General features: G+C 35.4%; 1 protein-coding gene and 1 pseudogene across 4 annotated transcripts; both read right to left on the minus strand.

Annotated features, from left to right (window-relative positions):
* Window positions 1-56,372: 56,372 nt before the first annotated feature.
* On the minus strand, window positions 56,373-320,421 carry LOC149542591 (origin of replication complex subunit 4-like; annotated as a pseudogene). Its single transcript, XR_016355108.1, has 18 exons — window positions 320,344-320,421; window positions 320,267-320,311; window positions 319,939-320,019; window positions 319,791-319,847; window positions 319,325-319,372; window positions 266,409-266,459; window positions 266,112-266,155; window positions 265,920-265,983; window positions 265,715-265,801; window positions 263,932-264,023; window positions 263,765-263,849; window positions 140,360-140,445; window positions 140,127-140,234; window positions 105,740-105,834; window positions 105,585-105,649; window positions 56,984-57,127; window positions 56,812-56,880; window positions 56,373-56,571 (listed from the first exon to the last, which is right to left on the minus strand). The product of XR_016355108.1 is annotated as an origin of replication complex subunit 4-like (transcript).
* Window positions 320,422-545,379: 224,958 nt separating this feature from the next.
* On the minus strand, window positions 545,380-567,842 carry LOC149542592 (protein NARROW LEAF 1-like). 3 transcript variants are annotated; one of them, XM_089797487.1, is made up of 6 exons: window positions 565,934-567,842; window positions 564,704-565,211; window positions 560,385-560,528; window positions 547,780-548,020; window positions 547,187-547,687; window positions 545,380-545,963 (listed from the first exon to the last, which is right to left on the minus strand). In XM_089797487.1, exons 1-6 carry the CDS (start codon window positions 566,146-566,148, stop codon window positions 545,527-545,529), a joined length of 2,046 nt encoding a protein of 681 aa, XP_089653613.1. In that variant the 5' UTR covers window positions 566,149-567,842; the 3' UTR covers window positions 545,380-545,526. The 3 variants fall into 3 exon arrangements, with proteins under 3 accessions (XP_089653613.1, XP_089653612.1, XP_089653614.1); XM_089797486.1 differs by having other exon boundaries at window positions 564,704-565,217; window positions 565,934-567,750; XM_089797488.1 differs by having other exon boundaries at window positions 564,704-565,227; window positions 565,934-566,887.
* Between the last annotated feature and the right edge of the window lie 8,874 nt (window positions 567,843-576,716).

The raw sequence follows: 576,716 nt of genomic DNA on the forward strand, positions 1-576,716 counted from the left end.
GTTAACAACCCCTTGCTTTGGCTGTTATAGAAAAAAACATATCAATATCATCCTTTTAGATTTCACAATACTAGACGAGTAATGATACTATCTTGAAAAATACAAGAAGCCAAGACTACAATATACACTCATTTGATGAAGCAAATAAAATCCTTCCAACAATAATTAGTTAGAACTATCAAAGTGAATTTTTAGGATTGTATAAACACAATTGGAAAATGCATCAAGAAGATTTCATGTCTTTCTCATGGAAACTTTGGTTATTATGTGTAAAATTGGCCTCATTCTTTTAACAATTATTTTCATGTTATCCATAGAATTTTTTTTGTCATTCAAGTTTCTTGTTCTTGCAAGATGAACTATGAGATGCAGTGTTACTAGTGTTTGCAAATAAGTAGGATATTCCCAATGCAATGAATATTGCAAAGATTATGATAAACTTGGGTTGCATTCTCTTAGGCAGCGACACCTGTGAGTATTACTTTCTTTATAATTTTTAACATTAAAAATTGTAGATACTAATCATCTATTATGCTGGACTATTTCTACTTTGCATATAGTTTATCATCACTCTAGTAAATGAGAAATTTTTTGGAATGTTTAGTGTTGCTTGTGAAATAGCTTGTATCATGTCCTAAGGTATATACAAAGCATCTGTGATAGTTTGTTAGAAATAAATCCTTTTATTTTAGTTCTTATGGCTTTTGTTTTATTTTGCAAGTTTGAAAGATTATAGTGGAATAGGGTTCAAGAATTTTGTATTACAAAAATGTCTTATTTCTTTATTGATACAAATAGATTGAGGAGGTAAAAATTCAATTTTGATGCATACTCATATGTAGGATGCAAACTTATTTTGATGTGACATTATGTGTGTTCTCTTTCACATTTTACTATCAATTTTCTATCCAATTTAATGACCCAAAACTATTGAGAAAAATTGTGAAGGTCACAATTGCTATTAAAATCTCGTACTACCTTTTTATGTTTATCGCTTACCTATCTGCAACTCCACAATCGATATTGATAGTCTCTTGCCCTCACCGTTCAACTGAACTACTTTAATTTTATTGATGCAGCTGAACTATGAGTGTCTTTTGTGTTCTTGACAAATCATAAGCTTTCAACTTTTGTGAAGCCATTATGGATGCAAATGAACAACTGGTGAGGTGTCAATTTTAAGGCAATTTTTTATTTCTATAATGTACAGTTCAATTGCTAGAAATATTTCATCTAGATTGTTAATTGATAGATTGTTAACTTTTCATGTCATTTTCTACTTTGGTTGGGTAGTTCTCCTTGTATTTGTAAATCATAAATCTTGCTGCAGTCTTTAGCCTAATGACAGTTTGAAATTACATCCAAAGTGATAACATAGTTGACTTAAAACTTTGCATTAAAGAAAACATCAAGGGATAATATTTGAATTGTGGATATTTGTAAATTATGTTGGTTTTAGACATAGTTATAGTTATAGTTATATATGCCCTCTTATGATGATGTGATTGGGACTATAAATTTTTTGTCATGTTTATCTATTTGAAAAATAGATGAAATTATTGGCTTTCATTCCTGATAAATAATTCTTTCCTAATTTTATTCTTCCCTACAAGAACCAAAATTTAGATGCGTTGTGCCAATTATTGCAAAGGCTTTTCTCTCATAGGAGCCTTTTAAATTGCACAAAATTTGAGTTGTAAAGCATAATTGCTCGGTGGAGACTCAGGATATTGTGCACATTTCTTCCTCCTTCCCATTGTTTTGTATGAAATAAATCATGTGACATATGAAACAATGGTGTGGAGGTAGAAATGTGCACGATACCCTGACTCTCATGCACTAAGAAATTACGCTTTAGAATCAAGTTTTGTGCAGTTTAGAAGGCTCCTATGAGAGCAAAGCTTTTACAATAAATGGGATAGCTCGTCAGAATTTCTACATATCTTAGTCTCAATTTCAACACAAATGCAATATTTTGGTCAAAATTTTGACACCAAACTGGTCGCCCTTGGCGTCATGTGTATGGCACCGGCATAGAAAAGTAAGTTGCTTTCGTCGCAATTTCAATGTCAAATTATTTAGGTTTACATCAAAATTTTGACCAGCGCTGCCCGCAAATGAGGAAATACCAATTCAGCTTGGACTAGGGAAATTGACGAAATTCGCATCGGTAAGTCCACCTTTATGAAGTTGAAATTTTGACCCAGAATGTATGTGGCAAAAACTGACCAAAAATGACCAACAGCAAGCTTGGTCACCTTATCGACCTACTCTTGTCAAAATTTTGACCTTTTTGCGTCAAAATTTAGGCCTAAATTTAATAGTGGCCCCACTCTGGTTGAGTCACTTGTAGTATCAGCAGGGTACGTGGATATTTTCCACCCAATCAGCACAAGTCACTTGCCACTTGGCTGAGGGCAGGGGTGACACGTGGCACCTTTCCACGTAGACCTGCCACATCAGCATTTGCCACATGGATTGACACATGGCATGCCACGTGGCACCCTTTTTTTTTTTTTTTACTATGACAGGCCGCATGCCATCAATTTTAATCTCATAGATTGTTGATGTTGGCATGATGCCATTGCATCAACATGCCTCTTGCACATCTCCAAGGGTCCCTTTTGACCTACCTTCAATTTTTTGGCCATAACTTGAGCATACCAAGGTATTTTTACGATTTGAAAGAAGCACCAGAAAGCTGGTTCTGAGATGGAGACATTGGTGTAGGTATTTTCAGGTTTTGATGTAGTTTTTTTGCCCCTTTTTTTAGTTGAAGTCCAAAGTTCTATTTTTGACTCTAACATGCATATCTTTTTTGTCCCGTGTCAATTTTTTGAAAATGTTATATTTTTGGAAAGCTAGTTTTGTCATCTATTCAGAAATGTAGTCCTTTTACTTGGATTTTGACCCAAGCTCTTTCTATCATGTTTTTGGTGTTTTTGCTCTATGGTGGATATCTTGGGTGTTTTAGGTCCAAGGATCATTTTCCTAGCATGGTTTATTTTGTTTTAGGTTGTGCTTTCTTTATGTCAACTTTTTTCCTCTTCTAATCATTGTAGACATCATTTGTAAGCACTTTTACATATGCATTGAGATAAAGTGTCACTTTTGCATTTCAAGTTCACGAATGTTGTTTTTGAGTCAGTTGTACATGCACTATTTTTATAAAACACCATGGGGGGGATAGTTGTTTTCTATTTTAGGCCTTCTCCCTTTGTTAAGTGAGAGTCCCTTCCATGACATTAGCCCTATGCAATGTCATTGTGACCATGTCTTTATAGGTGTTTGTACCTCTCCCTCTCTCATCGTTCTTGGTTCTATCTACAGGGGATTTTGGCCCACCTTCTCAGTTGCCTATCATCTCACCCCGTCTGCATTAAGGGGGGGTTATTTTGTTGTTCTAATGCATCTTTGGTTTGATGGTTTGATAGTGTGAACTATGCATTCAATGGTTGATCCTATATATGAGGCGATTGCAGTGGCTGGCTACCTATGCATTTCGGTGAGATGGATCATCTACCATATAGACACACTTGGTTCATGCATTCTTCTTCCATGGAGGTTCTTCAGATCAGCAGTCTTCTTTCTTATGATAGATTTTGCAGCTTCTTCATGCTTCAGTGATGCTCTTCATGATCACTCTTTGTTCCTATTTTAGGAGACATTCCCCTAGTTGGAGGCTTCTTCAGTTCTTCACTAGGTTCTTACCTCTCTTTGGGGGATAGTTTTTCCCATGAGGTTGTCTCTCTTTCCCTGTTTTCAGATGTTGCATCTCTTTGCATTGTACATGGATACCTAACATGGCCTTGTTGTCAGGACCCAATCTACATTTTCATCATAGTTTTGGGAGCTTAAGGTATTCCCCTAAGTTGCACTTAAGGGGTGGTGTTAGAGTAAATAATTATTTATTTATTTATTATTTATTCTATTTACTTAAGCTTACTAAGTTTAATGCATTTATTTAATATTTATTATTTAATAGTTGCAGTGGTTAGTTGTTAACAATACGAGACTTTGTTCCCTTCTAGCATGTTCCACCTTTTTGTGGAAGTGTGCTTAGTTGTCAACCTTATCTTCTACCTCCTTCCAGCTTGTTCTACAAGCTTCCATGAGGCCTTTATATTTGGTCTCTCTCTCATTGTAAATTCATCCATTCACATAGAAATTTCATTTTTCCTATTGTGAAATATTTTCTCTTGCTTTGTTTCCTTCAAGCTCTTGCTCCTTAGGTTTCTCTTTAGCAAGCTATTTGCACTACAGGTGATCTTGGCGATTGCAGAATTGGATTTCATCAACTCCTACACTAAACAGGTGCAAAAATTTATTGAGTGCTTGTACTTTCAATTTTTGACACAATCAATCTTGTAGTAGCTTTTTCTAGGCTTGATGTTTTCAATGCTTCACTTAGAGAATGAGGAAGTGAGGCTATGACTACGACTGCAATTTTATCTTGGTCGATCTCCTTAGTGCTTCAAACTTGAGGTAGATATTTCTTAGTAGCTTCATGTTAATGTTCTTATTCCTCATCATCTATGTTATCATTATGTGTTACTTCTTCATCATCAATTTCCTCATCTTTTTCATGTTCACCATCATCTTCCTTGTCACTGACATTAACAAAAAAATCACTCTTCTTATGAAGATCATAGATGTTTTTCCATGTGTTAGTAGAATTCCTTACCACATGTTCAATGTCATTAATCAAAATTAGACAAGTGTTAAACTTTAAGGTAAGATTTTCTTCATTCTTCTTTAAGGATTCTTTTACTTCCTTGTCACTTTAACTTGGCATGAGTTGCCTCAGAGTCTGCTCATATATGTCTTTAGCAATTTTCCTTGCATGCTCCCATCTTGGCTTTATCTTTTCCATTAGCTCATTTGGAATCTATTGAGTAAGTTGATCTAGAGAATGTTTCCATTTTCCCAATTTAGATATGACCATGTCTTCAACTTGCTTCTTCTCTTTTGCAGTTTTGGTTTCATACCTTAATGCTTTAAAGTTTTCCATACCAACTCCAGTGTCAATTTCTTTCAACTTTTCTTGGAAAGAGGTCAGTGGCTTTTTGAAGATTACATCTCCACCTTGTTTCTTCTTGGATGCCCTCCTTGTGAACACTACAGTAGATTATTTTTCAGGTTTGGTTATAATAACCTCACCTTTTTCCTTTACAGATTCTTCTTCTTCTAACTTCTCTTCATCTTCTACTTCATCATCCTCAATGTCATCTCCTTTTCCTTAAGTTAGCAAAAGAGTGGAGGTGGTTTTCAATTTTGTAATTATCTTCTTTCCTTTGTTGACTGCTTAAGGGAGTTTTATTTCAAGTTCTATTCTTGCCTTTGCTTCATCATAGCTATCAAATTATGTAGCTTTTGGGTCAACAATATCATTTAATAGTGCTTCAATAATGTCTTTGGTTTCATCAATGTTAACCTCATAAACTAGAGGCTTGACCCATACATTTCTAGGTCTAACTGCTTGAATATATACTTTATCATAGTCAACAATAAAAGAATATCATTTTTGTAATCATCAACAAGTTTCTTTGGTATTCTAAATTATTTATTCATCTTGTCCTTAAATGCATCAAAGTAGTTATCCATAATACTAGTATAGTTTTCTCCAATTTCAGTTATATATATATTCATTGATCTAATAAAGAACAGGTACATCCTCCATATGATGATACCTTTAGATAGGAAAAAAAATTTCCCATAGAAAAATAGACAAGTTAAGATTGAAATGAACTTACAAGGATTATTCTTTGAAGTTCTTATAATCCCCATATTTTTGTTGAACTAATTCAGTATCAACTCAACAAGGTCAAGTGACAAGTTATTTTTTGACCACTTTGTGTGCGAGATCCACTGCTTCGCATAATACATTGTCAATTTTGCTCGAGCTATATATCTTGTGCAATGACATGTATTCCAAACTTTAATTCCATATCCATAACACAATTGATCTGCATTCCCCTTCCATCCCACTTAGCAAGGGTTTTCTTTTCTAGCTAAACAACTTTTGCCAACATTGGAATATTAGTAATCCTATAGATCATATTCTTGGTTATCATAATAGGTTGCTCTAACCACAAGTAACCATTATGTAAATGATTGAGGATAAATCTTATCCATTTGTTCTAAAAATCTCATGGCATGTGCAGAATGTGAGTCAAACCCTTTGCTTCAAGGTGTTGATGCTTCGATATTAACACACCATTCACACACAATTCTCTCAAGGATTCATCCATTTTTAGAGTTCCAATATCTTGAATAGCACACCAAAAATGTGAATGAATATCATTTATCAATAGTACCTTTGGTGGAATTTGTGATTGATCTCCACTTGGATCTAGGGTTTCTGCGACAGCCAGACTCAGCTTGAAGTCTGGTGCCTTCCATTCTACCCCTCAAACTAATATTTATAACCCTTTCTTAGATTTTTTGCTAGTGGATGCCATTTTTCTCAGTCAGGTTTGAGAGAACACAAAAATATTCAATAGTAATTCATTCAAATTGCTCAGATGCTCAAAAATTGCTTTGCACAAATGGCTCTAAAAAATTCGCGGTGATAGATGACTTCGAGTTTGCCCTTTTTAATCAAATTTTTCCTTTCAATTTTCATAAATGCCTAGTGCGATTGTTCACTCAAATGAGAAAATCTCTTCCACTTTTCTTGCATTAAGTGCTTCACAGAGTCATCCATGACTTGGCAACCACATAACAATTTTAGTAGCTCTTGACCTTTCTCGGAAGGGTCTGCAACCCAACTTCACTCAGTAATGACTGGAATCTCCTTGAATGCTTGGTGATCACTTCACATCTTGAACGTTGATATGGATCTTTCATTCTGCTGACTAGAATTGATGTGAGATGTCTCCTGCAGAATCCTAGTTCTAGTTCTCCTTGTGAGAGATCAAGTGGAAATGCTTGAGTTACCCAATTCTTGAGTGACATGTTCATCATGCTTGGACTTGCATTCTCAAAATATTTTGGAATCCATTGTCATCTCATCTACTTTCTAATGTTATCAGCCTTGGCTTTCTTTTCATCTTCAATTCTTCCAATATTCATACAGTTCTTGGCAAGATGACCAAGTTTTGTACAAATGAATCATCTTCTAGTAGTGTCTCTTGTCCTCATGTGATGTTTTACACAATTCATTCCAATGTGTCCAAATTCTCCATACTAATGACATCTACACCAAGTATTATAGTCCCTACCAAATATAGCTTTTACAATATGTTCTACTAGGTTCAATATCTTAGTTTTGCATTCTGAAGATTTGTGCCCATACTTCTTACATTTGTGACATTTACCTTCAAATTTAGGTTTCTCTTTGCATTCATTAACTCTATGACCATGCTGGTTGCAATTATAACATTTTTCAATTAATTTAGCTTTCCCATTGCTCCAACATTTGTTTGATGTATGCCCTATCTTACCATAGTTAATGGAAGTAGGTCTTTGATTCTTTTGCGCTCCTTGCTTGGATGACTTGTCTTTTTCTGTATATCTAATTTTTTCTTTTACTTTTTGTTTGTAAGGACTTTTCTCATTCAATTGATCCATGTTTGCTTGAGATTTCATCATCCTCTCATTGGTTTTCTTTTCAATGTTTAGGTCATTCATCAATCTTTCATTTTTTGATCTTAGATTCATGATTTGTTCATTTACATTGGTGAGTTGATTAATAAAGTCTACCTACTGAAGGGATAGGTGCTAAATTTCATTGTTCTTTCCTTCTATCTCTTCTTTTGTCTTGTTTTTCTCTTCCATAATTTCACACAATCTTACTGACTAAATTTCTTGCTCTCTTCTAAGTTTTCTTACTTCTTGAAGGTTACCATTTTTCTCTAATAGTTCTTTGATTGCTTCATTGGCTTCATCTAAATTGCTTAAATGGATGTCTTCAATTATTTCTTCAATATAGAGTTTTTCATTCATCTGAATTGCAAGATCTTTTCTCCCTTTCAGGGATTGAGAGAGTTGTTCATTTTCTTTCTTGAGTTGTCCAATAGCCAATTCAAAATCTAGCTTCTCATTGTCAATAGCCTTATCAATTCTGAATACCTCTATAGCCTCTAATCTTTGCTCAAGTTGTTAAACTTCTTTTCTAAGAACCACAACGCTCTAATACCAATTGTCTAAAATATATGTGATAGGCTAAGTTATTGAGAGGGAAGGAGTGAATCAGTAACCTATAAAACTTAATCCTTTATTACCAATTAATCCTTCTTGTATATTCTGATCTAATTGCATGCATGAAAAAATGAAAGCATCAAAACATTCATAACACTTTTGACACACAATATGGTGACCCAGAAACCTTTCAAATAGAAAGTAAAATTGGGGTGGGGATGATACCCACAAGCTTTAGTACTACAGTATAAAGTTGGCTTGTTAAGGCTTACAATGATCACTTCTGATGATCTTCCATTTTAGGAGCAATAAGGACTACTATGTCCACCTTGCAAAAGTATTTACTAACATACAATGAAGTACGCACTCATTAAAGAGATTTACAAAAGATTGTTAAGTCTACCTTGTAAAAGGATTTAACTGATCCACCTATTAGGATGAAACAGTGGTGGATCTCTGATCTACAACTTGGTTTGCTATGTGAGATTCCTTTGAGTGTAATGATCACCTTGTTGTGATAGATAAATCTTTGCTACTCCTTATAATATTGTAGCCTTTGTATTCCACACTTTTGTTCTTCTCTTCTTGTTACATTACTTCCATATTATATATTGGAAGTGATACAATACATTACATATATACCAATCCAAATTACAATTCAAAAAAGTTGTCTACAATACAAGTTTACACAAAATACACAAATTCGGCCCAACTTGAAGAACTTGGATTCTGAAGACTTAGCTCAGTGACGTTCTGATGCTCCACATCTACTATCAATGCTTGGCATCATCATGCATTCAGTAGACATAGAAGCTCGGTCCATATTGATCACTTCCAATTAGTTTAAACTCAGTCTACACTGGTGACTCAGTGAATATTGTGAATCTCGGCATATAAACTGAATCACTTGATTCACACGACATAGCTTGGTCAACACTATCAGAATGAGTTCAGTATAAACTAAATCACTTGGTTAAAATTGAGTGGCTCGATCAAAACTAGATTCACATCACTGTAACTGTGAACTTGGTAAGCACTAATGAACTTGGTTTGCACTTAGGAGCTCGACATACATTGAGATGCTTAGTTTATACTATTGATCACCATCTTGGTAGAAACTACTCGATGCAAATTGAATACTATTCCTTGAACTTAGTAGCAATTGTAGAACTCAATAAAGCCTTAAATACTTGGTTAACTATACAATAAGCTTGATAGATGCTATCTTTCTAAATAGGTGTGTGTCACTAATAACAAACATGATTGTAAAGTCAACAGACTTGTGACATCTTTCATCTCCAAGACAAACTATTATTTCTCAACACCACCCCAACTAGTGATTCTCAACACTACCCCTTGGATATAGAGTGTTTCTCAACACTTATTTGATAGTCTACCTTGAACCAACACTTTGTTAATAGTCTAGGGTTGTACAATATATCTCACTTATAGACATGAATCTTAGAAATATCAATGACAATCTTTACACTGCACTTAAACTAAAACAACTAAGCTATGCTTAATGACTATTTTCTTTGTATGTTGTTTGTTCTTGTTGATTTTTATTGATATTTGATCCCTAGTCTCTCTAGGATGTCACTCAACTAGAGGATTGGGTCCATCAGTCATATTTTCTTTATCTTCTTCTTGTGAGTGTAGTTTTGATGATCATATGTGTTCTAGTATGTTAGGTGTCTATGGTAGTGTCTCCTCTTGATTGGGATGCCACATATACCTCAACCTAATTCATTTAGAAACTTTAGTGAGTTGGAGCTATGTCCTTGACAATTACTAAGATGTCCCCATGCAAGGACTTCTTTGATTTTATTATAAAAATTCAATCTAGGAATTGAATTTGAAAATCCTAATGAAATTATTTTATGTGTTTCTTACTTCTTAATAACTTATATTGAATATATTATTTTCTTAAATGTATATGTATATGAATACTTCTTCTCCTTAACAATTAAGCCCATTTCTTTGTAAATCTAACAATGGAGGATTGATTACTTTAATGTCCCTTAATTAAATTTTTTTCCTTATGCCAATAATAGAAAACTTCAATAGCATCGTAAACTTATTTCAAGTGGAGGTGCAACAATCCTTTCCATTCACTAAGTGAAATGTCTTCGTAACGATATAGAAAATTGAATAAAATATATATTGATATCTAAATGTCATAACAGGTCCTAGGCATACAAATTTTTAGTGCTAGAAGGAAAATGCTATTCGATGTGTTCCATCTCCTACATGCATTGTAGTTTTCAGTTTTCTGACAATTTTTGTTATTTGAAATCTGATTTTAATTTATAGTGCCTCATTCCCTAATTTTGCATTTGTACTCTATAATCAATTAAATCAAAATGAATCTATTTAGGTCTTTTCCTTGAATCATTAAGCTAATTTATGATTATGATATTGTTAAATATTTTAGGTGTGTCTTTTCATTGCTTCTTGTTAAATAATATACCATTGTTGGTCAACTCATTTGTTATATTCTACTAATATGTTTTTTTTATGATTCACTCTTTCCTATTTGTCATCACTATTGATTATCACTTGGTTTGAAAAATAGTTAGATTGGATCATGATTGTGATCAATATTCCCTTCACATTAGTTATGATCATTATTGTGAGCCGCCACTTCAAATCATTCCTTTGAGATGAGCTTGGCGGACTAGCCAATAATTATTAAAGTGCTCTTAAGTTGAATTACTCTTTTTTTGGGGTTATTTAATAATTTTTATGTTATCTTATGGAAGACATCTTGTTGTAGGGGTGATTAATGTTGAGAGAGATTGGCTTAGTTGTCGATCAATTAGTTTAACTTATCATTTTAATGATTTATTAATTTATTAAAGTAAATTTGGTATGATATATTGATTAGTATAAGAATTTTTTTAGTGATTAACATAATATTCATCTTTTGAGTCAAATGTCACTCACATTTCTCCACCATCCTAAACTCATTCTTATTTCACTTTCTTTGACTTAATTCCAATCCTATACCTTTTTAGTCAAACTGGAGCACATTCTCATCACTTAGTCGCAAAACTTAGTTCTATGCTTTCTAGATTTCTTATCAATCATCATGAAACTTATCTTATCTTGATTTGATAAATTCTATCTATTTCTACATCTCCTCCATATCATTTCAATTTCAATCTGGAGGGGACAGGAATAATCTATCACAAGTCTTTCAAAACTACAAATTGATTATGCTATGCTATCATTGCTAGGGGCATCTCAACTTCATCACTTTATGTCAAGTTGGGATTATTCAAACCTTTTTTCACTTGGGGAAAATTCTCTTGGACATATTAGTTCTCATTGCATCACATTAGTTCTTATATTTTCTCATCAATCTTGTCATAATGTTTAGTTTCATTGTTTCACATTAAAATATGCATTCAGGATTATCTATTGAATTCTCATTCAATTGAGTTCAAAATCAACCTTGCTAATCTTCATTAGATCAAGTTCATAGTTAGTTATCTCACTATACTTTATTTAATCATGTCTAGAATTAGATCTCATCTATTTCTTAACATCATTATTCCTTGACTTAATGTGCTTGCTTTCACACTGGTTGGAGAGGGGTAAATGTAATTGCCTAATGCTTGGTTAGCTTAGTTTACAATCTTGTACTTGAATCTCTCATTTTAGATTAATCTTGCATCTATCTTAGATTATTCGTTGCATTGCATTTCATTTGAGGATCTTGGATACTTGCACTCATATTGCACACTATCTTTAAATCTCTCATTCTATGGTTCACTTTTTAAGGATGTAGTGCTTGCCCCTAGTTTGCTTTTCAATTATTATTGTTGAACTCTTTTAGGCTAGCTTTATGATTATGTTTGATGTTTAGTGGTATTTGATTTTCAGATTGTTGGATATTGTTGCATACTCAATTGGTTATATGATGAGATTAATTTGGTGCTATTTATTTCATTTATGCATGATTATGCTTCGATGACGATTGTATATAGTGATTCCAATTCTTTCGTGATGATAGTTAGATGGATTATTGGTATGTGTTTTCTATGGATACTTACCCCATACTTGCATGTGTATGGTGTACTTGTATGTTTACTTTATGTATGATGTTTTTGATATGGTTAAGGGAGAGAGTCGTAGTCACCTGCTAGTTGAAATCTACATGATGCACCACTTCATGCCATTGCTTGTTTAGTTTAGAATATATGTGTATGTACATGTGTGGATTTTATGTAGATTGCAGGTACGAGGTATTGACTTCCTTGAATTGCTAAGATGATCATACCCTATCACAACATCCCAATGGTGAGAGAGGAGAGATAAATGTTGAGTCCAAATCCTAACCTTCAATCATTTGTCCTAAAATGTAGGGCAATAATTTAAGTTGTTTACCTTCGGAATTTGTCAAGTGACCTAAATTTGTGATTATAACCCTTGAGTTTGATCTAGTTCTCTATACTTTATTATGGGTTTTCATTTTAGTCTTCTAGGTCTGTGATTATTTTCTATTATAATTAAATAAATTAAAGGAATAATTAATGATTTAATTTAATGGAACTTTTATAAGGAGAATTGATATTTAATAATATTTAATTAATTGAGAAATTAATTAAATAAAAGAATTAAATTTAAAGATTTAGTTAATGTCTAATTTTGGGCGTAATAATATTTATTTAATTTAATAATAATATTTAGGAGTTTATTTGTAAATAAATGCTAAATATTATTATTGTTTAAGTTAATAAATATTTTAATAAAAAATGTCTCAAGAGTTAATTAAAGAGGGAAAAAATTAATTAATTAAAGAGAGAGAAAAATATTTAATAAAAATATTTTAATTAAATGGAAAAAAGGTTGTGCATGAATATTAAAATATAATTAAATAATAAAGGAAACAGGCTTTTTGTGTGATTGCTCAATTAAAGCCCTAAATTGGAGAAAAACTCTTTATTATCAATTTAAAGTTCATTTCTCCATAACGGAGTTCTAGAAGAGCATTTTTTTGAGAAAAAGGGTTTTTAAAAGAAAGGGGTTTACTTGTGTGCTCCGTGCATTTGTTGAATTAGCATCAGATTCAAGTAGAATCTTGTGGATTATTTGCACAATAGTTTTTCGTTCTTCGAATTCTTGTCTTCTTCGTGTCTGGATAAATCTATTTTTAGAATTTTTAGATTTGGTTGAAACCGTCGTGTTGAAATTTACTATTTTTTTATTCTTGATCACATCTGTGAGTGAATGAATTAAATTGAAACCCTTGTCATATATTTAAATTTTTCTTCATTCAAAGATTATTTGTATATGACTTTTGAGAATTTAGAAACCCTTGCTTTGTTAATTTAATAGAATGTTTTTAATTAGGTAGGATTTGGGAAGAGGGATTGATTTTTAAAATGCAAAATTTGAATGGTTATTGAGGTTTTCCCTATCACATCTAATTTTGTAATTTTTATTTTAAAAAATAAAAAGGGGGAGGGGGGAGAGGGCGAGATGTTTGTTTATATATATATATAGATTAGTGGGCAGGGCCACCAATCCCCCACCCACTCCTTACCTTTCACCCATCTTCCCCTAGCATGATGGCGAGAGTGTTGTTGGCGACCATCATGGTTAGCGCACAACAATCTCTATTGTTGTGATAATATTTTTATTAAATATTAAATTTAATAAATGGTTTAATTATTAAATGTTAGATTTAATTTAATAAATGTTTATAGTCATTAAATGTTAAAAGTTATCAATATTATTATTATTTTCTTTTAATAATAATTATTTTATTCTTAGATTAATTATTACTTTATTAACTATTTAATATAAGTTATTTTATTGATATATTAGTGATTATTATCTTTAATAATCTAATGATTATTGATTAAAAATTAATATTAATTAATTAAAATTGGAATTAATGTATTGTGAAATTGTATATGTAAAGTCAATTCAAAAATCGTAAACTTTATCAAACTGAAAACTTACATCAAAATGAAAACTTGAACCTTACTGTGAACTAAAACTATGTGTTTTCAAAACCAAACAAAAACTATGAAACTACATTGCCTGTTGTATGTTTTCTTGTATGTCAGGTTTGGGGTTAACTTAGGGGTTGACCAATTTTAGGATGCCTACCAAAGGTTGGGATTATATTGTTTTGGTGATGTCTTGTGATGTCATGATTTTGTAGATATGTCTTTTTTTTTTAATCAGTCTTGTTATGACAATTGTATGGGTAAAATTTGTGATTTTGATTAGTGATATTTTTTAATACTTTCCATTTACTTGTTTAAGAACTTATGTGTATTTTATGGTCATATAAGGCCTACTTTTACTGAGCTTAGGGTAGGTTATCTATATGTCTTGTTGGGAAGTAGCTTGCAATGGAGGCCAAAGCCCTAAAGAGGCTTCCTGGGTAACCCATTGTAGGTTACTTTAATAAGTGATAACATTACATTAAATTAGAGTAAAATGAATTAACAAGAGTAATTTTTCTTCCTCACCCATGTCTTGAGTGCTAGTACAAACTAGGATGGGAGTAGAGAGGATGCTTGGTTATGACCTTGCTTTGTTAGTATGCCTTGTCAGTACAAAAAGATAGTAGTGCTGCATAGAGTCGCTAGGGGGCCGAAGTATAGTCAGGCTGCCAGGGTAACCTTAGAGTTGGCTCATGCAATAACAATTGCCCACTTAAACAATAGATTTCCTATGTGTCATTGTTGTCTTTGGGTTTAGATGTCACTTGTGTCTTATTACCTTGAGTTAGATTTCTTTCAGGTTTTTCTTGACCTAGATGTTGATTTTGACTTTTAGGATTGTTATCCTATTTGGGACTTGAGACACATCTCCTCAGCATGGTGGGAGTGGACCCTTTCTAGGTTACCATGACATTGGTGGTAGTACTTTTTACTTTTACCATTGAGATCCAACAGTTCGATGCCATGGCTAGAGTTCCTTGTCCTATATTTCCTTGCATTATGTTCTTGTGTATTATGATGGATGGTTATATCTATTGTATTTTATTTTATTTCATGGATCTTAATAGATGATGTAATCTATTTTATTATGTATATTCTTTCAACCTTTCATACCCTAAAACATGTATAATGGATGATTGTGCATTTTGATTATTGACATGCGACATTAGAGATAATTGTACATTATTTAAATGGATTTGTACTTATAGTTAATCTTTAATGTGGATGTGTATATATTGGTTTTAGTATTAATTTAAACTTAAATGTGATTCAATGTCATGGGAACCTTAAGAATTGTAATCTATTTTATGGTATGTGCTTATGTGTATGTTATTGCTTATAAATTATTTTATTTCATGGATCTTATTTTGTTTGTCATCTATTTCCTAAAAAGTTAGAACTCTTCATTATCATAATCCCTTTGAAAAGTTGCAACCTTTTATAATCAAATTCCTTTAAAAAGTTACAACACTTCATAATTATAATCTATTCAACGAATCACAACCATTCATAATTACAACTCTTTCAAAGAGTCACATCATTTCATCATTGAAATGATTTGAAAAAACCACTTTCTTTCTTTCTTATCATTCCTTTCCTCTTCCATTAATCTTTCTTTAACTCCTCTCTTCACTTCTTCCTCCTTGCTCTTTAAAATGAACTCTCCTCCCTTTTATATCTTAATTTCAAGGAGTCATGTCTCTTTATTACATATCTCTTGACTTTTCATGAGATTTAGTTAAATAATTTTATTCTATACTATTTTTTTAATGTATTTTATTTTTATTATCATTTATTATTAAATCTTATTTAGAAAGGTAACATACTTTCTACAATATTCTCTCTTGGATATAATTTTTATTTATTTAATCATTTATTGTAAGTTTATTACTACTAATTATTATTTTATTGATAATAGATAATATATATTTAATTTTTATTTCTTATTTTTGTATGACTTTATTACCATTATTTATTTAATAATATCATATTCTCTCATCAAATTATTAAAATTTTGTCTTAAAATGGGGACATTACAAGATGTGTATATTGAATAAACTTATTTCTATTAGTTTCTTGTTTGACTCTTTGTATGACTTTATGGGTAGTACATTTTTACTTTTAGTTACCTTAGGAGTAGTAGCTGGCTTCCACAGTAAGCTTATTTTAAAGAGAAAAGGATGTAATACCTATCCCTTTGCTATCATTGTAGATTTTGGTATCAAACTCTACTAAGCCTTTCTATGAATATGCTAGTTTATTTTATATTTAGAATGTAGTGCTTTGATATATAGAGTAACTAATTTTATCATGTTAGTACATAGTGATGATTATTTGCTTATAATAATGATATTTTATATGCTCTTGGTTAATAATTATAGTTATTTTCATGACGATGCTATTCTATCTACTTTTAGTTGATGATTACAGTTACCTTTATGACAATGGAATTCATATGTTATGAAATAATGTTATTCATATTTGTCAATTATTTGTTGTACTTACACCATACTTGCATGGTTTACATTTTTTTATTGGTGTTTTTTTATATGGTTTTATCAAAGGAACTCATAGTCACCTCAGTTGGGATCTACATGATGTATCACTCCTAGTCATTGTATGCTTAGTAAGATATATATTATTATATGCTTACTTTTCATGCATGTTTGAAGGTATCAAGCATCGACTTTCTTGATTTGTCAAGATGAACATGCCCTATCACAATATCTCAATGGTAAGAGAGGGGAGATAATGTTCAGGTCCAAATTCCAACCTAAGTCCATTATTTTGCTAAGAATGAGGACAAATATTTTCTTGACTACCCATCCAAGATCACTAAACTAACATGAAATCATGAACCTAACCTTGAGCATGTTATTCTATTTTAGTTATTTTCATCTGGTTTAGTTGTGTGAGTTTGATCAAATGTTTACTTGGTGAAATGACTTTAGTAAAGATTAATTATGATATAGGAATAATTAAATCTTATGAAAATTGAATTATTAAATATTAGAATAATTAAGTATTATGAATTAATTAATTATCTATACTTAATTAAAAAGACTTAAACAAAGGTCTAGTTATAGAATTGAAGATTTAATTATTTTTTAAATCAAAATCACAATTAAAATTTGCACAAATAATATGGATTGATTTCAAAAGTCAAGTTGAAAATTATTATTATAACTTTGCATATTATAGTGTGCTAAAAAATACTAATTGTCAATTAAATATTAATATATAATTAAAGTTGTACATTTAATTTAGTAAACTTCAATTATAATTTAAGTTAAAAGTTTAGTAATTTGACTTAAGTGGTAATTAGTTGAGTTACATATTTTAAACTAATTAAAATTAAATAATGCAACTTAAAAAGAACTGTATTATAATATTAAAACTTTATCGTTGAAAATAAAGCTAATGACTTAACTAAAGAAATTAAGTATTAAATTATTACTTTTTTTGTACAATTAAGTATCTTATTTTAAATAATCTATTGAGACTTCTATATTTTTGGGGTTATTACTTGAGGGACATTTTTATCAAGTTTTGGAGCTTGTCTAGATTTTGGGAGTTCAAAGAATTTGTACAAATTTTAGAATCTTTTTAAGGGTTTTGGAATTGTTCTTCATGGTTGCAAGTTATTTTAGTAGATTAAGGTAGGATCTTAAAATCCCTTTATAATTTTATTTCAAAAAAATCGTTTGCACCGTGCTTGCTAGATTGTTGTAGATTTTTAGTTTATGTTGTTTGGGGTTTGGATTGAAAGGACTTTTTTTTATAGTTTTAATTCTTAGTTTTGTAAATAATTATTAAACCCTAGATTTTGAGTTAGAAGTATATTCCTTTGTGGAGGATTTAATTTTAAAAATAAAAAATAAAAAAAATTATATATTATTTGACATACAAGAATACACATTAATTTGCATATGAGCATAATCTTTTTATAAAATTAAAAGAAAATATGAAAGAATATATATTTAGGGGAAAATATAATAAATCATGAATTAGAAATTCAAAAGAAAATGTATGTATTTTTAGACCTTTTGAAATCTATTTTTTATTTTTTTTAAACAAACTTGACTTATCTATTTTTAGATTCTATAAAATTAATTTATTATTATTATTAGTACCCTTACAAAAATGTTAAAAATTTATTATTATTATTTTATTTTTAAAATGAAATAAATAATTATTTTTTATTTTTTATTTTGGGTAGATGTTCATAATAATGCTTTTATTTTTACAAGTTTAGTTAACTAATGGTTGGATATAACTATGATTTAATTTTATTTTCACGGTTATAGTGTTGTTCACTTTGCATTCATTTTGTTATAATTATTGATATTATGGGTGAAACTATAAATAATTTAAATAATTATAATTTAAGTTGAGTTAATTATATTTTCATTATGAATTAAAGGAAAGTCAAATATTAATATTGAATATAAATGAAAGTCAATTTAATATTTCAAAAAGAAAATTGATACTAACATTTAACTTAACAATGGACTAACGTTTATTGCAATTTATACAAAATATCTCTTTCCATACTCCTATGGGAATTATGGAAAGAAAGGAATAGAAGGAATTTTTGTAATGAAAAGATGGATCTAACTATTGGAAATACAATAACTCTAAGGGGTGGGGGCACGATGGTATTAGTCCTTTAAAACTTTAACCATAAATTCATTCACCACCCATCCATATCACAATTTGCATGTAAGCTGAAATAGCTAGCTAAACATATTCATCCATAGCATGAAAACAAATAACATTCAACATATGTATGACACAAGATATTGAGTTACCCAGAAACCCTTCAATGAGAGAAAAAACTGGGGTGGTGATGACACCCACAAATCTCCACTACTACAATAATAAAGTGTATCCAGTGAAGGCCACAATGTTTGATCATAAACTATGATCTACCTTGTGAAAGGTCTGCCTTGTTAAAAACTTACAAGATTGTTAGATCTTACCCTATTAAAGCATTTCAACACCTTGTTAGAAGTATGCCTAATTAAAGGACTTTAAGTTACAATAAAGTAAACACCTTGTTAAAGGATTTACTACAGCCTATTAAGATTACTCTGTTAAGATATTTAATTGATTCATCTATTAGAATGTATCAACAATGATCCTTTGGTTAGCACTCTGTTGCTAGACAACAAATCACCTCTTTACTAATGTGTACCTGATCCTCTCTGATCAGATGTATCACTTATATTCTCCTCTAATTGATATTTTGCAATGTATTTCAATTCACAACTCCTTAGCCACCATGAATGCTTAGTTTGTGCATGCAAACTTCTTCACTTCTCACATTCCACACTTACATCTTCTAGGGCTTGTCCTCCTTAAGAAGACCTAGGTGACTTAGGGTTAGGTATGAATCAATAATTGTGATTCACTCAATTTTGCCACTCAAAACATCCCTTCAATTGATTGGTTACATGTACTGCATAGGGATCTGCAATATAGATTCGTCCTTATCATCTTAGAATCACAAAACAATCCTTAAGTTGGCTAAAAAATGGTTTACATAGAAGTTTGTGTCATTACAAACAACTATGTCTAAAACTATTTACTTGACACTTGAAGTGTCTAATGCTTGACATTCACTATATCTTCAATGTTGTAACTTGGCCTCTAAATGACTCGACATCCATTGGTCACTCAGCATCTAAATAACTTGACATCTACTATCTGCTTGACACTTGAGTGACTTGGCACTTACTAGTTACTTGACACATATTGTATATCTAACAACTTACACTCAGCATACACTACTTGTTCGACATGAACTAAGAAAATGACTTAACTGTGTGGTCACTCATATGTCAAAACCAATATGAGATTAACACTAACATCCTATTTTTAATAAATTGGAGACTTGTATTATTGAGGTAGGTAATAATAATCTCAAAAAGTTATATGAGGAAGGTTCCTTTTTAGATTAGGATAAAGATATGCATAAAAATTGGCTTAAACTAATTAATCTACCAATGATATATAGAAAATCCAACAAGATCTCTAGGAAAAAATGTAAATGTGAGCATCCTCTTGTAGGATGGTCAAAGTTGAATTTTGATGGGGCCTCAAGATGTAATACAAGAACTAAAAACTTTGGTATCCAATCATCCATTAACTCGGCCTCTATAGCAAATTATCAATAACATTAACTAGTAGTCCATTCTGTTAGGATAAATCATGGACAGATATAAAAACTACATGCAAATATAACCAATAACAGAAAAATAATAGATCACATAGAAATAAACACAAGGCACCAATATTTAATGTGGTTCATCCAATCCCTGGGTTACGTCCACCAAACAGCAAGTTCGATCTTATTACAATCTAGTGATTACAACCTGATTACAGTTCGTAATCCCTTACATCTCAATACTGTCGCAAGAAGCAATTTCGCATCACAACATAATGAAAAATACCTAACCCTAAACCCTTTTATACAAGTATTTTATCCGTTTTAGGGTTACAACATGTCGGCCATTTGTCAGCCATAATATGTCAACTACAACGTCGGCCACAACCCAAAAAAAAATTTCTTCCACTAATTATGAAGTATGTACAGTACTTTCCTAATTAGTCACCATAATCTAACAATATCCCACTTGAGGACTGATCAGGCTCCACACTAAACAACAATCTCCCACTTGGAGACTGATCCTGTAGAAATACCACTACCACATGGGGCTCCCACTGGATCAAACCACCCTAGACTCTACTATTCTTTTATTCATGTTCAATCTAGAAGACCAACCGAAGCTGAAGAGGAGTTCAACTTCTCCCTCGTTACAACCTTTGTCAAACATATCTACTGGATTGTCATTTGTATAGATCTTCTCCAACTTTAACTGTCCATCCTCCAAAATTGACTAAATGAAGTGGTACAACAACTGTATGTGTTTGGTCTTAGAATGCATAGCTAAATTCTTTGCAAGATGAATGACATTCCGACTATCTATGAACAAATAATTATCCTTCTGAGGATATCCCAATTCTTCCAAGAAGAACTAAAGCCATAGCATCTCCTTGGCTGCCTCTGTAGCAGCAACATCATTAATCTTTTGTAACCTAGAAACCTAGCTTACGGCTGCCCCACCAACAGTAAAGACATAACCTATAGTACTCCGCCTAGTATCGATATCCTCTGCCAAATTTGAGTCAACATAGCCTTGTAAATCAGTAGTAGAGCCCCCAAAGTGTAAACACTTATTGGATGTGCCTCTCAAATATCTGAGAATCCACTTGACAGCATTCCAATGCTCAAATCTTTGATGACTCATATACCTGCTAACGACTCCCACTGCATGTGCAATATCTAGCCTAGTACATACCATAGCATACATTAAGCTTCCTATGGCTGAAGCATAGGGTACCTTGGGCATCTTATCCTCATCTTCTTGTGTCTTAGGACACATCTCATTAGTCAACTTCAAATGACTAGGTAAAGGTGTGCTGATAGCTTTAGCATTCTCCATAGAGAAATGTTGCAACACCTTCTCAACATAATCAGCCTAAGATGGCGTCAATTTTCTCTTTTTCCTATCTCTACAAATCTTCATGCCAAGGATTTGTTTTGCTGCCCCCAAATCCTTCATAGAAAATGCATGTGCTAATTGGCATTTTAGCCCCTTAATATGATCCATGTTAGACCCAGCTACAAGCATATCATCAACATATAAACATAAAATAATGTAGCTATCATCATCCAACCTCTTAAAATAAACACAATAATCTGAATGACACTTATTATATCCATGCTATGCATAAAATTGTCAAATTTCAGATACCATTGCCGAGGTGCTTGCTTCAAGCCATATAAACCTTTTTTCAATTTGCACACTAAGTTCTCCTTACCTTTGACTTCAAAACCCTGTGGTTGAGCCATATATATTTTTTCATCCAAAACACCCTGAAGAAAGGTTGTTTGAACATTCAACTGCTCTAAATGTAAATTTTCAGTAGCCACAAGACTTAAAGCAGTACGAATAGAAGTCATTTTAACAACAGGAGAAAATATCTCATCAAAATCAATTCCCTTTTTCTGTGCAAATCCTTTTACAACTAACCTGGTCTTAAATTTTTTTGACCTCCTTTCTCTTCTTTCAACCTGTAAACCCACTTATTATGTAAAGCCTTTTTACCTGCATGCAACTTGCATAGATCCCATTTCTTATTCTTTAGCAAAGAGTCCATTTCATCTTTCATTGCAGACTCCCACTGAATCTCAGTATCCACCTACACAGCTTCACCATAACTTTCAGGTTCACCAGCATAAGTAAGTAAAATAGAATACAAAGAGGGAGAAAATCTTTGTGGACGTCTAATTTGCCTCGTTGAACGTCTAACATTCACTGGTGTGTGTGGTATTTTTTGTTGCAGTTGTTGCACATCATGAGGAATGGCTGGAACATTAGCTTTTGGAGTATCATCTAGCACTACATAATCATCTTCTTTCTTCTCATGTTGCTGCAACAAATCTTTGTACAACACTTTCTCATTGAATATGACATGTTGGCTTCTTACAATTTTATGATTTTCAAAATTCCAAAGCCTATAACCAAATGCATTAATGCCATATCTGACAAAGACATGTTTCTTTGATTTAGCTTCTAGCTTGGTTCTATTTTCAGAGTCTATATGAGCAAAAGCTTCACAACTGAAGGACTTGAAAAAAGAATAACTCACTTTCTTACCAGTCCATGCTTCCTCTAGAATACCACAGCCCAAAGGAGTAGAGGGACCTCTATTAATCAAATATACTACAATATTGACAGCCTCCGTCCACATGTGTGAGGGCAACCCAGCATGCAACCTCATGCTCCTTGCGGGCTCCATTATAGTCTTGTTCATGCATTCAGCCACTCCACTTTTCTGCGGAGTCCTTAGAATAGTTTTGTGTCTACGAATACCATTAGTGGAGCAATAATCTTCAAATTCATGACTGCAATACTCACCACCATTATAAGATTTGAGACATTTTAATTTCTTACCAGTCTCATTTTCAACCAAGCATTTTCATTTCTTAAAAGTTTGAAATACATCAAATTTTTATCTAAAGAAATAAACCCACACTTTTATAGTTGCATCATCAATAAATGTAACATAATAATGAGAACCACCAAGTGAAGATATCTGAGCTGATCCCAATACATCTGTATGCACAAGCTCTAATTTCTCCTTTTTATTTTCCTTCCCAATCTTTACAAAACTCACTCTCTTTTTTTTTTCATACACACAATTTTCACAGAAATCCATATTAACACATTTCAGACCTGGTAAAATTTTCTTTGAATTAAATACTTTCATATCTTTCTCACTCATGTGCCCAAGCCTATTGTGCCACAACGCTGTATCAAAATCTACAGCAGCTATTTGTTCTCCCTGCTCAACTGCAACAATTGTTCCTGAACATTCATTTTTTTATGAAACAATCAAAGTAGAAGGAACAATATGACCTGTACAAAGATATAAGGTGCCTACTTTCACACCTTTTGCTACTACAAGGGAACCTTTTGAAACCTTCCAATTTTTATCATTAAAAGTAACTAGACAACCCTCATCACCGAGTTGCCCCGCTGAAATTAAATTCCTACTCAGCCTTGGAACATGTCTTACCTCATGTAGCAGCCAATAATTCCCATTTTGCAACTTAATATTAATTTTTCCCTTTCCAACAATTTGACAGGGTTCATTATTCTCCAAATAAACAAGCCCAAAATCCCCTTGGACATAATCAATGAAATAACCTCTATGAGGTGTACCATGGAATGAAGCACCAGAATCTAAAACTCATGAATCATCAACACTTTCTAAAGATAGAAGCAAAGAATCCTCTTCAGATTTGTTACTTACCACATTTGCCTCCTTGTCTCCATCTGATTTATCTCCTTCATTTTTCTTTTGATTCCAGCAATCTTTCTTTTTGTGCCCTAGTTTCCCACAGTATCAACAGTTGTTTGGTCCTCTTGATTGAGACCTCTTCTCTTTTGACTTTCCTCTTAATTTTCCATGATTTCAAGAGTTACTTCCTCTCTCAGTGGTTCTACCCCTGCTTTGTGCATTCAAAGCACTTCCTGATGTAGATCCACCTAAGGATTTCCTATGAGTTTCCTCACTCAAAACAACACCGATCACATCATCATATTTTAGGGTACTAGATCTAAGAACAAAATTACTCACAACCATTACCAAGCCATTCCAGCTTTTACGCAAAGAACACAAAATCAAGAGAGCCCTAATTTCTTCATCAAAATCGATACCCACAGAAGATAATTGACTAGTAATTGTATTAAATTCATTTAAATGATCTGCAACAGATCCACCTTTTGCCATTTTCATATTAAATAAATGCTTCATGAGAAATACCTTGTTTGAAGCGGAGGGCTTTCCATACAGTGTCGCTAGGGTTTTCATCAACTCTTTTGTCATCTTTGCTTTTGTAATATTAAATGCCACTGATGGTGCCAAACATAACCGAATGCTTCTAAGTGCCTTTCTATCCAAAAGATCCCATTCAACATCTAACATAGTTCCCTGATTCTTGGCTTTGCCTTCCAATAGTTTCCATGAATCCTTCCGATACATATAGTCTTCCATTTGCATCTTCCATAATTGGAAGTTCTGCCCATTAAACCTATCAACCCTCAGCTTACCCTCATCTGCCATTTCTCTCACTCAACTGTGAGACTCCCACTCAACTGTGAAACTTTTCTGTAGAGGATAACTAAAAAAAAACTAGGCGCTGATACCACTTGTTAGGATAAACCACAGACAAAAATAAAAACTACATGCAAATATAACCAATAACAGAAAAATAATAGATCACACAGAAATGAACACAAGGCACCAAGGTTTAACGTGGTTAACCCAATCCTTGGGTTACATCCACCAAACAACAAGTCCAATCTTATTACAATCCAGTGATTACAACTTGATTACAGTCTGTAATCCCTTACAACTCAATACTGCCGCAAGAAATAATTTTGCATCACAACATAATGAAAAATACCTAACCCTAAACCCTTTTATACAAGTATTTTATCTATTTTAGGGTTACAACATGTCAGCCATATGTCAGCCATAATATGTGAGCTACAATGTCGGCCACGGCCCAAAAAAAATTTTAGGCCAATGCCCCGAACCCCACTAATTATGAAGTATGTACAGTGCTTTCCTAATCAGTCACCACAATCTAACAATCTCCCACTTGGGGACTGATCAAGCTCCACACTAAACAACAATCTCCCACTTGGAGACTGATCTTGTAGCAATACCACTACTACATGGGGCTCCCATTGGATCAAACCACCCTAGACTCTACTGTTCTTTTATTCATGTTCAGTCTAAAAGACCAACCCAAGCTGAAGAGAAGTTTAGCTTCTCCCTTGTTACAACCTTTGTCAACATATCTGGTGGATTGTCATTTGTATGGATCTTCTCCAGCTTTAACTGTCCATCCTCCAAAATTGACAGAATGAAATGGTACCGCAATTGTATGTGTTTGGTCTTAGAATGCAGAGCTGAATTCTTTACAAGATGAATGACACTCTGACTACTAGTGAACAAATAATTATCCTTCTGAGGATGTTCCAATTCTTCCAACAAGAACTAAAGCCATATCATCTCCTTGGCTGCCTCTATAGCAGCAATATACTCTGCCTTTGTAGTGGATAGAGCATTAATCTTTTGTAACCTAGAAACCCAACTCACGGCTGCCCAACCAACAATAAAGACATAACTTGTAGTACTATGCTTGGTATCGATATCCCTTGCCAAAACTGAGTCAACATAGCCCTGTAAATCAGTAGTAGAGCCCCCAAACTGTAAACACTTATTGGATGTTCCTCTCAAATATCTGAGAATCCGCTTGACAACATTCCAATGCTCAAATCTTAGATGACTCATATACCTGCTAACGACTCCCACTGCATGTGCAATATTTGGCCTAGTACATACCATAACATACATTAAGCTTCTTACAATTGAAGCATAGGGAACTTTGGACATCTTATCCTCCTCTTCCTATGTCTTAGGACACATCTTAGTCAACTTCAAATGACCAGGTAAAGGTGTGCTGACAGCTTTAGCAGTCTCCATAGAGAAATGTTGCAACACCTTCTCAACATAATCAGCCTGAGATAACATCAACATTCTGTTCTTCCTATCTCTACAAATCTTCATACTAAGGATTTGTTTTGCTGCCCCCAAATCATTCATAGCAAATGCATGTGCTAATTGGCATTTTAGCCCCTTAATATGATCCATGTTAGACCCAACTACAAGCATATCATCAACATATAAACATAAAATAATGTAGCTATCATCATCTCGAACCCCACTAATTATGAAGTATGTACATTACTTTCTAATTAGTCACCATAATCTAACAATCTCCCACTTGGGGACTGATCAGGCTCCACACTAAACAACACATTATCCTAATAATAATTGGCTTGCAGAATGTAAAACATTAATAGTAAATCATCCCAAATAAAATCCACACAAGTTGACACTAGGATTTAACGTGGAAAGCCAATTTGGGAAAAACCACCACTGATATATAGAAAATCCAACAAGATCTCTAAGAAAAAATGTAAATGGAAGCATCCTCTAGCAGAATGGTCAAAGTTGAATTTGATGGGGCCTCTAGAAATAATCCAAGAACTATAGACTTAGGACATGTATTATTTTTTCAAACAACGAATCATGCCTAACTAAACATGTCAAACCTTTAGAAATAATGTCTAATAACTTAGTTGAATTAGAGGCCCTTCTAGAAGGCTTGACTCTAAGTCGAGAGATAGGCATTAACAAACTAATTATTGAATGAGACTCCCAAATTATCCTAAACGCAACAAGGAAAAGAGAGACCCCAATCTGGATCCTTAACTCTAAACTTGAATATGCCATAGCTATCATTGATCAATTCAAAGAAACAATAATAAAACATATTTATAGGAAAGGTAAGAGAGAAGCAAATAATCTTGTTAATATGACAAGTATAAGTTAGGCACTTGTTCTTGAAGAAAAAATGGTTTAGAATTTTTATTGACAAAATAAATATGTTAAATTTGGTTGATATCATGGAAGTTTATTTTTTATAAGTGACATATTTTTGGTTATTTAAAACTTCTCGTTATATACTATTTGATTTTAAAATTAATGTTAATAGGAGATAAGTTTTTTATTTATTATGAAGCATACTTATTTTCATTCTAACAACTTGATTGTAGCCAAGTTTAATTTTTAGGGTATATTCATAGAGAATCGTCAATAGCAAAGTTATAAATTTGGAAATAAAAATAGGTACCAATTGAACAAATAAACACTTCAACTAATTCATAGCCAATCATCCATCAACTCGGCCTCTATAGAAAACTATCAATAACATCAACTAGCAATCCATTATCCTAGTAATAATAGACTTGTAAAATGTAAAACATTAACAGTAAATCATCCCAAATAAAATCCACACAAGTTGGAACTAGGATTTAATGTGGAAAGCCAATTTGGGAAAAACCACCAGCAAAATATCACCAATCTTTCACTCTTTTGAAGTGAGCTATGTTAGAATTCAACCTTGTTTAAGGTTACAAAAATAATTGTTAAATGTGATCTTGTTAAACAATTTAATCACACCATTAGGAGTGGCCTTGTTAGAGGACTTTAGGACATTCCATTAGAATGTCACCTTGGTTAAAGGATTTATATATGATTGTTAGGTCAACCTTGATTAAATGATTTTATTATTGATACAATGGTTAGAAAGTAATAGTAGGTTTTGATCTAACTAATATAACTCACTTTGCAAGTATAGATCACATGTTGATCCATTGACTAGCCTTCATTGTCATCTATGTCTTTGATCTACTTGGAAACCCTTCAAGCAATCACTCTTCACCTCTTCACTACTCTTCTCAGCCTCCCCATCATTCAATAGTATCAACAATTGCTCCAATGTCAAATAGGTTAACCCTTAAACCTCCTTAAATAGGTAATTTTGGTCTTTTTCCATTTAAACATCACCGTAGATCTTAGGGTTTCACTTAGATTCAACACATACCATGAACCTATCCACGTTCTTGTTCATCCTCTTCTTTTCTAGAAATTTATCTTTCAAATTATGCCATTGATCTCTTACCAACCCTATCCTTGCATTAAATGTTTTAAGTCATCCATTCTTATCTTCCACACACTTTACATATTCCAAGAAATCAACTGTCTGTTGGAAAACATGATTTTCTCGTAAACTATAAAATGTTGTCCCTCAGCCAACACTATGTTTTGACTCTCGTTCATCATTGGGTTACTCAATCACTACTAATATTTATGTTTGGCACATATACTGATGCTCGATGAATGCTAATGCTCGATCAACACTGCTTCTACTTGGCATAAAATAGCACTCAGTCAACACTATTATCACTTGGCGTATACTTCAAGTTCCTTGATCTTCTACTCTTTTGTTTGGTCAGTCCTAGGCATTTAGTCATTCTTTGATCACTTCTTCAAGGCTCTAGTACAACTCTCTTCTTCATGTGTAGCATGTTTAAACAATTACTTTATGAAATGTCCCTTCCTCTGATTTTATATGATTTTTAAAATCAAACAACCAATATTTCAAAGATCCACCAATTTCTCAATAAACCCCAAAATTGGGTATGCCCAAAATAGTGCCAAAAATTTCACAGCTTCACATATTATTAATAGATCTGAAAGTGGACATTTTTATAGAAATTTCAGCAACATAATAGCCTACAAAATGAAATTTCCAGATTTGTATAACATTTACACAACAGCTCCCAAATGGAGGGCAAAAACAATGCTCATCGGGCTCCCGAAAATAACACAAAATAACCCGAAAACACCACAAAACACTAATAATCTATCACAGAAGTTTAACCATGACCCAATACATATATTTAGCTCTATTTTAACATCTAAAAGTCTGAAATATAGCAGCAACCCAAACTAATATGAAATACTCAACCGAAAACACCAAACTCTTACAAAAAACACACCTGAAAACTCACAAATTTGCACTGTTCAGCACAAGGGAAAACTCTGCATGAGCTTGCACATGGAATGGCTTTAAACTCTGATCCTTAGCCTTCCTGAAAACCTGCAAACTCCCATCCTTGAGTCTCCTTCTCCATAGGTTTGGCAGCCTTTGAAGAACAACAAAGCAATAAGTGAAAATCAAGTTCTAGAATAAGCCCAAAATGCCTCCAAATCTCTTAAAAGAAGGCATAACCCTAACTCACATCCTAGAGGAGTTAATAAAACATATTTTGATAATAATTTTTATTTATTAGTCCATTAGTTTCCAAAGATTAGATCCTTTTTTCAAAACTTCACCTTTTAAAGCCTGCCTGCCTTAGCAAAGATTATTATTTTTAATTATTTGAAAAGGGGACATGACAAGTCCTCCCCTCCCAAATATTGCTTGTCCTCAAGAAATGAAGGTTTTAATTCTCAAGAATATGTCCTCCTTCCAAAGTTGCATTCTCCAATGGTAATCCTTTCTATTTGACCAAATGCTCTATGATGCTCCTGTTTCTCAATCTTTTCTCTCTTGTATCCAAAATCTCTTCTGGTATCAAAACTAATTTCCCTTCATCATCAAGAGGTGGTATTTCTATAGATACTATGGTTTGCTATCCGAGAACCTTCTTCAGGCAAGATACATGGAAAATATTATGTATTTTGCTGTTTGGTGGGAGCTCCAATTCATAAGCTACCTCTCCTACCTTCTTGATGATCTTATAAGGCCCATAGAACCTTGGCTTGAGTTTCTCTACCCCACTCCTCTTCAAGGTGCTTTGCTTATATGGTTGCAACCTAACAAATACCAAATCTCCCACCTCAAAAGATCTTTCAATATCTTTCCTATTAGCGTACAACTTTTGTTGGTTCTGTGCATGTTGTAGATTATTCTTGAGAGACCTTATTATGTCTTGGCTTTGCTTGACGAAATCACTTGCTGCAGGTACTCTTCTATCTGAAAGTACTAGATCAACAAAGGAAAGGGCATCATAGCCATAAAGAGCATGAAAAGGAGGCATACCAATAGACATGTGATGAGATGTATTGTAACAATACTCCCCTAGGTGCAACCATTTCACCCAAGCATGTTGTTGATTTGAAACATAGTTCCTCAAATATCCCTCTATCCATTTATTAACTATCTCTGTTTGTCCATCTGTTTGAGGGTGATAGCTAGTACTAGGAGTGAGTTTAGTTCCTAACAAATCAAAGAGCTCCTTCCAAAAAGAGCTGAGGAATCTACTGTCCTGGTCATTGATAATGTTTCTAGGCAAGCCATGTAATCTAAAAATTTCCTTGAAGAACAATTCAGCCACTTGTGATGCCTTGAAATCAGATGTGATAGGAAAGAAATGTGCATACTTAGATAGTCTATCTACCACCACATATATGCAATTCTTACCTTGAACCTTGGGCAACCTAGTGATGAAGTCCATGGAAATACTTTCTCATTTTTGTTCAGGAATAGGAAGTGGCTGCAACAACCCTGCAGGAAAATTTTGCTCACTCTTGCTCTGTTGGCATACCATACATTCCTTAATGTGTTTAAGGACATCCTCCTTCATACCCTTCCATGAAAATTTCTCTCAAATTTTCCTGTATGTCTTGAAGTATCCCTAATGACCAGCCAAAGGTGTGTCATGAAAGGCCCTCAATATCCTCTCCTTAGTTTTTTTATCCTGGCACTAAGAAGATCCTGTTCTTGTAATAAATCAATTCATCAACAACCTTGTACCTTTTATCATCCACTAACTTATCCAAAATTTTGGTGGCAAAGCAATCTTTAGCATATTCTGAAATTATGGAGACTTTCCAATTAGCAGAGATAGATGTTAAGGAACACAAAGTGGGCTTTCTTAAGAGAGCATCAACAACCACATTATTCTTTCCTTTCATGTATTCAATATCAAAATCATAAGCTTGCAATTTGCTTACCCATTTTTGTTGACGATCATTCAAATCCCTTTGGTTCAAGAAGAACCCGAGGCTATTATGGTATGTCTTTACAATGAATCTCCCACATACCAAATATTGTCTAAACTTATGAAGTGCATGCATGATGCCAACATTTCCTTATCATAGATGGAGTAACCTTTCTCTGATTGATTTAATTTTTTACTCTTAAATGCTATTGGATGTCCCCTTTGAGTTAGGATAGCCCCTATACCTTCTCCAAAAGCATCACATTCAACAACAAAAGGTAAAGAGAAATCTGGAATTGCAAGCACAGGGCATGAACTCATTACCTCTTTAAGCTTATCAAATATTTTTTGTGCCTCTTCTATCCAAGCAAAAGCTCATTTTTTTGTCAAATCAGTCAAGGGGGCAACAAGTTGAGAAAATCCCTTGGCAAATCTCCTATAGTAGCTACACAACCCGAAGAAACCTCTCAACTGTGTAAGATTAGTGGGTTGAGGCCAATCCAAAATTGCCTGAATTTTTTGTTGATCAACATGTACTCCTTTAGAACTTATAATATGTCCCAAATATAGGATCTTTGTCAAACCAAACCCACATTTAGATAGCTTAGCATAGAAGGATTGCTGCTCCAAGATTCCCAAAATAGTGTCTATGTGCTTTAGATGCTCTTCCCATGTTTTACTGTAAATCAAGATATCAACAAAAAATACCAAAATAAATTTTCAAAGATGTTGGCTGAATACCTTATTCATACAAGATTGGAATGTTGCAGGTGCATTAGTGAGGCCAAATGGCATAATAAGAAATTCAAAGTGCCCATAGTGACATCTGAAAGTAGTCTTTTCCACATCTTCACTCCTCATTCAGATTTGATGGTACCCTGATCTTAAGTCAATTTTTGAGAAGTGTACAGCACCATGTAACTCATCAATGAGTTCATCTATGCGTGGTATGGGATACCTATTTTTTATGGTCTTCTTGTTTAGAGCCCTGTAGTCTATACACATTCTCATTGTACCATCCTTTTTCTTGACAAGTACCACAAATGATGCAAATGGACTAGAGCTAGGCCTTATGAATCCCATGTCCAGGAGTTCTTTAATAGTTTTTTCAATTTTTTCCTTATAACCTCTTGGATGGCGGTATGGGGTTGTTATAACTGGTTCGGCACCTTGTTCTAACTCTATAACATGCTCAAAACCTCTATCTAGTGGTAATCCTAGAGGCAAGTCATTGAAAACTATACTATGCTTATCAAGAATATTTTGAATTTCAAAATGGAAATTACCTTGATTCTTTGGAGAGCTTGTTGGATGGATTATGACTCTTGTTGCCCATGCTACTTGTCCTCTTCAAAAAGTCCTCCCCATCCTCTTTGCAGAGACCGCCTTAGGTGCTCCATTCAGTAAGCCTCTCAATAAGACTTCTTTCCCATTGGAATGAAATTTAAACTCCATAGTTTGATGGTTCATGCAATAGCCTCCAATAGAGTGCAACCATTGAACACCCAATACAAGATCTGTTTCCCCAATGCCAACCACATAGAATTCATCACATAACTCATAATCTCCTAAGGTCATCTTGAGTTGTTTCACCACCCGTGTGCAAGGCATAGTGAATCCATCAGCTACAGTAACATTGAATCTCTCAAAATCTTTTGCTTTAAGCCCTCTTTTCATGAAAAATCCCTCATCGATGAAATTGTCAGTTGCCCCACTATCAAGAAGAACTGTCAACCTTTGCCTTGCTAGTACCCCTCGAATTCAAAAGAGATGGTATCTTGCGACTCTTGATAATGTTGCTAAAGTGCTATCTTTGCTGATTTCTTTTTCTTTCTCTTCTTTTTCCTCCTCCTTAGTGTCATGAAATTCCTCATGCTCATTTGAATTAGATTCTGAAGCAACTTCAATATAGTGCACTTGACCTTTCCCCAAACATCTGTGTCCCGAAACTCGTGGTTCTCTACAAGTGAAACAAATCTTTTTCCTTCGTAATTCACTCCTAGTCTCTTCATCTACCTTCTCTTTTGCCACATTTATCACATCTTTTGGTGGTAGTGTTGGAAAAGTCTTTTTTTTTAAATTCCCCTTATGTTTGCCAAGATTTGGGGGTTTTTGATTAGTGACTAGTTTCATAGGCACGCAAGTTTCAAGTTGCAAGCTTCTTTTGATAGCTTCCTGTAAGGTTGACGGTGAGAAAGCCTTAACCAAACCCTTAACAGAATCTTCCAAACCATCAAGAAAAAGATAAACAATCATCTTTTCACTTATATCAGGTACCATAACAACCACTTTTTGAAACTCTTATATATACTCATTAACTGATTTGGTTTGCTTCAACTTTGACAATTCTTTAAAGTACTCGTCATCATCCTTGAAGTCAAATCTATCTATCACTCTTTGACTGGAATCATCAAATGTAGTTACCTGATCATGACCTTGAGTAGTCATTCCATGATACCACCAATCATAGGCTACATCTTCCAAGTGTAGACTTGCAAATTGAACAGCATCACTCTCTTTCATGGGGTTAAGTGTGAAGAAGGTCTGTAATTTTTGTAGCCATGCTCTAGCTGAAATTTTATTTGTTCCATCAAAAGTAGGTGCTGTAAACTTGCTTATTTTATTTTTGAGATCTCTTCCACTTATGTCATGCTCCCTCCTGTACTCTTTCTTGGGCATCAAAGTGTTCATCATATCCACATATTCTCTAAAAGGAACTAAACTGCGAAAGTCATCATCTAAGTCATTGTAAGTAGCTCTTAATGCAATCAAGTTACCTGTAACCTCTTCTATGGGATTAAGGGTTGGATTTGGTATTGGTGGCTCATCTGTAGACAGGAAAATAGTTTTTGTTGATTTAGAGGGTGTGGGTTTCAAATTTCTTGGCTCCTTTGAAGTGCTCCCTTTCTTATTAATAGATGCAACTCCTTGCAATTTTTTTGTCAATATTCGCAAAGCCTCTCTAGTTTCTGCCAAACTATCCACTGTTTGCTTTTGAGTATTTTGAATGTCTTGGAAAAATTTCTTTGCCATCTCATCTTGATCAGCCATACTTTTTCCTTCCTTGTATTTTGTACTTTTACTTTTAACTAGAGGTTTGATCTAAATTTCTTTATTCTTTTCTGGTTGCAAATATCTCTTTTCTCTTTCACTTAGTTGCATGCAAACTTCTACAAACCCTCAAGCTGGAAAGATCATAGCTCTGATACCACTAAAATGTCCCTTCCTCTAATTTTATATGATATTTCAAGCGTCTAATCAGATTTTTAAAATCAAACAACCAATATTTCAAAAATCTACCAATTTCTCAATAAACCCCAAATCGGGTATGCCCAAAATAGTGCCAAAAACTTCACAGCTTCACATATTATTAATAGATCTGAAAGTGGACATTTTTATAAAAATTTCAGCAGCATAACAGCCTACAAAATGACATTTCTATATCTGTATAACATTTACACGACACCTCGCAAATGGAGGGCAAAAACAATGCTCATTGGTCTCTCGAAAATAACACAAAATAACTCGGAAACACCACAAAACACTAATAATATATCACAGAAGTTTAACCACAATCCAATACATATATTTAGCTCTATTTTAACATCTAAAATTCTAAAATATAGCAGCAACCCAAACTGATATGAAATACTCAACAAGAAACACCAAACTCTTACAAAAAACACACCCAAAAACTCACAAATTTGCACTGTTCAGCACAAGGGCAAACTCTGCATGAGCTTGCACATGGAATGGCTTTAAACTCCCATCCTTAGCCTTCCTATAAACTTTCAAACTCCCATCCTTTGGTCTCGTTCTACATAGGTTTGGCAGCCTCTGAAGAACAACAAAGCAATAAGCGAAAATCAAGTTCTAGAATAAGCCCAAAATGCCTCAAAATCCCCTAAAAGAGGGCATAACCCTAACTCATGTCTAAGAGGGGTTAATAAAACATATTTTAATAATAATTTTTATTTATTAGTCCATTGGTTTCCAAAGATTAGCCCCTTTTTCCAAAACTTCACCTTTTTGAGCCTGCCTGCCTTAGCAAAGATTATTATTTTTAATTATTTGAAAATGGGACATGACACTTTATCTTGTCAAAGTCCAACTAATCAAGTTCCCATTGTAGTTTTCTCTCATAAGTCAACATTTCTTCTAGGTACTTTTACTATGACCAACTTCTTAAATCCTCTTCATCAATCATCTAGATATAGCACTCAAATTAGATAGAAAATTGTCTTACCAATAAGGTTTGACATCAATGACAACTTAACAATTGTTGAACATTGTAGTTTCCAACAATCCCCCTCTTTGGCATTAATGGAAACACCTCTAGTTACCATGCAATCCAAAGCATGTATTGCATTCAGCAATCTCCCTCTTTGTTTAGTATCAAATCTTCATTAGTATCCTTAGTTTCATCCTGTTTCTCATCTCTGTGCTCAACAATCTCTCTTTTTCAGTTTCATTATGCTTCTCATCCATGCAACTCTAGTATGCAACACATTAGCTCCCTCTATCATATTAGATAATGAAATCAATTAGCTTCCTCTATATTTTTGGAAAAACCTTGCATACATTCTCCATCTTTGCAACATCTCTTGTTAAATTAATTGAATAACTCCATCTTCATAATCTCCCTTCGTTACATTCTCTTCATCTGACATGGTCTACTTCTTTCTTCTTACTACATAGGTTACTACCTTAGAATCTCCCTCTTTGACAATAATGCCAAAGACACTTTATCTATCTCATACATCTTGATCATGTAGATATCCTTATGTCAGTACTAAATTCATCATTTGTCATATGTGTATGATTGATACATCATTATGTTATTCTTCCTTGACTACTTTAGGCAACTCCTAAAGTAGGTCTGTTTGCATCAAATTGTAAGATAATATGAGCAACACATTTAATGCAAGGTTTTATCTCATCTTAAGTAGCCTTGTCCAAGGGAATTACCCCTAATTTACCTCTTAGATACTCATGAGCATCCTTAGGTAATGTCTTAGAGAAAATATCAGCTATTTTCTCCTTAGTGTTTACATACTCCACTCTCACTTCTTCATCTTGAACTAACTCTCTCAAGTAATGATACTTGATAGCAACATGCTTAGTCTTTGTGTGCATCACAAGAGTTTTTGATATGTTTATTGCACTTGTGTTGTCACAATAGATAACAACTGGATCAGTGATCTCTTCCTTCATTCCTTTCAACAATTGTTTGATCCATGTGATATTTGAACAATTTACTGATGCTGCCACATATTCAACTTCAACTATTGATTGAGAAATGTAGTTCTACTTCTTTCTTGTACCTTTTAGATATCTTTGTATTATTTTCACTACCATCATGTGATTCTCCTTATGACAGGCAAAACATCTTGCAACAATCTCAACTATCAATGCAATATCACATTTGTTGTGAACAACATATTGTAGCTTTCCAATCATTGATCTATACAATGTCTAGTTCACATTAGTATAATCATCATTCTTAGGTAGCCATGGGTGTACTAATTAGTCTTGAATCTTCCATTCTAAAAGTGTTTAGTATCTCCTTAAATGTATTTTGATTGAGTAATGAAGATACCTTGCTTCATTTGATATGCTTGTAAACAAACAAAGAATTTGATCTTACCAAACATAGACATTTCAATTTCCTTCTTCATCTCATCTACAAATGATTTGCATAGTGCTTCATTTTCTCCAAATATTATATCATCAACAAAGATCTCATATAATAATATCTCATTGTTATTGTCAGTCTTTAAATATAGATTGTTGTTACCATTAGTTCTTGCAAATCTAATCTTCACCAAATAATTGTGCTACCTTTCATACCATGCTCTAGGGGTTTGTTTCAAACAATATATAGAGCCTTGTGCAACTTACATACCATGTTCTTCTTGATTGGGTCAACAAATCTTTTTGCCTATTCAATGTAAACTTTTTGTTCCTATATTATATTCTGAAATACAAATGTGGCATCCATTTGATAAACTTTAAATCCTTTATAAGTAGGATATGCAAGTAGTGTTCTAACTTTTTCTAATCATGCAAAGGGGCAAATGTTTTTCTCATAATCAATTCCTTCTTCTTGTGCATATCCTTTGCATACTAGTCCAGCCTTGTTCCTTGTGACTTCACCTTTTTGCTTGTTTCTAAATACCTACTTCATTCCAATAACATTTTTGTCCTTTAGTCTAAGTACTAGTGTCCAAGTTTTGTTCTTCTTTATCTGCTCAATTTATTTATTCTTTTCTTGGATCCAATCCTCATTCTCCAAAGCATCTTTTACTGATTTGGACTCAAACTCATAAAGTAAAGTGTATCACTTTTGATTTTTTTTCCTTGTCATAACTCCAAATTCTTTTTTACCAATGATTTTCTTAGGTGCATGATGTTTTCTCACATACTTTGCTAGTACAGGTTCTTTATTTCTCTCTTCTTCTATAGTTTCATCTTGAAAAATAATTTCAAGTTCAAGTTCTGGTTCAAGTTTTGCTTGATGTCCAAATGTTTAGCATCATCTGTATTTACATTGGCATCAATTTTTGTTTTCTCGACTCCCATAGTCTATTTCTTGGCAACCTATTTTTGCAACTTGACATTCACATTTTGTTGCTGATTTGTAGCTTTATTCTCTTGCTCAGATAGGGTGCAAGGAGAACCTTCGTTCACATATATGAATGTATTGTAGTCTTCAGGTTCTATTTTGCATTCAACTTCATTCTTTTATGCATATTCATCAACTTTCACATTTGCACATTCGACAAATTTGTTAGTGTTAGAATTCAAACACTTATAAGCTTTTCTCTTAGTGGAATATCCTCAAAATATGTCTTCATCAATTTTAGCATCAAGTTTCCATTTCTATTATCCTTTAGTAGATAAATTTTTCTTCCAAAAACTTTAAAATACTTTACATTAGGTGCATATCCATACAACTCAAAGGTTATTTGTACCTTTCTTGACTTGCACTCTGTTCAAAGTATAATTTTTTGTAAATAGAGCTTATCTCCAATATTTTCGTGATATATTCTTCTCCATGATTAGTGCACTAGCATAGTCCATGATTGATTTCTTTCTCCTTTCAACTATTCCATTTTGGGGAGGGGTCATTGGGGCTAACATCTGCCTTTTGATTCCTCTACCATTTCAGAATATATTGAATTAATGAGAGTTGAATTATCCACTTCTATCAGATCTCAAGCACTTCATACTCTTACGTGTTTCCTTGTCAACTCTAGCCAAATACCACTTAAACCACTTAAACGAATTTTTCTTTAAGAAACATCAGAGTTATCATCCTAAAATAATAATCAACATATAGAATGAAATATCTATCTCCACAATATCTTTGAACACCAATAGGTCCATAAAGGTTAGTATGAACCAGTTCCAAAATGTCATTAGATGAATATGTCTTGCTCTTGAAACTAGACTTTGTCATTTTTCCCAATTGACATTGTTTACACACCATTGTCAGGTTTCTTCAATTTTGGAAAATTTCTTACTATTTTCATCTTACCAATGTTTACCAAATTATCAAAGTTCACATATCATAACCTCTTATGCCATAACCATATGTCTTCATATTATGCAAACAAACATGTATCATCAGATAAATCTAGATAGAACAAGTTATCTTTTGTTTGATCACCACTTCCAATCAATTCACCATCAACATCAAATATCTTGGCCTTTTTGTGATGGAATTAACTTTGTAACTTGATTTATTCAACTGTGAAACACTAAACGAATTATAGTTGTCATTCAACCCAATAAACATTGTCACACTTGATCATGTCAGATAATTGTATTGATCATTTACCTTTCACAAGACATAGTGTATTATTACCAAACTTAACACAACTACCCTTGTATGGTTCCATGGTTTCAAATTTATTTTTAACACCAATCATTGATGTGAACAACCACTATCAATTATCCACCTATCACCTTTACTTACATATGAGATTAATGCACTTTTCTCATCTTCATCAGAATCTATTTTCATAGCAACATAGACAACTTCGTCATCATTACTTTCAGATTCATTATCAGTTTCTCCTTCAGCAATGTAACAATATTTCTTACCTCTATCTTTGTAGTCCTTGTTTCTCCTATTGTCTTGGTCATCTCTTCTTTCTTTGTACTTGTTTTGCCTCTTTTTTTCCTTGTCTTCTCTATAAGGACATCTTGGAGCAATATGACCAACATTGTTACATGAAAAACAAATTATAGGAAGTTTACATTTGTATTTTCCTCCACCTCTTGGAAGTCTTCTAGCCACCAATGCTTCAATCTCATCAAATTCATCATCAAAAACGTCACTATCACTTTTCACACATTTTCCTTTTCCTTTCTTACTAAGAACTAATTGTGATCTAAAAGAAGATTCAATAATGCTTGGTTCTTTGTAAAAGGTTTTAGGTCCCTCCAAAACCTATTTTTACTTAATCAAAACAATGGTAGGGGTGAAATTATCATCTTGGAGCAATATGACCACCTTTATTACATGAAAAACAAATTATAGGAAGTTTACCTTTGTATTTTCCTCTGCCTCTTGGAAGTCTTCTAGCCACCAGTGCTTCAATCTCACCAAATTCATCATCAGAAACATCACTATCACTTTTCACACATTTTCCTTTTCCTTTCTTACTAAGAACTAATTGTGATTTAAAAGAAGATTCAACAATGCTTGGTTCTTTGCAAAAGGTTTCAGGTCCTTCCAAAACCTATTTTTACTTAATCAAAAAAATGGTGGGGGTGAAATTATCAAAATTTGACATTTCAAAAGCAGTAAGTCTACCAATCAAACCTTCCAAAGTTAGGTTATTACTAGAAGTACACCTCAATTCTTGTATTGCAGAAACCTTAATAGTATAAATAGGAAGTAGAGTTCTCAATACCTTGTTTATCATAGTTTCATCATGAATCTTTCCATTTGCTCCTCTTGTGTCATTAAAAACCTCTTTGATTCTTCCATAATACTAGACAATATTCTCACCTTCCATCATTCTCATTTCATCAAACTTATCTCTCAAGCTTTCTAATTTTTCCCTTAAGACATTTTTGCCTCCTCCATAGATGGTTTGCAATGTATCCCACATTTCCTTGGGAATTTTTTTAGGCTTTTATGTCATCAAACTCAACATAGCTTAGGGCTGATGCAATCTCCGGCATAGCTTGCTTGTGTTCTCGCTTCTCTTTCAGCTACTAAGTTGTCAAAGGAAAATTTGTTATCTCCACATATGCATTATCCACAAAGTGTATTGGACCATATTCAATTCTTGCCAGATGCAGTCTCATCAAACTCTGTCATACAAGGAAGTTCTCTTTGTTCAACCTTGGCACCTCCTTTTTGTACATCTTGATCTTTAGCTTCAAGTACCTTCAAACTTTTCTCTACAAGCACCAAAAATTTGATACCAATTGTTAGAATGCTTAGAATAACTGAGAGGGGGGTGAATCGGTTATCCAAGGTTCAAATGTACCAATTGAATAAATAAACACTTCAACTAATTTGGATCTAATCATCCATTATCTTAGCCTCTATAACAGATTATCAATAATATCAATTAGGAGTCCAATGTCCTAATAATAATAGACTTACAAAATGTAAAACATTAATAGTAAATCATCAAAAATAACATCCACATAAGTTGACACAAGGATTTAATGTGGAAACCCAATTTGGGAAAAAAAACCAGGAACATGTCACCAATATTTCAGTCTTCTAAAGTGAGCTCTATTAGGAGCCAACCCTATTAAAGGTTACAAAACACATTGTTAAATGTGACCTTGTTAAAGGATTTAACCACCCTATTAGGAGTGGCCTTGTTAAAGTACTTTAGAAGATTCCATTAGAATGTCACCTTGATTAAAGGATTTTAATAATGATATAGTGGTTAGAAAGTAACTATAGGTTTTGATCTAACTAATACAACTCAATTTGCAAATATAGATCACAATTTGGCTCACATGTTAATCCACTGGTTGGCCTTTATTGTCATCTCTATCAATGATCTGCTTGGTAGTCCTTCAAGCAATCACTCTTCACAACTCTTCTCAGCCTCTTGCTTAAGTTCACCAACCAATAGCATCAATAATTTCTCCAACCTTGATTAGGTTAACCCATGTACCTCCTTAAATAGGTAATTATGATCTTTTGTCACTTAAACACTACTATAGATCATAGGGTTTTGATGAGATTCAACACATACAATGAATCTATCCACCTTCTTGTTCATCCTATTCCTTTCTAGAAACTTTTCTTTCAAATTAATCCATTGATTGCTTACCAAACTTGCATTAAATGTTCCTAGTCATCCATTCTTATCTTCCACATCCTTTACATATTCCAAGAAATTAGCTATGTCAATTGGAAATCATGATTTTCTCATAAATTGTTAAATAGTGTCTGTCAGATAACACTATGTTCTAACTGATGTAGGAGCATCTTGGTTTTTCTCGGTGGCTACTTTGGAGTTCATGGGAGGAGGCTTGGTAGTTGCTTTGGTGGATGCTTGGACTGGTACTCGATTGAAGAAGGAATTTGGTACTCGGCATACACTGGGAGCTCGACATGGTCTGTGGAGCTTGGCATGGTCCTTGGTTGCTCGACATGGTCTATGGTTGCTCAGCATGGTCTTAGGACTCGACATGGTCCTTGGTTTCTCGGCATGGTCCTTGGTTTCTCAGCATGGTCTTTGGTCACTCAGCGTGGTCTTTGGTTACTCGGCATGGTCTGAGAGGAGCTCGGCTTTGCTTAGGAATTTGGTTCCTATTGTAGGACGTTTATCTAACTTTCTAAAATAAGTTAGAGGATGAAAATTTCAAGGATGGAAGAGGGCCTAGACTTCTACCTAAGGTTCAAAGATCAAGTTCTAATTCATTTGGAGCTAGGAGATATCGTTATTTTACCAAGACATCGATTTTGGGAATTTAATTGTTGTAGGAGGCTGACTTTGGCATTTAATTTATGTATTTGTATTTAATTTGTGTTTTGGGCCAACCTGTGGCTTAGATTGGTATAAGTAGGAGTTGTGGAAAGTCTTTAAGCATTATTCATCTATGAAAGAGAGGTAGAGGAGCTTGGAAGAGCGAATTTTGAGAAGGGCTAGTAGTTTTGGCTTGGGAAATAAGGAGATTGCTTGGTAGGCTTGTGAGCACAAGTTGAGATCTTCCTTGGAGGTTTCTACCAGAGTGTGGATCTAGACTAGCTAGAGTGTGGGATTGGATCTGGAGGGATCTTGCAGAACTATTACTTGTTTTGTATTTGGCCATAATCGGGAAGGCCTTACAGCTTGACACATTGCATCAGGGGGCTAGGACATCTCCTTTGGGGATTCTTCTACCTTACACTACGTCACTAACACTCGATCATCACTGGATTACTAGGTCACTACTAATATTTTTGTTTGACACATACTGGCATGCATCAATACTAATGCTTGATGGACATTGCTTATGCTCGGCGCAAATTTGAACTTAATCAACACTAGCATTACTCGACATATATTTCAAGTTCCTTAATCTTCAGTCAAACTTATGCATTTAGTCATTCTTTGATCACTTCTTCAAAGCTTCAGTACAACTATCTTTTTCACTTGTAACATTTTTTAAAAATCACTTTATCTTGTCAAAGTCTAACTAATCAAGTGCCCATTGTAGTTTCCTCTCATAACTCAACCTTTGCTCTAGGTGTTTTTGTTATGACCAACTTCTCAAATCCTCTTTATCAATCATCTAGATATGGCACTCAACTGAGATAGAAAATTGTCTTACCAATTATGTTTGACACTAATGACAACATTAAAACCTATTTTTTTAGCTTCATGCCATACTTGTAGGTTCCAGGTCCTTGTAAAACTTGGTGGAACTTTTTTCTTGATAATCTTTTTTTTTTTTTTTTTTTTTGTATGGGGTTTTAGGTCCCCTCAAAACCTATTTTTATCATAATCCAAAAAAAAAAATTTCCAATTGTAGTTTCCAACATATTCATCTCTAACCTATGGTGCCCAATTTAGATGGAATCTTGGGCCTCATAGCCTTTTACCTATAAAAAAAAAGTGATTTATTAAGTCATTTATGATTAAGATTATTTAAATAAATAGCATGATAATATTAAATGACATTTTATGTACACGAAGGGTCTCGTTATACATGAAAATTCTTTATAGTCAAAGTAGAGTTTAGAACTAACTCAATTTTGCTTGCAAAAAAAACTTGTTTTATTGTTATGATTCATGATCTGTTTCTATATTACATTTTTTATGGTGGTTATTTGGGGGTTAAGTTGACCTTTAGGATTTAGGATCTAGAGGCTTTGGGATTAATAAACTGGGTAAAATTTATAATGATTCTTATATCATGACGAGTCCATGTGTTTAAGATTTATAACCATTCTTATGTCATGATTAGTCCCTGTGTTATTTTGGATGAAATTATGAGTAATGTTACTTGTTTTTTATCATTATATTTTTTAACTAAAAGGGACGATAATCATTATTTTATTAAGTCTAATTTACCATCATCTTATTTCATCATTTATCTTGTTCTATAGTTTGGCTAGTTGTATTTATGGATTACATTTTTTTATGATCATTTAATGCTTCAAATTGTTATCTTTATGGGATATGCACTCCATGTTGGAGATGGGTGATAGAGTTGTTAGTTTATCATTGTTCTCATGTTATGAGACTGTGGATTCTATTATGATTTTGAGATATCCATTATGAGATGGGTGGTCTTTTGAAATGTTATATTGAGATGGATAGTGAATCCTTCTATGGATGTGATATTTTGTATTATGCTCCATTATTATACTTTGGTGAATTTCATGATCATGATTTTATGAAAATGTTTTGTGAAATTATTTAATCCTTTTTTTTTTTTTTTTCTTTGAATGGAGCATTAGGGTAGGTTATTTTGTATAAGGGGCCATTGGCATGCAATGGGATTGGGGCCCTAAGTGGCTACCAAGGTAACTCTTTGTAAATTGACTTTAAAAAAAATTAGAATGGGCTCAAACATATATAATATTATTAGATTCCTCGCTCATGCCTTGAGTGCTAGTACATGCTAGGATGGAGCTTGAGATGATAATTTATTGAGGTCTTGCATAGTTGGTATCCTTGCTTGTACAAAAGGATTTCTAGTACCACATAGAATCACCAGTGGGATGGGGTCCAAAGAAGTTGCGAGATAACCAACAAGGAACAAGAGAAAGTTACACAAAACCATACACCTACAAGCATAGTCTCTTACCACCCAAAAGAACTATGTGAAGGAGTAGTAAAAACACTATAACTAAAGGCATCACCATGCACAAAACAACCCCATGGAACCTGAGCAACAACAATAATCCCCCTAAATCAACCATCCCCTAAAAGGCCAATGTATGACCAAGCATTCACCACTCAATACAAATGAGCTTAGTATTTCCATTGAGCGTTTAGGAAGGGGCATCCAAAAGATAGACTTTTGTCAAAACATGAGGAACACATGTAAACCCCAATAACTAACCAAGAACAATAAACTCAATCTAAAGCATAGAAGAGGTGAAAAAGACCTACCTACAAACATGCACAACATACAAGGTTTTTACAAAAACAAAGTTTTCAAAATGAGAATGAAAAGGCATTAACACAACAACAATAGATTGGTCAATGAATATATCAAGAAAGGATGAAAAGTATCTATAGGAACAAAATTGGCAAAGAAGCCCAAAGACTAGGGATATCACCCAAGAGTCTCAACATTTGTTATAAAAACAACAATGAAGGTTCCAAAGTCCAAGTGCAAAATGAGAACAATAATATCCCCATCATTAATTGATGTATCACCTTTATGCACAAGGCACCCCTTAACCAAACAAAAAAATATCAAAATCAAGTCACTCAATAAAACTCCAGATCCACTTGAAACAAGGGTATTGGCTTCAAACCAAAAAATCCCACAGCCAAAACACAACCATAGATAACAGGAGAACCATTGTTTGCAAATGATAAGATGATGAAATCAATGAGGGTTACAAAAACACAAACTCTCCAACACACTCATACAATGGTGTGAGAGGGACCTAGCAAACCACCACAACCTATTCAAAACAATTTTGATTGTCATCTTCATCAGTATCCCTTTCCCCTCGCTTCTTCAACCTCAAACTTTTAAAAACTTCCCCCACTCCTCTTCCCATTGAGAGCCACCTTCAAATAAGTCATTCATAAGAATGTTGATTATACACAAGTCTTGATGCATGAATAAATGTGTGTTAACTTTTATATTGTGAGATGCACCTGACAAAAATAAGATTAATAATAAACATAATACTTTCTCTAAAAAATTACATACAATTTTCAATTTTTATACATTATGTTATAAGGCATTCTATAATAACATGGTATGAAATCCCATATCTTGATGATATACATAAAAACTAAAACACGACAAATTATATATACATAGAAAAATTAAACTATAAAATTAAAAAGAAAATCAACATATTGAAGAAGTAAAACACATAAATATAAAAAGAATATATACTTCCCTTTATTTTAATAGATAAAATGCAAGCTAGTTGGCTTCTCACACTTCTATTGACCATAAAGGTAAGACAATCATTGAGCCACAAAACAAATGTAAAGAAGTATCGGGCCTCTCATATGATAACCACCTCCCCTCTCTTGACAAAAGAATTGAAGGGAACTAAAATAAGCAAAGGGAAAGAAAGCTTCTTGATATTTCTCTAGCTAATAACCAAAAACACCAAGGCATTTGAAAAGTGATTAGGCAATCAAGTTTTTTCTATCTTAGGTCAATGGATTCGTATCTATAATGATGAGATGTCACTATGTCAATTTGCTAAACATGGTTTGTTTTTGCCTTGATGAAATATCTACCCCTTAGATGGCCTTCTGATACATATGGAAGGGATGCATCTAATAAGGCCTTTGGCCTTCATCTATGCAAGCATTTGTTCCCAGTTGTGCATTCATCACTAAGATTAAATCCCCTTTGATGTTGACCCTGTGGAGTTTTAACTTAAAGACATAATGCAAACTTATAATTGTTGGAATTCTAATCAGAAAGTGAGATGATGAGAGGCAGGTGAATCAGGATCTCCAAAACTTTTACCACTTCAAACATAAACCTTATTAAACTTAATTCACCATACACCTCAACCTTAACTTTATGAGAAATCAATCATGCAATGTCATGTACTAACACATAATACTAGATCTAACATCTACTAGCATGAATAAAAGTCATAAACAAGTAATTAACACATGACACAAGATTTGGTAACGTAGAAACCCTCCTAGGAAGGTAAAACTACGATGGGGATGGCCCCACAAAATCTTCCCTACTGCAATAAAAAAGTGCCTATTAGGGCTACAATTTTGATCACTACTAATGATCTACCCTATGAGGGGTCTTCTCTATTAAAAGCTTATAAGACCATTAAGTCTACCTTTACAAAAGGATTTAACTTCACAATTAAGTGAGTACTCTATTAGGAGATTTACAATAGGCTTGTTAGGACCACTCTGTTAAGAGATTCACCTGATCCACATGCTATAATGTAACAGTACCTTGATCCTTTGGTTTGTACTAATACGCTAATAACATATATTCTCTATCCAATATGTAATCACCTCACTATGACTAATTTGCAATAAATCCCCACCACACTACTCGGTCACCTTACTCCTTCACAACTCCGTGATTCTCCTTCTGCTTCCTTCAACTCGCTCACAAGCAACCTTTCACAATTTAATCATGAAACCCGGCTTAAATAGTCATCTTAAGAAGTTTTTGGAGCACAATCAATTATCCACATTCATCTATTTTGTTGCTTAAGCTTTCCAATTTTCTAATTGGTTCTTCATACTATATAGGGATTAATGATGCAGGATTATAGGCGTAATTTCCTCCTTTCTATTCATCTCGATTGAAAAAATATGTTTCATGCTCAGTAAAATAGTTTATGTAGGATTTTGTTTCATTCCAAACTCATATACTCAAACTTTATAACTTGACACCTACAACCTTTAACGCTTAGTCCTGCTTGTTTCTTCATGTTGATCCTCAATATATACTTCACTCGGCTTGAATTGTCTTCTCTTAAATGCTCGGTTCATACAACACTCGACTTATATGATATGTTGCCCTCTGAATAGCTCGGTGACTTGTGACTTCTCAACAAAAATTGAACTTGTGCACATCTTCTCTTTGTATCTCGGCCTTCATTATGGCTAGGTCACAATGTTGACTGAACAAGTCTTCCTTGTAAATGACTAAGTGTTTTTCTCTCATAGACAACACTAGGATTGCCTTTATGATCAACAATCTCCCCTTTTGGCATTAGTGGAAAAAAACTTATCATGATCAAAAATTGAAATAACAAAATCTTCAAAAAAAATTCTCCCCCTTTGGGTGTACTCCATACCTATAGCTCGGTCATGATGTATTACATTGTAACTTACATTTTCAAAATCTTTTCCAAAAATCTTTTTGTTTTCAACATTAAAGTAATAAATTGTGTCTCCTTATTACTCAATTTCCCCCTTATACTTTCTTAGTCAAAATATACATAGCATTTATAGTTCCTCCTTTCAAAATCTTTAATCTTCATACATTTCCCCTTTCATACTCATACTTGACATACACACATTTCCCCCATTTTTGTCACTTATGCCAACTAGTGACATTCAATTATGGCTTCAGGATTATACCAAATTCACTCAAAAATGGGTGGTATAATCTCATGACAATAGTAATTGATTTGTCCCAATTACTCTTGAGTGTCTCAAGAACTGGTCTTTCAATATCCAATCTTGCTATGAGATCCACCATGTTATCTACTATAGAAAATTGTTGGCTCTCTATGAGGTCCTTGGAAACCTATAAGTGCCTTTACATCACCTCCAAATGAGTTAATACAAATGCTCGTATAGATATGACCTCAGATCTGATGTTGCATTACTCATGCAAGAACTTTGATTGCTTCACCTGAAAAAAAATTGATCTTTGAAAAATTTACTGAATTGGAATTGGGATCCAAGTTCAAATTTGATCCACTCTTCAAAAAATATGCATCAATCTTATCCATCTTCTCCTTTATCTCTTTGATAAATGTAGGGACATTACATATCTTAGCAAACACTATGTTTGTATTATTCACTAATTGCTCCAAATCAGTAATTAGAGTGGAGAATTCAAACTTCTTAACTACAATCTTAGTTGCAACCTTCTCTAATATTGTGCTCTCAAACTTCTTTTCTAGCCACTGCATGAATTTTTCTTGAGTATCAATGTTAGGGTCATTCAGCTTCACAATCTTAATCAGTTGTTCAATGATGGGGCCTTCTCATCTAAATTGTCAACACAAATAGTATCAAGAAATATATCTTTGATGTCATATAATCCCTATCCTTGTTGATGTTCTTTTCTCATCTCATCTTGCTTTGCCTTCCTATCTAACAAGTCACTTAGTGTTCTCATTTGCTCAACACTCAATTTGGATGTGTCCCATCTAGGAATCACAATCTCTTCATCAAGAGTAACATGTTTACGCTTCATTGTCCATAGGAGCTGCTTCATCTTCTTCAATCTCTTTCCTTTAGAATTTGGTGTGCTAGAACTCAACATTGCTTTTTGTTATTCTTGTGCAGGAACTTCCAGACTCAGTCTCTGTGTCTCCTATCTAATCTCCTCAACATGATTAGGCTCTTCATTTGTCTTTGGCTCCTTAGGCTTATTCACATGTTGTTTAGAATCATGTTTCTTCTCCTTGCCATTACCAATTTTAAGTTCACTTGTTGAGCTCTATTGTCGAGCCTCCTTTTCTCCATCTTGTAGAGATCTTGAGGCACTAGGTCTTTCACCAATAGAAGATTGATCTATTCTGTCATCTTTACTCTTTTCACCTTTGTCACCCTCCATACTAACATTAGCATTACCCTCTTTGGCATCATCCTTCTGTTCTTGTCCTTGGGTGCTATCTCCTTCATTAGCTGACTGACTCTGTTGCTCAACTTGACTAACATTTACATCATCTTGACTAACACCTAGACTAAGTGAAACAATAGGAATAATAGAAATAATAGGTTTTGAATCTACCTATTGTGTGCTTACCTGTGCATCAATCTTTGGATAATCTTTGACTTATTCTAACATAGAGTTAGGATTCAACATATTCTCATGTGCTGACTTTGATGATGGAGCTTCCTCCTCCTTCTTTGGCTCGGTTAGCATTGTCTTATTTTTTAGTTCAACAATAACATTTTCTACATGTGACGCATCATTAGTTAGGCTTGCCTCTGGTTCATCTTCAATTGTAATTGTGTTAGGTTGTCCTTCACCCTATTGAACCACATATGTTGGATAATCATAAATCTCCTTTGTGTTATCTGACTAAACATTTTCGGGCTCAACTTGCTCATCCTCATCCTTCTTGTCGTCATCAACCATTAGTCCATAAATCTTCTTCTAAATTATTCTACTTTCTTCTACTACATTCTCTATTTTGATTTTTAAGATTAAAAAATGCTCTCTTATTCAGAATAAATTTGCTATTATACTCACTCATGGCTTTTGAGATTCGCTTCCTATTCAGTTATGGCATAACATTTGCAAGTGTGCCTTCTCTTATTTGCCTTTTAGTCTTTAATGCACACTACCATATTTCATCAATCTTATTATACAATTTATTAGGTATCAAGTTACCTAACTCCAATGGTGTTTATTTGAATGTTGCCATAATATCTAGAATTGTGTCTTCAACCTTTGCCTTGTCTGTTGTATTTAATTTATCATACTTTATATACTTTAATCATGCCATACCTACACTCCCCATGATACTTTTTACAAAATTTATCTATAGTCTGTGGTGGCTTGTCCACTGTAATTTTGAATTGATTGGTGTCTTCTAACTTAGTTCTTTCATCATCATATTTAGCCATTATAACCTTTCTTCTTTTCTTTTTTGTCAATTTTCTCGGCTTAGCCTCTTCTGTGGTGTTTCTCTTCTTTGTCAATTTCCTACCTTGAATAGGGTTTGTAACTTTTGCAACTCCTTTCCTAGGCTTGGGCACTCCTATAGGAGATGTCCTTATCCTTTGTCTTGTAACTATTTGTGTCATAGGGACAAGCACTGTGACCTTCTTTGCATTTTTTCTTGCTTGAGACTCAGCAATTGCTATCTCTTTCCCTTTTCCTTCCACTTCTTCTTCTTCATTGCCTTCCTCTTCATCACTTGACATATCTTCCCCCTTACCCTTGGTGATCTGCAATGGTAGTTCTTAATCAACTCCTTCTCCCAATGTTCTCTCCAAAATCTCTATCATTCCTTTTCTCTTCTTCTCTATTTTGGGAGCATTAATCTATACTGTGATTTTAACTTTGGTTGTCTCATATCTGTTGAATGGCTCAACATCTTTGTTAGTTGGCACATCCAATAATGCAATAGCCTCATCAATGTTAATTTCATATGCCAATGGTCTTAACCATGCAATCCTAGGAATAATTGCTTGTATGTAAGTTCTGTTTCTGCCAACTAGAAAACAAATGTCATTGTAGTTCTTGTTCACTAAGGATTTAGGAATCCTTAACCTATTTTTCATCTTCTGCTTGAATTCCTCAAAGTATCCATCCATAACCTTCTCAAAGTTATCTCCTAATTGATTAATGTACTCATTGATTTGTTGAGTTAGTGGTTTCTTCTTACACAATGTGACATCACCAATGGTGGGGAAAGAATTCTGAGCATAAAAGAATATACATACAAGTAGTGAATCAAATTTACACATATTGTTCTTTGTCTTCCTTATGCTCTCAAGGTTCTTAGTTAACTACCTTAGTTGTAGATCGACAAGGTCACAAGTATCATCTTTCTTCACAATTTTTCACATAACATCCACAACCAAACATGGAACATTGTCCAATTGGCTAGACTGGTAGAATTTATGTACTATAACCCTTACAACAAACTCAATCTTGACATTTTTAATGGCATAAATGGTCATTCCAAATTTGTTCCAAACTGCCCATGTGTTCGCCTTAATCCCTTGGCCCCCCATATAGAATTGATTAGTTTAGGGGCCTATGAATGCACACCTTGCATGAGTCGCTAGCCTTTGATTAAAGGCAAGCATTTGGATTATCGCTCAAATTGGTTGGGACTAATGATCCAATTTCAGAAGGGATAGAGGAAGGGGGACTTGTGGCCATCACACATGGAAGGATGGGAAGGGAGAAACGAGCCCTACTATTTTATGGTAGAATCAGAGGGAGAGAAGAGAAGGCCAGGGGAGCAAGAAGGAAACAATTAAAGGCTCTAGATCGCTGATTAGGACAAGGGAAGAGATTCAGATAGAGGGGAGTCTTTTGGAACCCCTTCTAAATAGTAGGGGCTTTCAATAGTAATAACCAGTTGGGCAAATGAATTGATACACCTGGTGCTGATGTAGACGAAAGGGGGACTACTACTACTAATTACGATGGTGGGGGGGCTGATCACTAAGGTAGGTAGGCCTCACGGACATGATTTCCCTATATCTTTGGCTTACTGTGGCCCCCTACTATTCTAAAGGGGAAGCCCCCTACTATTTTGAGGGTAAAGTTCAAGGATGGGTGGGAGAAGTAGTGCTAGGGGGGAGGGGGTATAGTAATTTGGCACATTAATGAACTGATTAATAAAATGGGTTATGGGCTATGGGCTATGGGCCCTACTATTCTCCCTAAATAGATTATGCTTTTTGCAGTACAACCCCTACAATTCTAATGGGTTGGTGCATCAACAAAATAGACAGAATCTCCTGCTTCCACTACTAGAAAGATGGATTATGAATCCTTTACGAGAAAATCTGGGCTATAGCCCATAGAATTTTAGCCCTATTATTATAGTATAGTTTAGTTGATCCCAATGGGCCCCCACCACTATAGTGTAGATAGCCCATAAAATTCTAGCCCTAAAGCAAACCCCCACCACTATAGTATAGTAGTATAGTATATATAGCCCATAAAATTCTAGCCCTAAACAGACCCCCACCACTATAGTATAGATAGCCCATAAAATTCTAGCCTAAACAAACCTTTAAAATAGTAGGGCCCTACCCCCCTGGCGAATTACATTCTTTCTTTCGCATGGAATTGTTTTGACTTTATCTGTAACAAGATAACTAGTAACTCAATGAATAATTTTCTTGGTGGTCTCAATCAGTCCTCCTTCCCACCACAACTTCATATCGTGAACTTGTGTCAAAACAATCTTAATCCACTCAATCTTAAAAACCCATGGAAAGTTCAAGGCATCAGTAAGTCTTTCCTCGACAATATGCTTAAGTTCGTCCTTACATCTCTCATCTTCACCCAACTTTGCATACACATTTCTCAACACAATATTCTCCAACCTCTCCAATCTTGCACATATAACATGACCTTACATCCTGAATCAAAATGACTCACGACAAGATTGAGGATAGGGATCTAGAAGAACCTCCCTTTGTTGCAATCTCAAAATATGCCTTGAATTTAGGTGGTTTATACACTTCATTTCTAACCAATTCAATGTTACTAACCTTTGATGTCATATTCTTCTCTATTTTTGATGAATTGTATGCCATAATATTGATTTAGGGTTTGATCATGAAAACAATGCTTCACTCAACTTCAAAAAAAATTCTCACAAATCCACTTCCAATGCCGACATCACGCTCTCAAATCCTTTCAGATTCACTCAACCACACACAGAAAGCGCTCGGGCTTAATTAGCTCTTGAAAACTCGAATGCAAAGTGATTGAAATGAATGATAAAAATCACTATAGGTCAAAAATACAATTTAGGACCTCATTAACGTGTCATACCTATAGTGGGTGCAGTACAGGTTGTCTCAGCCACTACTGCAAAATCTCGCAATAACACTTCAAAACTCCTTCAATTGAACTCGCCCAAAACTATAACTCAATCATGGTTAAACCAATTTACTCGGTTGCTTAACACTTTTAACCTTCAATACTGACACTCGACCATCACTGACTTTGTGACTTGGTATCAAAACATTCACTCAATTGATACTACACATTTGTTCTTATGCATATGATATTATGCCAAATTTTGACTCTTACACTTACAATATTAGGAATTGATGTATGATTTGACAATTTGAAATACAGATCTATACATGCCTCTTATTTAGTCTATAGTGTTGGAAGCACCTGATCCATTGGATTGGGTGATCACAACTGCATCATTTGAACTATTGCTTCCTTTAGATTTCTTCTTCCAAGTTTGAGTCATTTGGCTTCTTGCTTCATCAGCATTGACCTTTTCTTTTCCATTGTTCTCTTCATCATTGGATGTTGGTTTTCGATTCCTATAGTCTTTGCTTACGTGATTGACTTTCTGACAGTCAAAGCGTACTGGACCAAAGGTCTTCTCATTTCTCGATCTTCCTTTGAGATGTGTCCTTGCAGAATTTGTTACAATATGTCCATACTTTCTACATAACTTACAAGTGATCAAAGTATTGTAATCCCAGTTTGATGCATTAACTTGCCTATGACTCTTGGGTGTCCAACTGTGTTTTGCATTAGATCTACAATCTTGTGCCTTGTGACCATACTTCTCACATGTATAGCAATAACCTTCAAATCTAGATGCAATTGGTGTCTTACGAATCTTTGATCTACACTCATATGCTTGGTGTCCATACTTGTTGCAGTTAAAGCAATAACCATTAAATTTGGGCTCAGGGCTAGACTTACTAGTTTTACTCCTACAAAAAATTGTTGTATGACCTAGTTTTTCACAATGATAGCATGTAGGCTTCTTGCTCTTTGGTTTTGCATTCCTTTGTTCTCCACCTTTTGATGGCTCGCCTTGCTTGGTAGATGATATGAACTCGATATAGCCTAATCCAATAGTATCATGAGGTCTTCTTTGTGCTCTTAACTGGTCATCAAGTTATATGGCCTCTCCAAATTTGTTCATTATTTCAATGGTTTCTTTTTCAGCTCTCAAATTATTTTTCAATCGATTATTCTCTGATCTTAGATCTACAATCTCTTTCACCTTCCTAGCAATTTCATGATTGAAACTTAATAATTGATTGACCATGTCAAATTGATTGTGTCTCGACCTTTGTACTTCATTGATCATTTCATCAAGTATTGTAGCCATTTGCCTTCTATCTTCATCAGTCATTGCCTTGTAATCTTCAATTTTTCTCTTTCGTTCCTTGACTTCACATAGTCTTACCAAGTGCATTTGATGTTCTCTCTTTAGTCCTCTCACTTCTTCATTTAGATTGTTATTCTTTCCCAATTGATATGCTATTGATGCATCAGATTCACTGGATTTTCCTTCATCACATAAGTCCTCACTACTTTCTTCTTGGTATTATGTGTCATTTTGTCAGATTGTTATCTCCTTCCTTCTTTTCAAGGATTTTATTCCTCCTTTGCAGCCTTAGCTTGTTCCTATGTAACATGCAAATCAAGCTTTTGATTTTCAATCACATTTCCCAATTTGTAGGCTTCCATCTTCAAGAGCTTTGACTCTCAAGTGGTTAGACTTCTTTCTTAGAGAGCTAGGCTTTTATACTAATACCAATTATTGAAATTCAAATGGGTAAGTGAGATGTTGAGAGGGAAGGGGGGTGCATAAGGATCTCCAAAATTTTTACCAATTCAAACATGAACCTTATTAAACTTATTTCACCATGCACCTCAGCCTTAACCTTGTGAGTGACCAATCATGAAATGTCATGTACCAACATGTAATATTGGATCTAACATCTAGCATGAATAAAAGTCATAAACAAGTAATTTACACATGACACAAGATTTAGTAATGCATAAACCCTCCAAGGTGAAGGTAAAACTGCAATGGGGATGACACCCACAAAATCTTCACTACTGCAGTAACAAAGTGCTGGTTAGGGCTACAATTTTGATCACTTCTTATGATCTACCCTGTGCGGCATCTTCTTTGTTAAAAGCTTATAAGATTGCTAAGTCTACCTTTGAAAAAGGATTTAACTTCACAATTAAGTGAGAACTCTGTTAGGAGATTTACAATAGGCATGTTAAGACCACTCTTTTAAGAGATTCACCTGATACAAATATTAGAATGTAACAATACCTTGATCATTTGGTTTCCACTAATATGTTGATAATAGATCTTCTCTATCCAATATGTAATCACCTCATTGTGACTGATTAACAATAACCCCTCACTACATTGCTCGATCGCCTTCCTCCTTCACAACTTGATGATTCTCCTTCTGCTTCCTTCAACTCACTTGCACAAAACCTTACACAATTTAGTTGTGAAACCCTTCTTAAATAGCCATCTAAGAAGTTTCTAGATCGCAATCAACGATCCAAATTCATCCTTTTTGTCACTTATGCTTTCCAATTTTCTAATTGGTTCTGCATATTGTGTAGGGATTAATGATGCAAATTTACAGGCATAATTTCCTCCTTTTTGTTCACCTTGATTATAGAAACATGTTTCATGCTTGGAAAAATGGTTTACATAGGATTTTGTGCCATTCCAAACTCATATACTCAAACTGTATAACTTGGCAGATAAAACCTCTAACGCTCAGTTGTGCTTGTTTCTTCATGGTGATCCTCGACATATACTTCACTTGACTTGAACTACCTTCTCTCTAAAATGATTGGCTCATGTACCACTTAAGTTATATGATGTGTTGCCATTTGGATAACTTAGGAACAACTAACTGCTCGACTACTATTGACTCCTTGGCACAAACTGAACTTGTGTACTTCTCTTTATAGCTCGACCTTCATTGTGGCTTGATCATAGTGTTGACCAACCAACTCTGTTTTCTAAATGACTAAGTGTTTTGCACTAATAGACAACACTAGGATTGCCTTTAGGGTCAACAGTAATAAGTGCATGCAATTATGCTTTAATTTTTTCTTTTGGCAAGCTTCTTGAAACTTTAAAAATAACCTTTCCAAGACAAACTCAGAATAGAGGTACCCACATTTTTCCTCTAAAGTGAATTTGAATCACCTACATTATAATGGTTGCTATTTAACCTCTTTGTACTTCAATAAATTTGCAATGCCCTAGTCACACTAACAAGTATGTATATATAGAGAGAAAAATAGTATAAAGATATCAAAATTTTAAATTCCAATAATACCAACCAAGAAAACTATTAAACATAGAATACAATGATTCTCCACTTCTAAAAGGAAAAGAAAAATATTTCAACGCTTGTCCCAGTTCATTAAGAAGGAAATATACACAAAATAAAAATGTAAGAATGGAATTGTCAACCGTATAGTCTTGTTTCCATCAAAATCTGATGCACTTTGTTGCTTCCATTGCATGGATAAGCACTGGAGAACCAGTGACCTCATTTTTACACTTAACTAGCTTCTCATGGTGTGCGTGAGAAATTTCCCTGATAAAGAAAGTCAGGTTGTAATCCAATGAGAACTTTCGAGGCTATAATTCATTAAAGTAGCACAGAAACAAGACGAAGATGAGGGTGCAGATAATTTTGTTTAGTAAAGTAAAACATAAACAAAAATTATTCTTAATCAAAGAAATTTATTTGCATTTCATCACAACACAAGGTTTAGAAACAAAACTCAATGAACAAATATGTAGCACTTGCACCATCTAAAGATTACATGCTGACCTATGAATAGGCGTGAATGTATAGATTTCATTTGAACTTCTCCTGGTCAAACCATTGACGTAAGACAACCTAACAGATAAGAAAAACGGATTGAAGTTAGAGGGTAACCTACAAAGATTATATGCAAATTAAAGTTCATATATTCAAAACGAAGAAAGAAATATAAGTGTACCGGACAGACGGAATTCGTTTTTAATCCTTCGTGAAGCTCATGAGAAGCAATAACTAATTTCACCGGTCGGAATTCCAATGCAATGTTGTGCCCTCTCTTATCGATAAAAGCAATTAACTGAAGCTCTAATAAGTGCTCAAAAGCCTGCAAACACAAGATGCACATTAAAAGCTTGAGAATCAAAGCAACCATAAAATGTAAGATTTGAATTTTTTAAACTTACAGTATTAATAGAATTGGAACATTAAGCAATTGCTTAAGTAGGCTAACATAAGGTGAAAATTTGGAGCAGATACATTAGATTAACTGTAGGAAAAGGTCCAAAAATTCTTTTGACTGACAAGATGAAATATTGAAGGCACACGAGGGGAATAAATAAACAAAATACTCCACCATGTAGATTTCTCACCCAACAAACCTTAAAGATTGTATAGACATTAGGTATTTAATGTCTCCATTAGAGCCACTCAGTCAAAACAAGTCTTCTTCCCCAAGACATCAAAATGGTAAAAGTTATTAATTTTCTCAGAAGAGATAATCTTGATGGAGCCCAAGCATAACATTAGTTTTCATCGTAATCTCATCAATCATTTTCAGTCTTTGCACGTGGGAAATTCACAATTCAGAACATGTTATCTTTCTCTTGGACATTAAAAATCATGAGCTCATTACAACGGTATGTTACCAATACTGTTTTTATCTTCTGATACTGTCCAGCCATTACAATGGTGTATCCTCGTTAAAAGTATAAATAAGTATATACCACCTGTGTGCAGTGAAATGTGATTCCACAGTGCAATCAAATAGCTAAGAAATCAATTAAAAATCACACACCAAATAATACAGCATTCAAGATTAGGCAAAAGAAGTCAAATTAGCATGAAATACCACAAAAACAAAGTAAACAAAGCTCCTGTTGCAATGACTTGACCAAGATGTTTGATCTGGATGTGCACACACTGAAAAAACATGCCACATAAGGGCGCTCAAATAGAAAATGGTTAAGTGAGAATAAAAGCATTTTAAATGTTGGATGTACAGATTTCGGGACGAAAACGAATTAGCTAATTTATATTGGAGGATGAAGATTTATGGTGGAGGATGAAGAAGAGTAATAAAGGAATTAAAAATTATTTTTGGGTATTTGAAGCAGAAAGACCCATCTGAATATGTTGGGAAGGGTTGACTTAATTATTTAAAAAATGTGTGCACATGTTTAGTGAAAGGATTAAGTGGATTCCGATTAGGAGGCAAGTGGCAAAGGTACAAGGATGTGACATGCAAAGGGAGAAATAAATTCAAAGATTTATTGATTTAATTCATTTGGAAGGAGACTAAAGATGGAAGTAAATAATTAAGGTAGCTGATCCTATGCATAATATCAATTAAATAATACGGTATTATTTAAGTTTAGATGAAATAGCGGGTAAATTAATGACCAAAGGCGGTCAGTTTTGGGTGTCTAGAGTCTACACCACCAAAGGAAAAACTCTAAGGCAAGTTGTACATCAAGGATATTTAATGTGTGAGATCCTTTTTTAAGTTGTAGATGCTTCTACAATACCAGTTAGGATTGCAGGATTTCACCGAACAAGACATCAAGATCGTAAAAACTAGCAATTTGTAATGTCACATATTTATGCCAACTTGTTCTAGGAGCGTTGGCCAGTTTTTTATGATTTTCCCCAGGTTTCCAGACATAATATGAGTTTTCCAATGCTCTTAGTGAGCTTGGTTTTTAGTTTCAAAAGGTTATTACAGAAGTTGCCATTATAGTAAGTTCTTGCATAACAACCACCTTTCTGGGATTTTGTGGGTTATTTGGGGATTTTTCACTTCAGTCTCCAAAGAATGTTGTCATTTAAATTTATAGTGATTGATCATACTGATTTCATGTCTTTGACTGAGTTTAGAGGTGTATAGGTGTCGTCAGGTTAGTTTGGTGACAATTTGTGTATTAAATGGATGAGCTAAGCCTTGTGGTTAATTATTGTTAATTGCTCTCTTGCTGATTGAGGCTACGGTAGTCCATTATCAGCTCAGAAAATTTGCTCAGACCTACAGGATAGTCATATAGAAGTTTTGTTTTTGCACAGGACTGTTGGGTTAAAGCATGGTGAAGGGAGACAATTAATGGGTGTTTATGCATGCTAAAAGGGTGAATCCACATGAGAGCTTCTTTCAGCTGTTATGATGTAACAGTTCATAGACAGACTAATAAGTGACTGAAACAGTACGACACAGTTCATAGACAGACTAATAAGTGACTGAAAACTGTATGACACAGTTATCTTTTGATTGGACTTGGTGTTTTTTGAGAGCTACCTAGAGTTGTTGGGTGAGTTGATGCTCTAAGGAGGTGTGAAGAAGAAGTTTCCTTTGCTGTTGGGTGCTATACTTGACTGATCAGTCAATAGCAGTGTCAAAAAACGCCATTTTCATTTTCAGACCTACTACACACCATCTAATGACTGTTCTAAGGTATTCGAATTTTGATTTTATGAAACTATGCATGTTCCTTATTGTTCTGTAATGAACTCTCTATTTTAAGGTGAATACGTCAAGGAACTTATAATTAGAGCCGTTACATGTTGAAAATATTTTATCAGACTTATGACAGAAACATTAATCAAATGCATGTCATTATTCTTGTGGTATATACAGCACAGAAAGAAACTCCCTATCCCTCCTTGGGCGGTATCGGATAAGGATACAATGTGGCGGGGATATACATCAGATTCCGTACCCAGACATGCCAAAAAATCCTCAATTTTTCAACTATGCCAAATACTAGTGATTTGACTATTTAAAAGTTTGACCTAAATCATCCTTAATTAAAAACAAACTTCTTTAATCCAACTTTTTTGTGTTGGTATAAATAAAAACCTTCACCAAATGAGGAAGGATGATGAAATGTTTTACTATTTCAGCTATCTAGTTTTTTGAAATATCATCTAGAGCAACTCTATCATATTTTTATATTGTAATATTGAAATCAACCTATAATTGTGTATGTAGAAATTGCTTGTCCGTATTGCTTTAAAAGTAATCAAAATATCCTGTAATAACATAGAAAATTGTGCAAAAAAAATGTGTATTTGCTTTTTATGAATCTTGTATCCAACAGTCTTGATATATATTGGAGGTCTTAAAAAATTGCCATATCTATATCCAATACTGTACCCGTATTTGAATCGGTGACCATATCCATGCAACTTTGGTTATATGTCATCAAAAAAAGGGTTGAATATTACAGTGGTATTGGAGCTTGTTTTTTCATGCCAGCTAATTGGGTTGGGGTTGCTTGTTGTGGTCTTTGATTGTATGTTAGAGCTTCAGTGATTGTTGTTAGAACAGAGCTGAAAAGATGTTCACAGTTGACAAGTTTGTGTTTGAGATAACATGAGACTTAATCTGATGGACTCAAACATTAAAAGGGTGTTTATAAAGATTGTTACAAAACCCAAACATATGGAACCCAACACAATTCCATCTCACACAAACTTATTTCTGCTAAGCCTTTTTTAGCATTTCCAAAGGTAATTTGTCTTTTTCAGAGGAGAGTGTGCTGAAGATTATAGCAGCAATAGTGATCTTTTATTGCTAGAGCAGACATTTATGATGATATTTTTGTATAACCAAGTGAGCACAATGTGGCATTCAAAGGAGTGCTAGGTGTCTCATCCTAGATATCTGACATTTTATTATATGAAGAGATGCGACATGCAAAGAGACATATGTTTTGAAATATGAAGAGACGTGCATTTGGAAAACAAAGAGACTTTCAGTTATAATATGAGGACTTTCTCAATTGGATATATATATATGATTGCTTTGTTAGATAAGCATTGTATTCAGTTAAGAGCATTGCACTTGGACATTTATTATTTTAATATAAGTTTTTCCCTAAGTTGGAGGGTTTACCTGGGATAAATTGTTGCGTCTTTATGTACCTTTTTGTTCTTCTTTTGTTAATTGTTATTTATCTTTATTTTTGGGCTAAACATTAAGTAACAGCAATTAAGGGAGTTTCTCTTATTCTTTAGTTCATGTATCTATTGCAAATTGCATGTAGGCAATCTATACGTGTTGAATTTGTAGCTGCTACATGAATATTTAACTCTGATGTTGCAGTGTTACCCGATTTTCTTTTGGCACCAGTTACTCATCTATGGCTGATTTCTTTTGATAATCATTTTGATGTGATTTTGTTGTATATATTATTCAAATTCTTCTACTTGTATGTGTTCTCGACCTCTCGATAACAAATATCTCCTATGTCAAAGTTTCATGCATCAGTTCTGGCAACCATCTTGCTATGAAGCTCCATTTGTTTTATTCCCATTCCATAACACATCACCCTAAGATGCTTCTCATTTGCTGGCAGTGATTATATTTCATTATTACCAGCAGTTCATTACTCTTGGTTTTTTTTCATGAACGTATATCATCATCTTCATTTGTGCCTCTTCAATTTTACATTGTTTCCCACGTGTAAATGAATCACTCACCATTTTGGTATATGATGACTTTTCTTTGGCTTAATTCAAAGTATAGTGTGTGTGTTGTCTTATACAGAAATGAGATATCGTGCTCAGTATATAGCAGATTTTATTGAAGAAGTTTTGTTCTTTTCTGTTCTGTGTGCAACTGTTTTTGTTGTCATCTAGTCTTGTACTTTGTCTGCAGCATATATTCTTGAGTATTTATTTATTAGTTTTATTTTAAACATAAGCAAGGATTATATTGGTATTCCGTGAATTGCATATTATGTTTTGTCTTTGTCGTATTTCTATTGTCTTTGTGTGATCCTAAAATCATCACTGTCGAAGCTCTGCATATGTTTTGTAATATGGCAGCGATTGTTTGTGACCATCAGTACATATTTCTTCATGTTTATATTGAAGTGGATTTAGTTTTCTTGTCTGTCGGTGGATGGCTTGCGTGTCTTCAGAGAATGGCTTTCATGGCTTTTGATATTGTTTCTGTCTATCCTTGTCATTGTTGAGTATACTGGCGATTCATAATTATATTTACTTATTGGTGTTTATTCTCATTCTTGAACGATATTATTTGTAACTCTTATTTCCATTCATGTCAAGACTCTTAATGCAGTGTCAGTCCCTTCAGGTATTCTTTTTTGGGTTCTCTTCTGGCAACAATTTACTTTCAGATATTGAATGCACATTTTTTTCATTGTGTGTATGGCGTGCGAATGATATTGTAAGCAAGTAGTAGGTTACGAGATATATATGAAAGTGTTTCAAGTCTCTAGTTTATGTATTTTATCAGAACATGTTTTTTGTCGTAAATTCTCATTTTTTTGTTAGTTTGTATCATGTGTTTCATATTTAGACTTCTGTGTGTTGTTGCCTCATGTATATGCAGTTTTTTTTTCATGCATCTCTATGCTATTAGCAAGTGCTATATATTATCATTATATGAATGCTGATTTGTGTTTATTGTTCAATATTGTTAAAAGAGATTATTGTGTTTCGATCCATATTTGTGTGCATGCTAAGATCTTTTTCGAGGAAAATTCATTCTATGATTATTCCTTTGAATTTTGATCATGAATTTTTGTTAAATCACTGAGTGTATGCTTTTAGCCTTGATCTCTATATTTCTTTTCATGATAGGTTGGTTCTGTGAATTAATATTAATCTTTGTTGATTGTAGGACGAATTCAGAAGCAATGGGAATGCTGCTTGCAGTCATGGAACTGAATTGATCAGGTTGTTAGTATGATTAATTTCTTTTAAGACGAAGAAATGATATTCAAAGGGAGTCCACTCAGCTGCAGAAATAAACTTCAGAAGGAACTTGCTTGATAGAGGGATAATGCCTACTTCTTGGCAAGCATGTGTGGCAGTATGACTACTAAAGCTCCCTGTTTGGTCAACTTTGAATCAGCTCTCTTATTGTGATAATCAAAGCAGTGAGAATGTTGCTCATGCTGAGAGGGAGTCTCTGTTGAGAGAGAATCTTAGTGTTTCTTATACATGTTGTTAATGCATTCTTCTCTGGGAGAAGTATGAGATGAAGCCCTCATTCCACCCTCTGTGAGTAGGTATGGTCAATCCACTCTCTGCAAGTAGGCATGGTGGAAATGCATTCTTCTGTGGGATAAGTCTAAGGTAAAAGCCCTTGTTCCATCTCTTGCAAGTAGGTATGGTGGATCCACCCTTTGCAAGTAGGCATGGTGGAAATGCATTCTTCTCTGGGAGAAGTTTGAGGTAAAAAGCCCTTGTTTCAACCTCTACTAGTAGGTACGGTGGATCCACCCTCTTCGAGTAGGTATGGTGGAAGTCATATGTGTGGTTCCATGACTTTAATCTTAGGCTTTTATGGTTTGCCCTCTAGCAGTAGCTATTGTGAATAGTGTTATGCTAAGATAACAATGTTTTATTTAGAAAATATGTGATGAGAAATTCTTATTGACATTTTTTATTGCAACTATGTGTGCTTGCCATACTAAAGATCTCTCCATTGCTAAGAGGGAATGTTGAAGATTATAGCTGTGATAGAGATCCTTTATTGCTAGAGAAGAGATTTATGATGATATATTTGTATAAACAAGTGAGCACAATGTGACATTCAAGTTGTGCTAGGTATCTCATCCTAAATATCTGACATTTTATTATATGAAGAGTTATATGACATGCAAATAGACATGCATTTTGAAAGATGAAGAGACTTGCATTTGGAAAATGAAGAGACTTTCAATTATGATAAGAGTCGTCTCTCAATTCAATATATATGATTGCTTTGTGGCATAAGCATTGTATTCAGTTGAAAGCATTATACTTGGACATTTATTATTTTCTTAAAACAACTTTCCCTTTAGGTTTGAGGGTTTTCCAAGATAAATTGTTGTCTTTATGTTCCAGGTTCATCTATGAAGAAATTATAACAAGGTAGAACATTGTTATCTAGTTGACAAGTAATAGAGGAGTCCATTTTGTGAACTACGTCGTCAAATTGTTGACTACAAAATTCAAGTTTTCCATTCTTTACCAAGTCTATACTACCTTAGGGCCAATGGGCAGGCTGAGGCGACAAACAAGATATTGGTATCTATCATTTACAAGTCATATGGAGTAGAATAGGAGGACTAAGAGGAAAATTTGCCTTCACTCTTGTGGGCATATTGTACTACTTATAAGGTCACAACTAGTCAAATGCTCGTCTAGCTAATGCATGAGCATAGAGTCGTCCTATCAATGAATATTATAGTACCAAGTCTCAAAATAGCAATTGAAAACAAGTTGGGCAATATCGAGAGTTTGAGGGAATGATTGTACGCACTCAATAAGGTTGATAAGCGTCGGATGATGGCACAATAGGTGACAAATGTAGCTTAGCAATGGTGGAAGGCATGGCATGAGAAGCATCTTAGGGTGATGTGTAATGTCCCCTTTATAAAATAAATGTATTTAATTAAACCTTGTTAATAGGCCGATTGAATTAATATATCTCAGACCCATTTTTATTTTGTTTCCTTGGTTTGTATCGCCATTGGCTATCTTTGTACACCCTCGGAAAGTTTCCTGATGGGTATTTAAGCACAGCATGTAGGTAATCTTTAGGTATGCAATTTGGATTATTTCTTTGTACTGCGAATTCCAGTTGGGATTCTCTGTTGTTTGCCATTTCGGAAGTGAAAGATCTTCTCCATTTGGCTTGTTCAGTTTCGGTGGGATTTAACCCTCACCCTATTCCGTCGCCTGTAATACTTCGCTCGGATCTGGCAATTTAGAGTACCATCTTTCAGTATATATTGGAGGAATTATTCATGTTCAAGTTTCTAATCTTGTATTTGATCTACTTGTGTTTGTATGAACAAATTTGCAATCATTGTTGTACTGTGTGGCATCAAGACATTTCCGTGCAACTCCCTCTTTGCCCGTACGACCTTCACTTCCCCACACATCTTCCACCGCACCTCATACCTTCCTTGTTTCCTCCCTCCACTCACTGTACGACCTGCTGTATGGCCTACTTGGACTTCTCCCCACACGTCCTCCCTTTCATTTGCTACCAATCCACCGTACGAGCCATCCCTCCCCTTCCACCATACACTAGCAGGAACACCATACGGCCTAGTAGGTCCCCACCGTATGGCCCTTGTGTATTCTCCCACCGTACGGCCACAGAGCAACCCACATCCACCGTATGGTAGCTCTTGTCATTAGATATTAGAGTACAAACACCATTGACGGACATCTCTGGTAACAATTGAATGATCTCCTTGTAGGGTTGTCACAAAAGGACTAAGAGCATTACAATGGTATCAGAGCTTTTGATCCTGCCTGCGTGTGGAAGTGAATGCAAGTTTATACTTGAAGGAGAAGGCAAAGTAACCCTATTGATAGAATGGCAGATCATTAGAATTCCACGACAGAACTCATGAATCTTTTAAGAGAGCTAAACAAAAACCAAATGCAAATCAACGAAACCCAAATGCTTATGCAGGAAACTCTACAAAAATTGGCTAAGGGAAAGGAGAACAAAATGGGCATAGCAACGATTCTGTTTCGGGAAGGATAAATTTTCAACCCTCTCGCTCTTGACCCTCGATATCCATCTTCCTTCCAAGGACAGAAGCACCACGCAAAGGAAGAGAGCCCACTTTTGAGGAAATGCAAGAAAAACTTTGGGAAGATTGGCGGAACACAAATATGGAAGGTGATATATCTTACAGAGAGTATGTTGATCTAAGAATGAGAGATTCTGGCGGGGGAAATCGCAGTTATTTTAGTGATGATCTCAAGAGAAAGATCAGAAAGGTAAACTTATCGCCATTTGATGGATCTGAAGTCATTACCACACAGTCATGGGTCCTAAAGGTAGATACCTATTTACAATTCAATCCAATGCTCGAAGAGGAAGCAATCAAGTTCGTAGCACTTCATCTGGAAGGAGTGGTGCATGAGTGGTGGCATCATGGATTGGTCACTCTCGGTCATGACCAAGTGACCTCTTATGTCGAGTTCACTGAGAGACTCATTGACCGTTTCGATGGGAAAGACCCTGAGCTAAACTTCAAAGATCTAGCTCAGCTAAAGAAAACGAACACTATAAACAACTACATCACTGAGTTCCAAAGGCTATCAATGCTAGTCATAGACATCTCTGAAAGACGCCGAATTGTGTTATTCATGGATGGGCCAAGGGAGCCTTTGAGAGGTTGCATCAAAGGGTTCAACCTGTGTGCACTCAATGAAGCTATTAAGAAGGTGCATGACATGGCCGCATCTTCCTCCAAAACTCACGTAGTTACACCAAAACCATCTCCACAAGAAGACAAGGAAAAGGAGACAATTCAGAAGAAACTTCAGATTGATGAAGATTCTTGTCAAGAACTCCAGAGGAAAAAGCTCTGTTTTACATGCAAAGAACCGTGGGGACCTGGTCATCGTTGCCTTGGGAAGGGAAAGATTCATTACATTGAGGTGATGCCTGATGACAACGAAGGAAAAATACCTGCAGCAACCAATGAAGACATTACCCTGTAGGTTAGAATAAATGCCTTGATACAAAAAGGGGGTTCCATTGCTACCCTCACTACATTGACTGGAGGTGTTATCTTCAGGGTTCATGATTCACTTCATGGAAAACGAGTCCCAATCATGATTGATAGTGGTGCCACACTCAATTTCATCAATTCATCTTTGGTCACTAGTAAAGGCCTGCGCACAGTTGAGCATAGCAGACTTGAGGTTAAGGTTGCAGGAGGAACCTTGTTACCTTGCACTCATGTGATCCCACGGCTACAAATTTCCATGGGAGAATATACCATGACAGATGATTTCTTTGTCATAGATTTGGTTGATACTGATATCATTTTGGGCATTCAGTGGTTGGAAACTCTTGACCAGTACACCCAAAGTTTCAAAAGGATGGACTTTTCATTCGAGACGGATGGCAAGAAGGTGCTGCTAAGAGGAATGTCGAATAAAAGATCGAGGGAAGTCACAATCAAGAAGATGGAAGCAATTTTTAAACAGGATTTGGTCCCAAACGCTACAAATAAAGACAAGATAGTCAACACCTTACCACATTCCTTGGATAATTAGCAGGCCCATCTATTGGTCGAGTATTCCAAGAACACTTGTATGTGAGTTGATGGATGGATATGTACGCGATGAAAGATACAAAGTTATTGATGACATCATTTACTTCGGCGAGAAGATCTACTCATTGCCTGACTCGGAACTGAAGGAGCTGATTATGGAAGGTTTCCTAGAGCTAGATGTGCATTTGCTTGAGGACAAGCAAATTTTGGGACGGGAGGACTATAATGTCCCTGTTATAAAATAAATGTATTTAATTAAACCTTGTTAATGGGCCGATTGATTTAATATATCTCGGACCCATTTTTATTTTGTTTCCGTAGTTTGTGTCGTCGTCCAGTATCTTTGTACACCCTCGAAAAGTTTCCCAATGGGTATTTAAGCACGGCTTGTAGGTAGTCTTTAGGTATGCAATTTGGATTATTTCTTTGTATTGCAAATTCCAGTTGGGATTCTCTGTTGTTTACCATTTTAAAAGTGAAAGATTTTCCATATTTTGCTTGTGCGGTTTCGGTGGGATTCAACCCTCACCCTATTCCCTCGCCTGTAATACTTCACTCGGATCTGGCAATTCAGAGCAACATCTTTCGGCATATATTGGAGGAATTATTCGTGTTCAAGTTTCTAATCTTGTATTTGATCTACTTGTGTTTGCACGAATAAATTTGCAATCATTGTCGTACTGTGTGGCATCAAGACATTTTCGTGCGGCTCCCTCTTTGCTTGTACAACCTTCACTTCCCCACACATCTTCCACCACACCCCGTACCTTCCTTGTTTCCTCCCTCCACTCACTGTACATTTTGCTATACGGCCTACCTAGACTTCTCCCCACACATCTTCCCTTCCATTTGCTACCAATCCACTGTACGAATGACCGTGCAGGCCATCCCTCCCCTTCCATCGTACACTAGCAAGAACACCGTACGGCCTAGTAGGCTGCCACTGTATGGCCCTCTTGTATTCTCCCACCGTACGACCATAGAGCAACCCACATCCATCATACATCAGCCCAATCATTCAGTATGGCCCAATTTTGTACTGTTCACCCCCTCCTAATTGCATTTTGCAATCATCGTACGGTAGCTCTTGTCATCAGATATTAGAGTACAGACACCATTGACGGACATCTCTGGCAACAATTGAATGGTCTCCTTGTAGGGTTGTCATGGAAGGACTAAGAACATTACATGATATTTCACTCTAGTCAACCAGTGCTTAAGTATAATGGGGGAACGAGATCAAACCAAGTAAATTTAAAGTTAGATAGTTGAGACCTTACAAAGTTAGGGAAGTTGCAGAGAACAAGGAGATCAAGTTATGGACTCTCAATGGCAAGGAGGTCCCCAAGGTAGTGAATAGGTCGAAACTAAAAATATACCAAGAAAGGCATCCAAAGAACCTAGTTTAGCCTCAAAAGCTCAATAAGTTATTACTTTGAAAAAAATGGTTCAAAACAAGAGAATACATCGTATGGTCATGGGCCCCATATGAGGATTGTCATCGTGTTGTCCTGCATTTTGTCACCACAAAATATAGGTAACAGTACGAAACTTTTTCAATTTAGTATCACATTTCGTTGAGTTAGTTTATTACAATGAAACATGGGGACACATCCCCCTACCAAAACCAGGCCGCACTCAAGATGAGGACACACCTGAGATAGGGGGACATCCTCTTGGTGTCTCAAGCAGTGTCACTTGGAGCACCACCTCCACCGGAGATGGTGAGATGTCCCCGCGTCCCCTATGGGTGAGGGGGGATGCCTAGATGTCTGCCACGGCAACAAGATGGGGCAAATTTAAAAATATAAAAAAGGCATTATGTAAAAAAAAAATTGTTTCTATTTTTGTTATAATGGGATGTGGGCCCCATTCCTTCCTCTTTTCATCAAAAGCCTTCTATTCTTCATTATTTTTCACATTTGCATTTCTCATTGTTTGCAATAGCAAGAAGAGTGAAGAGCTGAGATAGGGTTTGTGCAAGAGAAAATAAAGTGTTTGCAAGTGAAAAAGGAGAGCCTAGGAGCTAACATTTTCATAGTGATATCAAAACTTCAATGTAATGTTCAATGTTTAAGCTTTTTACATCTTTATATCTAATATTGTAGTAAATCTTTTCATAACTAGCATTCTAAGTACCATATGTATAGTACATACAACCCTACTCCCCCTGCCACCCCCCATCCCCTGTTGTCACCAAATCAAGGCCCCTCTGTCCCCTATCTCAGAAACTTGTCCCCCATACCCCCATCCCATAGGACAGTGTAACTATGGTTTATTATTTAATTGGCTAGTATTGCTTAATCAATCGACTCCAATTGATATAATAAATCCTTTTATTGAAGGTCGTCGTCAAGCCTTTTTAGTTTTTCTGATTGTCGAGCCTATACTTGATTTTTGAAGCCTTCAACATCATTTTTCTCATTTTTGAGTATGTGTTAGTTAATCTTGGGTCCTTTGGTTTCACTCAAGTCATTGCTTTCGTTTTCTCTTCTATTCGGTCTATCTTAGGGCTTAATCAAAGTTGGCAATTCAAACATATTATCATTTTAGTGCCCAAAAAGTGGACTCTCTAGGTGTAATTGCATGAATAAAAATATCATGTTATATTTTAAAGTTGACATTTGCTTTTTAAAAAATATAACATAAATTCACTTTATGTCACGTTTTTAAGTTACTTTATCACTTAAATTTATCACTCAAGTGAATATAGTGCACTTTATGTTATATTTTTAAGTTGAGTTGCTTTTTATTTTTTACTTAAGTAACTATATTAACTATATAGTTTGATTTAATTTTTGAGTTTTAATTTAAAGCAACTTAGCAAATATTATTTTTTGAATGATATTTTCACATTATATATTATCTATATAGTGTAAATATTATTTATGACCCATTTAAGCAATAAATCTTCAAAAATTAAATTGATGTGTGCTAAATTCATCACTTAAGTTGTGCATAGCATGTCTATAAACACATTTACATGAAAATATGTAATTGCCTCTAGAGACCGTGATTTTGAAAAAAAAGGCAATTTTTAAACACATAAAACATGTAAATACATGTGTTTTAAAATATGCAATAACAATCCAAGAATGAGACTTGTATATTCAAGTGTTTTAAAAACATGCAGTGACCCTTAGAGAGTCCAATTTTGCTCTAAAAGGTCATTTGTGAACATATCATTTTGCACTAAAAGGTCTTGATCAAAGAATATCTCCTTTGTCTATATGACTGGATTCTATGTCCACCTGCACGGATAAACTAGACTATTCACTCTGCAAGTCCAAAATGCTATTTTGTCTTACTCTGGTATCGAAGTTATAAGGCCCTTGACTCATGCTCAACAAACTTCTTTAACCTGATTTTAGTGTTTTGACATTTCGTCAAATACTTTTCCCTCTCCCTTGCTGTTCTAAATTTCCTATGATGCCTCCACAGGATGGGGGGACAACTAGGCTCTAATACCACTATAATATCCACCCTTCTTTTTGTTTTAGAGGAGACTTGCAGACTACTAAGTATTATCAATTAGAGTGTTATTTTCAACATGGCATCTTGACAAACACTTAGCAAACATACAACAATACATAAGCAAAGTTTGGACCTCCTTATTTGTTGATAAAATATTGATTTTGCAATAGAAATGTTTACATACAATTGCCTTATAGGTTGCAGCAAATATTCAGACTAGTATTTAACAATTACAATGCCTAAAATGAATGTAATGATGGAAGGAACCTAGAAGTAGAAGGCGTAGTGATCTATAGATGAAATGACAGCCTCCCAACCTTTAATCAGCAAGAGTGAACAAGAAACTCAATGCAACACTGTACGCGTACTGTAGCAACACTATTCACATGCACTATAGCAAAAACACTATTCATGTGCACTGTAGCAAGAACACTATTCACGTGCACTGCAACAAAAACACTATTCACGTGCACTATAGCAAAAACACTATTCATGCACACTGTAGCAAAACACTATTCATGGCTGCAAGCAACTTCTGACCTGAACTTTAGAGCTCTCTTAAAATATGTGTGAACTCACCAATAAATCTCATTGTGTTTCCTGAATGAAAACACCCAATAATCCTCCTGATTCTGTTTTTCAAGAGCAAAGAGAATGCTAGCAAAGAGGGGTTTCGTCCTCCAAGTTCAACAATTAGATTTCCCGAAAATCTAATAGCATAATAGTAATATCATCCAAGCATACCCCAACTCATTCCAGCCAAGAGAATATAAAGTCCTCCAAGAAGTTGATTTCATTTGCATAAGCAATGTGGGATAAATGGGAAATGCCTTTTTAAAACAACTTTATAATAAAGTGACTTAATTGATAAGTCTTTTATTTAATTATCACTTCATAAAAAAGTAAATTAACTTCGGCATTAAAATCATATAAGAGTCGAACTCAAAATACCAAATGCATATTTTATGCATATTTTGCATATTTTATGAGGAGTTTTACATGCTATATTTTTGGGTTACTTGATGGATCCGAGTTAGGGTTTTATGCATGTTTTTGATGGGCTAGAGGCATTTTTCCAGTTATCTATCAGTTAGGTAGGTGGTTGAGAGCGGTTTTTAGAGGCTTCTTCATAATTTTTATCATTTTTTGACTAATTTTTCCTAGGCATGATTTTTGAATCTGAATTAGGGTTATGAGTTCTATGTATTGTACATTCACCTCATTATGAGGGATCTTCTTTCGGATTCAAATTTTTGTAATTACAGATTTTGAATTGATTGTAAGAGCAAAATTATAGCAGAGATTTTTTCAGCATTGGTTATAGAGATTCAGCGGTTCCTTTCATCGATTCTTGTGCAATTGTGTAAATTTTTTACTTTAATGTTGTGTTTGCCTTCATTTAAGTTACATTCCTTATTGCAGATTTGAATCTTGATACATGTGATTACAGGTCTTTGTTTGTGATCATTGTTCTTTTACAGAAAATTGGTGAAACCTAGGTCTCTTTTTCAAAGCAGAAGATCTCGGTCCTTGCATAAAAACACTTTTGTGGTTGCATGTTTGTCTGAGTATTGTGAATCAATTGTGTCTTTCATAATTCGTGTTGATTTGATTAAAGTTACATTCAAAACCATCGGTGTATCACCTCATTTAGGTTAGTGTTCATATTCATTATTCACTTCTCAACCCTTATCTCGCGTATAATTTAGGATTAGGTGATCACTATTTAGGAAATGGCCTAGCTTCCAAAGATTCATCTCTTATTTTAGGACAACCCACCACCTAAGAGAGTTTCCATGTTTCAATAGGATGGCTAGATTCTGCATCTTGCTATAGGCGTAATCTTGATCGACAATAGTAACTCCTGAAAATATTGCCAAATGAGCTCCCTAATCACTTCATTAGCCTATGGAAGTTCCTATCATAGGCTAATCTATTGACCCTGATGGTCACATTAAGTAGGGGATATTAAAAGGTTGAAGAGGTCAAAGTTTGTTTTGAGAATTTTTCAAAGTTGGAGTTTCCTTCTCCATTTTTGGCTCATTAATCTGCAAGTGGGCATTTTTCATTTTTCTCATTAATTCATGCTTATCTTACTATTTCGATGCATGTTTTAACTTGATGTTGCACACTTGTTGATATCAATGTCATGAAAAGTGCATTTTTCCTTTTAAAATGATGAAAATTCTCACTTTCATACTTTTGGATTTTCCCCAAACTCCAAATTCGAATTTGCATTTTAAAGTAACTTGTTTGTTGACATGTTTGAGCCTAAGACCAAAGGTACATGTTTTCTTTATGCTTGTTTTTGTCATTTGTTTGCTTGCTTTCTTTTTTTTCTTCACTTGGAAGAAATTGCAAGTTCTTTCCCCAAAACTTGAGCACGTTTCACTCCACCTTCCACCTCTTCGTGCAGATGCATTGTTTCATTCCACTTTCATCATATATGTCATAGTACACTGAATTTCATTCTCTACATGTGATTACATGCATCTCATTCTCCATCTGTATTTGCATGAAATTTCCATCTTTCATATGGACTTACATATAATCTCATTTTCCGCTCCCCAATTACATTGCATCTCATTCTTCGAACCTAATCACATATCATGATTACATGAAAATCCCTTTTCATGTAATAGCATCTAGAGAACTCATTTTTGACTAAAGGTTACTCCTTAAAGGTAAAAAAAAATCTTTTATGCGGATTCCCATGCATTCAACTTTCATGTATTAAGACATCCATAAAAGCTCACTTCTACCTCATGTTTCCATCTTCTCGAGTCACATTTCAGCCTTTGCATGTTCACGCTATCTTCTCTTAAGATCATTACACTAGATCTTTGAAGTATCTAATCCACACTTCAAACCTTTGTTCTTGATCAAGAGTCAACATTTTTGTGAAAGCAATATCCTCTGATGATGTGTTCACATTTTGTAATTTTCATGTTGCCGCACAAGCACAAGAAATGCCCTCATCCACAAAATTGAAAGGAAAAATGAAATACCAATATGATAAAGAGTTGGCTCATACAACTCTACCTCAAGTCACATCTATTCTTGATATTATGTCAGATACAGAGATCGGTCATGTGGACATAATAGATTTCTTGTGAAGGATAGAAGCTCCTGCCAATCATGAGATGAAACACATCAAAAGGAGTTATATTCATTTGGTGTCTACATTCCCTATGGCTTCCCTGGAACCAAAATTTGTTCTAGGATGTGCAAAGCATTTTAGTCCAAAATCTAAAATGATCAAGGATGTAGATGGTAATGTCATTAATTAGCTTTCACCTTGAGGTTATTGAACAAATTTTTGAAGTATCACAGAGTGCAGAATGTGTGAATTTGACAAAGGAAGAATCTTTAAAGTATGGAATGAAAACAAGGGAACTTATCAGAAATATGTTAATTTATATTGGTTGGATTCCAAGAGAAGCACCTAAAACCATTCACATACCCAATTTTAAGCTAGAATACAAAGACTTGATTACCCTTCTCAGCAAAATATGCCATCTCAAGCATTCTAGTGATTTTGAACCATGGATGTACAAGTTCATTTTTAAAAATCACTAATAATAAAGAACATATCTTCGGGGAGAACTTATCAATATTGTGCTTTGTGAGCAGTTGCTTAACGTAGGAACTTCAACACCATTTTATATGAATTCCTACCTTGTTTACATCGCTACTGCTATGGGGTCTTTTTCAGGACTTCCAACCAAAGGAAATCATCTTCAAGTTCCAATTTGGGAGTATTATGATGAAATTACCTTGACAAATAGTAAATATCACTATAGGAGAGTTCAAGATGCATTTTTTGGACATTTCTGATGCTTGTTTGATAAACAATTGTCTGTCAAAAGAGTGTCTAATGAGGCTTGGGATAAGGTTAATCAATATGGTTGCATCTTTATTCAGTTTCCAACCTTTACCTATTTGAGAGTTGGGTATTTCAAAGGAAGGCAATATATCTTACCTAGGAATGCTACCGATAGAATCATTCTAATGGAGTTGGCTAGATAACTCATGGAGGTCTAGTCTATTCAAAATACTATGCATAGGCTAGGTTTTGGTATCACCTCTACCAAACCTTTGGAGATTGGTCATTACATGATCAATTCAGTACACAAAGCAAAGGCCATGGAAGCATAACTTTAGTTGACTACACTGAAGAAGTTCAAAGCCAAATATGATTTTGATTACAAAGAGATGAATTCAGTAATTAAGAGAGCATTCACTCATGTCCACCATATAGAAGACATTTGGATTGATATGAGAACAGAGCTGGATATTATAAAAATGGACTACTGCAGGTTAACATTGTAGCAAATTATTGATCTTAATATGCTTGAAATTCCAATTGATCTTCAAATTGAAGATGATAATATTCTTGATCCAGAATATCATTAGGCTGGTTTTATAAAATAAAGGATGCCCTTTTCCCATTCAATGACATCGAAAGAAAGGTACTTCTATCCTTGATCGATTTCAGTCCATCTTGGCAAACACCAATAAACGGTTGAAAATCAAAGGTCTTAAAAGAGTGAATCCTAAGATAGGGGTGGATTGTGGAAGTTTTGGTCCACTTGGAAAAAAATCACAATTAGAGATTGTAGGCAAAGATGGTACATCTTCCTTAGATATAAAGAAATCTCTCAAATTCAAATTGAAAGGTGGAAAAGGATTTAAATCATCTCAGACACTTGAACAAGATCAAGAGTCAAAAGGAGAATCTAATAAAGACGAAGAGGAGGAAGAAGGAGAAATCATGATCATATCACCTCCACGGCATACACAAGCTCAGGAACCATTCATGTAGGGAGCACATTTCATGGGTACAATAGATGATTATGTGGATTCATTCTCCACTATCTTCACACCTTCTATCACGGCTTCAAAAGTAAACACATTGGCACTTCCTATATTTTCAGCGGCTTCTCCCATTTCAACAGCTAAATAATGTAAACACTTAAGGAATGTGTTTGAGGATTTTCCAACCCTCATAGAAGGCCAAGTTTTTGAGCTTGATACATCCCTAACTAGTTTTGAGTTGTTCATGACAGAATCTTCCCTTCATGCTCCCATCAATTCAGCTGTGCAAACTAAGTCATGCTCAGTCACAACAGAGGTACAATCAAGATCAATGCCTATGGTCACCACTACACTTGTTTATGCAAATGAAAATTTCAGTTTGTCTGCATGGTTGAGACGGATTACAATGAAAAGAAGAAAGGTTTTGGTACCCCGAGATAACCTTCCTATAAAAAAAACTATCTCAATCTTTGAAAGATAAGATTGTTTCTAGGATCATAGTTGATTTTGAAAAGACTAAGTTTATAGAAGTTGTTGAGACATTGGTGGATAAGCCAGTTGAAAAACTTAGCCGTTCTGATTACAAATTCATTAAAGTAGAAATTGGAAAGCAATCACGACTAGATTGTTTATAAGATGCTCAGGATGCACTTGCCAATGTATAAAAGAGTAATCATGAATTATGGGAGAAGAAAAATCAGCTCAAACAAGAGGTTGTTCGCTTAAATGAGGTCATTTGACAACAATCCTCACAACATGCAGTTGTTGCATCCCAAACGCCTAGAGAGAAAAAGATAGTAGAAGCTACAAAGTTTTGGATGAGAGAAGTCATTTCTGAAGGAGTACAGGCCATTGCAGATATAACCACAGACCATTGCAGATATGACCAAAGTCCTTGGGTGTATTAGAGGTGTGGAAGAAATGCTACATGATTTAATTGCATCTATTACTCAAAAAGCTAACACTAAAAGAAATTTTGAATGATTGGGATAAGATTGCCAAATTTGATTGGGATGCCATGGTAACATATGACATTGTTCCATCTTGTGAAATATTCTACAGATGTCATGGACTCATGGGTTATAAATAAGAGTCACTAAGAAAGCTTGTAACAAAGTTACAGGCAAACTTAGAAAATTGTAAGGCAATAGAAACTGGAATCATGTGCGACTTGGAACAAATGGGATGTCAAATTCTTGATGAAATGGTAACTTGATTACAATTGAGGGAATGACTTCAAAATATACAATTAGGGTCAATGCTGATTTAGATTCGGAAGATTTTGGTTTCCATTCAATGAACAAGTTTGCTTTGTCCAAATCCTTAGCAAAGCACTTACAGGATTCTCTATTAGCAAATTCCAGGATTGTGAAATCAGCATATGCTAATGCAGTGAGAATATAAGCCATATCAAAGACAATGGAAATTTAAGATCTTCCTACAGTGTGTAATGCCATCATCATATTCAAGGCACTAAACAACAATCTTTAAAATTGTTATTTGTTTTCGTTTTCATGTTTGTAGATTGAAGAGGATGTATTACATGAAATAGTGTAATACAATTTGCATGTGTAGTGACATGTAATCCAATAATTTCTCTTGTTAGTTAGACTAGGTCAAAGTTGGTTGAGTTGCTCCCACTTTTCCTCATTTTTCTCAACTCCTTTACCTATATAAAGGAGTGCTCTCTCATTATAGAAATCGTATCTTATTTTGTATGTAAGAGAGCTCTGGAGAAATTGTGCAAGCATAACTTTGATTATGTAGCACCATTTTGAAAGAAAATTGAATATGAAGAAATAATTGAAACAGAACTTTGATTCAGTACAATTGTTACTTATGCAACTTGCAATCTTTGACTGTGATTTGCATTTATTATCTTTGATTCATATATTTTTTCCATTCTTGATAATTGGGTATAAAAAAATTTATGAAGCAATCGGAGCCAAAACTTTGACTGGGAGTGGTTGTAAAGATATATAGACTAGAAGCTTTGATTATAGCTTATATCTCTTTCTTGATTCACAAAATAGTTAGAACCCTTTACTTCTAGAAGTCTTTGTGCCCCAATAGTAAAGATCATTCTTATAACATAGATTAAGACTAGACTTAGAGCCAAACTAGTACCCTTTCAACCAGCCTTTGAGTTAGTGTTAGTTTATCGGTATCACCTTTTACAACTCTAGATAGAAGTGTAATTCAAGATTTCATTTTGCCCATTACTCAGTCCGTGGGTAAGTGGATTCTTTCTTGAAAGCTAAGAGGATAGTATATTGGTAATACCCTTTCAAATCTCTCACCTTCTTCCTTACCTTGAGTTGATCCAAGGAACAGTGAGAAGGGGGAGCCTTCCCCTTAAGGCAAGAGAGACTCTGTCTCACATGTGGTTGGTCTTCCTATTTTGTGATTGGATTTTACTCAAAACTGTCAGTTGCAAAATATCCACCCAACACATCGTATGAGCACTGTCACGAGGGGACCACCATATAGTGGGACTATAGGATGAGGCTAACAATGGCACCATGTTGTGACCTCTGCATGGAAGGTAATGGGGGCACCATACAATGAGCCTCACCATTGTCCTGAAGGTTGAAGATGCACAAACATGACAGCATTCTATGGGAGTGGAGGGAAACACAATTAAGGGAGACCAATGGTAGCATTGTATGGTGAACCCCAATACTATTGTCAAGGCCCTAGACAAGTCAATGTACAATGACAAAGGGCTAGAAACCACCGCTTAGAGAATGAATACGTTGCACGCCAAGCAAATACAAGACAATGTCATACAAGAAAGCTTCAGATATGCATCATATGGATGAAGAAATAATATTTGTTAAGGCATCAATGGAGAGGAAAAGATAAGCACAAGCCAGTATCGAGGGTCAACTTCTCTGTACGAACTATTGAACAACAATTCCACTGTGTCGCATGGGTAATGTAATGTCCCCCATCTTTTAGATCCTCAATGGAGTTCTTAGCTTTTTGTTCTCCGAAAGCTGAGTGGAGAAATAAGGAGAAATAAATTAAATTAAAGTCAATAAATAAATAAATCTAAAGGTGACTATATTTAATTAATTTAATTTTCTAGAAGCACAACTAATTATTGTATTGAAAAGAGGGAAGCTTTTAGAGAGTGCATTTTCTAGAAGCACTACTAATTATTGTATTGGAAATGGGGAAGCTTCTAGAGAGTACAATTAAATAATATTTTATTTCCTTCTAGAAGGGTGAAGGAAAAGAATAAATAGAGGCAAGAGCTTCATTGTTGGGCATCTGATTATTGTCAATTGCATTTGATATGAACTTGAGAGAATGAATGAATGAATAAAAGATTTTTAATGATGTCCACGAGGTCATAGGCCTAAGGAACCCACATAAAACTCCTAGTCAATCTAATGTGATTTGTCCAACCTGTCTCTTTTGTTTCGAATCTGCATAAGTAAAATGGCCCCCTTGAGGACTCTTGATCCTTCGAAAAGGTCTTTTATGTTGTTCACTTTTAATGTTTCTTTGTTTTGGTTACGAATGTCTTAATATGCTGTACAGTCCTTCAAATAGTGCCACTCTATTTCCACCACACCCTTGCTGCAGAATCTACAAATTTTGTCCTCTCTCTCTTCCTTAGGGACCTTCCATCTACCAGTTTCACATCTCAAATGGTGGGAACCAGATCTCAATTATGCGATTAGGATTTTTGCCTTTCCTTTGATCTTGGCTCCTAAATATTCTTTGTTATCATGTTCGCATGTGAGATTAAATTCTTTGACATAATAGGCTTTTTTTCTACCTAACTAGTTTGCCCATATGACAAATCTGATTTTTCTTGCCACCTATTTTTTAATTTTAGAATTGTTTCTTGAGCATTCTTGGTAGTCAATGTTCCACTTGTTGAACCATTTATCATTTTGTTTCTTCCATGTCTTCTTCCAACAAGCCAGTTCTCCGTCAACCACGCTACTAGGCCAGCGATGTGCATCCATTTTACTCACCTTTTTTAGATAGCTCAACAATCTAACAATTGTCGAGGCCTCCACTAGGAACATGCTCGCCTCTACTAAAATAATCTCATATGGAACGATGGATTTGATTTTGAGATTAGTTGTGATGAAGTGTTTCTGAAGTCTTTCAATTTTTTGCCATTTATGGTTTGATACGCTACTCCCCCATACCTCGCTGCCATATAAAATAACTGGTATTACCAATAACCCAAAGAGGGTTTTCTTAGTCTTCCAATCCCATAACTCTACTGTCCTGCACCTGTTTTGAAGAAGATAAGATGCCTTCCATCCCCCCTGTATCATTTTTGATCTACATGTTTCCCAACTGAACCGGTAATGGAAATCTATCCATTACTTGTATTCTTCTACAATTTCTAGCGCTTTGTCATTAAATATGAAAGTGCATTGTTGTTTTCTCTTCCCTACGGAAAAGACCATGATCTTGGTTTTAGAAGTGTTGACCTCCATCCCTACTTCCGTGCAAAAGGTTTCTAGATTCTTCAAATGTTCCCTCAGCCCTTGTGCTATTTTAGCAATGAGAATGAGGTCATCAACATACAAAAACAATCTGATCACATGTTCAGCTAGCTGAATTCCCTCTCCATTGGCTTTGTTTAGCCATTCCTCTAACTTGTCAATATAGAGGCCAAACAAGGTAGGAGATAACAGGCATCCCTGTTTGACCCCTATGTCACTGCCAAAATATTCTGACATACCCACTTTAGTTTTGATTTTTACTTTAACCTGTTTGTAAAGTTTATAAATAGTAGCTCTATACTCTATTGGAACCTCCAATTCTTCCATCCTATTCTATAACTTATCCCTAGGTACGCTGTCGAAAGTTTTCTTAAAGTCAACAAAATAGCAAAAAGCTTCTTCCCCCTATTTATCCCATGTTTTTTCAATGAGGAACCTTAGGGCAATGTAGTGATCAATGGTGGAATGTTTTGGTTTGAAACCCGCCTATTCCATAGCTCTTTTCCTTTCTTTTTTTGCCCATTCACTGATTCTCTGCTCTACCATACTACCATAAAGTTTTCTTAATAGGGGGTTCACCATGATGGTGCGGTAGTTGGAAAGGTTGTTGACATCCCCGCTCTTATGGAGGGAAATAACTACACTGGTAGTCCACTCCGTGGGAAAGCAGCCTTGCGTGACCATATTAAAAATGTTCTTGATGTGTAGAGTCAACAAATCTATCCCCCACTTTAGAAATTCAGCCTGTAGCCCATCAATATCCTGAGCTTTTCCACTCGCTAATCTCCTTATCCCTAGAGTAATGTCTTCATCAGAGAATAGTTCATCCAAATTGTTGGTTGTGGGAAGTAAAACTTCTTCCTCCGGTCTCTCATAAAGAGTTTTTGCATACTCTAATCATTGAGAATCCGTAATTTCATTTTCAGCCTGTTTCCGAGCTAGTTGTAACTTCCTCCAAAAATCTTTAGGATTGTGCTTTCCTAGCATTATTAGCTCCTTCCTCCGATTAGTCACATATTCTTCTTTTTTGGATTTGATCAGTTGTTTGTATTCTCTTATGATTGTTTTCTTTTCTTTTCTCCCTTTAAATTTCCTTTTTGCGGCCTTGCATACTTCATCATACCATGGATTAGCTAGAAAGGTGTTTGAGGTGCTCTTCTTTATCTTTGTTCTCTTGCAACCCTTTAGTGATTCCCAAATTAGTGGGATTAACGAACTGCTGCTAATGTGACTTTTCTTATCAGTGTTTTCCTTGATATTTGTGATGTCATGATGTATTTGGATTTGTTGTTCAAGAGCAGTGTAAAATATCTTTTTATTTTCATTGTTTATAAGAATCTTGCCCTCTTTATGTCCTTTTGTGCTTTCATCTAGAACTTGATCATTTTTCAGTCTTATGACCTTCATATTCTATTTATTACAGAGAGGCATATGGTCTGAATTTAGCTCTATAGGACATTGTGTAATTCTAAAATTAACTACCTTGGTGATGATTGATTGCAAACATATTATATAGTGTACCACACTTTGTCCATTACCCGTTTTGCAATTAAATTTGTTTGATTTAAGCCACATATTCATACCATTACACACAACTAACCTATGGAGGCTGCATAGTCCTAAGAGTTCAGCCCCAAAGTGAGACACACCACCTTTTTCATCTTGAGAAGTCTGTTTGCTAGTATTGTCATCATCTTATTTTAACCACAAGGGATTACTATCCTCTGTTAGATCGTTGCTCAGCTGAATAGCCTGGTTATTCGCTGTCCTAGTATTGAAATCTCCTAGAAGGATTGTGTTACTAGTTTGATTAAAGGAAAGCATGTCTTCCTTTAAAGTTACAAATGGATCTTCATTGTCTAGATGTCTCTTTTTGTAGAATTTTGAGCTTTTTGGTGAGAAATAGCACGTTGCTAGCCATGTGATCTCCTCATCATCCTCAATCTTTAGCCATATAAATTGTTTATTTTGGGTCCTCTTTCTCCAATTTTATGTTTTTGTTCCACATATCTTTTATCAAGATAATAATCCCTCCATGACATTTACCTGTCTTTGTTTCTTCATTTCACACGGAGACTTTATTGTACCCTTCGAAATTTGGAATTCTACATCTCTCATGTTCCTGTGTTTCTATGAGACAAATAATGTCTTGCCCCTCACCTATGGACCCCAACTTTGTTCCTCTTCTCCATGGATATCCTCTACCATTCCAACTCACCATGCTTAGATACTCTCATGGGGCTCTAAATTCCTATTTCTAATTCGCTGATTTGTCGGCAATCTATGCTTTACCATTTTTCATCCAAGCCCATTTGCTGGCAGCCCTTGCTGATTTTACTTTCTCCCACTCCTTCCTCTTTTGTTCTTGTTGGTTAATGGTTACATCCTCGTCTAGGTATATTTGGGTGTCTTTGAGTAGCTCCATATTCTTCAAGGTTGCGCTCTTATCTTCTATGTTGCTGAAAGTAACTCTCACATGTCTACCTTTTCCTATTCCCATACTTCTCCCAATTCTATTTGCTTGCCGGATTTTACCCGTCCATTTTAGTTTGTCCCTAAGGAAGTCATGTGTCAAAATCTTCGTTTTCTCACATTCCCCATTGTCTTTTAAGCCTTTGATAATGATGTTTACAGCCTTTTCTTGTATTTCCTTCTCCTCTGATTTGTCTCCTGACTTGTCTTTGAATGACTTCCTTTTGTTCCATGAATGGTTCATTGACCACTTTTTCTCATGATTTGGCTTCTTTTATTTGCTCTTTTAGTTGATTTTTCTTAGCACCATGCCTGCTAATGTTGCTTGAACTTCCTCTATTTTTGTTGTGGTATCTGATTTAGTTATTTTTTCCAAGTTATTTTCTATTGTCACTTTCCCTTTGTTCAAAGCCTGTTTGATAGTGAGTATTTCTTGCTGCCCTCTCTCAATATTGTCTTGAAGATTTAAGACCTACTTTTTCAACCATTTGTTTTCTCTTTCAAGTTCCTAGCTAGTTATTGTGACCTCTTGCAATCTTTCTCTATCCTGCTGTCCTTTCTCCTCCAACTCTTCTACTCTTCTTTTTATGTCCATAAGGTCATTCACATACATTTCCAAAGACCAAAGAAAAGGAGGAGGGGAGAGGCTGTAAGGTTCTTCTAGAAAGCCCCCCTTGCAAGTTCCTTTGTCTGCCCCATCTTTTATTGTAGGAATCCTTGTCAGTGTTTCTTGAGTTACCTCTTGTATTGGTGAAACATCATTTGCTTGTTCCTTTTTATCAGTTACTAGGAGGTTTTTAGTTGTCCGTGGTAGAATCATGATAAGTTTCCTGCTCTATAGTTGTCTTTTCTTCTTTTAGATCTATCTTCTTTTAAGTATCCTTGGGTATTGCTTTTCATTGATGAAAATGAATTTGGTGTTTATATTTTGATGCTCTTCCTACTACATTTCTGGCGAGATGTATTGATGATCTGTGATAGCCCTTGGTTGTGAACACATTTGAGGACTGTAGAGAGACCACTGTGCCATCCTGGAAGGCCGAATCACAAAATTGATAAACTACTCAATCATCTTATGGCCTTTGAAACCCTAATCTCTTCCACTGCCACAACAAAAACAACAAACACTACACTGAAACAACCTCGTCTTACTCCCCTTTTCCTATCCTCCTCTTCATCCCCCAAAGCAACGAGAGATGCTGAGGAAAAGCTCCATCATTGTGCAAGTAGCAGCAGCACAGGCCCTCGCCTCTCTTCTTACCAACTATTTCACATCATTTGATGGGAATCGAAGCGACAACGACAAAGAAGAAACTAAGCGTTTCTGATTTTAGTTAGTCATTGGAGAGCATCAATTCTTTAGTGTTGCAACCATTTGAGGAGGTGAAATATCCACTGAATTTGGCATTCAAGAGAGCTTTATTCCAGAGTTCTATTTGTGCTTAAAGTTAAGGAATAACCAAAGGATTTGAAGAATATTGAAGGACTATCGAGTGCAGACCTGAAGATTTATCTTTGGCAGCTGTTAGTAATCATTTTTTCCTTGCTACTACATGAACAATGTCGTGCTACAATATATATGCATGATTTTTCCTTGTTGCTATGTGAACAGTGTCGTGCCACAATATATATGCATGATTTTGATTGCAACTTTCATCTCCATCCTTGGGCATCACTATTATCAGGTTCCTCTTACAACTATTAGTAGTTAGCATTGTAACCTTAGGCATATAATTTTGTTGTTGTAAGTGATAACTTAGAATCAAATTTGGCATTGTTGTAGTCATTATTGTAAGCCCATTTGTCTTGGCAAATTCATAGCAACATTGTACATGAGAATGAATCCAACAAAGGAGATATGTTGCATATCATTTGTTTAACGAAATGTCCATCTAATAGCATATATGATCAGCATAATTGTTGTATGCCAATTGTTTGTCAAAATGTTAGTTGGTTGTAGGTATACATTCCATAACTAGTTTCCATGTATATGCATTGAAAATACTAAAAAAAATTGCACTTGGATGTTAGTTCATTGTAAGGGTTATAGTAATATCATTTATGAACATTATGAATTTCTTAGCATCATTCAAACTATATCAAACAATCTGAAACACAAAAAATTAGAAAAGAGACAGGCAACATACAAGTGATTGACAATATTCCTTGAGCTAAAATTAGTTAGTTTGGGCAAGGGATATTACTTTTGTATCAACACTTGCTTGCAAAGTGTTTGACAAAATCTCAAACAACTGAATTTGAGAAGGATTTGGTGTTTCACAAAGGTATAACTAGTTGGGGTTTATAGTGGTATCAAAGCTTGCTTGCAAAGTGTTTGACGAAATTTCAAACAACTGAACTAGAGAAGAAATGGTGTTTGACAAAGTTATAACCGGTTGGGGTTATTATAGTGGTATCAAAGCAGTTTTTTGCCATCCTATGGAGTAGGAAAATATTAATTATTGTCAGATTTGTTGTTGCATTTGGAGTGACCAGCACTCTACCATTTTCTAGCCATGAATGGACATAGGAGGATTGATAGTCCTAAAAGTCGGAGGAGTAATGAGGAAGTTAGCGCAAAGATGAATGCTTTGTAGGAAAGTATGGAGAAACTTAAGCTTCATCAAAAAAGGTTGGCAAAGAGCTTGTCGGATCCAAAGTTAGTTGAGAGGGTAGTGAGGTATATGGTTTCTACCTTTAGAAGGCCGAGATCAAGGTTGCAAGGAAGGAAGCTTGAGTTTTTCCCAACATGTCCATGATACAAATGTACTTGTATTCAGTACGACACCAGCTAGTCCTATCCACAGTGTTGATGATGTACTTATTTTACAAGGACCTGTGGATGTGTTAGTGACCTTGGTGGATAACAGCACTGAGCGTCACCAGGTTGAGGCTCCCAAAGTAGTTGCTACGGTTAGTTCAGATGTAGTTGATGATGTAGTTATCACTAATTGTTCAGATTGTAGTTATCACTAACTGTTCAGATTCTCTTGAGGGAGCAGTTATTGGAGACATATGTCAACTATCATAGAGTTGCTCCAGTGCACAAGGCAGTTTTTTCCTCAGGTGGGACTAAGACATGTATAGAGTCACCGAGCTATGATGTTGGTGATGTGGGTTTGTCAGTAGATGTAGGTTTATGCTCTAGTATTACCAATTTGCAGCCTAGCGTTGAGTCATGTGTGTAGAGTCAGGTATCCACAATTGAGGCTTTGTCAAGAGATGTTGATGCAGATAGTATGGACACATCTAATGATGCTATGCAATGTGTTGGGTATCACACCCCTTGTTAGATATTGGGTGATGACTTCGAGGAGGTTTTGGATGGGTCCTAGGATCAATGCTTACAAAATCTTACTATTGAGGTGGAAGCTGAGAGATGGGAGGAGATTGATACGACAAGGGCTTCCATTTCTTTGGATGAGGAGTTGGTTGAGGTACATGACAATTGTATGTCGGATGCAGAATTGTGCAAGGAAGACAGCACACATATGAGCGATCTTGTGGTGGAGAGTTCTGATTTAGTTTCCTATCTCAGTGCAATTAGTGTGACAGAGAGCTTGCGTAGGAGTCGGGGATCACAGAGTTATCATGTGACTTGTTAGCTAAAGGTGAGTGATAGTAACATTTCTTTAGCTCTTGAGCATTATGATTGTATTCATTAGATGTTAGCTACATCTGGTTGGGGTGCTCCTATGTTTGATGAGCATGGTGATAGTACTCTTTCTCTAGCAGAGGTTCATGTGCTTCGAGAGTTTGTTAGGATCTTGAAGCATAGTTACTCTTAGTTTGTTGCTGACAGGGATTACCTTCTGGAGTGGGGTAACACCTGCTATGAGATGTTGTTAGAGAAAGATGAGGAGGTGGCTGAGCTCACTCGAGAGCTTAAGGTGATTGTGGACTCTCTTCAATATACTCAGTTGGTTCTTCAAGAGTTATAGTCACAATTGGATAAAGTTACCATGGAGTTAAAATGGGTACAGCCGACACCATCCTTAGACTCTGTTTAGTTACATATTATGGTTGTGGTGAGTTTTCTTCTACAATTGAGGATGAGGGACATGATGATGTGGTGAACACATTCGTCCAGGATATGAGTGTAGTATGTACAAAGGAGGTGAGAGCATCAGTGGAGACAGGCTCTTATGGTGATTTGCTTCCTTATATTGGAAATGAATCTATTTCTTCTTTTCATACAACTGGTAGCATTGGATTGTTAGTATTGTCACATTTTTAGAGGGATCAACTGTGGATTGCGGGGAAGTAGATTGATGCTTCCACATATAATTTTTATTGTACTGAGTCATTCATGGAGTATTTAATTGAGAGTTAGGATTTGCGGGAGGTTTCATATAGTATATCTAAGGGTACTCTCTTTCAAGTTCTCGTGCTATACAATGATTAGTGAGGAAGATTGTAGAGACCTTGGCTATAATGCTTCCCAATAGGGATTTGGTGGTTGGGTTTGCTGAGAGGGTTGCCCAGGATCCTGCTTGACCAATAGTTCGGAGTCAGAGAGTGGAGCCATCTTCTAATTCCTAGTTTGATGATGATGAGATTGGGAGTTTTTATCGACATTACACTGTGAAGAATGCTTATCACTTTTCTTTTGACCCATAGGTAGAGAGGACTTGGTTTTCAGCATTATGGATGGTGACAGAAGGTTTGGTATTCATTATACCCGTAGAGGGCGTACTTCTCCACCAAGGGATAGAGATTCTGACATACAAGGTATTATGAAGCAGTTGGATGTACTAGTGAATGAGATGAATCAAAATCACAAATAGATGACCCAACTGATTTTGAATTCGAGATTTGAGTTGAGCATGATATCACTTTTTCTAAGAGCGAAATGTGATGATACAGTTTGGCTTCAGATTTGTGGGACATTTCTTATGAGACACTGCATGAATTGGTCACAATTGAGGTGGAATGTGATGAGAATTCATGTCAAGTCAGATGATGCATTTGTTGGCATGAGTTCCCTGGATCATGTATTTGATGGCGATGAAGCGATACTGGGAGTAGGAGCATGTGAGGATACTGTCATATCATAAACCACTTTGGTGTCAGTTGAGCCATCCAATGAGGAGTTTAGCAGTATCCATGCAATTGTAGATGTGTGCTCTGATGACAGCATAATGTTCCATCCTATAAATGTGATAGTCGTACAATCCAACTAGAGGAAATTTCTTGTTTGTAGGTCACAGAGTTGGATCCGTACGGTGGAGGAGGGTGTATTAAGTGGGTTGTACGGTGAAAGTGTTTGGCAGGAGTGGTACAAAAGAGTCTGTATAGGAGATGTGATGGTCGTATAACTACAATTGGAGGGGATCCATATGGAGATGGGTGGAAGAAAGGGGTCGTATGGTGGAGATAGTTGGAGGGGTCGTACGTGGATATGTCGTACACAGGACAATATTGGGGAGTGGTAGGAGGTCATACAGTCAATCTAGGTGGCCGTACGGTGGTCTTGGGAAGATTGTATAGTGTAGGGGTGCCAAATTGGATGGTGCGAAGGGTGTTGCCTGAATAGGAGGTCGTACAGTGTACGGTGGTGACTAGAAATGGATGGTTGGAATTTGTAAGGTGATGCACAAAGAGTTATTGCAGACCAACAGATAGTGTGAACAAATAGAGAGATTTAATGCAAATAAACAATGATGGAAATACATAGGACAAAAAGAGTAGATCAAACTAACACAATGAATATTCGCAATATGATGATGCTTTGACTTGACATATCTGAGTGAAGTGTTACAGGTGATGGAATAGGGTGAGGGTTGAATCCCACCAAAAATTGGACAAACCAAATAGAGGTCTTTCACTTCCAAAATGGCGAACGATAGAGAACTCCAACTGGAGTTTGTAGTACAAAGAAATAATCCAAATTTCATACCTAATGACAACCTACAAGCCGTGCTTAAATACTCGTCTGGGAAAACTTTCTGAGGGTGTACAAAGATAGCCGACAGCGACACAAACTTTGGAATTAAAAACAAAAATGGGTCTAAGATATAATAAATCAATTGGCCCATTAACAATAGTTTGATTAATGAATTATTTTATAATGGGAACATTATAGTCGTCCCATCCCAAATTTTTCTTGTCCTCAAGAAAATGCAATGCTAGGTGCTGAAAAATGTGCTCGCCCTCCCAAATCGTGTCATCCAACGGCAAGTGTTTCCAATGTACCAAATATTCCTTCACTGTGCAATTCCGCAGAGCCTTCTTATGTAGTTTGATGATATCGGTTGGTTCCAGAATGAGCTTTCCTTCTTCATTGAGTAGCAAAAGGTTTGTGGCTTTTGTGACATTTTGTCCTATAGCCTTCTTCAGGGATGAAACATGAAAGATGTTATGAATATGGCTCCCCTTTAGAAGTTCTAGCTTGTAGAGGCCATTGAATAGGGGCCATAGAATCGTGGCTTCAATTTTTCTTTTCCCTTTTTTCCTTAATAAGGATTGTCGATATGGTTGGAGCTTGAGATAAACCAGGTCTCCTACTTCGAAACTTCTCTCCATTCTGTGTCTATTGGCATACATCTTCTGTTGATTTTGTGCCCATTGTAAGTTTTCCTTTAGGTATCATAGGATGTCTTGTCCCTCCTGAAGCTAGTCCCTCGCCCTTGGTGCGCGACTGTCTCCCAGCATTGTGTCGATGAAGGAGAGGGCTTTGTACTCGTACAAAGCTTTGAATGATGTTATCTCGATGGACTTGTGATATGTGGTATTGTAACAATATTCTCCTAAGTGTATCCACTTGACCCATGTAATGTTCCAAAATAACCTCAAGCTGCAAATGGTGCCTCTAGGAATGATGCCTCTAGGAACTACTTATGTGCCATACACTGCCTCCAGAAAGAATGGTGCCTCCAGGAACTACTTATGTGTCGTACACTGCCTCCAGAAAGAATGGTGCTTCCAAGAATGATGCCTCCAAGAACTACTTGTGTCGTACACTGCCTCCAAAAAGAATGGTGCCTCCAGGAACTACTTATGTGCCGTACACTACCTCCAGAAAGAATGGTGCCTCCAGGAACTACTTATGTGTCGTACACTGCCTCCAAAAAGAATGATGCCTCCAGCATCCAGAAGTGATCGTACTTTAGTTTAGAAGCCATACAGAATGACAATGATGGTTGTACGAATGCTTGATGAGATTGTACAGTATGGGAAGATACCAAGCCATACAGTGTTTGTATCAGGCCGTACAGGCAAGGATACTAGTTGTTCAATGGAAATAATGAAGAGTATGAAGGAATAAGAGACCGTACGGTTAGGAGTTAGCTGTACGGAAGAAGATGGGAGGCCACACGAATGGGTTAATGCGTCCAACACAGAAGGCGATCTGATTCACAAACACAATAGCTCTTGATAAAACACACTTGAATGCAAATAATAATAATTGCTGAAAGATACTACTCTGATTTGCCAAATCTAAGCGACGAAATACATGCAACAATGGAATAGGGTGAGGGTTGAATCCCACCAAAACTGCACGAGCCAAATAGGGAAGATCTTTCACTTCTGAAATGGCGACAATCTCGAACTCCAACAGGAATTTGTAGTATAGAGAAATATAATCCAAAAGCATACCAACTACAACCTACAAGCGGTGCTTAAATACCCATCGGGAAACTTTCTGAGGGTGTACAAAGACAGCGTACAGCAACACAAACTATGGAAACAAAAAATAAAAATGGGTCCGAGATACATTAAATCAATCGGAACCACAAATACAAATATTAACTTGGGCCCATATTAATTAATTAAAGGTCCTTTTATTATATTTCTTAAATTCTGGGACTAGTTAATTAATTAATTAAATTAAATTATTACATAAAAAATTTGGGGACATTACAAATCCTCGCCAGCCAAAGATTGCTTGTCCTCAAGCAATATACAAACTCCAAGATCCCAAACCATGCATCGATGCAGATCCCTAAAAACTCCATGCTTCTTCAAGATCACATGTGCATAATTGGATTCAATTGGGATGAGTAGATCACCATTCAAGCTCCGCTATGCCATTTTGATATAAATATTGTTCCGTCCTGAGTCACCAAGATCCCAAACTTGAAATTCATCTTTGTAATCCATCATGATTGCCACTCGGGAATACATTTCATAATTAGCCAACTGTAAAGATTGCTCCTGCAAATAATCCTCGATTGAATCAGCATCACCACAAGGCTGAACAACCACTGATAGAGCTTGCTTATTTAAAGGGTCACTAGTAAAACCCAAAGTTCCATCAAGTTGATCGTCGAGCATTGGGTTAATGTTATTTGTGCAAGTACCTTCTTCCATAATCATTTCCTCCATCTTTGATTTGGGTAACAAATAGATTTTGTCTTTGTGGTAAATGACATCACCAATGACCTTGTATCTATCATCTTGCACTTGACCATCCAACAGTTGGCACACAAAAGTATTCTTGGAGTATTCGACTAACAGATGTGCCCTCCAATTAGATGGAAACTAAGCCATAGTGTAATGCAAGTCAAAGTTCTCCATTCTCCCAACAGGCTAGCAGAATCACCAGCTCTGATACCACTGTAATGTTCCAAAATAAAGCCAAGCTACAAAGGTGCCTCTAGGAATGATGCCTCCAGGAAGAATGGTGCCTCCAAGAATGATGCCTCCATGAACTACTTATGTTTCGTACACTACCTCTAGAAAGAATGGTGCCTCCAAGAATAATGCCTTCAGGAACTACTTATGTGTCGTACACTACCTCCAGAAAGAATGGTGCCTTCAGGAATGATGCATCCAAGAACTACTTATGTGTTGTACACTGCCTCCAAAAAGAATGGTGCCTCCAAGAATGATGCCTCCAAGAACTACTTATGTGTCGTACACTCCCTCCAGAAAGAATGATGCCTCCAGGATCCAGAAGAGACCATACTTTAGTTTAGAAGCCATACATAATGACAAGGATGGCCGTACAAATGCTTGATGAGGCCCTATGGTATGGAAAGATACCAAGTTGTACAATGTTTGTATTAGGCCATACGAGCAAGGATAAGCCGTTCAATGGAAATAATGAAGAGTATGAAGGAATAAGAGACCGTAGGTTAGAAGTTAGTTGTATGGAAGAAGATGGGAGGGCACACGAATGGGTTTATGCGTCCAACACAGAAGGCGATCTGATTCACAAACACAATAGCTCTTGATAAAACACACTTGAATGCAAATAATAATAATTACCAAAAGATAGTACTTCGATTTGCCAGATCCAAGTGACAAAATACATGCAACAATGGAATAGGGTGAGGGTTGAATCCCACCGAAACCGCACGAGCCAAATAGGGAAGATCTTTCACTTTCGGAATGGCGACAATCCCGAACTCCAATAGGAATTTGCAATACAGAGAAATATAATCCAGAAGCATACCAACTACAACCTACAAGCCGTTCTTAAATACCCATCAGGAAACTTTTCGAGGGTGTACAAAGATAGCCGACGGCGACACAAACTACGGAAACAAAAATAAAAATGGGTCTGAGATACATTAAATCAATCAGAACCACAAATACAAATATTAACTTGGGCCCATATTAATTAATTAAAGGTCCTTTTATTATATTTCTTAAATTCTAGGACTAGTTAATTAATTAATTTAATTTAATTATTACATAAAAAATTTGGGGACATTACAACCCATGCCCGTTGTTGTGTTGAAACATAGTTTAGAAGGTAACCTTCGAGCCACTTGTTCACAATCTTCGTTTGTCTGTCTGTTTGAGGGTGGTAACTAGTGCTTAGTGACAATTTTGTCCGTACCAATCGAAACAGTTCCATCCAAAAGATACTGAAGAATCGCCCATCCCAATCACTGACAATGTTTCAATGATGTAGACAAAAAACTTCTCTAAAAAATAGATCAGCAACTTGTGCGGCCTGAAAATCTGAGGGGATGGCGAAGAAATGTGTCCTTTGTCAATCTATCAACCACCATGAAAATACAATCCTTTCCGTTCACCTTGGGAAGCCCCATTATGAAATCCATCGAGATACTTTCCCACTTATGTTTTGGAATTGACAGAGGTTGCAATAACTCGACAGGTAGAGTATGTTCCGATTTGTTTTGTTGGCAAATTGCACACTCTCTTACATACTGCAATACAACTCCTTTAAGTCCTTTCCATGAAAATCTCTCTCGGAGACTTTTGTAAGTTTTGAGGAAGCCCGAGTGTCCTACCAAGGGTGAGTCATATACCTCCTTCAAGATTTTTTGCTTCAATTTGGATTCTGGCACTAAAAAAAATCCAATTCTTATAGTAGATGATGTCATCCACCACTTTGTACTGATCATCTTGCATGTTGCCATCTATTAGCTCATAGGAAAATGTGTTTTTGGAATATTCTACCAACAAATGTGCCTTCTCGTCAGCTAAAATCTGGTTTAGTGAGCAAATGGTCAGTTTCCTGGACAAGGCATCTACAACTACATTGTTCTTTCGTTTCACATATTCAATGTCAAAATCAAAAGCCTGAACCTTGCTTACCCATTTTTGTTGCCTTTCGTTCAAGTCTCGTTGCTACAGAAAATATCTCAAACTATTGTGATCCATACGAATGACAAACTTGGCACCCACCAGATACTACCAAAACTTGGTTAGTGCATGTACAATAGCCAACATCTATTGGTCGTAGATGGAATATAAGTGTTTTTTTTGCGTAAGCTTCCTTCTCTCATAAGCTATGGGGTGTCTATCTTGCATCAATACTACACCAATGTCTTATCCGGATGCATCACACTCCAAAATGAATGGTGAGTGAAATCAGGTAATAAAAGTACGGGACAAGTGCTCATTGCTTCTTTCAAGTTATCAAAAGTGAGTTGTTCCTTTCTATTCCATTGGAAAGACCCCTTCCTTCTCAGATCCGTTAAGGGTGCATTGAGATGAAAGAATCCTTTAATGAACCTCTGATAATAACTGCATAGTCTGAAAAACCCTTGCAAATTTGTGAGTGATTTTGGGGGAGGCCAATCAAGGATAGCCTGAATCTTCTCTTGATGAACTTGAACTCCATATTTACTAACAACATGCCCCAAGTACAATATTTCAATCATACCAAATTCACAGTTGGATTGCTTGGTAAACAAAGACTGCTCCTTCATGATCCTTAGGACTTCATCCAGATGCTTCAGGTGCTCCTCCCGTGTCCTACCATAAATAAGATCATCAAAAAATACCAATAAGTACTTACACAATTGTTTGTTGAAGATGCAATTCATGCATGATTAGAATGTAGCATGTGCATTTGTTAATCCGAACGACATGATCAAGAACTCATAATGCTCGTAGTGACAATGAAAGGCTGCCTTTTCCACTTCTTCCTTCCTCGTGCAAATCTAATGGTATCCGGAACAAAGATCTATTTTTGAAAAGTAGTCTGCACCATGCAATTCATCCAACAACTCATCTATCCTTGGAATGGGATATCTATTTTTTTATTGGTTTTTTGTTCAACACATGGTAGTCCACACACATGCACATCACCCCGTCCTTCTTTTTGACCAATACCATTGATGACGTGAAAGGGCTAGAACTAGAATGAATCCATCTTTTCTCTAGCAATTCTTGAATCATCTTTGAAATTCTTGGGATGGCGATATGGTGTGGTTATGACCAGCTTGGCTCTCGCTTCCAACTCGATAGTATGTTCAAACTCTCAATGAGGTGGTATGCTAGGAGGAATGTCTACAAAAAATTTATCATGTTTACTCAAAATATTCTGGATATCATTATCCTGGGGAGGTGTTCGTTGCCCTTTTATAGGTTCTACTGAGACAAAACAATGTGCAGCCCAACCAATGTCATTATGCCAAAAAATTGTCTCCATCTGATGCACAGAAACTTCCTTCGGACCCTCATTTGCCATTATACAGAGAACAACCTTCTTTCCATTGACAGCAAAAGTGAAATCCATCCATTTGAAGCTTTGAGTGTATTCATCAAGTGTCTCCATCCACTGTATGCCCAAAATAACCTCCATGTCATCAAGGTCCACTATGAAGAAATCCTCGGTCACTGTGTGATTCGCTATTGTGATACTTAGCTAAGGAACAAGGTGTGTGCAGGGCAGAAGAGTTCCTCTAGCAACCTTGACCTGGAATCCTGCATGCATCTCTGTAGGTAGACCTCTTTGCTTCATCAGAGATGAGTTTATGAAGTTTAGAGTGGCTCCGCTATCAAGCATCACCATAACCCTTTGTCTTTGAAGGGTTCCCCGTACATAGAAAACTGTGCAACTCGGGCTACCGGCTAGAGCGATAGTTCCTCTGGGCCGTACCAATGCTGCAATTCTTTCTATGTGGTTCAAACTAACCATGTTGGTGTCATCGTGATGTTGGTTGTCTTCGGTGGGTATTTCTTCCTGTTCATCCTCATCATCGAACATGACCTCAATGTAGAGGATCTTTCCTTTTCCAAGGCATGTCTACCCAGGTTCCCATGGTCCTTTGCAAAAACATAGTTTCTTCCTTTGGAGCTCCTATTTGGTAGCTTCGTCCAATGATGGCTTCTTCAGTGGAGGTTTATTATCTTTGTCCCTCGGAAACATAGGCAGTTTGGAATGTGAGTAACTTCGTGAGGATGATGCTGATGATGATGCCATACTTTGTGCCTTCTTACTGGCCTCCAATAGGGTGGTAGGATTGAACCCCTTTACCCAACCTTGCAGTGGTTCTGTCAGTCCATCCATGAAGAGTACTATTCATCTTCTTTCAGAAATGTCCGTGACCAAAACAAAGAGTTTTTGAAAATCCATAATATACTGGTCGATCGATCTAGTTTGCCTCAGCTGTGCCAAATCTTTAAAATTGAGTTCTGGATCTTTGCCATCAACTCAATCTATCAATCTCTTGCTAAATTCCACATAAGTATTTATTTGATCATACCCCAGTGTAATGGTGCCATGATGCCACCATTCATGCGCTACCCCCTCCAAGTGCAATGCCACAAATTTAATTGCTTCTTCTTCTGGCATGGGATTAAGTTGGAAGTAAGTATCATCCTTCATTACCCACACTTGCGCAGATATGGATCCGAATCCATCAAATGGAGACAAATTTACTTTACTCAACTTCCTCCTGAGATCATCATTAAAATATCCTCTATTTCCACCTCCTGAGTATCTCATTCTTAGATCTGTATAATCTTTGTAGGACATATCTTCCTCCAAATTTACATTCTTCCAATCTTCCCTTTGTTTTTCTTGCATTTCTTCAAAGGTTGGTTGTTTTCCTCCATGTGGTGCCTCCGACTATGGAGGGAAAGACAACATGGAAGGTCGAGAGCATGCTAGATGAGGGTTTGTTTTACCTGACACCAAGTCCGCGCTTTCATTTTTCGGATATTGTATTGTCTCCCAACTTCTTGAGAGTCTCTTCCATGAGTCGCTGAGTATCATTGATTTGTGCCTGATTCCTAGCAAGTTCTCTCAGTAGTGCCACGAGTTCGGCAGCTGTGGGTTTTGGTTCGGTAGCCATTCTATCAACGGAATGGGTTCTTCTTCTCTTCTAGCTATAAATTGGCATTTACTGTCCCCAACTTGGCAGGGTCAAACCTCTCATACCACTGTAATGTTCTGTCCTAGAAATGTGATAGCCATACAATCCAGCTAGAGCAAATATTTTGTTTGTAGGTCATAAAGTTGGATCTGTATAGTGGCGGAGGGTGTACTAAGTGGGTTGTATGGTGGAAGTGTTTGGCAGGAGTGGTACGGAAGAGTCCATACAGGAGATGTGATGGCCATACAATTGCAATTGGAGGGGAGTTGTATGGAGGTGGGTGGAAGGAAGGGGCCATACGATGGATTTGTCATACACAAGACAGCTGTGGGAGTGGCAAGAGGTCATATGGTCAATCTAGGTGGTCATATGGTGGTCTTGGGAAGACTGTACAATGTAGGGGTGCTGAATTGGATGATGTGAAGGGTGTTGCCTGAATGGGAGGCCATACAGTGTACGGCGGTGACTAGAAATGGATGTTCGAAATACGTAGGGTGATGCGCAAAGAGTTATTGCAGACCAAAAGATAGTGTGAAGTTTGAACAAATAGCGAGATTTGATGCAGATAAACAATGAATGGAAATACACAGGAAAAAAAGAGTAGATCAAACTAATACAATGAATATTCGCAATATGATGAAACTCTGACTTGTCAGATCCGAGCAAAGTGTTACAGGCAATGGAATAGGATGAGGGTTGAATCCCATCGAAACCAGACAAACCAAATAGGGAAGGTCTTTCACTTCTGAGATGGCGAACAATAGAGAACTTTATCTGGAATTCACAATATAAAGAAATAATCCAAATTGCATACCTGATAACAACCTACAAGCCGTGCTTAAATACCGGTCGGGGAAAACTTTCCAAGGGTGTATAAAGATAGTTGACGGTGACACAAATTTTGAAATTCAAAACAAAAATGGGTCCAAAATATAATAAATCAATCAGCTCATTAACAATAGTTTGATTAATGATTTATTTTATAATGGGAACATTACAAATAGTACACTTGTTATTGTTGATGAGGTGAGCGATATAGTGACAAAGTCATGTTATACTATCAATCAACAAAGTGTTGATGTTCACTTCATGGACAATCCTATGTTCAACATGGATGCAACATTCTCTTATGACAATCCATTGTTTGAGGTTGATGTTGATCACTCACCTGAGTGAAGTTGGGCTCAGTTTTCACCATCATTAAAGATTTAGTTTTGTGTTACGACAGTTGGTAATGTTCTTATGTCCACAAATTTTGATGTGGCTACATTTATTGTTGACACAGTTGGCATGAGTACATATGTTTCTCTTGTAGCTATGTCTCTTCAAGGGATTGTTGAGCAGGATTCTAGTCCAATATATATTATATGGGTGGGGACCGGGATGAAGATATTTGTTGTGGGGTTTGCTTTTGGCGATATTCTAACTCCTACATCATTAGCACAAGTTTTGAATGCTAAACTACAAGTTATGTTGTTGGTCCTAATGATGTTAGTGGTATGCAATTGGTTCAATGTTAACAGGAGTGTCACATACTACATCATTTGGGATCCAGGTGGAGGTTGGATTTCATTGTGTTGCTGGATTGCTTGGGGACAAGCAATTTTAGGAAGGACGGACTGTAATGTCCCCCATCTTTTAGATCCTCAATGGAGTTCTTAGCTTTTCGTTCTCCGAAGGCTAAATGGAGAAATAAGGAGAAATAAATTAAGTTAAAGTCAATAAATAAATAAATCTAAAGGTGATTTTATATTTAATTAATTTAATTTTCTAGAAGCACAACTAATTATTGTACTGGAAAGAGGGAAGCGTCTAGAGAGTGCATTTTCTAGATGCACTACTAATTATTGTATTGGAAAAGGGGAAGCTTCTAAAGAGTGCAATTAAATAATAGTTTATTTCCTTCTAGAAGGGTGAAGGAAAAGAATAAATAGAGGCAAGAGCTTCATTGTTGGGCATCCGATTATTGTCAACTGCATTTGATATGAACTTGGGAGAAGAAACTAAGCGTTTATGATTTCAGTTAGCCTGTCAATTCTTCAGTGTTGCAAACATTTGAGGTGGTGAAATATCCACTGAAGTTGGCATTCAGGAGAGCGTCATTCTGGAGTTCTATTTGTGCTTAAAGTTAAGGAATAACCGAAGGGTTTAAGAATATTGAAGGACTATCAAGTGCAGACCTAAAGATTCATCTTTGGTAGCCATTAGTAATTGTTTTTTCCTTGCTGCTACAGTACGCGTGAATAGCGTCGCACTACAGTATACATGCATGATTCCGATTGCAACTTTCATCTCCATCCTCGGGCATCACTATTTTCAGGTTCCTCTTACAACTATTAGTAATGAGCATTATAATCTTAGGCATATAATTTTGTTGTTGTAAGTGATAACTCAGAATCAGATTTGGCATTGTTGTAGTCATTATTGTAAGCCCATTTGTCTTGGCAAATTCTTAGCAACATTTTACATGGGAATTAATTCAGTTAAGAAGATATATGTTGCATACCATTTGTTTGACGAAATGTCCATCTAATAGCATATATGATCAGCATAATAGTTGTATGCCAATTGTTTGTCAAAATGTCAGTTGGCTGTAGGTATGCATTCCATATCTAGTTTCCATGTATATGCATTGAAAATGCTAAAAAGAATTGCACTTGCATGTTAGTTTATCGTAAGAGGTATTGTAATATTATTTGCAAATATTCTGAATTTCTTAGCATCATTCAAACTATATCAAGCAATCTAAAACACAAAAAAATCAAAAAAGAGAAAGGCAACATACAAGTGCTTGACAATATTCCTTGAGCTAAAATCACTCAATTTGGGCAAGGGACATTACATTGCTATCAGAGCTTGCTTGCAAAGTGTTTGACAAAATGTCGAATAACTGAATTTGAGAAGGATTTGGTGTTTCACAAAGTTATAACCGGTTGGGGTTATTATAGGTAAGGTGTCAAAAAGTACATGAGCGGTGTTGCTAAAAATGAGTTGATGAAGTTTGGGGAGAAGTCTAGTTCCAAGGAAAAATATTATTTTTTCATCACAAGTGGGAAACGACTGAGCTAACACAGCAAGGCAGTAAAGAGATGCACATGTACAACATGAGGAAGGAGAGTCGCATGCCATTGGAGAGGGTGGACTAACATTGGCCTAATCGTTTTCACCTCTTATTCTTACACATAACCACAAAGGAAGTCCTATTGATGGACTCTAGAAAAAAGAAAAATTGGAAGACACAGTTATAGGCGTCATAGTCCAATAGTTTCAACATGGATAAAGATGCAAGGGTTTTGCCTTCAAGTGTGAAAGTTGAAGATAAAGTGGATGCAAGCACCAACACAAAGAAGAAACTAAGACGCAAGGTTGAAATGGTCACCCAAAAGGATGTCGTTACACCGCAGAATGTGGAATTTGAAGGTCTGAATGGGTCAGAAAGTAGAACACGGTGGCAGGAAATAACGTATGATATCTTCTTCATATGAATGCCTTCAACAACTTTGAACTTTGGCCTTCCTTACTTCATCATCACCATGATAAGCATGGAACATCTTGTCCCATATTTCTTTGGCTGACTTGCAATGCATTACTTTAACAAAGTCCGATTCACGGAGATCACACAAAAGTTCATTCATGGCTTTAGCATTGTTTTCAAAGTCCTTTTTCTCATCAGCATCAGGAGAGGGTCGAGCTGGAATGGTATATTCATTGACCACACTCGTATGCACATCAAAACCAAGAAACATAATGTAAATTTTCATATGAACACTCCAAAAGGCATAGTTTGTTCCATCAAAAAGGGGAGCACGGTTTGTGGCTATACCTTCTAAGGCACTCATAGTGACACGGGATAAACCTACTCTTAGGCTTTTAAGCTTTTGAAGAGAGAACCCAGACCTTGATACCAATTGTAAATATAGAAAATACTAAGATGGGGAAGGGGTGAATCAGTATTTTAAGAAATTTAATAACAGATAACTGATTCACAAGAAAAGATTTGATAGAATGACACTTAGAATTTATCATGTGGAAACCTTTTTGGGTAAATACCATGGTTTACTAAACGATTAACAATGGGTCGCAACCCAGTACAACAAGAGCTTCAAACTTCGCAATTCAAACTCAGGCTCCAACCTTGCTAAGAGCTTCAACTCAACAGTGAATGGCTACAACCAATCACCAACGGCACAATGATGCAAGATTCAAAGCTGCTTCTAATAGGATTAGAAGCACAAGAGTACAGCAATATAAATGTCAAGAATCTGGACTGGAAACAAACTGAGTCTCACCAGCATTAATTATTAGGAGGACCACCTTGGCTGTAGATTACCCTGTACACACACAGCTTAAAAAATGTGTGTTACGAAATAGGTAACCTGTATACTTTTGTATAGAAGTACCTTTTCAGTCAGTACTTGTTTACTAAAGTAATTGTTTATGTTGAGGATGGGGAGAAGGGATGATAGTGGGTGAGAGTACTGGCATTCTCCAAATCTCCCAAACAGACCTCCAGCATATTATCTTTACTGTTCACACAATAGTCAAATCATGCACTTAGATGGAACTTCAATTAGATCAATGCTAATAAATTTTTAAGATTCTCACCCTCTGCAAGCTAACAAATTCTCATGCACAAAACTACTGAATTGAAAACCACGGACTTTGTTCTATGTGCACACACAAAAACTTCCTCTCACACATTTAAGAAAGCCAATGTCTTCTATTAATACAACTGCAACACCAACCATTTTGCAAAATGATTCCCCTTTTTAGAAAAACTGTTCACTCTTACAACATTTATCTGACATCTATCATCAACAATTATCATTTTCATTTTAGATACATACTCCAATACTGTTATCAGCTCACTGAATATATTCTGAGACTTTTGACAGTTACAATTTTTTGCTTTTAACTGCAATTAGCTCAAACATGCACACTCTGCTGTTTTTCTAAAACTGAGATGCATTGGCCATTACTAACTCATTGCAAACATACAGAAGAAACGGTTCTAGCGCAAATCCATTACCTCTGATAGATGAAATGCCTAGGAACCAGTTTACTGTATAAAAGAAGACAGTTTTCTTACACCCAGTTACAAGTAACTGCCGCAAGGTATTTGGTGAGAAAGATTCCAACACCAGCTTGTTACAGGTGGAACGATACTCACTTTAAACCAACATTATGAATTGGTTAATGACAGGTGCCACCTTCATGCTGTTACAAAAGGATAAAAACCTTCCAATACTAGATGCAAGGCAGATGCAGACATGAATGGTTCGGTGTACACATGGCGGGTGCATACTTTAGAAGTCGCTAATTAATCAACATACTTTCATACAACAGTTTGAATCAAAATTTTCTACATAATCATTGCTGGGTGTCAAGAAATTAAGTTACCGATTCGGATGCGGATTCCAAAGTGGATTCCAGAAGCGGATACGGGATGCGGAGTTTTTTTTTTTTTTGGATGCAGATGCGGGAGGAAACGTATATATATATATTATAATATTAACATATGCAAAGAAATGCAAGAAATATACAAAAACAAATCATTTGATAAAGCATAATATGACTATGAATCTATGATACTTAACAGTTAATTGAACCCTTAAACAAAATTCAAGATATTTCAAAATTCATATGACATTCATATATCAATATCAATATGTGCTTGTCCAACATTAGCGTTTAGTCTTGACTCTTAAACAATAAGTTCAAATAGGTCATGTTCAAGATTCCAACAAAATAAAATTTAAAAACATGGTAAATGATTGAAGTTTGAAGATTCAATCAATCAGAGTCTGGCTCTGAATCATAAGGATTTGCAAGAAAATTCACATTCTCATTGTCATCTCCAACTGCTGAAAGATCATTTGAACCAAGCATGGTTCCACTTATGCTAGATGCACCACGTGCCACACTAACATCATCACCGTCTCCAACTGTAACAAGATCATGAAGTGTTGCATCCAAATCTGCACACTCAGGGGCTACATCCCAAAGCTTTGTTGCCCCTTCCTTGTAATGATCATTCTTACGTGACAAAAGACGCAAGTTGGTGTGGACAAAGACCAAGTCCTCAACTTTCTTGGAGCCTAACCGGTTGCGCTTCACCAAATGGATAAAGGAGTATGTACTCCAATTCTTTTCAGCAGCAGAAGAACTAGCAACCTATATAGTTGTCACAAATCATACAAATGAAAAGCAAATTAATTTTATAGAATGTGTGAAACACTAAATTCTACAATGCAAGTGTAAACATAAAATTTTAAAACAAATTTACAAAACAAAATAAAAAACTTACTTGTGATAGGACTTTGATTGCAAGAGGTTGAAGATGCTTGAAAGGTTGACCATACATGTACCACCATGTGATAGCTCCCATTCTATTTTGGTCCTTTAGTGCAAATGGAGAATGCTTTAACCCCGAAGCAAACAACCCAAATTTTTTCCTCACTTTTTCATGCATTTCTTCCAGTGGTAAGAGTCTTGAAAGGGCTTTGTGGCACCCCTCAGCAACCTCCTCATCCGCAAATGGTGCAACTCTACCCGGCATACCAGCTATCTCCTCACTATAGTACCTAGGAGATGAGGCATATGCAAGGAGGTGCAATGGGGTAGTCATCTTATTCTAGCGATGGTTGATAATTGCTTGCACTTGTTGCATAAGGCTTCACATTGCGTGGGGTCACTCTCATGTGCTTGTATAGAATGTTTTACCTTCTCAACCATGGTGTCCATGCCATCATACACATCCCCTAAGCAAGGTGTATCTGCATCAGCAAAACGGAGCATAGTCATGATGGGCTCGGTGAAATCCAATACATATGCCACACGAGCCCACCAACTCTCATTCAAGATCAAATTCTTGATCCTTTGTGCTCTTTCTGAATTTGCGATCTTCCATACACCCCATTGATGACCGATGACCATTTGACTTAATGCATCTTTTACCTTGAGGAGTCGTCTCATAACGATTGTATGAGATGCAAAACGGGTCTCAACAACCTAAGAAAGTTAACAATATGTCAATTGACAATATAATTATAAATTTTAATTTTTAACTAAATTACAAAATCATGAAACTTAGTAATTAAAAAAAATTAATTTACCTTCAGCAACTCCAATTTGGAGTATGTTCTAAAAATGGATTGTGACATGTGGTGGTTGGTCACAAACATCTGTATGTCCTCCCCCTCTTCATATATTTTCTTCACCCAATCTACTTCAGTGCCAATCCTCTGCATGATCAAGTTAAGGGAGTGAACAGTGCATGGAGTCCAAAAAATATGGTCATACCGACTCTCAACTAAAGCACCTGCACCCCTGCAATTTTTGGCATTCTCAGTGACCACCTATACCACATTCTCACTACCCACCATCTCAATGGCCTCAATGAGAATTCTAGAAATGAATTCTGAATCCTTCACTTGCCTTTCACAATCAATGGCCTTCAAAAACATTGCCCCTTTGGGGGAATTTGCAATCACATTAATCAGTGGCCGGTTTCTTGTATCCTTCCAACCATCTGACACAATAGTTAGACCCGAAGTTTTCCAAGATTTTTTGATTGGTTGAAGGTCTCTCTCTATATGTGCCCTCTCTTGTTGCAATAAAGTTGTATGCACCTTTTCATAGCCCGGGCTTGTGTAGTCAGCTGGTGATTCTTTGATTGCTGCCACCATTTCCTTCCAATATGGTTATCTCACCAAGTTGAAAGAAAGCCCATTCGCATAGAGGCAACGTGCAATAGCTTCATCAGCGTGGTCTCTTGTCTCCATTTTAAATGCGGTGTCCAATGGGCCTCTTTTACGGGTTGAAATTTCCACTTCTTCCTCATCCTCTTCTGGCACAGGTACCTGCAAGAATGGGTGTTGGGAGGATGCCATTGGTTCAGTGGGTGTCTTTGGCTTGCTCTTTGAGGAAGGACCTTGATAGTAGCTTTTTTTTGATCTATTGGTCAATGCATCAGCAGCTTCTTGTTCTCTTACGAATGAAAGTATTTCTGCGCTAGTCATCCCAGTACCATTTTTGCCTTTGCACATTCCAAATCCTTTGCCAGCAAGGCCTATAAAATGAAGCTTCACTCGAGAATATGAGCTATTGAAAGGTTTTCCTTTGTTACTTTGACAATAATTGCACTCCCAATAGTATGAGCCACCTCCTGAAACCTGTGATATCCGTGTTGTATGTCTCCACAAAGGAGAACCTACATCAATTTTGAAATTGTCAGTCCCTTCCCCTCCTTGGCCCCCCACTGAACTTTGACTAGCATTACCACCGGTATCCATTCTTGTCTAGTTTTTTGCAACCTATTTTATAAGAAAATAAATAAATTTTAATTAGTTCCTAACAACGATGAACATCAATGATCATGCATACAAGTGGAAAGAAGTGAAAAAAACTACTAAAATAGATACCCAAAGTTGCTTCTACATATCTTTGAAAAAAAAAAAAATTTGAAAAAAACTTTAAAAAAATCTTCAAGAACTTAAAAAAATCATCAAAAACTCAAAAAAATTCATCTAAATACTTAAGAAAAGGATTGATCACTTACCTTGAATGGTTTAAACTTCTTTGAGAAAGCTATCTCTCCCTCTTCGATCGATCCTCTTCGAAAATGCTGAACTTAGCTTCACAATGAAGGAGTGGTTGTAGGTGCAAACAAAACTCTAAAATGACTCTTGTGAATGCTTCTATGTTGTCTTCTAGGGTCGTTTTAGGGTTTTATTGTGAAAAAATGCTTTAAAAAATGCTTTTAGTCACATGTTGTTTCATAGTTTTAAGTTAAAATATATATTATTTTATTGGTTTTCCGCCTAACTCCCGCAGATGCGTCCGGATGCTCTCGGATTCCCTGCAGATGCTGCTCGGAAGCCACCCGCAGGCATTCGGATGCGGGTGGAAGCTGAGCCCGGAAGCCACCCGCAGGCATCCGGAGGCTTCCCGCATCCGTCCATATCGAATGCGGAAGCCAGGCACTAGGGCCAAAAATCGGTATCAGAGTCAAGAAATACAGCCTTATACATAATTGCTGGCACCAAGAAGATATAGAAGTGTTGACAAGACTATACTAACCAAACATGCCAGCTTACCTTACATACACACACACACATGGCACTTCTAGGTCTCCAAGCTAGCACACCATCAAAGAAAAATAGCAGCACCCTGTCCCCTACTTTGAAAAATAGCCGTACCCGTACTGGTAACCCAAGTATCCAAGTACCCCCGTCCTCGTCTAACCTTGTTTGAAAAAGGAAAGCACCTACAAATTTCTTTACTAAATTTTGACTTTGGAAGCTTTAGACCTCACAGTAGCTCACATTGCAAATCTCAAATCAAAAAGTGAACTGAGCAATAGCACTAGTCCAAAAGAAAAATCAGGTCTCAATTCCATTTAGGATACTTTTGTGGGTCATAGTCTTTCACAGGAACCTTAAGACAACTTGAAACTGCAATTGATAATCAATCTTAGATATTACAAAAAGAGTAAGAACTTCTGAATTCTCATATCTTCAATCTAATTAATGTTTTTGTTTAGTGGCTATCTATGTCCGAGTCAAGACAACAAAACCCTATACCAATTCCACTTAACCAAAAGGCAAGAAAGCAACTGCATTAAAACACTATAAACACAATAAATATGAATTTGAATAATATACAAACTAAGTACAGAAATCTCTTATATTCATATACAATATGAATATATGAATTCATAAAGCCTTGAAAAGCTGCTCAGATGTCGTACTTACTCTCAAACAAATTTGTCTTGAATAGAGATCACAAGTAGGATGAGCATTATGTAAATGTGTGTATTCTGTTCCAATGCCAAACAACAGAGGCAGTTATGTATTTTTTCTGGAGTACGGTGTGGATAATTGTAGAAAGTGATAGAAAGGTAGAAAACCTTTCATAATAGCATTGAATTTGTATGAGTTGCAATCTTTTGTCTCCAATCTCTTCATAGATACAAGCAGGTAAAGCTCTAGAACAGATGCATCTGCTTTAAAACAATTGACATATCATTAAAACACCCAAATTCTACTTCTTGTTCGATGGGAAACTCATCATTCACACAAAGCTTACAAAAATCTCAAATGATGATATTTATTCACATGCTACTTTTATTAGTTATGCTAAACATATACTCTCAAAATACTCAAACCGATATATTTTTAATAAAGAAGATGCATGTACAATTTACTTTAAATATCAAATTTTATGTTTTGTTGAATAAGGAAGCTGACTGAAAGCATCATAAAAATGTAATTGTAACAATAAAATAACCTGTTTCTTTCTCATTTATTCTATACACATTGTCTCTGACTTCATAAATTGTCTCCTTATATAGGGGGTTGAATCCATTTTTACCAAATCTATAGCCATTAAAAATGGCTTGCCTATGGATTTCTCCAATGCACCTAAAGATGGATAATGCATGCTGATGCTCTTCATTTATTTACAGAAGCATAATAGTCAACATATATATGGTAAGAAAATGCAGAAAAGTCATTTTTGCTAAGAAGCTTGATGCATGTAAATTTCACTTTACAACATAACTAAAAGTGGGTGCCATCCTTGAAGACACCTTTCGTTAAAGAATTGAAATCTCAATATTACCGCATCCTTCACTCATTGGGCTATTTGTACTTAATTCTTAAGATTTGAGGTTTAATAACACTTTAGGTATTGGTATGTTTAAGCCTTTTCACTGCCTAGTAGTAAGCTATTTTTTCTAATAAAAGACCTTTTTACCCTAGTAACTTTTTAAGTAATTAGATATGCTTTTCAAACACCATTGACTTATTTAAACCTTCTCTAGTAATTAGTATTTTCATTTCTTTCTTTTCCATTTTTTTGAGTTTACAACGAAGATTCAAAGAAACATTTGGTTCCAGGATTCTTTAACGCAAATCATAGTGCAATAATGACTGGTATCTCTTTTAGTAGTTAGAAGCCTTGAAGATGCAACTAAAATGAACAAATGCTTGTATGTTTCATAAATAACCTGCCACAACTTGACTTAAGATACCAGCTCTGCCACACTATGACTACAAATCTGTCACTAAACTTGTTAAGAGATGCGGTCAAACCTAGAGATTCAATTACCTGGCCTCAAAAAGATAGCAATTAAAAAAGAATTAAACGAGTTCGGTGAAACAAAGATCTTATAGGATAAGCTCAACAATTAGTAGACTTGATATAAATCTGCAATTAGTGCTAGCAGTCATCCATAAATGAACAGAAAGATAACAAAATAGACTACTGCATCCTCAAGACAAGAAATCGACATAACCACTTCTATCAGCATAAATTATGTTAGATTGATTTACCTCTGCTTCAAAGATCAAGTTATTGTATTCCTAAACTTGGCAGCTCTTTTCAATAGATATATCGGCTGACTCATGGAGACCCCTACATAGGATAATACAAAAGCCATGAAAATAAACCTAAACCTTGGTATAATCCAGTTAACTGTTGAAGATTGTAGCTGAGATAGAGATCTTTATCTCTAGTTTTAGAAATAGGGTTGTTATAAAACTAATGGTCACCTTCAGTTGAAAAGGACATTTGTGATAACTGTTGATGTTTGGTAGCTTCTATATATATATATATGATTAAGTTTTTATTATTGTAATATCCCCACATTTGGAACCATAATCAATAAAATATGATTTAAATATAAATAATAAATAAAATCAAAATATAATAATAAATAAATATTATAAACAAATTGATGATCATATATTTAAACATATGAATATAAATGCTATTATACAACTAATCATAATAAGATTAATAAATAAATAGTTAATATATTCATTAATATTATATATAGATAAATATAGTAAAATAATTAATATTATATCTATTGCATGCTATGTCAAATATTAAAATAATATAATAGAGATAAATATACTATCAATATTATGATTATCATATATTTAGAAATTAACAAATAAATTGGATCCTTTAAAAATTAAATAAATAAATTATATATAATAAACCCACATACCCCGGGGATGTGTCCTCAGCATAAAAACTCGAGTTTCTAAGACGGGGACATCCCCAGGACAAGAGGACGGGTATGGGACATCCCCAAGCCATCCCCAAAATGATCAAATCACCAAGGGACATCTCCGAAACTCAGGGATGCTTGGGTAAGAAAAGGGGGACTGCTTGTCATCCCCGATACGGAAAGGGAAAGCCTAGACATCCCTTGACCATACTAGTCCCCAATTTTTTGTATGTAAAAAATAAAAAAGTTAACACTAAAACATAAATTTAAGGCTCCTAACTTGGTTGCTCAGGTGGGCCCCACCCCTCCAAATGCACTAAAATGTTAAAAGAGACCACATTTTGGTTGTTTTGTCATTTGTTTGGATTTGCAAGTGAAGTTGGAGTGTGTTGCAATTGGCTAGGGTTTTCATTTTGCAAAAAGAGGGGGTGATTTTTTTGCTTCCAAGAGCTTGACCAAGGGTTTGAGCTTCCATTTTGTGCACCAAGTATGGAATTCTTTATGCTTCCATTTTCCATTTTTAAAATACATTTGTAGCTTGAAAAGTTTAAATTTTTATTTATTTTTCATTGTTTCAGCCCATATTTCCATTGCATATTTAAATCTCAAAACAAAGCACAATGAGCAACAATGAGAGTACTAGTAGTAGTGGTGATGAGGAAGAAAATGTGGTTGGGGGTGATGTTGCTAGTAGTGGGACTAGGAAAAGAGTTGATCCTAAATCTAATTTGTTTAAATACCCTTACACCATTATGAAGGATTTTGCAAAGGGTTCTTTCAAGAGAAAAAAACGTCTTCTCCAATATGTCACACCTAGGCCAAAAGATAAAAAGAATTCAGGAGGGACTAGGGTGATGGATTGCCATGTTTGTCTTGATGATTTTAAGGCAGCCAAGGGTGAAGTCACACTTTTTAGGTGTTACATGTCATAGAGTCAAAGCTTGTCCTAACTTGACTGACGAACAAAGATTAGAATTTCAAAGATTGCATTTAGAGGCTGAAATGGAGGGGCAAAATTTGACACTCACATCACTATCTATTCCATCACAATCATCTAGGTATATATCATCCACCATTGGTACTAGTGGTAGCCCTACTGAGTCTAGAGGGAAGAGAAAGATGAGTAGTGGTGAGAAGAGCTCTGTGGAAAGTATGTTTAATGCACAGGCAAAGGATATATTGCCAAAAAAATTGTCTGTCCCATATCATGTAGCCCGTTCCACTTATTTTAAACAAATGGTAAAAGATATATTAAATATGAATCTCTCATTTGTACCCCTTGGTGAGCATAAGCTACGAACCACCATCCTAGATGAAGAGTACTCAAAGACTGCTTTGTTGTTTGAAGATATGAAATGCACTTGGGTTAGGACGGGCTGCTCTATTGTGATGGATGGGTGAACCGATGTTATCATTGTCACATCCCCTGTTGGCTCTTTTTTTTTTTTAAGTCATAGACTACTCAGGAAAGAAGGATTTCAATTCACCATTTTGAGAGATGCCATAGAGGAGGTTGGATCGTCTAGTGTTGTACAAGTTATCACAGATTTTGCACCTATGTGCAAATCAGCTGGTATGGTGACAAAGGGTGCTTATAGGCACATCTTTTGGACCCTTTGTGTTCATGCCTTGAATAATACATTGAAGGACATAGGGAAGATTGAACGAGTGAAACAGACAGTGGTAGAAGCTAGAGAAGTGCAAATGTTTATTTGCAACCACCACACCTCACTTTCTCTATTCAGGTCCTTCTCTAAAAAGGTGTTTCTCAAACCAGCCAAAACAAGGTATATCAATTCAATTAAAGTTTACTTTTAGTTTGTTTTAAGTTATTTTTGTTTATAAGTGTTACAAACTTACATGTGATGTTTTTAATCATTAATGTTTAACATTATTAATATTTTAATTTATAATTGCTGCTATAGGCATTGCACATATTTCATCTTGATGGAGAGGATGATTGAGGTGTATGAGGCCCTTCAATTAATGGTGGTGAATCTAGAGTGGCGACGATGGTCCAATTCTAAGTCCTCTAAAGGAAAAACAGTAAAGCAAAGGATCCTTGATGAGAGTTGGTGGTCCACAATGAGGTAAGTTGCTGATTTTTAAATTTGATGTTAGTTTTTTGCTTGCTGATTTTCATACTAACAGTCTTAAAATTCTTAAATTTCTAATTCTGATTTTAATTTTTGTTTGCGTTTTGCAAATATATTTACTCTATCATAGCACCCATTCTAGATGCCATTAGATATGTTGATACTGACGTTCCTAGTTTGGGAGAGATATATGAGACTATTGACAGCATGTTAGGGAAGATAAAGAGAATTGTTGCAGCAAAGGATCCTATATTAAGGTTTTATGAGGAGCATATTAGGCCTATTGAGACGCGGAGGTGGAACATGATGAATACCCTGCTTCATATGAAAGGTTTGCTCTAAATCCCAAATGGCATGCACAGTTAGGTGGAAGGGGCCTCCCATGTGATGATCCCGAGGTATTGGATGGCTTCACAAGTGCTATTGATAAAATGTATTTAGCTCAAGAGGCCTCTACTCTTTGTGCACAGTTCCTTGACTTCACCAACCTTTGTGGCCCAAACTTGAGTAAGCCAGAAGCAAGGTTGGATAGAGTTGTTTAGGCACAAAGAGATCCTATTGGATGGTGGACCTAGCATGGGAGAGAGAGATACACCTAAGTTAAAAACGCTTGCCACTCACCTCCTTGCACAGGTTTCTAGTTCCTCAGCTGTAGAGAAGAATTGATCCACATATTCATTTATCCACTCTATCAAGTGGAACAGACTTAACTTTAAAAGAGCAGAGAAGCTGGTGATAGTGCATCATCCTCTTCCACTTGCAAATCGTTAAACTCCAAAGTATAGGTAGACACCAGCTTTGTGGTGGGATGTTGAGCCTAAGGATGTGGCTCAGATAAATGAGGATGACACAGCACCAGGATTGGTTGGAGTTCCATTAGATGAGACTACGCTTCTTGTAGAGGATGATAGTGAGGAGGACTCTAAATTTGATGCCATGGTAGTAGAGGCAGAATAGGAGCAGCAGTTTGCTTCATATTTCTATGTTTTGTTTTCTATGTTGAACTTAAACATGATTATGATACATTGATACTTATTACTTTATGGCAGCACTTTAGCCTTTAGGCCTATAGCTTTGAGCATATTTAGATATTCAGATTTATGATATTGTTCACTGCTAAACTTATATTTATATATTTGTGTTCACATATTGATATGCATATTGACTACTGAAACTGAAATCGGTTATTATTTCCTAGATAGCATTCAAATGTTGTATGTTATGGTTCTATAATGTTTAAATGATATGCTTTGTGCTTAGTTTCATATGAATGACATGCATATTTGCAAATTTCAATGTATATTTAAAAAAATTTCTATATATATATATATAGCTGTACCCATTTTCTACCCCCTTTCCTCCAAAATTGCCAAAAAAAATTGTCGTCCTAGAAACCCATCCTGCCATTCCCCCACTGTTCCCATCCCGGAAACTCGAAGGTACATAGTAATAAACTATTATCAGTATCATAATGCAATGAAATTATAATCTTCCAAAGGACACAACCTTAGAAAATGGTAAATCTATAGGTATAAATAGTCGATAAATCATTCATTTCAGCGTCATCAGACAATATAATTCATTCAATAATTTTCATAACCACTATCATTCATTCTCAAACTTAAGGTCTAATTAGGAACATCGCAATTGGTATTAGAGCTATCATCCTGCCATCCTATACAAGGAACATAGTTAAAGTACCCAAAGAGTATTGGAAATTTAAAAAAAAAATAGATGGACCAATGAATGACAAGTTCTGAACATGTTCAATGACAAACATTGAAGATATTAGAGGAAGCCAAGGAAAAGATAAGGAGATTATATTTCTCACTAACGATTGGTAGAAATGGCCCATAGTTTTGCATAGTGCATAGAGCATATAAGACAAATAGTGAAATCACTTTTTATACACAGATGATCCAATCAACATTATAGAGATAGTAACATACATGTCTATGCTTAGAGTCAACTTGCAATAAGAATGAGGAAAAGGCACTGATCGAGACCAAACAAAGAGAAGAGTTCAAAAAAAGTATGTCTGAAACTTACTAGTAAAATATCAATGGATATAAGAGAGCCCAAAAATACACAATGAGGAACCTCTTCTAAGTTACTAGAGCCTTATCAAGCATTCAATGAATACATCACCATTCTGAAAATTCACCAATCAATAGCATGTTATGCCCGAAAAATTGATGTATAAGGGGAATAGCAAAGGCATAAGATCCGAAATATTTTAACTACGATATATTATTGCCAAAAGGATTGTATTTGTGGGAAGATATCAATAGTCAAGGCTTATTGTGACACTTATTCTCATTTTCGTCTGTGTTATTTATACAACATGATGGATCCACACTGGTTAAACTTTCGAAGACCTCGAAAATCTTCAATATTCATTTGTATTTGAAGCAGTGCTTGTAGATGAATGAGATAATAAGGATATAGAAATTAGATTAGTCAAAGGCAACAAGAGAGACAAGACATCATATAAGAGATTTTATAATTCAATGAAAAAATAATTTGTATAAGCAACTCATATGGAGGAGTGAGATATGTTACATGAGGAATGGCGAGTAGAGTCTTAGATGCAGTAATGTTTTATGATCAAAAAAATTCTCATTCTTGGAGAGCATGTGAATATGGAAGACTGATTTGGCAAGGAACCATAAAAGATATAAGGATCGGATGAATTTATCAAGAAGGAAGAAAAATGATATATCAACCTAGAGAAATTTTGCTACCCGCCAAATGTATACACCTCCACATTAGAAATACATGGCATTGAATGCTGATTGTAAAAAAAAAACATGGCTACTATTCCAGGTGACACCGTTGAAGGAAGAAATATAACCAGCACACAAGAGATTGGTGAAAACAACCCTTATTTAGAAAAATAATGAGAAGGAATCAATAAACAAAAGGAAAGGAACCCTGCATAATACCAAAAACAAGTATGAAAACCCGCCAAAGAAAATCGAAAGATATACGAAAAATAATAAGAAACATCTTAATGATTCAAGAACCCATACACGTGGGAAGCCAAATGAGAGGAAGTTTAAAACAATCGAAAGACCAAATAATGAGAATCATAATAAGGAAAATGCAAAAATCCTTGTGGGATAGGAAAAATTACTAAAAACAAAAAGAAACATCAAACTTAACAAAAGCACTCAAATAAGGACAAAAAGGTAGAAGACAATAATATCAATAAAAATATCATTCTAAGAAAGGGAGCATATAGAGCTTGGGTCCCACGTAGAAATAAGGGAAGGTTTAAGAGCTGAGCTATATTATAGATTAACCATATTTGATTTCCTATGAGAGAAGAAGAAATAAGGAAAGTAATTTCACAAGGAAAATTAGTTGAAAAACAAATAAATAAATCAAGCAATTTCCATTACTAAAAGGGACACATTTTTTATCTTTCCTAACATCTTACATTAATAATGGTTAATCATATTAAATGACTTTGTCACGAACTTTGAAATTACTATTATAATTAAACTTTTTATACATGATTAGTAAAAGATAATTTAAATATTATAGTGAATAAGTAATATATAATTATGATATAAATTTATTCTATACATGGATAAATAAATCTATTATATATAAATCTATGCAATGAAATATATTTTATATAGATATGAAATATTATTTCTTATCTATTTCTATGTATCTTAGTGTAGGGAGTTTGTGGAAGGGAGAGGCAAAGTAATTTCGAACACATGATGGATCATCCCAATACTAGGGTTAGGCTTTGAGGGATGTCGCTTGTAGTTTGTTTCACGCGACCTTTGCGCAATAATTCTAGCATCTTAAGAATAACCTTAGCATTAGCACTAACCATGGATAGAAATAACAATTACATGCAAATACAACCAATATTAGAAAACAACTATGTTACTCGGGGACGCGTTTCTGGCAAAAATTGACCCCGTCCCCTCGTCCCCCCATCCCAGAAACTCGAAAACTTCCGGAAACTATTCCCTTGGCTGTCCCATAAAATTAATGTTTCAGTTTTGATAATTTATTTGATTTCCACTCTCATGTGAACTCTAAATTTAAATTATTTAACACAAACATTATATGTTAAGGTTCTATAATTTATATAAGCATGCATTATCCATGTTTTTATATGAATATTTAAAATTTCCCTGTATATTTTAAATTTTCTCTACTTTTTATAAAGCTGTTCCCACTGTCGTCCCTTGCCGTCCCCTGCTCCGAGAAAAAAAAAAATTCGTCTCGAAAACCCATTTCCCTGTCCCCACATCCCCCCATCTTGGAAACCTGGGGTAACATAGGAAAACAATAAATCACATAGAAGAGAACACAAGACACAAGGATTTAACATGATTCACCCAATCCCTGGGCTATGTCCACCAACAGCAAGTCCAATATTATTATTATCTAGTGATTACAATTTGCAATCCCTTACAACTCAATACCGCCACAAGAAGCTACAATATTATCATACATTTTGAAATCCCTAACCCTAAGCCATTTTATACAAGTTTTTGCTGCTTACAAAATTAGGGCTAGAATAAGTCGTCCAAATGGAAAAATAATAACCAACGCTTTTTACAATAGTAGTCAATTTTGGCTTCAGAGGCTCTACCCCCAAAAACCCCTTCGTGGTTGTTGCCCCTCAACCCCACCCTTTGCTGCGATAGGGAGCACACCTAGGGCGCTACTTGAGGACTCCATAAAGGGTGTTGCCCCTTGACCTTGTCTTGGGAAAACCCCTGTAGAAAAAATCTGAGGGGGAAACCACGCCAAATAAACCTCCAAGTCTTATTAAGCTCCACATCACAATAATCTCCCACTTGGAGAGTGATCAAACTCCACAACAATAACCTTCCACTTAGAGACTAATTATAGCATTGCTAAACCTATAGCTCCCACTAGAATATCAAGCCACCCTGGACTCTGTTGTTCTTTTATTCTATTCAGTCTGAAAAACCAATCAAAATTGAAGAGGAGTTCAACTTCTCCTGTGTAACTGCCTTGGTAAACATATCTGTTGGATTATCATCTGTATGTATTTTCTTTAGCTTTAACTATCCAACATCCAAAATTGACCAAATGAAATGGTACTGCAGCTATATGTGTTTTGTCTTAAATGTAAAGCAGAATTCTTAGCAAGATGAATGGGACTCTGGCTATGTGTAAACAAATAAGTATCCCTTTGTGGGTGTCCCAATTCTTCCATGAAGAATTGAAGCCATATCATCTCCTTGGTTGCTTCTATAGCAGCAACATACTCTACCTCTGTAGTGGATAAAGCATTAACCTTCTGCAATTGAGAAATCCAACTCACCATTGTCCCACCAACAATAAATACATAATCTATAGTACTCTGCCTAGTATCAATATCCCCTGCCCAATTGGAGTCAACATAGCCCTGTAAATTAGTAGTAGAGCCCCCAAAATGTAAACGATTACTGGATGTTCCTCTCAAATATCTAAGAATCCATTTAATTGCATTCCAATCCTCAATCCTTGGATGACTCATATACTGGCTAACAACTCCCACTATATGTGCAATCCCTGACCTGGTACATACCATATCATACTTTAAACTCCCTACAGCTGAAGCATAAGGTACCTTGGACATTTTAGCCTCCAATTCTAATATCTTTGGACACATCTCCATAGTCAATTTCAAATGACCACGTAAAGGTGTGTTGGCAACTTTAGCATTCTCTATAGAGAAACGTTGCAATGCCTTCTCAATATAATTAGCCTAAGATAAAGTCAATTTTCTATTTGTCCTATCTCTGCAAATCTTCATACCAAGGATTTGATTTGCAACTCGCAAATCCTTCATAGAAAATGAATGTGCTAACTGTTGTTTCAACTCCTTAATGTGATTTATGTTAGACCCAGCTGCAAGCATATCATCAATAAATAAATATAAAATAATGTAGTTGTCATCATCCAACCTCTTAAAATAAACACAATGATTTGAATGACACCTACTGTATCCTTGCTCATGCATAAAGCTATCAAATTTTAGAGACCATTACCAATGTGCTTACTTCAAGCCATATAAACTTTTCTACAATCTGCACACTAAGTACTCCTTACCTTTGACCTTAAATCCCTGCAGTTGTACCATATATATCTCTTCATCCAAATCACCATGAAGAAAAGTTGTTTTAACATCAAGTTGCTCCAAATGTAAATCTTGAGTAGCCACAATACTTAAAACAGTACGAATAGAAATCATTTTAACAATAAGAGAAAATATCTCACCAAAATCAATGCCCTTTTTCTGTGCAAATCCTTTTACAACTAACGTGACTTTAAATCATTTCTTACCTTCATACTCTTCTTTCAACTTGTAAACCCATTTATTCTGTAAAGCCCTTTTATCTGTAAGAAACTTGCATCAATCCCAAGTCCTATTTTTTAGCAAAGAGTCCATTTCTTCTTTCATTGCAGACTCCCACTGAATCTTTGTATCCACTTGCACAGCTTCATCATAACATTCAAGTTCAAGAGCATCAATAAAATAGAGTACAAAGAGGGAGAAAGATCTTTTTGGAGGTCTACTTAGCCTTGTTGACCATCTAACATTCACTGGGGTGTTTGGTATTTGTTGTTGTCGTTGTTGCAAAGCATGAAGGACTGCTCGAACATCTTCATTTTGAGTATAATCCAGCACTACATAATTATTTTCTTCCTTCTCATGTTGCTACAATAGATTTTTGTACAACACTTTTTCATTGAATATGACATCCCTGCTTCTTACAATTTTATGATTTTCAAAATTCCAAATGTAACAAATGAATTTTTCAAACCAATTTAAAACACCTAATGACCTAATAACTAATTCCATTCCACATGAAAAAGACTTCCTTTAACTATTTTTAACTAGAAAGGAGTAACATGTTTAGCTGAAAGTAAAGTACAAGTATCAACTAATATCTTCAATCCAACTGATAACATGTTCAACTGAAAGTAAAGTAACAACTAATATCTTCAATCTATCTGATAACATGTTCAGCTGAAAATAAAGTAACAACTATCTATTTAATCTTCTATGAACATAAAGGTAAAGGTGCAAAAGAACATACAAAAATTAATGGAGAAATCCCTTTGTCATGTTGTTCAAGCCTCGACATTGTGAGAGGAGAAGCATTGACATAAGTTTAACCTCCCAACCATAGACCATACTTATCTCCACACATTCTAACTAAATAGAACAACCCTCCCTACCTCGGGATAGGGCTTGGGATTTTCTTAAATCCATCCATCTGAGCTACTTGGTGGTTTGAGTGCCCTATTAGTTATTCCTAAATAACTAAAGCTTATGGACAAACAAAAAAGATCTCATGATTGGCACATATGCTTGTATCTACCTTGGCCAAGGATTTCAATTTGGGTTCGTAAACCTGATCTTCACCACTCAACTTGACAACAAATTTCATTATCAGGACATGCATGAGCTATTATGTGTTTTTATTACATAGTTATCTGATTCCATTCTTTGATTTTTGCAGGTTATCTTCACCTCTTTACAATTCATGGCTTCTTTGCCGGTGAATCCTAGGTGCTTGAGAGTTTATTACCTTTCTATCTTATTTACACCTCTTCACCTCTAAGCGTCTTTTTCGGCGAATTCCTTGGTATTTGAACATCATGGTATTAATTACTTCTTTGCAAATACATAAAAAGAAAAAAGTAACATTACGAACAGGATCATTGGCTCTTGGATTTTATTACAGTTTTCCATCCTCCATATAACTAAGACAATCTCATGATTATTTGGTAGTAAGCAAGTGACATGATATCAGTTTCTTGTAAAGTTCCGACTAAGGAAACTATGTCTTAATACATTCAATCTAGTATTCTGATCTGACAACAGTATTAATACCAAGAAGGATAAATGAACAAAACAGAGCTCAAACTTGGTGTAACATTGAGTATAGAAGAAAAGAGACAAAGTAGGCAAGTAACGAAATGAATTTAGCTTGACTCACACGACCTATAGTAAGGTAATTCTTCCTCTTGTAGCTGGATTAAATGAACTTCCACGGCCTTCCTTGCTCTAAACTCGTTGATGGATGAAGAAGAAAAATAATGGATTCAATTCAAAATCGTAAGATGTGAATTCCGATGTCGAGCTGAGACTAACTCGGCTTGCTAAGCTTTGAGCAGATGTAAGGGTAAAGTTAATGCAATATGAAGAGAAGTTGTGTCAAATACGATCCAAGATATTTTATTAATTGGCCGGCCTTGGCTCTTCGGCTACCTTCGGTTATCAAGAAGGCCATTCGAATGCATCACTAATTCAAAATATAAAAGAAAGAAATAAAGAGGGAAAAAGAATAAGGAGTTGAAGAGTTTTTAATTTTTAATTTTATTATTATTATGCACTCTTTTATACGTTCATGTGTATATATTGGTGAAATGACATTATTAGATTATTAAATTATAATTTATTGGTGTCACTTCATTTTTATATACGTGTTCGTATTTAAGAGTTTATAATAATGATTAAATAAGAAATTCCAATAATAAATCTTCAAAGGTATGAATTTTATATTTTTAATTTAGATTATTTAAGTTTTTATTATATTGCTTTCCTAATAGCTCATGCGGTCCCAATAATGCAACCTATGGTCAAATCTTCGTATCCTTTCCAAGGTAGTCTTAGGTCATACCTATTGATCCTAATGACTGAACCAAACGACCATCCCATTCCGATGATCCCCTTTAGCAATGCTTCCCCTCACTTCAGTCTTCTCTTGCGATCACCCAAGCAACAGTATTCTCACCAACACATTAATTCAAAAATATATTGATTGATAATTCAAATAATCATCTAACAAAAGTTATAGGTTACTGGTTATTTCATCAACGTCTATAATAACTAACTCATTTCACATGATTATGAAAGAAATAATTCGTTAATAGTTGATACAACGTATATAAATAACTAACTTGTTTCACATGATCAGGAAAAGAAATAATCTATTAACAGTTGATACAATGTATATAATTAACTAACTTGTTTCACATAATCAGAACAAGAAATAATTCGTTAAACCAACAGTTATGATCAAATTAAAAATTAGGGCAAAATTTGGGATGTAACACCAAAGCTTACAACCAAATTCATCAATGTCATATGCAACAAATCCACATTTCTTTGACTTAGCTTCTAGCTTGGTTCTATTTTCAAAATTTATATGTGCAAATGCTTCAAAATCAAAGGTTTTTTTTGAGAAAAGATAACTCACCTTCTGACCAGTCCATGCTTCCTCTAGAATACCATAGCCCAAAGGAGTAGAGGGACCTCTATTAATCAAATATACAACAGCATTGACAATCTTTGCCTACATGTTTAAGAGTAGCCCAGCATGCAACCTCATGCTCCTTACACGTTCCATTATTGTCTTGTTCATATGTTTAGCCACTCCGTTTTCTTGTGGAGTCCTTGGAATAGTTTTTTATCTACGAATACCATTATAGGAACAATAATCTTCAAATTCTTTGCTGCAATACTCGCCACCATTATTAGATTGAGACATTTTAGCTTTTTACCAGTCTCATTCTCAACCAAACATTTCCATTTCTTAAAAATTTGAAATACATCGAATTTCTGTCAAAGGAAATAAACACATACTTTTCTAGTTGCATCATCAATAAATGTAACATAATAATGAAAGCCACCAAGGGAAGATACCTGAGTTGGTCCCCATATGTCAATATGCACAAACTCTAATTTCTCATTTTTCTTTTCCTTCTCACTCTTCACAAAACTAACTCTTTTGTTTTCCATACACACCACTTTCACAAAATTCCATATTGACAAATTTTAGACCTAGTAAAATTTTCTTTGAATGAAGTAATTTCATACCTTTCTCACTCATGTGTCTAAGTCCGTTGTGCCATAACGTTGTATTAGAATCTACAACAATTGTTTGTTCTCCTTGCTCAACTATAGCAATTGTTCCTAAACATTTATTTTTCTCTAAAACAATTAATGTAGAAGGAACAACATGACCTATACAAATATATAAGGTGCCTACTTTCACACCTTTTGCTACTATAAGGGAACCTTTTGAAACCTTCCAAATTTTATCATTAAAAGTAACTATGCAACCCTCATCACCTAGTTGCCCTGGTGAAATTATATTCCTACTCAATCTTGGAACATGTCTTACCTCATGTAGCAGCCAATGATTTCCATTCTGCAAATTAATCTTAACTTTTCCCTTTCCAACAATCTGATAGGGTTCATTATCCCCAAAATAAACAAACCCAAAATCCCCTTGGACATAATCAATAAAATAACCTCCGTGGGGTGTAGTATGAAATAAAGCCCTAGAATCTAAAACCCAAGAATCATCAACACTTTCTAAGGAAAGAAACAAAGCATCCTCTTCGGATTTGTTACCTACCACATTTGCCTCTTGTTTCCATCCTGTTTGTCTCCTTCATTGTTCTTTCGAGTCCAACAATCTTTCTTCTTATACTGCAGTTTTCCACAATACCAACAATCTTTTGGTCCTCTAGATTGAGACCTCTTCCCCTTCAATTTTCCTCCTGATTTCTCACGATTTCCAAAATTGTTTCCTCTCAATCGTTCTACCTTTGCTTTGTGCATTCAAAGCACTTCCTGATGTAGATTTGTCTAAGGTTTTTCTACGAGTTTCCTCACTTGGAATAACACAAATCACACCATCAAATTTTAGGGTATTAGATCCAAAAACATAATTACTCACAATCATTATCGAGTCATTCCAACTTTCAGGCAAAGAACACAAAATCAAGAGAGCCCGAATTTCTTTATCAAAATGGACATTCACAGAAGATAACTGACTAGCAACTATATTAAATTCATCTAAATGATCTACAACAAATCCACCTTCTGCCAACTTCATATTAAATAAATGCTTCATGAGAAATACCTTTTTTGAAGTGAAGGGCTTTTCATACAATTTCGTTAGGGTTTGCATCAACTCTTCTGTTGTCTTCACTTTTGTGATGTTAAATGACATTGATGGTGCCAAGCATAATCAAATACTTCCAAGTGCCTTTCTATCTAAAATCTCCCAGTGCTCATCTGTCATAGATCCCTGTTTCTTGACTTTTCCTTTCAATGGCTTCCATAATTCCTTCTAATAAAGATAATCCTACATTTGCATTTTCCATAACTGAAGGTTCTGCCCATTAAACTTCTCAACCTTTAGCTTACCCTCGTCTGTCATCTTTCTCACTCAATCGTGAGACTGTAATGTCCCCTTTTTAGCATTCATAGCATGATGTTGTCATTAGCCTATTTCCCCACGGTCCCATAGGCTAACCAGGACATTAAAGGGACTTAGAGGCCATTTGGCCTAGATAGTTTCAGTTGTAGGTCTTTCTAAGGGGTTTTGAGGCAACTTTGCGCATACTTACTATTTATAGTAAGTCATCTTGGATATGGTCGGACATCCAGTGGCAGCGGTATGTCGATGGTAATTGTTTAAAATCGACAAGAAGACTTGTTTATCATTGATAAGATTTGTTATGCATTGATAAAGCTATTTTATAAAGTTAAATATTAAATATTTAACTTTATTAATGCATAGACTATAGTTTGTGGAAAATATTTAAATTAAAAGAGTCCCCTTTATTTTATAACACATTGGAGACATAAGTTACATAAAGGGAGTTATATTTTATCCCACATTGAGAAAACGAAGAATTGAGCTCTTGTGAGAACACTATAAAAGAAATGGAAGAGCTTCTTTTTAACATGCTTGGAAATATCAAAGAAATTGGATAATATTCTAGAGATTATATCTCAATAGTTTGAAAGACGAAATCTCTTCAAGCTGGAAATCTTGATGCCATTGAAAGATATGGTCTTGAGATTCAACATGGTAACAGCAAGTTCCTGTCGCGCGGTACTATAGCAGTGAGTTACTGTAGCAGCTGGAATCACTGTAGCAGTCGAAATCATTGTAGTAGCGAGTTACTGTAGCAGCAAGTTACTGTAGCAATTTCAGAACTATTAACACTGCTGTAACCACAATGGGTATGGACCATCATTGAACTTTATAGTTGATATAATGCATTGAGTTTAATGAGAAGATATGATTGTTATGGTAGTTGTAATTTCCTGATAATCTGAAACAAGAAATAAATGAATGGTCATTGTTATTAGTTGCATATGGTTCTATGTTGCCTCCTATTTGCATCTCATATGAAACACAAACAATCTTGAGAAACCATTGATCAACATCAAGCTGAAAACTATAAGAAATTTAGTTGCAAGACAATTGTTTGACAAAATTACAGGAAGAAATAGACATTAAAATAACAGAACAAGGCAGGTTGTTACAGAGTCTCCTACTCAACTGTGAGACCTTCCTATATAAGATAGCTAAAAAAGAAATAGATGACAGTTTAGCTATAAAAAAATGACAGTTTGGCTAAACAAAAAGCTTGTTAGCATTAGCTATGGACACAAATAACAATTACATGCAAATATAACTAATATTAGAGAATAATAAATCAGACAGAAGAGAACACAAGACACAAGGATTTAACGTAGTTCACCCAATCCCTGAGCTATGTCCACCAACAACAAGTTCAATATTATTATTATCTAGTGATTACAATCCGCAATCCCTTACAGCTCAATACTGCCGCAAGAAGCTACAATATCATCATACATTTTGAAATCCCTAACCCTAAGCCATTTTATACAAGCTTTTGTTGCTTACAAAATTAAGGCTAGAATAAGTTGTCTAGATAGAAAAATAACAGCCAACACCTTTTACAATAGTAGAGTCATTTTTAGCTTTGGGGTGCTACCCCCGAAAACTCCTGCGAGGCATTGCCCCTCAACCCCATCCTTTACTGCAACAGGGAGTGCACCTGGGGTGGTGCCTTTGACCTCATCTTAAACCCTCGTAGAAATAATCTGGGGGAGAAACCACGCTAAATAAACCTCTGAATTTGATTAGTCTCCACATTACAACACTTAGTAAGTGGGAAAAGTGATGGAAATGAAATATATATAATAAAGATCTATTGAAACATTACAAATAATCATCACTTAGTATGATTCAAACCTATAAGGGGAATGCAAGAACAAATCAAGGTCCAAAAAGGGATCTTATTATTGAAATTAAACTATATTGTTTAAAATTTTAAATATAAAAACTCATCCTTTACTCTGTACTAGCATATCTTAAGATAGGGAGTTCGTAGAAGGGGAAGGCAAAGTAATTTTGGGCACATGACAGACTATCCCAATACTAGGATTAGGCTTGGAGGGACATTGGATGTAGTCTATTTCACATGACCTTCGCACAGTAATTCTACCATCTAAGAATACCTTTAGTACTAGAGAAAAGAATGAAATTTCTCATAACTAAGATATAATAAGCAATGCATGTATTATATGTCTACATTGAGTCTACTTTATGTTTTCATGCATTCATATGTCTACTTTGCTTCTCCTCTGTGTTTTAATGCATTCACATGTTTGCTTCGTGTCTTCACGCATTAATGTGTTTGTTTCATGTCAGTGTCTTGATTCATTTGTGTGTCTACCTCGTGTTTGCATTGCGTCTCTGTGCATTAATATCTTTACTTTATGTATGCTTTGTGTCATCAATCAATTGTTCTTGCATGGGCTATCATATATTAGCATAAATAATTTGAAAAACGTTTAAAACATATATGAATTGCTTGAGGACAAGCAATTTTGAGAGGGAAGGACTGTCATATCCCCACATTTGGAACCATAATTAATAAAATATGATTTAAGTATAAACAATAAATAAAATCAAAATATAATGATAAATAATTATTATAATTATATTATAAACAAATTGATGATTATATATTTAAACATATGAATATAAATGCTATTATATAACTAATCAGAATAAGATTAATTAATAAATAAATAGTTAATATATTCATTAATAGTATATATAGATAAATATAGTAAAATAATTAATATTATATCTATTACATACTATGTCAAATATTAAAATAATATAATATAGATAAATATACTATCAATATTATGATTATCATATATTTAGAAATTAACTAATAATATTGGATACTTTAAAAACTAAATAAATATATTATATATAATAAACTATTATCAGTATCATAATGCAATTAAATTATAATCTTCGAAAGGAAACAACCTTAGAAAATGGTAAATCTATAGGAATAAATAGTCGATAAATCATTCATTTCAGCATCATCAGACAATATAATTCATTCAATAATTTTCATTTAACCAATATCATTCATTCCCAAAACTTAAGCTCTTTTTGAGAACATTACAATTATATTAATTGTCTAATTAACGAATAGACATAAGGGACATGTCTCTTCATCACTTATTCTCAATTTAAATAAGAGGTCGCTGCCATTTGGAAAACACATACTAGACATTATGGCAGTGCTTAGTTCTTTTGCAGTGATCCCGAAAATCCAACATGGTATCAGAGCCACACTGCAAATGTAAGAAAGAGTAATATATAGATGGAGTACATATTCATATGTACCATTTTCAGTACAATTTCATACATACATGAATCATTGCCAATAATCATCACAGAACCATAATTCAGAGAGTACATTGGATACAAAATTATGATATAGGGATGGATATAAAAAGGAAACGATTAGAGGACCAATATATTGAGCATTTAATAAAGAAAACAAACTCTATGATTTAGAGGAAGATAAAATACACACACCCATTACAAAGTGATTAGGACGAAGGAAAATAAACTAGTTAGCAGCAAAATTATATTAGAGAAGGGGAAGTTTGACGTATATAGCTAGCAATTAATATACCAAACACATAGAAGATGTTAAGGAAATCAATGATCATTGAACATTTTTTCTTTATATCTTCATCTTGTATGAGGTGTCTATGCAGAGGAGCGTTTATGTTTCAAAGAAACGAGAGGAATTACTAAGGAGAATGATGGAAGAAAAAGGCAACGATCATCAGGGAAACAATATCAAGTCTTGAATATTTAGCACCTGGCATGCATGCAGAGAATTAATATAATGAGCTGGTAACCCTAATATAGATACAAGGCAAATTGCATGGCACAAGCAATCAATCAATAGCGAGCAAGCACCATCAAACACAATTTCATCCTTTCAAGAGATCGGTATTCAATAAGAGATGCTTTGTTAGTTTGTTCTTAATAATGAATGGATGTAGATATATTACAAGAACATAATAGACGTCATTCCCTTATGTGCAGAATCGGCAAAGAGTCGAGTCCACACTTAACATTATTTAATTCGAGTGGCAAGTCGTACTCACAGATACCTGAAACAGAATAGATGAAAACAAAAGGATAGTCAACGTCTAAGTCAGCAGAATCAAGAATAGAGAGAGTATATAAAAAGAATACAAGTTGATATTGGGAATTCGAAAGAGCACTACAACAATATATGGCTAGAACATTATTCACAACTTTACAAATCATTATTGAGAAACGTTTAATGCAATCGGTAACTCTTGTTATAATCACTCCATTGAGCATCACCATTTGGTAGAATTCAATTGCATGGTGAGATAATAATACAAGAGAAGAGGAATTACATCTGTAAGCCCTAGTCAGTAAAGTGAAAGACTTTGCTTTTATCAAATACAAGGTTGATATTGGCAACAATAATGGGATGATAATGTTTGCAAACAAGGTTTCATATGATGGGATCTGTGAAGTTCCTAACCTTCAAACCATGCAGATATCATCGGGGAAAGATAAGATAGGGAATGATCAAATTCATAGATGCATGACCATCTCATGCAGACATTATTGGAGAGAGATATAATCGACATAGAGGATGCATTAAATAGTTATGGTGTTGCATGTGACTATATTGACAAGCCGACTCCAATAAATTGTCTTACATTACAGTAGAAAATTTGAATGTAAAGTCTAACATAGCCACTTAAACAATGACCTAACCCATTCATTGATGGCATCACCAAGTAGATAAGATGGGAGTGCTAATAAAGGTTAACACGAGGAATTACCACTATACACAAAAGGTATAAGGAATGTAGAAATAGGTTGGTGCATACCAAGCCAATAATATGCCCTCTCGTAATCATTCTCATGCCACGAAGGAAAGGTTGTCCCAACATGTACCAAGCAAAGAATTAAAATGAATTGAGTATAATAGAGATATTGGGCCCCACATATGATATATAGTTCATTGATTGGGAATGAATACTAATTCAAAGTAGCTCAATTTAGTATAATAACTAATCAATAATTATAGATGTATATTCAGTATTATAAGGTTAGTGGTTATATCATTACAACCAACAAACATGCAATGGAGAAGGGAATCTTTGGCAATAATGACTTATCTTGAAACAATGACTTAATAGAAGAAGTTATTTGAAGGGTATTATCCTCTGACTACATGAGATAAGTATTTTTTGAGTATTATTTCTAAATATTGTATTCCTAATATAGTTATTTTCTTATTTATATTTCTATACTAGCTATATACCTTGATCTTTTCCTTTGAGGATTTTCTTGTAGGAAAAAGAGGGAGATTGAGATTCAGAGGGAGGCTAACATTTCGGGTAACCTTGAAAGGGAGGGAGCAGATAGAGGATACGATTTAGTCAACCTTTGATGATCTCGATCATATTCATTTAGAGGGAGTAAACCATGTTGAGATGGATTCTTCAGTGATCAATAAATTGTAGTAGACAAGAGGACTGTGATTCATGAATATACCTCATGACTATGATTTTAATGGGCCTACCCCCTTGTGTACATCATGAGGAAGTGATGAGTTCAAAATGGTGTCACTTGTATTTGTAGAACTTATTGACAGGTGGCGATCTTACAATAGCTTAATTTTCTATTATGATGGATATCTTATGATCTCTATGCACATCCTAACTAGTGTAGATCCCCAAGCTATATACTCCTTCTACACCATTGATAGGGTTAGAATGCACAAAATGTTCTAAAAACCTTACTCCCAAGATAAAATGAGACTCCACAAGGTAGTCCTCACCCACAATCTATCCTACTTGACTACTTAGACCAAATCTAAGAACAATAGATACTCAAGGTTACGCGTGACTTTCAAGGTGGAATCCAATCTCCCTCACACTAAGTACAATCCAACAAACAAGTTTGTAACTTCACAATACTTTCCCCAAGCTTTGGCATTCAAGGAAACTCACTTTCCACAAGGAGGGCTACTAGGAATGTGACCAATAATTTGGAATAACTTCCTCCCAAGGACACAACTAATCCCAATTTCTAGTTCAGCAAGGCACAATCAACTATCCTCAAGATATCCCAAGAGATGAGCACTTGGTCAATCCCCTAACACCACTTTTCCTCTAAGTCACCTAGTAGGAACTAGGCCTAATTAGGGCTGATTAACAAAGCAAGTACCCTTTTTACTACCTCCCAATCACCACCAACACTTGGGTTATGTCAAGGTTCATGAAACATTACTAAGTCTCTGATTTCACCTTCAAATTCCACCCACAACTCGATCTATGCAATCATTTGCACAAATTTGGACAGTCACATGGAGATCCCTGTCCTAGGGTTTTGTTGATAACTCTAGCGGCCAACATTTTCACAACCTGCAACTACAAAAGTCTTAAAGTGAATTGCCACACCTTGCAAATCACCAAGGATTAAATTTTTCCCATGGTTTCTTTGCAAGATATGAGCAAAAACCTATGAAACCCTAGGTATGGGCTGGAAATAGAGCAGTCAACACTAAAACTCCTCTAATAGGATCATTCCTCCACTTCAAAGCCTCAAACTAGATGCAATGGAATTGTGACTCTGTCCTCTATCCAACCATGTAAACCATCTAATGATGTCAGGCCGTAAAAATCCGTACACGCCCAGAAAACACCAAAAATGCAGTTTTTCTATTGATTCAATGCTTCCTCCATACAATCTTACTTCCAATCTGTCATAGGACATGATTTCCATCTTATTACAATATATCCTAGCAGTTCTTCCAACCAAAAAGTGGTTTGGAACGATTTTGCACTAAAACAACTAAAATTGCAAAAGTTGCTTATTAGCAACTTTGACAACTTTTAGCAACAAGTTGTCATTATTTCTTGCATTCTAGAGGCCTTAGAACATGTTTAAAACAATATTAATGACCTTTTAACTTCTAGACTCCTAGACCTAACATAAAATGCATAAAAATGTCCCTTTAACCCAAGGTAGATGACAAGATTTATAATTACATCTTGTGTCCCTTGGCCATACATTTAGGACTTAATACATTGATCAAATGGAGAAGTTTTAATACATTATGCCCTTGATGAAGATGCTTTGGAGTGTGCTCCTAAACCACTAATGAATTATACTTCGCATGGTGGATGTTTATATGGTAAGCATTATGAGAATGCATGTGCACATACCTTATAAACATTTTTTTTTAGTAGATGGTGAATGTTGTGCAACTTGATGTTCTGGAAGGCCATTAGAAAGAGTACTTGGTGAGTATCATGCAACTTGATGTTCTGGAGACCATTACTCATAGTACTTGGTGAATATCTTGCATCTCGACATTCTTGAGACGATTACTCAAAAGTATTTAGAGAATATCTTATGTTGATACTCTGAAGACCAATACTCAAATGTGATATCAAAATGGTGAATGTCATATGTTGATATTCAGCAGACCATTACCTTTTTGAGTACATGGTGAGCATCAAGTGTTGATATTCTGGAGACCATTAGTATTCGGTGAATAGCATGTATTTTGAAGGCCAATAATCATGATATCAAATGTGATATCAAAATGGTGGATATCTTATGATCAAAGATATCCTTAGAATTTGTCATGCATAATATTATCAATGGTGCAATATCTATCTTGTGTTTATCCTCCCTAGCTAAGAGGGAGTGTTGATGTTTGGTAGCTTCTATCAGATATATCTATATGAGATATAATTTATATATATATATGTGTTTATCATATATGAGATATAAATTTATATGAGAGAAATTAAATATTATATATATAACTATGATTAAGTTGTTATATTAATTATCTAATTAATGAATAGACATGTCTCATAAAGGGACATGTCTCTTCATCGCTTATTCTCAATTTAAGTAAGAGTTTGCTGCCATTTGGAAAACACGTACTAGACATTATGGCTGTGCTTAGAACATTTCAAGTGATAATAATTGAGATAATATTAAAATAGAGACATGTGTCCTATGAAATGCATTGAGGCATGTATATGGAAATATGAAGTCATGTTTTGTGAAAGTGAAAAGACCTTCGATTGTAATGTGAAAAGCCTCTCTATTTGTTATATATATCACATCAAGCGAAAAGCTTTACGCTATCAATGAAGTGATATTTTGTTGTGTGACTAGGTTTTTCCCTTAATTATGGAACAGTTTTCCTAGGTTTGTTTTCCTTATTGCAACTTATCATTTATTTCTAGGCTGATTTTCAACATGATATCAGAATCAGGTTCATTTATCCCTTCTTATCTATGCTCGAGCTAGATTTCTTTGGTCTTTGTCATGCTATGTGATTATTACTCATTAGTCATGGGTTTTCTCTTCTTGTTATCATAATTCATTCTACCTCTTGTCCGGAATTATCTCCCTTTTGTTTATTGATATCAGCCACCATTTTTTGGTATTTTCTTCTTTTGGTTCTCTTAATGCATCATTTTGTTGATCTTAAAAGTGCATGTGAGCAATGAATTCAAGTTGGCAAAATTCTCAGGGTGAAAGAGTTATATCCTCAATATTAGTTGAATATTTATCAAAGCTATTATGTTCTATGTATTCACTCAGTTATGTTATATACAAGAGATTTCTTGAAGTATCAAGAGTTTATTCTCAAAATTGTTGTGTGAAGTGTTGGGACTAAAAATTTCAAGGTTAATTCTGAGTACCATTCAGAAATTGAGCCTTATAAATGCTTTTAAAATGCCTATGTACCTCACTGTACCTCTGAGGCCTAAGAGGTGTTTAATGCTTCTAGCACCTTTCATTTAGTGTGTGTACTTGTTCCATAGTTAAACTGACATTTTGAGCTGTTTCGTGAAGTCCCGTTTCAAGCATATTTCAAATTTGCATTTTCACCTTAGTGTCAAACAGCGACGGAAGGCCTTGTTTGCATCTGAATATCTTGTACCCAGAAATGTTGTGACTTGCCGCTTTGGGAATGTCTAGTGTCCATATCTGAGAACCTATGTTTTAGATTTCAAGCCGTTTCGAGTTCGTTTGACTAGGTTTTGAATCCCTCAAAGTTGGTCAGTTATTGTTTTCATGCTTTTTCACTTTGCACCTAATTTTGGGAAGCCCTATTTGACATGTTATAACTTTTGACCAGTTGACCAAAATGCTAAAATTCTTTTTGCGTTGCATTGTAGACGTTAGAGACTTGTTATGTTTCAAGTTTCAGCTTATGACGAATCTGTTTGATCAGTTTTCAAATGCAATTCCAAACACAATTTTTATCTTTTTACTGGTGTTAGCATTTGCAAATTTGTCAGGACCCCTGTTCCAAACATTATAACTTGAGATCCGTGATTGTCTAGATTGAATGGATTGTACCATTGTGTTGTCCTTTGAAAATACTCCAAGTGTGTCAGTTTTTAAGTCTTCACGAATCCATATGCATACTTTTCCAAGTCAATTCCATTTGCAAAAAATGTTTTCTGTCAGTGCTTTTAGTCTGCCAAATCCAACTAGCCCACTTTGACTGATCACCATTTGCGTCCTGTTATTCGTCATGAGCCCAAATCGTAGATCCATAATGTCCTCATGACAAAGAACCAATGTCCCAGTTTTCATTTCCCCATGTGCTCATTTGCTCAGTTTTCAAAGCCAGATCCGATCCCAGTTTGTTACTTTCTGACATGTTTTATGCAGGCAGTTCTGAGAAGTCAACTTTGTCGGTCAATATCTTTTGACCCTGAATTCGTCATGAGACGAAATCTGACAGGGTGCAAGAATGCAAAACAGAGATTCAGTGTGCCAAATTTCAGAGCTTGGTCGGATGTTTGGATCAGTTTTTAAAGCCAACTGACAGGCCCTGTTACCTGAAAATGACAGTTTGCAAAAATGTGATAAAATGACTCGTAAATGATCAGTCAGTGATCAAATTTTGATTCTAATCAGTCCGAGATGATCAATAGATCAATTTGAGGATTCAGTTGTCCGGAAACGAAAATTTTTTTAGCCGGACCCACTTTGGGGCTCAGTTAAATTCATCAGATTTAGGACATTTGTGAGGACAATATGTTTTAAAGCCAGGTCAAATGCCTATTGTTCAAGGAACTACTGAATCTCATGTGAAGTGATATTTGAAGGTTGTTTCTAATATGACAATGAAGTATGTGCATATCAGTGTCTTAAGCTTTAAAAATGGGGCCTATAAAAAAAAACATACATCCACATGGAAAAGGCAATCTTAGTGAAAAAGAAAGGGCAATGGTGTAGATGATGAAGAACAGAGAGCTCATGTCGCCAAATTAATTCTCCTCTTTCCTCGTGGTTGAATCCTTGTGAGTCGAGGACCTCTGTTTATATTTAGGTCTTGCGAATTATCATCCGGGCTTTACAAGCTAGCAGGCACATCAATAGAAAGACTCACGTGGTCAAAGATGAACCCCCATGCAAAGAAGAAGCATCAGCATGTAATCAACCAAAGGGTAGGGTAATAAAGAAGCCGACCATTGACAATGAGCCCATGCACATTTTAGAGAAAGAAAGGCATCAGTAAATGAAAGTTTCGAATGCACCCATAAATGTTATAACAATTGATGAGCTTAAAACTCTAGAATTTGAGCCATGGCATAACTTTCTTCTCCTCATCCGAAGGAACTGTTTTCTTTTTCACCTGGGACACAAGTTTATTCCGAACATGAATTATGTGCTCCACTAAAATAAGACCCGCAGCAGCTCTATAGTACTTCTTGCAACCCCTATTATCTCCATTATTGGAATGACTCTGTGATTTGCATACAAAAAATAAATGAATTCAACAGAATCAATAGTAACAGCAGCCGAGAACATTGCTAGTGCAGGGAATAGGACAACCAACGTTAAGGTGAAGACAGTCAACGCCAATAAAAAAGGAGGCAATCCGCCATGTAAGGAGAGAGAAACACTCCAAAACAAGGGAGTTGCCAATGCAAGGGAAGACATTATTTATAGCAGAACAAGGTGTGTGAAAAGGCAAAGACGTTTTGCAAAAGGAAAAGGGGAGTCGACTTCAAAGGAGGAGGAAGCAGACAAAAAATGAAAAAGCATCTTCAAGCACCCATGGCTTTGAAAAAAGAGATGCCGGCATTTCGAGATGGACTCCCATGCTTGGAAAGAAGCTGCTATTTGAAGCAACAGGCAACGCCAAAGAAATAAGAAAATAGAACACGCCAAAAACAAAAACAAAAACTCAAACAAGCAAAGAAGTCTGTAGCAGCGTTTGAATAGGAAGCCTCAGCAAATACTTAGCAGCAGAGAATAGCTGACAGGAAGCCCAAACGTCCACGTTGAATGAAATGGAAGACCATCAGAGGCAGAGGAGTTCACACGCACAGGCAGGAAGGCAAAACAAAAGCAAAAGCCGCAGCCTGTGGATAAATGCGCTAGGAAGGAGACGCCAAAGACAGTGAAGGAGTCCCATGCGCAAAGCAAATGAAGGGGCCAACATAGAAATAATTCTTTAGTCCCACATTGCCCGTATATGGGCGAGTTTTACTATTTAAATGTTAGAACGCTCATAATTGAAGATGTCTTAAAGGCATCGATCTTTTGTAAGTTGTAGTAGCCTTGTGTGTGGGGTCAGCTAGTGGATGCTAGCTCAACACCAAAAAGGTAAATTTTGAACAAAAGAAATCATATGCTGATGTGGTGCCAAGGATGAAGATCGCACCAGATGCCGACATGTGGCGAGATTGTGCGGTGCGCACATGCTTGCAAAAACAAGATGCGAGGAGGTTAAAGATTGCGGGAAAGCTAGCTACCACCACGTGGCAATGGGTCCCGCGTGCGATGAAGTGGCAGTTTAGAATGTGATCCAAGACCAAACACTTCAAATGCCGACACGTGGCACATCGAAGAAATGGCGCACGCCCGCAAAAATAAGTTGCAAGGAAGATAAGCAATGTGGAATGCACCCGGGCGCCACGTGGCAATGGGCTTAGGATGCATTCCGAGGTGGCAAAAAGGTTGGGGCTAGGGGTGAGTATGTGGCGCCTTGTGGGGTAGGTATGTGGCACAGGTTGGCCAATCAAGGGCCACCACGTGGCAGCCCGAGTGGCGCTTAGTGGGCCCAGTAAGGAAGAAGAAAAAAATCTGATGAATATAAAAAATAATTTTTAATTATTTTTGCAGAAAAGGGATGCATACAGGTTTTTAAATTGTGAAAAGGCATTTTCTAATGTTCAGACATTAGAATGTTTTAAAAAAAATTGAAATTTTAGATTTCAAATAATTGCAAACCTAGACAGTTGTACCAGGGGGACTTTTTCAAATCAAGATTCTGAAGGTTTCTGGTAGGCAAAATATACACTCCAATATATCATCAGAACCGGAACGAGCTAAATTTTCTGAATATGGAGTTATTTTTTGCAAAAAATGCCACTAGTCCATGCTATAGGAGGTTTTCTATCAAAGATTGATTTGTGTGTTCTGAGGGGTGTTTTGACTATTCACTTGCAAAATGCAGTGAAGAAACACCTAAAACATATCCAGTGGCTTTTCTATCTATTTATTTTTAATATTTGTGGTGTTTTGGCTAGGTTTTGATCAATTAGCACATATTCGGATTCAGTTATCAGATATTTGTCTTTACCGAGATATTTTGCATTTGGAGAGGCAAAACAGAAAAGATATGATTAGCAGTTATAGAGAGAAGGTAGAAAGATTATTTTCAACTTCTTAAGGGAGATTTCTGAAGGGACACTAGTCGATTGTAGATTCAATCCGGGAATTTCTTCAACCTATATCTTTCTCATTTTTTCTGATTAGAGAGGTTCTAGTTTTTGTCACTAAGAAACCAGTTGGTTCCAGTTTTTGGAGAAAAAACCACTCACTACTGTGATACCAGGTCCTCGTTCCAATTTTTGATGTGTTCCCATGACTATGACACCATATTTTTCAGCATAATTCTCTCATGTGAATAGCAGTAGGAAGGAATATACAGATAGTTCAGATCTATTAGGTGTTTTCATGTTTTCATTTCACGCATTTGGTTGTATTGTTTCAAGGAAATTAATACAAAGAGCAGAGGAATTTCATTAGTTTCATTCTGATTCTCGTCTCCAGTCTCAATGAATTCTCAATGTTTTATGATCTTTGAACAAAGAGCTTAGGTCATAGTTGCAGTTCCTTAAGGCTGTATGTTGTTTTGCTTTTGCTTATGACTCAAGGAGTTATGTAAATGCTTCAGGGAATCAACAGGGTTGCAGGTTCATTGAGAAAGATATCATGTAAGAATGAGATTTGGATTGAGCACGATGTTTATTTACAAGGTAAATAGATAGATCATTTATCTGAATATACACATAAGTATCAAATATCCATATGTATGCATTTGATTCATGGATTTGCCCAATGGATTAGGCACTGGTTAGCTATAGGATCATTAAAGTCTCACTGCTGCATATTTGAGGGTTTGTTGAATTCAACATTATTAATCAAACGTTCTTTCCCTTTCATGTTGAAGGACCTAAATGTTTAACCCTCAGTCAGCTTATGAGATTCATAGCTTTGCATTTAGCTATTGTTGATCTATGTCATTTCATGAGTCATTAGGAGAAGTAAGGGTAAAATCTGCTTAATAGATTCAGGGATATGTTTTTGCACTGGTACGGTATCGATTGAATCTCAGGTCCACCCGCCTAGGTTTAGCAAACCCTGAAGTAGAAGAAGAGTCATGCCTTATAGTTGGCCTGTTGCCAGAAATGGCGTGTTGAAAATGGGAGTTAGTTGCCCCTAGATATGTCAGTTTCTCAGTGGGATAATTGAAAACCCTCTAGCGTTTTCAAACACCAACATGAAACATCAAGAATTTATTGCTAGAATTTTCGTGTGTACTCAACTTCCATTTGAGTATATGTAATGGGTTATTAGTCGTGACTGATCTATTTTCTTGCTTCACTAATAAGATGATTGGATTTAACGTCTTTTATATTTTTCTCCCATCTTGCATAATCGCGTTTGTTCACTTTCTTGTTGTGATATATGACTGTAACATCTCAAGCTTTTCTTTCCCAACTCTCATTTTTGATATATTTGCTTTGTTCATGTTCGAGCAGTTTTAACAAAAGATGAGCAGCTTTCTTTTCTAAGTCTCTTTTGTGTGATGTTGCTCTTGTATTGATCAAGCTCATATTAGGCTGCAAAATTAGTGCTAGACGTGAAAAGAATTTGGGTCTTGGACTTCATGTCTATTTCCACTCAAATTGTCTAGGGCTCAAATCTCTTTCCTTTTTAGAGGGTAGGGAAATGTTCGAAACTAAAGAAGGCATTGCGATTATTAACTGTTCGTTGCCTCTTTATCTTAAAAGATCATGTCTTTCAACGGTTTGCATATATTAACATCATCAGGGGATGGCATAGAGATGAAAGGTAGAGTCAGAAAAAACCTTAGTCTATAAGTGGCCAGAAAATTTCTCCATGTTTAATGTTGAGGATTTGTCATCTTATTTTGAGCCCATGATCGTCAAAGAAGCGTGGAGCTCTGAATACTAGCAAATGTTTGTGGAAGAGACAGATTGGTATAATAGTTGTGTTAGACTCACTTGTACCAAGAGGACATACCTTCAAAAGATCAATCTTCTTTCAGATAATGTAACTCTATCAAATTTAAAGCGTTTCATATTCTTGCCATATGATGATCATGACTTGGCATCGTACGTTTATGGACTTGTATGTTTTTCATTTATGCTTTGGAAGTGTCATCGATTCTTTGTGTTGCAGTCTATTGTTCGTCTTTTCTTGTAATAGTTCATTGTTTTGGCACATCTCTCGTCATAAAGAATTACATCAAAGGATGTTTCTCAATTTTTTTCTTTCTTTTCATCTTTCTACATAACGGGAATCATGTCCTAGCTGCTGCGATTATACCTTCCTCGGGTATGATGGTGTGTAGAATATCCACATTTGATATTATGGATTTATTCCTTTCGTTCGTGCAGAATTTTTTATTTTTTTGGGCATCATATTATATTTAAGTCATCTCTCATCCTTTAGGGACATCACTCTAGTTGTTCAATCTGCTTTGTATTATTCAGGTTGATTTGTTTCTATTGAAAAGTTGACTTTTACTGCCATCATTGTTGTCTATGGTTCTTCCAAACATTGGTTTCCATTTCTCTCAAAATCGTAAAATCTGAAAATGAAAGTGATAATAGACAAGGAACTATTTTAATATCTTAAAGTTGGGCTTCCATTATTTTCTTCTTCTTTCTTTTATAAAGTGTCAATCGAGAATACTTGAGTTAATAAGGGATTTAGTCTACAATTTTTCATCATGTTTTCTATGCCAACTTTTCTTGCCATGGCTTTACAATTTTGACTGCACATGTTAAGTCAGTTGAGTTGCGATTGGAATGTGTCTCATAACTAACAACACCTATCTGTTTTGTTCTCCTCAAATTTGGCAGCAATTTGCTCCTACTAGAACTTCTTTGGTTTCAGAAGGAGAATGGACCTTGGTTTGACATCAGCATAAAGATAAGTAATTCATTCTTATACTTTGTTAAAATAACTAGAAATAGTGTATGAAATTGCATTGATCTCTATTGATTGATCTTTGGTTGCAAGACATAATGGGATGATGAGAGACTATACAGTTTGGATGAGGATGTTGCTTCAGATGGACATGTTTTAGCTTCAAAGGGAGGGTTTATCTGTCGCCTTCTTGTGATGATCATAGTTATTTCTATTGAGGGGGAGTCTTTATGAAATCCCCGTCATTCCTATACATGTTCTTTTCGGTATTATAGAATTTGAGACTCTTGTTGGAAAAAGAGTTTTAGCTGTGATTTCTTTTCTTGTTGATTATGAGTTCTTATTCATGTGAAATTAGAAATAGTTGTAAGGACAGCTTTGAAACTCTTTCACTTATGAAGATCATACTGAACATCATGTAGAGAGAATCCATGATGTCATCACATTGATTGATTTCATGGTGGGAGTTGGATGTCATTTTGAGAGAGTTTGTGATATAAGTTGATTATGAGCCTTGTAGGCTTGTCATGTTGAGAGGTTCCATGACAACGTCACGTTGAGAGAATCTATGATGTAAGAACCTTGCAAGCTTGTCATGTTGAGAGATTCCATGACAACATCACATTGAGAGAGTCTGTGATGAAAGCTGGTTGTGAGCCTTGTAGGCTTGTCATGTTGAGAGATTCCATGAAAACACCATGTTGAAAGAGTCCATGATGTAAGAATCTTTCAGGATTGTCATGTTGAGAGATTCCATGACAACATCACATTGAGAGAATCTGTAATGAAAGTCAGTTGTGATTCTTGCAAATTTTTCATGTTGAGTTATTCTATGAATTTTTTTTTTTTGAGAATCTATGTGATTAGAATTTAACAACATTTTTTTGGCTGCAGCCTTGTGTGACTGTTTTTCTAAAGATCTCTCTCTCTTGCTAAGAGGGAGTGTTGAAGATTGTAGCAGCGATAGAGATCTTTATCTCTGATTTTTGAAATATGGTTGGTATAACAGTAATGGTCACCTTCAATTGAAAAGGAAATTTGTGATAATAATAATTGAGATAATATTAAAAATAGAGACATGTCCTATGACATGCATTGAGGCATGTCTATGGAAATATTAAAAGAGTCGTTATTTGGGAAAGTGAAGAGACCTTCGAACGTAACGTGAAGAGTCTCTATTTGTTATTTATATTGCATCAAGTGAAAAGCATTGTACACTTGAATATTTTATTTATATTATAAATAAAGTGATATTTTGTTGTGTGGCTGGGCTTTTCCTTTCATTTTGGAAAGGTTTTCCCAAGGCGTCTTCCGGTGTTTATTGTAACAAGTTTGATTTCCATATTGTAGTTTATCATTTATTTCTGGGCTGATTTTAATCAACATATAAAAAAAGCTATTTGTTAATTCATTTAGATATTAAAGTTCAGAATCTGGTGTAGACTAGACAATTTTTGTGCTTGATTTTGAAAACGCATACATACTAGAAGTAAGAATCAACCTATCAAAAGGAAACCCTCATTCCATTGAGATGTTGTGTCCCCTTCTCAAAATGAAGGAATAATTGAAAACCCATAGCCTACTTCCATTTCATATAGATTATGAGGAAAAATAAAGAAAATATTTTCATAACAGCATATCCACAAAGTAAATAATTTCATATAGACTAGATAAGACAATTGAATCCTGAATGTAATATCACAAAGAAAAAGGCTATCTAAATGAGACATTTTAAGGCCTGTGTATTTCTTTTCCTTTTTGAATATTTATTTTTTCTCTTACAGGGGAAAAGCAAAAATAAAATAATAAAGAGCCTAATTTGTAAAGCTTATATAGGGTAGGCTAGAGCATAAATTAGAATATGTGTGTTTCCACATTGTTGAATTTCAAATTTCAAATTGTGAACCAACAAGCACACAAATCTTCTCTTGTGAATTCTGGATGACAAAAATCCTGTTGTCTCCTGTTGTGGATTTGAGGGAAAAATCCCTCCTGTCCAATTAGTGGTAATTCCATTTTGGGATTTCAAATGAGCTTGTTGTAACACCATTCAGCTAGAGCATTGTATGGAAATGAGCATCTTGTCAACTTTGTGAAATGTTCATTTGTCTACTGCTGTGCCAATATCTTGTGGCATTTTGCATAGTGTTAGCTTTTTGACCAGGACCTATCACCTACTGCCGCTGCCAATCCAACAAAACCTGGCACTCAACATCAACAACATTTTAGCGTTATCTACAGGCATTATCAGCATCTTTTGCAAGTTTAGGTCACAACCAGAGGCAAATCAGCATCAGCACATAGACTGGCCATACAAATTAGACCCTAGCCACCAGCATTTGGAGATTCACCATACAATTTTGATAGCTGTTTCATGCCCTTTCAAGCTGCACTTAGGCAAATTGGCAGCACCCTGTTTCATCAGACATGTCCAAACACTAGTGAGTAGGAGCATTTATACGTTTATCTGTTTGTGCATTTTGTAGATCTTAAACTCGCTGTTTAACTTAATATCTTTGCTGATTTACCTAGCTGCATCAACCTATTCAATGTTCAAAGGTTTTAGTCGATATCATTGGCTGTCATCTTTAAGCCAAATCTGAAGTTTGTTTTCCAATTAATCGCTTTGATTTGATTCTAAAATTTATCACTGATTACAGTAGTATAGGATTTGAATTATTTGCATTGCATTTCATTTTACTATAATCAGAAAAAAAAATTGCATATTTTCCTAGGGTTCCCTATTGCTAACATTACATGAGGCTATTTCAAGCTTATTATGCATTTTGAATTTTCATTTATTGGAACATATATATGAATATGGCACAGGAGTTCTTTTCCAGGTTGGAAATCGGGTGCTGTAAATTATGTGCATTAAATGGAAGTTCTGCAATGGTTGATTTGTTGGACCCTTTTAAAATAGGTCTCAAACTCTGCTTAGACCTCTAGGGTACAGAAGTTTGTATGGTTAGCTCACTGACCATAGATCTTGTCTCATATAAACCATATCATGGCATAATGGATATGTGCTGGAAGACAGCATTAGTATCTAAGAAAACCTGCCAGGTAGTGGAGCTAATAAAAAGCAAGAAAACCAATTTTCCATCACAATTAAGTGTGTTAGTAGTTTGTACTAAAATCACTAAGAATTCCCACATAATAGATCATCAGATATAACTGGGGTAAATATATTCGGAAGTGCACACAAAACACAATAGATGATACTTAGGATTAATAGTGTATGTTTCGATACTGGCCAGTTTACAGGTGTCAGAATGCTAGATGAATTGTATGAAATGAACTTTGGGACATTGAATGCCACATTTAACTGTAAGCATCACTCACAGATATAAAATAATTTGAAGTTATATTCCTTTCGAATATATTTAGGCCATGCTTTAGAAAACTCAATACTTAAGGAGGCCCTTAAATCTGACTTCCTCAGCTCGTAGAGTTTCCAACTTAGGCTGTCGTTGAATCAACAAAAGTGCAGTCCGGAAATTCTCCAGTGAAAGCAACTCAGAACCACAATCTAAATCACAGACGGCTCAAAATCTGCACACTCCAAACATATATATTCCTGTGAATGATACAATGGAAAAAGCTTCGATAGATAGTAATAACATGCAAGCACTATAGAAAATTTGGAGAAAGTTACAAAATATGAGAGGAATTCTTACAGAAAATCTAGCAGTCGTCTTACACTAAGATCAATATTAACTACATTGCTTAAAATATCCTTGAAGCTTTTATTCTCTATGATATCCTTTCACTTGTCAAGGTCCTGCTCTCGAATCCATAAAATAAATCTCTAACATCTAATTATTTAAGATCCATAATGATAATAGTATGATTCATAATATAATAGAAATTCACTGGTAAACCAAGACATTAATTATTTGAGAACTTGGCAATGATGAGTTAGGGCAGGTAGCACAACAGACTTATTTTTAGCTACAACCTTGTGAAATACAATATCACTTTATAGCATAGAAAATTAGAGATTTTCAGACCTCACTAAATTAATACTAACAAAACATGAGGGTAAGGGAGATTGGGAAGAAGTTTTTCCCCATCTGCTAAAAGCAACGGTGGGAAGGGATGGTATAGGATAGAAGGCTTCGTTGGTAGCTAATACCACACTAGTGATCATACACAAGCAATGAGAAAATAAATCAGAATTCTGAAAATGGTGTTTTACACATGAATATTGGCTTCTGTGTTCCCCTTGGTCGGCCTGTAGTCATTAATTAGGTCATTCTTGTTGTGTTGATAAAATTTTATTTAGTTATTCCCTTGTCAAGCGGTAAAATTAATATTATCATGCCCTTGAGTTTCAACTAAAAATTTCTTGCAGATTGACCAAGGATGAACCATTCCAAGTGAGGGATGAAAATGTCCTTGATTGATGTTAGCTCCAGCAGAGTAAAGAAGAGAGGAAGATGATAAAGTCTTCAATCAGAGAACAACTCTGAAGAATGGCCAACACATGTCCCCGACACATTATCTAAGTGGCAATGCCAACATTACATCACCATAAAGCAAAATGAAAACAGAACTTTCAGAGAGATGCATTTTTCTATGGTTAAGCCAGCTCAAAATTCCACCCAAGCATGAAGAAAGTTCACAAAAGATGAAGAAACTGCAAGTGGTGTTGAGGAGTAGAAAATTGATTAAGAAAAAGCTACTTAATGGTGACAAAGCCATATAAAACCACATCCAAGTTAGAAATCCATCCAAATAAGTCTTGAATACCTTAATACAATATTTTGGAGAGGTGTGGCATTTTCAAAATCCTACCTTATTTCTTTAAAGTGGCGAAGAGACTTGACAGTTCCATCAAATTTCTTTCAAGTGGCAAAGACAATGAGAGTCTCCACCAAAAGAAGGTGAATTAATTAAGTTGTCAAAATTGACTCCTAAAGGAGATTGTAATAGAAGCGCAAAAAGGTTCCTAAACTGGAGCAGAGGACTGATACAAAAGGCACCAAGCTGATATAATTAAAATATCAAAAATTAGTGCATAGGTTGAGTGGCAGAACTGGGGTAAAATTGCACTCATAATGTCATTTTTTTGATCATCTGACAAGGTGACAATGTCAATATGAAGCTCCACCCAGTCATCATTAAAAGTGGTAAATAGCTCATGAAACCATGCCTACAGAATGGCAAAGCATTAAGTGATTGATGGCTCAGAACACATTATAAAATAATTCCATAAAGGGAGTGTGATATCCCCATTCACAGTCTAAGCAAGACAAACAAGTAAACTTGCATGGTCCAGATGTGGCAGACTGGGACACCTTCAAACTAGATGGTTGCAGATGCCGTGGACAGATTCAGCAAGAATAACAAATCTTCGTTAAGGCATTGATAGTAAGTATTTTGTTGATGACATGTGAAAGCTCCTTATATTATCTTTACAAAGTATGGTAGCATACAATGGATGAACAAAGCCAATACAAAGAATGACAAATGACTAAGGACAAGTTTGACTGTATTGACAAGCAATCAATCCAGTAGTTGTCAAGTAGATGGACTGAGCAGAATGATCAAGGTGACCAGCCGACTCATCAAAGATGAACATTATAATCATGACGATATAAAAATAAGATAGCAGCGATTTTTTTATATCAAACAAACAAGTGATCCATATATTAATAAAGGTCTTTATATAATTGCTGCTGAAGGAAAGGTGATTAGTTAAAATAGCAAGTTTGATTAGTACATGAAGTACAATTTGTTGTAAAAGACATGTCATTCTAAGGTGACTTCTTCCATCATGCCTCCTCAAAACATATTGAAGGAGAATCAATTACTCCCGAAAGGACATTAATTAGGTCTATTAATTTTCTCTTTTTTCTTGTGTTGCACTAGGGGTATCCCCACAACAAAGCCCAACAGTCCAACTTGCCTTACCTTAGACTTACAAATTGCCAAGTTGGGATCCAGGAAGTGGCAAGCAAAGGCGAGACTAGTCCCTTGGAGGGAGGGGATCAATAGTCCCCAAGTAGTGCCCCCTATTAAAAACGGGAGGGAGTTGAACCCAAGACCTATGGAAAGAAAACCAACAACCCAAGCCAACTTATCTACCCAGGTAGGCTATTCTTAACTTCTTATGAGCCTTAGCATCGACAAGGGAGTGATGTCAATCCATCATGGGCAGAGATATGATCCATGTTCTTATAGAACCCATTGTACACAGTGTAACCCAACAATCCTAACATATTCAAGAAGAATTAATATTAGAAACAGTTGTAATTATTTTCAGATCAGCCATCATATCAGGTTATCATTTGAATATGAAATTATAACTCATTGATTGATAAAGGACCAATTCAGAAATATATCAGATTCATTGTCATCCTAAATCCAATTGTATCATTCTAAGAATATTATCAATGTTGATATAAAACAGATATAGTTGTATATATAATTGCATCCACAGTTTGAAGCATAGTTCAAAATCTCGTTCTTTGCCACTTATTGATGAGGCAAAAAAAAAGTTTTCTTAGCATATATCGGAGATAAATCAGTAACTTGTCGAGAAAATATCGAGAATTTTAAAAATGACTTAAATTTAATTAGAAATGTTTTTTTTTTGCAAAATTTAGTAAGATGCATCTAATGAGTCAGTAAATGAGTAAACAAACCAAACAAGCTCGTCTAGATATATATAAATGCAATAAGTGACAAAATTGCATCCTCATGTGGAATGTTGATGTAGTCAGAGACTCTGAACTCTGAAGCAGACTACAAATACAAAACTGTCTGTGTAAAAAAAACAAAAAGCAAATACAAATGTCAACTGCAATACGAAACTAGTATACATTTTCCTCTTCCCCTTCCCAGTAGCTCTAGTAAAAACTATGGGAGTGGGAGGGGATCTAGTAGCTCTAGCCCTAGTAGTCATTTGTGATGTAGATGGTGTTGGTACTAACAATGACTCCCTATCATTCGAATCCTTACTGTCAGTGTCCTCACTCTCACTGCCCTCCTCCTGCATATCATCCAGTCCAATTGCAAAACCCTCCTTCTCCATAGCCTGCCTCTCCAAATCACATGTCATCCTCTATGAACAATGGAGGTTTCTCCTATGCTTTCTAATCACCATAAAGATATATGCCACCCAGATCAAGTGACTCAACTGGTGTTGACTCTACCTTTCTTCTGTGCAACTTAAGGTTGTATTGCATAAAGAAAACATTATTTAGGCGTTTTTGTGCCAACTTGTTTGTTACATCCCAATTTTTTACCTAACTTGAAATATAGCCATTGAGGTTCAGATGAAGTCAGTTGGTAGTTTAATTTGTTATAATTTGGCGAAAATGGTAAGACAATTAGTCGTTATGATTTCAGGTGAAGATGACATGTTAGTTGATCGTTAATCATGAACTCGTGGAATTAAGAAGATGGTTAACCGTTGTGATTATTTAAAATGATATTATAATTCAATGGTGAAGAATTTCCTTGCAGGGAGCATGTCAGTGGGGTGGAAGCATTGTCAGAAAAGAATTAGGCAGGAGCATCACCATCACTGAGCAAATGGGTTGAGGACATGGCGACTTGAAACAGGATACATCTGTGGGACCCACATGAATTATTTAAATAAATAAATTTAATTAAAATAATTGAGTTAAAATATAAATGTATCTCAAAGGGATTTTAATATTCTTTCATCTTATTATTTTAATGAATATTTATAAATGTGCATATAATATAAAATGATTTGACACCATTATAATTTAATAAGTGACATTACATGTACATATAAGATTTTAATAAGATTCGAATTATAATAACATTTGAATTATTAAAATTTTCAAGTTATAATCTTTCAACTCTCTTTCCATGCTTTTTATTCTTGCTTTTAATCAATTGACACTTGGCCTCATTGATTAATTTTTATATTTTGGCAATTCGATTTGATTGGCATTCAAATAGACTTCTTGGAAACCGTTAGAAATGAGGAGTCACGTCTCATTCCTTTTATGTGAATCTAGAGAGGAGTCAGATTTATTCTTCTTCGACTCGGCCATGATTTTTTTAACTATCTCTTGTTATATTATATGGAATCGAATTAGGAGTGGAGGGTAACCATTTTTAAGCTCCTAACTTCTTTTTATTAGTCACGGCTAGACTATTCTTTGGAAGCCGTGCGAGGAGTTGGAGACCTTCTTTTACATTTTCTGGATTTGTTATACTGTTGTTGCTTTAATACCTCCTTACCTCTATAATGCCAAACCACATTCTCATTGCCAGTTTTTAATTTCCATCGACACCCCTGCAATCATCAAATCTTAACCTTGATTCAGATAATGCAATTTTAACCTATGTTGTAAATGTATTTCCAGCGAGGAGATCAGAAGTATATGTTGTTGAAGGTGATGCCTACAATCAACTGATGGGAAAATGATTTCAGATCACATTATAAGTCTTAGACAACTCCGCACTTCATCAGGTCATGTATGCCACACCTATGTCATTTTATTATGGTCAAATAGATCTACAAGATTCCTTCTTTTTCATATTTATCTTAGAGCAGCAATATGAGTTTGTTGCATACTTCTTGTTCCTTGTTATTAGTCCTCTTCCTTTAACCTTCAAAATAATGTAGATATAACCCTTAAGAAGGTGTTTTTCCAAGTACAATAAATTTGAAATGTAATATACAATCCAATGATAATTTCCATATAGTCTCAAGAACATTATTTTTCGGGTTACAGTTGTGATAAGAATACTAATCAACGAATCTAGGCAAAAAGTAGTTGCAGCAGGTTTCAGCATTCATCATGATGATATCTAGTTTGATATCTCGTTTGAATATACAAATTTGAATTTCTTTAATTCAGCCCTATGCATGGCAAGAGAAGTCAAGAAAAACATAGTATGGATCCATAATCTTTTTACCGATAGATATTAGGATTAAACAATCAAATTCTGAATTTTTTAATCACAGATTGTGAGATGTTGGATGCATGTAATTTTTTTGAGTAATTGACAGAGCCGTTTGCTCTGAGAATTCCGAACACCTAGGACTCACCCGGTTGTGTAACCAAGGAAAAGGGTGATGAGGTGAGAGAAAGGAATTTGCAATAACATGAAGTAGTAGTCAGTTGTGACAAATCAATGTTTATCATTTAAATATGAAATATTTAATAGCTCATGTATGATTTTGTTCAATGTAATCTTTTGCTGCCAAGTCGTATGGTGTGTTACATACCAGGATGCCTAGTGAATGGTAAGATGTTCCAAGTCCTATTCCGGGTAGGGAGGGCCTTTCTCGTTAGAGATCGTGTGGGGATAAGATTTGGTCCGAGGTTGGGTGGTTAAGCCCCTAACAATGTTTCACCTCTCCCTAAGATGTCAGTTGTGCGTCAAACAGAGATAACTATGCATTCAATTGTTTATTGGAAACAGGTATTATCACTTTTATTTATAAGGAGGTAAGATTAAATTGAGCTATTTCATTGTTACCATTATTTTACACCTAGATGCAAGAAATAGATTTATGGATTGTTTTTCAATTATATGAATAACAAATATAAGTATATTTTCTAATCTTGTGTTACTGTCACAGTTAAGTAATCGGAAGGAAAGGAATCTGAAGCCCTAATTGATTGAGTGATAGCAAGAACCCTAACTGATACAGCAGTATCAGAAGCCCTAATTGAATCCGTGGTGGCGAAAGCCCTATTTGAATCAGTGGTATCAGAAGCCCTAATTGAATCCATGGTAGGGGAAGCCCTATTTGAATCAGTGGTATTAGAAGCCCTAATTGAATTCGTGATAGCAAAAGCCCTATTTGAATTAGTGGTATCAAAAGCCTTAAATGAACCGATGGTAAACAATGCCCTAATTATTACATTGGTATGTGATGCCCTAATTTTAAATATAGTGGTATTTAATTGTGATCATCATTTGATTTTGATATAGCGGTTTTTAGATGATAGACGCCATGTGTAATTGTTATAGTGTATTTGTGGACTAACCCGAGTGGTTGCAAAAGCACCCCAGTTTGATTTCGATCTCAGTTTTTCGAGGTATGTGGTTGTCAATTTCTGTAGTAATTTCATTTGATGGTATTTCAAGTTTTTAGTTAAGAAATTTTTTCTAATTGATTTTAACAATATAACTTATTCACATGAACATGAATGATATAACTGTCTTCCTATGAAACAAAATAACAATTGTATTCTTTGAGTTGTTAGATGTTAATTTAGACCTTGGAAAACCGGATGTTACATTGTTCCTCTTCTTTGTGTGAATGGCTTCAAATAAGCTCTAATTATGCTCACAACTAGATGAGATACATGGTTGACATAATATGCAAAGGGCAAGTTTTTGCATATTTGGTACATTTCCGCCCCAATTTTGGCACCAAGCATTTGCAAGATAAATATTAAAGAGTTAAAGCAAGGTGAGAAGAAGTTTTTGTAGCTTAGTATTTATCTACTTATAATACATGTGAAAGACACCAAATTCCAAATATTGAAACTAGGCTTTGAGTGTTTCTGCCTTTCTTTGCCATGTTTGAAGAAAATTGTAATAAGCCCTGCTGGCCCTCAAATAATCTATGTTGGAGAATTGATTTCTATTTTTGTTTTTTGAGGTTTTGCAATTTTCGATACGACAATATAGTAGCAAAATAGAAGATATTGCAATGATAATTTCAACTTAAATATTTGGATATTACATAGGGAATATATAGTTGAGAATTCCAAATTTTAATATCAACTTAGATACTGTGTATTTTCACAAAATACCAACAACCTAGTTGATAAAATATTCCCTATTATCTAAATCAACAATACCAAAAAAAATTAGAAATTACAATCTATGAACTTAAACGTAAAATGTGCCTTGAAACCTTTTGAAATGAAGATTGTCAATAGCGAAAGAATTCTTGAACCAAAAAATGCAGTTGCAGATATGGAGAACACTGCTCCCAAAGTGCAGATAGAAAATAATGCCCACCAGAACATATAAATGGTCACTCAACCAACTCCAAATTAACCAATACACAATTTGGTATAACAATTCCAATGAGTCCCTTCACAAATTCCAAAACAACCTCCAACAGCAAAAAAAAAAAAAGTTTAATATAGAAGAAATGGCAAATTGATACCTCAACACAATTTTCCAAGCAATCTCTAAATGATTTTTAAAATTGGATCTACAATACTTTAGTTGTCGATCCCAAACTCTTATACTTCAGTAAGGGCACAAAAATTCAAAAATTAAGAAGTGTCACATGGCCAATAAATAAAAATAATATTCAATCAAATGCCTTTCCCATCAAATGGCCTCATATTTATAATCTCCAAATTGCACAAGTTTCCCAAATGAACTTCACTTAAGAAGCTAACGAACAAAACAATAGGAAGAGAAGAAGAATTTTCATCTTCTACCTGCAAGGATTCATTTTCAGCCATAAGCTGACAGAGTCCTTTACTGCAAACTAACTTGGTAGGTCGTATCTCCATATCATACTCGTGAATCTTAGCTATCCGATTTCCTCTTTTAGTACCAAAATCCTGCCAAGTCAAAATAGTCTTAACATTTTTATCTGGAACTAGAGCAATGATATGAGAATTCAAAATATAGAACCCGAAATGCTTTACTACTTTAACAACAGCATAAGCATGTTTCTCCATTTGACTATATTTGAGTTCATGAGCCTTAAAGGGACAACTCGTGAATGAAATTGGTGATTCAATCCCTTCATCATTTTCCTATATTAGAATAGCAGAAAGAGTATGTTTTGAAGCATAATTGTACATGATGAATCTTCTTGCATAGTCAAGACATACCAATGTAGGAGCATGTGCTATAGCGTCCTTGATTTCAGCAAATGATTTTCTTCCTTCTTGGTTCCAATAGAAAGCATTCTTTCCTTTCATCATTTCAACAATATGATGAGTCTGTTTAACAAAATCTAGTACAAACCTTCTTAGAAAACTCACCTTTCCAAAGAAAAAATGAATTGTGGTTTTACTTGATGGTAAAGATAAATTTTGTATTGCTTGTACTCTTTCTAGATCAATCTTAATACCTTCTTTCAACACAATATGTCCTAAAAGTTTACCCTCCACATCTTTCTAGGACTTGTTGGAGATGAAAGAAATGGTCTTGACAATTTTTGGAATAAACAGTTAGATCATCTACGTATACAACGATGTTGTCATGATCAGACCATCAAAAGCGAGCTTCATTGCTTGTTGAAAAGTTGCTCTAGCATTAATAAGGCTAAAAGGCATCCGCCTATATGCAAAAATTCCCCATGGGTAGTAAATGTTGTCTTATACTGATCATCTTCACAAACCTCAATTTGATTGTAACCTAAAAAGCCATCTAACATAGATAACATTTCTGAAGCAGTAACAGCTTGTAAAACTAGGTCCATGACCGGCAGTGGATAATTATCCTTGAGAGATGCCTAATTGAGATTACAAAAATTCACACATATGTGAATTTCTTGATTCTTCTTTCTAACAGGAACTACATTAGCTACCCAAGACGAATGATGAATAGGAAAAATAATACCTACTTCAAGCATCATTTGAATTTCAGCCAAATGGTACCTAAAATTTTGGGATCCTATTGCCTCTGCTTTTCGCAAAAAGGTACTGCACCAAATTTAAGAGGAATATCATGTTGTACTTTTGGATGAAAAGACTTGAGGTTGTTGTAAGAATAAGCTAAAACATCTTTGTATTCACGAAGCATGGTGATAAACTTTTCCTTCAATTCCTCCGTGCACCAATTACCAATATTAATCAGCTTTGGGTCTTCTTCAGTTCCAATGTTGTATTTCTAATACTGTTCCAAAGATCTCGTACTTCTCTTTTGTTGCTCCTTAACATATCTATCATGCTTATCAAAAAGTTTTTCCAAAGAAATCAAACCCTTAGGAATCTTATTTCCTTTAAGATAAATAACTTCATGAGCAGTTTTAAGATCTATCTTAGAAATTACTTTATTTGAGGCATTTTCACTTCCTTCAAAGTACATCTCATCAAAACCCTTCTTTATTTCAAGAAAATTGATGATCTGCATATCGTTGAACACTTGCCAATGTTCACAATTATCTGGAATACTTAGTCAATAAACCAATTGTATTTCATATATATTGTCTTCAAAATCTTAATGAGCAAGTAGCAGGGTTGTTGAAACAGCCAGTGAATCAGCCCTATCATTCAGTTCTCTAGGGATTACTGAAATATTGAAAGCATCAAACAACTTGATGTAATCCCAAGCTAAATCACGGTAATGTCTAAGTTGATCATTTCTTGCTTGATATTGACCCTTGACTTGACATACTACCAACTCAGCATCTCCCTTTACATGCAAATTTTGAATTCCTCTAGCTTGCACCATGTTCAACCCTAATATCAAGGCTTCAAATTCAACCGTGTTATTGGTGTTAGGAAATTGCATTTTGTAAGAAAAAGGGAAAAATTCACCATCAGGTGAGATAAACATCACTCCAGAACTGGATCCCATAGAAGCACAATTTTTGTCAAATTTCATAACCCAAACAGCAATAGAACTACTCGAACTTGCTCCACAATCGTTTAGAATGATTTTCCCTTCAAGAGAATCAATGGAATTGCTTTCGAGAAAAAAACAATTCCTTAAAACAATCCATAAGGTCGTCATCAAGAATAACTCTATTGTCGGTAAATTCTATATTGTAGCCAATGGGTAGAATTGTATCCGAATGGGTGTGTGACAGTTGAGTCACCCCTTCAGGAAAGTATATGTACACTATCTGGAAGGGACTTTGAAAACATCATCATCATCATTGTAATCGTCAGAGTAATTGTAATAAGCATATTGCATATATGAATAAAGTATTTGTTCTACATTATATCTTACTATACTACATGCATTAAGTATCCTTTTACCCTATATGGTAAACATTTGGTGTCGTTGCCAAACAAACCTGGAACGAAGGAAATGTTATGAAGATTAATGCCGAATTTTCTTAACAAGGCTAGGAACAAGATAAAAAGACAAGCATAAAATACATATAGCACAAAAAGTTTTAATTTTAGCACAGCAGACAGAGCACAGACAAAAGCTTCAACAGATTGCCGACAGACATCGAGGGGGTGAAGGGGCACAAACGGAGGGAGTGCATTCACCTAGCAAGCCGAGGAGTGCCAAGGAATTGTTGGAAGAGACTCGACAACAATTGAATTTGGTGGAAGAAACAAGGGAGGAGTTCCTTAACTTGTATACGTCAAGGGTAGAGCATCCGAACGGAAGGGAAGCAACTTGCATGACTCGAAGCACCGAGGGATCATGAGCGTGGAGTGAACTCTTCATTCTTGATACACCTGACAAACGGATACAAGTAGAGAATCAAACAACTTCGCTTGAAGATTTTCTCTCACCAGATAATGCGGTTGTTGGAAGCAAGTTGGTTGTCCAAAGCAGCGCAGCTATGCAGAATAGCGCGGGTACTCAGAAAAACGCGGGTGCTCAGAACAGCACCGGTGCTCAGAACAGTGCGGGTGTTTAGAACAATGCGGGTACACAAGTACCAAAGAATCAAAAGAAAGTAGCGATAGCAGATCCAAAAGAGAAATTACCAAAGTTTAATGGTGATGGAATGGCAGATCCAATCAGACATTGCAAGATGTGCAAAACCATATGGACAACAAATGGAGTGACAGACAAGGATGATTAGGTTCGACGATTTTTAGCAACCCTATGGGGTGTGGCAATTGATTGGTTTGCGGATGCTGACCCTCAAAAATTGACTACATAGGCAGATGTCAGAAAGGAGTTCATAGTAGAGTTCTGATTGTTGCAAGACGATAATGAAATTGTAGCAGAGATATACAGCACCAAGCAAGGAAAGAACAAAATAATCCATGCCTATGCAAGACGGCTGAAAGAGTTGGTTGGGAAGATGGAAAGTCAACCAATTGACCGATTGAAGAAACAATGGTTTGTTGAAGGGCTACGGCCGACTTTGAAAAAAAACGTGAAAATTGTACCACCAGCGTCGTACGCAAATGTGTATAATCGTGTGATGGATCTGGAAAGCGAACAAAAGACAAGTAAGAAGAATAAATCATCGGATTCAGACGATTCATCATCTGAAAGTAGCAGTAGTGATGAGGAATCAAACAAGAAAGTTCAAGCATTATAGAAAGATATGCTAAGAATGATGAAAGAATTTAAGAATTGGAAAAAAAATTCAGGCTCAGTGAAGGGAGAATTATGGTGCACGGACTGTAAAGAGGATGGCCACACAAAGGGCTCATGCCTGAAATTTTTTTTTTGTGATATCTTCCAAGTTGCGGTACATTCCCTAGAAGAGTGCTCGTTTACCATGAAATCAAAAGGACACCAGCAAGTGTTACTGATGCAGGAAGTGTCCACCGGAAATAACATGAACAATGATGCAACCTCAAGAGGTTATTGCAACAATAACCGGCACAGAAGGGGCAGAAATAACAATAACAATAATAATAATGGATGCCGGAGTCGGATTCAATACGACACGAGTGGATGACCAATAATACAGTATCGTGTGTGCAACCTCTAAGGGCACTTCACCAGAGATTGTACCATGAAGGAGACGCTGCAACTCTTATGCAGATGGTGTGGTTCGGGAGACCATGAAGATTCAAAATGCCCAAACCAAGGTGTAATGACCCTCTGATCCTTAAAATAAAATATGAAACATTTAGAAAGATAACACATCTTATTAGCACAATTTACCTGTCTATCTTTTTTTTTATACTATATTTTCTCAGGAGATTTTTATCCTCATATTGTCCATATAGGACTTAGTATTAATTAGCCAATCCAGGCCCTTCTGTCATGGGCCAACTAGATGGTCTATCGTGTTAAAGTTCTATCTCATCGAGATAGGTGCTTAAGCATTTTAAGCGGCCATCTTTGGTCATACCTCTACTCATACGGGGTAGGTTAACAAGTAAGTGACCATGATTTTGTATCTCCATCCATCCAGAATGGTAACCCGATGAACACATAAGCGGCCTTCTCGGGTCATACCTCTACCTCTATTGGGTAGGTTAACAATAACAAGAGACCTAGAATCCGTACCTCCATCTTACAAAGATGGATTATTATAGAGGACAAAAATAAGCATTGCTCTGATCAGAGTCTTTCACCCTTCGGGACCAATCCGAGTCTAGGTGGCTTGCAAGAAGTTACACAGTTTGCCCAAAACTGAGCCAAGGTTCTTTGCAAGGTTTATCATTACCAATAGATCCACACCTTTCCTTGGATTTCAGGCCTTTAGCCAGGTGTAAGACCACCGAGAAATTACTAAGTCTTATACCCCTTCTCGGGTTTCGGGCATACGGCCAAGTTTAGGTACCTTCCTGAGGATCTTTAATTTTTGTTACCAAGTTTTTATTTATTTATTTAAGCTTTGGAATAAATTATAATTTAACGAGGGATAAGTAACCACAACACGTATGTCCAAAGTATCTATGCTTAGGAGGTATTCTTCACCTTCCAAGTTGCCTACATACCCGTATCCACGGGATCAAGATATCAATGGAACGCGCACTTGCTACCAATATGTAGTTCTGTTTGTACTAAGTTTGATGTAACTATTGTAGAGATGACCCTTGTGGGGCTTTCTTCGTTTCCGCATAGTTCACCTACTAAGGCGAATCAGGCGGCAATCCTAAACATCCACTATATTATGCACAAAACTAGCTTTTAGAGTTTTAGTTTGTCCATGTATAATGTTCACTTATGCGTATGTACCTTAGTCTCTCACTTGGTTATTTGTTGTATGTCTTCCTAATTAGGGTAGCTAGTTAGCTACCACACATACTACATCCCCTTAGGTTGTGGGTGAGCTAGTACGATTATGATAAAGGGGGTCACTACTGTATATGAGTACATAATCCAATAAAATAAAATAAATTTAGGCCAATGCAATTTAAAAACATCATATACTTCCATCTATTATAAGAACTACCCAACAGCTGTAATATACAATGCTGAAGATAATGTACTATGCCTATGCTACAAATAGGTTCTGAGTTTTTGCACAAAAGGATAATGTTTATCTATTTAGTTTTACATTTATTTAGTAGCTAAACATTTTTTTTTTACCGGCCACTAGTTCACATAGAAAACCCAAGAAAATACCATAGCACTGGATAAGCGTGGATGTGGAGGCATTCTATATTAAGAAGGGAACACAATACTAAATATATATTTGTTCATAGCCTTTCTTTTAAAGATTTACAGAAGACTATAAATTCTATTTGTAGAAATAAGGTTTACTGCAAACTACTATGCTATTTGTAGAGATAACCAAGAGAGATTTTCCAGTTATTACTTTTAAAATTTACTACAGCAAGCATATTAACTTCCATTCTGTATCAATCCTTTTTTCAAGAGTATTGGTTGCAGGACGTTTCTAGCAAGCTAGTTCAAGACAATACAGATATAGAAGTTCATAAAACTTGCATAATAATTCCCAACAATTCATTTTTAATATTAAGACTTTCTATCAAACAATTGACAGTCATTCAGCAACTCATTTTTAATATTAAGACTTTCCATCAAACAATTGACAGTCATTCAGCAATTCATTTTTTATATTAAGACTTTCTATGAAACAATTGACAGTCATTCAGTACCAAAATTACTTTCAGACTAGTCCAGACTAACTAGGATTATTTCCAGAACTTTACATTGATTAAGCTCGAAATAAATAGCTCAGATTTAATAGATATGGGAAACAAAATACTTTTCCACATTTTTTTTTAACATGATCACAATATATCCCAGGTGTGTAACAGGAATGGTGTAGACATGGTAGGCTAACTGAAATAACTCTACCCCAAAGATGCATTCAACTGTAACACTGCAATAAGAAAGCAAAAAAATGAGTTTTCTTTAATATCTATCAGCTGTAAATCTAAACTTGCCACTTGTATCTTTTAATCCTACTATTTTTTTTTCTATTTCTATTATCTTATGCAACAACCTCCATACACAACCAAGATGAAACTGAAAGAAATATTTCCTGAAATAAATTTTCAACATACCTGGTTTGGCTGAGAGAATTGAGGTGAGAAAAAACAACCAAAAATTTTGTTACTGTGATACCAAGCTACTACCCTCTAAAATAATGGTGTTCTCCTTCTCATTGCTATTTCTGTATGTAGCTGTGATTCCCCTTGAAAGAGTCAATGGAGCACAGCACTAAATAAGGTTCAGTCTTTCCCCATTTCTGTGATTCCTGGCAAGTATCCCCTCATAAACGTCAAGAGGGCGCACTCTCCTCTTTTACTCCAATTGTTTTGTCGGCAAAAACCCTAGGGCCGGACTCTCTTCTCATTAATGCTGCACACTTTCGGATCAGCCCAAATCCGATTTACTTATTCCCCAAGCTTCCACGTTGCTACTGCATGAGAGACCATCCTTGCACCAGCTACGTTGTCTCCCATTCTCTCCTGGTTCGGCACATCTTCATTCCCAGCATTGTTGTTTCCTGTGCTTGCCTCTCAAAATGAAATATTTTCATATTCCCGTGGAGTTGTAGAATTAACTTAGCCGACTAAGTTTATGTTAGCCAATTAGTAATGTTTATACTTTTAAATTTATATGAATAAGAAGCAAAACAATTATTTATTAAAATTCCTTACTTAACATTAATCAATGCATCTCATTTAAAGATTTTTGGGCTCATTTTGTTTTACCTTCGACCTTTATTTGATGGCCTCAAAATTTACATTTAATAATTAGTTAAATACTTAGTTTCAAAATTTTGAAATTATTTATTTGTAAATGTTTTTTTTTAATAATTGTTTAAATTCAACTTCTAAGAAATCTTCTTGGTTAATACTTTAGGATAAAGAAAAATGATTAATTAATTTGCTTAGCAAAAAATATATATATCATTTTATTTAAATAACATCTAAAATAAAAATTACTAAATGTATTAATTAATAAATAAATACATGAGTGACTTCCGAATTTTAAAAAGAAAAAAAAACAATTTCATTAAATAATTGCAAAATTACTCCAACCAATTACCTTCTTCGAGATCCAATTAAATATTTATTTAAAAAATTGCAAATTTTTTTAAATTAAATTACCTCTAAAGAAAACACATTAAATATTTATGAAAATGTTTAAGTAATTAATCTCTAAAGAAAACACATTAAATATTTATGAGAATTTTAAGTAATTTATCTCTAAAGAAACACATTAAATATTTATGAGAATTTTAAGTAATTTATCTCTAAAGAAAACACATTAAATATTTGAAATAAAACTTGATAAATAAATCACAAGGAATTACATTTTAAATAAAATTTGATAATAAGGTCACATCATACTTTAACAAATTATTTATTGGAATTGCAACAAATGAGCAGTATAGGGGTCGTGACATCCTTTCGCCCTTAAAAATGCATCGTCCCAATGCATAAAACATGATATCAAGAGACAACATCAGAAACAAGGTATGCATATCAATTTTGTACATATAAATTCATTGGTAAAAAAAAATATAACAATAAAAATAAACATAAAATAACTAGTTTTACGCTAATATAGTTTAACTATTTATAAAAATCAAATCCTACCAATCCTGTTTACATGCTTCATAAAGTGTTCAAAAAATCCTGTTTATTTTTATGCTAATATAGTTTAACTATTTATAAAAATCAAATCCTACCAATCCTGTTTACATGCTTCATAAAGTGTTCAAAACATCTTATATCAAATGCCAATTTCTATGCTAACAAGTATCAATTCTTCGTAAAGTTTATCAAAATATCGTCTAACAAAATACTTAAGCCTTCGTGGAGTTTATCTTCCCAAGTTGCATTTTCTGCTGAATACTGATCCCACTGGACTTTACATTGATCCACCATTCTGTTGCGCAACTGGTATTGTCGCCTCTCTATGATTTGGTATGGTTGGATTGTTATAGTTCTTGGTTCCACCACCTGCAGTGCATTCTAGTTCAAAATATGTTTAGGATCAAGTTTATACCTTTTTAGCAAGGATACATGGAACACATCATGAATACGGCTCAATGTTGGACGCAAAGCTAAGCGATAAGCCACTGGATTAATCTCCTCTAGAACTTCAAAAGGTCCAACAAAGCGTGGGGCTAATTTGGATTTACTTCCAAAAGATATGGAACTCTTATGAGGACGAACTCTAAGAAGCACTTTTTCATCGATCTGGAAATTCCACAGAGTTCTATGTTTATCCACATAACTTTTCTGCCTATCAGTTTCTTCCTTCATTCTCTGCCTAATTAGTTGTACTTGATTATCCATGTCCTGCAACATCTCAGGCCCAATTACGACTCTATCCTCCAATCTGTCCCAACTTAATGGTGTTCGACACTTCCTTCCATAAAGTGCTTCAAATGGAGCCATACCTATAGTAGCCTGAAAGGAATTATTATAAGCAAATTCCACTAATGGTAAGTATTCCTCCCATTTGGTTTTCTGATCCATACAATACATACAGAGTAGATCTTCTAAAACTTGATTAGTTCTCTCAGTTTGCCCATCAGTTTCTGGATGGTATGATGTACTAAAGTTTAGTTGTGTTCCCAAGGCAATTTGTAAGGTGGTCCAGAACTTGGATATGAATTTAGCATCCCGATCTAAAAGAATCTTTTTTGGTATGCCATCTAGCCTAAAAATTTCTTTAATAAATTTTCAAGCTATGGTTGGGGCATCATCTGTCAAATTTCCTGAGATAAAGTGGGTTGCTTTGGTAAGCTTGTCTACAATTACTAGAATGCAATTATGTCTATAGGATGTCATAGGTAACCCCTGAACGAAATCCATGCTTATAACTTGCCATTTATATTGTGGCACACTAGGTGGATAAAGTAATCCTACAGGGTGCAAGTGTTCAGCTTTTATCCATTGACATTCAAGGCATTTAGCTGTTGTGGTGACTATGTCTTTTTTTATACCTGGCCAATAGTAGAGTTTCTTTATATCAGCATACATCTTGTTCACTCCAGGATGTCCCAAGTAGGAAGCACTATGGGCTTCAATTAAAATAGTTTCTCTTAATCCTCTAAGATTGGGAACATATATCCGACTTTGATATTTCATCATCCCACAGGGTTCTAGAGTGTATCCTTCATACATAGGTTCAATAGAAGAATTTTCAAGTGCATTCTTAACCTGTAGATACCATGGATCTTCAACTTGCTCCATTAAAATCTGTTGTTTCAAATCTACTTGTAAGGTAGAGATTGCCAAGATATGCCTTCTTCTACTTAGAGCATCAACTACCCGATTTTTTGTCCCCTTGATATACTCAATTTCAAAATCATACTTAAAAATTCTAACCATCTTCTTTGCCTTGCATTTAAATGAGGTTGAGTAAAAATGTACTTTAATCCTTGATGGTCAATTTTCAACTCAAAAGGTTTTCCCAGCAAAAAGTGCCTCCATTTCTATAGAGCGTGCACTATGGCAGCTAATTCAAGATCATGTGGAGCATAGTTTACTTCATGAATTTTCAGCTTTCGGGATTCATAAGCAATTACGCCTTCATCTTGCATCAAGACTCCTCCAAGACCTTCTATAGATGCGTCTGTGACTATTGTAAAGTGGCCATTAGGGTTAGGTACCCTCAAAATAGGTGACGATGTTAATCTTTCTTTTAAAATTTGGAATGCTCTTTCGCATTTTTCTATCCATATAAATCTTTTATTCTTCTTTTGTAATATGGTGATAGGATTGGCTATTCTTGAGAAGTCCTTGACAAACCTTCTGTAATACCCAGCTAAACCCATGAATCTCCTTACTTCAAATACATTCTTAGGAATCGGCCATTTTGTTATAGCTTTGACCTTATTGGGATCCACAGAGATGCCTTCGGCAAATATAATGTGCCCTAGGTAGTGAATCTTCTTTTCAAAGAAGCCACACTTGGATAACTTTCCATATAACTGATGTTTACAAAGCCTTTGCATTACTAATTGCAAGTGGACTAACTGTTCTTCTTCACTTCTAGAGTAAATCAGAATGTCATCTAGAAATACTATCACAAATTTATCCAAGTAATCATGAAATACACTATTCATCAGATTCATAAAGGCAGCAGGTGCATTAGTTAGCCTGAAAGGTACTATTGTGAATTCATAGTGGCCATATCTAGTTCAGAATGTTGTCTTTGGTATATCTGCATGCATCCTTTATTCTTAACTGATGTTATCCTGATTGCAAATCAATTTTTGAAAAATATCGTCGCTCCTTTCATTTGATCAAATAAGTCATCAATTCAAGGTAAAGGATAAATGTTCTTGATAGTTACCTTGTTCAACATTCTATAGTCAATGCATAGCCTCAAGGTTCTGTCTTTCTTTCTGACAAATATTACAAGAGCACCCCATGGAGACACACTCGGTCTAATTAGCCCTTTATCCAATAGTTCTTGCAATTGTATTTTCAGTTCCTGCAATTTTGTAGTATTCATCCTTTAAGGGACCTTAGATACTGGAGCTGTCCCTAGCATTAATTCTATTGAGAAATCAAATTCTCTTTTAAGTGGCATCCTTGGTAATTCTTCGGTGAATACGTCTCGATATTCGAGGAGAAAGGGGCTATTCTCAAACGTAGGAGTTTCCTTTTTCTCATTTTCATTTAATATTGCCATTAAAATTTGGTTTCCCCTTTTCCGCCTTGCTTTCTTTAATTGCATAGTAGAAATAGTCCCTATGGCTATGGGTTTGTATATGTCGTAAATCTCAACCTGGTATCCATTATCATTTATGCAGTATACTATCTTATGGAGACAATCCACTGTGGCTTTATGTCCAGTTTGCCAGTTATTTCCTAGGATCACATCATAGGTTCCCAAGGGAGCAACATATAAATCCACCCTAGTACTTATCCTAGGAAACTCAAGCTATGCATCCTTCAGACATTTTTCAACCATCCTAACAGCCTTATCCCCATATTGGACCATCCATGATGTATCTATTTCTGTTACTGGTAATAACATTCTTTTAACTAGTTCTTGAGATATGAAATTTTCTGATGAACCAGTATCTATCAAGATGCAAATAGGTTTGCCGAAAGGTGTACCTGTAGCCTCCTAGGGTGTATTTTGATGGCAGGTTTGGCGGTTTCTTACTGCAGCATAGTTTGAAGAATAAAAATGCATAATCATTAGAAGGCTTAACAGTTGCTGGAATTCTATCCCAAGTTCACTGAAAACGAAAATTAAAATAAAAAATATGCTCATTAGGATGCCTTTTGATGGTAGTCAACTGTTCAACCAAGGAAAGATTATCAAACTTATCTTCAAACTTGCTGATTAATAAGGTCCCCAATGCATCCCATGAGGCAATTGAATTTACCGCTAAACTTCTAAACCAAATTAATGCTTTACCTTTGAAAGAACTTGCTAATAACTTTAAGGCCACATCTTCATGTTGAACTTGGTGTAACCCGCAAAGGGTAGCTATATCCTTGATATGTTCCACTGCTGAAACATGATTTTCACTAGTAAAATATGGCACACTTTTCAATGCTGCTGGTGGAATATCATGATGAACAACAATTTGTAAAGGGCTGCCAACATTAAAAGCTACGAATGGCAAATTTCGGGCCATTTGATGAATTGGTGGTACTTGTTGCTGTGCTACAAATGGCAATAAAGGCTGGGTAGGCTGATTTACCTTTCGCTGATATATTTTTAGACCCTCAACAGTAGCTGTAGTACCACTTGTAGATGTTGAAAATACAAATTAGTCCTTTGGTAATTCCCCAAAAATGAGCACCTTAGATTCAAAATGATCACGAACACTTAAATGTTCAGGAAAACCAATATCTTCAATGACTATCTCAGACTCTTCAGAATTTGTTAGTTGTTCTTCAATTGTAGGATACTCAAATGCTGAAAAATCTGATCCTAATGATGAAATTGACCTTCCTCTTGAAACTGTTGGTGTTCTTCTTCCTCTTATTGCCCTTCTGGGAGTTCTTCTCATTAAAAATCACCAAAACTGCAACTGTATCCGCGATAAACCTTCAAAACAGAGTCGCCGGGAGTTAATAAAATACCTTCAAAAGGCTGAAATATTGCTGTTCACACCAAAATAGCAATAAAATTTTGTAACTCAAAGAACTGTGAAGCAGTTCGTGGTCCCACCAGGCATGCCAGAAAACTGTTGTCAATCAAGATTGCGCCGATAGCAAGATATAAAATCTAGCTATCCTGCTGAAACATGGAAACTCTCTCGAGTGGTGGCTTGTCCTAAAATGACAGAAGAATCTCCGGAAGCTAGGCCAGTTCCTAAGTTGTAATCACCTAATCCTAAATTATACTCGAGATAAGGATAAGAAATGAACGATGAATAATGAAAAACTAATCTAAATGAGGTGATACACCAATGATTTTGAATGTAACTTTAACCAATTCAGCACGAATTATGAAAAGACAATTGATTCACAATACTCAGACAAACACGTAATCACAAAAGTCTTTCTATGTAAGGATTGGATTCTTCTGCTTTTAAAGGGATACCTAACTTTCACCAATTTTCTACAAAAAGACAATAATCATAAACATAGACCTACAATCACATGTATCACGATCCAAATCTGCAACAAGGAACGTAACTAAAATGAAGGCGAACACAACATTAAAGTAAGAAATTCACAAAATTGCACAAGAATCTATGAGAAGGAATCGTTGTATCTCTATAATCAATACTGAAAAAATCTCTATCACAAATGCTCTTACAATCAACTCAAAATCTGCTATGCACAAAAATCTGAATCCGAAAGATCCCTCATAATGAGGTGAAAGTACAATATATAGAAAAATAACCGTAACTCGGATTCCAAGATCATGCCTAGAAAAAATCACCCAAAAATGATGAAAACTATGAAGAAGCCTTTGAAAACTGCTCTTAACCACCTGCCCAACTGATGGATAACTCGAAAACTGCCTCTAGCTCCTCAAAATCATGCACAAAAGGCCAAACTCGGATGCATCAAGTAAGCCAAAAATATAGCATGTGAAACTGCTCCTAATTATGCAATATATGCATAAAATAGGCTCTCAATGTGAACTGTATGCATAATTGATCTCAACTGCCCCAAAAACGCTAAAAATGGCACTCTTCAACACCATCAATGCATGAGAAACTGAAACTGTCCTTGGCCTCCAAAAATAGCTCCTTAAGTGTTAACTAAATGTCCTTTCTTGAAATTCAAAATTAGCCTTCCTACTTCCTCTCCTTGCATTTAGGCATTAAAACATTTAAAACTCTTATAATTTCCTTTAATTAATTAATAAAATCAATAGTCTTATAATTACGACCTCTTGACATATTAATTTTACAATTAAAGCTCTTTTTTTATTATATTAATTTAATATCAACGTGTTTATCATTATTTTTATCATTTTCTATAAACACGTTTAATATTAAATTAATGTTATAAAGGAAATTATTTATTTTTAAAATTCTTTTATTTATATTGATATTAATATGTTTATAATTAACATGTTATTTGTTAATTTTAAAAACATATTAGTATTAGTATAAATAAAAGAAGATCATAAAGTATAATTTTTATTAGTTAAATATGTATATAATGATTTTTATGTAATATCATCCATTATATACATATTTAACTAATAAAAATAGAGTTTTCTTTAAAAACGCCTAACTCCTAGCTCCAATATCATGGACCCGAAATTTTCTTAAATGGAGTTTAAGGGCTGCTTAGGAAAATGCCTAAGGCAAAAAGAAAGGTAAGTCAATTCATTTTGTTTTGTCTTTACTTTTTATCCTTACGCATTGGGAGAAAGATGAAGGGTTTCAAAACCCTAGCCGCACTTCTTGTTTATATCTTGCAAATTTCTCACTTTGTTGGGCAGATCTGTGGTTATACTTGCTAGTTGGACAGCTACCATGAGCTTGCTGTGAGCTATTTCATCTCCATACGGGTTTTATCTACCTTGGACAACGTTTTTACTTGCAAATCTGGGCATGAGTGTTGGATTTTCATTCTTCTTTTGGATGCCATTTTTATGAACTCTGGCCGTGGGTTCTGATCTGTGCATTTGGGCACATGCTGGGTTAGGTTCTTCATAAATGTTGGACGTGATTTCCTCTTCCCTGCGTGAGCTTTAGACATGGGGTTTTTTTTATGATTGTTCTGCACATTTATGCACCATATTTCTTGTTGGACGTCAGTATATCAAGCAATTTTGCTGGTATGAGACGCCATATTTCTTCAGATTCTGGGTGTGTTTCCCTTGAGAGCTCATGGGTTTTTTGTTAGATCTTCATGGCTATATGCAAGCCGTAAGTTTATGAAAGCCTTCTTCCTTTCAAAAGTTGTTATTGCATTTGCTAAAAATATGAGATAATACCATTAAATCTGTATATGGGTTTGTAATTTTTTTCTGAAGATTTGTAAATGAGGGATTATTTACCTTATAAATGCTATGAGGACTCCATTAAGTGGCTTTCTTTTATGATTAATGGCTTCCTCTGATATATAAACCATAAGTAATGGTTATCCATCTGTTTTAATCCATGAAATTGGTGATATTTTCTGAAACTCTGCTATTTTTGCACTAATCACATTGGTTCAGAACTGAATCACTTATTATTTTGCTGAAATTTGGAGTAATTTGCAGCTTCTATCTTGCCCTCTGATTGGAAAATCACGTGCTTACTGGTGTTGTTAGCCCTGATTTCCATTCTTCTCAAACCCAAAGTTTTCTTCATTTTTGTATTAAAACAACATAATATTGCAGCCTTCATGCTATTGGTTATGGATGCCATGCTTGGCGTTGTTTAAGTATAAAGGCAGATTCCTCTCAAATTTCCTTATCAGTTTGTTTAAACAGTTGTAGATATCATACTTCTAATAAAATTGGAAACCCTGTTGTATTGCTATAATATATCTCTCTTTTCTTTTTGCATGAAAACATGATTAAATAAATAGATAAAACCTTTGCACACCCAATAATAGCATGTGATAGAATAAAAATATCACCATAACCTGAAATAAGTCTTAGTAACAAAAAGGCTGAAAGCTCCATCCATCTTGCTTGAATTTGACCACCATAAAAATGTTTACCAGATATATGATCGATAGTTAATCTTCCTTTGCTCCAGCAAATCTTCCACAGATCCACCTTGTTCTTGATGACATAATGCACTGAAGTTGTATGCTGAAAATCTGAACAGCTAGCTTAATGTTATAACAGGTGCACTGTTATTTTTATTTCAGAAGTCCCTTGTGTTATTAATTGCACTTGTCAATCTGTATAACTCATGTTCAAGAACACTACATAGCTCTCCTATCATGTGCTTTCATTATGAGTGATCTCTAGTTGATTGCATCTTTTATTTTCTATATTCCTTTGCTACTACCTTATGTTATGCTGTTGTATACCTTGTTGCCTTGAAACTTCCTTAGCTTGTAGACTTTAAATACTATGAGCCGCTACATGATTTGACCAGAAGGTTTCATGTTTGTAGTTTATGCGTGTCCCTTCAATGATCTCCTCAAAATCTTCAATCAGCTACATTGGTTTAACCGGAAGGTCCCATACCTAAAACTTATGTATGCCCCCTCAATAGTCTCCCCATGTCTTCTGTCTTTGCCCGAACAAACTCAGCCAAAAGGCTTCATGTATGTAATTTATGCATGATCCTTCAGTAGCCTCGTATCTTAAACTTTATATCTGCACATGGAACAAACTCATTAGTATAAACATGTTTTATCTTTTTTTTCAGATTTTTCTTGCCTTCTTGCCTTTTAACATAGTTATCTGAATAACCATGTTGTAAGAACAGCAGAGTACAGATGATAGGAAAGTTTTCCATTGCTTAGTTCATATGAACTGACCCATTTCTTCCTTCATTTTTTGCAGGTTTACTCCTAGATGAAGATGCTGGATCAGCCCTTCAGCATTCAGCGCAACAAACCTTCCATTCAAGAAATGGATGCCTTTCCTCTTATCTCCTTTTCAGTACTTTTCTATTTGTACAATTTGTTTAATCCAGATATTTATGTTATGAGCTGAGCATGCTTGTAATATCTAAATGCATTGTATTCAAGTACTGTGTAAACATGAACACTTTGTATCTCCTCAAAACAGTTTTGGATATTGAAAATAAAAAATGTACTATTTTGGTACTTGTATTCTGAAAAAAAGTGATCAATTCTCTTGTTTATTGATTCCTGTACTTTGCATTTTGCATTCTGTTCATTCTGTAATGTGTATTCTCAGCAACTAAACACACTTAGTCAGTAGATAAAACATATTTAGTTTAGTGTAAAACATAACAATTTAAGAGGTATGTTAAATTGTTAACACTTATATTTTTGTTGTCAACTTTTTCTTTGTATGTATATGAGAAATTTTCCTTGTTCTTCTCTTTGTTCCTTGAGATTTTTTTTTTTGTGATCCCTAGGATGATTCTTTACAAAGAACAGAAATAAGTTTGTTATAGTTGAACATGATGCAAAAAATAAAATAAAAAAGAGTGGGAACTTCACATTGTGGGAGGGAAATGATAAACAATGTTCTATTCCCACTTGAACCATCTTTAAAGGGAAGATGTTTCATTCATGTGCAAATAAGTATTTGTCATCTTTGAGTATTATATTTACCTACTCATTGTATTCTCTCTTAATTGTATTTCTATAAAAAGCCATTTGCCTTGATTAACTATTGCATTTGTTGTCGTTGTGTTTTTGTATTCTCTTTGTTTATTGTACCATACTCTCTCTAAGGATGTTCTTGTAGGAAAAGAAGGTTGGTACTTTACACATTCTACCAAATATTGTGTAGACTCAATCTAATGATAATAGCTCCAAAGACATTGATGATCAAGATGGATAAAGTGAGGCTCTTGAAGCAAATATCTTTGATAATTGAAATTATGAGATCCTTTTACATTAAGAGGGGGTATGACACTTCTTCTAAGGAAACTCGGGAGCTTAGAAGATTAATACTTAGAGGGAGTCTAGAAATACATGTGTGAGACTATATGATTTTAATGAGACTACTCCTATGTATATCATGAGGAAGTAATGACTTATCACCAAAAAATCAGAAAATTGATATCAGATTCAAAGGGAGTCTAAGAGGCATCCTTGGGTGACAAGAGTCTCAAAGGGAGTAACTACATGACCTGACTTCCCAGGATCATTGTTCAAAGGGAGAAGTTTTGAGGTGCAATCCTTTGTGAATTATATCTTCTCTATGGGGAGAAGTTCCAAGTGAAATTCCTTGTAATGCATTCATTTCTGTGAGAGAGAATTGAGGTGAAAGCCTTTGTAACACCCTCTGACTTGGTTTATGGTGGTTACTATTTTGCAAATAATATCTAATGAAAGGTGACAATCTTTCATTGACATATATAAATAGAAGGTAACCATTATAAGGTGACAGTCTTATAAATGGTAGACTTGTTATTATGATAGACTTCATTAAGTTGTTGTCCCAGAGTGTTGGAAATCATGATAATGAACAGACAAAAGGTAACCATTGTAAGGTGGAGATCTTATAAATGGTAGACCTTTTATTGTGGTTCTTTGGGCCGGATTTTGTTGGACACCATGATAACCAACTTGTTATGGTTCTTTGGATCGGATCTTGCTGGACACCATGACATAGTTACTTCTATAGACCATGCTTAAGGTGATGATTTAAAGTTATGGAAATTGCTTCAATTGTGTGTTATAAATTGTGAGAAATTTAGCCTCATAGTGAATTGAATATCATACTGAGATGATATCTCTTCATATTCTTGAGAGCAAAATGTGTTCTATAAATCCTCCTTAGCTAAGAGGGAGTGTTAAGGTTGTAGCTTCTATCAGATTGACTTTATCATGAGATACCTTGTTGATGGTAAACCATCTTTATGATAAATATCTTATATATATAATATAATAATATAATAATATATATTATATAATAATATATTACATATATGGTTAACATATTAATATTACATATATATGTTGAGTATGATTTATATATATGGTTATTTATATTACTATTATTATATTAATATATTAAGTAGTGATGATCTCCTCCTCTCATATTTATAAGCCTTCATTTGCATTTGGAACACAATCAATACAATGGTAATTGTCAGTACATTGCAGCGATCCTAGAAATCAACAATTATGAGGCTTTACGAGACTATTGTGGTCAAGTTCAGGACTCCTAAGGGTTTCTTTGATCCCATCTAGAACACCATTGGTGTGAAGCAGGGCTTCCCTCTTTCAACCACTCTGATCGACATCTATAAATGAGGTTGAGGCATTTCTAAGAGACTCCTTGCTCTCTGAGGATGGTTGTTACTTGCACCAGGTTTTGATCTCCATCCTTCTCTTTGTAGATGATGTGGTTCTTTTGGCCTCCTCTCTTGAGGGTCTTGAGAGGCTTCTTGATGGCCTTGCATCTTTTTGTGACTTACGCCAGCTTGTTGTGAACCTAAGTAAGACTCAGGTCATGGTCTTCAACTATTTGAAGACTTCATATCACCACTTCTACTTTTAGGGATAGGAGGTTGAGATTGCTTCATCTTATACTTATCTCAAGCTTAAGTTCTCTGCACCCCGCTTCAGCCTGAGATCTACGATCTAGCCTAGGATTAGCAAAGAGTTGGGCTCCCGAGCATCATCCTGCACTACCCAAGTAACAGAGAAAACAACCTAAGCAGAATGTTGAACCCCAATCGAGCAATGATAATGTTGGAGATCAAAGATCTAAACCCGCACTAGCAAAGTATGTGAGAAAAACCCATTCATCTGAACAAATCATTGGAGATAAAAGTGTGGGATTCATGACCAAAAGTAAGTTGAAGGATAATACTTGTTTGATTGCTGAGTTTGAGCGAAGAACTATAAAAGCTGCACTTGATAATGAAGATTGGATCAATGCTATGAATCAAGAAATAGATCAAATTGAGAAGAACAACACATGGGCACTGGTGTCGAGACCTGCAAACAAAAATGTAATTGGAACAAAGTGGATTTTCAAAAACAACTGAATGAGAATGGAGAAGTTGTAAAAAACAAGGCCAAATTAGTTTGTAAAGGTTATGCCCAAGAAGAAGGTATTGATTATGGTTAGACCTTTCACCTGTAGCCAGACTAGGAATCAAAACTCTGTTAGCATATGCAACTTACAAGAAATTTAAGGTATATCAAATGGATGTTAAGTCTGCATTCTTGAAAGGAATTCCGGAAGTGGTATACATTGAACAACCAGATGGGTTTGTAGAGACAGATCAAAAGCATCTGGTATGGAAGTTGAACAAAGTACTTTATGAACTGAAGCAAGCACCAAGAGCATGGTATGAAAGGTTGCATTCATATTTGATAAAGATTGGATTTGTTAGAACAAGTGAGAACAGTAACCTTTACTTGAAGAGTGAAGCTAAAAACAAGGAACTTGTGTAATGTCCCTTTCTAGAATAACTTTAAGTTTGTGACAATGTCCTTATAAAATTACACTTTAAGCGACTTCCTTCTTAGATTATTAAATAATGATAAATGATGACTTCAACATACTTAACTTGATAAGTTGATTAATAATATTTTTCAAGGAGAACATATATTAATGGTCAAATATATGCCAACTCAATCTATATAATAGCTCAATAATAGGACCCTCTCGGTTATGCTTGATAAGGTAACTTGCACATAAGTAAATTATTAAGCAATTTGTGTTGATAGAATAGGTTGACGTGATTGACCAAAGCAAAGGGTATAGTCCTTGGAAATTATATCTATGGTCTGTATGGATCACTTGTTTGTGACAAGTTTCTATGCTTCTCCTGTCAATTGATGCTATTATATATATTTTAATCCTTCTTTAATACAAGCCCTCAATATATATATTGAATGTGATGATAATTAGCACAACATGGTGTATAAATGTAGTACTTTTCCAAAATAATGCCCACTCTGAATTAGCAATTCCCCCCCTTAACTATTACTTTGTTGACTGGAAACTTTCTAGGAGACTATATGCTCGAGATTGCTTACTGTATCTTCTTTTCACGTCCTTGGAAACAATATCTGAATCTTGTCCTCTATTAATGTAGTTTGTTCATTGCTTTCGCCCTCATTTGTATCTGTTGATTGCCAATGACTTCCTTCAAATATGATTGATTCTCCTTCTCTGGTAGTATGGTGTCACAGCAGATGTTTACTGGATTTTAGCAACTTCTCCAATTAATCGATATCTGACCTTTTACTTCATAATTCGCAACTTCTTCGTGTGTCTATAGTCTGAGTGACGTACTTACTGGTCTTTGCTACAATCTATGTTCTTCACTCTTCCTGTTCACGGTAGTAGGGCTTATATTGTTTGGTACCTTCTCCGGCTGGAAGTGCTTGGTTCTCCTACTCGATGCATTCCTTCTCTAATGTGATGACAACGGTTATTTGTGGACAGATGTCTTTGTTCAACCAAACTGTGAGTGGTAGAGTTTTGATGCTTGACAATATAGCTCCCTGAGTGCTTGTTAATTCCCACTTACCTTGGTTCTCTCGGATGTTAATCGATCAATTCCCACCTGATATAATCTATTCACGTCCTTTTCTTCTTCCCCCCTCCGCTTTTAATGCCTTTCCCACATATATATTGTTGAGTGGGAGTGTTTGAATGAAATCGTGTCACCTTGAAGTCACGTCTCTTCATTGGTGCCATCGGTAGAATTCACGTTAAAGATTAGCTTGATATTGTTATATTAAGTATTTTATGTATTTTGCATGAAGATGATAATATTATATAACATAATATATAGAAATATTATTTTATAAGATATACAAATATATGAATATTCATATTAAATATATATTATAATTTTGATATTATGCTAATATCTATATTATGTTATAACTTGTTTATTTATTATTATTTTAATAAATAATACATTAATGTTAATGATTGTGTTAATATTATTATTATATTAATATATTATATATTCCTATCATATCTTCTTATTTTATTAAATTGACACTTTATTTTATTCTTTATTATTAAATTCTAAGATGCAAAATAGGGGATATGACAACTTGTTGCTGAAATAATTGTGGATGATATCATTTTTTGTTGGAATGATTTTTTGTTCAAATCATTTGTTGATCAGATGAGTGAAGAGTTTGAGATGTCTATGTTTGGTGAGATCAATTTTTATGGTTTGCAAGTTCATCAAATAGAAGGCATATATGTGACATGGTCTAAATACATTAAGATGATCTTGAACACATTTGGTATGGATGAGTCAAGGCCAGTCGGTACACCTATTGTGACTAGATGGAAATTATCTAAGGAGGATACTACTGCTGAAGTGAATAAGACACAATAAAGATCAATGATTGGGAAGTTACATTAAGTTGTGCATAGTAAGCCTGATATTGCACATGCAGTTGGTATAGTTGCAAGGTTTTCCTCTAATCCAAAGGAAACACACATGACTAATGTTCACAGGATATTCAGATATCTAAAAGGAACAGAAGAATATGGATTGTGGTACAAACAAGAAGGTGATTTTGAACTTAGAGTTTACATTGATGTTGATTGGGCTCAAAATGTTGATGACAGGAAAAGTAAAGTGGTGGAGCTTTCTTTTTAGGAGAAAGATTGATTACATGGTTGAGCAAGAAACAAAGTTGCATATCGCAATCTACAGCCAAAGCTGAGTATGTTGCTATTGCAATTAACTATTCAATTTCAAATATTGTTTGGGTCAAGCAATTGTTGGGAGGAATCCAAGAAGTTACCAAGCCTATCACTATCTATTGTGGTAACACAAGTGCAATAAACATATCCAAGAATCCTATGATGCATGCAAAAACCAAGCATATATCTATCAAGTATCATTATTTGAGGGAGCAAGTACAAGAGAAGCAAGTAAGGCTAGAATATGTAAAGTCTAAGGAGAACATTGCAAACATATTCACAAAGCCACTACTTAAGGATGCTTTTGAGTATATAAGAGGTAAGTTATGAGTCCTTCCCCTATACAAGACTCACTCAACAAAGATACATGTTGCATCAATTCATGGATGATCAGACATACCTTTCTAGAGTTGATGCAAGAGTTCATTCTTTAGGGACTATTTCTTAAAGTTGTGAAAGTGGCTATAATGAATCTGATGTGATAAGTACATACGAGGTACAAGGAGTAACTACAAGGTTTTATAAGTTTCGCATTGGAACTCATAGTTCCCTTTGGCATTGTTGTCAAAGTGGGAGAGAATCAATAGGTCAGAAGATGTAATGAGCTAGTTAGGGAGAGATATACAAAGGGAGAGAATTTGTATGGAGAGAATCTCTAAGAAGGAAGAGAGATGATATCCTAAGGGGGAGAATTTGTCAAAGTGGACACCGAGCTGGAAATGTTGAACCTATTGCAGAAAACCTGAATAAAGTTAGAAAGCTAAAGAGTTGTGTTATTGTCAATGCATGCATTTGATTATCTTATGATGTATTGTTTTGTAATGTAAAATCTTATGTTTATGTGTTGCCATCAGTGCCAAAGGGGAAGATTGTTAGCCCCAACTGATAATGTTGATTAATGTATGTGTAAGAGGCATATCAATTGTTATGTTGTCATTGATGTCAAGCCTTGGTTAGACATTATGCTAATTCACTAGAGTGACATATCATTTGACTAATGATGAGGATTTGATTAATGAAGAGGACTTGAAGAAAGTATGATATAAGTATTGATAAGTGTATGGTATTCAATGGACGCTTGAATTAGTTAGACTTGACAGTATAATGTTGGTTTGATTGCTTTACATGATCTTAAGCAAGATGTATATGCAAGACACTTTGATCGGTGAATAAAGGAATACAGTACTAACTAAGCTACTACAATTGTCACCGAGCACCTTAGGAAGAAGTGTTGAAATCTAGTATTAACAAAGAGATTCCAGTGTTAACAAAGTCAAGTATTGATCGAGAAAGTTGCAACATTCACTGAGCATGAACATGAAGAACAAGTTTGTAAAAGATTAATTTGAGGCTGACATTTGGTGAAAATTAAGAATGTTCAAGAAGTCTAAAAGGTAAGGACGAAGTCAAATATAAGATCCATGGCTGGAATAATTAAAAGATCTAATAGAGAAGATTTAACAATTTGAAATGGAGCACAAAGTTCAAGAAGGCAGTCTATTTTTTGGGTGTCTAAATTCATTGAATCTAAGATCTACGGTAATAATTAAGAGGCAAAATCTAGAAGATTCTATAAAGGAAAAAGTTAGCTATTTAAAGGGATGAACAAGATTTTTTTGTTGTTGATTTTGCTGATCAATGGTGATTATTGTCGATGCAAATTGAAGTGGAAGAAGAATACACAAGGTAAACTAAGTAGAACAACAATGCGAATATCAAACAAAGGAAGTATTAACTGGAAGTGTGAGTGTGTGAATCATCCATAAAGAGATCAGAAGTAAGAGAAAGAGAAAAACAGAGATCTGAACAAGCAAGGTAGTGCTAAAACCTAATAGATCACTTAACTATTACCTCCTTACCATTGTAGCAGAAAAATCTCTTAACCGAGTGGACCCAACAAGTCTTTGAAATCCTATATGGTACATTCAATAGTAATGTGTATAAGTCCTTTAAAGTAGGCCACTCTTTAGAAATGTCAAGGAGTGATAAGGTCTAGATGATCTTTTGTGAAAACCCTCTAATACGGTCACACTAAAGATGTGCATTTAACCTTTAACAAGGTTGGCTCCTAACAGAGCACACTTCAGAAGAGTGAAAATATTTGGGTTGTCAGTGCCTAGGTGGTTTTTCCCTTTACAAGATTTTCATGTTAAATACTTGTGTCAAAAGTGTGATTGCTTATTGTGTTGCAAAGTTTATTTCATGTTAACTGTTTAATGCTGCAACTTGGTGTAAGCTAGATGATTACTTTGATACTCGGTAAATTAAGAAACAGTGAGATAACAATTTAAAGTTAAGTTGTTATAAGATTTATATATGATTTTGATGTGGTTAACGAGTTATTGATTTGAAATTTTATGAGGTTGAAGTTGGTACATAATTGTTTTAAGGCTTGTAGGATAATTGGTCATAACTCGTTCACCCCACCTCTCAATTATCTAACAATGTGTCCATTTGTGAATGATTTTGTTTGGATGATCTTGGAGATGTCAACATAGAGCTCTCTGATGGGTTGAATGATGACTAGATGCTACCTCAACTTTCTCATCTTTGATCCTTGTTTCAAATCTTCATCCCTTTTCTTTACAAAACTCTGTCATTAAACTTAACCCTTTAAATTATTCTTGATACATCAATTTTCTTGAAGTGATGGGGTTTTCCTCAATTGATCATGGACTTGTAAATCTTCATGTCCTTAAACCCTTGATGATGGCTATCATTCTCGTTCATAGACATTTCTTTCTTGTATAATTTGATTGTCCATGTGTGGTGAAGTTTTCTTCTCCCATTGTTTGGGACATCCTTGATACTTTTATCCGCTACCCCCTTGGTTTGAAATCCTCTACCCTTGATCTTATCCTTGAATTGAATCTTGTTTACTCCCAATGGAAAATTGATGTAAAAAGGGACAAGTTGATCACCCTATAAGAAAATAAATATCCTTCAATCGTTTGATAAAGTGAAAAATCGCCTTGCATAGGGACACCTGGATGTCATTGATTTTGAACTTGAACTTGTCCATGGACTCATCTATGTCCCTACTTGATATTGATCTTGAATCAATTAAGTCTCTTTCTTAAATGTATTAAGTTCCTTTTGCCTTGTTGACTAATTATCAATGCTGTGATTGCCTTGTTGAATCCTTCATCTTTCCTTATCCACTTCATTGCATTATCTTGAAGAGTTGTCCTTTGAACTTGATCATTGTAGGCTATTCTTCATTCATTTCTATCCCTATACTTGAGCTTGAACTTGTCTTCCACCTTCTTTTGTTCACTTACTTGTAACTATATCTGCCTTTGATCTGGACATGATTCCTAGTACAAAGCTTAAAGTTAGCATAGTTTAAGGGACTCCAATAGAGCACAAATTTCAGACCTTTCAAACATTTGAATTTGTCCAGGAAAAAATCCAAAGACTTAAGAAATGTACGCTCATAGGTTGCAAATGGAAGATGGATTTGGATTAGAGTCTTAGGACAACAAAAATGAACAAGCTTATCCCTTTAAATAACAAAAATAAAAAATCACACCCCATCATCAAGTAAAGAACTCTATCATTTTCCCCTGAACCAAGTCTCTGCACACCACATCGCCATTCAAAGAACACAGGACATTGCTCACAGCAAATGACAAAAGGATACACCTCATGTAACCTCTCTATTGACATCCAAGGCACCAATTGCAATTGAGAAAATCACAATTAATCACAGCTTCATCAGGGATTACAATCTATTACATCCCAATTTTTGACCTAATTTAAAATATAGCCGTTGAGGTTCACATGAAGTCAGTTGACAATTAATTTGGTTATAATCTTATGAAATGGAAAGATGGTTAGTCATTATAATTTCAAAATGAAGATAACAGGCTAGTTGATCATTTGTCACGAATTCATGGAATGGAGAAGATGGTAAACCATTATGATGAATTATGATTAAATAATTTATTATGATAATAGAATTTAACTGTAGAGAACTTCTTTGCAAGAAACACGTTGAAGGGGTGGAAGCATTATCAAAACAGAATTGGGCACAGAAGCATCACCATCACTGGGCAGATGGGTTGATAACCTAGCGACTTGAAATAGGATACATCTATGGGACCTGCATGAGCTATTCAAATAAATAAATTCAGAAACATAAAATAATTGAGTTAAGATATAATACATACATTTAGAGATTGTTTATTAATTTTTATCTTATCATTATAATTGTTAGTGAACAGTTTTTCTCAAGATTTTTGACAATTTGAATAGGGGAGAAAATTGTAAACTAACAAATTGAATTCTCGATTAATAATAAGGAATTCTTTGCTTGAGAAATTTGCTTTATATTATTCAAGGTGCAATTAACCTTTAAAAAAAGATTACTAAAAATACTTAAAAAGCTTAGAGTCATCTCATAAACACAAAATAAATGCTAATGCTGAAAAACCACTTGATCTTAACAATCAATATCATACACATGATTGAATGTTAAAACAAAGGATAGATGATTAAATAATACAAATTCAACCTCTCACAACCTTCAAGATTTGAAACCAGATAATTCTTGTAATAACCCTCCTCAAATCTGCCCTCAAAAAATGTTGATGAAAGCTCAAGGAATTTCATCAAACAATTCACATGCAAGGGACGTATGGCTGATATAGTATTTCAGCCAGCTTCAAATGACTTTTTCTTCAATTTGCATCAATGAGAATCTTGTGCTAGAAGACTACAATGGACTACACAATGCCCTAACATGAGTGTGCTACTAATTTTGATAATATTCAGTGCATATATATGATCTAAGCATGAGAAATGAACACCTGCAGCCAACTGGCATTTTTACAAACAGTTGGTTTGCAAACTAACTAGCTGATAAATAATGATATTAAATTGCTTAAATGACACCAGTAACTATTATCTTCTTAATTGCAATGAAAAATACAATGCTCATGAAATATGGCCAAGACTTTGGCATTTACATGGATTACAAAATGATAATGCTGGTATAATGCACACTTACAGTTGAAAACTTATAACACCCTAAAAAGCAATACTAACAAAAGAACCTGGTTGTAGATGGCTGTAATAATTTCCTTCAATGCTGTCCCTTCTGCTTTGCTTTTTTCGAACTGCTTTTTCGGCCTGCTTTTTCGGTTCCGCTTTTTCGTACCCATTTTTTCAACCTGCTTTTTCAGTTCCGCTTTTTCGGACTGCTTTTTCATCTCTGCTTTTCCGGATTGCTACTATGTTGAATCTCAAGACCATATCTTTCAATGGCGTCAAGATTTCCAGCTTGAAGGGATTTCATCCTTCAAACTATTGAGACATAATCTCCAGAAAATTTTTCAATTTCTTTGATATTTCCAAGCATGCCTAAAAGAAGCTCTTCCATTTATTTTATAGTGTTCTCACAAGGGCTCCATCCTTCGTTTTCTCAATGTGGGATAAAACATCACTCCCTTTTATGTAACTTATGTCTCCAATGTGTTATAAAATAAGGGGGACTCTTTTAATTTAAATATTTTTCACAAACTATAGTCTATGCATTAATAAAGTTAAATATTTAAATTTAACTTTATAAAATAGCTTTATCAATGCATAACAAATATTATCAATGATAAACAAGTCTTCTTGCCGATTTTAAACAATTACCATCGACATACCGCTGCCACTGGATGTTCGATCATATCCAAGATGACTTACTATAAATAGTAAGTATGCCCAAAGTTGCCTCAAAACCCCTCAAAAAGACCTGCAACTGAAACTATCTAGGCCAAAAGGCCTCTAAGTCCCTTTAATGTCCTGGTTAGCCTACGGGACCGTGGGAAAATAGGCTAACGAAAACATCATGCTATGAATGCTAAAAAGGGGACATTACAGTCCGCCCTTCCCAAAATTGCTTGTCCCCAAGCAATGGTCGAACAATAACCCAATCAATCCACTTGGATCCCAAATGTAGTCATGAACTATACTGCTGTCAGTCAACATAGGCTCCTGCAACAGCCTCTGAAAATTAACCAAGAGGAATCCATAATCAAATTGACAATTACAGCTCAACCAAACTCCAAAATCACAACTGCCACAGTCAGAAACCCACGAGACACAAACTCTTAGAACATCAGAACCCAAGTAAAGTGGACAAATCAAGCTGCCAACACAGTAAATACCATCAACGCATACCACTGGCCTATACAGAATGTATAATCCAACTCTACAACAATGGTGAACGCTCCCGAATGAAACTGCACCAAGTATCGAGAAGCCACAAACTGCACAACTCCTACAATCAACACAACTCTGCAGATCACCGGCCACTGTCTCATAACCATAACTCCCATGCACCGCTGATGGTGAAAAGACATCACAAGATAAACAGCAAGAAATGGAACCCAAACCAAATTTGCCTGCCATCAACTCCTCAACACAAGGATCAAATGCTAACTGATGTACATACCCTGCAGTATAATGCTGATAAAAAGAACCAACCTCAGTCAATAGCTCACCATGAACAAGTGATACAACCCACTTTGACTGATCACCAGTTAAGTCAAGAGATGTCATAGCCAAAGGCGTAGAATCAATAACAACAACCGCTGAAGCATCACTCCCAAACTTCTGCTCTAAGTCATGTATTATCAAGCTATCAACTGCAGAACCTATCGCCATGTCATGCCCATCACAACTCTCATCCCGAGGCGTCAAACCGTCCCATAACTGATGACAAGCACTAGGAACCAAAGTACATTTCTGTATCATCATCTCATCAACATGGTCATCAAAGGTAAATTAATGAGCATACCTCACAGTGTAATGTCGATAGAATGCGCCAATCTTAGTCAGTGGCTCAGACTGCAATCGATCATTAACCATGTTGGAACTGACTACTACCTCCGAAGACATCACCAAGGGAGTAGTATTACTAGCAGGAACCATGCCAATTGCCGGCTCACCAATATCACACATGATCTTTGATACAACATCTCTAGTCTTCGTGCCATCAGTACTAGAGGCCACCACCATGTCAGGCATACCACAACAATTTGCTGCAGCACCCAACTCAACTGATCTTGACTTTAGTGGGAACGAACCCGATATGCTAATGTTAGTATCAAGGATGGATGCATTCCCATCTCCACTGTTTTTGACAATCTCGACCATGGCCATCCTCGAATCACCAGACACCACAACTTGTGAGTGTACAGAATCTGGTAAAGACTGCAGTTGCTCTAACTCCATGGTCACCTTAGCCAAATGAAATTGTGACTCCTCGAAAGCCAACTGTGTACTCTCAAGAATCTCAAAAGTCACCTCGAGCTGCTGAGTAAGCTCACTCACCTCATCTTCCTTGGCCAATAATGCATCGTATGTGGTACTCCCCCTGAGTAAGCTCACTCACCTCATCTTCCTTGGCCAATAATGCATCATATGCTGTACTCCCCCACTCCATAAGATAATCTCTATCGGCTACCAACTGCATATAATTTTGTCTCAGAATCTAGATAGCCTCCCATAAAGAGTGGATCTCTGTCAAGGAAAGATAATTGCCTCCCTGCTCATCACTAGTAGGAGAACCCCATCCATAAACTGCTAACAACTGACGAGCAGCATCGAAATGCTTGCAAGCGATAGAAATGTCTCGCTCGCCAACTCTCAGCTGACTAGACACATGATTGTGCCGACTAGTCGAACTCCTATACTCTGTCCTTGGTACACTGTCCAAAGGAGTAACCTCGAAATAGCTATCATCTGTAATACTCAGATCCTGGGACTCTTCTGTAAACTCTGTCATATCTGAGAGATCATCAACCCATTCCAACAAGAATGGTCGACTGGATATGTGAACAATGGCCAACATAAGTGTGTAAAAACTGATTCCAGCATCAAACAAGCTACTGGCATGGATGAGAACTACACCTGGCAAACTACTAATCAAGTCCATGATGGTGCAACAGATACTACTACCAAGAAATGATAGATATCTCTGGTCAATACGATCCCAAGTACTAAGATAAGGATCCCAACATCTAATCCATGAATGGAAACCAGCTGGCAATTCAAGTAAACTTCTCACTTGAGTAATGTGAACAATACCAACTGACTTCACGCACCTATCTACAATCTCTGAATCCAGAGTGTGAATGCTAGACATACTCATATCATCATCATATAACCCGACTCTAAAAGAAAACTGAGTCCCTGCTATACGCGCTAACTCCTGAACTGAACTCACCTCAAGACAAAGCTCGTCCACGTGTCTCTCAGAATCCTGGAGAGCCAACCGAGTACACACCAAGGAATTTCGAGTATCCTCCAGCTCATGAAAAAGCCAGTCAACCTCCTCCTCCTTCTTCATTGCATCTTCCTTGATCTGTTGTAAGTCGTCACAAGAAGAACTTGTTGTGACTCCTTTCTGTCTCTCTTGCAGTTGAATCATCCAAATGTGATTCTCAATCAATCCATGTATCCTATTATGATGAGATAAAGCCGTGACAATATTCTTGTCCCTTGTCTTTAGCTGGCTTGCCAAACCAAGTAAAGAGCTACTAGCCTCTATCTCATGTGAAGAAGCATCCAACTGTGCGTGATACTCATTTTCTGCAAAGTCTTGAATGCTCACTTTCTGATCAACTGTACTATCCTCAAACATGATAGTATCCTCAACTGCTGTAACTTCATCCAACCCAACTATACTGGAATCACTCTCTGTGTCAATCGCACAATCCGATGTGCTTGTGATATCACCTTTTGGCTCAACTTGCACAACGTCTGTAACCTCTTCTACCTGTGAAGATGATGCAAATAAACCATTACCTGAAGATGTGCTAATGTCTCCCTGTATTGAATCAGCATGTCTGTTAAAATCCTCATACAAGTTTCTGCCTATCATAGGGAAGGTACGATACTTAGGCCTATCAAAACGTTCAATCAGTCTCTCCTTAAACTCCACATAGGAGGTAATGTGTGCATGACCCATAGTGACCATACCATGATGCCACCACTCGTGTGCTAACCCATCCAAGTGAATTGCTGCATACTTAATAGCTTCTTCCTCAGGCATAGGATTCATTTGAAAATATGTGTCAAGCTTTTGAACCCAAGCTCTTGTTGTCGACTTCCCCGAGCCATCATAATATGGTAACTAAAGTTTCCCTTCTTTTTTTCGTAGCTCATAGCTCTGGTTCTTGTCATGTCCACATGGCATATGCTTCATCCGCACATCTATATACTCCCTAAAGGTAATTGCAGCAATAAAATTTGGACCTCTGGCTTCCCAATCTCTCCTCAGCTGGTCCTATATATCAGTGATCTGGGACTCTAGTACGGGCTGCTCTGGAGCTCTAGGAGGGAATGTGGGAACCATGGGCCTCGAACTCACTATCCTAGTTTGCTGGGGTGCATGACCGAAATTGTTCCCAACTTGTTCACCTCCATTATGTGTCCAATCCTGATTATTACCATTCTGATTATTTCCTCCACCCACATTAGCATTTAACCCCATTTGACAAGCCATCATCTGCATCATAAGCTCCAATCTTTGACTCTGTTCTTGTGCTCCCTGCTCTGCTAATCGCTGTCCCTGTGCTAAGGTGTCTAATAACTATAAGAATCTTTCCTCTCCTTGATCTGGACTGGCATTCCCACCTTTGCCTAATCCTGTATTCTTGTCATCTCGGTCACCCATATTGATGTCTTGATCAAAGAATACCTGCTCTGTGTCTGTATGACTGGATTCTATGTCCACCTACACGGATGAACTAGATTGTTCGCTCTGCAAGTTTGAAATCCTATTTTGTCTTGCTCTGGTATTGCGAAAATTATAAGGCCCCTGTCGCATGCTGAAACATAAATGCTCTGATTTTATATTTTGACATTTCGTCAAACACTTTCCCCTCTATCCGACTGTTCCAAATTCCCTATAAGACCTCCACAGGATGGCAGGACTTATAGCTCTGATACCACTATAATAACTCTCCTCAAATCTGCCCTCAAAAAATGCTGATGAAAACTCAAGGAATTTCATCAAACAATTCACATGCAAGGGACGTATGGCTGATATAGTATTTCAGCTAGTTTCAAATGACTTTTTCTTCAATTTGCATCAATGAGAATCTTGTGCTAGAAGACTACAATGGACTACACAATGACCTAACATGAGTGTGCTACTAATTTTGACAATATTCAGTGCATATATATGATCTAAGCATGAGAAATGAACACCTACAGCCAACTGGTATTTTTACAAACAGTTGGTTTGCAAACTAACTAGCTGATAAATAGTGATATTAAATTGCTTAAATGACACCAACAACTATTATCTTCTTAATTGCAATGAAAAATACAATGCTCATGAAATATGGCCAAGACTTTGGCATTTACATGGATTACAAAATGATAATGCTGGTATAATGCACACTTACAGCTGAAAGCTTATAACACCCTAAAAAGCAATACTAACAAAAGAACCTGGTTGTAGATGGCTGTAATAATTTCCTTCAATGCTGTCCCTTCTGCTTTGCTTTTTTCGAACTGCTTTTTCAGCCGACTTTTTCGATTCCGCTTTTTCGGACTGCTTTTTCGTACCCATTTTTTCAACCTGCTTTTTTGGTTCCGCTTTTTCGGACTGCTTTTTCGTATCTGCTTTTTTGGATTGCTACTATGTTGAATCTCAAGACCATATCTTTCAATGGCGTCAAGATTTCCAGCTTGAAGGGATTTCGTCCTCCAAACTATTGAGATATAATCTCCAGAAAATTTTCCAATTTCTTTGATATTTCCAAGCATGCCTAAAAGAAGCTCTTCCATTTCTTTTATAGTGTTCTCACAAGGGCTCCATCCTTCGTTTTCTCAATGTGGGATAAAACATCACTCCCTTTTATGTAACTTATATCTCTAATGTGTTATAAAATAAAGGGGACTCTTTTAATTTAAATATTTTTCACAAACTATAGTCTATGCATTAATAAAGTTAAATATTTAAATTTAACTTTATAAAATAGCTTTATCAATGCATAACAAATCTTATCAATGATAAACAAGTCTTCTTGCCGATTTTAAACAATTACCATCGACATACCGCTGCCACTGAATGTTCGACCATATACAAGATGACTTACTATAAATAGTAAGTATGCCCAAAGTTGCCTCAAAACCCCTCAGAAAGACCTGCAACTGAAACTATCTAGGCCAAATGGCCTCTAAGTCCCTTTAATGTTCTGGTTAGCCTATGGGACTGTGGGAAAATAGGCTAACGACAACATCATGCTATGCATGCTAAAAAGGGGACATTACAATTCTAGAGCATGCAGCAAATTTCAACTTCACTTCCACATAACATACACTCTCAAGAATGCAAATTATCATAAAGTAGACAGTAGTATCTACCTTAAGAAGTTTTAGTATATAAAATTATAGAATTTTACTTCTATTGTTGCTAACCCAGGAAATATTTTATTGTGATATGAATATCAGGATTTAACTGTGTGATTTTGAGTCAAACTCGATGACCCATGTTTCATGAGTAGTGATTCAACATGAATCCATCTCTCATGAGAATAAATGGAACACTTAGCACTCATTGGATCTAGGTGATGCTCACAGGGGTGAAGCACCGGGACTTCTCGGGAGGTCACCCATCCTAGTACTACTCCAGCCTGAGCGCGCTTAACTACAGAGTTTCCTCCATAGTTAAACCCAAAGCTTGCAACCCCATTTGCAAAACCTTCACCAAGTGTTGTGCCTTATGAACCATTCATTAGTTAGTGGAGGAAACTCTGTAGTTAAGCGCGCTCAGGCTGGAGTAGTACTGGGATGGGTGACCTCCCGGGAAGTCCCGGTGCTTCACCCCTGTGAGCATCACCTAGATCCAATGAGTGCTAAGTGTTCCATTTATTCTCATGAGAGATGGATTCATGTTGAATCACTACTCATGAAACATGGGTCATCGAGTTTGACTCAAAATCACACAGTTAAATCATGATATTCATATCACAATTTGACTAGCTGTGGAAATTATCTCCTACTTATCAAATATTTTATTTCGAAATTTAAGGTGTAGAGTATCAAAACAAAAGTATTTTTGTTTTTGTCTATGGAGAGATTAACCCCCTTAGATATTAACTATTACATATATAGGGGATAGGGCTAGATAGTTATCCAAGATTACCCTACCAGGAGTAAATTGTCTCTTAGTTAACACAATTGTGTTAACTGAAATGCATAAAAGAAATAAACAAAAAAATGAAAAATAGCTGCCCAATAAACATGTGCCAAGTCAGAAGGAACCATTCGCACCAGCCGCGATCCTTGTGGCCTTCCATGTTTCGTATGCAATGGAAAATGCGGGGATAACTAACTGGTGAGGTAAGCTGATATATGCAATCCTTTGCTTCCAGATTTCCTTTTCCCTCTTCAGTTCTGTTATCTTTTCTCCATGCATCTCCAAACACTTCAAGTTTATTATTAGCATAGCTTCGGCATGGGCAACGTTTGAAAAATCCTATCTACATGGTGCCTTCTTTTCTTGGACCTCCTGAAACCTTTTTTGGATTTCACTTGTCAATTCTTCTACAAGGGCTATAGAGTGACTTTCCTTTCCTGCGCAGTTTTTATTGAACCACTTCAAATCACCTTGGATTATTTCATCCACAAGCCTAAGACCATCCATGATCTCTTTGATTTCAGTTACTACCTGGACCAGTGCCTCATTTCTCCATTCGATGCAATCTTTAATCACATGCAAATTTTTATCATCTAGACCAACCATAGGGCATTCAGCTTGAAACTTTTGCAATCCGAATCCTTGAATTTCCTCAATCCAGAGCACCACTTTTACGTAGTTATTTCTTTATCTTTCAAAACTTTCATTATGTGATTCCACCTTCTTAACAATGACAGCAATTTCTTTTGAAGCTTTGTCCAAAAGTTTGATCTATTTCTCAATTTCCTTTAGGACAAATTGCAACCACTCCTCAGACATCCTGGCAACAGCTTTGCATTTTTGCAAATTATCAAGAAACTATTGGTTGGCCAAAGAGGATACATCTACCATTTTCGACATCTCATTCAGAGGTTTGGGTTCTAGATGCAAGATAGCATTGATGTACTACGCCATGCTCTTCATCGCTTCCTTCATATCTTGCTTATCCTAGGCATCTTTCCAAACTCTCTCTACTATCTTTTCGTTTGAAGCTTCGAAAATCTTCATATCAACCATGCAGCTTCCCTTTTCAAGGTCAATCCCTAATCCCTGATAATCCTGAGGAGTGAGGTCCTCATGCGAACTGCCTTCTAATGGTTTGGCTATTTCAGCTGTCCAATGTCCTGAATCTTTATCAAACTTCAACCTGGACTCAGTTTTAGCCCGTTTAGTTTTCGAAGACTTTCCTAGGCACTTGCTAATTAGGTCAACGATAGGCATGGATAATGGCACCAAACTCCTCTTCCTCTTGACAGAGGTTTCCAGCCACTTGGGAGTAGTGGGTTCTTTTCTTGTCATGGGGGAATCTTTAGTTAAGGTGAGGGCACCAAATTGAGCATCAATACTTTTAGGAGTCTTCTGAGGATCTAGAGTACTATCAGCCATGGGGAGAATAGGAGATTGCTCTGAACTTATTTTTGTTTGGCAGGATCTAGATCAACTATAACTGTCCCCTTTTCTTTGATTGATGTCACTTTCTTAGTACTGGAGCAAGTTACCCTTTTGAACTTTGACACCTCTTCAAGAACTTGAAGTTGAAGCGGCTGTGGAGTTACTTCAACTTCAGCTTCAGCTTCAACTTTAGCTTTCAGAGAACCTGAAATAGGGTCAGCAATATCAAGGTTAGTGATGGCCTTTGGTTTTGGTTGTGCCTTTTTGTGTTTGGCTCTTGAGTATTTCTCTGGGACTCTAGGGGAAATTGATTCAATATTCTTTGACTTCAACCATTTTTCAATTCTCCTCAGCAATTTTGAGGTACGAGAAGATAGGTCATCTTCTTCCCTTCTAGTCCAGTCAAGCTCAGGGATGGGTATGCATTCAATCTGATCAACATAGAATGGGTCAGTCACATCCTCAACTTCATCTTCTATTATTCTGTGGGTGCTAAGGTTCACCTTAAACATATTAATCTGGCTGACTGTCAACCTAGACCATAATCTTTTTCTGACTTCAAATTCATTAGGACAATTGGCCCAATAATCTTCCAAATGTGAAACATGGATTAATGAGAATGCATGCCTGAAATTATCTCTAGCAAAGCCAGTATAGTCAAATTCTTCTCTAGGAACATATGGTTTGAGGCAAAAACGTGACAATGTGGTTTTTGCTAACATAGCTTGTTTGAAGTTTGAACATCTATAATAACCAATCTCAATGGGAAATAAGAAAGATACAGACTTCTTTGTAGTTTCAAGAGACTCAAACACAAAAATGAACTACCTACATATCTCAGATAAGACAATATTGTCTAAAAAATAGTGTGGCAACTTAAGAGGTTCACCAAAAAAAAACCCCAATTCTAAGATATGTAAATTTAGGGAACTAAATATAGAAACAGCCATAAATTTTAATAGCTTGCATTGATTCTTCTAACAATCTATGATTTTCGCAACCTTGGAGCTCAAATACTAAACTTCCATAGAAGACATCATTAACCCTCCTAAATTCCCTGCAAGATTCAATTGCCTGAAGGTCTTTGTAGTATTGGTAGATGGTCATGTTTTCAATCCAAGGCATGTGTGGAAGTCCCTCCCATTCTTTGGATGCTGCTAAAATGTAGACTAAGAAGGAATACAAAAAGAATGAGCTGAAACTACTCACTGCTATGAGGCCCCTATGTAGATTTTCAGCTATTAAATCTACCCAATCAATGAATTTTTCCCCTTCAACAATTTATTGAATAAAAAGGAACATCCAGCTCTCCCAATGGAAGGCGTGGTCATTACCCTTGACTCTGTTCAAAAGTAACACAATATCTGCAATCTCCCTAGTGAAATGTTCAATTGTCAAAGGCTTAGGCAATCTTGAACCTCCATCAGCCAGCTTCAGAAGCCAGGTTTGAGCCACAATGTTATTGTAATTCTTCTTGTCACAATATAGACGCTCAGATTCCTCAAAGGTCCAAAGCTCATAAGGTTCTTTATGAGGGATTCTCAGAGCCGAACTAACACTTGTCCTGTTTATTTTAACCAACACCTTTCCTGAAACTTTCTTTATACACCTAGTGTTGGGGTCATAGTGTTTCACACATTCCAGAACCAGTTCTGGACATTCTATAGCTAATAGGAAGGTGGCAGCTTCTAGTAACCCACTACTGCCTAATTTATAATCTATGGGACTAGACTGAACATTCCTTGCCCACTCAATTATATCAGCTAGGTTTTTGTTTACTAGGAAAGTATCCCGAATTTCGGGCAAGGAACTCAAAAGGAAAGGTTTTTCAAGCTTAGGCATTTTCGGATGGAAAAGCGTCATGGTTTAATTTGAAAGATATAGATTTATAGAGTTAAACCAAAACACTTCAAATGAAAACTAGACACAGAATTGACAGAGTAGGAGATAATGCACTTATAGTTTTTGGTAGAGTTCAAACTTCTACTTTCCTTGCTTACCAATCGGCGTCGAGAGCTCAAAATGGTTAAATGAGAAATTATGTAGGATAGGGTATAATTATAGGGAGTGATTTCTTGAAAATCCCAGGATAGATATGAGTGGGCAGAAATACTTATCACAATTGTGCCACCTATACCTTGACAAGACTTGCAAGGTCATTTGTAGTTAATATCCATCAAATCCGCACGTAGCTCAACTTTTCATGATGTCACAAAATCTTTGCGCCACCTTTTCCCATAAGAGTAACCGTACTTAGCACGATTTCTCATAATTTCCATAACTACTGCCCTTCATGTCTTCGAGATCACCATAAGGTGGGACCCATTTCTTCGCCTTGCAAAAATAAGTTCATAGTCTCTTAATGCACTTCCTACGAGAAAACAAGCAAATGTCAAAAAACCTCGAAGTCAAGGTTGAAGTTGAAGTTTGAATCAACTCCCTCTTCAACTTCGACTTCAAGAATATGAAACTGGGCCGACGGGAAGGAACTTTGCCAGAATGACGGGAAGTGAGCAAAGTCGAACTTGAACTTGAAGTAAGTTCAACTTCAAGTTACAAAAGGACTCTTGGCTGGTAATACTACAGATTGCGAAAAAGGTTGGGTAACAATAATAAACACTTTCATACGAACACATAAATATAAAAATGAAATGGCACCAATAAATTATAATCTAATGATGTCACCTCATCAATAGACTTATGTGAACGTATATAAGAACGTATTATAATAATAAAATAAAGTCTATAACTCTTCAACTCCTCCTTAATTCTTTTCTCTCTATATTTCTCTTCTTTTCAAATCGAATTAATGTTTGAAATCAAATGGACATCTTGAGAAACCGATGGGAACCGAAAAGTCACGGCTAGTTCCTTAAGAGAAGCTGTGATAGGAGTCAGATCATATCAAGTCGCAACTTACATATTTTTCTGCTACGATTCTACATATGTTTCATTTGCTTAAGCCCCTGACAATGTTTCACCTCTCCCAAAGTTGTTGGATGTACAACAGACAAAGATAAGCTATACATTCAATTGTTTGTCAGTAATAGGTATTTTTACTTTTATGATGTATATGCAAGAACATAAGATTAATTGAGTTATTTCATCGTTACAGTTGTTTTACACCTGGATGCGAGAGATAGATTTATGAATTGTTTTTTCATTTATATGAATATTGAATATGAGCATATTTTCTAATCTTGAGTTATTGCCACAATTAAGTGATCGGAAGGAAAGGAATGATATAGTGGTATCTGAAGCCCTAATTGATTCAGTGGTAACTGGAACCCAAAATGATATAGCGGTATCAGAAGCCCTAATTGAATCAGTTGTATCAGAAGCCCTAATTGAATTAGTGCATCAGAAGCCCTAAGTGATGCAATGTTATCAAAAGCCCTAAATGATCCAATGGTAATCGATGCCCTAATTGATACAGTGGTTGTGATACCCTAATTTTATATAGTGATTTTTAATAGTAATCGTCATTTAATTTTGATATAGCAGTATTGGATGGTAGTCATTATATGATTTTGTTATAGTGGTATTTGTGGACTAATTTGGGTAATTGCAAAAGCCTTCTTACAATGATTTATCGGTTCAAATACCCTAGTATGTGGATTTAAATTTCTATAGTAAATTCCTCGAGATTGTTTTAAGTTCTAGTAAAAAAAAAAATTGTTTAACTGATTTTAACAGTAAATCTCATTCACATGAAAATGACTAATATAAATATCTTCCTATGAAATTGAAGTAATAGCTATACTTCTTTGAGTATGTTAATTGTTAATTAAGACTCGGGAAAATAGGATGTTACATATGGTATTAGAGCACTAGGTTCAACACTGAAACCTTTGGGTCCAACATTGTATTTTGAGAAACTAAAAATGTAAATGTTGAAAAAGATTTATTTTGCATAACTGGATATTACAATCAAAACTGGAAAATCACATAGGGGAAATCATTCAGAATAGCCGGGAAGGCCTGAGATGATATAAAATGGACAAATGTATAAACTGCAAAATTATAAAGATGAAACAGAATTAAAAAGATGAAATGATTGGCAAGTCGAGTGGTGGTGATCGGGTCGTTGAATCCATTGGAAAATCCTTGGCCAAGGTAATTTATAGGCATATGTGCCAATCTTGAGATCACTTGTTTGACCGTAGATGTCAATTATATAGGTATAATTGATGGGGCACTCAAACCACTAGGTAGCTCAAATGGTTGGACTGATGAACATCCCAAGGAAGTCATTCTAATATGTTAGAATGTGTGGGGATAAGTATGGTCCAAGGCTAAAGCTTGCGCAATCCAAAAACTTCTATAATCTTGATAAATGGTTATCAAAATCCATGATGATCACTAAATAATTCATTTCAGCTAAATGTTCCCAACATTTACTTTATGCAATTATATTCCTGTTCATATGAAATGGTAGTAATATTTTGTGATCTATTTTTGAACTTGAACTGAAGGGAAAAAAAAAAAATCGTGAACCATGATCCTTTCTGATGTTGATTAAACGACAAGATCATTTTGTGCTCCAGTATGGAGTAAACACACTTGCATAATTGAAACTACCAATGCTTGTTTACAGATGTAAACTTTTGACAAAATGGGCATGAAAGCCTAAGTCATACAAATGGAAAAGATAAACTTCCAAATATTTACAGATGAATGATGAGCTACTTATGTGAATCTTATGAATTGTTTCAGATGCTTATGATTTTGATTAGATGTATGATGATCTTGCATAGTATATCATGCTTTTACCCTTTGACGCATTGCTATACATGTATAATACACATGTGATGTTGACTTACATAATAAGTTGTTGTATAGTGTTTGGAGATAAAGCGTATATTCTATCATGAGATGATTATTCTAACTAAATCTCATGAGATGGGCATGAAGACCTAAGTTACATAAATGGAAAAACATGGGTTCACTAACCTTTTTCAGATGATCTGTAAGTTTGCAAGGATGATCTACCCATTAATAAGTGTCATATGCCAGATGGTATGTATAAGTGATTTAAATTATGATCTAGAATTTGCTAGTTGAAGAATTCCAATTTTGAATACTTATCTTACTCTCGGTTATTGAACCCTGAAAATTCTCTTAAATGAAGATATCAATATGGAATCGAACTAATGATATGGTGAGTGTCTACATGAGTATGACAGGAATATGAAATAAAATCAACTCAATTGATGCTGAGATGACCACAAGTACGATAAAGTGAACTCAGGTGAGTATGTGTTTAATTTTATGATATGATGCAAGTATCTTTCTAGAAACATTGAAGTAAAAATGGACCTTGAGATTTTGATCCAATTTTGAAAAAGAAATCACATCACGATGATATATATATATATATATATATATATATATATATATATATATATATATATATATATATATATATATATATGTATATATATCTTGTATTTGGAATATTCTTTTAGCGTCTAATTTGCAGAGATCATCGAGGATGATGAAACAGAAAGGGAAATGGTACGGGACATTCCAATTTTAAAATACTCCTTTATAGTGTTCATTACAATTTCAAGTTCGATGAAGATGATGAACCACAAGCGGAATGGTATGTTACATCCCAATTTTTGACCTAATTTAAAATAAAGTTGTTAAGGCTCACATTAAGTCAGTTGACAGTTAATTTGGTTATAATCCTATGAAATGGAAAGATCGTTAGTCATTATAATTTCAAAATGAAGATAATAGGCTAGTTGATCATTTGTCACGAATTCATGGAATGGAGAAGATGGTAAACCGTTATGATTAATTATGATTAAATAATTTATTATGATAATATAATTTAACTGTAGAGAATTTCCTTGTAGGAAACACGTCGAAGGGGTGGAAGCATTGTCAAAAAAGAATTAGGCATAGGAGCATCACCATCACTAGGAAGATGGGTTGATAACTTGACGACTTGAAGCATGATACATTTGTAAGACCCATATGAGCTATTTAAATAAATAAATTGAGAGACATAAAATAATTGAGTAAAAATATAATACATACCTTTAAAGATTGTTTATTAATTTTTATCTTATCATTATAATAAACACTTACATACGAACACATAAATATAAAGATGAAATGGCACCAATAAATTATAATCTAATGATGTCAGCTCATCAATAGACTTATGTGAATGTATATAAGAACATATTATAATAATAAAATAAAATCTATATAACTCTTCAACTCCTCTTTAATTCTTTTCCCTCTTTATTTCTCTTCTTTTCAAATTGAATTAATGTTTGAAATTGAATGGACATCTTGAGAAACTGATGGGAGCCGAAAAGTCATGGCTAGTTCCTTAAGAGAAGCAGTGATAGGAGTCGGGTCATATCAAACCTCAACTTACATCTTTTTCTGCTACGATTCTACATATATTCCATTTGCTAAAGCCCATGACAATGTTTTACCTCTCCCAATGTTGTCGGACGTACAACAGAAAAAGTAAGCTATACATTCAATTGTTTGTCGGTAACAGGTATTTTTACTTTTTATGATGTATATGCAAGAAGGTAAGATTGTTTGAGTTATGTCATCGTTATAGTTATTTTACACTTGGATGTAAGAGATAGATTTATGAATTGTTTTTCATTTATATGAATATCGAATATGAGCATATTTTCTAATCTTGAGTTATTGCCACAGCTAAGTAATCAGAAAGAAGGAATGATATAGTGGTATCTGAAGCCCTAATTGATTTAGTGGTAACTGGAACCCTAAATGATACAGTGGTATCGGAAGCCCTAATTGAATCAATGGTATCAGAAGCCCTAATTAAATCAGTGGTATAAGAAGCCCTAAATGATCCAATGGTAATCGATGCCCTAAGTGATACAATGGTTTGTGATGCCCTAATTTTATGTAGTGTTTTTTAATAGTAATTGTCATTTAATTTTGATATAGTGGTATTGGATGGTAGTCGTTATATGATTTTGTTATAGTGGTATTTGTGGACTAATCTGGGTGATTCCAAAAGCCTTACAATGATTTATCGGTTCAAATTCCCCGATATGTGGATTTAAATTTCTATAGTAAATTCCTTGATGGTGTTTTAAGTTCTAGTCAAGAAAATTTTGTCTAACTGATTTTAACTGTAAATCTCATTCATATGAAAATAACTAATATAACTATCTTCCTATGAAATTGAAGTAATAGTTGTATTTCTTTGAGTATGTTAATTGTTAATTAACCCTAGGAAAATGGGATGTTACACAATCCATCATCGATTCAATCTCAATTACACCCAGTTTTATCGTAGGAAAATCGTGTAGGGTAGGTGGCCCGCATTAGTCAAAATTGACTGATCTTGCATTGCCTAATCTACACAGCACCAAATTTTTCTTGCATTGCCAAGCAGGAACCATAGAGACAATTTTGGAGTCGACCATCACATAGTCAACCTGAAGCATTCTTGTAGATAACACTCACACAATCAACACCATCACAGAGACTAACAACCTACCAAGCCACGTTCACAAGGATCACATTATCAATACCGGCTGATTTAGATTTGAAAAAAACAATAAACATAGAAGGGTCTTCATCATAAATTTACCTAGTAGAAGATAAAATGATGAACTACTTTGCGAATAAAGAGAAATATGGAAACTTCGATTTGAAAGCAATCAAAAGCATGCACAACAATTAAGACATTTTTCCCATACGAAATATGGGAATGTGCAAATTCTTCTAGGGCATATCAACAAGCACACACCTTTGTTATGCTAAAACCAATTTGAAGCATTAGCTGATATCTCAAAGGATCGCAATACAAAACCAAAACAACAAGGCAAAAAACACCTGAGAATAATGCATTTTTTATTCTCAGTTCTCATCCTCCATCATAGAGGGATCCTAACAGACAAAATTAATTCAACAAACAAAAACTGGAGACTGGTTGGACCATAGCTGGGTGTAAAGAGACTAACTGATCTCTATTGTGATTCTACTATGTATACTCGATTTTTCTTGCTTTAATAATGTTTTTTTCCAATTTCTATAATTTTGGGTTTTGACAATAATTTTTTTTTTGGGAAATATTATACTGAATAGAATTCAAACAGAAATATGCAATGATTTATATTATTGATCACATAAAACCAAGAAAGAACATTATTGAAAGACCCTGAATTTAAGATGGTTTAAGATATATTGGTTTGAACTTGAAGATGGAAGCAGGTCCAAAATCCAGTGCTCATGTGGAATTCAATACCATGTCACAATCTGACAACAGGTTTTCACCAAGTTACAATGTATGCCAATGATACCTTCAATGGTGACGTAGGGGGTAAGGTTGTAGACCAGACTCCTTAACATTGATTACGCACCTAGAATTGACCTTTAAAACTAAGCGCAACCTCTAAATTTCTCGTACAGATAGGAGCAGGTTGCCAAATTTTTGAAATTGTTGTCCAATTTTGTAGAACTGTGGATGCAACTTAGCAAATTATGCAGTAAACTGTGATTATTGCTAGACGCTACCTGCAAATAAAACTTTGCCCTTTTTCTATATCCCAAGCTCGCCTCCCAATTTACAGACTCCACAAGAAAGCAACAGGGCTTTTTACTTCTCAATTAAATGTAGAACCAATAGGCAATCTCACAGACATGGTAGACAACAGTAGGAGAAATTTTCTAAATTGCTATACGACAGTAGCAATTCACTAAATCAACCTCCAGAGCAAATCTTAGGATTTCAGAAAAAATGCTCACAAGTAATCAAGAGATAATATATGAAATAAAGATGCTTTTTCCTTCTCCAAAAAGCCATAATTATACTACAAAGCTGAGCTACTTAGCTTCAAACTCACATTCTTCACTAAAAGGCAACTTTTATAATATAAAGTCATAACACTTTATATTATAAAATACAATGATAATAAAGTGTAACATTAATAATCATTAAACCAAAATCCACCAAATTAATGACTTCCATAATAATTCATCAAGAGATCCAAGAACAAACCAAACGTTCACCTTGCCTGAACTACACACCCAAAATAGTAATCGTCCGAAAGTGACTTACTAAAAATAGTAAGTCCAAAAATAGCAATATTTGGACAAAGACCCCCAAATCCAAACGTCAACTCACAAGGGTTGCAATGATGAGCTAACAAAACCACATTCAGAACCCTACTAAATTGGGGACATCATAGTCCTCCCTCCCCAAGATTGCTTGTCCTCAAGCAATCGCAATCTAGGGTGCTCTAAAATATCCTCAGGCTCCCAAGGAGCGTCCTCCTCGAATAGGTTTTACCACTTAACCAACACCTCGCGAATACTTCCCTATCGCAATTGTCTCTCTCTAGTATCAAGAAGTGCCTCTGGAATCAATTCCAATCTTCCTTCGTCATTTAATAGAGGCAACATGGGTGATGGTGTCCTTAAGTGTGTGTAACTAGGCCATACCAAGAACTATATCTATCCCCCCCATGTCTACCACATAAAAATATGTAGAGAATTCATATGTATTAAGTTTTACAGGAAGACCTGTAATCATCTTGTTACACTTCAAGGTGTAACCATCCGCTATCTGTACCCATAGGCCCTCAAAATCCTTAGTCTGCATACCTCTCCTGCTAACTATACGTGCATCAATAAAACTATGAGTAGCTCCAGTATCAAATAAAGCAAAAATTCCCTGTCCAACTGTAATGTTCTTAGTCCTTCCATGACAAACCTACAAGGAGATCATTCAATTGTTGCCAGAGATGTCTGTACTGTCTATACTCTAATATCTGATGACAAGAGCTACCGTACGGTGATTGCAAAATGCAATTTGAAGGGGTTGTATGGTAGAAAATTGGGTCGTACTAGATGATTGGGCTGATGTACGATGGATGTGGGTTGCTCTGTGGCTATACGGTGGGAGAATACAGGAGGACAGTACGATGGGGGCCTACTAGCCTACTGGTGTACGGTGAAAGGGGAGGGATGGCCCGTATGATCAACCGTATGGTTGATTGGAAGCAAATGGAAGGGAAGATGTGTGGGGAGAAGTCTACGTAGGCCATACAATGAGTGGAGGGAGGAAACAAGGTCTGGGGTGTGTTGGAGGATGTGTGGGGAAGTGAAGGTCGTACGGGCAAAGAGGGACTGCACGAAAATGTCTTGATACCACACGATACAACAATGATTGCAAATTCATTCATACAAACACAAGTCGATCAGATACAAGATTAGAAACTTGAACATGAATAATTCCTCCAATATATGTTGAAAGATGGTGCTCTGAATTACCAGATCCGAGCTAAGTATTACAGGCGATGAAATAGGGTGAGGGTTGAATCCCACCGAAACTGCACAAGCCAAATACAAAAGATCTTTCACTTCCGAAATGGGGAACAACAGAGAATCCCAACTGATATTCGCAGTACAAAGAAATAATCCAAATTGCATACCTAAAGACTACCTACAAGCCGTGCTTAAATACCCGTTGGGAAACTTTCTAAGGGTCTACAAAGATAGCTGATGGCGACACAAACTATAGAAACAAAATAAAAATGGGTCCGAGATATATTAAATCAATGGGCCCATTAACAAGGTTTAATTAAATAGATTTATTTTATAACGAGGACATTACAGTCCTCCCATCCCAAAATTTGCTTGTCCTCAAGTAAATGCACAATTGGTTCTAGGAAACCTTTTGTAATCAGCTCCTTCAGTTTCGAGTCAGGGACTGAGTAGATCTTCCTACCGAAGTAAATGATGTCATCAATAACTTTGTACCTTTCATTGCATACCTAGCCATCCATCAACTCACATGCAAAAGTGTTCTTGTACTCGACCAATAAATGGGCCCACCAATTATCCAAGGAATGTGGTGAGGTGTTGACTATCTTGTATTTATTTGCAGCGTTTAGGACAGAATCCAATTTAAAAATTGCTTCCATCTTCTTGATTGTGACTTCCCTTGATCCTTTATTTGACATTCCTCTTAGTAGCACCTTCATGCCATCCGTATCGAATGAAAAGTCCGTCCTTTTGAAACTTTGGGTGTACTAGTCAAGAGTTTCCAACCACTAAATACCCAAAATGATATTAGTATCAACCAAATCTATGACAAAGAAATCATCTGTCATGGTATAGTCTCCCATGGAAATTTGTAGCCATGGGATCACATGAGTGCAAGGTAACAAGGTTCCTCCTGCAACCTTAACCTCAAGTCCTCCATACTTAATTGCGCACAGGCCTTTACTAGTGACCAAAGATGAATTGATGAAATTGAGTGTGGCGCCACTATCAATTATGATTGGGACTCGTTTTCCGTGAAGTGAGCCACGAACCCTGAAGATAACACCTCTATTTGATGTAGTGAGGGTAGCAATCTCCCAGACACGACAGACAACAGTAGGAGATTTGTTGAATTGCTATACAATAGCAGCAATTCACTAAACCGGCCTCCAGAGCAGATCTAAGAATTTCAAAAAAAACCTTCACAGGTAATGAAGAGATAATATATGAAATCAAGATGCTTTTTCCTTCTCCAAAAAGCCATATTTATGCTACAAAGTTGAGCTACTTAGCTTCAAGCTCACATTCTTCACTAAAAGGTAACTTTTATAATATAAAGTTATAACACTTTAAATTATAAAATACAATGATAATAAAGTGTAATATAGTCATAACAGTAGGAGAAATTTACCAAATTGCTATACAACAGTAGCAATTCACTAAATCGACCTCTAGAGCAGATCTCAGAATTTCAAAAAAAACCCTCATAGGTAATCAAGAGATAATATATGAAACAAAGATGCTTTTTCCTTCTCCAAAAAGCCATATTTATACTACAAAGTTGAGCTACTTAGCTTCAAGCTCACATTCTTCACTAAAAGGCAGCTTTTATAATATAAAGTCATAACACTTTATATTATAAAATACAATGATAATAAAGTGTAACATTAATAATCATTAAACCACAATCAACCAAATAAATATGACTTCCATAATAATTCATTGAGAGATCCAAGAACAAACCAGATGTTCAACTTTCTTGAGCTGCACACCCAAAATAGTAACCATCCAAAATAGCAATATCTGAACAAATACACCCAAATCCAAACATCAAATCATGAGGGTTGCGATGATGAGCTAACAAAACCACATTCAAAACCCTGCTGAATTGGGGAGATCACACTAGGAAGCGACCTAAGGACATGAATATGCAACACAAGTCTGCAATTAAAAATGCAGCCTATAGCTTGAACAACAAAAGGAACCCCTACCATCAAGACGACCTTATGGAAAAAAAGGAATGACATCTATGACATAAATACCAACTCTCTAGAGGGTTTTTCCAATCAAAATCCCAATCTAGGCCAAATTGTGAGCCTTAAAAGATCTAGGGCTGACGGGTATCAAGAACATACTCCACTAGGGAAGCAGGCATTTGGAGCGATTAAGGTCTGACGAGAAAAATGATAATTGCAAGGATAGCTTCTTAATCATCACTAACAATTATAGTGAGAGCTATTCGATGGAGTGCCAAAACTTGGGGCTTTTCGCATTCTAGAATGGCCTAGATTCAAGTGATCCTAATCTAGCAAAACAATGGGAAGATTTTTGTGGGGAACAAGTAAGTATCTCTACCGTGTCCAAACATTTGGTATATCTTCAATGTAAAAGAAAATCTATTAGGGATGAATTTCTTTCAGAATCTTTATTTTTTATAAAGGCTCCAATATTAAATTCTTCAAATGGGAGCCAAACTTTAGTGAGTCTTCAATAAATAAAATACGATCCCCAACCTGGGTATACATCAAATGTATACCAGTAGAATTAATTCATTTCCAAATTTTAAAACATATAGGCTTTGCCATAGATGAACTCATAGGCATCGAATCTAACTATTTAGATTCCAACAACATCAAATTTTTAATCAATTTGAAAGTGGGCCAAAGAGATTTTAACTCTATTAAAATTATCACGAACCAATCAATTTACAACATAAAATTTGAAAACTATGAGGGATATATCCAAGAAATAACTGTAATGGAATCTAATAGGACAACAATCCCAAGGTTTATTGAAAGGAACACAAATCTTAATCATGTCTTTCCATCAATCTACAAAATAAGCCTTAAACAAGAAAACCTTAATCCGACAATTTAGATCACCAAAACTCACCAACAATAGAGAAGGCAGAAAAGAACAATTTAAGTATGCAAAAAATGAATCTTGCAAGTGAAATTTGCTACCTAGCAATGGACATAGAAGAGGGGGGAATAGTGGCAGATGATATGGAAAAAATAGTTATAAAAAAGATATTACCCAGTCAAAGAGGAAACAAATAAACAAGGATCAAATAAAGGACAGAATTAACTCTTTTCAAGAGAATGCTACGAATATAGTGGTAAGCAATAGTATTGTGGAAAATATCAACAGATTACAAAAAAATTCAAAATTTGTGTACAACAAAATATAATTATAGAAGATATTAGAGAAAATCTGATCATTCACAGCAAGTTGATGCACAACACAATGCTTATCCATAATGCTTTCAGTGATAAGCTAATCCTATGGGACAAAGCCCATAAAGAACACTTCTAGGCACTCGGTCAAACTGAGAGAGCAGATAATAGTTCTGAACAAAGTAAGAAAGATGAAATAAATAATATTAGCTCCTGGCCACAAAAGACAAACAAAAGTCCAAAACAAGCAAATATAGATCCAAACCAGCCTTTAAACTCAGAGGAAAGACTAAATGAGAATCACGAAAAACAACCATGATGGATCAAATAATTAGTAGGCAATTAATATCCCAGAAACAAAAACTGAAATTCAAACACATAAGATAACTAAATCTCAAAGTGGAGAAATATTTGAACATGAGGAAAATAAACTAATGGAAAAAGAAAATACTGGATTGATAGGGTATATCATCAAGGATAACGAAGAAGAACCTCTTCAGAATGAAATAACAATAGAGACTCCAAATCTGGATGATTTAGAACACATCAAGACGACACCAGTCTTAGAAAAGTATTCAGAAGATATCTTTCCTAATGGCACGAGGAATAAAATAGAGATGGTAAGAGGGGAAAGAATAAGACAAAAAAGGCCAAAAAATAAAAAAAATGCATACGAGTGCTAGAACAGGATATCAGTATATAGAAGATATCGATCTAATGTTAGAAAATGTAGTAGTAGAGAATGTACGAAAGGAAACTTAGGAAATAGAAAGGCACCAAGATAATGAGGTTACTAATTTTGAAAAAGGAAAAATCAAAAAAGAATCGGAAGCTATATAAGCTTTGGTAAACTCCAACAAAAGTAGAGGAAACAACATTGGACAAAGTAAATATAGAGGATCGACTGGAATCCCCAATTCCTTTGATTGAAGTTGACTTAAATGAAGAAGATTTCCATGAAGATCTCAATGTTGTAGAAGAAGATGCAGAAAGCTAAGAAGCAATGAAAGGAAAAAGATGGTTAATTGAAAAGATCATGAAAATGGATAAGGAAGAATTTAAAGATGAGGACTTAGAGGATAGTATAGCAAAAACAAATCTAATAGATAGCAAGGGAAATTGTGAATCAATATCAAATAAAAACACAGTCTTAGACACTTCAGTAGGAATATGGAAAGATAAAAAATCGAATATTACAAAAAAGAGTATAATAATGTAAAACATAAGGAAATAAAATATAATTCACTATCCTAAGAAAAAGTAGAGAAAAGGAAAGGTGATTGTAGATATATTCCTATTGAGGTAGAGACATTTTTTAGGAAATCTGAATTGATATACCAAGATGAAATACTAGATAAATGGGGCTTGGATAATCTAGATAGGAACAAAGCAGGAAAATTCCAAAATTGGTAGGAGTTTGAGATCCATGAATTAGAAAACAATAGGTAGAGAAATGGACGAGGATGATAGAAGATTTAGTAAAAAAATTATAAAAGAGTTGGAAAAAGAACATTTAGATAAAATGGAAGATGAATGTATTTCTACAAGTTTGCAGAATGCTAGTAAAAATTTAGACAATCTTGGTATTATGGAAAAATTACAAGGTTTAAAACATCCAATATGTGGAAAACAAAGAAAGAAAAGAGGAAGGATATCCTTAGCTTAACTTGGAGCAGCTACAAGATTGGCTACTAATTAGAAAAAGACTAGTGTTGTTATGAATGTAGGAAAGGAAAAGTTTTTTCCCATAGAGCCATGAAGCTAACAACGTGGAATGTTAGGGGCCTAAATGCCTCTAACAAAAAGTGCTTACTCAAGCACAATTTAACATTATTTGAATCAGAATTAGTATTACTACAAGAATCAAAACTTAACAAAGGCGAAAAATTTAGTGGAAAACTAGGTTCTTGGAAATGGAAATAGTTGATTCAGTAGGGGGCCCAAGTGGAATCGGTATTATATGGGACCCCAGGAGGGTAGATTTCATTCCACTTGTATCCAATTAATAATTGGATGAGAGAGAGGAAAAAATTTCATAAGAGAAATTTGATTTCAACTTATTAATGTGTATGGGCCAACACCATCAACGAATAAGAAAGAAATTCGGAATGAGATAAGCAATTATTTAGAGGTAAATCCATAAGAAAATGTTTTCATTGGGGAAGATTTATATGCGATTCTAGATTCAAGAGAAAAAGCAGGTGGATCCACAACCATTAATCAGGTTATGTTAGATTTCAAAGCATGGTTCACAAAAGATAATCTTATTGACATTCCACCATACAACAAGGTCCTTTACATGGAATAATAGACAAGTTAGCTTCTGTAATATAGTAGAGAGATTAGGCAGATTTATATTTAAATTAAATTCGATCTCTTTTAATCATCCTTTTAATATAGTCATTCTCACTAATGCGGAATCAAATCACTATCTGGTTAGACTAGAAATAGGTGAATCACAAAAGCCATCAAGAAATCCTTTGAAGTGTGAACAAATGAGATTTCTAGATAAAGAATTTCTTAATAATATATATTAATGGTGCCATGAAGAGAAATTTGAAGGATCAAGGATGTTTTGTTTTATAGCCAAATTGAAATCGTTAAAGGAAAAAAAATTAAAAATGGAATAAATAACATTTTAAGAATATATTTAACGAAAAATTGGAGAATGAATTGAAAAATTTAAATGAAGAAATCATTAGGGTACAAATGGATAAAGACAAACATATCAAAGAAAAAGAACTACTAGCTAAACAAGAAAATATCCTAGCAAAAGAAGAAATATTCTGAAAACAAAAATCAAGAGAAATGTGGTTGTTAGAAGGTGATAGAAATACAAAGAAAATCATAATAGTACTATTAATAGAAGAAATATTAATAGAATAATAAAAATCAAGGATAATACTAGAAAGGTAATTGAAAACTCAAATGAGATAGTGGAAACTTTTGTGAATTATTACACAGATATCCTTTAAACTTTGAATCGTCAAATTTAGTAGCTCAAAATAAGATGTTAGGATCTATTCCAAAATTAATAATTGCAAAAGATAATAAAAACTTAAATAAGAAATTTTCCAAAGAAGAAATTAAAGATGCCCTCTTTCAAATGAATCTTGATAAATTTTTGAGCTTTGATGGCTTTCAAGCTTTTTTCTTTCAAAAATGTTGGGATATCCTAGGAGACGACCACTGGAAGGCTATTGAGCCAACTAGTTATTTTTGGATCCTTTCTAACCATAATTAATAATACATTCCTAGCTTTAATTCCAAAGAAAATTGAACATATGGATCCAGGAGATTTTAGACCTATTAACTTCAAAATTTTGCACCCAAATGTCAAGGTTCTTTAACTTAAGCAATTTTGGAGTAACACGGGATCCTCAATCAAAGGTTGTGGAGTTCCTATGACCTAATTGAACCTTCGAGTTCTAGGCCAGTTCCTATATGATATTGACTTGATGATTTCACCTATGCTAATGAAAACTATAAATTTGATCAAAAAGGGAGCAAGAATGAACCTTGAAATGAAATGCAGAAAATCAAGGTGATACACCAAACAAGAAATGTAGACCAATGTTATATCCTGACACAATGAATAACTATAATTGATAAACAGTAGACACACCTTGGAGAATTTTTTATACATATCTGTATTTCAAGAGGAGGCTCAAAATGAACATAAATTTGAAAGGAAATGAATCACATTCAAATATATCACCTAATAGCACAGCTCGTGACCTACGAATAACAGGTATTAAACATGGAAGATGCAGAAATGAGACATTAACAAAAGGTTTCTAAACAAAACACAATCCAGTAGCATCAATCACCAAGCATACAATCAGAAATCTCTCCAAAAATTGAGTCTAGGAAACTGTATTATGCTCAAAAGCCAAAATAACAATAGATCATCATATGAACAGTCCAGAAAATGCAGAAAATAATACCAAGGAAAAAACTATCACACCATATGCATCCATCTTCTTCCCCAAAAACCCCCTATTCTCTATCAAAAAGAGAAGTAAATATCAACCTCTAAACTCGACAGTCTCTGTCATGTTCCCATTTTGGAGGCTATTTGATTTAATTAATTTAATTAATTAGGTTGTCCAAAATAATGAATAATTTATGAGGATGACTAATTAATTATTTTAATTAAATAAATAAGTGGTATTAAGTTAATTATTTATAAAGTTATCAAATAAATAAATATTAAAAAGTAACTTTATATTTAATTAATTTAATAAAGTGACTTGAATTATAAAATATTTTATAAAGTCACTTAATAGATAAAATAAAATAATGTTCTAGAAGCTTCTGGAGAAAGTGGGGGAAAAAGAATAAATAGGCACCCCGGGCTTCATTCTAAGCATCCAGATTTGTTGATTGTTGATGTGCATTGTGGAGTCTAGGGTTTCTGCAATAGACACAACTGGCCATTGAGAACAAAAACTCTCAATTGGTACGCAATTTTGAGGGTGTGGAATATCACTTGAATTATTGCAGATTGGAGGTGACATTACAGTCATTTCATCGGGGCAAAATCTGTGGCCTGAGGCCAATTTTGAGGATCATTGATCATTGGAGGATTAGCTAGTGTGGAATTAATTGCCATCTACACAAAGCATTGCAGAACTGGAGGAATTCGAAAGAAAGTTGGAAGCACATTTTTTATTCATAACTTCTTATTGCGAGGGAGTCTGAATTTATGTTTGAGAGGGGTTATACATTAACCCTCGGCGGTCCAAACCATACCAAATTCGGCACCCAATACCAAGCAGATTAATTTATAGCAGGGCCGTACCAACCGAGCCGTACTAAGATTCAAGTCACCATTTGTTAATTTGTCACAAACTGCTGAAAGTTTCGATTTAAGCTTTTAAGGGACAATCTAACATCCCTAGGCGACTCAATCCATGCTAGTTTTGGTACTGTTTTGGAGGGCTGAGAATTATATAAAATTTCACAGGGCCGTACAAGTACGACAGTGTTAACAGGTCAAGAAGAGCAGGCCAGAACTGATCAATGGTCTCAATCCAATCCATATTAATCACAGGAACTTAGCACTCAGTCTAGAACAGAACTGTGCAGGAGCAACCCAGTCTTCATAGCTGATCCACATTGCATACGATTTTAGGCCATTGTCTTCCTTGACACTAGGCGGACTCAATTCTTATTGGATTTGGCACTGTCTGAAGATTACGAATTATACAAACCCATCGCATAGGTCTGTTCAGCTGGAAATTGGAGGCCCTAGTTTGTTATATCTGGGCACAAGTATCAAACATAGCGATTGCCAAAGTGTTTGTGTGCTGCGGTTGCAATTTGCAAGGGCTGCGATACATCTTGAGGAATCTGCGATCAACTCTTGGTGGCTGCAAGGAAGTCTAGACAGGCTGCATTTATATATTTGAGGCCTACGATAGTTTGTAATGTCCCCTCTTTAGTTCGACATGACATTGATCATGGATTTTGCCTATTCCAGACTCTCGTAGGCAAATGGTGTGGAGAGAGAGTCAATTCTGCGGATCAGATGGTCATATCTTGCTCTTGAAGAAGTGTTAAGAGGTTATATTTTATTATTATGTGTTATTGGGGCCTACATGTTATAATTTTAAGTTGAGTTGCACTTTTTATTTTATAAAATTACTTTATTATAAAAAGTGCATTATAATGAGATTTTATAAAGGATGTTTCTAGAAGTTCTAGAAAAAGTGCATTATAATGAGATTTTATAAAGGATGTTTCTAGAAGTTCTAGCAACTTCTTAGAAAAGTGAATAAATAGAGGGCTGGGCCTCTCATTTTGGACATGCTTGGATTTGAGATTTCTTCTACTTCTTCCATTGTGAGGCAAATTTGTAGTCTCTTGGGTCTGCAAATTATTATTTGATCTTTGGGAACGAATCACTCCCTTGGATTGGCGACTTTGAGGGTGTGAAATATCACCTGAATTGTTGCATTTGAGGAGTTGGTAATTCAGCCATCTCATTTGGACTTCATTGAGATTTAGTTATAAGGGTTTACTTTGGTTGGAATAAGGGTTTCAGTTGTGCCCTAGCATTTGTGGATTGATTAACAGGGTTTGAAGACACAGTTGTGCATTATTTTCAGACTGCCAGTCCAGGGTTTGGACCCACGTTTTTGCTCATAACTCCTAATTGGTTTGACGGATGAATTTCATATTTTAGGGGGTTATTCAGCAACCCTAGGCGCCCATATTTATTGCTTTTGGAGTGACAAAAATGCTGCAATATTTTTATCTAGCAGCCGTACCAGGCCGTACCTGTACGGCCCTGTCAGCAGCAGCAATTTTGTGAGTCGGTTTGGGACAGATTGTAAGGTCTTCGTGTGGCATCAATTCAGCATTTATATCCGGCAAAATTGGAGCTATTCCAGGTGCACAAACTAAAGTTTTGATTGCCAAAATATTGCATGTTATGGATTAGAACAGTCAGCACTGTCATTGCATAAATAGTTATTTCCAGTCATTAATAACTGTTGTAAAAGTTTCGTCATTTGCATTCCAAATCTGAACTGGGTTATTGTTCATGTCATAACATTGCATTGTCAAGAGCTTGATGTATTAGAAGTGCATAGTTGTGACAGTCTCTCATTGTAATCAGTTCTATTTGCTGTCATAAAATCAGAATTGCATTGGACTTCATATTTGAGTTTCATATTGTCATCTATCTCTTAGATTGGTAGTGTTATAATCTGGAAATTGTTGTTCATACATTATTGGCATCATATATTGAGGTTTCGTTGTACAACAATTAGTAATATTGCAGCCTTATTTGGTTACATGCCAACTGTCTGACAAAATTCCTAAGTCTAGTTTGAGGGTTTCAGTGGCCTTTATAGTAAGGGTCATTACATAGTTTGGGAGTTGCTGTGAGTTAAGGGAGATTGTTGGGCTAACATTGGAATACCAGGACTCCACATGGTTGTTGGTTGTTAGAGCATTATTAGTGGCTGCCTCCATCAAACATTTGCAGAATTTTGGTTTAGGGTGTGAGTAAAGCCAACACTGCTGCAATCATCCTGTAAGATGGAGCATTATCAAGTTCTTTTATTTTAAAACATTTACAATGTCACAGCATTAGTTTTGGAAAAAAATAGACAAGTTGCACTTCTTTGCCTATTAATTTAAAGTTTACAGCTATACCACCATTTTTTCTTGCCAATTGTTTGTGAATTTGTCTCAGTTAGTGTAACACATTTGGGTATCATTTAACAACAAGTTGTTAGCTCTGTGAACAACACCCTATAATCAGGTAGTTATCTCCAGCAATAGCATTCAGTACATGCCCAGTTTTGACAAAATTCATAGTATAATATTTTCCATAAGTGCAGTTCAGACTACAAGACAGGTGTTTGACGAATTGTTTCAAGACTAAGCATTGGTTTTTAAGTGACCTTAATAGTTAGGGTCATTACAGTCTCTACCCAAAAATAGGGACTGTGGGTCGGATATCAGAGAAACCTGCTCCTAAAAGAACCCTAGGAACTCCAAATACATGTCTCAACAATCTGAAACTCTTCCTCCACCAAGTGTCCATGATGACAACTCCAAGAGAATTCCAAAATCACCCAAAATCACTCATATAATGACTCAAAAGTCATCAGTCAAGAGTTTGGTCCAACTAAACCTCTAAGACACATGGCGACTACAAAGTGCCACCACTATCAAGTCATTATAGATCTTCAACTCATAATCTGAAACTGAAACTCAACTACTCAAATCTAGGCAATTGGAATGCCACCACTTCATGATTAAATTTAGTCAACAAATGACTTGTTACCTTGATTTGAAAATAACTCAAGCTTCATTCATAATTATTGTTTTGTTGTATTTGAAAATTTATTATTATTTAATTGATTTATAATGATCAACTAAATAATAATAATTATAAAATTATGAATACAACAAAAAAAATAACAAATTAATTAAAAAGACAATATAGACTTAAACTGTAAATATTTAAGGATCTCTGATAGGGATTAGTTGTGAAAGTTCTTTACACAATTTTGTTTCTTCAACTTAATTGAATAAGTCTGAAATATTTTTTCAGACTGAGTGTTCAATACAAATGACAATATATTTTGTCTGAATATGATCTGATGATAGCAGATTTGAATAACAGTATAACACCATTATTTTCCTTTAACTTCAAACCTGATCTTCAATATTGACCTACTGATGAGAATTAGTACATTACCATTTTTATTGATAAACATATCTCACAACAGAATTAGTATATATATGTGGAGAGGAGTACATGTCCCTGTAGGGACATGTGCCCTACTGTTGGCAATGTATAAACAGCCCGAAACAGTATATGATATACCAAACACATATAATATAAGTATCGGGTGAGATAAGAACATTTTGATAAATATATATTATATATGTATGTATGTATGTATGTATGTATGCATGTATGATGATATAACCATATATATAATTAATATGACATATATGATTGATTTCTATAATATATATATACAGAGAATCATATAGAAAATACAGTATCAATAATACTGCTACTGAAGCTATATTTTAACATAAACAACCAAGCCATATATTCTCATTTTAATTAATAAACATAATATATCCCTAGAGATAAAGGTAGGGACCCAAAATCTTATCAAAACAATCTTAATATGCAAAAGGAAAAAGGAAAAAAACCTAAGCACGTCGTATCATTTCATCTTGTTGAGACATGAGAAGAAGGAGAATAGGGTTTTAAGAAACCCTAGCGGCCATGGAGAAATCTTTGTGTTTATTGACGTATTTTCAAGGCCATGGTTGGATATTCTTGCTTAATCGTGGATTGAGTCCGCTTCTTCATTGTAGTTATTTCAAGCCAACTTGGCTTTGTTTTTTGTTTTGATGCTATTATCCTGGCACCTGGGGTTTCTTTTGATGCACATCGGCCTGGTATAAATGCCTTTTTTTTTGGAGTCTTGTTCTCACATTGTGAATCTCTTGTTTGAAGCATCGTGGCTTCTATTTTTTAATTTAACACCACTAGGAATTGTTGCTATAACCGCGATTAGGTTTGTTGAGAAAAGGTGCCTTTTTTCTGATATTTTTATGGCCGCTTTTCATCTTCTTGCTGAAATGATTCATCTAATATTAGAGCCATTTTTTCCATCATCACAATTGGGTTTTACTCTTTCAGCCTGTAAGTTATTTTCATTGATACACTTGGAACTTTTCTTGTCTTTGTCACAAAAGATGCATTTCTTCTATTATTACTTGGCATAAAAAGTGCTTTTCTATCATCATGGCAACTTCTTACAGATTTGATATGATAAAAGAAGACATATACATTATTTCACTTTTGCGTTGTGGGTTTCTCAAAGTACATGAATCTGACTGAGTCATGAAAATTTTCTGGTCATTTGCTTGAACAATGAAGCTTTTTCTATTATTAGATTCAACACCTGAAATGGGTTTTTCCTTGCACATGATATTTCTATATCATGTGCTCAAGTTTTTCTTGTCTGAGCAAGGCATGGCTGCATTTTAACGCCATGACAGGGCCTTTACGTGGAATTTGGGATGCAGCCTTGAGTCTTTGAAATGCTGAAATCTTTTGCATTATGTGCTCAAGTTTTTCTTGTCTGAGCAAGGCATGGCTGCATTTTAACGCCATGACAAGGCCTTTACTTGGAATTTGGGATACAACCTTGAGTCTTTGAAATGCTGAATCTTCTGCATTAAAACTCCTCTATGTTAGTTTTTGAGGATAGCTACAAACATACTAAGCACTGCCATATATTTGGTATGTGTGTTCCAGATACAACATCCTCTTAGTTTTATTTTGAGAATAGGCAATGAATAGACATGTGCCTTCATGGGACATGTTTGTTTGATAATCAGATAATTAATATAATAATATATTTAATCATTTATATATATATATATATATATATATATATATATATAATATTAATTTCTCTCGTATATTTATATTTTAATTTTATCTCATATAATTATATATATGTTTATTCGACAATAGCTATCAAACATCAACGCTCTCTCTTAGCTACGGAGGATAAACACAAGACAGATATTACACCATTGGTAATCTTAGAAATGATAAATTTTAAGGATATCTCATTTGACATCTCAAAAGATTTCCACCATTTGATATCATGAGTATTGGTCTTCTAGAATATCAACACGTGATATTCACCAAGTACCCAAATAAGGTTTTATATCACATCTAATATCAAGAGTATTGGCCTCCCAAAATATCAATGATATTCACCAAGTACTCAAAAGGTTTTGATATCATATCTGATATCAAGAGTATTGGCGTCCCAAAATATTAATGATAGTCACCAATTACTCAAATAAGGTTTTGATATCAAGCATATGGCCTCCCAAAATATCAATGATATTCACCAAATACTTTTTGAGTAATGGCCTTCCAAAATATTGAGATACAAGACATTCACCATATAGTCAATTTGTTTGATCTCATAGTACAAGTTATTGTAAGATCGTCACCTTACAGTAACTCCTACAAATACAAGTGACATCATTTGGAAATCGTCACTTCCTCATGATGTACACAGAGGGTAGGCCCATTAAAATCACATACTCATAAGGTTAGTCATGAGTCACAGTCTTCTTGACTGATATAATTTATTGATCACTCGAGGATCCATCCCAACATGGTTTACTCCCTCTGAATCAATATGATCAAGATTACCAAAGGTTGACTAAATCATATCCTCTATCTGCTCCCTCTCTTTCAAGGTTGCCTCTAAAATGCCAGCCTCCCTTTGAATCTCAATCTCTTTCTTCCTACAATAACATTCTAGGAGGAAAAGATCAAGGCATGTAGCTCTTATAGAAAAATCACATATAATAATTATTCTCAATATTATTATTACAAGAACTTTAGAAAGTGAATTCTATACATAATTCATTATGAATTAATTCTACTCAATATTCTTAAATAATATTAATAATTCTCATTTTAATACAAATAAATTGTAATCTCATTTAATATATCTTGTTATCTATTATACTTATATTATGTATAAAAAATATATTAAATGAATGCTGATTTATCAAATTAAATCACAACTTAAAAATAAATTTATTTTCTTACCTCACTTTAGGGTGGTGACTTTAGTTAGTTAATGACCTAATGAAAATGTAAAGTGAGTGTCTATCACCTTTAACATTCTTTATATGTGGGCTCTTGATATCCACATGTCTGATATGTGACTAGTCTTCATTTTCCCTATTCGGCATTTGGATATGGGTCTTCACACGTACTCTTCTTTGTTGCACATCCAAAATATCATGCTTAATTATCATATTGTGCTAACAAAATAACAAATGTGATTATCATAATGTCAAATAACAACAATGTCTAGGTTGAATGTCCAACCTATTTGCACATCTCCTTGTCGTTTGCTGGGTGTATGGACTAATGGTTAGCACGGGTTTGATTGTACTTCTTTTATGCAAGAACCTTAATAATTCTTTCCTAATTAGACAAAATCAGTTATTCGTTTGAACCTTATGTGCAATTTGGCCTAATCCCTAACTTGTGAACTCTCAAATAGTAGTCATAGATTTATCACTGCTGGTAATTTAAAATTTGCATTTCCGACTATTGAAGTTATTATTCTTTGAATGTAGTCTATCACCATGTGGCCTTGAAATTATATCATATCTGCTATTGTTGATTCTTATTCTTTGAATTGTCAACTATTTTATAATATGGTTTGTTCCCTGGCACTTTCTTTGACACCAAAGGCAATGGTGTTGGGGGCTCATATGAAGCGCTTAGTCCTCTTCCACAAAGGATGTTGGCTTCTTTCCTGTTAGCAGTGGTCCACTTGTTTTTAATGTGTTTTGAAGAGGTTTGCCACTTCTTCATTGCTTCCCATGTAGCTCTTGATAATTATGGCTTTTCTCAAGAAAGAGATGTCTCTTGCAGAATGAATGAGCTCACACATGAGATGAACATATGTTGATATCACACTGTCCTTGGCCTCACATATTTCCAATGCCATCAGAATCTGAGAAAAAACCTATGCTCCATAGAGTTTCCGGAAAGGGGACGTTTTAGGGGACGAGGATATGTTTCCGGTATGGGTACGGGTCGAAGCCAAAATTTAGGGGATGGGACCTCAGGGGACGGCGATTAAAAACATAGGGGATTTTTTCATATAGAGAGATAGAATTCAAATATGCATACCATAACATTGATGAATCATTCGCCATAGACATTTTAGAAGATCAATACATGGAATATTATCAAATGGCAAATACTAAGTACTTTCATTATAACAATATCACATACATATATAGAAAAAATCCAAATGTCTAAAGGCTCCTAGTATTATGCATGAAATCGGAATGAAATAAAGAGGTCCAACTAAAATAGTTAGTAAATACTAAAGGTAAACTTTCCTCACTAAACACAACATTTCCTCACTGCCGCTACTCCTCTTATGTTTTTTTCTTCCTCTAAGCAAGTATGTCAAATCTAAAAATGAGTAGAACAGTTAGTGTTTTAATGGACCAAATATGGTTTGCATATTTTTATTGTCTTTAAGAAGACTAGGGGCCTGCATAGACAACAGAAAATTTTAAAAAATTATTTTGGGGGGATGTTTTTCCTTTAACAGATTGACTGGAAAAAAGGGGATGGCCAGCAGTTTCAAGGATGGATAGGGGACGGCAAAACCGTCCCTAGTGCTGCTAGCTGTCCCTAAGTTTCCTACCAAAAAAATTGGTCGTTTCTAGGATGTTTCCAAACTTGCCAAAAAGGGGACGACTCAGGAGACAGTAAAAATCCATCCTCATTTTGTCCCTGATACAAGTATGACCTCAAAACTATAGGGGACGTGTTCTCATGGAACAATGCAAAAAACATTTCAACACTGTTGGCATTCAGATTTTGGGAAAATGTATTCTTCTTAATGTTGATTGCCATAAAATTTCCTCCATCTTTCTGAAATTGATCCCGGCCTGCCTTAACTCAGAGGCAGAGGGGATTATGATCTCCCTCGTGGTATGATTGGGACATGGCTGATTGACATCTTTGTGGAGTTCGAATGCAGCTTACTCTTCTGTGCTCTTGGAAATTCCCTTAAAGGAGTCATCTTCTTAAAAGGGTATAACAATCTTGCTATTTGGGCACCAGCCAACAAATCGCAGAACTCACTAAATGTGCTTGCTACATCTGCACAAGGAATTTAGGGAATTTATAAATCGACATCTCCTCAAACCTTGGGATGTGTTAAGGTGGGATTTCTGAAACATTAATCACTGCTGGTAATAGCATTACAGGGCTCCCAATATTATTGAGATTAATTTCTCCTCAGACTTTATTGATTCTCAAGATTTTGTGAAATATTAATTCAATCTCTGAGTCTTAATATTTCTTCGCTACTAAAACCTCACAAGCTAGTAAAGAACTTGTGTAAAGACTCAAAGTAGGCTCCAATAGAATTACTAGTAATAAGGAACGAAGTTCTTGATTTTATTTGAATTCCAGTAGATATGGTGTGTGCAAAACATAATGCAATTCTAACAATTTTCCTTCCAACATCACATGTAATTAATTAAAGAAGGGAAAGTCAAAATCTCATAAATTATTAATAGCTGAATTCCCAACTTAAAACAATTGTAAAACCTGATTAATTTTGTAGTCCATAACCTTGCTTCTACTAGTTGAAAGGGGAGACTACACTTTATGGCAAGACAATTCCTCAACGCAGCAAAACCTTGGAGAATTTCTAATGCCAGTCAAAGATATTAACAGGTCCGACTAATAATTATGTGCGGCCAGGAAATGACATTCAACAATTAATGTCGCAAATCCCATACTCTATGCATTGGATGATTTAGATACCAGTCTTCGTGCTTGGTTCTGCCGGCTTAAACACCAGTCAAACTGATTATCACCTTGGATGTCTATCAAATAATGTCCCAAGGTGTCACTCTCAACAATGTATTGGAGATACAAAACTCCCAATCGATTTGCAAATTGAATTCTAGCTTGCAACTAATATAGGCGATTTCCTTCAGAGAGACAATCTCCAAAGCCACAGTGGATATAGTTGGAGATTATGATAATTGTTTACCTTAGCACAATTATCAATTGAAAACTCAGAAATTCTTAATAACCCTCAGGCAATGAGCAAGAAAACGTATATCATTCAAGATGATCTCTATTCAACGAAAAACTGTATTTATAACACAAATTGAGCTATCCATCTTTACTCTCACACCTTCTGCTTAAAAAGAAACTCTATAAGATAAAGTTATAACACTTTATAATATTAAGTACTTATGCTTATTAAATGTGAATTAAATCATCATTAAGCCAACAAGCTTGCCGATAAAAGACTTCAATAAAGAATCCCAAAGAGATCAAATATCCAGAATTGCTAGAACCAAATAGCAACCGACCAAAAGTGACTTACTAAAAATAAAAGGTCCAAAAACAGCAATCTCATGATAAAGACCCCCAAAACTAGGCATCAGCTCATGAGGGTTGCGATAATGAGCTGACAAACCTATGTAGGATCCTCATCTGGAAGATTCTAACACTTAACCAAAAACTCACAAATGGTTCTCCATCGCAATTTTCTTTTTCTAGTATCAAGTATTGCTTCTAGAATCAACTCCAATCTCCCTTCGTCATCCAACGGAAGCAAAATAGGAGAAGGTCTCACATGATGACCCAAGGCCCCTTTGAGGTGTGAAACATGAAACACATTATGAACTTTTCTATCATCAGGCAACTGCAACTCATATGCTACCTCACCAACTCGCTACACAATTCGAAAGGGTCCATAATATCGTGGCTTAAGTTTTTCAACTCCATTCTTCTTGATTGAAGACTGCAGATGCGGTTACAACATCAAGTAGACTATGTCCCCTACCTGATAAGTTCGAGTTGTTCTCTTTTGATTAGCATATTGCTTTTGCTGATTTTGAGCCCTCTGTATATTATCTTTCAAGGACCTTACTACATCCTGGCTATCCTGTAGCAACTCCTAGCACTCGGTACTCTACTATCACCACATAAAAAATACATAAAACTGGGCGGATCATAACCATAAAGAGCTTTGAAACAAGACATCTGTATAGTCATGTGATGAGTGGAATTGTAACAATATTCACATAAGTGAATCCATTTCACCCACGCCTTCTGTTGAGAGGAGACATAATTCCGCAGATAAGCCTCAACCCACTTGTTCACTATTTCTGTCTGGCCATCAGTCTACGGATGGTAGCTGGTGCTAGGAGTCAACTCGATCCCACATAATCTAAAAATCTCCTGTCAAAAATGGCTCATAAATCTATTGTCACAATTACTCAAAATGGTTTTAGGTAAACCATGCAACCTAGAGATCTCTCTGAAAAATAATTCAGCCAACTGCATAGTTGAATAGGTAGTGGTAATAGGGAAGAAATGAGCATACTTTATGAATCTATCTACTACCACATATATACAATCTCGCCCTTGATGTCGTCGGTAGAAACTGTGTTAGCCGACGGAGTGATTGTCGTCGGTGTTTTTGTAGCTGATGGGGTGATTGTCGTTAGTATTCTATAGCCAACGGGTAAATAGTTTGTAGCAGACATAATGTTTGTGGCCGACGGACTCCTTCGGGAAGGTTCGGCGGATAGTATTTATATCCTGTCTGAGATCATTGTAATTCTTCTTATCCTATGAAGCATAATATAATGTTCTGGCATATGCGAATAATCTAAAGATTCCTGTTGTTCATTGTCTGTGTGCATTTCTTAATTAATCTATGCGATAAACATTTGGCACTGTTGCCTTATGAATCTGGAAGGTGAGAGGAATGAAGCTTAATGCCAAATCAGCTTAACAAGGATCAAAATAAGGCGAAGGGAAAAGATGGAATCCGTACTGCACAAGAACATTTAATTCTGGTACAATAGGCAGACTGCCGAAGGAGATTCCAAAAGATTGCCGATGGAAACAGGAGCGTGGAGGCATTGTTGGAGGAGACTTGACAACGGGTGGAATTGGTGGAAGAAGCACGGGAGGAGTTTTTGAATTTGTGTTCACTGAGGGAAGAGAATCCAGACGGAAGAGCATCGACTCGCACGGCTCTAAGTGCCGACGGAGCAAGAGCATGGAGTGAACTCTTCGTCCGGGATATACTTCCGTAGGGGACAACTTCAGAACACCCTTCTTCACCAAGGTTTGCAGCTGTTGAGTCCGCCGGTGTGGGAGTGCAGACCGCCGATGTGGGAGTGCAAATCGCCGGTGTGGGAGACCGGTCCGCCGGTGTGGGAGTGCAAACCGCCGATGTGGGAGTGAACAGTGCCAGTGTTGCAGGACCGAGCAACGCTTATTTACAGAAACCAATTGTGATGGCGGGACCAAAACAGAAACTGTCGAAGTTCAATGGCGATGGTATAGCTGATCCCATTCAAAATTGCAAAACATGTGAAACGATCTGGAAGGCAAATGGGATAACTGATGAAGACGACTCAATGAGGCAATTTTCGGCCACCCTACGAGACGTAGCAATTGATTGGTTCACTGATACAAATCCACAAAAGCTAAATAGTTGGGATAACATTAAAAAGGAGTTTTTGGCAGAATTTAAACTGTTGCGGGATGATAATGAAATTGTAGCAGAGATCTTCAATACTAAGCAGGGGAAGAACAAAATTGTCCGCGTTTACGCCAAGAAATTAAAAGACTTGATAAACAAAATGGAAAGTAAGCCGGCAGACGGATTTCAGAAAAGATGGTTCGTGGAAGGCCTACACTCGAAGTTGCGGAGGAAAATGTAAATTGTGCCACCGTCGCCATAAACAGAAGCTTATAACAGAGCATTGGACCTCGAAAGTGAGCTGAAGACAAAGAAGAAGACGAAGATTAACTCATTTGATTCGGATGACGATGAGCCTGCCAGAGGTGATAGCAATGACAATGAAAGCAACAGTAAGAAGGTTCGTGCCCTACAGAAGGACATGATCCGCATGATGAAGGAGTTTAAAAACATGCAGAAGGAGCCAAAAGGCAGTGAGCTGCAGTGCACAGAGTGTAAAACCGACGGTCATATTAAAGGATCATGTCCAAAGAACCAATTTTGTGACATTTGTTAGATCATGGGCCATTCGACAAAAGAGTGCCCCTTTAACATGAAGACAAGAGGATCTCTGCAGGTGCTTCTTACACAGAAGGCTTCCCCGTCGGGTAGTAGCGGAAATACGAAAAAACATGCAGAAGGAGCCAAAAGGCAGTGAGCTGCGATGCACAGAGTGTAAAACCGACGGTCATATTAAAGGATCATGTCCAAAGAACCAATTTTGTGACATTTGTCAGATCATGGGCCATTCGAGAAAAGAGTGCCCCTTTAACATGAAGACAAGAGGATCTCTGCAGGTGCTTCTTACACAAAAGGCTTCCCCGTCGGGTAGTAGCGAAAATACGAAAAAACATGCAGAAGGAGCCAAAAGGCAGTGAGCTGCGGTGCACAGAGTGTAAAACCGACGGTCATATTAAAGGATCATGTCCAAAGAACAAATTTTGTGACATTTGTCAGATCATAGGCCATTCGACAAAAGAGTGCCCCTTTAACATGAAGACAAGAGGATCTCTACAAGTGCTTCTTACACAGGAGGCTTCCCCGTCGGGTAGTAGCGGAAATACGAATAGTGCAGGTGCCACATTCGGAGGGTCCAGGAATAATAACAGAGGGCAAAATAACAACAATGCGAATAATAACAATAATAATGGGAGCCGAAGTCGAACCCAGTATGATGCAAACTGACGACCGATCGTTTAATGCTGAGCATGTAATTTGTGGGATCATTTTGCGCGAGATTGTATAGCGGCAACACATCAAAATTATTATGCAGATGGTGCGGACCCGACGACCATGAAGATGCCAAGTGCCCAAAGTTTGGGGTAAACTTGATCACTGTCGGCACGGATAAAGAGGAGGTTCTGGCAATTATGCGGAGGCTAGCGACATGACTTCTACAGTAGATTTGCCTATCATTGACTCTTGTAGGCGAATGATTTTGGAGAGAGAGTCATTCTGTTACCAGATGATTACAGTTTTTCTCTCGAAGAGTTATAATCTAGTAAGTGGGGCCTACTTGTTCTAATATCAAATTGAGATTGCACTTTTAATTTTATAAAGTTATTTATTTAATTTTATAAAGTTAATTAATAATAAAGTGCATTATAATAAGTTATTCTAGAAGTTTCCAGTGACTTCTTAAAAAAGTAAATAAATAGAGGGCGGGGGCACCCATTGGGAATAGGTGGTTATGTGGATTCGACTTCTATTCCAGTTGGAGTGATTTGTAATCATTTGATCTGCAAATGCTCAAATTATCTTTGGGAACGATATCTCCCATTGATAAGCAATTTTGAGGGTGTGGAATATCACCCGAATTATTGCAATATTGGAAGTGATATTACAGTCACTTCATCCGAGCTGAAATCTGTGGCCTAAGGCAAAGTTAGGGATTCTTGCATTATTGATTGACTAAGAAGAATAAATCGCCATCCTTCAAAATATTGCAAGATTGGAGAAATTCGAAGGAAGCCAGGAGGGGAATATTGATTGGAATCAGACAAGAGTCTGATTTATGTCTCAGGTCAGAGGGGTTGAATTCAGCCAATAGAAGGGGATTACAAGCAGAGTTTCTTCTCCAAGCATATAAGTTCAGGCCATCTAATTCTGGCATCCCTCCTTATGATTTTTTTTCGTCATTAATTGGTACCAAAAAGAATATCGCAAGGTTGAATATCGGGAGGATAAATTTTGCAGACATCAATTTCCGTGAAGAGATTTGGAAGCGATTTTTCGGGCCTGAACTGGGATGATTCTGCAACTCAATCACTTAAGAGGTTGGGTGATTTACTCAACAAACCGGCAACCATTCTCAGGATCCTTTTCCAACTCAATCTGGGATTAATTTCGGCGGACATTTAAAGAAGATTTGCGTCGACTTTGTTCACGGGATTGCATATCTCCAGAGGTTCGGCATCTACTCCAGTATTGGTCTATCTACCAGCAAGCACATGTGAAATTCGACTGTTCATGAATTTCGGCAGCAGTAATACAAGGATCTGAGACCCGTTATCAACTCCAAGCAAACCTTTGGCGATTCATATCTATCTAGGTTCCAACGGTTTTTTTAATATATTTTTTTGCTAATGCAACGTTAGTGTCATATATATTGATAAATGAAGAAGCTATTACAAACTGCTTATTGTATGCATTTGCCATGATTATAAAATTACCTTTCCATCTGCATTGGAGTTAGACTTTAATCCAAAATAGCTGCTTATTTAGTCAAGTATTTAACAAAATTCTCTAGTGTAATATCAGTATTAATATTGATTTAATTAGCAAGGGTTATTACACAATTGTCCACGGAGGGTCCGGCGTGAATGTGTTGCCGGAGGATACTTGGAAGAAGTTGGGAAAGCCGACGCTGTGGCCACCTACATTCCAGTTGCTCACGGCAGACCAGCACGGGATCAAACCGTTGGGAACCTTAAGGGCACAACTAGTAACTATTGGAATGCAACCATTTTTATTGGATTTCGTAGTCATTCCATTGAAAAGAAAAGGATAGGATTCTATTCTCGGACGGACTTGGTTGGTGCAAGCACAAGCAAAACATGATTGAAAACAAAATACTCTATCAATGGAGCATGGAGGCAAAAGATTCATAATTGACCTGCACACACAAATGGTAGGTGAGGAGGTAGCATCGTCAAATTCAGAAGGTGAAGGCGATAGTGACGACGAAGGAAAGAGAAGAATGGAACCGGACGAAGGAGTATTGACACTAGAAGGAGGATCAAATGACGACGACCTAGACTTAGTGAATGGCCTTTACCATTGGCAAATAGAAGACTACGAACTCTTTTCAAGTTGTAATATGCTAAGGGTCGACGAAGGTGAGAAAAAAGAAGAAAATGAGTGTCCAAAGGAATACAGAGACGCAGATAACGCAAAGGAGGTTACGGTTGAAGAAGGGAAGGACATACAATACAAACTTAGAAAAAAGAAAAATTCCATCGTCCGGTACACGGCGAACGGACCGCACAAGAAGAAAAGAATGCATCGCACCATAAAATTGGTTGAAGGGTGCCAACAACAAGGAAATAAGCTAGATGCGGGATGACCGCAGGCATAGTGGTTAACAGAGGTGACACAGAATAGACATAAGGCCTAGCATGACAAACATCTCAAACTCAACAGGTTTCTGCCGGGGCAGTTGGTAATCTAGTACGACGGTCAGAATGAAGTCAAACCGAAAAAGTCTAAGGCCAGATGGGTTGGACCATATCAAATCCAAAAGGTCAGCGACAATGGAGCGATAAAGTTTGGGACTTTGGATGGGCAAGAGGTACCTCACGCAATGAACGGATCTAATTTGAAAAATACGATGCCAAGAAGACTCTGTTGCTGTCGCTGAATGACCAGCTAACTCCCTCGTCGTTGCAGAATGGCAACGCTTGGAGGCAAAATTGAGGTGTTGTTTATTTGATTTATTTGTGGAAAAAAAAAGTGGGCCGTGGGAGATGCTTTGCAGGCACATGTCCGCGGGAGATTGTTTCGCGGATAACTCTTTGCGGGAGATGGCCCGCGGGCACATCTCTGCAAGAGATTGCTCCGCAGCCAACTCTCCATCGGCATCTGTCTACAGAAGATGCCTGCGGGCACTTGTCCGCGAACTGGGTCCGGCGGGAAAACTGTCCGCGGGGTCTCCCTTCTTGCCTTCCCACGGAGTTCTTTTAGTCTGTGGAGTCTTATTTTCCGCAGGGTCTTATGCCTTTCCGTGGAGTCTTTCAACACCTCTGTGGACCCTTTTTTCTACTTGGTTGGGCCGCGGATTGTTTTGTTCGCCAGAGTTATCAAATTCGCACTTTCCCGCGGACTCTCTTTTCCGTGCATGGAAATCATTTTCAGCTGCTGAGCGTGTGATTTGTAGGGAAGTTGAGTCGCCTTGATTTGTGCTTCGCCCGCAGCCTATAGCTGGTGGAATATTGAAGAACTCGGACAAGATTTCGGGAGCCAGTCATGAGAGCAGTCCATGAATTTGCAGGGTTAACTTGGAAGCTGCATCACATATCGAAGATGTGGGATTTGTACCTGTCGCGCTCGTGTGATTGAAAAGTAGATTTGGAGAAGCTTTTGATTTGTGACCCAACTGGTTGTAGTCGTGAGATGGGAAGGGATTCTGAGGAGCTTCTGATTGTAGTTGGAAACTATGTGGATTTTTTCTTTCGTTCGATTGGAGGCAGATAGGCATCTGGATATCTCATGCAGATTGGTTTTTCTATCATTGCCATTCTCAGTTAGAAGTGAAGGAGTTAAAAAGAAAACAAAAAAAAAAATGACGAAAGATTAAGACAATCCGAAATGAGTAGCAGATGATGCCAAAGGGAAGAGGAAGTCTTAATGATTGCCAGAAACAGTGTAGAATCGGCAAAAAATGACAAAAATAGTGTGTTCCATGCATTTTTGTATGAGGTTTGGAGTGCGGATTAGGTCTTGGCGGCGAGGGGCTCTTTCCCTCGACCCCGCCCTGTATTGCGACAGGGAGCGCACCTGGGGCGCTGACCTAGGACCCTGCAGGGGCGCTGCCCCTCAACCCCATCAGCCCCCAGTCATTGCGGATAACAATCGTGAAGTGTGACCAGTTGAGAAGACTTGAAGTTGCTGCAAGCATGGAGTGTCTGTGTACCAGAGGCACTGGGAGTAGGTGTTGGCTAAGAGGTTGTCTTGGTGGATGCATAGAGAGCTCAGGAGGAGTGGGTCATCCACTATTTTGCAAAATAAGAAAGAAGTATCAGTGGACCCAGTGTTGGAAGCAGAGGAAGCAGCACGGGTGGCTATCAAGGTCAGCTTGAGGAGACAGTATTGTGTTAGCAGAGGCTATAGATGTAACTGGATGAACGTAGAAGTGATGTGACAAAAGCAGATTTTTTGTTGTAGTCACTCTGTTAATGTATTTTGGTTGTTAATTCATCTCAGATATTTTGTAATTGTCGTCCGGAGACAAGATTTTTTCTTTTGGGGGGATGATGTCATCGGTAGAAACTATGTTAGCTAACGGAGTGATTGTCCTCAGTGTTTTTGTAGCCGATGGGATGATTGTCGTCAGTACTCTGTAGTTGACAGGTAAATAGTTTGTAGCGGACATAATGTTTGTGGTCGACAAACTCCTTCGGAAAGGTTTGGCGGATAGTATTTATATCCCGTCTGGGATCATTGTAATTCATCATCTTATCTTATGAAGCATAATATAATGTTTTGGCATATGCGAATAATCTAAAGATTCCTGTTGTTCATTGTCTGTGTGCATTTCTTAATTAATCTATGCGATAAACACTTGAGCCTTAGGCAAGCCCACAATGAAGTCCATGGAGATCCCCTCCCACTTCCCTTTAGGAATAGGAAGTGGCTGTAATAAGCCAACAGTATATGTGTGTTCGTGTTTATTCTGTTGACAAACCTGTTGGGTGGATATTTTGCAACCAACAATTTTGAGTAAAAATCCAGTCGCAAAATAGAATGACCAGCCACAGCATGTGAGACAGAGTCTCTCCTACCTTAAAGGGAAAGCTCCCCCTTTTCACCATTCCTTGGATCAACTCAAGGTAAGCAAGAAGTCGAGAGATTTTATAAAATGGGTTTTACCAATATCCTTTCTTCTTCTCTTTCAAGAAAGAATCCACTTACTCGTGGAGCGAGTAATGAGCAGGGTGAATCTCTAATTACACTTCTATCAAGAGCTGGAAATAGTGATACCGATAAACCTTCACTAACTCAAAGGCTAGCCAAAAATGTACCGATTTGACTCTAAGTCCGGTTATATTTCTATATAGAAAAGCTTTACAATTAGGGAACAAAGACTCCTAAAAGTAAGAATAATCTAACTATTTTGCAAATTAAGAAAGAAGTATAAGCTACTGACAAAGCTTCGAGCTATATATTTTCACAACCGCTCCCAGTCAAAGCTTCAACTCTGATTGCTTCTTAAATAACTATGCTCTTTTATTGAACACACAATAATAACATAAATCAAGTCAATAGACACAAATTACAGTCAAAGCTTCTAATTTGCTCTATCACAATTGTTTTCAGTAAAAGCTTCGAATCCAATTGCTTCTTTTATTCACTTTTCTCCCAAATTTGTACTACACAATCAAAGTTATGCTTGCACAAATGTGGCAGAGTTTTCTTGCATATAACAAAAGATGACTTTTACAATGAGGGGGCACTCCTTTATATAAGCAAAGAAGTTCAGAAAAAAGGTGGAAGAAAAAGTGGGAGCAACCCAACCAACTTTGACCAAGTCTACCTAAAAGAAAATAAAAGGTTACATGCAACTGCACATGCAACTCGCATTACATCCTTTTACATGTAACTCGCATTACATGTAGTTACACTTTTTCATATAATGCATCTTCTCCAACTACAAACATGAAAGAAGAAGAAAGAAGACGGAAGAGAAGGGAACAATTCTAAAGGGCCTTGTACTTGACGATGTAATCCCAGATGATAACAGGATTGGGAGTTCCTGTACCTTATACTGTTGCATTCACATTGATAACCATGGTCTTGCGTCTTTTTGTAACCTCTGACTTTGATGAATTGTCCATTGTCATGTGGAAACTTAATGTGATCCAGCTTTTCTCGTTCAAGTTGTCGTGAATTCTCCTTTGTAGATTGGCACATTTGGATTCTCTAACAGTTTGAAAACCTTCTTGACGATGTCCAGATGTAAACTCGGAATAACTTTCCATCAACATCTTTAACCTTTTTTTTTTTTTTTTTGGCTATAAAGTGTTTGACGCATGGGAATGCATGCAAATGGAGATTGTTGATTTCCAAAATGTGACTTGGGCTTTCAAGATGCCATTGCACGGAAAATGGATTACATGTAAATGCAACATGTAACAAGGGATAAAGGATGAGATGGAAAGCATGGAAAGATGCGGAAACATGGGAAAGCATGTATTTGCTCATGGAGGTGCGAATGCATATGGAGAGGAAAAAATGAACTTTATAGACGCCTTTGAGAAAAAGTAAGGTCAAAGTACGTGGGAAAACATGCAAATGACATCTTTTTGACTTTTCAAAAAGTAACTTTTAATCAAAATCAGACCTTTTAGATGCAATTACACGTAAGACATTTCGCGTAATCGTGTTGTGTGAATAGAAGCAAAAAGTGAGATGGGTGAAAACGGAAGTGGAAAATGGGATTACATGCATATGCGGATGGCGAATGGGATGAAAAAAATGTAGTCGTATTTCATTGAGTGAGAGATGAAGTGTTGTGCCATGGAAATGAAAAGTAGAGTGAAGTGAAACGTACTCAAGTTCTTCGGAAAGAACTTGCAATTTCTTCCAAATGAAGAAAAAACTGAAATGCAAACAAGCAAAACACAAAAACAAGCACAAAATAAACACATGCCTTTGTCAAAAGACTCAAACATGTCAACAAGGAAGCCACTTCAACATGCAAATTTGAATTTGAAGTTTGGAGAAATTCCAAAAGTGTGAAAATGAGAGTTTTCATTCTTTTTAAAGGCAAAATGTACTTTTCATGGCATATATATGGACAAATGGCAATCATCAAGCAATAATATGCATGGAAATAGCAAAATTAGCATGAATTGATGAGCAAGTAAGAACGAGTCCATTTACATGAAGATTAAGTGCCAAAAATGAAGGAGAAAGAGCCAAAATAGCAAGTTTTATAGACTCAAGACCAATTCTCCCTTAAATTTGAATTTTCAAACAACCTTTTGACTTTTTTCGCACTTGCATGTAATGGACATTCAATGGTTGAATATGACATGAGAAGGCCAAAAATGTGGTTTCTAAACATAATATCATGCATTTAAAACTCAAAAACAATCCCTCTTGATCAAATGTATGAGCTGGAAATGCATTTTTTTGAGTTTTTTGAACAAAAATATGACTCTTTTATGCAAAAATCTGGGCCGTTTTTGCAAAAACATGGCCAAAAAATGCATGTTTTTGAGTCATTTTAGATTTGTAAATGCAAAAACAATTTCTCCAAATGCATATACATAGATCAAAATACAAAAAAGTGGCTTCAAAATGCATAAAAGTGGATTAAAACTCCAATTTTCTGGGCATTTTAAGCAAAAACGTGATTCATCATGAAAGTTTCAAAAATGTTTTTGAGGCAAATAAATCCATTTTAAAAGCAAGGAAACTCATTGCTATCCAAAACGTTTCAAATGGAACAAATCTCATGCAAATCCATTGAGTAAAACTCAAGTTATGAGCAAAAGTGAAGGAATTTTGGAGTTTTTTACAAAAATGTGCGCTAGATTTGAACTCCCAAAAAAATTTTTCAGCACATTAAACTCATTTTTTATGGAAACAAAATGATCACAAGAAAAAATTCCTTGAATACAAAAGATTTCGTTCAAATCCATGAAGAAAATCTTGAGTTATGGCCAAAATTGGATTCTTGGAGAGCAATAACACATTTCCTTCTCAAAATCGAACATTTTCATAGTCATTGCATATTTTAAAACATGTCTTCATGTAAAATTAGACCTTTTGAGGTCAATTACATGTTTTAAAATGTGTCTTTATGCAAAATCACACTTTTTGGAGTGCATTGCATGTTTTAAAACATGTTGATAGGCAGAATTAGACCTTTTGAGGCCACTTACATGTTTTAAAACATGTCTCACATTTTTGATGCTTCAGCATAAAAACTCTACTTTTCGTGTCATTGCATCAAAAAGGTTCACTTTCACAAGCTTTTGATGTAATGGTATGAAAAGTATCCTCAAAGTGAGTTTTTATATGCAATAACATGAAAAGTTTCCACTTTTCATAGATTTTTACATGCATTTGCACATAAAAAATCCACTTTGAACCTTTTAAGTTATATATTTCACTTAAATTTTTAAAAATGTCATCAATATGGGTCAAAAATAACATTTATGCATCATATTATTCAATATAATACATAAACATTATGTTAAAGTGACATTTAGATAAGTATTTGATTTTAAAATCAAATATTTAAAATATAACTGTATATTAGAGCTATCAGATTTCCACAATCCATCAGTGTTGTTTGATTTTTGGATTTGATTGTTTGAGCAATTTTTTACATCAACGTTTCGGATCACACTCTGTGATCCATCATCAGGATGCATGCAAGAAAAGAGAAGGAGAATAGTCACTTTAAGTGAAAAATTAAAAAGTAACTCAACTTAAAATTATAACATCAAGTGCACTATAGTCACTTTAAATTATAAATTTAAAATAAAAGTAACTTCAAAACATAAAAAAAAGTGAGTAAAATGTTATATTTTTGAAAAAGTGAATGTCAAAATGAAAATATAACATCATTTTTTTTTAATTCGTGCTGCTGCACCTAAAATGTCCACTTTTGAGGCACTAAAATGACCATATCTCTTGATTGACAACTCCGATCGACCTCTAGGTTAGACTGAATCAAAGAGGAAAACGGAAGGCATGACATGAGCAAAACCAAAAGACTAAAAACAAGCAAACACAAACTTAAAAGCAAAGAACGGACTATGAAGGCTTCTAAAATCAAGCAAAAGCTCAACAAAAAGCAAAACGAAAAAGACTTGACGAAGGCCTTCAGTAAAATGATTCATTATATCAAATTGATACTGATTGGTTGATCAATACTAACCAATTAAATAACGAACTAAACTCAGAGAAATGCGAAACTAAGTTTGAAAAAGTTTCGTACTGTTACCTACATTTTGTGGTGACATAATGCAAGACAACAATTTTTTGGCGACTCTATTAGGGATACGATGCCCATTTGAGAGCCTCATGCTTTCATTTGAAGCATACTCGTGTCCTTTTTCATTGTAATATTATTTATTGTAATTGTTTCATGCATTTACCAAGGACATGTAAATGGCCCAAGGTCCTTGGGGAAATGCTTTTGGACCATTGAATCTAGCTCCACCTCTACATGATCTTCCTAATGGTTTGTGAAAGAACTTTCCCAAGTTTTTTGGTGATGAAGAACAACATCCTGATGAGCATATTGTTACTTTCTACATTGCATGCGGAGTTTATGCAATTGAATACGAGGATGTGTTTGCAAGTATGTTCATGGAAACTCTGCAAGGTGTGGTTGCTAACTGGTCTACTCTCATATCCAAGTTTGAAGAGAGGTTCAAGTCTCCTGAAGATGCTCATGCAATATTGGCCCAACTTGCTCAGTTTAAGAAGTTATCTCATATGCCTATGCGTGAATTTGTTGCTCATTTCAACAAATTGACACGAAGAATTCCAGTTGCTGCTCAACCTACAACTGCCAATTTGAAGTGTTTCTTTGTCAATGCTCAAATTCCTGAAGTCAGTTTTCTATTAAGGAGAGAAGCCTCGACTACTCTTGCAACTACACAAACATTAGCGATTAAAATCGAAGACAATCTTATTCTTGCTGAAAAAATAAGAATCGAAGCAAGTGAATTTGAAGAAAATCACCATTCTTACAATTCACCTTCTTCTAGCACAAGGATGGATCCTGCGGTGCAAAGATTAGCAAATGAGATACTTTCCCTCAAAAAGCAAATAGCTCAAGGCATGTTCTTTGTTCTTCATGAAGATGTACCAAGGAGGCCTCTTCCAACTCTTTCTCATAGTTCTATTGTTGGGAATCAACAAAAGTTATCTTCCCCATCTAAAAAGCTTGCAATTCAAGCACCATTAGCAAAGGTAGCAGTGACACATCCTGAATCTGAAGCTAGTGATCTTGCTATTCTCTTTGAAGAAAAGGAAGAAGACATAGCTAGTGACTCTCATATCTGGTGTATGCAGTCTCAAAATGCCCATAATAAAAAGATGAAGGAAAAAATTTCTTCCAAGGTTCAAGATGGTTATTTCATTAAAGTTGACATGCAAGCAAGTTCTAATCAATCTGAAAATGATATGTTTGTGTCTCAAGGTCATAAACTTGGGAACACTTTGCATAAATGTTCTACCCCAGAGCTTGAAAAAGAATTTCTCATAAACAGTAAAGACTTTTCCAAGTCAAAATTTTGTGAAGAGTATGTTGATCTATGCAGTGTAGGAATGTTATCACTGAAATCACATGAGCAAGGTTTTTTTGATCATCCTAAGGTGTCGATGATTGATGAACTAGTCGAAAAAATTGCAGTTGGCAAGAAAAATTCAGAATTTGTTCGATCAAGAGGATGTCTGATCCGACATCTTGCTCTTTTGGAAGCTAATGGAAAGTTAGAGATTCCACATGTACCTAAACATGAAAATACTATCAAAGAAGATGTCAAAGAAGAGTTTTCAGTTCTAGAGGAGCAGTTTCAATTCATGGACCTTTCTAGAACAAACGAGTAACATTCCCCAGACAGAGCCAACTGTTGTCCTGCATTTTGTCACCACAAAATGTAGTTAACAGTATGAAACTTTTTCAAGCTTAATTTCGCATTTTTCTGAGTTTAGTTCGTTATTTAATTGGTTAGTATTGATCAACCAATCAGTATCAATTGATATAATGAATCATTTTACTAAAGGCCTTCGTCAAGTCTTTTTTGTTTTTCTTTCTGTTGAGCCTTTGTTTGATTTTTGAAACCTTCACAGTCCATTCTTTGCTTTTAAGTTTTTGTTTGCTTGTTTTTAGTCTTTTGGTTTTGCTCATGTCATGTCTTTCGTTTTCCTCTTCGAATCGGTCTAACCTAGAGGTCGATCGGAGTTGTCAATCAAGATTTATTATCATTTTAGTGCCTCAAAAGTGGACATTTTAGGTGCAACAGCACGAATTAAAAAAATGATGTTATATTTTCATTTTGACATTCACTTTTTGAAAATATAACATTTTACTCAGTTTTTGTTATGTTTTTAAGTTACTTTATCTTTCAAATTATAACTTAAAGTGACTATAGTGCACTTTATGTTATAATTTTAAGTTGAGTTATTTTTTAATTTTTCACTTAAAGCGACTATAAAACTATATAATTACATTTTAAATATTTAAAATCAAATACTTATCGAAATGTCACTTTAACATAATGTTTATGTATTATATTGAATAATATGATGCATAAATGTTATTTTTGACCCATATTGATGACATTTTTATAAATTTAAGTGAAATACATAACTTAAAAGCCTCAAGATGGACTTTTTATGTGCAAATCCATGTAAAAATCTATGAAAAGTGGAAATTTTTCATATTATTACATATAAAAACTCACTTTGAAGATACTTTTCATGCCATTACATCAAAAGCTTGTGAAAGTGGACCTTTTGATGCAATGACACGAAAAGTAGAGTTTTTATGCTTAACCATCAAAAAGGTGAGACATGTTTTAAAATGTGTAAGTGGCCTCAAAAGGTCTGAGTTTTCCTATCAACATGTTTCAAAACATGCAATGCACTCCAAAAAGTGTGATTTACATAAAGACATATTTTAAAACATGTAATTGACCTCAAAAGGTCTGATTTTACATGAAGACATGTTTTAAAATATGCAATGACCATGAAAATGTCTTATTTTGAGAAGGAAATGTGTTCTTGCTCCCCAAGAATCTGATTTTGGCCATAACTCAAGATTTTCTTCATGGATTTGAATGAAATCTTTTGCATTCAAGGCATTTTTGCTTGGTGATCATTTTACTTCCATCAAAGATGAGCTTAATGTGCTGAAAACCATTTTTGGGAGTTCATATCTAGGGCATGTTTTTGTAAAAAAATTCCAAAATTCCTTCACTTTTACTCATAACTTGAGTTTTACTTGATGGATTTGCATGGGATCTGTTCCATTTGAAACATTTTTGGATGGCAATGAGTTTCCTTTCTTTTAAAATGGATTTGTTTATCTCAAAAACGTTTTTGAAATTTTCATGATGAATTACGTTTTTGCTTAAAATGCCCGAAAATTTGGGGTTTTAATCCACTTCTATGCATTTTGAAGCCACGTTTTTGCATTTTGATCCATGTATATGCATTTGGGGAAGTTGTTTTTGCATTCACAAGTCAAAAATGACTCAAAAAACATGCATTTTTTGGCCACGTTTTTGCAAAAACGGCTCAGATTTTTGTATAAAAGAGTCATATTTTTGTTCAAAAAACTCAAAAAAATGCATTTCCAACCCATACCTTTGATCAAGAGGGATTGTTTTTGAGTTTTAAATGCATGATATGGTCTTTAGAGATCACATTTTTGGCCTTCTCATGTCAAATTCGACCATTGAATGTCCATTACATGCAAGTGCAGAAAAAGTCAAAAAGTTGTTTGAAAATCCAAATTTAAAGGAGAATTGGTCTTAAGTCTATAAAACTTGCTATTTTGGTTCTTTCTCCTTCATTTTTGGCACTTAATCTTCATGTAAATGGACTCGTTCTAACTTGCTCATCAATTCATGCTTATCTTGTTATTTCCATGCATATAATTGCTTGATGATTGTCATTTGTCCATATATATGCCATGAAAAGTGCATTTTGCTTTTAAAAAGGATGAAAACTCTCATTTTCACACTTTTGGAATTTCTCCAAACCCCAAATTCGAATTTGCATGTTGAAGTGGCTTCCTTGTTGACATGTTTGAGTCTTTTATCAAAGGCATGTGTTTATTTTGTGCTTGTTTTTGTGTTTTGCTTGTTTGCATTTCAGTTTTTTCTCCATTTGGAAGAAATAGCAAGTTCTTTTCGAAGAACTTGAGTACGTTTCACTTCACTCCACTTTTCATTTCCATGTCACAACACTTCATCTCTCACTCAATGAAATGCGATTACATGGTTTTCATCCCATTCGCCATCCGCATATTCATGTAATCCCATTTTCCACTTCCGTTTTCACCCATCTCACTTTCTGCTTCTATTCACACGACACGATTACACGAAATGTCTTACCTGTAATTGCATCTAAAAGGTCTGATTTTGATTAAAAGTCACTTTTTGAAAAGTCAAAAAGATTTCATGTGCATGTTTTCCCATGTAATTTGACCTTACTTTTCCTCAAAGGCGTCTATAAAGTTCATTTTCACCTCTTCATATCCATTCGCACCTCCATGAGCAAATACATGCTTTCCTATGTTTCCGCATCTTTCCATGCTTTCCATCTCATCCTTTATCCCTTGTTACATGTTGCATTTACATGTAATCTATTTTCCGTGCAATGACATCTTAAAAGCCCAAGTCACATTTTGGAAATCAGCAATCTCTATTTGCATGCATTCCCATGCGTCAAGCACTTTATAGCCAAAAAAAACAAAAAAAAATGTTAAAGATGTTGATGGAAAGTTATTCCAAGTTTACATCTAGACATCGTCAAGAAGGTTTTCAAAGTGTCAAAGAATCCAAAATGTGCCAATCTACAAAAGAAAATTCACGACAACTTGAACGAAAAAAGCTGGATCACATTAAGTTTCCACATGACAATAGACAATTCATCAAAGTCAGAGGTTACAAAAAGATGCAAGACCATGGTTATCAACGTGAATGCAACAGTACAAGGCACAGGAACTCACAATCTTGTTATCATCTGGGATTGCATCGTCAAGTGCAAGGCCCTTTAGAATTTTTCCCTTCTCTTTCATCTTCTTTCTTCTTCTTTCATGTTTGTAGTTGGAGAAGATGCATTACATGAAAAAGTGTAATTACATGTAATGCAAGTTACATGTATGTAAAAGGATGTAATGCGAGTTGAATGTGCAGTTGCATGTAACCCTTTTTTTTTTTCTGTAGTTAGACTTGGTCAAAGTTGGTTGAGTTGCTCCCACTTTTTCTTCCACCTTTTTCTCAACTTCTTTGCTTATATAAAGAAGTGCCCCTTCATTGTAAAAGTCATCTTTTGTATGCAAAAAAGCTCTGTCACATTTGTGCAAGCATAACTTTGATTGTGTAGTACGAATTTGGGAGAAAAGTGAATAAAAGAAGCAATTGGATTCGAACCTTTGAATAGAAGCAATTGTGATAGAGCAAATTAGAAGCTTTGACTGTAATTCGTGCCTATTTTCTTCATTCATGTTATTATTATGTGTTCAATAAAAGAGCATAGAAAAGAGTTAAGAAACAATTGAACCCTGAGCTTTGACCAAGAACAACAGTGAAAATCCATAGCTAAAAATTTTGTCTGTAGCTTGTATGTTTGTCTTAATTTCCAAAATAGTTAGATTGTTCTTACTTTTAGGAGTCTTTGTGTCCTAATTGTAAAGCTTTATCATATAGAAGTACAACCAGACTTAGAGCCAAACTGGTACGTTTTGGCTAGCCTTTTAGTTAGTTAAAGTTTATCGATATCACTGTTTCCAACTCTCGATTGAAGTGTAATTCAAGATTCACCTTGCCCATTATTCGCTTTATGAATAAGTGGATCCTTTCTTGAAAGTTAAGAAGAAAGGATAATAGTAACACCCTGTTTATAAATCTCTCAATTTCTTGCTTACCTTGAGTTGATCCAAAGAATGGTGAGAAGGGGGAGCCTTCCCTTTAAGGTAGGAGAGACTCTGTCTCACAGGTTGTGGCTAGTCATTCTATTTTGCAACTGAATTTCAAACTTAGTTTCGCATTTCTCTGAGTTTAGTTCATTATTTAATTGGTTAGTATTGATCAACCGGTCAGTATCAATTGATATAATGAATCATTTTACTGAAGGCCTTCAAGTCTTTTTCGTTTTCCTTTCTGTCAAGCCTTTGTTTGATTTTTGAAGCCTACATATTCCGTTCTTTGTTTTTGAGTTTGCATTTGCTTATTTTTAGTCCTTTGGATTTGCTCATGTCATGCCTTTTGTATTTCCTTTCGATTCGGTCTAACCTAGAGGTCAATCAGAGTTGTCAGTGAAGAGATATGATCATTTTTGTACCTCAAAAGTGGACATTTTAGGTGCAACGGTACAAATTTAAAGAAATAATGTTATATTTTCATTTTAACATTCACTTTTTCAAAAATATAACATTTTATTCACTTTTTGTTATGTTTTGAAGTTACTTTTATTTTAAATTTATAACTTAAAGTGACTACAGTGCACTTTATGTTATAATTTTAAGTTGAGTTACTTTTTAATTTATCACTTAAAGTGACTATAGAACTATATAGTTACATTTTAAATTTTTTATTTTAAAATCAAATACTTATTTAAATGTCACTTTAAACTAATGTTTATGTGTTATATTGAATAATATGATGCATAAATGTTATTTTTTACCCATATTGATGACATTTTTATAAATTTAAGTGAAATACATAACTTAAAAGCTTCAAAGTGGACTTTTTATGTGCAAATACATGTAAAAAACTATGAAAAGTGGAAACTTTTCATGTTATTGCATATAAAAACTCACTTTGAGGATATTTTTCCTGTCATTACATCAAAAGCTTGTGAAAGTGGATCTTTTTGATGCAATGACACAAAAAGTAGAGTTTTTATGCTTATGCATCAAAAAGGTGAGACATGTTTTAAAACATGTAAGCAACCCTAAAAGGTCCAATTTTGCCGATCAACACATTTTAAAATATGCAATGCACTTCAAAAAGTGAGATTATGCATAAAGACATATTTTAAAATATGCAATAGACTCCAAAAGGTCTGATTTTACATGCATACATGTTTTAAAATATGCAATAACCATGAAAATGTCCTATTTTGTTTAGAAAATGTGTTCTTGCTCTCAAAGAATCGAATTCTGGCTATAACTCAAGATTTTCTCCATGGATTTTAACGAAATCTTTTGCATTCAAAGTGTTTTTGTTTGGTGATCATTTTGCTTCCATCAAAGATGAGTTTAATGTGCTGAAAACCATTTTTGAGAGTTCATATCTAGGGCACGTTTTTGTAAAAAACTCCAAATTCCTTCATTTTTTCTCAGAACTTGAGTTTTACTCAATGGATTTGCATGGGATTTGTTCCATTTGAAATGTTTTTGCATGGTAATGAGTTTCTTTACTTTTAAAATAGATTCATTTGCCTCAAAAATGTTTTTGAAACTTTCATGATGAATTATGTTTCTGCTTTAAATGCCCAGAAAATTGGGGTTTAAATCCACTTTTATGTGTTTTGAAGCCACTTTTTTGCATTTTGATCCATGTATATCCATTTGGGGAAGTCGTTTTTGCATTCACAAGTCAAAAATGAAAAAAACATACATTTTTTTGTCACTTTTTGCAAAAACGGCCCAGATTTTTTAAATAAAAAAGTCATGTTTTTGTTCAAAAAACTCAAAAAAATGCATTTCCAGCCCATACCTTTGATCAAGAGGGATTGTTTTTGAGTTTTAAATGCATGATATTGTTTTTGGAGACCATTTATTTGGCACTTTCATGTCAAATTCGACCATTGAATGTCCATTACATGCAAGTGCAGAAAAAGTCAAAAGGTTGTTTGAAAATCTAGATTTAAGGGAAAATTGGTCTTAAGTTTATAAAACTTGCTATTTTGGCTCTTTCTCCTTCATTTTTGGCACTTAATCTTCATGTAAGTGGAATCTTTCTAACTTACTCATCAATTCATGTTTATCTTATTATTTTCATGCATATTATTGCTTGATAATTGCTACTTGTCTATATATATTATATATGCCATGAAAAGTGCATTTTGCCTTTAAAAATGATGAAAACTATCATTTTCACACTTTTGGAATTTCTCCAAACTCCAAATTCGAAATTACATGTTGAAGTGCAATGCATCTTGACATGTTTGTCTTTTGCTAAAGGCATGTGTTTATTCTGTGCGTGTTTTTGTGTTTTGCTTGTTTGCATTTCAGTTTTTTCTCCACTTGGAAGAAATTGCAACTTCTTTCCCAAGAACTTTAGTACGTTTCACTTCACTTTTCTTTCCATTTCCATGTCACAACACTTCATCTCTCACTCAACAAAATGCAATTACATGTTTTTCATCCCATTCACCATAAGCATATGCATGTAATCCCATTTTCCACTTCCGTTTTCACCCATCTCACTTTCCGCTTCCATTCGTACGACATGATTACATGAAACGTCTTACGTGTAATTGCATCTAAAAGGTCCGATTTTGATTAAAAGTCACTTTTTGAAAAGTCAAAAAGATGTCATTTGCATGTTTTCCCATGTACTTTGACCTTACTTTTCCTCAAAACCGTCTATAAAGTTCATTTTCGCCTCTCTATATGCATTCATGCCTCCATGAGAAAATACATGCTTTCCCATGTTTCCGCATCTTTCTATGCTTTCCATCTCATCCTTTATCCTTTGCTACATGTTGCATTTACATGTAATCCATTTTTCGTGCAATGACATCTTGAAAGCCCAAGTCACATTTTGAAAATCAGCAATCTCCATTTGCACGCATTCCCATGCATCAAGCACTTTATAGCAAAAAAATAAAAATAAAAAGGTTAAAGATGTTGATTGAAAGTTATTCCAAGTTTAAATCCGGACATCGTCAAGAAGGTTTTCAAAGTGTCAAACTCTAGTTTGTGTTGATCTATAAAGGAGAATTCATGACAACTTGAACGAGAAAAGTTTAATCACATCATGCTATCAAAAGATGTAACACCATGGTTATCAAGGTGAATGCAATAGTACAAAGTACAAGAACTTTTGATCCTGTGATCATCCGGGATTGCATCATCAAGTACAAGGTCCTTCAAAATTGTTTCAGCTCTCTTCTGTCTTCTTCTTTCATGTTTGTAATTGAAGAGGATGTATTACATGAAGATGTGTAATTACATGTAATGCAAGTTGCATGTGCAGTTGCATGTAACCCTTTATTTTCTATAGTTAGACTAGGTCAAAGTTGGTTGAGTTGCTCCCACTTTTTCCTCCACCTTTTTCTCAACTTCTTTGTCTATATAAAAGAGTGCCCTCTCATTATAAAATCATCATTATCTTTTTCGCAAGAAAATTCTAGAGAAAGCATAACTTTGTTTGTGTAAGCACTATTTTGAGAGAAAGTGAATACAAAGAAGCATTTGAGATTGAGATTGTTATTTGTATGAATTGTAAGCTTTTTCTATGATTCATCCAAGTTGTCTTTGATTCATATCATCTTGTGTTATTGGTACTTGTTCTAGTGAATTGAATTGAAAAGAGTTAAGAAACAATTGAAGCCCGAGCTTTGACCAGGAACAATTGTGAAAATCCATAGCTAGAAGCTTTGTCTGTAGCTTGTATTTTCGTCTTAATTCGCAAAATAGTTAGATTGCTCTTACTTTTAGGAGTCTTTGTGCCCTAATTGTAAAACTTGTACCATATAGAAGTACGACCAGACTTAGAGCCAAACTGATACATTTTTATCTAGCCTTTGAGTTAGTGAAGATTTATCGGTATCACTATTTTCAACTCTTGATAGAAGTGTAGTTAGAGATTTACCTTGCCCATTATTCGCTCTACGAGTAAGTGGATCCTTTTTTGAAAGTTAAGAAGAAAGGATATTAGTAACACCCTGTTTACGAAATCTCTTGACTTCTTGCTTACCTTGAGTTGATCCAAGGAACGGTGAGAAGGGGGAGCCTTCCCTTTAAGGTAGAAGAGACTCTGTCTCACATGCTGTGGCTGGCCATCCTATTTTGCAACTAGATTTTTACCCAAAACTGTTGGTTACAAAATATCCACCCAACAAACCGAACATTCTCGGACATAGTGATGAACATCATTCTTCAACCCCTTCCATGTAAATCTCTCCCGGACCTATCTATACATCTTGAAAAAACCCGGATGACCAGCTATAGGAGAATCATGAAATGCCTGTAAAATCATCTTATGCACCACTGACTCTGGAATCAAATAATTCCGCCCCTTGCAGATAATCAACTCACTTGAAAGTGAATATCTATCATCCTAAATACTACCATCCACGATCCCTGCCGCCCACTGATCCGTAGCATATTCAGCTACAATTAAATGCCTCCAATCCTCTGGAATATCAAAAACTACACAAAGGTGAGGTCTCATCGAAAAAGCATCCACAACTACATTTTGAGTCCCTTTGATATAGGAGATATCAAAATCATAAGACTGTAGCTTGCTGACTCATTTTTTATGCCTTTCATTCAGATCTCTCTGTCCCAATAAATGTCTCAAGCTATTATAATCAGTTTTAATGCAGAACTTGTTGCCCACCAAATACTATCTGAATTTAGCCAAAGCGTGCATGATAACTAACATTTTTTTATCATAAATACTGAAAGTTCTCTCAAGATCCCGCAATTTCCTGCTCTAAAAAATGATAAATGTCGATCTTGGGATAAAACAGCATCAATACCCTCTCTGGAAGCATCACAATGTGAATTGAAAGGCCTGGAGAAATCAGGCAAGGCCAACACTAGACATGAAGTCATAATAGTCTTAAACTTCTCAAAGCATTCCTGTGCCTGTGCTGACAGCTAGAAAGCACCCTTACAGGTCAAATCTGTAAGGAGTGCGGCATGTTGTGAGAAACCGGCCACAAACCTATGATAAAAAGCACAAAGACCAGTAAACCCTCGTAACTATGTCAGCGTCTCTGGCGTGGGCCACTCTATAATAGCACGGATCTTATTCAGATCCATACAAACTCCATCGGCACGAATAATATGTCCCAGATAAAGTATCTCTGTCATACCAAGAGTACACTTGGACTCTTTGGCATACAAGGAAGCCTGATCCAGAATACCCAAAACCGTATCTAGGTGAATCACATGATCATCCAAGTCTTACTATAAATTAGAATATCGTCAAAGAAGACCAACACAAACCTGCGGAGCAACTGTGGAACACCCTGTTCATAGTAGACTGAAAAGTGGCAGGAGGATTGGTGAGAACACAGGGCATGACCAAGAATTCAAAATGCCCACAATGACACCTGAAAGTTGTATTCTCAATGTCCTGCTCTCTAACTCAGAGCCAGACCTCAGATCAATTTTCGAAAAATACTTTGTCCCATGCAGTTCATTAATGATGTTTCATCCCAAATTTTGCCCTACTTTTTAATTTGATCATAACTATTGGTTTAACGAATTATTTCTTCTTCCTGATCATGTGAAACAAGTTAGTTAATTATATACGTTGTATCAACTGTTAACAGACTATTTCTTTTTCCTAATCATGTGAAAGAAGTTAGTTAATTATATACATTGTACCAACTGATAACAAATTATTTCTTTCATGATCATGTGGAATGAGTTAGTTATTATAATCATTGATGAAAATAAACAAGCAACCTATAACCATCATTAGATGATTGACAATTGTTTGATTGGAATTAATGATCAATATATTATTGAATTAATGTCTTGGCAAGAATGTTTTGCTTGGGTGATTGCAGGAAGAAGATTGAAGAGAAGGGAAGCATTGCTAAATGGGATCATCGGAAGGGGATGGTCGATTGGTCCAGCCATCAGAATCGACAGGTATGACCTAAGATTACCTTGGAAAGGACACGAAGATTTGACCACAGGTTACATTTTAGGACCACATGAGCTATTGAAAAGCAATATAATAAAAACTTAAATAATCTAAATTAAAAATATAAAATTCTTACCTTTGCAAATTTATCATTGGAATTTCTTATTTAATCATTATTATAAACCCTTAAATACGAACACGTATATAAAAATGAAGTGACACCAATAAATTATAATTTTATAATCTAATAATGTCACTTCACCAATATGTACACATGAACATATAAAAGGGCGCATAATAATAATAAAATAAAAAGTAAAACTCTTCAACTCCTTATTCTTTCCCTCTTTATTTCTTTCTTTTATAATTCGAATTTGTGAGGCATTCGAATGGCCTTCTTGATAACCGAAGGTAGCTGAAGAGCCAAGCCGGCCATTTAATAGAGTATCATTGATCAAATTTGATATAACTCTTTCCTCTCTGCATTTCAGCTACCCTTCTATTCACCTACTAATGCGATCAAGCAAAATCAAGTGATTTTGAGAATATTATCGGTCTCATTGCTTGCCATCATGTTTCTTTTCACCTTCACATTTTTATCCCTCCACGAGTTCAGGGCAAGGGAAAAATAGGACTTCATCATTTCTGGCTGTGGGAGGAAGGAACAATTTGTTATGAGTCACATGAGTCATGCTAAGTCCAATTGATACGTATTTGATCTGTCATTTCCTCTTTTCTTACTGCCATACCAGTCGGTTTTCTGTTATGTTCATCTTTCCATGTTAAAGTAAATACTGTTGTCAGATTTATATACAGTCTGAATGGACTATGAAAATATAAACATAGCTTCCCTAGTCGGAATTTCACAGGACCTGTTATCATGTCACCTGCTGGTCATTAACCATGAGATTGTCTTAGCCATGGATATGGAAGATGGAATTTATAATGATAACCATGAACTAATGATCCTATTTGAATTTATTTCTATTTCTTTTATACATCATGCAAAGGTTTAAATAATATCATAAAGTCCAAACACTAAGGAATTCACCAGCAAGGATGCCATCAATGGTGAAGAGGTGTAAATCAAATAGAGTGGATATAATCTCTCATACACTTAGGATTCACTGGCATGGAAGCCATAAATGGTGAAGAGGTGAAGATAACCTGCAAGAATCAAGATTGAAATCAGATAACTAAGTAACAAACACCTATAATAGCTCATGCATGTTCTAATGATAAAACCTATTGTCAAGTCGAGTGGTGGAGATCGGGTTTGTGAACCGAATTTGAAATCTTTGACCAAGGTAGATATAAGCAGATGTGTCGATCATGAGATCTTTTGTTTGTCTAGAAGCTTTAGTTATTTAGGAATAACTGATGGGACACTCAAACCATCGGGTAGCTCGAATGGCTGGACTTAAGAACATCCCAAGCCCAATCCTGAGGTAAGGAGGGTTGTTCTATTAAGTTAATATGTGTGGGGATAAGTATGGTTTGTGGTTGGGAGGTTAAGCCTATGTCAATGCTTCTCCTCTCACCAATGCCAAGGCTTGAACAACATGACAAAGGGATTTCTCCATTAAATTTTGTATGTTCTTTTGTACCATTACCTTTAGATTCCTAGAAGATTAAATAGATAGTTGTCACTTTACTTTCAGCTGAATATGTTATTAGATAGATCGAAGATAATAATTAGTATTTACTTTACTTTCAGCTAAACATGTTATTAGATAGATTGAAGATATTAGTTGTTACTTTACTTTCAGCTGAACATGTTATCAATTAGATTGAAGATATTAGTTGATAGTTGTACTTTACTTTCAGCTGAACATGTTATCAGTTAGAATGATTAAAAATGTTAGCAGCATATTCATTTATTTATTTAATTTCAATAGATGATTATAATTTGTAAACTGAATAGGAAGCAGTTACTCCTTTCTAGTTAAAAATAGTTAAAGGAAGTCTTTTTCATGTGAAATGGAATCAATTATTAGTTCGTTAGGTGTTTTAATTTGGTTAGGAAAATTTGTTTGTTACAAATGAGCTCATCAATCCGTGGAATGGGATACCAATTTTTTATGGTCCTCTTATTCAGCATCTGATAATCAATGCACATCCGGAGGGTACCATCTTTCTTCTTCACCAAAACAACTGAAGAAGTGAATGGGGACTCACTTGGCTTGATATGCCCCTGATCAAGTAGCTCCTATATGGTCTTCTTAATCTCATCTTAAAGCCTCTTTGAATGGTAGTAAGGAGTGATCATAATAGGCTTAGTGCCTTCCTCTGGCTCAATAATATACTCAATCCCTCGATCTGGTGGCCTACCAGGAGGTAAATCATTAAACACTTTAGAGTGTTTAATTCTCAATTGTTGGATATCAGGATGATATTCTAACTCCTCAATATTTTTTTGTGTTGGCATAATTCTGCACTTTATTGCCCAGTCAACAATATCCTCATGACGAACCAAGTGTTGCATACGCCTAAATGAGATCTGCTTCAGCTCATCATTAAGGATTTCTTTAAGAACTTGGGGCTACCCGTCCTTAATGAATCTCATCTCCATATTCTCGGTGCTTAGGTAGATATCTTTAAGTGTGTGTAACCATGCCATACCAAGAACTATATCTGTCCCTCTCATGTCCTATTGAAACTAAAGCCCAGAAATCCATGAAAATAACTAGGCATAAAAAGAGACAAAACTGAAATAGAGAACACCAGAAATATCCTGGGAAAACCCTTCGAGAATGAAGGAAAAAACCCAACCACACAACAAAATATATCTTTATTGATAATGAAATGTTCAAGTGTACAAAACCTTTCGCTTGATACGATATATATAACAATAGGAGAGACTCTTCACATTATAACCGAAGGTCTCTTGAGATTCCTATAACTCCTATAATTAATTACAACTTATCAAATATTCATGCCTTAATGCATGAAAATAACACGTCATTTACATTTATAATTACAAATTAAACTTAAGTGTCCTTTTCAACTGAAGATGACAATAATGATAATAACGTCCAGATTTCCGGAGATAAAGATCTCTATCGCAGCTACTACAACACTCCTTCTTAGCCAGAGAGAGATCTTTAGCACACAAGACTGCAACCAAAATGTTAATGATAAAATCTTATAATATATTCTATAAGATTCATGAAAACCTGAAACAATAGATCACTCAACATGAAACCCTGTAATAATTAATCACATTCATGGAATCACTCAACATGAAACCCTGTAATAATTAATCACATTCATGGAATCACTCAACATGAAACCTGTAACAATTAATCACATTCATGCAATCACTCAAAGAAATTGTAAGACTCACAACCAAGCCTTTAATCACAGAATCTCTCAACGTGAACTGTCATGGACTCTCTCAACATGACATCCAACTCCCATCACGGAATCTCTCAACGTGATGACATCATGGACTTTCTCAACATGATGTTCACTATCGCATAGTGAAAGAGTTATCATAGCTGATCTTACAATTTCATTGTTGATTTCACATGAATGGAAATAGACATAACAAAACAAGACTTAGTTCCATTCAAGTCTCAAATTTAATAAATACCACAAGCATATATGATAGTGAAGAGGTTTCTATAAGCACTCCCTCTTAATTATGAAGCTTCCCTCTGAAGCTAAGATCTCCCAAAGCAACCTATTACCTTTCTTGTTGCATCCTGCAACGAAGAGAGATTAAATGGATTTATCATAAAGATTAAGGACTATTTTGATCATTTAGAAAACAGCAAAATAAATCTCCCTCTCAAGCTGAAATATTTCCCTCCAGATGCAAATCAATACTCTCATCTTAATACATCTTGTTGCATCCTGCAACCAAGAGAGGAAAATCAACATACTATTTCAAAAACATTATGATCTATATGAGAAATATAATCATAAAATTTTAAATTTTTTTTGAGCTGGTGAGAAACCATTATTCTCTTTCTGCAGCTTCATAATTATAAAATAACATACACTAATCAAATCAATATTTAATGAAGAAAAGCTAGCTCTTTGATTTTCTTCAATGTCGTCAACTTTTGCAAGTCTTCCTCTTCAACTTTATTCAATGCATAAAAAAAATAACCACATGCAACTCCTCTCTCTCGCATATATAATAATGAGACGTCAGTTACAAGATGCACCCATGCAAGAACAATCTAACAAGATTTTTCAAGAGGAGAATACACATCGAAAGTAATTTACTTGTCGCATATTAAAATAATAATAATAATATGGGGAAAGACAGAGACACTTGTAGTTGCAGTGCATCTTAAGGGCCAAAAAATCAATGAAACGTTGCCTAGGAGATGAGAGAATTCATCCCACTCATAATTCAAATCGTTATTCTCTGGCAGAAGAATTTGAACGAGCTACAAAATGAGAGGACCTGATGGAAGCATGACATTTATATCGACATAAATATTGTACAGAAAGCCGCGATCAAACCTCATGTATTTGTAATCGTGCGCCATGGCAAATAGAAACTCTTCGCCCACCGCATGTCCACAAACGGCTGAAATGGTGGGCACATTCAATTTCATCATATGATATATGTCTCTCTCAAATTTTATGAGCAGAAAGGGGAATCTTGTGGCGGCGTCTTCTTTCATCCAATCCAAGCCTAATCCGTTTGAGTAAAACTTGCCATCATTGAGAGCTCTGGCTTCTAATTGATTGACTATTCTTAGGGCTGAAAGAATGTCGTTGCAGAGGTCAGGAGTGAACCTATGTTCATTATCCTCCACAAATTTTAGGAGGAAGATCTTTCTGTGATGCTCAAGGCTGCACATTTTCGTCATATAGGTCTTCTCCCATAACACGCCCTGCCTTTGCTGGTATGTCCTTGCAAAATTTCAAACACAATGGAGGCCGCCTTCTACATGATCCGCCAGGCTTGCACATCCTCCGATCGAGCAAAGAGGGGAAATAAAGCGATGACACTAAATGGAAGCAAATGACACAACCCCCCAAAAAATGCTAGCACACGATATCATATAGCTTGGAAAGAAATAATAAATCCAAATGATACTCTACAATGAAAACAAGAGAGCACTTGAAACAAATACTTCACATATGCATGCGACTTAATAATTCACATATCACACAAGAAGCTACCGAAATAATTCACACAAAATGAGACCCCAGGTCCTCCTTTTTCATGCACAGGTCTCTTCAACTTTTATGATAAATAATGGCATGTACTTTCAGCTACACATTATGATAGAATCATCGATACAAAAACTCCTGCAAAAAATATAAATCTCATATTTAACAACGCAAAGGAAATACTGATAGAATTATAAACAAGGAATATTTGACGTCTCTTGAGAAACGGTAGACTTAAAAAAAAATGGTGACAGTTATAAATAAGAAACTCCAAATATAAATGAAAACACGACAAATCTGACAATAGAAGAATGCCATTGAATGACTGGACGTTATCCAATCATCCTTTGCCACAACATCTGCAATTGAACGTCATGGTTGGCCTTATCATTTCCTTTTCGAGTCACCCAAATTTAGACAGTAACTGAAGATCAAAGAAATTGTGAGCAAAGCATTGCAACTTGCCAAGACCAAGGACTGCGGTTATGAATCCCGACTCTCTACATGGCTCACAAGCTTGCATAGAGATAACCAATTTTAGAATAGACGGACAAACAGCTAATATGCACAGACTTCCACCGAGGAAAATAAACTAGCTCTAATACCATGTTGAAACTAGAGCCCAGAAATCCACGAAAATAACCAGACATAAAAAGAGACAAAACTGAAATAGAGAACACCAGAAATATCCTGGGAAAACCCTTCGAGAATGAAGGGAAAAACCCAACCACACAACAAAATATATCTTTATTGATAATGAATGTTCAAGTGTACAAAGCCTTTCGCTTGATGCGATATATATAACAATAGGAGAGACTCTTCACATTATAACCGAAGGTCTCTTGAGATTCCTATAACTCCTATAATTAATTACAACTCATCAAATATTCATGCCTTAATGCATGAAAATAACACGTCATTTACATTTATAATTACAAATTTAACTTAAGTGTCCTTTTCAGCTGAAGATGACAATAACGATAATAACGTCCAGATTTCCAGAGATAAAGATCTCTATCGCAGCTACTATCTTCAACATGTCCACCGCATAAAAATCTACAGTGAAAGCATATGTATTAAGTTTCATAGTAAGGTTTGTAATCATCTTGTTACACTTCAAGGTGTAACCATCAGCTACTTGTACCCATAGGTCCTCGAAATCCTCAGTTTGCATAACCCTCCTGGTAACCAAACGAGCATCAATGAAATTATGAGTAGCTCCAGTATCAAATAAAGCAACAATACCTTGTCCAGCTATGAGCCCACGTATCCGAAAAGCTCCCTCCTTCCTCATACTGGATAATTAAGCTACCTTGAGGTTGGAGTCATCCACCTCATCATCAACATCATCACCCCTATGTTGATCCTGATCACTATCCCCAAACGGCTCCTGAGAATCAGTACTGCCATCATCGTAGAACCACTCCATCATCCTATTTTTACCCTTAGGCTTTATGGGACAGCCATGGTTGACATGATAGAGACCCCTACAATAGAAACACAACTTCCTCCTCAAATCATTAATTGTTTCCCAGTCCAAGGGTGCTACAGCAGGACGCTTAACTTCAGTCTTCTCCTCTATTCGAGGAGATGTCCTATCATAGGAGGACGTAGCAGGCTTTGAGGCAAACTTGCCTCTAGGTGTAGAGGCCTCTAAATTTCGGGCCTTTTTCATTGCCTCCTATAATGATGGGGAGTCTAATGACTTAACCCACCCTCTAAGTGGCTCAGCAAGGCCCTCAATGAAAATCATAACCCTCCTCCGCTCAGATATGTCATACACCATTACTGACAACCTCTGGAACTCACTGATGAATGCCTCCAAACCAATTGTCTATCTTAACTAAGCCAACTCTCTAAAATAAACCTCTGGATCCTTTTTGTCAGAACATTCTATCAATCTGTCAACAAACTCTTGATATGATATGATATGATCATGATGGAGAGATACCAAACCATGATACCACCAATCGTGTGCAACTCCATCAAGGTGTAATACAGCAATCCTGACGGCATCCTCCTTAGTCATAGGTGGCAAAGCCAGGGAGGTGTCAAGCTTATTGACCCAAGCTCTAGCAGTTACTCTATCACTCCCATCAAAATGAGCCAATGTCATCTTACTAGTTGCCTATTGGAGCTCAGTATACCTGGGCCGCTGTCTGTCAATAGCAGTTCTGCCCTTGGAATGCTCATATTTGTGTCAAATACCTATCAAAACTCAAATTATCCTTTAATTCTTGGGGAAGAGCATCTCACTCATGAAAGTGAGTCAAAACATCATCAACAAATGGAGCACCGTCATAAGTAGTGCTAACAATATCTACTTCAGGTCTTAGAAAAGTAGGTCTCTGTGGCCTGTCTTGAGTGCCAATATAACCTGTCCTGTCCACCCTATCATCCATCCTAACATGATCCTCAGTCCTGTTCCTGTCTTCAGCCCTAGGTCCCACATCCACACGTGACCTATAGGAACCAATAGAAACATTTTGGTCTCTCTCTACCCCTATCCCGAGGCATAGCTAGTTGCTGCAAGGTGTTAGACAATTGTTGGAGAACATTTGTCATCTGTTGTTGCCCAATTGCGATATTTTGAAATGCTTGCAAGGAATCTCTGTCAACCTAAACATCCCTAGCACATTGTCCGGAACCACCCAGACTACCCACCGTGCCAAACTGAATCTCCGACTCTCCCTCTCTTGGAGGTACATTCTGCTCCCGTTGGGTGTAAAGCATTCCGGGCACAAACCTTTAATCACCATCCATAACTCAAGATACAGACAAACGAAATATTTCTCTGAAAATTCTGAGCCCAATTCCTACAGGCTAGTAGGTAACCGCTCTGATACCACTGTAAAGACTCAAAGTAGGCTCCAATAGAATTACCAGTAACAAGGAACAAAGTTATTGATTTTATTTGAATTTCAGTAGATATGGTGTGTACAAAATATAATGCAATTCTAACAACTTGCCTTCCAACATCACATGTAATTAATTAAAGAATGGAAAGTCAGAATCTCATAAATTATTAATAGCTGAATTCCCAACTTAAAACAACAATAAGACCTGATTAATTTCGTAGTCCATAGCCTTGCTTCTACTAGTTGAAAGGGGAGGCCATGCTTTATGGCAAGACAATTCCTCAATGCAAAAAAACCTTGGAGAATTTATAACGCCAATCAAAGATATTAATAGGTCCAACTAATAATTATGTGCGACCAAGAAATGACGTTCAGCAATTAACATTGCAGATCCCACAGTCTATGCGTTGGACAATTTAGATACTAGTCTTCATGTTTGGTTCTGTCAGCTTGAACACCAGTCAACCCGATTATCACCTTGGACATCTATCAGATAATGTTCCAAGGCATCACTCTCAGCAATGTAATGGAGACACAAAACTCCCAATCAATTTGCAAATCCAATTCCAGCTTGCAACTAATATAGGCGCCTAATTTCCTTCAGAGAGACAATCTCTGGAGCCACAGTGGACATAATTGGAGATTACGATAATTGTTTACCTCAACACAATTATCAATTGAAAACTTAGAAATTCTTAATAACCCTTAGGCAATGAGCAAGAAAAAGTATATTATTCAAGATGATCTCTATTCAAAGAAAAACTGTATTTATAACACAAATTGAGCTATCCATCTTTACTCTCACACCTTCTGCTTAAAAAGCAACTCTATAATATAAAGTTATAACACTTTATAATATAAAGTACTTATGCTTATTAAATGTGAATTAAATCATCATTAAGCCAACAAGCTTGCCGATAAAAGACTTCAATAAAGAATCCTAGAGAGATCAAATATCCAAAATCAGAGAACCATCCTACTTGAACTGCTAGAACCAAAAATAGCAACTGACCAAAAGTGATTTACTAAAAATAGTAAGTCCAAAAATAGCAATCTCATGATAAAGACCCCAAAAACCAAGCATCAGCTCACAAGGGTCACAATAATGAGCTGACAAGCTCACACTCCAGAGACCTACTAAATTGGGGACATTACAACCTGCTCTGATACCATGTTAGTTTTTGAGGATAGTTGTAAACATACTAAGCACTGCAATGTATTTGGTATGTGTGTTCCAAATGCAACATCCTCTTAGTTTTATATTGATAATAGGCAACGAATAGACATGTCCCTTCATGGGACATGTCTATTCAATAATCGGATAATTAATATAATAATATATTTAATCATATATATATATATATATAATATTAATTTCTCATATATTTATATTTTAATTTTATCTCATATAATTATGTATATGTTTATCTAACAATAGCTATCAAACATCAACACTCTGCACGTTATGTTTCTGGGCTCGATCATTTCTTCATTCTACTACAAGGCATTCAAATTCGGAGAGATACATGTGAACAATAGAAAATGTTTTCTAGGTTCTCATACTTTCTACACATTTAAGCTTTATTTTCCTTTTGCTTGTCTATTTCATGAGGATTGCTCCTTTTCTACATATCTCTCTTATTCTGCTGCATTCTTCTGCTAGGATCTACATTACTTCTTCATTTTGCTATATGTCTGAGAAGCTGCTTGAGATTCACTTCACTGAAGGCTCTTCTTTTTTCAATGTCAATTTCACTAATGAAATCTGTTATATAACGTATGCAACATGATATGAGTCTTTTGCCCGCAATTATTGCTGTAAGAACCTTGTGAATAAAACTCCCTCACATCTTTGTCAACATGGATATCTGTGTTAAGATTGCATCATGTGGTGAAGAACTTTACTTGTTTCGTGACATTTAATTTACTCAGCAGCACCTTCTTGACTATTTCTTTTTTTAAGACTTATAATAGTTGTACCAAGTCACTTGTGAAAAGGGATATCTCATATTTGCTTCTTTCCCTACTGTTGAACTGCTCCATAATGTGATTCTTGTCATTTAGGAAACCATAACTGAAAGTTGCTAACTAACAGGAAAGACGGCAAAAGTTAATTCTGAAACATTTTCTTGTTAAACATGCTCGAAAACATGTGTTGTTTGAGAAATTCCCAGTTTTGCATTTGCTCATTTGGTTAAAGAGCTGTTCTTTTATTCTGATCAACATGTTGTCATTGCACTCAAATACCTTTTCTGTAGATTCCTTATTGTTTCTCACAATCGCTGTTATGTGCTTTGATGCGAAAAACCTATGCATTTAATCATATGCTCTTTTTGCATTTACTCTTCTACAGATATAAACTGAAAATAGTTCTTCACTTCATACCTGAATGTGCCAGTGAAATGTGTAAGCATCACCTTTTTCTGTTCTTGATGTTCTGTAGCTTGCATCATTGTTTTGTCATTTCTGAGTGTTTATCTTTCTGCTCATTTTGATGATCCTGAAACTTTACATATTTCATCAGCAGCATTGTCTTGTTATACATTTGCAGCTGTAATATTCCTTACCTCTTCACTTGTTCAATCTAAAACAAAAGGTTTCAAGTTAGAATTACTTGTCCCTTTAATGTCTTCTTTCTCTGGTACTGAACTTGTTGTAGCATGTCTCTGTTGTGAAAGCAAATGGTTTCATAAACGAATATATCGCTTTAATGTTTTTGTTGTATTATTCTGATCAGCTCCTCGGGTCCTATCTCTTATAGGCATGTCGGGCTCAATAACCCTCGTGGGATCCTATGGTTATATATGCAGACCTACTAGAGATAGGACGCTGCACAGAAAGCAAACACATTAGTAATAAAACATTTGACATGGTCATGATTGCCTATCCTTCTATTGGTAGATATTTATGTTCTACAAGTGCATAGCATGATAGTAGCATAGAATGTTTATGCATGAGGAGAGGTGCTCCATCATTGCTTAGATCTGTTCGATCTAACACCTTCTCTTGTGCATGCAGGATTTGGATGCTTGGACAAACAATGAACTGGGGCAGTAGACAAGCGAGACCAGAGCAGCACAACATAACCAATCATTATAAGCAATGGATGGTTCCTTATGACCCTCTTTTACTCTATGTTCTTTCTTTTCATGTTATGCATTTTCATAGATTAGGAATATGTACCAATAGATTCATGGGCTACCCTTACGGCCAATTGTGTGAGAAGCATTTACCTTCAACATTCATTTTCATTTCAGCTTTGTAAATATCAGTTGTATATATCATGATGAATAATGCAAAGGACATTTTTATACTATTTTTATAGGATATTTTTTATATTATTTTTATAATCTTAAGGGGTGCACTCCAAAGAAGATGGTGGGATAACTAAGTGTTAGGAAACCTGATCAGGAGACGTTTTTAAGATTGGATTAGGATAGAGGGTAGAATATTATAATTTAATTTACTATTATTATGATTCTAACAATATGTTGCAGGTTTTAGTATTTACTCCCTTCTTGCTAACCCTTCTAGTAAGGACATTACAAAAAACTTCACAATTAGGCTTATGGAGTCATTTTAAATCTGGAAATTATCTCCACTAATGTCTCCTCACCAATTTGTGTATTATCCTAACTGTCTTCTGTATTCACCACACTCAAATTATTCTCCTCAAAGATCTTCCTTTGTTCCACTTATTCACACACATAGTATTAACTAAGCTGTTGCATATCTGCTCTAGTAACTCTTTTAAATGTGCACATTGTGTTGGTTTATGTGATATATCTTTACCAAACACAGCTCACTTTCCTTATCTACTTCTCCCTTTTTATATCACCATATTCATTGAATCGGCATACCCTTTGAGTTTAGACATCTCTTAAATAGGACATGTCTCCTCACAAACAGACATCTATGAATCAAACTATATTTAATATCCTCCTTACAATCATATCGCTAATTGCACCTCTTGGATTTAAAATCATTTAACAAACAAAACATTCTTCTTGTAAATTGTGCCCTTTTGTTTAATACTATTGGTTTCCTTTTATGAGTCGCTGCTTGCCCATTAATTGTTGTTTCTTCAAGACAACAACCCTCTGCTCAGTAAAGTCAATATTCACCAAGGAATTTGGCAATGTTGTTGAGGAAGTCACTCTCATTAAGGAAGAAGTGACCCAGTATATAAAGTCCAGCATTGCTTGTTTCAGTAACCATTACAAGGTTGCTGCACATATCAAATGTGACCACTACAAAATTGCTTATACCATGTCAAATGCTAATTACAAATTGACAGATTCCACTTCACAATACACGTAACATCTTCAGTAAAGATACTTTCATTTTCTTCCATTAAACTAATCTGATATACCGACAACTCTTGTGAGTAGTCTCAAGCACCACCTTTAAACCTTGGATCATGATGTGCTCATTCCTACAGTCTTTCAATCAAAATATGCTCCTGAGTGCAGCAATCCAACCATCACACTTACCAAAGATATACCATTTTGCCAGGTCTTAGAGAAATGCTTAGCCTGAGGTTGAAACCAGGATTCGTTTTACTTCTATAGGCACTTCTTTCATCCTTTCGTTAACTAAGTGTACTTAATATTTAATCATATCTGAATTATATCTCTTGATGAATCAGCCAGCATGATTAATACAAATCATATTGCTCAAACAAACTGCTTTAAGTTTCTTCTAACTCTTCTTTTTTTATCGTTATCAACTAGCATACATTTGCAATGCATATTGCGTATGCTATAAATCATTTTACATACATTACAAATCTCCATGCATCATGAAGCCGGCTTCAAAGATTGGAAATTCAAAGAAAATAAATACTCCTTTGTGTTGCTGAGCAAAATACAGTCGGCCAACATTAAGTAATGTATATATTCATAACATATGCAATTAATTGTGTTTATATTTGCCTTTGTCTTGGGTGCTGAAACATGGGATCAACCAGCACAGGAGTTGGCCATCATACAAACAAATCAATTCACATTAACACTACCTCTGTTGAATTAAAGTCAACCCATTCAAAATTCTTCCCCTCATGTATTAGCTGCTTTAAAACGCATTTTATCACTGTTCTTTATATATGATCTGCCTTGCAAAGATTATAACTGTATATTAATTTCATTAGTTGGGCACCACCTTTCCATACTCTATGTTGCTGTACTCTATAAACTGTTCATATGGCACTCGTTGAAGATGAAGGCATGATAAGTTTACTGCTATGTTGTCCATTATTGCCATGCTAATCACTGTTTTTAGTCTTCAACCACTGACTGTAGGTAACCTCTGAAGAACCTCTATGTATGCCATGTATGATCAATGTATGCTCGTGATCAAAATGCATTTTATCACTGTTGTTTATCTATGATCTGCCTTGCAAAGATTATAACTGTATATTAATTTCATTAGTTGGGCACCACCTTTCCATACTCTATGTTGCTTTACTCTATAAACAGTTCATATGCCACTCGTTGAAGATGAAGACACGATAAGTTTACTGCTATGTTGTCCATTATTGCCATGTTAATCACTGTTTTTATTCTTTAACCACTAACTGTAGGTAACCTCCGAAGAACCTCTATGTATGCCATGTATGATCAATGTATGCTTGTGATCAAATAATCTCTCCAAGACTCCATAGATTCATTTGTTCTCACATCAATGACAATTATAAAAATGTCTCTTCATTCTTCCTTTGGCATTAATGGTAGCAATATGCCTACTCGTCTTCGACATCAATGACAGCTTGTCTTAGTTTCATATGACATTATCTTCTTAATTAATGGTAGCAATATGACCTACTCATCTTTGACATCAATGGCAGTTTGTCTATGGCATTGCCTTCTTACCTACTTGACATTAATGACAAAATTTCCAAGAAAACATTCAAAAATTGAGTAAAACATAAAACAGTTAAGTCCTTAATCACAAAAGTTATGCACATGTAGTTTTGTGAGGGTCAACCCCTCAAAAAGGCATGTGACACAAAGAATGAAAGCAAAAATTAAAGTTAGAATATAGGAGTCTAGCAAGGCTTGACCTTGGAAATCCCACAATATCATCATCTATCATATCAAAAGGGTCAATGAAGGATTTAATAGTGATCATAGGGAGGAGTGATGAGACCAGGCTGGACAATCTTAAAAAGAAGTTGAGTACTCCCTCTAGAACGTCTCCCAATATCAGCACTTGATGAATCTTTGGTGGTAAAGGAAAAAAAAGTATAATGATTCTTTCTTTTTCACCCGGTTAATAAACAAGACGAACAGCCTTGCTGCCAATATGAAGCCAATCCACTTGGCCTATACTAGGACTGTAACAATCTGTTTACAATACAGAAAAAAGAATGTCAACTCACAAATAAGTCCCCAACTAAGAGTTAGATGTATTCAACAAACACTTTTACATCTCCAATGCCTGAAGTGGAAATAAATTAGGAAGCAAAAACTCTGGCCCCATTAAAAATCTATGGCTGAGAATAGCAGTCTCACATGGAACAAAACCAGGAATCTCTGACTTGAGCATTAGAAGAAATCGGATCGACAAACCTATTAGCACCAGAATTTGCACCCTAAAACTAAGCACCTAAATACTTAGAAATTATGGTGAACATGGGAACAATCACGAGTTTGTGGGTAAACTGTAGGTGACTGAACCTCCAGATTCTAGGCCGGTTCCTGTTAGATGCTATGTGATGTTCCACCTATACTATAAACTTATGAGAAAAAGGGGTAGCAAGTACGAAAAGAGGATTATTTAAACCAGAAAGGTGATGCACCAAAACAATGATGAAGGATTTGACGTTTTAATAACACAATGATGTGACATACAATCAACCATGAGATACAACTTTGATGAAAATCTCTGCATAAAAGTGTTTCAGACGAAGGCCTTAATGAATAATATCAAAAGATATAAACCATAATCAATATTATTTAAACTGCACAACTTATGACCTATGCATAACGATTTTACTAACACAGATAGGTGTGAAAATGAGACATAAATTTAAAGGCTCTTGATAAAACACACAAAATAAACATCAATCACTAGCCTTGCACACAAAAATGAGTCCCAAAGTAGATCCAGCTAACTGTATTATACCTTCAAAGGTCAAAAAACATCAACTTCAGAGATACAATTCAGAAAAATGAGCATAAAAAGGACAATAGAATGTCACAATAGTCTTCTCTCCTTTCAGAACTATATCCATCCATCTTTGGTATGACAGTTTCAGAATACTAAATACAAATCTCTTGGGGGTTGAAATCAGGAAACAAGGCTAAAAAAAGCGGAGTCAAATCTTATCAAAAAGATGACTCACTACCTAACAATTGCAATAAGTCATAATGAAACCTGTGACTCATGTTAAAATCCCCCAAAAATGCTCTAATTGGCCATAAAGGCCTCCAAAATGCTTAGTCAAAGTCTAAATTTGACTCAAATTGAAATCCCTATAATCCCTCCTCATGATTCAAATGATTTGAAACACTAAGTCTTCAGCTAATATTTCTCCTCTTTTAAACACATGTCACACTTATCCTAAGTGTTAGACATAGTAAAACATTGAATAGTATAAGGAACACATGTTTAAAGGTTTGCAACTTTTAATAAAAATATAAAGTAGTTTATAATATCACTATTATATATCTCTACTTTACATACGCTTTGCAAAAAAAAGAAATAAGTGTTTAAAAACACTTATAACCCACGGCATATACAAACATTATAAAAATGAAAATGGGAAATAAAACACACTTAAGTCACCACAGATTTCAAAAATTTATGAAATGGAGAAAAGGAAATATATTGTATTTGCAACCCTAAAGTTACTCATCTGTATTTTCATTGTGCCTTTTCGAATGCTCTAGAAGAGCTAGGGTTTGTTGGGAGAGATTTTATCATTCTGGCATGATAATGTTTGCTGGAGCATTCGAATCAAGGGTTTTTGTGCATGCTATCAATTGTGACTTGTTTTTCAATACACCCCATGAATGGAAGCACGTTTTTTCTAGTGTAGCCGCCATATTTGAAGTCATTCTTAGTGATTTCTTCTTGTTGTTTGTCTGTTTTGAGCCGCCATATTCAACCATATTTGCAGTTAACTTTTTTCTTGGATTTGCAAGGCACGTTTTTCTTAAATGAAGAAAAGAAACTTGCTTTGAGTTGCCATTTTTGACATTCTGTTCTACTTGAAGCACGATTTTTTGAATGTACACCAGTATTGTTGTAGAAAGAAAATAATTTCTAGGTGTTTGTTTTCCTTCTCTGTTGAAATGCCGCCATTATGGAAAAGAAATTTTGGAAATAATAGATTGGTTTCTGTATGGAAGTCGGGTATATCTCTTTGTATTCGTATTTTTTGATTTATGTTGTTGGAGGTAACATATATTGACTTCCTCTTGATTTCTACTTGTCTTGATTAGTAGATCTGATATAATACTCCATGTTTCAAAAAACCTGATTTGGGTTTCTTCAATAACTCTTCACTTTATTATTTATTCATTATGGCTGCTATAGCTTGTCATGTCCCCTTTCTAGTGACATAACTTTTACCGGGGATTTGCCTATCATTGACTCTCGTAGGCAAGTAATTTGGAAAGAGAGTCATTCTGTTGACAGATGATCACATTCATGCTCTCAGAAAGTTATTATCCAGTAAGTGGGGCCTACTTGTCTTAATATCAAACTGAGATTGTACTTTAACTTTATAAAGTTATAATTAATTTTATAAAGTTAATTAATAATAAAATACATTATAATAAGTTATTATAATAAGTTGTTCTGGAAGCTTCCAACGGCTTCTCAAAAAGTAAATAAATAGAGGGCAGGGGGCACCCATTGGAGACAAGCGGTTTTGTGGATTCGACTTCTATTCCAGTTGGAGCAATTTGTAGTCATTGGTCTGCAAATTCTCAAATTATCTTTGGGAACGAAAACTCCCATTGGTAAGCAATTTTGAGGATGTGGAATATCATCTGAATTATTGCAAATTGGAGGTGATATTACAGTCACTTCACCAGGGTAGAAATCTGTGGCCTAAGGCCAATTTTGAGGTCCGTTACATTGAAGTCTGTTAGCAGTGAAGGATTTGATTGGAGGTAGCAGTTGAATTTAAGAAAGGAAACCAAGGCTTACAGAGGAAATCCCTCATACCAACCCGTAACAGCAGAGGCACCTTTTGTTTTTTGTTGATGGAGCATTCATGAGCGTCGATTTACTCTGAAGATTGAGACGCAACATCAATGGAGTCTGGCTGGAGGAATTAGTGAAATCAGTGATTGAAAGTGTCTTAGATTATTTACTTGACCCAAGAAAAAAATCACGGGCTCAGTTGTAATTCCGGAATCCACATTGAAGAGGGCAGACAGTAAATTTTAGTCTCACATAACGGTTATAAATTGCATGCGATCCAGAGCACTATCTTGACGTCGGGCGAACTCAGTTCTCATCAGTTTGGGCGCCATTTGGAAGGGTGAGAATATTAATAAAAATCGCACAAAATACAACGAAACAGAAATCAGGCCAAGGACGATGTTACAACCCTAATCGTGGGTTCTAATTGCAGAACGCAGTGGTAACTCATGCCCAGGACAGTTCGACATAATAATTGGAGCAAATAAAAAAAGTGCGGCAGCTTGGGATTAATCTAACAGCGACGGCATTATCCACCAGGTTGCAAAGGACAGATTGATACAAACCGGATCGATAGTAAATCTCAACAGCAGCATTACAGTCAGGCAAAATCCATGGAAGCAAGGAAATCCCAGGTTCTTAATGTCATTGTTCTCATTGTTTGAAAAACTAAGTTCAAAATTGAATCAGACACTAGTATTATTTGTTCAATTTCTAATAAGAATTGCAAAGAGATTTCCTTTTCCGAATATGGTTGAAGCTACTGTTATTACTTTTTTTGAATAGCTACTTAATTCAATGAAATTGTTGAGACATCACATCTTCACCCAATTGTCAGTTGCATACCAAGTTTTGACAAGTTATCACAATACAATATTGGTTCTTTTAGTGGCCTTTCGAGTAAGGAACATGTCAGTGGTATCAGAGCCTAGATCCTGCCATCTTGTTGGGTAGGACATCTTATGCAATCATATTTCAGATATTATATTCGTAGGAGAACAATACTTAAGGGCAGAAATATGGGTGAAAGACAATCACAGAGTCTAGCGAGATTTCCCAGAGTTGATGATGATGAAACCAGAGAATTTTACAGAATCATGACTACCGGACAGCAAGAAATAGCTCAGTCACTACAAGCTTTGACTACCATAATGGAGAGAGTTGTTCAGCTCAGGATTCAGGAACAAGGTAGAGGTACACCTGATCATGATAATAGAAGTGTGGCAGGCTCACAGGGTGCTCCTAGGCGCAGATCATGGACAGCAAATAGGCCTACTCGTCCCACCTTCCTAAGGGAGGAGGCTCAGGAGATAGGAGAAGATGATTTGCCAGATGATTTCCAAGATGATCTTAGAGCTGCTACTGCAGAATGGTAGGCATTACCTCCACATGTGCGTGAACTATTGAACTTTGATCGCTATTTGAACCAAAGGAGAGAGCATATGAGGAGCAGCCGTCAGAACAGGAGGTCTAGAGGAGGTCATGATAGTGAGTTGCAGCGAGCTATTAGTAAACTCACTTTACCATCTTTCGATGGTAGTGGTCAAATGACAGCACAGGCTTGGGTTCATAAGTTGGATACATTCCTGGCATTGAGGCCTATGTTAGAAATAGATGCCATCAGATATGCCACTTTGCATTTGGAGGGAGCAGCTCATGATTGGTGGTCACACGGGATGGTTACATTGCAGCACAACCAGGTGACATCTTACCAGGACTTTGTGGACAGATTGGTTGAACGTTTTGATAAAAAAGATCCGGAGATTTATTTTCGCGACCTCGCTCAGTTAAGACAGTCAAGCAATTTGGAGGTTTATATTAGTGAATTTCAGAGGTTGTCAGTTATGGTACAGGATGTGTCTGAGAGACGGTTGGTTATCCTATTCACAGAAGGATTGTCCGAACCCCTTAAGGGGTGGATTAAGGCATTTGATCCACCAACACTTCAGGAGGCCATGAGGAAAGCGCAGAGTATGGAGCTAACAGCATCTTCTAGTAGGTTCACTACCAGGAGTACTACTTCTTTCAGAGACAATAAGAAGTTTGATAAGAATAAAGGGAAGAGTATTGAACCCAAAGGAAAATCACCCTTGGATGCCGAAGCATTAAACGATTTGTGCAGAAAGAAACTATGCTTCTATTGCAAAGGCCCATATGACAGGGACCATGATTGTCCTCTGAGACCTAAAGGAAAAACCAACAGAGTTATGTGGGCATATTACGAAGGGTCAGACTCCGACAGTGCAGCAAATGAGGATGATCACAGTAGTTCAAAACTTGAAGGAGAAACAGGAAATTCAGAACAAAAGGAAGAAATTGAGTTACATTTACAGCAGGGGCGTTTGTCTAGTATTCAGTAGGAGGGATCTTTTAGGTTACGTGGTGTTCTAGCAGGACAGAAGGTGATCACATTGGTTGATACAGGTGCCACACACAACTTCATTGATACATGATTGATTGAGCGTCGTGGAATCAAGACAGAGGAGTTTGAGGGTCTCCGAGTACAGGTTGCTGATGGATACACTCTTAAGTGCAATAGAATGGTCAGAGACATGCCTTTACGTCTGAATAATTATGAGTTTAAAGCTGATTACCATGTGGTCAATATGGGCGACTTGGATATCGTTTTGGGTATGGCATGGTTACGTTTATTGGGCGAAGTCACTTTCCGTCTCAAGGACATGGAGATCAAGTTTGAGGTAGATGGGAAGTAGCATGTGTTGAGAGCTATCAGGAATAGTGATATCCGAACTATTTCTCTCAGAAGATTGGAAAGGTTGGTGAGGCATAACGATATTGAATGGGCAACCGTGTGTACTCTCATGCCTACAAAGAAAGAACAACAAAAGACGGAATATCATCCAAACATCCAGATATTGAGGGAAAAGTATAGTAGGGTATTCAGCGATATTCCACCTGGAACACCACCTGATAGAGGGATTGAGCACATCATCGAATTAGAAGAAGGTGCTAAACCAGTTATGATCACTCCATACAGACATCCAAAGAGGCTCAAAGATGAAATAGAAAAAACCATCAAGGAGCTTCTCGCAATGGGACACATTAGACCTAGTAAGTCTCCTTTTGCTTCTTCAGTAGTTGTGGTAAAAAAGAAAGATGGTTCTCTACGGATGTGCATTGATTACAGAATGTTGAATAAGAAGACCATTAAGAATAGATATCCTATTCCACGGATTGATGAGCTGATAGATGAACTACATGGGGCATGCTACTTCAGTAAGATAGACTTGAGATCGGGTTACCACTAGATCAGAGTTAGAGAACAAGGCATAGAGAAGACTGCCTTCAGATGTCATTGTGGACACTTTGAGTTTGTAGTGATGCCATTCGGGTTGACCAATGCACCAGCTACTTTCCAGTCCACCATGAATAAGGTCTTCCATCATCAGCTGAGGAAATTTGTGTTGGTTTTCTTTGATGATATCTTGGTATACAGTCGGACATGGCGTGAGCATATGGAACATTCAGAGACAGTATTAAAGACTTTGCAAGCAGATTCTTTATATGCCAAAGAATCCAAATGTGATTTGGGAATGACCGAGTTATTATACCTAGGTCATATTATCAGCAAAGAAGGAGTACGGATGGATCCTGATAAGATTCGTGCTATTGTGGAGTGGCCTATTCCTGAGAACCTGACCCAGCTGAGAGGATTCTTTGGTTTATGTGGCTTCTATCACAGATTTTTTTGTGGATATTCGCAACATGTGGCTCCTATGACAGATTTTCTTAAGAAGGGAGCTTTTGTTTGGACAGCAAAGGCACAGGCTTGTTTTGACAGATTTAAGGAGATCATGACTTCATGCCCAGTACTAGCATTGCCCGATTTCTCGAAGCCATTTGAACTTCAGTGTGATGCCTCAGGAGATGGTATTGGGGCTGTTTTGATGCAGGACAAACACCCTATTGCATATGAGAGCAGGAAACTCCATGGGCCAGAGAAATCATTCATCATTTACGACAAGGAGATGTTAGCTATCATGCATGCATTAGCTAAGTTCAGGCTGTATTTAGTAGTTGGTAAGTTTTGTATAAAAACTGACCACAATAGTTTGAGACATTTTCTTGAGCAGAGAGATCTCAATGATAGACAACAAAAATGGGTGAGTAAGCTGTAGGCATACGACTTCGATATATCATATGTTAAAGGCACTCAGAATGTTGTAGCAGACGCCTTGTCACGTAGGCCACACCTTAATGCGATGATTGAGATCTCTAAGGATTGGAAGCATTTGATTGTTGCCGAATATGTTAGAGACTCTTGGGCATCTGGAATAGTTGATGGGACAATTGTTGACACTAGGTATTCACTTGTGGATGATTTGATCATTTACAAGAGCAGGATCTTTTTAGTCCCAAGATCGAAGGTGAAACGATCTATTATGCGGGCTCTTCATGATTCACCCATAGCTGGTCATCCAGGGTACTTTAAAACATATAGACAGGTGCGGGAACGGTTTACATGGAAAGGACTCAAGAACGATGTGTTGCAGTATGTTCATGAGTGTTCTGTTTGTCAACAGAATAAACAAGAGCACACCTTCCCAGCAGGACTCTTACAGCCACTTCCCATCTTGAGACAGAAGTGGGAATGCATATCCATGGATTTCATTACAAGATTGCCCAAGGTGCAGGGATGCGATTGCATTTATGTGGTGGTGGATAGACTAACGAAATATGCTCACTTCTTTCCCATCACCACGACTTATACAGCAGTACAGGTAGCTGAGGTATTCTTCAAAGAGGTTCTCAGGTTACATGGGATACCCCATAGTATTGTCAGTGACAGGGATAGTAGATTCTTGAGTCATTTCTGGAAGGAGGTGTTTCGATTATGTGGCACTGAACTCACACCCAGTACTAGTTATCACCCATAGACTGATGGACAGACGGAGATAGTAAACAAGTGGGTGGAAGGCTACTTGAGGAACTATGTGGCTGATCAGCAGAAGGCTTGGGTAAGATGGATTTATTTGTGTGAATATTGTTACAATACCACTTTTCACATGTCAATTCAGATGACACCGTTCTGAGCATTATATGGGTATGATGCACCGAGCTTTATTGATTTGCTGATGGGGGATGTCCGGGTTCCACGTGCCGGGGATTTGATTCAAGAGAGTAAAGACATTATTAGCACTCTTCGGGATAACATTGCTCGGGCACAGAATCAATAAAAGCAGTATGTAGATCAGAAGAGAACTGAGAGAAGCTTTGAGGTTGGTGACATGGTTTACCTCATGCTTCAGCCCTTTCGGCAATCCACTCTTAAAAGAAGCGGGTCAGGAAAGCTTAAGCCTAGATATTATGGGCCTTTCAGGATCACCAAACAAATAGGGGAATTAGCTTATGAGCTCGAGCTTCCAGCAGATAGTAAAGTGTATAATGTGTTCCATGTGTCACGCCTCAAAAAGGTGCTGAGACAGAATGTGGAACCTTCTACAGTATTACCTCCTTTGGATGATGAAGGGAAATTGATCTTAGTGCCGGAATTCATTTTGGAAAGCAGGGAAAAACAGTTCCGCAGGAGGGTAATCAGGGAATATTTGGTTAAATGGAAAGATCTACCAGTTGAAAATGCCACTTGGGAAAATGAAACAGTTTTGCAGCATCCAGCTTTGAGATTGCTTGAGGACAAGCAATTTCAGGAAGGGTAGACTGTCATGTCCCTTTTCTAGTGACATAAATTTTACCGGGGATTTGCCTATCATTGACTCTCGTAGGCAAGTAATTTGGAAAGAGAGTCATTCTGTTGACAGATGATCACATTCATGCTCTCAGAAAGTTATTATCCAGTAAGTGGGGCCTACTTGTCTTAATATCAAACTGAGATTGTACTTTAACTTTATAAAGTTATAATTAATTTTATAAAGTTAATTAATAATAAAATACATTATAATAAGTTATTATAATAAGTTGTTCTGGAAGCTTCCAGCGGCTTCTCAAAAAGTAAATAAATAGAGGGTAGGGGGCACCCATTGGAGACAAGCGGTTTTGTGGATTCGACTTCTATTCCAGTTGGAGCAATTTGTAGTCATTGGTCTGCAAATTCTCAAATTATCTTTGGGAACGAAAACTCCCATTGGTAAGCAATTTTGAGGGTGTGGAATATCACCTAAATTATTGCAAATTGGAGGTGATATTACAGTCACTTCACCAAGGCAGAAATATGTGGCCTAAGGCCAATTTTGAGGTCCGCTACATTGAAGTCTGTTAGCAGTGAAGGATTTGATTGGAGGCAGCAGTTGAATTTAAGAAAGGAAACCAAGGCTTATAGAGGAAATCCCTCATACCAACCCGTAACAGCAGAGGCACCTTTTGTTTTTTGTTGATGGAGCATTCATGAGCGTCGATTTACTCTGAAGATTGAGACGCAACATCAATGGAGTCTGGTCGGAGGAATTAGTGAAATCAGTGATTGAAAGTGTCTTAGATTATTTACTTGACCCAAGAAAAAAATTGCGGGCTCAGTCGTAATTCCGGAATCCACATTGAAGAGAGCGGACAGTAAATTTTAGTCTCACATAACGGTTCTAAATTGCATGCGATCCAGAGCACTAACTATCTTGACGCCGAGCGAACTCAGTTCTCATCAGTTTGGGCACCATTTGGAAGGGTGAGAATATTAATAAAAATCGCACAAAATACAGCGAAACAGAAATCAGGCCAAGGACGATGTTACAACCCTAATCGTGGGTTCTAATTGCAGAACGCAGTGGTAACTCATGCCTAGGACAGTTCGACATAATAATTGGAGCAAATAAAAAACAGTGCGGCAGCTTGGGATTAATCTAACAGCGATGACATTATTCACCAGGTTGCGAAGGACAGATTGATACAAACCGGATCGATAGTAAATCTCAATAGCAGCATTACAGTTAGGCAAAATCCATGGAAGCAAGGAAATCCCAGGTTCTTAATGTCATTGTTCTCATTGTTTGAAAAACTAAGTTCAGAATTGAATCAGACACTGTTATTATTTGTTCAATTTCTAATAAGAATTGCAAAGAGATTTCCTTTTCCGAATATGGTTGAAGCTAGTGTTATTACTTTTTTTGAATAGCTACTTAATTCAGTGAAATTGTTGAGACATCACATCCTCACCCAATTGTCGGTTGCATACCAAGTTTTGACAAGTTATCACAATACAATATTGGTTCTTTTAGTGGCCTTTCGAGTAAGGAACATCTCATAGCTGTTCATTATTGGTATGTTTATTTGAGCTGTCACCATTGTTTTGGATGATGAAAAACTTGACATCTGCTGACCCGTGTTGAAGGTTTTCTAGAAGATTCTTTTTGGCAACCATGCACGCCGTTGATATACATTTCACAAGTACTTTTTGCTGCGAATTTAATGCAACAAGGCATTATTTCTACCATGGCTTTGCACATTTACAGCAATTATAAATCTGAACTGGGTGTTTTCACTCAATGTTTTTCTGTTTGAAGTTTTGCCAAGAGACTATGCTGGTTTCATCCTGTTTGTCGAGGGTTTATCTATGTAGCCCCAAATTCGGCAAAGTCAAATTTGAAACAATGTCAACCTGCATTCTTGAAATGCTTTATTCTTGAAATGCTTTGTTGCTATCAACAGAAATAGCCATTCAAACCAGATGCAAATCTGTTGTCTTTGCAGGGTTGAATTAAGAAACCAATTTGTTATTTGACTGTACTCATCATATTTTATGATCATCATACTGATCTTGTAGATTCTGCTGTGAGAACTTAAGAGAAATATCATGAAAATTTGTGTTATTGACATGTACATTAAATGTCTTATTGCTGTGATATAACTGAGATTTTCCTTTTCCAAATGGAATTCGGTTTACTTTCACATTGATCCAACATGCTGCAACCATTTAAGAGATTTCTCTTTTAGACTGTTTTGGTTCTTTTCTGTCTGATGTAGACTTTGGAACATTCAGCAGTAACATAACAATATACATGTGCATATTTTTCTGCTTGCTTCTGGGCCTCATTTCCTGTTCTAGTTCTACTGCTAGCTTTTCTTCAGCTTGCCTTTGATGCAATTCCTCAAAACATTTCCATCTTTTACATTTTGATTTCACTTGATTTGTTGGTGTCGTTTACTGTTACTGTTGCATTACCCTCCATTTTAGACAGCTGCTCATACCTGTTTGTTGAGAAGAATGATATGATATGATAGATTTTAATGACGTCCACAAGACTAAAGTAGTCTATGGGACCCATGCAGTCACCCTCCCGAGTCAGGAGCAGAACTAGTCAGTTGCAAAGTTTTGGTTAACTTGGCTCTCCTTCTCTGAAGTTTGATAATCAAATCCATTGTTCTCTTCACTCGATCTTCCTCGAATAAATAGTTGAAGTCCTTGTTCTATAGCATTTTTGTATAACCAGATCTGATGTCATTGTAAGCCAGGCACTCCTTGACAAAGTGCTGCTCTATCTCAACTATTCCCATATTACAGAATAAACATGTTCTGTCTGCCCACTCTTCCTTTGGAACTTGCCATCTATCAGTTTCACATCGCAGCTGATGTGAACTAGTTCTAAGTTGTGCCATGAACATTTTTGCTTTCCAGTTAATAGGTGCTCTTATATAGGCCTTTTCATCATGACTAGAAGTGGGATTAAATTCTTTAATGTAATAAGTTTTTTTCCGCCCCATGTGTCTTGTCCACAAAATATTGCGAAATTTTTATTTCTTTAATGTTATCCGGGCAAGTTTGGATGATGATATCCCATTTTCGCATCCATTTGTCATTTTGTTTCATCCATGTGCTTTTCTGCCTCACAAGTTTTTCCTCTATGACCAACTTGGGCCAATGATGTGTTTCCAGACCTTGGGTTTTCTTTAAATAGCTTAGCATCCAGACCAATGCGACGGCTTCTAATGGAAAGGAACCCACCTCCGCCAAAAGGATCTCATACGGAACTGTGGTCTTGACTTTAAGATTGCATGTGATGAAGTGTTTTTGAATTCTTTCTACTTGCCGCCATTTCTGTTCGGACATATTACCGCCCCACACTTCACATCCGTATAGAATAACCGGAGTGACTAGCAAACCAAAAAGAGTTTTCATGGTCGTCCAATCCCATAATTCTGCGTTCCTGCACTTGTTTTGTAAAGAGTATAACGCCTTCCAACCCCCTTGGATCCTTTTTGATCTGCAAGTATCCCAATTGAGTTTGTTATGAAAATTGATGCCCAAGTATTTGTACTCTTCCACAATCTCAAGATAGAATTCTCTGATGCCATCAACATAGAATGCTTTTAAGATTGGTAAATGATATGCAACTGTATCTATTTGGAATGAATTACCCAAATAGCACAAGTGAAAAGTATGACTAGAAATTTCATTAATGTGACATATTTCAAATCCTAACATGAGTTTTATTCCATGAAGTTCTAGAGGGCCAGCCATACCAAATTATAGTCTTGACACTTGTCAATTATGTATTTTGTGCATTATCTCATTAATACTATTCTCAATCTTCAGCATATTTTACTTCTACTTGGAATTGGCTCTTTCACTGTATTAACATTTTGTGGTGTCTCCATACTTGATCCTTCCTACAGCAAGTTATGCAATTTTGATCATATTCTAGAACAACTCTTTGAGTGTTGAATTATCTTGTTCTGTAATATTTGAAAAGTATTCCATAAGGTTCGAGCACGGGCTTGTGACACTCATAAAATACTCCTTTGTGATCTGTATTGTTTTTGTATGTATTTAGAATAAGAGAAATATGACATGTTTGGGTACGTAGTTTTGGATAACCAGTTATTGCTTAGATCTTTAAGATCTAACTCCGCTTTTTCTTATGCAGGAAAACGAGAACCAAGAGCTACCAGATTGAGGACCGGACTAGGAGCACCAACAAAAGACATTTAACCAGTCAAAGGCTCAAAAGGCAATGACTGGTTACCCCTGACTCTTTTCTCATATGTCATACCTTTCTTTTATTGTCAATATCTATAAAAACAGTAGTTAAACTCATGGCTTGTGTGAGATACTTTACTTTCAGCATTTCATTCTTTTGTAAAAATATCAATTGTATATTCAAGAGATGAATGATACAAGGACATTTATATATCAAATGAAAAGTGCTTTCAGCAAATAAAATTTTCAGAACTGAATTTTAACGTGTTAAAACTAAGTAACAAAACCCAACACTTAAAAAGATAATGGTTATCTCTCAATGTCCTATAAGTATGGGAAATCTAAAATTAAAATGTTCCTAAGTTTCTACATCCTCAAAGTGGTAGAATATTGTAGGCAGTGTGTGGGCCCTTATTTCAAATGGTCCACCAGTAGGAGATACCGCAATAATCAAAAGCAATGAAAAAGTTTATAGAAATACAGAGCTCAAAAGATTTTGCAATATATTTTTCTATAAAAACAAGTATAATCAATCAATCTAGGACATCACAGTTTTTTGCAGTTATAAGATCTCACCTCTTTTAGGATAAACACAGAAGACTAGATTTCAGTTATTTTAAAAAAAAGATTAGTTAAATTTTAAAGGGAAAAACACAAATGTATGTTTAATGATTTTGTTTTAAGTTATATATGTTACTGCGATTCCAAAACTAATGACTGTACAAGGTTACAAACTATACCCTAAAGCTATATGTGCTAACAATTTTTTTTATGTGCTGTAAAATTTCTGGATTTGATTGTGTGTAGTTTTTATAAACATCAAGGTTTCAGATCATACTACATGATCCATCATCAGGATGCTAGAGAGAAAAGAAAATATGCATTGCATGAGTTAAACATCATTCTTATTATTATTCATAAGGTTGAGTGAAATGGATACATTCAAATGTGCATTGAATATAGCTGCATATTCAACATGTGGGAATGTTGAATCAGTAGGTAAAATTAGTGCCTGTTCCAACAGCCTGCAACAAAAAAAGTTTTTTTTTAAACTGGGAATCATTCATTGCCTACTTTTATATCGATGACTTATTATGGCATTCTCACCTCTGCAGATCTTCAATTGAAGGAGGAAAAAATAATAGTTTCCTATGTGAAAAACATGATCTTACTCTTTTCTCCAGTAGTTGGTCAGCATCCTGCACATATTCACAATTGTTCTCTACAGACCTGACTTTGAGTATTGAGGTTTTCTTGACAAATACATAATGTTTACTAATATTATCTGTCCAAGGATATAAATCTCAGCTTTATCTTCGCATTAATTACCGATATTGAAATTTTGGTTTGTATAAAGCAAGAATATTAGGTAGAACAGTTAACAATAAAAAGTAATATGACTGTATGATCATGCTCGTAAAAAATTACCCTAATGATACAATATTTTCCCAATAAAGTTTTTTTAAAAGGGCATGAGTACTGGAACCATTCAAGTAATAAAACAAGGCATCACAAAAAATTAGAAATAAAGATTTGCCTTACAAACCCATATGTGGCGGAAAACTTGAGCAACTCAAAATCCACATTCCAGTTGAATTTACAGGTCTAAGCCTCTCGGGCTCACAACTAGCACAAATCTAACTCAATACAGCTTGTAAGAGCATGGACAGCACTCTCCAACGCTCACTATTTTGTTTCCTTGCCCGAGCACAATTTACTTAATGTAGAAATTCTCTAAAAAATCCCTCTGAATCCCACTTACATGCCTTCTAGACATTAAAATAGATGTTTTGTACAGCTCACAAATCTATAAAATAAAATGATATCTGGATATTACTGTACAGTCAGAAAGCTATCTAGGCTTAGCAAGATTTTAAATTTTTAATATACTAATATAAATATTGGACTCTCTTCAACACAAGGGCATCCCAGATGTAAGAGCAATTTTACATCAAACCAAACAGATATTATGTTGTTTGACTTTCATAACATTCCTACCATGGGGATTAAAGCTTATTGTAATCAACATTATGAGCATACAAAGCAGCAGATGATGTTTCTACTATGTGGTATCATAAATTCATCATAAAGCCTTCAAGTTGATATTAGAGTATCACAAGCATGTCTAGAAAAAGGTCACATCTTTTCTACATACTTTCTTGGGAATTAGTTCAATGTCACTCATATCACCTACTTAACAAAAGCCTAATTCAACTGTGTCATATTTGAATCTTGCATCAACTAATAACGTCATCTATGAAATTATTGGTCTTAAGAAAGTCTGTGGATAGGATTGTAACAAGTTTCTCAGCTTACATTCTGTTGCACTCATCAAAGCTGTGCATATCACAAGCAAGCGTCAAGATCCAAGGAGCAATTAGAAGAGAATTCACTTAATATTGAACCCATGATCCTTATTACATGTATTTACAGCAATCTATTACATTTTAGACTTGAGTACATGCAAGGATACTAAATCCTTGTTCTTTATAAAAAAAACAGTTCAGAGAGGAGCACTAATTAGGAGGAGCTCCAACAGAGAAACCAAACAGAAAAAGAGCATCAAATAGCAAATAAATTTAAAAGATAGTGTTTTGAGAAATCCCACACTTCTTTGTGCGTGTTTATATCGCAATTACAAACTAAAGTCTAATTGTTGTTCTCTCTCAATTCATAAATATGTTCCACTTACAACACAATAGGATCCATTTTGATGTGTTGTCCACTTCGTTACCTCTACATGCCAACTAACTTGAATCTTTAGCACATCATAAATGCACACCTAAGACCTACTGATCATTATATGTCATTTTTATACATTGACTTATTAAATTAAAGCATAAGGATCTATAAAAAATTTAAAGCATGTGTATGAACTTTGAATACTGACCAGGCGACAACTTATACCAACGACTGCTGCTTGTGAAAGTACAGATTGCATTGTGTCAAGAAGATTATAAAGCACTCGTTGCTTTCCCTGGACCAACATGAGACAAATACATAAGATACAACAGCAAGAAATACATTACATGCCAAAGTTAATTGGCAATAGTGCACTGACAATGCAAAATAGAAACTACATGGGAATATCGAACCTGAGCAAAGAGATCAAACTCGTCAAGCACAAAAATCACAGCCTTGTGAGCTAAAGCACACTCTCTATCAAAAACACAACCTCCACTCATTAAAATGTAAAAAACCAACAAAATTTAAATGGTAAATATGAATCTAAAGGTTTTGACTTTGTATACAACACAAGGAAAACTAGAACAGTATAGTGACCTCACCTCAACATAGCATTCATAAATTGTGAATTCTCATCAAAGGAAGCCTGTTAAAAACTATTTATAAAAAATAAGTTCTAAAACAAAATATTACCTCTATAAAACCTAATTTAGATAACTGCTAAGACAACATTTGGAAGGCACTAATTGATCTCTTCCTTTTTCAGAAATTGACTATTCTAGGCACAAGAAACAGCCCCCATCTGGTCCTGAAAGTTAAAAGCTACACAACTTTCCTCCACATCAAATTAAATTGTTTTACAAAAAAGTAGTTACAAGTTTTAGAAGCTACAACATTACCGCCTTAGAGAATGTCAAATGGTGCTCAAGACATAATTGCTTTGCAATTTCCTACAACATGACATTGAAGCTTCTAAGTTAGCAACACAATCAAATCTAGGAACTCTAGATGAATGGGAACAAAACTAAAATTCAAAATAGGATCATTATTATGGAGTAAAGATGTGCAGGATATTGATTGAATTGAAAAAATTCTTAAGTCACAATTAAAAGAAATATTCATTTCAACTTACACCATTTCCAGATCTTAATTCTCTCCGTTTTTCCTTCAATCTTATGCAATTCCAAAATTGAAAATAGGATCATTGTTATAGAGTTAAAGCAAGCATGCCATATAGAGAAAATATTTTGCATAGATGTATGGGATATTGATTGAATTATCAAAATTCTTTGTTCACATATAAAAACATTGTTAGCCGACTGGATGGGTCCAGCGGTGTTTCTGTAGCCGACGGATTGACTTTCGTCGGTGTTTTGTATTTTGTAGCCGACGAGTAAATAGTTTGTAGCGGATGTAATGTTGTGGCCGATGGACTCCTTCGGGAAGGTTCGGCGGTAGTATTTATATCCCGTCTGGGATCATTGTAAATCATGAATCATCTGCTATTGCGAATATTATAAAGCCTAATGTATGTTCTGGCATATGCGAATATTATTCTGCTATTATTGTCTGTATGCGTTGATTTCTTTACCTGTACGGTAAACATTTGGCGCCGTTGCCTTATAAACCTGGAAGGTGGGAGGAATGAAGATTAATGCCAAATCAGCTTAACAAGGATCGGAATAAGGTCAAGGGAAAAGATGGAATCCGTATTGCGCAAGAGAATTTAATTCTGGCACAGCAAGCCGAACGCCGACGAAGATTTCAAAAGTTTGCCGACAGAAACCGAAGCGCGGAGGAATTGTTGGAGGAGACTCGGCAACGGGTGGAATTGGTGGAAGAAGCACGGGAGGAGTTCTTGAATTTGTGTTCGTCAAGGGAAGAAAATTCAGACGAAAGAACATCAACTCGCAATGCTCGCAGTGCCGAGGGAGCACGAGCGTGGAGTGACCTCTTCGTCCGGGATAGACTTCCGCGGGAAACAACTTCAGAAGATCCTTCTTCTTCACCAAGGTTCGCAGCTCTCGAGACCTCCGGTGTGGGAGAGCAGTCCGCCGGTGTAGGAGAGCAGCCCACCGCTGTGGGAGTGCAGACTGTCGGTGTGGGAGTGCAAACCTCCGGTGTGGGAGACCAGTCCACCGGTGTGGGAGACCAATCCTCCGATGTGGGAGTACAGACTGTCGGTGTGAGAGTGCAGACCGCTGGTGTGGGAGTGCAGACCGCTGGTGTGGGAGTGAAGAGCGCCAGTGTTGCAGGACCAAGCAACGCCTGTTCACAGAAACCAATTGTGATGGCGGGACCAAAAGAGAAACTGCCGAAGTTCAATGGCGATGGTACGGCCGATCCCATTCGACATTGCAAAATATGTGAAACGATCTGGAGGGCAAATGGCATAATTGATGAAGACAACTAGATGAGACAATTTTCGACAACCCTACGAGGTGTGGCGATTGATTGGTTTTCGGATACAAATCCACAAAAGCTGGATACCTGGGATAACATTAGAAAAGAGTTCTTGGCAGAATTTAAACTCTTGCAGGATGATAATGAAATCGTAGCAGAAATTTTCAATACCAAACAGAGGAAGCACGAAACTGTCCATGTCTATGCCAAGAGATTAAAAGACTTAATAAACAAAATAGAAAGCAAGCCGGCAGACGGATTGCAGAAAAGATGGTTCGTCGATAGCCTACGCTCGAAGTTGCGGAGGAAAATGAAAATTGTGCCACCGTCATCATATGTGGATGCGTATAACAGAGCACTGGACCTTCAAAGTGAGCACAAGACAAAGAAGAAGAAAACTAGCTCCTCTGATTCGGATGACAACGAGCCTAACGGAGATGATAGTAGCGATGACAAAGGCAGCAGCAAGAAAGTTCGTGCCCTACAGAAGGATATGGTTCGCATGATGGAGTTTTAAAATATGCAGAAGGAGCCAAAAGGCAGTGAGCTGTGGTGCACGGAGTGTAAGACAGACGGGCATACTAAAGGATCGTGTCCAAAGAACCAATTCTGTGACATTTGTCAAATCATTGGCCATTCGACAAAGGAGTGCCCCTTTAACATGAAGACAAGAGGATCTCCGCAGGTGTTTCTCACACAGGAGGCTTCCTCGTCAGGTAGTAGCGGAAACACAAATACCGCCGGTGCTACATCTGGAGGATACAGGAATAATAACAAAGGGAAAAATAATAACAATAATAATGGGAGCCGAAGTCGAACTCAGTATGATGCAAATGGATGGTCGATCATTCAATGCCGAGCGTGTAATTTGTGGGGTCATTTTGCACGGAATTGTACAAAAGCAAACACACCGAAATTATTATGCAGATGGTGCAGACCCGGCGATCACGAAGGTTCCAAGTGTCCAAAGGTTGGAGTAAACTTGATCACTATTGGCACGGATGCAGAGGAGGTTCTGGCAATTGCACGGAGGCAAGCGGAGGAAAAGAGAAAAGTGGGGGAAGCGTAGGCGGACATTGCAAAGGCATCGTCGGCGAGGACATCTCAGTTGAAGGATATCACCGACACCTTGGCAAGGAATTTCGCAGAACAAAACATTGTACGACAAATCTTACAAATGCAGATACCGGTCAAGATAAGTGACCTCCTTCTCACAATGCCCCAGTTACGGATGGCTATTCTAAATCATACACCGTTTCTGAAACCACCGAAGGACACAGGAAGGGATAGTAGGAAAGTGATGACAACAGACCCAATGCTGCTGGCACTCACATCCGGATGGCATCCGGCGGTTGTCGAGATGGGGATTTTGGAAAATGTTTTGACGGACACAATTGTCGACAGAGGGTCCAGCGTGAATGTGTTACCGGAGGATACTTGGAAGAAGTTGGGAAAGCCGACATTGTGGCCACCTGCATTTCAGTTGCTCACGGCAGACCAACATGGAATCAAACCATTGAGAATCTTGAAAGCGCAAATGGTAACAATTGGTACGCAACCATTTTTATTGGATTTTGTGGTCATTCCATTAAAAAGAAAAGGATATGATGCTATTCTGGGACGGGATTGGTTGGTGCAAGCAAAAGTAAAACATGATTGGAAATGAAATACCCTATCAATGGAGCACGGAGGCAAAAGATTCACAATTGACCTGCATACACATGGTCGGTGAGGAGGCAGCATCGTCAGATTTAGAGAGTGACGGCGAAAGTGACGACGAAGCAAAGAGGAGAATGGAACCAAACGAAGAGGGAGTATTGAGACTTGATGGAGGATCGAATGATGATGACCTGGACTCGGTGAATGGCCTGTTCCACTGGCAGATAGAAGACTACGAACTGTTTCCGAGTTGCAATATGTTAACAGTCGACGAACGTGACAAAACACAGGAAAATGAATGTCCGGAGGAATGCAGAGAAGCGGAAGAAGGAAAAGCTTCCATGGCTGAAGCTGAAGGGAAGAACATACAGTTTGAACACAGAAAAACGAAAGATCCCACTGTCCGGTACATGGTGAATAGATCGCGTGGAAAGAAAAGGTTACACCGCAGCATAAAATTAGTAGAAGGGCACCGACAGCAAGGAAATAATCTAGTTGCGCGATGATCACAGGCACAGTGGGCGACGGAGGTGGCACAGAACAAACGTAAGGCGTACGACAGTCAGAATGAAATCAAAGTGGAAAAGTTTAAGGGCAGATGGGTTGGACCATATTAGATTCGGAAGGTCGGCGACAATGGAGCAATCAGATTATCAACTTTGGACGGGCAGAAGGTACCTCCGATAGTCAACAGATCCAAATTCAAAATATATGGTGCCAGGAAGACTCCATTGCTGTCACAGGATGGCCAGCTGACTCTGTCGTCGTTGCAGAATGGCGACGCTTGGAGGCAAAATGGAGTTACCTCTGTTATTTGATTTCTTTTAAAAAATAAAAAAAGATTGGGGGCCCTGCGGGCAACAGCCTGTCCGCGGGCAGAGTCAAAGATCCCGCGGGCAGCAGCCTGTCGGCGGGAGTGACAGGAATGTCCCCGCAGACAGTCTGTCCGCGGGTTGTTAAAAGCCTCGTGGGCAACTGTCCGCAGGCATAAAACTTGTAAAGTTCTCTGCCAAGGAAAGACCCGCGGACTTAGAAATATTCTGCTCTGCACTTCTAAATCTTTCTGCCAGAAAGACTCCGCTCTCTCCTCTGCGTTGATCACCAAACAGTCTTTCTCCGCTGGTAACAAGGGAAGGTCCGCAGGCAGTCTTTGTCGGTAAAAAGGAAGGCCGCGGGTTAAAAAAAACTCCTCTGCCAGTCAGAGTGTCTCTACCGCTCGATCTCCTCCACCAAAAATTAGCCGCGGGCATAAAACTTCTGAATCCCCCATCTGAAGTACATTGTCGTTCCATTCCTCCGCCTTGGAGCTGCCCGCCACACCCTTAATGGCCACCACGGGGTTCGAACTCTTGTTCCATGGCAATTTCCTACTGCCATTCGCTGCCAGGATAGTGCAGGAGAAAGAAACATAGGAGTCCGCACAAAAGGATTGCACAAGATTTTGAGACGGATTGGTTGGGATGAGGAGGCACTGAAAACATCTGAACAAAGCATCGGAGGCATCGGAACGCATGAAGTTGAATGCAAGCCTCAAACTCCATTCCCTCCTCCAACCAGACTTCCGCGGGGAAACAAAGACATAAAGAAGAGTGCTTGTTCTGCCAGAAGGAGAAGCTCAAGGTTTTGTGAGGAATGAGAAAACTATGGCATATTTAGTTTGGGCGCTTTTGAGTTTAGCGGCATCACATTAAAATTGCAGGAGCCAAGATGGAATCTGTGCAGGGAAGGAGAAGAATTTCTGTGTGTAGAGGGATTCGTGGTGGATTGTAGAGGAAGCAGTGTAAAAAATTAAAAAAATGACGACAGATTCAAGTTGTTCAAAATGAGTTACAGATGGTGCCAAAGGGAAGGCGATGCATCAGTGGTTGCCAGAAAGAGTGTACAGTTGGCAGAAAATGACAGAAATGGTGTGTTCCGTGCATTTCTATGTGGGTTGCGAAGTGCTATTTTGGTCTTGGCCCGGGGCACTGCCCCTGGACCCCCAGACATTGCGGATATCAGTCGTGGGAGTTTGACCAGTTGAGAAGAGTTGAAGTTGCTGCAGGCATGGACTGTTTGTGTACCGAGGCATTGGGAGTAGGTGTTGGCCGGGAGGCTGTCTTGGTGGATGCGTAGAGAGCTCGGGAGGAGCTAATCATCCAGTTGGAGGCAGTGCAGTGACACTTAGCTCAGTGGACCCAGTGTTGGAAGTAGAGAAAGCAGCACAGGTGGCTATCAAGGTCAGCTTCATCAAGGAGGCAGTGTTGTGTTAGCAGAGGCTAGAGGCACGGGACAAAGGTGACTGTGATGTGTCAGAACCAAATTTCTCTTGTTGTAGTCACTCTGTTAATGTATTTTGTTTGTTAATTTGTCTCAGATATTTTGTCAGTCGTTAGGAGACGACTTTTTTTTGGGGGGGGATGGTGTTAGCCGACTGGATGGGTCCGGTGGTGTTTTTGTAGCCAACGGATTGACTGTCGTCGATGTTTTGTATTTTTAGCCAACGGGTAAATAGTTTGTAGCGGATGTAATGTTGTGGCCGACGGACTCCTTCGGGAAGGTTCGGCGGTAGTATTTATATCCCATCTGGGATCATTGTAAATCATGAATCATCTGCTATTGCGAATATTATGAAGCCTAATGTATGTTCTGGCATATGCGGATATTATTCTGCTATTATTGTCTGTATGCGTTGATTTCTTTACCTGTACGGTAAACAAAAATTAATTATATGTTTTCCAACTTAGACCCATTCCATGACTTATTTTATCCATTTCTCTTCAATCTTGCACAACCAACATGCAAAATCAATTGCATGATTAAAAGAAAAATAAAAACTTTGATATTTTAGCATGAAATTGGAAATAGTAACATACTAATCTCAATTATTTCTCCATTCCTCAAGCTAAGACCCCACAAACCCACCATTAAAAAAAAGCCAATTCCTACATTGTTTACATATATTTGAATATTCTGAACAATATGTTGCATCAATCAAGATAAGTTGATCTGACTTCTCTAATGATAATTCACTTTCTAATACTTCCAATATACTTAAGTATTGCCATCAACCACTGGTCAAAATCGACCAATCAAATATCAAGAAATTATAGAAAAAAATAGGCAAAGGGAGTGCAGACACATAGGTTTAGGAATAAAGGGGCCCACTCAAGACCTAGCTATAGAGATCCATTGATTGTTGGAATGGGGGTTCATCCCATGAGATATTGGCTCTTAAATGATGACAATGGTTCAGAATCCCTGTGTCTCACTCGGCTATGTTCGAATAATAGAAAAAAGAAGAAACCTAGATATTATTGCGACCTTAAATGCTAAAGAAACATAAAAGAAAGACTAAAGAGTAATCCCTATAGGATTAGAAATCAACTCATTCTTCAGAAATCCATAATTATGTAAACTTTGAAGCAAATATATGGTATGTCTACATAGTCCCAAGAACATTACAACTTGTCTCACTTCTAGAAGTAGGCAGTTGTGCATGCAAAGTGGCAATTGTGTATGACAATGCCTATCTTCTCAAAGGGGTGGTTGTAAGGTCCAGCCCTGTTAATAGGCACTTCTACTGAAATGTGAAAGAACAAAAAGTGAGTCTTTGAATTCCTTTAATGTCCAGAAGACACTTGTACAAATAGGAGGTATGGCCCAATAGTAAAGGTGTCAGCATAGTAAGTGAATTCAAATGTCTATAAGTAGAACTACTGTGAGAGGTAGCAAATGGTTAAATAATATTTAATTCAATATTTAAAATTAAAATTAAAAAGGCTTAAAGTAGGTGAAAATAAATGATCCATTTGATAATTATAATATGCTTTTTCAATTTTATTTGTGCCTAAAGAAGTTTAAAAGTACATACATGTTGAGAATCATACCTAAACAAGTGGCATATATCCAAATGACAAAAAAGACGGTGAAAAGAATATATGCATATAACCTTAAGTTTTGGTTGTAAAAAATAAATGTTTAGGTCGGGAACCTTTTAAACTTTATTTATGTAAAGGAAAGTTGCAAAGATTTGAGGGTACAATGTAATCTCCCTTCTAATATTTCATAGTGTTTGGGACTGATTCCTTATATTTTCAATTGCAAGAGACTTCTTTCCGTGAACCTTGTACTCAAAATAAAATTGGGTAGTAACAATATACATACTGCAAGTGCAAGAGTAGCAAATGATGGAATTTATCATGATTCCCAATGATATCCCTTATTTTGAATTGCCTAAAGATCGATCTAATTATCTGACAAGAAATGTTATTCAAAAAGTTGTGGAGCTCATTTTGATTAAAGACAACTATTTTTCTCTTCAGGAATGACTCTCCCCACCACCCCCACGATGACACTCCCTTACCACTCCCGCACGACAACTCTTGGCTGCCATTTTTGTGATCTTTCCTGTGATTGCGGCAATGGCCCCCTATAGCACCATTGTTCTCTACTCATTGTCAAGTGTGTGCTATCATTTTTACATTTTTGTTGTGTATGGTGTCATTATCGTTGGGAGTTGGTGGGTATGTTCTCTCTTGCTTCCTTGTAGTCGCACTATGTTTTGGTCTACAAGTATTGGTCTCTGGTCTTTTTGCTATGTGTCGTCATTGTCTTAGTTGAGCATGGGTGTGCTTGTTCATTTAGAGCCCTGTGTTTTTTCTTTTGTCATTGTCGTCCTTTTCTCTCCTACTCAGTCATGTGTTCTCTTCTGTGGTGCTGCTATAGTTTTTGTGGCCCTCACAACTCACATCTTCACCTATGGGTGGGTGGTTTTAGTGTCTCTTGTGCTCTCTTGAGATTGCTCTAGCATGTGGGCAGCTCTAGTTTTTGTTTGTTCCTAGTGACTTGTTCTAATGTGCATGCGTTCTTCCTTGGCCATTATCAATAGTTGTGGTTTCTTCTTGTGTTCCCTACTTTTGTGTGTTTCATTGCACTTTGTTCGCTCTAAGTTGTTCTCTGCCTCACTCGTGTTTTCCTGCAATCTCTCTCTTCGTTGTCCTAAGGGGTGTTCATGCCTGGGCTCATTTCAGTGAAAATCGCACTTCTTGCTTTCTGTTGTTTTTGTGTGCCTAAACAATTGTTGTAGTGAGATAGGTCGGTTGCAATTGCATACTTCACAATTGCACGACCTCACAGTAGTGGTTATGTACCTATAGTTGTTTCTACCTTACTAGTTACTCCTATCCAATTGGTCTTGGTTGTTGTTGCAATGGCTAAGCATGGGCTTGGAGGTGGAGGCAGACCCCTTGTGGTGGAGCCTATAGTCGACTAAAATCCTCTGCTTACATATCAATGCTCAAAGCTTCCCAACACGACACTCAACAAACTACTAGAACTTTTGCAACTTGAGCTCGATAATGCCAATGTCTCAGTCTTGAAATTGGTTATCGAGAATGCAGAGCTTCGTCATCAGCTAAAATTTTCACATATTGCATACCATGGCCAAAGAATCTGACATCTCCGAACTAAAAGATAAACAAACTAACTATGCTTCTCCCATAACAACTTCATTGCCAAAATTGACAAGAAATTACAGTCATATTGTGATGTCCCCATTTTGGCAAGTAATTTAAATAGTAATAATAAATATTTTTATATAAAGTAATATTAATAAATAATATTAAAATAATAATATTATGCTATAAGTAATATTATAATAATTATATTATGTCGTATTATAATAGTAATATGAATGAAATAATAAATAATGATAAAGACACACTTAATATAGCAATACTATATTAGTAAAAGTATTATAATAATATTACATATAAGTAATACTATTATAATCCTATAATACTTTATAATCATATTAGACTTATAAATTCAATATTATATTATAATCATATAATAATGTCATATTATGTATAATGTATCATAATATAATCAATGAAATAATAATAATATAATATAATGATATTATGATTACTAAGATATATTTCAATGTAACAATACTATATTAATAATGAATTATAATAATGTATAGTTGATATATTATTAAATTAATATATATTACAATATAATTATTAATATAATATATTAACTAAAGCTTATTAATATAATATAATTATTATTATGAAAAGATGTGTCTTTTACTATTAAAATGTATATATGTGGAATAGTAACTTTGAAAGGGTATCATACGGAATTAGATGGTGATTATCAAAACCCATCCGGAGAAAAATATGGCAAAATAATTTATAGAAAAGGAAAGACGTAGATAAATGATGGACCCCCAATTTGGGTTCATTACACATATGCATTTGTTTGCAGTACGACTAGCTCTGCACCCCTCACTAATGTTGAGGAGCTTAATTCAAGCTAGATTCTTAGATGAGCAGGCTAGGCGAGCTCGTGAGCTCCATCTGAGAGTTTGGGGTCTTCCTCTATCAATCCCATTTCAGCAGGGCACTCCATCATTGATCAGCTAGACAATACAAACATCACACTTGACAGGGCATGGATTAGCCATGACAAAGCCCTCTCCCTCTAATTTCTTTATTTGGCTGACCATCTTTGAGTTCTTAGGGAAAGAAGGAAACTTTTTCCCCTTCCCACTAAGATTTATCTTGACAAGGATCTCACTAAGTCACTAGTGGAATAGTTGAAACATTCTCAGGACTTGTTGTAGAGGCTAGGCATCTAGGGAAGTGGGCTATTATCAAGAGCCTTAGGACTGTCATTTGGTATTCTCCTCCATCTAGATAGGAATTGAAGTCGGCCACCAAGGCCAAATGAGAGTCATGACAATAGTTCAGCATGACGGAGCCTCACAGTGGCTCCCTACATGTCGATTGTTGGAGAAACAATAGTACTTTATGGTTGTTGTCAAGCTTTTTTCAAGATGCTCTTGGTTCTGCAAACATTCTCCTTGTCTCAGAGACTCCTGAGAGTCCCATTCGTCTTCTTCCTAGCATCTCTGGCTAGCATTAGTTGTCTACTTTTAGGGATGAGGTCAAGTGCTTTGCTAGTGTTAGGGGCTCTGGTGGGGTTGCATGTTTGGTTCATGACCGCCTCTTCAACATGACTTTCATGGTTCACTCTAACAATTGTGCCAGATTGTTTTGTGGATCCACATTGGTCGAACAATGTCACAGCACAGGAACATCCTCATCGCAGTTTATTATTTTCCGCTAGCTCCCTTGTACTATGTTGGTCACAACTTGGAGGACAATGACCCTTTTGAGGACTAGCATGAGTACATTTCAAGGTTTTCAACCATGGGCAACATCACAATTCTAGGGGACTTAAATGCATGGATTAGAGACTTTCACACCCACCTCTATGACTGTAGGTATGATCTTGTGTGTACAATCAAATCAGATCTGGATTCTTTGGGCTTACAACAATTTTTGAGCACATCGAGGTGCCCCTCACTAGATACCCTTGCCATCTACTACAGTTATGTGAGTCCTCAGACTTAGTGATCCTAAATGCGCTTTCTACTTTCCAAGTTCCAATCTATTCACTTGTTGGCCTCACTGGGTGGTGCGAGTGTTGTTTTCTATGTTCTCTTTGGTGCTTCCCTCATCTCGTCCATCGGTCATTTCACCATTTCTTGCCTCCCCCTAGGCAATCACGCCCTCCTCAACCTTACCCTCAAGGTCCCCCCTTCCTCTCACCTACTCACCCCCTATACTGAGGCGGCCACCCCCAACCATGACTCCTTTTGCTTCGCTGAGAGTGACTATGACCTCATTGTCCACCACCTTAAGCAACTCCTCCCCCAAGATTCCTTCTCTAACTTTGGCGATGCTCCTTCCATGTTTGATTCACTTGCGATCATGCTATGGGATTTTTCCCTCCTCCCCAGTGCACCTCCTCCCCTTCTCTATAGCCCAAAGCATCAGAGCACTTGCCCCATGAATCAATGTTTTGATGAGGACCACAAGTCCTTTCACTGCTCAATTTGCTCAGCCTTCTCTACACTTTCCCCCTCTTTCATCCATTTGAGACTTTCCTACCGCCACTTTTCTGCCACAAGAAGTGGATGTTCTTCCTAATGTAGTGTAGACCCCTTTATGCCTCTCTCGTGTAGTCTCTAAAGCTCTTATGGAAAGCCTTGTTCCCTCACCACCCTCCCCCCCCACCTAGGATCACAACTCCCTTGTTTTCCACCCCTCCACTCTCTATGATATCCCCAACCAGCCCCCTCTTCGCCTCACCCCCTACCTTGTTGCCACCTCTTCATATTCTCCAACATCAATGAAGCTATTAGATGTGTGAACAATAGCAAGACAACAAATGAGGAAAGGTTCAAAGAATAGCTTTTCAAATTTGGGAGAACAATTTTAGGATCCTTTCTCACAGTTTTCTTTAACAAAGTGCTTTGCACCAACTTCCTCCACTCTTGGTCACGACATATTATCTATCCAGTACATAAGACTAGGTCAGTCTTGGACCCCGATAACTACAAGACCATCATGATTGGGCATACATTTTCCAAACTCTACACCACCGTGTTGGACAACATTTTGTCCATGGAGCTTGAGCAACGACATTATCGTACTAGGTGGAAAGCTGATTTTCGTATAGATTTCTAGACCGTGGACCATATTTTGACTCTACAAACTATCATTGAGGAGTCTTTGCACTGCTAGGCGAAAGTCTACTGCTACATTGTAGACTTTTGCAAGACCTTTAACTCTATTCCTCGAGTGTCTCTCTTCCAAAGACTTAGGGACATTGGGGTCTCTGAAGACTCTTGACAGTTATTATGAGACTATATGAATGTTGTTGGTAAATTCATGACTCCTCAAGGATATTGGGAACCTATTCAGAGCATAATCAAGGTGAAGCGGTGCTAAACTCTCTCCCCTACACTTTTTGGTATTTACATTAACAAGCCCAAGTCTTTTCTCTAATACTTTGTACTTCCTGAGGATGGCTGTTACTTACACTAGATCTTGATCTTCATTTTCTTGTTTGCAGACAATGTGGTTCTTCTAGCTTCATTCCCTGAGGAGCTCCGCCGACTTCTTGATGGTTTAGCCTCTTGTGATTCATGGTAGTTAATTGTGAACCTGGGCAAGACCCAAGTGATGGTCTTCAACCACTTGAAGACCTCGCATCTACATTTCTACTTTCAAAGCACTGAAGTTGAGATCACATCCTCCTATACTTACCTAGGGATTAAATTCTCTACACCCCATTTTATTTAAGACCTACCAGGCATCCCAGGGTTAATAAAGGGCTTGGTTCCCTAGCTATGCTTGAGAGAGAGTGCTTCAGACATCACTTCTAGGATACCTAACCAAGATGTTCCTCTTGGACTCTTTGATCAAGTCAAGCATCCTCTATAGTTGTATTGTATGGGGGCCCTCTCGCCTAGATTCTGATTGGGCTTCGATCAAGAGAGTTTGAATCCTCCTCCTCCGGTGCATTATTACATGCCATCAGTCCACACCCCATAGTATTATCTTGGTGTAGTTTGGGGCTCATCCTTTCTGGCTTGGAATCATAGTTGATTTGGTTTGGTTTCTCCATTGTCTTAGGAGCTTCATAGACTCTACAGAGGGTCATCACGAATATTCTTACCTGGATTATTGCTCTTCTGAGGTGGTGGCGTGCTCCGACCCCGTTGGTAGAGCTCATTGCTAGTTCGCTGAGGCCTCTATTCTTCTTCGCTTGGTTGGGATTGTGATGGACTGTCTTCCCCCCTTCCAATTCTCTCTAAATACTCCCGCTCATCTCTTGCCCTCTCAGCAAGAGCTGAAAGAGCAAGTCAAACTCAACATTTAGAGACAATATATTATCACAACGTAGAGTAACCTTCTAGGGGGGTTCCGCCCAAGGATGTCTTTCTATGCCAAACATACATAGATATCTAGGACATGATCATTGTGCACCCTTGGTACATCACTCTTTGTTGGACTCGCCCTCTATATCTCTTTGGTGTCTTTTAGAGTTGGCTCCCATCAATTACATATATGAACTGATCGCCAAATTCATAGGGAGGATAGGGTATGTCTCATTTGTTCTGTTGGTTTCCAAAACTGCAGATTGGAAATCCAAGAGCCTACCACTTCTTTGATAGGATTCCACAATTAGTTTTGGCCAACGAACGAGAGTCACCTTGATTCCCCTACACTTCAGGCTCCGCTACACTTAGGCAGGTAGACCTTCTCCCTCCAACCTGATCACCTAGTTTAGAATTTTTCTAAAGTGAATTTAAGTTTGGGAGTTCTCTGACTAGCAAGGTCGTGGAACTTGACGAAACTTAAACTAAATGTTGAGTACTTGAAATAATTGAATGTTTTGTCTAAGATTTGTTAATAATGAATTTGATGCTTGTAGGAAGGAAGATATAGATTTTTTGACTTCAATAATAGAAAGACCAGTGCCTCTGTTCATCCGGGCAATCGAGTCAACTTCAATGAATTTTTACATGCAACTGAATAATGTTCTTATGCACTTGAACTGACAACAATTAAATAATCAAGATGCGACAGACCAAATATTACACAATCTTAAATTAGTCCAGATTGAATTTTAACTCCTCTGGTAGGGAGACAAACTGGACACAAATACAGAAACAATTTATATTTCACAATATCTGTGATGATCGAATTTAAAATGCTAAATGACCATGTCCACTTATCCAGCATTTAAATTGTATACAAAATTCCAAAAAATAATTACGTAGGACGATTCATCTGCAATTTAAATCTCCATGCCATTTAAAAATATACAAAAGACTTTATTTTATCATTAAAATAAAATAATTGAACGTATATTACAAGTCATATTTAAGCCCTTATTCCTCCATACAAATAAATATAAAATGCTTCTTGTTGAGAATATGTGAATGTCCAATATTTCTTTTTTTCTTGTCTTTCTTGTTTGTCTAATATGTGTCTCAACATCTCATTTATAAGAGAGTGAAAAGATGTAAGATTGCCTCTAAGAAACACGGCACTTCATAACATATAACCAATTATTGTTACATAATGTAAGCTTCCTACTTACTTTAGAGAATATGAAGTCATACTTCTTTAAAATAATAATGGCACCATTTCTATTTTATTAATTTTCTAAATTGACCTTATTACTCGTTTTAGGGTTATCGGGCTATGTTTTTATTTTCATCAAACTCCTTATTTTATGATGTAGTCGTACACATATACTATTGTATTGTAATAGTGTATAATTTTGTTGCATTGGCTTCAGATTAATTCCACTGGCACGTAGATAAGGATGCGGCAGAACACAGACATCTTTCTTTGTTCAACGTTGGTCTTGACTTAATCTTCGATACCTCTAGCTACCGCTAATATTTATCTCTTTTATGAGGCCCTTCAATGTTATGAAACTCCCGATGGTATCTAACATCCAATATGGCATTTTGGCAGTGGATTTCTATCTTCTTAATGTATATTTTGTCTTCTATTCCATCGTGACTATCTATAGGTGTCGTGTGACTGAAACATATATTTTGTTTCAAAACTCCTATCTGCCCCAGACACTTGTCACTCCTGCCAAGTATGACTTCTTTGTTTGTTCATTGCCTCTTGGGTACTACCAATATTAATGTCTATATGAGTCGGGTGGATGATTTCTAATATGCATCGCTGATAGTTGTTTATCAAATACATACTCCTATCACCATATCTTCGTATACATCCTTATATCTGGTGGATTTAACCTTTATTCATCTTAAACCTGACCGGCATACATGAGTATTCATTAAAAATGGCATTTGATACTATCCTCATCGTTTGTCTTATCGTTGGAAATTCAAGGTTTCACATGACTATAATTTATGCCATGAAGTTAGAATCATTCGTGTCTCTATTTCAAAAATTGCTGACTATAAAGTCGTGTTATCTTCCTCATATTACTCGGTGATTCTCATTCGTTGGCGAGAACTGATTGCAGAATCCTATCAGAGAAGTGGCACGCTCTTGGATTTCCAATCTGCAGTTTTGGGAACCAACATGTTCCACTAGGGAAGCGGAATCTGCTATAATGTAACTAGTAGTGTGACTTGCAATGTGGCTAACAATGTAACTGACAATGATAGTGCCAATGTGGTTGATAATCTTCTCAATGTGATTGGCATCAACAACAATGTGGCCGGCAGCATAGTTGAGGTAGTATCACCGTTAGTAATAGCCATTTCTATCCCAATCTCCAGCAAGGATCATATATCGACAACCAATGACACCTTAGTTGTTGGTGTAGTGGTTAATGTTTATTAAAGCAACTCTATAGGCTCATAATTGTCCTCCATACTATCTCTATTGTCGCCTAAGACATCTCTCTACTTTCTTTTCTTCCTACTTGCCTGTGCTTCTTCCCCAACTAGTGCCTACATATCCAAGGAGGTCCAATAAAATGTCATCAACCAAAAGGGATCAAATTGTGATACCAATTAAAACTTGCCCCATTTTTGGCAAGAATCTAAGTATAACAGTCATCCAAGAAAAGAGCAATGGCACACTATGTCGTGTAAAATGCCATGTCTTTTTGTGAAAGGAATACCTTGATTCTCTCAAACAATAATTTTACCCATAGTTGGAAAACTCGTAGATTACTCGGCGAGTAATCCAATATTTGCAAGTAGTTTTAGCTAGCCAAATATATATATATATATATATATATATATAGATATCTGAAACTTCAAATATATTCACAAATTATAGAGCATTGTACCATTCATCATAGCAATATAATAACATTCAATAATCTATAATTTTTAGTCAATGATCATTCATTGAACCATCATAGAATATAGCATTAAATGAATCAAACGAGATCAAATGTCCAGTTCATACATACATAGATATAAATTGATTGAAACAGCCAAATATATATATAGATATCTGAAACTTCAAATGTATTCACAAATTATAGAACATTGTACCATTCATCATAGCAATATAATAACATTCAATAATCTATAAATTTTAGTCAATGATCATTCATTGAATCATCATAGAATATAGCATTAAATGAATCAAACGAGATCAAATGTCTAGTTCATACATGCATAGATATAAATTGATTGAAATAGCTAAAGACTTCGAAACGGTAGCAACGGCCAAGTCTCAAATTGCCAAAGTCTCCATTTGTTCACAACTTCACATTATATTTTCAAACATCATACTTAGGCATATCTCTGATTAAAACCTTAAAAAGTTCATTTTTTGGTACTAAATAATTGCTTTGCATTCAATGTGCATATCAAGTAATTTATCTTTGATAATTTGAATTTTTATTAATAAAAGAGCACTTGATGAACTAGAAATGGCTTTTCAAATCAATCATTAATAAATATTGATCACTTGGACGAGAAAATAGAACCTTGCAAATATCAATATACCCAGGCTAGAATATACCAAAGTTCCCAAACTCACCATGAGTTGGGCGAGTTCGCTGAGTGGACGATTTGGATCAAGCTAGCCGAATTTTGTCGGCTTGAGAACTTGCCTCAGCAGGTTTTGGAAATAACTCGTCCAATTCGACAAGTTAGCTAGTTCAGCCAAAACTCAGCAAGCCCGAGTGGCTTGACTTGGCCAGTGATATTGTCATTTTGCAACATAAAAAACTAAGGTTTTTTGGGACATTTTTTTTTGTATTTATTTTCCATTTAACCCTAAAAGGCCTTCTAATTGCTAGTTGTGACAAGAAGAGAGGGAAAATGAGAGAGAGGAAGGAAAACAAGAGGCCATAGGTTTGCAACCAATAGGGAAGAAGAGCATCAAGGAGACCGCAAATCACTTTGGGGAGGCCATAGGCTTGTATTGAGAGCATCAAGGAGTCTGTAACAAGACTTCTCAACTCATTTGCAAAGTTAAGTGTTAAATTTTGAAGATTTTGTTTTTTCTTTTGGGTATGTTAATGCAGAGAATTCAAACTCGTCGTGAGTCATGTCAGTTTTCTAAGTTGGTGACTCCAAGAAGCCTTGGCGAGTTCTTTGACTCGGCAAGTTTGTTGACTCAGCTAGTTTTGCCCATAACTCAGCAAGTTACAAGAAATTTTCTAACGTCCAAGCTAGACAACTCGCACTAGCAGGCTGCAAATTTGCTATGAAAAAAAATCTTTTTCTAATTTTTTTTTGTATTTCTTTTACATTTTACCTTAAAAGGTCTTGTAATTGCTAGTCATGAGAAGAAGAGATGAAAGTGAGAGAGAGGAGGGAAAACAGGAAGCCATAGGTTTGAACCCAACAGGGAAGAAGAGCATCAAGGAGACCACAAATCACTTTGGGGAGGCCATAGGCTTGCATTGAGAGCATCAAGTCCATAGCAAGACTTTAAAAAGACCATAGACTTGTTTTTGTTTAGATCTTACAGTTACATGTTTGGGAATATTTGATGTCATAGATGTCATAGATTTTATGTACATTTATAATTATATATATCTATGTTTTCTATTTCCTTCAGCTACAATTTACATTTATGCGAATGTGATGAATGTATGTTTTTGTATGTGATCAAATTAGCTTTTTTCTTCTTCTTTTTGATGAAGGTCGGTTTTTTCGCCTAGCCTCTTTGGTTAAGAACCAAGGATTGAGGTGTATCTATTCTGCCAAATTCGCCCGAGGCATAATCCTGGCCTCATCCCTTTTAGATGTCGAGGGCCTTGCACTCAGCAAGACTTGATCCCTGGTGGGCTCTTTGTGAGCCTTTCAACTTCACCAATAGACCAAGGGCTCTTTGTGAGCTTCTATTTGATGTTATAATGTCTCTAATTATTATTCAACAATGGGTGCATGAAAAGTTTTAAATCGTTAAAAATCCCTAAATTTCAAGGGTTTGTTTCATGTTGCCAAGTTGTTGTCAAGTCATAGACGAGTCACGAGTTGATTCGGCCTTGCCGAGTCATGAGTTGATTCGGCCTTACCGAGTCTAAGCCGAGTCCAAGTTTGGGAACTATGTCTTAATGGATTTTTCATTATTTGTTAGATGTTTTTAGTTTAAAACATAACTTTCTAAATCTTGAATGTTTTTAATTAAATTGTAAAAGAAGTAGAAATGTAGCAAAGTGCAAACCTTACATCTTTCTAGAATAAACTTGTAAAAATGTATTTACAATTTTTTCTCAAAAAAATTAGGGTTTGCTGATTTTTTATTAGTTTATAACTTTTTTTTAAAATTCTTATTGCAGCAGCCTTGACATTTTTAAAACGTTTTTTTTACAATGCCTAAAAACGATGAGGCTTGGAAATATACCAAAGATATTCTTGGCAGAAGAAATAATGAAACAAAATGTTTTTTTGGTAAAGAAATCAATTTTGGTGGCATCAATAGATGCAAATGCCATATTGCTGCCATACCTGGCCATGATGCTAAGATTTGTAAAAAAACAAACTCCTAAGGCAAATTGTTTCTTTTATGTCTAGTTAGAAACACGTGAACAAGAAAAGTTAAAAGAGGCTTTTGGAAGAGTTAAGTGCTATTGGCTCCCATGCACCCACATCTATATCTGCATTTGCTGGCTATGTTGGAAAGGGTACCAAGCCTCCCTTTCATCCTAGTGCTAGTACTAGTGCTAGTGACACTATTACCTTTGATCCTAGAGTGTGGAGATCAAAGTTGGATAGTTTTTTTGTGTCATGTAGCACTCCTAGCGCACAACCCTCACTTGAGAGCATGGGTGAGAACAAGGAGATTCATGATGCTGCAAAAAAAGAAATTTGCAAGTTTTGCTAATTTTGCAACATTCCATTTATTGCAGGCAGATAATTCTTTTTTATTTGATAGCTTTAAGTTTACAAATTAAGTTTTAAAACTTATATTTTGAATTTGAAACTTTGAAGTTGAACTCTACTTTGATTAATGATCTATCATCTAATCATTATCTATTTGTGATAGGTCTCCTTATTGGCAAGGCATAATCGATGCAACTATTTGTAGTGCGGAGTTGAAAGCCCCTACTAATGCTGAGTTAAGTGGCCCCCTCTTGTTAGAAATGGTTGAGGATATGAAAGTTGAGCTCTAGATCCACCAATAGTCTTGGAGACAAAGGGTTGCACCATCATGATAGATAGTTGGATGGATAGGAGGAATAAAACACTCCTAAAATTTCTTGTTTCTTGCAGAGGTGATTGATCATTATACTTCCTTAAATGCATTGAATAATTTGAATTTTGATTTGTTGATTAATCCATGATACTTGATATTTATTTTTCTCTACTTTCAAGATCCACCATGTTCTTTAAGTCTATTGATGCTTCCTCACATGTGAAGAATGACACACACTTATGTGAGGCTATTGAAGAAAGCATACAAGAGGTGGGAGAAAAAAATGTGATGCAAATGGTGACAAATAATGCAGTAAGTTATGTTGTTTCATATACACTTTTAACATTTCAAGTTTTGATGGAGAGATATCTATGAAATTTTTTAAAATTTTCTTAACACGTCTAAATTTCTAATTAATTTACAATTGTTGTTGGTAAACTTTTGATGTAGAAGCACTTGAAAAAGAATTGGTCCACATGTGGGGCCTATTGCCTTGACCTAATGTTGGAGGATATTGGTAATCTTGAATAGGTGAATTCATGCGTTGAAAAGGCCAATAATATCTACAAGTTGATCTACAATCATGCATTGGTCCTTAACATTATGAGGCAATACATGGGGCAATAGGAGTTGGCTCGTCTTGGTATCACGAGGTTTGCCTCAAATTTTCTCACACTAAAATCCTTGGTGACATCAAAGGCAAATTTGAGGCATATTTTTTTTATCGAGTGAAGTTTCTCATCCTATGCTGCAACAACTACTTGGATCAAGTGATAAATTGCATTTTGATGAGCTAGGATTTTGGACCCCTTGTGAAGAAATTGTGCAAGTAAATTTACTAGTATTACTATTTAGTAATTTTAGTTTTAATTTATATGCATATTTTGGTTCCTTTTGCAACTTTGCAATTTTTCTTATTTAATTTAATTTGAGATGTCTTTTATTTGACATTATACATTGTAACATGCTAAAATTTCATAGTAAATAATCATCTGGAAAAATACTTCAAATAACATTCTTCCCGACATGACATGAAAGGCAATTGTAACTAACTATGCAGTTATTTATTTCCTTCTATTGGAATAGCAAGTAAATGATTAACTAATCTAATTACGCTAGTCTACGTACATGGAAAATAACCATTTCATCTCTCAAAAATTCTTAACTAAAATTAAATGAAATAAAGTACCTATTTTATAGATGATTGCAAGTGATATTGACTTTGTGTTGTACAAGCCTTGGCTATTGGAGGAGAGAAGCATTGCCATTGGGCTTAACCTCCCAACTGTAGAGCCTTAGGTATCCCCACCCAATCTCTATCGAGAAGGGCCCTCCCTACCTTGGGAATCAAGCTTGGGGCACCACTATTCAGCCATTGAGCATCCTAGTGTTAGAGTGGTCGACTAGTCAGCTGACAAGGCTGTGGACATCTTCCATCAACCTATCTTCTAACTACTAGCACTCTGACCACTAGTGATCACAGCAGCAAGCATGCCACTCACCTACCTTGCCCAAGGATTTGTGAGGGCACTATGTACCCGATCACCCACCGCTCAACTTGACAACAAGACTACATTAAGGACTACCATGAGCTAACACAGATTCTTTCATTAATATCACTTTCTTACTTGAGTTACTGATATATTTTTTATCATGCAGGAGTATTCTTTGTTCCACACTCTTAATCTCGACCTTATTGGTCTTCCTAGATGATTCATCAGGTGATTATATGGGTAATAGTAATCACATCCAAATATCTGCCAATCCAGCCTTGGCTTATTAAAGAAAATGTGAATTCATATTTACTATGCAAGGCCAATTCTTCTGCCTTTCTGGCTTTGGCATAGTTAAAAGACATCTGAAAAATGTTCACGCTTACATATACAAAGCCAGTATTTCCACCAACCTGGCATTGATAACACAAATGACAATTCCTTTAACTTATTCAATGATCATCCATTATGGCTTGTTACACACAATGGTATAAAAATACATTCTTACAATATCATTTCTTTCTGAACAGAGAATGCTCATTGCAAGAATATATGGCATGATGCTCCTATATGAGTCTACTTTGTACTGAACTATACTTCAGCATTGCTTTCACAAAAAGAAATCATGCATTTGGCTGAGGCTTGTTGTATATGAAATAAAGAGATCATCGATTCATTTTCAATCAATAATAAAAGATAGGAAAACCTTGATTGCTTCAGTCAAGTATTTCGATCTATGTGCAGAATAAATACAAATACATATGCAAAAATTAATAGCATGACCTGGTATGGGTCGGTTTTGCAAATTATGAATCGCTCTGACTGTGTGTGCAAGTAGCCTTTTCCAAAAGGCTTCAAGCTTCCGTGAATGCCTACACATTGGCCAAGAACTTTTAAAAGGAGAATTCGTGTCGTGAATGATGAATTAATTGCAAAAGAAAAATGAAGTGTAAAATAGAGTTCAAATATAATGTAGTCATAATGTCCCCGATTTGCAAGATGAGAACAATATAAACAATCAAGAACCATTACGTGAAATATAGCTCAGTTACGAGCAAGATACAAGGTGGCATTAGTTACAAGAATCTTTGATCATCGACTCATGCAGTAATAGTAAAATTGATTATATAGCCAACCCAAAAATAATAAAGTAATTAAAGGCCAATGAGAGCAATATAGACTTGATGTAGGAGCATCCTAGGGTTGTTAGCAATCCTACATGTTGGAGGGATTTTGGCTAGAAGTTGTGGACTCGGTCAACAAAGGAGTGGTGCTTGGTCGTTTTTAGATGTAGTGTTGGCCAAGGTGCTTGGTCATTGAAGGGCTCAATTGCTAAAGGAGCTCGGCATCTTTTGTAGCTCGACACTCACTATTGTGCTCGGCATTTATTGGTTTCTCGGCATGTGTTGGTTTCTCAGAAATGCTTGGGAGTTCGCTAACACTCGGCAATGTGCTAGTGCCAACTGGAGTTCTTGCAGATTTCCTTGAATGATTTGGTGCATTTAATGCATGTAGCATGTGATCATGACGTGGATCAATCTGGGAGTTTGTATGGACCTATTTGGGTCTTGGTTGTCTCTCCTATGTGCATTTGATTTGTGTTGTAAGCCTTTTATGGCATTTTGGCATTTAATGTCTGTTGGAGGCCAACTTGTGGCTCATGTATTTAATGTAAGGATTTAATTTACTTTGTAATGAATTGGGCCGACGTGTGGCTTAGTTGGGTATAAAAAGGGGGTTTTATGGAATCTTATGTAAGAGAGGGAGTTCATCCAGCTTCGAGAAAAGGATGAAGTGTAGGAACGAATTTCGAGAAGGCTAGTAGCTGTGGCTTGGAAAATGAGGAGATTGCTTGGTGGGCTTGCAAGCACAAGTTGAGATTTCCTTGGGGGATTTCTTCCAAAGTCAAGATCTGGACTAGCTGAGATTAGTGTGGAGTTGGATTTTGAAGGTTGATCTTGCAGAACTGTTTGGTAATTTTTGTTGTACTTGGCCTTATCCCAGAAGGCCTTACATCCGAGCACATTGCATGTAAACAGTTATATTTATGAATAAAGTGTTGTGATTTGGTATTAGATCTTGCTTTGTCATTGTGTTTCCTCTATGTGGTTATTTGCAGAGATCCAGATCACCTCTAGTAGGGGTACCCTCAGATTTTCGCTGCATCAAGACTTTGTGGCATCTCAAAGAGAAAATAAATTATTGCCAAGAAATATTATTTAGTACATTAGTGCCATCCACCACCTATTTATACTTGTGTATGTATGTACACATTATGTATGCATAGATGGTATTTTTAACTACATATTTATCATATGCGTCATATATAATGTGGATGCATACATACATCTAATCCATGCATACATACATGTATATATATACAAGCATAGGTAAGTAATATGATGCTAATGTACTAAGCATGGCAATCGTCATAAGAAGTTTTGAGATCATCGCATAACAAAAGATATTTCAATCTTATTAAATGTTTAGCGTTTTCTTATTAGTGCACAATTATTGACCGGATAGCTCGTGGTATTCCCTAACTTACTCTTGATTGCCTAGTCATTTTACTGAAAGATCCCTGATGGATCTCTGCTGCAAATCTGCTGTAGATTCATTTTATTTTTGTTTTTTTCTTCCTATTTATTAATGTTTTCTTGTAGAACTAGACGGAAATGCAGAAGAGTTTGTTTGTTTTTGTGTTTTTGATGATTATTCCACATAGAAATGAGAAGTAGCAAATGGCAAGAAAAGAGTTTGAAAATAAATAACAATATGCAGTAAAGTCAGAGTTGATACAAATCGTACCAAGCAAATCTCTAAATTATAGAGCCAAATAAAAGATCCAGTACATTTCCTCTAACAATGATGCCACAACTGACTGATGAAAACGGGCTAATAAGATGCAAGATTTTGCTGCTGAGTAACCGATTTTTCTATGTATCCAAGTGCTGCAAATGATAGAGTACAGCTGCAAGAAATGGCAGTGTACGGCTGCTAGAATCCACCTCCCATACGCCAAAGAACATGCCCAACAAAACAAACTGTAGGCCCAAGCTGAAGTGGCGTCTACCTTCCTCCTGAATACTGTTGAAACTACTTACAAACCAATACCCAATGCTGCTGAGGGTTACATCCCAGCCAGCAATTACCCTGGGGTTTGCGTCCCAGAATGCAAATCACTCAAGCAGACCAAATCTGAAAAGAAGTGTTTGAAAAATATGCATAATCATGAGAAATGGCGCCCATCTCCTTATAACCCCTTGCAAAGCAATTCGAACCCTAAAGTGACCCCCAATTGGCGTTGGCTATAAAAAATGAATTAAATCTTATTTTAAAGTGACCATGTCACTAGAAAATGACCTTTTCCACCATAGTAATAAATCCGTTCACCGAATTTCCCTGAGACCAAAGAGGAAGATTTAGAGAATTTCAAGACCTTTCCAACGAGCTATCATAACATGGGATACGCATCAAGATGAGGCCAAAATTCCCTTATTACTCCAAAATGGTTATTAACTTCGCCTTATTTAAATATTAAACGCTAACTTAGGAAATATTAAAAATATAACCCAAATAGCCACAAACTGCCCAACTGACATCACAAACCATAAAATCATCCTGTCACCTGTCTGCGACTGAAGTCGGAAATCAAGGATCCACTGGCAGTCTAATCCCTAAAATCTAGGGATGCTCCTAAAATTTAAGAAACAAGCCCTATCCCTCTGAAACTGAACCCAAAGGGTCATCTCATGGAAACCCAGCCCTGGGCATGATCATACCTCCTAAAAAGTAGGAATGAACCCCATAAATGTAGGAACTGCCTCCTAAAAATAAGGAACGTCACCCAACTGATCAATACCCACCAGAAAACCAAGTCCCCAACACTGAATAACCATATTGGGTCTCTATCCAACCCTGTCAGCCTACAATACCCCATAATAAGCTGACTCACATGTCTTTGTTAGACTGAGCTAGAGTGGGGACATGACAGTCCTCGCCTCTCGGAGATGCTTGCCCACAAGCAACTGTAATGCAGGATGCTGTAAAATGCTCTCACCCTCCCAGGTGGCATCCTCTATGGGAAGATCTCTCCATCGAACCAAATACTCTCGAATCACCCGGCTTCTCAGCCGTCGTTCCCTCACCTCAAGAATTTCATCAGGGACCAAAATCAATTTACCTTCTTCATCCATAGGAGGTAATTCGGATGAAACTATAATATGTTGTCCAAGGGCCTTTTTCAGGCAAGATACATGAAATACATTATGAACTTTGTTGCCATGTGGTAACTCAACCTCATATGCAACCTCTCCCACTCGCCTAAGTATCCTGTATGGATCATAAAAACGTGGTTTGAGCTTCTCAGCTCCCTCCCTTTTTAGGGTGCTCTGCCAATATGGTTGTAAATGCAGAAAGACCATATCATCCACCTCAAATGCCCTCTCAATTCTGTGCCTGTCAACGTACATCTTTTGCTGATTTTGGGCTTGCTGCAAATTCTCCCTAAGAGATCTCATGACATCCTGGTTCTCTTGTAACCAATCCTGAGCCAAGGGAACTCTACTGTCACCAAATGCCAAATCAGTGAAAGATAATGCCTCATATCCATAGAGAGCTTTGAAAGGCGTCATGCCAATGGACATATGATGTGTAGTATTATAACAATACTCGCCCAAATGCAGCCAACACACCCATACTTTTGCTGCCCTGACACATAGTTACGCAAATATCCCTCAACCCATTTGTTAACTATTTCTATCTGCCCATCCTTTTGAGGGTGGTAACTAGTACTAGGTGTTAACAAAGTACCAGCTAGTGTAAAAAGTTCCTGCCAGAAGGAACTCATGAATATACTGTCCCTATCACTCACAATGGTCTTGGGAAGACCATGAAGTCTAAACACCTCCCTGAAGAACAACTCAGCCACCTGCGATGCTGTAAAATCTAATGCAATGGGAAAGAAGTGGGCATACTTCGTTAGCCTATCCACAACAACATAGATGCAATCTTTCCCCTGAACCCAAGGAAGACCTGTAATGAAATTCATGGAGATCCCTGTCCACTTCTGTTCTGGTATAGGCAAGGGCTGCAATAATCCCGCTGGGTAGGTATGCTTCGACTTGTTCTACTGACAAGTCATACACTCACGGACATGGCGTAAAACATCATCTTTGAGACCCTTCCAAGAGAATCTCTCACGTACCGCCCTGTAAGTTTTACCATATCCTGGGTGCTTGGCTGTAAGAATATCATGGAGAGCATACAAAATTTGTTCCTTCAACTGAGAACCTAGAACAAGGTAAACCTTATCTTTATAGTAGATAATATCATCTACCACACTGTATCTGTTATCCACTATCAATCCCTCCATAATCTCACAAGCATGCTGATCTTTGGAGTATTCAACTAAAAGTTGAGCCTTCCAATCTGCTGAAATCTCGCTTAATGAACATAGGGCAGCCAATGAAGGTTTCCTACAGAGTGCATCAGCCACAGTATTATTCTTCCCCCTTATGAATTCAATATCAAAGTCATAAGCCTGAATTTTGCTAACCCATTTTTGTTGTCGATCATTGAGCTCTGTTTGATTTAGGAAATACTTCAGACTGTTATGGTCTGTTCTCACCACAAATTTACTGCCAGCAAGATATTGTCTGAACTTGGCTAACGCATGCATAATAGCCAACATTTCCTTATCATAGGTAGAGTACAACTTTTCATTGTTTTGCAACTTCCTGCTCTCATAGGCAATGGGGTGTCTATTCTGCATCAACACCGCTCCTATACCCAAGCCCAACGCATCACACTCCAGGACAAATGGCTGCGAGAAATCAGGTAGTGCCAAAACGGGGCAAGTCCTCATAACCTCCTTGAGTCTATCAAAGACACCCTGTGCTTGTTTTGTCCATTTGAACGATCCTTTCTTTGTAAGATCTGTCAAAGGTGCTGCCAGCTGTGAGAAACCCTTCACAAATCTTCTATAATAAGCACACAATCCAAGGAACCCTCGTAACTCAGTAATGTTTCGAGGAATAGGCCAATTCTGAATCATCTGAATCTTCTCTTCATGCACCTTCACCCCCTCAACACTGATCACATGACCCAAATATAACACCTCCCCCAATCCAAACTCACATTTGGAAAGCTTAGCAAATAGAGACTAACTCTCCATTATGCTAAGTACCTCCTCGAGATGTCTGAGATGGTCCTCCCAAGTACTGTTGTAAATCAATATGTCGTCAAAAAACACTAGAACCGATTTCCTCAACTGCTTGTTGAAGATATGATTCATACAGGACTGGAAAGTAGCTGGTGCATTGGTAAGGCCAAAAGACATTACCAGAAACTCATAGTGCCCATAATGACAATGGAAGGCGGTCTTGTGTACATCCTCTACTCGTACACTTATCTGATGATAACCTGAACAAAGATCAATCTTAGAGAAGTAGACAGCCCCATGTAACTCATCTAACAACTCATCAATGCGCGGAATGGGATATCTGTTTTTTATTGTCTTCTTGTTCAAAGCTCTATAGTCTACACACATTCGTAGAGTCCCATCCTTCTTCTTAACAAGCACTATAGAAGAAGCAAAGGGGCTGGAACTAGGTCAAATGAAACCCATGTCCAATAGCTCATGAATAGTCTTCTCAATTTCATCCTTATAGGCTCTAGGATGACGGTATGGGGTAGTAATTATTGGCTTCGCTCCATCCTCCAACTCTATACCATGCTCAAACCCTCTATCTGGTGGCACTCCAGGAGGTATATCACCAAACACTCTACTATGACGATCCATCGTTGATTGAATGTCCACATGAAATACACGGCCATCCTGAGATATGGGTGTTTTGGATTTAACCAAACAGCGTGTAGCCCAAAGCACATCATTATGCCTAAGGATGGTCTCCATCCTGCGAGAAGTCACCTCCCTGGGTCCACCATCTGACGCTGCCCTCAAAATCACCTTCTGCCCGCCAGAAAGAAACTCTAACTGCATACGATGGTGATCAATAATGTAACACCCAATACCCTGTAACCATTGCATGCCCAAAACCACATCATAATCTTCTATGGGAAGCACATAGAAGTCATCAGTCAAAGTATAATCTCCCATCTGAATACTAAGCTGTGGAATCCGCTTGGTACAACCCAAAATGGCACCATCAACCACCTTCACTCCAAAACCACCAAACTCCTCGTACTGTAAGCCACACCTCTCAACTAATTTTTGATCAATAAAGTTATGCGTAGCACCTGTGTCTACCAAACTGGTGATCCGCTTACCCTTAACTGTACCTTTCAACCGGAAGGCATGAAAATTAGGATAACTGGAGAGGGTAGCCATAGCTACTTTAGCTGATGCCATAGGCTTAGCGGTGTCTAACTCCAATTGTGTCGGAAACTGCTCAACATCCTCTATATTATCCTCAATATCAGTATCAGGAACCTCCTCATCCCCTAACTCAAAAGTCACCTCAATCAAATGAACCTTTCCTTTACCCATGCAACGGTGTCCTGGTTCCCATGGTTCTTTGCAGGAAAAACACAACTTTTTCCTCCTCAATTCATTCCTCGTCTCCTGATTCATCCAAGGAGTTTTAGATGAGGCCCCTCCTTTGTTCTGTGTCGTATTGGCCTTCTGTGCAGGCCGTGAATCTCTAAATGGTTTCTTATCTGCCTGATAAGAAGTGGGAACAGTATCCAATCTCAATGTCACATCAATAGCCTCCTTAAGAGTAGCTGGTTGGAAAGCACGTACTAATCCTTTTAGTCTATCCTGCAAACCCTCAATGAACAACATCACACTACGTTTCTGGGGCATATCCGATACCATAACTGCAATATGCTGGAACTCATTAATATAGGCTTCTGCATGACCAGTTTGTTTAAGGTGAGCCAACTCCCTGTAATAAAGTTATGTATCCTTACGGTCAAATCGTGCAATGAGTCGCTCGGTGAACTCAGCATAGGAGTGAACTAAGGCGTGATCCTAGGTGACCAATCCATGGTGCCACCAATCATAGGCAATCCCCTCTAAATGCAACACAGCAAACTGAATAGCCTCACGCTCAGGCATGGGCCTCAATGAAAGGTATATGTCCAGCTTGTGGACCCAAGCTCGTGCACTAGTGTCTCCTAAGCCATTATATGGGGCCAATGTAATCTTCCCAGTAGCTCTATTGAGGTCATAATTCTGCTGCTGTTGTGGTAGTCTATTACCACGATCTCCCCTGAACCTGGTTGTATCTCTACGTTGTGCACAATACTGGGGAAGAGGGAAGACGTCCCTAACCTTAGGAGGTAGAGCTCTCCACTCAGCTGTGACCACCAAAACTGACTCCTGAAACCCCACTTCTGGTGGTTCCACCTGCGCTAGCCGTTCACCTGGTATGAATTGGGGAAGCAATGGCCTATTCGTAGTAGGTGTACGATGGCGATGCCTCCTACTGGAATGAAGGGAGCTCCCAACTGAAGAATGGGACTGATGGTTGCGCTGACTACCAGCCACTAAAACTGATCTACTTTGCCTGCCTCTGTGTCCACCCATCTCCAAACGCTCCAAGGTATCCTGTAACCTGTCTAGAGCCTGAGCGATCCTAGGCTGAGTAGTGAATAGGGTCCGCACCATCTCTCTTTCTTCTGCCTATATAGGCATGTTGTCGCCAGCAGCACCCTGTGCCTCACCCATAGCTGGTATCTGTGCATCTCTGGCGGCCTCTGCTTGCCACTGGTTTCTCCTGCACTCGTAGAATCTGTATATTTCTCCACTAGGATGCATAGATTTGTAATCAATCCACCAACTAGTGACTACCCAGATGCTAAAATGATTTATCAAAAACTTTTATCCAATACCCAGATGCCAAAATCTGTTGTGACAATTTCTCACAAACCCTACAGGCTGGCGGGATGTAAGCTCTGATACCACTGAAAGATCCCTGATGGATCTCTGCTGTAGATTTATTTTATTTTTGTTTTTTTTTCCCTGTTTATTAATGTTTTCTTGTAGAACTAGATGGAAATGCAGAAGAGTTTGTTTGTTTTTGTGTTTTTGATGATTATTCCACATAGAAATGAGAAGTAGCAAATGGCAAGAAAAGAGTCTGAAAATAAATAACAATATGCAGTAAAGTTAGAGTTGATACAAATCGTACCAGGTAGATCTCTAAATTATAGAGCCAAATAAAAGATCCAGTACATTTCCTCTAACAATGATGCCACAACTGGCTGATGAAAACAGGCTAATAAGATGCAAGATTCTGCTGCTGAGTAACCGATTTTTCTATGTATCCAAGTGCTGCAAATGACAGAGTACGTTTGCAAGTACGGCTGCAAGAAATGGCAGTGTACGACTGCTAGAATTCACCTCCCATACACCAAAGAACATGCCCAACAAAACAAACTGTAGGCCCAAGTTGAAGTGGCGTCTACCTTCCTCCTGAATACTGTTGAAACTACTTACAAACCAATACCCAATGCTACTGAGGGTTACGTCCCAGCCAGCAATTACCCTGGGGTTTGCGTCCCAGAATGCAAATCGCTCAAGCAAAGCAAATTTGAAAAGAAGTGTTTGAAAAATATGCATAATCATGAGAAATGGTACCCATCTCCTTATAACCCCTTGCAAAGCAATTCGAACCCTAAAGTGACCCCCAATTGGCGTTGGCTATAAAAAATGAATTAAATCTTATTTTAAAGTGACCATGTCACTAGAAAATGACCTTTTCCACCATAGTAATAAATCCGTTCACCGAATTGCCCTGAGACCAAAGAGGAAGATTTAGAGAATTTCAAGACCTTTCCAACGAGCTATCATAACATGGGATACGCATCCAGATGAGGCCAAAATTCCCTTATTACTCCAAAATGGCTATTAACTTAGCCTTATTTAAATATTACACGCTAACTTAGGAAATATTAAAAATATAACCCAAATAGTCACCAACTACCCAACTGACATCACAAACCATAAAATCATCCTGTCACCTGTCTGTGACTGAAGTCAAAAATCAAGGATCCACTGGCAGTCTCATCCCTAAAATCTAGGGATGCTCCTAAAATTTAGGAAACAAGCCCTATCCCTCTGAAACTGAACCCAAAGGGTCATCTCATGGAAACCCAACCCTGGGCATGATCATACCTCCTAAAAAGTAGGAATGAACCCCATAAATGTAGGAACTGCCTCCTAAAAACAAGGAACATCACCCAACTGATCAATACCCACTAGAAAACCAAGTCTCCAACACTGAATAACCATACTGGATCTCTATCCAACCCTGTCAGCCTACAAGACACCTTAATAAGCTGACTCACATGTCTTTGTTAGACTGAGCTAGAGTGGGGACATGACATTTACCCTTAGCCTTGGTGGTCAGGTTTCATACCTATCGAATCCTAGACAAAGTGGTACCCCTCGCCCAACACCTTTCTTGGCAATGCTTCCCCCTTTCAAAGTACTCTTGCAAGAAGAAAATCTTCCACAATAATATCATATTCTTCAAAAGTATTCCAACTTATTTTAACAAGCTTTTGATCATTAATCATAATGGCTAACTACCATTCCACTTTTCATAAAAGGATAAGCAACTTTCCAATATTTCAAAATAGCAATATAACAATATCTTAACTGATAAGTGACATGTCATCTTCACATGAAATCCTAATGATTATGCTACTAAGAAAAGTAGTCTTTACATCCATTTGGTGAATCTTCCATCCTTTTGATGTAGCAATAGAAATCACAGTCCTGACAGAGGTATATCGAGAAACTATAGTGAATGTTTCCTCTTAATCAATCCCTTCCTTTTGAGAAAATCCTTTGTGAACAAATCTTGCTTTATATTTTTCAATATTGTCATTTGCAACATGTTTGAATTTGAAGAACCATCTAGATGAAACTATTGATTGATCCTTGGTCTAGGAACAATGTCCTAAATATTATTCTTAAGAATAGATTGATATTCTTCTGTTATATCATCTTTCCAAACTTGAAGTTTGAAGGCTTCTTCATGTTGTCAATAAGGATTTGCGCCTATAGTGAGATGTAAAATCTAGCCATCTTGTTGAAACATGGAAACTCTCTTGGGTGGTGGGTTGTCCTAAAAAGAGAGATGAATCTTCGGAAGCTAGGCCGGTTCCTAAGTTGTGATCACCTAATCCTAAATTAAACGCGAGATAAGGGTAAGAAATGAATAACAAGTAATGAAAACTAATTCTAAATGAGGTGATGCACCAATGGTTTTGAATATAACTTTAATCAAATCAACACAAATTACAAATGACAATTTATTCACAATACTTAGACAAACACGTAACCACAAAAGTGTTTCTATGCAAGGACCGGGATTTTCTGCTTTGAAAGGGATACCTAGGTTTCACCAATTTTCTGCAAAAAGACAATGATCACAAACATAGACCTGTAATCACATGTATCAAGATTCAAAACTATGATAAGGAACGTAACTTAAATGAAGGCGAACACAACATTAAAGTAATAAATCCACAATATTGCACAAAAATCAATGAGAAGGAACCATTGTATCTCTATAACCAATGCTGAAAAAATCTCTGCTACAAATGCCCTTACAATCAACTCAAAATCTGCAATGTGCAAAAATTTGAATCTGAAAGAAGGTCCCTCATAACGAGGTGAATGTACAATATATAGAAAAAATAACCCTAACTCGGATTCCAAGATCATGCCTAGAAAAAATCATCCAAAAATGATGAAAACTATGAAGAAGCCTCTAAAAACTACTCTCAACCACCTACCTAACTGATAGATAACTCGAAAATTGCCTCTAACTCCTCAAAATCATGCACAAAAACTCAAACTCGGATCCATCAAGTAACCCAAAAATATAGCATGTATAACTGCTCCTATTATGCAATATATGGATAAAATAGGCTCTCAATGTGAACTGCATGCATAACTGCCCTTAACTGCTCCATAAATCGCAAAAAATAGCACTCTATAACCCCATCAATGCAGGAGAAAGTGGAACTATAATTGGCCTCCAAAAATATCCCCTGTTAAATGAATCTTCCTTTTAGAGTTTAGACTCTTAACTTCCTCCTTGCATTTAGGCATTTAAAGAATGTTACTCCACTTAATTCTCTTTTTAATTAATAAAATCAAAGGTTTTATAATTGTAACCATTTGATTTATTAATTTTACAATAAAAAGTTATTTTTATTATATTTAATATTAACGTGTTTATTTTTTATTTATTTTATCAATTTTTTAAATGAACACGTTAATCATTAAATATAATAAAGGGAATTAAAAATAAATAAAAAATTTACAAGAATTATATATTAAATGATCAATTGTATTTAATTCACTTAATATATATAATATTTGTAATACTTATTAACTTAAAATAAGTTATATCATGCATTAATGTATAAAACATACATTTCATTATGATTAATGCATGTATGACTTAAGTAAAATATGGAGTTTTTAAATAGCATAAAATGCTTACCTTATGCATGGAAATGAAATTTCATATGGTAAAGGGATTAAAAACTCACATGACTTGCGGACCTGAAATTTCATCAAATATGATAAAAGGCGAGTTATGAAAACGTCTAAGGCAAAAAGAAAAAAGACAAGTTTGTTATGTTTCATTTTTGCTATTTTTGCATGGAGGAGGTGTTACCAATTTAACATACCTCCTAAATTGCTATGTTATATGTTGAACTAAGTATGTTTTATCTGCTGATTAAGTGTGTTTAGTTGCTGAGAATACACATTATAGAATGAAAAGAGTGCAGAATGTAAAGTACAGGAATCAATAAACAAAAGAACTAATCACTTTTGATTCAGAATACAAGTACCAAAATAGTATCATTTTTTATTGAAATATCCAAAACTGTTTTGAGGAGGTACAAAGTGTTCATGTTTTATATAGTATTTAAATACAATGCATTCAGATACTACAAAGCATTGTCAGCTCCTAACATAAATATCTGAATTAAACACATTGTATAAACAAAAAAGTACTGAAAAGACAAGATAAGAGGAAAGGCATCCATTGCTTGAATGGAAGGTTTGTTGCCCTGAATGCTGAAGGGCTGATCCCGCATCTCTATCTAGGTGTAAACCTGCAAAAAATGAAGGAAGAAATGGGTCAGTTCATATGAACTGAGCAATGGAAAACTTTCCTATCATCTATAATCTACTGTTCCTACAACATGGTTATTCAAATAACTATGTTAAAAGACAAGAAGGCAAGAAAAATCTGAAGAAGATAAAACATGTTTATACTAATGAGTTTGTTCTATGTATGAAGACTTGAGGCTATTGAAGGATCATGCGTAAGTTACATGCATGAAGCCTTTTGGCTGAGTTTGTTCGGGCAAAGACAAAAAATATTGGAGAGATTGTTGAGGGGGCATACATAAGTTTCAAATATGGAACCTTCTGGTTAAACCAATGTAGCTGATTGAAAACATTGAGGAGATCATTGAAGGGACACGCATACACTACAAGCGTGAAACCTTCTGGTCGAATTATGTAACGGCAAAGGCAAAAGATGAGAGGAGACTGTCGAAGGGGCATACATAAAATACAAGTATGGGACCTTCCAGTCAAATTATGGAGGACATATAAAGTTTGAGTCTTAGGCTAAAGGAATTTCAAGGATCTTTGCAAGTATACTTCAGCATATAGAAAGAATTAATGATGCAATCAGTCACAAGATCAATCAGAACGAATCATTAGTGTCAAATCAATAAGAAAAGGGAGAAGTCTGCTACAGAAAATATAATGATGCAATAAACAAGAAGGACTTCAACATTGTAGTATATTTCAAAAGAAAAGAAAACAGAATTTGAGTGGAAAGGACTTTATTCTCATGCTGCAATTATTTCTTAATATATGACACATCAAGCAAGAATAATATTTTTACAGCAAGATTCCAACGTGTAATGAGTTTCAAATGTTATGGTTCATCAAATGATGGTCAAATTTATAGAAATGGAAACCCTTAACCAGTAAGAAGATAATATTCAGCCATAGAAGTGTATGGGAGAAAGATCAAAATCAAATACAGCACAGCAAAGATTCCAATTTTTTATCAAGAGGTATGATATTTACAACTGTTTAGAGAAACTGATGAAGAAATTTAAGAGAGACCAGTTTATATATTAAACAGCATTTATGGAAGTTTCCGATGTCTTTACAAGAATTCCAAACCGAAAGTGAAGAATAATGTGAGCAGATTTATTTTTTCATAAATCTTTTAACAAAAATGAATTGGGAAAATTTTGTACCAATAAACATTTACTAGCAATTACAGTAATAGCAAAAGGCATATTAGGCATTGCATTATGCTCAAGTGCAAGAGACAAATGCAAGATCTTACCAAATGCAAGCTAAGATAGCAAGTTGCTCTCAAATAACAGTTGATACTTGATAAAGAAGGGTCTACATGCTGATGACATATATGGGTGAGCAAATGTATTGAACAAATGAAGCAACGAAGCATTTCTATTTGAGACATGGACAAGAGAGTAAATAACCAGTAAATAACTTCACAAGAAGAAAGGATTCAGTAACTTATGGTTATCATTAAGATAAATCTATCCAGCACAGTAAACTCATAAAATTTCAAACCCCTATGGAAGAAATTCGTGGCATCCAAGTGAGAAAAGTATAAGTGGTTGTCATTCAACATAAAAAGGCAGTTTCCAACCAAGAAATTTCAAACTCGAGCTTCTCAGCATGAAGAAATATGACCACAACAAAAGGGCATGCCATCCAACGATTATAGCATCAAAACCGCAAGAGAAAACAAGAAGATTATGGCATCTATGGAGCAAGCACACGTCCAGAAATCAGCCCAGCAGGCAAGAAATAATAGCTGGAGAAAACCCAAGAAATAGTGCCCATCCAAGAACGGATATATGGCGGCTAGAAACTGCTGAATAAAAAAGGTCTACAGCACAGAGCTCTCAAGAAAATTTGCAGGTTGTCATTCAACCAAAATGGCATGTAAATCACGCTCAGCAAAGGAAAATACCAAGATATGGCATCCAAGAAACTCGCGCAAGGTTAAGATTCACAAGAAAAATCATGCCCAGATCTGAAAGTAAAAATGGCGTCCAAGACTACCTCAAATTGCATGAAGACAAGGAAGAAAAATGACCACATCCGCTGCCAAATACAAGAACATGGAGTGTAGCATCATAATCCATTGAAAATCTGCACTGAAAACTCATGCATTGAGGGCTAAAAAACGACCAGCAAAGGGAGAAAATCGCACCAACAAATGGAGAAAACCACAGACTTCCATCTATGGTGGCTAGGGTTTGGAGAAAACCCTCTTCTTCCTCTCATGCGCATTACATCAAATGAACCAAGACATGGTCGAATTTTACCCTTTTGGCCTTTAGCTATAAAACCAAAACTCCATTTAATTGCATTTCAGGTCCATCTAATGAAACATGCATTTTTCATTATTTTGGAGTTCCATTATTATTATATTTACTTAAGTCTTGACATGTATTAAAGATGAATGTCTATATTTATCCTTTAATACTTGTTAAAAGTTAAATAAATATAATAATAAAGAAAATAAAGAAATATATATTTTATAAGTGCTGTATAGTTAAAAAATATTTATCATAAAATATAGCACTTATAAATATATGCATTTATATTCCTTTTATTATATTTAATATTACTAACATGTTTATAAATAAATAAAAATTGTTAAAAGATATAATAATAAACACGTTAATAATATTAAATATAATAAAAAGAACATTTAATTGTAAAATTAATAAATCAAGAGGTTACAATTATAAAACCTTTGATTTTATTAATTAAAAAAGGGGAATTAACTGGAGTAACGTTCTTTTTAATTCCTAAATGCAAGGAGGGTACGTTGAGAGTTTATTTTTAAATTTTAAAAGGGACATTCAGTTAACACTTAAGTAAGGAGCTATTTTTGGAGGCTAGGGACAGTTTCACTTTCTCATGCATTGATGGGGTTGTAGAGTGCTATTTTTAGCGGTTTATGGGGCAGTTGAGATTAGTTATGCATACAGTTCACATTGAGAGCCTATTTTATACATATATTGCATAATTAGGAGCAGTTTTACATGCTATATTTTTGGGTTACTTGATGCATTCAAGTTTGGGTTTTTGGGCATGATTTTGAGGAGCTAGAGGCAATTTTCGAGTTATCCATCGGTTGGGCAGTTGGTTGAGAGCAGTTTTCAGAGGCTTCTTCATAGTTTTCATCATTTTTGGGTGATTTTTTCTAGGCATAATCTTGGAATCCGAATTAGGGTTATTTTTCTATATATTGTACTTTCACCTCATTATGAGGGATCTTCTTTCAGATTCAGATTTTTGCGAATAGCAAATTTTGAGTTGATTGTAAGAGCATTTGTGATAAAGATTTTTTCAGTATTGATTATAGAGATACAGCGGTTTCTTCTCATAGATTCTTGTGCAATTTTGTGAATTTCTTACTTTAATGTTATGTTTGCCTTCATTTTAGTTACGTTCCTTGTTGCAAATTTGAATCGTGATACATGTGATTGCAAGTCTATGTTTTTTATTATTGTCTTTTTGCAAAAAATTGGTGAAACTTAAGTATCCCTTTCAAAGCAGAAGAGCCCAATCTTTACATAGAAACACTTTTGCAATTATGTGTTTGTTTGAGTATTGTGAAACAATTGTCTTTCGTAATTTGTGCTGAATTGGTTAAAGTTGCATTCAAAATCATTGGGGTATCACCTCATTTAGATTAGTTTTCATTATTCATCGTTCATTTCTTACCCTTGTCTCGAGTATAATTTAGGATTAGGTGATCACAACTTAGGAACCGGCCTAACTTCCAGAGATTCCTCTCTCGTTTTAGGACAACCCACCACCCGAGAGAGTTTCCATGTTTCAACAGGATAGCTAGATTTTATATCTCGCTATAGGCACAATCCTGATTGACAACAGGAGGAAGAGGGTTTGTGAAACCCTAGTGTGGCCAAACGTGTTGCGACTTTATTCTCTGCTTTACTAGGCAGATTTCTAGGTATTTTGATCTCAATACTGCAGTCTTCTCCTACGTATTTTTTATGTTCTTGTTGGAGTTGATTTTTTCCTCCATATGACTTCATGAAGGTCGTTTTTCATTCCTATGATGCCACGAGGTTTGGACTGCATTTGACACCATAAGTTTGCAGATTCTGGGCATATGCTGTTGGGTTTCACTCTTAGCACGAGTTATTGCTTCCATGGAGACAATTTCTTGCTGTGAACTCATGATTTGGATGCTATTTCTTGGGTTGCTTCCAGCTGCGAGTTCTTTTTATTCTTCCTTTGATATATAAACCATTAGTAATGGCTATCCATCTCTTTTCTGGGCTATAAAAATAGTTGCTATTTCAGGCATTCTTTTTGAGAGGTTTGGATAAATATACATTCCTTTGTTGAATATGATAACATGAAGGTTTTAATGTGCCTTCTATTAAAGTTTTCCACTTGTTTTTGGATGGATTTAGCTTTTCTTTCTGTGAGTTTCTCTTCATGCTTCATAATTTCAGTATACATGATACCCTATGAGGTACTGTTGGTTATAAAAAGGAATAACTGATTTGCTATCATGGGCACTTGCATAATGCAAAATGGAGGGTTCATAAAATAAATACTGCATGCTTATCCCTGTATACTAATGTGCATTCCAACATATGTCCTTTATTTTATCCATTAGCATTTTACCAATATATTTCTTGTAGATTGTATTGATTGTACATAATGAAATGTCATTTTTGTGAGAGTGTTTACAGAGCTTCCTTTTAAATCTGCTAGAAATATTCCAAACTTATGTTACAGATCTGCATATATTCTTTCAAATCTGCTTATGAACCTTCTGAGAAATCCTTTCTATAATCTAAAGCCAATCCTCTAAATGATGAATGCAATTTCCTTTATATATAGATATCCTTTTATTCTTTTCATGAGGTCTGCATAAATTTCACATCCACAGATCTGCTATAAATAATTTCATAAACATTTGTCCATACGAATGTTTAGAAATCTTCTTCTTTCCATTCACATTTATCTCCACATATTCTCCACTCCATCTTCTCAATATATTTTATATCTTCATGATACGGGTTGCTCTTAAAACTAATATGGGGTGCTTCATTGCTACTTCGATATTGAACTGCCGCATATAGTCGGCTGTAGATTAACATTTCTTTGATCTGTATAAGTAGTCATCGATGAAACATATCTGTTGTTCTCTTACATGGTTCTTTTAATAACAATGACCACTGCTCCCTTTGAAATGCTTCTTTGCTCTATCTTTATATTGTTGTACCCCCTCTAAAGCTATTCAAAATTTTGCTACAAATAGAGTGCATTTTTTATAATCTGATTATTATTGTTGTGTACACTTTTGATTTTATCCTCTTTTTATATGCTTCACAACATCTTTCATACTATATTAATTTATCATTGCATTTCACACGTGTTGTCTTTGACATCAATAAGCTGCTACAATATATATAAATCTGATTTGATATGATAGTGAACCTCTTACTTTGTTGTTGTTTGTTCATAATAAGCTAAACTTGGGTAATCATATTATCACACATCCACTCCATCAAACACTCGAACCCTCCAGTCTATGCTCGAAATTTATGATCTTAATCAATGCCATGCAAACAATCCCAAACATTTAAACTTTCGTTTTCAAAAAAGGCCTATATCTCATATTTGTAATGTATCACCATGCTGATCACTTGTAATCACCATTTTATTTTTGTTATGAAATAGCAGTCATGAGTATTTGCTGATATAAATTATGGAAGTTTTTCTTTTTATGCTGTTGATGGCCTGATCTGTAATGTTCTTTCATGTTTTTGATTGCTGTTCAGAAATCTTTAATCCTAGAAACATACTTCTTTGTTGACTGTTCTGAAATCATATATCACTAGAAACCTTACTTGTTCCGCCTGTATACTTGTGAAGATTTAAATCTTTTAACCTATAGACTAAGAATACCATGAGCCCTCCATGATTTGATTGAAAGGTTTCATACGTGTAATGCATGTACGTCCCTTTAACAATCTCCTCGTGTCTTCAGTTTCCCGCTATGGTTCAACTAGAAGGTCCCATTTGTAGTTTATGTATGCCCCCTCAACAGTGTCTCCATGTCTTTAGTCTTTGCTGCTACATGATTTGACCAGAAGGTTTCACGCTTGTAGTTTATGCGTGTCCCTTCAATAGCCTCCTCAGTCCTTCAGTCTTGGCCCCTACATGATTCGGTTGAAAGGCTTCAAGCGTATAATTTATGCAAGATCCTTCAACAACTTCAATTTTCATACCTGTTTCTGCACATGGAACAAACTCATTAGTATAAACATGTTTTATTTTTCAGATCTCTTTCCTTCTTATCTTTTAGCATTGTTATTTGAATAACCACGTTGTATGAACAGTAGAGTATAGATGATAGGAAAGTTATCCATTGCTCAGTTCATATGAACTAACCCATTTCTTCTTTTATTTTTGCAAGTTTACTCCCAGACAGAGATGCGGGCTCAACCCTTCAACATTCAGCACAACAAACCTTCCATTCAGGCAATGGATGCCTTTCCTCTTATCTTGTCTTTTCAGTACTTTTCTGTTTATACAATGTGTTTAATTCAGATATTATATTAGGAGCTAAGAATGCTTGTGATATCTAAATGCATTGTATTTAAGTACTGTGTAACACTTTGTACCTCATCAAAACAATTTTTTTTTTGATATTTTAATAAAAAATGTATTGTTTTGGCACTTGTATTCTGAATAAAAGTGATCGATTTTCTTGTTTACTGATTCCTGTACTTTACTTTCTACATTCTTTTCATTCTGCAATATGTACTATCAGCCACTAAACACTCTTAGTCAGCAAACTAAACACACTTAGTTCAACATATAACATAGCAATTTAGGAGGTATGTTAAATTGATAACATTTTTGGCGACCTCTTAGGGTTGTTTGCTTGCTAAACAATAATAGACCAGCAGCCTTGTCAATCCATTGGGTATAGAGTCATCTTTAGCATTTAGAAGACTGAACCTTCTCAAAATTTTGAAAAAAAAAAAAAACTGAAACATTGCTGAAATAAACACACCTCACCACACCAAACTAAAAACTGAAATTGAAAATTGAAAATTGAAAGCTGAACTAATAAACAAATCTGTTAGTTGCCATAGGATCCTGTAGCTATTCATTTTGACAACTAGGATGAAATTGTATCACAGCAAAGAGATAAACATGGTTTCTTTTCTGATCTGTTTTCTGTGACAAAACAATTGTATCGTGGTTGTGAGGGCTGATGGCTGTTGGTTGTTATGACACCTAGCAGATTTGACTCAAAATCTATTGAAAAACAACTATAAAACTTGCACTACTAAGCTTGAATGTGTACCTTGCATCATAACAGCAATGTGGTGCGTTTATGATTGTACTAGGGTGGTATACCAGCTGTTTTGGAGTGACCATTCCTCCTATTTTTCAGTATTTTCGTGTTGTATACAGCAATATATCAGTCTAGTATGATGGTGGATAACACATCATATTACTATTGTGGGGCAAGATATTCATTCAAGTCAACCATAATTCAAAACCAAAATTTATACTTGTCATTTTTCTGAAAATATTTCAAAAGGATCTGTACCAACAATATGCCTAAATGTTCTCTGATTTTCTTACAACTGAATGGCTGAAAATTACACCATGTCATCATGAACCTATTATGAACCCATGAGGTATGTATGATTCAGGGCATCGGAACTCATTCCATGTTTTGTGTGATATGTATCTCATGTGTTGATAGCAGATTGATGATGATGTGTTGTAGTTTCCAGCTTTATTACTAACAACTAACATGCTGAAACTTGAATCTAACTGTGCTGAAATAGTACTTATTGAAATCTAAAAAGTAAATCACACCTCTACTCTAATGTGCCTGTTGTCAATCAGGATTTGCGCCTTTAGCGAGATGTAAAATCAAGTTATCCTGTGAAACAACGAAAACTCTCTCGGGTGGTGGGTTGTCCTAAAACGAGAGAAGAATCTCCGGAAGTTAGGCCGGTTCCTAAGTTGTGATCACCTAATCCTATATTGTACTTGAGATAAAGGTAAGAAATGAAAGAATGAACGATTTAAAACTAATCTAAGTGAGGTGATACACCAATGGTTACTAATGCAATTTTGATTACTTCAGCACAAAATATTAAAAAAGACAATTGTTTCACAATATCAGACAATCACGTAATCACAACAGTGTTTCTATATAAGGATTGGGAACTCGTGCTTTAAAAGGGATACCTAAGTTTTCACCAATTTTCTGCAAGAAAGCAATAATCACAAACATAGACCTGCAATCACATGTATCATGATTCAACTCTGCAACTAAGAATGTAACTATAATGAAGGCGAACACAACATTAAAGCAAGAAATTCACAAAATTGCACAAGAATCTATGACAAGGAACCGCTGTATCTCTATAATCAATGCTGAAAGAATCTCTTTCACAAATGCCCTTACAATCAACTCAAAATCTGCAATCTGCAAGAAAAATCTGAATCCGAAAGAAGGTCCTTCATAATGAGGTGAAAGTACAATATATAGAAAAATAACCCTAACTCGGATTCCAAAATCATGCCTAGGAAAAATCACCAAAAAATGATGAAAAAAATGAAGGAGCCTCTAAAAACTGCACTCAACCACCTGCCCAACTGATGGATAACTCAAAACTGCCTCCAGCTCTCCAAAATCATGCACAAAAAGATCAAACTCGGATGCACTAAGTAACCCACAAAAATAGCATGTGAAACTGCTCCTAATTATACAATATATGCATAAAATAAGCCCTCAATCTGAATTGCATGCATAACTGATCATCACTGCTCCATGAACTGCTAAAAATATCATCAAATAACTCACAAATCTGCATGTGGAACTGGAACTGAAACTTGGCCTCAATGAGTACACCTTGTTAACTGAATGTCCCCCTCGTTCCAAAAATAGCTTTCCCATTTTCTCTCCTTGCATTTAGGCAAAAAAAACACAAACTCAACTTAATCCCCTTTTATGTAATTAATAAAATTAAAGGCCTTATAATGATAGCCATTTAATTTATTAATTTTACAATTATAATTTTCTTTTTTTTCTTATATTTAATATATTAATGTGTTTCATATTATTTTTTATTTATAACACATTAGTATACTAAATATATGAAAAAGGGAGGAATATAAGTTTTATATATTAATTTTATATATATTAAATGATTTCAAGGTATATAAATCATTTAATATACATAGGATCAATATTTCCTTTTATATTTTATATCATTCATATTAAACCCCATGCACATTTTTATTTATTTATTTATTCTTAAAAAACATTATGCGCATGGAACTTAATATTAATGAGACTCATCCATTCTTAAAAGCATGGACCCGAAATGCAATTCTAATTTTGCAAAGGGCAAAAAAAAAATTGTGAAATACGTTAAGGCATGGTAAAAGGCATTTTTGTCTTTGTTTGCTCTCACGCATCAAGGAAGAGATTAAGGTTTTCAGAAACCCTAGCTGCAGCTATGGGGTTTTCTTGCTGCTATTTTCTTCCATCTGCTGGGTCATTTTTGTTGTTCCTTCAAATGAAGACGTCTTTCTTGATGAAGAGTATGAGCCTTCTTCCCTTCGTGGCTTCATTCTTGATGTTGAACACGATTTTTCCTGCATTTTTTTTTTTTATAAAAAAAAAAGGCTCCATTCTTGTGAGTTATGGCTGCGGGTTTCTTACATCTGTATGAGCTTTACCTTGGACTCATTTGCTGAGCGCTATATATGCATGAATGGCTTCATTGTATTGTTGTGAGCTCAGATTTCTTTTGGGGTTTTCTCATGGTTGCTGCGACATAGATTTGCTTTGAATCTGTATGACCTTTACCTGGCCGCGTGTTCATGTGTTGTTGTGAGCTCAGATCCGAGCTTTAGATGCTATTCTTTCCTTTCAATGGGCTCGATTCGGCTCTTCCAAGGCTGTGAGCAGCATGGATTAGGCTTTTCTTGAGCTTCTAGCTTTGATTCATAAATTTGGGCACTACTTCCTCAATATTTGCAAAGGGTTTCTTATTCAAGCGCTGGCTGTGAATATATAATAGACTTCCCATAATTTGCTTATGCATTTGATAACCCATAAAATAATGCCATTAAATCTGTAAATGAAACTGGTAATAGAAATCATACTGCTGTTGTCTTTCTTCATCTGATGTATAACCATAAACTACTGTTGAATCTGATGACAAATACTGGGTTTTATTTCTTTTGAACAAGAGTCTTATTTTCTTCTTAATACTGTAATAAATGATGAACAAAACTTCTTTGTTGATAGATGCCTTCCATGATTTGTATGTAAGATATGTAAGATCATATAACCTCTTTTCATAAATTTAGGAAACAAAGATGCCGAATGTTATGAGTGCTGAATGTTTATCAGTTAAAAGAAATTCTGAACTTATCCATTTGCTGAATCTGAATGGCACACTCCATGTTATGTATTCATCCTTGCTGATGGTTTTAACTTATATATTCTCCATCACATTGTTTATTTGCTGACTGTAATATTCATTTGGTAATAGTAGCCGTTACCGTTGTCTTTCTTCCTTCTTGATATAAATATGACTATCTGCTGGTTAGCTGAGATGTCACTGTTTTCCTATCGTGGATGGTTATAGAAATAGTAAAAATAAAAGAGTTTCCCCTTTATGTTCAACATTCTATCTATGATCCTGATATTTGACCCATAGCCATTTTCTTGCTATCCTGTTCATCATGTTTTAGCCTTTGTATGCTGATACACATTCCAGCATGTAGCATTTGTTTCACTTTATCACCACGTATGTCTTGAAAGTTGTAATGGCTGATAAGGTTCCTGTTATGCTACAACTAAAAATCTTTTTCAATTACTATTGTTGCTGATACACATTCCAGCATACTGTTTCGTTCTTTTATAGATTAGATCATCATTTGATGAACATGAAGCACATGAATAAGAACAATCATGGATCCTTGCATCTGTCTTACTTTTATATGCTGAAATATATTTGCAAAAATACTCGAAGTTCCTTTGGCTTCAGACTTCAAACTTTACACATCCTCCATGATTTGACCGGAAGGTCCCATACCTGAAACTTATGTATGCCCCCTCAACAATCTCCTCTCGTCCTTTGCCGCTACATGATTCAACCAAAAGGTTCCATGCTTGTAACTTATGCATGTCCTTTCTATGATCTCCTCAATGTCTTCAATATCTTCTGTCTTTGCTCGAGCAAACTCAGCCAAAAGGCTTCATGCATGTAACTTATGCATGATCCTTCTATAGCCTCAAGTCTTCATGCCTGTATCTGCACATGGAACAAACTTATTAGTAAAAATGGGTTTTATCTCCTTTGGAACATAGATTATTTCAGATAAGCACTTGCATTCATAGGAAATAAGATTGCTAAATGGACATTGCTTGCATTTTCTACCCATAGATGCGCGTCCTTGAATACGCTTGGCCAATAATAGCTTGCCTTCATCACCTTAAGGGCCCATTTGGCCGCAGGCATAGGAATGGAGAATAGGCATGTAATAAAGGGAATAGGAATGGCTATTCCAATAACAGCTATTTTTTAGAATGGGTATAAGCTCATTTTAGAGGCAAAATGGGAATATGTATTCCTATTCCCTATTCCAAGTGACGAACCAAACAGAAAAATAGAAAACGTATTCCAACTTTTCTATTCCTATTCCAGCAACTAAACGGGCCCTAAGAGCTATAGCTCTTGGTGAGAAGTGACCTCAAGCTAGCCCTTCATGAAATTGATGCAAAGTATGCTCAATCTGATCTGGTTTAATACATCTCAACAATAAACCCTGGAAATCTTTCTTAAATAAAATATTGTTCGTCAAACAGTAAGGAATAGCTTGTAATCTATAATACCTTCGTTTTGATCTTTCCAAACCTTCGGGACAGCGTCCTATTTGCAAGAATCTTATCATATCTTCCACCCAATCATTCTAAATATTGTGGACAGCAGGTTGTTCCTCATCTAACATGGTCAAAACAGTACTATCATCATGATTTAAATCATTATTCCCATTTCTAGCAAGCTGTTCGCATAATCCCTTACCTCTAACCAGCTTAGTTACATTGATTTCAATGTCGTATTCCATGGCTTTTGTAATCCAACCTGCTCTTTTAGTATTCAGATCTTTATTGAGTAGGAAATCTTTAACAGAATTATGAGAAACCATTATTTTGATCTTATTATTTGAAAGCATGTGCCTGAATTTTTTCAAACTTCTAATAACAGCAAGAACATGCTTTTCAACAAAAGAATAATGCAGTTCAGAGAAGCATGATCCTCTTCCGTATTTTGAGGAGACTCCTGATCTTCAATGTTCATCTCATGAATGTCTTTGGATCTTTTGAATGCAACATCTTCAAAGATTACATCCCTTCTTAGCTCAATTGATTTTTGTCCACGAATATAAATCCTATAAGATTTAAATGTTCCACTATAGCCTACAAATATTCTCTTTTTGCTTGTGGGTTCTAGTTTAGATCTCTTTTCTTGGGGTATAAGATTCTCAAGTGGCCTATATTAGGTTTTATCCCTATAAATGCTTCTTTAGGAGTTTTGTTATCCAAAAGGGAGTGAGCGCAACTCTTTTAAATATAGACGACAATACTAGAGCCTTTGGCCCAAAAAAAGGTATGAAGGTTTCGGTCATGCATTATGGCTTTGGCTGCTCTACAATTGTCCTATTTTTCCTTTATGCCACCCAATTTTTTTTAGGGTCACAAGGAATACTAAACATCCTCTTAATCCCAGTATTATTATTTTAAAAAATTATGTTAGCTTTAAATTCCTTAAATCTCATAAGGACTTCATCAGACTCTTTACATTTCAAAAAATTAATCAAGTCTTCCTAAAATAATCATCTAGAAAAATAACATAGTACAAGAATCCTCCTAAAGAGATTGGTGTAATATGTCGACTTAAATATGAGTGAATAAATTCCAATACATGTTTAGATCTTCTTTCACTATAATGAAAGGTTTCTATAGTGTTCTTTCCCAAGGCACATCCTTTGCAAGTTCCTCCATGTTCTTGTTTAAGTTTAGTTAAACCTGTCGCCATTTTCTCTATTGAAGGTACAACACAAAAATTGGAGATGCCCTAATCTTGTATGAAAAATGCCACATGTATTTGAAGATTCATGAATTAAGGCTTGAGAAGGACAAGTGCAAAGTTTATATAAACATCCATGTTGAAATCCTATGGTGTGAGCTTTCTTGATATTTGAATTCTTGGGCCATGCTAGAACTTTAACATTGATGAAGGTAATTCGGTATCCTTTGTCTTCAAGGGCTGCTGATATGGAGACCAAGTTTCACTTGATTCCTGGTACAAATGATACTCCTATTAATTGAAGGGAAATGTCTGAATTTTAAGTGTATAGTACAAGTTTCAATTCCTCCAATAGCAACTTCCTCATTTGAATTTCCTACTGGGCTATCTAGGTGTTCTCTAAATCCTGTGATTTGACATGATGATGCAAAGATACTCACCCTTTGATCTTTTCACACACCAAACTACTCAAACAATCACACAATATCCTATTTTCAACTCTTCAATAGGCTTCTATTATCCTTCCAACTCTCTAGGCTTGACATCACCTTCAACCATCCACAATCTAAATCATTTCTCTATTTCACAAGTACCCAAATATGAAGGTTGCAAAATGGCAAAACCCTCCTAGTAGCCTTTCCTAAACTATTTTCTAGACTTTTCTCCAATCTTTCCCAAAACACTAGGCCAACAAATATGCTTTTCTGATACCCTTTTTGGAGTTGTTCAACATACTCCAAGCTCAAGTGCCATTCCTTTGGACCAACTGTACGGAAAATGGCAGTTTACTACTGTTTGAGGCCTAATTGGGCCACTTTTACAAAGCAAGTGCCCTCTAGGCTTTGAATCAAAACACGAGACTTTGTACACAATCTTGTTTACTTCCAAAACCAAGGATTTCAACGCTCTTTTGGTCAAACTCAACCATTTGATTGGTCTACTCACAAACCCTCCCATTTAGGCCTTCCAAACTAGGATTTCCTCAAATCCACCTATCCAAATACTTTTAGACTCAACAAAAGGTCATTTCACCGTGTACTTGACATATGTAGCTAACTTCAATCATAAAAACACACTCGCAATAAGGTAGATCCTCAAATCCAATACCTGCCTCCACTTTCCATGCACCTTTCCTTTGTTATTCCTCCTTAAACTCTACCCTAGGGTTTCATTCTTCCACTTCTTCAGACTGAATTTATTAGATCAAGTTAGTAGAACATATTTTACAGAAACTACGATCCATTTGCTAAGGTACCAAAAAGACATAAAGAGGAATGGATCTTTAGACTCTCAAAATTAATTCAAATCTGAACAGTTTTTTCAGACCAATCATGGTTAGGACTTCAAAATTACTTTGCCAATTATATCCAAATTGATTCTGATTGGTTTTTGCTTTGTAAAGAACCCAAAACTTATTAAACTTCATATTCCCGCCAACTCCTAACCAACTGTTAGGATTTAAAATTTTGAATTTACTACATTTATGTGTAGGACTTTTGGGAACCCTGAACCTATAACAAGGCTTATATGTGGGCCTTGTTACATCATTGAAAAACAAAACAACCTGTTGGGTGGATATTTTGCAATCAATAGTTTTGGGTAAAAATCTAGTTGCAAAATAGAATGACCAGCCACAGCGTGTGAGACAAAGTCTCTCCTACCTTAAAGGGAAGGCTCTCCCTTCTCACCATTCCTTGGATCAACTCAAGGTAAGCAAGAAGTCGAGAAATTTTGTAATATCCTTTCTTCTTAACTTTCAAGAAAGAATCCACTTACTCGTGGAGCAAGTAATGGGCAAGGTGAATTTCTAACTACACTTCTATCAAGAGCTGGAAACATGATATCGATAAACCTTCACTAACTCAAGGGTTAGCTGAAATGTACCGGTTTGGCTCTAAGTCTAGTTGTACTTCTATGTGGAAAAGCTTTACAATTAGGGCACAAAGACTCCTAAAAGTAAGAAAAACTTAACTATTTTGTGAATTAAAAACGAAAATATAAGCTACAGACAAAGCTTCTAGCTATACACTTCCACAATTACTCCTAGGCAAAGCTCTGGCTCCAATTGCTTCTTAAATCTTTTCTATTCAATTCACGAGATACAATTACCAATAACACAAGATAACATGAATCAAAGATAACTTGGATGAATTATAGACAAAATTTACAACTCACACAAATAACAATCTCACTTAATCAAAGTTAAAGTCTCAAATGCTCCTTTGTATTCATTTTCTCTCAAAATATTGCTTACACAAACAAAATTCTACTGGCACAATTTCTCCAGAGCTCTCTTGCATAAAGATAATGATGATTTTTACAATGCTGGGGCACTCCTTTATATAGGCATAGGAGTTGAGAAAAAGGTGGCGGAAAAAGTGAGAGCAACTCAACCAACTTTGACCTAGTCTAACTACAAAAGAAAATAAAGGGTTGCATGCAACTCGCATTACATCCTTTTACATACATGTAACTCGCATTACATGTAATTACACTTTTTCATGTAATGCATCCTTTACAACTACTAACATGAAATTTTTTTAAAAAAAAAAATCTTAAAGATTGTTTCTTAGTGCCTTAAATTTGACAAAGATGTCACGAACTGTGGGAAGATTAGCAATCTCCATGGTCTTCGGTATGGCTTCTACTCTCACTGCATTTGCATATGTTGTTTGTACAACTTTGGAATTTGTTGCCATAGTATCCAACAAGTATTTTGTCAAAGATTTATACACGACAAACTTGTTCATCGTGTGTGAACCAAAGTCTTCGGAATCTACATCAGCATTGATCCTAATTGTGTATTTTGAGTTTAGTCTTTCTACTGCAATGAGATTACCAGATTCATCAATAACATGGCATCCCATCTATTCCAAATCACAAGTAACACTTGCTTCAATTGCTTGACAATCTCCAAAGGTCGCCTACAACTTTGTGATCAACTTCCTCAACGTTTCCTCTTTGTAATCAATGAGTCCTTGCTATCTAAAGAACATTTCATATGACGGAAGAACGTCACATAAGACCAAGGCATCCAGATCAAATATTACCATTTCATCCCAATCATCAAGGATTTCCTTCAAATTATTTGCTTCTTGAGTCAAAGAAGAAATTAAGTTTCGTTTCATTTCATTCATCTCTTTGACGCACCTAAGAATTGCAAATGTCTCTGTAATGGCTCGAACTCCTTCAAAAATGATTTCCTGTATCCAAGGCTTGGCAGCTTCAATCAGTTTTCTATCGTTGGATGTTTGAGACATAACAACAACACTCTGAGAAAAAATTTTCTGAATGACCTCGTTCAGATGAGAGACCTCCTGTTTTAGTTGATTTTTCTTTTCCCATAACTCATGATTTCTCTTTGATACATTAGCCAATACATCTTGAGCATCTTGCAAACAACTCAAACATGATTGCTTTGCTTTCCAATTTCAACTTTAGTAAACTTGTAAACAGAATGAGTAAGTTCCTTAACCGGTTTGTCCACCAGGGGCTCAGCAACTTCAACAAATTTGGTTTTATCTGAATCAACCAAAATTCTAGAAACAATCTTATCTTTCAAAGATTTGGATTTGGTCTTCTTAATAGGGAGACTGTCCAAAGGAACAACCACTTTTCTCCTCTTCGTTGTTATTTTGCTCAACCATGCAGGCAGGCTGAAACCTTCATCCATAGAAGCAGATACAGTGGAGACCACTAGCATTAATCCTCATTGTATTTCTGTTGTAATAGAACAAGATTCAATCTGCACAACTAAAGGCATAGGAACATGTTAAGAAGACTCCGTCATGAAAAGCTCAAACCTTGTCAAAGATGTATCAAGTTGGGAAACTTGACCACTTGTAAAAGTTGGAAAAACCTCAAACACATTTGCTAAATGTTCATATTGTTCATTTGTAGGGATGCGAGGAGCAGCAGAGGAAATATGAATAGCCATGGTATTGACTTCCGAGACTAGAATGGAAGGAATAAAAATAGTGAAGAATGAATCCACATCGTCATCCACTTCATGCAAAAAAGGTTCTTCATGTATAGAAGATGTACAAGCTTGTGTAGGCTTTGGAGGAGATATGATCATGATTTCCCCTTCTTCAACTGAATCTTCTTTATCAGATTTTGTTTCCAATTATTCTTCTGATTTTTTCATTGATTCTTGAATTGGTTAAGAGATTTGAGATGGTTTAGCTCCTTTTCCTCCCTTCAATTTGAATTTGAGGGAAACCTTAGCATCAAAAGATGACGCACCATATTTCCCTGTGATTTCCAACTATGACTTTCTGCCAGGAGGACCAAAACTTTCACAATCCAAGCCCATCTTAGGATTTACTCTTTTAAGGTCTTTACTTTTCAACCATTTGTTGGTGTTTACCAAGATGGATTGAAATCTTTCCATGATAGATGTACCTTCCTGTTGTTGCCACTAGATAGGAAAAGGGAACTTCTTATCAAAGTCGGCTAATAATTCTATATGTATATGCATATGTTGTATCCAATCAATCAAGTTGTCCACTATGAGTATATTGTTATACTAATAAGAGTCAAGCCTACACATTGGAGAACACATACATCACAATCATATTAAGCTTAGTTATGGGTATGGATTTGGGTATGGGTGCGAGTACGAGTATAGTTAGAAGAATTTGATAAATGTGTGTGTTAGAATCTCTCTCTCTCTCTCTCTCTCTACACACACCAAAAAAAAATCAAATAGACAAATTTGTAAAACTAAATCATTTGATAGTATGATATACTCTAGATGCGTCTGAATGCACTCTATATGCATCCAAGATGTGCATCTTGGACAAATGCATTAGTTGCGCTTTCAAGCAACATCCACAACTTGGAGGTGCATTTGTAGCACATCCAACTGATGCATCCCAATTCGATGCCTGGGAGTATGGTGCGCAACCTGTAACTGAGATATTAAACAAATGGGGAAATTTCACTCAACCTAGTAAAGCAATAAGACAATAGTAATTTGACAACAATATTTTATGCACCGTAATAAATCCTGTGCATTAACAATAAGCAATTACTTGCATAAAGTAAATGACCTAGATACAAAGCATGATTTTTTGTGAATTGAGTTACGAAGTAAACCTACGCATTGATTGTTGAGGCTTAATAATTTAATGTATCGTATCCAATGAATCAAATTCTCCATTTTGAGTATATTATTATGCTAATAAAAGTAAAGCCACACATTGGAGAACACATACATCACAATCATATTAATCAATGGAGACATTTCACTGAATCTATTCAACTATTTTCTTATATGAGATCATCATGATGTATGTGCATTCTTATAGGTAGTTCTGTCCAACGAATCATTGGTGGATATTCTATTTTTTATTACATCATAGACCTATAATCCTCACATCATTGCCACTTAATGTCATAGTCACCTATATGTATCTGTGTTTTTCAGATCAACCACCATTGTCAACATATCATTGCAGTCAATAGCATCAAAGCCCAGTCTATATACCCTCAATTGTAATGTGTACAAAACTGGAAATTCTAAGAAAAGAAGAAATGGAAAAGTCATAATCATGGACTACTTGGAAAAGGGAGTGAGACAGTGATATGACGGCAAATAGGTAAAGGAATTCAACTTCATTGGGATGTTCCCAAAACAATTTTGTCTTGCCAACCACAAATAATAGACCAAGCAATATGAATGTGTTGAATGAATGCCTTGATCATTTGACAACCAACTTGCCAAGATCATTTCACGTTAGCATATGATGTAAAAGATGTCATAGAAAGACCAAATTAATGAAGTTCACAGCCAAGTAAAATAGGTCAATGGATCTCAAAGGTAGACAATAATAAGAACAAGATAATATTAAAAATGATATCCAATTTCTAAACTAAACAAAATGCTGCAAGAAATCAGCTAGAAATACAACAATAATAGAATATAGTTTGTGTTTTGTACATGAGATTATTAAAATCCAACTAAATAAGCTGACATAAAATCTAAAAAGCCTTAGCAGTTGACTGACTTCAGCATAGAAAACATGACATTTTTATAATACAATAAATGTTGCCTGTGAAATACATACTAAATAACAATTAGGAATTCATATCATATTATCATACCTTGAGAGCACAACGATCATCACTGTGAAGAAGGCCATTCAATCTAACCTGAATCATAAACAAAGACACGTGCTACTTAGACATACTTGGATCTTGATAATGGTTATATATGGAATAAGGGGTATTATTTATTCACCCTGATTTGCTTTTAAATTTTCAACTTTCAAGGACACTTCACATACAACCCTAGGACTATAAACATATTTAGCCTCTTCTACTTCAAGATTCTTTCACTGGATGGGAAACAGTTTAATGGTAGGGTGCAAGAAATCAATATTATACCTGCAAAAAGTACAAAACATCTTACCAAACAGAAAGCTTATTCCAAAAAATCCATTTCTAAAGGACTGATTGATAAAATATTTTCTAGTAGCGGTGCTTCAGATAGGCAGTAAGAATGTTGTTTAAAAATGTCTTAACTTTAGATCAACATGAATGTCAAGAATTCCTAAATTTAGGAACTTACAATTGAGATCATGTCTGAGTGTTGGTGTTGCAATTCTTTCATGACACGCTCCAACACCTAAGGAAATAGGGAATAAATCCAACCAATAATTACCTGTCAGAAGACTATGAGCCTTAATACAACTTTAACAACAAATATAGCATTTTACCATTGACTTGCCACATCCCCTTGGACCAAGAAGCAGGACCGAAGTATTGCAAGTATTGGTAACAGTATTTGAGAGTAAATACTGCAATTTACAGAGGGCCAAGAATAAGTACATCAAATGGCCAGATGGGATGAAGTTGGCCCCATGCAAAGAATTTGAAAAATATATTTTTAGTTAAGGATAAAAGAAATCATAATCATAACCAAAGATAAACAAAATAATAATTAAGGCTGAAAGAACCAAAATTTATGGAAATCAATCTACAAAGATGGTGTATACATGCAGTATAGCAATGTGTATGTCTACATCAAGGCCAAAGAAGTAATACCTGTAATTTTCTGAAGCGTTGGGTAAAAGGAGGTCCAATGAAGAACTATCACAAAGCCTACGGCGAAAAAGAGTTACAGCATCTTCAACTGCTGCTCTGTCATGGTAGTGGTCCATTTGAAGTCCAACAGTTATCAACACAATCTGTTGTTGCATTTTGTTAGGAAGTAGGAAACACTCTGGTTTTCATAATAAAGACAAATGATGACATTTACAGTATTACATTTATAAATTGTATACTTCCCACAACAGAACTTAGACTCCAAGATTCAGGATAATATTTCCTATAAAATTTAGTTTTAAACTTTCATGTCTTTAACGCATTTAAATTCAAAAGGCTAGAAGTATAGTATTTGATCATTATTCATGTAGGAATCCTGCATGATGTAAGCCGAGTTTGCGTAGTTCTTCCTTGTTTACAGGCATAGGCCTGATGTCTTAAAATTGGTTCAAAAGCAGCACAAGTGTAAGATTTTTTTGAACAAATATAAATAATCGAAATGCTTACATGAGACGATACAATCTTTGGGGATTTGTACATGTAATTTTCCCTTAGATGATCCCTTAGGGTCTGAGACTAATTTCTTATAATTTCAATTGCAAGAGGCTTCTTTCTATTTAAAATTTATGAATTTGGATGGTACCAATATTGTTATTGCAATTGTCTACTTTCTTGTTATTAATACAACAATAGCAAACCAGCACAATTAAATTTGGACTGCAATGATTATCTTTATATCCCAATAAGTTCGATCTATCTGACAAGAAGTCTTACTATATTAATCTCAATGTCTATCAATATCCAAGAACAATGGGATGGATTATAAATTTATAACGATATATATTAGTCAAGAATGTATATAAGTTGCTATTTCAGATATCTTCTTAATATGAGTGCAATGTTTACTACTCTTATATGAAATATGTAATGTCATATCCAACTTGTGGATGTTATGATTCATATCTTATCGAACATTATAAAGAATGAATGCTATCAATGATATATAGATCAAGTTAGAACAATGTTGTGGTTTCTGATATTGCTTTATGAATATGTAAATGATGTTGCCACTCATCTTAGAGTATATGTTGTTCTTGATATATTCTTTGAGGTACATGTGAATTATACTGCTGCTTATCAATCTGATCTGATTGCTTGCCTGATATAATACTTGAAATTGGTCATAATGTAATGTTGGCTGATGATAGGCTCTGTTTTAGATGTGCTGTGTATTGTCTATACAATATTGAATCTCTGTCTCTAATTTAATGCTCTATACTTATGTGATAGGTTTTTCAATCCAAGATTGGATTACTTCCCCTTGAATTCGAAGGACTAGCATGAACTGATTGAATAATAATTGGATGATGAATCTGAATAAATTCCTTTGGAAATGTCGTTGATGCTTCTTTTATAGTCTTGTTCCTGCTGATGTAGAATTTGAGTAGAAAGTTGTCTACTTAAAATGTTATGTATCTATGTAATTTAAACAGTGAATACAATTGTCTGAATTATTCAAACAGAGAATCAAATGGTAATATTAAAAAAGCGTCCTCAAACAAAGATTATATCTTATAAAAGATACATTATTTGTTATACAAGCAAATTCTCTTTTCCTGTAAGTTATAAGTAGAGATAAATTATTTAATTCCCAAAGTTTTTTCAATGCGACCTGTTTGGAGTTGACCTGGAGACATATATTCATGTATTTTAACCATTTTCAAATTTGATATTTCCAATCTTCTATCAGTTAAATTGTTTTGAATGCAAATTTTTAATCTTTGTAGTGTATTATTTTTAGTTGAAATTTGCAATATATTTTTGCTATTTGTAGTTGGTAGAGATTAGTGTCATTTTGCTTTTTGAATCTCGCCACAATTATCAAATATAGTACACCTTTACAATTAGTTATTGTTCCAATTTGTCCCTTTTCTGCAACAGACAAACGCATGTTGTTAGTTGTTTATATATCATATGCATCTTTGTTTCCAATCAATAGCCATCTATGTATTTTGTTCGAAGACATATTTCTTATTACTATAGCTTGAAGAAGATGTGGTTGTCCTGGTTGATGAATACTGCTACAGTCTATTTCCTAAGTTACCGTTCAAGTTCGATTTGAATTACAAGTTCAAAGCACTGGTTTGCCAGTACGAGAAAATTTTGGAAAGGGTTCTCAGTTCGTTTGGGTTCTTTCGTACAAAATCATGTGAAAATTATAAAAAATTATATATAGACATATTTATGAAGCCTAGAAGTAGAGTATCATAAAATCATATGATTTAATCATTTAAACAATAAAAACACCATAGGCATAAACTTTAAACATGTAATCATAGCATCATGAATCAAGATTGTACCATCATATATTTCAATTTTCAAGTTCAACATCAAAGATTCAAAGCATTAAAATTAAATCATGATCCATGAATTATAACAGCAAGTTCAAGTATCATTGTTTCAAGTTCAAGTTTCAACTAATCATAATGTATTAAATCTTCTTCTTCTTCTTCTTCTTCTTCTTCCACATTAGTTGACTCAGCAATAGATGTAATCATGTAGTAATGAGACATAAACACTTCAATATAGCTCACAATCCAATCTTCCAACTCCTCCTTGCACAAACTTACTTTTGCTCAATCACCTATTTTCTCACAAAATCACCTATTTGCACATCACAAATGATGTTAGAAGCCAAAATAACCTATTTACATTCACTTTTTAAGGCTGCAAAACTCAAAACAATATCAAATATGTTATAAAAAATGACTTAAAAGTCGTTTGTTGCCAGAAATTCCTGGGTTCGATGCAAGTTCCATTTGGGCACGGGTTCAAATTTCCAGCCTGTGGGTTCAAACCACCCCCTTCCAAATGGAACCCTGCTCAAATTTGGGTCGAACCAGACCAGTATTTCAAACTGGTTCGAACACAGATGTGGTTCTGAGGAATAACCAGCAAACCCAGGTAACCAAGTCTATTTCTAAACCTTAGCTTTAGAGCCAACTTCATGCATGATGCATATGTGTATATATATATTGGATTTGGAGTAGGATACTTAACATTGTTTAGTTGTTTACAGCATAAGTTATAATATATTGTAATTACAGTTTAGTGGTTGTTTAAGCTGATTGCATTTGATCTTTTTCATGTAAACACAAAGGTTAGTAGAAATTCCTTTTTCTCCTTAAAGGGAAAAGTTTCTTTCGTTTTAAAAAATTAACTTCTATTTAGAGGAAACAAGCGTTCTCATCATACAAAAAAATTGGCCTACAAAAGCAAAAGTTCCACCCTACTATAATTTATCTCCAAAATTTGTAATTTTAGGCTTCAATCACGAAATGCCCACTACAAGCACAAAACATGAAATCTCATTTAGCCTACTCCTATCCTATTAAAAAAGTCAAATCTAAAAAATGTTTAGCTGCCCTTCAAAGTGGCGGTCATTAGCACCGACAAATTTGAATCTAGGGACCCTGATAGCATTGACTCTTTCCTCTAGTTTGAATAGCTTGCTCTTTAAATTTCAGACTTGCAGCAGAAGTTTAGAAAATATTTCACAATTTTTCGGTTCTTCTTCAACACCTACACTTTGACATTTTTTAGTAGAGGGTTAATTGGCATTGCATTTGTTCCCACTAGCACAATTACCATATTATCATCATACAAGATGACATCTATTTCCAAGGTGGACTATTGTATTGCTTTACCAACTCGAAAATGCAAGACCACTTTTTTGTGTCTAGTTCTTTTCCAACCTGCATCAACTGTAGTGACACTACCAATTATTCATAACAACTTCAACGATAATTTTATTATAAATAGAGGTTGACCAATGTAGTTGACATGTATGAATGATATAATCTTCTTCATAAACTATACTTAAAAATAAAAGTTTTCAATGTGACATTAGAGTATTACACAGAAATATGACAATGGTCTTGAAGTAGACCATTAAGACAAACACATACGGTGGTCAACATTGTCAAGGAGACTGATGAGTGGCCTACTCACATTTATCATTCTTGCTAGCAAGATCCAATGGCAAGGCACGCGTTTGTCAAACATGAGGGAGCAGCAACACAAGACATGTGCATTTGCAAATGAATTCCTGAATTATAGAGATCTAAATTTCTTTTACAAAAATTGTTAAGGATATGGTAGCGTCTGTCAGAATTCAAGGATTGATCTGATAAATCTATATAGATATGTGCATGTATGTATACCAGTTCATCATATGAACTGGTATACATACATACACATACATACATAATCAGAGTTTTTATTGCCATCAGCAAAATAGCTCTTGAAATTGACCAAATTATCATCATCAAACTAAGTATAAATTCTGAAGCATTCATTCTCTTGAATCATGTTCGATCAAGAAAACAAATTGTGGTTATGATTGTTTATTCAAGATGGAAGTTTGAGGATGATTAGTTTAACCTAATCACGCCCGATTTGGATCAAGTCTCTAAACAAATGTTTTCTAATATCTAATTGTGTCTCTTTATGAAGAGACATATGGTGAATAAACTTTACCATCTATGATTGTGTCCCTTGGAGCAAATATAACATAACAGTCCAAACAAGAAATACGATCATTGAAATCAATAAATGTTCTGCCTCTTGGGGATTGAATAACTTTGTAGGCATGCCACCTTATCAGGCCTTGTATGGTAGACCTTGTAGGGCACCACTGAGTTAGGATAGGATTGAAGACAGTATATCTATTGGACCTCAGTTAGTCAAATATATGGAGCAGCAAGTAGACTTGATTAAACGTCTTAGAGAATCTTAAGATAGGTAGAAGTAGTATGCAGATGTGAAGAGGATTGACAAAGAGTATATGGTCGGAGACAAAGCTTTCTTGATAGTGTGTCCGCACAAAAGTCCGATCCGTTTCGGAAAAGGCTCTAAGTTGGCAACTCATTTTGTTGGACCTTTCAAGATTTTGGCGAGAATAGGACCAATTACTTACTGTCTAGCCTTGCCACCTAGCTTGACATGCATCCACAATATGTTTCATGTTTTTGTATTGAGGAAGTATGTTTATGATGAGTCTCATATTATAGATTGGGATGCTTTGCAGGTGGAGTCAGATGGACAACTAGCATTGGAGCCCATAATGATGGACTAGGTTAGGGACCAGTGGGATTGTTATGATGAGGTCACAGCTTCAAGGGATGATGCAGTTCAAATGAGATCATAGTATCCATACCTTTTGATGAACTCCAGGAGGAGGTTCATGCCGAGGGGGGGAGGATGTGAGGCCTCACCTTGACCCATCATAGCATAGTTGTTTATTTATATTTATGATACTTAATATTTGGAGACTGATACATTTTATACTGAATTGGACAGTGATTCAGACCATTTGATGCTATGTGATGATTTACTTTATAATGATTACCTATGATGATTAGGGCCTACTTATTATGCTCAATGATTATTTCTATATGCATTTAGTTGTTTATTTTATTGATGTATATGGAATCATGATTAGATATAAGTGTTAGATGAGTAGTTTTTGTGAAGTTAAGAAATGATATTGATCTGAGTAATGCAAGTACCTTATGCACATTGATTTAGAAATGAAAAGGTTATTTGAAATTGAAATGAGAAATGTTAAATGTTGAAATTCAATTATGTAATGTGAATTTTATGTTATAGTTCAATTCAATCAATTTTGAAATTGAATAGATGTATTTGAAGTTAATTAAAGTGTGCATTAGATTATTTCATATCCTAGCAACAAAACCCACTAAGTAGAAAATTAATTGAGTTAGTAAAATAATTAGTAGACACAAAGGAAAAAGACAAAAAAATAAAATGCCTAATAGAGACCTACAGGTCTTTGGAAAATGTATGAGCAAAGAAATAATTCAGTCCCATAAAAAATTACAGGGCGAATTAGTATTTTCCTAATTTAACTCCTATATTTGTCCTATTTAAAAGGCTAAGTCATAGAAGCCAAACAAATAATAAGTGTAAAGTGGAAGTATAATAAATTTGGGGAACTCAAATTGAAATTGCCATACTCACAATTCTATCATTAGCAAATAATAAATTGCCTTTTGGAAAAATTCTCCTATCCTATATATTTGGTTTAAAAAATTGACTATAAAATATACATATACAAACCATTCATAAAACATTATTCATTTAATAACAATGCCTTTTGAAAAGAAAATAATATTAAATACTTTGCATGGGGTGGGGTACACGCATGGGCCCCACACACCCTTGACGTTGTCATGTGAGTTGGCACGCGTTCATAAAAATAAAATTATTAAAAAAATATTGAGAAGAGACCTATAAAAGTGGGCAGGGTTTATTCCCCAAGGTAGGTCGCAGCGGCTGAACCTGCACGTGGTACCCCGGGCCCTCCTTTATATAAGGAGTGGCGGCGAGGGGGGGGAGAACTTGGCAACGGCTACCCAGGCAGGAAGATCGACTGCCTCGGGTATGCCCCCGCCATGCCCCATCGTTATGCCATCCCCATCATGCCGGATCCATCCGGCTTCTTACGTGCGGGCGCTGTACCCGGTCTCCTTCGTAACTACGTCAGCTAAAGTCTAATCGTACTGAGTGTCTGTCATGTCAAGACTGAACGGAAAAATAAATCCGTTGATTAAATAAACTCTATAATAATACGAAGAATGAGGACGATAAAAATGAAGTATTTTTTTAAAGTTTGAAAGGTTTAAACAGAGTCCCTCTTTGTACGATATGTATTTTAATTTGTTACTTTATAACTATTTTTTTTATCGCTTTGTTAGTTTAGTTATATTATTAGGAACATAATATATAAATTATTTTAAAATGTATTATATAATTATATTAATATAATTTTTCAATTTTAAAATCTTTGATTTGTAGAATCATTAAGAATCTTTTTATTTTACTATATTTGTAACACTTTTGAGTAATTTGTTTAAACAAAATTTATCACTCTTTTCAAATAATGGTTTTTCCATATCTATCTTTTATCTTTAATGTTGAAAACATTTTATTTTTAAAGGAGCAAACCTAACTAATTAGTTTTAAATAAAGGGGTTTAGATATTTGTTGTTTATTTTCAATGTAAGTTACTTATGAAATGGACAATTTTATGAAATAGACTTATGTTAATATGTATCTTTATATACTTTTGTTCCATCAACCTTTTTAGCCATAGTTGAGGGCAGTTGGTGAAACTTAAGTTTTTAAAAGGAGCATTATTTTTCAATTATATTTTTATATTATCATTAATCTATAAATTTCATTTTAAATTTACAAATTCTTGTCTTGGGAATTAATCACACATCATTTTGTAATTTTAAAAGAGATAGATATTAAGAAGAATGTTTTCAATTTTATAATTTTGTTTGCATAATTTTCCCAATGAAAATATATAGATAGTTTATATATTAGGGATGTGCTTTAATTTTCAAAATTTATATATCTTGATAAATTCCAAAAGTTGTTTCTAAATTTCCAATATTTTGTACTAATATTCAATTAAATTGAGTGCTCAAGTGCTAATTCACATTTTAATGAAAGTAACAATAATTTTTTTACATGAAAATGGTAATATGTATCTCTTTTATTAATGTGAGCCAGTATGAAACTTAAATACAAGCTCTAAAATATATAAAATAAATGTAAGACATAAGTATTTTAATGTTAATTGTGTGAGCTATTATTAATATTTACATAAGTTTCTAAAAGAAAAAATTATAATAATGTAATTTATAAGTACATTTTTAAAAAATATTTAAAATCTAAAATAATAAAAATAATTTTATAGCATTTTAACTGATTTATGTGAAATCATTTTTTTCCTTTTTGAACAATAGTCAAATATACACGATAACTAGAAGGCCTTACAATTGGGCATGTTGAATGAAAATTGTATTATGAGAATTGACATTGTGTTGATCTAAATCTCTATGTTATTGTGTATATTTGACTGTGTGGTTATTTTCTAGGGGCTAGGACATCTCCTTTGGGGATTCTCCTGCCTTGCACTTTGTCAAATGGTATGAAAGATAACACCTTCACTATAGGGTAAGGCCCACCAAGACATGTGTCGTAACCTCACTTTGTCGTATTGGTTAAAAATTGAGCACTTCCTCATAGTGACGATGCAAAATTCATTGATCCTCAACCTGATCAATGACTTAAATACATCTTAAAAGCCTTCTTACCCCCAGCTATAATCCAATCAAACTGTGACACTTCTTAACCTCTGATGACACCATCCTTTTGAAACTCGCAAATTCTTTGGCCCCACAGTATCCACATCTCTTTCTGTCATTATGTCGCTTTGGTTAAACTTAGCAGATCTTCCTTTAGAGACTATATGACAATCCTCGATCTAATATGCATTTGATGGCTCTCATTCAAGCATTCAAACTACTATATTTCTACGGCCCAACTAGATGCGTGTCATAACCTGATTTTTTCACAAAACTTAAAAACCTTGCATCTAGTTGGGCCGTAGAAATATAGTAGTTTGAATGCTTGAATGAGAGCCATCAAATGCATATTAGATCGAAGATTGTCATATAGTCTCTAAAGGAAGATCTGCTAAGTTTAACTAAAGCGACATAATGACAGAAAGAGATGTGGATACTGTGGGGCCAAAGAATTTGCGAGTTTCAAAAGGATGGTGTCATCAGAGGTTAAGAAGTGTCACAGTTTGATTGGATTATAGCTGGGGGTAAGAAGGCTTTTAAGATGTATTTAAGTCATTGATCATGTTGAGGATCAATGAATTTTGCATCGTCACTATGAGGAAGTGCTCAATTTTTAACCAATACGACAAAGTGAGGTTACGACACATGTCTTGGTGGGCCTTACCCTATAGTGAAGGTGTTATCTTTCATACCATTTGACAAAGTGCAAGGCAGGAGAATCCCCAAAGGAGATGTCCTAGCCCCTAGAAAATAACCACACAGTCAAATATACACAATAACATAGAGATTTAGATCAACACAATGTCAATTCTCATAATACAATTTTCATTCAACATGCCCAATTGTAAGGCCTTCTAGTTATCGTGTATATTTGACTATTGTTCAAAAAGAAAAAAAATGATTTCACATAAATCAGTTAAAATGCTATAAAATTATTTTTATTATTTTAGATTTTAAATATTTTTTAAAAATGTACTTATAAATTACATTATTATAATTTTTTCTTTTAGAAACTTATGTAAATATTAATAATAGCTCACATAATTAACATTAAAATACTTATGTCTTACATTTATTTTATATATTTTAGAGCTTGTATTTAAGTTTCATACTGGCTCACATTAATAAAAGAGATACATATTACCATTTTCATGTAAAAAAATTATTGTTACTTTCACTAAAATGTGGATTAGCACTTGAGCACTCAATTTAATTGAATATTAGTACAAAATATTGGAAATTTAGAAACAACTTTTGGAATTTATCAAGATATATAAATTTTGAAAATTAAAGCACATCCCTAATATATAAACTATCTATATATTTTCATTGGGAAAATTATGCAAACAAAATTATAAAATTGAAAACATTCTTCTTAATATCTATCTCTTTTAAAATTACAAAATGATGTGTGATTAATTCCCAAGACAAGAATTTGTAAATTTAAAATGAAATTTATAGATTAATGATAATATAAAAATATAATTGAAAAATAATGCTCCTTTTAAAAACTTAAGTTTCACCAACTACCCTCAACTATGGCTAAAAAGGTTGATGGAACAAAAGTATATAAAGATACATATTAACATAAGTCTATTTCATAAAATTGTCCATTTCATAAGTAACTTACATTGAAAATAAACAACAAATATCTAAACCCCTTTATTTAAAACTAATTAGTTAGGTTTGCTCCTTTAAAAATAAAATGTTTTCAACAATAAAGATAAAAGATAGATATGAAAAAACCATTATTTGAAAAAAGTGATAAATTTTGTTTAAACAAATTACTCAAAAGTGTTACAAATATAGTAAAATAAAAAGATTCTTAATGATTCTACAAATCAAAGATTTTAAAATTGAAAAATTATATTAATATAATTATATAATACATTTTAAAATAATTTATATATTATGTTCCTAATAATATAACTAAACTAACAAAGTGATAAAAAAAATAGTTATAAAGTAACAAATTAAAATACATATCGTACAAAGAGGGACTCTGTTTAAACCTTTCAAACTTAAAAAAAAATACTTCATTTTTATCGTCCTCATTCTTCGTATTATTATAGAGTTTATTTAATCAACAGATTTATTTTTCCGTTCAGTCTTGACATGAGAGACACTCAGTACGATTAGACTTTAGCTGACGTAGTTACGAAGGAGACCGGGTACAGCGCTCGCACGTAAGAGGCCGGATGGATTCGGCATGATGGGGATGGCATAACGATGGGGCATGGCGGGGGCATACCCGAGGCAGTCGATCCTCCTGCCTGGGTAGCCGTTGCCGGAGAACTTAGGTAAGTGTACGATTTACTTTTAGTTTAATGTTATCATATGTTAAGATATATATTAAATACTATGTTATATGATATTTATTAAGATAATATCTTTAATATCTTTATTAAGATATTATCTCCTTAGTTAAATACTTTTTATAATGGTCAACTACTTATTTGTAGTCCATCTTTCAGTCTAGATAGGAATGTTTCCCTCTTTCGTCTTTCAATTTATATAGGAATGTTTCCTATCCCGTCTTTAGTTTTGTTTCTAATTTCGTCTTCAGTCTACATTGTTTCTAAAAGAAACAACGTCCTTGTAATTCTTTATAAGGAGCACATTTGTTCCTTTGTTAATCAATCAATCATCCGAAAATTTGTTAATTTGCCAATTCTTGAATCTTATAACATGGTATCAGAGCTAATACTTAAATTTCTTCAGAAAAATTTATAATTTCTTCTTGAAACTATTTCTTTAAATTTTTTCAGAAATTTTTTAGTTTATTTCTCTAAAAACTCGCATAGGGTTTTTTGTCTAGAGAAATTCAAATCAAATCACAATCTCAGGCTAGGGTTTCTAAGACTGAGTTTCAAGCAGCACACGTTTACGTGTTTCAAACTTATCTGCAAATCACGGATTCGAGACTAGAAAATCACATTTTTTCTTGGGGTCAGTTTTTCGTCCACAAAATCACGCTTTTCAGTCGTGATTTCTTCCTCCAAAGCCGCAGTTTCTCCCCGTGGATGGTCGGCCTGAGTCTGCAATTGAAAGGCATCATCCAAAACCCATGAAAAACTTGTGTTTTTTCAGACGGCTCTGCAAATGGCTCGTGTTTTTTTGAGATCACGGGCAACATTTTTAAGGGAGAAAACTTTGTTTTGCAAACATCTCCTTGCCTCTACTATCTCAAACAAAAACGCCTATATTCTGATTAGAATCGAATAGTTTTTTGGACTGAAAACACCATTTTTTGCCTTTTTGACCTCCATGGCCACCAACTGGATTTTCTGCTTGAAACCCTAATGTTTGGGGTCAGAAAAAAAATTTTGATTGCAGATTCTTGGTGGGTTTTTCGAGAGCTCAACTAGGTTGTCGTCCATTTTTTCTAAGTGCCTTTTTTTTTGTACCTCAATTTTCAAGCCAATGAATCCAAAAAACAACATATTCCTTCTGGGTTTTTGAGCTCTCTTCTAGGTCACTCTGGTTCTTCTGGGTCTTCTGTATTTTTGCCTCAAAGAACGTGCCTTCACAGATTTTCACATTTTTCATTGAAAAATGTGCCATGGCATCTCTGATGAATATTCTGCTCAAGCATAACTCCAAATTCAATGGTCACAATTATGGAACTTGGGAGCAACGCATCATCACAATCTTTGAATATCGGAACACCTATCAACTTGTTGTGGGTGTTACGAAGCATCCGATTTCTCCAGGTCCTAATCAAGGCAAAGCTACATTTTTCGCCTTCTGAATTTGTTTTTGTTTTTTTTGGTTTGTTGATTTTCTCCTTAAAAATCATTTCATGTTGTCTGTAATACACAAAGTTGGGTGAGATTCTGGGTTTTACCATTTTTTCCACAAAAACGAAGTTTTGTAATTGCAATTTGTTTTGAGTCATAGTATTCTTCTGGCAAAGCTTCTTGATTTCAGCATTTTGTAGATCCAGGGAGGGTCTCAGTTATCCCAGAATGTTTTGACATCCGTACGTTGACCATTAAGGGAGGGTATTAAGATAATATCTTTAATATCTTTATTAAGATATTATCTCCTTAGTTAAATACTTTCTATAATAGTCAACTACTTGTCTGTAGTCCGTCTTTCGGTCTAAATAGGAATGTTTCCTATCCAATCTCTTTCGTCTTTCAATCTAGATAGGAATGTTTCCTATCTTGTCTTCAATTTTGTTTCTAATTTCATCTTCAATCTACATTGTTTCTTGTAATTCTTTATAAGGAATACATTTGTTCTTCTATTAATCAATCAATCATCCGAAAATTCGTTAATTTGCCAATTGTTGAATCTTGTAACAATATTAGAGCCCTACATACCAATGAACCCTACTATCTATATATAATATATACATATATAAACAAATTATTATTTTTTGGCGAATTATATATTAATAATAAAAATTGGTTCAAAAAGGGTTCTCAAAGAAAAAAAACCACTAAAGAAAAACTTCGGTCGTTGCTTGATACAAAAAAAGAAATGCAAAAGAAAAAATACTGCATTTCGAGAGTATTAAACACTGTGAGCCCCAAATCTAAATCCCAAATACCCTTGCATCAATGCTCCAAGATAAGAGAGCTGATCAAAAAGATCCCAAAACCATGCCTAAAACCCGACCCATAGAATAATGACAGCATTAAAAAGATTACATGTTGATTACATTATGATTGCTCAAAAGCCCAAGGCTCATATGAAGACAAAAGTAAAGCCAGTCATTAACTGGTGGAAGAGTAAATGCCACAAAGTAGAGCCCAAAAATCACCATTAGTGTTCTTCATTTGTGATACAACAATGAGATCATGATAATAGAAAGAAAGCCATCCAATGCAGATACAAGCCCCCCACGTCCCTAAATTGTATATGAAATCTCAAAAGAATATGTGAGATCCATAAAACAATAAGCATATGTAACTAGAGAGAAATCCAAACAATTTTGTTATGAAATCCTTTAATGCTAGCAATCGCCAAAACAAGCATAATGAGGAGCCAAAATGAAGACCCAAACTAGAAAGGTTCTAAAGATGTTCTTTTGTGATAATATTAACCCAATTAGGGAAGACAAGAGGATTAAGTGGAGAAAGTAAAGAATTAATAATAACCCATCAGTACCCAGATTGGCCAAACAATCAGCTAAAAGATTGTCTTCTCTATAAGTATGCATAAGGTAACATTCAAAGATTGAATCAAGAAGGCACTAGACTCGATGCATTATATACTAAATGGATCAATTATACACGACATTTAATACATGCATTAATAATAATGGTCGAGTCCCCTTCTACATGCAACCTAGATATAGATTGTGATTTTGCAAGTTCCAAACCAAAGAGCAAGGCTAAGGCTTCATCAAGGTTATCGGTACCCAAAGGGAGAGGAGAAGATTTAGCTGAAATCACTTGACCTTTAAAACTCTAATGACTATACCATAGCCAAATTTACCTAGATTCCCCTAGAAGCCCCATCAAAATTGAGTTTATAATAACCCTTAATTGGGGCGATCCACTTAGTCTGTGCCCAGACCAAAGGTACCTTGGATGGGCATAATGGAGCTGGTAGATGAGGAAAGACCAAGCCTTTCCAATGTTGAATTAAATAGTTGTCCCAAGAAGAAAAAACATGATTAACCTTGTACTTACTATAGGATTAACAAGCTCGATAATTGATCTTCCTAAACCTTTCAAAACTCATATATATATATAAACAATTTAGTTTCTATAAAATTCAATTTATATAAATTAGTAAAAAAATATTATTTAATATTAATTAATATACTTATATATATTTTAATTTGAATGATAATAATTGTATATATTTGTTACTAAATATTGAATTAATTTAGTTGTATATTAAATATTTTATAATTTATCATATAAATATATATATATTTAATATATTAATCAAAGGGAATTTTCTTTATACATTAATTAATCATTTGTTCAATGAATATAATCTAAAATATGTAATGTATAGTTGAGGAATTCTATAGTATGTATACAATGAACGAAATTAAATATTAAAATAAGTAATATTTTCATACATGGATTAAAATGCAAATTATGGATCATGTATATAAAGTTTCAAATTGGTACTTGATAAACTTTAGAACTCTAATTGTCTTTGGTAAACTAAAACTTATTCATGACTTTTGAAAACTAGAAAACGATTTAGAAAACCTTGAACATCAACTCGGTGAACTTCGAAAATGGGGAATTGAAATGTATACAATTATCTCTTAAACATTCAACTTGTTCTAACAACATGAACAATGTAAACATTCAATTCGCTTAGTGATGTAGTTTCTCATTGTAGTTATGTGAACAATTAAACTAGTAGTTAAACCTTTTACAAAAAAAAATCATTAGTGTGTTTTGTGTGTGTTTTTACCCTAGGTTTGGGCATTACACCATCTATGATTGTCTCCCTTGGAGAAAATATAAGATAAGGATCCAAACAAGAGATATAATCATCGAAATCAAAAAATGTTCTGCCTCTTGGGGATTGAATACCTCTAGTTCTGATTCAGACCTATGAATTTAAAATTGGTATTTTTTCAATACTGATTGAACAAAGCAAGTCATGCAACTTATCTATTCGATATAGCGATCTGGCAACAAAGCATGTTGTGATTGGGATTGTCGGTGTGAATCTCAAATGGTGCACTAGATGGAGATCTGGTCCTATGCATATTCTGCTTGAAGATTACAATCAGATCAATAAAATAGCATATCGACATATATGATGAGACTGTTGTCCTACATTTTGTCATCACAAAATGTAGGTAACAGTACAAAACTTTTTCAAGCTTAGTTTTGCATTTCTCTAAGTTTAGTTTGTTATTTAATTGGTTAGTATTGATTAACCAATCAATACCAATTGATATAATGAATCATTTTACTGAAGACCTTCGTCAAGTCTTTTTCATTTTTTTTTTGTCAAGTTTTTGCTTGATTTTTGAAGCCTTCATCGTTCATTCTTCGCTTTTGATTTTTTGTTTGCTTGTTTTTAGTCCTTTGATTTTGCTCATGTCATGCCTTTCATTTTTCCTTTCAATTCGGTCTAACCTAAAGGTCAATCAGAGTTGTCAATCAAAAGTTATGTCTGTTTTAGTGCCTCAAAAGTGGACATTCTAGGTGCAATAGCACAAATTAAAAATATGATGTTATGTTTTCAATTTGACATTCACTTTTTGAAAAATATAACATTATACTCACTTATTATTATGTTTTTAAGTTACTTTTACTTTAAATTTATAACTTAAAGTGACTATAGTGCACTTTATGTTATAATTTTAAGTTGAGTTACTTTTTAATTTTTCACTTAAAGTAACTATATAACTATATAGTTTCATTTTAAATTTTTTGTTTTAAAAATCAAATATTTGTTTAAATGTTACTTTAAAATGATATTTATGTATTGTATTTCATAATATGATAAATAAATTTTGTTTTTGACTCATTTTGTAACATTTTTATAATTTTAAGTGAATTAAATGACTTAAAGACTTCAAAAGTGGACATTTTATATGCAATAACATGTAAAATCCATCAAAAGTGGACTTTTTACATGTTATTGCATATAAAGTTTACTTTGGTGGACATTTTTTATGTCATTACATCAAAAGTTCACCATGAGTGGACCTTTTTGATGCCATGACATGAAAAGTGGAGTTTTCATCCTTATGCATCTAAAAAGTGAGATGCATTTTAAAATATGCATTCCACTCCCAACGGTCTAATTTTCACTTGGAAGCACATTTTAAAATATGCATTGCACCCAAAAAGGTCATATTTTCACTTGATGCATATTTTAAAACATGCATTGCACCTAAAAAGGTCTGATTTGGAAGGAAAACATGTTTTAGAATATGCTATGCATCCCAAAAAGTCCGATTTTGAGAGGAAAGCATGCATTTAGCCTCCAAGAAATCGATTTTGCCCATAACTTGAGTTTTTCTTGGTGGAATTGCATGAAATCTTCTCCATTCAAAACGTTTTTCCTTGGCAATGATTTTCTTTGCATCAAGAATGGAGTTAGCATACTGAAAATTGTTTTTGAAGATCAATCCTAGGGCACGTTTTTGAAGAAAAGCTCCAAAATCCTTCATTTTTTCTTATAACTTGAGTTTTACTCAATGGATTTGCATGGGATTTGTTCCATTTGAAATTTTTTTACATGGCAATGAGTTTCCTTGCTTCTAAAATGGATTCATTTGCTTCAAAAACGTTTTTGGAACTTTATAATGAATCACATTTTTGGAGAAATATGCAAAAAAATCCATTTTTAATACATGTTTTTCCTCCCAACCAAATCGTTTTGGCTTCTTTTGGGGATTACATTGCATTGGGGTTCATGTTTTGAAGTTTAATGATCAAACATTTTGATCTTGCAACATGAAGAAAAGTGTTTTTTGCCAAAAATGTGTTGCAAGCATAAATCTTCAAAAACTTTGGAATATGGAGAGTTTTATGGGCACGTTTTGGCATCTTCCAACAATTTCTCCTTGTTTTCTGCCCTCTCCCATTCGAATTTGCAAAGTTGGAAAAGGTCTTATCATTTTTGAAAAAAATTTCAAACATTGGAGCATTTTTTCCTTTCATATTTGGCACTTAATCTTCATGTAAGTAGACTTCTTCTTCCTTGCAATTTAATTGATGCTTACCTTGCTGATTTTATGCATGAAATTACTAGATGGTTGCCATTTGTGAAAATCTTTGCCATAGAAAGTGCATTTTTTCGTTAAATATGAAGTTTTCATTCATTTTCATGTTTTTGGTTCTTTCCCAAGGCCCAATTTTGAATTTGAGTTTTGAAGTGCATTGCATCTTGGCATGTTTTGAGTTATTTTCAAAAGTGCATTGTTTCTTTTGTGTTTTGTGTTTTGTGCTTGCTTGCCGGTTTTTCTCCACTTGGAGAAATTACAAGTTCTTTCCCTAGAACTTGTATTTGCTTCATTACATGCGAAAGCATTATCATCTTTCACATTTTATTTCCATTTCCATGTCACAACACATCATCTCTCACTCAACAAAATGCAATTACATATTTTCCATCTTATTCATCATCCGCACATGCATGTAATCTCATTTTTCGTTTCCGTTTTCACCCATCTCACTTTTCACTTCCATTTGCACAACACGATTACACGAAATGTCTTACATGTAATTGCATCCAAGAGGTCTACATTTGATTAAAAGTCACTTTTTGAAAAGTCAAAAAGGATGTCATTTTCATCTCCCATGTACTTTGACTTCTCCTTTTCCCCAAAAGTGACTATAAAACTCATTATCTCCCTTCCATTTTCCATTTCCATCTCTTCATATGTGTTAGTGAATAGTTTTTCCCAAGATCTTTAGAAAAATGCAAACTACCAAATTGAATTCCTGTTTAATTTGTTAAGGAATTCTCTGCTTCAAAGATTTACTCAATATTAATCAAGGTGCAGCTAACCTTTATGAAAAGATAATCGTTCCTCCTCTATCGAGGGAAAATCTTCCCAAGAATTATTTTACTAAAAATACTTAAAAGTTCAAAATCATCTCACAAATACAAGATAAATGTTGATGTTGAAAAATCACTTAATCTTAACAATCAATATCATATACATGATTGAATGTTAAGATAAAAGAAAAGTGTTAAAACAACAAAGATTTAACCTCCCACAACTTCTGAGATTCAAAATAGATAATTCCAAAAGAATGCAGCAATTATAACTTAACTTCCAAATATAACAAACACTCTCAAGAATGCATATCACCACAAAGCAAACAATAGTATTTGCTTCAAGAAGTTTCAGTAAAATATAATTATAGAACTTTACTTCAATCGCTACAAATTCGAAATGTTCTATTTCAAAATTTAAAAGCGCAGAGTATCAAAACAAAAGTATTTTTGCCTTAGTCTATGGAGAGGTTCACCCTATCAAATATCATCTATTACATATATATAGGCATAGGGCTGGATAGTTATCCAAAATTACCCCACCAGAGGTAAATTGTCCATATGTTAACACAACTGTGTAAACTGAAAAGCATTAGAAAATAAAATAGGAAAGAAAAACAACTATCCATTAATCATGTGACATATCAGGAGGAATTGTCCATATTGGCTGCAATCCTTGTGGCTTTCCATGTCTCATATGTGGTTGAAAATGCAAAGATAACGGATTGATGGCATAAGCCGATATAAGCCATCCTTTGTTTCCAGATTTCTTTCTCTCTCTTCAGTTCTGTCATCTTCTCTGCGTGCATCTCTAAATGCTTCAAATTGATTATCAGCATAGCCTCAGTATGAGCAACATTGGAGAAATCCTACTTAGATGGTGTCTTTTTGTCTTGGACCTCCTGGAACTTTCTTTGGATTTCACTTATCAGTTCTTCCACAGGGGCAACGAAGTCACTCTCTTTTCCTATGCAATTCTTACTGAACCATTTCAGATCACCTTGATTGATTTCATCCACGAGCCTGAGGCTATTTAGGATTTCTTTGATTTCGGTGACTGCCTGGACCAGTGCCTCATTCCTCTATTCGATGCAATCCTTAATCAAATTGTAATGTCCCCTCTTTAGTTCGACATGACATTGATCATGGATTTTGCCTATTCCAGACTCTCATAGGCAAATGGTGTGGAGAGAGAGTCAATTCTGCGGATCAGATGGTCATATCTTGCTCTTGAAGAAGTGTTAAGAGGTTATATTTTATTATTATGTGTTATTGGGGCCTACATGTTATAATTTTAAGTTGAGTTGCACTTTTTATTTTATAAGATTACTTTATTATAAAAAGTGCATTATAATGAGATTTTATAAAGGATGTTTCTAGAAGTTCTAGCAACTTCTTAGAAAAGTGAATAAATAGAGGGCTGAGCCTCTCATTTTGTACATGCTTGGATTTGAGATTTCTTCTACTTCTTCCATTGTGGAGCAAATTTGTAGTCTCTTGGGTCTGCAAATTATTATTTGATCTTTGGGAACGAATCACTCCCTTGGATTGGCGACTTTGAGGGTGTGAAATATCACCTGAATTGTTGCATTTGAGGAGTTGGTAATTCAGCCATCTCATTTGGACTTCATTGAGATTTAGTTATAAGGGTTTACTTTGGTTGGAATAAGGGTTTCAGTTGTGCCCTAGCATTTGTGGATTGATTAACAGGGTTTGAAGACACAGTTGTGCATTATTTTCAGACTGGTTTGGACCCACATTTTTGCTCATAACTCCTAATTGGTTTGACGGATGAATTTCATATTTTAGGGGGTTATTCAGCAACCCTAGGCGCCCAGATTTATTGCTTTTGGAGTGACAAAAAATGCTGCAATATTTTTATCTAGCAGCCGTACCAGGCCGTACCTGTACGGCCCTGTAGTTGGGTAGCAACAACAATTTTGTGAGTCGGTTTGGGGCAGATTGTGAGGTCTTCATGTGGCATTAATTCAGCATTCATATCCGGCAAAATTGGAGCTATTTCAGGTGCACAAACTGAAGTTTTGATGGCCAAAATATTGCATGTTATGGATTAGAACAGTCAGCACTGTCATTGCATAAATAGTTATTTCCAGTCATTAATAACTGTTGTAAAAGTTTCGTCCTTTGCATTTCAAATCTGAACTGGGTTATTGTTCATGTCATAACATTGCATTGTCAAGAGCTTGATGTATTAGAAGTGCATAGTTGTCTCTCATTGTAATCAGTTCTATTTGCTGTCATAAAATCAGAATTGCATTGGACTTCATATTTGAGTTTCATATTGTCATCTATCTCTTAGATTGGTAGTGTTATAATCTGGAATTGTTGTTCATACATTATTGGCATCATATATTGAGGTTTCGTTTTACAACAATTAGTAATATCGTAGCCTTATTCGGTTACATGCCAACTGTTTGACAAAATTTCTAAGTCCAGTTTGAGGGTTTCAGTGGCCTTTATAGTAAGGGTCATTACAGTGGTATCAGAGCTATAAGTCCTGTCATCCTGTGGAGGTCTTATAGGGAATTTGGAATAGCTGGATAGAAGGGAAAGTGTTTGACGAAATGTCAAAACACTAAAATCAGAACATTTATGTTTGAGCATGCGACAGAGGCTTTATAATTTCCGCAATACCAAAGCAAGACAAGATAGGATTTCAGACCTGCAGAGCGAACAGTCTAGCTCATCTGTACAGGTGGACATAGAATCCAGTCATAAAAACATAGGGGAGGTATTCTTTGATCAAGACTACGACTACAATATGGATAGAGGCGGGAATGCCGGTCCAGATCAGCAAGAGGAAAGATTTTTACAGTTATTAGACACCTTGGCACAGGGACAGCGATTAGCCGAACAAAGAGCATAGGAACAGAATCAGAGAATGGAGCTTATGATGCAGATGATGGCTCGTCAAATGGGGTTGAACGCTAACATAGGTGGAGGAAATAATCAGAATGGTAACAATCAGAATGGGAATAATCAGGATGGGATACACAATGGAGGCAAACAAATTGGGAACAATTTCGATCATGCACCCCAGCAAGCTAGGACAGTGAGTTCGAGACCTATGATTCCCATGTTCCTTCCTAGAGCTCCAGAGCAGCCAGTACCAGAACCCCAGATCACTGACATACAGGATCAGCTGAGGAGAGATTGGGAAGCAGGAGGTCCAGATTTTACAGCTGCAATCACCTTTAGAGAGTATATGGATGTGCAGATGAAGCATATGCCCCGTGGACATGATAGGATTCAGAGCTATGAGCTACGAAAGAAAGTAGGGAAACTTCAGTTACCATATTATGATGGCTCGGGGAAGTCTACAGCAAGAGCTTGGGTTCAAAAACTTGACACATACTTTCAATTGAACCCTATGTTTGAGGAAGAAGCTATTAAGTATGCATCAATTCACCTGGATGGGTTAGCACACGAGTGGTGGCATCATGGTATGATCACTATGGGTCATGCACACATTACCTCATATGTGGAGTTTACGGAGAGACTGATTGAACGTTTTGATAAGAAGGATCCAGAACTCCATTTCAAGGAGTTAGCTCAGCTTAAACAATGGGGATCATTGGAAACATACATTTCTGAATTTCAGAAACTTGCAGTGTTAGTAACAGATGTATCTAAACGGAGGCTATTGGTTTTATTTATGGATGGGCTAGTTGATCCATTGAGAGGGTGGATTAAAGCTCTCAACCCTCCCACTTTACAGGAAGCCATTAAGAAAGCTCGTGACATGGATTCCTCTTCAGCTTCTAAAAATAAATTCCAGGCAAAGAGTTTCCCTTCAGGAAAAGATAGGGACAGGAAACCCTTTCATAGAGAGGCACAACTACCTAAGGAGGAAAGTAAGAGGTTGGACAAGGAGACACTTAATGACTTGCGTAGGAAGAAGCTATGCTTCTATTGCAAAGGCCCGTATGAGTATGGCCATGACTGTCCTATGAGGCCAAAAGGGAAGGCCAACCGAGCAATGTGGGCTTATTACGAAGGCTCAGATTCAAATAGTTCTGAATATCATTATGAGGATCCTGATGAAGTAGAGGGAGAGCAAGAGATAGACAGTGCAAGGCAACAGTAGGGAACAGAGCTACATTTACAGGAAGCACGACTGTCTAGTATCCAGAGAGAGGGATCTTTCAGACTTCGCGGAGTTTTGGCTGGGCAGAAGGTTATTACATTATTGGACACAGGTGCCACACATAATTTCATTGATGCATGATTCGTGGAGAAGCGTGGACTCATTACTGAGGAGTTCGTGGGACTAAGAGTCAAGGTAGCTGATGGATACACTCTTCGTTGTGACAGGATGGTACGAGACCTACCTTTGCGCCTGAACAACTATGAGTTTAAGGCGGACTATCATGTGGTCAACATGGGTGACATGGATATAGTACTTGGAATGCAGTGGCTACATTCATTGAAGGTGGTTACCCTGAGACTAGAGGATATGGAGATACAATTCGAAGTGAATGGTAGGACTCATGTGCTTAAGGCTATCCATAATGGAGACATCAAGACTATCTCATTTAGGCGGCTGGAGAGATTAACTAGGCATAATGATATAGAGTGGGCAGCAGTTTGTACTTTGACACCTACACAGGAGGAGCAACATAAGACGGAATATCATCCTGATATTCAGAAATTGAGGATTAAGTACGAAAAGGTATTCAGTGAGATTCCACCAGGCAGGCCACCGGACAGAGGCATTGAGCATGTTATTGAGCTGGAGGAAGGTGCTAAGCCTATCATGATCACACCATATCGACACCCAAACTGACTCAAGGATGAGATCGAAAGGACCATCGAGGAGTTGCTAGCTATGGGGCACATCCGACCAAGTAAGTCACCTTTTGCATCTTCTGTTGTTTTGGTAAAAAAGAAGGATGGAACTCTTCGGATGTGTGTTGATTACAGGGAATTAAATAAGAGAACCATTAAGAACAGGTATCCTATTCCTCGCATTGATGAGTTGATAGATGAATTGCATGGGGCTTGTTATTTCACAAAAATTGATTTGAGAACAGGATATCACCAGATCAGAGTCCGTGAACAGGATATTGAGAAAACTGCTTTCAGATGTCATTGTGGGCACTTTGAGTTTGTAGTCATGCCTTTCGGTCTGACCAATGCACCTGCCACTTTCCAATCCACTATGAACAGAGTTTTCCACCATCAGTTGAGGAAATTCGTGCTGGTGTTTTTTGATGACATTTTGATCTATAGCCGATCATGGCAGGAGCATCTAGAGCATTTGGAGACAGTGTTGAGCATTTTACAGAAGGAGTCCTTGTATGCAAAAGAGTCCAAATGTGACTTAGCGATGACCGAGCTATTATATTTGGGACACATTATTAGTGCAGATGGAGTGCGGATGGATCCTGAAAAGATTTGTGCTATTGTTGATTGGCCTCCACCAGAGAACCTTACACAGTTGAGGGGGTTCCTTGGTTTATGTGGTTTCTATCGCAGGTTTGTCAGTGGCTACTCACGACATGCAGCTCCCATGACAGATCTACTGAAAAAAGGGGAATTTGTGTGGACTCAGAAGGCACAGGACTGTTTTATGAGATTTAAGGAGATAATGACTACGTTCCCAGTTCTAGCATTACCTGATTTCACGAAGCCATTTGAGCTTCAATGTGATGCATCTGGAGAGGGAGTAGGTGTTGTACTTATGCAGAATAAGCACCCCATAGCTTATGAGAGCAGGAAGCTCAGAGGCCCCGAGCGTTCATTCAGTATATATGATAAGGAGATGTTGGCCATCATGCATGCTTTGGCCAAATTCAGACAATATCTTGTGGGTAGCAAGTTTTGTATTAAAACTGATCATAACAGTTTGAGGCATTTCATGGGACAGCGGGACCTGAATGATCGCCAACAAAGGTGGGTAAGTAAGTTGCAGGCATATGATTTTGACATCTCATATGTCAAGGGAACTCAGAATGTTGTTGCAGATGCTCTTTCTCGAAGGCCACACCTCACTCTTATGGTTCAGATATCAGAGGATTGGCGACACTTGATTATAGCAGAGTATGCCAGGGATACATGGGCCTTCGATATAGTGGAGGGAACAGTGATTGATACTAGATACACACTTGTAGATGATTTAATCATTTACAAGAACAGGATTTACCTAGTCTCAGGATCGAAGGTTAAGCAACTAATTTTGAGAGCATTTCACGACTCACCGATAGCAGGCCACCCTGGGTACTTCAAGACTTACAGGTCAGTTCGAGAGCGGTTCACTTGGAAGGGGCTGAAAGCTGATGTTTTGCAGTACATTTGAGAGTGTCTTGTTTGCCAGCAAAACAAACAAGAACACACCTATCCGGCAGGGTTCCTACAGCCACTTCCGATCCCTGACAGGAAGTGGGAGTGCATCTCCATGGACTTTATCACAGGTTTGCCCAAGGTACAAGGACGGGATTGTATTTATGTGGTGGTAGATAGATTAACAAAATATGCTCATTTCTTTCCTATCACCACTACCCACTCAGCAGCTCAGGTGGTAGAGGTTTTCTTTCAAGAGGTTTTTAGATTACACGGATTGCCTCAGAACATTGTGAGTGACAGGGATAGCCGTTTCTTGAGTCATTTTTGGCAGGAGGTATTCCGGTTATGTGGCACAGAGCTTACATCCAGCACTAGCTATCACCCACAAACCAATGGTCAGACGGAGATTGTGAACAAATGGGTGGAAGGGTATTTAAGGAATTATGTGGCAGCTCAGCAGTGAGTTTCGGTCAGATGGATATATCTTTGCGAGTATTGTTACAATACTACATATCACATCACTATACAAATGACACCCTTCATGGCACTTTACGGTTATGAAGCACCTAGTTTCTTGGATTTGTTGTTGGGCAACAGCCAGGTACCCAGTGCAGGAGAATTATTACAGGAGAGTAAGGATATAGTTGCTACTCTCAAAGATAATATTGCGAGAGCTCAGAACCAGCAAAAGCAGTATGCAGACCAGAAGAGGACTGAGCGTAATTTTGAGGTGGATGATATGGTTTACCTCATGTTGCAGCCATACAGGCAATCTACTCTTAAGAAGAGTGGTGCAGAGAAACTCAAGCCACGCTATTATGGACCATTCAGGGTTATCAGGCGAATTGGTGAGGTGGCTTATGAGTTGGAGATTCCGGCAGACAGCAGGGTGCACAATGTGTTTCATGCGTCCTGCCTCAAGAAGGCGTTGGGTCAGAATGTGGTGCCTTCCGCAGTATTACCTCCTTTAGACGATGAGGGAAAATTGATTTTAGTGCCAGAATCCATCCTGGAGAGTAGAGAAAAGCAGCTTCGCAAAAGAGTGATCAAAGAATACTTGGTTAAGTGGAAAGATCTACCTGTTGAGGATGCTACTTGGGAGGGGGAAGCTATTTTGCAGCACCCGGCATTGAGATTGCTTGAGGCTAAGTAACTTCAAGAGGGGCAGACTGTAATGTCCCCTCTTTAGTTCGACATGACATTGATCATGGATTTTGCCTATTCCAGACTCTCGTAGGCAAATGGTGTGGAGAGAGAATCAATTCTGCGGATCAGATGGTCATATCTTGCTCTTGAAGAAGTGTTAAGAGGTTATATTTTATTATTATGTGTTATTGGGGCCTACATGTTATAATTTTAAGTTGAGTTGCACTTTTTATTTTATAAGATTACTTTATTATAAAAAGTGCATTATAATGAGATTTTATAAAGGATGTTTCTAGAAGTTCTAGAAAAAGTGCATTATAATGAGATTTTATAAAGGATGTTTCTAGAAGTTCTAGCAACTTCTTAGAAAAGTGAATAAATAGAGGGCTGAGCCTCTCATTTTGGACATGCGTGGATTTGAGATTTCTTCTACTTCTTCCATTGTGGAGCAAATTTGTAGTCTCTTGGGTCTGCAAATTATTATTTGATCTTTGGGAACGAATCACTCCCTTGGATTGGCGACTTTGAGGGTGTGAAATATCACCTGAATTGTTGCATTTGAGGAGTTGGTAATTCAGCCATCTCATTTGGACTTCATTGAGATTTAGTTATAAGGGTTTACTTTGGTTGGAATAAGGGTTTCAGTTGTGCCCTAGCATTTGTGGATTGATTAACAGGGTTTGAAGACACAGTTGTACATTATTTTCAGACTGCCAGTCCAGGGTTTGGACCCACGTTTTTGCTCATAACTCCTAATTGGTTTGACGGATGAATTTCATATTTTAGGGGGTTATTCAGCAACCCTAGGCGCCCAGATTTATTGCTTTTGGAGTGAAAAAAAATGCTGCAATATTTTTATCTAGCAGACGTACCAGGCCGTACCTGTACGGCCCTGTCAGTTGGGCAGCAACAACAATTTTGTGAGTCGGTTTGGGGCAGATTGTGAGGTCTTCGTGTGGCATTAATTCAACATTCATATCCGGCAAGATTGGAGCTATTTCAGGTGCACAAATTGAAGTTTTGATGGCCAAAATATTGCATGTTATGGATTAGAATAGTCAGCACTGTCATTGCATAAATAGCTATTTTCAGTCATTAATAACTGTTGTAAAAGTTCTGTCCTTTGCATTTCAAATCTGAACTGGGTTATTGTTCATGTCATAACATTGCATTGTCAAGAGCTTGATGTATTAGAAGTGCATAGTTGTCTCTCATTGTAATCAGTTCTATTTGCTGTCATAAAATCAGAATTGCATTGGACTTCATATTTGAGTTTCATATTGTCATCTATCTCTTAGATTGGTAGTGTTATAATCTGAAATTGTTGTTCATACATTATTGGCATCATATATTGAGGTTTCGTTGTACAACAATTAGTAATATCGCAGCCTTATTCGGTTACATGCCAACTGTTTGACAAAATTCCTAAGTCCAGTTTGAGGGTTTCAGTGGCCTTTATAGTAAGGGTCATTACAGTGGTATCAGAGCTATAAGTCCTGCCATCCTGTGGAGGTTGTACCAAAAGCCCGGACTGTTAGTAAACGGCACCTCCTCGCGTTAAGGGGGCAACCCCAGGATAGCCTCGCTAGCGAGGACCCCAGACACGTGGTAGCGACAAACCGCACGGACAGACCTATGTCACCTTCCATTAGGGGCCCACTCTGGGGACATCACAGACCACCACGCTCCGCGAGTCTCGACCTCGAGACCTCCGGCTCTGATACCAAGTTAGTAACCGTTGTACCAAAAGCCTGGACTGTTAGTAAATGGCACCTCCCCGCGTTAAGGGGGCAACCCTAGGATAGCCTCGCTAGTGAGGACCCCGGACACGTGGTAGCGACAAACCGCACGGACAGACCTACGTCACCTTCCGTTAGGGGCCCACTCTGGGGACATCACACAAATGTAAGGTTTTCTCATCAAGGCTAGCGACAGGGCATTTAGCTTGGAATTTTTGCAAACCAAATCCCTAAATTTCTTCAATCCAAAGCACCACCTTCACCCAGTTATTTCTCTCCTTTTCAAAACCTTCATTGCTGGACTCCACCTTTTTAACGATGGCAGCAGTCTCCTTTGAAGCCTTTTCCAAAAGTCTAATCTGTTGGTCGGTTTCTTTTAGGACGAACTGCAACCATTATTTGGATGTTTTTGCAATAGCTTTGCAGTTTTGTAGATTATCAAGAAATTGTTGATTGGCTAAAGAGGATACATCCACCATCATTGACATCTCATTTAGAGGTTTGGGTTCTGGATGCAGGATGGTATTAATATATTGTGCCATGCTTTTCATTGCCTCTTTCATTTCCTACTTGTCCTGTGCATCCTTCCAAACTCTATCTGCTATCTTCTTGTTTGAAACCTTGAAAATCTTCATATCAACAGCATGACTCCCCTTTCCAAAGTCAATCTTTGATACTTGATAGTCCTCAGAAGTGAGGTTCTCATGGGAACTACCTTCTGGTGGCTTGGCTATTTCAGTTGTCTAGTGCCTCGAGTTTTTATCAAAGTTCAACCTAGACTCAGTTTTGGCCCTTTTAGTTTTTGAAGGCTTTCCTAGGCATTTGCTGACCAGGTCATCAATAGGCATGGATATTGGTACTAAACTCCTTTTCTTCTCAATAGAAGTTTCCAGCCAATTGGGGGTAGTAGGTTCTTTACCTGCCATAGGAGAAATTTTTGCTAAAGCCAAGGCGTCAGATTGAGAACCAATGTTTTTAGGAGACTTCTAAGGATCTGGGGTATTATCAGCCATGAGGGAAACGGGAGATTGCTTCAAACTTTGCTTTGCTTCGGTGGGATCTAGGTAAACTATGACTGTCCCCTTTTCTTTGCTTCGTGTTGCCTTTTTAGTGTTGGAACGAGTTGCCCTTTTGAACTTTGGGACCTCTTCTTGAACTTGAAGTTGAAGTGGCTTGGGAGTTACTTCAACTTCGACTTCAGCTTCAACTTTAGGAGAACCTGCAACAAAGTCAGCAACATCAAGGTTAGAGATGGCCTTAGGTTTGGGCTGTGCTTTTTTGTGCTTAGCTCTCGAGTATTTTTCTACGACTTTGAGAGTGGTTGTTTCAACATTCTTTGATTTCAACCATTTCTCAGTTCTTTTCAACACCTCTGAAGTACGGGACATTAGGTCATCTTCTTCCCTCTTACTCTAGTCGAGCTTAGGGATAGGTATGCATTCAATTTGTTCAACATAGAATGGGTTAATCACCTCTTCAGCTTCATCTTCATTTATCCCGTGGGTATTGAGATCTACCTTAAACATATTGATCTGATTGATTGTCAATCTGGACCATAATCTCTTTCTGACTTCAAATTCATCGGGACAATTTGCCCAATAATCTTCCAGATGAGGAATATGGATTAATGAAGATGCATACCTAAAATTATCCCTAGCAAATCTTGCATAATCAAACTCTTTTCTAGGAGTATATGGTTTGAGGCATAAACGTGACAATGTAGGTTGTGCTAACCTAGCCTGTTTGTAGTTTGAACACCTGTAGTGACCAATTTCAATAGGGAACAAGAATGAGACTGACTTCTTTGTACTTTTTAGAGGAGTCAAACACAGAAATGAGCTGCCTACATATCTCTGATAAAACAATACAATCTAGACAGTAACGTGACAACTTAAGTGGTTCACCAAAAAAAACCCCAATTTTGAGATATGTAACTTTAGGGAATTGAATATAAAAACAGCCATAAATTTTAATAGCCTACATGAATTCCTCTGATAGCCTATGATTTTCATGACCTTGGAGCTCAAAAACTAACCTCCCAAGAAAGAGATCATTAAGCCTCCTGAATTCCTTGAAAGATTCAGTTGCATGAAGGTCTTTGTAGTATTGGTAGATAGTCATCTCTTCTGTCCAGGGCATATGTGGAAGTCCCTCCCATTCTTTGGATGCTGCTAAAATATAGACTAGGAAGGAATACAGAAAGAACAGGCTGAAATTACCTACCGCTATGAGGCCTCTATGTAGATTCTTAGCTATTAAATCTGCCCAGTCAATAAATTTTTCACCTTCAACAATTTTCAAAATGAAAAGATACATCCAACTTTCCCAATGAAAGGCATTATCATTGCCTTTGACCCTATTCAGGAGTAACATAATGTTTGTTATTTCTTTAATGAAATGCTCAATTGTCAATGGCTTAGGCAATCTTGAGCCTCCTTCAATCGGCCTCAACAACCAAGTTTGAGCCACAATGGAGTCATAATCTTTCTTTCTGCCATGATATAGATGCTCAAATTCCTCAAAGGTCCATGGTTCATAGGGTTCTTTATGAGGAATTCTCAGGGCTGCACTAACACTTGTCCTACTTATTCTTACTAACACCTCCTCTGAAACTTTCTTTATGCATCTAGTGTTAGGGTCATAGTGATTTGCGCACTCAACAACTAGTTCTAGGCATTAGATAGCTGGTGGGAAGGAAGCAGCTTCCAACAAACCACTACTGGCTAACTTCTGATGTATGGGACCAGACTGAACATCCCTCGCCCGCTGAATTACATCCCCTAGGTTTTTATTTACCATGAAAGTATCCCGAACTTCAGGAAGGGAGCTCAAAAGGAAAGGTTTTTCAAGCTTAGGCATTTTGGGGTGGAAGAGCGTCATGGTTCAATTTAAAAGACACAGATTTACAAAACTAAACCAAAAACACTTCAAATGAAAGCTAGGCACAAAAATGACAAAGTGGGAGATAATGCACTTACAATTTTCAGTTGAGTTCAGACTTCCACCTTCCTTGCTTACTAGTCGGCGTCGAGAGCTCAAAATGATTAAATGAGCACTCATACAGGACAAGGCGGGGGGGGGGGGGGGGGGTAATTATGGGGAGTGATTTCTCAGAAACCCAAGAATAGATATGAGCTGGCGGAAAATCTATTACAAATGTGCCACCTTTACTTTGACAAGACTTTTAATGAAATTTACAATTAATACCCATCAAATCTGCATGCATCTCAACATTTCATGATGTCACAAAATCCACACACCACCTTTTTCGTTAAAGTAACCGTACTTTAGCATGATTTCTCATAATTACAATAATTATTGTCTTTTGCGTCTTCGATATCACCTTAAGGTGGGACCCATTCCAATGACTCAAAGATGAGTTTATAATCTCGCTATGCACTTTCTGCAAGAAAACAAGTACACGTCAAAAAATCTCAAAGTCGAAGTTGAAATCGAAGTTTGAATTAACTTTCGCTTCAACTTCAACTTCAAAAAGCAGACTTGGGTCAACGGGGAGGACACTTTGTCGAGACGAAAAGGAAAGAGTGAAGCTTAACTTGAACTTGAAGTAAATCGGGCTTTAACTTCAAATTACAAAATGACACTTGGGTGGTAACTTTGCACATCGAGAAAAGGATATGGTAACAATATGCATTCGCACCTTTATGAGCAAATACATATTTCCGCATTTTTCCATGCTTTCCATCTCATCCTTCATCCATTGTTACATGTTGCATTTACATGTAATCCATTTTCCATGTAATGACATCTTGAAAGCCCAAGTCACATTTTGGAAATCAGCAATCTCCATTTGCATGCATTCCCATGCACCAAGCACTTTATGTAAAAAAAAAAGGTAAAAGTGCTGATGGAAAGTTGTTCCGAGTTTACATCTAGACACCATCAAGAAGGTTTTCAAAGTGTCAAAGACTCCAGTTTGTGCTGATCTACAAAGGATAATTAACGCAACTTGAGCAAGAAAAGCTAGATCACATCAAGTTTGCACATGACAACAACAACTCAGCAAAGAGAGTCAAGCTATCAAAAGATGTAACACTATGGTTATCAAGGTGAATACAGTAGTACAAAGTACAGGAACTTCCGATCTTGTGATCATTCGAGATAGCATCGCCAAGTACAAGGCCCTTCAAAACAATCCCTAGGATTGTTTCCTTCTCTTCCATCTTTTTTCTTCTTTCATGTTTGTAGTTGTAAAGAAAGCATTACATGAAAAAGCATAATTACATGTAATGCGAGTTACATGTATGTAAAAGGATGTAATGCGAGTTGCATGTGTAGTTACATGTAACCCTTTATTTTCTTCTATAGTTAGACTAGGTCAAAGTTGGTTGAGTTGCTCCCACTTTTTTCTCCACCTTTTTCTCAACTTCTTTGCCTATATAAAGGAGTGCCCCCTCATTGTAAAAATCATCTTTTGTTGTATGCAAGAAAGCTCTTCCACATTTGTGCAAGTATAACTTTGATTGTGTAGTACGAATTTGGGAGAAAAGCGAATAAAAGAAGCAGTTGGATTTAAAGCTTTGACAGGAAGTGATTGTAATAGAGAAAATTAGAAGCTTTGACTATAATTTGTGCCTATTGTCTTGATTCATGTTATTATTGTGTGTTCAATAAAAGAGTATAGTGATATAAGAAGCAATCGGAGCCAAGGCTTTGACTGAGAGCGGTTGTGAAAATATATAGCTAGAAGCTTTGTCTGTAGCTTATAATTTTTTCTTAATTCACAAAATAGCTAAGTATTCTTAATTTTAGGATTCTTTTTACCCTAATTGTAAAGCTTTTTATATAGAAGTAGGACCGGACTTAGAGCCAAATTGGTACATTTTCAGCTAGCCTTTGAGTTAGTGAAGGTTTATCAGTATCATTGTTTCCAGCTCTTGATAAAAGTGTAGTTAGAGATTTACCTTGCCCATAAGTGGATTCTTTCTTGAAAGATAAGAAGAAAGGATATTGGTAACACCCATTTTATAAAAATATCTCAACTTCTTGCTTAGCTTGAGTTGATCCAAGCAACAGTGAGAAGGGGGAACCTTCCCTTTAAGGTACGAGAGACTCTGTCTCACATGTTGTGGCTGGTCATCCTATTTTGCGACTGGATTTTTATCCAAAACTATCGGTTGCAAAATCTCCACCCAACAGAGACAAGCAATTGATGTCAGAGAAAAATCAAAGTCAGATCAACTGATACATACAAGACTACAAGCAAATCAATATAGGCAAAGTCATATACATATATTCAAGGACAGACTAATGTATGTATACAATGTACGAGTAAAGTTCGATACATATGCAAAGATATATATTTATGGCAACAATCATATAGCATATTAAAATGTATAGATATATAGAGATCTTTATAATATAAGATAAATATATATAGAGGTTTCAAAATAGATCAATATATATACATTGGGTTCAACATGTATAGAGATAGATCAATATCATATTAGGTGAACCATCACATATGCATCCAGAGGCATATTAATTAGTAAAGGTTTCATAATATGTCTAGTCATGGCAAGCTTTCATATTCTCATATTCAAGGGTTCAAGAGGCCTGCAACGACAATGCGATTTGAAAATGGTGTTGTATAGATTTGGAGGCAAACGCCCTAACATTCTCACTTTTTCCAATGATAGTAATGTTACCATGAAAAGATTCCAAGTGGAAAATATCACGAGCAATGGATTATGCATCAGCCATGGATTTCAATGCCATGACCAGGCTCGGTGAGTTCCAGGGCCATTATGCTCTCACAACTTGAAATATTTTGCTAGTTAAGGATTGTCCAAAGCTAGGTTCCTTATACGATTACCCTTTCAATCTTAGCTTAATAGTCAATTGTCTTTCTGATGAAGGAAAAAAAGAGAGCTGAAATTCCTCCAACTATAGTTGTCTCCTCAGAAACGAAACAAATCATTTCTAGAAGTGGAAGGAAATCAACAACAATAAGTACAATACGTTTCTTAGCCATATTGTGGTCAATAAGAAGGAAAATTCATAAATTTTAGTAGATCTTGGATGGTTAAGATGGAATCACAGTCAAATTGTTTCTTATTTTCCATCTATGTTGTTACACACTTAAAACAAGGTCATAAAATTTCGTGTCAGTCAGATCATGCACCAAACATAACTCTTCATGCATATCTTTCAAAGGTTATATGGAATTTAATGGTCGATCATGTTGCTAAAGATAAACAATGTGAAAGAATGCCATGCACTTATATGATTATTTGGTGCAGTTTATTTGTTTACCCCAGCATACAGATCAAACAATTGCTACAATTAATGACCCGTATATTGTTGCTAAGAATACTCAGGTTAGTACTTTGATGACTCTTCCAAGCAAAAGATATTGCTGAAGATAGGGATTAGATTACAAGTGACTTCCAAATTACATACATGGTATCATCAACTCATCAAAATTGTAATAGGGATAAAAGTTATTAAAATATGAGTTGAATGCAAGACGGTTGGAGCCTGGATTATATTCCAGTCTTCTCTAGGGAGGATGTAGCATGTTGTGCTTATGATTGCATAAACATTTTCTATAAATCAAGAAACCCCATTGACTAAAGCAATCATGCTTCCGCAAAACTTGGAGACTCAAAGATTATTTGACAAAAAAAATTGGTCGAGGCATACATTGCTTCCTCTATATAAATATTCCCTTGGACACAGCTTGGACTGTTGTTAGGCTCTGTCACTTTGTGTAGTTTGTTTTTGAGTATCAACTACTTGAAGGAAATTGCCTCCCTCATCTATCGTGACTTGGTTGTGTACTGGTTATGCAATATTTTGATTTCCTATCCAAACATACCAATCCAAAAGCATCACGGATCCCTAAGTCTACTCTATGGAGCCATACAAAGTGTTATGTTGGAACTTTGTATTCTTGACAGTTGTAACTAGCATCTGAACATGTAGAAGGGTTGAGATATCATGGAGTACAATACCTTTGTCACTTATGACCAAAGGAGCAAAGTCGAATGAATTTGGAGCTCATTACAATCATAAGTAGAAGGAATTCATTCTCATCAAGAAGAGAAAAGATACATTCAAATTAGAGTTGTGTGATATAGAGAATGCCATGATTGGAAACTTGTTCAAGTTTACACACCTGATGGTTGACATAGTAATGGGCATATTATGGTCTCAAGGATGCCAAGAAAGCTCTGAATAATGGAATAATTGGGAATTTTACATTGCGGGGGGGATATAATAACCAATGTTACATTCCCATTTGAACCATCCTTGAAGGGGAGATGTCTCTCCAATTATTTGAGAATGACATACTTAAATTGTTTGACAAGTACATATATGGAGACATTTTCTATTTAGATGGAGCCTCATTGGAGCAGCTTGTATCAAAGATATTGATATGCAGATAAGTATTTATCATCCTTGAATATTATATTTATTTACTTATTGTAGTCTCTCTCTTTTCTATTTCTATATGTAGTATAAAGAGCTATTTTCCTTGATCTTTTCCTTTGTCTCCAAGGATGTTCTTGCAAGAAAGGAAGAATGGTGCATTAGGTATGCTACCAAGGCATTGTAGAGAACTCGATCTGGAGATTGTAGCTCCAAGGTGCTTTTTGGATCTTAGTCTTATGTTGATTATGCTAGAATATGTGAGTTTATTAAAGAAATCTATCATTATATGACAAGAGGGAGCAGCTTGTCATGTCCCCATTTTTGGTGACAGTTTGATTTAATTAATTTAATTAATCTGGTTGTCCAAAATAATGAATATTTTATAAGGACGACTAATTAATTATTTTAATTAAATAAATAAGTGATATTAAGTTAATTATTTATAAAGTTATCAAATAAATAAATATTAAAAGGTAACTTTATATTTAATTAATTTAATAAAGTGACTTGGATTATAAAAATATTTAATAAAGTCACTTAAGAGATAAAATCAGAAATGTTCTAGAAGTCTCTGGAGAAGGTGGAGAGGAAAGAATAAATAGGCACCCTGGGGCTCCATTCGAAGAAGGCAGTTGTTTATCTCTTTGTTTCCAGATTGTGATTCAATCACAGGTGCATTGTGGAACCTAGGGTTTCTGCAATTGTTACAGTTGGCCATTGAGAACGATAACTCTCAATCGGTACGCAATTTTGAGGGTGTGAAATATCATCTGAATTATTGCAGATTAGAGGTGACATTCAGTCATTTCATCAGGGCAGAATCTGTAGCCAAGGGCCAACTTTGGAGGAACATTGTGTGAATTATTTGTAGGATAGAGATAGCTGCAGTATAGAATCGCCTTTGTTCTTTGTCAGCCAAGATTGAGGAAGAGAATCCATCCTTATTAGCTACGGCTGGAAGTGTATATATTTCCATCAGCAGTAATAATTGGGACGCATCATCCCTGGAGCAAGATCATAGGAGCCAACTGAAACAACTAGGGTCTGAATTATATGCAAGTTTAGCTACCGGGAGCAAATCCTACAACAGGTGGAAGCTGATATAATCTTTCATCTCTTGCGAATTCCTAAGACCCTCCAGCAAACTCCCTAGCCGAACATCCTACAGCAGATCTTAATATTCTATCATCAATTGATACATCATCGACGGCAACCAGTATTGTGCAGGCTTTGAAGCGGAACAACAGGACAAGAAGGTGTATTTTGCGGAAGACATTATAAGCACACGCAAGTGAATTTGAGTGAATGATTCAGAGTTATAATAAACTGGAATCAAGGCCAGTCGTGGTAGAGGGTTATGCGGTTTGAAGGACTCACGGTTTCTTTAGAATCTTTGCCAGCTTAGATTTGGCAAACATGCAAGGGCAGATCGTGAAGTTGATACGCTTTCCTCCAGCACACACCACAGGGGAAACTCATTAGCATCAAACTCGGATTGAAGACCATTAATCACAGTGAGTTGATTAATAAGAAGTCGCATGCGGATTAGTTGCAGAGACAACATTAAGGACGGACGACTCCATCTACATTTGCCCCTGCGTTTCCTGACCCCGGCCAGCAGCGAACTTAGAACGGGCATTACTCAGGGAACATCGCAATTTTCATCTGAATCAAAATTATGACCAGTATAATAGAAGAAGGATGAAATCGAGACTGGTAAACCTCAGATACCCGCGATCCCCATATTGGTAAATGCATGTGCAGCCTGAACGTGGGTAAGAGGAGACAGAGATAAGAAGTTCAGAGCTATCACATGTTCAGGTCAGACTGCATATCACTGTTCTCAGCATCAGTATATATATATATAACAGCCAGTACTAGACATTTCATAATTCGGCTATCCGCTGTCACAGGTTCACCCTTTAATTTAATTTTGGTTGTGAATATAGGTGTCCAGTTTTCATACATTGTTGGTATCAGATAATCCTTTAAAATGGGTGGATAACTAGAAGTACTAATTTTAGAACTTGTAAGATAATAAGATCTCTCTCTTTGAATGTATTGCATTCAACACATTTTATTTGGTGGATGATTTAAAATGTTTCCTCTGTGCCCCTTTAACGATTATACACCAAGTATTTAACAAATTGATGTAGTTCAGTAGTACAGTACTAGTTCTTTAAGTGAATATTTAGTAAGGGTCATTTCAGTGGTATCAGAGCTGTGTTCCTGCCATCCTGTTGGGTAGAAAATATTTAATGCAACCATATTCAGATGAGGCCAGAGATATGAGTGAAAGACAGCCACAAAGTTCTCCGAGATTCTCCAGAGTTGATGCAACCGGAGAATTTTACAGAAGCATGGCTACCGGACAACAAGGAATAGCTCAGTCACTACAAACTTTGACTACCTTAATGGAAAGAGTTGCTCAAGGTAAAGGTACACCGGATCATGAAATTAGAAGTGTGGCAGGCTCACAGGGGCGCAGATCATGGGCAGCAAATAGGCCTACTCGTCCCACTTCCCTAAGGGAAGAGGCTCAGGAGAGAGGAGAAGATGATTTGCCGGATGATCTTAGAGCTGCTACTGCAGAATGGCAGACATTACCCCCGCATGTGCGTAAACTATTGTACTTTGATTGATATCTAAACCGAAGGCGAGAACATATGAGGAACAGCCACCAGAGCAAAGGAAAAAAGGAACAAGAGATCTCTACCAGTGAGGTATCAAGAAACCTTTACAAGGAGTTTGCAGCAGTTGATGACCAGCATATAGCCGAATCTAGGGAGAACAAAAATCAAACTAGTTTGAAGGAAGATGTTGGGCGCACAAAACTTCAGGAGGTAGTGGGAATGGATATTGTGCAGATTGATAGTAACTGTCAACTTGATACTCAAGTTGAAACAGTTGTATATAGATTTCCCAAGAATGATGTCTCAGCTACTCAGGGTGGTTTGGTTCCGACAGGCAATGATTCCAGTAAAGTGAGTTCAAATGATGATGAGGATGTTGATGGTAAGACACCTGGTAGGGTCGAGCAGACACTGAGCATTGATGACTTTGTTGAGAGAGAGTACCAAGCACAGATAGATACTTCGTCACATGAGGATGAGACTGGTAATACTTCACATGATTGGTCCAGCCAGCTAAAGGTGAGCAAAGATAGTATAGTGACTTCACTATCTCATCATGACAAGATGCGGGACATGTTAGAAGATCACATCCAGATGATTCAGTTACGGGATAGACATAGGGGAGTTCAGGAAAAGTCTTCTTGCTTTGAATTACAGGCAATTAGAGAAGGGATGGGAACGATGAAGTTGAGCTATCTACATCTTCTATCTGATCGTGACCATCTTCTTAGACTTGTCAGAGACTACTCAGATGCCTTAAGAAGGAAGGAGGAAATTGACAAGGTTTCTTGCAAGCTTGAAGACACTCAAGTTTCTCGGGTAAATATTCCCCTGGCATTACAGGATTGGGAGAAACATGGGAATGAGCATGGCATGGAGCTAAGCTTAGTTTCATCTAGCACGCTTGACACTCAGTTTTCTGCAGCAGGCGGTTCATATGTGGTTGCTGATAATGATACGAGTTCATTTTGCTTTCACATCCAAGATACAAGGACAATGTCAAACAAACATGGGGAGTTAGTCAGTATTGGTCACATTACTCAGGTAAGTAGTTTGCTTAAGTTACCAGCTGTTTCTTGTATATGGATTCGAGAATGTTTCAGCAGTATTTGGGATTCAGTCAACCGGAGATCTATAGCACTTTATGATAGCCATGATTGTTTGAGTACTATCATTGATTTGATTAGCAGAATACACGGTGTGGTTTTTCCTTGTGCCAGCAGCTCATCCGATATTGGTATTAGTTTTTATGCACCGTTGTTGGGTTTGGTTCATATATGCAAACGACCATTCTTGCTGGAAGGTGTTGAAGATTTTTCATATTTGGTAGTATGTGCAAATGAGTCCCAGGATCATATTAGCCTTGATGACATCCAAGAGGATGAAGTGGATAATTTTGAAGATCTAGCTTCCTTGACAGTTTCTTTGGGTACAGAAGAGCTTGACAGCAGTACTACAGCTTTTGACAATTTGGATGTTGATATGGACCTTGGAGATGATTCGCGAGATATGGATGTTAATATTGAGGATACTCCTTTAGATAGAGCACCAGAAGAGGCTTGTAGGAGACAGTTCAGCCAGAGCCATCATGTGACTAGCCAATTGAAAGTTAGTGAGCAAGACATTGCTATCGCTTGTGAGCATTTTGATATTGCTCGTCAATTGTTGGCCGTTACTGGCTGGGGTACTTCTATGATGGATGAGTCCAACGGTGGTTACCTTTCTTTGGTAGAGATTCATGCCTTAAGTGAAGCTGTCCGGATTTTGAAGCAAGATTACTTATGATTGGTAGCCGACCGTGATCACCTGTTTGAGTGGGGGAGTACAGCCTATGAGGCACTCTTGGATCGTGAAGAGGAGGTGAGTGAGCTTTCCCAGGAGCTCATAGCGACTACTGAGGCTTTAGATAACACACAGCAAGATCTACATAAGTCGCAGTTTCAGTTGAAGGAGATGACTGTGGAGTTGGAGCATTTACGATCAAAACCAGCCCTAGGCCCAGCTCATTTGTCTATTGAGGTAGATGGTGGTGAGTACACTCCTGCAGTTGTTACTGAGGAGCATGTTGTTGGGACTGACGCACATGTTCAGGATTTGGAAGAAGTTGGTCTTAATGAGTTTGGGATACCGGTAGAGTCGAGACTCCAGATTTATTCTTCTCAGACAGATGACAGTGTGGAACATTTAATTATGCTACCCTTACAGGAGGATCAATTGAGGTGTGCAGGGGAGTATGTTGATGCTTCCTCGTATAATTTTTACTGCACTGAACCGTTCATGGAATATTTGCTGGATAGTGCATGTGTTCATCTGGATTCGCATAAAGTGACAGAAGGTGTTCTCATCCAAGACACTAGTATTATTCACAGATTGGTTGAGAAGATTATAGTGATCCTTTCTACTATGCTACCTCACAGGGATTTTGAGGTGGGGTTTGTTGAGCATAATGCATAGGATCCTATCCAGCCTACAGCCACTCAGAGTCAGAGATCGGAGCCATCTGTTGATTCCCAGTTCAGTGATGATGAGTCAGTAGCAGAGTTTGGGGGTTCCTACCGGCATTATACGGTGAGGTACGCTCATCATTTTTCTTTTGACCTAGAGATAGAAGATTTGATTTCACGCAAATGTAGATTGGTTCCAGTTTCTTACCATCCATTATGGAATAGATTGGCACCATCTTTTGAAAATAAAATTGGTAGTCGCAAGTTACTCAGCTTGCAGCATCGACACACCCAGAGCAGTTTTTCAAAGATTGGATTTGATGGCAGTGATTCAGGTACCTATGGTTGTTGTCATATCTACAGTGCAGTTGGGTGTAGGTGTCATTTTGACAAGGGCTTGAGTTTTGATAGAGTTGATGTTTCAGTTGGCTTGAGTTCTGCAGAATGGTTTCTTCTACCGACATCTACAGTTGGTTTTCAGATGATTTCATCAAAATTGTCAGTTGTTTGGGAATTGAGTACAGTTTTTCAGCTATTGGTAATAATGTTTTCTCCACGAGAGTATGGTGCGGATTGGGATGATACTCAGATTTACATTTGGGATCCAGGCAGACTGATTGGTTTATGGTTCAGCCATTGCTTGGGGACAAGCAATTTCAGGAAGGGCGGACTGTCATGTCCCCATTTTTGGTGACAGTTCGATTTAATTAATTTAATTAATCTGGTTGTCCAAAATAATGAATATTTTATAAGGACGACTAATTAATTATTTTAATTAAATAAATAAGTGATATTAAGTTAATTATTTATAAAGTTATCAAATAAATAAATATTAAAAGGTAACTTTATATTTAATTAATTTAATAAAGTGACTTGGATTATAAAAATATTTAATAAAGTCACTTAAGAGATAAAATCATAAATGTTCTAGAAGTCTCTGGAGAAGGTGGAGAGGAAAGAATAAATAGGCGCCCCAGGGCTCCATTCGAAGAAGGCAGTTGTTTATCTCTTTGTTTCCAGATTGTGATTCAATCACAGGTGCATTGTGAAACCTAGGGTTTCTGCAATTGTCACAGTTGGCCATTGAGAACGATAACTCTCAATCGGTACGCAATTTTGAGGGTGTGAAATATCATCTGAATTATTGCAGATTGGAGGTGACATTCAGTCATTTCATCAGGGCAGAATCTGTGGCCAAGGGCCAACTTTGGAGGAACATTGTGTGAATTATATGTAGGATAGAGATAGCTGCAGTATAGAATCGCCTTTGTTCTTTGTCAGCCAAGATTGAGGAAGAGAATCCATCCTTATTAGCTACGGCTGGAAGTGTATATATTTCCATCAGCAGTAATAATTGGGACGCATCATCCCTGGAGCAAGATCATAGGAGCCAGCTGAAACAACTAGGGTCTGAATTATATGCAAGTTTAGCTACCGGGAGCAAATCCTACAATAGGTGGAAGCTGATATAATCTTTCATCTCTTGTGAATTCCTAAGACCCTCCAGCAAACTCCCTAGCCGAACATCCTACAACAGATCTTAATATTTCTATCATCAATTGATACATCATCGACGACAACCAGTATTGTGCAGGCTTTGAAGCGGAACAACAGGACAAGAAGGTGTATTTTGCGGAAGACATTATAAGCACACGCAAGTGAATTTGAGTGAATGATTCAGAGTTATAATAAACTGGAATCAAGGCCAGTCGCGGTAGAGGGTTATGCGGTTTGAAGGACTCACGATTTCTTTAGAATCTTTGCCAGCTTAGATTTGGCAAACATGCAAGGGCAAATCGTGAAGTTGATACGCTTTCCTCCAGCACACACCACAGGGGAAACTCATTAGCATCAAACTCGGATTGAAGACCATTAATCACAGTGAGTTGATTAATAAGAAGTCGCATGCGGATTAGTTGCAGAGACAACATTAAGGACGGACGACTCCATCTACATTTGCCCCTGCGTTTCCTGACCCCGGCCAGCAGCGAACTTAGAACGGGCATTACTCAGGGAACATCACAATTTTCATCTGAATCAAAATTATGACCAGTATAATAGAAGAAGGATGAAATCGAGACTAGTAAACCTCAGATACCCGCGATCCCCATATTGGTAAATGCGTGTGCAACCTGAACGTGGGTAAGAGGAGACAGAGATAAGAAGTTGAGAGCTATCACATGTTCAGGTCGGACTGCATATCACTGTTCTCAGCATCAGTATATATATATAACAGCCAGTACCAGACATTTCATAATTCGGCTATCCGCTGTCACAGGTTCACCCTTTAATTTAATTTTGGTTGTGAATATAGGTGTCCAGTTTTCATACATTGTTGGTATCAGATAATCCTTTAACATGGGTGGATAACTAGAAGTACTAATTTTAGAACTTGTAAGATAATAAGATCTCTCTCTTTGAATGTATTGCATTCAACACATTTTATTTGGTGGATGATTTAAAATGTTTCCTCTGTGCCCCTTTAACGATTGTACACCAAGTATTTAACAAATTGATGCAGTTCAGTAGTACAGTACTAGTTCTTTAATTGAATATTTAGTAAGGGTCATTTCACAGCTAGAGGATCTAACTCAATTGATCTTTGAGGATAGATGGATACTTAAATGCTTACAATCATGGGACTAAGATTGTTGATGTTTGGTAGCTTTAGTAGGATAAACCTATGAGATTAATTAATATAATAATAATGGTTCATACACACACACACACACAACTATAATTACAATTATCTTTATATTAATGAATAGACATGTCCCATGAAGGGACATGTCTCCTCTTGGTTTATTCCTCATACAAATAAAAAGAGATCGTTGTGTTTGGAACACACATACTGATCAGGCAATGCAATTACGTTTGCAGCGATCCTCTGAAAATTAACATGGTAACAGAGCTAGACTGCAAATGTAAATAAGCATAGAAAAGACACAAGAATATCCATTGAACAATAAGCCAAGGTTGTCAAAGGCACATGAAATGTTTTATTAACTGGCTTTATAATTGTGATTTCCATCTCCTTGCTTCAGCATTGTGATTTTAATGAATCAAACGTTAATTCGTTGGAAGGATAAATTCTCATCAGAGATTAGTGGTTGTATTGAAGTAAAGCCGAAGAATGAACTAAAATTATTGTATAACCCCAACAGTTGTTCATGGAATAAAACATTGTTGTATACAGAAACAAAGTTTGTGTTGTTGTATTCTTAGATATCTGTCTGTGTATACATTACTAACCATTAATCAGAACATGTGTTGTCCATACAGAGAGATAAGGGGAAAACATAGTGGCACGGGGTACAATGGAGTAAAAGTACCCAAAAAATATTAAAGATCAAAATACCAACAAGAGATATGCAAAAAAGGCGAATAAATAATAAGAAACCTTTGTAGTAGAGTTTGTATTTCAAACAAGAACTCTCAGCTACTATCTGTATGCCATGTGAGAATGGTGGGATCTACCACTAATTCTAGTGGAGTATTAAACGGACAATTATATTCTAAGGCTACCCCCCTAAGTTGACCAATGATTACGTAGGATATATTTAAGCATATATTCATCTATCATTCAACTAAAAAGGAAAGACAAAAGTTAAGGAAAGAAATAGAGGAGGATGACAGAATAAATCCTTCAACGAATAGGATCCCATCCAATCAACTTGGGAAGAACATGTTGCAGCTGTGAGACCTGATTATCATGAATTTACTCCTGACAAGACTATCCAGGTTAGCCAACAAGAGGTGACGTAAAATTAGTGGGAAAAATAAGAAGTGAGCACTAAACCCTTGAATGACTTATATTCAAATGTCAAGGCATTAAGGTGGGTCTCAAACGATAGATAGATAGATAAAATTTTAATGTCCACGAGGCCAAAAATAGCCTATGGGACAGCAAGACAACTCAAGCAGACTTAAGTAGCGCTGTTCGCCTCTTGTGTAGACTAATGATGAGCCCCCCCAATTGCTCAATGTACTCTTCGTTGAACAGGTTATGCCAAGAACTGTCACATATAGTATCCACAAACTTATCCCTGCTATCCTTGTAGGCCTCACATTCTAGAATAAAGTGCTGTTCAGTTTCCACTTTTCCAGAATTGCAAAATCTGCAAATTCTCTCTTCCCAAGCCTCCTTTGGCCTCTTCCAATGCCTGGTCTCACAACGAAGTTGGTGAGAGTTGGTTCTCAGCTGAGCAATAAGAATTTTAGCTCTCCAAGAAATGTTGGCTCCTATGTACACTTTTTCGAGTTGATCACAAGTGGGGTTGAACTCATTTATATAATATAGTTTCTTCCTCCCAATCTCGCTTCCCCAATTTCTCTTGTAGAATTTCTCCATAACAAAGACCTTTATTTCTTTATTACTTGTGGGGCACATATTGAAATGAATATTCCATTTACTCATCCACTTGATGTTTTGTTGCATCCATGTCCTTTTTCGCTTACATAGTGTGTCACTAAAGACAACTTTCGACCATCTATCCTCTTCCATTTTTTCAATTCTTTTTAGATAGCTTAAAAGGCGAACCATAGCAAGTGCCTCGATAGGCGCAGCCCCCATTTCACTTAGCATGATGTCATATGGAACAGTGCTTTTAATTTTAAACTTGCTTGTAATCAAGCGCTTTTGGATTCCTTCGATTTGTTTCCATTGTGCTATAGTAGTGCTGCTGGCCCATAATTCACACCCATAAAGAACAACTGGCAGCACAAGAAGACCAAACAAGGTTTGAATAGTTTTCCAATCCCACAACTCCGCTTCACGACACCTATTCTGAAGAGCGTAGAAAGCCTTCCATCCACCTAATGTCCTTTTATACCTGCAGCTAGACCAGCTTAGTTTTTTGTTGAAATCGATGCCAAGGTATTTATATTCCGCAACTTCTTCGAGAACACTTCCATTGTAATAAAATTCATGTTGATGCTGTTTTTTATTATTAGAGAAAATCATAACCTTGGTTTTGCTGATATTGACTTGCATCCCCACCATTCTACAAAAGCGCTCAAGAGAAGATAGATGGTCTTGCAAACCACAAGCAGATTTGGCAATTAAAATGAGGTCGTCCGCATATAGGAGTAGCTTTATAACAAATTCCCCTAGCTGAATGCCTTCACGCTCTTGCGTGTTTAACCACTCTTCCAGTTTGTCAATATATAAACCAAATAAAGTAGGGGATAAAGGGCAGCCCTGTTTGACCCCGATATCGCTCCTAAAACATTCTGAAATGCCATCTGAAGTTCTGATTTTGACTTTCACCTCTTCGTACATTCTATGAGCAGCAGCTCTGAGATGCCTAGGAATCCCCAATTCTTCCATCCTCAACCAAAGCTTGTCTCTCGGAACGGTATCAAAAGCCTTTTTGAAGTCAACAAAGCAACAAAAAACCTCTTTTTTTTTCTCCCACTCTTTTTCAATAATGTGTCTCAGAGTGACACAGTGATCCACTGTCGAGTGCTTTGGCCTAAAACCAGCTTGCCCTTTAGCACGTTTATGATTTTCTTCTGCCCATTTGCTGATCCTAGTTTCTATCATACTGCCAAAAAGTTTAGCAAAGAGGGGATTGATCATTATAGTCATGTAGTTGGAGGGATTGTTAACATCACCACTCTTAAAAAGTGGTATTGCAAGGCTGATTGTCCAATCTTTCGGAAACCCTTCCTGGCAGATTTTGTTGAAGATTTCAGTGATGTGCGGTGCAAGAGTTTTCATACTCCACTTCAAATATTCAGCTTGAAGCGCAACAAGGTCTTTTGCTTTGCCTCCACCCAACTTCTTAATCCCTGTCTCTATCTCTTGCACAGTAAAAATATTTGTGGTATCATTGACCAAAGGTGGCTGTCCCACTCCACCCTCTTGTTCATAAAGTTTCTTAGCATAATCAAACCATTGGGTGGCAGTAATATTATTTTCAGTTTGCTTCCTCCTTGGTTGGAGTTCTTTCCAAAAACGTTTGGGGTTATTTCTGCCCAAGAAAATTAGCTCCTCTCTCCTTGTGGACATAAAATCGATTTTTTTCTTCTTTAGGATCTGTTTGTAGGTCTTAATGTCAAGGTTAGTTTTATTTGACTCCCTTAGATTTCTCCTAGCCCTCTTGCATTCCTTATCAAACCATGCATTGGCTGGAAAACAATTAGTTTCAGATTTTCTATTTTTTGCTCTCTTGCATTTTGAAAGAGCCTTGTGAATCAGATTTGATAAATCATGACTATTAACACCATGCTTATACATAGGGTGTCCCATACAAAGTTCCTCAAAAGCAGCCCTGAAAGTGTTACTATTTTCTGAAGTTAACAAAATTCTACCCTGAGAAGGTGGGTGTTGAGGGCCTTGGATTTTTGCCCCAATCTGTCTATCCTTTGCCCAATACAAATTTACGTACAGTGGTCTATGATCTGATTTGAGATCCCAAATGTGCTCTCCAATTTCAACTTCTTCAATATTGTTATACAAATGCTGCGAACAAATTACATAGTCTACCACACTTGCCCCGTTGTATGTGTTGCAAGTGAAATTGCCTGACTTAGCCCATCTAGCCAAACCATTACAGATTATTAGATCAAATGTGCCACACAAAGTGATCAATTCTTCCCCAAAATGATTGCAGCCTTTAGCATCTTCGGATATTCTATCCCATGGATGATTTCTCTCTTCTGTGAGCCAAATAGGGTTATCATTTACTTCGGAGCTGAAAATACTTGCTTGCCAATTTGCTGTCCTAGCATTGAAATCTCCAACAAGAAGGACATCCCCACATTGTGAAAAAATAGCAACATCTTTCTTTAGCGTAGCATAAGGGTCATTGTGATCTAAACCACACTTTTTATAAATTTTAGATACTTGTGGAGCAAAGTAACAAGCTGCAATCCTGAGAAGAGTGTTATTTTCCACGATTTTGAGCCATATAAATTGTTTATTAGAATCAGTCTTTTCCAGCTGAATGACACGACCTTCTTTTTCTTTTACTAGAACCATTATACCTCCATAACCTTTACCATTTCCCGCTGCCTCATTCCACACTGCCATCTTCCAGTAGCCTTCAAACAATGGGGTCTTACATCCCTCATGCTCATGTGTCTCTATGAGACAAATAATGTCTTTGCCTTCCGCAATAGGCCCTAACCCAGGCCCACGTCTCCACGGATAACCTCTGCAATTCCAACAAACTAAACTTAAGGACGCCTGGGTTAAGCTTGATTGCTATTTATTTTGATGCGAAAGACTCAAAGTTGAGTTATTATCGCTAGGTGTGATTATGGGTCTTGTTGTATCGCTACCTGTTAAGGTGTTTGTTGTTGCACCTTTGTTGCCTTCTTGCTGCCCTTCATTGTAGCGGTGGCCAAAATGAGCAATAACTGCTTTTCCCTTGAACATCCAAGCTCTTTTGCCTTCATTTCTAGCTGTTCTAATTTTTTCCATTTCCATCCTTCTTTCTACTTGCTGTCTCATAGTTAAATCCTCCTCTAAAACGAAGCGAGAACCCCACAAAAGCTGTTTTTTGTTAAGTAGATTTTGTTTGTCGCTAATGCTGAGCATGACTACCTTGATTGGCCTATTTCTCTCAGCGTGTGGTTTGCCAACCCTCCAAGCTTGGCAGATTTTTCCTTGCCACAACAACACATCTTGTAGGAAATCCCTCGTTAGGTCAAGGGTATGTTCGCCTTCCCCATAGTCTTTTATCCCCTTGATAATTATATTGGATGCCCTAAGCTGCCTTTCCTTGACCTCTTTGTCTTGCGTGTTCACACGAATCTTTGCCTCTTCTCTTGCCATATCAGGGTGTTTGCTGTTTTTGTCCCAAGTTTTGGTGACTTCTGCAAAACTCCTTCTCTTCTCTTCACCATCTGCCTTTCCTGGCAAACTAGTGTGAAGAATCGTTTTCTCCTTATTATGAGATGACTTGGTATTTGTTGTGACCTTGTTTGTTTCCAATGTCACATTCAGGTTTTTCCATTCATCCTTCATATTCTGCCATTCAAGCTTCCCGGCTAAAAGTGTTTCTTGCAACGTTGAGATTTGAGCTTTTAAAGTGTTGTTATCATCTGCAAGAGTTTTATTTGTTGCAATTAGCAACTGTATATTGCGGTAACTTTCTTGCTCCTTAGCCTCTAGGAGCTCCAACCTCCTCTTGGCCCTCAAAAGTTCTTGCACATAAAGATCTGGGCACCAAGCGAGAGGTGTGGAGGTAGGGCTGTAACTGACAGACTCATTGAAGTTATTACTACCATACAGATGACTGTCACCACTTAAGTGTGGAGGAGGGCACATTTTGACTTGTTTATGCAATCTCTGCCCGTGTTTTTGCTTGTCCTGTAACCCTTTCATACGAGCAAGTCTACGTTTTAAAATGCCCTTGAACTGTTTAACATTGACCCAGATATATTTTCCTGTCTTGCCAAGTGATGCCATTTTGACTTGCCCTAAATGGTTAGTTTCAAAGTGTACCATAATTTCTTGACCATTTTTTACCAATGAGATGGTTTGTTTTTCCATGGTTTGCATATCCACCGTTTGTTTTCTCATTTGTGTATCCTCAATTTGTTTTTCCATTGATCAAAAGAAAGAAGGGCGAAACAAAAGCTAACAAGAGCAAATATATAAAACAAAACCAAAAAGTGACGTGACGGCGACAAGATTGTCATTCAATCCAAGAACATTTACTTGTCTAGGGTCAACTGTGATAAATAATTGGACACCATTCATAATAGAGTAATAAGGTATGCTTAACAGGTAATCTCTTTTTTATATTCTTTCTTATGTTTAATAAATATTATAAGAGATATTATAATTGAAAATATATGTGGCAATAAATTATATATATATGTATATTTGTATTTGAATTATGTACATTCATTTTAAATGACATTTTACGATTTGATATAATAATTATGAGATCCATTATGGGAGTATGAAAAGTAAAAGATTAAGTATTATGTTATCTTACTTCTATTATTGAAAATATAAAATAAAGATATTCAGAGGAGTTTGAAAGTCCTTGTGTGTGACTGTGTCTTTAATGGGCCTACTCCCTATGTACATCACAAGGAAATGACGACTTCCAAATGATTGTCACTTGTATTTACGGAAGTTATTGGAAGGTGATGATCTTTCAATAACTTAATCTATTGTGATAGACATCTTATGATGACTAAAACATATCATGATCGGTTACATCTTGCATGGTGGATTAAGTTTCCTAAACAGACCGTGGCCATCTATTATGATGGACATCTTATGATGTCTAAGTAGATCATGATAGATTATATCCTACATGCTGAATTAAGTTCCTTAAATAGACCATGGCCTTCTATTGTGATGGACAGTTTATGACGTCTAAGCAAATCGCTATAGAAGATAACTTGCATGGTGGATTAAGTTCCTTAAACAGACCATGGCTGTTCATATGGTAAGCATTATGAGAATGTGTGTGCACATACCTTGTAAACATTTTGAGTACATGGTGAATGTTATATAAACTGATGTTCAAGAGGTCATTACATAGAGTATATGGTGAATATTATGCAACTTGATGTTCAAGAGGCCATTACTCACAGTACTTGGTGAATGTCATGTGCCTTGATATTCAAGAGGCCATTACTCTTGATATCATGAGATGATATCTAGATGATCGATATCTTCCGATCAAAGATATCCTTAATCTTGCTAACTCGATATTACTTTTACGGAATACATGTGTTTATCCTCCCTAGCTAAGAGGGAGTGTTGATGTTCGGCAACTTTAGTAGGATAAACCTATGAGATTAATTAATATAATAATAATGGTTCATATATATATAATACATAAATATACAACTATAATTACGATTACCATTATAGTAATGAATAGACATGTCTCATGAAGGGACATGTCTCCTCTTGGTTTATTCCTCATACAAATACAAAGAGATCATTGTGTCAGGAACACACATACCGATCAAACAGTGCAATTGCATTTGTAGTATTCCTCTGAAAATTAACAAAGATGATCTCCAAAGAAGAGGAAAATAGCATTACATTAGAAGCAACCTTGGACGAGAAGGTCAAGAACTTGATGAATGCACTTGGAGCTTCAAATGGAAGACAAATTAAAATGAATGCCTAAGGCAGCCAAATCTGAGTATAGATCCACAGTTTATTATATTGACTCAAGTTACTATGGAATCAGACAAGTATATGTGTTTTGGGAAATTGCTCTTAATAAAAGAATAAATCATGTAACAAATGATGAGTCCCTTGGAACAAGATATGTTCCATGATTGGAGTAGATGAATAGGACATGCCTTCATGACAGAGGGAGCAACCTAAGGATCTACATTTGTTGACATCCAATGATATTGATTCATAGGGAGCAGACCATGTCAACATGGTCTCTCTAACTTTTAGTTGAGGTACATTATCACTAAAGAACATACAACTGATATTCTCACCAAGTTTCACACCAAAATAAAGTTTGTTCATTTGGAGTTGTGAAGAATGATGCCATTGTTGAGAGGGAGACTTAGCCCCAGTGATTTCTTGAAATATACCTTATTGGATTCTTCTTTGTAGGAGAAAAGCTTAATGTGGAACCCATGTTCTACTCTCTAGGAGTAGTTGTGATGGATCCACCCTCTGTTATGATTCATGGTGGATGTCATGTGCGTGACGCCATGACAACACCACATGAGAGAATCTGTGGTGACTAAATGAGAGAATCTATGGTGACTATGTAAACTTTGTCATATGTGTGACTCTATGACTTTATGGTGCCCTTGTGTACATTACTGAAAGGTGATGATCTTTGTGATAATATACACTTGTATACAACATTATAAGTTTACTTTATAATGTTCACTATCATGATGAATATCATGTTGACTTGATATTCATGGAAATGTCTTGATAGTTAATATCTCTTATACTTATTGATAGATATCATTCTGACTTGATATCAATTGTGTATCAATATGCTCTTTATGAGATAATCATGGTGGGTATTATGTGAGGTAATATCAGTGGACACGTTGTGATAAGTTATGGTAGACATCATGTGATGTGATGTCAACGCACATACCATAACTAGGATATACGAATATCACGTGACTTGATATTTTGTATACTCCTTGATATCACATGTTAGGTGATGTCTAAACCAATCCATACTTAGTTATCTTTCCTAGCTAAGAGGGAGCATTAAAGATATAGTAGCATCGGTCAGAATTCAAGGATTGATCTGATAAATCTGTATACATATGTGCATGTATGTATGCCAGTTCATCATATGAACTGGTATACATGCATACACATACATACATAATCAGAATTGCCATCAGCAAAATAGCTCTTGAAATTGACCAAATTATCATCATCAAACTAAGTATAAATTTTGAAGCATTCAGTCTCTTGGATCATGTTCGATCGAGCAAACAAATAGTGGTTATGATTTTTTATTCCAAATCGAAGTTTGCAGATGATTAGTTTAACCAAATCACACCCGATTAGGATCAAGTCCCTAAATAAATGCATATCTAATTGTGTCTCTTTATGAAGAGACATATGGTGAATAGACTTGACCGTCTATGACTGTGTCCCTTGGAGCAAATATAAGATAAGGATCCAAACAAGAGATATGATCATCGAAATCAATAAATGTTTTGCCTATTGGGGATTGAATACCTCCAGTTTTGATTCAGACCTGTGAATTTATAATCAATATTTTTTCAATACTGATTGAGTATTTAACAAAAATGTTCACAAAAGTGCTCACGGTGATCATCCAATGCATGCGATTACAACTTTACATTTACTAGACGCGATGTTTTCAGAGCACTCTATACATAGGACAACGCTTCACATTGTCTAAGTGGACTACAAGAATATAACCCCCCTAGAAAAGCACAACGCTTCTCTGCAACATATGCCTTGATATATTCCATGTACCCATCTAGGGGGCTTAAAGTAATCTTGTACATATTCATTTGCAAAATCCATCACAATTTCAGAGTTTTCTAACAAGTCACAATATCTAATGCATGGAGTTTGATAAAAAAACGAGGCACAATATCTGCATGAAATATTGTGTCACTCTTATTTTCCAAATAATTTTCGCCTATTATGGAACGCAATCAATTTTCAATATGTGAACATTGAATATTGAATACATGTTGCAATGTCGTAGAGTTGATTGCACCAATGATTACAGTCCCATTGAGGACTTGGAATGTTTATTCATTCATTTATTCTGCTCGTCCAAAATCTGGCACACAGTCCACAATGACATATGGAAAATTTAGATATTAAGGCTCCCAATAACTTTACACTAATGTAATTGGACTCAACTGTTATGTATTTTTGGCTGATTCCCTTGTAATACAAACCTTAAAAATCAAGCAGGAAATGCAAACCACAAAATACTATGACGATGTTATGACAATTCTATGCATCTAGGCATAGAATTATAACATATTTGATGTACTTTGGAGGTATTAATAGTTGGGGAAGAGAACATGTACTTAGTCAGGAAAATATGTAACTTGAAAGCAATATTATTTCAGCTTACAAAGAGTGGAAAACATAGATTTGTTCTGGGTAGAAAAGTTATACTACCATTTCTCAATTTTATTTTCAATGTACGATGCTACAATAACGTCTAGAAAAAGAAAAACATACAAGGAATGAAAGTTCATAGCTAAACTCTTCATCTAAGATGGGTTCCTAAGCTTAGTGTAGGTGAGCCTAATGGTCTAAAAAAATAAGAGATATTTATATAGAGCAACTTCATTTGGACAATAACAAAATTAAAGAATGTTTTGTCAATTATTTTTGATAAAAAATACTCTCCTTTTAGAAAAATGGAAGTAGAGATAAAATTTATGTTTTTTAGTTGTTATTTGTTATATGAAAACTTCTATTGGTATTAAACAAATACAGCTACTATAATTTCTACCAGAAAACAAATATTCAAACAATGCAAATGCATCTGTAGACTATTTCTCTAGTATGGGTTCATACTCTTACCCTTAATTTGATTTTGAAATGTTGCGTTTGATTTTCTGACGGTCAGAATCCCAAAGTTGTCTTCACAGTCCTATATGTGCAGATCCATTAAACTAAAATGTCAAAAATATTGTAAGAAATAACATATGAAGATTAAAGTACTACTTAAAATAGAGGAAATAAAACTATGTTTCTTTTACAGCTGTTAGAATTTAAATTCAGATTATGTCTCCAAGCAATGGTTATCCTTGGAACAACTTTGCTATAATTTTTTTACAATAACTTATTAAAACTTAAAACTTGGTTAAATACACGGACTTAATGTTTCTTTTTTACTTTTCTGTCCTGCATATAATTCTATTGTTATTATAGAGACAAAATATTACAGTAATAAAACTTGTAAACAGAATGAGGAAGCTGCACTCCCAAATGCTTAACTACTCATTTGTCAAACCCAAATGCAGTTTTTTCATTTCCCAACGTCATGGAAGGAGACTTCTCTTTTGAACTGGGGGGCAATATATGTTTGTTTGCTTTGTTTCTTATCTTTAAACTTCAAAATTTAACGGCAGAAGTTAAAAACCCATGAAAAATATGGTTGGTAGTAGGCATTACAGAACATCTATAATAATAGCCCACTATGAACCATGCTTTATGAAATTTATTGCTGGAGTTGTTTCTTTCTGCCCTGTTTTAGTTTATTATAAATGGGCTAGAAACTGGACTTGTCAGCATAAGGCAAATAACGTGCATATGCTCTCTTCTAAGTTTAGCAACTCTCCCCCAATTCTCTTAATTTTTGGCATGTTTCTTAATTGATCTGTGAAATGCATATTTCAATAGTTCATTTATAAACTGCAATTAATAAGATACTTACTTGTTCATTACAAAAAAATGGTGAATCCACATATAAACTGAGACAAAAGGTAACCTCCACCAAGGGTGTGAAATGTCATTGAGTACGAGAGTTCAGCATGCAACTCAATTTCCGTTTGGTTTGGTCATTTTACAATATTTCTGAACAGAATTCAGGCTTCTATAGCAATTAAAGTGATCTACAAAGGAGAAACCCACAAATACACTTCCATTTCAGGGAAACTCTTTGCTGGGTAGCCATCATTTTGTTCACTTTGCAGTGGAATGAAACCATCTCCACAGTGCTGTAACATGTGTGATGATGATATTGAGAAAGAAGGTTGCAATGAAAAGATTAAAGGGTTTGGATTTTGCTAGAGAAAATTTGAGTCGTTATGATCCTGTGTTAAGTAGGTCTCTGGATCATTATCAGTTTTCATGCAGCAGGACTCCTCTGAAGAGAAGGAACAACATATCTTCGTGGAATGGGTGAAGCGCCTGTTGGGATGTATTGATGTAAAGAAAATTAGGAGGCTTTATCTTTCTTTTTGAAGGTTGGGTTTAAGTGTAGTTCTCCCTTTCTTCTGATAATGAGAATGAGAGCCTTTGTGTTGACGTGGATTTGGAAGCCGGGAAGTTTATTGCTAAATTTTATGAGCAAATGGATTTGCAGGGACAGGATTCTTATGTCAAATGACATATCAGTACCAGAGATTGAAAGCAATTCTCAGATTCGCACAGAAATACCAAACTGAGAAAATTCGTGAATTTTTACTGTCTCTTGGGAGATATAAAACTTTTATTATTTTGATACCCAGAAGAGAGCTGCGGATATTGAGCTATGTGGTAACACCATACGGTAACACATTCAACAGATACCCTCTAAAAACATGATGGAAGCCCTCAGTTTCGAATTTCATAGCACATAGAACAAACTGGAAGTCCAACTCATGGGTAGCTATGCGCTTCCAGCCACATCTTAGGAGGCACGAACCAATATACATAAAGACATGCACACGAAAATAAATCATTTTAAATATATTTCAAACCTCCTCGAGCCATGAAAGAAGTTAAAAGAGAAAACTATGCCAAAAGGTTGCAGACAGAAAATCTTCAAAGTCACAGTGAATAAGCAGATCAAAGTTCCACAAAAGTCTTTAAGTAGACACAGTTTCTTTCATGAGAAAGGTACCTAGATTAGGGGAGAGGAACCAATAGTCGTGATACCTAACTTCGTCAACATATAGCCGCTACATGGAATGTCGTAAGACTTTCGTTTTTTTTTTAAATGTAAAATGGACATTGAACTACCTACAACTAAGGTTTGAAGGTGTGATTCATCACGCAACTCGTTAAAATAGTGCACCTAGTGAAATGTGTCTAAAAAATAACTTTTTGAACGTTCGACCAAAGCTTAATCTAAAAATCTCTACTAATTGAATTTAAAATTATCACTTGTTGTTAATAGAATATTGTATAACTATATGAAATACAACATATATGCAACTTAAATGGACCAAATAGTTATTATTAATCATAAATATTTTTTATATATAACTTTTATAAATAACACAAAAAGACAAATACTTTAACACACAAAAATTATTTGTTGTTATAAAAATAACACATTATTATATAAAATACAACATATATCCAACACAAAGGAACCATTAGTTAAACACTAATTTTTTCTCACAATCTCACACATTTCATAAGAAAATACAAGGCATTTATTGGTATTCACCTTTTATATTTGTGATGATACATATTATTGATATGGTTTACTTTATGCATATACATTGCTCCCCCAATAGTTGTACACATAAGAATAGTATGTCTACACTAAGATATCAATGTTTATTTAAGTGAGCATATTATGTTTTAAGTGACACACACATATTAGATAGCTATGATATTTTGTTTGAAACAAAAAGTTATTTATTTCACTCATTAATGAATTTATTTATTTATTTTTTCTATAACATTTATAAGTTTTCATGTGTTCAAATATTGGTATATTTTTTATCAACATTTAGAATTTTTTATATTTACAAATAGATCAATTAATTGCAATATATAGTAAAAATATGTTGGAAGATTGGACTCTATGTTCACAATAGGGTGATCGACTATTGGACCCCGCTCAACTATTGGGTCCTCTCCCCTAAGGAAAAACCGCGATAGTGTTGGCAGCATAGTAAAACATCATGAAAAATAAGGGAAGAAAACAGTAAAATAATATACAAATTTCTTGCTAAATCCCTCGAGTCTCAGCGAGAGAAATTTTTTTTTTTCTTTCTAATCCTCCAATGCACAGAATACACATCTCGTGCCTCAACGTTCCACACTAGAAATTAAACACCAATTAATTTTAAACTATTTCACATAAAAAAATTGATAACATTAATAATCTTTTTTATTACTTAAAATTGTGACTTTAAATAAAAAAGGTTATTTAGAAACTGTACAATATTCTGATTTGACTTAGTTTCACTATCATCTTGTAGAAGTATAGTTGTCATGATGAATGGTATAACACTTGTTCTAGGTCATCGTTGACAAAGGCTACCCTACTTTTACAATGTATTTATCTCCAAATTATAGCCAATGGCTATGTAGTAACATGTATGCACCCACTCCCCATGTTTTTAATCTAAATGTATTATATTTGCTCTATAGGATGGTGCATTCTCGTGGCATCATAGACGACGCTAAAATTATGTGTCTTAGCAACTCATAGCATGAAACTGACAAGGTTATTGAGTGCATTTAATCAAAGAGTCTGAAGTTACTTATCTGGAAAATGCAAAGCCAAGTGCACAAGTAATAAGATTGTCCTTGCTCTTCTATAGGGATCATCATTTTGCCCTACCAAATAATAAATATTTCAAAGACCAATAGCTCAATAGTCAAAGAGATCAACAAAATAACAAGCAAAAATTGTATCAGATAAAATTGTCGTAAACTACTCTGCCAACTAGGGATTAAATTTCTACCTACTAGTCCAGAAGCATTGAAATATCTATACATTAAAGTTAATAGCTCAATATTGATTATTGTTAGGATTAGAGAGACAGAAATAACAATTGCATGCAAAGAATAAAGCACATAGAAGAGAACACAAGATACAAAGATTTAACGTGGTTCACTCAATCCCTAAGCTACATCTACCAAACAGTGAGTCCAATATTCTTATTATCCAATGATTACAATCTTCAATCCTCTTGCAACTCAATATAGCTACAAGAAGCTACTAAATCATCAACCATCATAAAATACATAACCCTAAGTTATTTTATGCAAAACTTTTGTCGCTTACAAAATTAGGGCTAGATTATGTTGTCTAATAGAAAAATTAACTCTTGATGCCTTTTACAATAGTAAATTTATTTTTGGCTTTTATATATAGGGTATGTGCAGGATCATGGTCAACCAAACTATGGCCTTAAGTGGCAGTGAAAAACTAACAAATCAGGGTTATGTGAACTTGACACATAATTTTAAAGTGGTTCTACACTTTATATTAAAAAGTTGTAAGAAAATAATCTATAAGAAATTGAATGCAGTTTCTAAACTACTAGGCCTTATTTGGAGAAAAAATTATTTGATTGGTTAAAAGTTTGGATTTTAATGCAATACTACAAAAATTTCAAGGTGAAAATAAAAAGTAGGTGTATGTCCAACCACCTTAATCAAAATTAAATGATAATATTTTTTAATATAATTATAGATATAAAAAGTACACTCATGCTCAGATGTCACGCATATTTTTTGGTATTTTTATTCCAAATAAATAATTAAATATGAATTTTCTACTATAGCTTTTTTAGAATAAAAAAACTTTCGTGTCTGACCACCTTAACTAATAGAAAATTTTACCAAATTAATTTTATTTTTTTCCTTATACTAGGCAAAGCATAGAATGTGACACAACTTTTGGATTTCAAAAATGTTTTACCGTTTGAAAGTTATAGCTATTTTTCAATCAGTATGTCAATCAGCACATTACAATCATCTTCATTAAAAATTAACTAATAAATACTTATCGAACTCATAATTTGACAAAAATTATGTTTATAGAATCTTGACAGTGTTATAATAAAACCCTTTTCGTTTCATTGAATTTCGATGAAAATAATATTGTCAAATGGCTACTCGAAGTCTAAATGTCAGTGAAACCTTTCTCAAACACGTTTTTTGAGTTGACCAAACAGGTTTGGTATATACCAAGCCTAATTGGATACCCGATATGAAAACGGGTAGCCAAAAAGTGGTGGCCAAAATTCTTTCCCAAATTTTCCAATTTTTGAAATCTTGGAGGGAAACCACCTATATTGGAAATTTTGGAGGGAAACCACCCATATTAGAGGGAAATGAAAATTTGGGATGTGGGCATTATTATTATTACATATAATTATGATTATTATTATTATTAACTATTATTATTATATATGATTATGATTATTATATTATTATTATTACATATAATTATGATTATTATTATTATAATATATGATTATGATTATGATTATTATTATTATATATAGTAATATTATATTATTATTATTATTATTATATATAATAATATAATATATATGATTATTATGATTATTGTTATTAAATATAATATAGTAATATATATAATTATTATTCTAATTAAATATAATATAGTAATATATATGATAATTATTATTATTAAATATATATAGTAATATTATATGATTATTATTATTATTGTATATAGTAATATATATGATTATTATTATTAAATATAATATAGTAATATATATGATTATTATTGTTATATAATCTAGTAATATATTATTATTTTATTAAATATAAAGTATTATATTATTATTATTAAATATAATATTGTCATGAAATGCATCGAAAGGGGCCATAGGTTAACCTATGACCCCTTCCGACGTAACCTATGACCCCTTTGGACGCATTCAAACTAACTAAATAGGTCCCTAGGGGTCCAACCAAATGGGTCCCTAGGGGTCCTAGGGCCCCTAGGGACATATATGTTATGAAATGCGTCGAAACCATGACCCCTTTCGACGCATTGGAATCAACCAAATAGGTCATTAAAGGTCTTATGGCCCCTAGTGACATATGTTGTCATGAAATGCGTTGAAAGGGGTCATAGGTTAACTTATGACCCCTTTCGACACCCTAGGGCCTCTAGGGACATGTTGTCATGAAATGCATCGAAAGGGGTCAGAGGTTATCGTATGACACATTTTAACGCATTCAAACCAACCAAATGGGTCCCTAGGGGTCCCAAGGCCCCTAGGGACATATGTTGTCATGAAATGCATTGAAACCTATGACCCTTTTTTACTCACTTGAACCAACCAAATGGGTCCCTGGGGGTCGTAGGGCCCCTAGGGACATATGTTGTCATAAAATGCATTGAAAAGGGTCATAAGTTAACCTATGACCCCATTCGATGCATTCAAACTAAGCAAATGGGTCCCTAGGGGTCCTACAGCCCCTAGGGACATATGTTGTCATGAAGTTGCATCGAAAGGGGTCATAAGTTAACCTATGACCCCTTTCAACGCATTGGAACCAACCAAATGGGTCACTAAGGCTCCTAGGGACCCTAGGGACATATGTTGTCATGAAATGCATCGAAAGGGGTCATAGGTTAACCTGTGACCCCTTTCGACACATTGGAAATAACAAAATTTAACCTATGACCCCTTTCATGCATTAGAACCAACCAAATGGGTCCCTCGGGGTCGTAGGGCCCTTAGGGACATATGTTGTTATGAAATAGGTCGAAATGGGTCATAAGTTAACCTATGACCCCTTTCGATGCATTGGAACCAACCAAATGGGTTCCTAGGGGTCCTAGGGCCCCTAGGAACATATGTTGTCATAAAATGCATTAAAAAGGGTCATAGGTTAACCTATGATCCCTTTTGATGCATTGGAACCAACCAAATGGGTCCCTAAGGGTCATAGGGTCCCTAGGGACATATGTTGTCATGAAATGGGTCGAAAGGGATCAAAGGTTAACCTATGACCCCTTTCTATTCGAACCAACCAAATGAGTCGCTAGGGGTCCTAGGGCCGCTAGGGACATATGTTATCATGAAATCTGTCGACAATGGTCAAAGGTTAACCTATGACCTCTTTCAACGCATTAGAACTAAGCAAATGGATCCCTAAGTGTCCTAGGGCCACTAGGAACATATGTTGTCATAAAATTTTGATGCATTTGAACCAACCAAATGGGTCCTTAGGGATCCTAGGGCCCTTAGGGAGATATGTTGCTAAGAAATGCATCGAAAGAGGTCATAGGTTAACCTATGACCCCTTTTGAAACACTCAGACCAACCAAATGGGTCCCTCGAGGTCTTATGGACCCCAGGGACATATGTTGTCATGAAATATGTTGAAAGGGGTCATAGGTTAACCTATGACTCTTTTCGACACATTCGAACCAACCAAATGGTTCCCTAGGGGTCTTAGAGCCCCTAGGGATATGTTGTGATGAAACGCATCAAAAGGGGTCATAAGTTAACCTATGACCCCTTTCGACGCATTTAAACCAACCAAATGGGTCCCTGAGGGTCGTAGGGACCACAGGGACATATGTTGTCATGAAATGTGTCAAAAGGATTCATAAGTTGACTTGTGACCCCTTTCGACGCGTTAGAACCAACCAAATGGGTCCTTAGGGGTCCTAGGGCCCCTAGGAACATATGTTGTCATGAAATGTGTCAAAATGGGTCATAGGTTAACCTGTGACCCCTTTCGACACATTAGAACCAACCAAATGGGTTCATAAGGGTCCTAGGGCCCCTAGGGACATATGTTGTCAAAAAATGTGTCAAAAGGGATCATAGGTTAACCTATGACCCCTTTCGATACTCTAGGGCACCTAGGGACATATGTTGTCATGAAATACATCGAAAGGGTTATAGGTTAACCTATAGGGCCCCTAAGGACCCATTTGGTTGGTTCGAATACATTGAAAGGGATCATGCATTTGGTTGGTTTGAATGCGTCGAAAGGGGTCATAGTTTAACCTATGATCCCTTTCAACACATTCGAACCAACCAAATAGGTCCCTAGGGGTCGAACCAACCAAATGGGTCCCTAGGGGTCCTAAGGCCCCTAGGGACATATGTTGTCATGAAATGCATTGAAAAGGGTCATAGGTTAACCTATGACCCCTGTTGACATCCTTAAGGACATATGTTATCATGAAATGGGAAGAAAGGGATCAGAAGTTAACCTATGACCCCTTTTGATGCATTTGAAAGAATCAACTAAATGGGTCCCTAAGGGTACTAGGGCCCATAGGAACATATGTTGTCATGAAATGTATCGAAAGGGATCATAGATTAACCTATGACCTCTTTTGACAAATTGGAACCAACCAAATGGGTCCCTAGGGGTCCTCGGGCCCCTAGGGACATATGTTGTCATGAAATGCATCGAAAGGAGTCATAGGTTAACCTATGATCCCTTCCGATGCATTTGAACCAACCAAATAGGTCCCTAGGGGTCCTAGGGCCCCTAGAGACATATGTTGTCAAAAAATGGGTTGAAAGGGGCCATAGGTTAACCTATGACCCCTTGCAATACATTTGAACCAACCAAATGGGTCCCTTGGGGTCCTAGTGCCCCTAGGGACATATATTGTCATGAAATGGGTCAAAAGGGGTCATATATGCATTTGAACCAACCAAATGGGTCCTTAGGGGCCCTAGGGAACCTAGGAACATATGTTGTCATGAAATGTGTCGAAAGGGGTCATAGGTTAACCTATGACCCATTTTGACGCATTTGAACTAGCCCAATAGGTCTTTAGGGATCCTAGGGCCCCTAAGGACATATGTTGTCATGAAATGTGTCGAAAAGAATCATAGGTTAACCCATGATCCCTTTTGACATCCCTAGGGACATATGTTGTCATGAAATGGTTTGAAAGGGGTCATAGGTTGACCTATCACCCCTTTCGACGCATTTGAACCAACCAAATGGGTCCCTAGGGGTCTTAAAGCCCCTAGGGACATATGTTGTCATGAAATGCGTCAAAAGGGGTCATAGGTTGACTTATGACCCCTTTCGACACATTCGAACCAACCAAATAGGTCCCTAGGGGTCATAGGGCCCCTACAGACATATTTTGTCATGAAATGCGTCGAAAGGGATCACAGGTTGACCTATGACCCCTTTCAACGCATTCGAACCAACTAAATGGGTCCCTAGGGGTCGTGGGGCCCCTAAGGACATATGTTGTCATAAAAAGCGTCGAAAGGGGTCATAGGTTAACATATAACCTATGACCCCTTTTGACACATTAGAACCAACCAAATGGGTCCCTAAGGGTCATAGGGCTCGTAGGGACATATCTTGTAATGAAATGGGTCGAAAGGGGTCATAGGTTAACCTATGACTCCTTTTGACGAGTTGGAACCAACCAAATGGGTCCCTAAGGGTCCTAGGGCCCCTAGGAACATATGTTGTCATGAAATACATCGAAAGCGATCATAGGTTAACCTATGACCCCTTTCAACACATTGGAACCAACCAAATGTGTCCCTAGGGGTCCTAGGGCCCCTAGGGACATATGTTGTCATGAAATGTGTTGAAAGGGGTCATTAACCTATGACACATTTCAATGCATTGAACCAACCAAATGGGTTCATGCATTGAAAGGGGTCATAGGTTAACCTATGACCCTTTTCAACGCATTGAAACCAAATAAATGGATCCCTAGGGGTCCTAGGGCCCCTAGGAACATATGTTGTTATGAAATGCATTCAAAGGGGTCATAGGTTAATCTGTGACCCCTTTTGACACATTAGAACCAACCAAATGAGTCCCTAGGGGTGCTAGGACCCCTAGGGACATATGTTGTCATGAAATACATTGAAGGGGTCATGAGTTAACATATGACCCCTTTTGACACATTGCAACCAACCAAATGAGTCCCTAGGGGTCCTATGACCCCTAGGGACATATGTTGTCATGAAATGCATCGAAAGGGGTCATAAGTTAAATTGTGACCCCTTTCAATGCATTAGAACCAACTAAATGGGTCCTTAAGGTTCCTAGGGCCTCTAGGGACATATGTTGTCATGAAATGCGTCAAAAGGGGTCATAGGTTAACATGTGACCCTTTTCGATGCATTGAAACCAACCAAATGGGTCCCTAGAGATCCTAGGGCCACTAGGGACATACGTTGTAATGAAATGTGTCGAAAGGGGTCATAGGTCAACTAGGTTCCCTAGGGACATATGTTGTCATAAAATGCGTCGAAAGGGGTCATAAGTTAACCTGTGACCCCTTTCAATGCATTGGAACCAACCAAACGGATCCCTAGGAGTTCTAGGGCCCCTAGCAACATATGTTGTCATGAAATGCATCGAAAGGGGTCATAGGTTAACCTGTGACCCATTTTGATGCATTGAAATCAACCAAATGAGTTCTTAGGGGTCCTAGAGCCCCTAGGGGCATATGTTGTCATGAAATGTGTTGAAAGTGGCCATAAGTTAACCTATGACCCCTTTTAATGCATTGGAACCAACCAAATGGGTCACTTGGGTTCCTAGGGCCCCTAGGGACATATGTTTTCATGAAATGCATCGAAAGGGGTCATAGGGGTCATAGGTTAACCTTTGACCCCTTTCAATGCATTGGAATCAACCAAATGGGTCCCTAGGGCTCCTAAGGCCCCTAGGGACATATGTTGTCATGAAATGCATCGAAAGGTATTCAAACCAACCAAATCGGTCCTTACAGTTCTTAAGGCCCCTAGGGACATATGTTATCATGAAATGTGTCAAAAGGGGTCATAGGTTAACCTATGATCCCTTTCAATGCATTCAAACTAATCAAATCGTTCACTAGGGGTCCTAGGGTCCCCAGAGTCATAATAATAATAATAATAATAATAATAATAACAATAATAATATATATTACTATATTATATTTAATAATAATAGTAAAAATCATAATAATATAATATAATAATCACATATATATTAATATATTATATTTATAGGTCATAATAATAATAACAATAATAATATATATTACTATATTATATTTAATAATAGAAGTAAAAATCCTAATAATATAATATAATAATCATGTATATATTAATATATTATATTTATAGGTTATAATAATAATAATAATAATAACAATAATAATTTATATATTACTATATTATATTTACTAATTACAGTCAAAATCATAATAATATATTATAATAATTACATATATATTAATATATTATATTTATAGGTCATAATAATAATAACAATAATAACATATATTACTATATTATATTTAATAATAATAGTTAAAATCATAATAATATAATATAATAATCATATATATATAGGTCATAATATTAATAATAATAACAATAATAATATAAATTACTATATTATATTTAACAATAATAGGCCAAATCATAATAATCATATATATTAATCAAATTTGTTCACATTGCCCACACTTTCCAAATTTTGAATTCCCTCCAAAATTTGGGCATCCATTTCAGGTACTCGATATCATTTCGGGTATTCGATTTGGGATCGAATACCCAATATGAGATCGGGTACCCAAAATACTAGCATACTTTTTCCAACATATTCCCTATCACTAGAGACCTGACAAAACAATTTTTGCAGGTCACTTTCATGAATTTGGAGAAAACTGATTTTTTGGGGCCCATACGATCGAAAGAGGTCCTATAATGTATGATTAGATGTCCAATATTGTTTTTTGAATTGGGAGTAGTAGTCATCGAAAGGATAAACGCAAAAGGAAGGTATCAAATAAAGACATTGTAGCATATAGGGAAAGGGACAAGCTAAATCATCAAAGGAAGAGACAAGGTATGTTAAATGTGAGTCAAGTTCACGATGTATTGATTGAAGGTGAAATCATAGAGTCAAATAATGAATATGTGCAGTTGGGGAATGAAAATGTACCAATTGATAATGATAATGTCGGGATTGAAAATTTAGAGAATGAAAATTTGGAGAATAAAATGCTACAAGGTCATAATGTAAATTGCATGATTGACCATGTCGAAAATGACAATGCATAGGAACGTTACATATCTCCTAATTATAATCGACATGAAAGTTCTAGAGCACCAAAATAGATAATTAAAATTGATGAAATGATTATTACCAATTTGGAAGGGAAAAAATCAGAAAGAACCATTCGATTATGGGTTTCAAGACTATATAAGATATTTTTCGACAACAAGATAGTGGTGGAGCAATGTCAACTTTTTATGCACTTATTAGAGATGCAAAAGATAAGACCTATGCTTTCCAAATTGAAGATTTGTGTCAATAAAAAATTGGAAAGAAATGCCATTATTGCGAAGAATCTTTTCAGTGCTCTCGATAGCATTGGGAAAAATAGTAGGCAGAAGGATAAGATAACTGTTGAAAGGGTTATTACAACATCTTTGGTAAGTCATCATTTGAGAAAGGGTAGATATATGAGACAAACTTGTATTGACTTGAACCTAAATTGTACTACTTTGAGAAGAGCACTTTGTAGTGCCCCTCGTGTTTGCAGTCTATACCTTGTCTATTTTGATTCGAGAGATACTTCATACTCTTATTTTGTACCTTATGTTGACTTGAGGGTTAGATGTTATACTTTGATTCATTACCATAGATGCTTTCCTTCTATACTGTTCAGTTTATCATATTTGCATGTTGATGCTATTTTGAGATGACAGTAGATCTATAATGATATATGGTTATATGATGTATTGGACATATTTGTTGATTATGTTATGAGATGGATTTTATGCTATGGGTATTTACTTCATTTATGTTCTTTACGCTTTCTGCAAACGTGAGTGATGTAAATGGATTAATTAGTTAATTAATGTTTAAATTACTTCGGTTATTATATTATATGCAATTACACTTGATCGTGTGTTTTAGTGTGCAGAAATTATATCCCTGGCAGTGGCATATGGAGTTAGTAATTCAGTTGTTCATAATTACCAATGTCATCCCTATATGGTCGACGTATCTTTATTTAATTATTCTAATAAAACCTTTCGGTGATTAGTAAATTCGAACTCATCTGCATTATGTGATTAGACCAATGAGCGTGTCTGTACATTTAGAAGTTTGCATTTTTCGCAAATGTGTTCAGTGATTTTCTGTGATTTTGAGTTTTTGGGTTTTAAATCTTTTTGGATTTAATTTATGGCAGCTTTTCCTTAGGTGAATTTCCATTACAAATAATAACATGTTTTTGTTTGGGTCGATTCAGAGTTTAACTACTCCAACTAGCTATTTTCCATAATCGACTATTCACTCAAAATGAATAAATATTGGAAAAGTGAATTCATTATTCAATTCTCACATTTTGGAAATTGTATTTGGAGAGAAAATTTGGAAATCCTCTTCTAAAGGATTATTGTTTTGTTCATTGTGGGAGCTGTGAGCATGGGATCTCTATGAGGTTGGTCTCGTTGGATTCAGCTCGAAGAGTTCTTGCTTTGTCGCCAGTTTTAGCAGTTTCGGCGAATTATTGATTTTATTCTACGGGTTTCAGTTTCGACCCCTTTTGCTGTCAGGTAGGGCCTTCCCGTTTTACTATTTTTGATATGTTTCTACTTCCATTTCTTGAAGCAATATGTTACGAGGTTGAGAACTAGTCTTCCCCTCCATTTATGTTTGCTAGTTCTACCCGATTGGTCGGGTATGAACATTTTCCCTATTTTTGGGATGGGGGTTTGAGAATTTGAGCTGTTATGCTAGCCATTTTTGCATACGGTATCTGATTTTTTTTATTTTTGAATTTTTGGGGTTTGTGCACCCAAAGGCCAAATGGGTTTTAATTTTAGAATTTTCCAAAATTTGGGGTTTTTACCTTGGTTTACGTGTCACCCTGTTTTCTCAGGTTTTTTCAGTACATTGTGGTTCGTGGACCTGGATGATCTGTTTGGATATCAATCAGACCACTTTTGCATCTTTTGTTGCATTGGGATGTGTGATGCGCCCATCCTCTTGATTTTGTTTCAATTCAGGGATTTTCTGCTTTGTGTTCTCATCCAATCCTTTGTTATGATCTTTATGATGGTGGTGCACCACACACGAGTACATTTGTCGAGTGACTTGCGGGGCCTGATCTTTCGTCGTACTTCTAGAAGTTGTGATCATTTGGGATGGGTTGGGAATTTGCATGCCTATGGGCACTCATCGTTGGATGAGCATGGGTAAGGTAGGGTAGCATATGGAGGGGGCTTCTACCTCATAGCCTGGTGATCATTGTGCCCCGAGGGTTGGCAAAGGAAGCTTTAATTAAGTGATAATTAAATAAAATATTGGGTTGTAATAATCTTAAGATAATAAAATGGTTGGGGTGCTAGAGCCTTTCCATTGAGGGATGTTGAATCTGCACAAGTCCTAGCTTGGGCTTTTGATGCCAAGCGACTTTCCATGCTGTTAGTCCCTACATAGTAGCCCATTGAGATGTCTGACTAGGACCTATAATTATGCATTGTTGATGTCTTAGATTCAGTCCTCATACTGCCTATCATGAGTGTTAGTCATTGATGTTTGTTTCGCGTGTGTGTGTGGTTGGATCATTATCTCCATTAGCACGGTAGGTGTGGACCTACGGGTGCCACATGGTTGGGAGGTGTAGCTACCTTCACCATTGCTAGGGACTGGCATATAGCGATAGTCTTGTATCCTAGTGCAACCATTGTTGGATGTGTCACTTGGTACTTCAATTTATGAAGTATACTTTCTTGTGATTTATGCTTTCATTGGAATGTTGTTTATCATGTTTAATTGATGTAGATTTAACGCATTCCTTAATATGATGTTTAGCATGTGGTAGGTGATGTTATCTGCTTGCAGATTTATGTTATGCCTACTACTAGCATGTTAGATTTTCTTTGTTGTATTGTAGCATGTTTAATAGTGGCATCCCTATCACGATAGCACCGATGATTTGATCGATGGCTTGGGATGTTACGCATGGGGGATGGCTAGGGCCCACGATGGTCTTATGATGCCATTGATGGTTGGGAGGAACCACATACCTAGTTTGGTTATTTTGTTTAATGCTATGTTATTTCTGCTTAAACGTGATGTTGTTGTTTTTAGTTTACTGCGATGTTCCCTTTTTGTTCTTCCCTTTTCTATTGATTAGATGGTTAGACTTTGCTTCCATTTTTTTGTCTATTAGCTTTGATTCGAGTGTTCTTGCCTCGAAATGTGGATCCGATACTCCCTGGTGTGGAGGAACTTTATTTTGTAGTTTCCTTAGCCTTTTATTACTTTTTTGTGTGTGTGTTGAATTGTGTTCTCGCGCGAGATTGCACTTTTTTGTGCAAGGATGCAAGTCTTCATGCGAGGATGGAAGTCTTTGCACGAGCTGGCACTTCTTTGCGCGAGTCTATGCACTTCTTCACGCAAGATTCTGCAGTCCTGTATTTTCGCGCGAAAAACAAAGGCTATTTAGGCTTGTCGAGAAAAAGTTTGGAAGTTTATTTTGGATACCCTTTTGGGTTTTTTATCTTCCTAGTTCAAAATAAATTTCCTAAGGGGTTTAAAATATATTGTTTAAGTATAAGAATTCTTATACTTAAGATATATTTTAATATATGCAACGATTCATTTGAGATGGGTTCTAGACCTCTATGGGCTAAGATAAAGATTCTAGGAAATTTAAAGGCTTTAGGATTTCAGACTTAGCCCATCTTTTTCAGTCTTCAGCTTGGTTGATCTCGTATGTTTTTTTTTTATGTTTTTTTTCGTAGTGGCGTTTGGAGATCTTTTGGTGTGAGGTTGTTTGTCATCTTTCATTGTGATCTTATTGATCTATGTAGGTTGTTATCATGTGCACTTACACTTGGTTAAGAAAATAAAAAAACTTCTTGCTTGTATTTCATCCTTGTTTCCAAGGATCTCCGAGCGGGGCATTACACACTTAGTAGATGAGAGAGAAATGATGATCCTCTTCAAAATGAAACACAAGCTTTTGGTGGGAGACTTCCACATTTTGATAAGAAGCTATCTGATGATGTGAAGGAAGAAATTACACAATTTTGGCACTCTAGCTCAAGAGAGTATCACCTAATTCTAAAGACATGTTAAAGTTGAGAATTGGCATCAGAGATCGCACACCACATCCTAAATATTATTTACAGGTAAGTCAAAATATGTTGTTCAAACAATTTAGAGAGTCATCCAAGATTACATATATCACAAAGGGCTTTTGAATCTTTGAAGCCATTTTATTGTGTGCCACTTAAAATTCAAAATACATGTTGCAAATATCATGTCGAGTTTTCTATGCACCATGAACTATTACACTTCATACGTTTTACTTTTCATAGTAAAGAAATGTTGGAGAATTGTGGTACTAGTGGTCTTCCAAAATCATCAAAAGACTTGCTAGATCAATTTTTATGTCATAGAGTTGATGGTTATTTCTTTTGTAGAAATGCTTGCTTAAATGAGAAGTGTTCAAAATGTGGTGGCTTATCCAAGTTTCACACATGTTTCCATAAGGGGTGCGAACAAGATCTTGGGAAGAGAATAGTAAAAATATAGTATATGAAACAGTGAAATACACATTGAAGAATTGGGGTGAGGACTCTAGATGTAAATTGGTTGCAAAAGAAATCAATGTGGCAAGTTTTATTTCATATTTTAAGATTATTTTTTTCTGCAAGTATGCAAGACATAGTCACAGGTCTCAATGGTTGGAACTATTATATTAGTTGTTGACTTTGCTGAGAACTACACATTGCAACCTCAAAATGAGACACAATCTTAGTATTACAACTCCATTTAGATTGTTATTTTTGTCCATATAATATATAGACATGCCTTGATAGTGTGGATGATAATTGAAAGATTATTAGAGAGCACCATTTTTATATGAGTGATGATAGATCTCACTCTCACGAGTTTGTGCAACATTATTTTGAAAATTATTTTGATTTCTTATAGGAGCATGCAATTGTTATGGATAGACATATCGTTTAGTTAGATAATTGTACAGGTCAATTCAAGAATGCTCACATATTTTGTTGGTTGTGTAGGATGCATGTAGAGAGGGGGTGCCCCATATTTGGAGTTTTTTAAGTCAAGCCATGGGAAAGGGGAACATAATGGAGCAGGGGCATGTGTGAAGAGAGCTCTAGTTAAAGAACAATTGAAGATTTCAGGACCAAAGCTTCTTGATGCTTGTAGCAATGTTGATTGGTGTAGTTTAGCATTATCACTAGTGGGGACTCTTGATTCAATAGTACACAAGTTCTTTTGGTTGGGTGAGGAAGGGTCCATAGGTGATAGATCAAATTGTGCTATAGTGAGAGACTCATAAAAAATGCATTCATTATGGAGCTATGATTCTAGTACATGGACCGTTTGGACATGACAACTAGCTTTCTTTTGTCTTAGTTGTTTTCAGTGTGATTTGGATCACTATAAGTTGAGTGAGTGAGTGGACACATGGGCTCCACATTATCTTACTCCATTATCTATCATACCCTCTATCATAAATGATGACATGGAAAGTTCACTTGAGCATAACTATCTATTAGATCTTCTTCAACCAGGGCATGTCTTTGCCATTAGCTCTGGATGGGTAGGTGAACCCTAGTGACACCCTTGTTCTGGACGTAGAGAGCCTCCATCATTCGTGGCCACCTTGTACCGAAGAGTCTCCAAGGTGCTCTAAGTTTGTGTCGAGGTTGATCTTTCAAGGGTCGTAACTTGGAGCTCATGAGGGATATTGATGAAATGTCAAATGCTACATGACGGTCATTCAAAGGCCTAAAATAACTTATTTCATTTTTGAGAGATCACATTCTGTTTGGATTCGACACAGTGATCTCGCTAGATGCCAAAACTTGTAGTGTGCCTAAGTTCATAGGTGCATCACAACATAACTTTGAAATCGCTAATCTTGGCATCAAATCGTCAATGTCATTAGCTTCGGATGGGTGGGTGAACCCTAGCGACACCCTTGTTCTGACGCAGAGAGCGTCCATCATCCGCGGCCACCCTGTATCGAAGAGTCTCCAAGGTGCTCTAAGTGTGTGTCAAGGTCGATCTTTCGAGGGTCATAACTTAGAGCTCGTGGGGGCTATCGATGAAATCTAAAATGCTATAGGACAGTCATGTTGAGGCCTAAAATAAAATATCTCACTTTTGAGAGATCACATTCTATTTGGATTCGGTACAACGATCTCGCTTGATGCCAAAACTCCTAGTGTGTCTCAGTTCATAGGTGCATCATAGCGTAACTTTGAAATCACTGATCTTGGCATCGAATCATCATTTCCATTAGCTTCGAATAGGTGGGTGAACCTTAGTGACACTCTTGTTCCAACCGTAGAGAGCCTCCATCATTCGCGGCCACCCTGTATCGAAGAGTCTCGAAGGTGCTCTAAGTGCATGTTGAGGTCGATCTTCTTAGGGTTGCAACTCGGATCTCATGAGAAAATTTCAATAAAATGTCAAATGTTACATAATGGCTATGCCAAGTCCTAAAATAACCTATCTTGTTTTTGAGAGATCACATTCCATTTGGATTTGGCATAACAATATTTCTCGATGCCAAAATTCACAGTGTGCCTTAGTTCATAGGTGCATCACAAGGTAACATTAAAACTGTTGATCTTGGAACTGAATTTCCAGTACCATTAGCTCTAGATGGGCAAGTGAACCTTAGTGACACTCGTGTTTCAGACATAGAGATCCTCCATTGTCCACGACCACCCCATATTGAAGAGTCTCCAAGGTACTCTAAGTGCATGTTGAGGTCGATCTTTTGAGGGTTGTAACTCGGAGCTCATGGGGGCTATTGATGAAATTTTGAATGCTACAAGATGGTCATGCTGAAGTTTAAAATAACCTATCTCATTTTTGAGAGATCACATTCTGTTTGGATTTGACACAGTGATCTCGCTCGATGTCAAAACTCACAGTATGCCTCAGTTCATAGGTGCATCACAACGTAACTTTGAAACTGCTAATCTTGGCATCAAATTGTAAGCACCATTAGCTCTAAATGGGTAGGTGAACTCTAGTGACACCCTTGTTTTGGCCACGAAGAACATCCATCATCTGCGATCACCTCATACCAAAGATTCTCCAAGGTGCTCTAAGTGTGTGTCAAGGTCGATCTTCTGAGGGTCATAAATCAGAGCTTGTGGGGGCTATTGATGAAACATTGAATGGTACATAACAGTCATGCCAAGGCCTAAAATAACCTATCTCATTTTTGAAAGATCACATTCTATTTAGACTTTGCATAGCGATCTCGGTCGATGCCAAAACTCATAGTGTGCCTCAATTCATAGGTGCATCATAGCATAACTTTGAAACCGTTGATCTTGGCTTCAAATCGTTAGTTTCATCAGCTCTAAATGGATAAATGAACCCTAGTGACACCCTTGTTCTAGCCGCAAAGAACCTCCATTGTTCACGGCCACCCCATACTGAAGAGTCTACAAGGTGCTCTTAGTGTTTGTCAAGGTTGATCTTTCGAGGGTCGTAACTCAGAGCTCGTGAAGGCCATCAATAAAATGTTGAATGTTATATGATGACCATGTCGATGCCTAAAATAACCTATCTCATTTTTGAGATATCACATTCAATTTGGATTTAGCACGATGATCTTGCTCGATGCCAAAACTCGTAGTGTGCCTCAGTTCATAGGTGCATCATAGTGTAACTTTGAAACCACTAATCTTGGCATCAAATTATCAGCGCCATTAGCTTCAGATGGTGGGTGAATCCTAGTGACACCCTTGTTCTAGATGTGGAGAGTCTCCATCGTCTATGGCCACCCCATACTAAAGAGTCTCCAAGGTTCTCTAAGTGTGTTTTGAGATCAATCTTTTAAGGGTGATAACTCAGAGCTCGTGGGGGCTATCAATGAAATGTCAAATGCTAAATGATGGTCATGCCAAGGCCTAAAATAACCTATCTCATTTTTGAGAGATGACATTTTTTTTGGATTTGGCACAACAATCTCGCTCGATGCCAAAATTTATAGTATGCCTCAGTTCATTGGTGCATCAAAACGTAACTTTGAAACCGTTGATCTTGGCATCGAATCATCAGTGCCATTAGCTCTAGATGGGTGAGTGAACCCTAGTGACACCCTTGTTTCGACCATGGAGAGCCTTCATCATCTACAGCCACCTCATACTGAAGAGTCTCCAAGGTGCTCTAAGTGTGTGTCGAGGTTGATCTTCTAAGGGTTATAACTCAGAGCTTGTGGGGGCTATCAATGAAATGTTGAATGCTACATGATAGCCATGCTAAGGCCTAAAATAACCTATCTCATTTTTGATAGATCACATTCTGTTTGGATTTGGCACAATGATCTCATTCAATGCCAAAACTCCCAATGTGCCTCAGTTCATAGGTGCATCACAACGTAACTTTGAAACCACTGATCTTGCCATCGAATCATCAATTCCATTAGCTTCGAATGGGTAGGGGAACCCTAGTGACACCCTTGTTCTGGCCGCAGAGAGCCTCCATCATCCTCAACCACCCTAGTGTAGGAGCACCTAGGTAGTCTAGTTTGTACCTAGTGCTTATTTATTGTCATTTTGGATTGTAGTGATGCTAGCCACATCACTAGTGGTTTAATAAGACCTATTAGATCCTTAGATAAGGTTAAATTAGTTGCTAAGATTTTTTTTGCTCCTAAGTTGTTGTTATGCCTATAAGTTGTTCAATAGGGGTTAGGTTGACCAAAATGGTAGAAAAGTTGACCAAGGGTCAAAAAAAATCTTGGAATGTCTAAATCAACCTAATAAGACCCCTTACCAAGTTTGGTGAACTTGTCTATTTAAAAAAATTTATAGTAAAAATTGCTCAAAATTGCAATTTTGCAACTTTTGAAACATTTTCTTAAAAAGTTGAAAATGAGTTCAAAGAGTTAGTTAGGGGTTTCAGCATAACCATACAAGGTTGGAAACACCTATATAATGTGTGAAATGACCTTTCTATGACTGTGATTTCAATGTGCTAACAACAACATCTAGTTGAAATTTATTTGAGATATTACTTTTTAATTATTGTAGAGCTATTGGTTGATCCAAACTCATACATATCAATGTCATGATGTTTATGGAAGCCTTGAATCATTCTTGCATTTCCAAAATTTCATATGGGCTTGGTCAGCTGAATATATAGTAAAGTCTCATAGTAGCACTTGTTCTCATTTTTCTTTGTAAAGTTAATGTACTAGGGTGAAGGAGGTGGATCTTAGTTGGATCCAAAGTGTAAGAAGCAAGAAGAAAATAGAAAGATCTTGAATTTTACCTTTGGAAGTCCTATATTCAATGTGAGAAATCCTTGTAGTACATCACACCCAGTACTGAAGAGTCTTCAAGGTGCTCTAAGTATGCCTTGAGGTCGATCTTCTGAGGGTCGTATCTTGGAGCTCATGGCGGCTATCAATGAAATTTTGAATGCTACAGGATGCTCATGCTAAGGCCTACTATAACCTATCTCATTTTTGAGGGATGACATTTCATTTGGATTTGGCACAATGATCTCACTTGATGTCAAAACTCATAGTGTGCCTCAGTTCATAGGTGCATCACAGCATAACTTTGAAACCGTTGATCTTGGCATTGAATCATCAATACCATTAGCTCTAGATGGGCATTTGAACCCTAGTGAAATCCTTGTTCCAGCCACAGAGAGCCTCCATCATTCACGGCCACCCTGTACCAAAGAGTCTCCAAGGTGCTTTAAGTGTGTCTCGAAGTCGATCTTTCAAGGGTCATAACTCGAAGCTCATGGGGGCTATCGATGAAACATTGAATGCTATAGGATGGTCATGTTGAGGCCTACAATAACCTATCTCATTTTCAAGGTACTTTAAGTGCATTTGGGCAGGTGAACCACAATGACATCTTTAGGGATTGCAGAGATTATTTCAAATTAAACATTGCATCAAAATTTGATAGTAAAGGTTGTTAAAATGTTATTCACAAATTATTGATGAACAATACACATGATCCATGATACATTGAACAATACTATACTAAATTAATATGTATATCATTGTGCACATAGATGACAAAAATATATATCAAAATACATGTATCCATAGACAAATTACACAAATATATATCAAAATACATAGATCCATATAATAAATGTGGTTGATCATGCCATTGGAATGTGTATAATGTTAATGTTTCTGTAAACAATGTGGCATATGCCATCTCAAAATGTCTCATGATGCATCCTATGACAACTATACTATCCTAGGTTGCTAGTGGATGATCAAAATGCAACATCTTCACTACACTAGGTGGATTAGATGCCTCCTACATAAACTAAAAAAGAAAACCCAAAGTTAGACTACTAAATTTATATGATTCTATGTATCTAACATTGAATGACTTAAATGCATAATGATATTTTTTTTAATGAAGATTTATAGTATTAAAATTTTATCATAAATACCTCTCTCGTCGACCTCCTACGCCAGTCAAGAGTCCTTTCATATGTCCTCAATAATGCTTGAACCTTGTTGATTGTGGCCTGTGTATGTTCAAGTATGTTTGTCAGATGAATCTACAACTTAGACTATAATATTAGAATTCATAGCATGCTAAATTCATAACATATAATCAAGAATTCAAACTGCAACTTATCTATGTTGACTCTTCCTCTGGATATAATGGCTGCATAAGCAAAGATATAAAACTCTGGTGTCCAACCTCCTATCCACTAGGTGTTTCCTATGAGATACAAAATACTAGTTGTTAATATCATGAAAATCACTTTACAATTTATTTATGCAAATAAGGAAAATAAAAAATAAATGAAACTTATACATACTATGGTGCTCTCACTACGAATGGAAATGCTAGAGGGTTTACGATGTGGAATACGCATAACTCATCACCAGTAGCCACACCTTATACAATAAAAAATGTAATTAAATTACATTACCACAAACATTTTAAAATAATTCATTAATATTTAATCAAATAGAAAGCACCTAATTACCTTTCCCTTGTCAATGGGTCATGCCTCATCCCCCGCACTATGCCCCTCACTAACAGGTGATACCTACAAGAGAAAAGAAAGATTAGAAACCATATATGCTACAATATCATATAGAAGAAATAATGAGAACACAACATAATGTACCATAGATGTCTCAAGGCCAAATGAAATAGCCAAGAGTGTGACATTATCAACTTGTCTGAGCTCCTCCTCAGTCATCAACTAAACATAAATGAAGATCACATACATGTATAAGTTAGTATGGGTTAAAAATTAAAATTACTATATTATAAAGATTAACTTTAAATTTCATATGTCGTAATATAAAAATGTATACACATATCGACACATATGGACTCCATGCCTCTACATGCCCCTCCTCTCTCACGTTAGGGTGTGTAGCCTCTGTACGTGCATCTAGTGTATCCTCCTCAAATACAAATTGATACTCATAAAGATCACCTGTGGGACCCATATAAATAGTCTTGCACGTTATGCAAGTATGGAGCACATAAACATGTGATGAGCTCGCTGATGATGAACTCGTGCTAGCATCATCAAGACAGGGAGGCAACACTGACCTAGCCTGGGATATCAATAGGCTACTCAATCTATGGATGGATTTAATAGTCTAAGAGCTAGCCTTTGCAATGATATTAGGATGCTGCACTCGAGAAGGGGGGGAGACATCAATAGGGGGGACAAAAGTTCTAGCTTTCTTCCACTAGGCAAAGGGTCTAACTTAAGGAGCTCCTCCTCCTACACCCATGTTGGGCTTCATGCTCCAATAGTTCACCTTAAGGTCCAACACAAATTCTGCATACAATTTTTTAAGGAAATAAAATGGTACCTCTAAATTTTTGTGTGGAGGGATGTCAAAAACCATCCACCAACGATCCTAAAAGTTTGCACGCATAGCCTCATTTGTGCACCATTTAATTGATTTTTTGGGCTTTGTGTGTTCGACTTGTTTACCAATTTTGGGTCCGCAAAAAGGCTAACCGTATCATCTTTAGTTATATTTAGGACCACAACCTCATCATAGTCCAACCCATCATCAAACATGGCATGCATTTGGTCTCACCAGCGAAGAGCAGCATTTTGTTCATTGGTATATGTTTCACTATTATCCACTATGGTGTTTAACATGGATAACATGGTATTATATGTGGTTGGAAAAACCCTCAATTCGGTGAGATTTTCAAATATCAAATTTTCAATTTGAGGAGGGTTTTGAGGGGCTAGGGGATCATTTGGTGGATGGTTTTGGGAAGACACTAGATCGTTTGGTGGAGGGTTATGAGGAACATTGTTTCTTGCCTCAGTATCATCATTTGGGTCAGCCATACCTATTAATTTGCAAAACATAATTTCCATTAAAAACAACCTAAATTTCAACAATTTCTATTTAAGAAACCTAATTTTTAACAACGTCAATTAAAAATAACTAATTTATTATGATATTCATTCAAAACATTAAATTTTTTTTTTAAAAACTTACTCTTATCATACACCAGTTCTAAAATTCGATACCCGAATAGAGGTCAACTCTCAAACAAAAAAAATGCAATGTGAAAAGAGCTCTCAGGTTTTTCTTTTTTAAATCAATGTTATAGGTTTCGGGTATTTGATTTCATATCAGGTACCCAATAAGGCTTGGTCCTAACTTTTAAGCTTTGGTATCAGGATGGGTGGGAAAAAGTCAGAGCAGATTTTGAAATGCCTTTAGATGTTTTCAAACTCTATTTTTTTCACATCGCCACTTTTTGGCACACCATGATCCTACACATACCCTATTATATATATATATATATATATATATATATATATATATATATATATATATATATATATATATATATATATATATATATATATATATATATATATATATATATATAGTGCCTAGGCTCACAACCCCAAGACCCCGCAAGGGACATTACCCCTTGACCCCACCTAAGGTACTGACTCAAGACTAAGGGACATAACCTCTTGAGCCCTAGCATGGGGATGCTACCCCCAAACCCCCATAGAAAAATTTGGTGGGAAACCTGTTAGAAAGAAAAGTCCAAAAAGATAACCAAGTGGGGTAGGGGGGTGAATCAGTTATGTAAATTTTAAAATAACTCTCAATATCTTTATTAATTCATAAACATGTAAACAATACATGCAACAACCATAGAAAGATAACCATACACAATAACACTTGATATGTTGACTAGGGAAATCCTTAACCAAAAGGAAAACCCCAATGGGGATGGTGTTGGCTTCTGATTTGACAATGATTTTCACTAGCTTTTGAGAATGCAAAGAAAACCTAGGAATTAGCTAATAACCATGGAAAGTATTCTCAAGTAAGCCAAAGGGACCAAATGACAAGATGTTACAATCTTCTTCCCTTTGAATTTATTAGTATTTCATCTTATAACACTATTCATTGCAAATTCCTTTACGCAAAACTTTTGCCTTTATTTCTTCTAACTTAGAGGCCATATGAAGAATGAAAATCAGCTATTATTTCACACCTTGGACATTTTCTCTAAATCAAGCATAGGCTATCCTTTTGTATCTATAAACAAAACATAAGATATTTAATTTTGATTTATGAATTTTAATACTATGCATTCTCACAAGATCTATTTATTACCGTCCTATGATTAGTGCTTTATCCATTTGGGTAAGTTTATTTAGAGAATTATAACATATTTCAATGGATCTACTTCTCTCACTTTGTGAAAGAAAAATCAATACTCAATTCTAAACGTATACTTATCAGATCTCCCTATGATATTTCCAATTCCCTTAAATCATATCAAGCATTTACATAATCATTTTGATTATCAGCATAACATGAACTAAGGTATGATACTAAATCAATCATAATTGGAGTTCAGAATACTTTTTCTTAAACCTCAAAAAATGTGAAAATAACATGAGAAGAGAGAAGATCAGAAGTGGGTGCTCAAAATACTTCTTCCTTTGTATTTGTTTTTCCTGAAAATAATACACTTGTTATATCGAAACCCTAAGAATATCAACTCAAAAATGGATATGAAATTTGATCTTCCTTTCTAAATCATAAAAATACACAGTAATCTAGACCGACTCTAAGAAAATATAAAGACTCTATTCTCTTCAAAATTCTCGGACTCTCAATCCCAGTCTTGGGAATCCTTTTATAGACAAGGATTGGAACAAGTTCAGACCTAGGAGAGTAATGGATACATGTCTTCCAATAAAAGGATATAGTTCATAAAAGGCAAGGTGTCATTATTAATAACTTTTCCAAAATAGTTAAAAAGGCATACAACTGGCCATTTACATGCATTGAAATCAGTTTCATATTTTGTCACATAGGTATATCAATAGTGGATGAACTACAAAAGTAAGATATCCTATTTAAATAATTGCTTCTTTATCTTTTGGTGATTATTGTCTGCATGCATTTCAATTGTCCTTTATCTTGGGTGGGGTAACAATCTCTTCAACTTTGTCTTGATTTTGTTCATCAACCACCACCTATATGTTTTCATCTTTTTCTTTTTCTAATGGACCTCCTTCAGCTATTGGCTGATTGTCTTTGTCCACCTCATTTGTAACATGTTCAACCAATTTTTTAACATCTTCTATTTCAGGAACATTTTCCTTAATAGGTTCTCAAGCAAACTCTTGAACAAGTGGAGGAGGAACCTCTTGAATAGGTTTTAAAGCCTTTTTTGTTTCTCCTTACTCATGTAAATATCCCTCAATCTCAATCTGTAAGTCCTGTAAAGCCCTGCCAAGGGATCCAAAAGAATTAACCTAGAGTTTCACTAAGTTTGCTAAACATTTTTTTTTTTAAAGTAAGAATGTATAACATACACATCAAACACATAGTAGCGGAAGCAATAACATGTAATCATCAACAAACATACATCACAAGTTACATTCCTTAAGGATCCCAAGACGTTGAGTCACATTTAAATTTAATTAATTCTAAGTCCAACAACTACCACATACATATGAAAGAATAATCAGAAAGTCCAATGTCCATAATATACATTTGCTCCGAATGCCTCTTGGCAAATTAATTCGGAATGCTCAATCATCCACTGTACATGTCACAGGGTATGAAAGGCTTAAAAGAATATACATATGTAAAGATAAAGATACATCATCCTCAAATCCATGATACAAAGTACAGTAAAATAAATGAAACTAATAACATACCTGATACATCCATACATCCATAATGATAAAACATCTATCATAAAATCTAACCATCCATCATATAATCCAAGAACATAGTGAAGGTAAATGCCAACCAAGAAAGCTCCAGCCATGGTGACCACAGATGGATCTCAAGGGTAAGAGTAAAAAGCACTACGACCCGACCGCGTGGAACCTAAATGGTCCACTCCCACCACGCTGAGGAGATAGTCTCAAGTCCCAAACAAGGTATCAAACACAAAACACAAGTACTCTCTAAGTCTAGGAAATCCTAAAAGTATACTAACTCAAAGGTTCCAACATAGATAGACATCTAGACTCAGAGGCACCACAAAGACACGTAGAAAACCTGCTATGCAAGTGGGAAAGTGTCATCACAAAAGTCACGTAGAAGTTACCCGAGCAATCCCTTAGGAATCTCGGGTCCCTAGCGATTCCTACGGCCACTAGTATCCTCTCGTACTGACGAGGCATACTACGGAATGCAAGGTCGTAACCAAGCGTTCTCTCTACCCCATCCTAGCCTATACTAGCACTCAAGGCATGGGAGAGAACATACAATTATCTTATTAGGTTCATTTAAGTCAGTATTTAGGTGAGATGTTTTCACTTGTTAAAACAACTTACAATGGGTTACTCCAGGCAGCCTCTTAGGGCCCTGATCCCCATTGCAAGCCACTTCCTGACACTACACATAGATAACCTACCCTAGGCTCATGAAATCACAAATCAAAGAATCATAATAAAATCACCTCAGTCCTATACAAGCAACTGAAAAACATCATAAAAGATAAGCCACAAAAATTACATCACTTCTTCATGAGCAACAAATAAGCATCAAATAATAATCATATGGTCACAACAGTTCTCTATCAGCAACTGAAGGCATCAATGATAAATCACCAAAATCCAATGGTTCTCCAATGAGCAACCAGAAAGTATCCCAATAATAAATCACAATACTGATCAAAGACTCCAAAATGGTCAAGTCAACACATGACATCATCAATAACATAACAAACACTTCAATCCTCTCAAGCGACCGAAAAGCAATCCAAGTATAATTGATCGATGACTCAAAAATGGTTATCAAATATAACTAATCGATGACTCAAAAATGGTTATCAAATATAACTGATCGAGACTCAAAAATGGTTAAGTCAGGTATCTCATAAACATACACCTCAGCTTCACCCAAGAAGACTGAAAGCAATAACAACTAGTAAATACAATCATGACATAGAGCACTCCATCACATTACCATGGTCGGGTTAAGAAAGATCGAGACCAAATCATCATGACATCACATTCACAACCCCGAGCCTCTGATAACAACCTAAACTGGTCAATACTAGAACAAACCCCAAAACCTCAAAACATAGACAACAAAATAATCTCATAGAAAACAAGTCATCACATAGTTGGATCTGAACGATAATATACTGTTGAGTTAAGGTAAGATTTAAGTTCCAGTTTAACATCTATTTCAAGTAACTAAGTTTTTGCAACTACCCCTTACAATTAACCCATTTCTATAATAACCTCCATTAAATCAATAATCTAAATCTACAATTTAATCAAATAATATCTATTAATAATAACTTTAATTCAACTGATTCTAATTAAGTTAATAATTAAATTTTAAATGATATCAATAATATTTAATTAATTATTAATATATATTAATAAAATTTATTAACAATATTAATAATTAATAATTTTAATTCATTATAAACTAACTTTAATAGCATTACTAATTTATTTATTAAAAATAGATTATAATTAATACAATTTGTTTTATCATTATGGATGTATGGATGTATCATGTATGGGGAATCGTTTCATATGTTTTTACTATACTTTGTATCATGGATTTGAGGATGTTGTATCTTTATCTTTACATATGTATATTCTTTTAAGCCTTTCATACCTTGTGACTTGTACAGTGGATGATTGAGCATTCCGAATTAATTTGCCGAGAGGCATTCGGAATAAATGTATATTATGGACATGGGACTTTCTGGTTATTCTTTCATTTGTATGTGATAGTTGTTAGACTTAGATTTAATTAAATTTAAATGTGACTCAACGTCTTGGGATCTTTAAGAAATGTAATTTGCAATGTATGTTTGTCGATGATTACATGTTATTGCTTCCGCTACTATGTGTTTGATGTGTATGTTATACTTTCTTATTTTAAAAAAAAAAATGTTTAGCAAACTTAGTGAAACTTTAGGTTAATTCTTTTGGATCCCTTGGCGGGGTGTTACATCTGGTATCAGAGCCTAGTTTCTACATTGGGAGCTTTGGGTATATTGGAACGCCACTAGTGTTAACTAGTTGAACAAAAATGAAAACTTTAAACTATTATGTATATCTCTTTCAAACTGAAACTTGAAACTAGTTGAACTAAAACATAACTTAAATTGTTAGTTGCATATTTTTCATACTTCAACACTTAGACTTCAAACTGAAATTATACTTAAACCAAATTTATAGGCAAAACTGGAAATTGAAACTAGCTTGTTTGTAAAACATGTATATGTTGTCTATGTTTTAAAGTAATGTACATGTATTATGTTGATTTTGTTTAGAGAGTTTAGGTGATCGATTTCAATATTTGTTAGGAAGGATGCATGTTGGATCAATATGGTTTTTGGTTTATTATTAAACCAGAATTATATTGCTCTAAGTGATTTAAAGTTATATATGTATGCTTATGATACCATCTTGTATCTGGATATTATTGTAGGATGATATCTGGGGTGAGATCTTCTGTTATAAGCCATAGCCCAGACCATGGTGAAGGCCATGGACGAGACAGAGCTATCAGTGTCCATGAGTCTATCCATGAAGAACCTATCCAAGATGGGAATAGGGAAGAGCATGTCAGTGAGCATCAGGAAGAGTACTGTAGAGAGCAACAAGTTGTCTCTGAGGAGGTTGAGCTGAGGCAAATGTTACAGACCATCATTGATCGCCTACCTCCTGTTCATGACCATGATAGAGCACATCAGGCAGGACTTGAGCATAGACCTAAGAGCATGAACTCTCGTCAAGCTCGTAATGCATGGCGTAATAAGCGCCACCAGCGTTACCATCCATATCTGGGTAATCAAGGTGTAGGTGGCAATAGGAAACCTTCTTCTGGGGGTAACCAGTGGCAGGAAGGTACTTATCCTCCAGCACAGTGTGGTGGCGATGGTTCCAATGCTAGGAACTATCACAAGGTTCATCGCAACAAGCCCAACTAGTATGATCGACAATCTCTGAGTGTCCAGCCTTATCCTGGTGGGGGTAGTTTCTTGCAGACTAGTGCACCTAAAGTTCAGAGGAGCTTCGAGGGAGAGTGTTTCATATGTAGACAACGTGGACACAAGGTGTCTCATTGTCCTCAAAGGAAACCTCAACCCTTGGATCAGAGACCCGCAGCTTCAGAACCTACAGTTGGTGATATGGGTAGATCCCAAAGAGTGTTCTCAGTGGAGACATATCCTCCTGCAGGGGAAAGGTTTCCATTGGACCCACACAGCGAGACCCTTAGTTTTATCATTCATGTACGCTTCTAGGAGTAAGCTTAAGTCTAGGGGGGGTGGATGTAGTGCCTGCCCCTAGTTCACATTTTGTTTTAATTGCCAAACTCTTTTAGGCCAGTTTTATACTTGATGTTTAGTAGCATTACTTTCAGATTATCAGATGTTGTTTTACACTCAATTTATTATATGATGAATTGACTTGGTACTCTATATTTCATGCATGTATGATGATTATTCAATGTTTTCAATTATCAATGATGATTAGTTATATGGTTTATTATCACATGTGCTTTCTTATGGATACTTACCCCATACTGCATGTGTATGGTGTGTGTGTTTGTTTTCTTTATGTAAGGTGTTTCTGATGTGGTTAAGGAAGGGAGTCGTAGTCACCTGCTAGTCAGGATCTACACGATGCACCACTTCCTGCCATTGTCTGTTTAGCTTAGAATATTGTGTCTGTACATGCATGGATTTTATGCAGGTTGCTGGTACTGGGTATCGACTTCCCTGAATTGCCAGGATGAGCGTACCCTATCGCATTATCTCAATGGTAAGAGAGGGGAGATAAACTCTTAAGTCCAAATCCTAAACCCTTTAGCCAATTGTCCTAATTGATAATTAGGGCAAGTATCTGAGTTAAGTACCCTCTGAATGCATCAAATGATGTTATTTCGTGATTATAACCCTTTTTGTTTGATTTAGTATGTATTTTTCTATGATGGGTTTTCGTATGTTGCTTTATGAGTCCTTGATGTATTTTCTATTAATTAAGTTTAATTAAAAGGATTAATTAATGATTTAATTTAATAGAAAATTATTATGATATTTTAATATTTAATTAATTGAGAAATTAATTAAATATGGAGATAAAAATTTTAAGTATAATTTTAGAATGTGATAATATTTATTTAATTTAATAATAATATATATTTAGAGTTCATTTTTAAATAAATGCTAAATATTATTATTAATTGAATTAATAAATATTTTATCAATTAAAGTTTCTTAAATAAATTAAAAGTGGAAAAGATATTAAATTATTAAAGGTTTCTAGATCACATGGTCTAAGCATGAGTTTAAATATAAAAGAAATTAATTAAAACGACTAATTAATGATTTAATTTAATAGAAGATTATTATGATATTTTAATATTTGATTATATTTAATTAATTGAGAAATTAATTAAATAAAAAGAATTAAATTTGGAGATAAAAGTTTAAGGATAATTTAGAACATTATAATATTTATTTAATTTAATAATAATATATTTAGAGTTCATTTTTAAATAAATGCTAAATATTATTGTTATTTAAGTTAATTAAATATTTTATCAATTAAGTTTCTAAAATAGATTAAAAAGTGAAAATATATTAATTATTAAAAGTTGTAAGATTGCATGATGTGAGCATGTGTTGAAAATAAAGAAATTAATTAAAAAGATAAAATAAGAGGAAATTATAATGTTATTTTAATTTCATAAAGTGTGCATGGGTTTAAAAGTAATAAAGATTAAAAATAGAAGTCAAGTGGAAAAATTAAATAAAGTTATTTAATGATTCATTTAATATGCATTAAAAAGATAAAGCAAAGATTAATACAAGATAATTTTGAGTTAACTCAGTTGAGCAAAGAGTCCTCTCGGGTGAACACACAATTAGTGCCCCGATTTGAGGAGAAAACTCCTTATCACAACTTTGGGGTTCATTTTTGGGGGACACGAATTTGGACCATGAATTTTGGAGACAGGAATTTTGGAGAGAGTTTTTGGAAGCAAATTTCAGATGGAGAATTCTAGGAAAGATTTTCAGAAGAAAGTTATTGAAGAGGAGCGAGTTCTCTTACAGATTTTGGGAATTACGTATTAGCATCAGGTTCAGGTAGGGTTTGGTATTTTGACCCCTAAATGATTTAAGAAATTTAATATGTTCTGTCTACTTCGTGATTGTAAGAATCTTGTCTTCTTGAATGTATCATTTCTTCGTTCTGGATCTTTTGCTATTCGATTTCATTTGTAATCTAGATTGAAAAACTATTTAGGAACATCCTTCAACAAAATTAAATCGGGATTTAGAATTGAATTAAAATGGAGTAGAGAGAGAATTGATTTGGGAAGAGTTTTGAGATTAAAAAGAAAATTCGTAGGGTTGGAATTATTTTCTCTATTAGATTGCAATTGTTAATGTTTAAAAATAATAATAATAAAATAAATAAATAAATAATAATTATATATATATATATGTATATAATTATATAATTTTTATTTAATTTATTTAATATTAATCTTTAAGCAAAAAAATTTATATATAAAAAAAAAATCGTTTAAGCAAATATATATATATATATTTTAAAGTCTAAATTAAAAAATTTATAAAATAAAAATAAAAATTTAATTAATTGTTTGGGGAGGCGGGGCCATCACCCCCCCACCGCCCCTTCCTATGATGCCGCGTCGCAGCAAGTACTGTCGTGACAGCAGTACTGCTGTGGCAGCAGGTACTGCTGACGCAACAGTACCTTGCTGCGACAGACTGCAGTTTGCCGGCCGGCAGGCCTAAAACGTTTTTTTTTATATAATACGTTTTTTAAAAAAAAAGACATTTAGGGGTTAGTTTTTTTTGTAATATGATTTTTAATTTTTTTTAATTTATTAAAAATAGATTATAATTAATACAATTTATTAAAAATAGTATTATAATAAATTTACTTAACCATTTTTGAGTCTCGATCAATTATATTTGATAACCATTTTTGAGTCATCGATCAGTTATATTTGATAACCATTTTTGAGTCATCGATCAGTTATACTTGGATTGCTTTTCAGTCGCTTGAGAGGATTGAAGTGTTTGTTATGTTCTTGATGATGTCATGTGTTGACTTGACCATTTTGGAGTCTTTGATCAGTATTACGATTTATTATTGGGATACTTTCTGGTTGCTCATTGGAGAACCATTGGATTTTGGTGATTTATCATTGATGCCTTCAGTTGCTGATAGAGAACTGTTGTGACCATATGATTATTATTTGATGCTTATCTGTTGCTCATGAAGAAGTGATGTAATTTTTGTGGATTATCTTTTATGATGTTTTTCAGTTGCTTGTATAGGACTAAGGTGATTTTATTATGATTCTTTGATTTGTGATTTCATGAGCCTAGGGTAGGTTATCTATGTGTAGTGTCGGGAAGTGGCTTGCAATGGGGATCGGGGCCCTAAGAGGCTGCCTGGAGTAACCCATTGTAAGTTGTTTTAACAAGTGAAAACATCTCACCTAAATACTGACTTAAATGAACCTAATAAGATAATTGTATGTTCTCTCCCATGCCTTGAGTGCTAGTACAAGCTAGGATGGGGTAGAGAGAACGCTTGGTTACGACCTTGCATTCCACAGTATGCCTCGTCAGTACGAGAGGATACTAGTGGCCGTAGGAATCACTAGGGACCCGGGATTCCTAAGGGATTTCTTGGGTAACTTCTACGTGAATTTTGTGATGACACTTTCTCACTTGCATAGCAGGTTTCCTACGTGTCTTTGTGGTGCCTCTAGGTCTAGATGTCTATCTATGTTGGAACCTTTGAGTTAGTATACTTTTAGGATTTTTCAGACTTAGAGAGTACTTGTGTTTTGTGTTTGATACCTTGTTTGGGACTTGAGACTATCTCCTCAGCGCGGTGGGAGTGGACCATTTAGGTTCCACGCGGTCGGGTGGTAGTGCTTTTTACTCTTACCCTTGAGATCCATCTGTGGTCACCGTGGCTGGAGCTTTCTTGGTTGGAATTTACCTTCACTATGTTCTTGGATTATATGATGGATGGTTAAATTTTATGATAGATGTTTTATCATTATGGATGTATGGATGTATCAGGTATGTTATTAGTTTCATTTATTTTACTGTACTTTGTATCATGGATTTGAGGATGATGTATCTTTATCTTTACATATGTATATTCTTTTAAGCCTTTCATACCCTGTGACATGTACAGTGGATGATTGAGCATTCCGAATTAATTTGCCAAGAGGCATTCAGAGCAAATGTATATTATGGACATTGGACTTTCTGATTATTCTTTCATATGTATGTGGTAGTTGTTAGACTTAGAATTAATTAAATTTAAATGTGACTCAACGTCTTGGGATCCTTAAGGAATGTAACTTGTGATGTATGTTTGTTGATGATTACATTTTATTGCTTCCGCTACTATGTGTTTGATGTGTATGTTATACATTCTTACTTTAAAAAAAAAATGTTTAGCAAACTTAGTGAAACTCTAGGTTAATTATTTTGGATCCCTTGGCGGGGCGTTACAGTCCTCTATCTTGGAGGCATACTTTGTTATCCATTCATTATAAACAATATTACCGGGCCAATTAAATTCCCTGATCTCCTTTTCCATGTTAGTGACTTTTTTCCACTTTACCCTCAACTGTTTAACATCAAACATAAAAGATTTATAAGATTTCTCACCTTTACCATTTTCTCTATAGTTTCAACAAACATGGCATTATCATCATTGTTGATTATGGCATTCATCCTGTTGCTGAGCAAGATAAATACATCTTCATCCCATTCATAAAAAGTTTTCAAATTGGGATCCTTATTGAGAATAGAAGGAAAAAGGTTAAAATTCTTTTTCTTATATTTGGAGAGATAAAACTTTACCTTCCTCTATATTAATTCTTTGTTTATATCTGTAATGCCCCATTAGGGAACCCAAAAGAAATTATCCTAAAGTTTCACTAAGTTTGTCAAACATTTTTTTTAAAGATAATAACTTGACAAAAATTGATATAATATAGCGGAAGCATTAACTCACATACATAACAACCATCATAAACAGATTACATCTCCTAAGGATCACATGACATTGAATGATATTTAAGTTTAATTAATACTAAATCCAATATAAAATAATTCCATATTAAATAATAACTACAAGTATGAATTCATATAAATAATATACAATTACATAAGCTGCCACTTGGCAATAATTAGAAATGCTTAATCATCCATTGTACAAGACATAGGGTATGATAAGCTCAAAGAATATACATCATCAATAATATAAAACACATATATAATATATCATCTCATATGATCTTTGATAATCTAGTACAATACAATAGAGAATAATCATCCAATAGAAATACAAGAACAAAAAGAAAGGATCAACTACACAGATACATCCAACAATGACATCCAATGGTCAGATCTCAATAGTATAAGAAAATGCACTACCACCTGACCTCGTGGAACCTAAATGACCCACTCCCTCCATGTTGAGGAGATAAAATGAAGTCCCAAATAAGATAACAAAACACAAGTCAAAACCAACATTTAGGTTCAAGGAATCACTTAAAAGAAAACTATCTCAAAGGGTACCAAGACACAAGTATCAACTAAACCCAGAGGCAAAAAATACACGTAGGAAATCTACTATGCAAGTGGGCAAGTGCCATCGCATGAGCCAACTCTAAGGTTATCCTGGTAGCCCCTATGGACTCCAGGCCCCCTAATGTCTCTATGCAGCATTAGTATCCTTTTGTATAGACAAGGCATACTAACAAGTCAACTCTACAATTACCCTAGTAGTCATTTAGGACTCCAGAGCCCCTAGTGACTTTATGTGATACCAATATCTGATTAATTTATTTTAAGTGATTTAATCAAATGTTATCACTTATTAAAGAAACCTAAAATAGGTTACCCACCAGCCTCTTTAGGGCCTTGGCCTCCATTGTAAGCCACCTCCCAACATGAAATACATATAACCTACCCTAAGCTCAAGAAAAGCAAAAGATCTCAAATGACCATCAACCACACAATTCTTAAATGAGCAACTGGAAAGTACTAAAATATTACTGATCATAATCATAGATTCCACCAATACGATCATCCTAACAAGATTGATCCAAAATCAAGTACACATAAACGAAATCCATGTCATAACATGACATCACCAAAAACAAATCATTTAATCACCTTAGTCCTATACAAGCAACTAGGAAGCAATCAATGATAATTGATCAAAGACTCAAAGGTTATATCAGGAAAGTCACACCATTCACCTCAATCCCGCACAAGAAACTAGAAAGCACATCAAAATATCTTATCAAACTCATCATAGCACACACATGAGACATCACCATGGTTGGGTATAAAAGATCGTAATCAAAACATCATCATGACATCACAGAACAAATCTCCCAAGCCTCTGGTAAACATCATGACTGGTCAAGGTACTAGGTCAACCCGCACTCAACATCAGTAAAATCACACATCACAAAAAGTACATACAAGCATAACTTTCATAATTCATTAGGTTTTGAAAACACAAATTTTCAATTTTCACTAATAGGTTTTAAAGTTTTCATTTTTGTTTTAAAAGCACAAACATTCGATAACAACCAAGGTTTCAGTTTTCGTTTCCAAGTAAAACAATTTATAGACATCTTTGATTACAATCAAAGGTTCATGTTTTTCATTCTTTCAAAAGTATTCATAATTAATAAAGTTTTCTTTTGTGTTCTTAAAAGAAATAAAAAAAATCAATTTCGTATAACTGATTCCATTTTAAGAATAATGTTCTTCATAAAAAAATTACTCTTAATAACAAAAAGGAAAACATCTATTCATTTATTTAAACATATAATTATTTATATATCCAATAAATAAATAAAATATCTTCTTAAACAAAATGTATTTAATTAAATATTATTATCAAAATTTAATAATAATAATTAATTAATATTTGTAATATTTACAAACTTATTAATAAAATAATATTTATATAATAAATTAATAATAGTAAATATTAAATTAAATAATATAATAATTAAATTATTGATATTAATATTAGTAATATTTATTATAATATATATTAAAAACTAAAATCATAATGTTTATTTAATAAAAATAATAATTAAAATAACCAAAAAATAACAAAAAAGATGCAATCACATAATATGCATTTTAGTAACGCATTCCCATAAAGGGAAAGTCATTAGTTGATTTGTTGCCTAGGGTAGCCACTGCTTTGGCAGTGTTCGTTGTCATCGCAGTCACACTGCCTTAGCAGCTGTGAGGGGGGGAGGTCATGACCCCTCCTCACTCTATTTTTTAAAATATTTTTCTTGAAAAAATAAATAAAAATGTAAAACAAAGCAATGCTCTCATTTATAAAAATTGTAGGCTACGACATATATCTATTTTCATTTTTAAAATTTTATTTTATATTAAAAAAAATAAAAACAATGCCCTCATAATAATTTACAAATTTATTTATAATAATTTATTTTTTTAACAAAAACAAACAACAACCCCCATTCCAATAAAATTCACTCAAATCAATATTTTATTAAGTATATCAAATACATGTTTAAATGTATAAAATTATCACACTAACTTTATTTTATTGTGGTAATTTTATAATAAATATATATTTTGCATAAAAGATCTAATAAAGGAAACACAATTAACCAAACTGGTATTGCATTTTAAATTTCATTTTCCTATCCAAACCCTCATCCCAATTTCCAATTAATCAGTCAAAGGTTTCAAAACTATAATCATTCATAGATGTTTTCAAAACAAAGAACAATAAATTCACAATGAGGTTTCAGATTTTATCACAAATAATTCTATAATGGAAATCAATTTTCTCAAACAAGAGTTTTAGATTCTCAATTCATAAAAAGAGGTTTCTCAAATGAAGTACAATAAAATCACATATAAGGGTTTCAACCCAGTTGAATTCTAAAAACAAATTCACAAACACGAAGAACACAAAGAAATCAAAGAACAAGCAACTACTACACAAACCCACAAGATCCTACCTGGATTTGATGCTAAAACAACAAATGCATAAAACATGCAAGAATCTTCCTTTTCCTTCAAAAACCCCTTTTCAAAAATTGGCTCCTCCAAACCCTAATTGAGGAATGAACTCTAAATCTCTAATAAAGAGTTTTTCTACCAAACCATGGCTTCGATTGTGCAATCACCCAAAAGCCCTTTTCCTTTATTATTAATCATTTTAATTTCATGCACAAGCTTTACACATTTTCATTAAAATAAACTTTATTAAACTAATGCTTTCTCTCTCTTTAATTAAAATCATGAGAAACTTTTAATATAATATTTATTAATTTAACTAATAATATTATTTAGAGTTTATTATTAAAATAGAACTCTAAAATAAATTATTATTAAATTAAATAAATATAAAACACCAAAATTAGAACTTTAATAAATCTTTAAATTTAATTCTTTTATTCAATTAATTTCTTAATTAATTAAATATAATTAAATATTGAATTTTCTTTATAAATTTTTTATTAAATTAAATCATTAAATTATCTTTTAATTTGATTTATTTAAAATAGAAAATCATCATAGACCCACAAGACTAAATACACCAACTCAACTTAAGACAAAGAACATAATCAAACTTCAAGGTCAAAATCATGAATTCACGTCACTTGACGAATTCGGATGAGTAAACAACTTAGATACTTGTCCTACTTTCTAGGACAATTGGCTTAGGTTAGGATTTGGACTCAAGAGTTATCTCCCCACTTATACCATTGAGATATTGTATTAGGGTACACTCATCCTAGAAACTTTTGGAAATTTAGGAAAGTCGATACCCAGTACCTGCAATCTATATAAAATTCATGCATGTACATACTCATATAACAATGGTGGAGAGTGGTGCATCATGTAGATCCTGACTAGCAGGTAACTATGACTCCCTCCCTCAACCACATTAGGAACGTCATACATAAAGTAAAACATACATGTACACCAAACACATGCAAGTATGGGGTAAGTAACCATAGAAACTGCATATAATTAATCCATCTATCTAACATCATGAAATAACTGAAGTCACTATATGAACATGCATATATCATCATCAACATAATCATGAACATATGGAAATAACTTAGTAAATCATCACATATATAAATTGAGTATGAAATACATCTAATCAAACCCAGTAACCAAGTACCGATAATCATAAAACATAATCATAAAAATAGCCTCAAAGAATTCAACAATGCAATATAAAAATTCAACTAACGATAGGCATTACAATATCAAACTCATAGCATAATCACCTATTTTCTCAATAGCATCATTACTGTGGGTTTTGTTTATGATATTTGTACATATAATGACCATTTCTTCTTCTCGATCAACCCACTTATGCAAAATTTATCATATCACATCTTCATTTTTATTTAAGGATTTCTCAACAACCAAGAGCTTTGATATCTCATGATGAAGAAGTTTGGTGTCAATTCTTGATGCTAGATGCAGAATAGTTCTTCTTACCTTATCCTCATATCTCTTCACCACTTCCAGTTGAGCAATCTTAAGCTTACTCTTTTCTTCTTCAATCTCTTCATTTGATAACTCTTTATAGTGTAGTGGGGTCTGGGGAAGTTCAATGATTGGTCCAATAGGAGGAGGTAGAACTGATGATGATGCAATCATCATCAAAGAAGATTTACTCACTACCTTTTGCTTCCCATGTTGCTTCTCAAACATTACAATAATTTTGGCCATTTCACTAATTTGTCTCCCTCTTTCATCATATGCTTCTAGCACCCTTTCATACTTAGTGTTTAAATCAATAAACTTTTGTTTCTCCTTTCTAGCCACATCCAAGTTAAAATCAACCACTTCTTTGTTCATGATAGTTTATTGCTCATTGTTAATCTCTACCACTCTAAGCACCATTAAGCTTCTTGTTTGGCTTGTGTCAGAGGCTTCTTGAAGTCTTGACTTATCTCTCTTTTGTAGGGACCACATTACCAAAGCTTCATGGTCCTCACTGTACTTTATTCCTTTGAGAACCTGTTTGGCCTCTTCTTTAGTTCTGTATTTTGTGTCCTTTTCCTTTCTGATTGTATCAAATACCATAGCATTGGCAATATCCCACTCAAGGAGAATCAACACACCAAACTCCTTTAACATTTATCTCCCTACTTCTGGAGTGATTTTGCCAAAGCTTTTCTTTAACTCCTCTTTTATTTTTTCTCTTATAATAGAGTCCTCTTTCTTAGGTTGCTTTTTTTTCATCTTTTTTCATTATGCTTCAAAATTTGATATGCTCAATCTCCATAAAAATGAACAAAAGCTCTTGATTTTAAAAAAATCATCATCAGAGATAAATTGTATGTAGGCTTTCTCTATCCCAAGGTCCAACTCTTTCCCTTTGACATCCTCTACTATCAGATCCAATACTAGCATTGGGGGCTCTTGTATCATCCCCTCCTTCAACTCTATAGTAGTTACCAAAACATCATCATGACCTCCCATTTGCCTCAAATGTTTAGTCATTTCTTGTTTACTATCAAAATGCATGGGGGTCTGGGAAGGTGAATATTCTTCAACCTTTGATGATGTTTTAGATTAAGGTAAAACCAAGTTTTGAAGGGACCTGAAACCCTTTACAAAAAAAAAAGATAAACATTAAAGCACCATTAGGTTTTACAAAGATCTGAAACCTAAAGTTTTAAACAATGAAACTAGGTTTTACAAGGAGTTTAAACCATAAAAAGCAACGAGGTTTTACAAGAACCTGGAACCTAGAGTTTAAACAAGCTACAAGGAAAAAAGTAAAAACTAGAAAAACCACACAGACTAGCAATGAGCACACCTGCTCCACAACTAGCACCTACAATACCTCTTTGATAATGTTTGACACCTCTTTACCCACTTCTATAATACTCTAGATTATGTCTGCCAAAGTAAGAACAAGAGCCTCAAGAGCCTCAACAACCTTTTTACTCATGCTCTGCTTAGTTCTCTTACTAGGTCTTGCTAGACTCCCCATCCCTACATTACTAGGAGACATTATCTCCTCATTACTCTTCTTACCCAGATTGGCTACCGTAGCACATAGACTAGAAGTAACCTGTTCCATTTTTTACCACTTTCCTTAATTAAGTAACAAAGCTCCTACTCATATTCTTTCAGATTTTTAGGGATGTTACCAATTTGCACTTCCACTTGAGCTCTCTTAGTGCATTCAACGTCCAACTCTTTCTGCATAACCCCCATTTTCTTCTTCAAAACCATTATTTCATTATACAACCAAGAATAACCCTAAAGGGAAGTCTTCACTTTAAACTTAGTAGTGTGAAGAAAGGAAAGTTTTGCATCCTGAGAGTCATCCCTCCCATCATCCTCAACCCTAGGCTCAGAATCAATCGCAATAGTCATAATATTGATCTAGGGATCAGCATTGATATCTAGTTTCTCTATCCTCTCCTCCTTTTCTTCTTTACTTTGGTTGTTGTCCTTATCAGTAGGGCCTTTATCCTCAATTTCTTTACTAGTATCCTCCTCCATTTCCTCCTCACTAGCATTACTCTTCATGTGAGAAGGGTGATCACTCTATTTTTCTTCATCCTCCACGAGGGCTTCCGACCTAACATTTGAATTAGTATTTCTATCCTTACTTCCCTCTACATTATCTTTACTAGTCGACACCCCTTTCTCCCAAAGTAACTGTCCAGGTTAGAGCTAAGATCCCCCATTTCTATTTTCTCGTCATTATCAAAATTCTCAGATTATATGATTTCCTCAACATTTTTCTTAGTCCTCTCCTATTTGAAAACCTTCTTGCTATCACTAGTCCCTTCTTCAACCTTTATTCTCTTAGAGTGGAAATCATTACTAGACACTTTCCTCTTCTCTAGAACCTGAGAGGACTTTATAGCCTTGCTTTTACAAAAAAATTCAATAAGTAAATTTAAAACTTCATGAAGCACAAGATGGGACTATTTCTTCCTATAAGCATAAAGGCTTTGAATCAGAGAGTATTTTAGATAAAATGGAAAGGAAATCCTATCTTTATGCCTAAAATGATTTAGGAAAACAAAGTAAAACTTATGGACTCTCTTAGCCTTACCATCAAGAATAAAATACTCATGAATACATGACAACACATCCCTCTAGATAACCTTTATTTGTTTTAGGTCATAAAAGTCACCATTTTTCTCCAAATTCTTCTCTTCAGCTTCCATCTTTGGAAATTTCTTAAAAACTACATTGGAGATACTAGTCTCCTTGTTGAATTTAATCACTTCCATTGGAAGCCCCATAATCTTAGCAATAAATTCATTAGTCAAGTTCATTGTGACCCTATGCAAAGTGACCCTATCTTCAAACCAGATTTTAAAGAAGGTATCCATAATGTGAGGTTTATACACATTGAGTCTCTCAATGTAGGTCATCATTTCCTTTCTACAAAATACCCCACATAGATGCCTTTGCCTTCCATTCCCTGCAATTTCTCGACTCTTTCTTTCTAGGTTCCCCTTCCCTCTCAAAAACTCGTTTTCCCCTAAAAATCACCAGAATAATGAAAACCAAGAAAAGTAATAAAGTTTTGAAGATTACTGAGAAGCTATTAACCTTACTTACATGCCAAACGCAAGTCATAATAGTGCAAAAGTACTTTTTAGGGAATCTCAATCTATCCTCCGTAAACTCATCACTCCTATTCATAAATTTTCCAATCTTGGACATTCTTTCCTTCTCTAGCATTTGTCCTGTCATAATTGTCTATTGCCATCGGCTCCACATCCTTGCATAGGTCAGCTTGCTAGCTTAACTTGCTTTCCCTATAGACAACTTGGTTGGAAATCCAATCAACAACTAAATTACCCTCCCAAAATATATGAGAGAATATAATATTATCAAATTTATTAATAAGGTTTTTTATTTCCATTATACTTCCCTCAATTGTCCAAGTAACTGGACTCTCATTATTAAGCATGTTAATAATGTTAAGTGAATCTTCTTCCATCAAAAAATTCTAATAACCATAATCCACAGCTAACCTCATAGTATACAACGCTATCGTAGCTTCAACTTTATGGCTAGTATAAATCCCTATAGGGATGGCAATAACATCAATAATTCTACTAGTACGGTGCCTCAAAACCCCTCCACAACCAACTTTTCCAGGATTGCCTTTAGTAACACTATTGAAGTTACCTTTAATCCAACCCATAGGAGGAGATTCCCATTTCACATTTTGCATTTGATCATCAATTTTGATTTTATAGCCTTTAGTCTGCATAGAGTTATTGATTTGGATATCATCACTTAGTTTTCTGTAAGAATTGAATTTTTCCTTAATACCTCTGATTATATTATGGCTAAGAAGCCATTTAAGAATTTCTTTGTCTCTAAAAATTCTATTATTTCTTTCATTCCAGATTCCCCACCAAAGATGGGGTATAGTAATTTTCCACAGAAAACCAATATTAACCTCCTTAGAAGGACATGTCCAACTCTAAAAGCATTAATCAATATTATTCTATTAAACCCAATCTAAATTCCAGTAGATAAGGATATAACTCCACTCTTTTTTACTATAATTGCAATTTAAGAAAAGATGATTCCTATCTTCAAAATCCCTTTTACATAGACAACATCCACATAAACCCCTCTTTTTAGAAAATTGTCCAAGGTTAAAATTTTGTTTTGAAGCAAGATCCAATTTTTTTAAAATATAGGAATAAGACCTTTAATCCAAACTTTGGTCCATAAAGGTCTAATTCCCTTTTCCTCAATTCTAAAAATAGAAGAGACTTTAAAACAACCTCTTGGTTAAAATCCCAAATCATTTTATATTCAATATGAGGATATTGGCTAAAAGCATTCAATATTAACCGAATACTATAAAAAGTCACATTATTTTCAATTAGGTTAACCCATTTATTATTAATCTAATAATTCTCCACAAAATTACCAAAATTATGTTTACATTTGTCAACGGGAGTTCAAGATTAACCTTTGATGATGTTGCTTCCTCCAATTTCTTCCATTTTGTAAAGGGCTCTACAAGAGGGCTCTCAGAAAATTGCCTCTTATAGGTTGGGGTTAGATGAATATATGTATTCCTCACAACAACATACCCAACCTTCCTCTAGAGAGTGTATCTTCATGGGTTCATTTTAGAAACATGTGAGAATCTCTTTATCATCCCATTCTTCTTATCTAGATATGTGTTGATCAAGGTTTTCTTTTTCTTGTTCAAGACTTGAAAAATATCAACAAAATGTGTGATCAATTTTTTCAACTTATCATCCCACAATTTTATATCGTTCAATGGATCGTAGCTTTTATCTACAATATTGATAAAATCCATAATTTTTATATACACCCTCCATTTCTCCTTCTTTACTTCCTACTCTTGTAAGGAGAATTTATTCCTAATAATATCCTTAGGGTAATAGAAATTGTACACGACTTCTTGCCTTAGTTCTTACCTTGAACATTTCATAGAAGCCCTCAAGGTCTATGAATATTGCATGAGATTGTGCCATATTATATTTCTCTAAAAAAATTCCCAAATGCTTCCACCTACCTTTGGTTATGATAAATCGATGTGCTATGGTAAAGCTAGGAGAAAATGTTCCTCTTGACCTACCTATCAGCTCCTCCTCTTCTAGTCCTCCAATTTTCCATAGAAATTTTGCAACACCTACCTTGAGAGGAAGTTGGAAGAGTAGTATATGAGGCTTTCCTTGAAAACCATAAATTTTGAAAATTGTGGGCTCTAGATATGGGATGATGTCTCCCCAAATTATGACTCACTTTTAAACTAGTAGCATATTCCTTCGGTCTGATTAATTCTAACATGACCTTTGGAATCTAGGGGTTATCTAAAGATAATAGTGCTCTCATCTTTGAAGAAAATATCTATTACACCTTATAAAACTAACATCTATCACTTCCCAAGACATATTAGCACTCAAAAATTGTATTGGTAGTTTCTCCCCTTCATGCTCTTTCTCTATCTTCATCTTCTTTGAAGAGGCATGTGTACATAAGCAAAGAGTACCACCTAAAGGGCTTATCAAATCTTCCTTTGCTTATCCCAATTAGTCCATTGTGAATTCTTTAGCTAGATACAAGGCAAAGTCAAAAATAGAATCCATCCCATACTACAAAATTTGTACCATCATATACATTAATGGAATGGGTATGTAATCCTTCTCATCCATACCAAAAACATTACATAAGGATATGTACACAACTTGACCTCGAGGATAATAGTGGCTCTAGTGTGGATGATGAAACTAGTGTGAGGTTTCCTACCTTCACAAAATGCTCTTACAAAGGCTTGGTCATAAGGTAAACCTTTTGAGCTTCATAATTGGATTGCAATTTCTCAAAATTGATTGCTTCATGGAGGGTAGTGTGAGGTTTTAAAACAAAAAAATTTCATTGATTACTGCTATTGTAAACTTCAACAAACTACCTCTAGAATGATTTCTTACTAGACGAGGGACTAGGTCATATCCCTTAACAATTAGGGTTAACAAGTCAACATCCATTAACACCCCTAGGACAACCAACTTCCTAGTTCAAAATTCTACACATTTCTATGAGGGAGTATCTTGGTTTCTCTAGGAAAACCATCTCTTCAAAAGTTCAAAGCCACATATAGATGTTTGCACATCCCTAAGAAAATTTACTTTACCATACAAACCCTTTCAATTTTTAATCTAGAGGATTTAGGAATTAATGTCTTACCCTTCACTAAGTCATTGGTTGATGAATCCAATTGTTCTAAGAAATCATCATGGATGCTCTAATCCATATAATTCATTTTTCCACTAAATTCTTTGCGACGAGGCATTTTGAAAAACAAAATATCACATACACAAATGATCCTTTCCCAATTTTCCTATGTAGAATGGGTGAACTCAAACAAGAGAAATTTCTTACCCTTTACCCTCCAATCTCTATGAAAACTTTGCACAATTGATCCTTAGCTCATTCACAATTGTTTGCAGTAAGGAAGGTTTCTTTTCTTTTCACAATTTTTCAACAAACCAGATGCTTTATCAAATGTGTAGTGTATGCGCCGATCTCACCATTTATTATAACCACATGAATTCAAAATAAATTTGTTGTTAATTTGTTGCATGAAACAGGTGCAAAATTTCAAAAATAGTAGTAAATTTGATCCATCAATTCAAAATGATCAGACAATCTTGATTTTTTCTACATGTTGAATTATTTATTGTTCAAGTGATAGGGTAGTCAAACCAATGAGATCATGTCAATTGTAAATCTAACTGCACCCTGTGGATCTCTATTTGGCACTTTGAAAACTCATGGACACATGTCATGTTGGCATATTCTTTCTTTCATTAAAAACCATGTAATTTTTTTATGCAAGAATGTGACAACCACTGATTCATTTTCCATCCAATGGTATTTGATCTTAAGTATTATTTAGTGACTCCAAGACACCTATCAACCAGTCACTTTTTCACATTTGCTAAAAGCCTTGTACTTTAAGGATGCAAGAAAGTGACAACCCTACACCTTTCCTTAATCTGACAGCCAAGGAGCTACATACTTTTCAACATGTATTTGTGTTAGACTAGGATCCACTAGGACACACATCATTCAGTTGCATTATCACTTGCACTAAAGATCTTGCATGTTCATTTTGTGAGAATGCGACTACCTTCGATGTTCCTAGATTTGATGGCAAAAAATCATAGGCCCTTTACTTTTTAGTCTGCCCCATGATGAACACATGTTGCATCCTCACTTTTTCACTGAAGGTAAAAATCTCACACCTCCTCAATGTGAGAAAGAGATAACCCTTGATTCCATTACATCTGATGATTGTAATGTAAGATAACATATATCCCAAGATTCTACTATGACTGGTCCCACTAGACATGTGTCAGCTAGTCACTTTCTTGCATTTTTAAAATACCTTACAACTTCATAATGTGAATAAGCGATGACTGTTGATCTATCTTGATCCAAAGACTAAAATTGAGGTGATCCTTACTCTAGCATCTAGCCCTACAAGGACATGCATCAATCCATCATATTCTCACTTTAGGTAAAGACCTTGCACCTCCTTTTTATGAGAAAGTGACAACCCTTAATTTCATTAAATCTAATGGTTACTAAGGATTTGGAATAAAGTAAAAACTCTTGGACACGTGGCATACAAACACATTATTTCTTTTATTAATAAACGTGCACTTTATTGGAGTGAGAAAGTAATATGTGTTGATTTTGCAAGATCTGATGGTCTCAAAGTGAGGAGAATATAAATACTTATATGCTTTGGCTAGCCCACTAGACATGCATCAAGTTCTCACATTTTCACAAGAGGTAACAGCCTTGCACCTTTTCAATGTGACTATACGATGACCATTGATTTTCTAGGATACAATGGTTGAATGAATCAATTATCCTTGTTTGTTTTGCTCAGTGGGGTAAACATTTAATGAATAGAAACATGCCACACAGAGATAATCAAACATTTTGAAATACAAAACTACCAAAATGCATAGATCTTCATCCAAACAGAAGAGAGAAAACACAAAATGTGACTTTCACTAAAAATATTTAATTAAAAGAAGCACCAACTTGGAATAAAAATGGACACAAAAAGGGGGGGTTTAGGGTTTCTTACCTAGGGCTTTCTTCTTGAAAAATTAAAATGGAAACTTAAAGGCTATAAATATATCAAAACCTTTAACCTAGGATCACAAAAAACTTTTAAAAACTTAGCCCTAAAAAGCATGGCTAATAGTGGCTTTATTTAGGGATGATGAAAAATCCTTGTTCATGCAAGGGCTCATAATTTTTAGAGGAAGCAAACCACAAACTTGACAACTTTAGAGAGCACTAGGCACATAACAAAATGAAAAACAACAAGCAAAGCTAGAAACAAGAAAGAACAACATTATATACAGGATTTACAAAATATACAACCTTATTCTACTATTCATGGAAAACAATACCTCCTAGTATTTTTGCAAGCACTATCCATGAACTAACAATTATAGAGTTTCACCAAAGAGTTCTTTCAAGACATATGAACCTTCTCCCTACTTGGAGTCAATTAGATAGGGGCCAAGCCATTTAGGGTCAAATTTACTATGTTTCCCTTTGACTTCCAATCTTGTATTACACAATAGTACCATATCCTCTAGTTGAAATTTCCTACTTGTTGCCCTCTTATCAAACAAGTGTTTCATTTGTAGCTACAACTTTAAAAAATAGCTACAACTTTACATTTTTTACTAAAGCTTCCCTTTTATGTTCATCCAATCCAATGAGCTCATCAATCCTTTCTTGCATATCGTCAATCATGTCCTCATCATATTTCTAGATAAATTTATACATCCCCATTAGATTATTCTGAGCCAATCTAGCTTGGATTCCATATACTATATCAAAAGGGGATACTCTAGTAGCCTTCTTGACTATTACCCTATCTACCTAGACTGCTAAGACAACTTTGAATCCCAAATCTTTTTTATTATCATTGAAAATCCTCTTGATAATTTCCAAAACACTCTTATTTGTAGATTTTGCTTGTACATTTCCCTAAGGATGATAAGGAGAAGAGGTTGACTAGACTATACCATATTTATCATAAAATTGCACATATTCATCAGATCTAAAACAAATTGCATTATCTATTAAAATACTCTCTGGGCATCCAAACCTTGTAACTGTATGATTCAATAAAAAGTCAGTTACCACTTTGCTAGTTGATCTTCTTGTTAGAATAGCCTCTACCCATTTAGTGAAATTATTAGTTGCTACTAGAATTTAGGAGTGGCCTCCACTATACTTATTTACAATTTCCTATAAAATCAATGCCCCATTGCTAGAAAGGGGTTTGTACTTCTACCGGTATAAGGGGTACATTCCCAAAGAACTTTAACTTTCTTGCAAATATTTGGCAATGATCATATTTCCTTACTGGTATATAAGTATCTTCAAACAAAATAGGGCGCCAAAAATTTGACCTTTACACTTTATGAGTTGTTGTATTGGCCTTATAATGTCCTCCACACACCTCATGATGCATCTAATTTAAAATTCTAACCGACTCTTCATGATCCACACACTTCAATTTTACTCCAAAAAATTTCCACCACAAGTTGCCATCAATAATGATATATCTAATGGCTTATAATTTCAATGTTCTCTTTTGATTATCATTCATTATGGGTGGGGCGCACATGTATTGTAAATAATGGATAACATCAACATACCAATCACAATGGACCATAACACAAAGCAATGATATCTAATCATCATTCATGATATTTATTTGATTGGCAACTAGGTTTTCTTGTGTCGTTAGTTTTCTCAAAGCTTGACCTCTTACTAGCTTTGTAATATGGACATTTACATTAAATTCTTGAATTCTATTTATCCATTTGCACTTTTTTCCCAATGCTTCTTTTGAGAAAACATGTCTTTAACTATAGCACTTGGGACAAATATGATGATTGGAGCTCCTATCATATAGCATCTAAAAGCTTTGATTTCTTTGACAAAGGTATAAGCCTACTTTTGATTTATATCATATTTGCATTCTATAGCTTAAAGGGACTTACTAAAAAAATTGATGAGCTATTCAAAACCTTCCTCATTCTTTTGTAATAGAACTATTGCAATTGTGTGAAATGAGGTGAAAGGAAAAATGTCCATAGGTTTATTATTATTAGGGGTTCTTAAAAATAGTGCATTCTTCATTGCCTCATTGATTTCTTTAAAAGCAACTGAAGGTTCCCTATCCCACTTGATCTCTACTCCTTTTTTAGTATTTTGCAGAATGGTCTACTAATCTTCAAAAAATTAGTGATGAACCTCCTTCAAAATTTTACTTGACCAAAAAATGGTTGAATTCCCTTTACATTTTTAGGTTGAGGTACCTTGTCAATGACAATAACTCTTTCTAGATCTATTCTAACCCCTTCTTTAGAGACTATATGACCTAGGAGTTTACCCTTTATCACCACAAGTGTAAATTTACTTGGATTTAGGGATACTCCATATTCCAAAGCTTTCATAAAAATCTTCTCTAAATCTTTAGGATGATCTTCTACTTTCTTGGAGTAAGTAGACAAATCATGCTAATATATTACCACAAATTTATCTATGAAATCTACAAAGGCAACATCCATAGCTCTTTGAAAAGTAGCTCCAACATGAGAAGCTGAAAAGGCATTCTCATGTACACATAAGTACCCCAAGGTGTTGTAAATGTGGTTTTATACTGCTCATCTTTATTGACTAATGCCTAGTTGGAGCCTGAAAAGTCGTCCATCATATACATCAACTCTAAACTAGTGACCTACTGCAACATTGCCTCCATATTTGAAAAACCATAATTATCTTTTAGAGAAGCAATATTTAGATTCCTAAAATCTACACAAAACCTAATATCTCTATTCGTTTTTTCTAACATGCACAAAATTTGAAACCCATGTGGAGTGTCTAATAGGCTTTCTAATTCCCCATCCCTAAGTTTCATTAGCTCTTCTTGGATTTTTGGGACAAAGGTGGGATTGATGGGCCTTTTTTTTGCCTAAAATATTTAACATTTTATTTCAAAGGAATAACATGTTTGAAAATGTCTTCCCTATATACTTTTAAATAATCACATAACCATGCAAAAACATATCTAAATTTTCTCAACAAATCAATCAGAGATTTTCTTCTAATGGGAGAGATCTTATTACCTGTGTAAACCTTCTCAGAAGACTCAGTAGTTCCAAGATTATTTATTCTAATTCTTTTGGCTTCTTGTCCTTGACTTCTGACTGAACTCTATCTTGACTGTCAAAGACACTTTCTAATACCACCAATTCCTTGGGTATCTTATTTGTCTTGAGTTATAGGATTTCCTATCCAAAAATTATAACCTTCCCATATACTATTTCAACCAAAGTACTATAGTCTAGTTCCCATCCGTGATACTTGTCTTTACTTTCTACGAATTTTAATATATCATGGTCATCTTTAAATACTTGCCAATTTTCAATATTGTTAGGTATTGAAGATCTTGCTAATGTCTCAATATTAGATACCTATGGAAAAGATATATCATCTATCTTGATAGCAACATTAGCCAATAAATTTTCAATTTTATTATTTTTCCTATCCATCCAAGTGATTTCAAATACATCAAAAGCATCAATCTCATCCCAGACAATAGTTATGTATTGTTTGAGCCTTTTTTTTAATGCATATGATTGTGTAACTTGAGACACCACTAATTAAAAATCACCAATCACATGTAAGTTCTTTATACAATGTCTAGCAGCTACTTTTAATCCCAACAAGAGTGCTTCATATTATGCTATGTTATTTGTACATGTGAATTTTAGAGTAAAAGGATACCTAAAAAATTTCTTATCTGGGGAAACAAATACCACTCCAACCCCTGCTCCCTCCTTGGAATTAGCACCATCAAAGTACATAGTCCATAGTCCCTCTGAATTGAACATTTATCCACCTCTTGTACAATTAATTTGGGGGTATTCTCCTTTTATATAACTATTACCTCAGCTCTGAAGGCATTTATGTTAGTATCCAAGAAGCATGTGGTATCATTGTCTATGTTTTATCATGTAGGTCAGCCAAGGCTCTCTATTTACCTTAATAGCCTATCACCAATATGAAAAGTTGCAAATGACAAGTCATATTGCATACTAACCCCTATAGAAGCACTCCATTTCCTTGATAACAACATACTATACTAAGGAGGGATATCCACTACTAAAACACTCATGGTGAGGTTACTATCAGGATATGTAGCTAGTCTATATGTCAATGGACTTATGGTGCCTATGACAAGGAATCCTCTAGAATCTAGAGCACAACATCTTCCCTACTTAGTATCTATTTTCAAACCAAGAGATTCCATAATCTTAAAAGTCATAATAGTAGTTGAGGCATCAAAGTCAATCATGCAAATTTTTAAAACAATTTTACCATTTATAATCAAGCTTAAGAAAAAAGGATCAATATTCTCAATATAAGTTGTTGCAAAGTTGTCAATATACATGGATGGAATTTGGGATACTACTCCTTCTCCATCCTCTTTTTTTATGTATGATTTGGCCCTTTTCTCTTACCAATGGCTCGCTCTTAATAACATTACCCTTCTCAATTTCTCCTAACCATGCCAAGGCTTTGTTCTTATGTTCCTCTATTCTAAACATCTCAGATAAAGGAACTTTCATAGTAATTTGTGATAACATAAGCATCATATGAAATGGAGTATATGGAGGAATTTCAAGGGGTATACCTTTACTTTCTTGTAGTTGATGAGTGACATCCTCAACTTTCTTATTTGCATTTATTTTAGACCTCTTGATGTCCACTATCTCTTTCCTTTTATTTGTATCTTTGGTAGGCACATTTTTCTTAGGTTCTTGTCTCTTCACTTTTACTTTGATGACTAGTGGGTCTTTTTCTTTAGGGGCCTTAGCCATTTTGTGGGTTACATCTTTGATTGAAATACCAAATGATTTACCAATATTTTCATTTACTATCCTATTCCTCAAGTTATAATTACTCTAAACATGAGCAACCATTTCAGTGGTGATCTTATCAATTTCTTCTCTAGAGTTCTTTCTTAAATTTATTGATGTAATACTAGGTCTGGTTGCTTTTAAATTCTTACCTTTTAAGGATTCACTCAGGCTTACTACCAACCTATTAGGGTTCCTTGATGCTCTAATCCCTAGAGGACCTTTACCTATCCTCCAATTATGCTCTAACCTAGTTACACCAATAGTTAGGGCTAGTTCTTTACACAAAAGCTTCTTCACACCTCATTGTTGACCTTGCTCCTGTGGATACTTGACCAAAAACTTCATCCATGTAGTGTGATGACTTCCTTCAATAGCCTTAGAATCCCATAGACCTTTTGGATACCAATCTTGCAAGTTGAAACCAAGTTCCTTGCCTTTAAGTCAAAATTGCTCAAAATAGGGTTACTAGAATTAGCCCTCCAAACTGAGTTTTTGTACTTTAACTCCAAATTTCTCCAAGGAAGCTGGAAAAAGAACTAGATATTCAAATACCCTTTTGTGAAAACTAAAATATTTTATTGGTCTCATAACCCTAAAGTGTTCATACACCCAAAAGTAACTTTTTAACCTACTTTTAAGGGTTTCAAGATAATGCTAACTGACCTAACTAGAGTATGTTATTTAACCCTCAAAAACTCATCCTAGCAAAAAAATTCTCAATAGGTTTTTACTTTACTCATTCCTCCTCCTTCTGCACCAACTTGTTTGAAGTATCCAAACACTTTCAAACCGCAAAACTCATCTTCTTGATTTGTGATCTCCTAAGCAAGTGCACAAACTTTCCTAGGATATCACCTTGAATTTGATTTTCATGCGTATCAAGGCCCCAAAATTAGTATAAATTATGTACATAGGCTTTGCTAGCATGCCTCTTGAAACCATGAATAATTCATGGAAGGAGTTCATGGGAGAGTCATTATTGCTCAAAAACTCAAAACTAGAACAACACTCTACATAATTTCAAGAGATTTTCAAAACTTAAATAGATGAATAATTAAAAATTAACAACTTGAAGAGAAACTTATTGTACAATCATAATAAACACAAATACAACACCATATTTCTCTATTCAATCCATTTGTTCGTACAAGTCAATCAAATGCAACAATCTGTCTAGAAAAAAACTATACATTTACTTGCTTAGTCTTGCTTATTACAATTCCCAACCCTTGGAATGTGCTAGAATGATGATTAAATATATTTCCAAGGATGTTTCAAGTGGTTTGCATAACCATCAAACTCATTCTTTCACTTTGCAACTTTTTGCCAAAAAGTTGTCAAACAACTTTTCAAAAAAGTTGCACAAACCTGACAACTTTTGGTTTCTAAGAGAAACTTTCCTCTCCTTCATCTTGGAACCTCCTAACTTGCCTAGATGTAATTAAAAATGATTTTTAAACATGATTTTTCCTCTAGAACATCAATATGCAAGATTTTAGGCTATTTTTGCCTATTTGACAACTCCTTCCAATTGATGCCCAGCTTGACATCTTTTCCCTCTATTCACTTCCTACCTCCTACATGACATGCTAGGAGTCCTTAACCACACAAATGAGTGAAATCACCCCATAGATAACAAGGTGGACTGAAAATATACCTTCTTCACACTTTTGAAGGTCCTAGACCTATGTTCCAAGCCACAAACCAAAACTTAGAAACACACCACAAATATCTACCTAACATTCCTAACTTATTCACCATCCTAACTTGGCTAGAGTCAATACAAGCCCAAAACTCAAGACAAAACTAGAAAATAGACCTAGGTGCTCTTGTACCATTTATATGGCCAACATATTATGTCATGTTACATACTCTGTTGTCTATTCTTCTTCATTATCTAAAAAGATTTGTTGATGATAACTTCCATATAAATTCCTCTAGTTATTTATATCTCATTTTGATTCTTCCAAATCAGAATCAAATCATGTTTTTCATATGAAACTCTCCCCCATTCACATCAATGACAAAGGTATAATTATGTCAATTCTCTAGGTATGATCTGCAATAAGCTCAAGCATCCAAAGATATTGTTAAATACTAGTTACCACGAGTTCTTCATGACTCAACTCAAAAATAGATACTCCACCATAGAGGAAGCATTGAGCATCTGGTCTAGATAAAAGAAATAGTGCACTATTACCACTGTATTAATGTGATCTCAGTATCAACTTATCAAAAGTAGGTTGAGACATAACCCCAAGCATACCTTTCAAGTACTCAAATGTTTCCCTCACCAAAGGTTTTGTAAATATGTCTACTATATGCTACTTTGTGATAACATACTACAATATGATATCTTTCTTTGCAAATTTTTCTCTCAAAAAGTAATATTTAATAGATATATGTTTTGTCTTTGAATTTAATGTTAGGTTCTTTGAAAAACTTACTATACTCGTGTCATCACAATGTATGATAATAGGCTCTATAAACTCAATCCCAATGTCTTTCAACATTTGCTTCATCCAAGTAATTTGATTACAACTTGTTGTTGTTGCTACATAATTGGTTGTTTTTGTACTCTATGAAATGCAATTTTCTTTCTTACCTAGCTAAGAAACCAATATTCCTTCGAAGAAAAATGCTCCACTACTAGTTCTTTTTAAGTCACCTACACTTCCTACCTTATCTATATTAGTGTATGCACATAGAGTGAAATCATTAGATCTATCAAACCATAGTCCATAATAGGGTGTACCCTTCAAATATTAGAAAATTCTTTTCATTGTTGCATAATATGTCTCTTTAGGATTTTCCTAAAATATTTCCACAATTCCAACTACATTATCTATATGAGGTCTAGTATGTGTCAAATATTGCAATCCACCAATCATAGATCTGTACTTTTTTTTCTCTCAATAATGGGGGATTCATCTTTGATAGACAAGTTACATTCAATCATCATAGTTATTCCAACATGTTTACAAATTTCCAATCCAAATCTATGTTAACATGAATGCTGATGGTATTTCTTTGGGGGATTATCCTAAGAATTGGAGAGATCATTAGCATGATTGACATGTTGCATTCATGACTGTGTATTTCATTGATGTCAACATAATATTATTTCTATGAAGATTGGTAGAGTAGAAGACATAGAACAAGTTTGTACAGACTAAATATTAATGATGAGGTTAAGCATGGTTGAGAATATATTCTATATTGTGTCTTAATGAAGTGGGAAACTACACAAATAGAGAGTCGAAGACATGTGGAAATTATTCAAGAATTATAGATGATACTAAGTAGACATAGTACCTGATGAGTGTTTTCTAATGTTTGGATAATATTTCTTAATAGGTACAGAATCATGATGAGAGAATTTAGATAGTGATGGTAGAAATCCTAATGGTGATATCAGTGAGTGTGCATGGTCAGAGCTTGCATGCGTGAGAAGTTGTAAAGAAAGTGAGCTGACAGTTATGAAAATATGTAATGTTTTGTAATATCTTAATGAGGTCCTATTATAATTAATTGGGAAAGCCTCAAGGCTGACTGAAGGATTTATTTTGAGGATATGGTATAAAGGAAGGTTACTTTATTTGTGGTTAGGTATATTCTTAATGTGAATTCTATTATATGTGAGAAAATGATATGTGAAGTTGGTAAATGCATATAATCAATCCATGGGATTAATTGGATGCTAAGTTGGTGATCTGGTATTGAAATCAGAAGAGGATTGGTCTAGTCAAGAGGAAAAAAGACTTTGAGATCATTCATTTCTATTATTTTGCAAAGTATAATTTAGAGACCAATTGGACAATGAGTTTAGTGGTCTTACCCCTGAAACTGTTTGGACAATGGGTCCATCTATCTTCTACAACTCCTAATAGGGATGGAAAGACTAACACTAATGATGTCTATTTTTTTGATGGATTAAAACATAACCTATTGAGTGTTGGATAATTGGTTGATAAAGGTTATCAATTGCAATTCACATAGAATACATGCATTATCAAGGATAAAGATGGTAAGTTGATTGGCACTGGTACAAGACACAGAGATAATTATTTCAATTGAACCCTAAAGAGATGATGTGTTTGGTTAAAAAAGTGGATAACAGTTGGTTATGGCATAGAAGATTTTGTCATATAAGCTTTGATAATATTTTGAAGGCTAGTAGTACATTTTCTATCGAAGATTTACCTAAAATTGTGAAGCCTACTAATGTTGTGGGCAATGAGTGTGTTATGGCTAAGCAGAAGAAAGTTTTCTTTCCTAGAAAAAATTTCATCACCATGGAAAAATTGGAAATTTTTCATACAAATTTGAGTGGTCCTACTAGAACAAGAGGATTCTATGGTGAAAGGTACTTTATGATTTGTGTTGATGATTTCACTAGAATGATGTGGGTAGCATTTCTTAAAGAAAATAATGAGGCATTTGAAAAGTTTAAGTAGTTTGAGAATAGAGTTGAGAATGAGTCATGAGTAAAAATATTTTTTTTAAGATCAGATAGAGGTGGAGAGTTTACCTCTAGAGAGTTTAACATCTTTTGTGAAGAGAATGACATCAAGAGACAACTATCAACACATAAGATCCCTCAACAAAATGGGATTGCTAAAAGAAGAAATAGGTCTATAATAGAAGCAATAAGAGCCCCTGAAGTTATTTTGAAAGTGGGTCCATCTACCTTCGAAAACTTCTAATACAGTTGGAATCTCCTAATAGGGATTCAAAGTCTCCTAACATGGACTAATATGTATTGAATCTATTTTATGGACTCCTAACAAAGTCCATCCTCGTACAAGGAACTTATATATTAGTACATCATTTTGTGGGTACCATCCCCACTAGGGTCTTCCCTCTAATCAAGGGTTTCCCTAGTTAGCATATTTGGTGTTATTGTGTATGTGTATCTTCTTATGGTTGTTGGTTATAATGTTCACATGGTTAAGGATTAATACGGTTCATAAATGTTTTAATGATTGGATAACTGATTCATCCCCCCCCTAGTTATCTTAGTGGACTTTACTTTCTAACAATATCTTCAATAATTCTTTAATATACTTATCTTGTGATATGAAAATGACATAATTATTTTTTACAATCTACAATCCCAAGAAATACTTCATCTCACCAATCACACTCATTTCAAATTCTTTCTTCATTTCTTTTGAAAATAACCTACTTACTTCACCATTACATCCAAAAATAATGCCATCCACAAATATGACAACAATAAATAATCTTTTATCATCTTTTCTCAGGTATAAGTTACTATCAACATTACCTTTTACAAAACCCAAATTTGTCAAGTGTTTGTCTAATCTTGCATAGTAGGCTCTAGGTGCTTGTTTCAGTTGATACAATGACTTCTTCAATTTGTAAACCATATGATCTTCATCTGTTAAAGGATAACCAGATTCATTCTCAACTGTACTCTTAAATATCTTGAATTTCTTAAATGCTTCAGATTTTTCTCAAATAAATTGTACTCACATCATTCTAGTGAAATCATCAACAAGAATAATAAAATATTTTTCACCATAGAATGCTCTCATATTTTTAGGATCACTCAAATCTATGTGCACAATCTCCAACTTCATTGAAGTGGTAAATTTCTTTCTTGGAAATGTTTTTTTTAATATTTTGTCATTATACATTCCCTACATACCATGTTAGTACATTTCACATTTTTAGGAAAATCTCTAACTACAAATGTAGTATTGACCTTGACAATGTTATTAAAGTTGATATGACAAAATCTCTTATTCCAGAACCAACTATCAGCCACCTTAGCAACTAAAGAAGTCATTTCAATAGGATTAAATTGGAATACATTACCTCTTGTCCTTGTACCTATACCAATCAATGTGTCATCTTTATCTTTGATAATGTTGGTCTTCTCTATAAATTGTGACTGATATCCCTTATTAACTAGTTGTCCAATACTCAAAAGATTATGTTTCAAACCATCCATAAAATAAAGATCATCAATGCTAGTCTTTCTATCAAGTGTAATATATAATTTTCTTTTTATATATTAGGCAACATTATTTCCAACTCTGACTATAAGATACTTAGCTTATGATATGAAAATACCATCTTTGTTCTGTACAATCTACAATCCCAAGAAATACTTAATCTCACTAATCGTACTCATTTCAGATTCTTTCTTCATTTATTCTAAAATTACCTTACATGCTTCATCATTACCTCCAAAAATAACACCATCCACAAATACTACACCAATCACTAATCCTTTATCATATTTTCCCATATATAATTTCCTATCAACATTACCTTTCACAAAATGCACATTTGTCAAGTGTTTGTCCAATCTTGCATACTAGGCTCTAGGTGTTTGTTTTAGTCCATACAATGTCTTCCTCAATTTGTAAACCATATCATCTTCATATGTAATAGGAAATCCATCAGGTTTCTTAATGTATACCTCTTCTTCAAAATCTCCATTTAGAAAATGTAATTTGGCATCCATCTAATAAATTTTAAAGTTCTTGTTAGCTACAAATGCTAAAAATTATTACTACTTTTAATCTAGAAATAGGTGCAAAGGTTTCTTCAAAATCAACTACTCCTTGTAGTGAATAACCCTTACATGCCACTTTCTTTGTTTCTTACAACTTCACCTTTTTCATTCATCTTGTTTTTGAAAACCCAATTTAGTTCCAATAACATTATTATCCTTAGGTCTAGGAACCAATTCCCATGTTTTATTCTTCTCAATCTACTCTAGTTCTTCTTTCATAGCTTTACTCCAATAGTCATCTTTGTAAGCTTCATCAACATTCTTAGGATCTACTTGAGAAATTAAAAATAGTTCTTCTTGTACTTTGTTTCTTATCATCACTCATATATCTCTTCTTCCAATGATTTGTTCAACAGGCTGGTTCTTTATTAAATTTTAGTTAGGTATGATTGTCTCAACTCTGATTTTTGCTCTAGATTTAGATCTAGGTTATTATTTATGTACTCTCTAAATTTCATTCTGCAAGTCAATAACAGTCTCAAAAAATAATTTTTTCTCAACATTCTCTCTGTTAGGCCTTGGATTAGTCTCTTCATCAAAATTATAATCAAGTGTCCTTTCCTGAATTGTAAACTTCTCATCAAATCTTGCATTAGCACTCTTAATAGTAGTCTTGGTTCTTTGATTAAAATATTTATATTCCTTGCTTTAAAATGATATCCAAGAAACATAACTTCATTACTTCTTGAATTAAACTTTCTAACATCATCATCTCTCTTAATGTATCATTTGCTTCAAAACATTCTAACAATACTTCATAGAAGGTGTATGTCCTAGCCAAATTTCATAACCTTTCTTACTAATGCTTTGTATGATTTGTACTCTATTCATAGTGTATAGCATTGTATTTGTTACTTCTCTCCAAAAGATCTTAGGTATATTATTGTCAACCATCATTTCTCTAACTTCTTATATTATTTTTTGATCAAATAAGTAAGATTGACAAATGAGTGTCAACACACTTAACCATTTTTACTATACATGCTGATTATACAATGGAAGTTGAGCTAGAACTCTAACACATGCCAAGTTACAAATAGTGCCAAGTAGACCAGAAGATAGTATGTGCCGAGTAAATCACAGTATGTGCCGAGTAGATGAGACCAATATTTGTCGAGTAACTCAGGATCTAACAACAGCCAAGCATTGTGAAGTTAATAGGTGTCGAGTGAAACAGTAATTCTATAGGAGCCGAGCAACAAGGAAACATAGTGGATGTCGAGCAATCTAGAATAGATGGTGTCGAGCATCAGTATTACTTCATGTGCCAAGCAATGTAGGATCAACATGAAAGTTTGTTCAATCACAAACAAAGATGTAAAAAAATTATGCATGACTCATAGTAGGATAAGGAGATAAGATTGAATCCTTTCTTTTGTCCATGCATTCTACATGCAGCCAATCAGAAAATTGGAGATTGCATGTAGCCAATGGGTGAATTTTTAGGATTTGAGTGAGAACATTTGAATCAAGGATGCATAATGAACCACTAATCTTTATAAGGGAGTCTTGACACTATTGAACAATGCGAGAGTAAGAGAGGAAAGAAAAAGGAAAATTAGAACCTATCATTAAGGTTTTTGTAGAACATTTGGTGTCAAAGATTTAGTGAAAGGACAACATTTATACATCTAGTTGATCATAACAGAACAAGGAACACAATCAGCAGATCAAATCTAGCAGAGATCAGTGATAAAAGAGTAGACCAAGAGCCTGAGATCAGCATTAGAGATTGTATTAGATCAGGTGTATTATTCTAATACTCTCTCACAATTGTATTAGGAATTTGGAAATCCTATTGAGTTAGGTGGGTTTAACAGCTCTATGTAAATCCCTTAATAGGGTGGCATTCTAAGTTGAATTTTCTTAAGTCCTCTAACAAGGCGCACTCCTAACAGCATGTAAAAATCCTTTAACAAGGTCACATTTAACAGTGTGTTGTAGCCTTTAATAGGGCAAGCCTTTAACAGGGCAAACCATCAGAAGTGGTTGAAATCAATTGCTACAGTAATTTTGTGGGTATCATCCCCACTCCAGTTTTACCTTCTTATTCCTGGAGGGTTTGTGGGTCATCAAAATCTCAAGTGTTATGTGGTGATGCATGTTTTCTTCTCATGATTTTTTAATGTTTTTATGCATGCATGTTAATTTTAGTTATATGTTATTAAGGATTTAAAATAAGATAAAAGGCTAGTACTTCTGATTCACCCCCCCTCTTAGAAGCACTCTTCCCATTAAGATATTCCAACAATTGGTATCAGAGCCAAATTCTCTTAAGAAGAAGCCTAACAACTTGGAGGAAAAGATCTAAAGATGGAAGTCTTCAAACTTGGGAAGACCATTGAGAACCAGGTGATAGATGTGCATCTCACTCTACACAAGCTAGAGGAAGCTAGAGAGGAACTAAGAAAATCCTTAAAAAGAAGGAAGGAAATAGCTATAGCCAAAAATGATATTCACTACAAAGAGATTGACAACACACAAGTATTTGCCAAAGGAGATTCCAAAGAATTTGATGCAGCAATAGCAAAACTGATGGAGAAAAATAGAGTTCAAGCAGAAGAGATAAGAAGTCTTAAGATGGAGCATGAATCACAGGCCATGATGCTATGTGAAATCATTGAGAAAAATAAAAGAGCAATTGAGGATAGAGTCATGATGGAAGATGACAAAAGAAATCTTGCAAACAGACTTAAAGAAAAATATACTAAATTAACAAGGATCTCAAACATGCAGATGGATACACTTGCCCAACTGATGAATCTTCATCATGAACTCAATATGAAAGATATTGAGATCTCTACTTTGAGGATGCAGAATGAACAACTACAACATGAATTGAATAGAGAAAAAGAAACAACGGAGAATCTCAACAAGTCAAGTGAAGCTATCAAGTACTTTGAACAATTGTTGAAATCCCCAAGATTAGCCCATGATACATTAGGACTTGGATACAGCAGCACTGAAGTTGGTGAATCATCAAAGAGTGCTGAGCAAAGAAGTGACAAAGGTAAGGATCCTAAACCCACTTGTCATTATTGTAATAAAAAGGGGCATACTGCTAATGTTTGCAGGAGTAGAAGGATCAATTAGCCAAACACACCCAAAAGCAAGGGTTACTGTCACAAGTGCAACATGCAAGGTCACATGACACAAGACTATAGGTCTAAAGTCACAAGGACACAATGATTTGATGGACAATGCCATAATTGCAAGAAGTATGGACATAGAGCCTTTGAATGTAGATCAAAGCCTATGTGGACACCAAATTAGCATGTAAGGAGGGACAACTATGTAAATCATTACAATTGGGACTACAATACAAGATAAAGTTGTCATTATTGTCAAGAGTATGGTCACATACCCCAGAATTGCATCAGAACACACTTCAAGGGGAACTATAAAAGATGGTTGAACCAAACTACTTGTTTCAGTTGCTTGAAAATTGGACATGTCAGCAAGAATTGTCCAACAAAGGCCAAGGGACCAAAGATTGAAGTAAATAAGGGCAAAGAAAAGGTTGATGAGTAACACATCAGAATAGACATGAAGAAGACATGGCAAAAAAAAGATGGATCAAGTACATCCAATGGAAGGGTCGCTTCACCCAAGAGGTCAAGTGATCATATCTCATCCAACTAATCACATATGAGCCTATGGGGCTAACACATATAAGGAAGTATCATACATTAGCCCTAAACAGAGAAGAAGCACTGCAAAGTATAAATTTGCATGAGATAAGATTCTAAGATAAAGTTTGAATGATGATGCTTATCTATCTTTGGTTGCCGAGTAAAATTGCTTTGGAAGCCGAGTCAAGAAGTCAAGAGGAAGCCGAGTAAAAACTATAGTGGTTGCTGCTTTATTGAAAAAATTAGTAGATGTCAAGTGAGAATACCTACCGAGTGAAATAGAATAGATGGCAAGTTGAAAACCTTTCGAATTCGAGTGACATGTGAAGGTACAAGAATGCATTAAAAGCAAGGTTTTTGAGTCGCTTAAAGGTGAAAATCGATTCATCTTGAGCCATTCAAATGAAGAGTGATTACCAAGAGCACAATTGAGCAATTTTCAAGCATTCAGCCAATGATTTGCAGTGATTCAGCATCTACCCAAGTGATTTAAGCATTTAACTAGGTATTTTCTTCAGGTGCCAAGTTGTACAGTTTGTGAAGTTTGCTTTAAATGTAAAACCCTAGTTCAATTAAAAATGGCGTCTAGTTCAAAGTCAACCCAAGGGAAGGAAAGCCATGAGATTCATCTTGTTAGCAATGAGGTTAAGCAACTTGAATTTAGGCCAATCCTAGAAGTAGCATACAAAAATAATCCTGCAAGTGCATTGTCTATGATCCCCGAAAAAAGTTGTTATGGTCCAAGATGTGCGTAAATGTTATAACTGCAAAATAGGAGCCATAGGAGACCTAGAAATCTTCAACACCTATGATAAAATCTATGATAATGGTATATTGAAGGATGAATTTTCAATTATAGAGAAGAAGGGTTTAACCAAAGCCCTAGTTTTTCCAATCATATTTAAAACTGAGTGGATACACATAATACTTAGCATAATTCATGATGGATAATTCTGGTTAGAGCAAGGAATAGTTAAAATTACCAAGAAGATGGTTAATAGGGTTACAGGATTTCCAACCCTAGATCGACCCAAGACATTGAGAAGTGAAAAGAAGGAAATAATAGAGAAGAACACAGGTGCAAAATGGAATAATAGGGGAATGAAAATTGACACAATAAAAGACCCCCTATTAGATTTTTTTGTGAGGATCATATCACACAAATTTTACCAGTCCAGTAGATTGAATAGCATGCCTTGTATAGCTGTTGATGTTGCATACAAACTGATAAAGAAGGATCATACATATGACCTTGCAGAGCTCATGTTGCAGCATATTAATGAAAATCTTGGAGCAATTAGAAAGTCCAAGGGAGCATGATGCAAATTTGGGTCAGTGTTAGTTTGTATGTTATTCTATGTGATGAAGGAATTCCCTTCATTTGGAAAAGTCAACTGGAGTCAGAATAAAACAATTGTTGATCAAATTAATGATTTTATTTTACAAATGGGAGATAGCTTTGATGATCAAATGATTGTCTATTTTGATGATTTCAAGAATTCAATGAAGAAAAGAATGAGGATACGAGCCTCATTGGTGAATCAACACAAGAATGACATATGCTTTCCAGTTGACATTGATTATACTTACATCCAAGTAGTCATTCCAAGAGTAAGATGGCTCAGACCATTGGGATATGAGCTTGATGTTGATCAAGCTTCTGTAGCTATTACAACATTACTTGCAGAGGAAATGGAAAAATGTACCAAGGCATTTGGAACTTATGACACTGTCAAATCAAGAGTTGTTACAGAACTCAAGACTGCCACAGCAGTGAAGAAGAAAGAGAAGCTGGAAAAGAAAATAAAGAAGAAATTTGGTGTTGAAGCAACAAGTGCAGTAGGAGAAGCTGAAGAAATTAGTGAAGATGAAGAGGAAGGTGATGATGAGAAAGATGAGGATGAGCCAGAACAAGGGCCACTTGAATTGTCACAAGGCCAAGGTGAAGACAAAGATGAGAGTGCTGAGGAAAAAAGAGTCAAGTGCAATAGCAAGGGAAGTCACAGGTACATAAATACAGATAACAAGTACACCCCCAGTAGCAGTGGCACAAGAAGAGGATAAAGAAGAAACATAGGATAAGGAGGAGTCTGCAATACAAACTTTGGTTGAATTGCCAAAAATAGTAACTCATACCAAACCTGTTCAAGAGCTGAGTACTGACAAGTTGACCTTACAAGTTAGTACACCAAGCTCAATTTCTACTAGGGTAGCCAGGACCATTCATTATGGTATTCCTAAGCTTGATGAAGAAATCCAAATACCCTATTATGATTCAAGCACTCTAACTAAGGAAAAGATGAATGAAATATAGAGTGCATTAGATAAAAGAAGGAGGCAAGAGGCAATGAGAAAAGACTTCAAATACAAGCAGGCAATGAATGAGATCAAAGATATATTCATGGATGCCTTCAACCTACATCCTCCAGATTCAAGCAGGCCAATCCTTGAGCAACTATCTGATATAGTTGACCAAGTAAATAATGAAGACCATGATATAAATGTAAAACTCATGGAATGGTCAAAAAAGAAGTTTCTAGGCAAGGTCAACCAAAAGATAGCTAGTAACATTATTTTGGGACAGGTTGACCTAGCTAATAAATTGGATAATGTAAAGATTGTGTTAGGGAACATTTTTTCCCTTTACAAAAAATTGTGTGATTTTTTCCAGCTTTACACAAGAAATAAATCCAAAAATTTTGAACCTTGAGAGCAAACTAAAGCTCTCCAGCATGCAACTACCCTCAAATCCTACACAAAGTGAGAAGCATTTTTCTCAAATGCTTCACATTCATAGGGAATTAGCTACATTATCAGCAAAAGAGGCCACTATTAAAGAAAATCTAATGCAAATACAAGCCTCTATCACTCCCCATTTGGAATTCTTACACAAGGAGAAAATGTATGTAGAAATAATCCTGAAGAAGGATCCAAATATTTCTACACATGAAGGACTTGTTGATCTAGCAACAAAGCTTGCAATCCAACACAAGTCATTGGATATTGCATTGAATAACTGGGATGCAGCTCTCAAAATACTCCTTGAGGTTAATAAGACATTTTTGGCCAAGCATGGCATTACCATTTAGAATCCTTTGACATAAGTGTCAAAAAGAGGGAGAAAATATTCAAAGGGGGAGATAATGTAGGAGATAATATTTTAAGGGGGAGATATATTAAAAGAGGAGAAATGCATATAGTAAAATAAGGAGATAACAGGATCAGAAGGCAAGAATAGGTCAGAAACAGGTCAAAGAACAAAGTACATCAGGCACAATGGCACAAGACATCAGAATTCATGACATAATCAACTTAGGGGGAGTCATAAGGTATATTTTTGTTCACAATATCTTTTTGAAATTTTGTAAGTGAAGAATGGACACATAAGGTTTAGATCATGAATGATCAATTAAGTGTTTTTGACACTCATGTCAAAGGGGGAGATTGTTGATCAAATATGTAAGATTGACAAATGAGTGTCAACACACTTAACCATTTTCACTATACATGATGAGTATACAATGGAAGTCAAGCCAGAACTCTAACACATACTGAGTAATAGATAGTTTTGAGTAGACCAGAAGACAGTATGTGCCGAGCAAGTTACAGCAGGTGCTGAGCAAATGAGACCAATATGCGTCGAGTAACTCAGTATCCAACAAGAGCCTAGCATTGTGAATTTAATAGGTGCCAAGTGACATAGTAATTCTATAGGAGCTGAGCAACCAAGAAACACAGTGGATGCCGAGCAATCCAGAATAGATGGTGCCAAGCATTAGTATTACTTCATGTGTCAAGCAATGTAGGATCAACATGAAAGTTTGTGCAATCAAAAACAAAGATCTAAAAATGGTTATGCATGACTCGTATTAGGATAAGGAGATAAGATCAAATCCTTTCTTTTGTCCATGCATTCTACATGCAGCCAATCAAAAAATTGGAGATTGCATGCAACCAATGGGTGACTTTTTAGGATTTGAGCGGGAACATTTGAATCAAGGATGCATAACGAAACACTAATCTTTATAAGGGAGTCTTGACATCGTTGAACAATGCAAGAGTAAGAGAGGAAAGAAAAAGGAAAAGTAGAGCCTATCATTAAGGTTGTTGCAGAACATTTGGTGTCAAAGATTTAGTGAAAGGATGACATTTATACATCTAGTTAATCAGAACAAAACAAGGAACACAATCAACAAATCAGATCTAGCAGAGATTAGTGATAAAAGAGTAGACTAAGAGCCTAAGATCAGCATTAGGGATTGCATTAGATCAAGTTTATTATTCTAATACTCTCTCACAATTGTATTAGGAATTTGGAAATCCTATTGAGTTAGGTGGGTTTAACAACTCTATGTAAATCCCTTAATAGGGTGGAATTCTAAGTTGAATGTTCTTAAGTCCTCTAACAAGCCACACTCCTAATAGGGTGTAGAAATCCTTTAATAGGTTCACATTTAACAGTGTGTTGTAGCCTTTAATAGGGCAAACCATCAGAAGTGGTTGAAATCAATTGCTGCAGTAATTTCGTGGGTATCATCCCCACTCCAGTTTTACCTTCTTATTCCTAAAGGGTTTCTAGGTCATCAAAATCTCAAGTATTACGTGGTGATGCATGTTTGCTTCTCATGATTGTTTAATATTTTTATGCATGCATGTTAATTTTAGTTATACGTTATTAAGGATTTAAAACAAGACAAAAGGCTAGTACTTCTAATTCACCCTCCCTCTCAAAAGCACTCTTCCCATTAAGACATTCCAACATTATTGTTCTATTTCTCCTAACTACTATCTCATTCTATTTATATATCTTACATGCTGAAAGTTGTCTTTATATACCATTATCTTCACAAAAAAATGTTAAACTCATTCGAAGTAAATTCTCCTCCTATATCAAATCCTAGACATTCAATCTTCAAACTAGATTCATTCTCAACTCTACTCTTAAATGTATTGAATTTCCAAAAGATTTATATTTCTCTTTAAGAAATGTTACCCACATCATTCTAGTGAAATTGTCAACAAGAATCATAAAACACCTTTCACCATATAATATTTTTGGCTTTGTCGGACCACTCAAATCTACATGCACATTCTCTAACTTTGTTGAAGTAGTAAATTTCTTGCTTGGAAATGAACTTTTATTATGTCTTTCCATTACACATTTCTTACATTCCATGTTAGTAGGTTTCACAATTTTAGGTGAAACTTTAACTGTAAATGTAATACTGACATTCACAATTATCAAAGTTGATATGACAAAATCTCTTATACCATAACCAACTATCATCCACCTTAGCAACTAAACATGTCATCTCAATAGCATTCAACTAAAATACATTATGTCTTGTCCTTGTACCAGTACCAATCAATGTGCCATCTTTATCTTTGATAATGTAGGTCTTCTCTGTAAACTATAATTGATATCCCTTGTCAACTAGTTGTCCAACACTCAAAAGATTATATTTCAAACAATCCACAAAATAAACATCATCAGTGTTAGCATTTCCATGAAGTGTAATTGATTCTTTTCCTTTTATATGATAGGTTGCATCATTTCCAACTCTAAATACTCCTCCATCATAGCTATTTAACTCAAAAAACTTATTCATACCTCCAATCATTGGATGGGAACAACCATTATTTATAATCCAATCAGATTTCTTTTTTTCAACTTATGACACTAATTCTTTTCATTCTCTAAATATATTTTTAGGACTTTCTTCCTTAACAGAAAAAAATACTATTTCATCATCACTTTCACTCAAGATTTCTTCCACTTAAGCATTTAGTTCATCCTCATCAATAAAAAGATAGTCCTTAGGAATTCTTAATTTATAAGACATTTTAGACTTCAATACTTTCTTAGGACATTCAAAAGAATAATGACCATACTCATTACAAGTCCAACACTTTAATATTTTTGTACCTTTAGGTTCTCTCTTCATAAGCAAGGGAATTCCTTCCTCAATGTTCTTTTCTTCTTCAAATCTTGTTCAAACTAGCATAATCTCCACTTGTACTAGCACTCCTTGTCAACATAGGTTGAACACTTAATGCACTGAAGGAAGTTTTGACTCTAGGTAATTCTGCACTCTGTCACATCCACATTTATGTTTATTAAAGTCTTACAAGAAGAGTCTCTCTTGTAAAATCATTTGTCCTCTAAATGACATGTTCAATCATTTGTATTATTTGTTTGTATGCAAATGTCAAAATCTTCATATTTTCCATACAACTTTATCTTTTTATTCCTCTCCACCACAAGTTTTAATTCTTGTAAAAATATCTTCTATTCTACTAAAGTAGCTTCTTACATATTCATCTTCCATAATTTTAGCATCTTGAAATAAGCATATCCAATTTCGTAATTCAACCTTGTAAGCATGTTTATCACTTTCAAAAGTACTTTGTACAAAGCTTTCCAAACTTCATGAGTGAGTCTTAAGGATTTTACCTGAGAAAATTTAGTTTTAAAAAGAGCTGATAGTAGTTCTTCTTTGGCAAGCATATTGAACATGAATGTGTCCTTTTGAGTTTCATCACAACCCTCAAGCTTTTCTTCTTCAAACACATCCTTTTGATTTTTAGTAACTAACCAGTAACCTAGACCCATGCATATCAAACGTGTCTTCATCTTTTTCTTCCAACCCTCATAATTATCTCCATCAAATTTGAGACTTTCTTTCCTAAAATGTGCCATGAAAATCCTTAAGTTTTTAAGAATTTCCTTCAATGACATGATGCTCTAATACCAATTGTTAGAAAGTAATGTCCACCAAGATAATTTGGGGGGCGGGGGGGGGGGGGGGGGGCGAATCAGGTATAAAATTAACAACACTATCAAATATCCTTAGTAATTTTGAAACATGTAGATTTTAGAATAAGTGTATGAGAAACAAGATACTAAGAGAGAGGGGGTCAATTAGGATTTTAAAATTTTTACTTCAAAACCAATTTCATAAATCCATCTCATATAACATATCTACCATATCTACCATTAAAATTGTGATGCTAAAAAATAAATGAAATACATCACATCCATAAAATATTTCAACACATAACATAATGATTTTGTTACCTAGAAACACTTCAAGATGAAGGGAAAATCGGGGTAGGGATGAAACCAATGAATCTTCATTGTTGCAACAATAAAGTTAACCTATTAGTGTTATAATTTTTTATCACAAGATATGATCTACCCTATGAGGGGTCTACCCTATTAAAATCTTAAGAGACTATTAGGTCTCACCTTGTTAAAGGATTTTACACTCACAATGAATAAAGGACTCTATTAGGAGGTTTACATAGGTCTATTAAGACCACTTTGTTAAGAGATTTACCCTGTCTCAATTAAAAATAATTGATTTAGTACCTAACCCTTGGTTTTCTCTGTAAGTTGATCTTGGGTCCCTTATTTTCTATATCTCTGATATGATCTCCTAATTTGATAACTCTGTTAAGTCCTTCACTATTTTGATTGCTCTTTATCTGATCTACTTTTAGTTTTTTTCTTTAGTACTCACAATTGTAGGTTTAGAATCCTCCTTAAATTGATGTTCTGTGAAGGTTCTAGATCTTTATTGACAGCTTACACTTCATCATCTTTTGTCATTTCTATCCTACTTTTTGATTGGTTGAATTGCACACGATGGGATTATTACCTTCTAAAATGATATATGATCATCTTCTTAGCTAGCTCTACAAATATTAAATATTATATAAAAGTCAACCAAAATGGTTTAGGCATGTTTTTGTGCCATTAAAAACTTATATGTCAAAACTGAACTACTCGACACTTTAATCCTCTAATGCGCAGTCATGTATATTTCTTCATGTTGTGACTCAGATTCTATATTCCTATTTGTTCAACATTTAATGACTTTTCAACATTCTTGGTCTCAACTATATTGCTTAGCTCCAGCTATATTTATCAATCACTGCTAAATACTCAAAAATCACTATCCTACTCAATATAAGCATTGTATGATCAACCTTTACTAGATAACTCACTCGTAATGATGACCTTGTAATCTTGCCTAGTAAATGACTAAGTGTTGGGACACTAATTGACAACATAGGCTTAGAGATCAACAATCTCCCCTTTTGACATTAGTGGCAAAAACACTTTTTCATGAATAAAATAATCATTTCTTTCAAAAATGAGCACTCCTCTGAGACCATAGTTTGATCCTATAAGATCTAATATATGATCTTTGATTTGCACATTACTTCTCCTTATCTTATTCAACTTCACCTTGTCTTATTCCCGTATATCCCCTTTTATTATTTCATGTCCCCTTTTATTTCATATCCCCCTTGTTTTTGTCATTGATGGAACTTGGGGATGATGGGGCTAATTGATACTTATCAAAGAATTGTTGATGAGTTTCCAAAGTATGGACATAGCCTTTATTCCATCTTTCTTTAACTTGTTCCAAATTTTGAAATTGAATCTCTAGCTCGACAACTAGATCAATGAATCATGTTATATGTAAAAATTGTTTCTCTTTCTTCAAAATGTCTTTGGCAATAGAGACCACCTAAATAATCTCTATATGTGGTAATAACTATAGTGGAATCAGTGTCAACTTATGCCTAATCTCTAAATCTTTATCTTTGAGCTTGACTAACCTCTTTTGACTAAATGTCAATTCATTATATGAGGATGGCCTTGAACTTGCATTCTTGTCCAATGTAGCAACACTTGCTCTAATGTTTGCATGTAATAGCTCTAATGAGCATGTTCTATCTATTGTAAAGAAATCAATATCACACAATTTCAAATATAAGGAATTAATTGTTGATAACATTGTTTCCAAATGTAGAAAGCTCATCTTGTCTATGTACAAGTTCATGTGAGACTTTCTATAACACTTTATGCTACATTCTTCTTTTAGGCCACTGTAATAATTTATTGTTAGTGTCTATGTATTCTGTCTGAATTTTATCAACTAAATATACTAGTGTATATAAAATTGTATGTTGATTATTCAAATCTTTGATTTCAAATGCATCTATAAAAATATCTTTAACAACATGTAGTACCTTCCTTCTCTTCTACTCTCTTCTGAGTTGTTCATGTTTTGCCTTATGACTCAACAAGGTTTGGAGCTCTTGCATTTTATCTAGTGTAAGATTGTTCAAATCATACATAGCTAATGTAATTACCTCATCAAGGCTCACTGACTCATCATCTTCCTCACCTAAATAAGTTACATCTTTAGATTCTGTAGGGTATATCACTTGTTAGTGATAATTGCAATTGTTTCCCATTTTCATTTGATCTTGATTTTGGTTGTTTGCATTTGTGTATAAATCATCATAGGTGTCACACTTGTTTTTTCTATAGCCTTTGCACTTAAAAATTGAATAAGAGCTTGAGTAGCTTCTTTCTCTTTCTATTTTAATTCTTCTACTGATCTAGTGCCCTAGTCTTTTCCCAAATTTGCCTCCATTTGCAAAATAGGTATACAAGTTAATGGTGTATATAAAATGAAAGCCTTACCAAGTTTCTTAGCACCTGTATCCTTTGTAACTGATGTTACATTAATATTATTAGTCTTCTTATTTTCAAGCTTTGAATATTCTATTATCTATAACAAAATTGGTTTAGTACAAAGTTTTCCTGAATCTTTTATTAAACCTTGAATTATTCAAAGTAGTTGTCCATTATTGCTTCAAAGTTTTCTCTCGATCAACTAATTAAATCACTAATCTGCTCCATAGTTGTTCTACTCCTATCCCATGCAAGTATTCCAATAGTAGGAAAACAATATTGTACATAGAAAAATATACAAACTAATAAGGATCCAGACTTACATAAGTTGTTATTTGCTTTCCTCACTTCCATTAAGTTCTTTGTAAGTTGGTGAAGTTGTAGCTTGGAAAGATCATAGGAATGATCCTTCTTCATAATTTTGTAGCCCAAATCCACTGCTACACAAGGTACATTGTTCAACCTGCTAGATTGATAAAATTTGTGTGCTATCACATGAATAGAGAATTCAATTAATGGGTACTCAATTCCATCAATTGACATACCATGACCATTCCACTTTTCCTTGCTCATATTTTTAATTTCATTCTTCATTCCACTTCTAATACTCTCTGGTCAATCCAAGGTAGGGTACCCACTTACCTTGTGAATGATAGCCTTGTTAATCTTGATTGGCCCACCTTCTAACCAAATTTTCATATCATGAATGCGGCTGAGCATAATATTTATCCATTCAACTTTAAAAACCTTTGGAAATCCTAGGGTATAGGTAAGCCCTTTCTCAACAATGATCTTGTATTCATCCTTAAAGATTCCATCAATGCATAGCTTATCATAAGTAGCTCTAATCTAAAAATCTTTAATTTCTCCAACCTTGCATAAATAATATGATCTTAAATATTGAACAGTCAAGACTCTAGGTAGAATTGATGATAAAGCTCCAATATCATCAATAATATTTTCAAGGTTCTCTAACTTTCTAAAGTTTTGTGGAGGACTTTGATCATTTCTTATGATTTTTGTACTTCTACCCTTCATCATCTCACTTCTAGATGCCATTCTGAACTAGGGTTTGAAATAAAAATATTTTGCAAATATCTTCACTAAATATTTAACTTGACACTAAGAATAATACTTACTTTGTTTCATAAAATTATTGATAAATTTCTATGATTCTTTTTCTTTAGTCACTAAAAAAATTTCTTTGATTGCTTTAAAATATTCTCATAACCTCTTTGATCGCTAGGTGAATGAAAATGAATGTCCAAATTTGATAAATACCTTCAAACTTTCATTTTATCTCTACAATTAATTTTTTTGTACTTGGCTAGTGTATGCCAACTAGCTTGGTCTCCACTTTAGTTTAGTCAAGGTTACTCACTCAGTCATAACTAATTCATTTGGTCAATACATTACCTTCCTTGATCACTCAATCTATATTGTAAATCTCAATCAATATAGATTGTACCACTAAGGCTTGGTACTTTATGATTTTATTTTTCTAATAGTTCTTAATTCATCTTTACTAATGTAGATATGAACATTTATCACTTCTATGCTAGGAACTGATGTAAAACATAAAATTGACTATACAATTCCTACATACCTTCTTTCTTTAGTGAGATGTGGTGTGATCACCCGATCCATCAGATTGGGTGATCATAGTTTCATTTGCTCTACTACTTCTAGCTGTTACTAGCTCTATCCATGTTTCCTTTCCTTTAGGTTTGTCACTTTCATTACTAGGTGTTGGTGTTCTAGTTTTTTAGTTTCTACTCATGTTTCCAACTTTGAGACAACTGAAACATACTATTTCTCCATTTAGCCATTTCTTGTAATTTCCTCTAAAATGTGTTTTGATGCAATTCTCTGGAATGTGTTCATACTTTCCACAATAGTGACAAGTGTATCATGTATTGTAATCCCAATTGTAGGAATTACCTTTCCTTGATGTATGAGTTGTTAGAATTCTTTAAAATAAATGAGAGGGGGGTGAATCAGTTATCCAAGGTCCAAATGTACAAATAAAATGTTTCAGTGCTTAATAGATTCATATCTAAAAAACCATATCATGTATGAATCCATTAGAAAATCCAATACCTTAACTTAGTAGGTTATTGTCCTAGGTCAAAATAAATTTTCATAAATGTAAGCATGAAGTACTACAAACTCATTCACACAATTTGTCACAAGGATTTTATATGGAAACCCAATTTGAGAAAAACCACCTACTACCCAATTTCACTCTTTTGAAGTGATGCCCTGTTAAAGGCCAACCATGTTAAAGGCTACAATACACACTATTAAATATAACCTAATTAAAGGATCACAATCAACATATTAGAAGTGAGCCTTGTTACATGACTTTAGAACATTCCATTAGAATGTCACCCGGTTAAAGGATTTACAAATGAATATTAGGTCAACCTTAATCCAAATGATTTATCAAGACTAATACAATTGTTAGAAAGTAACAACAAGATTTGATTTGATAATAAAATACAACTCACTTGCAGATTATAGATTGTTGGTTCAGTCCTTCATTTTGCTTGACATTCATACTCTTCATCTCTGATAGCTTGTTCACCCTTCAAGCATTCATCCTCTTAATATTACTTGCTTTGTATACTAATTGAAGTCTATTATATTTGGCCACCATATGAAGCAACACGCTAGATTTCTTGTCTTCCTTAGGTTCTCACACATGATAACCTTTTCTTCTAGTCTGCTATATCTATAAAAAGAAAATTTAGGTCTTTTTTTGTTTAACCACAATCTTCCATTTTAGGGTTAGGTAAGATTCAATGAATGTACCAACCTTTCCATTATAGTCCCTCTAGAAACTTCTTCTACAATCTTCCTTGAATTTGCCTCAAAATGGTTTATCTTGAATTATGTGCCACCATCTGATCAAAGAAATCTTGAATAGGATTTGCACACTTCAAGAAATCAAATTAGTTAGCTCGAATTTTTCAAATCTTTTATTTAAAACTTTTTGTTGTCACTCAGCATCTATAATATTCACTTGACAATAACAATCTTTTGATGCTCAGCCAACACTGGGTTGCTTGGCATCAACTACATCTTCTCAGCTCAGTCACTGCTATTATTTCCCTAATGCTTAGCACTTACTAAATTTTACTGACACTTGAGATATACTATCTTTTTTCTCAGCCTGAACTAGAATTTTCTTGGCTTACATTATTTTCTTGGCTAGGCTTAGTAGATACTTTTTATGAAAACACTTCTTGGCTTAGCTAAAGCAACAATTTACTTTAGCCTTAAGTAGATCAACAATACATAATATCACCAATGTCTTACTTGGTCTTAATACTCCTATACACCAAATAACTCAACCTTTCTCTAGGTACTCTCATTATCTTATATTTTCAAATCATATTCATTAATCAACCAAATGATAGCATTCAGACCAAAAAAAAAGTGTCTCACTAGTAGGTTTGACATCATTTTTAAAATAATGATTGTTCCATGATAAGTTACACACTTCAAAAAATATCTTGTTTTAACAATATCCCTCTTTAGCATTGATGGAAAACCAATACCAATAACAATACCAAAAAGAAAATTAATATTTTTGAAATTTCTCCCTCTATCAGTATGTGTCTCTTTCTTTTTCTTCTATGATCTTATCTCTCTGATATCTCCCTTATCCTTATATCTCCTTCTTTGAAAACTCTTTGCTATCTCCCTCTTTCTTATATCTCCTTCTTTGACAAAAATGCCAAAGACTTTTCATGTATTCATGCAGATATAATCAATCTAGGTTCTCCCTCTATCACCTGGCATGTGACTATAAATATTTTGATTCAACTCCTTCATTACTCTAGGAAGCTCCTAAAGTAAGATCCATTGCACAAAATTTTAAAATATGGCATTCAACTCACTTGATGTAGGGCACTAATCTTTCTTCTTAAGTAGCTTTGGATAGGGATATCACCCCTAGTTTACCTCCAAGATACTCATGTGCATCCTTAGGTAAAACTTTTGTGAATATATCAACTATTCATTCTTTTGTATTCACATATTCCATTCTCACTTCTTTGTCTTGAACCCACTTTCTCAAGTGATGATACTTGATTGCAATGTGCTTTGTATTTGTGTGCATCACAGGGCTCTTTGATATGTTTATAACACTTGTATTGTCATAATAAAGTACCATAGGTTCTGTAATTTCTTCCTTTATTCCTTTGAGTAGTTTCTTGATCCATACCACATTTGTACAATTTACTGCAACAACCACATATTCAACTTTAGTAGTAGATTGAGATATACAATTTTTTTCTTACTAGTCCAAATGACCAATCTCTTTCCTAAGAAAAATGTTGCACCACTTGTACTCTTTCTATCATCAATCTTTCAAGCCCAATCAGCATCTGTATAGGCTCTCAACTCAAACTTATCATTTTTCTTGTAGTATAGACCATATTATTATGCTCCTTTCAAGTATCTCATGATCCTTATAATAGTCATCAAATGATTCTCCTTAAGATTTGCAAAAAATGCCAGGTCTGTTATGAACTACATATTGTAATTTACCAATCATAGATCTCTACAATGTTTTATTTACTTCAGCAAAATGATTAGTTTTGAAGAGTTTGTGTCCTGTAACTATAGGAGTACTAAAAGGTTTTGAATCCTCCATACCAAAAGTTTTCAATATTTTCTTTACATGCTTGGACTGAGTGATGTAAATACCATATTTCATCTGATATACTTGTAAACCAATAAAGAACTTTATCTCTCCAAACATAGACATCTCAAACTCTTTCTTCATTTCATTTGCAAATGTCTTACATAATGCATTTTGTCCTCGAAATATGATATCATCAACAAATATTTTAGCTAGTAAAATCCCTTTACCTCCTTCTATGTTTAAGTATAGATTGTTGTTATCACCAGTCTTCTCAAAACCAATCTTCACAACATAGTTGTGAAGTCATTCATACGATGCTCTTGGATCTTTCTTTAAACCATATAAAGCTTTGTGTAATCTACATAGCATCTTCTTGTTGTTTGGATCAACAAATGCTTGTGGTTTTTCAATGTAAACCTCCTCTTATAATATCCCATTAAAAAATGATGACTTCACATCCATTTGATAAACTTTGAAACATTTGTATACAGAGTAAGAAAGTTGAGTTCTTACTCCTTTCAATCTTGTAATTGGGGAAAATGTCTCTTTGTAGTCAGTTCTCTCTTCTTGTGCATATCCTTTGCAAACTAATATTTCCTTATTCTTGGTGACTTCACCATTCTCATCTAATTTGTTTATGTACACCCACTTGGTTTTAATCACATTCTTGTTCTCACTAGTACATTTGGGTTCAATTTTTGACCTTTATTGGTCGAATTTTTGACCCAAATTTTGATCAAATTTTGGCCAAATTCAACCGACCCATTGGTCAATATTTTTTTGGTCAAAATTTTGACCAACTCATTGGTTGGTCAAAATTTTGACCAATCGATTGGTCGAATACCCACCAAAGCTATTGTCTAAGTCCATATAGGAATTGGTCAAAATTTTGACCAACAAAGGTAGAAAAAAATTTGCACATTGGTGGAAATTTCAACCAACAAAGGTAGAAAAAAATTTAGGCATTGGTGGAAATTTTGACCAACAAAGGTAGAAAAAAATTTAGGCGTTGGTTGAAATTTCGACCAATAAAGGTACAAAAAAAAGTTAGGCATTGGTGGAAATTTTGACCAACAAAGGTAGAAAAAAAATTAGGCATTGGTGGAAATTTCCACCAAAAAAGGTAGAAAAAAATTTAAGCGTTGGTGGAAATCTCCACCAATAAAGGTAGAAAAAACCCAGGCATTGGTGGAAATTTCAACCAATGAAGGTGGAAATTTCCACCAACAGGTAGGTGTAAATTTTTTTTAGGCATTCTATAAAATAGTTCACATGTCTTGCCTATGATATGACATTTTACATGCATCCTACACTCTCTCATCTGGCTGATGATGGATTACATAGAGTGAACTTACAATAGTCAAGTGCATATCATCTGTTTGTTAAAATGCTTGATTAATGAAACCATTTTTGTAATGAAGTATAAGGAGAGTGTTGCAGTGGCATGACCTTCGTGGCTTTGCTTAAGCTCTTTTTTTGCAAGACAACTATTTGATAAAATTTCTACCAGTCAAAGTACTCAATATCTGATTTATTCAGGTGGAGAATATTACAATGGTGTTCAGTTATTTTCCTTGACATTGAGATCCGAGTATTTCTTGAAAGTTTGTTAGTAGTCAGCATAGTAAGGTTATAGTGGCAACAATAATTGATATTTGGGTTGCACATCAACTATTTTTTGAAATTCCTCTAGTCAGAAAATCAAAAATTTTGTGTCAATTCTAGAAAAGATCATTACAATTACCCTTTATTGTTTGTTGATTTGGACATGATCAAGCACTTTCTTATGAACTTAAGGAATAACACTAGAGATCATTTTAGATTTATATAGTTGGGACTCTTCAATATCTATCAATTTTGAAAAATTTAGGTGGATGCTTTTTGTCTACTGATTTAGAACAATAAAGTGTGATGCATAGATATGACCCCATTCAATATTTTTACATTGGCAATTCTCTTCTATTTTGTTAACCAATCCCTTCTCTCAATAATTGTGGCATCTGAGGCTTGACGTCTATTCTTAAGTTATTATGGTGCTCCTTAGTGCAACTCTATTTGAGCATAGGTTGTCTATATCTATAGTCTGATATTAGATAGTAATGACTAATTGCATATGTCCATTGCACCTCTGAAATGATTTGACATTCATAATAGTTCGAGGAAATTCATGGTGTGTTCTGTTTATCAATTCAGCTCTATGAGATCTGAGTCTGTATTGGATCTTATATTTATATTATTATGTTTATCTTGATATTGATCAAACATCATAAATTCATATGAAATAGTTTTATTTTACAATTATATATATTTCTCTCTTTTCTTTTTATATATAAACACATGAACTTTATAAATTTATTAAAAAAAATGTTTTATGAATTCAACCACAGAAATTCACAAAAAGGATATACCCAAACCCCTCCCTTAACTAAACCTACAATTTAACCTATTATACTTATATTTCAATTTAAACGACACAAGATTATAAATCAACTCATGAAAATATTATCATTCTACCATTCTGAACTTTGAGATTGGTTTTTCTAGCACTCATTTGGATTGCTATAGACCATAAAACAAGAGGGAAAAGCATGTGCTCTCAAATAGAATAAAATGTTGGCACATACTTGTCTTCCACATTCCAATTCCAATGGACAAAGTCACCAACATAGATATTATGCTGAGTTATTGATAATAGATTCTAATGCATACATTCAAATGTAAAATATGAAAATAAACAAGCAGAATAGCCTTAGTTATTTACCTTTGGGAACACCCAGTTTAGGGAAAACTCTAGCTCATGTTCTTGTTCTGTTGCCTACCTCTCTATGCAATAGTGCTATCTCTCACATGTGGGGGCAGGGGACACAAGGAGGCTCCTTTGTTGTCTCCTTGGCTATGCAATAGTTCTGCAACACCCTACCCCCCTCTCTCTCTATGCAATAATTCAGAGGTATAATCCACATTTGAAATGTGGAAAGTTATCAAATTTATTCTAGTTTACTCTCTTTTGTTCTTTTTCACGTAACGAGAGACCCTGTAGTAATGGAGTCATGTTTTGCTAGCACATGATCTAATTCATCATTCAATGCAAGACCCTGACCAAGAAGCTCCTCATCCCTGCATTAAATTTGAAATAAAGGTGAACGAGCTAGATAATGGGCTAATAAAACATGCTTTATTACTAGTAAGAAGCATTAAAAACTAGTTCATTTTGCATTTGTAACCTTGGGCAGGGTCTTAGCAACATGCTCGCATTGAACCTTTGATGTAAAGGAGAAGTACACAAGCTCACAACCCTCAGGAAGTCTTTCTTAGATAAGAAGTTTCTGAGTAGACACAAATCCTCACTAATAATGCTGCTATGATTTTCTTATTTAAATCCAAACAAAGTTGTATTATCTTGGGCAAAGGAGACTACTATTGTTTATGGTTAAGGATCCTTTAGGTCAGTAGAATCACATGCAAACTGGATGTGACATTACAGTAAGCAAACTATAATAAGAGCTAGGAGCTTGCCTATTGATCAGGGCTTGAGATTGGACACTACATGAAGCATTTGTAGGCATTTGAGTCTCAAGCATCACCAGCTCAAAATCAAACTGAAAAGGAAACTTGGCGAATAAAACTAAATAAAAATAGTCTTCTTGAGTAAACATCAACACTGTATGAACAATACCATTACAATGCACTATACTTAGTACAAATATATTGTTGGCTAAGTATAAAGAACATTGGTGGTGAATTCAAATCCAAGCTGCAAAAGCAAAGACATTTACATAAAAACTAAGCAACCCTGTTTGGTAAGAAAAGATATATAGAGATTTTTGACTGAAATTACAAATTGATGCTAAAAAACTTAAACCATAAGAATTGTTCTGTAGAATAATAAAGAAGAAAGATGAAGAATCAAACACCTAAGGGATACAATGTTGATACAGCTTCAGAAAGATCATCCGAAAGACATCATATGCTCAGGCTGAAGGAGCTTTGAGATTCATTACTACACTCGGAATGGGCTCATCTTCAATCTTCTAAAGATTGAAGATGACCCCATTCCCGAGTGTAGTAATGAATCTCATATAATGCAATCTCATCTATGAAGCGTATTAAAAGCTAACAGAGCATCTTCGCTAGCTGATCTCCCTTACGAGCCATAGGAGAATGTCAAAGATAGTCATGATGCTAATAGGCACATCGTGACAATGTTTGACATTCTCCTATGGCTCTTCTGGTTCTACTCTTATAACATGAGGCTTCCTCTTCTTTTTTCAAGCATAAGGCTGATGTGGCCCTGTAATAAGAAATAAATGGGTTTAATTTGGATTATGTACAACACAAAGAAAACCAAAATGTAATAGAAATTTTTAACAAAGAAATGAACTATATAAACTTATAAAGCTCATAATAATAATAGGCCATAAGCAAGAGCTAAATTCTAAGTAGACAAAGTCTGGACACATGAAGCATACCTGATTGATCAAAATCAAATCACTACCAAGCCTTTTAACCACTCCTTAATAGCACTTTCTCTATCACCAAGTTTGTAGCAGGGTTTCTTTTTATTTTTGGATCTAACATTAATATGGCATCTCCATCCAGAAATTTCTTCAGAGCCTGAAAGATTTATACATGAAGTGATCAAAAACTCAAAATCTGTCACGAGAAATAGAACTCCAACATTGATAGTTTATAAATCTACTAAAATCATAACAACCTTGTTCAAGGAAAAGCATCCTTTAATTCAATATTGTTCACAAGAAAAGACTCAGTTTATACAATTAGGGTGAAAAACATTAGTAAGGGACGTTGATTGTGACCACAAAAAATATATTGTTCACAGAAATTGCAGTGAAACTGACATTTGTATTTGTGCCAAGTACAATTAATTATGTTATGTATCACCACATGGGTACCATATGCAAAAGAAACATTTGTCAAATCCTTTTCTTAGATTCAAGGAAACTTCTTTTGATAAGACAAATGAACAACCCTTTTCAAGTATGGTGCTTAAATGCATTACTAATGTTTAGGTCTTGTTGATCTGGAAGATATAACCATGTTGATCTGAAAGATATAACCATTTAGCTACTGCATAAGAATTGCTTTCTTTTCAACTTTAATTGTACCAAATGTCAGGAACTCCATGCTGCCAGATTTTACACAATTTCTTTCTAATATTATTTCTAGCTAATAAGCATGAAGATTGAGTCAATGTTAAATGCACTTGAATTCAAAAAAATATGATATTACATAGAATGATAATAGCTTGTGGACAATGAATATTTGACTAAATTTTAGACTGTACTACATTGGAGTACAACTAAATGTTTCAACTAGTATACAGGCAACCCCACTGACAGTCTATCTTATGACAAATAGTTCACCAAAGGATGGTCTCAATAATAATAAGAACAATGATGAAAATTACAATGACAAGGAAGATGATAATTACAATGACAATGTGGGTAAGGATGGAAGTGACAGTGAGCCTTTGTGCTATACAATGCGCTCTTTTTAGAGCACATAAAAGGATTATTGAGGAATAAAAGGATTACAGTAATATGTAAAAAATATGGATGAAGATATTATGGAGAAGACAATGACTAAAGGAATTAGCAACAGAATGGTAGATATCCACATCTAAATTTCATTGAAATGACAATAAGAAATAATAAGCTCATATTTTCAAATCCATGGGAGAAGATATATTAAGGCAAACTCTTCCTTATTCCATACAAAAGTACTAGCCTTATAAACCTATCAAGCTATAATCCAATCACCATAATTGCTATTAAAAGCATATTGCAAGGCAACAATCTAGAAATGCCAAACCAGAATGTCAAAATTCAAAAAATACCTGCCTATTGTAAGGGCATCACCTAAACATCAATCAAGCCACCAATCAATGATGTCCAATTAACTAGTCATTAAACTATGGAATACCCTGCTCATGTTACCATGCAATACAAAAGAAACAAAAGATAGGAGATAATTATAATAGATAAAAAATGAAGAAATAAGATGACAAGCACAGTTTATTTAAATTTACTCAAGAATAAGCAATCACAGTTAATGTATTCCTTCATGTTTTTGAGTTCTTGTTGAATTGTGTTTGCAGGATGATAACAAGATTTTCATTCAAAAAGTTGTCAAACATTAAGAAAATAAATAACTGTTACTTTTCAAGTACATAAGTAGCTCAAAATAGGTTCTTGTGTGGTTTGCTTTGAAAATCAGATTATCTAAATACATTCATAATACCTTCTAGGTATGGGACTTTATAGATGATGGTTAAATTATCATCCAGCCTTCCCACTTAATGACATATTTCCTAGAATAAATTTTTATGCTAAGTGGCAATAGTTTCTAGGAAATCTGTGTTGTCATTGGAATACCTATAGCAATGGTTTGCTGAAAAGAAATGAGCAAATCCATATAAGGCCAAAGTGTCTTGAAATGCTTTCTATCTTACAGTTCTTAGAGTTTTGATTTTTTATTTCACTAAGCATAGCATGGATCTCCTTTGAGGTGAAAGTTAATTCCATTTTTGATAACAAGCTTGATAGCCAATTATAAAGTCTGTGTTTAAGGCTTCATTGCTTGTGCCCTAAAAAAGTTTCTTAGAAGCAGCAAACACAAGCTATCCACACAATCATTAATAATATATTTGGCTCCAGATTTGAACTAAATTACTTCTAGAATCAAGTTTTAAAATATTATGCAAGAATCCATTTGGAAATTTCTCTTTTTAACATGTTGAATTAACACCCATGTCCCCATATTTAGGTGGAAGGTTCATTAGAGACCAGGTCTTGTTCATATATTGATTTGATGAGGAGATTTGTTTTTGGAGACTAGTTTCTAATATTGGCCATTTATCATTACAGGAATGGCAAAGCCTAGATGGTTAATAGACTTTATCAACATATGACATAAAAAAATCTTAATAAAAAATTAATTATCACATTTTATTCCTGACAATCACAAACTTGAAGCTAACTCTTATTCAGATTAGTGAAGATTGTTTGTCAGAGTAATAGGCCAGTTAAGTTTTGCAAAGAGCTAGTTGTAACACTTAAGTGCAAAGGTAAATCTTGACAACCAAGTGATCGATAAATTTTTCATGAGCTTGGTGAAGGCTGCATCTCGACAGGTCAGCTATACTTACCTTCTTTAGTGGATGTTTAGCTAACATTTTTCTATGTTGTGCTTTCCAAGAAAAAGCTACAACCTCAAACGGCAAGCTTTGTGTCTCCATGACATGGTGGGGGTATCCTGATTGTTCTAAGGTTTATCAAACTGCCCAATTTGGTTGAGCAAGCCCCAAATTTTTACCTGTCTCATCTGTTATTGTTCCATACTCCAATGACCACTGGTTTTTCTACCTCAAGATTGTTATGGAAAACTCAAGCTATTCCAAATTGCTATTTTTGATTGGCAAGCAGGGATTTTTGGAGGGCTTTGATCTCTTGTACAAAGAGAGAAGGGAAAAACATTAAACCCAACACATCCAATCAATAGCTAATAGAAGGTACATCATAGCCAACAAGACAACAAGAAACGAGGAAAACACACCCAAAGTCAGGGTGGTTAGATTAAATTGTTACAAGGAGCTTTGATTTAGTCGCTCCTTGGGCTGCTTTGCTAAGTATTTAAGAGAACCACAAAGCATAATACACATTCCAAAGAAAATAAGATTTTATAGATCTCATGACATCAATACTACTACTGGTATTCTATTTATAATGAAAAGCAAGGGAAGCTGATATACCTTGGCAAAAGGGATTATAGATTTATTTTTTAAAAGTGCAAAAATTGTAACATATATATTCAACAATAAAAGCAACAACAGAATATTCCAAAATGTTACATGAGTATACTTTGTTATTGTTATGAACAAGGGTCTGCTAGATGTATCAATCTATCATAGAAAAGACAAACACAAGAAATATTTGCATAGCACATATCTACAGTTGTAATAGATCAAAAATGCATCTCTAGAATTTGGAATTGGATTACACCTACAAAAAACATGCCTATACAAGTCAACATAATGCTTACAATAGAGATCCAATCCAAGGCATACAAAAGGAAAAACACATACAAGAGGTAAATAATTGGATAGAAGATAAGTAATGTGAAAATTAGATTTTACGGCTAAATTATAAAAATAGGAAGAGAATTATTGAATTGAAAAAAGTTGAAGCAAATGATAAGCCAATCTTTATATTTGTGACTTAGTTCACTGAAAAATTGCATCTAAATCCATCCCTTGAAAGCAATTCATGTAAAGGCTTTCTTACGTGTTGAACTTTGATTGACTCTGTGTATACAAAGCTTCATAGAAATCTTGTTCTCTTGCATCAAATGCGTGCATGTAATGAAAAGAATGTGACACAGCAAACAATGAGAATCTACCTTGTCTAACCCCTCTAAATAAAACAAAAATAACAAATATGACTACTATAATAAAGCAATCTAAAGCCATAGGTGAAGAAATACAAACTGTTCTAGGTGGAATGGCAAGATCTGCTGCCCATTCAATTTTTGTATGCCTTAGAACTATGTTATTCAATAATTTGTACTTGAGCAGAATCAGTGCTTTGTGCCTCTCATGAGTGTAGCCCCATTTCTTTATTGGATTTGCAAAAAACTGTAACATGAAATATAACATAAAATAAAATGTTCAAACGGGAGGAATTTGTAGGAATATGCCAGTCCAGGCAAGGAAAAATATAAACCCAAATCCTTGTTTTCCCCTACATAAGGAAAAAGGGCAACCAATGATATTATACCTTCTTCCACTAGCAGAAGTGTTGTGGGGGTGAATGACCACAATCATCGCACTTCTGCCCATCCTTCCCAAACCTATAGAAAATTAAAAATTCAATTCACCAACAGAGTTAATCATCACTTTAAGTGTTCAATATCACATCATTTAGCTTTACATCTATCTAGATTCTATAGTAATAGTTCCAACATTTCTAATTGTTAACAATTATTTTCTTATTCCAAGCATCAAAATAGCATGATTCAAAACAATTTTCATTGCAAGCCTCAAAAGAACAATCATTCATCAAAAAAGTAGAGAAAATATCTGAAGAATAGCATAAAGTACGCCAAAAGGCTATACAAGTTTCACAAGTGCTGAAAAGAACTAAATATGAAATAATTTCTCCTAAACAAGTAACTTGTATAGTAAATTGAAAGAAGCTTTGAGAAAACACCTAACCAAACCATTCAAATTATTTCCCAATGCAATTTCTCTAGCAAACATTAAACATTGTTTCATGAGATCAATAAAAAAATGTCAAATGCATTTGAGGTACATAACATGATCAACAAACCAAAGGATTGACAAGGATATGTTGATGTAATAATTTACACTAAGCTATTTTCTTTATACTTATCAAAATAAGTTTTATAGTAGGCAGCTAAAATACATATGTGCTTCCTTAATTGAAAGCATCAGGTATCACCACAGCTACTTCAAGTGCACCACTCACCTTTGTTGTCAAGTTAGCACTTTCCCTACATTGTTACACCTCTTATTTTCATTAACTCATCTCCTCTTGGGCACCAATCACAATGAAAAATTTGTGCAAGAGGCTATATAATTGTGCGTTCTTAATACTTATTGACAATTAGCAATGAGAGAACCAATTTTTGAGTTTGTATATATAAATAGAAAATTAATAAATAGCTTGATTCCCAAAACCCTAGGTAAAGCAAGCATTTTTCAAATCGCTTGTTTTCTCATTCACTTTAATTTTCAATTTCACGGCATCTCCATAGGTGGGATTACCCACCAAGCCTGTGCCTACATCTGGATTTTTTTTGTTGAAAGAGATCATGTTTCATGGACTGTTATAAAGATTGACCACTCTATTGTGGTATGCTCAAACACCAATAGCCAAAGGTCCTTCACTCAATGCCCCTTCACCATTACTTGCACGGAGAACCCTCCACACATTTCCAAAAATATGTCTAGTTCACTCTTTGATGCTTGTGCTACAACTTCAAAGAATCAAGTTGCTTCTCGATGTCAACATGCTGACCGTTGAGTCCTTCTATCTGTAATTAGAACAATGGTAAGATTAGGTAAACCATTTCCATGGCTAAAAAAATGGCAATGATTTCTACAAATAACAGATTGGAAATATTGTGGTTCAGTTTCTAGACCTCCAAGCATGTCTTGGCTAATTCAAGTTCCAAATGTGACATGGCCTTCTCTACTCCTTGATACTACTTAACAACATCACTTATCCTTTGTTTTATGTTTCTAAGTTGTTCAACTAAGTTTTCAAGTTTCTTTTCAGCACTCACAATAGCTTCCCCAAAAACACTAGAAGCTTTTATGGATGTTCCCATTCTACCACCCTGTGGTTTTCCACCGCCACCACTCATTGTACCAGACTTCTCAAAAATTGCACCATCCAATGTGACCACACATCTGAAATCTTTGTTTGGACCATAGGCAATTCGAGTGGCCTAACAAAACACAATAAATAAAATTAAAAAGATTAAACAGACGCGTTTATGGAAATATACAAAATATTTAAGAAAGAGATGCTGAAAACAACATTTATTACTGTCATCAGTAGATATATGAAATTAGAATATGCATAATTTGGTAGTGGCATCCAAATGTGTGGACCTTGAAATTTTTTTTCTATAATAAATGTAAAACTAACCTCAATTTTATAGCTAGTTGATCTTTTCTTACAAATCCAACCAATAAAATGAATGCTACCATAGAATAAGAGGCAAAGAACAGACAATTAAAAAATAAGTAAAGAATGCAATCTACCTGGTCCAGATCTTTTGCTACAACAGTGTTTCCTAGTGCAGCATAAAATGCAAATTTAATGTGCTCATCCTGAATAGTTACTAAGTCAAATAAGTGCAGCACACCTTCTAGTGTTCTAACTTTCTCCTTTATTCTTTTAAGATGGTTCTCTTGCTTCTCTTGAAAAACACAACAAAACAAAATGATAAGTTATTATAAATTCTTCAATTTTTCTCTACGTTTGAGGGACAGTAGGGATGGAACAAAAGATCTCAAGGAAAGCCAGGAGTATTATTAAGCAAATAAAGCATTATTATGGTTGGAGATGTGTGTTCCACAACATAATAAATAAGGATATAAAACTTTCTAGGTTGTTACAAAGAGTTTAAAGACCCCACATGATTTTGCAAGATGCAGAGGCAAATCTTGTCAATACAAATATAGCATTAAGCATGAACATAAATTGCATGTGGAAAATTAGCAACCAATGCAAAATCACCATCAAAGCTTTTTAAGTTTTTGAGGATAAATTTTGAGCCTTGGTCTAGATACTATTTAAAAGCTCTCCAAGTGGTTGACAGTAAAATCTCTTGAGCTACCCCTATTTTCCCAATTCCTCTTGAAACTTGCTACTTGATGTTTTCCTCTCAACAGTGATATTGTTGGGAACATTACAACCACTTCCAAACAAATGAAATACAATAAATTAATAATTTCTGAGCCACGTGTCACAAAAAGAATTCACATGTATAAAAAAGATGATGTTGGAGGATGGGAACCAAGTCAACAAGCATCTTAATAAAGATATCTTCTCTTTGGAGTAAATTCACTGCCCAGACCTCTGTCAAATATTTTTAAGGTGGATAACTTCAACCATTACCATTTTTCGTACAGTTACAGATACAATGCATGTTATGGAAAATAATTAGTATTCTAATAGTAGCAAAAGCAATAACCAATTTAAACTCTTTGTAACAACAATCAATAAGTATGTATAAATCCTTAATAAGCCAAATTTTAGTGAATAAACCTAAAGTGATAGATTTAAACTCAAAAAATCAATTCTCTTTTCTATCATCCACAAATAAATCTAATAACAAAAACTCAAACATGACTATTTGAACCAATTAACAACAAAGTAATTATAGTAATGACAAGTCAAGCTTTAACTGATACTTGGTTTATGATAAACCACTAAAACTAAAAACAATAACCATATGCAATTATTGCTTCATATCTGAACAAAATCACAAGGTGCAAAATATAGATAGTTCTGCACACTAAAGGCATAATTATCATCAAAGCAAAACTTCCAGACTTAAGAACAATAATCTCAAAAATGACTTTTCAAATTAAAATCAATGATAAGGGCACCATCACAATGACAAGCCAATCCTCAATTGGGAAGTGGTTTTATAATAAATAATTGGAAATATAAAAACCTTACTATTTTCAACAATTGTCTTATATCAGGCCAAAACCACAAAATGTTGAAAAGCAGAATTGTTTGAACTCTAAACTTTGAAGGTGTATTTATTATTTAAGTAATATTTAAAACTTAATACACATAAATCATTGATAAGTAGGATATATTTTTTGCATCAAGTCAAATTCTGATATTGCTATCAAGATTCGATAGTGTAGTTTTTGAGTCAAACTCATTGAACCATGATTCATGCATAGTAGTTCACATAGACTCATTTCTCATGAGAATGAATGAACACTTTGCACTCATTGCATTGAGGTAGTGCTCACAAAGGTGAAGCAACATGACTTCCTCAAAGGCTCACCCATTCTAGTACTACTCCAGCTCAAGAAGGCTTAACTATGGAGTTTCCTCCATGGTTTAAACCACTCTACTTGCAATCCCATTTGCAAAACCTACAACAAGTGTCATACCTTATGAATCATTCATTAGAAATCCCCTTGAGCTCATCAATAGATAAGCCTAAGAGATTTTCCATAGCAAGTCAAATTGTGATATTGCTATCACGATTCAAGTGTACATTTTTTGAGTCAAACTCATTGACCCATGAATATATAATATATGACCCAAGAAAGAGGGTGAAATTGTAAATGTAATGGATTATACATCTTTTCCTCCTACTACTAGATGACTAAAGGTGCTTGTGTGCTGATTGTACCCCCTATCCTTGTAGTTATTTGCAACATATATGAGGAAAAATGAATTTTCTAAAATGAAAACTCACAGTAATACAATCAAATTTCTAAATGAAAAGTAACCATAAATACTGGTAGAAGCCTTCAATTACTTAACACAAATATATAATTGGATTGTCGTTGAATTAAATCCTGCATTGGTCAAAATTAAATACAAGGATAACATACAGAGCAAGTTCATGTCATACTATAATGTAGCTAGTGAACAGAGCATGCTATTCCTTGTATGGGATAAAAAGTTATGGTCTTCTTGATGTTCATTATGTCTCAAAAATGGGGGCTCAATAGCTTGTGAACTGGATGCATAGCACTCAACTCTTTTTTTGTTACAATTATAAAAAGCTCTGTAAGCCTAAAAAACAAAACCTGCAAACTTGCTATAAAATGTATCATTCAATTCAGAATATGTATCTAGGATTCATTAGATTTTCACTAGTGGTTTATTGGCTAATGGTATCCTGATTAGCTTTCACTAGTGGCTAATAATTTGAAACCATTGTTGAATTTACTGTTAACCAACATGTTTTTTAGGATGGCAGCCTGTTCTGCCCCTCTTATGGTAGGGAAAATCTTTAGATCCTCCCAAAATTGGACTACTGTATTCCTCATCTTTGTTTGGGTTTCCTAGATCATTTTACACATCATAATCAATAATTATGTGCCACTCTTCCCCTGTTCCATAAGCTCTTCATTCCTTAAATTTAATAGTGCCCGGGAAGCCTCATGAGGGAGATAACTCTGCAAATCAAAGAAGATTTCTTATTGTAGACACCTAAATTTGATTACACTGCTTTGGTAATCCTATTTAGTTATCTCTAAAGGCATCATCAATTAAATTTATATTTAATTAAATCCTTTGCCATCCCCTAGCTGATTAATTTAATTAATTATCTATAGTCCTAATTGATAAATCAAATAACCTATTATTTATCAATTAATCCTATTCTTCTATCTAATTCCAAAATCCCCATTTATTAAATAAATCTATTTGATAAATAAAACCCTCAAATCTAATAACCCCTAACCTATCCTAAATCCCCCTTTTTAGCCTAATCCACCCCATCCACCCATACTAACCAAGCTTAGCCACTAACTCACCCACCCTCATGAATGCCATCCACTTGCAAATCTCTAACATCCCTAATCTAATCCTAAACCAAAGCCTAATCCACCCCCTAATGTTGTCACATTCCCTAAGCAAGCTTAAGACTTTCCTAAGCCAAGGAAAGTCAACAATCTCAACTCCCTCCAAAATATCCCAACCACCCAACAATGAATGCTCTTACAAAAGCCATAAAGACTCTTACAAGCTCTTACAAGCCATAATGAAGGGTCTTTATGAAGATATTATCCCTTGAGCCTCCTTTGTTGACTCATCCATCCCCTTTCCTCCATCCACTCACCCTGTGACATGTGTCACTCCCTGATTGGTGCTAAACAAGCACAATCCATGTGCTCCCTTTTGAGTGCATCCTAGCCCTCCTTAAGCTTTCATCTTTCCTTCCATCTTAGCCCTCCATCCATCAAGCCCTTAGCCTATAAATTGAATCCCCTCCCAAGCCATTTCATCACAAATCCTTGAGCTAAAGTTATAATGCCATTTTGAGAGCAAGTTTTACATCAAATCCATTCACCCAAGCCAAAATCCATCAAGAACACCATTGAAGCTAGTTTGAGAAGCCTTGAGCATACATCCCACATCCACATAATAGACTCATCCCTAAATCAAGTGACCATCCTCATTGGGAGAGCCATTCTATGGCTCATATTCTCATTTGAGGGTTTCACTTTGTCTCTCTTTTATATTATGGTTTTTATGCTAGTTAATGCTTTTGTTCTCTTAATAGATTAGTATTACTTGCTAACATATTTCTCATATACACTTATGAATCATGATATTTACTAAAAAATTAAGCTTTAATCTTCTACGTCACTGCTAAAACAAAATGGGCAAAAAAAAATTGTGTTTTTATCCTATTGGAGAAAAAGACCCCGTCCTTTTTATAGCGAGATGCAGGATACACCACACAATTGCATAAGAAAAAATCGTGCCTATGAGTATTTTTTATGAAGAAAGCAATAGGGATCCCATGTTAAGAGTGTCATTTGAACTCCACTGGATATGTGGTTTTCCCAGTGATGACCCCAACATGAGTACTTCTCCAATTCTGCAAGTAAGTAGCCTCGTCTAACACTGCACTAGTATCATCTGTTGATGTTTGTTCCATCGCACAAATATATATCAGTATCATAGGTGCTCCACTTAATCAAAAACTATGGGATGAATCATACCTATGAAAGCCTATTGTTAGGAAAGGGCTACCAGTGATTGAAATCTTTCTTAAATATAGAATAAAAGAGAAAGGAAATGTTTAGGTTTTTACATCATAGCAAAAGACAATGCTGCAATGTTCTCACAAAGTAGTTACCTCCCCCCTTCCTTAGATAATAATCTAAATTAGTCAAATATCATCAAATTAAAACTAATAATTAGCCATAATTGATTGAATAAAAATAGTGTGTAAAATTGAATGGACTCCTTGACCTCCTGCAAGAAGCTTTGTTGTCATAAACAAAGAAAATTTTACAACTAGAATATATATATATGTTACTACAGAGTTTAGGCCTAGGAGAAAGCCAAATCATACCTATGAAATCAGGAAAGACGACACTCAGATTGTAAGCATCTAACCTGTAGAACAGTCAAAATAGTCAAGCGTCTCGATGTGATTCAATCTGCTATAACACAGAAAACTCACGCACATGAAAGAGAAATTGAAAGTGAAAAATTTTTTTCTTGATGTATAATGCCCGTGTTGGTCAAAATTTCAACCAACATGAGCCTTATATATGAAAAAAATAATTTTTTTTCCTTAACATTTCGACCAATCTAAACTTATTTAGTTAATGGTTGAAAATTTTGGTCGAAAAATGGGTTTAAATGTAGTAGTACCTCTAGTCTGGGTACTAGAGTCCATGTTTTGTTCTTCCCAATCTAATCAATCTCTTCTTTCATGGCTTGACTCTAGTCTTCATTCTCTAATGCATTCTTCACTGACTTAGGCTCATGCATGCTTAACAAACATGTATCACTTTTCAACCTATTCCTTGTCATTGGTCTGGCTTCTTTATCTCCAATTATTTGTTCAATAGGCTGATGTCTTCTAACATACTTTGACAATCTTGGTTCTACTCTTCTTTCTCCAACGGGTCTATCAACTTCAGAGTCATTGTGCACTTCTCTATTAGGTAAGTTAGCATTTCTATTATGTACACTGATCTCAATATTAGAATGTACCTCATCTTTTGTCTTCAACTTGGCTCCTAAATGCAACTTGGTTCCTGAAAGAAACTTGATATCTATTGTATGTGACTTAGCAGTCATTGATACTAGTTGTTGTTTATTTACACCATGGATCACAGCTTCATCAGCATTCATGTCTTCATAGTAGTATATGAAGGCTTTTTACTCTTTAGGTTCCTTCTTGGGTTCAACTTCATGTACCTCTATATATTCATCAAACTTCATGTTTGCACTTCTCACAACTTTGTTAGTGTTAGTATTTAAACACTTATAAGCTTTATTTCTTGAGGAATAACCTAGAAATACACCTTCTTCAATTTTAGCATCAAGTTTACCATTTATGTTGTCATTAAAAATGTAACACTTAATTCCAAATACCTTAAAATATTTTGCATTGGGTGAGTAGCCATACCATAGTTCAAAAGGTGTGGAATTTGTAACTTTCTTGATTTATACTTAGTTCAGGGTATAGATAGTTGTGTTGACAACTTCTCTCCAGTATTTCAAAGCAACATTCTTTTCCATCGTCAGTTTTCTAGTGTAGTCCATTATATATTTGTTCCTCCTTTCAAAAATCCCATTTTTTGGAGGTGTCCCAGGTGCAAAATTTTTTCTCTTGATTCCTCTATCATTACATAATATCTCAAGCACACTTGATATAAATTCTGTACCACTATCAAATCTTAGACATTTCAAGCTTTTTCTAGTCTCCATTTCAACTCTTTCCAGATACCATTTAAACATTTGAAAAGCATCAAATTTCTCTTTCAAAAACATAACTAACATCATCCTAGAATAATCATCAACAAATAGGATAATGTACTTGTCACCTTAGTAGCTTTTCACATCAATTGGTCCACACAAATTAGTATAAACTAATTCCAAAATTTATTTTGAGGAGTGAGTCTTACTTTTAAAACTAGATTTTGTCATCTTGCCTAACTGACATTGTTTGCAAATCACATTATCAGGTTTCTTTAGTTTTGGCAAACCTCTTACACTTTTCATGTTATTGATACTGACTAAGTTATCAAAGCTAACATGACATAACCTCTTGTGCTATAGCCACACATCACCAAATTATACAACAAGACAAGTAGCATCATTCATGTGAACATAAAACAGATTACCTATAGTTTGATCTCTATTTCCAATTAGCTTTCCACTAGTGTCATATATTTTTGCTTTCTTGTTATCAAATTCAACTTTGCAACCTAAACTATTCAATTGTGACACACTGAACAAGTTATAGTAAGTCCTTCTGCATGGTAAGAATTGTTACACATGATCTTTTTTGTCAGCTTTATTGATCATTATCTTTTATTAGACAGGGTACATCATTACCAAATCTAACACTATTTCCAATGTAATATTCAAGTGTAATGAACTTAATTTTTTCTCCAGTCATGTGATGTGAACACTCGATGCCAATTATCCATCTATCACTTTTGTTTATATAAGATATCAATGCAGTTGCCTCATCTTCATAATAATAATCTTTCATAGCAACATACACAATTTTATCATCATGGTCATCAGATCCATCTTTTGTTTCCTTCTCAACAATGTAGCAATACTTCTTTACTTCGTCTTTATAGCCTTTTCTATTCTCATCTCTTTTACCTTTTTATTTATCTCCACTTCTATTGTTCGTCTTCTATAGACACCTTGTAGAAATATGACCAACCTCATTACAATTGAAACACATGATAGGTAGCTTACCTTAGTATTTCCCCTTGCCTCTATGAAATCTCCTAGCCAAAAATGCTTCAAGCTCTTCTACATCATCATCATCTGTATCACTGTCACTAGAAACATGCTTGACCTTTTTCTTCTTATCTTTAGGTTCTCTTAGTGTCAATTTATTTTTGAAAGTAGATTCAACATTTTCAGTTTTGAAATTATCAAAATTAGAAAGTTAAAAAGTAGTGAGTCTACCCATCTATCGTACAAGGATTAGATTACTACCAAGGACACACCTTAGTTCTTGTATGGTAGAGATTTCAATAGCATAGATAGGCAGCAGGGTTCTCAATACTTTGTTTATCACAATCTCATCTTCAATAATGTCATTTTCTCCTCTAATAACATTCAGAAAATCTTTAATTCTTGTACAATACTGGACTATAGTCTCACCTTCTTGCATTCTCATGTCATTGAACTTTCCTCTTAGACTTTCAGGTTTAGCTCTCATAACATTCTTGTCTCCTCCATGTATTATCTCTATAGAATCCCACATCTTCCTAGTAGAATTACATCCTTTGATGTCATCAAACTCTAAATAGCTCAGGGAAGATGCAAGCACTAACATTGCCTAATTATATTCTCTCTTTTTTTTCAAATCATCAGTAGTAGAGCCTCTAGTAGGATCAACATGCTCAGTATTAATGGTAGATTGTGTAGAATCTCCAAGACCTCACAGGTGTAGCTTCATCAAACTTTTCTATACAGGAAATTTTTCCTTGTTCAATTTGGGCACCTCTTTTCTATACATCTTCATCTTTAGCTTTTAACACCTTCAAACTATTTCCTTACAAGCACCAATGCTCTAGTACTAATTGTTGGAATTTTTTAGAATAACTAAGAGGGGAGAGGGGAGTCAATTATCAAAGGTCCAAATATACAAAGACAACTTTTCAGTTCTCAAAAGATTCATATAAATAAAACCATATCATGCATGCATCCATTAGAACATCCAATAACTTAAGTTGGTATGTTACCATCCTAGGTCAAAATAGCTTTGTAAAAATGTAAGCATGAAATACTACAAACTCATTCACACAATTTGACACAATGATTTTGCGTGGAAACCCAATTTGGGAAAAATCACTAGTAACATGCTACCCAATGTCACTCTTCTGAAGTGATGCCCTGTTAAAGGCCAACTCTATTAAAGGTTGCAATACACACTATTAAATGTGACCTGCTTAAAGGATTTCAATCACCCTATTAGGAGTGATCCTTTTTAAAGGAATTTAGAACATTCCATTAGAATTTCACCCGGTTAAAGGATTTACAAATGACTATTAGGTCAACCTTAATCCAAAGGATTTATCGAGACTGATATAGTTGTTAGAAAGTAACATTAGGACATGATTTGATAATAAAATATAACTCACTTGTAGATTAAAGATCTCTTATTCAATCCTCCACTCTACTTGACATTCATACCCTTCATCTTTGACAGCTTGTTCACCCTTCAAGCATTCATCCTCTTAATCCTTCTTTCTTTGTATGCCAATTGTAGTCTCTTCTATTCGGCCACCATATGAAGCAACACCCTAGACTTATTGTCTTCCTTAGGTTCTCACACATGACAACCTTTTCTTTTGGCCCAATATCTCTATAAATAGAGAATTTTAGGTCTTTTGTTGGTTAACCAAAATGATCCATTTTAGGGTTAGGTAAGACTCAATGAATCTACCCACTTTTCTATTTTAGTCCCTCTAGAAAATTCTTCTACAATCTTCCTTGAATTTGCTTCAAAATGGTTTATCTTGAATTCTATGCCACTAGCTCATCATAGAAATCCTCCACACGCTTCACACAATTCAAGAAATCAAATTAGTTAGCTCAGATTTGTCAAATCTTCTATTCAACACTTTTTGTTGTCACTCGACATCTATACTATTCACTCGGCATCTATACTATTCACTCGACAATAATAGTCTTCTGATGTTTAGCCAACACTAGGTTGCTTAGAATCAACTATTTCTTTTCATCTTGGTCACCACTTTTATTTCCCTAATGCTTAACACTTACTAAATTTTACCGACGCTTAGTATATACTAACTTTCTACACTTGAACTTGAATTTTCTTGACTTACACTATTTGCTCAGCCAGGCTTGGTAGACACTTTTTATGAAAACACTTATTCTTGGCTTAGCTAAAGCAACCATTTACTTTATCCTTAAGTAGATCAATAATAAATAATATCATCAATGTCTTACTTGGTCTTAGTTCTTCTTTTATACACCAAATAACTCAACATTTCTCTAGGTACTCTTGTTATCTTGTCTTTTCAAATCCTCTTCATCAAGCAACCAAATGATAGCATTTAGACCAAAAAGTGATTGTCTTACCAACAGGTTTGACATTATTGACAAAATAATGATTGTTCTATGATAGGTTCCACACATCAAACAATTTCTTTTCAACATTGTTTATCAGGTAACCAGTTTGATTTTTTCTTGAATCTGCACTCATGGGCTCTATGCCCATATTTTTGACAATTATAGCAATGACCTTAGAATTTAGATCCCTTTTTGGATGAATCATTGTTCTTTGATCCGCATTCATGTGCTTGATGTCCTTTCTTGCATTTTAAATAATTACCACTTAGTTTAGGTTTAGAAATTTGCACACCATTTTTGCTTCTGCAAATGGCTATTGTGTGACCAAATTTCCCATAATGATGACATGTATGAAGGATTTGATCAACACAAATCCACAAAGCCTTTGAATATCTGCATGCAAAAGCCTGTCACAAAAGAAAAAGACAAGATGAGGCAAGGGTTTTGTTCTGAAAAATATGCTAATGTATTTTCAGAAATGGAAAGGATAACTAAATACAAAAGAGATCAATCCTTATAAAAGGAGATCAAAACCCAAAAAAGGGTAAGCTAAAAGGAAAAGTTATTAAATAATTACTAATTAATTAATTAATAGAGATGCAAAAAGGATACATAAAGGTAAATCTTAAGAAGGGAATAAAATGAATTTAATAAATTAAATTAAATCAATGCTTTACTCTAACACCCCACCTTAAGATGAGCAACAATGCAGCTACAAACAATGCAGAAAGAGCAAGGAAACTACAATGAAATGCTAAAAGAAAACTTGGGTCCTGGCAACAAGGCCTGATGAGGTACCCAATCAAAAAAAAAATTTGTGAAATGGAGAAATAGAGAAAACCCTCTACTCCAAAAAGAGATAGAAATAAAAGAAGGAAGGAAGGACTCATCACTGAGAGCCCCCAAGGACAACTTCCTTCATGCCAAGCATAGAACGTAGCTGAAGATACTGTGGGGATGCAAAATGTTTAGTGAAGATTTCTGCAACCTACTTAGTAGTAGGAATATACCTCAAGCTTATGGCACCATCCTAAATGACATGTCGAATGAAGTGCATGTGAAGCTCAATGTGCTTGGTCCACTGATGCTCAACTAGGTTGCATGAAATGTGTATAGCACTCTGATTGTCACACCATAGAAAGGTGGTACTAGTAGGAGAAAATCCAAACTTTGTCATCAACTGTTGAAGCCACAAAACCTCTTGACTAGCCAATACAACTACCCTATATTCTACCTTAGTAGATGATAATGCATGAGCATGTTTCTTTCTGCGAGACCATGTGATAGGACTAGAACCAAGAAAAAATACAAACCAGAAGTAGACTTGCGATCATCAATATCACTAGCCCAATCTGAATTTGTGAAACCAACAATATGAGGATCTCCTAATGTATACTGAATGCCATAAGATGTTGTACCTCTAATATACCTCAAGATACATTTGGATGCTTGCCAATGACTCTCATGAGGATCATGGGAGAATCAAGAGACAAGTCCAACCACAAAGTAAATATCAAGACGTGTGCGTGTCAAGTACAACAAACCACAAGCTATCTATATAGAGTGGAATCCACTATAGGAGTAGAGCAAGTGATAGATAAAACAACACCTAACTAAAAAGGTGTGGGGGTAGGCTTGCAATCAAGCATGTTGAATCTCTGAAGCATATCAAGAGCATACTTCTACTAGAGTATGGCTATCCCATCTAAAGATTGAACAACCTATAGGCCCAAAAACTAGTGCAAAAGTCCAAGATCTGTCATCTCAAATTGCTCCCTCAATTCTTTCTTAACACCCTATATCATGGAGATTGAGCTTCTTGTGATGATGAAGTCATCAACATAAAGCACAAGTATTAATAAGTCAACCCCATGACATTGAATGTAAACTATAGGATCGGAATGACACCGTGTGAACTGGGAAGCAAGCAAGAAGGAATCCATCTTCTCATACCAAGCCCTAAGGGCTTGTTTGAGACCATATAAAGACCTCTGAAGTTAACATACCAATGAAGAGTCCTGCACAAAACCATGAGGCTACTCCATATAGATCTCCTCATGAAGGTCTCCATGAAAAAAGGCACTCTTCATATCCATCTGAACAACTGACCATCCCTGTAAAGTTTCTAGAGAGAGTACCAGGCAAATAGAGTTCATCTTGGAAATAGGAGCAAAAGTCTTAGAGTAATCAATACCCTCAACCTATGTAAAACCCTTTGCAACAAGAGAGGCCTTGTACCTATCAATAGAACCATCTATAGCATACTTGGTACGGTACACCCAACGGCACTGAACTAACTTTCTTCCTTTCAAAAGAGTACACAGATCCCATGTGTGATTCTTCATCAAAGAAGAATACTCATCATCCATAGCCTGATCCCTCTTTGAGTGTCCTATTGCCTATGAAAAATTTTGAGGATCATCGAAAATGGCATGACTCAAAAGGCCACTACTTGCAGTCTAAGAGCGAGTATGATGAACATCTGTAGGATCACCTACCAAAAGTCTAACTACATCAACAGTATCACAAGCCCACTTGAGCACTCACAGAACATCTGGTGGAAGAGGCAAAGGGGGATCAATCTCAAGATCTTCCTCAGAGGAGGCATAATCCTATAGAGGATTAGATGAAGTATTGGGTAGTAAAGAAGAAGCTAAAGATGGAGGATCCATAGAAGGATAACGCTCATCAAACTAAAAATCCTACAGAAATAAGACATCTCTAGAATCAAGATCAAACAACTTGTATGACTTTACATCCTCATAGTAGCCAACAAAAATGAGTTGTCATTTTTTCTTCTCCATGGCTTTCCACTAAGCATCTGGAATAAATGCCCAAGCCTCACTACCAAAATGTGAAAAGTAGAAATAATAGGCTTGACATGAGTCCAAGCCTTCTCAGGAGTCATGTGTCACAAAGCCTTATGAGACATCCAATTTTGAATATAGTTGGCACAATTGATAGCCTCAACCCAAAATGAAGAACTCATAGCACAATACTATATCATACAATTGGCCATCTCCCATAATGTCCTATTCTTTCTCTTAGAAACCTTATTCTACTGAGGTGTATAGGGAACAAAGAACTGATGCTATAAACCATGCTCAGTGCAAAAATCTTTGAAAGACTAATTCACATATTCCCCCCATTGTTAGTACAGATATGCCTGACTAAAAAGCTAGATTGCTTCTCCACAAGAGTCTTAAAGATTCAAAATGAATCAAAGACATCAGATTTGTACTTCAAAAAGTATACCCATGTGTGTTTGGAGAAGTCATCAATGAAGGTGAGCACATATTGGGCACCTAAAAAAGTTAGAGTGGGAAATGACATAAGATCACTGTGTATCAACTCCAATGATGCCTTAGCATGTGTGGATTGACCTGCTAGAAAAGGATCTATGTGATGTTTTCCAAGTGCACAACCTTGACACACACCGTCAGTACAAGAGAATTGAAGTAATCCAATCACTAGCTCTTGTGTACTCATCTACTATAAGTATTTGTAGTTGACATGGCCAAAATTCTCGTGCCAAAGTTTTCTCACTGTGTTAGCATGAGCAATGAGAGACACACCTATAGAATCAGAGCTCTCAAAACCATCAAATTGGTGAGACTAGAGATCAACACTTCTTGTAGCAATAACCAAATCAAGATCATGGAGGTCTCGAATAACCACATCAACTCAACTATCTTTCTAGAGCCTGAATGACAAATCTGAGAGACAGATAGGAGGTTTGTAGAAATGGTTGGAACCAAGAGAACACCCTATAGTGAACCACCCTCTAAAGAGATAGTTCCTGAACTTGTGACTAAAAGCTGAGAAGAATCACCAACTATAATCTATGTAGTAACACTCTAAGCAAGTGAGGTAACCAAATCGGGTGAGTGTGTCATATGATGGGAAGCTCCAAAATCAAGAATCCAAGGAGCTAGAGAAGACAATGCACGTGCAAAAAGAGCATGTCCTTTCCCTGTAGGTGGAGGTGGAGGCTTCAGAGAAGCAATATTGGACTACTCCATGCCCTCCTTTAATGCCTTAAGACATTTCCAACACCTATAAATTGGATGTCCTTTCTTGCCACAAAAATTGCAAGGTACACCTGTATACTTCTTAGTCTTGGAGGAAGACTCACCAGACTTAGAAGTATTACCCTTCTAAGAGGGTTTTCAAGCATCTAATTTGGGAGGAGGCTTGGAGGAATTCTCACTACCTGCTGAATCTATCTTATGCTTTGGTTTTAGCTTTAGCTTTCTTGTAGATGTCTGAGCTACAAATGCCCTTACCTTAGAACCAGTTATAGTATCCAACTATGTGAGTTTTGACTTCTCTCTAGTCAAGCAATCACAAAAGACCTCAAAAGAAGGCATAAAAAATTGATTCCCCAAAACATCTTTGGTGGAATAGAATGTGGAAGAAAATATCTAAAAATTCCCTTGAAGCTTTAAGAGAATCAAATAGATGCACTCAATATCAATCTTCATATTTCCAAAACCCTGCAACAAGGATCTTTGTTGAGTAAACTTCATCAAGAAGTCATCAATAGTCAGAAATGAATCTAGTGCAAGTGATGTAAGCCATGTCTCTATCTAAAGTGCCCTAAACTCATTCACAGTACCAAACAAGCCCTCAAGCTTGGTCCACATAGCCAAATGAGTATTACACCCATCCAAATGAAGTTGTAAACTATCTGATACCTATAATGAAATCAATCTAATTGCCTCATCCATTTTGTTTTAATGGTGCATGATCTCAAAAGGCCTTTGAAGAACAGGTTGAACTATATCTAAACATGACCACAACCCTTTTGACCGCAAAAGCCGAGTCATTGAAGTCTTCTAGGTATGATAATTGTGAGAGGTCGGAACTTTTAGAAAAGTTGTCTCGGCCATTATTTTAGAAAGGTTTTTTTTTCTGATATACTAATATAATAACAAAAATTAATATAAAAATGCCCCCCCACAATGCAATAAATTGAATCCCAACTTACAAATAGATTGTGTAAATGAGATAAGAGCAAAAAAGCTTCAAATATTAATCAAAAATACCTAGTACCAAATATTGATGAAAAGACTAAGAATCTGGAAAGTGCTCAAAAAGAGCTTTTCAATGCTTTTTTTGAATCAAAAAATGGAGCTATAACAAAGAAGTTATGCCCCTAGAAGATAAAAGTCATCAACAGACTTCAAACACCAGAACAAGTATCAATCTACAAAAATAATCCCAAAAATTCCATCTCCATCTCAGAATCAGCTTTCTGATGCTTTTTTTGGAAATGAAAAAGACCCCTGTATGCAAGATTTATTGCAAAAAAGGTGACAAGGCCCCCCAAAAGCAATAAAAATTATGTTTTTTTAATAATAAAAATAATAATAAACAACAACCATGAGCGGCGACGAAGCGAAGCTCTGGTGGCTCAATGTGGCGGTGGAGTAGAGCATAGCTTGGGTGGAGCAAAGCAGAGCACAGCCACTGAGTGAAGTGAAAGTGAGGCCAAGGTGACGTGGTAGTCGCGAGCGGGCAGCGACCCAAAAAAAATGAATGCCGACTATTGCCGTGGCTAGAAAAGGAGTTTCCAACGTCAAAAAAATCTTGCGGGCCAAAAAAATTAAAATTGCACATTTTTATTTTTATTTTTGATTAAAAAATCACCTCGTAATGCATGTAGAGGTCGTAGGCCTTGCTGAGAAAATTTTGTTTGCCTCCCAGATCAACGTTGTCCAAATTGGACAAACTTTATATTGAAACAAGGGTTTTGACACCTTTTGGATCCATCCGTGACATCCATTTGGCCTCACCCTACTCTAAAAATTAGTGACCCCCCTCTTTTCACAAAAAAATACCCAAAAAAATTCCAGATCTATTCTGTCAAGGAGGCAAGGGTTTTGCTCTGAAAAATATGCTAACATATTTTTAGAAATGGAAAAGATAACTAAATACAAAAGAGATCAATCCTTATAAAAGGAGATCAAAACCAAAAATAGGGTAACCTAAAAGGAAAAGCTATTTAATAATTACTAATTAATTATTAAATACAGATGCAAAAATGATGCATAAAGGGAAATCTTAAGAAGGGAATAAAGTGAATTTAATAAATGAAATTAAAGCAATGTGTTACTCTAACAATGTAGGTTTGCCTTTGTATTTTGCATTCATTTGTTCTCCACTTTTGGATGATTCTCCTTCTTTAGTAGATGAAGAGTACTTGTTGTATCCATGTCTAGAGGGGTTTTTTGTTCTAGGCAACCTTAAAATTTCTTCAAAGTGTTTGATTGCTTCATTTGGTTTATTCATTCTCTCCATGAGTTCCTTTTTATGCATTACATTACATTTCAATTTCTTATTCTGTAGCCTTAGAGTTGTGATCTCCAAATCCTTGCTATTTGCTTCCTAATTTATAATTACTAATTGATTTATCATATCCAATTGATTACTAGTAACCTTTTGTACTTCAAATGATATCTCTTCAAGTCTACTAACCATCTGCCTTTTTCTTCATCATCCACAAGCTTGTCTTCCATGGCTTTCTTCTTTTGTTTGATTGCTTCACATAGTGTAACTAATTGAATTTATTATTTTATCTTGAGATCTTTTGATTCTTTTTCTAGGGCACTATTGTTCTCTTGTAATTTTGTCAATGCTTCATCATTGTTACCAGTCTCTCATTTTCAAGCAGTCCTTCTATGTCAACTTCTTTGCATTGAGTGACATTTAGCTAAATATCTATCTCTCTCTTTTTTGGGGGGGTTTTCCTTAACTCATCTTTTGTTGCTTCTAATTATTGCAATATGATCTGGATTTCAATCATCTGATTCTCAATGATTTTACCCATGTTATACACTTCCATCTCCATGATCTAATTCTATCAAGCTAGTAGGCTTCCTGATAAGAGAACTGAGATTTGATACCAATTATTGGAATAAGTATATGGGAAACAAGACACTAAGCGACGGGGTGATTCAAGATCTTAGAATTTTAACTTCAAAACCAATTTCATAAATCCATGCCTAATTCATCTCATATAATAGATCTACCATTAAAAATATAATGTTGACACATAAATGAAATACATCACATCCATAAAATATTTCAACATATAACACAATGATTTGGTTACCCAAAAACACTTCAAGATGAAGGAAAAACTAGGGTGGGGATGAAACCCACAAATCTTCACTGTTGCAAAAATAAAGTTAACCGGTTAGGGTTACAATATTTGATCATAAGATATGATCTACCCTATGAGGGGTTTTCCCTATTAAAATCTTAAGAGACTATTAGATCTCACCGTGTTAAAGGATTTTACACTCAAAATGAAGCAAGGACTCTATTAGGAGGTTTACACAGGTCTATTAAGACCACTCTATTAAGAGATTTACCCTATCTCAATTAACAATAACTAATTTAGTCCCTGAGCCTCAGTTTTCTTTGTAAGCTGAGCTTGGGTCTTCTCTTTGTTGTATCTCTGATTTGGTTTCCTAATATGATAACTATGTTTAGTCCTTCACTACTCTAATTGCTCTTTATTTTATCAAACTTTGTCTTCACTCCTTCTTGCTCTCACACTATGGATACTCCTTATTTTCTCTACACCTTCTCATGATTTTAGGTTAGAATCCTCCTTAAATAGATGTTCTATGAAGGTTCTAGTTCTTGATTGATCGCTTACACTTCATCATCTTTTTTTCATTTCTATCACATTTTCAGAGTGGTTGAATTGTGTGCCTTGGGATCATTAGCTTTTGAAATGACACATGCTCATGTTCTGAGCTGGCTCTAAAAATATTAAATATTATATAAAAGTTGGCCAAAATAGTTTACATATGTGTTTGTGCCATTACAAACTTATATGTCAAAATTGAACTACTCAGCACTTGAATGATCTAACGTTCAGTCATGTATACTTCTTCATGTTTTGACTCAACTTTTATATTCCTATTTTTGTGGCACTTAATGACTTGTTAACATGCTTGGTCTCAACTATATTTCTTGGCTCCAACTATATTGCTCGACTCCAATGATATTTCTCTATCACTAATAAATAGTCAACAATCACTATCTTGCTCGATATAAGCATTGTATTCTCAACCTTTATTAGATAACCTGGTTGCAGTGATGACCTTGTAATCTTTCCTAGTAAATGACTAGGTTTTGGGACACTAATTAAAAACATAAGGTTAGAGATTAACTATAAAAAAAATTGATGCAAAAAACATAGAAAGATAATCATACACAATAATAGCATATTTTTTAACTAGGGAAACCCTTGATCAGAGGAAAAACCCTAGTGGAGATGGTACCCACAAGATGATGTACTAATATAAAATTTCCTTATGAAAGGATGGACCCTGTAAGGAGTGAATGAAATACATTCAACACATATGATTCCCTATGGCTATTATGAGACTTTGAATCCATCTAAGGAGATTCCAACCCTATTAGGAGTTGTGCCAATCTTGTTAGGAGTTGAAAGGAAGATAGATGTACCCACTATCCAAATAGCTTCAATAGTATCCTCATTTAATAATACAAGTATAGATCAACAATTATCCAATAACAACTTATCTTTATGGTTCCTTGTAAGCTCATTCTGCCTCAACTACACCAATGTCTTCTCTGGTCCAAGAGATATTTGCATGTAATCTCGCATAGTACATCAAATAGATATGATTGCATATCACTCAATTATCTCACTAATGATTACAACCAAGGAAAACATCTTTCCTTTATACCAAGTCCTATAATAAGTTATTGAGTTGATGTTGAGGCTTTCCCAATTTAAAATAATAATATAGGACCAACTAAAAATATTGCATTACTAGTTACATTACAATATTAGATATTTTCATAATTACAAGCAATCTATCTACTTATAGTCTTCATAACTTCATACTCATTGATCATCTAAATGTGCATGATTAACCAAAGCATCTTCAACATGTCCTAAACCTTTTTCTAATCTTGTTCAACCAGATTCAATCTCTATTGGGAGATAAAATTGAAATATTAGTATATGCTTTCTAGGAGCATTTCTTGAAAGCTACCTTCAATAAATCCTTCATAACTCAATCCAATCTTTATATTAATGTAAGCATTCTTAATTATTACATCTAGACATACTCTAGAACATAATTCCATGTGCGCATAAGTTGAGCTTCAATCCTTGAACTATGTGAAGCCAAATACTATTTGATGATCTTTTAATCTTCACAAAATATCCAATATGTTGACATCAATGAAAAACTCAATCATGAATGTGACACAAAACCACTAAAACATGTCTCCAACACTGCTAGGATACTCCATAGGAATATCGTCAACATTCATGGTAACAATCCTCCCTTTGGCTTTCATGGAAACATAGATGAAAATCATCCAAGTTCCATGAATACCAAAGGTATCTCTGTTGCATTTTCTTCCCCGTTCATTTTGTCCATTAATGCCACTTGTATTGTAACTATTATGTACAAGGAATGTGTTAATCTCCCCCAAACATGATCATATTTTAAAATCCTCTTTATCAATCTACATTAATTTATCCCTTATGCATATCTCTCCTATAATGTTTTCCATGTGCTACTATTCCTCATAAGATATCTCTAAACATTCATATCAAAGGATTTTTTCATGTGCACCTCTCCCCCATTGACATTAATGACAAAGGTATCACTATGTCAATTCTTTAGGTATGATATGCAATAAGATTATGTGTCAAAAGATACTGTTAAAACCAAGAGTTCTTTATGACTCAACTCAAACACAGATACGCCCCCATAGCAAAAGCACCAAGCATCCAGTCCAGATAAAAGAAATAGTGCTATGGTACCACTAGATCAATGCCATTTCTACATCAACTACTCAAAAGTAGGTTGGGGCATAACCCCAAGCATACCTCTCAAGTATTCAAAAGTGTCTTTTGCCAAAGGTTTTGTAAATATGTCTGCTATTTTCTCCTTTGTGCTAACATACTCCAATATGATCTCTTTTTGATGCAACAGAGCCTAGTGGGATTGATCAATGGATGATCAACTGGCCAAAAACCCTCTTCATTGAAGTCCTTCAAACAAATATCTTGGTAAGATTATCAAAATGTGCAAGGATCAATCACAAGTACTTTGAAGATGTTATTAGGTTATCACAATCTTGCATCCAATCTAGGAAAACCCTAATCACTAAGGAATGCTATGAACAAGACAACTTATCACAAGTTGCTCACAATGCACAAATTGACAAAATTTGGTAAAACAACCCTAAACTTCATGAAATGACCAAGGGAGACCCATACTCATATAAGTGGTCTATCTAGGTCAATAATGGAATTATCTAATGGTTAAAATCCAATTGTGCAACTTCTGGCATATGGTTGCTTTGTTAAATCACTCAAAGGCTAGTAGCCCATTTTGATGAAAATAACACCTAAAAGGAAATATCTCCACAGAACCCATGGAAAAAATTAATGTTTTGGACAAAATTTTGGGACTTACAAAACATACTAAGACACCAAGGTTTTATGACACAAAAAAATGGGCTTTAATTCACTTTCTCGCTTAGGCAACTAGGGTAATTAGGCCTCCATTTACAAAGGAAGTACATGTCCTAGGACTCCATCATGAAAAAAAATGATGAAAACATGTGAGTGAAACCCTAGAAAAGTCACAAGCTTTATTTCAAGCCTTGATGCCAAGTCTAGTTGATGTTGTGGGAGATGTTGCATCATTTTCCTAGCATGCACTTGGGTCTTGCATGCCTAGGGCATCAAATTTTTGATGGGTCCTTGCAAGTACATTCTTGAAACCTCTTGAATCTAATAGTAAATTTAAAATTCTAGGATTTCACCAATGGTTGTTATATTTCCATGGCGAAATCCTTCTCTATGCTTGAAAATCCTTCAAAACCCTAGGTTAGCAAGAAATTTGGGCCTACTTGTGCAAAAATGAAAATAACTTGAGTTAGAAGATATATGGAGGCTTCAAACTAGATGAATTGGAAAGATACATCATTCACCTATCCAAAAGTAAGTTTGAACACCAATTGAATCCGTACAAATCTGGACAATGCAAGTCGACAAATAGAATTGTAGTAAAATAGGGTATTTTATTGCTTGAAAGTTGAAAAGTACATTATCTCTCTTCCTATCACCCACCTAAAAGGGATTATTATAATACTTTCAATATTCATAAATAAAATTCAAATTTTTTATGGCCATTGGGTAAATTTTTGCATTATTTTGCAAAAAGTTGCTAAAATTGCTTGACAACTTTTAGCAATTTTTGCAATTTGTGCAAATTTTGAAAACTTGCAACTAGAACTAATAAAACTTAGTCTAAATGGCCCAAATAGGTCCTAAAAATGATAAAAAAAGAAATAAAACAAAATCCTAATATTATAAGTGCTTTGACCATGTTTGACCATAGTTGGCCAAGGGCTTATAACATTGCCAATCTTGGAACTAGGTCTTACAATTTGGTCTAGATATCTATTTAATTGATCTAATCGAATCTAGGAGTTCTTAGGACCTTAGTGATTCATCATTCATTATGGGTGCTCCTACACCACTTTCTCTGTAACCTTTTCTCTAAAAAAGTGATACTCAATATATATATATATATGTGTTGTCTTTAAATGTAATACTAGGTTCTTTGACATACTCATTGAACTTGTCTTATCACAATGTATGATAATAGGATTTGTATACTCAATTCCAATGTCTTTCAACATTTTCCTCATCCAAATAATTTGATTAAAACTATTTTATGTTGCTAGATAATCTACTTTGGTGGTACTATATGAAATACAATCATGTTTCTTTCTTAGCCAAGAAACTAATCTTCCTCCTAAGAAAAATGCTCCACTGCTAGTGTTCTTTTTGTCATCTACACTTCCTATCTAGTCGACATTAGTGTATACACATAGAGTGAAATCATATGATCTATCATACTATAATCTATAATCAGGTGTACCCTTCAAATATTTATATAATCTTTTAATTGTTGCATAATTTGTCTCTTTATGATCTACCTAAAATCTTGCCACAATTCTAGTTGCATTAGCTACATTTGGTCTAGTATATGTCAAATATTGCAATCCATTAATCATAGTTTTATAATTTTCTTCGCAACATTAGGGGATTCATCTTTGCTAGACAATTTACTTTTAGTTATCATAGGTGTTCCAACAAGTTTACAACTTTCCAATATAAATCTCTTCAATAAGTCTTTAAGATAATTAGTTTGTGATATGAAAACGTCATCATTGTTTTGTACAATATGCAATCCCATGAAATACTTTATTTCACCAATCATGCTTGTTTTAAATTATTTCTTCATTTCTTCTGAAAATACCTTACTTGCTTCATCATTACCTCCAAAAATAATATTATCCACAAATGCTACAACAATCAGTAATCTTTTATTATCGTTTCTTAGATATAAGTTACTATCAACATTACCTTTCACAAAACCTAAATTTGTTCAGTGTTTGTCCAATCAGCTTTCTTACCAAGTTATAGGTACTTGTTTGCATCCATACAGTACCTTCCTCAATTCACAAACCATATCATCTCCATCTATAAAAGGAAAAGAATTAGGTTTCTCAATGTATATCTCTTCTTCAAGTTCTAAAATTCTTCAAACCAAATTCATTCTCAACACTACTCTTAAATATCTTGAATTTCTCAAAAGTTTCAAATTTTTCTCTAAGAAATTCTACCCACATTATTCTAGTGAAGTCATCAACAAGAATCATAAAATTTGTTTCACCATAGAATACTCTTTTATTTGTAGGACCACTCAAATCTTTGTGCACAATCCCCAACTCGGCCAAAGTCATTAATTTCTTGCTTGGAAATAAAAATTTCTTCTTTTTTTTTCATTAAAAATTCATTACATACCATGTTAATAGGTTTCACAATTTTAGGAAAACCTCAAACTAAAAATGTAGTATTGACCTTCACAATGTTGTCAAAGTTGATATGAAAAAATCTTTTATGTCATAACCAACTATCATCCACCTTAGCAACTAAACATGTCATTGTTACTAAAATTTTGCACGTGTAAAATTTAAGTATGCATACGAGAAAACTACATAAGTGTCATTCATTTCATATATAAAAAATAGAAATGTCCTTCTATTATTCCCTTTCAAATATACAATTAATGTTTTCAAAAAATGAAATGAATTGATATGCTGAAAAGAAAGGATCTCACACAAGCCATTAGTATAGCTATCTAATTTTCTTTCATAAAGAAATACGCAAACAAAAGATACATATGAATGAAAGAAATAAGAGTAGAGATAACCAGTCATTGCCTATTGCTTTGACTGGTTATGGATTCCCTATCATACTCGTCCAAATCCAAGCTCCACATTATCCAATAGCTGCAAAAAAGAGAGAAAACTAATGTTAGATCCTAAAGGATCTAAGCAATGATTGCCTATCTTTACAACTACACATGTTCTCTCTTGATGCATTTCATTACAAAAGAAAATAAGCTAAAAGAATTTATTTGTGAGTGTCACGAGCCCGTGCTTGAACCTCACAGAATAATATGCTACAGGATTATAGCAAATAAATGATGATTGACATCACAGATTGTAAATGTGTACTTACTGCAAGAAGACATGCAAGTTAACCAACAAGAAATACTTCAAGCTATGGTAAGAGTTGAGGGGTTTCCGTTACAAATGTAAAACATGTTACGGGAAAATGTTTTCAAAAAAACCTCAAGATTTAATGCATTTTTTTTAAAACATGAATAGATACAATGACTTGCCATAATGCCAAAGCTAAAACTTAAGTATCAAGAATAGCAATTCTTGTTAAAAGGATCTATTGAATTGAAATGCTAATGGTAAGTTACATGAGTTTTTCAAGAAAGAAGCAGAGCAATGCATTTAATATAGCATGAGAATGGCAAATAATGTGCACAGTAATATAGATACCAGTAAGTACAGTAGACATAATCCAATGATTTAGCACTACTAGAAACTCAATGCGGAAAATGTAACAAATGAATGTTACCCTGGTACTCAAGTGTCATTGTTGATTCAAAAAAACCAATAGAAAATCTTGTATAACATCAACATATTCCACGAACCTACCTTTTGAATGCAGTGAAGACTGTTACAAAAGTATAATACAAAGTCAAAGAACACAATACATAAAACAACATTCACATATTCTGGGAATGGTTCAAGTTGTAATCTTTTTTTTCAAAACCAGACTAGTAGTGGTTATTTTATGAACAAGTGGGTCTTTGATAGTGCCAGTGATTCTGAGAATGCGGCTGATCAAAGTGGTACTCTTGAAGATTAAATGGGATGAAGTCATAAAGAATCAAACCTGTGTGCAATCAAATTCATGATTAAGTATAAGGGTTAAAAGATCTCGCAGATGTGTATGTGTTTGAATTCCAAGAGGTGGTTCTTTTAAATGTTGGTAACATTTTGGTGCAGATGATGTTGAAGGAAGATCAACTTCACAGCACATTGAACAAAACCCATATTCATTGCCTTCCAATTCTTCCAATTGAAAAAAATGTAGAACTCGGGTTTAGTGCAGCCATTCAATAAAATGAAAACAAATGCATTGATAACAATGTGTGTAGCATCATCATTTCATTACCAATGAATATGGTTCCAGAAAAGAACCCATGAGCTCAAATAACAAAGGATCAAATGAAGACTCCCACAGATCACAGTCAACGATAAAAACATATACCTTGTAATGTGTTGTTTGATTCAAGTATAAGGGTGTAGATAACAGTAAGAATATCGCCTCCAAAAGAAAAGTACCCAGCAAAAGATCAAATGGCAGCAAATAATAAACCCATCTAGGTTTTCTTGCAAATTCATTCAAAAATCTAATTGGAATGTCTTCTACAGTAGTATACGGGTTAGAAAAAGCACATCTCTAGCAAAGAAGAAGAAGGTAAATGCTGTTGCAATCTACACTAAAACCCATGTTCAAGTTTTGAAGAATAAAATCCAACAAAAACCCATAAGCTCAACCAGAAAGAAAATACATGTTAATGGTGGTTCCATTTTAAATCTCTCGCAAGTTATCATGAAGACATGTGAATATACAACATGAAGTTGTAAATACTAAAACTCGTATGCAACAATTAACAAGATACATTAAAATAATATAGTAAATATCTCGTGGCAAACATAGCAATAGGATGGCTTTTGCATTTACAAAGATAAAGAAGCATATTACAAATGAAAAGCTTTAGTAGATGCCCACAAAACTATTTTTGAAAATGTTATTTGAAAGCAAGTTCCAGAAACAAATATTTTCAAAAAGCATACCTTCTATGAACGGCTGTCACAGAGTGAGCCTCAACAAACTCATATCGAGAAGAAGAGAAGAAAGTAAAAACCATCAAGTTTTCCAATAGAGTTGACATTCCAAAAACCCTCAACCCTTCTAGAAGGCTTCGAATATGAAAATGTGGAAATGAGACAAGATTAGGGCTCTTTCAACATTTTATCTGCCCTATGTCATTTTCAATAAAATTTGGAGTCCTCAGGCTTAGAGAATAGGGTTTTTATTTTTTTTCCTCATTTGTTTATAATGGACATGGAGTTTATAAAGTCTTTTTTTTTGGCATTTAATTTTATTTAAAATAGAATATTAAAATGATTGATCATTCTAATATTTTGTTTATTTTAAATGCAAAATAAAAGAGATTGTTGTAATTATTTTCTTTTATAGGAATATAAAATTGTAAAGAAAAAGCATTTAAATGATACCTTATAAATCATTTAATGTTTTATTTTTCTATTTGTCATGTAAAAGAATAGAGCCATTATATCCTTATTAATTTAGACAATCAGTTGGGAACATTTAGAGGAAAAATAGGCTTTCTGGGGTTGGATTTTCTTTTACCCAGCCAGTTTGAAGATATTTCTAATCATTTGAAGAGTTTGGGGATAAATTTTGATGAGTCATAGGCCTTATTATGGGTTAGTAAAGTCTTAGGCATCATGGGACTTTATTTTTAGAAGCTTCTAAGCCCTGACTTGGAGGCTTTTATGTTGCATTCAACCCAAGGTTGTTTTTTGGGTACTTAATGAGTTTTGTAACTCATTTTTGGGGGAGTTTTGATTTTATGATAGAGTTTTGAGACTTCTTTTCTGAGTCCTGAGCTTTGTTGCAGAGTCTGTAATTCATCTTTTTGGAGACATAATACAAGTGACAACAGTGTGATGATGCTTTTGTGTTCATTGTTAAGCCTTTTTCCTTTTTACAAGTTCTGTGTGCATTTTTTTGAATGATTTGATAGATTAACATGAGAATGTTTATTGTTCCTTGTTTTTCCTAACTCAATCCAGCACCTGTTTGTAGGAAAGTAAGTTTATTTGTAGGTTATGATATGTGTTTAAAGGTGAAATTGATTAAAGCGAGGTGTCAATTTTTCCTCCTTTTGTCGTTTCATTACTGAAACCTTATCATAAATTATTTGTTCAAATCTTTACAAGAAGATGTTCTTTGTTTCCATTTCACATAGTTGTATAGCCCTCTTGGTCAAGTGTATTTGAGTCTTCATAATCACTTTTAGTGTATCACCTCCCTTTCTTAATTTAAGCTTTAGGTTTTAGGTTTGCTTTCATCAGTTTCTTACCTTTTTCCCCTACAAGTTTACATTAAGTATTTTAGAGATTTTCATTGAAAGATCCAATAGGAACTCAAAGGTTTCATTTCATCAGCAAGTCTCACATAGTGAAATGACTCCCATGTTAAGTGGGGATTATTGAACTCTTTCAATTCAGTACTAGGTGCAAACCCTAAAACTTAATAGTCATCTCAGTAGGATTCAATTGAATGAATTACTTCTTGTTTGTATACCAAAAAAATCAATGTCGCATTTTTATCTTTGATAGTGCAAGTTCTCTCTGTAAATTGCAACAGATATGCCTTGTCAACTAGTTGTCCAACACTCAAAATATTATGTTTCAAACCATCCACAAAATAAACATCATTAGTTTTAGTCTATCCATGTGAGTTTGAGTAAAACTCATTGACCCATGTTTCATGAGTAGTAATTCAACATGAATCCATCTCTCATGAGAATAAATGGAACACTTAGCACTCATTGGATCTAGGTGATGCTCACAGGGATGAAGCACTAGGACTTCCTACTTATCAGTTAGTCTTTTCATCAAGTGCAATATATCATTTTCCTTTTAGATGATAGGTTGCGTTATTTACAAATCTAACTATAAGATACTTAGCTTGTGATATGAAAATGCTATCTTTGTTCTATTAAATATGAAATCCCAAGAAATAATTCACCTCACCAATCATACCAATTTCAAATTCTTTCTTCATTTCTTCTTAAAATACCTTACTTTCTTTGTCGTCACCTCCACAAATATTAAAATAATCACTAATCCTTTATAATATTTTCTTATATATAAGTTACTATCCCAATTACCTTTCACAAAACCCAAATTTGTCAAATTTTTGTCCAATCTTGCATACCAAGCTCCAAGTGATTGTTTTAGTCCATGCATTCTCTTCCTCAATCTACAAACCATAACATCTTCAGCTATTAAAGGAAAAACCATCAAGTTTCTCAATGTATACCTCTTGTTCAAGTTCACCATTTAGAAAAGATGATTTGGAATCCATCTAATAAAATTTAAAGTTCTTGTTAGTTGCATATGCCAAAAGCATTATTACTGCTTCTAATCTAGCAACATGTGTAAAGGTTCCTTTAAAATCAAATCTGCCTTGTTGTGAATAATGTTTACAAACCAATCTTTCTTTGTTTCTTATATCTTCACTTTGTTTCTCAATACCCATTTATTCCTAATAACATTATTATCCTTAGGTCTAGGACCAATTCCTATATTTGGTTCTTCTCAATCTGCTCTAGTTCTTCTTTCCTAACTTTAATCCAATAGTCATCTTTGCATGCTTCATCAACATTCTTAGATTCTACTTGAGAAATTAAACATAGTTCTTCTTTTACTTTATTTATTTTCATCACTCCTTTAACTATGCTTTCAATGATTTTTAAAGTAGGGTAGTTCTTTATTAAATTTCTATAGGGTGTCGCTATCTCAACTCTGATTTCTCTCTAAATTCCATTCTCCAAGTCAATGTCAGTCTCATAAAATAATTCTTGTTCAAAATTATCTATGTTAGGCCTTTCTTTAGTCTCATCATCATAATTATAATCATGTATCCTTTCTTGAATTCTAAACTTTTCATCATCTCTCACATTAGTGTTGTCAACAATAGCCTTAGTTCTCTAGTAAATACATTTATATGCCTTTCTTTTCAATGAATATTCAAGAAACATATCTTCATCAGTTCTTGAATCAAACTTTCTAACATCATCATCTCTTTTAATGTAACATTTTCTTCCGAAGATTATAAAATACTTCATAGAAGTTGTATGTCCAAACCAAAGTTTATAAGGTGTCCTACTAATGCTTTGTCTAATATTTACTTTGTTTATAGTGTATATTTCTTTGTTTACTACTTCTCTCCATAATATCTTCGATATATTATTTTCAAGCATCATTGTTCTCACTACCTCTATTACTATTATGTTTCTCCTTTTTGCTATCCCATTTTGTTTTGGTGTCTTAGGGGTTGAAAGTTGTCTCTTTATACCTTTATCTTCACAAAAATTGTTCAACTCATTTGTGTAGGAATAGAAAATGGGTTAGAACCTAGCATACTATGAGAAACCACAAAATAAAAATACACTAAAACCCTTCTAATCTACCATAAACACCAATTGAATCATAAAGGAAATAAAACAAGTCAAACTCCCTCTTCAATTGTAGTTCATATGTCCTCCTTTCTTCTCCATTTGATGTAGCTCCAATTTCCTATAGTGCCTATATAATTTAAAGAAAAGACTAATGCTATGATGATGCTATTTAGAGTGCTAGAAGTGTGGTTTCAAGCCTAATGGGTTCTAAGAAATGTTCTAAGGATATATTTCTTAAGAATAAAAAATGAGAGCAAGATGGCTCAATTTATAGCCAATGTGCAAGAGGAGAGAATTGAACGAGAGGATAGACACTTGTCACTTCGAGTGTGTAACTTGGCATGATATTCCTTAAAATATCTATGACAACCATGACATAATATGCCAAAAGTAGGATTGTATGACATAAGAAAGTCAACATGGCTAAAAGTGGAGGAGAATCTATGACATGCATATGACACCTCAAAGCCACTTGTAGCCAAGAATATATGATGATGGAGGCTTATTATAGACATGTGTAAGTAATCAAATATATCAAAATATAACATACTTTAGCCAAGTGTAGGGATAATATCTATGACGCATCATGTCCATGTATCCAGAAAAAGGTGGAATATTTGAATTAAAAATTAATATATCCACACAAATGGAAATTAGTAAAATAGAAATTAGAAGTGGAAAATAGGACTTGGGAAATTTGAGAATTCCCATAGTTTGCAAAGATGAACAATTAATTAATGAATATCAATTAATTGAGAACATTGGTTAGTAGGAAGAGTAATTAGTAATGTGGGATGAAAATGATTGAAATAATATAGAATTAGATTATGGGTTATCTAATTCTACAGATAAATTAGTAAATGATTGGCCAATTTGATGAAATAAATGTGATAATATCCTTTGATGAAATGTGATGATTATAAAGATCGACTAGGACAATGACAGTAGATCAAAGCCACGATAAAATTGAATGGCTGATTGGGATTGATAGCATGCCAAGGACACATGACGTGGATTAAGGGCATGTGACTTTTAATGATCATTGTAAATTTCATAGGATTAAAACTAATTGATAAGGTTAATCTTAATAGCATCAATGAACATTATCAATGTTATTAATAGATTAGATAATGTCATGATATGACACTGAGGGAATTGAAAATGTTAATAATTAGATGATAAGAATGACATATTTGACCTAGTGTTGAGGAACATGCCAGTACTAAGGTCAAATTTAGGGGCTTTGATAAGATTTGATAGAATTCCAAGGCACTGAGGGACATGAAAATGCCTAGGGTTTGATAGATGATGATTGATTTGAGATATTTGATATGTTTTGGTTTGATTAAGGTTGATTTGGGACAATTTTGGGTTGATTAGGGATGATTCTGGGTTGATTTGGGATGATTTCAAGTTGATTTGGGATGATTTTGAGTTGATTAGGGATGATTCTAGGTTTACTAGGGATGATTCCAGGTTGATTTGGGATGATTATGGGTTGAATAGAAAGGATTATGATGATTTTGAAATGGTTTTGGGTTAAGTGGATTAGATTATGAAATGATCTACAATTGATGTGAAAGGGGATACAAATGATGGACATTGTCAAAACATGCGCGAATGCTAATCAAGTTTGGCCAAAAGATTAGATGGTGAAATGAGAAAATGGGATGAGTTAGTATGAAAATGTGATTATATAGTAAACATGAACCATTTGTTAGTGTCAACATTTTCCCCTCTTTGATACAATGTGATTTAGAGCACTGTGTCAAAGAATAACTAATGAGAAAGCCAAAACAACATGCCCTAGTAGGATGATATATATGGGTTCCCCCTTAATAAATTGAAAAAATAATGAAATTGATAGGTTAATTTTTTGACAATAAAGAGAAAAATCCAACACAATCAACAAATCAAAAATTGGGGCTCAAATGCAAAAGTTATGGGGCCTAGAGTGCAAAATGGGGGTCAAATGGGGCCCTGTGAGCAATTCTAGACATCCAACTGCCCCAAGTATACTCAAAATGCACCCAAGTGCACTTTGAGCACACTTGGAATGAAAAAGTGTGCATAGAGTGTACTTGGCATGTCCAAGTGTGCACTAAGTGTAGTTGGGGGCCCCAACTATGCTGAAACATACTTTGGGGCCCTGAAATTAGTCAAGATGTGCCTGGAGCAACCTGAAACTTGGAACACATGCCCAAAATCCTAGAAAAAGGTCAAAACATAGGTGAACTCAGCCAAACATGGTCAAATTTGGTCAAAATTAGCTCAAGTTTAGGGAAACTTGGTTAAATTTGATAGGAAGTGATGCAAAGGGTCAGAAAGAGGGCAAATGAACTCAGAATGACTTAGAATTTGGCCTTCATTCTCAAAACCCTAGAAAGAATTCCAAAAATAGATCAAAATTGGTCAAATCAACGCCAAATTTTGTGGAAAGCCACAAAAGGTTGATAGATAGTGAATGATTATGAGAGTGTGAGATCCTAGCAAGATTGGGGTTATATCACATTATATTCATGCTTGAGGTGAGTGGAAACAGAGGGTTGTTGATGGTATTAATTGAGAGATGGAGCTCAGTGACTAGGTTATTCCATCTTCCCATGGGAGAGGCCACTATGACCCTAGAGGATGTATGGCACATCCTCTAGATTATGATCCACAGAGAGTTGGTTGTATATGATCCTACAATAGGATGGGTAGAACTATACAGGATATCTAGCTATGGAGACATGGAGTTATGGATTTAGGATTATGAGATTGGGTGGGAGCTACTAGTAGCATGACATGAGCATCTTGTTGCTATGATTTTCTAGGTCATGGGTGGACTCCTAATACTAGATAGGTGAGGGCATGGATTCCTAGTTGGATGGGCCTGAGTGTTGGAGAGGATGGTTATGGAAAAAACCATGTTTGCATGGGGGGCCTACATGCTTAGAATGCTATACTACTATCTGCACCAAATTACATATAGAGATGGGTTGACATTTAGCACTAGTAGTACATTGCTATAGATTTGGGTTTACGAGCATATTATTGTATTAAAGCTCCTTGTAGAGAGGGAGTTGGTGGAGGAGATGCCTAAAAGTAAAACTATAGAGGGATACTAGCACGAAAACCACTAGGATACACCCAATTCTTTAGGCATCACTTGGATACGATGACATAGTTCTTATGGGGACCTTACAAAGATTACTCTGGGTGGGATGATGATGAGGCCCACCTTTCATAATATAGACAAGAGCATTATTTGATAGGGCACATTTTGATTGGACACTTGATGGTTGAGATGTATCTGTCAAAGAGAATAGGCAAATAGTTTGGTGAGAGGTAGGATGTAACTATAGGTCTTGAAATATTTTCTTGATCTAGGGCAGAGATTAGAAAGTGGGGAACACCTTTCTAGACACAAGTAGTCGATGCAGAGTTGGAGGAGTTACAACCTTGGTTATGGGGAGTGCCAACAAATGTGATAGATGTAGGTACAATAATAGTGTATGATATGTGGTTTTCTCAACATCGATTGAGGTCATTGATAGATCTAGTAGTGCCAGTACCATAGGCAAGACCACAAGTAGAGTAGGATGGAGAGGAAGATGATAAGGAGGATGTGGATGGTAAGGACAAGGAGGAGAGGGATGAGGAGGTAGGGGATGAGGAGGAGGAGGATGGGTTGGATAATGAGGAGGGAGAGGATAATGAGGAGGAGGGTGTGGATAGTATGGATGATGATGATGATGATGGGGGAGAGGATGACAAGGTGGGAGATGACAAGGAGGATAGAGGTGTGGAAGCTACAACAATGGATAGAGAAGGATCCAATGGATGACACAAGGGGGATGTTAGTACTAGTACATATAAGACCTATCCAAGTAGAGTTAGAGTTGATGGAGGTGATAAGAGAATTGTGAGGTTAGTTAGACCAGGTTACAATAGAGAGGGATGCAATGGTAGTGACAAGGGACCAGGCTATGGAAAAGGGGGATATAATAGTGTAGAGGGTAGAGAGGGTAGTGCAGGAGACACAGGAGTTTATTAGTAGCATCAAGGATCCATCATTTCGAGAGATAGCCACAATGATGGCTATAGTGCATGTGGTAACACAATATTATAGGGACTACTATGAGATGGTAGTGCTAGCAAGGCAAAGGGTAGAGAGCTATTGGTCTGTGAGGTCTCACTCTCGGTAGACACACATGACACAGAGTAGTAGACCATGGTACTTCCCCAAATCTACTATTTGCCAAGCTTTCACTTTTGGATAGAATTTTTCTCTTGACTCAAGTTTTTGTGCCAAGATGCTTGTTTTCTAGATTATCATCAAGCTATCCATTTTTTCTGGCTTTTTTCCATTTTTTGTTTCTTTTTTCAAGATTTTTAGACATAATCATGGATATTGCTGACAAATGCTGGTAATGAATTTGTTGTCAAGGTTACTAGCTGATAACTTATGAACCCATAAGTGCCTATAGCTACGCAAATTTGTTCCCAAATTGTAGCCATAATCAAACCATAGGAATGGACTCAAGATATAACATCATGTATTGTATGTAAGATAGTGTTTGCTTCTCAGGAATGAAGGCATCTAAGGACAATTGGGTCAATGTACCCTTAGTATAAGATGTCACTGATGATGACATGCTCAAAGGCTAGTTGGATAGAGGTTTGATTTTGGTTATCAGACAAGTTAGGTAGTAGGATTTGGGTATAAGTAACTAGATACAAGGAAGAACTAGGAGGATTAAGACCAATGACTTCCCACATGAAGGCTGATTGAGAGAGCTCAGAAAGACTTCATGGCATGTTGAAAACTGGAACACTTATATTCATGGCATTAACTTGTTCATCTTGTACCCTTAGGAATTTATTAGCTTTTGATTTTTCATGGTCTAAGGCACCTTTCAATTTTCACCAAGAGACCTATGTTTTTTATTTTTTCCTTTGTTTCTAGTTTTGTAACTGGAAGATGGAGTTAACTCCTCAAAATATGCCAATGCATTCAATTTAGGAGGATTATTTTCTTTACAACCATCAATTGTAATGCCTTCATAGAGTTCCAAGACATTTGTAAGAGCATCATTTTTGTCAAATTGATCAAAGATCAGTGGCCCATGATGGTCCCAATCCAATAGTTTAGGATAACTTGAGTGGATGTCATCATCAATGTTGAATAAGCTCTGGTTAAAGGTATATATATGGGTATTAGTGGTATCATTTGGGGTCATGTTCAGAATATGGAGAACTTGGATCCTATAATATTTCAATCCAAGGTGCATAGTCAGTTTGAGTGATAGTTGGAGTTGTAATAAGATGTTTATTCTCCATCGGTAGGCTATTAGGATTGAAAAAGATATAGTCAAGTGTATAAGGACTATTAAAAATTAGTAGTTTTAGGTTAGGTATCCTCAAATGCCTTTTCTTCATTCAAAACATTCATAGTCTTACATGAGGATACCTTAGTACTAGGAGGACCTATTTTTAATGGTTTGAATCCAAGCCCCAAACTAAGAGGTTATCCTTTTATAGTGATAGGTTCAGTCATTCCTTGTTTTGAGATCTAAGACCACTACATCCATCATAGCCTTGTTTCTGCATTATAGAAAACCTAGGTCCATACTGTTAGGAGATACCAAAGTGGGTTCTTGTTCTACTTTTTCTTTATTAATGTAGAGAGATGTATTCTCATATACATGTTCTTCATGTAGGCCACCTCCACTAATGAAATTAAGAGAGGTGAAATTTTGTGTACTAATCTCAGAATGTTGTTCTTACAATAGTTGTGATTTACCATAAGATTTGGGAGAAAGTAGTGACTCCCTAATGTGGAATACTTGAGACATAAAGTATTCTCCACACCCTTGTCTTCAATCTTTAGCATTTCCTTGGCCTTATTGAGGATTATACCAAGGTCCACATATTTAGAGGAATTTGTGGGTTGTGCTTCATTGTTTGTTGGGACTTGGTATGTAGTAGCATCTCTTAGATTAACACAAAACTAGAAAGGATATGGATCACCAGGGACAGTAACCTCTACATTGTTATAGGAAAATTCTAAGCACTAGTGGTATGGGATCCAAGGGCATCCTAGTATCATGTTGCAATTCATTTCAATATCTAGGACCTAGAATAATGTATTCTTAGTAGCCAGACCAAATCTTATGGGTAAGATGATAATGCCCTTGCAAAAGTGTTCACCATCATCATAGGCCTTTATTGTGATTATGTAAGAGGCATCCACATCTTCTTTAGAGTAACCCAGACCCTTGACAACTTTAAGGGTACAAATGTTTAGAGGAATTTGTGGGTTGTGCTTCATTGTTTGTTGGGACTTGGTATGTAGTAGCATCTCTCAGATTAACACAAAACTAGAAAGGATATGGATCACCAGGGACAGTAACCTCTACATTGTTATAGGAAAATTCTAAGCACTAGTGGTATGTAGAGGGCACCACTTTCATAGCATGGATCCAACGACATCCTAGTATCATGTTGCAATTCATTTCAATATCTAGGACCTAGAATAATGTATTCTCAATAGCCAGACCAAATCTTATGGGTAAGATGATAATGCCCTTGCAGAAGTGTTCACCATCATCATAGGCCTTTATTGTGATTATGCGAGAGGCATCCACATCTTCTTTAGAGTAACCCAGACCCTTGACAACTTTAAGGGTACAAATGTTTAGTTCTGTTCCTCCATCTATCAAGACACATTTTACTTTGGCATAATGGATAAAGACTTTGATATGAAGGGGATGATTGTGGTTGGGTCTATCTTTACAAATATCTAATGGTGAAAATGTGATATGTTGTGATGTGGATAGGTTCAAAACCATGGTCTAGAATTGGGAAACATCAATGTTATCTAGTACTACAGACTCTTTTAAAGCTTGGCCAAGATCTTTTGATGTTGAGGTGATGCATGTAGCAAATCTAGGAAGGATATTTGTGCTAGGGTTTTGTCAAACTAGTCTACAAGGCTATAATTTGAAGAAGCAAGATCAACAGGTCTACCAAGGGTTGTGGGCTGAGTATAGGTGGTAGGTATAACTAGAGCCATGGGTCTAGTTGGGGCTCTAAGTAAGGTAATCTAAGTAGGGTGTGTAGTGACAACACAATGAGGGTGTTTACCTTTTGAGGTGAATATGGATATGTAGGAGTTAGATTCATTGAAATAGTTGATGGTGTAGTCATATCTAGTGTGTGTAATTTACATTAGCCTAGGAACTTGAGTTTGAACTAGAGGCTTTCCTTTTATCATGATTACCCAAAGGATCTTTAAAAATAGTATGATTAGAATTGGAAGCTAGTAGTGACGGATCAACTGTGATCACACTATCATTGATAAGGTCTTGCATTTCATGTTTTAGGTGAAAACATGACTTGGTTGTGTGTCCTTTAGTGCAATGGTAATCATAGAATTTTTTTCATCCTGCTAAGAGGCTTTAGTTAATAGTTCATCTTTTATCAGGGGTAACTATAAGAAGTTATTGTTGAGTAATTGTTGAACTGCAATCTCGAGTGGTATCCCCAAGCGTGTAAATTTTCATTTTTTGGAGCATCTTCACGATATGTCTTGTATTAAGACCTCAATCTTTTATTGTTGAGGTGGTGTTTAATTAGGAGTTTGTGTGTTTTTAGAGTTTGGACATTTTAGAGTCATTTGGGGTTGTATTGCACTAATCATTCATGCATCCACAATACTATCATTAGTTACATTTTTGTTCTTAGATTAAAAAATTTGCCTTGTCATTTGACAAATTTGTATTGGTGTTTTCCTTATTTTCCTTGAGGATGCCTTTGTGGATGAGGGCATCTTCAATGCTAGCTCCCTTTTTCATTAGCTTAGAAATGGTGTTTAGACTTTTGATCTTGAGTTCTCACATTAAATAAAGGACTAGGTTTTTAATGCACAAATTAACTTGTCATTATTTGGGAATATTTAGTGAGCACTGACTGAAAAGGTTTCTCCAAGGTTTAGTGGTATTTGTTATGGTATTGATTGCGACTATTGTACCATGGGTTGTTGTTTCATCACTTGTTGTGGTTGTTGTTGAGATACCTTTATTTTTTTAATGTGAGACCACGTATGTGATTGTTGTTGTGGAGGTATCTATTGAGTTTGGGGCACATATTGTAGTCACAACAACTATTGTTGATAGGAATTTTTTTCTCTAGGTATCTTTGGTATTCCAAATTTTTTTTGTTTCTCTTGTTGTTTAGCAAACATTACTTGTTGTGTTTGGAATTGTTGATGGTACATTGTGCATAAGTCAAGTGGATTTAGATTAGTTTGTGTGTTAGGGACGTTAGGTCCTTGCACTACTTGAGGTTTCTATTGTTGTTGTGGATGTTGATGTTGATATGTTGTGTACACATTAGGTGAATTTTGACTCAATTGTACATTAGCAATGTTGATCCTTGCCCCACTTGAGGTAGTTGTTATCGTGGAAGTTGATTATGTGCTTTAGAGGTGAACATCATGTTTGGATTTTTGTTTTCATACTTTTGGGTGTTTGATGTTTCACCTTGAGACATCATATTGATATGGCAATGGGTCACATTCCTTTGGGGAATGGGTTCAAAATATTGATAATACTCTTCCTTTGTGTGTTAAGAGGGATTTTTGTAATTGATGTTTCACATGGAATACCCATAGGTGGATCCATAAAACTTGATGTCATAATAGTTGGTAGAGTTAGGAGCAAGGGTGCACTTTGTTGATTTTCCTCCAAAGGAGGTATGTTTGAAATCCCTAGAGTTCAAGTCCTCTTAGGAATGTCTTATTGTTAAATTATTTGATTAAGATCAATTCTTAATTTCCACTTGGGGTACTTTGGAAGAGCCATGTTTCCATTGATTGATGGAGGTTAGTAAAACAAGGGGTTGATATTAATGTGTTCGAAAGTAATTTGGAGAATTTCAATGGTTCATTCTTGGTACAATCTTATAGGTGTTATCTTTGTGTTTGAAAACTCCAAAGGTTATTTCCCCTTGTCCAAGTATAAATTAATCATAGGTTGTATGCTTTCATACATTGGATTGTCTTGATATTTAGACTTGGGTCCTTCCAAATTTAGATTAAATTTAACGATTCTTGTGTTGCCAAGAGTTTAAAGTTCTTTCAAAAAGTCTTTTCTTGGCAAGCCTTAGCCATTTCTTTATCATTGATGACATAGTCAATGTCAGTATCATCATGTAGGTGTAAATTAAGTTGTTGTGTGTTCAAAGGATTGAAGTTACTTGTGCTATGTATTTTGAATTCGAATGAGTGAGTTTCTTCATCCTCTGGTGTTATAGGTACACTTCCACATATGGGTGGCATAAGAATACATATGGGTTTGAAATTAGGGCTCCATTGAACCATTCCATGTGTAGGGTAAGTGTTTTAAGGGAACTTCATGGTAGACATGTTGTTGATGGTTGGTTGTGTCATTTCTTGATGATTAGGATTTGGTGGATGCATGCTTAATGGGTCAACAAGAAAAGGTTGTGAGGCTTCAATTTGATCTACGTCAAATGTTTTCTAGGGTTTCTTAGTTTTCCTCTATCTTGGATGCACTTTAGGTTGTGTTTGTACTTCAAAAAATAATAGTTGATATAACTCTACTGGTCTATGAATTGCATATGTACTTGTAAGTGTTGGCATGATATCTAAGGATGCAGATGCAACGTGGAAATGTCAAAAGTGACTCTCTACCTCCCAAGTGTGCACCTAAACTACCAATTGTTAGTCATAGAATGCTTTTAACATTTGAGTGTCAACACAACTTAACCACTTTCTACGTTGAAGCCGAGTGCACTATGTATGCCGAGCCACAGCTTGTGCCGAGTCAAGAAATCCATCAGGTGTCGAGTGATCTTAAGGTGTTGAGCAAACTTCAGGTGTTGAGTGAAGATCAATTATCAAGTGACTTTAGGTGTCAAGCATGATACAAGTGTCGAGTAACATTTAGGTGCCGAGTCATAGATGATGTTGAGCATCAAAAATCAATAAGTGTCGAGTAACACAGAATGCACATATGAGTTTGTAACTTCACTAATTCAGATGTAAACTATTTTCATGGCCGACATATGATGAATCTCAAAAGATTTAAGTGATAAGACCTAATCTTTTATATTTCCTATGCAATCTACATGCAGCCAATAAGAAAAATGGAGAAGGCATGCAACCAATAAAAAAAAGTGCAAGGAAGGAGCAGGAAACTAAGATTCAATATGGATTGTAGATCAATGTCTAACCCTAAGTCTTCGAATGTCTTTATAAGGAAGACAAAATTTCATTGAATCATAGAGATGGATGAAGGAGTGAATGAAAAACTCTAGTGGAGTTCAGAGTGAAGATTAAAAGACTTAAAGGAAGAGAGCAATAGTTAAATATTTAGTTAATCAGAACTAAGTAAGATATACAAAAAGACATTAGATTTCATAGAATCAAAATCAGAGAAAGGAAATCAAGTGCCTGAATTAAGCAATCAAGGATTGTAAGCCATCAAGTTTATTATACCTAATACTCTCTAGCAATTGTATTAGAAATGAAACCCTATGGAGATAGGTTAGCTTAACAGCTATTTTGTTGATCCTTTAAATAGGTGATTAAATCCTTTAACAAGGTAACACTTCATGTAAAGTATTTGTAAATCCTTTAACCAGGTCACTATTGATACAGTGTAAAGCCTTTAATAGGGCAGGCCTTTAACAGGGTAGACCATCAAAAGTGGTCAAACATTATTGTTGCAGTGATTTTGTGGGTATCATCCCCACCCCAGTTTTACCTTCTTATTCTTGGAGGGTTTCTGGGTTACCAAAATCTCAAGTTTTATGTGATGATGCATGTGCGTTTCTCATAATTGCTTAATGTTGATATGCATGCATGTTCATTTCAATAATATGTTATTAAGAGTTTAAAATAGGACAAAAGCTAGTACTTCTGATTCACCCCCCCTCTCAGAAGCATTATTTCCATTAAGACATTCCAACACCAACTACACTTTTGGTGCACCTGGGGCCTAGAAGGTATGCAGTTGACAATTGAATGTATGTAGTTGGTAAGAAAAGGTGCTTGGGTGACAAATATGAAAAGAATGGATGATCTAAGTGTATTTAGGTGTTTTCTAGGGTATCTGGATGTGGTGCAAGGTATGCAAATGCAATTTAGGGTTCTAGAAGCTAAAATGAACTTCTTAATTACTAAGTGTGCTCTAAAACTACCAATTATGCACTAAAACTGCCAACTATGCACCTCGAGTGTGCAATTGATAAAATAGGGAAAAACTTGATAATCTAGAAGTGGGTATGCAATCTATAAACTTTTTGGATTTTTAGGGGTTTATGTATGCTGTGCAATCTATGGAAGTGCAAAAGGACCTAGGGTTTTGATATGAAAGATGCAAATTTCCTAAGGGAACGATGCACAAATGCAAATGTGAATGACATTTTGGATTTTGACTAGGGGGTATGAAAATGACTCTATGGTATACAAAATGCAGATTAGGGTTGGACTTTAGAGTTGGGAATGTTAATGTATGCAAGTTGGATTATGCAAAGGGGGGTATTTTAAGGTTGATAATGATGTTAAGGACATGAAATATGGGGATATGAGATCAAGAAGATCGGTGGTGGGTTTGACAAGTGACAATGATAAGTTCATTGATATACAAGTTTGATGGGGTTTGATATTGGAAGAGATACTAGGGTCTTGGACTATGCAAGATGAAGTGGTTATGAAACTAGGGTTATTCAAAATGATGTTTAGGTAGACTAGGAATATGATAATGCTATGACAAGGGTGTATGCAAGGTTTTGAACTTAGGATCAAATATTTAGAAAGTATTAGTCTAAAAGTTTAACCATTTGAAGATGGACTTTGGATCTTGACCAAAAAGAAACAAAAATTAAAAAAGATCAAGTTGAAAAGAAATGATAATGTCAAATCCATCAAGACATAGATAGATTTTGACCCAATAAAATGATAAAAATGACAAAAATACTATGGTCAAGATCCATCATCCATCAACATTAGGAGATACTCTAGGATTCATACTTTGTTTTGATTTTTTACTAAGTTCAAAAGGGTTTTAGGTTAACCATGAGGATTATATTGATTATATATGCAATATGAAAGGATCATAGGATCCAAAATGACATTTGGGGTGCAAAATGATGTTCTGGCTTATGTTCAAATAGAGGACCTATACAGGTTTCTGGATGTAGTTCTAGGATCCCAAAATGCAGTCTAAAGGTCCAAAATGGTCATTTTGGCCACCAAGTGTGCTATGAAAAAACCAAGTGCACTATGATAATACCAACTACACTTAGGGTGCAATTCGGGCTAGTTTAAGTGAAATTGGTAGTTTCATAGTGTAGTTGGGAGACTAGGTTGAAGGTTGTTGATCTTGGACTAGGTGATTGTCTATTTACTATACCAGAGAGCTAGTTGGTTGGGGATGATGTTATGATCAAATTAGAGATGAAAAATAAGGGTTATGACTTCAAGAATGAATCATAAGATGTTCACAATGAAGGTTAGGACATGTAGAGCGAAGTTTGGGACATGATCAGTAGGAGACTTTAGGGTCTCAAAATGATATCTAGAAGTCTAAACTGGTTGTTCTGGCAATCAAGTGTGATCAGAATAGAGACAACCATGCCCATGGTGTAGGTGGGGCAAGTTAGAGTGTAGTTGGTATTTTCAAAGTGCAGTTGGTAAAGTGGACCAAAACTAAGGTGATTTTGGGCTTGGTGACTTCTAGACTATTGTTCCAGAGACCTAGTTGATAGGGGATAGTGTTGTGAGTAGAATGGGGATGAAAAATGAAGGTTAGGACACAAAGGGTTAATACATGCAAAATGAAGGTTGGGGTATGCAAGAATGCAAGTTGGGAGATGTAAGACGTAGATTTAGGGCTGGAATGTAAAGCTTAGGAGATGTAAAATGAAGCCTAAGAAATGCAATATGAAAGGTGATGGATGAAAAATGAGGACTAATAGAATGCAAAATGAAGCCTAGAGGATGCAAGCATGAGGCTCAAATAATGACAAGTGTAATGATAAGCTATGCAAGGGCGGAATCTAATTCATGCCAAGCACTCCTAAGGTTACAACTCACCATGTTTTCAAAGTCTCAAGTGTTTGGACAAAAGTTTGCAATGTGTTAACAAGAAATGTAATGTTTTGATAATGTTTGATAGTATCCAAGGTTCACATGTGTGTTGGTGTAAATTTACAAGTTTCACTTTATCTTGATTAATGTTTTTCACACACAAAAGACACAATAAACATGAATAGTTATTGTTAAATTGAAAAGACACACCAAAGCCTAGCATTTAGGACTATATCCACTAAATTCCTACTTGAACCAAAGTACAATAATTCTTATCTAGAGTGGACAACCTAGGATCTTGGCACCATAGCCTCCCCCTTACAATGCACTCACTTCTTAGAGCTACCAAGATCCGATCCCCAAGGATCATCACTTCCCTAGGGACTATTGCCTCTACTAAGGACCATGAGTATGTGGGACATCTTCACGGGCATGGATGACCCCCTCAACTAGTGGAAAGAATTAATTTTGACTACTAAGACAAGCTATTTAGTATGGGTATTTTATTCGGCAAGTGAATGATAAACTTCCACAAAAGGTCTCCTAGCCCCTAAAATCGAGGCTTGATGCACCACAAGGGTATTAGAGGAGAGCTATCATGCAACAATACCACCAAAGAAAAATTAACCATATCAATTTTGTTATAGAAATTAGAATATTGACCTAGCTTTTACCCATTACCACTTTGAGGTCAACCCCTAGGACTCACCAAGTGGTGAGTCTTGGTTCTAAGGCAGAACTCTCTAAAGAAATTGCACAAATTTCTTTTGCACCCAAGATCAATGAATGGAAAGGGGGTGGGATACATCCATGAAACTCCTAGGGTTCTAAAAAATGCATAGATGCCAAGTAGGAAAAGAAAATTCATTTTAGTGCACCAAACAAAGTATTATCTAATCTAAGAAAGCTACATGCAAAGTTTGAACAAACACATGGGTCTTTGACAATGTCCTACAAAAAAGAATTAGTAATTTTCAATGAATATGTCTTCTCCCAATGATTTACACACACTAAAAATAGACCATTAGTAACACAAAAATATCTATTCTAGGTCCTAGAATGAGATTGAAACCCTAGATGTTGATTTTGACTAAAATATGACCTTAATCTGAACTAACTATGCTCTAACAGAGAAGACTATGCCCCAAAAGGCTAGAAAGACTTAGGAGGGCCCCAAGTGTGATTAGACAGTGCTAACTACACCCATGGTGTAGCTAGGGCTAGTTTGAGTACAATTGATAGTTTTGGAGTGCAGTTGGGAGACTCAGTGTAGACTGTGGAGAAACGAAGCCAAAATAATACCCAAAACTTGAAAAACTAAAAGCTATCCTACAAAGTTTGCTAAGACAGTGTAGAGTGCACCCTTGGTGCACTTGGGGACTAGAAGGGTGAAATTGGTGGTTTTGGAGCATAGTTGGTTAGGTGTAAACAATAGTTAGGGGTTATGGTGATTCCTAGGCTCCTAAAATAGCTTCCTAGAGGTCCCAAGTTTTCCCTGATAGAGTCGAGTGCACACCTAAGACAAGAAGCTACATAAATATATAAATAATATATCAAAGCATGTTATTGCACCTCATAATTAGACTAGATGTGATAAGGAAGAGCATACAAATATTTCACTCCTCTGAATGAGCTCATTCCTTGCACCTACAAGCATAAAATGAAAAAACCCATGTTAGTATTCACGTCGGGTTCACCAATTTTAGGACTAGAAAATGGGTTAGAACCTAGTAGACTATGATAAACCACAAAACTCAATCAAAATACACTAGGACCTTCCTAATCTATCATGAAAACCAATTGAAGCATAAAGGAAATAAAACAAGTCAGATTCGCTCTTCAATTGTAGTTCCCATATCCTTCTTTCTTCTCCATTTGATGTAGCTCAAATTTCCTATAGTGCCTATAAAATTGAAAGAAAACACTAATGCAATTATGAGGCTATTGAGAGTACTAGAAGCATGGTTTCAAGCCTAATGGGTTCTAAGAGATGTTCTCAGAATATGGTTTGTAAGGATCGAAAGTGAGAGCAAGATGACTAAATTTAAAGCCAATGTACAAGAGGAGAGAATTGAATGAGAGGATGGACACTTTTCACTTTGAGTGTACAACTTGGCATAATATCCCTTAGAATATCTATGAAAACCATGACATAATATGCCAAATTTAGGAATGTATGATGCATGAAAGTCAACATGGATAAAAGTGGAGGAGAATCTGTGATGTGCATCTGATATCTCGAAGCCACTTGTAGCCAAGAAGTTATGACAATGGAAGCTTATTATAGACATTTGTGAGGAATAAAATATATCAAAATATGACATATTTTAGCCAAGTGTAGGGATAATATCTATGATGTATTGTGTTCATGTGTCAAGAATAGGTGGACTATTCTAATTAAAAAATCATATATCCACACAAATGGAAATTAGAAGTGGAAAATAGGACTTGGGAAATCTGAGAATTCCCATAGTTTAGGAAGATGAATCAATTAATTAATGAATATCAATTAATTGAGAACATTAGCTAGTAGAAAGAATAACTAGCAATGTGGGATGAAAGTGATTGAAATGATATATGACTAGATTATGGGTTATCTAATCCTATAGGATAAATTAGTAAATGATTGGCCAATTTGATGAAATAAATTTAATAGTATCCTTTGATGAAATGTGATGATTATGTGGGCCAACTAGGACGGTGTTGGGTAGATCAAAGCCATGATCCAATTGAATGATTGATTAGGATTTATAGCATGACAAGGACACATGACATGGATTAAGGACATGTGAAATTTAATGATTATTATAAATGCCACTGGATTAAAACTGATTGATAAGGTTGATCTTAATAACATTGACAAACATTTTCAATGTTATTAAAGTGATTAGATAATTTCACAATCTAACACTGAGGGACTATAAAATGTTAATAATCAGATGATAAGAATGATATATTTGACCTAGCACTGATGGACATTCAAAGGATCTATGCCCTTCTTTGCCACATCTAAAACAATTACCAAAAACACCACCTCTAGAATAAGAATCACCTCTTCCCTAGTGAGAAATAGTACCTCCTCAGTAAGAATTACCATCATTCCACTCGGTCTTTCCCTTCTCATCAATTTCCCATTCTAATTTTCCCTTATCTTGCATAGAATTGTCAAATCTACCACTTTCTCCATAAGATCTAGCTCTTCCTCTCTAAAATATGCAACATCTACCTCTCTATCATGCATGTTTCTTTATTAAGATCTCTTCAAGTTTCAAGGCATATTGATATGCTTCTTACACACTTTCCAATTTCACAAAAATTATTTTATCTTGAATCCTAGATCTCAATCCATTTACATACCTTGCAAATTTTGCAACCTCATCATCCACATGTCGAGATTTGATGTCCAAATTATAGAATTTATTAGTGTAATCCTTCACATTCATGTCCTTGTGTCTCAAATTTTACATCTTTCTCAAAAATTCAACTTATTAATCAACAAGAAGGAACTTCTTCTTTACTTTGTTCACCATTCTCAACTTGTAGACACTCAAAAATGGTTTGTTTCTATGGTTTAATGATATTTTCATACTAACTCATCCCATTTTCTCATTTCACTAATCCTGATCTTTTGACCAACTTGATACCTGTTCAAGCATATTTCAACAATATCCTTCATCATTTTTATCCCCTTTCAAATCAATTGCAAATCAACCTGGAATTGGTTCCTATTTTATCCAAACTTTCTTGAATCAACCCAAAACCATTTCAATATAATCAAAATCCTTTCTAATTAGCCTGAAATCATCCCAAATCAATCTAAAATCATCTGAAACCAACCCCAATCAACCCAAAATGTGTCATATATCTCAAATCAATCATCATCTATCAAGCCCTAGGCACTGGCATGTCCCTTAGTGCCTTGGAAACCTATCAAATCTTATCAAACCTATCAAATCTGACCTTGGCATTGTCATGCCCCTTAGTGCTAGGTCAAACTGTCATTTTTATCATATAATTATTGACATTTTTGAGTCCCTCAATCTTAAATCATGGCATTATCAAACATATTTAATAATATTGACAATATTCTTTGATATTATTATGATCACCCTTATCAATCAATTTCAATCCTATGACATTTACAATGACCCTTAAATGTCACATGTCCTTAATCCATGTCACTTGTCCTTGGCATGTTATCAATTCTAATTAGTCAATCAATTTGATCATGCCTTTGATCTACCCACCATCAGCCTAGTCGATCTACATAATCATCTCATTTCATCACATTTATTTCATCAAATTGGCTAATCATTTACTAATTTATCCTACAAGATTAAATAACCCATAATCTAGTCCTATTTCATTTTAGTCATTTTCATCTTGCATCACTGCCTATTCTTGCTAACCAACTTTCTCAATTAATTGATAATAATTAATTAATTAATTCATCTTTGCAAACTATGAGAATTCTCAAATTTTCTAAGTCCTATTTTCCACTTCTAATTTCCATTTTACTAATTTCATTTGTGTGGATATATGAAATTTTAATTCAAATTTTCCACCTATTCTTGACACATGGACATGATACATCATATTTTTTCTCCCTGCACTTGGCTAAAATATGTCATATTTGATATATTTTATTCCTTACGCATGTCTATAATAAGCCTTTATCGTCATAGATTCTTGGCTACAAGTGACTTTGAGGTGTCATATGCATATCATAGATTCTCCTCCACTTTTAGCCATGTTGACTTTCATGTGTCATAGAATCCTAAATTTGGCATATTGTGTCATGGTTGTCATAGATACTCCAAGGAATATTATGCCAAGTTGCACATTCGAAGTGACAAGTGTCCATCCTCTCATTCAATTCTCTCCTCTTGCACTTTGGCTATAAATTGAGCCATCTTGTACCCATTCTTGATATATTAGAACTCATTAAGCTTGAAACCACCCCTCTAGTATTCTCAATAGAATCCATCCCATCATAGTCTTTTACTTTCAATTGTGTAGGCATTATAGGCAGTTGGAGCTACGTCAAATGGAGAAGAAAGAAGGACATGGGAACTACAATTGAAGAGGGAGTTTTTCTTATGTTCATTTCCTTGATTTCAATTAATTTTCATGGTAGATTAGAAGGGTTTAGTGTATTTTGATTGATTTTTTGTGGTTTCTCATAGTATGTGAGGTTCTAACCTATTTTCTAGTCCTACAATTGGTGAACTTGATATGAAGATCATGCTTACTAACTTGGGTTTCTTTGTTTTGTGCTTGTAGGTGTAAGGAAGGAGCTCATTTTAAGGAATGTAACATTTGTCTTCTCTTTTGTATCATACCTAGTCTAATTAGGAGGATTAGTAACATGTTTATGGCTTTCATTTATGCATTTATGTAGTTCATTGTCTCATGTGTGCACTTTGCTCTGTCAGGGTGCACTTGGGGGCCATAGGGAGCTATTTTAGGGGCTTAGGAATCACCATAACCTCTAGTTGTTGTTCCCACCTGACCAACTATTCTCCAAAACCACCAACTGCACCCTTTTAGGCCCCAACTACATCAAGATTGCACTCTACACCGTCATAGCACACTTGGTAGTATAGATTTCAATTTTTCATTTTGTGGGTGCCATTTTGACATCATTTCACCCCACTCTACACCGAGTCTGTCAACTATGCTCTAACTATCCCCAACTACACCATGAGCATAGTTGGAACTATTTGAGCACACTTGGGGACCTCCTCAGTGTTTTTGGCCTTCTTGGATGTAGTCTACACTGTTAGGGTATTGTTGGTTCAAAGAAAGTTCACATTTCAATTACAATCTGCATCTAGGGTTTCAATTTCATTCTAGGACCTAGGGTAGATGTTTTTGTGTTACTAATGATCTATTTGCAGCATGTGGCATTCACTGGGAGAAGACATATCTATTGAAAACTACTAATTGTTTGATGCAATATGTTGACAAAGACCTATGTTCTTGTTCAAACTTTGTGCATGGCTTTCGTAGAATAGATAACACTTCATTTAGTTCTCTAAAATGAATTTTCTATTTTATTTAGAATCTATACATTATTTAGAACCCTAGGAGTTGTATGGATGTGTCCTCTCCCCATGCCATTTGTGGATCTTAGGTAAAAGAGAGATCCATGCAATTTCCTTAGAGAGGCCTTTGTTGGAACCAAGACTCACCACTTGGCGAGTCCCAAGGGTTGAGCTCAAAGTGATAACAAGCCAAAGCTAGGTCTATAGTCTAGCCGCTATAACAAACTTGATATAGTTAATGTCACGTCATTGGTATTTTTGCATGATAGCCCTTCTCTAGTACCCTTGTGGTGTGTCAAACCCCGATTCTTGGGGTTGGGAGACCTTCTATGAAAGTTTATCATTCACTTTTCGAATGGAGTGCCTGAACTAAACACCTTTTCTTAGTGTCAAAAATCCTTTCTATCCACTGGCTCAAGGGGTCACCCATGCCTACGAAGACATGCCACATTCTCATGGTCCTTAATAGAGGCAACAATCCCTTGGGAGGTGATGACCCTTGGGAATTGGATCTTGGTAGCCCTAAGAAGTGAGTGAGCTATAAGGGGGAGCCTATGGTGCCATGATTCTAGGTTGTCTACTCTAGATAAGTGTGGTTGAACTTTGGTTCAAGTGGGAATTCATTGGAGACAGTCTTAAAGCCTAGGTTGTGATGCATCTTTTAAGTTTAACAACAACTATTCTTGTGTATTGTGTCTTTTGTGTGTAAATAACATTAATCAATATAATACCAAATCTACAATCTCACACAAAACAAACCTTGAACCATGGATACTATCAAACATTGTCAAAGCATTACAACATTTTCAAAACATTACAAACCTTTTGTCAAACACTTGGGACTTTTAAAACATGGAGACTTGTAACCTTAGGAGTCCTTGGCATGATTTAGACTTCATCCTTTCATAGCACACCATTTCATTTTCCATTCTTTGAGCCTCATACTGGCATCCTATAGGCCTCATTTTTCATTCCTTATCTTTTATATTGCATCCCTTAGGCTTCATTTTCCATCTCTTAGTCTTTACATTTTAGCCCTCAAGCTTCATCTTGCATCCCCAACTTGCATTCTATCCTCTAACTCTCATTTTTAACATCTTATCTCTCATTCATCATATCCTAACCTTCATTTTTCATCCTCATTTTGACCATAAAATTATCCCCTATCAACTAGCTCTCTAAAAAAAATGGTCTAGAAATACTTTCATACCACTTTACCAACTAAGGTTTGAAACTACCAATTGTACTCTAACTGGCCCCAATTGTACCCTAGGTATATTTTTTTTTTTTTTAGCACACTTGGTTTCCAGAACAACTAGTTTTGACTTCCAGATAGTATTTTCGGACCCTAAAGTTGCCACCACATGCCAAGATAGGTCCCCCTTCTGATCATGTCCTAGACATCATTCCTACATATCCTAACCCTAGTCTACACATCTTAGGATTAATTCCTCAATTAATAACCCTTAGTTTTCATCTCCAATCTGATCATAGCATCATCCCCAACGAACTAGCTCTCTGGTATAACAATATGATAGTCACCTGGTCTAGGATCAACAAACTTTTAACCTAGCTTCCCAACTGCACTATGAAACTACCAACTATGCTCAAACTATCCCCACCTATAGCTTAAGCATAGTTGGTACTATCAAAGTGCAATGTGTTCTATCATAGTGCACTTGGTTTCCAAAAAAACCAATTTGGGCCTCCGGACTGCATTTTGGGACCCTAGAATCACCTCTAGATGCTTGTTTAGGTCCTAATTGTGGTCATAACCCAAAACATAATTTTGTACCCTAAATGTCATTTTTCATCCTAAGACCATTTCATCTTGCATATCCAATCTTCATAACCCTCATTTTGATCCCTCCTAAACCTCATTTTGAACCCAAAACCCCTTTTGAACTTAGTTAAAAATCAAAACAAAGTATGAGTTCTAGAGTATCTCCTAATGTTGATGCATGATGGATTGTGACCATAGTTTTTTTGTCATTTTCTTGGGTCAAAATATATCTATTTCTTGATGGATTTGACCTTCTCATTTTTATCAACTTGATCTTTTTGATTTTCACCTCTTTTGATCAAGATCCAAAGTCCACCTTCACAAGGTTAAACTCTTAGATTAATACTTTCCAAATATTTCTCCTAAGTTCAAAACCTTGCATACACTCTTTTTGTAGCATTATCATATCTTGAGTCTCCCTAAACATCATTTTGATTAACCCTACTTGCATAACCACTCCATCTTGCATTTTCCAAAACCCTAGCATCTCTTCCAATATCAAAATCCAATCAACTTGTCCAAATAACTTGTCAAACCCAACACCTTACTTAATCTCATATCCCTATCTTACATATCCTAAACATCATTATCAACCTTAACATACCTCCCTTTTCATTATCCACATTTCATACAACAACCTTTAACATCATTCCTGAGTCTAAATTCCAACTTTAATCTACATTTTGCATACCTTAGAATCATCTTCATACCCCTTACTTAAAATCCAAAATGTCGCATATTTGCATTTGTGCATCATTCCTTTAGCTCATTTACATCTTTTATATCATAACTATAGGTTATTTTTCACTTTGTTAGGTTGCATACCACACCTAAACCCTTAAAGATCAAAAAATATTCATATCTTGAATACCCACTTCCAAATTATCAAGATTTGGCCTATTTTACCAACTACACCCTTGTTTTACCAACTACACACCTCAGGTGCACAACTAGTAGTTTTAGTGTGCATTTAGTAGTTTTAGAGCATAGTAACTAGGAAGTTTAGCTTAGGTTCCAAAACCCTAAACTACATTCTCATACCCTACATTGCATCCCTTAAACCTAGAAAATACCTAAAAACACTTAGATCATCCATACTCTACATATTTGTCACCCAAACACCTCATCTACCAAGTAGACCCTTCTGGTTACCAAGTGCACACCCCAAGGGCACACTTGGTACTATCAAAATGTAGTTGGTATTTTAGGTGTGCACTTGGGAGGTAGAGAGTCCATTTAGGGTTTTTCCATTGCATCTACATCCTTAGGTATTATGTCAACACTCACAAGGACACAATTAGTTCACAGACTAGAAGAGTTGTATCAACCCTTATTTTCCAAAGTACTAACATAACCTAAAGCACATCCAAGAAAAAATAAGACCAAGAAATGTCCACAAAAATTTGACATGGACCAGACCAAAGCTTCATAACCCTTACTTGTGGACCCACTAAGCATGTATCTAACAAACAACAACTCTCAAGACACAAAACAACCAACCCTTAACAACACATCTACAATGAAGTTTCCTCTTAACACTTCCCCTACACATTGAATGGTTCCATGGAGTATTGATTTCAAACCCACATTCATACCTATACCACCCAGATGTGGAAGTGTCCCTACAACAATAGAGGATGACGAAACTCACTCATTTGAATTCAACAAACATAGCACAAGTAACTTCAATCCCTCAAACATACAAGGTACTTTATACCTAAGTGATGATTCTAACATCGACTATGGCATCACAAATGAATAAATGGCTAGTGGTTGTCAAGAAAAAAAAAATTGAAAGGACTTTAAACTTTTGGCGGCCCAAGAAATCCTCAAACTTAATCCAAATTTGGAAGGACCTAAATCTAAATATCAAGACAACCCAACGTTTGGAAACATACAACCTATCATTAATTTATACTTGGACAAGGGGAAAAAACCTTTGGAATTTTCAAACACAAATATAAAACCTATGAGATCTCACCAAGAATCAACCATTGAGATTCTCCAAAGTACTTTTGAACACATTAATATCAACCCCTTATTTGATGAATGTTCAGCAATCAATGGCAACAAGACTCTTCCAAAGTACCCCAAAAGGATGTTAAGAATTGACCTCAATAAAATAATGCAACAACAAGAAGTTCCTAAGGGACTTGCACCATAGGGATTCCAAATGTACCTCCTTTGGAGGAAAATCAACAAAGTGTACCCTTTCTCCTAACTCTACCAACTATTATAACATCAAATACCATGGAGCCCCCTATGAGTGCACCATGTGAAACATCAACACTTATTACAAAAACCTCTATTGACACATAAAGGAAGAGTCTTATTGATACTTCACCCATTCCCCAAAATAGTATGGCCCATTGCAAAATCTATATGATGTCCCAAGGTGAAGCATCAAACACCCAAAAGTATTAAACAAAAGACCCTAACATGATGTTCACCTCCAAGGGACATAATCAACTTCCAAGACAACAACAACATCAAGTGGTGCAAGGACCTAACATCGCTAATGCACAACCAAGTCAAAATATACTCAACACACACATGACATATCAACACCCTCAACAACAACAACAACCTCAAATGGTACAATTACCTAGAATCCCTAACACATAACCTAATCTAAATCCACTTCACTTACATGAAATGTACCAACAATAAATCCAACAATAACAAGTCATGTTTGCTAAACAACAATAGCAACTAAAAAAATAGTTCAAATATCCTCCCTAAAGAAGAATGAAGCAAATAAAGGCCAAGATTCTCCCCCGGGGGCTGATTCTCAAGGACCTAGCTACTACTAAAACCATGCATTCTTTGGTGGACTAGGCTATGAATTTGATTAATACTCCTTAGTTGGTCAGTTGTTGTACCTTCGCTAGACTTTTGCTGTCTTTTCCAGCATTGTCTTTTGTGACCTCTTTTTTGTTTTCTGAGGTCTGTTTCATGTTGTTTTTGGTTTCTTCTCTTTGTTGTTCTTTTCTCTTGCTTCTCTCTAGAACATTGTTGTTGTAAAGGTTTCGGGTCCTTTAAAACCTGTTCTTACTTAATCAAAACACTTGGAATATCAAAAATGATTAGAGAACCAAATCTCCTATCAACAGCAATTGTTACAACAACATGTGCACAAAATCAAAAGATACCTCCTCAATAATAGTCACATACATGGCCTCACATTTAACCAACAAAGGTATCTCAACAACAATCACAACAAATGGCACAACAACAACTAGAACAAGTGATGCAACAATTGCAATCAATACCACAACAAGGATCATTCCATCTTTAAGGTGCCAACATAACTCCACCTCCTAGTGACACATCACTCAAATCTTCAGATACAGAAATGTCAAAACTGAGTAGACATAGTTCTCGCCATAGAAAATGATCTACTCGTAGACACAAAAGACTCAAACAAAGCCTTAGCAATCAACACACTAATGAGTATTTACAACAATAGTTCAAACAATTAGCTAAACAAGTTGAGGCATTGGGAGTCCAGAAGAAATATGTTCTATATATAGAAAGGGAGTTATGTCATAATCCCTTTGACAAAAGTATGTATATGCCTCCATTCCCAAAACATTTGGAGGCACCAAGATTTGAAAAATATCAAAGAGAAGGAAACCTAATTGACCACATCAGAGAGTTTTGTGTCTCTTTTACTATACTTGGTGATGAGTCCACATATCTTATGAGACTATTTCCTTGTTCTCTCAATGGACCCACACTTGAATGCTACTCCAAACTACTTGGTAATATCAAATCTTGGTTAGAATTAGTAGACAAATGCATATCCCATTTTACCTTCAACATAACAAATGAGGTGACACTATCTAATCTATGCTTAACAAAACAAAAGACAGGAGAATCATTCATAACATTCCTATTATGTTGGAGAAACCTTGTCAGTCAATGCTCACTAGATATTCCTGAAGAATAACAAGCTAATCAATGCATTGAAAAGATAGTCCCTGATTTAATCTACAAACTCAACATCAAAAGTCCAAGCACCATTGCTAAGTTAATGAAAAAGAGAGATAACATTTAAGATGTCCTCATCCATAAGGGCATCCTCAAAAAAAACAAGGAAAATACCCATACAAACTTGTATAATGAAAAAGAAAAGTTTTTCTCCAAGAATAAGAAAACTCCTAATCAAAAGAACAGTGTGACACATCCTAAAATGACTCTTAAAGGTGCAAACCCTACAAACTCACAAACTCCTAACCAAACACCACCTCAACAATAGAAAACTAAGGCCTTGACACAAGATAGACCACGAAGACACCCTAGAAATAAAGATAGAAAATTTACACCCCTAGGGATACCACTCAAGATTACACTTCAAAAATTATTAACCAATAACTTCTTGTAGTTTCCCTTGGTCAAAGAAGAACCATCAACTAAACCCCCATGGTGGGATGATAAAAAAATTATGTGATTTCCATCATACCAAAGGACACAAGACCACTTCATGTTTCTAACTTAAACATGAAATCCAAGACCTTATTGATGATTGTGTGATTATTGTCGATCTATCACTATTAGCATCCAATTCTAATCATACTATTTTCAAAGATCCTTTGGGTAATCATGAAAAAGGGAAGGCCCCCTAGTTCAAACTCAAGCTCATAGGCTAATGTAAATTATACATGCACTAGATATGAATACACCATCATTTGTTTCAATGAGTCTGACTCTTGCATATCCACATTCACCTTAAAGGTTGAAGACCCTCATTGTGTTATCACTACACGTCACACTTGGATTACCTTACATGGAGCCCTAGCTAGACCCAAGGGCCCTAGTAGACCTACTAATCCTACTTCTTCATATTACAACCTTGTAGACTAGCTTGGAAAAACACTTGTGCAAATATCCATCCTAGATTTTCTACATGCATTTCCCCAGCATCAGAAGACCCTTGACCAAGCCTTAAAAGAGTTAGTAGTACTAGACAACATTGATGATTCCCAATTCCATGCCATGGTTGAGATCCTATCCACATCACAACATATCACCTTTTCACCCTTGGATGTTCCTAAAGATAGACCTAACCACAACAACCCCCTTCATCTTGAAGTATTTATCAATAACACCAAGGTCAACCTGATAAATGGAGGAGCAAGACTAAACATCTATACCCTTAAAGTTGTCAAGGGTCTGGGTTATTCTAAAGAAGATGTGGATTCCTCCCGCAGAATCACAATAAAGAACTATGATGATGGTATATACTTCTCCAAGGTCATTATCTTATTACCCATAAGAGTTGATCTGACTACTAAGAATACATCATTTTGGGTCCTAGATATCGAAATGAATTGCAACATGATACTAGGACACCCTTGGGTTCATGCTATGAAAGTGGTGCCTTCTACATATCATCGGTACTTAAAGTTTTCCTACAATAATGTGGACGTTACCATCCCTGGTGATCCAGATCCTTTGCAATTTTGTGCTAATTTGGGAGATGCTACTGCATACCAAGTCCCACCAAATAATGAAGCACAGCCCACAAATTCCTATAAATATGTGGACCCTGATATACTCATCAGTATGTCCAAGGAAAAGCTAAAGATTGAAGACAAAGTGTGTGGAGAATACTTTATATTTCAATTATATCACATTAGGAAGTCACCACTTTCTCCCCAATCTTATGGTAAATCACAACTATTGCAAGCACAACATTCTAAGATTAGTACACAAAATGCCACTTATATCAATTTAAAAGGATGACCTCCTAGTTTGGGTCTTGGATTCGAACCATTATGAATAGGTCCTCCTAGTACTAAGGTACCCTCATGTAAGACTATGAATGTTTTGAACGATGAAAAGGCATTTGAGGACACCCAAGCTAACATTGATAATATTGATAGTCCTTATGCACTTGACCATATCTTTGTTGACCCTAATAGCCTACCATAGAGAAAAAATATCTTACTATAACTCTACCCATCGCTCAAACCAATCATACACCTTGGATCGATACATAATGGGATCCAAGTCCTCCATCTTCTGAGCATGACCCCAATAATACCACTGGATCTAACACCCATATATATACTTTAACTAGAGCCCATTCAACACTGATGATGATGTCCCCTCAAGTTATTTTGAACTGTTGGATTGGGACCAGTGTGGACAACTAATCTTAGATCAATTTGACAAAGATGATACTCTTATAAATGTCTTGGAACTCTATGAAGGCATTACAATTGATGGTCATAAAGAAGAAATTCCTCCTAAATTGAACACATTGGCATATTTTGGGGAGTCAAATCCATCTTCCAATTATAAAATTGGAAAAAAAGAAAAGAAATAACAAGCATAGGTCTCTTGGTGAAAACAAAAAGGAGGCATTAGACCATAAAAAATAAAAGGCTAAGAAGCTTCCAAGGATACAAAATGGACAAGTTAATGCCATGAATATAAGTGTTCTAGTGTTCAACATGACACAAAGTCCTTTTGAGCTCTCTCAATCAACCTTCATGTGGGAAGTCATTGGTCTCAATCCTCCTAGTCCTTCCTTGTATCTAGCTACTTATACCCAAATCCTACTACCTAACTTTTCCAACACCCAAAGTCAAACCTCTATCCAACAGGCCTTTGAATATGTCATCATCAATAACATCCTATACAAAGAATTTGTTGACCCAATTATCCTCAGATGCCTTGATTCACAAGAGGAAGATATTGTCTTGCATATGGTACATGATAGTATGTCCTAAGGCTATTCTAATGGTTTGATTTTAGCTAAAAACTTGGAACGAATCATACATAGTTATAGTCACTCATGGATCCAAAGGTTATTAGCTAGTAGCATCAATAATAGATTCATGTCTAGCATTCATCAGCAACATTCATGATTCCATCTAAAAGTTCTATAAAAAAATAGCAAAAAATGGGAAAAAGTCTTCAAAAACAGAAACAAAAAATGAAAAAAATTCATGAAAAAATAGATGCCTTGATGAAAACTTGGCAAACAGGCATCTTGGCATGAAAATTTAGGTCATGAGAAAATTTTAATCCACAAGTGAAAACTTGGAAAACAGGTGCTTTGGGCAAGTACCGTGGTGAAAACCTGGCAAACAGGCACCACATGTAATCAGTTGTTACTCCTCCATCTATCGAGATTCAATCTGGTTTTTTCCCCTTGTCATTCCCTGATCACATCCTTCATATTGCAAGACATCTTTAGTCCTTGATCATTTCCCATGAACTAGTTAATATCCATTGTTATCTTATCCAAGCATCACGAGTTTGTACATACTATGTCTCTGGCCTTTGTACATAGTTTGTGTCTTGTCTAGGGGCATATTACCTACATAGTGCACAAGTTTGGAATTGAACCAGGGGCATGTCCTTAAGAACATGTTATCCATTGGACTTATCACACATCATATTGGAGCTAACACTTGTGAATCCTTTATGGTCCTGAAAAAATCCTGAAAATTCATATATGATCCTAAAAAATTCTAAAAAATTAGATAAGATCTTGCAAAATCCTAAAAATTGAAATATGATCCTGAAAAAAGACCTAAAAATCATAAAATGTCCTAAACAAATCCATAAAAAATCATAAAATATCTTGAAAAAACCATATAATGTCCTGAACAAATCCATAAAATCATAAAATATCCTGAAAAAAATGATAAAAATTATAAAATATCCTTAAAAAATCACTAAAAATCATAAAAAATCTTGAAATAAACCCTAAAAATCATAAAATGTCCCAAAGAAATGAGCAACATGAAAACATCAAATATCCTCAAAAACCCTAAAAATCACAAAACCCACTAAAAATTTGGAATAAAACTTGTAAATAGTCACTATGAATAATCACCCCTTTTGCTTAAAAATTTGCATTTTTGCAGACAGAAACTCAAAGCACTACACTTCAATGGAAATCACACTATCTGAGCAATGTGAATCAACAATCACTCCAACTTGTCACTATCAACTAAACCAACAATCAAACCTATCACATCAAAAATCTGATACAAAACCAAAAACACTACAAAGCAAGTAATAATGGATGAGAATAGCTATTGACTCATGTTGTTTATTGAGTGATTTATTTTTTCTTCTTTTTCTTCAATCATGTTCCTATGCCACTCAATGATATAAATTGAACTATGAGAGTGGTCGGGAAGGTTCATGGTCATATTTTGTTTTATATCCATTAAATATACCTTTGAGAGTGTAGGGCATGTATATACCCCAGGAAGGACAAGGTCATTTTATGTCTACATCATGCTTGTTTACACAAAAGGTTTGCATTTGCACTCGAGCCCTTTATGTCATGATGCGCTACATTCCATTTACCATATCAAAATAAAGCTCCTCTAACATATAGTGCACTTTATGAAAGAAAAAGTCCTCACCTCATGCTAACTAGTCATCATCTCATCTCCTCTACCTACTAATGTCCATCTCATCCACTACCATGGTCTAGTACTCTGATACACCAAAAGCATTGTCATCCTGCATTCCTGCATATGTCAAAAAGTCCAAGAAACCTAAAGCAATCCATATATACATAAACAAGGCATTCACACCATTTTACATTCCATTTGCATTCATTCATCTCATTTTATATTTCATTTGCATTCATTCCACATCATTTGCATTCATTCCATATCATTTTACATTTCATTTGCATTCATTTCATGAGAAAAACATGTGTCAAAAATAAAGATATAATTTCTTAAGCATAACATGTGATAAACAAATACATGTTGTTATCATATAAAATCCACTTAGAAAAACATAAATGCGTGAATATAAAGCATATAAAACATGTGTATAATCCATCTCATATAGTCATCATAACATAGGTACATCTCATAAATGTCTCAAAAAGTATCAAAGTACATGATCCTGGTTTACATCAATACTAATTGCTTGTAGATGTGAACCATGAAAGAGCATTAAAAAAAAAACAAAGGAAGCCCCTCTACACATGAGTGTGTCTAAGTCAACATTTACTATCCCTAACCTCACAAACCCTATCCATCCTTAACGATAACCCCTCCCCTGTGTGTGGTGGCCCCATCAATCTCATCACCCCTCCACTACTTTGTGTCCTATCTGTCTGCCAAGAGTGAGACCTCATTGCCTAATAGCTCTCTACTCTTTGCCCTGATGGCACTATCATCTCATAGTCATCCCTCCAATACTATTTATAGGCATGCACCATAGCCATCATCATGGCCAACTCTCAAAATGATGGATCCCTAGTACAACTAACAAAGTCTAGAGACTCCTGAACTTCTCTCTCTACCCTCTGCACTATTGCATCCCTATCTATCATAACCTGATCTTGTGCAGCTATTGCCACATCCCTCTCTATTGTAACCTAGTTAATCACTACCTTGTGTTCCTCTAACTAACTTCAAAGCCCTCTAATCACCCCCATCATCTCTAACTTTGACTATCTAGGCCTTGTCTATAATTGTACTAGCATACCCCCTGTAACATCTATCGGATCCTCCTCCATATCCATCATCGTAGCATCCACACCTTTGTCCTCCTCTCCATCTGAATCCCCTCTATCCTCCTCGTCATCCTCTTCCCCATCACCATACCTTCCCCCACTATCTCCACCCTCCTCATCATCACCTCCCTCATCACCATCCTCCTCCTCATCCTCTCCATCCTCATCCCCTCCCCTCTCCTCATCATCCTCCCCATCCTTGTCTTCTTCTCCCTCCCCATCTTCCTCCTTTTCACCACCACCCTCCTTATCATCCTTATCCTCCTCTCCATCATGATCTTCCTATGGTCTCATCCATGGTACTGGAACTATTGGATATGTCAATGGCCTCGATCGATGTTGAGCGAACCATATGACATATGTTGTTGTCATTCTCGCATCTATCACACCTATCACTACTCCCCATACCCTCGGATGTAGTTCCTCTAATTGCGTTAGGCCACTTGTATCCTGATTGGCGCCTTCCACTCTCTCATCTCTTCTTTAGATCAAGCAAATAGAGATAGACCTATAGGCACATCCTGCCTCACACCAAACTATTGACGTACTTACTCTAGAAAGTACATCTCTATCACTAGGTGTCCAATCATTGTACAACCAATTAGATAGCACTCTTGCCTACAATACAGAAGGTGGATCTCATCATCATCCCATCCTAACCAATCTTTGTATGGTCTTCGGAAAAATTATGTCATAGTGTCCAGCTAAAGCCTAAAGAATTGGGCATATCCTAGTGGTCCTCGTGTCAATATCCCTCTATAGTTGTATGTGTAGGGCATGCCCTCAACCAACTCCCTCTCCACTAGTAGCCTCAATATGACAATATGCTTGTAAGCCTAGATCTATAGTAGTAGACCTCCAATGCTAAAAGTCAATCCACCTCTATATGCAACTTGGTGCAAATAATAGTACAACATACCAAGCATGTGGGGTGCCCATGCAAGCATGGTCCCATCCATAGCCATCCTTTCCAACACTTTGCCCCATCCAATAGGGAATCCATACCCTCACCTATTCAATATCAGCAACCCACCCACAACCTAGCAGATCACATTAATCAACCGCTCATGTCATGCCACCAATATCTCTCATCCAATCTCATAATCCCTAATCCCTAGCTCTACATCTCCACAACTAAACATCCAGTGAAGTGCTACCCCTCTTGTAGTAGGATCATACACAGCCAACTCCCTATGGAACAAAATCTAGAGGATGCATTGTGCATCCTCTAAGGTCACTATGGCCTCTCCAGTGGGAAGATGGAATGAACTAGTCTCTAAGTGTTATCTCTCTATCAACACTATCAACAACCCCATGCTCCCTCTCATCTTAGGCATGAATGTAGTATTGTAGAGTCCAAGCTTAGCCAAGATCTCCTACTCCCTAGTGATGTAATGCCCCATTAGTAGAAAGAAACATCATAGTGAACATACATGTGCATAAAACAACTATCTCAATTAACTAAAATAACATGAATCACATGGAAACATACTCTGGTAGATACAAAGAACCATGTGAGCATCCAGCTCCAAAATTGAACATGGAGGAAGGCCAACTTTGTACATTGGTCCCCAAAAATGGTAAAGGTAGCTACACCTCCCAACCATGTGGAACTGGTAGGCCCACTCTCATCATGTTGATGGAGATAGTGATATGACCTCAAACACACACAAAATAGTAATTCATGGCTAACACTCACTCCAAATAGTATAGCAGACCGAAACCAAGATCATGAAACAATGCAATACAATAGGTCCTAGTGAGACATTCTATGGGTCTACTATGTAGGGACTCTACTGGAGAGTAGATCTGTTGTGATCACGGAGCCCAAGCTAAACACCCCATGGAATCACTCCCCCAAGAGGCCATAGTGTTATATCCCCAAATGAACCGTGCAAACATTAGGCCCTTAGATAAACAGACGAGCACATACCTTGGGGTGAGTCATACAGGGACATAGTATTTTATTATCTTAGTTAATTACCCATAAATTCATTTAGTTATCTCTTATTAGAAACTTCTTCACGTATACCTTATTGAGAACATGACCTGAGGTTATGAGAGAAGCCCCTCCACTTGTCTACCCTACATACCCATGCTCATCACACAATGAGTGCTCATTGGAAATGAAGATACCCAACCCAACCCCAATGAATATAACTCAACCAAAAGAAATAGGGAGTTTGGGTCTTGCAAGAACCCAACAAGTACACACTTACGTGCTCATGTGTGGGCACACCAACTACATGATGATCATAAAAAAACAAGGGTCGAATGAGAAATAAATAAAATACCAAGTATCAAATCACTCGACCAAGCACATAGTTGGCAGTATGGATTTGACACAAATCCCAATGCAATAAAATACATCTAAGGTTGAATAGATATCTCCACATATGATCTAGATCCATGACCAACCACAATGCTAAGAAAACTTGAGAAAACTGGGTGACACGCAAACTGAGGCAAAAACCAAAATGCTCAAAAAACTCAAAATTAAAACCCATTATGTCATTGGGCACAAAAGCCACAAATATCAAATAAAATTTGAGTTTTGAGTTCATATGCAAAAATGGCCAACATAACAGCCTAAAACCCCAAAATCCCATGTCCAAAAAGCTTCAAACACTTGTACCCATCCAACCGGGTAGAGCTAGCATGCAAAAATAGAGGGGAACACTAGTTCTCAGCCTCCAAATAGTTCATTACTAGAAATAGACTCTAAAACATAGCAAAAGCAATAAAATGGGAGAGCCCTACCTTGTAGCCAAAAGGGATAAAACAAGAATGCACGTGACAAAATAATCGCCCCATGGTCACCACTAAAAATCTTGGCAAATGAAGTTCTCCCCAAGTTGGATCCAATGAGCTCAACCTCGCAATGATCCCATGCCCGTAGCTCCTATAGCGAATAAAACAATAAATCCTTCTAAGAAGATTTTAGAATTTGCTCAGCAAATTTCTATTCCACAAGCAACAAGTGAGGGAATAATTCCCTTTTGGAGTATATATCCACTTTTTAAAATGAAATATAAAATTAGGAAATTAATTGGCCATCTAAAACAACCCTTTCACAATCTAGACAAAATTGGGTAATTCAAATTAAATGGAATTCAACTACAGCAAAGTTGTCGAGAATTAAAATAATTAAATCAAATATAAAATCCCCATAAACTATTAAATCACAATATTCCTTAATAAAATTCAAGACAAATGCAAACCTCTAAATGCACAGACATGCTCATGAGTCTAATCACATAATGAAAATAATTATAGATTTATTAAATCACCGAAGGGTTTAATTGAACAATTAAAAAGGATATGTCAACCATACAGGGACGAAATTGGCTAGGTAAGAGCAATCGAATCACTAACTCCATGTGCCACTATTAGGGATATAAATCTTACACACTGAACAACATGATCAAGTGCAATTGCATATAATAATATAGTCAAAGCAATAAATGCATTGAATCACATAAATACCCATTTATTTAATCACATTAGAATAATCTATTTAAATCATTCACTGCATCATCAAACATCTCAAAGAAAGATTGAAGTAAATAATCGTAGCATCAAATCAAAGCATCCTAAATCCAATAAGTTCATCATATAACCATAACAGAGTATATGTCTGAGTACAAAATAACCAGATATCATCATAAAACATCATGTCACATCAATAAGCATCATCATACAGATATGATCAAATTGAAGAACATAGCATCTAACATCTATGATACTAGAAATCAAAATACACTATCTGATCATCAGGTCATCTCGAATGTCATCCAACATGAGTATCAAAGTATCTCTCAAATCCAAAATAGTACAAGGTACTGAATGCAAACATAAGAGGCACTACATGGTCATCTAGTGACGTAGTACCAAGATTTGAGGTCTATGTCCCTTCATTCGCAATAGGGGTAAGTCCTCCTTTTTAATCACATGATGTATGTCAACCTTCTACGGCTTTCCACCAAGTTTTACCTAAGTTTGACCATAGTTTGACCTAGTTTGACCTCAATTTGACTAATTTTGACTATTTATGAACATGTTTGACTAGGTTGACTATGTTATGAACTCTTTCTAGGGTTTTTGAACGTGTAGATCAAATTTTGAGTCAATTTGAGTTCATCTGTATTATTTTGACCACTACATACCTATTTGTCAAATTTCCCCCAAATTTGACTTAGGTTTTAATATTTTTTAACATATTTTAGTAGGTTGATCTATATTTTGAACTCTCTCTAAGGTTTTGAACATTCATTCCAAATTTTAGGTCATTCTAAGTTCATTTGCACTCTTTCTGGCCCTCTACATCATTCCATGTCAATGTTCTGCTAGGTTTGACCTAAATCTGACCTAGGTTTGACCAAGCTGACCGCATTTGACTATGTTTTGATTGAGTTAACATGTGTTCTAACATTTTCCTATGATCTTGGGCATGTGTACCAAGTTTTAGGTAGTTCCAAGCCCATTTTGACTATTTTTCAAGGCCCCGAAGCATCTTGGAGCACAGTTGGGGCACCAATTCCGCTCAATGCACACTCAGGGCATTTTGGTGCACTAATTTGTCCCTGAGACCCCAAGTGGGCCCCGTTTGACCCCTAACTAATACTAAAATTCATAAAAAGCATAAAATACATAGAGGAGGCCACGATGTACTTACTGATAGTACTACATTTTCTCGTCATTTGTAGGTGTGCACTCGTTCTTCGCAGTGTTGCTCCCTGGGTAGCCTATCCATCCTTCTTGCTCTAGAGCTCTTTTCTTCCAAATATGATGGTGAAAATGACCTCCAAACCCTATCCAAGCCCTTTTATAGCCCTATTGTTGCCTAGATGGACGTGCAAGAGGCATTTTTGCGTTGATCGCAATCCTTTTTGCACTCCAAACCCTAGAAATTTTGTATTTGAGCTACAACTTGTGATTCGTCACTTGCTATTGCTTTTTCTTCTCATTGTCAAAAAATTGACCAATCAGTTTCCTTTTTTAGTAAATTTCTCAAGGGACCACCCATATACACCACCCCTATTGTGGTATATTCTTTGACACAATGAGCTAAATCACATTGTAGCAAAGAGGGGCAAAATGTAGATGCTCAAAAATGGTTTGTGTCTACAGTTTAATCATATTTTCATACTAATCCATCCCATTTTTTCATTTCACTAATCCTAATCTTTTGGCCAACTTGATTATCATTCGAGCATATTTCAACAATCTCCTTCATTATTTGTAACCCCTTTCAAATCAGTTGTAGATCACTCCAAAATCAGTTCCCCTTTTATCCAAAGTTTTCAGAATCAACCCAAAACCATTTCAATATCATCAAAATCCTTTCTAATCAACCTAGAATCATCCCAAATCAACCCAAAATAATTTGAAACCAACCCCAGTCAACCTGAAACGTGTCAAATATCTCAAATCAATTATCATTTATTAAGCCTTAGGCATTGTAATGTCCCTCAGTGCCTTGGCAACCTATCATATCTTATCAAACCTATCGAGTCCAACCTTAGCATTGTCATGTCCCTAGTGCCTTGGAAACCTATCAAATCCAACCTTAGCATTTTCATGTCCCTTAGTGCTAAGTCAAACTATCATTCTTATCATTCGATCGTTGACATTTTCTAGTCCCTTAGTGTTAGATCATGGCATTATCAAACCAATTTAATAACATTGACAATGTTCATTGATGTTATTATGATCAACTTTATCAATCAATTTTAACTATGTGATATTAACAATGACCGTTAAATATCACATGTCATTAATATGTGTCATGTGTCCTTAGCATGTTATGAATCCTAATCAATCAATCAATTTGATCATGGTTTTGATCTACCAACCATCATCCTAGTTGACCTACATAATCATCGCATTTCATCAGTGGATATCATCACATTTATTTCATCAAATTGGCCAATCATTTACTAATTTCTCCTATAGGATTAAATAACCCATTCTCTAATCCCATGTCATTTAAGTCATTTTTATCCTACATCACTAATTATTCTTGCTAACCAACTTTCTCAATTAATTTATATTAATTAATTAATTGATTCATCTTCGCAAACTATGGGAATTCTCAAATTTCCTAAGTCCTATTTCCCACTTCTAATTTCCATTTTACTAATTCCATTTGTGTGGATATATGAATTTTTAATTCAAATATTCCACCTATTCTTGACGAATGGACATGACATGTCATAAATTTCTCCTTGCACTTGGCTAAAATATGTCATACTTGATATATTTTATTCCTTACGCATGTCTACAATAATCCTCCATTGTCATAGGTTCTTGGATACAAGTGGCTTTGAGGTGTCATATGCATGTCATAAATTCTCCTCCACTTTTACCCATTTTGACTTTCATGTGTCATAGAATACTATATTTGGTATATTATGTCATGGTTTTCATAGATACTCTAAGGAATACCATGCCAAGTTTCACATTCAAAGTGACAAATGTCCATCCTCTCATTCAATTCTCTCCTCTTGCACTTTGGCTACAAAGTGAACCATCTTGCACCCATTTTTGATATCTTAGAACTCATTAGGCTTGAAACTGCGCTTCTAGTATTTTCTATAGCATTCATCACATCATGGTCTTTTTTTTTCAATTGTGTAGGTACTATAGGAAATTGGAGCTACATCAAATGGAGAAGAAAGAAGGACATGGGAACTACAACTGTAGAGGTAGTTTTTCTTATGTTGATTTTCTTGATTTCAATTGGTTTTCATGGTAGATTAGAAGGGTTTAGTGTATTTTGATTGAGTTTTTGTGGTTTCTCATAGTATGCTAGGTCCTAACTCATTTTTTGGTCCTACACAACTAGGTCCTCATCTTCTCTTTTCCTATTCTATGTCTATCAGTTTGAAAATGCTCCCACTGTAGTGAGGCATGACCTTTTGACCAAGTGACTGCAATCTTTACATTCCTATTATCAGAAGTGCCATAAAACTCAAACAACTTCTCCATATTAGGGAACCAATCCAACACGACATTGGTGTCCAATTTTCTATCATAAGAAACAACTTCCATCACAAACTTTGAATGTTTCCTAGACAACACTCTCAACAATATTTCCTTATCCTAATCTTCCTCAGGTTATGGATTAGGGTTTGGTGGCATTATTTCATCATCTCACGTCATAAAGATGCACTCCTCTCCTCTAGACTATCTCCACAACGTCTAATCTGGCTATAATTTTTCTCAACATGTCCATAATAACAATGTCAGCATTCCTCTGCCTCAAAACATCTTGACAAATAAGTTCATGCAAGATCATAACCCTCTACAATTTATAGGTCAAATCCATAGATCTGTCACCCTATAACCAAAATCCAACTTAGGGTTCTGCATGATCCAACCTCCTCGAGGAAAAACCTCGAGCTCTAATACCACCTAACGCAATAAGGGAAAGGGTAGCTAGGGCTAGAGGCACACCTAACTATGTAGCCACTATACTGACTAAACACAACAAAATCAAACAACACAGAGAACAACACCAAGGAGAGAGAGAACATGAATCACTTTATTGATTCATCAAATAATTTTCACACATCCCTAGTTGTAAGGCCTTTTATGTTACGACCAACAAGATTTTAGGAAATCCTAGACTTTTAGAACTTTTACATATCCTTAATTCAGACTTCTAGGTCTTCTACTTCGTCTTCGCATCTAGATTCTCTAAGTGATACCTAACCTAAACCTAAACACCCCTATTTCTACTTGTCAAAATGGCTTATAGAAGATTCTAGAATATTACATAATAAAAATGTTGACCTTAAAACAATTTGCACACATCCCAAGACAATATTCTAACACAAAATTTAGGATTTGAATTAAATATACAAGTTGCCTCTATACACTAGAAATGTGCATTTCTCTAAATCATTTTGTCCAAAGTATTCCATAGATTGGAAAGCTTAAATGTTGGCCTAGAGCTCCCTAGTCATGGAGTGCAAATGGATACAATGGGCAATGATATGGCTCTCAACTAAGCTTAAGGAATGCAACCCCTTACGAATAAACCATGAAATGGGAGATTCTAAGACAAAAGAAAAATTGATAGTGTCAAAGAATTTCCATAGAATGCAATGCAAAATGTAAATATGCTTAATGAAATGCAAAGAATGCAACTACACAAGCAATATGAGAATGTTACATGACCATTCTAATTAGACTAAGTGAGCTATTCTATTGCATGAAAGAAACTAAGATAATGCATTATTAAACTACACTAAGATGCTATGCAAGAATGAGAGAGTGAAGATAGAAGTTCTCCACAAATGCTCCAAGAAACCTAGAGAAAAACCCGCAATATAACAATAATTCAAATTCATATCCTTAGATAAGGAGAGAGTTCTCCATTTTAAGATATAAGGATGGTAGAGATCAAAATCTAGAGGAACGTGATCAAAGGTGGGGGTTGACTTTTAGCATGATCCATGTGCAAGGTCATTACCACCAATGAGAAAGAGTTGACTTTTGCATCTTCATGTGAGACAAAAGTCTTTTATTGTATTGTTAAATTGGGGAAAATGCTTTATAAGTGCAACTAAGGATAAGTGGTAAAAGGGGTCTTTTTATTTAATTAAAGGGGGAAATGTTCCTATTAATTAAATATGAATTTAGGATATAGTGGTCAAACTATAGGATAAAACCAAATAAATTGATTTTTATATATTTGGTCTAGGTAAATAATTAAATAATTTAGCCAAAATGCTAAGACGGGGGCTAATAGTTTGGGTATCCATTTTTAGGTGATTACAGGCTCAAACTAAGAACCAATCACAAAAAAACTCGGTCAAAGAAGGAACTGAGCATTAGCAAACATCAGGTTCACTTAGCACTTGAAGTAATGATTAGCCAACATTAGACAGCTCCACACATACAGGAATGTCTGGCCAACACTGAAGAGCTCAGCAACCACTAGAACTCGAAACTAATAGGCATAATGACCAAAGATGAGAGGGATAGAAAAGCAACCAAAGATGCTTATGTATCAGACAACTAAGGTTGAAAGAAATGGTTCGTCTAAATCATTGAGATGTCACTATCTGAGCTAAATTCAACTCAAATTGAGAAATCCATGTAGCACCTTCAACTAGTATGTTCTTCCACTTCACCAAGTATTCATAGTAATCCTTTTATCTTGTGCTTTTATGAATTTTCTCATCTAGTATCTATTCAACCTCTTCAAATTGCTTCATAGGGTAATCATCTCACACAATAACTTCATCATCTTACTCATGATACTTATGCAAATCAGATACATTGAATATAGGAGATGTATCCATGTCATCAAGCAACTCAACTTCATAAGCATTACTACTATCAAATTTCCTCAAGATCTCACAAAGTCCAAACTTCTTCATCCTTAGCTTATTGAATGTTCCAACAGGAAGTATTCCCTTCTTCAAATGAACTATCACCTCATCACCAACTTCAAAAACATGATGTCTTCTATACTTATCTACATTCTCCTTATACTTCTGATTATTTGTTCCAACTTTAGCTTCACTTCCTCATGCAAAGACTTCATAACCAAAGACTTCTTCCCCTTCAGCACTTCTCTTCTCTTCACCAATAATATCCCTCAAATTTGATATACCTTTAGGTTGCATTCCAGTAAAAATCTCAAAAGTTGTTTTCCCTTTACTCCTATCCACAGAATTATTATATACAAACTTAGTTTGTGCCAGTACCATATCCCAATTACTCAACTTATCTTTAACTAAACATCCTAACAAATTACCCAAGATCCTATTCACATTCTCTATCTGTCCATCTATCTATGGATAGAATATAGAACTAAACTTCAACTCAGTTTCCATCTTCTTGCAAAAACTCCTCCAAGATAACCAACAAAATTATTGACTCTACCAAAAATAATACTTCTTGTTAGTCCATGCAATGTAACAATCTCTTTGAAGAAAATCTCAATAGCATTCATCGCATATGATGTCTTTTTACATACTATGAAATATGTCATCCTAGAAAATCTATCCACAACAACAAATGTGTAATCATACCCTCTTGTTGTCTTAGATAATCCAAGAAAAAAATCCATACTAATGTCACTACAAGATTTCTTAGTGACAAAAATAAGTGTACACAATCCAGTATTTTGACTTACTCCTTTTGCAACTTCACAAACTCCACATCTCCTTAAAAACTTCTTAGCATCCTTATACATTTGTGGCCAATAATTCTTATCCTTAAGAAAACTTAATTTCTTATCAATTCCAAAATGTCCAACCAAACCACCACAATGTTTTTCCTTAATCAAATTAAGTCTCATATAACTTCCTTATATACACAACTGAATTGCTTTGAAAAATATACCTTCTTGAATGAAATAATCTTTGCACTTACACATTTGACTTGATAGATTTGGTGTTGTACACTCTCTCCACACCTCAAAAAAATCAGGGTCAGTATCATACAACTCCTTCATCTCGATTAACAAAGAACATCTTATGCTCAATGCATATGCAACTCCGTTAGTAACTCCACTCTCATGCTTGATCAAAAATGTCAAACTTTACAAATATTCAACCCATTTCATATGTCTATGATTCAACTTGTGTTGACTTCCCAAATATTGTAATGCTAAGTGATCAGTATACACCACAAAATCCATAGAAATCAAATAATATCTCCACTTGTTCAAGCCTCTTCTTCAAAGCTTGAAAAATAGAATGGAACTCTTGATCATACATGAAATACTTCCTTTTATCATCATTCAACTTCTCACTAAAGAGAGCAACAAGTTTACCTTCTTGACTCAACACAGCTCCTATTGCACTGTCACTTGCATGGCATTCAACTTGAAATATCTTATTCGAGTCAAGCAAAGCCAATACGGGTAACTTAACAACCTTTTGTTTCAAAGTCTCAAAACTCTTATCTGCTCCATGTGTCCACTTAAAATCTTTTTTTATCTCCTATCATTGTCTTGGTCATATCATTACAAATAGAACTTAAATTTTTTATAAACTTTATATAGAAGCTAGCCAAACCATGAAATGATCTTACCTCACCCAGATTCCCAAGTTTAGGCTATGGAAAAATTGCTTTAATCTTCTTAGGATCCACTCTCAAACCATCACTGAAATCACAAATCTCAAATGCCCAATCTCCTCTTGCATAAAGGAACACTCCTTCAAATTAATCAGCAACTTCTCCACTTTCAATCTTTGCAATACTTGTCTAACATGCTCAAGATGTTTTTTCTTAGTCTTACTGAATATCAAAATATCATCCTAATAAACAATCACAAACTTACCCAAAAATATTTTGAGAGCTTCATTCATCAACCTAATGAAAGTACTATAAGGTGCATTAGTCAAACCAAAAGGCATAACCAACCATTCATACAAACCATCTTTTGTCTTGAAAGCGGTCCTCCACTCATGACCTTCTCTAATTTTAATCAGATGATAACCACTCTTCAAATCAATCATGGTAAAATATTTTTTTGCACTCAAACAATCCATTATGTCATCCATCCTCAGTATAAGAAACCTATATTTTACTGTGATCTTGTTAATAGCTTTGGAATCAGTACACATCTTCAATTCTCCATTGTTCTTAAGTGTCAATACAACATGTACAACACGTTGACTCAAGATTTCTCTTATCAAACCTTTCTATAACAACTCTTGCACTTGTTTGTTATGTTCTTCATTCTCTGAAGATGTCAATCTATATGGTGCTCTATTTGTAAAACTAGCGCCAGGAATCAAGTCCATACAGTGAATCATACTTCTTACTGGCGGTAAACCATCAGGTATATCCTCTACAAAAATCGCTTTATAATCATTCAGTAACCATTCAATTTCTACTGGCACTCGGCTTACACTGTCATTTTTTGTTGTCACTCGGGCTCTACCATCTTCTATTGATTGGCCTCTATCTATCACTCGATTATTACTGTATTCTGTCATTCAGCCATTACTTGCACAACTCGACCTTCTAGGAATTATAGTGAAACATACTTGGTTCCTTTTTATTTCCTTCTCAAATGGATTTCCATTGACCGTGTAAATTTCTAATATTAGTAAAATTGATCTCATAAGGAGACTCAATTGAAGGCATCAATGTATCCATAGCTCCATTCGTCCAAATAGTATATTGATTCAATCTTCCATCATACACAGCATAATTATCATATTGCCAAGGTCTACCCAACAAAATATGACAACAATGCATGGGCATAATATCACACAAAACATTGTCAAAATAATATCCAATCTTTAACTTTACAAAAAATTGTTCACTTACCAATATCTTATGCATATCCATGATCCATGAAACATGATAGGGTTTAGGATGCTTCAACCTCTACAATTTCAATTTTGTAACCAACTCCTCTTATGCCAAATTTTTTGAACTTCCAATGTCAATGATCATTTTGTAGCATTTCCCAGCTATCTTGCATTGGATTTTAGAAAGGCTTCTCTTATAAATAGGTTCTTTATCCTCAATTTTCTCACTGCACAGAGTTGTTCTCACCATCAAATTTTCTCCAATCTCAAGATCACTCTAAAGGGTGAACAGATTCACCTTGTATCACAACATTTTTGCTAGCACTTTCATTTTCACCAGAGTATCTATGTTTAAAGGATCTATGCCCTTCTTTGCAACATCTAAAATAATTACTACGAAAACCACCTCTAGAATAAGAATCACCTCTTCCTCACTAAGAACTATTACCTCCTCAGTAAGAATTACCATCTTTGCACTCGGTCTTGCCCTTCTCATCAGTTTTCCATTCATATTTGTCCTTATCTTGTGCAAAATTGTCAGCTCTGCCATTTTCTCTATAAGATCTACCTCTTCCTCTCTAAAATCTGCCACCTCTACCTCTTTTTCTTTGTTCATGCTTCTTTATTAAGATCTCTTTAGCTTTCAAGGCATATTGATATTTTTTCCACACTTTTAAATTTCACAAAACTTATTTCATCTTGAATCCTTATCTCAATCCATTCACGTACCTTGCAACTTTCTCAACCTCATCATCCACATGTCGAGATCTTGTTAGTTTTTGGTGACTGATTAGGAAATTATTGTACATACTTGATAAATTTCAAGAAAGACATGTTTCAAGGCTGGGTAGGAATTTAATTTCAATAGGGCAACTCGGTGATGAGGTTGTGTAGTTACTTTTAATGATAAAAATTGGAAAGTTTCAAAAGTTTCCCTTGTAGTAGCAAAAGGTGTGAAAGTAGGCACCTTATATCTTTGTACAGGTCATATTGTTCCTTCTACTTTAATTGTTTCAAAGAAAAATGAATGTTCAGGAACAATTGTTGCAGTTGAGCAGGGAGAACAAATAGTTGCTGTAGATTCTAATACAGCGTTGTGGCACAACAAACTTGGGCACATGAGTGAGAAAGGTATGAAAGTACTTCATTCAAAGAAAGTTTTACCAGGTTTGAAATGTGTTAATATGGATTTGTGTGAAATTTACAAAAGAAAGTGAGTTTTGTAAAGACTAGGAAGGAAAACAAAAAGGAGAAATTACAGCTTGTGCATACCGATGTATGGGGACCGACTCAGGTATCTTCCCCTGGTGGCTCTCATTATTATGTTACATTTATTGATGATGCAACTAGAAAAGTATGGGTTTATTTCTCCAAACATAAATTTGATGTATTTCAAACTTTTAAGAAATGGAAATGCTTAGTTGAAAATGAGACTAGTAAGAAATTAAAATGTCTCAAATCTAATAATGGTGGTGACTATTGCAGTCATGAATTTGAAGATTATTGCTCCACTAATGGTATTCATAGATAGAAAACTGTCCCAAGAACTCCACAAGAAAATGGAGTGGTTGAACGCATGAACGGGACTATAATGGAGTGCGCAAGAAGCATGAGGTTACATGTTGGGTTGCCCTTACACATGTGGGTGGAGGTTTTCAATACTATTTTATATTTGATTAATAGAGGTCCCTCTACTCCTTTGGGTTGTGGTATTCCAAAGGAAGCATCGATTGGTAAGAAGGTGAGTTATTCTTTTCTCAAAACCTTCAGTTGTAAAGCTTTTGCTCACATAGATTCTAAAAATAGAACCAAGCTAGAAGCTAAGTCAAAGAAATGTATATGTGTTGGATATGGCATTAATAAATTTGGTTATAGGCTTTGGGATTTTGAAAATCAAAAAATTGTAAGAAGCAGGGATGTCATATTCAATGAGAATGTGTTGTAAAAAGATCTGTTGTAGCAACATGAGAAGAAAGAAGATGATTATGTAGTGTTGGATGATACTTCAAAAGTTGATGTTCCAGCCATTCCTCACGATGTGCAACAACTGCAACAAAAAATACCACACACACCAGTGAATGTTAGACAATCAACCAGGCAAATTATACCTCCAAAAAGAGTCTCTCCCTTTTTGTATTATAATTTTACTTATTGATGCTGGTGAACCTGAATGTTATGATGAAGTTGTGCAGGTGGATACTTTGATCCAGTGGGAGCCCCATGTAGTAGCGGTATTGCTACAGGATCAGTCTCCAAGTGGGAGATTGTTGTCTAGTGTGGAGTCTGATCAGTTCCCAAGTGGGAGATTATTAGTTTGTGGTGACTGATTAGGAAAGTATTGTACATATTTCATAAATTCTTTAGGTCATGGCTGACATTGTGGCCGACATACGGCTGACATGTTGTAACCATAAAGCGACATAAAATTACTTGTATAAAAGGGCTTAGAGTTAGGTATTTTCATTGTAGTGATGCAAAATTGGTTCTTGCAGTGGTATTGAGCTATAAGGGATTACGGATTGTAATAAGGTTGTAATCACTAGATCATAATAATATCGAACTTGCTATTTGGTGGACGCATCCCAAGGATTGGGTGAACCACGTTAAATTTTGGTGTCTTGTGTTCTTTTCTGTGTGATCTATTATTTTCTGTTATTGGTTATATTTGCATGTTATTGTTATTTTTGTCTGTGGTTTAATCCTAACAGATCTCATGTCCAATCTATAGAATTCCTCAGTGTACTCCTTCACAGTCATGTCCTTTTGTCTCAAATTTTTCATCTTTCTGAACAAGTTAACTTGGTAATTAGCAAGAAGGAACTTCTTTACTTTGTTCACCATTTTCAACTAGGTCATAATCTTCTTTTTCCTCTTCTCTATCTATCAGTTTGCAAATGTTGCCACCTGAGCGAGGCATGACCTTTTAACCTAGTGATTGCAATCTTTACCTTCCAATTATCAACAATGCCTTCAAACTCAAAGAACTTCTCCATATCAGAGATCCAGTCCAACTCAACATTAGTGTCCAATTTTTCATCATAAGGAACAACTTCCACTGAGGCTTTGAATATGCCCTAGACAACACTCAACAATCTTTCATCATCATGATCTTCCTCAAGTTTCGGATTAGGGTTTGGTGTCATTGCTTCATCATCACTCACATCATCAAGATGCACTCCTCTCCTCTACATTGTCTCCATAGTATCTAATTTGGTTGCAATTTGTCTCAACATGTCTATAACAGTTGTGTCAGCATTTCCTTTGCCTCGAGCCATCTTGACAAATAGGTTCTTTCAAGATCATAACCCTCTACAAGTTATAGGTCAAATCCATTTATCTACCACCCTATAACCAAAATCTAACTTAGGGTTCTACACGATCCAATCTCCTCAAAGATGAACCTCGATCTCTAATACCTCCTGATGCAAGGAGGGAAAGGGTAGCTAGTGTAAGGACCCTCCTCATATTTACTTATCAAATATGAACCCTCTGTTAAAACTATTATAGGAGATTGGAAATAGATATGAAGTAATGCTTACATTTTGAATGTCCTAATGAAATCTAGAGTAGTTGATATATCCATGTTCTAATACTTAGTGATCCAAGAACTATTTCATCACCTCGACTATTTAAAACATTAATTGTTACTAACAATGATGCGAGGTATTTTCACCTAATAATGAGGTTGCCAATTTTGGTACCTCGATGATTAAGTGGTATGCTTTCAAATAGTTCATTTTGCCTTATTAATAATGTTTATGATGTTTAATTATATGCATGCCTAACAATGATTATTCTAGTATTTTAATCTGAATTAATGAATAAAGTTATGTTGATTATAAAATTTCTAATGATTAAAGGTGTGTAGAAATAAGAAAGGGCTTGCTTAAATGAAAGATTCATGTTTTGATTTGTGAGGCCTCGCTCTGACCCATCATAGCATAATGATACATTATTATTTTGATACTCATGGCTCGATTTGTCGGGACACTATTTGATGCATTGAACATTATTATGCCATTTTATGATGTGTGAAGCTTTACTTTCATATATTTGATTTTGTCATTTAATGCTTTATGAACATATATGATGATGAAGAAAATGAATGCAGAACTAACACTTTGACTATGCAATTTTAATGGTTGAAAATATGAGTAGAATGAGATAAACAATTGATTATTAGAAAAATGGATGTTTTTAATTTACATGATTTTTTCGATACATAATTTACATATATGCATGTGATTTCTTGAACTACTGATGTGTGCAATGAGTGTGTAGGATATTTAGTTGGGAAACCTAATGGAAAGACAGAGTTGTACCCCTTGCTATTTTGTCCTACTTTGCATTGTCTTCTTTGAAAGTTGTTAATTGGTCTTACTATTCTCTTAGCTTTTGTTTGGTTCCTATTAAGTCTTTAAGGCTTAAAAACATTAAATTTAAGTACCCTAGGGGTAAGGGCATAGCTTGGGAGTACTTTCCACCCCCTTAGCCTCTTTGGTTGACTTTTAGGGTCACTCAAAGACCCTACTTTTGGTTGATTGCGAAAATTGATGGTCTCCTTCATGAGTTGGTGACTCAAACTCCACCTTGGAGTTTACCTAAAGTCTAGTTGAGTTAGGATCATATTTAGATGCATTTTGAAGAAGTTTTGGGGTTGTTACCCAATCTCTAATTTTTAGAGAGAAGTTTGAAGATGGAAGGAATGGAAGGATAAGCTCTTCTCAACTTGTCATTTTACCATAACTTTTTTTGTGAAGGTAGGGTTCTTCACTCTCTTGACCATGTTCTTCATATTGTTCATACTTGATTCATGCATAAGACATTGTGTTGTTTTTGTATTGCTTGCATGAATGTTGAGGTTGTGTTGGGAGGGATCTTAGCTTGTTCTTGGGTGTCATTCTTATGCTTTGCTTTGAAATTTTGAGGAGATTTCATGAGGATTGTTTTGGCATCACTTACCCTTGGATAGGGAAGAAGTGGCCAAGTACAAGGAAAGGGCCTTAGTTGGACCTCAATAGTGTAGAGTCTCCTCTCATGGTGAGAAGAGGGAAAGAGGGTAGGGTGTATGGGCCCCTACGTGTCATCACATACCTTGTATAAAAATTTGAATTCTTGAAGAAGGGAAGGAATGAATACCCTTGTTATATTGGCCCCGAAAGGGCATTTGTAGAAGAACGAAAGTTCTTGAATTTTAGCCCCGAAAAGGCTATGTTATGGTATTGTGATTGACGTCTCCTATTGAGAAAATCCACCTTCCCCCCTATTTTGGTTCAATGTTGAACCATTGTGCAAAATCGGGTTGGGAATGCATGCTTGAATTGTTCATCATATATGTTATTTTACCTCTAGGTCAGTTCTTGTCTTTCTCATGGTTCCCTTGGTGCATTGAAGATATTGGAAAAGACCTTTTGTGAAAGACCTAGACGAGAATTCAATTGAATTGTAACATTATGTAAAAATGTATTTAAATTTTGATGTATCTGGCAAAGATGTCAGATTTTCTTACTGGTTCTTTCCCGATGGAGCCTTGAACCAAGTTAATTAATAAAAGAGAAAAGATTGAGCAGCTTTCTTGCATTGTATCTTATGTTAATTAAGTTCATGGATATGTGCAATGAAGGATAGGATAAATGATGATGTTTCTCAATTATGCAATTTCCAAGTTTTAATTATGTTAAGGAAGAAATTGGTTATGTTGAAATTTCAATTAAATTCGTATGTATTGGGTAATGCAATAAATCTCTCATTGTTGATAAAAACAAATTAATCACCCTCCTTGTTAAACTAGTAATTGATAAGACCAAAATTTGGAAGAAAATATACCACCCTTGTTATAAAATCAGTTGCAAATCAAACACTTAGAAAAAAAAATGGTTGGCAAAAAAAAAAGTATACTTCCAGGAGCAAATTGCTCTCTGGAATTTGTATGTGAAGACACATTTAATTCATTGTGCAACAGAGAATATCCTACATTGATTCCTTTTAAGAAAGTTACTTGCTAAATTCTTTAAGAAATAAAGAAAATAAATTTTGGTTAAGACAAATTCATTAATGCATAACAATGTATATTTAATATAGCATTCTACCTAAGGCCTCACCAATAAAACTTTGTCTTTAATCCTTTTCCCTCCACTTTCCTAAGCGTCACTTTAGATAAGATAGGTTGGGGTGTTGTTATAAACAAGCCAAATGCTTTAATGGCAAAACAACCCCAACTTCCCCCATGCGCTCATTCCTCCTACCTAGGCATTTTCCCATCCACCAAAGTCTGGAAAGAATGTTTCCCTGACGTGTCTCAAGTGGTCTGTCTTATGGCAGAGGTTCCAGCGAATTTGAATTCTTGGGGGCGGGGGGGAATGTTGATTTGGGGCATTAATGCCCAAACATTAACTAGGGCCTTGACTTTTAAAACCAAACCCCACCCTCTGTCTTAGCATGCCCACCTTGGACTGACATGCACAGTGACTGAAGGGGGCCACATCTGCCAAGGTATGCCCAGTCAGCGCTTGGACAGTGCGTTGTACACTTGGGCAGTATTTGATGTGACCTTAAGGGTAGTTGGTGGAAATGTTAGGTTAGTAAATTGAATTAGTTTAGTTTGTTTTTTTTTTTGTTTTAGATTAAGTTAGTTTTAATTTAAGTATGAGTAACTTGTGAGTTTAAGTTAGTTTAAATTTCTTTTAGCATTAGTATTTATTTTGGTTGTTAGTTAAGTTTCATGCATAATTAATTTAATTGTTTTATGTTTTCATTATCACTTAATTAGTATAATTTAGTTCTAGTATAATGTAATGTTAATTAGTTGTGTTAACTAAATTAATAAAAAAAAATTAAAAACATTAATATTATTAATTGTTTTAAAGTGTTACGTTAATCATAGTTAGTCTTGTTAAGCTAGGATTTAGTTTTAGTTTAAGTTTAGTATTAGTTTAAAAGGTAATGAATGTATTAGAGGTAGATTTAGGTTAGTTGTATTAGGTTTAGACTAGTGTTGGTTAGTCTATTATTATTTTTTAGTTAAGTGGTTTTGGGTTAATGTTTTTATTTAGATCTAAGTTAGTTGTCTTTGGTTAATGTTTTGTTTTAACTTATATTAGTTGTAATAAGTTAGTTTAATTTTGGAGATAGTATAAATGAATATTAGTATGAGAATTTTTAATAGTGCTTGTTAATATTGAAAATTGTTGTAAGTATAGTTGAAACGTCTTCTTCACTTAAATATTATTAGATGTTGGCTCTTATAAACATAGATTTAAAATTAAATGGTTAGTAAAAGTTTAATTAGTATAACTCTAGTTTCCATTAATAAAGGACATTAATGGTTATGTTGCAAATAAAATTATTTTAGTAAATTTTAATTTAGATTTTAATCAATTCAATTTTAGCTGTATTATTATTATCGTTATTATTATTTTTCAATAGATCATAAATTCAATTATATTTAGTTTTAGAATTGAGTTGATTGTAGTTATACAATTATTTCATGTTATCATAGAAATTAGTTCTTGACGTCTAGGCTATGAAATGATTGGACTTATACTTCACCCAATCGACAATAGAATATTTTTTATACATTGTTGTAATACTAATATAATAACGAATCAAATGTTGATACCAATTTAATAATGAGAATTTAGCTTCAACAATGTTTTCCCTTGCATGACTATAAACATTAGATGATGTTGTAAGCTTATTCCTTCACTTGTGAATCAAACTCTTAAACCTTGGTGAACCTTATTATTATTATTTTTATAAAAAAAAATTGTGTGTGTTTTCGCCCTCTAATTTTTGGGCATGACAGCTAGGACCAAAAGCACACCTAACGATCCAACCACCCTGCTGAGTAAACACAACGGAAGCAAACAACATAGTGAACAACACCAAGGAGAGAGAAAATAGTAAACACTTTATTGATTCATCAAATAATATGCACACATACCCAGTTGTAAGGCCTTCTGTGTTACGGCCAACAAGACTTTACAAAATCTCAAACTTAGAACTTTTACAGAAACTTAATTCGGACTTCCAACTCTTCTACTTCATATTCTCATCCAGATTCTCTAAGTGATGCCTAACCTAAACCTAAACACCTTTATTTATACTTGCTAAAATAGCTTACAGAAGATTCTAGATCTTTACATAATAGAAAGGTTGACCTTAAAACAGTCTACACACATCCCAAGACAATATCCTAACATTAAATTCACGATCCAAATTAAATACACATGTCGGCTCTGTGCACTAGAAATGTGCACTTCTCTAAACCATGCTATTGAAAGTATCCCATAAATTGGAAAGCTTGGATGTTGACCTAAAGCTCCATGCTCATGGAATGCAAAGGGATACAATGGGCAATGATATGGTTCTCAACTAAGCCTAAGGAATGCAACCCCTTTCAAATAAACCATAAAATGGAAGATTCTAAGATGAGAGCAAGAATGCTAGTGTCAAAGAATTTCCATAGAATGCAATGCAAAATGAAATGCAAATAATGCAACTACACTCGCAATATGAGAATGTTACAAGAGCATTCTAATTAGACTAAGTAAGTTATTCTATTGCATAAAAGAAACTAAGCTAATACATTATGAGACTAGACTAAGAGGCTATGAGAGAGAGAGAGAGAGAGAGAGAGAGAGAGAGAGAGAGAGAGAGAAGATATAAGTTCTCCATAAATGCTCCAAGAAACCTATAGAAAAGCCTACAACATAACAATAATTCAAATTCGAATCCTTAAATGAGTAGAGAGTTCTCCCTTTTAAGGAGGTACGGACGATAGAGATCAAAATCTAGAGGAACATGATCAAGGGTGGGGGTTTACTTTTAGCATGATCCATGTGCAAGATCATTTCCACCAATGAGAAAGAGTTGACTTTTGCATCTTCGTGTGAGACAAGTCCTTCCTTTTATTTTTAAATTAGGGAAAATGCTTTGTGTGCAACTTAGGATAAATGGTAAAAGGGGTCTTTTATTTTTAAATTAGGGAAAATGCTTTGTGTGCAACTTAGGATAAATGGTAAAAGGGGTCTTTTATTTTATTAATGGAAGAACATGTTCCTTTTAATTAGAATATGAATTATAGGATAAAATCAAATAAATTAATTTTTACAGATTCGGTCTAGGCAAATAATTAGATAATTTAGCCAGAATGTTGAGAAGGGGGATAATAGTCTAGGTGACCATTTTTGAGTGATTACAGGCTTAAACTAAAAACCAATCACAGACAAACTCGGTCAAAGAAGGAACCGAGCTTCATCAAACATTAGGATCACTCAACATATGAAGGAATGCTCGACCAACACTAGACAACTCGACACATACAGGAACGCTCAATGAACAATGAAGAGCTCAACAACCACTAGAACTCGGCACTAACAGGCAGAATGACCAAAGATACACAAGATAGAAGAGCAACCCAAGATGCTCCTACATCACATTTTTTAGCAAAGTACCAAAGATACCAACTTATAAAACTCCCCATAATTAAGGGATGATTGAAGCTATAAAAGAAAAAAGAAAGTGGACCTTGCATCTTCTTTATTGATTGTTATTTAATGAATAAGCAATATTTAGAAAATACCTTCACAAAGTTGTCCATATTATAACAAGGAGTCTCATTCTCCTAGATAAACCCTCATAAATGTGTAAAAATCATTGAAAACAACAATTTTTTCAGTTCTACATATGATTGTAGAATGTTTGTTACAAATTAAAGTGTGTATACAAATGGAATGTGAATAATGCCCAAGAATTAATAAAATAACTAAAATTCCAAGGGCATATCAACATAGGTAAACCTTTTGAAAAAAAAATTAGATAGGACAAACAAATATTAAAGGGACTAAGCCACAATAGAAGAACTTTTCTAATAAAAAGGGTCCTAGTATAATAGACAATTAGGTTGAATGTATTAGAATATGTGACACTATGGAAAAACGAAATCCATCTTTATACAAAGCTATATACCCAAATTTCACAATTACAAATAATCAAAATAGATTTCACTAAATAAAATAACTTACAATTGCACAACTAAATGGAACATAAATTTGAAGTTTTTGGTTTTTGGTTTTTTTTTTTTTTTTTTTTTTTGGTCAATTTCGAACTTGAATGTAATTTCAAATCTCAAAAATGATCAATGTTTTTAAGCTAAGCATACCAAGACGTTCAAAATTTCATAAAATGGACCTTTTGAGGCTATTCTTAAAAAAATTGAAGTCAATTTGTGTGTACATGTAAACGTACCATGCGTATTTGTATACGCACGTGTGGTTTTTTCTCACTGGTTTTACATACTATTTGCTACCACAAAGCTCAGGGCTCAATCGTGAAAGATGGTCCAACAGTCGAAGTAAATGGTGCATAAGTAAGAAATGATCGAAACTTTCTTCGATAGTTTTCATGATTTCTGTCTCGAGAAGAATCCTTCTGCTAGCAAAGAGGGTCACAGAATATGCAACCAAGACTTTCTAATGGAAAAACTTGTTTCAGGTAGCCTCAATCAAATGTCTTTGAATTGGTATCCAACAGAATCTGCAAGCACTTACATGTTTCTGTGATGTTCGCTGAAGGTGTAAACTGGAAGGAACAGAACAACAAAAGGAAGAAAAGCACAAACACACAATTTTATCGTGGTTCACGAAAAATTGTGGCTACATCCAGACTGCAGGGAAGATCTCTTATTAGTGTTAGAAGTCTGAACTTTACATCACAGCCTCTTCGAATCCGATATACAATGATGAAGCTCCAATACATATATATAGTCTCGAAAGAAATGAAGAAACAAACAATTGGAGGGAAACAATAATAAATGAAAGACTGTTGGGCTTCACATGTACACCCAACAGTTTCTGCGACCAAGACCTCATAGTGCATGAAATTAAGCATTCTAACGTGGAACAGGCTATTTATTAGATAAAATATTATATCAATCTATAATGGCCTGGAAGCTAGTATGAAATTTCTGTGGTCTAAGTAGGTTTCTTGCAGATGAGAAAATCATTACAAAAGTAAACACCATCCTTCGGAGTCACAAGCCCTCACTGTTTTAGAACCAGTTAACAATCAGTATATACTGAAGATGACATGTAGATACTAGACAGCAAAACAAGAATCACTCGGATATTGGAGCCACACCTAATTGGGATGAGCATTTCAAACAGAAATTTGCTATTAGGATTTATATAGAGAGCACGACCGTTTAGAGATCGGTATGGAGCCTAATATTTCTGAAAAGGCCTCTGATTTATGCAACTTCTCTCCAAAGCTCAAATTATAAGAGATGGAAGATATCTTCCACACAAAGACTATATTATAGCAACAAGGAAGCTACGGAAGTCACTGGTGCCGGGTGTCAGCAACACTGACTCATAGTACCGTTACAAGTAACAAGAAACTAGGTATGTCACTGTCTGGATAAGTTAATCTATGCTTTGTTGACGGTAATGTGGAGTGCATTCCTCTGATTAATGAACGTCGCATGTTGTCCAACTAACCCCTCCATGCAAATGGAGTTTTTAAGCCTTAAAATGGCATATATTTATGTGAGGATGTTCGTGGCTAAATGTATTTTGCAAATATTGTTGTTTACAGCCAACTGCATGTTGTAGTTTACAACCAACTCCATTTTGAACCTATGACAGTACTGATAGATGTGATGATGTAATTCTTGTCCAGCTGCATTTCAATCTGACAGTAACGGTTTATGTTATATGATGTAATTTATTGCCAAATGCATTTTGAATTTACGATAGTATTGCAGGTAATGATTTGACTTTAGTTCTAAGCAGATGGTTGTCATTATTTAAAAAGCATATCTAACCACATCGTGGTATCCACGCTGGCTACACAATTAAAATATAACCAACACTGAACATCCCATGGAAAAGACCTTCAACTACATAGTAAGACTAATTAAAAAATTGTAAACTGCAAGATGTGTTTACCTCTAAATTGTAGGAGGTGATTTACATGTTCTTGTGGAAATATATTTAAAATCCAAATCACAAAGCAAAGCTTTCTTACCAATGATGGACAACACTGTTTAGTTTCCTGCCACACTGGAACAGCTAAAATTGAAGGTCACTGGGCATTCAGTTATCTTCTAATATAATGCAAATCAAACAAGGGTACCTGTACAACACTAACATCTCTACTAAACCAAAACAAAACTAATAAACTTCTTTTCATTTCTGTTCACCCTGAGGCTCATTAAGAAAAAGGTAACACAATAAAGCTACATTTACAAGTAAGGTCGCTTAGCCTCTACTAAACTAAAACGATTAATACTGAAACACAATATTGCATGTAGATAATTTGCTTACATCAGGTTAACCACTCTGGTATGAATAAGATTACCTCAGGCAAAAGTGAAACGATTCATTTGGACTGATGAGACATTAAAAAAAACCCTTCTCACAAAGATGCGATCTTTGCATGAGCCTTGCAACTCCCATCTGAACAAGATTGTCAATGTTTGCCTATTTATTAATTTGCAAATAATTGAAGCAAACGAACTCCAGCTTAACCAATCTGGCAAGGACAAAATTCCTACAGGGCAAGTGCTTCAACCATTCTCTCTAATGAGATCTTGCATAACACATCATTATGGCAAGGCTACAAACTCACATGAGACTGATAATTCCCACCAGAAAAAGATCTGAATTAACCTTATTTAAGCAAATGAACTACTAATATACAAATTAAAGGTATAAGATAGTCTTTCCCATGTGAATGTCACCATTCTCGCATATTTTTAGCACATTTAGAGCAGTGTTACACTGGCACAGGGGTGCGGCGGGACGAGTTTCAAGTGCGGGAAAAAAAAAGCCCTCAATTTGGGGACGGCAGTAGGGTGCGGAGGTGGGGGGGGGACTCAAAATGGTAATTATGAAATGATACTTCAATATAACATATCAAATATAGTTGAATATAGAAAATTGAAATGTGATTCACAAACCATTAGTTCAAACTTGAAACTTGAAACTTCATATAACCATAACCAATGACCATTGAACTCAGTAAAATTATAAATACTAAAAAATTTGAACATAATAATGATGATAAATGAAAAATATAAACTATGCATAGTACGGTGTACCATGTAAGTCAACCATTGACTATCAAATTATCAAATGACAAAGATGAAAGATTCAAAATTCATCGTTCAAATATGAATAAAAAACGTTCTCATCCTTAAAAAAAAACAATAAAAAACAAAAGCAAAAAAGTTTTGTTTTTCACTTTTCGTGCAACATGCCGGCCGCACCTGAGCCTGCACCCCAGCACGCACCCACGTCCCCACATCCCACCCGGGTGCTCCGACAGGTGCGGCAGCATTTTGGCCACGGTGGGGGTACTCGGGTGTGCAAAGCACCCACACCGGGGACGTGGGTTTTTTGACCCGGGTGCACGCACGGGTGGTTAACACTGATTTAGAGTCAATATAATGGAATTTGCAAAGAACTAGGGACTGTCTTCAATCAGAGCTTGGCTGACAACCATTAATATTCTACCTAAACTTCCTCCTGTTCAGCAGAGCACAGATCATTTATCCTTTATTTAGAGGATACATCTCCAGCTTGGAAATTTAAGCTAATAGAAGAACATGGTTCAAGTGAAAATAGTTCCTGAGGAAACATCATACACAGAGAATAGAACTTTAGAAACAGAGGACTCACAACAATGACAAAGATGTAAACAGCCAAAAATTATGTTACTATATTAAATAATAGTGGTGAGAACTACATAATTTCCTTCTGGCTTTGCCATTTAAAAGCTAGCACAGGAAAAACATCACTCGGGCTGTTTGTACACATTGTAAATTCTATCCTCACCAATGAATTATGAATTTGGTTTCCTCTTTTTCGCATCTCTGTCATATAAATGCAAACCAATGGAAATGTCTTCACTGGACCCATCTTTTCCATCTCTAAGTGCTGATAAGTTTCCAGACTCGGGATATCTATTCTGCTCTGGGTGCCCAAGTGACATATGAAAGTCCTTCATAAATTGGTGCTCCACACTTGTTGACGCCTCAGCCAACCTTGTAGGTAACTCTTGCTTAAATATCAAGTTGGTTTCAACTCCACTCTGGAGAGATAAATGTGGCCCGTGGAAATTTGACACATCTTCATGTTGTATAGGTTGGCATGCTTCTTCTAATTTCTCCTTTTCAGCCAATGGTAAAGGAACAATCCTGTATCCTCTTGGCGAGGACTCCCCAACAGTGGAATCAATGGGTCCAGATGATGTCCATCGCCTTTGCTCCACAACTGCTTCTGAAAAATTTTTAAAAATAATAAACAATGTTAGAAGATGGCCTGTGATTCTATAGTTTTGATAAATTTCACAAGAAATGGAACTTGGGATTCAAAAAAATTATCTCATTCCATTCATTCACGGATTATTTCTTATCGTCAGTACGGAATTGTCGGAGGATGTTAACTGCAGAATTATTTAATATGAATAATAGTAGCCCACCCAAGTTGAGCATTAAAAATTACAAAATTGTTTTACAATAATCTTTCCTCTAATTGGCAATCCTCTGCACTTTAAAACTGAAATCAACTACAGAAGTTACTAATAATGCCATTATCATAAACTAAAACTCCCAAAAAAAAAACAAAGTCCCAGGCGAACAATGTTGAAATAGATTTGCATTTCCAGATTTTCCAATTGTCTGTGTCAAGTACAATGCTAACAAGGTTATGCTTAATCTGGGGTAGCAATTCAGCTAAATAGCTTCACTAGAAACTAAAATATTCGAACTTATAGAACACTATCTTGCATCTTGAGCTTTCATGGTTGTCTATTCCAAGTAAAATGCTATCATGATTGTAATTAGTCTAGGACAGGGATCCAACTTTTTACTCCAACAAATCACTGCATCAAGATTATAATTATCCTAAGGTTAGTCTTAAAACATGGTCTACCTAAAGCTGTTTCCTTGAGTTCAATTTACTCCACTTATAACCACTGCAGTACAACGTTATCAAGATTACATAATCTGGGATGAGTTTAATTTACACTACATGTAATTGCATCAAAAACAATGGTATAGACATCATACCTAACCTGGGCAAATTTACTGCACTTAATACATCAAGTACAATTTTATTGAGATTAGCATGGAGTAGTAATCCAACTATTCACATTATTAGAACTTTATTTTCTTGACTCATAACTTCATACAAACTAATCTTGCTGGAAAACACAAGTGAAGTCAAATAAAGAGTTATTGAAATTATATTTAGCCTGAGGTAATATCCAACTAAACAGCTTAAATTTTAATTCATTGAATCATTTATAAACACATGTACATTAATCCATCCCTTTTTTCTGGTTTTAAAAACTTTCATTGCAAGTCATAAAACAGAGAAATGAAAAAACGCAAAAGATTGCATAATAGATGTACACTGCATTACAATTCCACCACATTGATCATGGTGCAAAGAAAGTGAAAATCATGAATAATAATAATAACCAAAATGTAAATTCATACCTCTAAGAGCATTTTCACCAGAGATCAGATCAAGCTGAAGTAAGTCAAGCAGACGGCCAAGATCAACTCCACTTGTCCAATTTTCAGGACCAGAACCATTCTTCAGCTTCAGTCTCCCACGATTTGCCGTGCCACCCCATATAATTCCAACTGGCCTAGGCTTCTCCCCATTTTCCCCTGTAATTAGTATAAGGCTTCCACTGTCACCTTCAAGATCAAATGCCTGTTTATTGTCTCCTACAACAAGGAAATCTGTAAAGAAGCAGATGCCTTTTTCATCATTGTATTCAAGAGCATAAGCCATTACAGTTCCTCTTGTAAGGCCAGAACTTCTTCCCACCTTCACCACCTGCTTGCCAATGAGACTTCCAATAGGCTTTTGCAGGTCCACACACATGACTTCACCCATATCTCCCACACCTTTCACTGTAGTAGTGACTTTGGAAATATCAAAGCTATCTGCAAAAGGAATAAATGCCCCATCTGCTCGTACAAATGTCTCTGTTTGACAACACAATTACATAAATATCTCAAGAACATACACCATAACTCAATACATTAATGATGGCATAATAAAAGTTTATTGAGATAACCTGGATTCATGCCAGCGAAAATTCCGTACCACAGATCATCAGTATTGAATGATGTAGCCCTCTCAACAGCACCTAAATAAACACCCGGTCCAAGGTTTGGGGGCAATGGGTGAAACATCTTCTGGTTTGGGTAATCTAAATCTACTGCTACATGGCGATTGGTCAGAAAGCCAACCTGACGAGAGCCAGTTCTACTTCTAACAATTGCTCCCAGTGTTCCATATGTTTCTTGGCTTGCAACCTGAAAAAAAATAGCTCATATAGAAATAAATCAGAGCTCTATACCTCTTCAAACAAGCCACATGGCTGCCACAGATGCAGAAACATGATAGAAAGTATTCACAGGTAAACCACAGAATACATGTTCACAAATAGATCATAATTGACATTTGCAAGCAACCAATTAAATAATGATCTTTGATCAGATTAAAAAAGCCATATGGCCTAAAATTTTAGAGGTGTAGTTTCCCTTTCAGTTAATGTTCAGAATCTCTCTAAGAAAATTATACCTATATAAATGAGCTTAAAAATGAGCTAAAATTTAGTAAATTTTTAGCGTATTTCCACCTCTTCTTGAAATGTCAAGCTCTATGGTAACTAAGATTATACAATGCTAAGGATCTACTTGAAATACTGCATCCAAGAAGAGATAAAATCGGTACAGAGAGTGATGAAACTTCAACTAATTGTTACAAGGACTCACTAGAAACTTATTAGATTTTGTAATTCCCAAAGCAAACCAAGTCAAAACAAGAGAAGATTTGGGTTCAGGTACCTGGCAATTCTGGTCAGACTCGGTTAACCTACCAGATTTGCGGAACTCGATAAGTCCAATCAAATAGGCTCAGCCACAATAAACAGACCAAAGAAAACACTTGAAATGACCTTGAACACTTCAAAATGATATTAATTTTATTTGTGAGCAAAAGGAGAATAAAAAGCACGTTTGTGCCAAAAATAGTTAATACAATCCACTATACCTTACATACATGCAAAATTCATCCATATGAATTGAAAATCAATTTGTGGTAATTCATCTTGGGACCTAAGAAGATATAAGAGGATTATTGGACATCGTAAGAAAGGGCTTTGGCCTTCACACTTGTTGGGTGGATATTTTGCAACCGACGGTTTTGGGTAAAAATCCAGTCATAAAATAGGATGACCAACCACAACGTGTGCAACAGAGTCTCTCCTACCTTAATGGGAAGGCTCCTCCTTCTCACCGTTCCTTGAATCAACTCAAGGTAAGCAAGAAGTCGAGAGATTTTGTAAAAAGGGTGTTACCAATATCCTTTCTTCTTAACTTTCAAGAAAGAATCCACTTACTCATGGAGCGAGTAATGGGCAAGGTGAATCTCTAACTACACTTCTATCAAAAGTTGGAAGCAGTGATATTGATAAACCTTCACTAACTCAAAGGCTAGCTAAAAATGTACCGGTTTGGCTCTAAGTTCGATCGTACTTCTATATGAAAAACTTTACAATTAGGGCACAAAGACTCCTCAAAGTAAGAATACTTAACTATTTTGCAAATTAAAAAAGAAGTATAAGCTACAAACAAAGCTTCTAGCTCTATATTTCCACAACTGCTCCCAGTCAAAACTTCGGCTCTGATTGCTTCTTAAATCACTATGCTCCTTTATTGAACACATAATAATAACATGAATCAAGACAATAGGCACAAATTACAGTCAAAGCTTCTAATTTGCTCTATCACAATTGCTTCCAGTCAAAGTTTCAAATCCAATTGCTTCTTTTATTCACTTTTCTCCCAAATTTGTACTACGCAATCAAAGTTATGCTTGAACAATTGTGGCAGAGCTTTCTTGCATACAACAAAAGATGACTTTTACAATGAGGGGGCATTCCTTTATACAGGCACAAGAGTTGAGAAAAAGGTGGAGGAAAAAGTGGGAACAACTCAACCAACTTTGACCTAATCTAATGAAAAGAGAAAATATAAGGTTACATGCAACTCGCATCACATCTTTTACATACACATGTAACTCGCATTACATGTAACTACACATCTTCATGTAATACATCCACTTCAATTACAAACATGAAAGAAGAAGAAAGATGGAAGAGAATTGAAACAATCCTAGGGATTGTACTAAAGGCCTTGTACTTGGCAATGTTATCCCGGATAATAACAGGAATGGGAGTTCCTGTATTTTGTGTCACTGCATTCACCTTGATAACCATGGTGTTGAAGAAGAAGAAAGACGGAAGAGAATTGAAACAACCCTAGGGATTGTCCCGAAAGGCCTTGTACTTGGCGATGTTATCCCAAATAATAACAAGATTGGGAGTTCTTACATTTTATGTCACTGCATTCACCTTGATAACCATGGTGTTGCGTCTTTTGATAGTTTGATGTGATCAAACTTTTCCTACTCAATTTCCCGTAAATTCTCCTTTTGTAGATTGTCACATTCTAGATTCTCTGACACTTTGAAAACCTTCTTAATGATGTCCGGATGTAAACTTGGAATAACTTTCCATCAACACCTTTAAATCTTTTTTTTTGAAGTGCTTAGAAGGATGGAAATGCTTTCAAACATGAAAGTGGAACTAATGGGAATGCGTGTGAAAAAAGACTGTTGATTTTCAAACGTGATTTAGGCTTTCAAGATGTTATTGCACGGAAAGTGGATTACATGTATATGCAACATGCAACAGGGGATGGAAAGTGAGATGAGATGCGAATGCGGATGGAGGATGTTCTTTACATGGCAAAGTGTGAATGACGAATGAGATAGAAATGGAAAATGGAAGTGAAAAATGGGATTACATGCATGTGTAGATGGTGAATGAGATGGAAGACATGTAATTGCATTTGTCAGATGAGATGTGAAGTGTTGCGACATGGAAAATGGAAGTGGAATGTGATGATGTTTTTGCATGAAGTGAAGCAACAACAACTTCTTGGGAAAGAACTTGTGACTTCTCCAAAGTTGAGAAAACTAGCAAGCAAGCACAAAACACAAAAACTCAAAAGAAAAACACACCTTTGGAAAATGACTCAAACATGTCAATATGCAAAGCACCTCAACATACAATTTCGAATTTGGAGTTTGAGGAAAAATCAAAAACTTGAAAATGAACCATTTCTTCATTTTTAAAAGAAAAATGCACTATTCATGGCATATATTTGGACAAATGTGCAATTTCAAGCTAAAATATGCATGAAAATAGCAAGATAAGCATGAATTGATAAGCGAACTTAAAAATGTCCACTTACTTGGGAGGTTAAAGAGCCAAAATAGGAAGTTTCATATTGTCCCTCAAATCCGGATTTTCAAACAACTTTTTGACTTTTTCCGTACTTGCATGTAATGGATATTCAATGGTCGAATTTGACATGAGAAGGCCAAAAACATGGTCTTCACAGACAAGAGCATGCATTAAAACTCAAAAACAACCCCTCTTGATCCAAATGTATGGGCTTAAATGCCATTTTTTGAGTTTTTTTGAACAAAAACATGGCTTTTTAATGCAAAAATCTGGGCCGTTTTTGCAAAAACGTGGCCAAAAAAATGCATGTTTTTGAATCATTTTGACTTGTGAATGCATAAACAACTTCGCCAAATGCATATACATAGATCAAAATGCAAAAAAGTGGCTTCAAAATACATAAAAGTAGATTAAAACCCCAATTTTCTGGGCATTTTTAGCAAAAACATGATTCATAAAAGACATGAAATGTATTCGTTTTTTGATGAAATGTATTCGTTTTGGCTTCTAAGTGCAAAAATGTGAGCCAAGATGTATTGCAAATGATTGAAGATGCATTCGTTTTTGGATGAAATGTATTCATTTTTGGCTTCTAAGTGCAAAAATGTGAGCCAAGATGTATTGCAAATGATTGAAGATGCCAAAACTCCTCTTTTCCTTGCAACAATGTGATTTAAATCACTCAAAATGGATTTATTTGAAGATTTTTCCAAGTACGTGCCCTTGGAAGGAGTTTGAAAATTTTTTTTTTAGCAAGATAAATCCATTTTTTATGTTAGAAAAACAATTGCCAAGCAAAAACAACCCTATTGGAGAAAATCCCATGCAAATCCATCAAGAAAATCTCCATTTATGATCAAAATCAGGTTGTTGGAGGGCAAAGACATGTATTTCTTCAAAATAGGACTTTTTAGAGGCCAATACACATATTAAAACATGCTTTAGTTTAAATTTGGTCCTTTTAGAGTGAATAGCATATTTTAAAATGTGCAAACAAGGCAAATCAGACCTTTTTGGCTCAATGACATGTTTTAAAATGTGCAAGCAATCAAAATCGGACCTTTTTGGGTCAATAACATTTTTTAAAATGTGCAAGCAATCAAAATCGGACCTTTTGGAAGGGAACACACATTTTAAGTTACATCTCACATTTTGGATGTAAAGACATAAAAACTTACCTTTTGATGCAATGACATCAGAAAGGTCTACTTTTGATAACCTTCTGATGTAATGACATCAAAAAGGTCCACCAAGTAGGCATTTATATGCAGTGACATGTAAAAATGTCCACTTTTCATGGATTAATACTTCTAAGTTGAAAATTATATGCAATGGCATATAAAAAGTTCACTTTTGATAGATTTTACATGTAATGACATATAAAATGTCCACTTTTGATGACTTTAAGTGATTAATTAAGCACATGTCAATTTAAATTCATTAAGATATTACTTAAGTGGGACATAAATTATATTTACATATCATATTAATTATATAACATGTAAATACCATTTAAAAAGTAATATTTACTAGAGCATTTGATTTAAATGCTAAAAATTAAATTGAACTATATAGTTAATACAGTCACTTAGTAAAAATCAAAAAGTAACTCAACCTAAAAATATAACATAAAGTGCACTATAGTTACTCTAAGTGAAAATTTAAAAGATAAAGTAACTTCAAAACATAATATCAAGTGAATTTAAGTTATATTTTTCAAAAAGTGAATGTCAAATTATAACATGATATTTTTAATTCATGCTATAGCATCAAAAAGGTCCACTTTTGGGCACTAAAATGGCCATATCTCTTGACTGACAACTCCAATTAAGCTCTAGGTTAGACCGAATCGAAAGGAAAAGCGAAAGGCATGACATGAGCGAAACCAAAGGACTAAAAACCAACAAACAAAACCTTAAAAGCAAAGAAAAGGGTGATAAGCCTTCAGTAAAAGAATTCATTATATCAATTGTTGTTGTTTGATTGATCAATACAAACCAACTAAATAATGAAATAAGCTTAGAGAAATGCAAAACTAGTTTGAAAAAGTTTCATACTGTTACCTACATTTTGTGGTGACAAAATGTTGGACAACAACACCAAAGTTTGGGGGGGCATTTATTGCTATCATAAAACTATTTCAAATTCCCAGGTTCCCTACAATAACCAAGATATGTTACAAGATCCACATGTTTGTTTCATCTGTTTACAAATTCATATTCTGTTTTCAAATTCACAAAATGAATGTTCTATGAATTTCTAGTTGAGTATCTTATATAGGTATTTATTTACATTCCTCAGTACTACGATTGTACTTAAATAGCCAAATGCTTGCATTCAAGATCATCTCTTAAGACTACTCTGATATGTCCATTTCATTTATCTCATCAGAAAAAAAGGCTACCATGGCGGCACTGACACAATCACATCTCATGAGGTTACTTTGGGCTTCATAAGCTGTTTTATAAAAATAAAAAAGCAACTTCAACTCCACAGATCCACTCCCAACTTAGAAAGCTTCTTTGAGGTAACTAAGTCATCTGGGTTCTCTATTATTGAACAAACTACACAAAGACAACCAACTGAATCCCATCCTGTAAGGCTGCTTTAGGGCTGACAAGTTATTCGTTTAATCAAACAGACTTCTCCTGGGCTAAGATATCCGCTTATCTCAGAAAACTTATTATTTGGAAGGCAAGGTTTACCAGTCACTCCCCTTAGCAGTGCTGCATAAGGCATCCAGTGTTTTGGGTATAGATTCAGGCAAAGTTAATGGCATATGCAATTTGGTCCTTGGATATAGTGGTTCATACCATGAGCCCAATGACATATCCAGATATGACAGTGTTGTATCCAGACACATATCAGCATACCTGCGTAGTATTTGAATGCATAACAGTCCTACAAATTAGATGCAAAAGTATAGATATAATAAAAGAAATCTAACTTACTTTTCCTGATTCAGTGTTTTCATTGTTGCACATTTGAAGAATGCATAGGAGTGCTTTCCTGTGGGAATGAAGCCAATGCCTTCACTGCATCCTTACCTATAACACTTTTCCTTGATGGAGCCTCCTCATAAAGATATTGTGGCAGTTTTCATTAAACAAATGGCCACTTAGGGTTGACAAGTTATTCACTTTATCATCCAGACTTCTCCAGGGCTAAGATATCTGCTTATCTCAGAAAACATATTATTTTGAAGGCAAGGTTTACCAGTCACTCCCCTTAGCAGTGCTGTTTTAGGCATCCAGTGTTTTGGGTATAGATTCAGGCATGCTTAATGGCATATGCATTTTGGTCCTTGAATATAGTGGTCCATGCCATGAGCCCAATGACATATCCAATTATGACAGTGTTGTCCTAAGATAAAATAAAATAAATCTAAAACTTACTATTTCCAATTCAGTGTTTTCATTGCTGTGCATTGAAGAATGCATTTGTTGTTGAAGCCAATGCCTTCACTGCATCCCTACCTACAACACATTTCCTTGATGGGACCTCCTCGTTAAGATATTTTGGCAATTTTCATTAAAGAAATGGCCACTTAAATGCCTCACCATTTAGAAAATTTAAATTTAGCTACATATCCAAATCCTCTCAAGCATTGCAAATATTCTCTCTGAGGCAACACCTAGTCAAAGGAATAAAATGAAAAAAATGGCTTACCTGGTCAACCACAACAAAGATTTCATCTTCATCTGATAGGGATATGACTATGATGAAGTCCACAGCTGCTTGTTCCTAAACTGGAGTGGAAATAGGGTGAAAAGGAACATTATATGGAATTCCCTAAACTTTCATTTCTGACAGCTGTCATCCTTAGAAATGGGGGGCCTCCCGATGTTATTTACCTCCTACTTGTAGAAGTTTGAGGTCAGGTTTTTCTAAGTTTTCTGGTAAGCTTGATGCCTACAAAGCAGGGTGTTTGTCCATGCTCAAGCACCTAAACAAATGAATGCGGAGTCACTCCTAATGTAAATAAGATCTTTGAAGAAAATGCAATTATTCCTAGCTGACCAACTTCCTGCTTTTTCCAGCTGTAGAATCATGAAGCTAGAGTATGCAGCATCATGTCTTTGATTCTCAAGAAGCTATTGTCACCATGCAGCATGGCACATGGAGAAAACATGAAAAACAAAAGGTTCTGCATCACTGCAAAGGATCCGTTGATACATTTTCTTTCACATTCTTTATATAATCCTTAAGTCTTAAAGCTGCAAACTCTAACCCATTTCTTTCACACCTCTATAATTATGGACCATTGTCACTACATACTTCAGGAAAGGCATTTAATCTCTTTTTCTTTCATTAAATTTCCCTCTTGGGAACAATAAAACAACCATCTTGAGAGGGCTGTACACAAGTTCAAATCTATTAACACTGCATCCACTCACAATGACTTGTAGAAACCCCCAACATTGGTGGGAAAATGAGGCTTCTTGCCATTTTGTGCTTCAACAAACCACCACAAGGAATCCTGCCTGATAAGATCAAGCTAGTACTAAAGTTTTAGTGGAGGAATTATGTACAAATGTCAAATATGCTATGCAAGCACACATTTTTCCATCTTTAGTCTAGTGGACATTAAAAGTCGTCTACCATATTCTATTCTAATGGTAAGAGACCAACTAATTACTTAAGAGCTTTGGTCACACGCCATGCATGGTTTTCTCTGTCCAGCATTTACTGAAATAATCTAGTGGAGGTACACAAGGGATGTCATGGAAAAATTACACTGGGAATCCTTAACAAACAAGTCCAAATATCATTACACCATTCATGTGTTCTGAAAAATCTGCTAGTAATTTGTTATAAACCAGTACACAACCAAAAAAGAGAAGGGACAAATGACTTTACGAATACCCAGTTCATCAATGTCCATTGTCTACAATATTTCAAGAACATCATTAAAAACATCCAAGCAATAATAAATTTCTAAGATCTTCGTACGAACCAAGCTTCACATTTTAAACTCTCAACAAGAGAAGCTTCATTGCAGTCAATTTCCTAATTAATCAACGATTTTGGACTTAGCTAATCCTGATAAACAATCAGCTGGAAAGATTTAATTTTTGAGAAGCATCAAATTAACATTTTTGCATAAACCATGATATTAAATAAAACTATATTAAACTAAGAAAAGTAAAATTAATTACCCTATTTACTTTTTAATTACGGACAAATAGTTGCCCATTATGATTTTGGTAATTCGCCAATTCAAGCTATAAGGCACCACTTTTAGTTCATTGGAAACAAAATCAAATTTTAATTGTAGAATTTTAAGTTTTAACTCGAACAATTTTTAAAAAGAATTATCTATCCTTAAAAGTTAAAACCATTATCTTTAACCCAACGTTTCATGGACACAAATACGGACATGGCAATTTTGAAGACTGAATATGGTTGTATATGACATTCATAACAATACACATATATTCAACTCAATTTTCTAAGTACAATATAGGCACATAATTGATACATACATATAAGTTGTTTTAATTATTGTGCAGAAAATAGAATAATTGCATTGCAAGATCATCCAAAAGATGGGTTGCTAAAATAGAAAATCGTTTCATTGTCTTCCTACGTCAAATTTTAGAAAAGAAAAAAATTGCATGATTGAAGCTTTTATAAAATTTAGGAAGTTTTACATCAAAATTTTAAGAAAAAAATCAAATCACACGATATCCAGTTCAGTTGGAAATTCAAGGTTTTTGGGGCACATGTTATGGATCTAACATGTATCTCTTTTATAGTGTATTGGCTAAAAGGATACACATGCTTAGGTAGGGGGCAGAGGTGTATGAAACTACTCTGCTTTAACCAAGGTTGCAGGGGTACCCTTACCCAGACCCCTGGTACGTGTACCAGGTACTGGTACATACCCTACAGCCAGAAACGCCACATCAGCTCACAATTTTTTCTCCCTTGCAAAACATTAAAAAAACTGCCACGTATTAAGATGTCTGATTTTTGTTTCAGTTTTCCATTCGCATATCAGCTTGCTGTTTATCAAGCTTAATTCAATAGGTAATCAGTTTGAAACTTTGATACATTATTGATTAACAATAAACTATTAAATTTTTTCTTATTTTCATTGTTGAAGAAAGAAGTAGAAGTTTACCATTTGCAATATTTCGTTGTATGATTTATGATCTTCTTGTTCATATTTAAAGTTTGTCTTTTTTTTTATGCATCTGAAGTATAAACATTCAACATGTATATTATGACTCATGACTCGTATTTTCAGATTTCTCGTCTTGAAAGCTCACTGTCATGACTCATAATTCATATTTTCAGATTTTCTATAAAATATCAAAAATTGTATCAAAAACACTTTAGGCATACCCACGTACCCTTGTCCCCTGTTTTGAAAAAATAATCATACCCGTACCTGTGCAACCTTGGCTTTAACCCTCTAGGGCATAAACCTAAATTTGGGTTCACATAACCTTATGACTAAAGTTTTATTGGATTTGTGATTCAGTATATAAGGTAATAACAGTTCTTGGTAAAGCAATGCTGATGCCAAAGAACCAAAGTACAGATCAATTTCTAAAATTATATGAGGGCAAGATTGCTGTGTCTCTTATGCATGGCCCCATATTGTGATGATTGAACTTGTTCAATATAGCTTTATTTACAAGATGAGCAATTCTACCAATTCCACTCTTCCAACCTCCAACGTTTTATATTTATTTCATTGAATATGCTCGAGTGTTTTATATTATATGGCAAAACTACAAGTTCCTTGAGATAAGGGCATATCTTCAAGATAGGGATATCTCATCACTAAAACATTCAATGTCTGTGGTTCAAGCACTTGCATAACTGATGCATGAAGAGCTTTTCAACAGAAAATTCTAACAATCCTAGTGCTTGATCCTGATTGCAGTCCCCATAAAATGGAAAAGAAAACCATTACTAACATTAACATGAAAAAATCTAACATATCAGGTATAGAAAATGCTCGAACACATATGATGCGGTAAAAATCCCAAGAAACAGGTTAGGAAGCAAATATGAACTTGCACTACTGAAGGGAAGTCAGAACTAAATATGTCAAGCGAAGAGAAAAGACAAACTCTTCATTGTGTTTCAGACATCGTTCGTAAAATACCATAATATCACTACCAAACATAGCTGATAAACCGACGACAGAAAAAATATGCAACTGACAAAGACTGCTGCTTGGTTTATTTTTTATCCTGTTTTCATTCTCATTAAAAAGAGATAGGGTCTGGTATTTGTATGGGAGACAGAGACAGGTTTGCCACTTCCCACCACGATAGGAGATGGGTACTTCAAAATGAGAAACAATAAAAATTCCATAATTGTTTTGTTAGTGAAATAGGATCTGTAACTTGTAATAGCACTTGTAGAATTTTTATATGTTTTCCAAGTTACTATTCCAATGAATATATATATGATATAAAGAGGCATGCCCCTTGAAGAGACATGTCTCTTTAATATATTAACTTACATTAGTTATAGTTATAACACAATTAATATACTCTCAATATATTATAATGAGATATATATATATATATCACTCTTAATATAAGATAATTATTCCATATATAACATTGTCATATATTATATATTTCATATATATATAATATAATTTATCCGACAGAATTATAACATTAACATGTTTAATTTCAGAACCAAAAAACACAATGGCTATACAATTTTAAAACATGAAAATTAATTAAAAACTTAGAAATTAGCATTTTAAAATTTCAAATTTTAATGTATCATAAATTATAATAAATGTCAAGAAAAGAAAAGATTAATTATATTGATATATGATAATCAATGTCATGACATAAACATGTCAACTTTTACACCACAATCACCAAGAGGCAGGAAATGAGATCCACAATGGGAATGCCATTATTTAATCATGGTATATGGGCACTTCGGTATTATATACTAAAGACTTGTAGACGTCTTAATCCTAACAATCGTTTCTCTTACTATTAACTTGTTGGGCTTTTAAACAAACAAATAAAATCTGTTAGAAAAAACTCAATACATTCTCATGCAAAAAAATAGAATATTGCAAGCCTTAGTCATTTTCATTAGCTCTTGGCAACCAAATGTCAGCCCTTTTTAAAGAGAAACTTTTGGGAGACAAAATGTCTATGTACATGAACGAACTTCATCTGAAATCTCCTGAGATCTAGAAACATCGCCATATGTGCCTCTGAGAAGACGACGTATTTCCAATATTGAAGATGAGTACAAGGTACAAGTCTCCGGCAAACTACAGAGCTGTCCTCTGCTCTCAAGCACTACTAGAAGAAATGTTCTTAACCCAAGTATCATGTTAATTATCTTTCCCTCATTATTATTTTGTGATCCAATTCCCTAAACCATACCCAAAATAATTCCTCATTTTTCTCAAAGCATGTTTCTACTATTACTTTATATTTTGAAAACAACAGCTCTCAATCACAGCTTCACTTGCATTTTTTGTTGACAATAGGTATATAAATTCATATTTCTTGTCACACATTGTTTGTAGCAGATTAAAAAAAAACATTTTAGCTTCTTGAAAATTTATCCCAAAAAGCATTTCCTTTAGGAAAGAGTTGCTAGAAGTGTTAATATTTATGCAGTAATATATGACCTTAATATATTAGAAAAATGTCAACACTGATTTGATTTCAGATAATAAATCACATCAATTCTAAACATCTGATTTATAGAAGAACAAGTCACTGATAAATTCAAATTGGCAAAGATCAAAATGAGAGTGGAACTTGTTTAATTCGGCAGATTTTGTAACATGCAAATAGATAACCCTTGTCAACAAATGAAGAGCAGAATTTCAATCCATTGATTGATCAAAGAAAGCATATATGGAAGGCCACTGTAACTGAAAAACAGCTCAAGCCTCAACCCTCCTGCTAATTAAACAGGACTTGAAGGCAATTGTGACCCCTCTAACTTCTTTATGTATCTTATAAAAAGCATCATACTTATATTTGCATAATATTTAACTTCTGTATAGATATTCTCCTCCATGTTGTCTTCCAAATCCTTTGAGGAACTTTTGCCCATTATCGTCCCGAAGATGTGCCAAGCAATCAACCAGTAACCCCTCATATCTCAAATGGTGCTAAAACAGATAAAAAATTACAGGATTTTGATCATTTCTGATCCAAATAGATGCAATGTGTGCATTTGTGTTCACAAACCCAATGTGCCACATATAAAGCATTGCAGAGCACACATCATGTTATACCCTTTAGTTAATGGTACAATTAATAATAATAAAAGCCACAATAAAAATAGAACATAGATATCATGTGCATAAACTGATCATTATTTTACCAAAAAAGGAGAGACCATACCTGAGAACCTGAACCAATACTTGGATCACTTCCCCGCAGACCTTCTACCAGTTCTGTATACAATTGCTCTTTTGGTGTTGCTGCCGGTGCCCCATAATATGAGAACTCAACAACATCCACATCACACCAAACACCACCTGGACCCTGTGCCAATCATATCTTCTGAATTATTATCTCATATAGAGCAAGATCAGATAAGATGACAGAATTGAAGAAATTTTGCTCCTTAAATATTAAATCAACAAGAAATGACCTGTTCCGAGTATTCTATCTCTATATACTACTTGAAGCATTAAAATAGGCAAAACTAATCTTATGGCTTAAAAGTAATTAAAAGTAAGTAATACATCTCTCAAGTAGACTTACTACTAAAGCATTATTATTTCTCATGAATAATTTTTCATTTTCAATTGAACTGTTACAAACTCCAGAGCATTCGTAGTAAATTTCCAGGATGTTTCAGCAGGCCACCTCACACTCATTGGCAACATTGCGCATTTTTGCATCCACAGACACATCCAAGCATATGGACTCACTTTTTTCATTTTCAGACATATTTAAACCCATTTATGTTTGATAACCTTGCTAAATTCTTGAGGTTTCATGTTACTACTTTTCCAATATTACATCCTAGCCATTAACTATTACCATGGCCATGGCCCATGACTACAGAGAAAAACCAGTGTTGTCTTGAAGATCATTTGTTTAATACTAAGTTACCAGATTCTCTCCAGCAACCCTCAAAGTCTGGTTCAATTCTGTACAAAGTCTGTTCCTTGTCAAATTCGCGCCATTCGCCTCCAGAGCCACAAATTCGCAGCAAATTCTGTCAGAGGAACCTGTGCAGAATTTGGAGTGAATTTGGAAGAATTTGCTGTTCTCAAAACAATTTTTTTTACTTTAAAAAGTGCTTCTTTAGCCTAATTGTCATGCCCAAAAGTAAGGGCAAAAACACACACAACAAATTTTTTTTTTTTAATTTATTTATCTAATTTAAACTACTCTGATCTTGATATGCTTGTGTTCATAGTTAAGGTGTGGTTCTCTACACGACATCTAAGATAAAATCTTCGCGCGTGAATTAATTATTAATTTAACTTTCATCATAATTGAACCTAAGCTAATTAATTAAACCTTTACTATCCACAAATTTGGAACCTACACCTTAACTATGAACACAAGCATATCAAGATCAGAGTAGTTTAAATTAGATAAATAAAAATTTTTTTTAAAAATTGTTGTGTGTGTTTTTGCCCTTACTTTTGGGCATGACACTAATTTGGTCTATTCTACCTCCCAACCCTAAATCTGACCACTAGAAAGGCCAAAAGGGATGGTTTATATGTCACTTAAGAATTTGTGAATGAAAAAGAAAGTATACTTATAGAGGAAATCCAAATTAACAATAGGTGAAATCCAAATTGACAATTATAAAGGAATTTTTTTAAAAAGGCAATGACATCTTTCAATCCAAGGCTTAAAATTTGAATCTTAACTTTTGATCTAGCTTGGTTAGAAATCCTCTAACCGATGCACAACAAAAATTCAGATAACTGCACTTATCTTTTGATGATTCCTTTCATTCTTAAACAGTCCCCTTGATATGGAAATATCAAATATGTTCCATGCATGTGACCAAGTGACTGTATCAAGTTGCATGTATAGCCAACTGATGCAATCAATATCCTATTGAACTGAAACACAGATATGGTAGTGTAGTTTCCTGTATTGCTTTACTATTAGCATAGTGGTGTATGGACTAATTTGTTGTTGCATATATACACATATATTTTTTTAAACATATGGTTTTGTATAGACGAACCCAAAAATGAACCCAAACCCACCCCATAAAAATTTGAACTAGCAACGTAGGTTTAATATTACTTCCAGACAAGCCCATGACATCTATCGTATTTGGTAACAACCTAGTTAACAAGGTACGGACTTGATACAATTACTAGGATGACTACAGAAGTTCCCCCATTTTTGGAGGTCAAAAGCTCTATATAATTATGTAGATCTGAACAAAAAAAATTACACAAATAAATAAACAAAATTGACCCTAATATGCACAAAATAAACAGAAATGTCACAAATTATACTCATAATTCGTATTTCAAATTAGAAAATTAATTGTGAGCAATATATCACAGAGATATATACTACCTGTTCAAAATAGTAAAGCAATCAATTATTGTAGTTGAACAAATCCTAATTAGCATAATGCCTCTCTTCATCAAATAATGAAATGTAGACATTTACACTAACTTTTATGCATAGCCAATTAAAAACATATTTAAAATTTGGAAAACTAAAACAGTCTAAGAGGTGGAGCTTAATCAATAGCTGGTTTCTTAGTCTAGCTGGTGACTTTAGTTCTTCAATAGGTGGTTTCTTAGTCTAGGTGGTGAGTTTAGTTCTTTCATAGGTGGTTTCTATTGTGGTTGCTCAAAAGGAACTGATATCAGTCTCATTGTTCTATGACAAGATAATTTTCTGGAAATTATAAAATTATATTAAAAAATAGCATCTCCAACAAACCCCTATCTCTTTTTTAAAATTAGATGTACCAGTACCAGTACCCGTCTCCAACATCTCCAAGTACCCCAGTTTCCAGATAACTGTACTTTGTACCCACATTTTTTAGGGCACATACCATCTATAATTTATACCCCACACCCTTGCAACTTGCTTGCTCCTTAAACCCTGTAACTGCACTCCCTTGTAACTTTGACTTTTTGATATGAAAATAAATATTTTCAAAAAGATTTTTAAATCACGGCCAGGTTCTGCACAGGCTCTTCAGACATCAGGGATACTGCCCACGCACATCCTCACTTAAAACAAAGGATAAAACTTCAAAAAAGGTACCACACAAGTTATTAGCAATCAAATAGTAACAGTACGAAGGCCTCTGTTGCAGTACTCAACAAGTTAGCATGATAGTGGAAGGCATTAGCTTCCTTAGGAAAGCTCCACAGAGAATAATCACTAGGGGTCCGTTTGGTTCGTGGAATTTAAAAAACCCGGATTTCTACAAATCTTGGTTTAGCCGAATCAAGGTTTTGCAAATCTTCATTTCAATTTTTGGGATTTTACTTTAACTGTTTGTTTCACTCGGATGATGCGTGTGAAGACACATTTTTATGCATAAGCTTGGCGTTAAAGGCAAATTTCAAAAACTAGTCCAATCTATTGTTTTTATACTCCTTAAAAAACATAACCAGGTTTGATTTTCAATTCTTACTTGCTAGTAGGAAGTTGGATAACCTGGTTTTGAGGCCAAATTTTAAGTCCGATATGCTAATTCCATTTTGTCAATTTTGAAACAAACGCAAAAAATTTCAAATCCGGATTTTGAAAAAGCTAATTCCTGTCATCTTCCAGGAACCAAATGGACCCTAAGACTATTTCTAATGCTGCGATCGTGGGAGATATTAGAGCTTTCTAAATCTGAATATAGAGGTTATGGCCAATTCATTTGTTGTAGTTGAAAAAAATTTCACCTCGTCAAATCCTCTCAAGATAGTATGACCACTCCATCTCATGACTAATCCAATTGGTGACTATCTTCATTGATCATCAATATCAATACACATCTGAACTTTACTGAACTTGTCAAAGAAAAGAAATTGATCTTCGGTAATCACGATAACTCATTGTGATATAAGTCCAGTTTTCCCCTTATGACATGACTTTGACCTTTGGTAAAGACTTACGACTATAAAAAGAAGAACCGAAAACCCTAAGAAAGCCAAAGAAAAAGACTAAAGGGATTTTACAATTCTCATAAAAATTCAAGGGCAAAATATTTTCAGAACCATTATCTAAAAGTCTTCCAAAGCTTTATTAAACAGGAAGTCATTAATTAAAGATGAATGAACCCAACAAGAGAATAATTTTCATTCAAAATAGTACGGTCTTCCAAAGCTTTATTAAAAAGGAAGTCATTAATTAAAGATGAATTGAACCCAGCCAGAGAATGGTTTTCATTCAAAATAGTACTGTGGCAGAGATTGACTGTGTTGAAGTAGCATAATAGGAAAACAATTTAATGTCTTCCAGATTGACATATTTATAAAGTTTCAAAAGTTGTCATTCGCATATACACAGGAAAAACATAACAGGCAAGTAAAAATATTAAATGTTGAAATATCACTATAATTTTCAGCATTAGGATACTTTGCACATGAAAAACTAGAAGTCTGAAAAAACAAAGAAAGAAAATAATCAAGATACGTATTAAATCTTTTCAAAAATGGGATACTCTGCAATAAGAACTAAATACATAGTAACAAAAAAGTATCTGCAGTTCATACCTCGAGGGCAGAAGGCAGTCTTTGGATGTCGAGAAGCCACTGCTTATGGACCTTTCGAGCTACAAACACGAGTATAGCAGGTGTGTTGGTAAGCACACCTTCTCTAATGCGAAAGCCAATAGCAGTTCCGAGACTGTAGCGGCGCAACATTTTGCTATGGAACGCTCTTATTGTCATCAAATCCAGCAATGTAGTAGCTTGTTGTCCACTCGGTAGACGCTCCAGTGTATCTGAATCCACGTCTTTCTGGACACCGCCAAAATAAGCTGCCCTCTCCTCAGCGGTACCGTTAAGCCGGTTTGATGCCGGCCAAAGGAAGTAAGCTCTGCTTTCTGAATGTTGTCCGGCTGATGCAGATGCCTGAAGAGGGGGGCAGTCTGGGCGTGGATGACGACTGGAGTTTCCGGTGACAAATGTGTGTTCACGATCCAAGACTGACTCTTCTGATTGCATTGATCCTGAGTAGCGCCTACCTATTCGTAGAGCTCTGGTGACATCCATCTCCTCACTGGACCTACAGGCATCTGAATTTTAAGCCTCTTATTGATGTCAACCACAATTGAATAAATAATAAATCTACTCCGTAAGAACGTCATGGCTGAGAAATCTGCAATTTGAAATTTGAAATTACCAAGATTCACCGGTAGAGAGACCCCAGAAAACACTCTCTGCACCTCAACAATAGAAAAAACATAAACCAAAATATAGAAAACTCGCACATTGTGACATGGTACGGTTGCTATAGCTTATGGGATCCGATCTTTGTATACAACACTATGATGAAATTAAAAACTATATTACACATGAATAAAAGTGGAATCTTGACTCAAACTTCTGCCTGCTATAGTGGGCTGGATTTATGACTTCCAAGCACTTCAGGGCCAACAATCCATCACAGTCAGCATTTCCCATGTGACCGAAAGAAAGAGCGTGGTACTTTATTCTTAATTACGGTACTTCTATGACTAACGCATGATGTTACTGAAAAGATCAGTGAACAACGGAACTTTCTCTTCTTGCTCAAGAGCAAAAGGGTAGGAATAGACAAGTGGAGCAAAATAGAGCACGCAAATGTACAATGCGGTTAGCAACCGCACTAGACTTGGTATAGAAAAGACACCATGACAAAGCAAAAAAGTAAGTTTGCCCGCTTCCGCAGCTAGTACCGGACCATGGTAGCAGTTTTCTGAGCAGGATTTCAAAATGCAATGAGTTTAAAACGGTACTCACCGATCCCAATAGGATTGATGTAGCTCCTTAGATTTAAACCTGAGCTTCTTATGCTGTTGATTCATAGGATCTTCGGTGGCCGCAATAGTGTTGTCTTCCTCTTCTTTGGAGCCGCCAATCAGCACTTCACTCGCCACTGGTGTGGTCACTGCTGCTACATCCTCTTCTGGGTGAGATGATGATGATAGCAACAAATCCAACGGCTCATCCACCATCTCAATGCACTGATAAAACCTCCAAACCTCTGCATTCACTACAAACCAATACTCCTCTAAATCCAAATCACCTCGATATCAAAAAAAAATCAGCTGTTAGTACCATGAAGCACAAGAGTTGGCATTTAGTGAGCGCCTAACAAATTGAAAACCGATTGCTGGAACCAAATCCAAAACCCAAAAAAGGAAACAGGGCTTGAGCAAATTTTGATGATTCCACTGCTTTGCTCGACTGATCACTGGCCCGACAATGGAATCTTAAATGGGTATTACTATTTTTCACAGAAAAAACATTAGGACGTGGTTTTCTTCACTAGCCAAGCAAGACGCTGATATGGGTACTACTTTTTTACAGACGACTGACACCTGTGTTGAAGTATAGACACGATTTACTCATAACCCATGACCAAAACCGACATTTTGTAATAATAAGATGAATCAAAGAGAGAGGATAATGCTTTTCCCTGTACATATAATGCTCTACATCCATATCACTAGTTCATCATAACTACAGGCCCACCTCCCTCTCAAAATCTCATTCAAATACGAGTGACTATACCAAACCCAATTAAAAGAAAGAATGCAAGATATTAAAGGCCAAATCTGTGCTAACGATGTTGAAGGGGGCGACGGATCGTGCATTCAGGTTGCGAGAGAAACGCAGGCCCAAAGGAAAAAGAAAGAGGGGAAAACCCCAATAAAAGCCCCCAAAAGTGCCTTCGTTGGAGACTCCACCAGCACTACAGTGCAAACAGTATTCAGGGTCCCATGAAGGGTGTCAATCCGGTGTGCCTCTTTCAGTCCATGGGATATTTTGCCGTCTCAAGATTCGGAGTCGCTTTCACTCCTCTTTACCCTCCGGACTAAAATCTATGACGTAATTTGTCCGCCGTTTTTAGTATATACCGCCTTTGCTTTCTCCCCCCTGACTTTGTTTAGAAACTAATCAATCCTATTTCGTTCTGTCAGCTGACGGGAATTTTGTTGGGTGGGTTGGTAGGGCTAGGTTTTCTGCAATTTCTACAGTTCCATTTCACGGCCGGCCTGCCAGGCTGGCATTACGCCGGATTTCAATCACCGTCAATTCTTTCTTTTCCAAATTTCTCATCGAGCATGGAGTCTCGTGGACTGTGGATAAGGATTCCGGGTGAATATTCGCCGATTGGAATGATTTCCTCTCTTGATTTTCTTTTCCCCAATAAAAAATCTTGGGGAGAAAAACGGCTGGCAGTATATTTTATTTCTATTTTACTGGGTAATTGAACGCTAGGCTGGATTGTCCCCGGCAGCAGGATTTTCTAGTTTAAATTTTCAGGATTTGTTGTGGAACAAGAAACCCTTCTGCAATTTAATAATAGGATTTGTCTGTATGCCTACACATTCGGGATTTGCACCCTCGAAAGGCCATTCATGTCGCCATCTTTTCTCTTTTTTCCATCATATAGTCTGGTTTTCACGTGGATTTCTATTCTATTGCTCCTCTTTTCTATTCCTTCTTGTTTTCCCCTTTTGCAGGGATGGCAGCTCTGCATGAACACGTCCATTTTCATATTCTTGTCATTGCAAATATCGAACCTTGTACCTAAATTTTCAATGCGTGTACAACTGTAGCCTGCCAGTCTGCTGTTAATATATAAATTTATGTTAGGTCTGTGTAGCTGCATCCATTCATATTTTATATTTATTTTGAAAATAACCTGAGACAGTCTTCACTTATTATATATTTATTCCTGCCATTCAGTAGATCTGAATATCATTCAGCTGTTCCATTTCTATTTTACCTTATATTAAATTAATGTATCAAATGTTTCAATTATTAATGGCAGATATACTTTAATGTTAAATCTCAGTTGATATATCAATTGATATTTTGAAAATATTATATATTTAGAAATTGAAAATATTCTAGTTTTAGAAATATAGATTTATAGATTAATTTTGTAATGTTAAATCTGACATGAGATATCAAATTCAAATTTTAAATATGTTTTGAATAATATCTAAATATTAGAAATTTAGGATTAGATTATATCTAATAATTTGAATATCTTTAAGTTGTTCTATTTTCATTCTACCTTGACGTATCAAATGTTCTAATGATAAATAAATATATAAATGTGTTTCATTATTCGATGTTTTATGTTTAGTTCAATCCAATGCAACCAATTCTAAAATTAATACAAGCAAAAATATCAAATAGCAAATGTTCACAATAAATCTTTAGTTTATTATGTAGTTGAACCATTGGGAAACTATTGAAATGCAACATAAATAGGTTATAGATCAACACCCATACAGTTGTAAAAATAGAGCCTTATAGGAATAATACACATGTTTTTGTATCAATAGTGCATGTTGTCAAATATGAAATCAATTACGACTATTAGTGACTCGCAACATTTGTGAATTGTCTAAAAATAAAATATTATAAAAAAGTCTAAAGATAACTATATTGAACTCAATATTGAATTGTGCCTTCAGATACAAATAACTTTAGTTGCCTTGAAAGCTTTGCACACATTTCCTTTCAAAAGATTTTATTGCTCAATCATTATTGCAAACCATTTGAGTTTGTGAATGAAGCAATAGTTGTCATTATGTCATGACTCAATAGTGATGTAGGTAGCACAAAGATCATGAATATTTACAAAAGGCATAATGATATTTTCTCTTTGTTGTTGCAATGTGAAGAACTTTTTGTGCAACTTCTTAAGATTTTATCTATTTGTACTTGTTAAGTCTTGTTTGCTTCTGATTTAACAGTGTTTAAATAACCAGGAAGCTAAAACAAAATACATCTAAGGGTAGCTAATTCCTATGACGGATGCATTTGAATAGAACCTGGGCCAACTATAAGGCAATTATCCTTCTACTCTTCAAGCTCTGCAAAACCTAGGTGGGTAGACCTTGGATTCTCACAAACATGACCAATGTTAAAACATGCTCTAGAATCCAAACAAAGTAGATATAACCCTTTAATCTCATACACTTATGCAATAAACTATATGTGTAGTAACTAATTGCACAAACTAGAAACTCAAAAGCTAAACGAGGGTTTTCTTTTCAGCTCTACAAATAGAAAAGGGAAATTGTCACTTTGATTATAAATTGTAACAAGATCCACGAATGAAACAACAAGGAAATGTAAGCTCTAATAGCTAAGACTAGTGTCATATCTTCTTTGGGCAGCAGAGTCAAGAGAAATGAAAAATATGCATAACAGACCTTTGAATAGTATTAGATCTAAGAAAATGTTACTTTACAACATATCTTTACCAGCTTTCTTATTTCAACTTTCTTACCAAAATCCATGTAGAAACCCTATCAATCTAGGTTCTCCATTAAAGCATTTAATTTATTCCTTAAATCAAAGCATAAATAGAGGAAACGTATATTTCACAACAAGACACCAAATGAAGTAAACCCTTGATCTTTTCATTTGAAGCTTGATAAACTTTTATAATGGAGAGATCTGAAACAAGAAGATTATATTCATGAAATCCACACTATCTTTGTCATACAAAGTATATACAACCCATGAGACTAAAACCCTACAGTAGACTCAACAAAAATCCATTAATCTTCTATGTGGGACTGTACAATACTGTTCAAACAAAAAGAAAGTGTTGGAAAACCAACCTAAGAACTTGCTCAAATAGCTGGGAACCAACCTCACAGAATGATAAAGAAGAAGAAGAAGAAAGAGGGTCAAATCTGATCTATAACTGCCACTTGTCCTCTTCATTTTTCATCCATTGCTGAAGCAAAGTGTCTCTCCTCGCTTCTTAACTGAAAAGGAAATCGCATATTCCTCTAAAACCACTGTCAAAAGTCCCTCCAAATGGAAGCAATAGCAAAATAATAGTGCTAAGATAATCTTTTCCAAATTTGGCCCAAATCCATATGACGACTTTGTGAAATGATGCCTCTAACTGCCATGAGTGAGTCATGAAACTGCCAAGAAAACAAATAATTGAGAAAACCCTTTGTTGGACAAACATGGGAATAACTTCTTACCATTAACACTTGCACTTGTGTGGACTACAAAAATGGAAAGCTCATTCTAAGACCTTTCCAATAGAAAATGATACTCATATGTTTGCTCAAGATTTAAAGACAAAAACTCTCCCAGGAGACATATAGTTTGAGAAGAATTTGCAAGCCCTTTCACAAAAAAATGATTTTATTATAAAGTTGAAAACTTTATAATAGTAGCAACTTTATTTTAAAAATGTGGGGCTCACTTCACTTTAATGTCCTTTTAATATTTTATTTTCATCTGGAGGTGCAGGTGCACTCACCTTATGGGAGGATAACATTTTAACATTTCATTTAAAACTTGGTCTTTTCCTTCCACTTTCACCACATGGTCAATCGGTCAACCCTTGGATGATACGTGTCAACACCTAATTGGTTCGTTTATCCTCATCATCACCTCGTCAGCATCCCTCTAGGTGATCTGTCACATTACTACCACATGGGACCCTATGATTTGCTCACGTATCCTCATCATCACCACCTCTTCACTAACATTGCTTAGGCCCCGCTAGACATGTTTCACAATCTTGTGTTTTTGCGATGATGTCACATATTCTTGCAAAATTATGAGATCTCACTATGCGTTTGTCTTTGATGTCAATGCTTGATGCATCATCTACCACGTGTCACATTCCTGTTTGTCAGATCTGCCACATCACCTTCCACTAGGTGCCACCTCATTACCTCTGCTTGTTATGCCTACCGAGATTGCCATGACACATGATACATTTTTGCATTTTTCAGTAGCTCAAACATCTCACAAAAACTTGTAATTGGGCCACGTTTCAAATTTGTCCAATCAACATTGTCGGGTTCCACTGCCACATGGTGCCTAGTTGTGTTTTTGCATTCTTAATTTGAAGTCTCTTGAAAACACATCGTGTTGACACCTATCTGCTCTACTCGCTCAACACCTTGATTTGCATGCCATGTAGCACTTGCTTGTTTCTCAAATGAATTACCACGTCATTACCAACACATTTGCCTATTCATCATTCACGTTCGTCAAAATATCCTTCATACCAACCACTAGGACCCACACTCCACTTATTCCCCTTCGTCAAAAGCCTAACAACTTTAGACATTTCCTATATTAGTAATGTTTATTAAGAACATATGAAAGAATCGTTTCCCACTGAGTGTGGGATAATTTGCCCATAACTTTGAAGATTTTTTGCCTTGAGAACACCTGGGACTTCTTTGTGACATCACGCCCATCTAGCATGCTTGGATTCACATGTTCATCCACCTTGAAGTATAAACACTGCCAGTATGAACGTATATTTTCGGATGATGCCCATTTGACTTGAAAAGCCTCAATGATTTGGTCAATGACACTTTAACATGTATGCACAATCTCTGCAAATTGGATGGCATCATCTTTGATCTATTCACTTCTCAAATCCATTCTTGCCTATATAAGAAGTCAACCACGCAAGACTTGGATTTCAAAAATTACCACTTGGTCACATTTCCCTCATATCTAATTGTGCATATTTTAGGAGTCTTGGACCATAAAATGAAATGGATCAAGCCCAAAATTTATGATTTTATTGTAGGCTCTTCTAAATTTAAAATCACCAAAAAACCTCCAATTTGGAATGAAATACACATATTGAACAAGGTTGAAACAACTAACTTGTTTTCATGTGGTTTTTATGTGCATCGAATTGGAAAGAGAGTTCGACAATAGAAGCTCTTAACATTTAGCATTGTTTTCTTTGTTTCCAACACATCTTATAAAAATGAAACGTTGTCTCCCCACAAATGGCGCAATAGACCAAACTTTGTATAATGTCAAGTAGGGTATCGATTAGGCTAAACTAGGCAACGCTAGCCAAGAATAGAATAAAGTTAAAATTATTTATTTATTTTCTTTGTTTGAGTACGGAGATTAGTAGAGAGTATTCATATTTGATCTCTAGCTTCTTTATGATTCAGTGCACCAAGTCTACATTTAGTTCCCCTCTTTTCAAGTTAGGCTTCCCACTTTTACTTGTGTGGAGAACAACATTGTCAAAGGAATTCACCAGTTTGTTCAAGTGCATTCCCCTTATATTGTGCATCTCCTTACAATCTAGCTTCTTCAAAATATATCATCAGTTATGTATTGGTCCTTTGTGGAAATCAGTTGGAACAATGTAACTGGTTTCTTTTGTTCTTGTGAGCATCTTGGAATATGAATTCACAAACAGAATTTCTTCTTCATTTGTGCATCTCCTCACTCAAACATCGAAACACAATCCACTCATTATTTCTAGTGTATTGATGCTTACATCCTCCTCGATTTATGCATCTCTGCACAATCCATTCATTATCTTATGATTTTTGTGTGTAGCTTGGGAGGAATATTCATTTACCATCTTTGACCCGGATTACACACACTACCTCTTGGATGCAATTCCATCCCATTGATGAAGAGTTCATAATACACTATCTCATGAGAAAGGTTCTAGAAAGTCATTTTCCTTGGAAAGTTATTGAAGGATTTGATGAGAACAAATCCACAGATCTAGTCGAACACCTAAATGCAAGAACCTATCATAGAGAAGAAAAAGACAAGAGAGGGCAAGAGTTTGGCTCTGAAAATATGCAAGAATATATTACCAGACTGAAATAATAAATTGAATTTTACAATTAATCAATCCTTATAGAAGGAGATCATAAACCTGAAAGGGAAACCCTAAGAGGTAAATGATATTTAATAAATAATATTTAATTATTAAAAGGGAATGCATGTGCATGAAGGGAAATCTTAGAAGGGAGTAAAGGTAATTTAATAAAATGAAATGAAATTAATCCTTTACTATAACACTCGCCCTTAAGATGAGCAACAATGCAGCTACCAACAATGCAAAAAAAGCAAGAAAACTACAATGTTGAAAGCAAAAAATGAGTCCTAACAACATGGCCTAATGAGGTACCCAGTACAACCAAATATATGAAAAAATGGAGAAATAGGGAAAACCACAAGGGAAAAACCTACTCTAAAAAGAAATAGAGTAGAAGAAGACAAAGTGCATGCAGAAAGAGCATGTCCTTTCCCTGAAGGAGATGGCGGTGGCTTGCAATACTATACTACTGCATGACCTCCTCTAAAGCCTCAAGAGGTTTCCAACACTTGGAAACTAGATGTCCTTCCTTGCCACAAAAATTGCAAGGTTTACCTATAAACTTCTTAGTCTTGGAGGAAGACTCACTAGACTTTGAAGGTTTACCCTTTAGAGTGGATTTCTGAGAATCTGATCTAGGAGATGGCTTGGAGGAACTCTCACTACCAATTGAATTTGTTTTGGGCTTCAGTTTCTTCTTTGGCTTCCGTATAGATGTCTGAGAAACCAATTCCTGGTTCTTTGATCCTATTAGAGAGTCCAACTATGTAAGCTTGGCTTGCTCTCAAGTCAAACAATCACAAAATACCTCAAATGTGGGCATGGTAAATCTAGGTCCCAAAGCATCCATAGTGGAATGACAGGTAGAAGAGAAAATCTGAAAGTTTCCTTAAAGCTTTGACAAAATTAGATAAATGCACTCCTTATTAGCCTTTACTTTTCCACAACCATGTAACAAAGTTCTCCATTGTTTAAATTTCACTAGAAAGCCCTTAATTGAGGGAAAAGCATTAGGTACAAATAATGTAAGCTCTACCTCAATCTGAAGTGCCCTGAACTCATTCACTGTACCAAATAAGCCCTCTAGCTTAGTCCAAATATCTCAAGGAGCAATGTACCCATCAAGATGAAACTACAAACTATCTGATACCTGCAAAGCAATCAACCCTGTGGCCTCATCCATCTTGTTCCTATGTTGTATGACCTCAAAGGCCCTCTATAAAACTAGTTGCACATCATCTAAATGAGACCACAATCCTTTTGAATGGAGAAGTTGTGTCATTTGGGTTTTCCATGTGCGATAGTTATGTGGGGTCAAAAGTGTTAGACAAGAGGAGGTCTCAACGATTTATATAGAAGGTGTTTGTTTTGATATAATTTTGGTTTCTTGAAGTAAATGATAGAAACAAGCATATAAAACACCCCCCGTAATGCAAAAAATAGAACTCCAACAGTTAGTAGGAAAGTGTGTATACAAGAACAAAGTATAAAAGCTTCAATTTAGAATCATGTGTACCTTTTGGAAAATATTGATGAAAATAATAGAGAAACTGGAAAGTGCTCGAGAAGAGCTTTATGGCACTTCTTTCAGATTGAAAAACATAGTTAAAATGAGCAAGTTATGCCCCTTAGAATGTAGAAAGGATAATTGGAATTTGAGAGAAAATAGGTACCAAATTGGGGAAAATATCCAAAAACTACATTTGTCTCAGAATCATCTTTCCAATGATATCTCGTTTGCCCAAAGACGATATCGTATGCTCAAGTTAGAGCAAAAAACCATAGGTACCTTGGTATGCTTTAAAAAAAGAGGAAAACCCAGCCCCTAGTAGCTAAGAACTAACCCCCCTCAAGCGTTCATGTGACTATGGGTTGGGCTTGAGGGTTGACTAGGTCGTGAGTAGCATCGTGGCAGCAAACGGGCAGAGCGTCGACAGAGGACTAGAGGAGCACGGCGGGTGGTGGAGTGGTGGCTCTATGGTAGCGCGTAATAAAAATTATGCAATTTTTTATTATTTATTATTTATTATTTTTTGATAAAACATGCATTGAAATGTGTGCCAAGGGTCGTATGACCCTAGTAGGCAAAAAAATTGCCTGAAAATTGCCCTGACTCCAAAATGAGGTGTTTTATGTGGAAATTAGGGTTTTGACATCCTCTAAATCCAACCGTGAGGTCTGTTTGGACTCAAAGTGCCCCCAAATTCAGAGGCCCCCCTATTTCCACAAAAAATACCCGAAAAAAATTCTAGATATGTTCTTTCAAACCCTTGTTCCTCTTTTTCTCCAAAAAAGAACAAGCTACAAAAGATCTAGCTTTGATACCATAAAGAATTTGATGAGAACAAATCTATAGATCTAGTAGAACACCTACATGCAAGATCTTATCACAAAGAAGAAAAAGACAAGAGAAGGCAAGAGTTTGGCTCTAGAAATATGCAAGAAAATATTATCAGACTGAAAGAATGAATTGAAATTTACAATTGATCAATCCTTATAGAAGGAGATCGTAAAACCTAAAAGGGAAACCCTAAGAGGTTAATGATATTTAATAATTAATAATTAATTATTAAATGGGAATGCATGTGCATAAAGGGAAATCTTAAGAAGGGAGTAAAGGTAATTTAATAAAATTAAATTAAATTAATCCTTTACTCTAACAATATCATTGCCTTTGTTTCCCTTTTATTTTGCAACTTTAAATGTCTTTGATCCTATGCATTCTCCACACATTCTATTTGCAATTGTGCATCTTGCAATAATGACCAGGTCCCTGCATATGTTGAAAGAAATTGACTGCAATTAAAGGTGAACAATCATGATTGTGCTTCTTCTCCTTACAATGCCCATTTGGTATTCATTTGAAACTTGATGGCCAAATCGATTCTACATTCCAACATATCAACTCAATATTACTTGAATCCTTTATTTTAACATTTGTAAAATAAAATGACATCTTATCATTATTTAGAGACTGGCACTTCTGACAAACATAAGCTCTTTCAAATTTTAGATTGGCAATAGGATTTAAGCAAGATCGTCTTTATTAATAAAATGTGTTTCTATATGTCCTCTTAAGGGATAAATGCATCATCTCCTAACACAAATTTTCTTAGCCAGTTATGAAAGATAGTTGAAACAATCCATTTTTTTTGTTGTATTACTTGTGAAATCAAATTGGGAATGAAAATCAATAATGGAGACGCTTGACCAAAGTTGCTTTCATCAACGCCTCAACCAAATGATAAGCTATGTTCAACTTTACCATTTGCCACCAACCCAAAGGTGCGAACACACAAATTATATGTGCATTGCCATTATATATAAGCCACTCATTCTTGGTATATTGTTTCCTCTTACAAATAATGTCAAATCCTTCTCCAAGGGAAAAGACACTTTGACTATTCTAAGGATTTGATCCCAATCATAGCTCTAATTTGTCAATTTGAAAAACCAAGTCACTTTGCCAATGGAGACATAGTGATCAATAGCCTTACAAAACCACCATATGTTAGTATTATTGATTAAAACATAATGTAATCAATAATGTTATTATCTCTATCGAAATGACAAAAGACTCATAAGGCATGTAGGGTCACAAAGTGGCCCTGCTAATTTTTTTTTAAAATTTCAAACAACTGACCCTTCAAACTGATCCATTGAAATTAGAATTACTTCTATATTCAATTTGATCACATTTGCGTTCTAAATTGATCGTTGGTTACTCACTTAAAACCCATTTTTTTACCTTCTCTATAAACTATCACTTTCATGTTGAGAAACCCAGAACCTAGCTTTAAAAACTAACAAGATCGCCTATTAGACCCCATCACTTTACATTCATGTTATCTAACATATAATATTTCAATTTGCAAAATCTCATCTCATGACGACATTCTAATCAAAAGATATTGACTA

The sequence above is a fragment of the Cupressus sempervirens genome, chromosome 8, assembly GCF_028749045.1.
Source record: "Cupressus sempervirens isolate cs-2001-9-10 chromosome 8, ASM2874904v1, whole genome shotgun sequence".
NCBI lineage: Eukaryota > Viridiplantae > Streptophyta > Pinopsida > Cupressales > Cupressaceae > Cupressus > Cupressus sempervirens.

Bases quoted from the DNA above. Each gene is read 5' to 3' on its own strand.
- LOC149542592 (XM_089797486.1), bottom strand. From the start codon at position 566,148: ATGGTGGATGAGCCGTTGGATTTGTTGCTATCATCATCATCTCACCCA. The intron at 565,218-565,933 runs GTGAGTACCGTT...AGATGCCTGTAG, and splicing joins CATCAATCCTATTGGGATCG to GTCCAGTGAGGAGATGGATG. The intron at 548,021-560,384 runs GTATGGTCTCTC...ATTTTTTTTCAG, and splicing joins GTATTGGTTCAGGTTCTCAG to GTTGCAAGCCAAGAAACATA.